The sequence below is a fragment of the Pararge aegeria genome, chromosome 11 (genome assembly GCF_905163445.1).
Source record: "Pararge aegeria chromosome 11, ilParAegt1.1, whole genome shotgun sequence".
Taxonomy (NCBI): Eukaryota; Metazoa; Arthropoda; class Insecta; order Lepidoptera; family Nymphalidae; genus Pararge; species Pararge aegeria.
The window spans coordinates 17,414,678-17,991,393 of record NC_053190.1 but is presented as its reverse complement, the minus strand read 5'-3'; the positions used below and the strand labels follow the sequence as shown (position 1 = coordinate 17,991,393).

The following is a 576,716-nucleotide window of genomic DNA, read 5'->3' as shown; positions in this document are numbered from 1 at the left end:
ACCTTCATACGCCATCGGGGATATCTATGCTACATACCTCCACTATATATTTTGACCTTATTTCTACATTGTGATTATACTTAGGTTTTTATACCCATTTAATAATATAATTGTACGCTGTGGGTATACTGTGTTCTGGTCTTGTCAACTGCCCTTCTATGTGTAAATAGTGAACAATAAAATTCTATTCTATTCTACTCTTAATATTACTCCTTTATCCTTTTATTACTACGCTACAATAATATTGGACTGTTGTTGATGTAAAAAAAGGTCCGCTACCTCATTAATTAAGAAGACAAAAAAAAAAATGTTAATGTAAATTGTTATTTGAGCATAAAAATTAATCCTTATATAAAACACTCAGTTTATTATGAAAACAATTATAATCTTTAGATACACCGCCCTGCACATCATGTTATTTCTCCACATCGTTTAGGAGACGAGACGTACGGGAGGAGTTTACGTGTACGAGTAATGTATCCGTATGGCCAATACAACTTTACGTTACGACCATTAGCAATCGTGGGAAACAGCTTGTATTGGATATAGATAATTCAGTATAATAGAACTAAACAATGCGTTCACATCAGAAATACTTTCAACACGTGTTAGAGTTATAGTAAAGAATAGTAAACAAACATGTTAGAACCTTTAGCACGAAACTGAGCATCACGCAAGCGTCGCGTCGGTAGTTTTCGAGCATCAAAACAGTTAAATGGACCTAAATCCTACTCTAAAACAATTATTTTTATTCTTATAGAAAACCGGTAATACTGGTGCATAAAACGAAATAGGAAGTAAATAAAATAAAAGCGTGTTAAAAATCGCTACTCATATTGTTTGTAGTTATGACTTTAAAGGTCGATGGTTAATGTTTCTTTACATTAAAATATTTAGCAGATTTTTCTATAAATTGCTTCTATTTAGTATATGATGATTATTATTGTTATAACAAGCTTTTTTATATACAACCCATAAATTTTTCTCTTTTCCATACTATCATGCTATTAGTTCAAAAGATCATATAATAACCATGCAAAACATTCAGTTTTTTAGGATCTAGGCTAACTTAGGCTAACAGAATATATAAATATATACAAAATATTTATTATATTCTGGATTTCAGTTCAATCAAACTGGTTTATTATTGACCTACAAACTTTTACTCGCGATAAAAGTGTGGTGTGGTAGGTGAATTTTAAACCAGTAAATGTCAAACACGATGGGCAAACGCCCAGTATACGCAGCGAAGGTCGGCCCCAACGAGGTGGACAGACGACATCAAGCGAGTAGCTGGGAGCAGCTGGAAACAAGCCGCACAGGACCGTGAATTCTGGAACTGGCTGCAACCTATCTAGCATTGGACGTTAACTGATGATTATGATAAAAAAAGTGTGTGTCAGCTCCGACGCACGACTGGAGTTTACTCCTTAAGTACGATTGTCGAAACATACACAAAAAGAGTTTATTTAGCTGTATAAAGATTAATACCATATGAAAGGGTAAATCAAAAATCCTGTGCAATTTATTCACACACGGCGGAAGTGTAACTTCTTAAAAGTAGCCTACGGGAGATTGATGTGGATGTAGAGTATCAGAACTATTACGATAAATGTAATGTTTATTATTTAGTTTCCATGGTGACAAGAATAGGAAAAAAATTTATAATGTTTTCTATCTCACTCAGTCCCATACATTTATGTGTTTGTTCCTTTACCTAGATAATATTCGGTTTCCTTGGTAACTTAAATAGGAAAAACAAGTTAATTAAACGAAAGCGACTGTTTGCGCACCACAGTTGCCGGGCATGCAACGTTGCAAAGCGAAAACGTAACGAGGTCATTCATCAGTAGATTTTACTCCTCACATTTTTCTCATACCGGGTGCCTTATATATATAAAAAAATCAATTATTATTAAGGTACCGCATTTTTAAAGTGTTTCGATGCTCGAAAACCATAGTCGCTAGCGAATTGTTAAATGTCGCGCTAAGGAGTGGATCGCAGTTATACCTAATCGAGTTATGAATCAGCCATTGATGCGACGTTCATTGCCAAGGCTGCGATATGACTGTCCTCATTACGCCGAAACTAAGACAATTGCGCACAGGCCGCATCATTACCGACGCACTAGCGTGGCACGTGTAGCGTTCGGTCACTCGTATTGCTACTAACTTTTAAATTAAGTAGCAGATAATAATAATAAATAGAATACATTGTTATATTTTAGCAATAAATAAATATACTACGACAATACACACATCGCCGTCTAGCCCCAAAGTAAGCGTAGCTTGTGTTATGGGTACTAAGATGACTGATAAATATTTTTATGAATAAATACTTATAATATACAGATAAACACCCAGACACTGGAAAAGACTTATGTTCATCACACAAACATTTTCCAGTTGTGGGAATCGTACCGTACCGTACTTCCTAACAGGTTAGCCCGCTACCATCTTGGATTGCATCATCACTTCCCACCAAAAATTAAAAAAAAAAAAACTTACCGAATTAACACGTGTTTGAGAACCTCACGGATTACGATGTTTTCCATTATTATTAAAATAGTGATATTAAATTGCTTAAAACGCAGATAACTTGGAAAAGTAAGAGGTACGAGCGGGGGGGGGGGGGGGGGTCAAACTTGGACCCCATGATACAGAAGCCGAAGTCCTAACCACTAAGTTAATAAATACCAGGCTTTTGTTTTGCGGTTACACTAATGGCTCGATATTTCTGTGGCACGTGTAGCATCAATTACTCATATTGCTACTATTCGATTGTATCAATACATTGTAAGCCATTGGACTTTATCTACACTACACTACACACTACACTAATAAACAATATCACGTGACCAACTATTCTACCTGCCTATAAAACTCCGCACCTAGATAAGCGACGACAAACAGACAGACATTTTTTTTTTAATTTAAACGTGTATGGCCAAAGCGTAATAGTTATTTTAGAATCAGACTTATAAATAGCACGAGACGATTCATAGGTACACTTGACACTGTCTAAGCGACAATTGTTGTATGGCTAAAATTAAAAAAATATATATATTAAAAATACTTTGAAGCTAATCAAATCCATACTACGATAATTTAACTGCAATCAAATTAAAATTGCAAATAATAATAATAATACAAATAAAAACAATATTATAATAAAATAAAATAATTCTAATAAAGTTCTTTTCTTTCCGATTCGCACTGCGATGTTGTTTCAACCAATGCCGGAAGAAGGCGACATCCAAGGACTCGTACATTGACCCGGAGAACCTCATTAGTAGAGAGCGACGTAAACGTTCCCAAAAGGAAGCGATTCTGGAACGTGTTAAGTCAAAGAAGTCGGGCAATAAATAATAAAAATAAATAAATATACTACGACAATACACACATCGCCATACACACAAACATTTTCCAGTTGTGGGAATCGAACCCACGGCCTTGGACTCCGAAAGCAGGGTCGCTGCCCTCTGCGCCAGTCAGCCGTCAATCTTATACCAATCTTATGGGGCAATCTTATACTATATGCTGGATCTTGATAGCACTGTACGCACGTCTAGTGTATTTAAACCACAGTTGTGTACAAGTTCTGGCAGAATGCTTTGAAAAGAGGGCTTTTTACTTCGTAACTGCATCGGAAGAATCTCCCTGATCTCCCTAAACTACCTCAGGCCCATAACTTCATCATTGTCACTTCATTACCGGCCCACTACAGGGCACGGTTCTCCTTTCAGAATGAAGGGTTTATGCCGTAAGCTGGCCAAGTGCGGATTGGTTGATTTCACACGCCTTTTTTGGGCAGCTGGTTGGCTCACTAGGCAGCGTGCCTGCTTTCTGAGACCAGAATTTTTTGTCTGGTGGGAGGCTACGGCCGTGGCTAGTTACCACGGCAAAGTTGTTCCGGTAAGCGGTACGATGTCTCGTACAAACCGATAGTACTCTCTAACATGTCACTAAAATCTTAGATTTACCACCAGTTAAAGAAGAAAAAGAAACACTTTATTGCACCTATAATATACAGAAAAAGAAACAGTAAGTACACAAAGTAGATATGCAAAGGCGGCTTTATGCAAGCAAACTCTTACAGGCAACCTTTGTAGATAGGACTTGCAGCAAAAGAACGGGATAGTGCCAAGAGTGTTGAAAGATATACATAAAAACCCAAAATATATAGATACAAATAGGTAGATAATTTAAATAAATATACGTAATATCTTAATATATATAAATCTCCTGTCACGATGTTTGTCCGCGATGGACTCCTAAATTACTTAACCGATTTTAAATTAAATTGGCACACCGTGAGCAGTCTGGTCCAACTTAAGAGATAGGATAGCTTAGATCTTTAATTATAGTCGCAATTTTAATTTATTGCAAATTATTTGTCTATAATTAATTCACAGTCACATGTTATATATATATATAGATATATATACTACTATACTCATTTAAGGCTTAGCGATACTGAATACTTTAAAAACAAAATGAAACGCAGACGAAGTCGCGGGCAACAGCTAGTATAAATATAAAATACTATATATTCCTTGCAGCTTCGCCCGCGTAAATTTCGGGACGCAGCGTACATAGTCATAGTCAGACATGAAATATTCTTATCTTTCGTAAAATATATATATATTTTTTTAATAAAAAGTATCATAAGTTTGTTGTGGGCTTCTTCTTAGACGAGGACGCGTTTGGAATATGGTTATCGTCATTATCTCACTACAGTGTAGTTCTCATGTACGCATCAAAAGAATTAGGTGGCAACCTACTGAATGCTACTTTTGTGGAGAGGAAGACACCCCTAGACATGCTATTTTTGAATGTCCTGCTTGCAAAGACTTGAGATCCGTAGCACAGGGAGCGAGCAGTAATGTAGACTCCCAGAGTCTGATAGCGCGCATGCTCTCCAGTGAAGAGGAATGGCAAAAATATGCACATATGCTAAGAAGCATTATGGTGAGGAGAGAGGAACGAGAAAGAGATGAGAAGGAAAAGAGAGAAAACACTTAAGAAGGTCGGCATGAAGTAATGCTCAGCGGTTCCGTGCAGACCTGGCAGATAGGGGGGGGTTGTTTTAGTCCGTGCAAGTCAAACATGCCTTGCCATAAGGCAGAAGTCCGAAGGGATTTTTTCCTCCTCGTTTAAAAAAAAAAATGGTACTTGTATAAAGATATTTTTGACTTTGACTTTGAATATGTAGCAAAAGTATTTCGGCGATATTATCACGGCGGTATCACGACCAGATCATTACGTTAAGATTTAAAAAGAATACATTTGTTTATCTCGTTTCTCAACTCTATAAATAATAATTTATTATGGTCATTGAATATCTTTAAGCTAACATTATATTAGTTGTGCATTAGCCAAATAGAAAAATATAAATAAGTTCATATTTTAAGTATGCAAACATTGATTAGAATATTTAATGAGAACCTATTGTGGCCTCATTATGGATTACACGTAAGGTACCAACATTGTTTTACATAAAGTAAAATATACATACTCTTTTAATGGATTGAGTTTATAATAAGAACAACGATATAATATAGCTACATATGTAATCTGTGTTGTATAATTTTTAACTTACAAGAATAGGAGGAGATTCATTTGTTTTTATTTTTTACTTGAGAAAACCGTTATTAGGTATTACAACGATTTGAAAAACGATTCTTTATTTGAAACGATATACTCTCAAATTGGTCCCATAGAAATTTTTCAAATGCGATGCTAAATAGGCAAAAACACTTAAATAAAAACATAAAATTAAATTTACGATGAATTTGATGACTCCTAGGAGATATGCAACTAAAATTGCAAAAAATAATAATTGCGAATTTGCCTACTGAAACGGAATCCAGTCATCTATATATATATATATTTCTTGTGTGCGTGTGTATGTCACTGGACCGATTTGAATGAATTTTTTGGTATGCATTTGGGTGGCACCCTGGATTGTTTAGATTCACAAATCAGCACGACAGATGGCGCTGAGGTCCGAGAGTTTCTTTTTTATAACATGCTTACAAGCATAATATGCTTTCTAATAAACAGTATATTTTATAGATATGTTATATTAATTTACTGTGAGATGGTGATAAAAAAAAAATACCCGGCTAAGTTTGCTCTTCTTAGACCAGGGCGCGTTAGGAAACCTCGCTCTTTTGGTTTAAGTGGGAACGAAGTTATCACCATCTCCATACAATTGTGTTAACATACATGAACGCTTCATAAGTGCCTGTGATAGGCCTACATGAATAAAGAATTTTTGAATTTGGTATTTTCCTTGCTACTACGAGTATATACCTAAAATTCCTACCTTATTATTTATACTTAGTAATGTTTACATTTTAGTTAGCACCGACTTAAAGATGTTGTAGAAAAAATTAAATTCTTGCACCTTAGCTGTTTAACAAAATTGGGTTAAACAAAGTTTTTTTTTGTCATAAATTTGTTATTTTACTTTGTTATAAAGTACCACGTAAAGTAGCAGTAATAAAGCCCTGCTCCTTTCTGGAATCGGTTAAAATAATCACTGCATCTGACCAATTATTCATCGAATAGTAATATAATGTGCATATTAATGTAAAACCCGCCAATATATTTTATTAGGCCTCATTTTAATGCAAAGAAACTAGAAATGGTAATTTTGCATGTATTATAACTACGGAGCGAGTTTGAATTATTATGTTATTTTTTTTTCAACTTGCTGATGCCCGCTTCTTTGTACGCGTAGAATTCCCAATCTCTTTTTGGGTAAACTAAGAATTTTCAGTGCTTCAAAAAAAGCTTATCGTCCACATCCAGTAAGTTACCGATAGGCTATATTGTGAATAAATCTATATCTTATCTTAATATATATAAATCTCCTGTCACGATGTTTGTCCGCGATGGACTCCTAAACTACTTAACCGATTTTAAATTAAATTGGCACACCGTGAGCAGTCTGGTCCAACTTAAGAGATAGGATATCTTAGATCTTTAATTATAGTCGCAATATTATTTTATTGCAAATTATTTGTCACATGTTATATATGTATATATATACTACAATACTCACTTAAGGCTAAGCCATACTGAATACTTTAAAAACAAAATCAAACGCAGACGAAGTCGCGGGCAACAGCTAGTTTATAATAAAACTGTAACTGGAAGATTTCGGTACATTTCATATATTTTGATAATTTTAACTGGGGGACGCTTTATAATCGATACTGAGTTCAAAACAGATTTTTATTTAGTTTTTGTCTGTCTGTCTGTCCGGGCATCACGTGAAAACTACTGAACGGATTTGAATAAAATTTGGTATACCGGTAGCTGGTATTCCGGGTCAACATATAGGATAAAATCCTATTAGAATATTAAGGGTTACTTGAACGATAAAAAGCTTGGGTGTGAATTGCTCTAGCTTTATAGCTTAATATAAATAAACTGTGAGATGGTGATAACCAAAAAAAAAATACCCGGCTAAGTTTGTTGTGGGCTCTTTTTAGACCAGGGCGCGTTTGGAACCCTTGTAGCTTTAGATTTAAGTGCCTGTGATAGGCCTACATGAATAAAGAAATTTTGAATTTTAATTTGAATTTGGATTATTTTTATCCCGATTAACAAAAAGTTTCCTCCGGGAAACGGGATGAAATGTTTTTATCAATTTTACTTCATAGCTCCGTTAAATTTGAACCGATTTTAATAATTCTTTTTTTATTTGAAAGTGTATAATACTATCAAGCATGTATTTTAATGGGAGTATTCACTTGGTTAAACAAAATACAAGAAAAAAATATTTATATTAAAATTCGTAGACCTATATATATTATATATATATATATATATATATTTATATGTATATACGAGTAGGTTAAGTTTCTCCATTGTATTATAATTTATGTAACTACTATACAAACAACGCATACAATCAGCGACCTTGGCAAGCAAGACCTTGGCGCTATATAGTGATTTGTTCCAGGCAACCACAGGCTTAAAAGGTAGCTACAGAAGAGAGATTATCATCATCGTCATTATTATGAATCCACTATCGGCCCACGGCAGGGCACGGGTCTCATAATGTGGAGGATTCGGGCCTTAGCCCACCAGCCTGGCCAAGAGCGTATTGTTAGATTTCACACACTTTTGAGCACATAGAATAGTTTACATAAACACAAAGCTGAATCAATTAGTAAACCACAACTGTAGCGTGTCCTGGTGGGCTATAACCCTAAAACATTTCAAAGAACCAGCAATCAAATCAATCCAATAGATTTTGAGAACAATGGTAAAATAATAAACTTTTATTTTAAACAAGACTCTCGACTCAACGAGGCAGCTCCAACACCACATATATATACATTATATTATAATAATGCTTTCATTTATCTTTATATACATATTTCTTGTACTGAACTCCTCCTAAACGGCTGGACCGATTTGGATGAATTTTTTGGTATGCGTTTGGGTGGCACTCTGGATGGTTTAGATTCACAAATGAGCCCGACAGATGGCGCTGCGGTCCGCTAGTATATATATAATAATGCTTTGTCATAACCATATAAAAAAAAAATTACAAACTGTCCGCTTTACTTCATGGGTAAAGACAGAAAAATCCAATCAACTATGTATGAAGTCTCTAGAAATTTTTCTGCTGCAAACTAAAAGTAACGCAAAGACATTTTTTACATAGATTATCGTTAATTATTCAATAGAGTGTTTCATTATGAAATATGTGAATGTATACGTTTAATCTTTACGACCTACAGGTATGCATGAAAGTAATCAACTCAGCAAGATAAAACAATAATTGATAAATAAAGAAAAATTAACGAATTAATGAATGAAAACACTGCCGAGTTTCCTAATCGGTTTGTCAGTAGAAAAAACATCATTAATAATTTACTTACAATGAATCTAATAGGCTTCACAAGAAGGCTCAAAGTCATTCAGCGAGCGATGGAAAGAGCTATGTTAGGAGTATCTCTAAGTGAGAGTATCTCAAATCAGAAATGAGGAGATCCGTAGAAGAACTAGAGTTACCGCTATAGCTCGAGTCGCGAAGCTGAAGTGGCAATGTACGGCGCGTATAGCTCTGAGAACCGATGGACGTTGGGGTTCCAAGGTGTTGGAGTAGCAACCCCGCACCGGTAAACGGAGCGTTGGTCGACCCTCAACTAGGTGGACAGACGACATCAAGCGAGTCGCGGGGAGCCGCTGGATACAAGCGGCCCAGAATCGTGGAGTTTGGAAGGCCCTACAAAAGACCTATGTCCAGCACACGTCAATCGGTTGATTTGATGACGATGATGTTAACTGTTGGTGGAAACTTTTGTTTATAAATAGAGCAACATTTTGTAAGGCATGCGAGGAACACGTCCTTAAAAATGCCGACCTGTGTCCATCAAGCTGAGATGTAAGTGTTCAACCACACAGCAAACTTTTTTTTAGAAATTAGAACGTGCCAAGTTTAATCCTCCAGCTCCTCCTTAAATTCACAGAGCTAACCGTTGCGCCAGGGAGGTCGTCAAATAATGCAAAAAATGCTATCTTTACAGACTCTACCTATTATTTCTGGAGCTTTTTGTGACAGATCTTGTTCGGACTAGTACTACCGCTACGCTCATTCCGCCGCCAAGTACCATTGCTGGGTAGGGGGTCCCGGGATCGATTCCCGGCAGGTGAAACTTGGCAATTTATAATTTCTGATCTTTGTCTGGTCTGGTGGGAGGCTTTGGCCGTGGCTAGTTACCACCCTACCGACAAAGACGTGCCGCTAAGCGATTGCGATGTCGCGTAGAAACCGATTAGCCCGTTTCCATCTTAGACTGCAATCATCGTTTACCACCAGGTGAGATTTCAGTCAAGGGCTAACTTGTGCTGGAATAAAAAAAAACATACTGATAATTTTTAGGGGCCTTCCCCTGGGAACGCGGAAACAATATCCTTTCCACAGAAGTTACTGCAAACAAACAAACCATTTAAAATTAATGTTCAACGACATACTAACGTTATAGAAGCCATAAAAAATAGTCTTGACATTTTAAAAGAGCCTGTTTTAAAAGAACCTTTTTGTAATAAACGCTATTTGTAACCCCCAACGTAAAAACGTGCGTGTGTTTGTCTGTGTCAACGTAGCTTACGAACGGAGCTACGATGACACAGATCTTTCACAATATATATTAAATAAATGATAGGGTTTGACTAGTAGAATAATGTACACTATATTCAAAGGAGGGGGTTTTTTAATTCATACATTATTATTAGTAATTAGGTTTAATTTCAGTTAAAACAATTTAAGTATCATCCCGGAGTAAAAAAAATGGCGGTGTCAACCCCCTTGACACGGAGAGCACTTTAAGCCATCCACGAACCACACTTAAGAACCCACGGCCTTGGACTCAGAAAGCAGGGTCGCTGCAAACTGCGCCAATCGGCCGGCAAACTAATTTGAGCTACGTACGTAACTCTGGTTCTTCTACGGATCTTCTTATTTCTGGGACCCATAGTTAGAGACCACGTTTCAGAGCCATTGGTCATCACTGGCAACACGAACTGTTCGAAGACTTTATGTCTGTGTGTGTTTTTAGTTAAAAGGTGTCTCGGAGTTTTCCGAAAGCCTACCCAATTCAACTAATTCAGTGTTTCTAAACTAAAGACCTTTCGCTTTAATAAACTGCATTCAGCGAATTATCGATTATCGTTATAATCGCGAATGATTAGTGATATTACGTAACATAGACCACCTGTTCAACAAAGTCCAACGGCAGTTTCCAAGATAGCATAGTGATATACAATAATAAGATAAAAAAACTGCATAATATGCTTTAAATTAATTAATAAAAAGTAATCTATAACGTAACTACTGAAACCAAGTCAAATATTTCTTTATTCAAATAGGCACATAGATGGCACTTTTGGTGCGTTTATTACATACAAAATGTGTACATAGCAGTCAAGTCAAAACCTTTTTCTGCATGTAATGTGGAGGAATGGTTCAAGAGATAACACGAGATAAGTATGGAACCGCGACCAAGTCGTTTGTATCGTAAAGCTATAAGAAATACAATTTTTATATACTTCAACTAACTCTTCAATACGCCTCACAGCCAATATGCTGAATATTATCAATAATACTGACGTTTATGCAGACAACCTAATATACTTGATATTTATAATTGTAATACTTGATATAATATTAATATACATATCAAATATATCGGGGGGGCACGGTGGTGCTCCCGCCAGGTCGAGCGCGAAGCAAACACTGCCGTACCATCCTTAACTGAAACCATTTCGCCGCATTTTCAGGCCCCTATTTGAGAACCTCTGGATAACACCAGAACGCGGAAATTTTCGTCATCCAGTAGGCTAATAATCACATACTTAAAATCCAAGATTTCAAGTCTGTAGGTCATTTCGTTCCGATGTTAAGCGACAGCAAAGTTTCGCATTTATGACACTAACTCACTCACGCATGATCATCAGAATAGAACGAGTACTTCCCATAAAGTCAGAGAGCTGAAATTTGGTACAGAGTTAGGGTTTAATGGCCACATAAAGGAAAAACTATAAAAACTAGAATAATCGAAGATCTGGAGCACCTGGTATCCCTCATTAGAAAACAAAAGAGCCCAACCAAACTATGATTCATTTGATGTCAAAAATCGAAGGTCTGAAGTATCTGATGAAGAAACCTCAGCTGATCTCAGCTGTATTATAAGAAATATGGTAAATCCCCTTTCTACTATTGGTTCATAAAAAAACGTCTGTCATTGCAAAATCCAGCGTAGTGGGACACATCTTCTAATCAAGTTGCAAGGCATATGGGACAACGATCGAATGCATGCGTACCATCCTACTAATATTATAAACCGCTAGTATACATATAAACACCGAAAAACATTCATGTTTAGCACACAAAAATTTTCCAGTTGTGGGAATCGAATCCACAGCCTTGAACTCAGAAAGCTGGGTCGCCCATTACTCCATTATAAGGCGTGAAAAGTCTACCAATCCACAATTCAGCAGCGTGGTGGACTACGGCCTAAACGCTTCTGATTCTCAAAAGATTCGCGCCTTGCAGTGAGCCGATAATGAGTCGATAGTGATAATGATTTATTATCTTAGATAGATACTATATTACGTTGCAAGAAACAACCATTCTGTTTTTGTATTTATTTATTCGACCTTCCCTTGTGAAGGATATCTTAATACCTACCATCTTGAAACGCGATTCCTCGGATAATCTTGCGGCCAGACTCAACCGATATCTTTAATGACTTGTTATATGCACAATAATATGTTATCAATTTAATTATTTGCAAAATAACTTTACTTATGAATAAAGAATTAAATGAATGGGTTATCGCTAGAACTCCTACTCTATTATAAATTTAATTTAATTTAATTCTACTGATAATCTGTCACTATAATCTTCCTTGGATATACTTTCCAATTGATTCAAAGTTTTATCTTTCTATTTTGTTTAGTTAAATTTAAAACATATATCTAAGTCTCCAAAAAGTTAGAGGTAACCGAAACGAGGTCTGCCGAAGCCAGCTAGGCTATCACCGCTTCTAAATAATTGTAGAAAAATTAAAAGTAGAACAGTACTTATTAAGAGCAAGTCTATCTCGAATATCTAGTCATAATAAAGCTTCGAGAGTTTGTTTGTTTGCATGCGCTAATTCTGGAACTTTTAGTCAGATTCGAAATTAAATAAAGTCATAATCGTCATGTCTCAACCGACTAACGTTAGTTACCAACATAGTTCAGTTGTAGAGCCTTCCAAAATCGAAGGTCCTGAGGAGATTTATTTAATTATTTATTTATTTATTTATACTCTTTATTTGTACACCACTCAGAAAAACGAGACAAAAAAAAGAGCAAACACATGAAGAATGACGTAGGATACAAAAGGCGGCCTTATCGCTAAGTAGCGATCTCTGCCAGGCAACCTTAGGATTAGGAAAACTAAAAAGAAAACGAATAGGTGGGGTACACTATTTAATACATACATACTAATATCTACATACTAATACATAAACCAGACTACACAAATACAAAAATACTATTGATAAATATAAAAAATAAATATACTAATGCAGATCTTAAATCTTAATATACCATAAATACTTAAATATGAGTTTAGGATCTTTATATCCCAAAATAATTACAAAAAATTCGCTTAGTTGAGAAAACATTAAACTTAAAAATAAAACATGTTGTGAGCGTACACTATAGAAGGTACATATAAAACTATAAAGCATAACTTAATGCAGCTAAAAGAAAATATTATGTGTTTTATGAATGGTTATTTAATAGCATTTACAGGTCCCTCACAAAAACATCTCTAAGCCTATTTTTAGGACCCTTTTTAAAGACTTACTGTCTACTGTGCTTAAGGACATAAATGCAGTGACATTTGTGTTCATAAACTCAGCAGGAAGGTTATGAAACAACTGGGAACAAGAAACTATGCTGTCTGTTTACCTGTTACAATTAGTTTGTATTTATTTATTTTTCATGTGGTAGCCAAATTTTTGAGGAAGGCAGTCGAAGTGGCAAGTCGATGTAGTGCCGGAGTATATATATATGCCGACAAACATGAGTCACGATGGACTGCTAGTAAAAAAAGAAATAAGGAGAGTACTAATGAGAACCTTCTCAGACATTGCCTCAACATTCATGACCTTTTAACTGGACCTTCAAGCTATCAGTGGTCGAAAGTCAAGCCCTTAGTGCGAGTATTCATCTCACCCTCTTGTCGCTAATTGTCGCGTCGAAGGGACAACTGTTTTATATTCCATTACAAGTTAATTCTTCACTGCAATTTCACCTGGTAAGTTATGATACAGTCTAAGATGCTAGCGGGCTAACCTTGGGAGTATGGTAGTAATACCTCTAATCGGTTTTCACGCGACATCGTACCGGAACACTAAGTCACTTTTTGAAAGCGGCACGTCTTTGTCGTAGTTTGGTAACTAGCCACGGCCAAAGCCTCCCACCAGACCAGACCAGAGGAAATTTAGAAATTAAAATTCCCAATCTGCCCTGCCGGGAATCGAAACCGGGACCTACGACTCAAATTCTCAGCGCTAACCGCTGCGCCAGGGAAGTCGTCACAATGATGTTGAGTATTCCGAACAAACAACATATAAGTACTATTAGAGTAGATCTATGGAATTCTTTACATTAAAATACAGATATGTTATTTGGGAACATATTTCTCTACATAAAAAGTTATCTATAACGCAAAGCAGTAACGCTTAAGTCTGAACTAATCCCTGCGATAACTGATGATGAATAAGGGATCTGCCCAGCGTGTTTATTGATGAGCGAAGGTTTCAATGGAGAATAGAAAATAAACCTACATTTGACCGTCGTTTTTCTGGGTTTAGAACCTTTTTTGGTATCAGTAGGTCAGAGGGACCTGTAAAGGATCTCCAGCGATTCAGAGATTCAACTACCAACCCTGATGACTAAGCTAGCGATGAAAAGAGCCTAAATTATAAAATTTGATCACATCAATAATAACGCGATCCTCAGAAGAAACAGAGTACCTATCCGACATAATTCAAAAAATTCAAAATTCCTAGGCCTAATATAAGCACTTTTGAAACGTCAATATAACTCATAACTCTACGTGTCACAAAACTAGGAGTGGAGCATTACCCGAAGAACTGACGGACGTTGGGGGTTCCATAATTGCTGGCGGGAAGCTCGAAAACTTGCTATATCCAGCAATGCATGCCCATTGGTTGGTTTGCAATTTGAATGTATTTTCCGAATTCGTTTGCGAAGTTTCAGCTTGAGACGTTGTCCGGTAATAAAGACTGTTTCAAGATTAAAAATAGGAACTACTAGGTACATTCATAGTGACGTTGTACTGTTTCGACTTTCGAAAGTCAGCGATGCTAGGTGTGAGAACTAAGAATAAAGTAAGACTACTTAAAGTCGCTGGGCTTAATGATATTCAATACATTCACGTTTGTGATAAAAGTGCACTGACCTCTAGTTGTACATAATAATACGCTTATCAGTTGCTATTGGTTCAAATGGTGGATCCGACCCATATACGGGCCATGGAGCTTTTACAAATGATGTTTTATGGTTTAGTATTCGATACCCGGCACGCACCTCTCACTTTTCAGAATAATGTGTGTTTTCACTGTGGAAAAGTTAATTTCGGGCAGGCAAAATATTACCAGAGTACCTTCTTACTCTATATTGACAAATATATGTTTGAGCTTGACTAAGAAACGATATTTGAGACAAATAGCTTTATTCAATCGATTTCCGAGAGACTAACTTACATGTAAAATATTCTTTTACTGGTCGTCAACTATAATTAAGACGATGTACTCGTTTATATATTTGACGTTGACTAGTTTTAAAAGTTCCTCTAGAAATATATTTTCATCACCAAATTAAATAAAAGCAGACTGAGAGCAGTTCCCTGATGGACACCCACTTTGATCTGAATGCTTTACCTTACGAACCTTTAAGACTACGAATTTTTGCGAAGAATGAATATTATATATCTCTAATGTGGTTTATATAGTTTTTCGGTATATCTTGAGCTACGCTGTACTTGATGAAAAGCTTTTTTAAGGTCGATAAATTTAATCAAATTAATGAAAAATTACATATAACGTCATATCTCAATAACCTGATGTGTAATTAAGATTATGATCGAGAATTACAAATATAAGTGACACATTGAGGTTTTGCTTGATAAAAAAGATCGAAAACATTTCACGCATACTTAACAGGGAAAAGCAAAGTTAGAGTCGGACTCGCGTTTCGAGGATTCCGTATCTTTGAAGTAAAGTTATAGTTCTTTATCATCAGCCACATTATTAGTCTGTGGCAATTACTATTCAACCTCCTTTATAACAATAAAACACATTAATAACAAAAAATTAAGCAGTAAGTAATGCATTGCTAGAAAATACTTACTTACGAGTGTGACATATAGTAATACATGTATATTTAAATAGGTAAAAAAGCGCAAGCTCAGCGTTGTTAACATCGACTTATTGTCCTGTACTCTGCCCATGGTGCGTATCACTGCAGTACGGGTCTCTAAAAAATCAGACAAAAATTGTTATCATTCAACTGGCATTAATAAAAATGATTGTGACAGCATCTGAATATGTTAACATTAGATTACCTCATGCAATGGAAATGCATACCCATTTCCTCCACTTTAATTTGAATTTTAATATCTAATTAAAATTTATTTAAGGCGTTCTAAAATGTTGTCGTCATAAGTCCTAGAATATATGATCTTTTTGATACCATTGTCTATGCAGAAAGATAAAGAGTGTTAATCTGTGAAAAAAAATGAGTGAATATTAATGGTGATTTTATTAGCAGCATTTCTACACCCAAACACCTCTTTAAAGTATTTCCATATGTTTGTTTATCTATGCATTTAAAGATGACTGATAACGCAATCCTTTTTCCAAACAGGAAGACAATTTTTATCTACTGAGTCTGACTAAGCTATTAATTTGTCCAGAAAGAATCTTAAATGTTTTACGAAAAATTGGAAAGTCCTCGCAGAATCGCGAGCATCAGATTGTCAATAAATAATAATTATTATTATCTGAGCTAGGAAGTAAGAAATGCATAAAAATATGACCAGCAATCTCGAGAATTTTAAAACAAATACCAATTTGAGTTTATTGAGACAACGTCCATTTTTAATTATTTTAAAGGTCGTAATAAAAATAAAACATAAGGTAGGAAGTAAATACAAACAATTAATAAAATAATAATTAAAGCTTTTATTACTACGCAGTATTTATATAAAAATGGGATGGTATGCCTAAGCTTCGTGCTACTCGTTAATTTTGAGCTAAGTATAAAATTCTGAACGGTGATAGCTTAGTGGTTGAGGCTTTGACATCCATTTCAATAGGAGTGGTGGTGGTGTGGCGATCTATCTTAGATCCTTTATTCCTTTTCGAGTTGTTAGCTCGTCATGTCAACCACCTCCTGCGGACTCAGCAGAGCATTTACTAGTGGAGGTTTCTTTGTCGCAGACTAAGATACTACTTGGCGTGTTCTATTGTCCCTCTCTTTTATTAAATTATTTTAATCCTTTTGAGACTCTTCTCGAAACTTTTGTCCCTACTTATAGCCATACGATTATAATGGGTGACTTCAATACATGTTTACTTAAATGTGACACCCGGGCTAGCAAACTAAAATCTGTTATTAAAGCATGTAATTTACATATTCTTCCCCTTTCGGCTACCCATTACTTTCCAGGTTGTTTTCCTTCTCTTCTTGACATAATAATTGTGTCTTCTCCCGATCTTGTTTCTCAGCACGGGCAATGTTCTGCTGATGCCTTTTCTTATCATGATTTAATTTTTCTGTCGTATAAACTGCGCCCTCCAAAAAATAAACCTAAAATACTTCTGCGACGTAATTTTGGTGGTATGGATGTTGATCGATTGTGTGATGATGCTCGTAATGTTGACTGGTCTGCTGTAGAATCCGCATCTTGTATTAATGTGAAAGTTGAAATTTTCTGTTCTTTACTCACACAACTGTATGACATACATGCACCTATTAAATCTGTCAAGATTAAACATTTACCTGCGCCCTGGCTTACTGATGAATTAAAAAATACAATTTTAAAGAAAAATTTAGCCAAGTCTAAATTTAAGAGCAAAAAATCTGCTGAAAATGAAAGAAAATATCATAAGATCAGGAATCGCTGCAATACATTATGTAGAGATGCACAGCGACGCCATATTCATACATCTGTCGAAAACGGCGACTCTTCCAGAGTTTGGAAGTTTCTTGAAACTGTTGGAATTGGTAAATCATCCAGAAATTCTTCACCTTCTCATGTTGATGTTGAACTTTTAAATCAATATTTTTCCAACCCTTCTAACTCTTTTGATAGTTCAGATAAAATGCGTACTATTCTTTCTCTATCTACAATTCCAACCTCTAATTATCCTCCGTTTGAGTTTAGTCAGTTTACTGCATGTGATGTTAAGAAGAGCATTATGTCCATTGCCTCAAATGCTGTCGGTAGCGACGATATTAGCCGTAATATGCTGGTTCCTCTTCTTGATGTTATAGCTCCTGTCATTACTCACTTATTAAATGAATCTGTTTTCACTTCCAAATTTCCTGAGGCTTGGAAGAGCGCTCATGTTATACCTCTTCCTAAGAAGGCTCTTCCAGCTAGCTTCTCTGATTTTCGTCCCATCTCTATTTTACCCTTTCTTTCCAAAGCCCTTGAAAAGATCATTTACCAACAGCTGAACCTTTTCATTAATCGAAATTGCTTGCATAATCCATTCCAATCCGGTTTTCGTCCTGGGCATAGTACGGCTACTGCTCTTATTAAAGTTACCGATGATATACGTTGGGGTATGGACAATAAACTGCTCACAGTTCTGGTATTGCTGGACTTCAGTAATGCTTTTAATACGGTAGATTTCGACATTCTGTTGAGTCAGTTGCGTTCTCTTAACATATCTCCATCAGTGATTGACTGGTTTCATAGTTATCTTCATGGTCGTCGGCAGCGTATTCACACTGAGGAATCTCATTCCTCATGGTGTGATATTACTGTTGGCGTACCTCAAGGCGGCGTGCTATCTCCATTACTCTTTTCTATTTTCATCAACTCCATTACTCGGAATATATCTTCTCTCTACCATATGTATGCTGACGATGTCCAAATTTACACCCAGTCAACCTTTGATAATCTTCCAATCGCAATAGCTAGCATTAACAAAGACTTGCGCGTTATTTCAAATTGGAGTAAAGCGCATGGCCTTAACGTTAATCCAAAAAAAACTCAAGCTATTGTTATTGGCAGTCGAAGGCAGATTTCAAGGATTGACTGGTTTTCCCTCCCCTCCATTGAGTTTGATAGTGTCACAGTCCCATACTGTGAAAATGTAAAGAACTTGGGCATTTATCTTGACCGAACCTTAAGTTGGACGTACCATATTAATGAGATCAGCAGAAAGACATTTGCAGCTCTAGGCTCTTTGCGTCGTCTTCGGTATTTACTTCCTATACCTACCAAAATTATGCTCGCACAGACTCTACTCCTTCCCATTCTTGACTACGCTGACGCAAGCTATGTTAACTTAACTGAAGATCAGTTAAATAAACTTGAGAGACTCCAGAATTCTAGCATTCGTTTCATATTTGGGTTGCGCAAATATGATCATATTTCTCAATTTCGGTCTCGTCTCAAGTGGTTACCTATCAGACTTCGCCGGAATTTGCACATTGTTTCTATTCTGTACTGTGTTTTGTTTCATCCTTCTACTCCTCTTTATCTAAAAGAGAGGTTTAAATTTGTAGGACTCCCAGACGAACTTCGTTCTACGAGGAAGTTAGTCTTGAAGGTGCCTGGTCACAAATCCTCCTTCTTCAACGGATCATTTACGGTTCAGGCTATTAAATTATGGAACGCCTTGCCGTTAGATATCCGTGAGGCACAATCGATTGGGACCTTCAAGAAACTAGTGAAGGATCATTATTTGTCTCTTTCAGCCGAACAACGTTGAAGCGAATCATTTTAAGTGTGTAATTTGAATTATTTATGTATTTCATACTAATTGGGGATGTTATATGTAATATATTTATATAGATATTTATGTTATATATTTTATTTGTATTTATATATAATATATTTATATATATATTATAGTTATATTTATATATATATATATTTTATTTATATTTATATATTTGTATAATTTTTAAATCTTATTTATTGCACCACCTACCTCTTTTCTACGTTTTTTCCTTTTACGCCATTGGTTGCCTGGAAGAAATCGCTATGTAGCGATAAGGCCACCAAATTGTACTCTCTTGATTGTATTTATATCTTTGTAACTACTTTTTGTTTCTTTGGTGTACAATAAAAGTGTATTCATTCATTCATTCATTCAGGGAATCGAGTTCGATCTCCGGCACGCACCTCTAACTTTTCGGAGTTCTGTGCATTATCTATTATTATATATATATAAGAGAGAAAGTGTGTGGGTATGTTCCGTATAGGCTCCGAAACGGCTGGACCGATTTCAATGAAACTTTCAGGGAATCTCCGGATTGACCTGGCGAGTAATCCTGTAAAGTTTGGTGACGATCGGAGCACTCCTATTTTTGAACTCTCAAACTGTCAAATACAGCTTTTATTTACTATGATGATATTCTATTGTTGGGTGTACATGGGTGTAGATAATGATGTTCACCCGCTCTAAAAGAGAATAGAAGATAATGAATACGGAGAGAAATAAATGATTGAATATATTATGAGACTTAAATTAAAAATTTAATGATGTAAGTTTATTGTTTAAATAAAATAAAGCAAAATCTAGCCCGGCGAAGCGGGCTGGGTACGCTAGTACTTAATAAAATATCATTTAAATAATAACAGTGAAGGAAAACATCTTGAGGAAACCTATATTCCATTAGAGTTCTCCATAACGTTCTCATTCTGAGAGGAGATCGATGATAAAATCCTGCATTGATGAAGTTACGCCTAACTACTAGTATATTTATAGGATGTTGCATCAGGTAGCAATATTGTAATTCCTCCAGAGAGCTATTGTATGTGCCATGGCCTTCCAATATGGAGTTCCCTAGAGAAAGGATGGATTGCTTTAGTTAACACAATTTATTAGCAAGTGTTCAATTTAGCAAAGTTATTTATTATGTTTTAAATTGCATTTATTTTACTACTTTTAATAAGCAATCGTATTTAAGACGAACCTTTTTAGAACACTCAATATAATTTTCACGAAGGGATATATATGCAATACTTGGTGAAAATTATAAACTTGAAATGTAGCAATTTAATAAAATATCGCACAATTGGTTTGGATTTTATAAAATAATGCTTAACTTTAATTGTTTGATACGTCATATCGTAATAAATAAATGAGTACAACTAAAGCCAAAATTGTTATGATAAATTGTGACTTTTCATATATTATTATTTTCAATGTAACAAAATATATAAAAAAATATTTTGGGAGCCATTCTCCAGTACGTATGCCACACGGCATTAATATAAATGAACAAATTCACCTAAAATTTATTGAAATTCATACAATTTGGATGTAGTTTGTTAGTGAAGTAGTTCTTCACCAACAAACTACAGCGTTCTTATATTACAAACTTTATTTAATCTAGTCTTAGCATAATGAAATATAGATTGACATAATATTACTTATTTATAAATAGAATGAACAGCAGTCAGTGATAAAATCTGCATTTCATCTCGTAGTATTATCTGCGATTTTCACGCAATATAGAAAATTAGGTATGAAAGTTGGTGTCGTTGTTTTTCAATCTTTCTATTTGTTGCCAGGTCTATCGCGATTGGCCTGGGGTGTGCGATGCGCGGCCACGCGCCGCTGTGGCGGCGGCTGGCGGTCGGCGCAGCCGCGCTGCTCGCCGCCGCAGCGCTCGCGGCCGCGCTCTGCTGGAACAGCATCTTCGAGGCGGCTCTCAACTCGGTGAGTGAATGTACCGAGCACTCTGCACTGTGGTGCGGCTGGCAGTCGCCGCCGCAGCGCTATAAGCCTCGCTCTGCTGAAACAGCATTTTCGGGGCGGCTTTAAACTCGGTGAGTGAATGTGTCAAGCACTCTGTGCTATGTCGCCGCTGGCAGTCGCCGCCGCAGCGCTCGTGGCCTCGCTCTGCTGGAACAGCATCTTCGAGGCGGCTCTAAACTTGGTGAGTAAATGTACCGAGTACTCTGCAATGTGGCGCGGCTGGCAGTCGCCGCCGCTGCGCTCGCGGCTGCGCTCTGCTGCGACAGTATCATCGAGGCGGCTCTCAACTTGGTGAGTGAATGTGTTGAGCACTCTGTGCTGTGGCGCGGCTGGCAGTCGCCGCCGCAGCGCTTTCGGCGTCGTTCTGCTAGAACAGCATTTTCGAGGCAGTTCTCAACTCGAATGAATGTGTCGCTACTCGTGTTCCTTGCATGATCTGCGAAGCAATACCAAGCATACAAGGAGCACGTCCTGTACGTGTCGCCCTGTGTCCATCTGCCTGGGGCGTAGGTCATGTGCCTGCAATTAAACCCGAAAACACAGCATTGAAACAATGCTGCTTTGCGGCAGAAGTTCGTGTTGGTAGTACTTCCTCGGATAAGCTCTTTCATAAGAAACTCTAGAACTAGGTACTAATTTTCGAGGCGGCTCTCGACCCGGCGAATGTTCCTATATTTCACAGTTATGAAATTCTTAGTGTGCAAGTCTAATTCGCTATTTGTTCTAAAAAAAAGGAATAATATAAAAAAAAAATCACACATGTCATTAAAATAATAAATACATATATTAAAATATTATATAATAATTTCTTACTTATTAATATACTATAATACATTTAAAAAATTCTTCCTATTTTAATAAGATTTCGTTTTACACTTTACACTTTTAATTTTTAAAATGAATGTATTCTTTTCCTAGAAGTAACAACAATTATTACTACGTCGATAGGATATTAAGGTAGGATATCATGTACAGGAAGTACAAAATATCCTACCTACTTGATGACGGAAATTAAAAATTACAATAATTTTAAATCTTATTTGGTACAGGTTAAGATAAATTCAAAAGTTATTTATTTCAATTCTCATGTTGAATTATTACTAGGATTAGGGTCAGAATTGAAAAATACAGCTATTAGATTAATTCTTTTATGCCACAATAGTTGCCCGCGACTTTGTCCACGTTCGTTTAATTTTTTTTAATAATCGCCTCGGAACAGTTCATTTTCTAAAATTATACAATCTATATCTATGCAAAACTGTCTAAACATTTTTGCATAGATATAGATTGCATATTTGGATTGGTTTTGCTTTACCGTAGTAACATCCATCACGTATATCCATACTAATATTCTAAATGTGAATGTTTTGTTTGTTACCTTAGTTCGGTACATAGGTTAAATTAATCTTATTGAAATTTGGTACATACGTGTATTTTGAATCCTGGAGATATATTTATCCCTGGAGATTTATTTAAGGGGGCAATTTGGGAATTCATTATTTGTGAATTTTCTCTGGACTGGTTCGAATTGGAGTTCGACCGTGGGAGTCTTTCGGCAAAGGAATAATATGCCAAGTGATTTAACGTTCCAGATTAAGATGCCGCATAAGAACTGATTAAAGTATAGTTTCATTGTTACTGCCCCACCCCCTCACTGGTTAGCCAGCTAAGTAAAACGTTAACTTAAGTTACCTTAAGTCAAACTTGGGGTGGAATAAAAAAAAAGACGTGTGTGTACTTATGTACAATTATATGGACCCCTCTGACCTTGACAAAATTTTGCATATAGCATCGGATCACGGCTGCAAACGGCAAACAATGTTCTGTCAATTGACTCGCGTATTAAGAGGTCGATACGTTTATCCCTAATAGTTATTGATCTCAAATCGTAATCAATGTTGCATTGAATACACTAACACGTGGACTTTTAGTAATTAAGGAGTCACCTTGGCATCGAAATGTATCGTTGCCCACGAAGTTTGGCTTTTTGTTGTGATTATGGTATTTCTAAGATATTACGGATATATTAGGTTTATTCAATAACCATATACAATATACTTCATATAACATAATAATCGGACATAGAAGAACACATGGACATATACACACAACATTCACTTAAGATGGACGCACAGACACGTACACACGCACACACATACACACGCGTTTTAGTCAGCATGCTATTCTCACTTAACAATTAGACAACTCAACACACCATTGCAAAGTTTCCTTTGTTAAAGTGCACTAGATATTATCTCAGTGATTCAATCAACGTTTGGGAGGCACTGGCCCCTAAGATTCGTGATTTCCTAGTTTAGGTGTCAGGATTCCCAGGGTTTCGTACTGAGTTTTTTTATTAAATAGTTTCTATTTCTATTAAACTTGTACCCATAATCGGTTTTTATGCGGCATCCTTAATCCGGAACCGGAACGCTAAATCATCATTACCTCCTGGTCTCTCTTGTCTCCTCCCAGAATGAGGAGGGTTTAGGCCTCAGTCTACCACGCTGGCCAAGTACGGATTGGACCTCCTATTTGACCGCCATTTGGTGCAGTGGGCAGCGACCTTGCTTTGTGAGTCCAAGTCTGTGGGTTCGATTCTTAGAACTGGATTTTTTTTTTGTGATGAACATGAATGTTTTCCAATGTGTCCCTGGACGAAGTCTCTGGTCTCACCTAACGTTTGCTTAACTACAATAGAACCTATATGATTGTTTCAGCAAATAAAGCTCAACCCGCACTCCCGCGCTTATAACGACTGGGTGGCGCCATCCGTGCCACTGCTCTTCGACGTGTACCTCTTCAACTGGACCAACTCCGAGCGGTTTCCCGAAGAGATCCCGAATTTAGAGCAGCTTGGTAAGTGAGGGAGCAGAAGTAGAACTTTTTGTGACAGATCTCACCCGAGGAAGTATTTATCGTGCATATTTCTGCAGCCAAAGAGCATCGCTGTGTTCCGGTCTGCAGGGCGTGGTTGCCCAAGTTATAACCAGCCAAACTATGACCCCTCAGATTGATGGATACAGATTGGCACTTATCTGGACGTATTCCTTTCATGCCCTGTTGCTCTGTTTACATGCAATGGTTTTCAACTTCACCACAGGTCCATACAATCGGGTGGTCCATCTGTTTGGTCCGTGAATCTTCAATTATTAAAATTATATAAACGAAATTTGATGGTTTGTAATTCCATAACGCCCAACCAATCAACTTGATTTGTGACATAGAGTTAGTTGAAAGGACGGAGAGTGACACTGTGAGTGGAATTTCGTGCCATGGAATCTTGCAGTAAGGGTACAAGATTACAAGATTTGCTCGCTCGTCGAAGGAGTTTTCGTGTATCGATTACAGAAACAAATTGAATTACAGCTCAAATTTGCTTATAAAACCAAAGTTTCGGAGCGAAACCTGCGTAGAGGGTACATAGCCGAAGATCTGTTTGGTGTGGATTGAATATAAGGATTGAATAAATTATAAATTACACCATACAGAATATTTTTCTTTTCTCGGAGTATAGGAAATTAAGCTTAATTTCATAATAATGACTTTTCTTTCTTTCTTACTAAGCCTACTGAACTCTGTTTATGTTCCCAGGTCCATACCGTTTCCGAGAGCGTCGGACGCACGTGAACGTCACGTTCCACCCTACGAACGGCTCCGTTTCGTACCGGACGCAGCGCAGCTGGTACTTCGACGAGACGAGCAACGGTACGCTGCAGGACAATGTCACCATCCTCAACGTTATAGCCGCTGTGAGTACTTAATTTTTAATTTATTTTTTTAATTTAATTCCACTACAAGTTAGACCTTGACTGTAATCTCACCTAAGGTAACGGTAACGGGCTACATTGTCAGACGGTCATCATCATGATTAAAAATCCATTTCTTATTTATAATTCATAAATATAAAAAATCAATGAAGAAAAAAAATAAAGAAATAAAAAAAATCTTTATTGAATTTAAACTTAGTACATACTTACGTATATTTATTTATGTTTTTTATATATTAACTTTGTGCACCATCCTCTGTTGGTCTGACTTATGCTTCTTTCGCTCAGGTTCAAAGATCACTTGTGATATGGCCGCCTTTGCACCATAACCCTGTGTATTTTTGTGTTTCTTTTTCGTTGTACTGTTTTCTTGTTTTGTTTCAATAAACTTATCTATCTTTCTATATCTATAGTCACTTCAACGTATTTACTTTTTGGCATATATCTTTTGTAGGACGTTCCAAAATCCATGATACTGGGCCGCTTGTTTCAACGCGTTGGGGGTCAGCCCAACCCTAAGACAATGTCTAACGCTTATGTTTGCACAGTGTGTCGCACGTGAAATTGTAGACGACTACAAACATATATCAATTCATACGATCCATTTAGGTACGTCCAACTTCGAAAAGGAGGTGAACCGCCGAATCCAACTCGAATAAACAGCGTTCGGGAAACTTCGTGACATATTTTCGTCCAAAATCTCTCTGTGCCTAAAGACCAAAATCTCGTGTTGCCATTGATGATCTGATCTGAAACGATGTCGCTAACAATGGCCTCATAAGAAAGCTCAGAGTCACCCCGCGGGCGATGGAAAGAGCTACATCAGGAATACCTCTACGTGATCAAATCAGATATGAGAAGATCCGTAGAAGAACTAGAATTACCGAAATAGCTCAACGAGTCGCGAAGCTGAAGTGGCAAGAGGTGGGGCACATACCTAACTCGAAGTAACGACGGAGGTTGGGTTTCCAAGGTGCTGAAATGGAGACCCCGCACTGGTAAACGCAGCGTTTGTTAGGGAATATGGCACTTATATTAAATCTGTACCCTATCCCTACGTGGCTAGTAAAGTCAAAGTCAAAAATATCTTTATTCACGTAGGCGTACATTACGTGAGAAATGTGTACTCGGTAGTGAGACGATGGCGATAACCATATTCGTAAACTTAAAACTAAAGCTACAAGGGTTCCCAACCTAGTCTAAGATGATGCCCCCAACAAACTTAGTCGGTTGAAAAAGAGGTTCCAAAAAAAAGGTTACTACGTCACATCGTACCGGTCCGATACCTCGTGTAAATAAATTAGGGATATGAGCAGTATATCTAGTGGTAATTATCGAGGTCAGTGGCTTATTACAAGAAAAGGAAGCCAAAATAACCTTCAACTATACTACTAGGCTGTAGGCGATTAATGCAAAATGGCACAATTTGAATAGATAACAACGCGTGGTCGATTGATTTTTTTTTTTGAAAATAAACGTAGGCTGTTTCAATTCTGTTATCTAAATTTTATTATAATTGCAATTTAATATTCAGTTGCGAAGTGCTTAAAAGGATTGACATTTTTATTTTATTGTAATAACAAATCACATAACATACCAAATGGTGTTCAATTAACGCGTTCTTTCTTTTAAACTACGAGCACAGTAAATATAGTGCACTGACGAGGCCCCAAAGCTAATTTCGCAGGATTTTAGTCGGGGGTACTTTCGCGAAGCGACCGAAGAGGTGATAGCCCAGTGGGTAGCTCGATTTCACTTTCGGGGGCCCGAGTTCGAATCCCAGCACGCACCTCTACTTTTTCCAAGTTTTGTGTGCGTTTTAAGTAATTAGAAATATTATCACTTGCTTGAACGGTGAAGGAAAACATCGTGAGGGAACCTGCATGCCTGAGAGTTCTCCAGAATGTTCTTAAAGGTGTGTGGAGTCCAGCAATCCGCATTGGGTCATCGTGGTAGACTACAGCCTTAACTCCTTCTCATTGTGGGAGGAGATAAATGCCCTGTAGTGGGCCGGTAATGGGTTGATATGATAATGATGGTAAGAGCACTTTACCCTATTCAGTATCTAATAAAATCTCCCGAACCCGTGGGAAGAGGAAGTGTGGTGACAGTTGTCTGATCTCACTTGGCAACCTGGGCGGCCTGCTAAGCTTCTGGAGAGAGCTCGGCTGGCTGGAGTGACCCAGCGGGGGCTGTACCAGTGGCACTACGTACAACGGAAGGTTCCGGCTGACCAAATACGGAAACAAGCCCAGAGAAAGAAGAAGAAGTTGTCTGATCTGGCACCATTAATACTGTTAATTTAAAACCTCACAGATTCTTCTTATTTTCTTAGTAGAGTGAATTTACACAGATTTGTGCACCTGTTTGGACGGTACGATGACACAAAGGGTTACAGATACCAAGCGGTGAAAGTAATAATTTGTGTCAGGGGTCAAGAATTGATAACGGGCGGTTGATAAATCCTAACATATATTATAAATGCGTACGTGTGTTTGTTTGTCCTTCGCAAACTAGAACGCAACTAAAGGCGCTGGTTAAACGTGTCATTTTAGGTGTCACTACACAGCACCTGAGTGTGAAACCTATGAAGTGCCGTTTTTTTATCTATATAAAATAATTTATATATATTATATTATTATATTATATTTTAAGATTTGAATCAATTACATGTTACATTTTTTTTTATTATTATTTGTTAATTTTGATTGAAATGGATGTTCTCCAGTTTTATATGCTAAGATAATATTTTCCAAAATAGGTAAAACCAGTTCACATCCGCTTGGCAATAACTGCGAAAAAAAAACCTCTGAAATCCAAAGAAGACACAAACAATACGTTAAGATCTTTTAGTCGCAATTTCTTAAATTCCAGATAGCAGACTTTATTTCATTTAGTAATTAAAGTCTACTTTAGTAGACGCTAGAAAAAAAAACCCATCACAAATTTGTTTGCGAATTTGCCATCGTTCTTAAACCACGGACGTAAGTATTGTCTTGGGAGGCGTGTACATTAAGCGCAATATAAGTTTTGTATTTTTTTATTTACAAGTCATATGTTGCGACTGTACCTACTTATTTTTCGATACTCCACAACAAAGAATATGTTGTTAATATGTATAAAGTGTAATCAAAATAATTTCAATGGCGGAGCCATTCTTCTTGCGCCAGTGTGCGCCGCAAATTTCGCACACAGGAGTGGCGCAACTAAGTCGTACCATTTTATAATCTCATACGTTTCAAACGCTTTTAAAATACTCTACAGAATAATCCCTATTAGAGCTCGGACGTTTGTTATGTAACTATATAAGCTCTTTGTCTGGGCAGGTTATAAGTTAAATCCCTCTCAAATCCCCTTGGGCCTGGTGCAAAAACATTTTCGTATGCTTAGAACCGGTTTATCTGTTTTAATTTTGCATATTATGTTAAGCTTCATACGAAAGAGAGAAAAAATATTTGCTAAGCTTAACAGTTTAATTTTTATTAACATTCTTATATTTGATCACTTTTAGCGATAAGGCTGCCTTTATACCCTTACACTACGGCTTTGTTTTTCTTTGTATTGTTTCTTTGAGTTTTGTGGCAATAAAGTTATTCTATCTGTCTATCTATCTATGTCGCAAAAGAGCAAGTGCTGAGTTTCTTCCCGGCTTCTTCTCGCTAGAATCTGCCTTCCGAATTGTAGACGTTTCAAAAGTGCTTATAAGCTATGCCTTATCGTCATCTTCATACCAACCATTACCAACCCACTACAAGGCCACAATGAGGGGTCCACCACGCTTGCCCAGTGCGGATTGGCGGACTCGGACGCGGACCTTTGAGAACATTATAGAGAACTCTCAGAAATGCAGGTTTCCTCACGACATTTTCCTTCACCAACCAAGTGTTATTGTGTGTGTAGAGAAGTAAATTTTTTTTTAAAAAAATTCAATTACACTATAAAAAAAAAACTTATTACTCCTGTTTCTTTCCAGTCTGCAATCTACCGGTCCCGTCATTGGAACTTCTTCAAGCAGAAGGGCCTGTCGATGGTACTGGCGATGTCTGGGCACGGGATGACGACGTCCAGGCTTGTACGCGAGCTGCTGTTCGATGGGTTTGAGGACCCCTTGCTGGATATGGCTAAGAGTCTGCCGGCCAGTGCCACTGGCGGCGCTCCCCCAGTTGACAAATTTGGACTATTTTATGGGGTGAGTGCACAATAGTTTTATGCTATTCAACTGTCAGGAGTTTAAGCAATTCACGATAAAGGAAAACCTGAGAGCTCTAATATTCTTAATAGCGCGCGTAGCCTACCGATCCGAAGTTAGTCAGTGTCGTAGACTTTGGCCTAAACACTTTTTTAACATAGAGAAGTCTAGGCCGTTAAAGGGTTGATAATGACTATGAACAGTCAGGAGTAAGTAAAAGAAGTAATTTGGAACAATAAATACCATCCTGTTTAGTAAAATATTTTACAGAATTGTACGTTGATTTCAATGGCTAAAATTTAGCAATTATTTTGCGCACGCGCAGCATCTACGCATTGCTGCCCGTTATTTTTATTTTCCGTCGCGGCTGTCTCTTGTCCGCCTAGCCTCAACATCTCTTACAACTTCCTCCCCTTCTCAACTTCTCGCCCGTCTGTACTCCTCGCCCGATGCATCGTCTCCTCGTCCGTTTTCTCGATACTGCGATAATGTATATAGACAACAAGACGAATCCCAGAGTCCAATCGCTATGTGGTATTTATTTAAGTTCTGGAATTTCTATAGGCATCTACGAACGAGACTTAATAAAACTAAAGTAAACGTTGACTTTCAAAAAGAATAACTGCTGAGTTTCTTAGAGACTCTCAGTGATTCACAGACAATCAGGTTTAATTTCACAAAAAAACCTGTAAAGTGAGCATTCTGCTTAGATTATACACAATGTAAATAAAATCAAAGGCCTAGTAATTAAGGATGTAGTTTTAAATAAAGCTTTTGATCAAATACATGAATATAATATAACCAGTTTTTGCCTGCGGCTTCACTCGCTTTTATGTACCTATATTACGACAATCAATTCTGGTTGACCTTTCCTAAAAGCCTCCCACATCTCAAGAATAGTAAATTTTATCTGGACGAAATATACCAAAGGTTCTTTTCTCAAACCCTGAGAACGTATATTCATTATGTTCTGTTAAGTAATTTAGGCGAAAAAGATTAACAAATGTATAGAGATTTAAAATATTATTAAAGATTTGAACAAAAAGATTCCATAGGCAAAGACCTGATATGAGTATAATTTAAGGCTTAACTCAAACCTGTCTAATTATTTGGTTAACAGATCACGCATTGCATAAACCGCTCGTAAATTCCTAGGTAATTGCCGTATGCCATTTGTCAAAACGAGATTTAGTTATTTGGTCCTATATGTCCCCATTCGCGGGCAATCCTTCGCAGCAATCCATCGCTTCATTAATAATTCAGATAATCGACATTCAACATGCTGTACATTATTCTACTAGTCAAGCCCTTTCATTTGATACCCATACTGAGGGAGTTGTGTCAAATAATATGTATTACGCCATTTTGTGGTGGCGGCCATCTTGGATTTGAAATTTGTCATATATTAGTTTACTAGTCAAGCCCTTTCATTGGATACCCATATTGAGGGATATGTGATAAACAGTAGTCCTTCGGGCTGGCCCAGTGTGTATTGGTGGATTTAACACACCTTTGAAAACATTAAAGAAAACTTTCAGGTTTGCAGGTTTCCTCAAGATTTTTTCCTCTACCGTTTAAGAAAGTTAAAAGAATATTTTAATTGCTTAAAACGTATATCACTTACTAAAATTCAAGGTGCGAGCTGGAGATCCAACTTGGCCACCACAATAAGGAGGCTGGAGTCCTAGCTGCAGCTAGCTCGAAGCATGTAAAGTCTACCGATACCCACTTGGTCAGCGTGTTGCAGTAAATATATAAAGCAGTATGGCAACTAGACCAGATTATCATAATAATTAGGTCCTACGCTCCACTAGAGTGTTAGGGTTGTCATTGTAATTTAAATGGTTTGTATTTCAGCTAGTAAACTACATTGTTTACTGTAGTAGTCAAATCTTGTAGACTTCCGGCAATGACTTGATATTAATGATCACAGAATTAAGAAAAATACAGAATCCTCATTCAGACATTTGTATGTAGTGCATTGTGCCCGAAAACAGTAAAAACGCACGTCTCTTCACACCCGCGGAATATTGATAGCTCACAAACTTTTTCCCATTTTATAGTGGAACGTTTGGAACTTTAGAGGTAAAATAATTACTGCCAACTGCTAAATGTTATGTAGTTACTTACCACACGTTACTACCACATGAAAGCGGTCTCTGGAAGCGGTAATGAAGTTTTCAAACTTATCTTGGAACAAGATTAAGTCTGCAGCTCGGGATAGGTCTGGATGAAAAAACATAGTCTCGGGCCACCAGGCGTTGAAGGACACAAAGAAGAAGAAGAGAGACCACCTGTTGCAGAAACACTACTAAAGTGGAGTGGTATTTGATGCTTCAATATTAGTCATGTACACGGTTTCTGTGATATGTTCTTAATTCTGTTATAATGATGATGATTATGACTTTATTACATACAATACAACGTAAAACCCGAATTTAAATGGAAAAAAAAATGGTCGATACAGTATCCAGCTTAACGGGAATCAATAATCTGTAATGCCTTTTTGTACAATATTTCTTGGCATAGGTATGTATGTAAGTATGGGGAAAAGGGTGGAATAGTCCTTACAGAGGACTGATCACACTAGCAATGGCAGGCGTCCCCTCATTATAAATATATATGTATGTAAGTAGGACGTCTATAACGCACAGACACACTTGACTGAAGTGAGTTCTTTTGAATTCGAATTATTAGCATGTGTTGATCTGAGTCTCCGTCAGCGATGATTGATCAGACAATTGGTCAAGTGAAACTAATTTGCGTCTCTTTGGAGAACTACTTCAACAATCAACTGTACCTATAAAGCTCCCCATTCACAGGGAAATAATATACATTGGACAGATTGACTGTCTGTTGAAGGACGACAAAAATTGTCACCGAGGGTGACAATACACACAGAAGTTTCGCAAACTAACTGAGGCCACTTTCAGTTATTCAACAAGTACGAGAGCTAATGCAATTTAAACCAAGATAATAATGCGTTTTTATTGGTCGATTTCATACTCACCACATCGTAAAACAGTCCCACAGGCTTGTTTATCTCAGTCGATACCTAATTTAGCTGTGGACAGTTGCCGTCAAATAACGCCTAAAACATTGCAATTGTATTTGCCAACCGAGTTGAAATTAGCTCAGTTGGAAACTTAGAATTTGGAATGCAAAAAAATGGATTTGATAGGTTATTTAATATAACATTCCACAGTGGCTAGTTAAATCTACTGTCAACAGAGATACAGAATTGGCCGGCCGGTAGAAAGGCAGCTTTATACTGTTGTTAATGTCACACTGTCGATTAATTATTTATTGATGCACAAAACTTCAACTTCGACTTCCAGCAAGAGTTTCATATACTCACTAGCCTTGGCCTTATTTAGGTTTTGGTTAAAAATCCTTTATTTTCCCGGGATAAGATGTATCCTACACAAACTATGAGTTCCTTTTCTTTCTTTCTTTCTACATTTATGCAAAATGTATAAATTTTTACCTAGTATAAATTGGAGTTTACAATATCTAGAATATTTAAATTTAATTGGTAAAAATTCGATTGCGATAGATGGCGTAACTAGTAGTATGTCTCGCGCTATCATTGCGTTATCCTAGAATCATATAATCCTGAAAACCCGGCGTAATACTCAGTCGAAAGCACATCTCATACAGTTCGGTATACTTATATATTAGCTTAGAAAGTGCAGTGCTATGTAAATTAGGGTACCGTGATGTGAGGTACAACACACCAAGACATGTTAAGCGGCTAAGCCGTAACATAGCATAGGTATCAAATGCTATTTTTTTAAATCGCACTGGTAACTTTGCTGGCCAATCATTGGGCTGACCAACCACCTGGTTGTCCGTAGCTAGTGGTCATATGGAATACAGCAGTTTCGACTATGGATCACAATATCTTGAATTAGATGATAAGATTACCGGGTTAGGCTAAAAATCGTTAGTTACTAAGTTTGTTTTTTGCTTTTGTATTTGTGTTTTATTCAGTACCAGTAACTCTCGCCCGGAAATTTATGACATACGATTTCTGTACTTACATATGCGAATGCTATTTTTCAGAGAAACAACTCAATGGACACCGAGGGTCTGGTGGAAGTGACAACAGGAGAATTAGGAGGGATACCAGGACAAATCCTTAGTTGGGACTACCACAAGAGCCTTCCGTGGTACGAAGGAGAATGTGCGAAGGTATGATTTAACTATCAGATTGCAAACTGAATCATTAATAATATCTATAGAGGCTGAAAAAATAAAAGCCAAGATTAAGGTAATTCGATCTACTTTTTGTAAACTGCATCGTTGGTTAGAACGACTATGGCACATAGGGACCTGGTTTCGAATTCTGAGTGGAGTTTAAGGAAAATATGTGCTTAACAGTGGGAATAATATGCTAAGGATGATGATGACTATTTAATAGAACTTGAGTGTCAATGAATGGTCCTTCGTCCATCACTGAAAAACATGATTGTCTCGCTAAACTACCTATTAAACTTAATAAATCTTCATTCACTCTCTCCTTTGTTTAGGACACAGTAGACAGGAAAGAAAAAAAAAATATATTAAAGCTCGCATCGAGTTCTATTTTCCCGAATTCCTCATGATGTTCATCCAGGATATCTGTTTATTTCATTAAATCTGTCCAGCTATTAATGCGTACAAAAATCCACATCTAAAATTTCTCCCTACTTGACAAACTTGCGAAACAGTTAAATTTAGAACTGCTAACTGTTCTAAACTTTTGGGTCGGGATTGACAAGGATCTAATGAGCTGTAATGCGTTTCAGATAACAGGGAGCGGTGGCGAGTTCATGCCCCACAACCTGACAGAAGATTCTTTGCTCACAATCTTCATGCCCGATCTGTGTCGTACTGTTCACTTGGAGTACGAGCAAAGCGGCCAGATCGGTGGACTTCCTTATAACAAGTACGCGATGACGGACATCAGTTTCGACAATTGTAAGACATTCCATTTGTTATATAGTTTCGTTTGCATAATATTCTCAGCACACTTTACCGCCATGCCTTTCGATTATACCAATAATGTATACAAGCACCGGCGCGTTGTTTCTTATGCTTTTACAGTTCATACTTCGGTGAGTCCTTTTATAGGATAGGAAGAAGAAGAGGTGGTGATTATTATATGGTTCGGTGTGAAATACTGTTAGTATCTGAGTTTCCTGCCACGTACAACTCTATTGAAACCTAAAGTTGTGGCTTTAATATTCAAAGAGTTAACCGTGGGACGATGGAGTCCTAATTTGCTGTAATGGCGACCCTACATCTGTGAACGCAGAGGTTGACGGATCAATAAAATTCAAAATTCAAAACGTTTTATTCATGTAGACCTTATCACAGGAGCTTATGAAGCGTTCATAAATTTAACATGTTACACTAATTAGTGATGGTGATAACTGTATCGTTAAACTATAACAATATCTAGGAGGGTTCCAAACGCGCCCTGGTCTAAGAAGAGCCCACAGTAAATTAAGCCAGTTTCTTTTGTTATCAACATCTCACAGTCGAGTTGATGTTGAGCTATGGAGTTAGAGCAATTCATACCCTAGCTCTTTTTATCATGTACATGTAATCCTTAACATTATAATAGAATTTTTCTATAAGATTACTTTTTATATAAACTTTGAATTTATTGAGAGACATCTCAAGGATTTCATCTGGTAATTTGTCATCAAATTATATACAATTACCCTTAAATGAGTTACTAATTTTATGCAGCCTAGTACTAGAAGTTTATTTTACGTCTAAAATCAATAATATTACAGTCCACTTCCTTTTTAAATTTTGTTATTTTTTATAAACATGAATTAAATTTTCAAGTACCTATGTATTGATTTTGCACCGTCATAATTTTAGCTTCTTTAAATTTATCTCTTAAAGACTCTCTTGGGCCCATTTTATATATTGCACGAACAGCCCTCTTATGCTTCTGCAGTACAAAATTAGAATCAATATCAGCAGCATTACCCCATAATAATATGCCGTGGGACATAGGTAAAACTTACTGTAAAAGTAACTAAAATACACAAGACTGGCAGTTTCGTTATCTGTCATACTACGTATCTTTTTAACCGCGTATGATGCAGAGCTAAGTCTGTTCGATAAATTATTTATATGTGGGCCCCATGCAAGTGAAGATTAATTATGGGAAGCCGCAGGAAACTAGCAGCCAAGACCGACGGCTTTGGAACTTCCTACATAAACCTATTTCTCAAGCGGCTGTTGTCAATCGGTTGATATGACGACGATTATGACATCAAGATTTTTAAATTTTGTATTAAATTCTTTCCAGCATCTAGAACCCCACTGAACTCGTGTTTCTGCAACGGAGAGTGCGGTTGGGGCGGTGTAATGAACGTGTCAGCGTGTCGCTTCGGCAGCCCGTCATTCCTGTCTCTGCCCCACTTCCTGCACGGAGACCCCGAATTGCGCGACACAGTTCGCGGCATGCAGCCCGACCCAGATCTGCACTCCTTTTACTTTGCCGTGGAACCTGTAAGTCGAGTTTTTTGCAAGATTATATAGGAGCATTGTTAACCCGCCAACCCGTCATAGCTGTGGCGGCTGCACTTCCTATACGGTGAACCCGAGCTGCGTGATATATTACACAGACCTTCACTTCTGTTTCGCCCCGAAATCTTCGAGACAAGTGTTACTGCGAGAAGAGTGGGATCGGTGTAGTTAACGTGTTGTTACGACAGCCCGTAGTTCCTGACAACTGTAGAACTTTCTGCACGGTATTTTTGACACTGTTCGTGGCATGCAACTTAAGCTGGATGATACATTCCTTCTATTTTGCTGGGAACCATGTGAGTTGAGTGTTCCTGCAAGAGAGAGAAGAAGCGTTGTAGTTGTAGTTACATATCGCCACGGTATGCCTGTCGCCGCATTTCTTGAAAGGTAATAACTGGGACCTGTACAAGTTATTCGAAGATTCTGCAACTTATAGGTTGTTGGAGCAGTAAAGTAGGTCTGGCAAAAAAATTACTTTAAGCAATGTCCTGTAACATGTTTTTTTGTAGAAAAATTTCCCAATTAAGGCTATGCTTGTTTTACATATTTGGACGCCTACCACGAAGATCATTAATAATTAAACTTTATTGTTACAGAGGTTAGGCGTACCACTCGACGTAGCGGGAAGATTCCAATTCAACGTGTTTATCGAACCCAACCCTAATATTGCGTAAGTTTCTGAACATTTTTAACACTTTGAGAATCATTCATTCTTTCTAATTTTACTCTTTTTTTAATTTTTATCGGCTGGCACTGGCCCTTTATCCCAAAGCCATCAGTCAAATTTAAAATGATCTACTTTTCAATCTAGATTCCTCGAATAAAGGTAATACATTGCACAAGCATTGCCTTTTCTTATATTGATTCAATCCTGAACTCTGCTGCAGTACATGTAAAATCTTCAATGATGTAAGGTTTTAATCAACGCTAAGTCTGTGCCATATATTATTTGACTTGTCTAAGGCAATAAATATAATCGGTTCATGAAGATTTCTCTGACGAAAACTTCACAGAATATTATGTAGTGTAGTTTCAGTAGTAGTACCTAGAAATGTTTGTGACAGAACTCGTCCGGGGAAATACTACTGCCATGTTTATTTCTGCCATCATGAGAAATTTCTGTGTTCCGTACTGATGGGCCTGACTGCCGGTAATTTCTGGCACATGGGGCTTAACACCTACACTTCAGGTTAACAGACTCATGGCGACACTTTGTAGGACGTGATTTTTTCGTGCCCTGTGAAGCGGTTGTCTGTTTATAAGCGATGATGGTATTTAAGTTAACTTAGAAAATTATATGTGGGTAGACGGAAAATGTTTTACGAATAAACAGTCACAATCAAGCAGCTGGTCGTTTCATTACATGGTGACAGCGGTGCGGAGTATTTTCATTAAATAGTGATTCCATTACACTGCTTGGGCGGAATATTATTAATATTTGCGTCGTATATTTACTTAACAACAAATGGAGCACGCAAGGCCTCCCGCGGACCTCGTTTTGGAGGGTGGTCCGGCAAGTCGGGCGGACGCGTGGCGCAAGTGGTACAAGCAGTTTAATGTATTTTTGAAAGCGTCAGGAGTACACAAGGAAACAAGGGATATACAGGCGAGTCTCCTTATTAATCTCGTGGGGCCTGATGGCTACGACATTTATTCTACTTTTAAATTTTCAAAGGACGAAAATCAAGATGATATCGATGTTTTGGTAACGAAATTTAATGAGTATTTTGGAACAAAACACAGTACGACCATGGCCAGATTTCGATTTTTCACACGCAATCAAGAAGTTGGTGAGAATATAGACGTATACGTCACGGCATTACGCATACTTAGTCCGCATTGCGAATTCGAACACCTGGAGGATGGATTAATAAGAGATCGCATTGTGTGTGGTGTCTCGGACAACACAGTGAGAGACAGATTATTAAGAACGGACAATCTGACCTTGGAAAAGGCGATGAAGATTTGTCATGCCAACGAAGTGTCGCTTACAGAGGGTAAGCAAATCGAAGTCGTCAAAAGTACGGAATCTTCGGCGGCCGGTGCGGCGGTTGATGCGTTGTTCAACGCAAGGTCGCGCGCGCGGGCCGGAGGCGGCGGCGCGGCAGTTGCCGGACGCCTCGCCGGTGCTAGCGGCGCGCGCATACAGTGCAGCGAGAATTCACCGGGTCGTCGGTTCGATTCCCGGTTACACACAAATAGTGATTTGAAGTGTTGTGTGTCGTGTGGAATCGATCATGTTGGTCAATTTCAGTGCCCAGCCAAATTTGTGAAGTGTTTTTTTTGTAATCGTCGGGGCCATTTTAAACGGTTTTGTCCAGTCAAATTTAATAACAAAGTGTTCGAAGTAAGTGAAGAATTCAAAGACGACCTATTTTATGTGTCTACTCTGGACGATGTTAACCAGAATATAAACAATAAGTGGTTTGAAACATTGTTTTTATGTAAAAATGGTATGGCGGAAAATTTTAAATTAGATTCCGGTTCTGACTTAAATGTTTTATCACTTAAAACGTTTAAAAAATTAGGTTACTCAATTAATGATTTAAAACCGTGTGAATTAAGAGCTCAATCGTTTTGCGGAAATTATTTACCAATATTGGGGGCATTGGAAATGCCTTGGTTGTACAAACATAATAAGTATATTATTAAATTCATCATATCTAAGGATGATTGTCAGAGTGTGCTTGGAAAAGACACCTGTGAGAATATAGGCGTCATCAAGCGAATTTTCGCGATTAATATAGATACCTATAGCGATTTGTTTCGAGGTGTAGGAAAATTGCCAGGGAAATATAGAATAATAATTGATAAAGAAGTATGTCCGTCGATATGCCCAGTTCGTAAAATACCAATAGGTGTAAGGGATAAATTAAAAGGTGAACTAAATAATATGGAGCAGATGGGTATAATTAGGAAAGTGTCACATCCAACGCCTTGGGTAAACGCCATAGTTCTGCCAGCGAAGAAAGACGGTAGCGTGCGCGTGTGCCTCGACCCGCGGCCGCTCAACCGCGCCATTCGCCGCGCGCACTACCCGCTACCCACGCTCACCGAGATAGCTACTGCGCTGCGCGGTGCTAAGTACTTTAGCAAATTAGATGCGCGTTCTGGATTTTGGATGGTCCAGCTAGATGACCAAAGTGCAGACCTATGCACATTCGGTACTCCTTTTGGTCGTTATCAGTTTCTTCGCCTACCGTACGGCGTAAGTTGTGCTAGTGAAGTGTTTCACGCAAAGATCCGCCAAATTCTAGAGGATCTAGAAGGAGTAGAATCGTTTATTGACGATATTATAGTTTACGGGAGCACTATTGAAGAGCACGATATAAGATTAAGGAGATTATTAGATAGGGCTCGTGAAGTAGGTATTAGGTTCAATCGGGAGAAATGTGAGTTTCACGTGCAGCAAGTTACGTACTTAGGACATACGTTTAGTAAGAAGGGCATGCAAATTGATAAAAATAAATTGCTAGCAATAAAAGATATGCCCTGTCCGTGCGACAGAGGATCGTTGGAGAGATTTTTGGGCATGACGAATTATTTGTCGAAGTTTATTGCGGACTATGCTAATATCGCAAGTCCCCTTAGAAGCCTTTTGCGAAAAGGTATAGAGTGGTATTGGGATAGCAACCATGCGGCTGCAGTGTCAGCGCTGAAGGAAGCGCTGTGCCGCGCGCCGGTCCTGGCTCTGTACTCGGCCGATGAGCCCGTGCTGCTGACAGTGGACGCCAGCGCCAGCGCACTCGGCGCAGCGTTGCTGCAGGCCGGCCGCCCGGTGGAGTTTGCGTCGGTGACGCTTTCAGAGACGCAGACTCGATATGCTCAAATAGAAAAAGAGTTGCTGGCGATAGTCTTTGCATTAGAAAGGATTCATCAGTACGTATACGGGAGGTCGGACGTCACGATAGAAACCGATCATAAGCCGCTAGAAACTCTTTTCAAAAAATCTTTAGATGGGGTTCCAGCGCGCTTGCAGCGTATGATGTTGCGTATTCAGTGTTACACTTTCAATGTAATTTACAAACCGGGGAAATATATGTACCTTGCTGACACATTGTCTCGGGCGGCCCTGGAGGAACCTATGGATGATAAACTTTCGTCTGAAATTGACGCGCAGGCGTGTTTTATTATTAACAATGTACCATTTAGTGACAGTAAAATACAAAGCGTTCGTAAAGCGACAGGTACGGATCCAGAATGTAAAATTTTAGTTAATTATGTTTTATTTGGATGGCCGCGTTATAGATACGATGCAGATCATTTAGTCCGGGCACATTGGTCATACAGAACGTCATTTGAATATATAGGGGGTGTCTTATTTAAGGATAACCTGGTATTCATACCGCGTAAACTGCGGGGTGTTATGCTGGAGCGTGTACACGAAGGCCACCTCGGTATAGACCGATGTAAGCGGCGCGCGCGTGACGTCATGTTTTGGAATGGTATGTCTCGCGACGTGGAGCAAAAGGTACGCACGTGTGCCGCGTGTGCTGAACACGCCGCTAGGCCAGCGAGAGAATCGATGATTTCTCATTCAATACCTAATCTGCCGTGGAGAAAGGTTGGCTCGGATATATTCCTGTTTCGTCAAAAATACTTTTTAATACTAGTAGACTATTTCTCAAATTTCATAGAAGTCAGTCCTATATCTAACGCAGGATCCAGGGCGGTTATATTAGCCATGAAAGAGCAGTTCGCAAGGCACGGAATAGTTGATGAGCTCATAACTGACAACGGTCCTGCCTATTCCTCCAAAGAATTTCGTGAGTTTAGTGTTGACTGGTGTTTCAGACACACCACCACATCGCCTAATTATGCACAGGCGAACGGGCTTAGTGAAAGGGCGGTACAGACTGTGAAAAATATTATAAAAAAGTCAATCATGACCGGATCAGATTTTTATCTCGGTTTGCTTAATTTCAGGTCGACTCCGCGTGACGGAGTTAGTTCACCGGCTCAGTTGTTAATGGGTAGACGATTAAATACAAGACTCCCGGTGCATATAAATAAATTGATGCCAGAAAGAAACAATAATTCCGATTATATCAATATAAATAACAATCGTTTACGTGCTAAACTTTACTATGATAGGCAGTCGCGTGATTTACCCGAATTAAATGCTGGTAAACCGGTAGTAGTACTTCGGGGGTCGGAGTTGCTCGCGTCCGTAGGTTATACCAAAACTAGGTCCGAAACCTCTTTACCCTACACGTGACCCCTGGGTGGTGCCAAACGAGCAACATAGGTGGTAGGCTTCGGCCGAGGCTAGAATAACCACCCTGCGAGCAAAGCCGCGTCGCCAAGCGACTCGTCGTATTCCGGTGCGATGCTCGTAGTAGCGTTTTTTTCAAGGGGTATGGGTATGTACAGTTGCGCTGAGTTTTAATGACAGGGCCCCATTTGTGAGGTGTCTGCGCTGGACGTCTGGATTTGGAGGCTAGCGGGATCCGAAGCACGGTGCACCGCTGGCCGACCGCAGTTAGTAGGGGGCCCAATTAGTAGGTTCGCCACCTATGAAAGGCTGCCCCGCCAACTAGCGAAAAATCCTGGGATGGCCTCCATCGTGCCGGTTGGCGACCGTAGAGAGGATCCGATGGCAATTCCCAGGGGGGTTCGGGCGTCCCCGCAGTCTCCAGTCGAGCCTTCCTACTGTGCGGTCACTTCGTAAATCGTGGAGTCAATGAACTTAGCGCCTCGTACAGCTGTCATTCCCCTTCCTATTCATCCTTGCATACTATGGAACCGAAAAAAAAGAAGAGTAAGTTTTCACAGCGGTTGCACCTCCTCTCGTTAAAAGTGCACCTCTCCAATATCAGAGGACTGCACTCTAATCTCCTTGCAGTCCACCACCATCTGGAGACTGAAAGGCCGCATTTACTCTTCTTGATGGAGACGCAAATCGGAAGACCAGCGGATATAGCATACCTGCAGTACCCCGGATACACGCTTGAGCATAACTTTAGATCACGTGCGGGGGTATGTTTGTTTGCAAGAAATGATATCTGCTGTCGGCGTCTTCGCAACTTGGAGGTACCCGACTTTTCTATCTTGTGGTGCTTATTGGATACGGGCATGGAGCAAATCATTTATGCGTGTACCTATCGGTCGCACAGCGGTGATATGGAGACAACTCGAATGTTCGAGTACCTCAGCGAGACGGCTGATACCGTCCAGTGTCGATATCCGACTGCTAAACTGGTTTTCTTGGGGGACTTTAATGCTCACCACAAGGATTGGTTGTTCCCATACCAAAATACCGACCACGCCGGGAGAGAGACGCTGAAATTTGCCCTGGCGTTTGACCTCTCTCAGCTAGTCCACGAAGCAACTCGGATACCTGACGTTGACGGTCATTCTCCTAACTGTCTTGACCTTCTGCTGACCACCGACCCAGACCGGTTTTCAGTATCAGTTACGGCCCCTTTGGGTACTTCTGATCACTGTGTAGTTAAGTCGGTATCGAATTATCATCCTCTGGACTCTGGTTCCTCCGGAACCAGGCGGGTGTGGCGATACAAGTCAGCAGACTGGGATGAAATGCGACACTTTTTTGCATGTTATCCCTGGCGACAAACTTGCTTCTCTTCTGATGATCCGTCGAACTGCGAGAAAGCCATATCGGAAGTGATACGTCAAGCAATGGAGTTTTTTATACCTTACGCTGACGTATCGCTAGATAGCAAGATTCCACGCTGGTACAATGCAGAATGCGCCCAAGCTGAAGCTCGTAAGAACATGGCTTTTGCTGCATGGGCTGACGCGCGTGCCCAAAAAGCTCCGGACATCAGTACGAAAAAGCGAGCCTTTAATTATGCCGCCAAGTCCTACAAGAAGGTTCTTAGGAAGGCTCGTTTCAACCGCACTAATCGAATTGGGGCCAAATTAGCATCATATCCGCGTGGAAGTAAAGCCTTTTGGTCTCTTTCGAAGTCGGTGGAAACGAACTTCTGCCGTCCTTCGCTGCCACCTCTGCTAAAACCGGATGGGGCGCTGGCTTTTACTGCAACAGAAAAAGCTAACATCTTAGCGACTCTGTTTGCTGAAAATTCACGTCTCGATTCTGGAAGCGCCTCTCCACCTACCCTTTCACCCTGCGACTCCGTCATGGCAGAGATAAAGATTCGCCAAGGTGAGGTTTTAAAAGTGCTGCGCAATCTAGACGTGAATAAGGCCAGCGGCCCAGACGGGATACCAGCAATAGTGCTCAGAACCTGTGCTGCCGAGCTGTCTCCAGTACTAACACGTTTGTTTCGCCTCTCGTTCAAAAATGCCCGAATCCCGAAAGCTTGGAAGGTTGCCAACGTACAACCGGTACCTAAGAAGGGTAGTCGTGCAGACCCGGCCAACTACAGGCCTATTGCAATCACCTCCATACTTTGCAAAAGTATGGAGCGTGTATTGAACCACCGGCTCCTGGCATACCTCGAGAAAAATGACCTTCTGTCGGATCAACAGTACGGCTTTCGTCGTAATAGATCGACGGGGGATCTTTTAGTGTATGCCACACACATCTGGGGCGAGGCCATTGACAAACATGGTGAAGCGCTAGCCGTTTCCCTTGACGTGTCAAAGGCTTTTGACCGGGTCTGGCATGAAGGCCTTTTAAATAGGTTACCTAGCTACGGGATACCCACTAGTCTCATCAACTGGATATCTGATTTCCTGAGTGGACGATCTTTTCGAGTTGTCTTAGATGGCTCCTCGTCAGATCAAATGGCAATCAATGCCGGTGTCCCTCAGGGGTCTGTTCTCTCCGCTACACTTTTTCTGCTTCACATTAATGATCTGTTGAAACCCGGTATCTTTGGGTACGCAGAGGATAGCACTGTAACGGAGAGATATATGCCCGGTCCCCGTGCTAGTGGTGCTGAAATTTTAGGACACAGAGAGGCTTTGGTGGAACGCATTAATCTGACCTTAAATGAGGTGTCTGATTGGGGAGACGCCAATTTGGTCAAATTTAATGCTACCAAAACGCAAGCGTGTTTATTTACTACCAAACGGAGCCCATTTCCTCTGACTCCGACTTTCCGAGGTATATCTTTGCCTATTACCGACAGTTTAGAGCTTCTAGGTGTCAATATTTCATCCAACCTCAACTTTGGACAATACATCGAATCCAGGGCAAAAACAGCTGGCAAGAAACTTGGCATCCTCAATAAGGTCAAGCGGTACTTCACGCCTGAACAGCTTCTTACCTTGTACCAAGCTCAAGTTCGATCGTGCATGGAGTACTGTTCCCATTTATGGGATGGCTCTGCCAAGTATCAGCTTGATGCCCTGGATTCGGTTGATCGCCGTGCTAGAAGGCTCATCGGTGACCTAGCCAATAAAAAACTTAAGAGTTTGGAACATCGTCGCAAGGTTGCCTGCCTTTCGGTGTTCTATAGGATATATTTCGGAGAGTGTGCTCAAGAACTATTTGATCTAGTTCCCCCCTCGCCTTTTTACCATCGAACCGCGAGGCACCGGAAGGATCTGCATCCCTACGTGGTCGATATACCGCGGACGCGTACGAAGCGCTTCGCATCTTCGTTTCTAATTCGCACCGCTGGGATCTGGAATGCTCTTCCAGCTTCCATTTTCCCCAGTTCTTACAACATTAGTACCTTCAAATCAAAAGTGAATAGGCATCTTCTAGGCAAGCGCGCTCCACCTTAGGCTGCATCATCGCTTACCATCAGGTGTGATTGCAGTCAAGCGCTCGTCTATAAATATAAAAAAAAAAAAAAAAAAAAAAAAAAAAAAAAAACTAGACGGTAGTACTAGACGTCGTATGATAGTGCATGCTTCGGCACGACAGCCGCGTTCTTATTTTGTTATCGATAGCTCAGGTAGAAAATATAGACGCAATCGGCGTCATCTTATTCGAGCCGAACATCCTACGGGAGGCCAGTCACCTCTTCCTTCTTTTGGAGAGAAGGAGGAAGGTGATGATAGTGCTGATCGTGTCAGTATGTACGGCGACGCTGAGGGTAATATTAGTGGAACTGAGGAGCCTCGGGTTTACGGCGAGGCTAACTCTAGGTCGGCAAGTAGCTCGCCCAGTGGCACCGAACGAACTCGAAAGGCTGCAAACAGAGCTCGCGATCAGCTGGCATTGTTTTTTAAAAAAAATATATATATTACTTATGTAATAATCAAGGGAAACATGTCTTATTTGGTAATATAGTGATATTGTCATAATATGGTGGTGGTAATTTAAGTAGCATAACTATTATCTTTAGTTTATTTAAGGGGAAAGATGTTGTGTATTTAAGTTAACTTAGAAAATTATATGTGGGTAGACGGAAAATGTTTTACGAATAAACAGTCACAATCAAGCAGCTGGTCGTTTCATTACACTGTTTGATTCGCCAAATATTAGTATTAAAAAAAACATTAAATGGTTATATTTATACCTTAATGATGGTAAGCACTGTTAACTCTATACATTATTTTTTGCAGTCTCTACGAAAAGGTCCCCAAAATGCTATTCCCTATATTTTGGGTCGAGCAAAGAGTCAAAGTCAGTGAACCTGTCATATCGGAGCTGCGAACTGTGCGCGCCATCTTGGATTGGGGTGGGACAGTCTGCGCGTGCGCGGCTATCCTATTTGCGAGCTACGTCACCATAGCAACGTGCTGCGCTAAGAAATCTCAGTACTCCAAGCCTCAAGAGATGATCGTCTCGGAGAAGCCGAAAGATGAAGCCGAAATGAAGTTGAACTCTATGTAAACATGCGACTGATTTGTAATTTAGTTAATATTTTAAGGAGATAACCACACAGGAGCCGAGTCGGGTGCGGGTGAAAGTTATTGTAATCTATGTTTTAAACAAAATGTCGGGCACTGGGACTGTATTTTGTGTGACATTTTCTAATAATGCCTACATTATGATGTTCATACACAATAGTTTAAAGCGCTTTTCGAATGTAATCGAAAACCGAGATAGAGTAATAAGGAAATTATAGGTATAATAAGAGAGCTAAACGTATGACAGTAGCAATGTACATATTGCTACTAAACCTAATTTTAATGATATCGAACAAAAATAAGTCAGCTTATTTTTTAAACCCTGTCAATGCTTTTAATGTCAATGAGTGTTTTGTAAAAAATCTAAAGAAAGTGCCTGGATCCGGCCCATTCCGCCGCAACTGTTGTGTGTTTAGTGTTTTATTGTATTATTCGGTAAGCCATTTTGTAAATTTGTTGAGATCTGTGCCCTAAGTGTAAGTTTTCAAGAAAACATGCGATGCATTGATGTGAGTGTTAGTTTATCATTTCACATGGACCAAGTTTAAGTTATTATTTGACAACTCCGTATTCATTTGGCTGACTAACTGACTAAAAAAGTCTAAAAACGTGTGTTACTAAATATTTTTTTGCCTGAGTACTTATTATGCTAATACTTGCACAAAAATAATTATTGCTTTTCAGAGGAGTAATTTAAATATATCTAATAAAATATTACATTTTAATTTTTAATTATAATTTGATATTTTTTTTTTTTTTTTTTTTTTTAAATAAATAAAATAAAATAAATATAATATCTAATAAAATAAATAAGAGAAAGAATTTACCTCCAACTTGTACATTTACTAGTTAAAGATTATTTGATGATAATTCTTTTCTACTCGATAAGAATTTGAAATTGTTTATATGCCTCCGAACCGATTAGTGGCAAGGGTTTAATATCATTGCCATAACCCGCACAAGATACGCAAATACCATCTCATCACGTAACCACGTCATATTTTCAAAGGGCTAATTTTAGTGTAATAAAAAAAAAAGTGTAATATTTTAGTTTTTAAATTCAATATAATGTAATTTATTTTAGTTTGATAACTTTAAAAAGCATTAATAAAGTTTAGACTTAACTTCATATTCCGTCATAATGACAGCTAGCACCATCCTAGAACGCTATACTCATGTCTTAACGTTCACGTTCCTCACGATCGATGTAACTTTGAAACTTGCACTAGGGTTTGGTTTATTACGAAGCTGCGTATTATTTACTTGCAAGCATCGATAATAATAAGTTATAATATAAATTGATGACCATAGTTATATCAACAGAGAAGACACAAACTATTTCGTTACCTCCAAATGCAGTTCTGGTAATTATTGCGTTCAAACGAATAAGCTCAAAGTATAAGGCTTTGGCTAAACGTACTCAAGCCTGGTGTTGGTCGGTGTACGCCCGACTATATTAAGTCCCTTATGGGTCTGTAGTCATGAGTTTAGTCGTGATTGCATTTGTTGTGTGATTCAATATGGTAAAAGACCGCTTCGGTGCACATCGGATGCTTCGCGCTTTATTGTAAGAGCATCCGATGTGCAACCGATGTGATTTTTATTTTACCGTAGAGAATGACAAAACCGCACTGTCCGCAGGCAAGGTCTGCGCCAACGGTCCCAGCAACGTAAAGCACCAAGAAAAGGCGGTGCCCGCGTCGGGCATACACCGACCAAAACCGGATGTGAGTACGGGCAAATGGAATTTATAATGCAGTTAAAAATGCTTTCCAGGTGTCGGCTAATAATTAAGCCAAGTAAAATTTATAATGACAGCAATACGAGCTTCGTAGTAAGGTGGAGGGGATATTTGAGTTGATTGCACATAACCGCAAAAGCCGCAGCAGGAGCCATAGATAGCGTACGCAACGCTTTTTAAGGGCCTACTTTAAATCGCCCTTTAAGAACTAAATATTGTATATTTATTTATTTATTTACCAAAACAAAGAAAAAAAACAGTTAAAAAGTCAGGACGTGTTACGTGACGTGACGAACGTGTCTGAGAGCTTGTCTCTAAAGGGTTTTTTTTCCAGAAGTTACCGTTCTCTACAGTTTTTTTTTCTTTTTGGGATTGTGTGTAGTTGACGCGGGCTTGTTGGCGAGCCTCTGAATGGGGCTCTGCCAGGAAGAGTTTGAACAGTAGGGGTCGAAGAAGCGAACGGATCGTCGGCTGTGAGTAAATGGTTTTTTTTTTTTGCTAAAAAATATATTGTCTTCGCATCCCAACACATTATTAAGTGTTTCTAGTAGGGTATCAGTGTGTCCACAATCCGGCTAAGTGAGTATGTAACCGTTTACAATCTTGCGGCTTTTGCGACTCTTGCAGAAATCTGCGATCAACTTTGATAAGAACCACAAAACCATTGTTTGTTATAATTATAAATGCCAGTCGATTTGTTCTTTAGTTTAGTTTAAAATTACAGTGTGACTCGATTAAATACTGGATCCTTAGTGAGTGTTTTCCAGGTGAAAAAGAATATTCAGTATAGATACTATACGTCAAACGTGAGCTTGCAATTCTCTCACTAAGGGCATTTTTAGATTATTGTAGATAGATATTTTTGTAGTTAGATTTAAGAAAGCTTTATTAATTTTAGGTTGCACCTTCCCAATTTATTTAGTTATTATCTAAGGTGACAACAATACCCACCTTCTGATTCTCTTTAAGGCCAAAGGCGTAATCGCCTATGAAATTTTTTCAAACATGTTTCAACAATAAAAATAACTTATATAAGGTCTGAAAATTAAAATAGACTCAAAGACCACGTAATCACTCCAGGAAATCTTATTTAAACGCATTTTTTATAATAATATTTATAAGCCCGCCAACTCGCATGGCGCGTGGTGGATCTATTTCTAAAACCGTCTCTCCTACGAGGCGCAAGGGATCCGAGGAATCCGCTACCTATCAACGTCCCACTGGTGGGTGCAAATGATCCCATGATACGTGGTTAACCACGTGACCACCAGCGTTTGCATAGATTTCCTTGAAAATAACTGCTCCAACACGTTATTCATTACAAATAAATTTTATTTCACCGTGAAAATGTTTTTTAAATGTATTAAAAGTAAGATGTTTTACGGTAGATTATCAAAAGTTTATTAAATTTGAATTTTCGATTTAATTAACAGGAATGTAAGTGGCTATAGTTGATTTAATAAAAAAGAATGGGAGAAGGTTCTCAACTAATAGGTATTTTTGAAGCGAAGCTTAATAACGCAATTCCTTGGTATTTTGATATATTATTGTAAAGTGCGAGCGAAAAGCAAGCGAGTCAGATAAGATATACCTCCAGGTCACGGAATGGGAAAACTATGTTTATAGATGGAGGTGGGTGCTTGTACACGGTGCAGGTGATTGCATTAAATGCTTCGCTTCACTGAGGTGACACCTCAACTTTTTATATTAAGGTACAGGGATTGTGCATTCCAAAACAACAGTGTAAAATGTTTTTTTTTTAATTTATAATAGAATAAGAGCCCACGATCTCCTCACCTACGTCATATAATGTAAGTGTCATTCTACATACAGTGCAACCTCTAAATATATAACAAATTGAAAGGGAACAATTTAGTAAACATTTATTTAAATTAAGGTTTGGTTGATCTAAAAAATGTATTTATTGAACTCAACATTGTTTTTAATACTAGGTTTTATATTGCAAAATTCAATATTTAGAAAAAGTATTTGCACTATTTTTGATAGTTGATAATTCGTTATAAAGAAGTTTATCGCAAAAAAAATTGCAATGTAAAAATATATTAACGAAGGGTTACGAAGAATTTATTAAATCGAGGAAGTCAATTATATTAAGGTTGCACTGTACACATTAAATTGACAACCCAAAAAATTGTTCTTTTCCACCAATAACATAATGAAAGGGTAGTCACTAATTTGGTAGGCACAAGGTGGCACACGAAGTGCACAAGATAGTTGCCACAATGTGATCGTCAGCTCTTGGACCATGAGTTCATTTAAGAAGATAGATAATTGTTAAGACATAATAATTAAGGCAGATTTTTTAATGGCCTTTTAACCTAACTGAGGGATAAATTTTACACTTTCTTTCAAGGTCTTAATGCTCGAGTTAACGATTAATTGGCGATTGATAAATCGATCCTTAGTAAAACTAGTTTGATAATAGATTAAGTCAAAACGAAATTATTATTTTTATAGCTATAGAATTACATTTTGTATTTTGTCCATGGATATAATATTTCTGTTAATGCTTAGCCTGTTTTACTGCGGATTATAAGGTTTGGTTTCGACTCTAGTTTTCTATAAGTATTTTATAAGGATAATGGGATTTTCAGCCCTGAATGATTGCATTTTAACGCGTTATCTATGCTTTATAAAGCTTTGTCGTTAACCATGTATTTGTGGGGACTCGGCAAAAAGGTGTCACAGAGGGGTATTTTGTCGGCTTTTGGCTTCTTATTATATTCTGCATGATCCATTTTGGTGCCCTTGACGGCTGTCTTACAAGATGGGATTGCAGCCCAAAAACACAAAAATTTGATTGCTAATCTCCTTTTTATTTTGTAACGGCAAATATTAAAAACAGAGTAATACGCCTGTGGAATTTATTTAGCAAATATTAGCTTCTGTATAATTGCATATTATATTTTGTAAGGCGTTTCCAATCCTTATATAATAGCAATTTCAAATTTTCCATATCTTTGCAAATGCTATATTTTACCGAAATCTAAATATGTGAATTAATGCATTTTTCACTCGATCCAGAACATGGTATATTATGATCATCAATTACAAACTCACTACCGCCCCACTACAGGGTCTCCCACAATGAGAAGGACTTTAGGCCGTAGTTAACCACGTTGGTGGACTCCACAAACCTTTGAGAACATTATGGAAAACTCTCAGGCATGCGTTTGGTTTCCTCACGATGTTTTTTTTTTCACCGTTGCAGCAAGTGATAATTTATTTGATTAAAACGCACAACATTGTACCATCGCGATAATTATTAACGACCAAGTAAAAAAAAAACCTTCTGCAAAGTCTCTAAATACTATTTCTTCTTCTAGTGTCTCGGAAGGAAATGTTTTCGTGAAGTCGGCTTTGGACACATCTGCTCTGAATTGTTGGGAACTTAATAAACTACTGGCGAACAATTCCCAGCCAAGATGTTTTTCTCCTGCTCTCCGCCATTTTGCCTTATTTCTTGCCGTTGATTGTCATCCTTTGTTACATTTTGTGTAATTCAGATGTACGCCATTTTATTTCCTTTACAGTTAGCAGAATCTCCTTTTGTTTACGAACAACGAAATCATCTTTATTATCCGTTAAGGTCGAGTTATGTGTTTGCTTTTGTGTCTGTCTGTTATCATTTCACTAAAAATAACTGCTGGACAGATTTTCATGTTTTTTTTTAATTTACTTGTGCATCATATCAGAGAAGGTTTGTAGACATGTTTTACGTTTATAGGCCATGAGGGGGCGCTTACATGTCTTATTAAATGCTTAAAATTTTCCATTTCCAGTGCATTGCAATAAAATTTCATACATTGTCACAAAAACAAATTTTTAGAATGGATTAGGTATTATTTCTTTGGAGCCCTAGCTCTCTATTTCATTTGAATATAACAAATTTTACAGTCCTTTTATATAATTATTAAATGTACGTCTCAAAATGCATGAATGAATATTTTAATGTCATAGAGAGTTCTGGTCCCGATCTCCTCAAACGGTAATGACAAAATATAGGTTTAACTAAAAACGCAGTAATATTTCTATAATCTTGTTGGTAGAACCCAGACAATGCGTTTGGATGCACTGTGAGAAAGCACAGTAATGTTTGTAAATATTTGTGTATTTGTACGTCTCCACCAGCGGACATGCTCGATATTTAGTTTGCTCGTCGAACAAGTTCCCCAGTGGAGACCGTCACGTAATAATAATTAAGATGATTCTATGAAAATTTTGTATGTTTATATGTATATTCAATACCTGTGTATTTTTGTAAATTAATCGTTTGAAAAATAAGGTACCCAACGTATATTTTGATGCGATATCTATTAAAAATCTTATAGCATATGTATTTGTTTTATTTTCAACTACGGACTTTTTTCTTGCCGTGCGGTGATCCGACAGCAGATCAGAATATACTTGTCACTTAATACAAAGAGAAGGTGTCAACCTTCTCTTTGTATTTCAGGTTTTTGAAGTTATACTTCTTTTGGTGCGTTAGGGAAAAATGTTTTTTTTCTATCGTAAGTGTCATCTTTTCTACAAACGTAGAATAAGGCGGAAGGTAAAATTGTTGAAAAGATTTTTATCTTTTTACGCCAAAGATTTATAGCTTCTTACTTTATTTGTAAGTACACCATCGTTCAAAAGAACAAACACTTCAAGAATGTTTTTTAGTATTTGTTTTTATAAAGGCAGTAGAAATACACCATCTGTGAAAAATTTATCCGTCTGACTTTTTATTTATTTACTACTTATTTAATAAAACCCTTTATTTCTACACCACTATCCAGTGAGGGAAACGAAGGATGATTGGAGAAAAATACAAAAAGCGGCCTTATCGCTAAGGCAACCTTAGGATTAGGAAAATTAGAAAGAAACACCAAGGGGTACACTGTTTAAAACATACATACGAATAACTACATACTTATACATAAACCGGACTTCACAAATGGATGAAAGGCGTGGGCAGCACGTTGTAGGACGTGCTGCCCACACCCTTCGTAGTGTTGCTCTGTTTATAGGCGATAGCTTTCCACTTACTATCAGGTGGGCCTCATGCTTAGACCGTGAATTATAACTTTTTTTTTGAAATCTCTTTTAAAGAGCTGAGTCACTAAAGTGACTATCTAACTCTTGTGGGTCTACAATTACTACCTTACAAACTAGCTTATTCTACGTCTACCTACATTAATCTTAAATGTATTATATAAATATTTCGCGGCGAATTATTACTATATCGTAGCCGAATATCATAGACACAATGATCGGCATACAGCGGGATTACTTATATAAAGAAAAAAAAAAGCTATATAGCCTACACAACTGTACACTGTAACTGTACAGACGAACAGACCGCAGAGTTTTAGTAAGAGCGGTACCCTATTACTTTTATCCTTTGGGTACGGAACCCTAAAACGTGTACGGGACCTATGATTATACGCTCGACCGTAACAATAGAAAGATCTTCCTCCGAGCTGGTGATCGTGCTCGGGGACCGAGGACAGACCATTCATCTTTGGAAGTTGTATACATGGTAAATTTTTTTTGAACACTTCGTTAGCGCGATGCAGGATCATTGTGGCGCCATCTAGTTTGGTATTGTGGAGATGTAACAATTTGGAGACCGCGCTCCAAACGTAACAAATTTAGAACCGTCAATTGGCAGTTATTGTATTGACATCACAAAATGCTTTCCGCTCGTAGTTACGATTTCGTCGGGGACAAGGTGTTAGTGATAATGGAGCCACGAAGGAAAGGTTACGGCCAAACTCGGACCTCTAAAGTGGGTCACTCATCCATTTAGGTAACGAGTCCTCGCTGCAGTTGTCCGCAACTAAAAGGGGAACTCTTATTTGGATACTTATACACCTAAACTGTTTTTAAAAGTCTCATCATCATCCTTTCCAGTGATTGACGTCCACTGCTGGAGATAAGTCTTCGGTATGGAGTTCCAAATACCACAGTTTTGTGTTGCTTGGCTCCAGCAGCTCCCTGGGACTCGTTTGATGTCATTTTCCACCTCGTTGGGGGTTTAAAAAAGCTGCATTTACAGCACTTTGGGACCCCAACACCCATCGGTTCTTCGAGCTATGTGCCCCGCCCATTGCGACTCCAACTTCGCGATTCGTTGAGCTTTGTCTGTAACTCTGGTTCTTCTACGAATCTCCTCATTCTTGATCACGTAGATACACTCCTAACATACCTGTCTCCATGGCCCGCTGTTTGATTCTGAGCCTTTTTATGAGACCCATACTCCATACTCGGCAAAGTCTCGGAGCCGTAAGTCACATTACTTATTAACTTAACTTAGCAGGAATTATGTAACAGTTTCCCGGACTGATTTAGGCCACGGTGACGGCAGTGAATCTCTGGGGTGGTATTATAGTGAAAGGAAGAAATTTTATATTATAATAAGAGTCTTAGTAGGTTATATAGTGCACAAGGGTGTGCGCAAACTGGTCCACTCTCTATTCCCTCACTAGTTTCTTACATAGTCCGATGGGATGGAAGCTCCAACATGACCAGTTGATATGATGAGATCAGGCGCAGTACCGCGTTGCTCAATTGGTAAAGCTCATTATGAAAACGGGAAGATGTCGAATGGGATGTGCAGAACACCGAAGGCTATATTAAACAGTAGAGGATGGAGGAGGTTTTAGTCCGCTGATCACTCCATAATAAATATAGTGGTGAGTCGGTCATGCCCGTAATGGTATCCATGAGGATTTTCCTTCTCCATATTTGGAAAAAAACAGTTTAACGTGCTCTGCCCTCTCATGCATCTCTCATGCCCGAGCTGGTACTAACAATTTCTTGGCTTTCTTTCGAACCCGCGATCTCGTTATCATAAGTCGAATATGATAACCAAAGAGGCAGAAGTTATACAGGTACTTATCCTAGTTAGATTTGACCCAGCGCAATCTTCCGTGACGCCAGTAGATTGACGTTTGTAGCGGTATGTACTATTCAGGTACAATTTGTATAGGTAGATTACTACTAGTATTCGAAAATAATATTTTTTCACGTTCTTGTTTATGCAAGGTGTAAAAAATAAACTTTTTTTATTGTTGTACCTATAAACGCACAGGTACTTAAGTGTTAAACGGTGAATATCAACACACAAAAAATCAATATTTTACTTGAACGACCCTATCTGATTTTTTTGGCATTTGGGTTTACTTGTCCCAGTTGTTTTATTTATCCGCCCCTTTAACAACCCGAGTTGTAGTTTTAAGAGTACTCTGTAGATGGAAGATTGTTCCAATGTGCAAGTAAGTACTAGAAATTATCTGTGAGGTAAAATAATTCTAGGCCTCCAGGTTAGTTGTGTGCATGAATTTTTTTTCATGGCGTGAGGTTCGGCAAGATAAAAGGGATGATGGTATCCATTTAGACGGCCGATTGGCGCAGTGGGCAGTGCATTCTGATTCCAAGGCCGTGGGTTCGATTCCCACAATCGTAAAATGCGTGTGTGATGAACATTAATGTTTTTCAGTGGCTTTATAAGTATTTATTCATAAAAATATTCATCAGTCATCTTAGTACACATAACTCAAGCTATGCTTACTTTGGGGCTAGATTGCGATGTGTGTATTGTCCTAATTTATTTATTTATTACTTAGGTAACTCATCAGGGCACATTATAAAGTCAACTGAATACACAAACGTAACTGACATCTTCGGTGCTCTAGAGAAACCATGGTTGGGATTTTTTTATCTTTTATAGTAGATACAAATTGACGTATAAACCAGATGCCCCACGTGATCGTAGAACAAAACCTCGCAGGATATATACAAGATATGCGTCCTGCAACGTGCCGCCCTGTGTCCATCAACCGTAGGTGTTATGCCTGGAATTACACTGGCAACCACGCCCGTCAGACCTGAACACAGCATTGCAACCATACTTCTGGTAGTACTTCCCCTGACGAGCTCTCTCACAAAAAGTACTACTTATTAATCAGAGGCACTTATATCAAGATCCAAGACAGACACCTCGATTTTATTTATTTACTAGCTGTTGCCCGCGACTTCGCTCGCGTTTGATTTTAATGTTTGACGTGGCATTCAATTTAGTTGTAGTTCTAAAAAAATCAAAGTATTCAGTATCGCTAAGCCTTAAATGAGGGGTTTGCTGCTGTCCGCTGAGGAGTTCTGTCCTCTATCTCCAACCACATTCATCAGATGTGCACAAAGTTTGGGCAAAATTAAACACATATATAACCTCTATAGTACAAAAATAATTATTTAAATCTGTTATAATTTATTGGAGTTATGGTGTAAAATCGTCAAACACTTTCAACAAAGGAAAGGAAGTTAATGTCGGGATAAAAAGTATCCTATATTATTTCTAACACTTCCAAGAATATGTACAAAGTTTCATGAGGATCGGATCGGATCGATAAGTAGTTTTTGCGTGAAAGCGTAACAAACAAACTTACATTGACATTTATAATATTAGTAGGGATACCTAGACACCAGGCGAGTGTTTCAATAGTTACGCGAATGAATTCTGAAACAAAAAACTCTACTATTCTCAAAAAGTCCATTGTGATTGGACATGCCAAATGTCTATCATCTCAGAAAAAAGAAGTAGTAAAGACAGTCGCGGAACGTGACTAGATTAGATAAGACCCGATACCCTCAGTCCTTGAAGTGTCACCAATTTGCTTATTCGCGACAATCAGAGAGCAATTGGACGATTGGAAGATTGTCCAATCTCAGGTATCCTGAGCGAGTGGCCACATTGTGACGCGCGCGCCACCTCGCCGCATCGCCACTTCGCCACGACGCCACGACGCCACCTCGCACGGACACCATGTTGGCTGTGCTGTTCGCCATTGCTGTTACAGGTACCGCATTATTGTTTACAATACAAAAAAAAACAGCATCGTACTGTCCGCTTTCCTAAGATATCCTCGCCAGAACGAGGAGGCTATAAATTCGGGTGCTTTATTTATGTATGTTCAAACATAGCTCCGTCATTTATAGACGGAGTTATGCAGACGTAGCAGCAACAGCGATTCCTGCTATTGCATTAATATGCATTATTTTAGCAATTCCACAACTTAAGGTCGCAAAAAAGGTTACGCAGATGTATATCGGGATACACCCACATTTACATCACATTCTGAAGGCATTAACAAATAGATATGACTCTCCAATTTACAAGCTTTATATTAAACTCCATGTAGGGCTGCCTGGAAGCAGATTATTTAAAAATTATTTTGTATTATTAAGTTTATTTTTATATTGTTTTTGATTATTACTGTTTTTAATTATTCTGTTATATAATAATGTAGATGGGTCATAGTTACCAAATAAATAATAATAATTATAATTAATTTTCTATGTTAATAATAGCAGCCTATTTTTTCGCGATTGGAAGCTAGTCGTAGCATAATATAATATTCAAGCTTGATTTATTCTTAAATTTAGTGACTTTTTAGTTTGCTATTACATTTAATACAATAGTCAGTATTTATGCTAAAAGATTTTCTATCTAGTTTAAATCCCACGCATCATTTTTTGTCTCATGATCTCGTATCCTACCCGTCTCCAAGACTTTGTGTCTTGTTCTGCAAATTTCGCTTAGATCGATTAATCTGTATAGCCGTGGTTATCTGATCCTTTTTCGAAATGAAAAATCTATTCCATCTCCAGGAGGCAAATGGAAGATGTGTGAGATCTCATGAATATCTTCATAGTCCAGAATAGAATAGACCTGTGGGCTGTGTATAACTAGGCAGTACAACCTTATAAACGAAATAAGAACCTTTGTAATTAGTTCAGATTTGACGGTAAAGGAAATTGCTGATTTAAGTATCTTGTGGATTTGGTGTTTAGCGGAATTGGAGCGTAGGAAATGTTAGCGATTGCGTAGAAACTTTCTTGACTTTTTTTATTGATTAGACTAGCGCTTGACTGCAATCAGATCTGATGTTAAGTAATGATGCGGCGTTAGAGAGAGCGTTCTTGCCTAGAAGTTGCTTATTTACTCTTGATAAGTATGCTGTACGATGGAGATTAAGCTTCAAATCATTATCTACAGACATTATAGATTTACACGTGAAACTATTGTCATGAAACTATTTTTATGAACTTATTTAATGCCATTTTAGTAATCCAATTATTTTTTATTTCACTTTGAGTTAGTACTTGCTTATAATTTACCAATGGTAAGTGACGATGCAGTCTAAGATGGTAGCGGGCTAACCTATTAAGAATATTACGCGGCATCGTACTGGAACTGGCTGCCTTGTTACACACCATGGCCAAAATCTCCCGAATACAAATTATTTTTCATTGTATAAATAAATAAAATAAATAAATATACTACGACAATACACACATCGCCATCTAGCCCCAAAGTAAGCGTAGCTTGTGTTATGAGTACTGAGATAGCTGATTTTTTTTTTTTATGAATATAATACACAAATACTTATAATATACAGATAAACACTGAAAAACATGTTCATCACACAAACATTTTCCAGTTGTGGGAATCGAACCCACGACCTTGGACTCAGAAAGCAGGGTCGCTGCCCACTGCGCCACTCGGCCGTATGAAATGTTCCTTTGCCTTCCGTCCAAGTGTGAAGCTTCTGGAGCTAGAAGTGGGTGCGACATGCACCTACATCGTCTGATGCATTTACTTGTTACTGCATTGAATGCATCCTTCTGAAGAGCATCAGTTATGGTAACTAGTGCCTTGACCAGCTATTGGGCTCTGTAGCATTTCAACAGTTTTGGGAATCAGTCTTTTCTCTTTGAGTGATGGCATTTGAAGTTGATTGTTTATATTTCTTGCTTTTAAATTATAAATAAAAATCCACTTATATATATTATTTTGGTTATATATTTGTATATTTTATATATTACGTATATTTATTTATATTGTCTATGTAATTGTATCTATACATTTTAGTATTTATGTATATCTATCAACACTCTTGGCTCTATCCCGTTCTCTTGCTGTAAGTCCTATCTACAAAGGTTGCCTGTAAGAGATTGCTTATAAGGCCGCCTTTGCATGTCTACATTGTGTACCGTATACTCCTTACTGTTTCTTTTCCTGTATGTTACACGTGCAATAAAGTGTTTCTTCTTCTTCTCCTTCTTTTTAAGAATCCGGCTTTGCGATAAGCTGGAAAGCCCAAGCATTGGCCATGGCCAGAGCCTCCCGAATCCAACTTATTGCTCATCATTTAGAATACAACCCAAACGTGAAGCTCTTTGAGCTACGAGTGGGTGCGTCACATGCACCAGAAGCCAACTAAAATAAATTATGAAACTAGAAAATTCCCAAATTTATCTTTCTCCAGATGACAGCGCAGTAAACTGCGCCTGGGAGGTCGACAATAGACCCAGGAGGCAATTAGATGTAAACATAAGGATGCAATTAACGTATTAACTGAACAGATCAAGGATTTACGTAGTGCGGACACAGACTCTCAAGTGTATTTATAGTACAAGACCGCTAATAGCCTCCTGAAGCGACATCCTCTAAAGGTGCCCATCCACGGGCAAGCCGTCGCCGAGATAGATTGCACGCAGATCGCAGCGATCCATAGATCTTCTGTCTACACAAACGCAATAGGTGGCTGAGCTCGATCGATATGCTTTGTTTGCAACGGGACCTCACAGAAAGCTCTTGATGATTCCCGCCTCCTGCAGCGACATCCTCTAAAGTTGCCCAACCACGGGCAATCCTTCGCTAGAGATCGATCGCTTCGAATATTGCGTCTAAACAAATGCAATCGGTACCGCGCTCGAACGATAAGCTTTTTTTGCAACGGGACCTCACAGAAAGCTCTTGATGACCTCCCTGGCGCAATGGCGAGTGCTATGGTTATACAGTGGGAGGTCCCGGGTTTCGATCTCCGGCTTAAAATTATTTGTCCCTTACATTTGGGAATTTATAATTCGGATAGAAACAGGCGTAACTTTGCGGAATTCCATCTTATTTATTTATCCAAAAAAAAAAATTAACATATTTCATAGGTTCTTTGCACCGATACAATGAACTGCCGAATATAAGAATTTAAGAAATCGTCAATAGCACCGTACAGACTCTCCTGTTTTTGGCGGAGTATAGCAAATTAAGCTTAATGTTCACTGTTATTTATAATTTATCAATTTTCTCTGGTCTGGTTCGTCTGGCTTTGACCGTGGCTAGTAATCACCCTACTGACATACGTGCTACCTTCCGGTACGATGTCGCTTAGAAATCGAATTAAGTGAGGTTTAACATAACTGCCTTAACCCAGTCAATATAACGCGTTTACTGTTATTGTAAATCGGGGTTTTTATAATTTTTAATAAATAAAGTGGTGGAATTAGTCTGGACGTACATCGAGTTACTGGCTAAAGGACGTCATAATAAAAAGATATAATAGATAAACTTATGTAAAAAAAAAATTAGACGTAATGTATAAATTTAATAGTTTACAGTTAGTTTAAAAGAAATCCATGACGACCTCTCTGGCACAACGATAGGCGCTGTGAATATTATTATAGTAGGAACAATTTCTGAATTTTCTCTGGTCTGATCTGGTGGGAGGCTTTGGCCATGGCTAGTTACCACCATAGAGACAAAGAAGTGCCTTTAGCCTAAGCGATTAAATGATCCGGTGCGATTTAGCGTAGTAACCAATTAGGGGTATGACTACCATACCCCATAACAGGTTAGCCCGCTGCCATAATTTTGACGGCCGATTGGCGCAGTGGGCAGCGACCCTGCTTTCTGAGTCCAAGGCCGTGGGTTCGATTCCCACAAGTGAAAAATGTTTGTGTGAAGAACATGAATGTTGTTCATTGTCGGGGTGTTTATATGTATATTATAAGTATTTATGTATAATATGTATATTATATATATGCATAAAAATATTCATCAGTTATCTTAGTACCCATAACACAAGCTACGCTTACTTTGGGTCTAGATGGCGGTGTGTGTATTGTCGTAGTATATTTATTTATTAATTAATTTATTTATTTATCTTACTACCAGGTGAGATTGCAGCAAAGGGCTAACTTGTAGTGGAATAAAAAAAAAAAAGTATCATCATCTGCTCATCGTCATTAATGTCCCACTGTTGGACAAAGACCTCCTCTCTCTAAATAGTGAAGGATTTAGAGCTAGACCCACAGCAGTAAATTAGTGTGTAGAATATTTATGTGAATGCGACAGAAGCGGAAGTAGCCTTCGATAATAACCAACATTTAAGCAAAAGGTTATTTCAGCTCAGATGTAAAAGTTATTTCAGCTCAACTACTACACCTAGCGCCATCTAGTTACTGCATTTAACAATATACTGTGACAGGTAATTCTTGGGGTTGCCAGTTTAGGACAGTTGCCACTTTTCTCACATTTTGGGTAAATATCACATACAAACGTTATTTTTTTGATCCGTAAAGATGTTTTGTAGTTCTCAAAGCTTCTTATTTTAACCATGTACCAATTAGAGTAAAATAATACATTTAACTGAGTATATAAATGCAAATATGTTATTAGGGATAAAAGGAGATCTCGAACAATGAATTGGATATTTTTCATCTCAGACGATTTGTGCCGATGAAAGGTACGTAACCTTTAATCATCATCAACAAACAAACTGAATGATATTAAGCTCCTATGAATGAATGAATAAATACACTTTTATTGTACACCAAAGAAAAAAGGTGTTACAGAGGCATACACATAGACCAAGAAAGTACAATTTGGTGAAAAACACCGATGTAAATAGTGAGAGAAAAGGTGAAGATTAAATTCGATACTCCCGTGTATCCCGATTAAGTTATCGACCTATATCAACGCCATTTAACCAATAATCGATTGATTTGCTTGTTTCTTAGAATTCATTAGAAATTATTCGACAAAGAAGGTTTGTACGAGAGAGAAAGTAGAGCTTTACATGTTTCCCAGCGGTTGGAGTGCAGGGACAATAATTTTCATTAGCTGGTAACCCTAACATCTGACGTCACTGATTGTTTGAAGACGTGACCTTGAAGGTGAAGTGAAAAATTGCAAATAATGCTATCAGACTATTATTAATATTATAATTAAATAGTGTTTGTGACTAGAATCCAAAGAAATACGAAATGTAAGTTTCACTGTTTAGTTTAAAGTTGCACAAGTTAAACAACCAATAAATACTTAATAAAATATAAAAATTAAATAGTTGCCAACCGGCAATCGAACACAAAAATGACAGATAAGCTGCCATTTGTCAAATAGACCCTGTACGTTGTATGACGCTTTGTCGATGTTGCTAGTGGAAAAGTTATCAAAACTACCAAGTAAGCGTAATAACCTACCTAATCGATGGTGTGAGGATTCGCTGAGGCTTGTTACCATCTTACCGGAAAAGACATGCCACCAAGCACTTTAGCGTTCCTTTACTCCGTATAATGTTGCGTAGGAACCGATTAGGAGTAGGTATGAATTTAATAAAACATATAATACAATCTTATATATTTAAACGAATTCTTGTATAAATATAATTGGAATCTCGGATTCGGCTCCAACGATTTTCGTGAAATTTAGTATACAGGGGGTTTCGGGGGCGATAAATCGATCTAGCTAGGATTCATTTTTAGATGTCATTTTATTCGCTTTTTCCGGTAATAAACGATTTGGTGCAACGAAGTTGCACAAGTCAGCTAGTATATAAAATCCCTAATAGGTTAGCTGGCTACCTTCGTAGACCGCATAATCACTTAGGTACTCAAGCAATCGACATGCACCATTTACAAGCTTCGTCTTTGCTATACGTTAACCAAAATACATAATTATAATAGAGATATTAAAGTTCAATTATATTTTACTGAAAACTTTTTTTCTATTGCAGCACCTTTGGTGTATTCCGACGAAGAAATTATGAAGAATCTGTCGCTTGTAACATGGGCGCACGCGGTCAACAACAAGACGTACCTTGAAGCTGCATTAGCAAGTATGTTCATACCACATCATCATCATTATCATCGTCATCAGCCAATTAGCATCCACTGCTGGACATAGGATTCTTTTAACTCCAACTCGTTCTACTCCCAGAAACGACTTCCAGAAGTATCTAAGTACTTTCTGGAAGTCGTCGCACAACCTAGTCGGGGGTTGCCTAAGACTCCACTTGCTAAGTCGTGGCCACTCCAGGGCCTTTCGGCTGCAACGACCATCGGTCCTCCGACAAATGTGGCCAGCCCACTGGCACGGTTACTTTGGCTCCTTGGCGAATAACTTAGTTCCGAACGTTGTTCGTGAAAGCAATTCCAATCATATCCAAACCTATATCGCACAAAATAAGATTGTAAATTCGTACGTAAGGTAACTTAATTATTCGCATTCATTGCATGGTGTTGGCTAGGTAGGTACTTTATGCTATATAGTGTTGTTATCAATTAATTTAATTTTATTACTTAAGTATTTTTTATTTTATTTCGTATTGTGTTGCAATAAATTGATTTTATTAGATAAATAAATAAATTACTTTAGCATGAAGACAGTTTTGAAAGTATCACGTTACGAGAAACAAGATAATGCAATAGTACAGTTAGTTATAAACTAAATTATATGGATTCTTTATTCAAATAGGCCTGTTAATTATCATAAACAAGTAAGACGGCGTTCATACGTACATATTTTTTTTATTGAAGTTAATAGTAATACTTAATTATTAGTAGAGTTTTTAGTGGCAGAGCTCGTTTCGGGAATTCCTACAGCCATGCTTTTGTGTTCCACCGAACAGCATGTTATTACAGGCCCATAATACTCACCTTCGCCTAAAGTTGACGGACACTCGGTCCGACAATTACTTCAAAAAAAATCTTCGTTAAGTTACACCCAAAGCTTCAAGAATTTCAGACGCAGTGTCACAAAAAAAATCTGCGTGTAGAAGAAAATCGTTAAGTGCTAACAGTGTTTTCATTATTTATTTTCGTTAAATCTGTATGTTACGGAATAGGCCTCTACCCACGGGTATGTGTATAGTTGTCCAAGAAAACAAATTAAACGAATTAACAGCTAGACGGTCGGATTCCAAACCAGTTTAACGAGCGTCTTCTTAGAACCGCCATCCAGTTAATTACAATTATACTGGTAACCGACACTTTGGTGTTTAAATTGCTCGTAATCTACATTAATTTAAATTCACTAAACTAATGCCTACTCAGGTTTTAAAATATCATTTTAATTCACGTTTATTTAAAAACCTGGTTGCTAAAAATTAACAACTTATTTAGCATCAACAAACATAGTATGCACACAATTTAGAACTTCGGTTCGATTCATTTCCGAACCTAATTGAACATCATTTTAAACTGTTATACGGACTTTTTGGCATCTCTAATAAAAGGAGAGCATTATCAATTGTCCCGCCAGGGCTTAACAGGAAGCATGTGGAACCCTCGTAGCTTTAGCTTTGAGTTTACGATTTTTTTTTATTAGTTATTGCCATCATCTCACGACCATGCACACATTTTTTGTGTACCACTAGTGCCATCTATGGGCCAAAAATCCACGATGATACATAACACTATTTTTGGCCTTTTTTTAATGAAATTAAGTAATTAACACTGCTTATGAACACCTCAGCATCAGAGAGATATATATTACTTTACAAACTTTTGTGGAATTTTATCTGTGTAAACCTAAGTTCTAATCTGATGAGTAATGAGTGCTTCAGAATGAAGCAGAACTACTCAGAATTATCTAACTATTTCGCATCTTACTTTTATAAAATATTTGTTTATTTAGGTGAGGTGTCAATGCTAGAAGCGGACATCGTCTTGGGCCAGGTTACGGGTAAAGACGGTCCGCCCGTACCGATCATGGCTCACCCCCCAGCCACTACATCCGACATCACCCTAGCAGACTTCATGACCGCTGTGGCTCAATATAACAATGTTAACCCCAAGCAGAAGGGAGTCAAGCTGGATTTCAAGAGTATCGAAGCATTCGAGAAGTCTCAAGAGATTATAGCGCGATTCAGCAAACCTGAGGTACGTTAATATAATAATAATTAATATGATCATCTTGTTAAATTATGTCGTTCTAACAAACTTGCTTACAGTAAAACAGTAGCTCAATCACGGGAATGTAAATGAAAGGTGGGAAAAGCTAAAAAGAAGAAAATTACCTAGCTAACTAATAACCTGCCAAAATTCAAAATAAAAATTCAAAATTTAATCCAAATGAATATTAGCATTAATGTAATAAATATGAAAAATCCTACCTGTACGACTATTTTTATTTGCTACTATTTTTTATTACTTATTTGCACTGGTAGCATTATAAGTAGCTCATGAAGTTCGCCATCTTTTGCTATATTTTGCAGAACGTCTCTTTCTGATTTAAAGCTTCAAATGCTACGAGATCCCTACATTTTATTGATTTGTCGATCCCTACATTTTATTGATGTGGCGCAGCGGTAAGCGTTGTGATCCTAGAAGTGCAGGTCCCTGGTTCGGTCACTTGCTTGCCGGAGCAAGTGCAAGCAAGCTTGAGTCTCTTTGTCGAGTAGCTACTAACGCAGAAAATAGAAATTCCACGTGGACAAAGCCGCTGGTCGCTACTAGTTGATGAAATGTTAGCCGCATAACCCATATTTGTTCACAGTTTAGCATCAATTTAGGGGCCATGTTTATGAACATCGTCATCTAAACTATGAAATTAAGGGCCTACCTTTGAAGAAAAATATAAGGAGGATAGTACAGTCGGTTTTATACTTTATGACTTCTTTAATTTCATGCGTTTCGATGCGCAGAATTCAATATTGGTATCAGCCAATCAATGCAACGGAATCGTACAGATGACCACCTGCGAGAAGCTACACTTGCGGCTAACTTCCGCGACGACATACAGTTGAATCAGACTGTATCCATGTGTTTAGAGATGGCAATATCCCAAGCGGGCCTTGTGGTTTAAATCCAAACAGTGTATTAATTTAATAATAAAGAAAGACAACTCTAAATGTTTTATATTAATAATTAATTTAAGCCTCCTCGAGAGAGGTGCACTAAACAGTTTTTTTTCCGCTACAAGGGAGCTACCCTTATGGTAAGTAATGATGCCTAAGTTTGTCTAAGGTTATAGCAGACTAACCTGTAAGAGGTATAGCAGTTATATTTAACCCATCGGATCAAAGTACCGGAACGCTTCATCGCTTGGCGGTACATCTTTTTGGAGTTGGTGGTGACCAAGGTCGAAGCCTCCCACCAGACCAGATAAAAAACCGGAAGTCATGTATTCTCAAATTGCTCCCGCCGTGATTGAACCAGGGGCCTTATAAGTCCACATCGCTCACAACTGGTTCAGGCAGGTCGTCAATCGTCATATCAATAAAATATGTGCCTTAAACCCAAACCATATCAATAACGAATTCCCAAACTTTCCTCGCTTATAATACGACCACAACGTGCAACGCTTAACACTGCACCATAGAGGTCGTCCAAACCAAACGTGGATTATTATTAGACGTAGACGGACGACTGACGCAGTGGGCAGCGACCCTGCTTTCTGAGTTCAAGGCCGTGGGTTCGATTCCCACAACTGGAAAATGTTTGTGTGATGAACATAAGTGTTTTCCAGTGTCTGGGTGTTTATCTGTATATTAAAAGTATTTATTCATAAAAATATTTATCAGTCATCTTAGTACCCATAAAACAAGCTACGCTTACTTTGGGGCTAGATGGTGTATTGTATATGATGTGTGTATTGTCGTAGTATATTTATTTATTTATTATTTATTATCGATCGTAAATCAGGCGGGCCCTTAATCCATGAGTCATCGCATAAATAAGCTTGTTAAGCTATAATTGCTTCGAACACATTTAGGCAATTAAAATCAGCTTACCATTAAAGATGACGTGACATTGAGGATATTGTTGCAAGGAAAAATGGACCTAATCGCTTTTATTATAAGTGCAGTCCGACAACTAGTCGCTTCCTTATTCGTGAACACAGGAGTTTGAACTTTAAAAAGGTCACAGTTAGAGTTCTTTTCCAATTGGCGCTACGATATATAAACAATTCGGTATACAGCGTGTGAAGTTATGATTTTTTAACGTCTCCTTCTGGTGCGCCGGCGGTTCCCAACAGAAGCTGTCAATAAAGCTGTGGGACGAAACATTTTAAGCATACATATGCAATTTTATGTTTTTATATCTAATAATGCAAATTTGGGTCCAACGATTAGAGTGGCTAGCCAAGTATTGGAGAGAGTGCAGAGGTATAAATATCTAGGCACTTGGCTGACTGAAAAATGGGACAGTGAAACAGAAATTAAAACCCGGATAGAAGTCGCCCGTAGTGCTTTTCAAAGCATGAAAAAAGTGCTAACTAGCCGCCGCCTAAACATCGCATTACGAAAACGCCTTCTACATTGTTACGTATGGCCAATACTTCTTTACGGATGCGAATCCTGGACCATCAATGAGGATCTCAGGAAACGTCTAGAAGCATTCGAGATGTGGGCCTATCGACGCATGCTGAAAATTAGTTGGACTCAAAAGGTTACCAATGAGGAAGTCATGCGACGAGTTGGTTGTCAGCGCGAACTTTGGAAGACCGTCAAAAAGAAAAAAGTTGCTTATCTAGGGCATGTGCTTCGGCATGATAGATACAGGCTACTGCAACTGATAATGACGGGCAAAGTTGCTGGAAAGAGACGCATCGGTCGCAAGAGGAAGTCTTGGTTGCGCAATATTAGGGAGTGGACTAGGATCGCGAGTGCCGCCCAGCTGTTTAGCCTCGCGAAAGAAAAGGAAAATTATCAAAAACTGACGGCCAACCTTCACTAGTTGGAGAGGCACCTAATGAAGAAGAAGATGCAATCTTAAGATCTACCGCTCAGCTTTGTCCAGTAAAACGGTAGCTTTCTTATGTTAATAATTGATTAACCTAGCAGATGGCCGACCTGATGGTAAGTCACCTATGACCAGAGCAACACTTCGCAGTCTTCATAGCATGTCCATCGATCTGAGGTGAAGGTTAAGGCTCGTCATCATCGTCAACACCATCAACCCATTGCCGGCCCACCACATGGCATGGGTCTCCTCCCACTAATTATTAATTATTAATTATTTAATGAAAAATATACATTTTTATGTTAACATAATAATATACATTTTTATGTTAACATAATAATAACTGTTACGGCGTAACAATAACCCAATCGGGTTTATCCGTACACCGGTATTCATCGTTCAGCGCTCGGAGTTATAAGTAGGTAAAGTATTTTAAATCTTAATATATATGTTCTTGTGTGCGTGTGTATGTCACTGAACACCTCCTAAACGGCTGGACCGATTTGAACGAATTTGTTTGTATGCGTTTGGGTGGCACCCTGGATGGTTTAGATTCACAAATCAGCCCGACAGATGGCGCTGGGGTCCGCTAGTATACATACAAAATATGACGGGTAGTTTAAAGTAAAATAGTTTAGTAAAATTTAAAAAATAATGATCGCGTTTCAACCAGTTCCACATATCGCACTTTATCGTTTGAGTAAACTTTACACAGGATGTTCCAGCTATCTAACTATGAGAGAGGTTTAGGCCGTAGTCCAACACGCTAGCCCCGTGCGGATTGGTGGACCTCACACACCTTTGATAACATCTAGGAGAACTCTCAGGCATGCAGGTTTCGTCGTTATGTTTCTCTTAACCGTTAAAGATAGTTGTATTTATAATTACTTAAAACGCACATAACTCAGAAAAGTTTGAGGTGCGTGCTGGGATTCGAACTCGGCCCCCGGAGTGTGAGGCGAAGTCCTAACCACTGGGCTAGGGTTTCTGGATCTTATTTATATTGTATTATGGAATCGAGCTTTGTATTACCATCGAGCTTTAGACAAGGAACTACACGAGTTGCGACTCTAAAACGATTGATATTAGGTCCACTTTAATTTGACGATACAGAGTTTGATATGTGAAAACGACTAAGTACTCGATTGCGAGCGGATGAATCTTGTACTAACGCCTGTTTTCATTAAACCTAGTCTATAGAATAAAAAACGTTTCACTAACACTTATGTAATAACTATTGGTGAACGTTTCATGTTTGTCTAGGAATATCTTTTTATTAGGCGAAACTTATTTAGAACATTACCTTGTTCGTCGTAAGTGAAAACGGGCATAAGGCCTCTTGGTCTAAAAAGAAGCCCACAACGAACTTACATACGTTGATTTAGTTGCTCTGTTTCAGGTAACGTTTCCGATGTGGCTGAACGCGGACATTCTGCCCGGACCTATCAAGGCAACAACCAAGCCCGTGGACCCGGATAAGTTCCTCGAGCTGGGCTCCAAGCACTCTCGCGCGGTGCTGTCCGTGGGCTGGACCACCGCGCATACCGGGAACAACGCGGAGGGGGAGTACAACCGGGATCAAATCGGAGCCATGCTGCGTTTGCTGAACAACCATCGGATCAACCAAACTGTCACATTCCCTGTAAGGATAAGTGTAGCACGTGTATCGTACTGTCACTCTTATTGCTACTGACTTTTAAACTATGAAGCAGTACAATACGTTGTTATGTTATTAGCTACATGCATTCCCGCACGAACTTTCTTCCGCTATCTTACACAATATACTTCGGCACACTCCGTCGACACAGCCGCCTGCGCTATAACTTCGTATTCTGGGCTATTTAATGGGGCTATTATATGCAAAAAATATAAATTAGAACCATTTTGGGTCGTCGCCACACAAGCAACGAAATCATCGAACTTTTGCGGGAGAAGTTTCCGGACTGTTTTATTATGGGGTCAAAGATATATCATAATATAATAATTATGTTATGATATATAATTGATATCAAAGATGTGGTCACAATTATTGGCCACCAAGATATTCTGATTTAACACATTGCAAGATCTTTTTTTGGGGCCACGTGAAAGACAAGTTCTACGCCAACAGTTCAGCTTCGAACCTCAAAGATGGAATTTGTGAAGTTATTGAGGGCATACAGCAGCCACTTTGCGATTTGGTGATAGAAAATTGCATGAAAAGGCTGTGGTCCAGTAAGTGTAGCTTAGGTGGCAGTTTGGCTGATCTTGTTTTCCATTATTAATGGCATATCTTCCTCTGAACATTGAAATAAACATCCGATCATTTATCTCAGAAAATGCCATTTTTTCCTTAAATATAAAATACACCTCTCGTTGGAAAATCGTTTATATTATACGGCTAAATTTTTAAGTGCGCGCCCATGGTCGAAGAGTTGACTAGCTGTGAGTGAATATAACATTTTGTACTTTCCCCTGGGAGAAAACTGTCTCTTGCCCACTCTAGCCATGCTGGCCCATAAAGCTTACCACTTACGTCTCAGGTTGACGGGCAATACACACATTGCCATCTAGTCCCAAAGTAAGCGTCACTTGTGTTATGGGTACTAAGATGACTAAGGAATATTTTTGTGAATAATATACATAAATACTTATAATATACAGATAAACACCCAGACACTGAAAAACATTAATGTTCATCACACAAGCATTTACCAGTTGTGGGAATCGAACCCACGGCACTGGACTCAGAAAGCAGGGTCGCTGCCCACTGCGCCAGTCGGCCGTCAATTAAGGCTTATTATGAATTAAAAAGCATAGCATTGTTGGTTGGCGATGGTTTCCCACTTACAATCAGAAGGGCCATCAGCATGGTCCGTCAATCAATACTATAGAAAAGGGTATAAATAGCTTAAGATCTTTCAACTTCATTTAGCGGCACTAATCCTTTAATTACTCTATTTCCAGCTGCGCGCCGGCCTTGCATCGAACAGCCAGCCCGTAGTCCTCGACCTCCTGCGGGAGTCCAAGTACCTCAACTCGTCCATGACGGTGTGGGCCAGTGAGGAGGACCCCATCGAGGTGGAGCGGCTGCGGGCCCTCATCCTCACCGTGGGCCTGGAGCGGACGTACCTGGACGTGCCGCGAGAGCTGGCTGCCAAGCTGAAGCTACCTACCCCAGATGTTAATGCCAAGCACTAAATAAATCGTGTTTATTTAACGTTTATTGAGCTTTTATTTAACAATTACATTATTTATTAGCATGCATTGATTTGTAAATGTGTGTACCGTACTAAATACAGACGAAGAAAGCGGGCAGCGGCTAGTACCACATAAATAGCTATTTACTTGCACATGTTTTTAACTTAATTTGGTTGTGTAAGAACATAGCATAGTTACAAGTAGGTATTACAACTGTTCGTTGTTTTAATGATCGTGTTATATTTATGATTTTATTGTTTTCTCTTTCTTTTGTTCTCTCTTATAATTTAATTTACCACGTATGTATTTAATTAGTGTAATTGGTGTCGACCGTACTGATTGAATAAAAACATAATTAAAAATAGGGTATAAACTTTTCAGGCGATATACAACAAAGTCAAAAGCATGGACTCCAAAACCTTTCTAAATTCCCATCATTATACTTTACAGTATCTTTAATGTTTTCTCCGGTAGCTCAAATATGCACGCAAATCAATAGAATTGAATAGGCATTTGTATTCTGTGCCGACTGAATAAGACCGTAAGTCCTATTAGCATTACGATAAATCTAGACTCTAGCCTAGCTCCCAGCTGGGAATTTACCGACCGTGACAATTGTGCGCGTCACGTGGTCACCACATGCCGCGGGTCGACACACTTTCTACCAACTTTCTCCTGCGCCCTTGATCGTCTTTATTTTTATTGCGATAGGACTCAAATCAGCGTACCTGAAAGACAAGTAAAGTGGTTACAAAGTTCCTGCCAGACAAGGCGGCGGTTTGTTTAGGTTTTTAAATGAACTACAAACTACGCTACGACTTCGTAGTTGTTATAAGAGATCACCGCCAATTAGGTAAATGGAGATATTTATCAAAAATCTCTTCGTCTGCGTAGAATTTCTGATAATCTGTAAGAGAAATTTTCCCACGATGCCAACAAAGGCATCCAAAAGCAAGCTAAATACAAAGGTAAAATCAGACTAAAGACAAAAAAAATTTGGAAAATCCAAAAGTGCACGACACATTAATAAAATAGCTATCCAATTATTTGTCAATAAATAACGAAAAAAAAAACACACGAGTCGTGCAAAATAAATAAAAAAAAAAAAACATTTAAACAGCTGTACTAGGAAAGTGATGCACAGGCGCCCCTGGTGGAATAAAATGTACATAATATCTATAGATATAGATATATCACCATCCATGTTAATTTTACATCGATATATATAGATATACAGTCTTGCAGTTTTCGTTTTTTATTAATTGCAATTAAACTACACTGAATTAATTAATCATTCGCATTCAGTGACCTACAATCGTCGATTAGAATTTTTTTTTTTTTTAATTTAACTCAAATAATGGATTTTTTCACAAGTTAGAGTGTTTTCGGGTTTCACACATGACGGACAGGAAATTTTTTTTACTTATTTTGGTGTTTTTTTCCAATTCTATTGCAGTAAATCAATTTTTTAAAAGTATGGAATTAATCTCCATTAAATTATCTCGACAATAGTATGCAAAATATCTTGATTCCGTGAACTAACAAGGCTATAAGGCTCTCTCATGCTTCACATCATGAGTCGTGCAAAAATACCAAATTTATGCATATGATTTGAAAATGGACGACTTTCATATAACTCTTCATTCTTTACTTAGCTTTTATTTAGAATTTAACAAACAGCCACCACGCAGCATGTTGCGAAAAACCGATGACGATTGAAAAGTGACGTACTGCGTACTTTTTTATGAAAACTTGGTACAGTTTGTGGCGGTCGCAACATTACCCAACTAGATGGCGCCACAAAGATCCTGCATCACAAGTAATAACTAAATAATGTAAAACTAAATAAAATCTAAAGATGCTGGCAGCATTGCCCCTTTGGATGGCCAAACTAATTCGTTGGTTATACTAATAAAGGTAACTGCCTGCTTAAGGATCAACGGTAGACTCGATAGTCCTCTTGGATAATTCGTTGAAAAGAGCTCTTGCCTCCGGACTCCACGGTCCCAAAGTCTCTACTCCAAAAGGCACAAAAATGAAGCTGCTATCCAGGTTTTCATATTTACGCCTCTTGGCCTGCTCGGTACTGGTAGCAGCCGCACCCACCCTTTACTCTGGAGTCTTCCTCGGAGTCCCTAAATGGGGCTCGGGGTAACCGCTCAGGGCGATGGCCCTTTTCGGTGGTTGCAAGGCCGTCTGCAACAGACGGGTCACCGGGTGGGACCGTTGGGTCCGTGGTGTCATGTGATATGTCGCGGCGATCAGCGGTGTTGCGGCGACTCGAATTGTCCGAGGGGGCTTACGCCTGCCGCTAAGCGAGGTCGAGCTTACTAGTGTAAGTTGGCAAGCGCCATCAGCCCAAAAGTCTAAGTAATATTTGTATAGCACCTTTAAGTGGAACAAAAGAAGTTAATTTTTTAGAATTCCACCGCTGCCACCATTAATCCGCACTCGGCCGGCGGGGTGTACCACGGCCTTAACCCCTTCTCATTGTGGGAGAAGACACGTGCCCTGCTGTGGGCCGGTAATGAGTTGATGTAATAATAATTTAGAATAAAGGTGTTTTCTTTTTAATTGACAAAGAGTAAGATTAAATGAATCTATATCCGAGAAGTATAAAGGCTTTGAGTAGCTCTATAAAATTATATTGATAATGAGAACTTTTTGGCAGGAAACATTTTTTGCAAGACCCATAGACGTCGGATTTCATCCTTAATCGTCCGTTTTAACCAGTAGACCAACCAAGACCTATTAAAGTTTTAATTTAGATTAACCAGTCCACAAGAGAGGTCAGGTCTTCTCTCAGAACGAGAAGGGCTTAGGGTATTGACAACCACGCTGGTTAAGTACTGATTGGTAAACTACACACGCCTTTCCGCTGATCTTTGGCATGCAGATTTCTGAATAGAAATAGCTTAAAACGCACATACCTCCGAAACTTAACACGGGATTTCAATGGTGGTCGAACTCGGTTCCCTAAAAAAGGTAGCCGTCCTAACCACCAGGCTATCGCCGTTTCAATTTACTACTATTAAATGTTAAAGTAAAGTTTAATTAATTGGAAATATCATGACATTCGCAGATTCTGAGACAACATTAATCACCAATGCCCCACCGAGGAATTTGTTTATTTTCGCTAAGCAATAAATCTTCTGCAAGGCTAGTATAGTTGAAGGTATGAATACGTTCTCTTGCAATTAAAAACATTGAGTTTTTATTGATTCTGTATTAAAAATACGCACAAATTCAAATTCAAATTCATTCGGATTCGGAAAGCAGATTGTACCGAGATGAGCCGGCAAGAAACTCAGTAGTTGCTCTTTTCCAACATCAGCGGGAGATGAGAGCGAGGCTGGCTGCTTCCAATCTACCTTGTCATTAAGGAATTCATCATATGTAACCTAAAAAATGTGTAAAAACACATGTAATACAGCGGTATTAGATGTGTTTTTACACATTTTTTAAATGTTGGTAGGTCAAGAATTTCCTTAGGAATCATGTTTTAAAAGCGTATACTCAACTCCACAAAGGAGTTCTGCACCTTTCGAGGACGATATGCAGGTATCACTTATTTATGTCAGTTTCTGGTAAATCGATTGTAAATTAATAATGTACCTTTTTAGGGTTTCCTAAGGCAGTTATTTTAAAGACACAGAACATAGAACCCTCATTCAGCCATCATGCAGTGCATTGTTCTTTCCCACGCATCCGTTAACCTTATTAGTGGCCTAAATGATTTTTGTATTTGAATTTGGAACGACTCCAGAAATACCCGCAATAATATTATCAATCTTCACAGAAATTGTAGGAAGCTTTGAAATTCCGAGGATTTGAATAAAACTAAAACAGAAGTGCACAACCGTCTACTGAGGCCTGTAGACAATATACAGTGTTGCCATTCCAAGAAGGGACGAGTTAGTAACACTTATGTGGAAATGCAGCGGTTGGGAGTCAACACTCAATGTTCTAAAAAGCTCCATTGTTACGGCTATATTTCAAGATGTGTTTAAATTAATTGGAGTGAATTCCTAATCGAGATATTAAAACTATAGGTTTGACTAATAGGACAAAGGACTACTTTTATTAGGGCCTAAGATATCAAAGCAATGCATTATATTATTCAGTACTAAGGTTAGGGAAGGGAAGGTTTTTTAATAAAGAATGATGAAAATGAAGGAATACACTTTTAATATAAGTAGTCTTGTTTTTCATGTGGTATGGTACACCACAGATGAAAAACAAATATGTTGTGGCCACTGCTCACATCAGCAAACTTCGGGCCAAAACGAAATACAGACGGATAATTACTCTACAAGTAAACCCTTGACTGCAATCTCACTGGGTGGTAAGTTATAATGCAGTCTAAGATAGTAGCGGGCTAACCTGTTAGGGAGTATCACAGTTATATTTAATCCATACTCGGGGTGAGTATGGATTAAAGTCCAAAGATCCAAGTTACATTCTATGGTCTTGCACAAATGTCAAAACGGGCCGATTACATTTTTACGACTATAATCGGTTTCTACGCGACATCATTCCGGAACGCTAAATCGCTTAGCGGCACGTCTTAGACGGTAATCTCTCAGGCAACTAGAGGCGTAATAAAGAAATTACATGCAATTTTAAAATCACAGCTTTATAGAACACTGGATAGCATGGACGCTTTTTTAAAGTAATTAATAATTGAATGACAATGCAGACTTCCCGCCTGTTTTTAAGTGCAAACCGATCGCCTATAAACAGATCAACACTTGGATTGGCGCAGTGGGCAGCGACCCTGCTTTCTAAGTCCAAGGCCGTCAGTTCGATTCCCACAACTGGAAAATGTTTGAGTGATAAACATGAATGTTTTTCAGTGTCTGGGTGTTTATCTGTGTAATATAAGTATTTATGTATACTATTCATAAACATATTCATCAGTCATCTTAGTACCCATAACACAAGCTACGCTTACTTTGGGGCTAGATGGCGGAGTGTGCATTGTCGTAGTATATTTATTTATTTATTAAAAAAAAAAAACTACTAGTAGACTTCGTCCACGCTTACTGGGTACGTAACTAAGCCCATCAAGCTATTCACTAAGGGTTGGTGGGCTAAAAAGATTTTTGGTAAGGTCACTACAAACATACATACTTGACATTTCAAAAGTGCTTATGAAGTAGGCCTATTTAAAATAAATTAATTATGAAATTCGAATTTGAATTGTCACAGATAATACCAGGATCGATGACTTTTCGAGTTCTTTATCGCAACGTAATTACATAACAGTCTTTAAAAAGTGTGTCGTTAAAAATACACGCTGTTTAAATAGCATTACTGCGTATTATGAAATAGGCCCGCACAAACGAAAATACAAAAAAAGAGAAATGAAATTCTAGTTCTATTTGTGCGTCAATCAAAGAAATTAATTAGTTAACGTCAGTCGAGACTGGACGACCGACGGGTTCCGGACATCTGCGCCTGAAGGGATAAAAGTTGCACCATTTACATCATTGTTAAATATACACAGGCACAGACAAATAATTTATTAATGTTTATGTCACAGTTATTTAGAAATAGGTACTTTAAAGAAGCCGCAACACTAAAACAGGCGCTTAAGGACTGCGATGATTTCACGTGTAGTCAAACGCTATTCAAAGATTTCATCTTTGGGGCAGACGTGTTCCAGAGTAGAGATCGCGAATCAGTAAGCGCAGTGTAGGACGGCCTCCAACCCGCTGGACAGATGACCTTAAAAAGGTGGCTGGAAGCGGCTGGATGAGAAAGGCGGAGGACCGTGTGTGGTGGCGCGCTCTTATAAAGGTCTATGTTCAGCAGTGGACGCTTGTGGGCTGTTGATGATGGTGATGAATAAAATTTTATTTCAGGACTAGCCCATATGGCCGAGTGGCGCAGTGGGCAGCGACCCTGCTTTCTGAGTCCAAGGCCGTGGGTTCGATTCCCACAACTGAAGAGTGTTTGTGTGATGAACATGAATGTTTTTCAGTTTCTGGGTGTTCATCTATATATTATAAGTATTTATGTGTATTATATTCATAAAAAAATATTCATCAGCTATCTCAGTACCCATAACACAAGCTACGCTTACTTTGGGGCTAGATGGCGATGTGTGTATTGTCGTAGTATATTTATTTATTTATTTATTTATATACAATGCGCTTAACATTTTTAAAAAATAACATAAAAAGAAGAACAAACTAAATTAAAAATAATAAAATAAACACGAAACAAGTATTAAAATAAATATAAAATAAATGTTAGTAACCAAAACCACTATCCTATGTCAGTGAACTTATACCCTTAACTATACCGGCCCAAAAAACCAGGCTCTTGATGTGGCACTCCTATAGCCCCTATGTGCACCATTGCAGCACCTCCAGAGGGGGCTATCCACCTTATTGGCCCATGTGTTAAGGAGGGTGTTGGTACTGCTCACAAGCCTGCACATCATAGACTCTGCACGCTTGCGCATGACTATAAAACTCCGAAAAGTTGGGTTAGTTCCAAAGTGGTTTTCCGGGAATCGAACTCGGTGCCCCCAAACTGTTCTACAGGCGACCAGCCCTTGTTGTAATGCCAGCTATCAATTCAGCGAATTAATAGAATAGACACATCACAATTGTCTCGTGCACATTAAATTGGATTCGTGTCACACAATCTTGCAATTACCCCGAGGTCAAAGGTTGCGCTAGACAGGCACTCTCCAGTCTAGGGCCTTGCTAGGCAGTAAATGCCTGAGGAGTTAGTTCATTTTCTCATCGATTACAGACTGATAAATGCCTACGATTTGTATATACTAAATATCTTACAATTTTCAATAGGAGTTACCAGAGACACGGATAACAACATCAATGAAACTAGTGAAACTAGTGAAGGATCATTATTTGTCTCTACAAGCCGAACATCGCTGAAGCGGATCATTTTAAGTGTAATTTTAATTATTTATGTATTTCATATAAATTGAGGATGTTATATGTTATCTATTTATATAGGTATTTAGGTTATACATTTTATTTGTATTTATATGTAATATATTTATATATATATATATATATATATATATTTTATTTACATATTTGTATAATTTTAAATCTTATTTATTGCACCACCTACCTCTTTTCTATGTTTTTTCCTTTTACGCCATTGGTTGCCTGGAAGAAATCGCTATGTAGCGATAAGGCCACCAAATTGTACTCTCTTGATATGTATTTATATCACTGTAACTTCTTTTTTTTTTCTTTGGTGTACATTCATTCATCAAATATTGAAGGACCAATCGGATGGCCTACCTGATAATATATTTCTTTTTTAGTAAAAATTACTGAAGTTAGATAAATTCCCAACATACTGTCAAACTATACAACAGTTTGTTGGCGGGATCGGCTCTCTTATTAAATAACGTAGTAATAAATTATTATTGGTAGCGGTGTTACCGCAGTGGGTAGGAGCTCGACTTCACTTTCGGGGGGCCGAGTTCGAATCCCAGCACGCGCCTTTAACTTTACTTTAAGTTATGTGCGTTTTAAGTAATTAAAATATCACTTGCTTCAACGGTGGAGTAAAACATATCGAGGGTTCTACATAATGTTATCAAAGGTATGTAGAGTCCACCGTCCACGAATCCGCACTGGGCCAGCGTGGTGGACTACGGCCATGGCCCGTTGTCATTGTGGGAAGAGTCCCATGCCCCATAGTACCGGAAATGGATTGATAAGCACTTTTGAAACGTCAAGTATGTCTGTAGGGACTCTACCACCGGTTCGGAAGGCAGATTCTACCGAGCAGAAGCCGGCAAGAAACTCAGCAGTTGCTCTTTTCCAGCATAATTTTACAATTTAACAATCATTGTACTATCTTGTGTGAGATGAAAGCAGAGCGGATTGCTTCCCGGCAACCTTGTCATTAAGAAATTCATCAATAGTATAGTAACCTCGATTCATTGAACGTGTTTTTTATACATTCAATAAAATAACGTAATGTTAAATCTAAAATTATCTTCGGTATCATGTTATAAAAGCATATATTTAGTCCCACAAAGGTTTCCAGTTATGGGAATCGAACTCACAGCCTTGGACTCAGAAAGCAGGGTCGCTACCCACTGCGCCAAGCAGCCGTCAAACACCGGCAACCACGCCCTTCAGACCGAAACAGAGCAATGCTGCTTAATAAGGATGGCGGTACTTCCCCGGGCGATCACTTATATTACCTACTTGCTTAAAATCGCGCGACGCGGCACGACAGACCCTTAATTTCATGACAGAAAAACTGAAAACTTATATATTTATTTATTTATTTAAACATATTTATTGCGTAGTAAAGGAGAAATTAAAAATATACTTAAAAAAAATTAAAAGCAAAAGGCGACCTTATCGCTAAAAGTGATCTCTGCCAGGTAACCTTAACGACAGCACACAATAATACATGAGAGACGGGAAATCGCAATTACAATAAACAATACATAAATTTACACACTAAAGTACATACTACTAATAACTAATATAATAAATTATTAAAAGAGTCAAATAAAATAAAATATATATATAAATATATATATTTACAATAGATATATAAGTACACATATACGAACAACAAAATTATAATGACAAATAGTGATGCCTAACACGGCTTTTGAAAACAGCTAGGGATTTAGAGAGATATATTATTGGCTCGACCCGACATTCTAGGACCTCATGACTGCTCCGAAGTCGCACATCCTTACTAATAGAACAAAGTTGCAGACCAATGGTAATAAATAATGTTTATTAAACACAAATTATACGGCACTCGGCGAAAAGCGAAAATTCGACGCGTGTTAAAAGCACGTTTCTCTGTAAAGCTGTAAATCGTTTATTGGTTGCGGAAACTGCGAATGTAGGACGCCCTGCAAACATGTCGGGCATTTGGTCATATTGTGTATGTTCTTAGGATAAATATATTAAAGGCTTTGAAGTAGAGACGAATTGCAAATACAATTTTGTACGAACTAGCCCCTTAGACCATGCTAGCATTTTTCAGTACACCGAGGATATAAAAGCATATCATTTTTCGGTACACCGAGGATATAAACGGATATAATTTTTCGGTGCACCTGTGTTTGCGCGGAGATTTTATAGTGCATAGACTGGTACACTATAATATCTCCCACGTAATTGGAAAATAAGGATGAGGACTGAATATTAAAATATAAATATCGAGTACATCTCACACCTGCGGTGTGCTGGCGACGTGGTTGCCTTAGCAGAAACTTCTCAAGATCTAGAGGAAATGCTGAATAGCCTAAGCCGACACGTAAAACGGAAAAAATAATGACAGTCAGTACATATTTGAAAAGTTAATGTACGTTCATTAAAACATTTCTAAATTTAAGAAAAAATGTGACTGCAATAATTTAAACATTAGAAGTAAGAATAAACTTACATAGGTTACATAAAATTCATAATTCGTTTAAAGGAAATTGCATACAATTCTACAATAAACTACCAATTGACATCTTGGAGATGTCTCTTAAAAAGTTCAAAGTTTGTTTTAAACGTAAGCTTATAGAAAAGTCCTATTAAAGGACTACCTAATCGATAATAAAGCTTGGGTGTGAATTATTGCTCTAACCAGGTTGCTCTTCGAATATTTTTTTTTGTGAGATGGTGATATCAAAAAAAAAAAACACCCGGCTAAGTTTGTTGTGGGCTTCTTCTTAGACCAGGACGCGTTTGGAACCCTCGTAGCTTTAGTTTTAAGTTTAAGAATGTGGTTATCGCCATCATCTCACTACCGTGTAATTCTTATGTACGCATCAAAAGTGCCACCTATGGGCCTACTTGAATAAATATATTTTTGACTTTGACTTTGACTTTGGACTGTTCAGGCCAACCGAGTACAGAGACAGGCCCAGGAAAAGAAAAAGAAAAGCCTAAGCCGTTCTTCCAGACGTATAGGTCTCGGGATAAACGTGGACAAAACTAAAGTTATGTTCAATCAACACGTTATCCCGACTCCTGTAAAGTCGAAAATGCTGATAGGAATCGTTTCAAAATACAGCTACCTTGGCCTGCGGCTGTATGTCTGAATATGGCGAACCTTCTCATCGTCGATACAGATCAGAAAAGTTCTATAGTTGAGTCCACGTACAAGCAAGCGTAGTGTGGAACGCCCTCCAGCCATACATCTATCTTCTATCTGCTATATATACTCGTATAAAAGAGAAATTGTGTGCGTATGTTCCGTATAGGCTCCAAAACGGCTGGACCGATTTAAATGAAACTTTCAGGGAATCTCCGGATTGACCTGCCGAGTAATCCTGTAAAGTTTGGTGACAATCGGAGCACTCCTATTTTTGAACTGTCATACTGTCAAGTACAGCTTTTATAAAAATTTTATTGTTTAAATAAAATAAAGCAAAATCTAGCCCGGCGAAGCGGGCTGGGTATGCTAGTCTATATATATATAATGAAAATGGTCTTCGTTTGAGGCTCAATCACGCCTAAACCACTGATCGTATCGACATGAAACTACCACCATTCGATGCGAAATTTTTCCTAGATGGTTTATGGCTATCTATTTTTTGAATTCCAACATTCCTTCATTTTTTTATTGCTGTTTTACTTTTATGAACATTTATCCCGCTAATAAAAACAAAAGATAAGCATTTTCTCTTGATTCTTTTGTTTTCATGGATTTCAACAGAGTGTATTAAACGGATTATGGTTTTTTACATTCAGCTAAGAATCTACTCACGGTAGTGGAGAACGGTTGGACCAATTGAGCTTTTTTTTATCTTCAGAATTGTCAGGAGAAAGTTTTGTATGTAAAAAAATTTTAAAAAAGCCCGATAAAAAGTTAAAAATTTCGATGATAATCGAAGAATTCCCATCTATATAGTCACTCACCACGAAATCTCGGGAACCATAAGACTTAGAAACGTGAAACTTGGTAGGAATATTACTTTTGCTATGTAGAGGTCAGCTATGAATAGATTTTAAGAAATTCATTCCCCAAAGGGGATTGCGGGGGCGTTAACAATGAACAAGTCCCGTTTTTAAACTATAGCTCCTATAGACTTCAAATTTGGTAGGAATCTTCTGTAAGAGGTGTAGAAATAGGCTATGAACGAATTTTACGATAGCTCACTACACAGTTCCGGGTTGCGGGGGTGGGTATTAACAATTAATATTTTTAATTTTCCAGCTAAAGCTCCTACAAGCTCCAAATTTTGTAGGAATTTTCTATAAGTGATGTAAAAATGATTTATGAACAAATTTTACGATATCCCACCCCAAAGAAGATTGCGGGGGCGTTAACAATGAAAATTTTCAATTTCCAAGCGATAGCTCCTATAGACTCCAAATTTAGTGAGAGTGTTCTATATGTAATATAAAAATGATCTTTTACATTGAATTTTACAATGAATCACCTCCAATAAGGTTCGCGGGGGTGGGTGTTAACAATGAAAAATTTCAATTTCGAAATATAGCTTCTAAAAATTCTAAATATGGTAGGAATCTTTTATTATTCACATAAAGAACATCTCAAAATGGATTTCAATAAAGTCTACTTCCGACAGGAATTGCAGGGGTTGGTTTTAAAATCTAAAATTTTTATTTCTAACCTGTAACTTCTACAGACTCCAAATTTGGTGGGGATCTTCGTGTATGTAGGGATATTCGTGTATTTCCTTACAACAATCGTCTTTTTGGCAGCGGAGAAAAAGTCATTGAGAGGTTTCAAAAACTTAACTTTACATGTAGCTATCCAATCAACGGACTAAGAAATTTACATTCATTTTACTTTTGCAGACTACATAACCGACGAATTCTTTTATTGCGGGATCGCGGAAATGTAATAGATTAAAATGAATGCATTTTCCAAGCACATGAGATGTGGAAAAGAAATTTAGTTACTTATTCCAATAGAATTCATAAAAAACATGCACAATTAATTTTCTATAAAAAATTGATGTCACGGAGAAAATTTTAGTTAACAGAAAATTCGTCGCACTTGAACCTAGACAGATTTCAACTTCACATATGAGACTTGCAATGACTTTAACTTGAACTTTCAATGCTCATTTCAAATTTTTTTCTTCATGTCAATTATTATTAATTTTTGGAAGAAAGGCACGGAAATGATTGCACATTGAAAGTTACAATGAATATTAGTGAGAAAAATCACCTGGATGAAAGATACAGGCTAAATCGATGGAATTTGGAATTTGAGTAAGTCTAAACAATATCGATGCTTACAGTTCTATCCGCGGGGCCTATTTATGTTCATACAAAAATAAAAAAAAGGAGAATAATAAAAATATGAAAAAAATAAATAAAAATGAAACATAAAATGTAATTTATTTCCTTTTTCAATTCGCCCAGCGAAGCGGGCTGGAAACGGCTAGTAAATAAATATAAATAACTATACTATGACAATACACACATCTCCATATAGCCCCAAAGTAAGCTTAGCTTGTGTTATGGGTACTAAGATAACTGATGAATATTAATATACCTACAGATGAACACCCAGACTCTGAAAAACATTCATGCTCATCACACACACATTTTCCAGTCGTGGGAATCAAACCCAACCTTGGACTCAGAGAGCAGGGTTGCTGCCCACTGCGCCACTCGACTGTCAAATCTTCAAATATAGTCAAACCTGGATAAGCGAGAGTTCAAGGGAGCACAATCTCATTCTCGCTTATAGAGGTTTCTCACTAACCCGAGTTTCTCGCTAATGCAGGTACATGGGTAGCGTTTCTCTCTTATAGAGGTACGCAGCAATAACAAGACATATATTCATGCACTATGTAATTTTATTTTATTTAGAACTTATTTACATTTAAAAAAATCCGTCAATTTCGTTTGGGTTTCTGTTTTTGTATTTTGAATGTTTTTCTCTAACTCATAAATTTTGTCGAATATTGCTTGCTCGACTGTCGCTTATAGAGGTATAGATAAGTAGCAGTCTCACTTACGGAGGTCCATGAGGGAAAAACTACTCTCTCTTACAAAGGTTTCTGTTTCTCGCTAATAGAGGTTTTGGGAGCTTAAAATGACGGGTCCTGGCTATTTCTCTCACTTATAGAGTTTTCTCACTTATCCAGTTCTCACTAACCCAGGTTTGACAATACGAAATACCAATCGTGCTTTATCTCTCTAATGCTCCGAAGTTATTTATCCCCGAATTCCTTGCATATTCTTGATATTATTTAACTGACCAATAAAACTGCGGTATCGAGTGGAGCGCGGAATTCAAAATAAAAGGACAAGTTCTGAGAAACGGGTTCAAGAAACTTTGACTTTTGCAGTTTCATTGCCGATTCCACGGTGGTCTGTGGCGCCCTTCTTAATGATATCGATTTACAAGGTCGCGTCAAAAGAGCTCTGAGGGTCAACAGACCCGCATTGGAGCAGCATGGTGGGTCTATGCTCTAAACCCGTCTGTCCTATGAGAGGTCTAAGCCCAGCAGTGGGACGTCAATAATGTTTTTTTTGATATAATGATATTAGGGCTAAGTGAATGTTTAGTACCTACCTAAATATACCTATTATATTTTTTTAATAAACTTTTATTACTCAATTTATAATTGCCTACTAATAATAAAGCTTAAATTAGAAGCGGTGATAGCCTAGTTAGGTTAGGACATCGGTTTCACTTTCGAGGGGGCCGAGTGTGAACCCCAGCGTGCACCTCTTCATTTCTGAGTTATGAGCATTTCAAGCAATTAAGTATAACTTGCTTTAACGGTGAAGGACAAGATCGTGAGGAACCCGTGTGCTATTATAGTGGGCCGCAAATCTGTTTATAATGATAAAGCTTAAGGGCCCTATTTTTACACTACAAGTTAGCCCTTGACTGGAATCTCACTTGGTGATAAGTGATGATGCAGTTTAAGATGGTGTGGCTAATCTGTTAAGGAGTACTTATGGTAGTCATACCCCTAGTCGGTTTCCATCGCATTGTAACACTACATCGCTTAGCGGCGCGTCTTTGTTCCTAGGGTGCTAACTAGCAAGCCAAAGCCTCCCACCAGACCAGAGCAGGGAAAATTCAGAAATTATGTATTCCCAAATTACCCCTGCCGGAAATCTAACCCGGGAACTCCTACTTAAATTCACAGCGCTCACTGTATATTCTAAGTAAATATGAATATTATTCATAAAAATATTCATCAGGCATCTTAGTACACAAGCTATGCTTACTTTGGGGCTAGATGGCGATGTGTGTATTGTCGCATTATATTTATTTATTTATTATTCATCGGCCCTCCAAGCTTTTTCCCCGCCCATTGCTAATTTGGTTTCCTAATGTAGCTCTGGTTCTTTTACGGATGTCCTGATATCGATAACGTGATACGTATACCAGATTCGGACACACATGTATATTTTGCAACAAAAGTTAAGTAATGATGTTACAGTAATCAGAAGTGGGATATGTACATGTTGGTCGTATCTTATCTAGCCGCGGCATAATCTGGTGTGCGCAACCAGGTCAGGTTTGCATACGTTGTACAACTATTTACGACGTGAATGAATAACTAAAACAATGGAATGCACTGTCACCTTAATGCTGGTTACACATAAGCTAATTATAGGCGAATAGCGTCATCAGTGTTTATTAGCAGGTAGGCCTGAGCATGAGTAAGATGGAGATGTTGGTGAGATCTGATGCTAATATTCCGCTTCAGTTACAGTACTTTCCCGGTCGAACTATGTCACAAAAAAAATTGGTTGTCTTTAAAGTCGGCTCATTGACGATAGTTGAACGTGACAACGTCGTAAGAAAATACTGATGGAATGGTTGCATTTTTCGAAAAAAAAAAAAAATTATTTTTTTGATAGATATTATCGTTGCTACCACAATTGACCCCACATTCACTTTTCACAGCACTTCATCCTTGCCGAAAACATGTAAATGTATTATTGTATAGAAGCTGTCCACGCGGACGCATCGCTCACTCAAGTAGGACAGATGTAGAACGCGGAGGCCGACTGTGCCTCTTTGTCGCACGTTCCGCGCTCTCGCTTGCACTTCAAGCCTTGAATGTAACGCCTCAGAGCGAGGTAACGCCGCATACGTGCGTGCAGCCGGCTCCATCGAATTATAAGACGTTATCACGTCAAAAGCTTTACCCTTTCATTTTTTTTTTGGCAAATACAGTCATTGCATAAAATAACTTAATACATTATCATACAATCTTATAACATAGACTAAATATTGTCGATAAAGTACAGTTAGTTTACAATAGTAGAATTTTTTAAAGCATTGAGCAGAGCAGTAAAGCAATAAGTGGCAATAAAGGAATAGGTACGTAATTATTAAAAACAGCAAGCAGGAAAAAGATATAGTTAAAGATAAAGATACATCAAAAAGATGCTGTTTCTATTTTCTTTAAGGAGCTAAAAAACAGGTCCACGTCAAATAATTCATCGTTATATAGTCTAGTGTTGCCCAAATGCAAGAACAAGACGAGACTTAGCCAGTCTTGGTCTTGGTCTTGCGCCAATACACCTGGTCTTGGTCTTGGTCTTGGTCTTGCGCTCCCAGTCTTGGTCTTGGTCTTGGTCTTGCAGCAAGAGTCTTGCAAGTCTTGCAATTACCTATTAGTCTATTACTATTTATTAAAGTTTACTTTAAATCTTAGAAAAACGTATTAGAATTGGAACATTGTGAGCTTGAATTAACATAGCCATAGTAAAGATCAAGCAGATTAATAAATAACTGAAGATTTGATAAGAAATTCGAAAAATCAACTGACCTATATGTCGTTTTCCATGGAAGTAACTGTTTCTTAATAAACATTTATGATTTATAAGCTTACATTTGCTAAAACATGTAAAAAAACAAATTAATTACAATAACTTGACTGTATTTTAAAGAACAATACTTATCTGTCTAGAAAGAGATTGAACCCTCAACTTATAAGAAATTTAATAAAAGAGTTTTACGATTTATCATTTATTTGAATAAAGCTGAAGAGTTCGTTTGTATGTTTGATGACAGAAGTTTTAAAATAAATAAATAAATCCTGAACGTCACTATACCTCCAAAGTTACTATTCCTCGTGGACGAAGTCGCGGGCACAGCTAGTAAATACTTACTCTCATCATCTCTCTCAGAGATATTCGAACACTTTTTTGCTATTTTTCTTGTAAAAACTTAAGAAATATAATGACTAAATGTACAATAATAGAACCTAAGTAATTAGTTTAAAACCATATAAGTAATCAATATTATAATTACTTACTAGAATGAATTATTATGACATCTACTACCTATCCTCACCATTTTATCCTAATCATAATACTGATCACAGTATAATGTATTCATTTTCATTCTAAGCACTCTGAAACTTATTTATTCTTTGGAACACCTGTAGGTACTCTTAAAATTCGAAATTATTTTGCATGAATAGTGTCAAATGTTATGATTTCGGCGCGGCGGCAACGATTGTTTTAGATTTCAAAAGAAGCCGCCGGCGCGTGTATCATAACCATGTACTTCCGAAAAGCGGCAAATTTCTTTGAGAAGTAAGTACAAAACCTTTGATGCCGCATTATCAAAGTGCCGATGGTTAAAACATAACTATGCATGCACTCAGTTTGATTTTAATAGATATTTTTTTATTCGCTATGTTTATGGTATTAGTCGTAATGCGCATAGGTCCAGTTTTTCATATTCTTTGATATAGTTTTTTGCGTCTCATAGAATTCCTAAGCGTACCTACCTACCTATACACCGAACTGTTACACCTAACTACTCCGTGAAATAGCGCTAAGTCCTAGCTGCAAGACGCAAGAGTCTTGCAGGCTATGTCTTGTTCTTGCTCAAGTCTTGCACGGTCAGTCTTGGTCTTGGTCTTGCTAAAAATACGCGGTCTTGTTCTTGGTCTTGGTCTTGCAAAAACGCAAGAACAAGACCAAGACTGCAAGACCAAGACTGAATTTGGGCAACACTAATATAGTCTCACAGTGCAGCGCGAGAAACGTAAAAGTTGCATGTGTATTTTATAAAGCTTTAAGGCGAAATTAAACTTGGAGTAATATTTTTTTAATTGTTTTTTTTTAAATTTGAATCAATTTGAATTTGATTTTTTGCTTTTAACTTAATTTGATTATTTAAAACGGACTTACTTCAATTTTGTGTATACCTGTAAGTGATAACTGTACTCGGACTATAATCTAAAATGATTAATGACAATACAATATCTAATGAAATAAATAAATAAATATAGAAAAATGGCGACATAAACAAGTTTAGTTTACGATTAGGGCGAATAGGGTGGTTAAGTTTTTGTTGAAGTAGTATAGTTTTTTGTGACACTGTTCGTTCATGAAAGTACTAATATTATGCTTATTTCTGCAGTGCCCAATTCTGTGTTCTGGTCTGAAGGGCGGGGTTGCCGGTGGTATTACAGGCATAGACATAGACATAGAAACATGGCAACACTATGCAGTATTTGTTGCTTGCATGCCCTGCGAAGTGTTACTATGTTTAGGTATAGGCGTTGGTTTTACATCTTCCATGAGGTAGGGCATCTGCTTGGTTTTTTAAATAAAAACGCTGAATCCATCCACCGAGGCATGCGCCCACTGGGACATGGATGATGTAGCTGACTGACGGTAGTAGTAGGGTAGCAGTGGGCAGCGACCCTACTTTCTGATTCCATGGCCGTGGGTTCGATTCCCACAACTGAACTTATTTTATTTTATAACAAATTACCAAATGAAATCTTTGAGTTGTCTCTCAATAAGTTCAAAGTTTATATAAAACGTAAGCTTACAGAAAAATCCTTTTATAATATTAAGGATTATTTAAACGATAAAAAAGCTTAGGTGTGAATTGCTCTAGCTTCATAGCTTAATTTAAATTTACTGGAAGATGGTGATAACAAAAAAATAAATTTACCCGGCTAAGTTTGTTGTGGGCTCTTCTTAGACCAGGGCGCGTTTGGAACCCTCGTAGCTTTAGATTTAAGTTGGCGAACGAAGTTATCACCATCCCGTTACAATTATGTAAACAAATATGTATGAACGCTTCATAAGTGCCTGTGATAGGCCTACATGAATAAAGAAATTTTGAATTTGAATTTGAATTTGAACATGTTCGTGTGATGAACATGAATGTTTTTCAGTCGCTGGGTGTTATAAGTATGTATCTCTCTCTCTTTAGTCGGTCCCTCGTGACTGAGGATCGCGATCACTGCTATGGCGAGTAATCTTGTCATATATGATCTCTCACCATCGGGTCCTGTCTTTGGCCATTTGTATTGCGTTATAGAGGGTACGGGCACCTGTTTCTCTTAGTTAATCTGACCACCGGGTTGGAGATCTGCCACGGGGACGTTTGCCTTCTACATTTCCAACCACTATCAACTTCTCAATACTCTCGTTATATTATTATTATCGTCTCTAGTATTTATGTATGTCACTCATCAGTCATCTTAGTACCCATACCACAAGCTAAGCTTACCTTGGGGCTAGATGGCGATGTTATTTTCGTAGTATATTATTTATATCTGATAAATTCACTTATTCTGACTCTGACTTCTTGAATTATTATGGATACTTCTTAAAAAAAATTCAATTTCATTGCAATTATCGGCAAACAGCAAACATGATTTAATCTGTGGCTCAATTAGTAAATATTATGCCGAGCACTGAATGGGTATGAACATTGCATGCGTCAATGAAAACAAATACGTCTTGTGTCTTCAATGACAATAAAGTCAAAGTCGAAGTAAAATATTTCTTTATTCAAAAAGGCACATGGAAGGCACTTTTGATGCGTTGATTATATACAAAATGTGTACAAAGCAGTGAATAGTGATGGCGACAACTACTTTCGTAAACTTAAAACTAAAACTACGAGGGTTCCAAATGCGCCCTGGTCTAAGAAGAATCCCACAACAAACTTAGCCGGGTATTCCTTTTGTTGTCACCATCTCTCATTTGAATTGTTGTTTGCAATTGTTCACACCCAAGCATTTTCAAAGTCCTTTATACTATAATAGGGCTTTTCTATAAGCTTTCGCTTAATACCAACTTAGAAATTTTGTTTTTGATGATAGTTGATTTTGTAATTGTTTTCTTTTGTTTATATTATATTATATTCCGTGTTATTGTTACTTTTTATGATTGTTTTGTTATTGTTCAGTCGCGAGGATTCGGCGACGACGAAGATAAGGGGGCTGGCAGAAAACCAGTGCTGCGCTTTTTAGTATGCAGCTATACTGAGCCAGCTCCTTTGTCAAGCATTTTTGATACAAATATAACATTTTACACAAATGTGTGATTATTAAGACAAATTTTCTTTTCTTTTCCTTATAATCGCTTAGCGGCACGTCTGTGTCGGTTGACGTCACTGTGACACATTCGTGTGACACACGCAAAGCTCGTATTTCATGAAGAATGTCAATGCGTTTTGATCCAAGCTCTCTCGAGTTGTAGCGTATTAATTGACCTAAATATACTGCAGATATATTTCCCGTTAGGTCAAATTGCAGTGACATCGAAAAATAATAAAAGATTGATTCATTGTTGAAAGAGCACGCAATGTTTAAGTAGGTACTTGTTGTAATTGCTCTTTAAATTGTAAAATGTAAATTGTTGATATTGAAAAAGAGCAACTAATGACTTTCTTGCCGGCTTCTTCTCGGTAGAATCTGCCTTCCGAACCGGTGGTAGAGTCACAACACACAGACAGAGTTTGCGTTTCAAAAGTGCTTATATTAGGCCTACTTGAAATAAAAGAATTTTGAATTAAAGCCTCAGTGCAAAGCACTGGTCTCTTCTCAGAATGAGAAGAAATTTTGCCGTTATCTACCACGCTTTCCAAGTCCGCATAGGTAGACTAAATACGCCTTTACAAAAACAAAACAGATACAGAACTCTAAAGCATGCAGGTTTCCTGAAGATTCATTTAATTATTTATTCACTGTATTGCACAGCCAGAAAAAGGGTTTACGGGTAAGGGTTTCTACCAGGCAACCTTAGGACGTCCGAGAAAAACGAGTGAGTGTATACATGTATACATGTAAAATACATAACAAATATATATTTATATTCAATTTATAGACATAAGTGTACATTTATATTCGAAAATGTATTCAAATTTAAAAAAAGCGTGTAAGGGAGTATAAAAAATAACTAAATACATAAATCAGTGTTAAGAGGGAAACGATGTTTTCCTTCACCGTTAAAGCAAATTATATTTAAACGCACGTTGCTCTGAAAAGTAAAGGTGCGTTTCGGGAATCGAACTTAGTGCCCCCGAATGGCAGGCCGAAGCCTTAAAGGCAGGCCGGTCGGGCACCACTTCTTTAATTAATTATTTTTTTATATAAATCCATTTGTTTAATTGCGCTGCTAAAGTTTTATACGTCATAGACAATATTTTTTTATTTCTTGCATTATGCTTGTCATTAAGTGTGAGGTAAATGTACCTATAATCGTCTCTACATTAACAGTTTTTGTTAAAATGCCAGCTCGGGAGAGCGGACCCCACACGCTTGTTGTAATACAACCTCGTTTGTAACGCATCTCATGTTACTGGGGTGACCATAGTTAATCAATGTAGGCCACAGTCTCTATGGCTCTTAGAACTGACCGTAGTAAAACTCTAACATTGACTTACTACTATTTTTTACTAACAATAATAATATTATTGATTGCAAAAACACATGTATTTGGTTATGTTACAAATTATTTATTTTTTACTCTTTATTTGTACACCACTCAAACAAAGAAACAAGACAAAAAAAGAACAAACACATGAAGAATGAAGCAGGATACAAAAGGCGGCCTTATCGCTAAGTAGCGATCTCTGCCAGGCAACCTTAGGATTATATTATAGGATTAGGAAAACTAAAAAGAAAACAAATAGCTGGGGTACACTATTTAGTACATACATACGAATATCTACATACTAATACATAAACCAGACTACACAAATAAAAAATACTATTGATAAATATAAATATACTAATACATATCTTAATATACCATAAATACTTAAATATGAGTTTGAGTAGATAAATAAATAATAATGTTCGTCTTTACTGAGCGAGATAATGAGCCTTAACAGCATTTTTAAATATGCCCAATGAATTCGACTGTCTTATGATCAATGGGAGTGCATTCCACAATTCAGTAGCTTTGACAGTGAACGAATGCTTATAAAACTTCGTTTTGTGGAACGGCATGCTCAAAGTCAGCGCACGACTCGATCTAAGTTCAGACTGCACTCCAAGAAATTTAAACTTCTCCTTAAGATAAGAAGGGGTCTTAGGATTAAATAACACACAGTACACAAGTGAAAGTACATGAAGATCCCGGCGACGGCGGATAGGGAGCCACTTAAGCTTCTGACGAAATTCAGATACATGGTCATATTTGCGTAATCCAAATATGAACCGAATAGCTAGATTTTGAAGACGCTCAAGTTTTTTTTGGAAAGATATTTTTTTAAATAGTAATTTATTTTATTAAAAATTTACACCAAACAGTTTTTAAAGCTTTTAATTTTGTAGCAATATTTCAATATTTTTCTTTTTAAAAATAGTTTTCTATCTCTTTTTAAAAGGAATGTATGTTGCAGTTTCTTAAATTATTTTTAACATATTAGGTATGTACAATATTTTTTAGTTGTAGTTTAAAAGTTTTAAAACCGTATACTAAAGTTATATAATTTGAGGCAAAATAGTCAATTTGCAATTGGCAATTTTAATAGGGGTTTTATAGTTTTTACGTGTATCTCTTTTTAAAGGTAAGACAGGTATGAAAGTTTTATTCGAATTTTCAAAAAGAATTGTCACCTTACTGTAAAAGCATCCCCAGTAGATGCAACGCAACAGATCCTAAATGACTTTGTTTTTTGTAATTGGATGTTATGGTTAGAAAAACAAAACGTCCAATACACAACATGGACTTTTTATTACATTTTTTGTACATTGATTTTATATTTTTATCTCATTTAAAAATAGGTTAATTAATATACGAAGAAATCTGTACTCAAACGAAAAATATATTTTTTCATACTTTTATTTTTATAAACAGATTAGTCATTAAAGTTAGCCATCAGTAGTATATTTTTATTGAACTTTGTGCTTTTGATGTACATGCTTGTGATGTGCGTAAGCATATTTTTAAATTGTTGAGTGCTGGTAGCAACAACTACATTCTCCATTCTCATTCTCAAGACTCCACTTACGCTCCTTAATACCTACGCTTAGTAGATTGTATAAGGAATTCAGTGCAAAAAGTGAGTATATCGATTTGTTAAGCGATATTGTAGGAAAATTTCAAAACTAAAAAGAAAAATAAACTTTTGGCAATTTGCTAAAAGGTTACTGGTAATTTCATGATTACTCTAACATTGTTATTTTAGTTCCTTGAATATTTATTTTGGTTATATTAATGACTATTTCTGTTTAAAATTTATATTGATATTTGATTTGATTTTTTATTGTTATTTCTTTTGTATTCAAGGTATTTAAATTCTATAAAATCCAGTTATCGTACATACTAACTTGTGCATGTTGTAACAAGGAGTTAGTGAAATCAAAACGCTAACGATAGTTTATCCATAACTGTAATGTAATTTTATTGGTAGTCCTGATAAAAATATAAAAAAAAAACACTGAAGGGTTTCATTAGAAAAACATACAACAACCTAAGCTAGTTATGTTACTTGAAACCATTAAAAGAGCAACCTATTTAGAGCCATCATTCATACCAAAGTTTTTTTTAATCTTTTACGTATCTAATCTTTTATTCCCTATATTTTATAATACACTGGAATATTGTAAACCCAATTTGAATTTATATGATGAATTCTCATTTACCAGCAGTAGTAATTGCAGAAAAGTACTCGACTATATATTTTAAGCCTGTCAAAATCTAAGCAAGAATTACACAATCTATACTTTTAATAATGAATCTGTCTATGTCTGTCTAGTGTAGATCACTAATATTACCGCTGAAGAGTTTATCTTAGTTTGATACTCAATCATTGCATTTCACTGCGGGACTTAAGAATTAAATTTTTGCATTTGACACCTCTCATTTTAGAGAAAAGCTATTTAACATAACGTCTTAAAAGCTGGGCAACAAGATAAGTGAAATTAAAGTAATGCAACTTGTAAGTAAAGGATGAGTGATGCGATGCCCTTAAAAGATGGTATGGGAAAAAATACCATGAGAAGTTGTACGCAGACAAAGTCATTGGGAACTGCAAGTAAAATATTCGGTCATATGTTAGCATATATCTAACGTCATTACTTGGACATAACTTGGTACTAAGCAGATTTTAAACTATCGTAAATTTTATTATTTATTATTTTAACCTCTTGCAAATCTTAGCTCTTACCGCTCACTTACATTAAGGGGCTACCTCGAAAACTAGTTATATCGTATTAGAAGTAATAACACTACCTTTAATTAATGCTAATATACTTTTTTCCTGACTTCTTAATAGCCTTTAACAGTCTACTGTTGGATTAAAGGCCTATCCCACGGAGAGAGTTTGTCCATAATCTTTCCAATTATATTTGCTTGCTTTTGCTTAGATAATTTTTTTGGCGGCAATAATTAGCATGGTGGAAGTACTTCCCTGGATGAACTCCGTCCCAATACTAAATGCTTATATTGGGAATTTCTTGACAAAAATTCACACACCGAATACCCGTCTAAGAATTACACTCAACATTCTGTGATCAGCAGTGAAACATACGAAATTATTATTAGACCAATTAGGCAGGAAAATATTAATAACCTGTACATCAAAATTGTTTTTCAAAATCTAATAAGTTTATAATAGCATAAATATATATCACATATATCTATCATAGTATATATAAATTTATGTTGGTATTTGTGTAGTTAATATGTAAATGTAGTATGTATGTTCATGTAAGTTTATATTACATTTCTTTTTTTGTTTTTTTTTTTGTAACTTACTTTATGCACCATCCATTTTCCACTCTTTTATCGGCTTCGTACGCTCAGGTTGCTTTTAAAAGATCACTTTTAGTGATAAGGCCGCCTTTGCACCCTAGCACTAAGTACTATTACTGTTTTCCTTGTATTTTCCTTTTTTTTGTTGTGTTGCAATAAAGTTTTTCTATTCTATTCTATTCTATTCTAATTACAATAGTTTTAATCTGGTAAGTAACCTAGCAGTAAAAACATTTGAACCGATAAATGAGCCGTACATCGATCCCGAACCGAAATCCAGACAAGGTATGAATGGGCGCGAGACGGGTTCTTATTTATATCTCGTTATAACTACAGATCGGAAGTCGGAGTAGGGTAAAGCACACTGATACAGGCTTCGGGAAAAAAGAGAGGTAACTAAATTTAATCATGCTATGCTGAGCGTTAAAAAATCATTCAGATTTTTTTATTCATTTCATTCATATTTCGTATATATATGTATTAATAAGCATGTATATAAATTAATATTAAGGCCATCAAATTGTATGCACTGTGTTCTCCTTTTAATATTCTGTTAGGTTAACTACGTTAATACAACACATGGCCATCCAGCCCCAAAGTAAGCGTAGCTTGTGTACTAAGATGACTGAAGAATATTTTTATGAATAATAATACATAAATAGTCATAATATACAGATAAACACCCAGCCTCTGACAAACATTAATGTTTATAACACAAACATTTTCCCGTTGTGAGAATCTGATGCTGCCCACAGCGTCAGTTAGCCATCAAAAAAGCGTACCTTAGATTATTACTGAAATGCAAAAAATAGTACACCTTTTGCTTTTTTACTCAGTTCCCATGAAATCAAGAAGAGTTTTATGATGAAAATATGCTTCCTAAAAATCTCAATCTTTAACGCATTCTTTCGTAAATAACTTACTACTCAGTCTATTTAGCTAAGCTAAGTAGCTTTTGTTTTTTTTTATACAGAAATATTATTGAGAAAGCCATTGCTGTTTACAGAACATGGTAGGTTGTCTAGAAATATTTTACATGCAAAGCGCGAGGTCTGCGGATCCTGAAAAGAGAATCTAGCAAATAAACTAACAATTTGCCATTTATAGGTGAAAGATTAAAATTTAAAGCATCTAAATAAATACTTAAAATTAATTTATCTGAGGTGCGACGTTAATAAGACTTATCAAACGAGCGTCAACCTTTGTGACCCACAACCGGCGAGTTTACCCTCGCGGCCGAGCCATGTGGCCGCGCCAGTCGTCGTCCCGCCGCCGTCGCACCATGCTGCGTCCTTTCCTACTCGCCATACTCCTCACGCAAATCCGCTCCGCGCACGTGACCGACCCCCCAACCTTCGCCGACCGCCTCGACAGACTCTACGAAAAAGTCGAAAAGTTCACAATCGGCCCCGCGAAAAAATCCAATAGTAAACTATACGCTAAACTCGATCGACTTAACTCGTTAACACCCGATCGGCATCGGGATTTAAGTGATGATGACGATGAATTACTCTCGGCGATGAAACTGTGGGGATCGATGAGTGATGAACAGTTGAGGGGTCTCGTTCGTGAAATACAGCAGATGAAGGATGAAGATCGGAGTGAACGACTCACCGATGCTGATTATGACGGGGACTGGCCTGACGATGTAAGTGCAGTGCTCTTATTTTATAAATTCAAACTAATTATAATAATAAATAAATAAATAAATACACTAAGACAATCTACACATCGCCATCTAGCCCCAAAGTAATCGTAGCTTGTGTTATGGGTACTAAGATGACTGATTTTATGAATAGTATACATTAATACTTATAAAATACATATAAACACCCAGATGCTGAAAAACATTCATGTTTATCACACAAACATTTTCCAGCCGTGGCAATGGAACCCACGGCCTTGGAATCTGGATCGCTGTCCACTGCGCCAATCGGCCGTAAAATTCAAAATTAAAACTCATTAGAAGCCTAGTTTAATAAGCACGTATGAAACGTCAAGTCAGTCTGTTTGTAGTTACTCGTAGTTGTAGAGTAACACCGGTTCGTTAGTCACGTTAAATTTTTCTGTCTTGTGAGAGCTGAGAACGTATTGGCCGCCTTCTAGCAGCCTTGTCGATAGGAAATTCATGAATCGTGTAATTAAAGATTTATGAAATGTGTTTTCATACATTGTTTAAAATTAGGTACATTCGATATCATGTCATAAAATCATCCACAAAGGTGCTTTACTCAGAAGATATGCAGATATCTGTAATTTATATCAGTTTCTAGTAAGTCGATTGTTTAGATCCACTTACTGTGTATAATGACTAATGTTTTGTTTTATAAAGTTTATATTGTTATAAATATATTATCGCGAAGCTACTGTAAGTATAACTATTCCTCAAAAGATTTTAAACTAAGATTTTCGTGGTTAATCAACATTTCTTAAATATCAATCCAAAATATTATTGTGGTATGTACCTCTTGAGTTATATTCCGCGAAAAATTTGCACGAAGGGCATTGTTTAAAATTCTGTAGTAAAGTGTATGTTAATGTATATCGGACATCAAATATTAAATACTCGATTGGGTATTGAAATTATAATGTTAACGGTCGGCGATCCAGACGATGAGACGGTATTTAAGTGAAGATCAATTAGTTTAGGAGATACAGCAAACAAATATTATCGGTTAACTAATGAAGATTCGCGGTGATAGCTTAGTGGGTAAGGCTTCGGCTTTTCCTTTGCGGAGACCGAGTTCGAGCCACGGCACGCCCCACTAACTTTTCGGAGTTATGAGCGTTTTTAACTTAAGCAATTTAAATACCACTTAATTTAAACAGTGAAGGAAAACATAGTGAAGAAACCTGCAAGCCTAAATTCTCCATATGGTTCTTAATGGCGTATGAAGTAGCGATTCGCACTTAGCCAGCGTTGTAGACTACGGCTTAAACCCTTCTTTCTCATTCTGAGAGGAGAGAGAGAGAGGCCCAATACAGGGCACGGGCCCTGTATTGGGCCGCTAATGGGTTGAAGATGATGAATGAAGACTCCCTAGTTTTCTATCAATCAATTTCTCATCAAGTTGTGTAACAACGTCGGTTTTTTTACCGCTATATCCAGAAGAGTCAAACATAAGTCAAAAGGTAACATGATATAGCATATCTGACTTGCAATTGGAGTTTTTAAAAAGTTCAACCCTACATTCTTAAAAACAGTATCAGGCTAAATTAACTACCCGTTAAATAAGAGGTTTACGTAATGCAGCTTCACTTCCTATTTACCTACCACTTAGGCATTATTAACTAGCCTGTAAGTGTCTCCAGGCAGGACGTAGTTCCAATTATGCGTAATCTAAGTTTGTTAAGGAAATAATACTGAGAATATTAGGCTGCATCTTTTCTTTGCTTTGCTTTGAAATCTGTTAAAACTGTATGCATTTCTAACCTGTGTTATAATTTAATCAATGTAATCATTCATTTTCAGTATTAGTTGTATTTTAAAAGTTCAATTTTTTTTTTTTTTATAGTAAGCTTACTTTATCAGAACTTTTGAAACGCCAAACTATCTATTTGATGGGACTTTATCAGCGGTTCGGTAGGCATATTCTACCGAGAAGTAGCCGGCAAAAAACTTTACAAATAACTCATTTTTCAATATTTTTTTAAAAGAGAGATTTTCTTTTGTATATGTACAATTTGGTATATGAGGGCTTAAACGAAATTTTGATTCTAATTCTCGTAACATTTATTTTACTCCCCTACAAGCTCGTGAGATGGTGCTTGTGAGATAGTGATAACAAAAAAAAACTACCTGGCTAAGTTTGTTGTGGGCTCTTCTTAGACCAGGGCGCGTTTGGAACCCTCGTAGCTTTAGGTTTAAGTTGGCGTACGAAGTTATCACCATCCCCCACAATTATGTAAACATATGTGTATGAACGCTTCATAAGTGCCTGTGATAGGCCTACATGAATAAAGAAATTTTGAATTTGAATTTGAATTTGAAATTTGCTCTTGACTGCAGTCTTGGCCGGTGGTAAGCGATGAGCTGTCTAAGACGGTAGCGAGACAATGGTCAAAAGTCTCTTCTCTCTTAAGCCATAAGAGAGAGGAGACATGCTACTAATAGGCTTAAACGGCTATAAACTGAGCCACACCACCGCGCATCGACCTGAAGGCAGTAAACCTTATATATATTTTTTTTTACAACGCATACATCGCCATCTAGCCCCAAAGTAAGCGTAGCTTTTGTTATAGTTACTAAGATGACTGATGAATATTTTTATGAATAATAAACATAAATACTTATAATATACATATAAACACCCAGGCACTGAAAAACATTCATGCTCATCACACAAACATTTTCCAGTTGTGGGAATCGAACCCACGGCCTTGGACTCAGAAAGCAGGTTCGCTGCAAATTGCGCCAATCGGTTGTCTTATATTTAGATCCATCTCAATGCTAACTATTAAAGTACAATAATTGCATGTAAACATTTGTTCTGCCAACTAATGCATTTCGCGAAATATGATTCATGCTTTAGAAAATGCCAACTTATTTAAGGAAAATCATTGGGATTAATGATTTATATTGTAAAATAGGAAATATTTTTAATATCGTCATCATATCCCGAGAAAATGTGCTTAGAATGGTGAAGTGTAACTCTCGCATTTATTCGGAGTCCTTCACAGTAAAAGCGGCAATGCTGTGGAATGAACTCTCTGATGACATTCGACGCTCTAAATCCCTTGCGATTTTTAAAAGTCGTGTAAGGAGGCACTATTTGTCACTATAAACATGTTAATATTATATGTATATGTATGTGTATTTATGCATATGTATTAATATATATTATATTTAAATAAATATTTATATATATTATATTATTAGTATTTGTTATTTTATTTAATTTTTTTATGTATTTAAAATATATATTTTTTTTAAATATATAATTGCGATTTCCCGCTCTCATTGCCTTATTCCAATAGTTGAGGTAGCCTGGAAGAGACCACTGTTAGTGATAAGGCCGCCATTTGCATTTAATTTATGTTAATGTAAGTTTTCCTATGTGTGTGTTTCCTTGATTATGCAATAAAGTTGTTTAAATAAATAAAGAAATCGTATCAACCCTTCGCCGGCCCACTGCAGGGCACGGGTTTCCTACCATAATGAGAAAGGCCGTAGTCCACCACGCTGGCCCAGTGCGGGTTGGTGGACTGCCTTTGAGAACATTACGGAGAACTCTTAGGCTCTTAAACCTGCATGGTTTCCACGCTGTTTTCGTTCAGCAGTACAGAAAATAATAAAATAAAAATCCGATTGAAAATAACTCTTAGCTCGACTTGGTGATCGAACCCGCTTGATCCGTAGTCAGTTCAACTACTAAGCCAATGGGGCAGTTAGACTAACGAGTGTACCCACTCAACAGAGCCACGCTCCTCAGTAGAGATAACAAGCCACGAGACATATTTTTATCCTCTTATTATAGGTATATATCTAACAACCTCCCTAGCGCAGCGGTGAGCGCTATGGTTTTAGGCTGGAGGTACCGGGTTCGATTCCCGTCAGGGGCAAATTGGCTATAATTTCTGAATTTCCTCTGGTCTAGTCTGGTGGGAGGCTTTGGCCGTGGCTAGTTACCACCATACTGACTAAAACGTTCCGCTTAGCGATGTTGCCTGGCCTGGAGGACCAGGAGGCACCCTCGATTCGACGTCTCCTACTCTCCCCCCGATGTCGTCGAACCCTGGGGCTCTTCTCATGGCGAACTCTCGCGCTCGCCCCACTCCCCCGGTAACGCCGTAGCAACCCCTCAGGTGGTTAGCGGCTAGTGTCCATCCGAAAAAATTAAAAAATGATGCCTAGAAACCAATTAGGGGTATCGGCTAATATTACTGCCATAATCACTAACAGGTTAGCCCGCTACCATCTTAGACTGCATCATCACTTAGATTACAGTCAAAGGCAATTTGTAGTGGAATAAAAAAAAAAATTCAAGTAAAGAAAATATCACAAGGGATAAAATTAACTTGTCCACCAGTCAAAGCACGGTGACAGGGGTACGAATGAAGTGTATGGTGGTACAGTCACTACGAACAGACTGACTGGACGTTTCAAAAGTGCTTATAAACTGGACCTATCTGAAATAAATTAATTTTTAATTATGCTAGCCGTGCAGAAGAAAAACCCACGGTCATTTAATTTTTAGCCCGGCGATAAACCGCTTAACTATTGGCCATAAAGTAATAACTGCATGTAAACAGCAAACTGTTATTGTGCCAACTAATGCGTTTCGAGAAAATGACTCATGCATAAGATAAATTAATAAATGTCAACTACTCGAATTAGGTGATAAGGAAAACTTCTAACGGACCTCAGACCTCATGATTTTATGGATAGGTTAACCTAGTTTAATTTTGGCGCTTAATTTCTACTTGAAAGCTACGAAAGCAGATTTTTTTTTTAAATGACAAGGTTGCTTGGAAGCATTGAATAGAAGCAGGAGTTACTTTGCGGAAATCCATGATATATTATCAAAATTAAGCTTAATTTGCTATACTCCGCGAAAAGCAGGAGAATCTGTGTGGTGTAATTTATAATTTCTTCAATCCTTATACTCCACACCAAACAGATCTTCGGCAATATACCCTCTACGCACGTTTCGCTCCGAGCATCCTCAGGAGATGTTGAATTTACAATGAATAATTGTTATGTGAAAAATTCGCTGCTTTTTCGGAAGGACACTTGCCGATAACCTCCTAAGGGGTTGCTACGGCGTCACCGGGGGAGTGGGGCGAGCGCGAAAGCTCGCCATGAGAAGAGCCCCAGGGCTCGACGACATCGGGGGGAGTATGGGAGACGTCGACCCGAGGGTGCCTCCTGCGAGGACTCGGACCTCGGCTCGGTTCGACGTTAATCTGACTGTTGGTGGACTTTTGGACTAATCATTGTTTAGTCCGAACGCCCCCGTGACCGTGGTAAGGATCCACGTCCGGATGACGTCAGAAATCGGGGCCCTCGTCTTCGCCGGCGAAGACGCTGTGAATGTTGCGTGTGTGTGTGTTGTTGGGACACGTTGTCGGTAGTTATTTTGTCGTCAGGGTCGTCAAGGACATGCTTCGGACGTCGCCGCTTTGGTTCGACGTCGGGGACGGGGGTATAAGTGGACGCCTCGACCACTAGGGGGTTGGGGTGTCGGACTGCATTTTCAAAGTAGGTCTTTGATAATGTTTTCATGTACTGGGCTATGGTGGGAAGATCGAGGTCTCGGTGGAGATCTACGTTGCGCATGTACCACGGACTGTCCGTGGTCATACGCATAAATTTGTTCTGCAGGACTTGAAAGCTCCTGTAGGAGCTGTGAGGGCGATGGGCGAATACGACGCTGGCGTATGTCATAATGGGACGTATGCACGTTTTATACAAGGTTACCTTGTGACGGAGGGATAATTTGCTTTTGCGGCAAATCATCGGATAGAGACGACCCATCACATACGCAGCCTTGTTGCGGGCCTTGCGAATGTGTGCGGTGAAGCTCATTCTATGATCGAACGTTACTCCCAGGTATTTGGCCTTGTCTTGCCAGGGTATGGGACGCCCGTAGAGGGTGACCTCTGCGGGGTTTACCGTGAAGCGGCCTCTCGTTTTGCCCGTGAAGAGCACCGCTGCGCTCTTCTCGGGGTTAACCTCGATCCTCCAGAGGCGGAACCACTTGCCCAGCAGGTGGAGCGCCTTTTGGAGTCGACTTGCAATGTTGCTCTTTTTGGGATCGGTCGCAAAGAGAGCGGTATCGTCGGCGAATTGGGCCAGTTTGACCGTCGCCGGTAGGTCGCGGGGAATGTCGCTCGTGAAGAGCGCGTATAGAAGTGGGGAGAGCGCGGAGCCCTGAGGGACTCCCGCTCGTATGGGTCTAGGGGAAGAGAGCGTACCGTCTAGACGATAGCGAAATGTGCGATCGGTGAGATACGCTCGCAGCAAACGAACGAGACTAGCTGGCACGCCCAGATGGTGCAGCTTGTACAACAAGCCGGCGTGCCAGACCCTGTCGAAGGCCTTGGCAATGTCTAAGAACACGGCCCCAGTGGGGCTCATGTGTCTGTATCGATTGAATCCTGCCAGTATGTGCTCCGTGAGGCGGTGCGCTTGGTGGACGCAAGAGTGCTTGGCTCGAAAGCCGAATTGCTCGTCGTTAAGGAGGTTTTTCTCCTCTACGACTGCCTTCAGTCTGTGTAATATTACCCTCTCATACACCTTTGCTAAGGTGTTGAGGAGGCTTATAGGGCGATAACTGGAGGGAAGGTCGCGGGGTTTGCCCGACTTGTGGATACCTATGACTGTTGCTTCCTTCCACTGGTTGGGGAAGTAGCAGTTTGCCAAGAATACATTAAAAATTACCACTAGTAGGTTGATAATTTGTCCTGGGAGTAACTTTAGGGTTTTATTGGTAATGCCGTCGGGGCCTGGGGCTTTCTTAGAGTGGAAACCCTTGATAATAGTATGAACTTCATCGCAGGTCGTCGGGGCGAGAGGTTCACCATCGGGAGGGGTCGAGAGGATTGTTGCGAGTTCGCTTTCGACTCGCAAGACGTGGGGCCTATCAATGGATACGGTGCTCGGAGAGCATTGGGATTCGAGGCAGTCAGCCATGCATTCAGCCTTATCGATATCTTCAAAGGCGGGCGGAAGGTCGGGCCGTGCTAACGGGGGGAGGGCGGGAGCGCGGGTCATTTTGAGAGCCTTCGCCAGTTTGTAGAACGCACTACGCGATGGCGAGAGCTCCCCCAAGAACCTGTCCCATTGTCCGTGTCGGAGTGCGGTAATGATAGACACTACCTTCCTCTGGGCTCTCCAGAGTTCTAACCGATTCTGTCGTGTCGGATATTTGTCATGCTCCCTATGGGCCCTATTCTTGTTTGTGATTAGCTCTCGCGCGTCCTCCGTGAGTACCATGCGGTAAAATCCGCACGGCATCTCGCGGGAGCATTCGCTCGTAGCGTCACAAACGTGGTTGGTCAGGTGCAGTGAGGCTGCCTGGGCTTGCTCTAATGTCTCTACGACGTCAGGAATTTTAGAGAGGTGCACAGAGTCCTTCGCTTCGAGTAGCCCGGAGAGCTTCTTGAAGTCGATGACTTTACGGGTCGGGAGGATCGCGGGGCCTACGGGGCCTAGCTGTAGTTTGACAGGTCTGTGATCCGAATATAGCTCGGATAGCACTTCCACAGAGTTCACCTGAAGGGTGATATTCTTGAGGAGCGCTATGTCGAGTATGTCCGGTCGGTCGATCGAACTATCCGACATCGGGAAGCGAGTCGGCGAGTCTGGGGCAACTACGATAAAGTTGAGGTCGGGTCGTCTGACAAGTATGTTAAGTTGTCGTCCGTGCGCGTTAGTGGAGCGGGACCAGTCGGTGTGCTTAGCGTTGAAGTCGCCAGCCAAAATGACAGAGTCACCTAAGGAGAGGAGAGCGAGTAAGTCACTCTCTAAAAAGGTTTTGTTCGGTGAGAGATAAACGGATGCTAGTATGATCGACGGATGGCCGGTCATACCCACCTGACATACGGAGGCTTCCATGTTGGTAAGCTGTGGAGGATCGAGAGGAGTGCAGTGAAGAGCCCTTCTGTAATAGATCGCGGTACCACCCAACCGGTTGGTGGTCCGATCATTTCTAATTAAGTTATAATTTCCAACTTTGGGATCGCTTCTACTAGGTTTTAAGAAGGTCTCTTGCACTAGGAAGATATCGATTTGTTGTGCACATATAAATTCACGGATTTGATGCATTTGATCGATAATGCCGTTTGCATTAAAGAAGCTGACTGCCAGGGAGTGTGGTTTTACCCTACCTTTATATGTACTACCCATTAACGGATTGCTTTTTGGATAGTCCCGATGGTTGTTAGGAGGCTAGAGTGCTCACGCATAGCCTGGTTGAGGGAGACCTTTGCCTTTGCAAAGAATACTTTTACCTCGTTCATGTCAACCGCAGACACGAGGTACTGGATGAAGTCCAGGGGGTCCATATCCGGAGATAGGTGCATGGGCGAGGGCGCTGAGGCCGGGTGGGCCGCTGCCGGTGCGGTGGCCTGAGGGGCTACCGGCACCGGTGCGGGGGCGGGGGCGGAGGCGCTAGGCGCTCCGTTAAGGGGCTTGGCCCATGCGCTGGTAGCGGGTACCGGCGCTGGGACGAAGCGTTGGGCGGGCTGTGCTGCGGGTCTCCGAGCCGGCGGCGGACCCCCGCGCCGTGTAAACTGCGGCGCCTTTGGGCATCCGCGATAATTCGCGGGGTGCCCTTGGGTGTAGCAGAGTACACAGCTCGGTGGTTCGTCGACGGTCGGGTCCCGTCGGGAGCAATCGGCGGTGCCGTGGTCGCCCAGGCACTTGACGCACCTAGGGCGGGCGAAACAATTCCTTGCGGAATGGCCGTACAGTTGGCATCGGTGGCACTGGCCGACCTTGCCTCTGTTATGGGGCTTCTCGATAGTGAGTCCTGAAAGGTGGCACACTTTTTCGAGATTGTAAATCTCTTTACCTTCGGGGGAAAGTTCTAATAAAACGAGAACCATCTCGTAGACATATTTCGTCCTGGTATTGTACATCCTATGTACCTCCAGGACAGGTAGATTTTGCGACAAAAGGTCGGCTTTTATTACCTCGGAGCTAATCTCCTTCGGTAATCCTTTAATGACGACGCGGAGAATGCGTTCGTCTCTTAGGGCGTAGGTATGAAAACCTATATTATGCTCTCTGAGCATTGAAGTTAGCCGACGGTGGTCGTCGGAGGATAGGCACTGTACTCTAATGCCTATAGCGGTGGATCGGGCACCGGTGAAGCCGATGCCGTTCGCTTCAAGAAGCGGGATGATTTTCATCCATGCGAGCTTGTCGCGGATGAAGAGAGGTGGGATTCTATCCCTGGGTTGGGGTTGCTCCTCCATAGGGGAGTCTTCGGGCTCGTCTTCGTCCGCAGGGGAAGCCTGGGACGCTGCGCGAGGCGCTGCGCGGGGCGCTTGGGACTGGGTCTTAATCGGGCGGTCCGGTACCACTTTCTTTGGCGGGTTCGCCTTGGATTTGGAAGCCTTAAGCTTCCGCTTTTTAGCACCGACGACGGTGAAGCCGTCGTCGGTCTCGGATGATGCCGGGGAGGTAGATTCTTCGATCGCTATCGCAGGGATAGCGACCGGGTCTTCAGTAATCGGCTCTGCGGGAGCCGGGGATTGCGGGCTGTCCGTGAACACTCTAGGCCTAACAGTCCTAAAGCGGTTTAGGTAACCCGCGTTATTCTCCTGGAGGTCCTTTAAGAGGGCCTCCAGATTAAGGTCGGAGTCGGCGAGGGCCATGGCGGCCCCCGGGGTAGCGGTTGGCCTCCCTGCCATGCAGGGAGGTGTGTGCCTAAAAAAAGGGTGTGGCCCTATGGGGCCTCGCCTTTAGGTGACGAGGGTGTTAAACTACGCTAATAATAACACGTGTACTTACAGGAATCCTAGACCCTAGAACTACACTGCACTACCACAACGCAGAAACTTTCACCTCGAGCAATCGGTTGCGAGACAGACATCCGTACGGGACGGATGCGCGAGTCGGAATCGTGAAAAATTCGCCAAATGTGTCGCCTTTTATACCTTTTTTGACCCCCACCTTATCTATCTAAGCCCCTCCCACCTCATTAGTGCCTTTGAATATGTTCAAAGGCACTAATGAGGTGGGAGGAAGCTTTTGCTTGGAAGCATCCGGCTCCGCTTTCAGCTCTCACAAGATAGAAAAATGAATGTTAAAATGTAAAATGTAAATTGTTGATGTTGGAAAAGAGCAACTGCTGAGTTTCTTGCCGGCTTCTTCTCGGTAGAATCTGCCTTCCGAACCGGTGGTAGAGTCAATACAAACATGCAGTCTTGACGTTTCAAAAGTACTTATATTAGGCCTACTTGAAATGAATGAATTTTGAATTTTTTTGAATTTTACTTTTATTCATAATGATCATCAACAGCCTATAGGAGTCGGTGGCTGGAACAAAGTCCTCTCCCCACAGGAGGGTTTGCAGGAGAGGAATCTGCTGCCCGTTCTTTATTATATTTCCTTAGTCGCTTCATGCGTCATCCGAGAAAGAGAAGGGGGTTGAGCTGTATTCAGATCTGCGGTCACCACACGGCACTTTCTTATTGTTTTAAATGACAAAGTGAGATGGTGATAACAAAAAGAACACCCGGTTTAGTTTGTTGTGGGCTTCTTCTTAGACCGGCCGCTTTGGAGCCCTCGTATAGTTTTAAGGTTACGAATATCGTTATAGCCATCATCTCACTAATATTTATCTACTTATTTATTATGAAATGCACGTATCAAAAGCGCTTAAAAACATTTAAATTTGACTTATGAGATTATACCTACTTAATAGAGAAATGGTCGCCGCCCTAAACACTCACACGTTGTCAGTGCGTCCGTCATAATATGTGTAGATTAATATAACGTAAATTATGGTGCTGCGAGAAAATTTCAATTAATCATCGCGTGATTACAGTGGCTATTTCATGACAAGTCAGCACTTCTCGTCAAGACGAAGCGAATCGTGCTGAGTGCGGCTAAGCAACATAAACTATTTACAATCTATGTAGTTCCAAAGCGAAAATAAGATTAGTTATTCTTAATTGTCATTTGGCCAGAAATTTGGTCAAGAGGTCTTTACACGCTTGAGTAAAATAAATATAAAAGAAAAGACAAAATTGCTCCTAACAAAAAGTTTGAGAAAGTTTTTCTTATTTTTTTTGTGATATTAAAATAATATAATAATAGATATAAACTATTAAGACATTAGTGGGTAGTTTTTTTGTTTCTAACCCAGACAAATTTATAGGCTTTTTGTTTTGCCAAGAGTTTATTTGCCTTTAATAGTTGTTTATTTACTGGAGGCAGGTGCTCGTTGACGAAAAACTTTTTTCCGGACCTTCAATGCCAATATCACTCGTACAGATCCACAGATTACTTTTTTTCCTTTTCATGCTTGAGAGTATCCTATCCTTGCAAAATAATTTATAAAGATGTGTTCCCAGAATTCATCAAAAACTAAAACAAATAAAATTGCAATGAATAATAATTGCAAGGTTTTCAATATACAAAATTACTGAAACCGAAAACAAACATGTCACTATTTTTAATATAAAACTTATTCTGTATTGCACCAAATCGGTTATTACCGATTCAGAGACTCCAATTAGAGATGTATAAGAATTGCTCGTTTAAAGATATTACATAAGATTATTCTTCTTTTTAACTTGTTGTATTGTATGTAAATAAAGAGTAAGTAATAATTTTGAAACAACATCGCTTGCGATTTATCTCGGGTGTGCACCGAGTAGCTACAATAAAATAAACATTGCCTCAGGTTCAAGTGACATTGGTAAAGTAAATGGTATAGTTCAAGGATAAAGTGTCGCAAGGAACGCATAGTTCTTGCAATTAACTACTACTTTAAGGGCTCCATCATTGTATGTGAGAAATGTAAGTGCACTATGTTTTGAAAGACCATATTGTGTAAACGGTGATAGCTTAGTGGTTAGGACTTCGGTTTTAGTTTCGCGGGAACTAAATTCGAACCCCGGCACTAATGTTACTTTTCAAAGTTATGTGCGTTTGAAGCGGTTCCATCATGGCTTTAACGGTGAAGGAAAATATCGTGAAACTCGAATGCCATGCTCTTCTTGATTACCATCAGCCCGTTACCGATCCACGAAAGGGCACGGATCTCCTCCACCACGCTGGCCCAGTAGTGGACTCCACACGCTTTTGAAAACGTCATGGAGAACTCCCAGTCTTGCAGGTTGTCACTATGTTTTCATACACCGTTCAAGCAAGTGATGTTTTCCACCGATCTTTCACTGTTCAGGCTGTTAAGCTTTGGAATGCCTTGCCTCTTGAAATCCGAGAGGCACAGTCTATTACCATTTTTAATCAAAGATCATTTTTTGTCTGCATCTGCGGATCTTTAACTTGCCTATTCCCTTGTGATTTGAAAATATTGTATATATTTATTTATTATTGATATTAATTATATAGGTATATATTAATTATTATCACTATCTATATATTTTATTGTAAGTTTGTTATATGTACATATTATATTTGTATATAGGTTTATGCATGGTTATTTGCAACACAGTACAGTTAAATGCACCACCTACCTCTCTTCTTGAGCTGTTTTTAACGCCTTTGGTTGCCTGGAAGAGATCGCTATGTAGCGATAAGGCCCCCAAATTGTATACCTTTTGTTAAATTGTTACTTTTAATTTGTTATGTTTATGTGGTGTACAATAAAAGTGTATTCATTTATTCATTCATGTTTTAATTTGTCAAAACGCACATAACTTAGAAAAGTTAGAGGTGCGTGCTGGAATTCAAACTTGGTCCCCCGAAAGTTAAGTCGAGCTCCTATCCAATGCGCTATCACAGCTTCCCAATATCCCAATGCTTTGAGCAAATTTGTTTATAGTCATACTTATACCTATTAGCGTCGATCGTTAAAACTACTAAACCAATTTAAGTTGACGAAATAAAAATTAGACTCCTGATTATCTCTTTCTCTCTCTATCTTTATTCTACATAAAAAAACAGCAAATAAATTACGCAGAACAGTTGTTACATGCAGGATTATTTTTTTAAACGTACCAAATTGCCAGCTTCCTCAAATTTTTGCAAGTCATTGCTTGGCATTCCTAACAAATAAAAGTTTGGGCTCTTATAAGACAATTAGTATATGAATTAAAGAATTTGAGGACCACTCATGGCAATACTACAGATTATAACCCATATTTACAAACCATAAAGGAGTAAAGTTAATTCGCCGCCGAGAAGTTTGCCAAGAAATCATTAAAACCTCATAAAGACTTACATACTTTGTAAGCTTTTACACACTCGCACCGCCTTTTTAATTTATTTGCAATCATCCTCTAATTCGCGTTTCTACTTTTGATTGTACAGTTCACTGTAAGAAGTCAAAAGTTAGTGTTCTTCACAAGATTGCCTTGACGGTTCCGGGAAGGATTCAACCGATTTAAGTGGAGGTTTATGTGACCCCAAGCATCATGGATCTGTTATTATTAAACTCTTTATTTGTATACCACAACATTAACATATATAAAATATAACAAAAACAGAAATATATCGAAAGAAGTAGCAATACAAAAGGCGGCCTTATCGCTTAATAGCGATCTCTGCCAGGCAACCTTTGAATTAGGAAAAACAAAAAGAGGAGAATAGACTGCTGGTGGTACAAATATTATTAACATGCGAATAACTACATGCTAATACATAAACTAGTGTACACAAATAGAACAAAAGTAAATAATATAATTAATAAATGAACATAAAAATAAACTAATATATATAATAACAACACTTACATTTAAATACTTTAACATACAATAAATGAGTAAGTATATGATATTAATAGTCGTTGACAATGTAATAAGCCTTAACTGCTCTTTTAAATATCGCCAGTGATTTGGATCGTCGTATGCTCAATGGAAGCGCATTCCACAATTCCACATCTAATGTCACATGAGCCTTAACATCTACGCCTCAGGTAATGGCATTTGTAGGACGTGTTCCTTGCATGACATGCTCTGTATCTAGACGATGGGTTTCCACTCGTGCAATCGAAGAAAGAACCGGCAAGTGGCAAGCGGTAATGCTGATACAATCATTATTCTATTCGATTAAGGTGAATACGACTGCCAATAAACCTCACGAGCAAGAACTCAATTAAACGGAGTTAGAGGCGAAAGCTAGTAAATAAATAAACATAAAGGCAACTACCGTCTGTCTGTCGTTCGCTCATTTAGCTATTGGAAACGCGTCGCTAATCTATTTTAAGGATTGCATCGTGACAGTCTGCAGTCATTCACATTTTATTACGCGCACTGCATACTCGATTGTGTCTAACCAAAGACGTTTGGAAGATAGACCGTCTTATACGAACACTTCGACACCATCCACTTTATTAGAAAAATTGAAAAAAAAAATGCTTTAATTCTTCTTTTTCTTGCGGTGCCTCTCCGAATAGCGAGGGTTGGCAGTCAACTTCGTAAATTCTTGTCTGTTTTTCGCGAGATGAAGTAATTCCGCTGCACTCGCGATTCCAGTCCACTATCTGATGTAACGAAGCCAGGACTTTTTTCTGCGACCAACGCCTCTTCTTCTTGCAACTTTTTCCATCATAATAAATTGAAGGAGCACATATCTCTCGTGCCTTAGCACGTTCTCCAGATATGCAACTTTCTGATCTGATCTTGATGGTGTGCATAAGTTCGCGTCGTTGGTTGACGCGCCGCAGAACTTCCTCATTGGGTACTTCGCGAGTCCAATAAATGGCCAGCATGCGTCTAAATGTCCACATCTCAATGCTTCTATGCGTTTTCTGAGGTCATCTTCAATAGTCCAAGCATCCGTATTGCAGTATGGGCTAAATGTAACAACGCGAATTCGAATGCGAAAAGGTATCCAGTAAAGGTACTTCTAGTTACTTCAATCCGAGTCCTAATTTCCTGATTTCATCCAGGTATCATTAAGACTTGTACCTACCTAAATATTTATATATGCGCGCGCACTCTCTCAACCTTTTGGCTTGCTACTGTGATGTCAATGAAATTTTAACCGTTTAACGTAGCGCACGAAGCGGAAAAAAACGCCAATTTTAAAACATTTTTCATTAGTGTTTTGCTATTAGTCTTAGCGTGATGGTATATATATATTTTGTATATATTTTGCTAAACTTCAATGGGCCCACATATAAATAATTATTTCTGTTAGCTATAACAGACTTAGTTCTGCAGCATACGCGGTTAAAAAGATTCGTCACATGACAAATATAGAAACTTCTAGGCTTGTGTATTTCAGTTATTTTCACAGCATTAACATTTTATTATGGGGTAATGCTGCTGATATAGATTATATTGTTGTCCTGCAGAAAAGGGCTGTTTGTGCGATATATAAAATGGGCCCAAGAGAGTCGTTATCGGATATATTTAAAGAAGTTAAAATAATGACGGTGCATAGTCAGTACATAATTGAAAATTTAATTTATGTAAATAATAATATAACAAAATTTAAAAAGAAAATGGACTGTAGCAATATTAATATTACAAGCAAAAATAAACTCGCTGTGCAGTTTACTAGGCTACACAAAATTGCAAATTCATTCAAGGGCAATTGTATATTATTTTACCAAATGAAATCTTTGAGATGTCTCTCAATAAGTTTAAAGTTTATATAAAACGTAAGCTTACAGAAAAATCCTATTATAATATTAAGGATTACTTAAACGATAAAAAAGCTTGGGTGTGAATTGCTCTAGCTGCATGGCTTAATATAAATAAACTGTGAGACGGTGATAACAAAAAAAACTCTTCGTAGACCAGGGCGCGTTTGGAACCATCGTAGCTTTAGGTTTAAGTTGGCGAACGAAGTTATCACCATCCCCTTACAATTATGTAAACATATATGTATGAAAGCTTCATAAGTGCCTGTGATAGGCCTACGTGATAAAAAAAATTTGGATTTGAATTTATAGTCTATAGCCTTCCTCGATGAATTACGAGCTCAGTTGGCAGTCAATTTAAAGTTTGAAAAAAAAACATCTATGTATATTAATATTCTTATTAAACAGATCGTATATTTGTTTCTAATACTTTCGTAACTTTGTTCCATCTACAACAAATACAAAGTTTGTAAATATCTTTGTTCGCTAACTAAAGGACAATCATTGGCTGTGTAGAATTTCCAGACGGTATAAATGAGTATAGTTTCGAAGAAACTGCATTCATGTATTATTATATAATATCCTCCATTGTTATTTTTAAACTGCCTTGTCATAGTTAACAATAATAATGTTAATATGATTTACCTACTGGTGTATCGAACTCGGTACTCCCAAAAAAGAACCTGAAGCCTTCCCCTCTTACTACCAAAATCAGGAAAATCTGTTCGGCGCCAACTCCTTCAATCTTTATACTCCAAACCAAACAGATCTCCGTAAATGTCTTCCGTAAAGTAACGTCTGCTACTAGCAAAGCTGTTATCTGTAGGGCCAATTTGCATTTTGTCACTTTCGATTCGTGTCGTGGTAGAGTCATTTAAGTACACTTAGCAGGAGAAAATTTTACACTTGTGTTTACAGCCGGCTTTCATTTTCGTCTGGCGTCTGCGTAATCACAATCGACATTTAGGCGATGCGCATGTAGACAGCGGCGTACACAATGTCTTCGGCCAGGGTAGGCATAAAGCAGATACATGGCATAAAATGGAAAATTCCCCTCCAATACGAGCTATATATAATAATTCGGGTAGGCAGTGCTTTTGTGCATGCATAAAGTGCATGTAGGCATGATAAAACCATGAAAAGTTAATTTCAAGTGATATGTTAAAGGTTAATATTAAAATAAAACTACGTAAATATTAAACGAAAGCTTATTAAAATGTCCGACTTCAATGTAAAGGGTAAATATATATAATTATACGAGATTTATATATATTAAGATAATATACATTTATAATGTAATCTATTCTATCTCATCCTTTTTTTTTGTTGTCGCTTCGTTTCTTGTCCATTCCTTTATCGTAACGCATTTTAGTTTCATCTAATTTAATTAAAACCGATATGATAATAACTGGGACCGACGGCATATGCTTTCCCTGCCCCATGACGCTACTCTTATGTAAGTTGGCGGGTTTTAACGATTGGACATGTTAAGGATACTAATTTGTGTTGGCCATAAAACGTGCTCTCTAAAAGTATAGGATACGATAATTTGTTATTATATTTTTTTTGGGCCTACCACGGGAATCGAACCCAATACTTCGTGATGCTGGGTAAAATACTAACCAAAAGATCAACGAGCTTATAGTTAAACCTTTAAAGCTCCGTGAGATAGGCCTAAAGTTGAGTCATACCCTAAAGATTGCAATTTGTAATATGAAATACTAATATATTCATAAAACGTGACAACCGGCTATGTTATAGAGTCTATGGACCCCGTGACAAGTCTGTTTGGAATTTTATCAAAATATCTCGTATATTTCATACCTAACTAATCTACTATCTATTAGTGATCGAATGTAGTTAATAATAAGTAAAATAATAATAAAAAATAAATAAAAATAATTATAATAAATAAATAAACATACTACGACAATACACACATCCCTATCTTGCCCCAAAGTAAGCGTAGCTTGTGTTATGGGTACTAAGATGACTGATGAACATTTTTATGAATAATATACATAAATACTTATAATATACATATAAACACCCAGCCACTGAAAAACATTTATGTTCAACACACAAACATTTTCTGGCTGTGGGAATCGAACCCACGGCCTTGGACTCGGAAAGCAGGGTCGCTGCGCCAATCGGCCGTCAAATAGCAGTAGAGTAAAAATATTCATATTAGTGCTATAGTAAGAGAACTCGTCCGCGGCAGTTCTACCACAATGCTTATTTCGGTCACTAAGAAGAATTGTTGTAATGGAGGTAGTTTGTCTGATAACTGCCATACCTAACAGGTTAGCCCACTGTCATCTTATACTGCATCATTAAGTGAGAATGCAGTCAAGGGCTAACTTAGGCTTAAAAACATTTATTTCTCAATAAGAACACATCAACAGTTCCCTTACATCCAGAATACAATAAATTAAAATTAGTTAATACAAAATCTCAAAGTGCGTTACAAATGTATCATATTATTTAAAAGTAAAAATGTTTGCGGGTGGTTAAAGAAAAAGTTAGCGAGCTATAATACAAACTTGTTGGGGAATTAAAAAAACCAACCAACTGGACTAACTAGTGGTTGACCCTATTCTGGATAATGATAATGATCATTTCATAATGAAAGAAATTTCACGTTATTTTATACATTTATTTCGATCTATCTAATCTAAAAAAGAAAGGCCTAAACTTATAAGCACTTTCGAAACGTCAAGTCAAGTATTTCCTATCCTACCTACCTACCTATCAAAAACTAACTTTTCAGTACAATCAAAGTCAAAGCCAAAGTCAATTATTTATTTATTCAAATTACGCACACAGGTAACTTGATGGCGATAACTATATTCGTCAACCTCAAACTTAAGCTACGAGGGTTCTAAACGCACCCTGGTCTAAGAAGAAGCCCACACCAAACTTAGCTGGTTGTTTTTTTGTTGTAACCACCATTTCACATTCTTATTTAAAACTTTTAAAAAGCAACCTGTTAAGAGCAATAATTTACACACAAGCTTTTTTATTGTGTTTTTCAGCGTCATACAAATATATACGGAAGCTGTTTTTTCTTTTATACATAGATAATTAAATAATTAAATAATGTCTGGCCAGTTTCCCACGCCCCATCCAGTTCGAGGCGTAAATAGTTATAAATATACCTAACGCAGCAGATGTGTCGCTCCGATATTGCACCAACCGTTTCATTTCACACATAACTCTGTAATATTGTATAGTCTATGGTCTATTTTTGTGGTTATTTATTGTATTGCAAACTACAAATTTCGTATTTTTGTGGTCTTATGAGCGGAGGTCCCGGATTCGATCGCGGCAGTTGGAAATAGGGAAATTCATAATCTCTGTATTTTCCCTTGTCTGGTCTGGGAGGCTTCGGCCGTAGTTAGTTACCACTCTAATGACTAAGACATGCTGCCATGCGATTTAGCGATCTAAAACGATTACGGAAAAGCCGATTACTGAAATTGTTGCAGTTTAAGATTAATACAGTATGTTACAATAGGTATAAAAGTCCCTCAAATAAATATAAAATAACAACGGGAGCAGTGATAGCCCATTGGGTAGGACTTCGACGGCACTTTCGACGGGTCGAGTTCGAATCCTAGCATGCACCTCTAAATTTTCTAAGTTATGTGAGTTTTCTTCAACTGTGAAGATAAACATCGTGAGGAAACCTGCATGCCTACGAGTTCTCCATAACGTTCTCAAAGGTGTGAGGAGTCCACCAATCCGCACTGGGCCAGCGTGGTGGACTACATCCTTAACCCCTTCTTAATGTGTGAGGAGACCTGTGCTCTGTAGTGGGTTGATGTGATGATGATAAAATAAATATAATTTCAAAATAACTGATTATTCACAAAACTTTTACTCTCTATTCAATTTTAAAGATTCTGCCAGTATTTTGAAATTACAGTTAGAGGCGTAAATGTCTAATACTGCAATAAATGCCGCCATTAAAAATAATTACAAACCAATTCTTAAAATAAGTTTCCAATCAGTAATGTTGCCACGCTCGTATTGTAATTGTCAAAAGAGTGTTGTCAGTGCAATTATTTAAATTAATTACTCTATCAATAATGTTGGCATTGCCACAGTTGAACGATCATACAGATATGAACCACACCAAAAGTAAAACGAAACATATTTGCGAAGAAAAACGATCGTGACTTAATGAAGTCACTGCTTTTGTCCGGTCAAGGTTACGGTAAATAACGTATACAACGTATGAGTAAACTTTTTCTATTCCCTTTTTGCATTCCTTGCTTTAGCACGTGGACACATTAATTGTATCCCTGATAATGGATATAACTATAATCGGGGGATATAATTTTTGTCTCCTGCCCGCTGCGAGGGTTGTCAGCATATTTAAAAATACTATGTTTATTTCGCATATAACGGATTTAGTTACCGAAGCGAAATCTTCTGATACAGGACTACATCCTACTACATCTCAAAGAAGGGTAGAAACTAACTTTATTGTTGAGTCGTAAAAAAATTGTTTTTTTTTTAAATAACTTACTTACTTTGACAGACCGACATGTTAAAGAAAAGAGACAATTCAAGGACACGCTTCAAGCGGTCGCTTGCCACTTTATGTTAGGGTCGGCAGGTTGGCAGAACTGTATGTTTGCTAAACAGCCGCATTACTCAACAGTTGCAAGCAGCTAGTCAGTAGGCACCTCAGCCAGTTCATTGGTCCGCCCGCGCCGTCTGCGACGCGTTTAATTTTAACTAAACGATCAAACGAATGATTTACAATCCGTGATCAACGACACTTGGCTTTTGTGCAATGGCCACTAATATCCATACATTGTTTAAAAAAAACAATGTATCGATATGCAAAACTTCGATTGAACAGCTTTTCAATGAGTATAGTTATTGATACCAACAATAATAGTTCAAAAACTGAGGCCAGACTACTACTATATAGGAAATTTAAAAAATATTTTATTGTGATCTGGAACAGGACTACGTGTACATTGATAAACGACTAAGACACCGGGAGGTATCTTTGCATCGTTCGAGTCCATGTAGGACTGGGGTATATCGCTTTTGCTTTTTCGGAAGGACACTTGCCGATAACCACCTAAGGGGTTGCTACGGCGTCACCGGGGGAGTGGGGCGAGCGCGAAAGCTCGCCATGAGAAGAGCCCCAGGGCTCGACGACATCGGGGGGAGTATGGGAGACGTCGACCCGAGGGTGCCTCCTGCGAGGACTCGGACCTCGGCTCGGTTCGACGTTAATCTGACTGTTGGTGGACTTTTGGACTAATCATTGTTTAGTCCGAACGCCCCCGTGACCGTGGTAAGGATCCACGTCCGGATGACGTCAGAAATCGGGGCCCTCGTCTTCGCCGGCGAAGACGCTGTGAATGTTGCGTGTGTGTGTGTTGTTGGGACACGTTGTCGGTAGTTATTTTGTCGTCAGGGTCGTCAAGGACATGCTTCGGACGTCGCCGCTTTGGTTCGACGTCGGGGACGGGGGTATAAGTGGACGCCTCGACCACTAGGGGGTTGGGGTGTCGGACTGCATTTTCAAAGTAGGTCTTTGATAATGTTTTCATGTACTGGGCTATGGTGGGAAGATCGAGGTCTCGGTGGAGATCTACGTTGCGCATGTACCACGGACTGTCCGTGGTCATACGCATAAATTTGTTCTGCAGGACTTGAAAGCTCCTGTAGGAGCTGTGAGGGCGATGGGCGAATACGACGCTGGCGTATGTCATAATGGGACGTATGCACGTTTTATACAAGGTTACCTTGTGACGGAGGGATAATTTGCTTTTGCGGCAAATCATCGGATAGAGACGACCCATCACATACGCAGCCAACTGGGGTATATCGATAATGCAGTCGTATTTATATCAAAATACCCACCAATTCCATGTCATGAACATTGGTTATTAATCAAATGTTTAATTATTTACCCACTTTGTAAAATTACTGTAGCAATATACAAGCTTAATTATTTCCCCTGTAGCGGTCATAGCGATGGTTGAGCATCTTGTTCCCAGAATCTCGATTACGGAACAATGTGTGTGGACGGCAGTTTTGACGTGATGTATCACCGCGAGCTGCGTACGACCGCTGCGACGGATTATCTGTGAATGGGGACCCTTAAATTTCCCGTTACCGTGCCTTTGATGTGGTAATGTCCTTCGGTAAGCAACGCGCACCCGCATACTAATGCGCGGGTGTTATGCGCACGCATAAATACGAGCTTGTTATGAATTGGACGGATATTTAGTATTTACTGCATAAAGGATAGTTTGCTTCCTTAATCTCTTTATAGATGTACCGCCAACGAACCCTACACTGTCAAACTTTCGATAATTCTATTTTATGATCCGGCTTTTACACATATCTAATGATTTCGATTACTATTGCCGAATGTTTTTAATATATTATATATATATTTATTTATTTTTTTCAAAAAAACATATTCAAAAATTTTTTTATTCATGTAGACCTGATCACAGGCACTTATGAAGCGTTCAAATATTTGTCATGTTAAAATTTATGTTAGGTGATGGTGATAACTGCATTCGTTAACTTAAAACTAAAGTTAGGGTTCCAAACGCGCCCTGGTCTAAGAAGATCTAAGAGAAAAAAAGATGCCACAACAAACTTAGCTAGGTTATTTTTTTGTTATCACCATCTCACAGTCGAGTTAATGTTTAGCTACGAAGTTAGAGCAATTCATACCAAAGCTTTTTTATCATACATGTAAACCTTGTAGGCCGTAGTCTACCACGCTAGCCAAGTGCGCATTGGTAGACTTCACACGCCGTTGAGAACATTATGGAGAACTCTCAGTTTCTCTCATGTTTTCCTTCACCGTTCATAGCAAGTGATGTTTAAATTGCTAAAATTAAAACGCACATAGCTCCGACAAGCCAGTGGTGTGTCCCGGGGCTCGAACTCAGTCTCCACGAAAGGAAAGCAGAACCCTTTCCCACTAGGCTATCACCGCTTCAGCGTTGCTGTTGGGCTTACAGGCACATGGGGATTACAGGCACATGGGGATTACAGGCACATGGGGATTACAGGCACATGAGGCTTACAGGCATATGAGGCTTACAGGCACATGGGGATTACAGGCACATAGGAATTACGAGCACATGGGGCTTACAGGCAAATAGGGATTACAGGCACATGGGGATTACAGGCACATGGGGATTACAGGCACATGGGGATTACACACATCCTTCAATTATTGCTATAATAAGGCCCACCCACGATGATGCCTCGCTGCGGCGGGCATATACAGCGCTATTATATCTGTTTTCATGTTCAAATTAGCAATCTGTCGTACTAACAAGGGTCATAAGCGAACGGTCACAGTCCCGTTGTTCGTCTCGGAGGCTGCGTCTGTCCGGGTCGCCACATTTACAATTCAATCAGGCCCGAGTCGTGACTTCGGGCTCCCTGCTGCCATACATTACCATAGAACAAAGAACATACAGAAATTGTATAAACGACTAATATTAAAGCATTTCTTAAATATAGTTCAACGGGTACATACCACGATCATATTGTTGATCATTTGTCGGACCTGTTGCATGGATCGTGGGCCCGTCGTGACCATCATCCATGCAACTGGTTACTATATTTAAGAAATGTTGATTAACCACGAAAATGTTAGTTTAAAATCTTTAATGTTGAAGCTTCAAAAACCACTCCACTTTAGTAGTTTGTCGAACAGGCGGTTAGTCACCTTATTCCATTTAGCAGTTGGCAGTAATTAATTTACATCTTATGTTCTAAACGTTTACATTATACAAGGGGAAATTGGGAAAAGCTTGTGAGCTAGCAACATACTGCGTAGTGGCGTGCAAACAGGGTTATGCACTAAGCGGGAAGATGAATGAATGAATGAATGAATATTCGTTTATTGCACACTACAAAAAGTAGATAGAACAAAAAGAAAAGTATAACAAAATAACGTTTACAATTTGGCGGCCTTATCGCTACATAGCGATTTCTTCCAGGCAACCAATGGAGAAGATAAAAAACAGTTACAGAAAAAAAGTTAGGTGGTGCATATATACATATAACCATAAAATACATATTTCATTACTTACAATATTTGTAACCAAAAAACAAATAAATAAATAAAAACTACAATTATATATATATATATAATATATAAATATAATATAATAGATTAAATATGAAACAAAATATATAAAATAAATAATTATCCTCAAATAGGTTATAAAATGAAAAAAAACTCAGTACGAGTTATAAAAAACTTAAGGATAGGCATTGAAAGAGTTATAACAAGTGTGCCCTTAAGTTTTTATAGCTCTTACTGGAGATTTTCTTCATTTTATCCTGTGCATACCCTCTATGCACGTCACTGATACCGCGGGTACACTGATAACGGCTGAATGAGGGTTCTGTATGTTCTTAATTCTATGTACATGACTATAACTTACACTCGCTGACAGGGATATTCAGGAAATATATATCTATTGTTTATTTAGACTCCTACTAGAAATTGCCTGCACAGTTATTTGCATACGTAACCTTAATAATATAACAAATCTAGATATAATTAAAACTTTATATAACGGATATTTACTTGTTGCATTCCGATTTGATATTACACGTATGTAAAGCAGGAGAATCTGTATAGTATAATTTATTAAGTGACACGTAACAATTATTCATTGTAAAGTCAACATCTGAGGATGCCCCGGTTTTGGAGCGTAGAGGGTTACCGAAGATCTGTTTGGAGTAAAAGGAAAGAAGAAATTATAAATAAAAATATATATATATATATATACTACGACAATACAAGTCGCCATCTAGCCCCAAAGTAAGCATAGCTTGTGTTATGGGACTAAGATAACTGATGAATATTTTAATGTATAATAAACATAAATACTTATTATATGGATATAAATACCCAGACACTGAAAAACATTCATGTTCATCACACAAACATTTTCCAGTCGTGGAAATCGAACCCACGGCTATAGACCTAGAAAGCAGGGTCGCTGCCCACTGCGCCAATTGGCCGTCATATTAAAACATACAGATTCTCCTGCCTTTTGCGGAGTATAGCAATTTTTATACTTTAACAAATTTATGCCTCAAATGTAACATTTTTAACAAATGTGTGACAATAAAGACGATTTTTCTTTCTTTTCAAATTAAGTTTTATTTTCGAATAACGCCTGCTGTACATTTTCATAATAATTATACAAGCATGGTTTTCGTTTCAATTTAATACCTTTTCATCTGCCGCATACGTAACTAGTTCTTTGGTTCGTGTTATGATATTTGAAATGTTTGCGACCTCATCACTTAACGAAATGAAATCGATAGTCGTCTTGTTGTTGTAATATGTAATTACATCATAAGTTGCAAGACTACCGGCCAAATTCAATGGTGTTGCACCTTACCATGTGGTTAGGACTTCGGGATTTCTTTCGAATGGCCGAGTTCGAATCCCAACTTCTAACTTTCTCAGTTATGTGCGTTTTATACAATTACAATATCACTTGCTTTATCGGTGAAGGAAACAATCGTGAGAAAACCTGCATGCCTGAGAGATTCATAATGTTCTCAAAGCACCAATCCGCATTGGGCCAGCGTGGTGGACTATTAAATAAATAAATAAATAAATACTAATTAAAATGTTTCTTGTATTTTCACAGAAACGCCATTTCGTCTTTATTTCAACTACCCATTGAAGGGAGTATTATAAAACAACATTTAAAACCCTTACTTCAGGTCTTTAAAATCAAATCATTTCTTCTTAAAATAAACTCTTAAATATCTTTTTTAAATGTGACTTAACACTGTAAAAACATTGGAGACTTTACAAAGAAGGTTTGATATATGAACTCGAGAAAAGAGTTCTTTACAAATATACTACGACAATACACACATCGCCATCTAGTAAGCGTAGCTTGTGTTGTGAAAAGGGGGGGGGGGGGGGGTCCCCTGATGGGGGGAAGCAGCATTGTTATAATGCTGTGTTCCGGTCTGAAGGGCGTGGTTGCCGGTGTAGTTACAGGCTCATGAGGCTTAAGTGTTGCTCTGTTAATAGGCGATGGTTTTCCCTTACCATCTGCTTAGCCCGTCAATCCCTATCCCTACTAATATTATAAATGTCAATGTAAGCTTGTTTGTTACGCTTTCACGTAAAAACTACTTAACAGATCCTCATGAAACTTTGTACACATATTCTTGGAAGTGTTAGAAGTAATATAGGATACTTTTTATCCCTACATTAAGCTCGGTTCCTTTGGGAGAGGGGATGAGTATTACCATAACTCCGACAAATTATAACTGATTTAAATAATTATTACTGTTTTGTTTTATTACTGTTTTGTTATACAAGGAAAACAGTAATATTAGTATTATTACTGTTTTCCTTGTATTTTCCTTTTTTTTGCTGTGTTGCAATAAAGTTTTTCTATTCTATTCTAATTATTTTTGTACTATAGAGGTTAAAATATGTGTTTAATTTTGCCCAAACTGTGGTTGGAGATAGAGGACAGAACTCCTCAGCGGACAGCAGCAAACCCCTCATTTAAGGCTTAGCGATACTGAAAACTTTAAATTTTTTTAGATCTACAACTAAATTTAGTGCCACATTAACAAACAAAATCCAACGCAAACGAAGTCGCGGGCAACAGCTACTTATTAATAAAAAGAAAAACGCATTCTCATTGTGGAAGGAGACCCGTGCCCAGTAGTGGGCCCACAGTCGGTTTTTAAGATGATGCTGACACATTTAAAATTCGAATTCAAAATTTTTTTATTCATGTAGGACTATCCGCTGGCGCTTTACAGGCCCTTATGAACCGTTCTTACATATATCACTATCACTACTAATATTATAAATGTGAATGTAAGTTGGTTTGTTACGATTTCACGCAAAAAACTACTAAACCGATCATCATGAAACTTTGTACACATATTTCTGAAGGTATTAGAATTAATATAGGATGCTTTTTATCCGGGAATTAAACTCATTTCTTTTGGGAGAGGGGTAGAAGGTGTTTGACGATTTTACACCATAATGCCGTCAGATGTAAACCGATTTAAATAATTCCTTTGTACTTTAGAGGTTATAATGTCCGTTTAATTGTGCCCAAATTTCGTGTAGATCTGATGATCTCGGACGGCAGCCAACCCGTCATTTAAGGCTTAGCTATTGTAAATACATAAAGTGCGTAGAATTACACTTAAATCGAAAACCACATGTCTTTCGAAAAACAAAAACAAACGCGGACGAAGTCGCGGGCCACAGCTATTCTTTACATAATTGTGAGGTGATGGTGATAACGTGGCTTTGTTAAGAGCGTCTCAATGTTCCCGAGAGCACGAGACGTGGTTAATGTTTGATCTAGAAGTGGTACAGGGAAACACTACATATTCAGACGCTAGTAGCTTGGGCTATAGGTACTAAGATAGCTGATGAATATTTTTTTTTTATGAATACAATACACATAAATACATAAATGAAATCAATACACATAAATACATAAACACCCAGACACTGAAAAACATTCATGTTCATCACACAAACATTTTCCAGTAGTGGGAATAAAGCTCACGACCTTCGAAGCAGAAAGCAGGGTGGCTGCCCACTGCGCCACTCGGCCGTCAAATTAAGTCGTCGTATACATAGATATGGTACAAATTCATTCAAAAGTAACATGTCATACGACTGTTACTATACTATACTAACATCAACATCCATATTAGTTTCCTTTAGTACCCAAGCTCGCTGAAAGCGTCTCTACATTCCCAAGAGCACGAGACGTGATTAATATTTGACCTAGAAGTCGTAAGGTCCTTAAAAGGAAACACTATCTACATATTCTAACGCTTGAAATGCATAGAGTTCGCTCTACCGCACTAATTCAAAGTTACATTGTCTTCGGTAAACAGTTAAACATAAATTAATTTCACAATCGGGTCAGCGTACAGTAGCGTACTGCGTTTATGGACAATAGATGGCCAATGAATTTTAAGCTGTCATATTTATGCAATATCACCTACTTATATAACCTAGACTGGAGGAGGCCTTGGTCTTGAAAAAGGGTTCTTCATAACGCAGTTTTTTATTTAATTATTGTAACTATTATTTTCCACTTTATATACTTGAAATCATCTATAAATATGAAATTATGTAAATGAATGAAGAAATAAAAGGCTTTTTATTTATTTTTATTTATTATATTGCCTAAACGCGCTTCATATTACGTTTTTCTTAAACTTAAACATAGTTAACATTTAAGGTTGAAATATATTAAAACTAATTCTTGAGAATCATGAATACACATCTTCTACGGTAATGGCACAGCTAAAAATTGTATTTATATAATTCCGTACACAGAATTAAGAGTATGCAGAAACTATGTACACGACTAAAATTGAAGCATCAAAAACCACTCCACTTTAGTAGAGTTGTTTAGTAGAGTTGGCAGTTGACAGTAATTATTTTACTTCTAATGTTCTAAACGTTAACCATGGGGATAATGGGACAAGTTTGTGAGCAGCACCATTCTACGGGTGTAAAGATATGTGCGGGACGTTTACACGGTTTTTGGACACATTGCACTTCAAATTGCAGTGCATAAATGGCTGAATGAGGGTTCTGTATGTTCTTAACTCCGTGATTAGTTACTCAACCCTACTGAAATAACACACAATCGAGACACACACCTATGTCTATAAATCGATATGAGATAAGATAAATAAATATAAATATACTACGACAATACTCACATCGCCATCTAGCCCAAAAGTAAGCGTAACTTGTGATATGGGTACTTAGAAGACTGATAAATATTTTTATGAGTAATATACGTAAATATTTATAATATACAGACAATCATCCACACACTGAAAAACATTCATGTTCATCACACAAATATTTTCCAGTTGCGGGAATCGAACCCACGGCCTTGGACTCAGAAAGAAGAGTCGCTGCCCACTGCGCCAATCAGTCGTAAACTGATAAATATTTTTATGAATAATATACCTAAATATTTATAATATACAGACAAACATCCACACACTGAAAAACATTCATGTTCATCACACAAATATTTTCCAGTTGCGGGAATCGAACCCACGGCCTTGGGCTCAGAAAGAAGAGACGCTGTTTCAATGCGCCAGTCGGCCGACAGATGAAAAATAATGGTTCTTTTATTAAATTTTAGACAAAATTATTTGTGGATGGATCTATTGTACCGTAAGGCAATGTTACTTGGAATTAGTGCGGTAGAGTGAACTCTATGCATTTCAAGCGTTAGAATATGTAGATAGTGTTTCCTTTTAAGGACCTTACGACTTCTAGGTCAAATATTAATCACGTCTCGTGCTCTTGGGAATGTAGAGACGCTTTCAGCGAGCTTTGGTACTAGACCAGCTAAAACGAATATGGATGTTGGTGTTAGTATAGTATAGTAACAGTCGTATCACATGTTACTTTTGAATGAATTTATACCATATGTATACATATACGACGACTCAATTTGAAGGCCGAGTGGCGCAGTGGGCAGCGACCCTGCTTTCTGAGTACAAGCTCGTGGGTTCGATTCCCACAGCTGGAAAATGTTTGTGTGATGAACATGAATGTATTTCAGTGGCTGGGTGTTTATCTGTATATTTATGTATTTATGTGTATTTTATTCATAAAAAAAATATTCATCAGCTATCTTAGTACCCATAGCCCAAGCTACGCTTACTTTGGGGCTAGATGGCGACGTGTGTATTGTCGTAGTATAAAAAAAAACATATGTAAATATATATTATATATGTATAATGTTATGTTAAATCGCTTGGCGGCACGTCTCGGTTGGTAGGGTGTTAACTAGCCATGGAAGAAGCAGAGAAATAAAAAAACTTATCAAATTTTCCCCGCTGAGATTGAATCCTGGAACCTCTCACATATAACACCATAGCGCCCACCACTACGCCAGGGAGGTTGTCAAGATCATAAATCCCACTTTAGGCGAGACAGTCCCACCTTCAGGCTGTCAGTCCTACTTTTGCCACCGAGAAAAAACGTTCCGCTCTCTCAAACAGACTATTTTTATTTAATTTTATTAGGACTACCAACAAAATTACATGTATTATAGTTATGAATAAAGCTAGCCTTAGGTTACTAATGACACAAAATTTCACTTATAGGTAGTCACAGCATGCACTGGTTAGTATGTACGATAACTCAATTTTATACAAGCATTATTAAAAGATATGTATATTTATAATAATAAAATTTAAACAGAATTAGAAACTTACATTACCAATGTTAATATTTAAGGAACTTAGAAAACAAAGTTGGGGTACCTAATCACCAAATTAAGAGTCACCTTCTAGCGAAGTGCCAAACGTTTTAATAATTTTAGTTTTAATTTTTCCTAATGTATCGTTTAACAATAATTAATACTTTTAGCACTAAATTCATTATACAATATACTTAGCCTAGGTATTAAGGAGCGGTGGCCGAGATCAGTTCTATAAAATATGTGAGTGAAGAGTGGAATAGGGTACCGCGGCATACGAGAAGGTATATTTGGCTCAACAATTCAGAGTTGTAAATGGACTAAACGGAATGTAATGTAAAAATTATAAGGGTCAGACTTTTCTTATTGCTACGCCATAAAATAAATAAATAAATACTCGTATTAATAAATTATTGACCAATGACAAAACACGATTAAATGTCGCAGAATTGACATCTATTTTGATTACCGAGAATAACAACAACAAAACACGTAACGAGCTCCATTACTTGAAAACTGGACGCGATATTTTGAAATAGATTTATTCCGCCACCCGACTAACACAAAACAAATGCATAGAGCTTTTAGTCTTTAAACGGTTTAACTGCATTAGACATTTCAAGTCCGTATCGATTCATTCAATTCAATCGATGTTTATAAGCAGGTCACCTCACTATGAAGCAAAACTGACAGATGTCAAATGCGATATATTAAATTGACCCCCCACATTTACAGTAACCCAGATAGCATGTTATACAGTGTTCTTCGTTTTAAGGACTCCACTGTCTCCGCTTTCCAACCGTTTGTCTGTCTGTTTGACAAAAAATTCAAAATTCAAAATTAGTTTTCACTTCGGGACTCTGTGTATCAGATTAGTTTTTTTCGTTTTTAAATATAATCCATAAGGAAACTGTTAATTTAGTTTAATAGTCTAATATGTAACGTATTTTATAACATACCTAATTCTTCGTTGCACCAAATTGGTTGTTACCGGAAAACTCAAATAACATGACATTTTCTAAAAATGAATCCTAGCTAGATCGTTTTATCGCCCCCGAAACGCTCTGTATACTAAATTACATGAAAAATGTTGGTGCCGATTTCGGGATTTCAATTATATATATATATACAAGAATTGCTCGTTTAAAGATAAAAGATAATTAACGTTTAAAATAATTCCCTTTGGAGGCAGATTAGCTATTGACATTTCAGCGGCTGAGACTGTTAGCTGTAATGTCTAAATCAGTAATGCAAATTAAATTAGACAGCGCACCTGGCATCGGTTTATGCCTGGCTCTATAATTTAGAATTAACTCGATAATTGTGGCACTAAACCTCTGGAGTTAAGAAACCAGCTATGAACATAAGAATTTAAGCAGCTTTGGTAAAACAACATGGAAATAATTGTCTAATAATTTATCTGTGAACAAGTCTAAAGTAGATATATTTATAGATAAGAAATTAATGTATTTATTTATTTTATTAATTCTTTCACATTTGTTTTATAAATATAACCTAAATTAATTGAAATAAAATAAAACTAAAAAACATAGTTCAGTTTAAGAATAGACTGGACTTACATCAAAAAGACGAAAAGCACAAGAAATTATATCGACGCATTAACGAAAGCTGCTTGATCTAGCTTTTGCCCGCGGCTTCGCTCACGTTAAGTTAAATTTTTGATTTGTTAAATTTTAACTACAAGGGTTCGAAAAAACTATCTTCCTGCTAATAGAAAAATGTGAACGTTATTACTTAAAAAATCAGAAACTTTCGTACAGATTTTCATCTCCTATTTTATGCCTTTGGAGTTGGAATTTTTAAAATTTGTGAAACACCTTTTTCTTTATTTTTAATCGAAAACCTAAAATAAAAGTAACATGAAATTAACTTGAAAAATAAATTGATATATGAAGGATTTTTTGCGAACTTTCATCCCCCAATTAACCCTCTTAAGGGTGGAATTTTCAAAAATCCTTTCTTAGCGGATGCCTAAATTGTAATAACTATCTGTGTGCAAAAGTTCCCTTAAAACGCACTTATTTTAAGTAATTAAAATATCACTTGCTTCAACAGTGTTCTACATTTTGTTCTCACGTTAGCACTTGTCTGCAATCGCACCTAGCTGTAAGTGATGATGCAGTCTAACATGGTAGCGGGCTAACCTGTTAGGAAATATGCTACCTAGTAATACCCCTACAATGAATGAATCAACGGTGAAGGAAAACATCGTGAGAGAATCTGCATATTGATTCTCAATAATGTTCTCAGAGGTGTGTGGAGTCCACCAATCCGCCTAGGCCAGTGTGGTGAATTACGGCCTTAACCCCTTCTCATTGTGGGACGAGACCCGTGCTCTGTAGTGGGCCAATAAAGGGTTGATGTGATGTTATGAATAATAATGATAGTTAATAAAACTATCATTACTATTAACAAGCTTTTAATTTTATTCTAAGCAAACCCTTACATTAGAAATGTGTCTAGGTATATCATGGGGGTTCATAAATAAATTATCATCATAAGTAAATTTCGGACAGAATGATTTCCTGACCTAGGAATCAAACCCAGTTCTTGATCCGTATTCCAAAATGCTAACCAATAGTAATTAAAAGTAATGTATATACTATATATATGTATATATGCCCACAATGAGAAGGGGTTAAGGGGTGTAGCCTACCACGCTCGCCCAGTGCGGATTCGTGGACTCCTCACACCTCTGAGAACATTATTGAGAATCAATATGCAGGTTCTCCCACGATGTTTTCCTTCACCGTTTAATCATTCATTGTAGGGGTATGACTAGGTAGCATATTTCCTAACAGGTTAGCCCGCTACCCTCTTAGACTGCATCATCACTTAAAGCTAGGTGCGATTGCAGACAAGGGCTAACTTGCAGTGGAATAAAAAAAAAGTTTACCCTAAAATGGGTAAAGTGGGAAAAATTTGTGTGCCAGCAACATTCCGCTTATCTGAAGTGAGACTTGCGCGGGGCGTTTTCACTGTTTTTGGACACAATGCAATGCATTCGATAATGGCTGAATGATGGTTCTGTAGTTCTGTATGTTCGATACATAATATACTTACCTGCTAGAGTATGTAATTATTTACATGCGGGTATTTCTTAGTAACTGAACTTGACATTTGGTCTCAACCTAACTAGATATTGATAAGAGCGTGCTCGTTGTCACTATTGGAAGATTAATTGGAATTCCCTATACTTAACGTGATTGTTTTTCCCGAAAATTTATTTCGGTCATTTGGTATTTTTAATATAAAACGTAACGTTTTTTATTTATACTCTTTATTGCATCGAAAGAAAGCAGACTCTTAAAGCTACTTTTACTTTAAATTTTTTTTAATTATTAAATTTATTATAAAGATAAATAACTATATAACAATAATATAAGAGTAATAATAATTGAAGCTGTAATAGCCTTAGGACTTTGGCTTTCCTTTCGTGTTTGATCCCGGCAAGCACAACTGGCTTTTTCGTTCGTTATGTGCGTTTTTAAAACAAGCAATTTAAATAAATAAATAAATAATTATACTATTACAATACTCACATCGCTATCTAGCCCCAAATTAAGCGTAGCTTGTGCTATGGGTACTAAGATGACTGATGAATATTTTAATGAATAATATACATAAATACTTATAATATACAGATAAACACACATACACTGAAAAACATTCATGTTCATCACACAAACATTTTCCAGTTGTGGGAATCGAACCCACGGCCACTGAGAGAGCCGGGTCGCTGCCTACTGCGCCAGTCGGCCGTCAAGATGAAATATCACTTGGTTTTACATCGTGAGGGATCCTGCATGCCAAAGAGTTGTTTATAGTGTTCTCAAAGGTGTGGTGAATGCAAGAATGTATGTTTATATTTACGTACGTATACATGTCTGTATAAATGTATATATATTAAAGGTATTATTGTAAAACCCCTATTATGTCACTTATTATTTCCTATACTCTTAGATTGCTTGACAGAGATCACTTTTTAGCGATAATGCTGCCAATTGTACGATTTAAGTTTAATGTGTCGTTTTATGTCGTTGCACCTACGTGTTTCTTAGTGTGCAATAAAATATCTTTCTTTCTTTCTTTCTTTCTTTCTTTTCTTTCTTTCTTTTCTTTCTTTCTTTTCTTTCTTTTCTTTCTTTCTTTTCTTTCTTGGATCTGCATCAACACTTACCAGCAGGTAACTGAATTCAAGGACTAACTTGTAGCGAAATAGAAATAAAAAAAAATTACGCCAAAACAGTCTAGCACGGACAGGAGACAAAAATTATATCTCCCGATTATATTTTTTGACAGGGGATATAATTAACGTGTCCACCTGCACACGGGAAAATGGATTAGGAGAAGTTTACCCCCGTTTAATATTTAAATATTATTTCCACTCGTGCGCTAATGCTCTGAGAGTTGATAAAGCTGTGGGAAAAGATACATTTTTATCCTATCCCGGGGAGATAATTGTCTCCTGCCCATACTAGCTGTGCTGGGTACTAAACATGTTTACTCGATGATTTTGATAATGTATGAGATAATAAATAGGTCAAATGCTAAACTCACTTATGTTGCAACATCCGCGTACGTGCACTTCGTTTAATTGCAAGGGCGTTTACGTTTATAGCTTTGGTTTTATCACTCATAAAAGTGCCCGTTCACAGGCAATCCGTCGCCGAAATTATTGCTCGCAGATTCGCGGACCAAATGTAAACAAACAAATGGCAGGTCGCTAAAATTTTAGGTGAGGTTATAGCAAGAAATAACATTGTTAATGATCTTTAGATCTATATATTTTATTGTAAGTTTGTTATATGTATATATTATATTTGTATATATAGGTATATATGCATGTTTATTTAAATGCACCACCTGCCTCTCTTCTTGGCCTGTGTTTAACGCCTTTGGTTGCCTGTAAGAGATCGCTATGTAGCGAAAAGGCCGCCAAATTGTATAGGTACTTTTTGTTAAATTATTATTTATTATTTTACTATATGTTTATGTGGTGTACAATAATAGTGTATTCATTCAATTATTCATTCATTCATTCATCTTTAAATTTACGGTTAAGGCTTTTCTGTTATTTTAGCATTGAGTTATGTGCTTGCTAAAAAAATATAAAGAATGGAAGGCCCAGGTATTCAGATATTCACTATAATACCCACAATGTTCAGGATGGCACTTAGATCTTTCATTAATTAACAGTATTATTGAAGCTAAATACCTAGTTTCTCATATTAAAGTATTAATTTTATAAAAGACATCATTAAAGCCCACCAACCTGCTTTAGAGCAGTGTTGTGGGTCTGTACTCTATAAACCTGACTTCCCAAGGAGTGAAATAAAACAACTAGACTGACTCTACTACTGTATATTAGGCTTCTCTATAATTCATATTACTTATTACCTTCAAATGACTCTACTACCAGTTCGGAATGCTGTCTTCGGCAGAGAAGACCACTGGCAAGAAACTCTACCGTTGCTCTTTTATTCAATCAATTAAAACAAGACTTATAAACACAATTACAACATTATCATATGTTATAACGCTAGGCCCTTTGATATAAGACACATAAGACAGGTCAAACATAACTACTATTATCACTTATAACATCAGGACTTTTGAAACAAATTGTTTGTATAGAGCAACGTATGCTACATAAGCTATCTGTATGAAATAATGCTAGGGCTCCATATATGATACCTGAATAACCCAAAGGATATAAGAGATATACTTATCTGATGCTACATCAGGTACAACCATAGTACCAACAACTTTTAACAACTTATCTCAACTCCATCACCAGTATATACGACTCTTGTTTTGCCACAACAATATTTCGTTAAGTATGTCGTTTCCATTATAAATCATCTATTCCCAATTTGTAACGTTCTATCCACAATACTTTACTTCATCTTCTTTTCTTAATTAATTCATTTTTAAATCCGTCCTCACTTTTCTTTGCCGCCAATCTAACTTGTCAAACTCGCGTCTCCCGCCATAGATCCTATACTTTTATTTGACAGTCTACTAAAGTCCATTATTCTATTTTCAATACATTATCAATGAGTATACAAACTATTATTTGTTGATATATTTAATATAATCATCGGGTTTATCATAGATAAAGTGCTGTAATTCCCTATTTCCTAACACTCAATTATCGGAGGCGCTGGTAGGCACCTAGAACTTAGGTGCATAGCGTAAATATTGTAGTGTGTGGCTTATTCGCGACTTCGTCCGCGTGTGAGTCAATCGAGAAACTATAAAAGATTAACATCATAATAATCGTGGCTAGCTATGTACCTACTATTATTTAACGTGGCTTACTCAGTTAGTAAGTTGTAATTATTTTAGTTGATCCATTCATACATACATCCATCCATACATACATCCATCCATACATACATCCATCCATACATACATCCATCCATACATACATCCATCCATACATGCATCCATCCATACATACATCCTCACAAACTTTCGCATTTATAATATTAGTAGGATGGTACGCATACATTCGATCGTTGATATGCGACTTGCTGATATGTGTGAAGAGTTTATATCCTTTATCTCCGACAATATTTATCAGATTTCCATAAGCCAATTCATACTAGATGGTATACACATTCAAATAAAAAAAGGGAATTATAAAAAAAGGTTCTAATTTAACGGAGCTATTAAGTAAAATTGATAAACAATTTCGCTTATTATTTATCGGGATAAAAAGTATCCTGTATGTTGACCGGGAATATCAGCTACCACAATACCAAATTTTATTTATATCCGTTTAGTAGTTTTCACGTGATGCCCGGAGAGACACACACACATATATTAAATGGATAGAAATCTTCCAGTAACAGTTTTATTATACTCGTAAGTATAAATAACGATATTTTCATTTTTCTTTTTAGATTGTATGCGATCTCTGGAATTGCGTGCGATGGGAGTTGGGCTGAGCTTGCGACGTTTTGCCAAGCGATGGATTGCCCCGTGTATGGGTGCCCTTAAAGCTTAATTTTACGTACTTCACACTTGAATCACCGCGTAAATACCTTGGCTGCGATTTTATCGTTTGCAGTCACTACTTTAAGTGATGTAACACATAAATGTATTTACTCGTAATATATAAACATATTTTAATGTCCTATGTTCTTATACCTATGAAAATATGAACAATACGATCAAAAATATATAAAACAGATGTTACTCCATACTAATCCATATTATCTGATGGCCGAATGGCGCAGTGGGCAGCAACCCTGCTTTCTGAGTCCTAGGCCGTTGGTTCGACTCCCACAAATGGAAAATGTTTGTGTGATGAACTTGAATGCTTTTCAGTATCTGGGTGTTTATATGTTTATGTTGTTTATATTATTCATATAAATATTTATCAGTCAAGCTACGCTTACTTTGTGGCTAAACGTTGATGTGTGTATTGTCGTAGTATATTTATATATTTTATTTATCTTACATTATAAAGGCCTTAGTTATCAAGATCCAAAGAAAGCGGCACTCAAAAGGGAGACTTTCGATGTGGTGACCGCCAAACTTCAATTTAAAGAAGAGCACCTGATGATGATGATTATAATTTAAATTTGTGTCTGTTTGTTTGTTTGTTACCAATGCGAAGCTTGACTGCTAAACTTTTCTTGGTAAAATTATGCATGCAAAAAAGTTGCATCCACGGAATTAAGCTATTCAGCTATTCTTGCATGCAATGTATTTTGTCCAAAAACAGTGAAAATGCTCCGCGCACGTCTCACTTCAAACCCGCAGGACGTTGTTAGCTCAGAAACTTTTTCCATTTACCCCGTTTTATGGTAAACCTTAAGAACATTAGAGTTAAAATAATGAATGTCAACTGCTAAATGAACTATCTAACCACCTGTTCGAGAAACTCTACCTAATCACTAAAGTGGGGTGGTTTTTTGTGCTGTTTTTGTGCTACAATATTAGTAGTGTACACGGTTTCTGTATATTATTCTGTGGTTGTATCCTGGAGACGGCCATAACATACGTTTTATCATGGTAAATGAGTCTGTGAGGGTTTTTTAAAAATCTGAAATAAACGCGGACAAATAAACAACAAATAGTTAGAAAATTTAAAAGATTGTGAGCCGTAAAATGATGTTGAAAAAGAGCAATCTCCTGAGTTTCTCACCGGCTCTTCTCGGTGGAATCTGCCTTCGAACCGGTGGTAGAGTCACTACAAACAGACTGACTTGACGTTTTAAAAGTGCTTAAAAACTGGGCTAATGGAAATATATGAATTTTGAATTTTGATTATTTATATAATCCGCGATAACCAATCGTCAAATTTTTGTCCAAAATCTTAATACACAATACCAGCCTCTGAGGTTTCCTCACGATGTTTTCCTTCACCGTTGAAGCGAGCGATATTTTAATTTAAAACGCACATAACTTTGAAATGCGATCATGCTGGTATTCGAACTCGGCCCCCCCGAAAGCGAAGTCTTGGCCTTATCCACTGGGCTATCACTGCTTTACTTATTTCTACTTTTATAATGTAACATCGGCATCAGACACTATCGAGCGTTCTCGTAGCGGTTTGGCAACAGGGACAGTGGACTATGGTGACCGTTTCGCTGAGCACATGTATTTGGTTTCACAGTGTATTGTCACTTTTACAGAAATAACATGATTTATTGATTTATTTTTATTAAATAAATTAATACTGTATTTTATATAAGTCATAGTAAAGTTCTTAGTTTTAATGAGAGGAACTACAAGGCCGAGAGATTTCAAATTTTTTTTAACCCTGTAGAACGTATCCTAGTATTCAACGAAATATACCTGCACATGAAAAAAAGAAAAACATATATATGAGTATCTAAGTTATTTTAAGTCACAGACAGAAATTAATATCATATAATAGACCTTTTGGGTATTTCACACTTCAAATCTCTAATAAAATGGTGTGCTAAGATGAAAACTTAATTGGTCCATTAGATAAAAATATATATTAGGTACTCTTATTGAACGTGTAAATGAAAACCGAAATATTACTACTACTACTTACACACCAATACCACAATATTAAAAATACTTCTGTTTATTTTTTTATTTTATTTTTCCTCTGGGGGTGTAAAGCAAATAAAAAATCAAATATCACCCGCGCGCCTCACATGCTCCGCCGTAGTCCGTAAAGTTCCGAATGCTACTCGACAATCAACGCCCAACTCACGCTCGAACACACACACAGTATGCATAAAATTATCAAGAAAAATCTGCAAGAAAATTTTATGCACATATTTTATCTTTGGAAAAAAATTGGGGTAGGCCTACATAGGCCGATGCGGCGACCTCTACTTTAAATTAGACCTAAGAATTAGACATTAAAAGACATAACAAAATTAACTTTATATAATTTTTATCAAATAAATTCAAATTTATAATAGTGTATAGTAATAATGTTATAAAAGAAAAATGTAATCTATATAGATAAAAGAAAGTTGTGTTAGTAACACAATTTATAACTCAAGAACCGTGAACAGCTGGACCAATTTTTAAGATATTTGATTTCTCTTAGACTAGGATAATAAGTATTAAAATATAACATTAAAAAAAAAAATATCCGCGGTACAAAGTTCGCCGGGACAGCTAGTAATGCAATTGGTAGTAGAATAAAGGCTTTTTATTGTATTTTATTATATGCATAAAACTATTAGTTGATTAGATAAAACCTGAGTGCGTGCAGCTGGGGATAGCAACCCGCAACTAGTCGATAAATACACGAGGGTAAAATGGAATCCAGCAAAGTAACGCCTGCGTCTTTCCAAGAGCTTTAACTGCCTACCAAGCGAACCCAGAATTCTTGAGGTTAGTGCGTATGTCTGGGAATCGTTTCAGATGGTGCTTATGACCAGCTTGTGAATAATTTCTAGTTTTTGCGGTTAGCCATGGATCAACTTTTACTGACCGGTTTAATGTATTATTATAACCTAGTTAAAAATGTTTATATCAGCTCATATCTGAGAGACAGTATGTTTATAGGATTATTTATTTATTTATTGGCTTTTCCAGGGACACATACAGTAGGTACTCTTTATATACAACGTCTATCTAACCGAATTACGAAATACTGGTGAAGGGTGCATAAGTACTTATATTTCATAAGGAATCACTCTCACTTTTCTACTGTTCGAAATACCAGATCATTTCTACCGCGCACTTGCAAATTATGGGAAAATCTCCCATCTGATGTGTTTCCTCAAAAATACAATCTAGGGTTATTCAAGGGGCGGATAAACAAATTCCTTAAAAGCCGGCAACGCATCGGCTTTGGTGCTGAAGATAAAAAAAACTCTGTAAAAATATTGAATCAAAAGCAGCATATTTATTTTGTCTTACAAACTAATTTTTTTTTTTAAGGAAATAAAAAAATTATAGTAATATTGTTTGTTTAAAATATAAATATAACCTGAAATAAACTATTTAAAACTAAATAAAATCTAAAACGTCCTCGAAACCACCGCAGCGAGGCACAGTTCCTAAGATGCTGGCAGCATCGCCCCTTTGGATGGCCAAACTAATTCGTTGACCAAGGTAACTGCCCGCTCACTGGTAGACTCGAGAACCCTTTTCGATAATTCTTTGAAAAGGGCTCTTGCCTCCGGACCCCACGGTCCCAAAGTCTCTACTCCAAAAGGTCTTTACTCCAAAGGAAAATATTCTAAGTGATTACATATAAGCAACACGTGCATAGTACCTACGCTACGCGACGCGTAAGTATATAATAAAGTAACAACTGTCACTTGATTTTAATTTTGCATGTGATGATATCTATATCGGATTTATTTGAGTAAAAACGAATGCAGTTGTTTACTCGAAAACTATTAGTAGTGCGAGATCCGTTACAAGAAATGTGTACCCTCATCTTATATTTATAAGTGATAAGACATAATTGATAGGTAACCATTGACATATCACGAATAGATTGCCTAGTCAGTCGCGTGCAACATCATCATCTCATCAACCCGTTACCGTCCCAGGACAGAGCACGGGTCTCCTCCCACAATGAGAAGGGTATAAGTCAAAGGTCAAAGTCAAAGTCAGTCAAATATTTCTTTATTCAAATAGGCACATAGACGGCACTTTTTATGCGTACATTACATGTAAAATATGACATAGAAATGAGTCGATAGCGATAACTAAATTCGTCAACTTAAAACTAGAGCTACGAGGGTGCCAAACGCGCCCTGTTTTTAGAAGATTTTTTATTTTATTATCACCATCTCACATTGTCATTTAGAACTATTAAAGAAGCAACCTGGTTAGAGCAATAATTTACACCCAAGCATTTTTATCGTTGACGTAGTCCTTAATACTATAATAGGACTATTCTTAAGCTTACGATTAATACAAACTTTTTCACTTTTTCATATCGTCAGTCGTAATCCACCACGCTGGCCCAGTGCGGATTGGTGGACTCCACACACCTTTGAGAACATTATGTATACTGACAGGCATGCAGGTTTCCTCACGATGTTTCCTTCACCGTTGAAGCAATCAATATTTTTATTACTTTAATCGAACATAACTTAGAAAAGTTAGAGGTGCGTGCTGGGATTCGAACTCGGCCCCCCGAAAGTGAAGTCGAGCTCCCACCCAATGCGCTATCACGGCTTCATCACTATAAATCGCGTACGGATATTATTAAATAATATTTTTTTAATCAACAAAATAATCGTACACCAGTTGAGAGAACATACAGAACATGAAAAGTATAGGTTGCCTTTTTCCCATTGTGCGGTGTGGCCAAATGTGGGGTTGCCATGTATAAGCAGGTGAGTACCCAAATATTTGAAAAATGTTTTGTAAACCAAAACATTTTTCAAATATACTTATAAGTCTCAGAGTCAGTAAATAATGTACCTCTAAGGTCAGTGGAGTATTCCATCGGTTTTCAATTACACGTTCTATAAGAGAACCTAATATAATTTTTTTATCAAATGAACCAATAAAGTTTCCAGTTTAGAAAACCACATTTTATTAAAGCTCAACTACCATCAAGCTAAAATTAAAAAATATAATTTAATTAAGATTAAGATTTTATTCAGATATACATTGTTTATTTTAGGTTATAAAACAAATGTGAAAGAAATAAATTTTTAAAGTATTTAATTAAATTTTTTAAAAAAACCTCTGACAGTAAATTGATGCCCATATTGAGAGGGTTACCTTTAGTAAATATAATGCGCCATTTTGTGGTGGTAGCCATCTTGTATTTGAAATTTAACAAAGTGCTTAGTATTTTACTAGTCAAGCCAAGTCTAGTTTAATTTTGTGTGGCGGCCATTTTGGGCCAATTTTCATCTAACTTAGCTAAGAACAATTCTTACGGAATCATGCTTCAAACAAAAAACCCAAATCAAAATCGGTTAATACGATGCCACAGACAGACGCACAATTATTCTGAGAGGAGACCCGTACCTGTTGTACGCCGGTAATGAGAGTATTGATGATGAGGTAAAAACTGCAATAGGTAACACACTGGTACGCGACCACAGAAGAATATAATAAATACAATGCGAGCATAGTCGCAGGCATCATATAGTCACAATACATAAATCTGCACACAAGATTTATCTGCAGAGATAGCTTAGAGCCACTGAAAGCCGTATTAAAGTCGTTAAATTAGAGAAATTCCGAACGATTTCTTTGATCTTCGCTTCGAGATTGCTTTTGTAAACTGAGCTCGTTTGGACGGCCGGTTTATTGCAGCTTTAATAGCTGCATATCAAATTGGTCGGATGGTATGTCACACAGATCAGAATAGATAAATTTTGAAGTTATACTTCTTTGGCGCGCTAGGGGAAAATGATCAGAGTAAATATTTACGATGCGCGTCACAAAAAACCGACACCGTGAAGTTAGCAAAAGTTAACATATCTATATGTATAAGTTGCATGCTAAAATAAAAAATGTCCATTTCTTTAATTATGTAGAAATATTTTTTAAGATAATGCGTTATAAAAAAACTTGCAATGTATTAAATACCTTTTTTCTATTGTTAGTTTAGTTTTTTCTACAAATGTAGAACAAGGCGAAAGATAACATTTTTGAAAGATTTATATTTGGTTACGCCAAAAAAGTATAACTTCTAACGTGTGTTCATAAAGTAAACACACGTTTTTTTGTATTATTTTAGTGTGAAGCTGAGCTAAAGATTACTTATTTAAACACTCAGATTTAAAGATACAGATAAAGCGAGACAAAGTTATGTTACATAAATGTGAGTAAAATCAAAAAGTACACTCTATACTTAGATCTCGGCCCAAGTCGTAAACAAACACGTAAGGAACAATAACCGACGAAATAAATTAAATGTCTCTATGGGGCAATGTATGTATAAGTACAATAAAATATTTGTGACTACATACTATTTTTTGGCCTTACTTATTTTATTTATTTATACGTATCAAAAGCGTAACAACAAAAATTTCGTTATAAATAGTTTAATAATTCAGTTATAAATTTTATTATAAATGTTTATTTATATATTTTTTTTATTTATACACTTCATTTGTACACCACAAATAGAAAAAAAAAACAATGGATACAACAAGATTTATATGTGAATAGTTCAGTTTTAGTAATCGGAGGCCACGAAGATTGCATAGAATGCAATATATACTCGTACATTGCATTGCAAATATATAACAGAGTTAATAAAACACAAAAGTGAACAAAAGTGTGTGTGTAACTATGCGTGCCTGTCTGTGTATGTGTGTACATTGAATGCCTTTCATGATCCTAGTTACACTGGAAGTGCCCTTATGTTTTTATTCCCTTGAGCGTATCTTCTGTTTACATTGACTTAGAACTTTGGTTTTTTCACAGCTGTAAATGACAGCAGACCTGAGTATTACGTATTAATTTCAATTTGATATCTCCACGCGTTCTTAAGAAAATGAAAAAAAAAACTAACAGGTCGATAATTTTTGAGGTTATAGCGTTTTCATACTTATAAACGTTGCTAAGTCAGCGAACCTTCTGACCTAACTTTATAACTACAAGTAGGTACGTACTAAATACTATGTATTAGTGATAATGTATCAGTACGTAATTGTATCCAAGTGTAGGTACATGTAATACTATTTATTGACATTTGAACAATTAAGATAAATATCAGTTGGAAATGACCTTTGAAGTTTTATTTATAGATATGTACAAGTTCTTACCTACTTTCTAACGTCTAATGAGTTTTCGAAACTGATTTATTTATTGACTAACTTTAACCTCTAGTTCTGCTCGCTTATTTATTACCCACGGGCTCAAATGTTTATGAAAATTGTGCTAAAAAGGCTTTATTATTTCTATCATTTATTATTTTTCCCTTTTTTTTAAATTATTAACAATGCTTAAGAATAAATTAAAAAAACTATTAAAAATTTATAAAAAAAAAAAAACTTCCACCCTCCGCTTGCGGGGCTTTTGAATGCCCAAGCAACCGGTGGTCAGGGCTCCAGAGTGAGAAACCTCCTCACAATACGCGCCGTTTCAAGGACTACTGCCTTTTGTATCCGACCCTTGATCCAACAACCAAGCGAAAGCTTCTTGAGATGTTGGTCGAAGCTTCTACGAGAAGACCATTGAGTCATTGACTGAAACGACGATCGGAACAACAACGGTCGACTCAACACTCCACATGGCGGTAATCTCGTGAGCAAGGTCCAATTATTTAGATACTTTTTCCTTTTCAGCTTTCACCAGATTATCGTCATGTGGAATAGTTATAAAAGGCTTATTATTATGATCTTTACATTTGATTCTTTTACTGTTCACATATTTGTTTACTTGAACACGATGATCTCAGGTCTATTTGCAAAACTACTGGACTTTCTTATTGACGGCCGATTGGCGCAGTGGGCAGCGACCCTGCTTTCTGAGTCCAAGGCCGTGGGTTCGATTCCCACAACTGGAAAATGTTTGTGTGATGGACATGAATCTTTTTCAGTGTCTGGGTGTTTATATGTATATTATAAGTATTTATTTATATAACCTATTCATAAAAATATTCATCTTAGTACACATAACACAAGCTACGCTTACTTTGGGGCGGTGTGTGTATTGTCGTAGTATATTTATTATAAAAATTATAATAAATATAAATTATTAACAATGCTTAAGAATATATATATTTATCTGTATATTTATTATTATTATGTAGCTAAACACAATAGAGATTTAACTCGTTTCAAAAATCAAAGTCGGTAAAAGGTTCGAAAAGTCGTCCTCTCACTTTAGACACAGTAAATATATTAAAGCAGTATGGAAACTCCGAACAATCGTTTAAAGCAGCATACACACACACATGCACGCACCTAAGCTATTATCGCGGTCATCTATTCGGGGGCACTAGCTTCAAAAGCTATAATAATATTAAAGCATAGTATATGTATTAAAGCCTTTAATATTGCTGTGCTTTACTATAAGTGTAGCTTTTTGTGTATGATTTTTTTGAAATGAAACTTCTTTAGAATCGTTGTGATTTCAAAGCGGCAACGGAAAAAACAACAGGTAAGAGACACAAATACAAAAATGTGTAAGATGAAGCCGGAAAAGAATGAGACAGAAATATACATACTATTTTATCTGTTTTTTTCCTATTTAAGTTACCAAGGAAACCAAATTATATCTAGAACAAACACATTTACTATCAAGGCAGTTAAGTCAAATTGTGGAATGATCTTCCACGTGACATTCGTTACGCTAAATCACACAGTATTTTTAAGACTCGTCTAAAGAATTATTATTTAACACTGTAAGTATGATTATTATATTCCACATTTACTTTCTGTACCGATAACATTATTATATATAGTTTTAGTATTATTTATTTTACCATATAGTATTTTATTTTATTTTATTTTATATATGTACTGTTTTGCGCACCGCTATAAGGATTCATATGAGAGCCAATTCCTCATAATGGTTGCCTGGAAGAAATCACTATAAGTGATAAGGCCGCCTTTGTTACACAAATTTAATTGACTTGCACCTTTGTTCTCTTTTATTTATTTTTTTCTTGTGTGCAATAAAGTATTTTTGATTGATTTTTTGATTGATGTATAGGACAGAGTGATATAGAAAATATTATACAGTTTTTTACCTGATCTAGTTACAAATAATACATTTATCCTAATAGTTCTGATACTCTACATCCACCCCAATCTCTCGTAGGCTAGTTTGTATGGGGAGGTACTTCTTCTACCGCCATGCTTATTTCTGCCGACAAGCAGTATTGTTGTGTTCCTTTACAGAGGATGGTTTCCATTGGCCATCAATTAATCCAATGAAAAAAAAACGCTACGTTTCCGGAGCAGTGTAAAGTTTACCCAGTGACCCTTTGTGCGGTAAATCGTGTTCACTTTCCTTTTGACCCTAAAGCGGCGTTGTTTAGTGAACTGTGGGTTCACGGGTCGTGTTACCACGTATATGTCGACCTTAAGCTGCCTTTCCACCGGCACTATTTCATCTGGATCCTCACCTTTAGTGCCATACCCGAAGCTTGCGAACGGGACCCCATTGCTAACCTTCCGCTATTCGTCTATCCGTCCCTCCATTCTAAAGCTTCCTTCATAGCTAAAGCCCAGAAACCTGCTTTGGCGCAGCGTGGCGGGTATCCATTCTTAAACCGTCTCACTCAGGGCGCTCTTTTTCATGCATATAAAAAGCTACCACCACCGAATGTTGCATTAAATGTTGCATATATTCTGGTCGTTAGTGATAACCTATGCGTATACTATATCCATTGCAAACTAAGTAGACGTATATGCTATATCCCGTGGTCCCTACCGTTGTCTCCGGAAGAGATCACGGGCAGGTTAACTCCCCGTGGTAACTAATGGAACCCCGGTTTTTTTCCCCGTGTTTCTACGAGGAACACTATGCTGCCTTATTAAAAAAAGTATCAAGTACAGGCTTATAATCATGACTAACTCACTAACTAATTCACCTTTCACACAATAAAAAATCATAATAGGTTTTTCAGTTTGGTAAATACACACACGCAGTGCGCAATTCGTACATGCACAAAAGAAGAGATAAATAAAATAAATAAATATACTACGACAATACACACATCGCCATCTAGCCCCAAAGTAAGCGTAGCTTGTGTTATGGGTACTAAGATGACTGATGAATATTTTTATGAATAATATACTTAAATACTTAGAATATACATATAAACACCCAGAAACTGAGAAACATTCATGTTCATCACACAAACACTCTCCAGTTGTGGGAATCGAACCCACGGCCTTGGACTTAGAAAGCAAAGTCGCTGCCTACTGTGCCACTCGGCCGTCAAATATAACTCGTATATAACTCGTATAGGAGGAGGGTTTTTGCCATTTGATGCAATCTTCCTGCTGTATGCATACCCTGGTAAGTAACTCAATGCACGCCACTGCACACAAGCACACAAGCACACACACACACACACACGCACACACATACACACACACACATATGCACATAAATAGACACGCCAAACTTACATATTATCATCCGTCATTTTTGCGTATATAATAAATGCATTTGTACCTTTTAGATTTGTCAGCAACTAATATATCTTATGGCCGGACTACGTAAATTTTTGGCATATAAACGGTAATTGGATGTACACAATTAAATACAGAGTGCTTATTCGATTAATAAGTACAAATTTCTATTACGTAGCATAGAAAGTGTGCTACAAAATGTACCATTTACCAATAGGTGGGTTTCTGATACAAACAGTTTTCGAAATTCATCGGTCTTATCAAATTGGTCAGTCTTTAAAGCGCGGTTGCGTCACGTTGTTCAAAGTTAAACTTGTAACGTTGTATTCAATATAATACCAATTAAGAAGGCCTTTAGTTATCGTCATAATAGGATATTTAATTTAAAAAAAAAACTGCCGTTAGAGTCAGATGTTGAAGCATCAAACTTGATAGTACTTACTTACTACTTAGCAATAAGGCCGCCTTTTGTATCCTGCTTCATTATTCATGTGTTTTTTTTCTTTTTTATGTCTCGTTTTTCTGAGTGGTGTACATATAAAGAGTATAAATAAATAAATAAATAGTAGTTAGAACTACTACTACTAATAAATTTATAAATAATGAAAGATATTCATCATATGCGCTCATTACCTACTGGGCCTCTACAGGGCACGGGTCTCCTCCCACATTGAGAAGGGGTTGAGACCGTAGACCACGAAGCTGGCCAGTGGCGTGCACTTCATACATGCACAAAAGTACTGCCTACCCTAAATACTTAAGTATAACTTATAAAGGGGAAGGCACTTCCTTCTTTATACATACCCTGGTCAACTGCACACCACTGAAGCTTACTCAGTGCGGATTGGTGGACTTCACACGCCTTTGAGAACATTATGGAGAACTCTCAGGCTTGCTGGTTTCCGATGTTTTCCTTCACCGTTGAAGCAAGAGATATAGCAACTAAAATATCATTTGCAAAGGTGCGGGCAAACAACGTGAGACATCTTGCATGCCTGACAGTTTTCCATAACGTTTCTCAAAGGGGTGTAAAGCCATTTGGCCAGGGTTGTGGACTAAGCGGCCTAAACCCTTTTGGCTGTAAGAGGAAACTCGTGCCCTCTAGAAGGCCAGTAAATAGCACTTTTGCGCAACACATAAGAAAGCTATCCAGTAGGTACAGCTAATGCAAAGAATTAAGAACGTACAGAATCCCTTTTCAGACATAATTACGTGCAGTGCATTGTGTCCAAAAACAGAGATGGCATAATTACATGCAGTGCATTGTGTCAAAAAACAGAGAAGACATAATTACATGCAGTGCGTTGTGTCGAAAAACAGAGAAGACATATAATTACATGCAGTGCATTGTGTCCAAAAACAAAGAAGGCATAATTACATGCGGTGCATTGTGTTCAAAACAGAGAAGGCGTTCCGAGCACGTGTCGCTTCACACACGCGGAATGTTGCCAGCTCACAAACTCTTCTACTTCTCCTCATTTTATGGTAAACGTTTAAAATATTAGAGCTAAAATAATTACTGCCAACTGCTAAATGAATGAACTGACTAACCACCTGTTCGAAAACAATACTTAAGTTACGTGGAGTTTTTAAAATTCAAAATTCAAAATAATTTTACGGATATGTTGAATAGATTTGCAAAAATATATATGTACTCCAATTTGCTTCGAGAACTTATCGAAAGTATTCCTATCAAAAGAGAGGAAATGACGCATACTCGGGAGCTAAATTGAAGCACTCGAAGTCAATATATCCGATCGTGTGCAGCGAGAAAAGAAGCAGGCGTGTACCTAAGTGCTATTTTGGTAGCATTCCAGCGCACTGGAGCTGGGCTGTACATGGAATTGTTTTACAGTTCGCTTGACTACAGAGGCACGTTGCCTCGGCCACTTGAAACTTTGTTAGGTTGAATTTTAATAGCGACGATCAAAGTATTTTTAACGATGTTAGGCGGGAGCTTGACCACTAGGTTGGGGATATGATGCAATATAAGATGAATAAATGAAAATAAAATATACTACGACAATACACACATCGATGTCTAGCCCCAAAGTAAGTAGCTTGTGTTATTGGTACTAAGAGGACTGATGAATATTTTTATGAATAATATACATAAATACTTATAATATACATATAAACACCCAGACACTGAAAAACATTCATATTCTTCACACAAATATTTTCCAATTGTGGGAATCGAACCCACGGCCTTGGACACAGAAAGCAGGGTCGCTGCCCACTGCGCCGATCGGCCGTCAAAAATGGAATTTTCAGATCTGATGCGTACGATTTTGTTTTAGTAATAATTATTATGAAAATTAAGCTTAATTTGCTGTACTTCGAAAAAAGCAGGAGAATCTGGATGGTGTAATTTATAATTTCTTCAATCTTTATACTCCACACCAAACATCCTCGGCAGTGTACCGTACGTTACAAAACCGGAGCATCCTTGGGAGACTTTGACTTTATAATCATTCATTGTTAAGAACGAAAACGTTGAAACCTGCGTAGAGGCTTTTCGCGGAGTATAGGAAATTAAGCTTAATTTTCATAATAATTATTACTAAAACAAAATCGTACGCATCAGATCTGAACATTCCATTTTTGACGGCCGATCGGCGCAGTGGGCAGCGACCCTGCTTTCTGTGTCCAAGGCCGTGGGTTCGATTCCCACAACTGGAAAATATTTGTGTGAAGAATATGAATGTTTTTCAGTGTCTGGGTGTTTATATGTCATCACATCAACCGATAGACGTCCACTGCTGGACATAGGTCTTTTGTAGGGAGTTCCAAGTTCCACGATTCTGAGCCGCTTGGATCCAACGGCTACCTGCGACGCGCTTAATGTCGTCTGTCCACCTCGTTGGGGGTCGACCAACGCTGCGCTTACCAGTACGGGGCTGCCATTCCAGCACCTTGGGACCCCAACGTCCATCCTTTCTCCGAACTATGTGCCCGGCCCATTGCCACTTAAGCTTCGCGACTCGTTGAGCTATGTCGGTAACTTTGGTTCTTCTACGAATCTCCACATTTCTGATTCGATCGCGTAGAGATACTCCGAGCATAGCTCTCTCCATCGCCCGCTGAGTGACTCTAAGCCTTCTTATGAGGCCCATAGTTAACGACCATGTTTCAGAGCCATAGGTCATCACTGGCAACACGCACTGTTCGAAGACTTTCGTCTTCAGGCACTGAGGGATTTCTGACGAAAAGATGGCACGGAGATTCCCGAACGCTGCCCATCCGAGTTGGATTCGGCGGTTCACCTCCTTCTCGAAATTGGACCTACCTAACTGGATCGTGTGTCCTAGGTATACGTATTCGTCAACAATTTCGAGTGCAGTGTTCTCAACGATTACTGGTTGAAGCGGAACATGAGCATTAGACATAATCTTCGTCTTGCTCATGTTCATTCGTAGGCCAACCTGTTGAGAAGCTCTACTGAGGCCATCGAGCATCGTATTTAGGTCTCCCAGAGTCTCTGCCATTATGACTACATCGTCGGCAAACCGAAGTTGAGTGATGTACTCGCCGTTAATGTTGATGCCAAGTCCGTTCCATTCCAGAAGCTTAAAGACGTCCTCCAACGCAGCGGTAAATAGTTTCGGGGAGATAACATCTCCCTGTCGCACGCCTCGCTGCAATTGGATTGGTCTCGTAGTCTGATCCTGTATACGAACTGACATAGTGGCGTTTTTGTACAAACACTGCAACACTGGGATATACCGGTAGTCAATTCGGCATCTCTGCAGTGACCTAAACACAGCCCAAGTTTCCACCGAATCAAAGGCTTTTTCATAGTCCACAAACGCTAAGCAAAGTGGCCGGTTATACTCTTCAGTCTTCTGTATAACCTGCCGCAGCGTATGAATGTGGTCTATGGTACTAAAGCCCTTACGGAAACCGGCTTGTTCGGGAGGCTGGAAGTCATCAAACCTACGAGCGAGACGATTCGTAATGACTCTCGAAAACAGCTTGTAGATATGACTCAGCAGCGAGATGGGTCTGTAATTCTTCAACAAGGTATTATCACCTTTTTTGAAGAACAGAACCACCACACTCCTGTGCCATGCCTCTGGCGTTGTGCCTTGGTGAATAACGGAATCAAACAATCGCTGAAGGACTCTCAGTATCGGTTTTCCACCTGCCTTCAGGAGTTCTGCCGTTATTCCGTCATCACCCGGCGCCTTGCCATTTTTAAGCTGCTTGAGAGCCACACTAATCTCGTATAGGCTGACGTCTGGGATATCTTCGGTATAGTGTCGAGTTAATTTGGCTCTAGGATCCTTAGCCAAATCTTCAACAGGCGTCTGTACTGTGGTGTACAACTGTCCATAAAAGTTCTCAACCTCACCCAAGATCTCAGGTTTGGAAGAGACAAGACTACCATTATTGGTCTTCAGTCGCATCAACTGGCTCTGACCGATAGACAGATCTCTAGCGAACACTTTAGAGCCTCTGTTTTGCTCGATGGCATTTTTAATACGCTCTGTATTGAAGTGCCGCATATCACGAGTCTGTGATTTAGAGATCTGCCTATTAATCCGCCGGTAAGCGGACGCGTCTGCTATAGACTGTAGTCTCATCTCTTGCCTCTCCGTCATAAGCTTGAGTGTATTGGTTGAGAACCTATTGGCCTTGTTTCTACGGTGGGCCTTGTAGAATTTGGACCCGACTGTTTGGACAGTTTCCACCAGCCTGTTGTTCAAATCGTCCACAGTGTCGCAATCTGCTAGGCAACCGAACCGGTTCTGTAGTTCTAGTTGAAAGCTCTCGGGGTTTTGAATATGGGCACGAGTAGGCCGGAGTGTAGACTTCACCAGTCTGACTCTTTCAAGTTGAACGTTTATACTCAATGTGCCTCTTACCATACGGTGATCACTTCCGGTTTTAACCCTGTTGATCACAGAGACATCATTGAATACATGCCGTTTGGTCGACATGATGAAGTCGATCTCGTTTCTCGTGGAACCATCGGGGCTTATCCAGGTCCATTTCCTGTGTGGCCGCTTCTTGAAGAAGGAGTTCATCATATAAAGGCCCTCCTTCTCCATGAAGTCAGCCAACATTTGACCCCTGTGGTTCCGTTGCCCATACCCAAATTGCCCCACCCTCAACTCTGAACCAGTTCGCTCGCCAAGCTTCGCGTTGAAATCCCCCATCACAATATTGTAGTAGGTGTTCGAGGCATGTATGGCTTTTGAAATGTCCTCATACAAAACCTCTACATCCTCGTCTGGGTGTGCCGAAGTCGGCGCGTATACCTGTATGACCTTCAACGAATACCGTTTGGTAATTCTGAGTATAAGGTATGCTACCCTGCTCGACACACTTTCGACTTTTACAACATTGTTGACGAGAGACTTGTGGACGATAAACCCGACACCACCCTGTGACTGTTGGTCACCCTCCCGGTAGTAAAACAAGTTGCCGGATTCCAAGATTATCGAGTCCTCCCCCTCTCGCCGGACTTCAGACAATCCTATAATATCCCAGCGCAACTTGCTCACCACTTCTTCCAGCTCAATCACCTTTCCATCGGTCCTCAACGTGCGTGCGTTGTATGTTGCCAGGTCAAGTCGTCGGGGTTGGCAGCGGAATCTCTGCCGGAGATTCTTAACACCCCTTGCCCCGCCGTTACCATAACCGCTGCCAGAGCCAGGAATAGCGGGGCCGCCGGGAACTAGGGGCTGTGGTTTTTTTCTCCTTCCCATTAAAGATATGCCCGATAATGACCACGCTGGGCAGGCGGGTTGGTCATCGCAGGGCTAGACTGATCGCCCCGGCGTCGCTGCTGCCCGACACCGGTCTGTGCCATTTGTTCAGCCTAGCCAATTCGAAGTGGTTATACCGCCACTTGTCGGTTTATATGTATATTATAAGTATTTATGTATATTATTCATAAAAATATTCATCAGTCCTCTTAGTACCAATAACACAAGCTAATTACTTTGGGGCTAGATATCGATGTGTGTATTGTCGTAGTATATATTTTTTTCATTTATTCATCTTATATTGCATCATATCCCCAACCTATGGTCAAGCTCCCGCCTAACATCGTTAAAAATACTTTGATCGTCGCTATTATTTTTCATAATATATCATGGAATTCCGCAAAGTAACGCCTGCTTCTATCGAATCGTCATAATTGAGAGACGAAGGATATGGACCAACTCATAGTAAGTGAAAAACAATTGCCTTCGAAGAGAGCGCGAAAGGAACACGTCCAGCAACGAGCCGCACTGTCCATCGACCTGAGTCGTGGACGTTAACCCTAATGTGCCAGCAACAAAACCCAGCAATGCTGCTTGGTAGCAGCAACAAGAGAACAGCTTTTTGTGAGAAAGGTGGCCAGGGCGTTCCCTGGCCACCTTTCTCACAAAAAGCTACCAACGTGCTTTTTTCTGCAGCCAAACATCGTGATTCCAATTATGGTTCCGTTCTGAAGGACGTGGTTGCCGGTGCAATTACAGACACAGAATACTTAACACCTCCGCCTCAGGTTAATGGACTCAGGGCGACACTCTGGATGAAGTGCTCCTCGCATACCCTGCGAATAAACTGCGAAAGTTTTGCTCTGTTTATTCGCGATGTTTCTGGATTTACCACCACGTCGGCCTGCTTGATCAGCCAATTACTATAGACAAACAATATTTCGCTCATTATTATACCTTCAACTCACCTCATTAAATTATTCATACCTTAACTCACAGAATTACGAACACACAGAATCCGTGTACACGATTAATATTGAAGCATCAAAAACCATCACTTTAGTAGTGTTTCTCGAACAGGTTAGTCACTTCATTGATTCACTTCACTTCAGTTGACAGTTATTATTTTACCTTTAATGTTAAAAACGTTTACAATAAAATGAGGAAAAGGGAAAAAGTTTGTGAGCTAGCAACATTCTTCAACTTTTCTATTGTTGGACACAATAACTACATGTAATAATGTCTGAATGAGGATTATGTATGCTCTTAATTCTATGCCTTACCTGTACCTTCTGAATTGCTAATTGATTCAGTACATTATCCGGAAATCAAAACACAATTTGCCGCTCTAAAATGTTTGGTATTCATATATAAAGAATTCGTATTCTTCTTTCCAGGAACAAGATCGAGACAATGAGGACTACAACAACGATGGTGAAGAATGGGATCCTCTAGAAGACGAGACAGGTTCCACCAGTCACCCCATTGTAGGAGTCACACCTTCCGCTTTCACCAGGCTCGATGCTAGGGATTCTATCGACTACATTGATCCCATTGCTGCTACTAACGAGCGGCCGAGAATACTTGATGATTGTAAGTTGGTTAATAAACAGAACCCTCATTCAGCCATTATTGCATCTGCTTTACCAAAAACACTGAAAACTTCCCGCGCACGTATCACTTTACTGTACGCGGAATGTTGCTAGCTGATAATCTTTTCCCATATTCCCCATTTTATGGAAAACGTTTAGAACATAGAGGTAACAACTGTCAACTGCTAAATGTATTAAAGTGAATAACCGCTATTAGCTATGACAATATTAAATAAACTGGAGTGGTCTTTGGTGCTTTAGTATTAGTCGTGTACACGGTTTCTGTGTGTTCTTATTTCTGTGGAGTCGTGGTATACATTACAACCGTCTGGGAGTCGATGCTTTGACAATGAAGCATCAGTTCGATTTTCATAAAATAATCGTTCCAAACCGTGGTCAAAATATCCCTCATTCTTTTATTTTCTATTTTTTTAACTCTTATTTCTTTTCTACTCTTCCAGCTCACGCCACGCCAAAGGAACGAATGTCTTTACGCAAAACGGCATTTGAGAACGTTCGCGAGGTATTCCGATCAAACGGTTGCCTCGTTCCACAGCCGCGATGGTTGTACCTGAGGAATCTTGCACCAGCCGCCGACACCCTGTGAGCATTAACTATCTATATATTAAAAAATATTCATCAAACATCATCTATAAACGTCCACTGTTGGACAAAATGCCTCTCAAAACGGGGGAGAGTTTGCCGATAATCATCACGCTGGGAAGACGGGTTTGTGATCACTAGAAGGTGACAGGTGTACAGAGAACGCTGCTGCCCGTTCTTTGTTATTTTTTTTCTAGATGTATTAACTCAAAATTCTAAATTCTAAATTCGTTTATTTCAAGTAGGCCAAATATAAGCACTTTTGAAACGTCAAGTCTGTCTGTGTGTAGTGACTCTACCACATCAACATCTTACTCATCCCTACTAATATTATAAATGTCAATGTAAGTTTGTTTGTTACGCTTTCACGCAAAAACTACTTAACCGATCCTCATGAAACTTTGTACACATATTCTTGGAAGTGTTAGAAGTAATATAGGATACTTTTTATCCCGACTCAGTTCCTTTGGGAGAGGGGATGAACTCCGACAAATTATAACCCATTTGAATAATTATTTTTGTACTATAGAGGTTATGACATGTGTTTAATTTTGTCAAAATTGTGGTTAGAGATAGACAACAGAACTCCTCAGGGGGCAAACCCCTCATTTAAGGCTTAGCGATACTGAATACTTTAAATTTTTTTAGAACTACAACTAAATTTAATGCCACAGCAAAAAACAAAATCAAACGAAGACGAAATCGCGGGCAACAGCTAGTTATTTAAATAAATCTTCTTGTTCCAATTAGGCTTCCAATTCTATTTGCCAACTAGCACATTTCGAAACCAGTTGAGGATTAGCAAAATAGGTACATGCATACAAAAAAGCGCGGAAAGAAGCGGTGACAGCTAGTGGCGTGCATACAGGGTATGCACTAAGCGGGTAAATAAAATAAAATGAAAAAAATCTCCATTATGAGTGATAAAACACTTAGGGATAGAGATTTTAAGAGGGGGGGGGGGGGGGGGGGGTTCAAATCCCAACACGCACCTCTAACTTTTCCAAGTTATGTGCGCAATTAAAATAACACTTGCTTCAACGGTGAAGGAAAAATCGTGAGGAAACCTGAGAGTTCTCCATGATGTTCTCAAAGGTGTGAAGTCCACCAATTCACAATGGGCCTGGACACGGCCTAAACCCCTTCTCATCGTGGGAGAAGACCCTTGGCCTATAGTGGGTCGGTAATGGGTTGATATGATGTCGATGATACACAAAACCTTCCTTTCTGGGGCAGTCGTTTAATAACATAATCGAATGGCTATTAGATTCACGAAATACCTACAGAAATGTAAGAAGTTAGCTTTCTGTAAAGTGAATTTGTCTTAATAAGTTTGGATTTTAGAGTATTCGATTATCATATTTTTCCAGATACGTACCGCCCTGTGTGAAGCTTCACAGATGCGCTCCAGATGCCTGCTGCTGCAGAGACGAACGTCAAGAATGTGCGCCCATTGATGGCAAATACGTCGCCATACCAGTATATGTAAGTAGACATTATGATTTGCGGATTATGTCGATTTTGTCTTGTTCCCTCTATCTTGCACTACCCCACCCGCGGGTGTTGTACGAGGGAATATGATGGAGCACGGACGGCAGAGTCCTCTGTGCTTTCAGTACCATCTACTGCAAACACAGACCCGTGCCAATTAAAATGAATATTATGGGTAACCCCACCCACTGGGAGACTGGCCTTTAGTCCAGTAGACTGTATTATAGGCTATTGATTCAATTAGTAATTAATAAAAATAAAAACTCATGACAAAATCGACCTTGCGCAACCCCTGGATATATCTTTATCCGTATCTTTAGAACTCCATCGGAGGTTATAAATGTGAAATAGAAAATACGGCATTTATGGAGTAGTTTATGACACAAATACCATTTTCCGGAACTGTAAACCTTTCGACAATTCAACAGGCATTCGGCAGTTCAGTTCAATGATCCGGAAGAGATCTTGGTCATGTCACAGCCTGTATTCTAATAATTAACTATCTCATGCCACAAGTTAATATGACCTTGAACTGCCTCACAAGCGAAACTTCCGTTTACTAATTTAGATTAAGTTTTTCTTTAAGTATTTTTTTGTTCCACTACAAGTCCGCCCTTGACTGCAATCTCACTCGGAGATAAGCGACGATGCCGTCTAAGATGGTAACGGATTAACCTGTAAGGGGTACGGTAGTAATTAAACACATACCCCAAATCGATTTCTACAAGTCCTGGCACTGGAACGCATGACGCTTAGCGGCACGTCTTTGTCGATAGGGTGGCCCACGAACGAAGTTACATCACCTTATTTTATATTCCAGTTAGGAAAAGCCAATCACAATCTCACAGTGGCGCGAATGCTGTTCTTCAATCACACAAGATGCAGCTGCATATACCGAGAATCCATGGAAAGCACGGCTCGAGCCAAAATTGATTTTAGAGAGGAGAAGAGAGACGAATTGCTGGCTAGAAGAGACAATGGTATTAGAGAGAGACAGAATGATTGGAGGGCGCCCACTGAAGAGCCTAAATTGGAAAGAGATGAAGAGCATACATCGCCACCCCAACTTCGAAGGTAAGACCAAATACATTACAAATTACTTTATAAGAATGGTGATACTGCTACTTATCTAGACAGGTCTTTAGAGAATGAACAAGCTATTAGAGCGAACTTTTTAACAAATTTCATTTGGTTAAAAATAAAAACCAGCGTCTTAATTTCGTAGCCAAAGAACATCAACGCGACACTCGTTATTTTTGTTTAAGAAATCTTGTTTTCAGTAAAATGTCTGCTGATCGTCGGCTATTTTGAGGCCGAGCATCGAATAAAGCCAACTAGAGGGACATACCGTGGTCCCATATATTTTGGGTATACCCCATTAGAAGGGCAGAGTCCCACATAACCTCTATTCTGCCCAAGGCTCGGAGATATTCCACCACGCCAAGAAAAAAAAAATGCTAGTTTATATACGCCCAAAAATTTTGAGCGAACCAGCGAGTAGCACTTCAAAATGTTTCCACCAAGTTTATACATTCATATAAGCTTTGCTTTTTAATGCAGGTGTACTTGCCCAGCGCTCTTCCGAAATCGAGTCAAAGACGGCATATGCTCTTGCGTCTGCGATTGGCCCGACACCACGCGGAAACGCGACTGTCTCTCTCTAGCACGAGGGAAAGAGCACTTCGGGTTAAGAGATAGAGTATGCGTCGCTCAAGGTGACTGCGCTATGCCTAGCTGTGAACACGGACCCTACGAAAGGAGTGAGGGAAGATGTCCTTACAAAAGGTTTAAGAGGAGATATCATTCGAGGAGATACCAGGACAAAGTCTGACTTAGTGACTTAGGGACCATTCATTATGCACACATTGAAAGGAATGTGTTTAAAAAAATGTGACATGTTGTGACTAAGGAAATAATAGGAGTCGAGGAAAGTAGAGGACCTGTTATAATCACGAAACAAGCGTGTGCACCTACAGTATGAAGTCGAACTAAACTGGCTTAAACTTACTCTAGTGCATCCTATTGTTGCAAATTCTTTTTATTAAAAATTATAACACTTAAAATTCTGTTCAACAATGAAATAGGCAATTCCAACAAACATTTACACTTATTAAATAGTCAGAAAATGGGGATACTAAAATGGCGGACGAGTCGGCTTAAACTATACTATCTCCTTATTAAACTTTATATTCCTTATTAAATGGTCAGAAGTCACAACTTCACGATCTGTGTGATAGACATGGCTTTCTTCACCATAATTTTTGCTACATTTTTGAAAGAAGAACTGCTATAATATTCAAATATATAATATGTGCCCACAAGCACAATATAAAGGGATTAAATATATCAATTGCCATGATCACTCCAGATGCTCTGAACATTCGCGAGGATATGTTGTGTTATTGGATGGTCCCTACGATGTAGACAAAAAAATATTAACTTTAAAAGCTCCTCTGTATGTGGCAATTTTGTCTTACCTGCCATAACTTGGGTTTCTTCTACACCTTGACCCTTAACATTGTTTTCCATGAGAGATCGTTATTGTTAAACGCTTAATCTTGCGATCGAAAACAGCTTCAAACACCTGACTTAAGGTTCGAACTTCAAGGTCACATTAAAAAGCATGTGGTGGTAACATTGCATTAAAACTGCAAGTCCAGTTTTTGAAACCTCAAAATGTCTGCATAGCCTACGAGAGCTGAATTAAGAGCTAACAAAGTCATTTGCAATTCATATGAGAGTCTAGAACCAAAATGTTTACAGGAGCAGATATTCCGTGGCCTTCAACATACGGCATTTACCAGTTTTATAAATTCACTGCTGTTGGCCGCTAACGGTAAACAATTTGGTCATCACCTATACAAAGATTTTCGCCTATGAGAACAATAAAAACAGTGCCATTATATCTTCTGACGGGTTTATATTACGATATGAAGATTTTGGAAGACTTGCAGATATTGAAGATATCTGACGTCGAAGGTTATTTTTTGTACCACGTTATATGTCCATGTTTTTGGAGAAATTCTTTAAAATTGGAAAAAGTCAGAGTAGCTAACTTTATTGCAAATGAGATACTAGTTCATAGATGTTAAGACTAATGGTCCATCCAGATATATCAGGGTACGATAGCAGCACGTCAGGGACCAACTCCTGTTTTAACTCGAAAATGATTGTCTCTATTAGGAGTACATAAAAATTAAGAGTACCAGAGCATACTTCGAAGTGCGTATGATCTGTATGCTATCCAATATCAGGGCTAAGATGTTGTTAGTGTTCCGTTCAGAACAAAACAAAAAATAACGTACATACGATTTCTATAAACTCTTAACGAAGTTTTATTATAAACACTAACCAAACCTAAATATATCTGCTGATGCCGATTTCTCTGATATGTGTGATACATAACTCTGGTTCGAATGGCCTGAGCCCGGACAGCCCTGACATTGATATATCTTAATAGATCCTAAAGAGGTATTATTGAATTACTTTATCATAGCCGGAGATAAGTCCATCAGAAAATTTACCTGACGTGTAAAATTCAGAGCAATACTTAGGTGGTCGTTTCTTAAGTAACCACTATGCTTTCGTCTTACAAGGCAGCTTAGTTTAAGAACTTCGATCAATAAAAAAATAATTATATATATAATCACAGTTTAAGATATTTCACAACGGTGCATTATTTTATATGGTTTCATTTAAATATTTTCCCCTAAATATTTGGGGTAACTCTTTTATATTATATAGGTATAATTTATCGCATTATATTTGGAGATATTACTTATTTAAATGTTAAGGAGTGCCTTAATATTAGAGTCAGTGCTGCCAATTCGGTTGTACTCAAATTTCTAAACGGAACTAAATTGACAAGCCTTAGAAAAGTTGCTTATTTCTTTTTATCGTATTTCTTGACGGAAAAATCAGATAGCCCATCCTATTATTATGACCAGTGGAAATATCATCGATTATAAACAAAGTAACACTTTGTTGTGCATGTAAAGAACACGTCCTTCAAAAGAAAAAAAAAAAAAAAAAAAAAATCATTCTATTTCAGGTCGGGGACCCATATACAAAATTTAACACAAAATAAATATAAGACAGATTTTAAAAATAAATAAATAAAGAAAAAAAAAAGCTATAATTAATTAAAATCTAGAATTAAAAATTACAATCAATTAAATTTCAATTAAAAAATAAATTAAATTTCAATTAAAATTAAAATTAAAATCAAACTATTTCATATTATTTCGTGTTTGGAATCTGGTGCACTTTTCGCTAATGTTTAATAAATACGCTGTCAATGTCAAATACCGCCCGGTGTCCATTTTCCGTGAACTGCTATGAACCTAAAGCTTACGCCTGTGCTATTAGGCCTCTGCACGGCTAGCATGGCCAGCAGACAATTATATCCCCGGGGAAAGAACAAAAAAATATCTTCTCCCACAGCTTTAAGTTAAGTCTCAGAGCACTGGCGCACAAGTTGAAATAATATATTCAAATTCAAAATTTCTTTATTCATGTAGGCCTATCACAGGCACTTATGACGCGTTCATACATATATGTTTACATAATTGTAAGGGGATGGTGATAACTTCGTACGCCAACTTAAACCTAAAGCTACGAGGGTTCCAAACGCGTCCTGGTCTAAGAAGAGCTCACAACAAAATTAGCCGGGTACTTTTTGTTATCACCATCTCACAGTTTATTTATATTAAGCTATAAAGGTAGAGCAATTCACACCCAAGCTTCTATATTGTATAGAAGCAGGCGTTACTTCGCGGAAATCCATAATATATATTATGGATCTAATCTAATAATTGTTAATTCTTAACAATTATTCATTGTAAAGTCAACATCTCCTGAGGATGCTCCGGTTTCGGAGCGAAACGTGCGCAGAGGGTACATTGCCGAGGATCTGTTTGGTGTGGAGTATACGGATTGAAGTAATTATAAATTACACCATACAGATTCTGCTGTTGTTCGCGGAGTATAGCAAATTAAGCTTAATTTTCATAATTGAAATAATATCCAAATAATATATGTGTAATTATAATCGGGGGTAGACTTCTACTATTCCATGTTCCCGTGCTTTAGCAGGTGGACACATTAATTATATCACTTGTAAGGTGATATAATCGGGGGATATAATTTTTATTCCCCGATTATATCCCCTTTTATCCTCCTGCCCGTGCTAGCCCTGCTGGTGTCTGTAATAATACTGGCATCCACCCTTCAGACTGCGGTGCTGCGGTACTGCGGTGCTGCGGTGCGGTGTGGCAGAAATAAACATGGCAGTAGTACTAAGTTTAAATTGTAAACACAATGTAGTAGTTTAGAAATTTGTATACAGATAATTGGCGGTAAATATAACTTTACATAAGTTTTAAGGAATTTAATAAGCTATTATATTTGTGACAAAATCCTTCATGATATTGAGGGAGGGTAATATATATTTAGACACTTAATATTTAGTTGTGAAGCTATCAAGAACATTATATTTATTTCATACTAACATACATTCTTTAAAATATATTATTTTACAGTCACTATTCTATAAGTGCCATATTAGTTAAATATTTTATTAATAAATCGCTGAGCCTGTCATAATGAAGTTTATTTATAATCGATAATTATTAATTCCTGACAATCTTCAGGTATATGCATAATATTTGTATTTGTTATATTAATTTCAGACTTACATACGCCTGCCTACTTATAATTAAAATTAGATGTAAGTTGTAAATATAGTTTTTTCTAAAAAATATAATGTTTTCATTTTTTATAATAAGCTTTTTTTTCAATTTATTTATTTACATAACATAAATAAGCATTACAGTCTTAATGTTATACGATAAATAAGTTAAATGAAATAATGCATGATTGTTTTAATTCTTAAGAAACCCGATTTTTTGCACGACTCATGATGCGAAGCATCAGAGAGTGCTTTACGATCGATAAATTTTTTTCGCCTCATTTCGGCGGCTATTTTTATTATTATAGCCTTGTTAGTTCACGGAATCATGTGTGAAACCCGAAAACACTCTAACTTGTGAAAAAATCCATTATTTGAATTAAATTTAAAAAAAATTCTAATCGACGATTGTAGGTCACTGAATGCGAATGATTAATTAATTCAGTGTAGTTTAATTGCAATTAATAAAAAACGAAAACTGCAAGACTGTATATCTATATATATCCATTATCCATGTAAAATTAACATGGATGGTGATATATCTATATCTATAGATATTATGTACATTTTATTCCACCAGGGGCGCCTGTGCATCACTTTCCTAGTACAGCTGTTTTAATTTTTTTTTTTTTTTAATTTCTTTTTTTTTTTCAATATTTGATAATTAAATGAGCATTATGAGTCGTGCCCTTTTAGATTTTCCAAATTTTTTTAAATTCCAGTAAAAGTTAGCCCTTGACTGCAATCTCACCTGGTGCCAAGTGATGATTCAGTCTAAGATGGTAGCGGGTTAACCTATTAGGGAGTATGTTAGTCATACCCCTAATCGGTTTCTACGCGACAGCGCACCGGAACACCAAATCTGTCAGAGGCACGTCTTTATCAGCAGCAGGCAGCAGCCACGGCCAAAGCTTCCCACCAGAGAACCGCAATGCTATCACGGCTTATAAAAAATAAAATATATTTTATTTTTTATTCCGCCACAAGTACGACCTTGACTGCAATCTAGCCTGCTGGCACAATTTTTTATCGTCGCGTAAGTATGTGACATACTTGTTCAAAAAAATTTATGCACGTAACGTAAGAGTTTTGTGTCTTGGGAATATGGTAGCAATGTAGCTCCTAATAAACTGTTTTAATAAAGGTATCTAAGAAAAATAAAAAACCTCTACTCTAAATACAATTAAAGTCAACAATTTGAGGAGAGCACTGTCACCTGTAATACATGTTTTTATCTAAATCAGGCAGTAGATTTTAATTTGCACCATTGAATCTTATATCTTTAAACGAGCAATTCTTGTATACATATAATTGGAATCTCGGCTCCAACGAGTTTCATGAAATTTAGTATACAGGGGGTTTCGGGGGCGATAAATCGATCTAGCTAGGATTCATTTTTAGAAAATGTCATTTTATTAGTTTTTTATCGATAAATATATTTGGAATTTAGATATTATATTATTATTTATATTTTATATTTTATATATATATATTTGGAATCTCGGAATCGGCTCCAACGATTTTCATGAAATTAAGTATACTGGGGATGGGGGACTAGCTAGGATTCATTTATATTGGACATACCACTATTTTTTTAAGTCGACTCATTCGCGGACGATATCGCGCGGGTCCGCTAGTACATTTATTACATACTCACCAATATAAGATGTGAAGTACGCATTTGGGTATATATCAATAATTAAGTTACTTCACTTTATATACAAAAAAATTGTTTTAGAAACTAAAAATAACTGTTAATTAGTTCAGTGTAAGATAAACAAATAAAAGAACCAAGTTCATTAAAATATATATTTATTTTAAGTGACACACACATTCAAAACATTAAACAACACAGGTTATGTGGCCAGGGTGCATAGGAGAGCGGTGCCTCTCTTGACCCAGAAGTCGGAGGTCTGCTTGCCGGAGGGGAGGTCCACGGCCACTACAAAAGCACCCTTACGCAGCGGGTAGTAGTAACATGGGCACACGTAGCGATCTGTGACATAAGATATCAGTCTCGTATAGAAAAATCCCAATATACAACGTCTAAATGAAAACCGAAATAATACTTCAAAGGCTTCAGAGGTACATTATGTACTGTCTCTGAGACTTACTGTGAAACCGAAAAGCCAATAGTTGTTGAGCAAACCAGGTAATTAAGAAAGAAATCAGGTACAGCCCTATCACATGACATACAAAATTAAAATCGTGATTCTCCTCCGTCGCGTAGCGTAGGTACTATGCACGTGTCGGTCTTTTAATAGGGTTGTCAAAATAAAAATGTAAATACTTTGAATGTTTTGAATATATTAAATATGTTTCTTTTGATTTATTATTTTTACAGGGTGATTCCTTATGAAACATACTTATGCATCCTTCAACATTATTTCGTAATTTGGTCACACGTTGTCATATTAAGGATTACTTAAAGCATAAAAAAGTTTAGGTGTGAATTTCTCTTACGGTATAGCAAAATATTATAGGACTGTGAAATGCTGATAACAAAAAAAAATACCCGGCAAAGTTTGTTGTGGGTTCTTCTTAGTCCAGCGCGCGTTTGGAACCCTCCTAGCTTTAGGTTTAAGTTGTCGATATGAACGCTTCACAAGTGCCTGTGATAGGCCTACATGAATGAAGTATATTTGAATTCTCTCCGAATGAGCGGGGTTTAAGCCGTAGTCCACCACGGAGTTAATGTTTGTACGAATTTTCAATTTAAGTCCATAAAACTAATAACATTTCAGTGAGTTATTAATTACTTTTCAACTTCCGTCCAGTGGCACGGACGGGTTTGAAGTGTATGGGCGTCATGGGGAACACCAGCTGCATCGGCAAGGGTTCCTGTAGGTGACCGTCCTTGCGGAACCAGCTCGCTCCTTCCAGGAACAGGCCTCTGAGATAAATAAATGTATTACGACAAAACACGCATCGCCATCTAGCCCCAAAGTAAGCGTAGCTTGTGTTATGGGTACTAAGATGACTGATGAATATTTTATGAATCATCATCAACACATTAACTCATTACCGGCCAACTACAGGGCACGGGTCTCCTCCCAGAACCAGATGGGTTTAGGTTGCAGTCACGCTGGCCAAGTTCGGATTGGTAGACTTCACACGCCGTTGAGAACGTTATAGAGAACTCTCAGGCATGCAGGTTTCCTCGCGATGTTTTCCTTCGCCGTTTACAGCAAGTGATAAACGATTAAGTCACCGGGAGGTATCGTTGCATCGTTCGAGTCCATGTAGGACTACCTCAGTCCTCATTCATTCATCATTTTTCAGTTTTGAATTTTCGGATGGACACTTGCCGTTGCTACGGCGTCACCGGGGGAGTGTGGGAGCGCGAAAGCTCCCCATGAGAAGAGCCCCAGGGCTCGACGACATCGGGGGGAGAGTGGGAGACGACGAACCGAGGGTGCCTCCTGCGAGGGCACGGACCTCGGCTCGGTTCGACGTTAATCTGACTGTTGGTGGACTTTTGGATTAATCATTGTTTAGTCCGAACGCCCCCGTGACCGTGGTAAGGATCCACGTCCGGATGACGTCAGGAATCGGGACCCTCGTCTTCGCCGGCGAAGCCGCTGTGTTTGTTGCGCCTGTGTGTGTTGTTCGACACGTTGTCGGTTGTTATTTTATCGTCAGGTGAGGTGCATCGATAATGCAGTCGTATTTATATCAAAATACCCACCAAATGTCATTAACATTGGTTATTAATCAAATATAATTTTGTTTCTTGAAAACTATCTATTAACTATTTAATAAAATATCTGGCAAATATGAATTTATAGTTAAAAAAAACCTATACATACACATACTTTTATATTAAGGGTCATTAGTTTGAGTACAACATTACAATCCGGCAAAGCCTTATGTATGTAATATCGGGCTTTACTTTTACATAACAGGTCTGTAAGCGAATGGTGTGTAAAACTGTTATGTATTAATTTAAATGAACCTGATGTAAACGCCGCCGTCTCTGGGCGGCCGCACGAAGGCATTCTCCTCTAGCGGCATTACCGTGAACTCCCAACACAGCGTGTCTATGGGCCACCCTTCACCTCGCGCTGTGGTCTATGAAAAAACCATCATAAAAAGCCTTCAAAGCCTATAGCTTATAGTCCACAGATGGATTTTCGAGTAGATAGTAGTAGTAGCAGCTCATAGCATAGGACGCTCGCACTGACACTAGCTGAATTCTCTGACGTCACCACATGGAAAAATCAGAAATGCTCTCTACATACCAAAAAAACATAAGAACCTGAAAATTGTATTAGTTCAAATGCAAAAAGGATTTTTCAAATCTGACAGGTAGTTCCTGAGACAAGCGACATAATATAGATAAACAACAGCTTATGAATCTGTCACTAGTTGTTATTAACATTTTAAAGTGATTAACAAACCAAAAGGCTATGTGAACTTCGTACAACCCAAAGAATGCCATCTATTGACATATATAATAACATATATAATAATAGTCGAAGGCTTTAAAAAACGCCACAGACAAACAGACAAAAATTCATAAAAATGCATTTGACATTCTATTGCTTATTTCTAACGTCTCATACTTAGTTATCTTTTTGTAAAAATCTTTAATGTACAGACATGGCTAGACTTCGATTTTATAATATGCATAACGTTTCATGCCTGCATAACTGCGGTGAGGAATCCAGTGGGCGCCACCAGAGCGGGCAACCAGCACAAAGTGGGGGGCGAGCGGGGAGCGTTGGCCCACGCGCCCAAGTGACTCCCGCGTAGGAACAGCTCCCGACACCACGCGCCCAGCGGCTTCATAGACGGACGAGCTGTGCTCCCGGGAATCATTAATCGCAGAGAAATAGACATAAGGTACTTACTTCTTATACTCACGAAAAAGAACTATAACTGAAATTCCAATCCAAAAATTTATTATTCATGTAAACCTTATCACATGTTAACATTCTAACACTAATGTTAGCTAGTGGTGATAACTGCGTTCGTTAACTCACAACTGAAGGGGCCTGGAGCGTTCCGAACGCGCCCTGGTCTAAGAAGATCTCGCAACAAACTTAGCCAGGTTTTTTTTGTTATCACCATCTCACAGTCAAGTTTATAACAGCTATGAAGTAAGAGCAATCATACCAACCAGCTTTTTATCATATATGTAATGCTTAATATTATAATAGGTTTTTTCTATAATTATAATTCTATTGAAAGACATCTTAAGCATTTCATCTGGTAATTTGTTATAAAATGATATACAATTACCCTTAAATGAATTATTATTTTATGCAGCCTTGTGCACTAAAACTTTATTTTTACTTCTAATACTTATATTGTTAGAGTCCTTTCTATTTAAATTTTGTTATACTTTTACGTACATAAACATAATTTTCAAATATGTATTGATTATGCACCGTCATAATTTCAGCTTCTATAAATTTCTATCTTAAAGGTTCTCTTGGGCCCATTTTATATATTGCATGAACAATCCTCTTCTGCAGTAGAAAAATTTTACATCAATGTAGCAGCAATTACCCCATAATAATATGCCGTAGGACATAATGCTGTGAAAGTAACTAAAATACACAAGCCTGGCAGTATCTTTTTAACCGCATAATTCAAAATAAAATTCAAAATTTATTTATAGTAGGGCTAGACTATGGCCACTTTTGAAACGTCAATTCAGTCTGTTTGTAGGCAGATTCCACTGAGAGGAAGCCGGTAAAAAAACACTTATAAGATTTTTTTTTTTTCAAAATAATTTTACAGTTTACAAATTTTTAGATTAATTCTATCGAACTAACGTTCCCGGTGATACTTTTTTTACTGGTAACACTAATGGTTCCCGATGGAACTTTCAAAACCCTCTAAAAGATCCGGACAAAACCGCGTACACATCTAGTAAACAACAATTAGAGAGGAACAATAAGATATGTATCATTGAATAATAAACCTACACATTTTATTGTGTGATAAAAAAACAATAGTGATTCAGAAAGCAATTGGTTCTTACCCTTTTGCCAACAAAGGAAAATAAATAAGTCCGTCTTACACATCTAGTAAGAAACAATTAACAAGGAACAATAAGATCCCATGGAATCTATGATGAGTTCAAATTAAAAAAAATGCATAATTTTATTTACATTTTACTGTGTGATAAAAAAAATGTGATTCATAAAGCAATTGTTTCTTACCTCTTTGCCAAAACGATGGCACTCTGCCCTCAAATATACACGTGTACATGATCTCCAACATTTCTGACATCACCACTAAACCTTCGATCGCACGACGGAGTTCCTAAAATTCAAAAAATTGCATTTTTAATTGCACTACAAGTCAGCCCTTGATTGCAATCTCACGTGGTGGTAAGTGATGATGCAGTCTAAGATGGTAGCGGGCTAGGAAGTATGGTAAGGTGTCAGATATTTCACGAACAAAAACCTTCCCAAGAAGGGTTGACGTTCGACAGGCAGTTGATCGTAAGAAATATGACAAAACGAAAACAATAAGTCTGTCTTCAAGATTGAAGAAGACATGTTTTGCCGATTCGACATAACGTTACCCAGAAATCTTTACTTTAATGTCGTCAAGTCTTTTCTGATTTAGGGCTCGAAGACATGCAAAACCTGAAAGGACTCAGATCTCGGCTCTTCGCTTCGGACTTTTTTTTTTTCTACGACTTTACTCACATCGCCATCTAGTCCCAAAGTAAGCGTAGTTTGTGTTATGGGTACTAAGACAACTGATGAATAATTTTTATGAATAATATACACAAATACTTATAATATATAGATAAACACCCAGACACTGAAAAACATTTATATAAATCACACAAACATTGTCCAGTTGCGGGAATCGAGCCCACGGCCTTGGCCTCAGAAAGCAGGGTCACTGCCCACTGCGCCAATCGGCCGTCTTTGGTCTTTTGAACTAATGGTTTAGCTCCCGCCCCCGTTACCGTGGTAAGGACCCACGAGTGACGTCAGAAATCCAGGGCTTCTTCTTCGCCGGCGAAGACGGTGTGCAGACGTTGCGTGTGTGTTACCTATTTGGGACGGTTGTATAGAAAGTCACCTTCAGACCAGCGACGATGCTGGATATCAGGGTGTTGTAATACCCGATCTCCTGCACCAAGGAGACGCATATGGGCATTACGATCTCCGGCCCCATCATACGCTCCGTGGTCTCCATGTCGATGGGTGCCGGAAGCTTCACCAGCATCTCAGCAGCCAGTTCATCCACCTGTTATTGGATTATTAGATGACATAAAGGGTGGATGATTAGCAGGCTTTTACTGCGGATAGCAAGCAAAATATTGGATTGAAATGTGGTTCCAAATTCAAATTCAAAAATTGACATATCATCACGTAATCGATAAAGAAGCTTGGGTGTGAATTATTGCTCTAACCAGGTTGCTCTTCTAATAATTTAAAACGACACTGTGAGATGGTGATAACAAAAAAAAACACCCGACTAAGTGAGATGATGGCGATAACCACATTCGTAAACTTAAAACTAAAGCTACGAGGGTTCCAAACGCGTCCTGGTCTAAGAAGAAGCCCACAACAAACTTAGCCGGGTGTTTTTTTTTTGTTAACACCATCTCACAATGTCATTTTAAATTATTAGAAGAGCAACCTGGTTAGAGCAATAATTTACACCCAAAAAGCGTAGGTGTTAAGCCTCGTGTGCCTGCAGTTACACCGGCAACCACGCCCTACACCCTGCAAAACAGCATTGCAAAAGTGCTGCTTCGCGGCAGAAATAGGCCTGTAGGTAATGCTTCTCCGGGCGGGCTCTGTCCCAGACCGCTTTTCAACTACTTTCAATTTATAAAATATTTCCTTGGTACCTTCTGATCTTCTCCACCACCACCCCCGCCGCCTCCAGTAGACGCGAGCGCAAATAACGTTGAGCACATAATACGCGCATCCTGCGAACATCGGTATCGCTATAGAAATTAATAGAAACCTTTTAATTGTAACAGTACCAGTTAGGTAAAAGGTACAATTTCGACAAAATTCGACAGTCCTGCCGCGGCCTTGCTCTTCCGGGCAACCGATGTGAATGCGGTATTGAAGTAATATACAATTATATAGACACAGTTATTGAAGTAATATACAATTATATAGACACAGTTATTGAAGTAATATACAATTATATAGACACAGTTATTGAAGTAATATACAATTATATAGACACAGTTATTGAAGTAATATACAATTATATAGACACAGTTATTGAAATAATATACAATTATATAGACACAGTTATTGAAGTAATATACAATTATATAGACACAGTTATTGAAGTAATATACAATTATATAGACACAGTTATTGAAGTAATATACAATTATATAGACACAGTTATTGAAGTAATATACAAATATATGGACTGTGAAGTGTTGCTCTGTATACAAGCGACGGTTTTCCGCTAACTTTCGTATAGGAGCCATCTGATTCATTCATCAGTTATTACTTTAAAAAAAACCTCAACAGCAATCGCGTAGCAATAAATAGCTAAATAATTTACTATCAAGTCAATACTATTTAATTCGTTAAAGACCAAAAATTAAAAATGGGAGATGGACAAAAATAGTTACTAACTGGCATCCTTTGGATTGGAAACGAAGACATTGAAAATATAATAAATAAATAAATAAGTATACTACGACAATACACACATCGCCACCTAGCCCCACAAAGTAAGCGTAGCCTGTGTTATGGGTACTAAGATGACTGATGAATATTTTTATGAATAATATACATAAATACTTATAATACACCCAGACACTGAAAAACATTTATGTTCATCGCACAAACATTTTTCGGTTGTGGGAATCGAACCCACGGCCTTGGACTCAGAATGCAGGGTCGCTGCCCAATGCGCCAGTTGGCCGTCAAATAAAAAATATGGGAAGAAGACATCGCGAAAGTTATTATTATTATTATTAAACTCTTTATTTGTATACCACAACATTTAAAATATAACAAAAACAGAAACATCGAAAGAAGTAGTAATACAAAAGGCGGCCTTATCGCTTAATAGCGATCTCTGCCAGGCAACCTTAGAATTAGGAAAAAAAAAGAACAGGAGAATAGACTGCTGGTGGTACAAATATTAAAATACATACATGCAAATAACTACATGCTAATACATAAACTAGTGTGCACAAATAGATAAAAAGTAAATAATATAATAAATAAATAAATATAAAAATAAACTAATATATATAATAACAACACTTACATAATTAAATACTTTAACATGCAATAAATGAGTAAGTACATATATACATACTATTAAAAGTCGTTAACAATATAATGGGCCTTAACTGCTCTTTTAAATGTGTGTATGTGTGTAAGTGATTTGGATCGTCGTATGCTCAATGGAAGCGCATTCCACAACTCCACAGCTCGTACGCTAAACGAACGCTTATAAAATTTTGTCCTATGATAAGGCATACACAGCGTCAGCGCACGGCACGATCTTACACCAGATTGCTCACCAAGAAAAGTGAACTTCTCTTTTAAATACGAGGGAGTATTTAGATGAAATAACACACAGTACAGAAGAGAAAGTACATGCATATCCCGGCGACGACGAATAGGAAGCCACTTGAGTTTTTGTCGAAATTCGGAAACATGGTCATATTTGCGAAGGCCAAATATGAACCGAATAGCAAGATTTTGAAGACGCTCAAGTTTATTAAGCTGATCCTCGGTCAGATTAAGAAAGCTTGCATCCGCACAATCGAGAATAGATAGAAAGAGAGAATGTGCTAGCATAACTTTGGTCGGAATTGGAAGAAATGATTGCAACCTTCGCAACGAGCGCATCGCCACAAACACTTTCTGACTCAGCTCTTTGACATGCACTGTCCATGACAATTCACGGTCGAGGTATACACCAAGATCTTAAACAGAGTCACAAAAAGGAATAGCGATGCCATTATAAATAACAGAAGGAATGCTAAGCCAATCAACCCTCGCGATCATTCCTGAGCTACCAATAACGATAGCTTTTGATTTTGCAGGATTGACTTTTAGCCCATATTGCCTGCTCCACTCAGAAATTGCAGCCATATCATTATTTATAGCTGCAACAGCAGAACCAAGATTTTGAAGGGTAGATGAGCGATATATTTGGATATCATCTGCATACATGTGATAGAGAGAAGAGATGTTTTGAGTAATAGAGTTAATAAAAATAGAAAAAAGTAAAGGAGATAACACGCCACCCTGAGGTACCCCAGCCGCAACATCACACCAAGACGAAAAGGACTCGTCAATCTGAATGCGCTGTCGACGGCCATTGAGGTAACTCCGAAACCAGTCTATTACTGATGGAGATATGTTAATAGAGCGTAAAAGACTAAGCAAGATGTCAAAGTCAACTGTATTAAAGGCATTGCTAAAGTCAAGCAGAATAAGAATTGTTAGCTGCTTGTTATCCATCGCCCATCGAATATCATCAGTTACTTTAGCAAGAGCAGTAGCCGTACTATGACCAGGACGAAAGCCAGATTGCAAAGAACTGAGAAGGTTATTCTTATTAAGAAAGAGACTAAGTTGTTGAGATACGAGTTTTTCAAGAACTTTTGAGAGAAATGGTAATATAGAAATGGGGCGAAAATCAGAAAACGATGAAGGGTTGTTTTTTTTAGGTAGAGGAATAATCTGAGCAAACTTCCAATCTTCAGGGAATTTGCTACAGAGAATGGAAGAGTTTAAGATATGGGTTAGAATAGGGGAAACAACGTCAAGAATTGGAATGATCATATTACGGGTAATGCTATCTACACCAACAGCATTCGATGCAATGGATATTATGCTCTTCTTAACATCACATTCAGTAAAAGACTCGAAGGTAAATGGTAAAAAGTTAGGAGTTGAGTGGGAAGAAAGAATTCTAAGAGTACGTTCTTTATCGGAACTATTAATTGTATCAGAAGTAGAAAAATGTTTATTTAGGAGTTCGATATCAACGTTAATAGAAGATCTATGAGATGATTTACCAACTCCAAGAGACTCAAGAAACTTCCAGGTTTTAGCAGTGTCACCACTTTCAACAGACTTATGAATATGGCGTCGTTGAGCATCCCTACACAATGTATTACAGCGATTCCGTGCTTTATGATATTTTTCCCGGTTAGCGTCAGTATTATTTCTTTTGTATTTATATTTCGCCGCGATCTTTTTGCCCATTAAAATTTTTATCTCTTCTGATAACCAAGGCGCCGGTAGATGTTTCAGCTTGATTGGTCTTAACGGAGCATGCGTATCGTAGAGTTGCGTTATCAGGGAATTAAATATCTCAATTTTGCGGTCAACTGAGTCAACAGTTGCGATAGCCGCCCAGTCCAGATGACTAGCATCATCACACAAGCGACGGCTGGCAATTCCTCCAAAGTTACGCCGCAGAAGTACCCTCGATTTTTCTTTAAGTGGACGTATTTTATATGAAAGATAAATCAAATCATGGTAAGAAAATGCATCGGCAGGACACTGGCCATGCTTAAAGACGAAATCCGGAGAAGATACCATAATAAGGTCAAGAAGAGAAGGAGTACAACCAGGGGAATAATGCGTAGCAGCAAGGGGCAGGACAGACAAATTACAGGATTCCACTGTAGTCAAAAATTTCTTGCTGCGATAATCATTTGCATTTTAAAGTTGCAGGTAAGACATGGAGTTCTCTACCCGTTGGTAGGTTGGTCGGGTGCAAAAATGGAAAGATGGATGTTCCTACAGTGACAATTAAATTAAATTTGTTATACTCCTCGAAATACAGCAGAATCATCATCAATCCACTACCGGCCCACTACAGAGCACGGGTTTCCTCTTAAAATGAGAAGGTATTTGGGCGTAGTACGGATTGTACCACGCTGGCCAAATACGGATTGGTGCTGTTGCTCTCCTGAGATGTTATCCTTCTAACAATTTTGGAGCGTAGAGAGTACATTGCCGAAGATCTATTTGGTTTGGATCAATTGAAAAATTGTAAATTACACCGTACAGATTCTCCTGCTTTTAGCGGAGTATAGAAAATTAAGCTTACTTCTTTGTCGTATAACACTCACTTTACATAAAACACTAAAACATATTGGACGGCCGATTGGCGCAGTTTGCAGCGACCCTGCTTTCTGAGTCCAAGTCCAAGTATGGAAAATGTTTGTGTGATGAGCATGAATGTTTTTCAGTGTCTAGGTGTATATATTATAAGTATTTATGTATATTATACGTAAAAAGAAAAGATATTTATCAGTCACCTCAGTACCCATAACACAAGCTACGCTTACTTTGGGGCTAGATGGCGATTCGGCGTTGTCGTATTATATATAGTATATAGTATATTGTAGAGATAATAAACCTGTGCCAAAGCAGCAACGTCAGCTGAAGCGTGTTGTCCCACGGACTCCGCCCGCTCGTACCCTGGCAGGAGGTCCAGGAAATCCCGGTACGACTCCAAACTGCCATCCCGCGGTATATGGTACGCTGGGATACTCGAGAGTCTACACAAACAAATATCCGACAAACTTAATTAAAAAGATACTGCTAAAATGGGACTGTTACTTAGTGCAAATGGCGACAGCATAATTAAGTATTTTAATGTGGATAAGTAGTGCTAATTCGGTAGCGGAACCGATTTTAAAAGTTCGAATTTGAACTTCATATGTAGTGTTTCGAAAAACTCAAGTATTTATTACTCCCGGATTAATTAGCCCTCCAGAAGTAAAGAAATCGAAAGTCTCCAAATTCTATTCAAGATCCTTGAATCTCGGATTATTGTTTATTCAAAGGCTTATAAAAAAACCTTGTGAAAGGCGTAGATACAACATAATCCTAATCGTATTACAATAGATTATCTTAAAAAGGATAACTTAACAAATATGTGGGCTTTAGACCTGGTACATTACTACCGAAAGAAAGGTACAGAAATAATATTGTCTCTCGTTCATGCAGGACTTCTTATGGGAGGTTGGCAACCATTAAAGCTATCTGAACTTTGGACGTAGCTGCACGGAACAACGACCGGGTACATTTCCCGAACCGTTGAATTAAAGTTTTTGCCACGATTTCTGTGTCAGCCAGTTGGTCTTTTGCCACCTTTGAATTTACCCCTGAATAGTGAGCTCATCTTCATTGTTTCTCATAATATGATCAAAATTCTCTTACTTCCGCCTTTTAATAGTTTTAAGTATTTCTACCATTACCAATTACCATATCGTACCATAGTGCCTTTCTCTATCAGTTACCTATAAAAGGGTGTGTCGTGAGCCTCTTCGCAAAAGAACTGGTTGATGTAAGCGATCAGCACGCGTTTGTCCCAGTCATCCGTGATGTGCCCGCCATAGTTGATGATAGCGAATAAGTAGCGAAGGGCATCCCAAGGGACATCCTCGTATTCTTCCAGGTAGTTGGCTAAAAGATTGTCTGATACCTACACAGAAAACATTTTTTTTACAGGGCTAATCAAGGATGTGCTATGATAATCTATTAACTCTTTTTTTTAACGTGGGGAATTCTCATGGATGCCACCGCGGAGCTGCCGTAATTATGTCGGCCTGTTACCAACTAAGCCCAGCGGTGTTATCGTCGCCCAATGGCCCCACACTCGGCAAAGGAAGTTAAATAAATAATATTATATAATTAAATATTTTATTTATATGTGTAATGTTTACATCTTATTTATTGTACTACCTAACTCTTTTCTATGTTTTTTCCTTTCACACCTTTGCGCCCTGTAAGAACTCGCTATGTAGCGATAAGGCTACCAAACTGTACTCTCTTGCTCTATGCTCTATGTTTATATACCGGTGACTACTTACTTTTTTTGGGTACCATAAAGTGTTTCATTCATTCATTCATACCAACCTATTACCGCGGTCCACCCATTAGGGCATGGGTCTCCTCCCACAATGAGAAAAGGTTAAGGTCGTGGTCCACCACGCTAGTCCAGTGCGTGGACAGCAAGTGCAGTATTGGTGGACACCTTTGAGAACATTATGGAGAACTATCAGGCATGCAGGTTTCCCTGCCTTGCAGATTGTATCCCTTCCCAAAAACCGTTGGTCGACATATTCCTGTTACAAAATAACACAGAGGGATAAAAATCCAAAAACTCACCTCAAAGTCCGAATCGTTGAAGCTGTAAACAGCATTGTATCCCAGTTGGCGGAACCGTTTCCGTGCAATTAGCGAACAGTGGAAGAAGGACACGCAAAACAGTAGCCTACGGTATTTGGGCGTGGCCTCGTCGAATTTATCCTCGTTCAGGTTTGCAAACAGTCGGACCATATTGCCTTTGAGTCCCTGTTTGGGAAATTAATATTTGTAACAAGAGAGTAAGCAGAAAATGCCAAGAAGTTTGAATTAGGAACAAGAAAACTTTGCGTTTGAATAAGGAAGAAAAAAATACCATTCAAGGCTTGCTCCTGTTAAACTAAACTTGGCTAACAATATTAAAAATAAATTTACTAAGATACCCTTGGCGTCCTACTGCTCGAAATATTTGATCCTTCTTATTTTTATTTTGATCCAAGATATTTTTTCGTACGCAACGGACATACAAAACGTAAGTCCCAAATTGACGCCATATATCTTGATTTTCTAAATAGTTTGAACAGATCAAATGTAAGACCTCCTCTTAAACTTTCGGCCTCGTTGAGTTTTTGGTGTCTTATGAATACATTCATAATAAAATCTGTTGAGTTTTTGGTATCTTATGAAAACATTTGTAATAAAAATTCTGCAAACACAAAATAATAAAAATATTTATTCAAAAAGTGAATGAACCATCTCAAACTCCATTATAAATAAGTGACAAGATTCACAGTAAAATGTGAAGTTCTCTATATTGTTCTCTCTATTCTATTGTCCCGAACGAAGTAAACATACATTTTACAACAGTTTTAAGTCATTTTAACGTTATGACGCGTTTTGTTATAACGATATCCAAACAGTTTCAACAGTCCACGGCGATGCCTATCAGTTAGTCATGAAACTTCGTATAATATAAACTAACCTGAGGCGGTTCTGTTGTCATCTTGATGGACCTTTGGAGCACATTGAGAGGAAATTTATCATCAGGCATAGATGAAAGCCAGAGCCGAAAGCGTGGATGAATGCGAGGATTGTCCAACCCCCTCAGCGCGCCCAGCCATACGCACGCCAAGTGACAGTTGGCCAGAAACACCCATCCCCCCTCTTTCATGCCATGTGATAACATCCTGTATTTAATATTGAATATTGAAACTGATATGAGAAGCGGTGATAGACCAGTGGGTAGGAACTCGACTCCACTTTTGGGGAGCCGAGTTCTGGTTCTGGCGCGTACCTATGGTATTTCTAAGTTGTGTGCGTTTTAAGTAATTGGAATGTCACTTGCTTCAACGGTAAAGGAAAACATCGTGAAGAAACCTGCATGTCTGAGAGTTAGTTCTACATAATCTTCACAAAGGTGTGTGGAGTCCACCAATCCGCACTGGGCCAGCGTGGTGGACTGCGGTCTTAACCCCTTCTCATTGCGGGATGAGACCCCTGCCCTGTAGTGGGTAGTGGGTTGATATGATGTTAATGATTGAAACTGATATAAGCCTAGCAGAAAAAGGAATAACAATCTCCCTTTCTACGTAAAGTAAATGATCAAAGAAAACATTCGGTGGAAACTTGCATGCCTGAGAGTTTCCCGTAACTTTGAAGTATATGGTACATCATCCGCACAGTACTACCAATCCGCACTTGATAAAATGACTCGAAAATGAAAATGAAAATTACGATCCCGATAGTGAATGTGTATAATGATTACTGGGGTATTACCTAAACCTACTCGGTTTGTGTGGTATTACCAACTCGGATTTTATGTTTATCACCTACTCGGGTTTTTGGATATGTTTTGCAGCTGTAGGTTTAAGCTAACGTTGATGGTCTATGCTCTGAAACCCTCTGTGGGACGAATGTGTGACGTTAAAAGTTAGCCTATGAATAAATGGGTTATAACTATGTTATAATATGACCAAAAAACCATTTGGCTGATTTAGATATTGTTCAGCGTAGCACCTACTTACTTGGCAGCTGTAGGGGCCTGGCCTTGGCCCAAACTGAGCGACTGGAACTTGTCAAACATCTTCACGTCTATAGCGAGCTGGATAAGAGCAGAAGTGGGATCCACGCCGGGTGACAGGACGAATAGGAGCGAGGTCTTCCACGTTGATTCCTCCCAGGCTGCCTGGATTTAAGTTATAACATCATCCCTATCTTCCTTGATAGTCTAGTGGTTTGTTCCCAAATCGAAGCATCATTACTAGGTAATAATACTACAGCTGAGTCGGCGGTCACAGTTATAAAACTGAAGACAATCAATTCATATGCATTTGCCTGAGAAAATTTAATATTTAAAAATAACTGCGTCACTCCAACAAATAACTATTGACAATCAATGTCTTACATGCGACAGTAATCGTTCAAACCTGGCCAACCTCATTGGAAGAACTTGGCTTGGTCTAGGTTTGAAATCCTAATGTACCAAGAGAGACGAGCAATAGGATGTTAAAAGGCTTGATGCTGATTTGCATGCTTTTTGCTTCGCGTAAAACTCGTCGCATGCTCGATGACCTCCCCGGATGAACGCTGGGGTCTATATGAGTTTGATAACCTTAAATTTCTGAATCTGGTCTGTTCTGACTGGTGGTAATACATCCCCGGTTGAGCTCTGTCACAAAAAGCTGTACAGCTACAAAGACCACTGTGTATATAGACTCGAAATAAAAGCTTCAAACCCAAGTTACCTTGATATCAAGCACGGGCGGTTCAACGTATCGCGGCCCGAGTACGTTGACGATATAGGTCGTGATGCATGCTGAAACGCGGTCGACACGTAGAGAGCGCACGAACAGGATGCGTTGGAATTCATTGCAGATATCATTCCATTCACCTGGAAAGTTAAATATTCATTTAATGTTCATTAAATATCCATATTCATTTTTCTGACCATTATTTGGTCAGTTTCGGTGCTGTAATAGGTGATATGTTAAAATAAGCATATGTAATAAAAAACTTTTTCTTTCTTTCTTTCATGTATTTCTTTCTTTTTGATTTCTCTACAGGTTAGCCTTTAACTGAAAACGATGTTGCAGTCTAAGATGGCAACGGGGTAACCTTTTAGATATATGGTTATTATATTAAAGCAATACACCTAATCGGCACGTCTTTGTCGGCATGGTGGTAACGAGCCAGACAAGACCAATGAAAACGCAGATTTAATTTAAAAATTCCCAATTGCTCCTGCCGCCGGACCTCCGCTCATAAATCTACAGCGATGACCACTGAGCCATGGAGGTGGTCAAATATCTAGTTCAAGTCAGGAGACATCTGTTGTAAGAACGGAAAGAACCTCGAGGTAGTCCGTGGCCCCAATGGCCAAAAGTTTGTGTCCAACTTAAGATCGTGGTGAATGTCAAAGAAAATAAGGGGGCAAATATTATGTATACCTACCAAGTGAGTGGTCAAAAAGAGAGTAATACAAAAAGAGGTAAAAGATGGTTAAAATATTCTTTTTACAGTGTTTAATTACTTACACAGCACCATCCATAAATTAGATCACACACATCTGCTTCCAAATTTCTTTCTGGATTATCTTTCGGGTCCTACGTAATATATTGCCCTAAATATATTTTGCACTGTTCTAATAATGTGTAACGCCGTATGAAAGTCTTACCAACAAGCGGTTGGGTCTCCGGCTCTGGATGTAAGTACCACTCCTTCCAGTCTTTCGAGAAGATCTCGAAGGCATCGGTGATTCCGTGAAAGCCGGGAAGTTTGTCCATCTCGGTAATATTGTCCCAGCAGTCTTCTGGCAACCAGTCTGTCAACATTAGTAAATTGTCAGAGCGCTGATCAGGCTGATGCTGATGCATCAGGCTGGTTCACACTTAGACCTACCTTTCGACTAACCTAAACTGGATCTCTGGCACGTTTCTCTCACTTAACGCAGAAATTTGTATTGGAGGCAATTAAATATAATTTGTTTAAACGGCATAGGAAAAGGAGGAGAGTAACTACCTATTTCTTCAACTGTTTTTTATTTCGAATAATAAAAAAACAGGCTAGCTGGTCAAATAAGTTATTGTCTAATTGTCTAGCCTAGTGAAGCGAAGATGAAAGAGTGAATGAATGCAGCCAACACACTGGTGGGATACGTCTGGCTGCTCGGATCGGCCGAGCACTACACCGCCCTTAAGGAGAAATTACCTACTCCATTAACGTAATTTCCGAAATAAAAAACAGGCTTGCTGGTCAGATTAATTGCTGTCTGATTGACTGGCGAATGTACCGGAGATGAAGGTGTTAATGTAAGTCAACGCACTGGTGGGGTTGTCTGGCTGCTCGGAGCGGTCGAGCACTACACCGCCCTTGAGGAGGAACAGGTACTCGTGCGAGCTCATCTTGCCCGCCTGGAACAGGATGCGCGACACCATGTGGAACGACAGCAGTAGCTTGTGGCGCTCGAACAACGCCCGGCAAGTATTCCTGCAACGTTTACGTTGGCTCAATATCTAGGGTTTATGATATATCTAAAAAGCAGTAGATGGGCACATAGGGTGTGGTAAAGCCAACCGCCTAGATTGTATTCCTGCAAAGACTAAATATCTAGAAGGCTGAGATATTTCTAGGAATCAGTAGACAGATACATCGGGCCAGATAAAGCCAACAGGCTAGATTGCGTTCCTGGAACGTATAGGTCCTAAATATTTAGACTAAACCAAATATTTCTAAAAACCAGTAGATGGAAACATTGGGTGAGGAAAAGACAACCGTCTAAATTGCTAAAGAAACAGGGCACCCAACGATTGCAAGTATATACGAGAGACATTTTTTTAGAGGAGGTATGTACCTAACAATGAGATAGTGATTTGCTGATGATATTTGTAATGTTACTATCAGATTTTTTTTTCCATGCCAAAAGCGTCCTTGAATTATTAGCATAGGAAAAAATAGGTAAATTAAACTTACTTGTACACAGAGAAAGTGTGAAACTCGTTCAGATTATTGATCCTATCTTCGAGCTCGCCGCTCTTAGGGCTGCGGTCGATGGAGTACGTGAACAGATCGATGTAGGCGTCCAGTGAGAACTGGTACATTGGATCGATTCGCGACAGATCGTTCAGTGCGAAGAAGAGCACTGAGGCACGTACTGCTACGGGGACGTAGCCCTACAACACATTTATAATCATTGTCATCATTTCAACCGACAGGACATAGGTCTTTTGTAGGAAGTTCCAAAAGCCGTCGTCTTGGCGTCGTCTGTCCACCTCGTTACGCTTACCAGAGGCAACAGTCCAGCACCTTTGAACACCAACGTCCAATAGTTATCTGAACTATACATGCTTTGCACTTTTTTACATTACTATGCTAGTATATTATTAGTTACTACCTTGGAACCAAGGGCCAACCTACAAATAAATCTTCATAATCATAACGCACATGTGTAACTACCGTTTTTATATATGTTTATTTCCTGTATACATTATTATATATGGAAATACTCACAATGTGTTCGGGAATACTTAATCAATTCTTATGTATTTGTTCATTCAATAACTATTCGTTTTTTAATATAAAGTTTTCTGCAACGGCATACCAAACTTTAATCCTGGCAAGACTGATGGAACATTCATTAATTGATTAACCTATTTGCGTGTGGCATCCGTACGAATAACCTCCTAGTTAGAGATTTGAACCTCATAGAAAACGAGTAGGTTTAATACAATTGCCATATCCCTAACAGGTTAGCCAGTAACCATCTTGAACTTCACCATAGCCAACTACCTGGTAAGATTCGCCGGTATAACGTGTAGTGGAATAAAGAGATCGTAAATCGAATAAATGGCTTTGAACCTCCCCCAAAACTCTGGAAACTCGAATTCATTCTGAACACACCTGTCTAGCAGTGTCGATCTCTTTCTCTGTAACCTGCGAAGTGATTAAAGCCTCTTTGACCTCAAGCGATGTGCGTTGCGAAGTCTGCAGTGTTATGAAAAGCTCTTCATTTTCCAATAGAGGCACTTGAGACTCGTACATTATGCGAAGCAGGTCGTTTTCTAGATCGACCTGTACGATAGACAATGGTGAATGAGTAGATAAATAATCTTCATCATATCAAGCCTATTATAATATGTAATAACAACTTATATCTTGATATAATTTTTTTTTTCATATAATTAATTAAAAGTGCACAAATTTTTAGAGAAAGCGAAAGCTCTAAGCTTTTTTCATCCGAAATGATATGGAAGAGAGTATCATAAAAAGAAGTTGTATTTACATCTTTTTAATGGGTAGATGGCGATGTGTGTATTGTACCGTATGTATGTCTCGCAGTCGTATATTTATTTTATTTTTGAAACGGCATGTCTGTCTGTTTGCAGACTCTACCGCCGGTTCAGCAAACAGATTCTACCGAGATGAAGCTTTTTAATTTCAAAGTAATAATTGATGGACCTAGCAGTTAGTCCACCTGAAGTAAAAAAATATCGCCTTGAATTCAGAAATAAACCTTCGGCCTTGAATTCAGAAAGCAGGGTTTCTGCACTGCGCAAATAGCCTGTCCAAAATACCTCGGTGTAACAAAAATTAAATGTGGGCGCCAGTGGACATACCAACGTCTTCTTATTCTTCGCGATGGTCATCACAAGGTTGTCCTTCATGGTCTCGAGCTGGGGTCGCTCCTTACGCACCACGATGCTAAGGAGTTGTGACGTCAGTCCTTGTTCCTTTACCGCGAAGTTTACCATCGTTGTCTTTGTTAAAGTCTCCGGTGTGTACACTGGGTTTCCTAATAAAGAGAAATCTATTAAATTATTTTTTATTGGATATCCGAAGATAAATAACAGATAATATTCATACAATAAAGCTATAAAGGAAATGCAATATGAATTTGCGATTTCGGATTAAGTAAAGCAACATTTTGAATAAGAAACCTTTAAATTTAATTCAACTACCCTATTATTGAGAAGCGTTGATAGCTCATTGGGCAGGAGCTCGACTTCACTTTCGGGAGGGGCGAGTTCGAATCCCAGCACGCTCTCCAACTTTTCCAAGTTATGTGCGTTTTAAGTAATTAAAATATCACTTGCTTCAACGGTGAAGGAAAACATCGTGAGGACACCTGCATGCCTGCCTACATAATGTTCTCAAAGGTTTGCGGAGTCCCCAATCCATACTGGGCCAGCGTGGTAGACTAAGGCATTAACCCATTCTCATTGTGGGAGGAGACCCGTGTCCTGTTGTGGGCCGGTAATGGGTCGATATGATTATGATGAATTTCTTTGTTTTTGTTATTATAATAATAGGGTCTATTATTATAATAACAAAAACAAAGAAATTTATCCAAAATAGCTACCTTTTTGTGGAGCTCACTTTTCCATGGTCATTCAATTCGATTCGACTTCAGAATTACAAAAAACATTGTATGCAATAACTAGATAATATTTTTTATTAACAACTCTTTACATTTATTGAACTCATAAGATCATTAAAAGGGTAACTTAATGCGATTATGCTTATTGCAATAATAATTTTGCATTAGATTATAATAAGTGAGGCCGCAAATCAAACAACGCAGTTGCTATGCAGATAATCATGGACCGGTAATATGATCAAACTACATTTTGATTATATTTATGTGCTACCTAACAATCGACATCTGCTGAAATGAACCTGAAGTATATATAAATTCAAATTCAAAATTCATTTATTTCAAGTAGGCCTAATATAAGCACTTTTGAAACACAGACAGACTGTCTGTTTGTAGTGTTCGGAAGGCAGATTCTACCGAGAAGAAGCCGGCAAGAAACTCAGCAATTGCTCTTTTCCAACATCAACAATTTACATTTTATATTTTAACATTCATTTTTCTATCTTGTGAGAGCTGAAAGCGGAGCCGGATGCTTCCAAGCAACCTTGTCATTAAAAAAATTATCAATTGTATAGTAACCTCGCTGTAATAAATGTGTTTTAACAAATTCTTTAAACTTGTGCATTGGCAGATCTAAAATCACCTTAGGAATCATATTATAAAAGCGTATACTCAATCCCACAAATGACCTCTGTACCTTACGCAGACGATATGCAGATGACACTAATTTACCATGACCATTTCTTGTAAGTCGACTGTTTATGTCCACTTTTTGTTTATAAAGACTAATATGTTGTCTTACAAATACTATATTGTTATAAATATATTGTGAAGCTACAGTAAGTATGCCTATTTCTTTAAACTTCTCACGGAGGGATTCGCGTGATTTAAGTTTATATATTGACCGTACAGCTCTTTTCTGCAATATAAATATAGTTTCGATATCAGCTGCTTTACCCCATAACAAGATTCCATAGGACATAACACTATGAAAGTACGCAAAATAAACTAGCCTAGCTATTTCAACGTCAGTAATCTGTCTAATTTTTCTGACTGCGTAGGCCGCCGAGCTTAGTTTACCCGCTAGTGAATCTATATGAGCACCCCACTGTAGCTTATTATCCAAGGTCACGCCCAGAAAAACTGTGGAAGTCTCTATTTTTAGTGATTCACCATTTATCATTATATTTTTATCAATTTTCTTTACATTTGGTAAGATAAATTCGACACACTTTGTTTTTTTTGCATTTAAAAGTAAGTTGTTAACTGTAAACCAGTGCGACACATGCGACATAACACGGTTTACTTCGTCAGAGTTATCTTTACTCCTATCAGAAAAGATTTATCCGATTTATCGGCTGTTTTTTTGGGTTTTGCCTAATTTTCTTTTTCCAAGGAACCCTATAATTATGCCAAATACAAACAAATAAAATCGGTTTTGCATGATACATGTAGGGCAGTTAATTTTAATATATGGATAGTTAAATATAAAATAAAAGAACATGCCCAAAACTTAAAATAAAAATGAGTTTAAGAAACCGGTAAAGTTGAAATCGTATCGTTTACCTAGCTTAGTAGTCAAATACATCTTGAAATTCGTATTGTAGGGCACCATTTTCTCATTGAACTTGATGACCAAATCGTGTCCGATCTTGACGATCGCCTTGTCCAGGATGGGTGCGATGGAAGGGTCGAGAACTTCGCCCACATTCTGTACAATTATAGGCTGACCGGCCGACAAGCATGTCTCCATGACCTTGAGGTAGTTCGGTTGACCAAAGTCGACAATCTGTTGGTAGATAAGAATGATGTATGCTGTACTGTATGCCGTACCAGCTGTTGCCCGCGGCTTTGTACGCAGTTTTGTGGTTTTTCATGCATCCTGCGGGAACCGTACATATTCCTGGGATAGAAAGCAGTCTATGTGTTAATCCAGGGTATAATTTATCTCCATTCCGAAATTGGTGCGTAGTTTTTGCCTGAAAGAGTAACAAACATCCAACCATCCATCCATCCAAACTTTCGCATTATGATATTAGTCTTATTCTTTTTTGACATATCTAGTGGGCCACGGCCACTATAATTTTAAAGGCTAAGAAGCATCATGAAGCTAATAATATTAATAATATAACTTAATTCCGCCAATTTTTAAGGTTTTTTACCTGAATGTCGTTTTTCTCCTCAAGCCGTGATATCCAAATAAGTGCTTGACCTTGAGGGTCCACTGCAAGGGGCCACCTAGTAGCCCGGACAACAATTATGCCATTCTCTGCGCTGAAGTTGTCATCTGTAATAATAAAATTACGAGGAAATTTGATACTAATACGAAAATTTATATCGTTCATATACATCACTCCTCTATCTACCGCGAGATAAGTGCATGATATTAGTATGTAGAACCATGCGAAGACATGAAATTTCACTAGAAGTGCGTCTAGTGAATATTATATGGTTTAAAATTCGATGTGTGAGCATCGGCAGTTGTTTGTGTTTCACAACAAAACAGCGATTGAAATCATTTTCGCGCCAATCAAAATGTTAAACACACTGGGTTATTTGTTTAGAAAAGTTTCGAGCTACTTGACTAAAGCGAATACATCAAGAAAATACCAATTAGATTATTGCAACGTAAAGCCGAATTCTACCACTTCTTATGTGTTAACCAAAAGATCACCAGGCACCACTACTTCTGGTTGAATCAAATGATCGAAGAGTTGTTATTTCGCACGAAATTTAACTTAGAAGGATAATGTGAAAACGTCTCTTACCTGGTAGACCCATGTAGTTCCAATCTCTTAACGTTGCGTCATCAAGCAGAAACACCTTCATGCTAAGATCCATAGTCACAGGTAGTGTTTCATTGCACACCTTAGAGATTCAAATAGAATATTAAGAATTAATCACATTTATGGCCTACGTGAAAATAAATTTGTCACCACCCCTCCTCTTCCCGCAAGTGTCAGGCGAAGCGACGGAGAGCATATAACGGAGAACGGGCAGTAGCATCTTTTGTGCTTCTACTACCTACTGCGATCACCAATCCGTGTGTCCAGCGGGGTGACTAGAGGCCTAACCCTACCGTCGGAAGAAGTCTTTAGTCCATTTCTGGACAGTTTTAGGCTATTGATGATAAGTTACGCAGTTTTTATACACTCTGACATGCGAATGTCGCTGTCGGTTCAAGTGTGACGTCTGCAAAACAACTGCAAAGATATGCCACGTTTATTCATAAGTGCCAAGGCGTTTTTGCTCGATTTTACTACTTACCTCATTGAACCAATCAAACATAAGCGATTCCCGGTATTCGGAGACAAAGGGCCCGAGGTAAGCGATAAACCCGGTAGCGATGAGACAGTCGCCCGGGAGGTTTTCAAACTCCTTGTCCAATCTCTCTACAGTCACCTCCCAACGCTCACGTTCACCTGTTTACAAACAATGATAACGTTTCCTAGTAGGGCAAAAGTTCCGTTAAATAAGGATCTAGAACTTTGGCCCAACTCATCCACCGAAGTGGCTCACAAGTAGATTTAACCTTTCAAGTCATGCTATCATCTAAACTTACATATTAACAAAAGTTATGTTCTGTACTAATCTTTAATATGGATTTTTAATTTCAAAACACCTCGTTCTTAAGTCATATATGCACCCCCTGCAACACCAGTTGGAGTCTACCAACACTACTCACACCGCGTAAGACTAATTAATACAAACCAGAGAGTCCAGTAATTAAAGCCTCAGCTCTTTCCAATTTTAGCTGCAGCATCCTAGATTTTCGTTCTAGTTCCTCTTTCTGAGCAACTTTTTCATCATACTCCTTCTGTAAGCGAGCGATCATTTCACTCAGTTCCCTGAGTTTAGCTCGTGCTTCAGCCAGAATCTGTTGTTTCATCCGTAAAGATTCCAACGCTTCTTCTAGACGCTCCTTTTTGGGTTTTACTATTCTATATAATACAATTTGAAACATTAATTAATGCCAAAAAATATATGAACGTACTGCGATTCTTGATTGACATAATATGTAAATAAATGAAGAATAAAATTTTATCCTCAATTAATACGCCGAAATAAAAGTTCGAATGTAATGAGTGCCAACTCAGGCTTAAAGTAGTTTTTGGGACATACCAGGGAATATTGCAAAGTCATAATAAATAGATATGATACAGGCACCTTAATAATACTTAATTTGGATTATTATTATTGACTAAACTTGGAATGTACTAAAGGTGTAATTGCGCTCTTTTGAGTGATTATCTACTATCTATTTAGGAGCTTCATCCTGCATCCAAGGATAATATTTGTCATAATCTCATCTATTTAACACCGAGACGGTACCTGCTTTCAACTGAAAAGAATGACACTCACTTATAAACTTTCCCATATTTCTCTATAGCTCTAACCCACAAACATAGTGATTTGGCCGCAAGGGACACAGTGCCTACGATCTCCGGATCGAAGTCAGGTTTGCAGGTATAGGTACCGATCTTTTTCAAAGTTTTGTCCGATATATTGTCCTTGTCAAAATCACGTAGACGGTCCAGGAAATATTGATCGCCGAGTTGCCTCTTCGCTTCCGCCCAAGTTGGCTCTTTCTGTTAAAATAAGCTGATGTTACTTTGCGGCAGTTCAGAGTAAGGATATCTTAGCAAGAAGTTGGCTGATACTTTCACCAATCCTTAAGAAAGTAGCAAGAAGTTGTAAGGCCAAGAAGACAGAGGATCGAGTGTGATTGCTCGCCCAGCTTCCGGATTTCGACTTTATTACTTAATACGGGTAAAATTTCTTTTAACACGCAAAAAAGCAAACACACCTCCCAAAACACAGAAACCACAACTAAGAAGCAGATATTACCTTCAAGAGGAAAAATTTAAAAAGTAGGTAATTAATGTTACGTGCAAAAGTGATAGACCAACCTGTAGCAATATGAGCACTGCCTCTAATACCATTTCCACTTTTTGCGGTGGCTTCGCGTACGACTTCACCTCAGTAATGTCTTTCTTGTTCAAAGCATCCAAGGCCTAAAACATATATATATACCAACATTTTAAAAAGATTCCGGGGCCAGAGTTGGTGAATGCTAAACGGGTAGAGCCATTTAAAGGAACTTAAAATGACAATCATGAATTTCCATAAAACATTCAATCACTCTCGAGAATTATGAAATTTAAACGGCATATTGTGTGCATTCTTTTTCAAATGAAATTTGAATAACGCGTATGTAAGAAAATAAATATTTCTCATAACAAAAGATATTACATAAATTATTTAGCATTACCAATTACCGAAGTTCTGTATCCAAGCGATCATTTATCTAAAATTTGGGAAAAAAATTGAAAAAGTTAAACATTAATTCGCTGTACAGGTTTTTTTAAATTTATATTTTTGGAATATTGCTGTTAGTTTACTGAAACCTCTTACTTTTACAGCTTCTTCCAAAGCAGGCATGGCGCTGGCTAGATCCCTCATGGCTGCTTCGGCAAGTTTCTTGCACTGAACTTCTTCTTCTTGCGTTTTCTTGCTTCTAGCTGCAACGCTGCGTTGTTGCTCGTCAGCGTTACGTTGCTGCACGTTGATCACTCCCATGTATTCGATACATTGTTCGGTGTACTCCGCAACTTGGACCTTTCAATGAAATATTTAATAATGATTCGATAGGTTTTCATGAAGTCCAAAAGGGAAGTACTACAAACTAGGGAAGTAAACTACTTTTAAAATGATGGATAGACCTCCTGTGATCCAGCTTGCTAAATTAAGTCGCATTTTAAGAATTGAAATTAATATACCGATTTAACTAAAAATCGGCTTTGAAATACTGGATTATTGCAAAGATATTCCATTTATATTAACAACCGCTCTTTAAGTAATAAAATACCTGAGCTACAGCCAGCTCTTCGGACATTTGTCCCACAAGCTTTGTCGTCTCCTCCACTTTTCCTAAACCATTCCTCAACTTGTTAGCTTGAAGCGCTATTTCAATCCTCTTCGCTTTTAACATTCTACGAGGAAAAAAAAGGAAATTAAACCCTAAAGTAACAAAATAAATATTATTTGTATGCCGCGTGTAATATAACTTCCGCACTCTTATTTACGCCAGTATCTCTCTAAGCCATGAAATCATAAACTAGAAGAACATGTTGGTAACCTGTTGCTTACTCTGTTCCTTTGCATTCCTTAAGCAATGCAAGTTAAAGGAATTTATAAAGTAAAGTAGAAATCAGCACAGCACAACGTTCAGCGGGGTCGATAGACGTTACGAATCAAATACTAATTACTCCAGGACCTTGGAACCTACTTTATTTTGTCCAACAAACCCAATACTTAAGTAAAAAAAAACTACAAATATAAATACCTTAAAACAGTTCCATAATGAACCCTACGATGATCATAATCACACAAAGAGAGGAAGAGATCATACTTATATCATCCGTCATCTATCATTTATCAGTGCTCCAGCCATTTGAGCACTACAATGATGATATTTTCAACACGCAGAAACAATGTTATATTTACTTGTAACGTTGTTTCAGCGATGATCTAAATACTAAGATTTGGACTTAACACGATGGAAGTAGAATCGTCTAAACCCGTCTTAAGCGTGTCGTGAATTACCTTAACTGATATTAAACTAACTCTTTATATCCAGATACGAGTTCCAGATAGTTGGTGGGCGTCACGTAGTTTGTCCTGCGCATCTCTCGCCACATCTTGGCAGAGTACTGGCCTACCGACGAGTGGATCAGAGACATTATTGACGCTACTGATGCTCTCATGATGTCCTCGCGACTCTCTACCAGAGATTCCTTTCTGCGGACCTGTAGGTAAAATATTAAGGAGATATATTCCTCATTTCCTAGTTATAGATGTTATCACTTTAAGTAGTTGTCTATTTGCTGCGTGAATGACAAACCTTCATATAGTAATAATAAAATGTTATTTTTGTGAAATTTAAACACTAACATTACAAAAATACTAAAACTAGTTAAACTAAGAAAACGTTCTAACTACAAAAAAGAATAAACAGTTAAATAATAATAACCAATTTAAATTAAAATAAAAAACAAACAAGCTATGTAGACATATCTGCGGTGATATTTGATCCCAAACTCCGCAGCTTTATCCTGTAGTAGTGATTGACTGCTATAGCGCTGATGTACTATATATCGCATCATGCATATCGCTTCTAACTACTAACAAAGCGAAAAAGCAACCAAGATACAAACTGTTAACGACGACATAAAAAAGATGAATTCTACGTATATTGACCGCTAAGAGAACAAATATCCTGGAGCATCGACGTATCAACACCGAGCTCTCCACATTATGCTACAAGAATATTCTTAGCTACTTTGGTCACATCGCTCGACGCCTGCCCATTAACCTGGATAGGCTAATATTGGTAGGTAAGGTGGAGGGAAAAAACCACGCGGCCGATCATCTCGTCGCTGGTCTAACCAGGTAAAGTCATTCACATGCCTCCCTGTTACAGTAGCTATCAAAAAGGCCGACGATAGAACAAGACGGAAGGCTGTAATGAAACGCAACAAAGGAACTTGAATCACAAATCGGACACGACCTTCAGTAATGGAGAAAACGACGAAGAAGAGAAGAACTGCTACATTATAACTTACTCTGGGTCCAGTAATAGAAGCAAGTAGTTCAACACCCTCAAGGAACTTGTAGGCGACCTCGAGCAAAGCTTCCCTCGGCCACTCCAAGAACCAATTTGTAGTTGTAGCGTTGATCAGAGCTGGGTACTGGCGTATTCGATTCCTAAAGATAATACAGAAAATATACTGTTTTTATAAGGCTTACAAGACTTAATCTAAAACTCTCTGAAGGTAAACAACCCCTAAGATTCTAAGAGCCTCGAAGCGCATATAATCCACAAGCCACAAGAAATAAAAGAATATATATGGTAAATATCAAACCTGAAGAATGAGAAACATGAGTGAAATGAGATTATGAGTGTGTAGGCATTATAAAATGTAACATTTAAAACAGAAGATTTGTCCAAGACTTCAAAAGCTCTCCAACTTAAAGGCTAGTGTGCTTATGTAAAATAAAATACCTGAAATCGTCACCAATCGGGCTGAAGCATAAAACGATATGCATATTAGCCCGCACTCGTTCAACCAGAAAAAGATACACCATCTCGTTGGTTTGCATCAGATTTGCCGCCTTCATTGGCTTCTCGAGTGCTGATTTTATCTGCAGAATGGAAGGGTTTTGATATAATTATATCAGGGATTAATAAAAGAGGCGAGGTAATTAAAGCGATGTTCTCGATTGAAGTCGAAAAACTCACATCTTCAAATTCATCAGGCTTGTACAAATTGGTAATCTCCCCACTACTGAGCAAGTTGTTGACAATTTCCGTGAACGTCTCTTCCACTATTTGTGTATCGCAGAAGATGAATGTTGTCTTCTTCGTGTCCACGCCGCAGCTTGTATACAATGTCTTGAACAAAAGGGTTGGAATATAAGACATCAATAACTTCACAGTTTAAGGAATGGCCGATACTTAAGATCGCATCGTCTAGAGTATATAATGTCACTCACCATGATATATGTATATTACAGTCGAAGCCGCATATAAAGTGCTTTCCTCAAGTTGCTAACCAATCAAATAAATAAAATTCCTTCGAAGACCGGGAGTTGTAAGTAAACTAGACAAACTAAAACGTAAACAACAAAAATCGGTTTTCATACAACATTGATGTCGCGGTTTATGTTCCGAATTTAAACTAGACGATTATGTGGAGAGGTTTTTTGGTCAAGTTAAAGTTCTGAGACAGTCCGTAAATGTGATATTTTGCAAATTATTTTTTCGGTTGTTTTTAATTTGAATAATTCCGCGCACGTTTAAAAAAAGGGTTATTTTAGTCTAAGAAAAACTACAAGAGTAAAAGAAAGTTCAACCTTAAGGTCTTCTCGAAAGTCCTTGATGCCGTATGTCTTCGTGACCACTATTTGGTAAGAGTTGCATTCGCAGATGTACGAAGCCACTCGCGTCAAACTTTGCCTTCCAGAGCCCCCTGAATTAATATCAAACATCATTTTTCTTTCCGTCAAGTTACTGAACGGTAGCTGAGCCCGTAAAGTGTACCTCGTGATTACATGGTAGATCTTTTGCTTCGCTCTCAAACCCTGATTCAGCCGCGACGAACGCCCTTTCTACAGGTCTACCCCTTTTTACAGGTCTAATATTTCAGGTCCACCACCACTTATTTAAGGTCTAATATTTCAGGAATATTCTTTGCACGACTTTTTTTTCGGTGTGGAACTGTGACGATGATGATGAAGGTGATCATGATGAATATATGATGATGTCGGTGATAAAAAGCAAACACTTACCAATGCCAACACACAGCATATGCCCACGCGGCTGCGATATAACGCGTACGATACGACAGATGTGCTCAATCGCGTCCTTGAACAACACCAAATCCATTTTCACCACGCCTGGACAGCTGTTGTATTCTTCCATTTGATTGGCAATGTACCTAATGCAGATGAAATTCCTCTTTAGGCTTTTCAGGGTTATATAATGATAACAGTAAAAGAAAATTCTACTGATTGTTGCAACAAAAAAAATAAGAGGTCAGATTTACTTTCTATTTTGAACGGGTTTAGCTAGTGAGTCTTTAGACCCAATTATTTTTTAAGATTTTTTTTTAATTATTGGAAAACCATTGCCTATAAACAGAGCAACAGTTCGCAGGGCATGCAAGGAACACGTCCTACCTAAAAAAGAGAAAGTTGTTTTAAAGGTTTAAAAAAAAGTCAACGACAGCATGTGCCTATCTTTTAAGATTGACATATACGCGGACGAAGTCGCGAGGGACCGCTGGTCGTTAATAAAAACAAATCTTTAAATTGACAAAACAAGACTTTTTATTTGGGTATTAACCTCCTAGATTCTGTTGACTCAAATAGAAAATTCAACGGATGAATCTGAACATGACAATACATACTTCCTTAGTGCAGCAGGGTCGTTCAAATCGTCATACACCTCAAAAGGGTTGAGGAAGTGTCCAAACAATGGTGGACTCTTTGAGGGACAGAGGGCGTGGAAGGTCAGTTCAAAGTGCTTCCCCAGCATTTCAGTTATGTGATTCATGAACCAATCGCGATCTCTGAAATATCACATATAAAATCTTTCATCATCATCATTTCAAACAATTTCAAAGTCAAAGTCAAAAACATCTTTATTCAAGACGGCTCGTAGATGGCACTTCTGATGCGTACATTACAAAAGAAATGTGCACACGGTATTGAAATGATGGCGATATTTGTAGTACGAAGGGCTTATAGGACAAGCTTATCCCTACTAATCCCTACTAATATTATAAATGTCAATCTAAGTTTGTTTGTTACGCTTTCACGCAAAAACTACTTGGCCGATCCTCATGAAACTTTGTACACATATCCCGATATTGTGCTCGGTTCCTTTGGGAGAGTGGATTAAAGTGTTTGACGATTTTACACCATAACTCCGACAAATTATAACTGATTTAAATAATTATTTTTGTACTATAGAGGTTATAATATGTGTTTAATTTTGCCCAAACTTTATGTAGATCTGATGAATGTGGTTGGAGATAGAGGACAGAACTACATCTAAATTGAATGCCACATCAAAAAACAAAATCAAACGCAGACGAAGTCGCGGGCAACAGCTAGGATAATATATATAAAACTTATACATTGTAGTCGGATATTAGTGGTAAAATACTAGCTATTCGAGAAACACTAACATAATGTGTATTACTCGTATATTCATAAAAAAATATATTAATCAGCTATCTCAGTACCCATAACACAAGCTACGCTTACTTTGGGGCTAGATGGCGATGTGTGTATTGTCGTAGTATATTTATTTATATATTTATTTATTATATATTTATTATTACCGGCCCATTACAGAGCGCGGGTCCGCTCTCAGAATAAACCGTAATACACCACGCTGGCCAAGTGTGTAATGGGGGGCCAGCTTGCTTTCCTGACTTACTAACTTATCTAGCTTGTTGGCGTACTAAATCTACCATTCATAGTCGAAATTCGGGTGATTTTATTCACAGCTTACTTTTCCTCAGTGAGGCGATCGCTAAACACTCTGAAGCACTCATGAACCCAGAGTCTAAGGAAACGGGGCTTAGTGTTTTGATAGTCTTTATTACTCCTCAAAAGACCCTGAAATATAAAATAAATGGAGTCAGTTGATAAATGGTGTTTGCACTGCCCCTGATGCCCTGCTGTCTGAGTCCAAGGCCGTGGGTTCGATTTCCACAACGGGAAATAGTTTGTGTTATGAACTTGAATGTTCTTCAGTGTCTGGGTGTTTATCTCTTTAAAATAAGTAATATTATTCATAAAAATATTCATCAGTCGTCTTAATACCCATAACACAAGCTCATCACATCAACCGATAGACGTCCACAGCTGGACATAGGTCTTTTGTAGGGAGCTACTAGTAGTTTATTTGTTTATTTTTATTGTTTAGTTCATCACAATTTCACATTTAATATTTTTACTAAAGTGTTCTTATCTAGACCTTGGAGGAAATAACAGTCATCATCATATTACCACGCTAGTGCGGTGGACTCCACACACCTTTGAGAACACTACAGAGAACTCTCAGGCATGCAAGTATCCTCACAACGATTTCCTTCGCCGTTGTAGCAAGTGATATTGTAATTGCTTAAAACGCACATAACTTAGAAAAGTTAAGGGGTTCGTGCTGGGATTCGAATTTGGCCCTCCGAAAGTGAATCCGAAGTCCACTGGGATTGGGAATTTCTTCTTTTAATTTTACTAAACTGTGTAAAGCGACAACCTTTTAGTCAGATATATAGTCAGGTCAAAAGTAGTATGTGTCGGCCGATTGGCGGAGTGGGCAGTGACCCTACTTACTGAGTCCAAGGACGTGGGTCTGATTACCACAACTGGAAAACGGCTGGGTGTATATATGTATATTATAAGTATTTATGCATATTTTTCAAATATTGGATAGAAGCAGGCGTTACTTTGCTATCCTTAACAATTATTAATTGTAAAGTCAAGATCTCCTGAGGATGCTCCGGTTTCGGAGCGAAACGTGCGTAGAGGGTACATTGCCGAGGATCTGTTTGGTGTGGAGTATACGGATTGAAGTAAATATAAATTACACCATACAGATTCTGCTGCTGTTCGCGGAGTATAGCAAATTAAACTTAATATTCATAGCATATTTTTCATTAAAATGTCATCATTCAACTCAGTAATCATAACACAAGCTACACTTACATTGGGGCTAGACGGCGACGTGTGTGTTGTCGTGGTATACCTATTTATTTATTTATTTCAAATAAATTTTTTCTTCAGTACATATAATATAATTAATAGTTTAAGTTCATTAAAACCCCATTTAGCACTAAACCCGTTTTCAGTAACGACGAACAATGCAATTCCTAAATAAGTAACGCTAAATCTAAGAAGATTCCTAAGCCATATATCAACCGTTTACCAATAGTTATCACATAAGAGTTTGTGAAACGTTTTTTTTCAATAGACATCGCCTAAGCGATGCCAGGGTTTAGTGTAAACAACTTCAAATTCAAAATTCATTTATTTCAAGTAGGCCTAATATAAGCATTTTTGAAACGTCAAGTCTGTCTGTGTGTAGTGATTATACACCGGTTCGGAAGGCAGATTCTACCGAGAAGAAGCCGGCAAGAAACTCAGCAGTTGCTCTTTTACAACATCAACAATTTACATTTTACATTTTAACATTCATTTTTCTATCTTGTGAGAGCTGAAAGCGGAGCCGGATGCTACCAAGCAACCTTGTCATTAAAAAATTTATCAATTGTATAGTAACCTCGCTGTAATAAATGTGTTTTAACAAATTCTTTAAACTTGTGCATTGGCAGGTCTAAAATCACCTTAGGAATCATATTATAAAAGCGTATACTCAATCCCACAAATGACCTCTGTACTTTACGCAGACGATATGCAGATGACACTAATTTATGACCATTTCTTAAGCTACGAAACTTAATACGAAATAATCGTTATAAGGTAGTATGATGATGTTGGAATTCACCTGGAATATTTTGGAAATGTCCCTCAAGTTGAACAGGTAGTGCATTTTGCTGGGTGTCGGCAATAACTTCGCCACTATATTGTTGAACATGTCGATAGTTGCCTGGAGAACTATTTTACCTGTTAATGAAACGATTAACTTTAAATTACTGTTTTGTATAGCAATATTTGACTGTTACTCACAATATTTATCTCTGCCGCTAAGCGGCATGACTGTATTCCGGTATGAAAGGATCTGTGTACACATGAGGCTAATCTAATTACGTCCCAGGTGATGATGATAAATTAAAAAACGCACATTACTCTGAAAAGTTAGAGAAGAAGAAGAAGTCTTTGTTGCACATATAAATATAAAGCTACGTTAAAAAAACGAACGATAATACAAAACATATACGCAAAGGCGGCCTGGCCTTATCGCTTAAAGCGAACTCCTCGAGACAACCTTTGGTTGAAGAAACATATTACATAAAGCTGGATAGTGCAATATTGCTAACATGGTAGTAATACTACATATTTATAGTTAAAACATTTTATATATTTATATATATGTATGTAAATATCCTTATAAAAAGTGATGCGTGATGGGGATCAAACTCGGTAATCCCAAAAGGGAAACTAAAGCCCTAACCACTGGGCTATCACCGCTTGGTATAGATAATAATGTATTACTATTTATGTGTATGCAGCACCTATCCGCATTGGGCCAGCGTGTAGGACTACGGCCTTAACCCCTGCTCATTGTGGGAGGAGACCTACAGTGTGATAACGCATCTCGCGACAGGCGTAAATCTTGCAAGCACTGCTGTCAAACGTCACATTTCTATACAATATTTAAACAAAAGTGACGTTTGACAGTATTGATTGCAAGATTTAGGACTGTCGCAAGCCTGTCGCGAGATAACCTGTAGTGGGACCCTATAGAGTTCCTAAACATATTCATCAGCTATCTTAGTACCCATACTACAAGCTACGCTTACTTTGGGGCTAGATGGCAATGTGTGTATTGTCGTAGTATATTTATTTATTAACATTTATTTAATTGGGAAATTCTGACCAACAGTTTTGGTCTCCTCATCAAAATCCTGCAAGTGCTGCGACAGCATTGTGCCGAAGATCTTCACGAGTTGCTGTTGCGTCGGCGGCGGCAGGAAGAAGGCGTGGAAACAGGACAGAAGGCGAGGCGGTAGAGGTGACCGTGCCCCACCTGGAGGACCCGCCGCTCCGCACAGCACCATGTCCTTTACAACACCAATAGTTGAAGAGCTAGTTTAACTATACCAATCCGCTATCCGCTAGTCCGATAGTGCACTTGTATTATATATGCGAAAGTTTATATGGATGGATGAACGGATAAATTGGAGGGATGAATGGGTGGATGGATGGGTAGGTGGATGGATGTTTTGACTGTAATTTAGAATGAAGTTAGACTGCACCCTGGATTAGTACATAAGCTACTTTTTATTAAATTGTACAGTTCCTGAATAATTTATGTAAAACCAAACAAACGCCAACGAAGCCGAGAGCAACAGCGGTGTAATATGACCTTTGCTTAACTTTTTTTTTATCTTTTATTATAGTTTGTAGTGTTAAAATCGATCATTTTGTAGTAATTACTGTGCACACGTTTTTTTTAAATAACTTTTAGAAACAAAATATTTGTAACTTTCCTTTAATATCCTTTAACATTGGAAGGGGAAATGACGAACGTCGAATAATGAGGACGTTTCCAAGGACCTATATACAGAGTTCTAAGTATATATTGACCACCCGCGTGATCATATTGTAAGAAATGAGGAAATTCGTTAAAGAACTAGAGTTAACGATATAGCTCAACGAGTCGCGAAGCTGAAGTGGCAATAGGTAAAGTTGCATAGCTCGGAGAACCGATGGACGTTGGGGTTCCAGGGTGCTAGAATCACGACCTTGCACCGTTAAACGCAGCGTAGGTCGACCTCCAACGAGGTGGACAGACGACGTCAAGCGAGTCACTTGGAGCTACTGGAAGCGGCCTACGATCGTGGATTCTGGAACTGCCTACTAAAGTGTTTCTTCAAAATCTGTAGCCAAACCACCAAGAAAAACTTCAAGACACGGGCTTCACGGCGAGTAATCGAAACGTAATCGTTATTGGATAGAAGCAGGCGATACTTTGCGGAATTCCATGATATATTATGTAAATTAAGCTTAATTTTCATAACATAACCGTTACAAACCTTAACATTCTTCCGCCACTGTTTTTGGCGATCGAACCAGTACCCGTAGTCGTACCAGAGCCGCACCAACTCCAGCGGTGGCTGCGAACCGTATTCATCGCGCACGGGCATGTTGATATCGTCCATGAACGCTATCATCCTTTTGCCTGGACAACGATACAATAATGACATCAAGTCTCTCACTTATTACGATCAAAAAAATTGTAAAATTAATATATTGAAAAAAAAGGCTGCGCCCAATCTGTCACAAAAAGCTCGGCCACGTCCTGTGGAATATGTCCTAAAGGGAAAGAATCAGAATTCATTAACCTCCAGCAGGCACATAGTTTCCTTTAGTCCTCTTCTCAAGTCTCGCCTCGATTATATCCTGGACATTAGCTGCCGTTGTCTGAGCGGACATGTTTATTACTTGAGTGCTGTACCTAAAATGATAAAACAAAAAACCTTGTGACTGTACCGATAAAGCAGACACGCAGAATCCGAAGGAAACCGTGTACACAACTAGTGTTTCTTGAACAGGCGGTAACTCACTTCACTCCATTTAGCAGTCAGTCAGTCAGTCGTAGGGTTCAAACGTTTATCATAAAATTGGGATAATGGGAAGAGGGAGCCAACATTCCATGGAAGTGTAGTGAGACGTGTTCGGGGCATTTTCATTGTTTTTGGACACAATGCACTGCATGCAATAATGGCTGAATGAGGGTTCTGTAGGTATGTCCTTAATTCTGTGGTAAGACATTAACCATCATCATCGTTAACCCATAACAGTCCACTGCTGGACTAAACGCCGCTTAACGGGAGGGTTTGTCCAAAACAACCACGCTGGGTAGATCGAAGTAGATGGTAGTAGGAGCAGAGGTGACGCAACTGCCCAGTTTTCATTTTGCTCCCTTAGTCGCCTCGTACGACACCTGCGGGAAGAAGAGGGATGGTGACGACTGTATTCTGTTCTGCCGTCACTGTGTGTTGGTGACACACGGAACAGTTAAAGAATCCAACTAAGAAATACATTAATAAGTAATTTTTAAAAACACAGAAATGATATGCATTACGGTCAATTAACCAAATAATGACGTCACTGTTGGATGCCCCATTCCGGTATCCCAGAGTTGACATAATCATGAATAAATTTCATCCGAATTCATCAACCTCTGCTTTAAGTACCAAAATCATTCAGAAATTTCATTTAAATTGAGGGGGTTTAAAAAAACAGCTATAAGATTTGACGATTCTCTCTTCCAATCCAGCCTTAGTGTCCACCTCAAGAGTACATCGTTTCAAGCAGTAAAAGATTACTCAAAATCGGTCTTAAATTGACGAAGAAATCCATGAACAAACATTAAAAATACAGACAGTCTAGTACTTTTCTAATCAAAGTTATACCTCTCAGGATCAAGGCTGGCTAGGGTACCCTGAAGTAGAAATGTCTTCCCTGTACCCGTGGAACCGCCGACCAGTATTCCGTGGCCTGCGCGGACCGCCTCTAGCGCGACCATTTGCACGCGGATAAACTCCACCGTAGGGACCAGGATAGTGTGGAAACCTAAACTGTAATAATAAATTCCCATTATCTGGCAAAAATATACTTACGAAGATTGTACTGCAGTTTAGTAGCAATAAGGAACGATGTATTCTCAGGCACACGAGTCTTAACACCTACGTCTCAGGTTGATGGACACAGGGCAGTACGCTGCAGGAAGTGTTCGTGGCATGCTATGCAAAATGTTGCTCTGATGATTTTCCAGTTACCATCAGGTGGGTTATCTGTCAATTAATACTATTCGTGAATAAACGGACTATTCAAGATCTAAACCCAACTTGCTTGTTTGACATTACAGAGATCAGAGCAATAACTTTCTTTAAGGGTAGATTTGTTATACGTTACAATAACACCATAATGACAAAAAAGCTTATCTCTCTAATCTCTATCTAATTTGGAGATTCCCTTACCGCAGAAAAGCACGAAATTAATGTAATAAAATCAGAAACATTCTTACTTTGGATTATATCACAAATTCTTTTGCAACGTCGCCTCCCAGGACTTGAACTGTCTCAGACGATCATACACTGTGTCCTTGAGAAGAAAAATGCCTCGTTTCTCCGCAACTAAATGTCGAATCTACGTCGTGACTCTTTGCAATAACTTTCTTATAAGATAGCATAACTATGTGTTACAATAATACCAAACTGACAAAAAAGCTTATCTATCTTTTCTATGTGTACTTTGGAGTTTGACTTAATACCGTAGAATAGTAGAAACAGCCTCACTTAGGATTATATCTCCAATTGTCCGGTAATTTATCCTCCCAAGACTTGAATTGTCGTAGACGTTCGTCCACGTAGTAGTCATACACTGTGTCCTTGAGAGGAAATATGCCTTCGTGTTCTCGCACCCAATTGTCGAATTTACGTCGCGACTCTTCCTCTAAAGTGGCGCAAACTGACCAGATCAGACTGTAAAGCAATACACAGAAACTACAACTCTTAACAATTATTAATTGTTAAGTCAAAATCTTCTGAGCATGCTCAAAAATGCGTAGAGAGTACATTGCGGAACATCGTTTAGTGTGGATTACAAAAATATAATTTAGAAGAAGAGATAGATGAATTTATATATTACACACACCGTACAAACTCTTCTGCTTTTCGCGGAGCATAGCAAATTAAGTTTTATTTTCATTGTTGCCTGCAATTCAAGTCAGTATTTATCATTACTAACTGACAGTTTATCTGCTTTTGACCACTCCCAAATGGAAATAAAGTTGATAGTTAAGGAATGCTCAAATATGAGATCTACCGTGTGCTTAAATACGCAATGTATGGTTGTGGAATAAAGAGGAGACATAGAGTTAACTTTATCTGGCAAACTATATCATCCATCCTAAAGAACATCTTCGTAGTTTATACTAAGAGCATCTTCGTAGATTGTCTAACAAACTACCCCTCATCTTGTCTAAAAACCCAACCTTGATATTGAAATTGCCAAATCGCGCCCCATAGATGGTCCAAAATGTAAACACTTACGCAAAAAGGAAACGCATCTTGGAAAAGCCTTCATTATCCTCCTGGTCAGGCATGGGCGGCAGTGGCGCGGGCAACAGACCCAAGAGGCGACACATGGATCTTACACCCGTCAGTTCTTGACCCCTGACACTCTGACCTTCCACTAGATGCACGCGTTTTAGTTCTAAAACTGGCGTCAGGATATTGAAGAAGTGACGCCTTAGCTGTAAAATTGTAAAATCATTTTAGACACCAATTGAAGAACTCACTTAATCGGTTACTGCATTAAATGTAAGATGGGAATAAACAAATAAATAAATAAATAAATGAATGGGAGAAGAACTTAATGTGCTTTTCTTATTAGCATTTTCTTCATTCTTGCCAGTCCTTGTGACTGGACGTAGGCGTATCCGATGCAGTCTAATGATGACATTATATTATACATTTTGGGTACTGTAAAGCAGTCCACCCTACAGCTTATAAATAACTTTAAATGACGATTGGACGAAGAAAGCATTATTATAGCCTTATATACCAGTAACGTTAAAGTGTACTCCAATCAAAATACCGTTTCACGTTAAAATACTACCTCTTGCCCCCCTCGAACTTGGGCTACAAAAAATCTACTGTCTTTTTATTTTTGTTTCCTTTGCTTATGGTGAATCTGATAAGAGATACTTGATTGAAGAGGTTAATAAATACAAAATTCTCTCTTACACTTTCTCTGTACTCAATATCGGTGATAGACTCCAGCCACGAGTTGACGTAAGGCCACCAGCCCCAGTCTTTGTAATCGTTGTAAACTATGCCGTTACGGGACACAGTGGCAGGCGACGCCACGGCCAAGTCCAGGGTTTCTATTAGCAAGGACACCTGACCAACAAAATGAGCAAGTGGTAAAAGTGATGGAAGACAAGAAAAAGTGCTGGGAGAGCAGACGCAGAATCGCTGTCAACATCATTGAGACTCAAATGTATTTTGTGATTTTAAATCGCTCACGTAAAAAACGTTTTAACGCTGATTGCGATCGTCTTCGAAAATTAAAGGCGATGAGTCAGAGTATGCGCTTTAGTGTTAATTAAAAATTTTCAGCATGGCAATATGTGCCAGTCGTTAGCTGCGTCCTCAAATGTCATGTAAAACCCTACGTGTACCAATAGACGCCCCCGACGGCAATAATAACGTTCCGTTTTAATCACCATCAACTCATTAACGGCCCACTACAGCGCACGGGTCTCCTCTCAGAAGGAGAATGGTTTAGGGATTGGTAGACTTGCCCTTGAAAACACTATGGATAACTTGTAGGCATGCCGGTTCCTCACGATGTTTTCCTTAACTATCAAATCAATTGATATTTAATTGCTTAAATTAAACACTTATAACTCCGAAAAGTTAGAGGTGCCTGCTGGGGATAAAACTGGGTCCCCGCGAAAGGGCAGTCAAAGCGTTAAACATACGCATCCAAAAAACTGACCTGACTGACTTACCTGAGAGGGCATAGATATTCTTTCACTGTTGACCAAAGTGAGCAGTTTGTTGTCGTCCATTACAGAGTTAAGGTTCTCTATCCACACCGCGTCTACCGGACCGTCAAAGATGATCCACTTCTGGTCGGGAGACTCGTCTAGAATAATTGTGGTCATTTATTATAAGAACGCGACACGACCTGCTAACGTATGATGGTAATTACAAGCTTCACGAAAGTTGTGTTAATCTTTTCGCTTGTTCAAAGTAAACTATTATCAGTAAGGTCAGACCAATATTAAAAATAAATTATAGTATTGTTTAATTTAAACTATATTTAGTTCAGTATATAGAAACGATGTCAGTTTGTCTGCTGCCCTCGAGATTCCTTGAATGTTATCTGGGAGGGTTTAAAGTGGTGTTGTGTTGTGTTTATTTCTTACGACATCCTGTTAATCATCATTGATGCCCGCGTTGCAATCAAAGACTAATTAAATCAATAGCCTGTAACAGTCCACTCCTGGACTAAAGGGGGATTGCTTGTGTAAATGTATACTAGAGGTTACCGTTTAAACTCGGGAAGTAGTAAACAGCACCCAGGTGTACAAAGCCACTGTTCGCAATCATTACCTATACCTTAAACATGTAACGAATAAGCAAAATTAACGTTCCTATAAAGCTAACCTTGACAAGTAGTCCTCATAATAGAAGACAGCACTCCATCCTTCCACTCCCCCGTAGCTAAATTGTATTCCCCATAAAGTTCTCCTAGGGTCAACGCCTTGGGATTCATAGGATACGTTTGGACGTTTTCAAAGCCGGGAACTTTCTCGCGATGTAGTCGGCTGAGGGTCGCGGCTAATATCTTCCAGGATACTGATTTTGCGGTGTTTGTATCTCCAAGTAGGATACTGGAGTGTCGAGAGTTCTAGAATGTTTGGAAACTATTGTTTTAACTATGATTATTGTGGTCTAGTTGCATATATCCGTCGACTGCATCTTCCACGCTTCCAAAGGTAAATTGGACTTTCAGACTGTCCCAGAATGGACGATTGCATGTTCATAGTCTATTTCTTTCAACGCCATTGGCCTGGGAACCATCCTACAATATAGTTGTAGTAGTAATTTAGTGTAGGTAAAGGAGATCTAACATCTACCATACCTAAAATAGATTTAGCAGTGTTTGTATCTTGTATCTCTGAATAGGATACTGGAGTAACGAGCGATCTAAAACGATTGGAAAAGGGGGGGTCACAAGTTACCCTTTTTTGCATTTTGAATTGTCAATTATGTCTGTTTGTTATAACTTTGCCAAAGGTTGCGGCCGAAGCCAGCCAGCTAGCGAAGACTCAGGAGGGGTTCTTTTCCAAAATCAACTTTAAACTTCAACTTGCATTAATTTATTTCTTGGCTGCAGATGAAAGATACTGTTGCTTCCAAGCAACATGGATGGGACCTTTTCTGCAGAGAGCATGTTTAACCGTCACTCCTGGTTTTATCACCAAAAGATCCAGTCCGTAATCAAGCAGAGCAGCAAGGTCTGAACTCTACATAATATTTTGACATTTAATAGCCTGATGATGATTTTTTTTTTTTACAACGCACACATCGCACTCTAGCCCCAAAGTAAGCGTAGCTTGTGTTATGGGTACTAAGATGACTGACGAATATTTTTATGAATAATACACATAAATACTTAGAATATACATATAAACACCCAGACACTGAAAAACATTCATGCTCATCACACAAACATTTTCCAGTAGTGGGTATCGATCTTACGGCCTTGGACTCGGCCAATCGGCCGTCGATGATGATATTGACTTATTGATTATTCCTAGCAAGTGCCCAGAGTAATATAATTAGTTACTTACTTTGGTCTCATAAGTCTGTATAACTTTGTGCAAAGCTGCTTTAGTGGGCTGCAGCGACAAGATTCTCATCTCAGCGGTAATCGCGGTCTCCAGCATCTCGTAATCCAGTGTGGGGATGTCCACGTCCGGGAATATGTCCCTCATGATACCGTCGAATAGAGGCACGTCTTTTGCTGTCAGACGGGCAACGTTCATGTCACGCATGGCCAGGATCACCATCTGATATTAAAATGCGTTTTTAAATAAATAATCCACATCGATTTACACTTCTTTAGAAACAGGAAAGAACGGAATGATCTGTTTTTAGAGTTCCTAAAGGGAACTAAAACCCTATTACTAAAACTCTGCTGTCCTTCCGTCCGTCGCGTGTCCGTGTTTCTCATGAACCGTGTTAGTTAGTTTAATTTTTTTCACAGATGATGTATTATTGTTGCCGCTATAACAACAAATACAAATTAAAATTAAATTAAGGGGCTCCCATACAACAGACATGCTTATTTGCCGTTTTCATTGATAACAATCTATTGTCCTCGTTTATTACGGTTTTTACAAATCCCGTGGGAAGCGTTGGTTTTCCAGCGATAAAAAGAAGCCTATGTCACTCTTCGTCCTTTGAACTAACTCTATGCCAAAAATCAAGTTGATTGGTTGCTTACTTAGAGCGTGTAGTAAGAACAAACAAACACACTTTCGCATAAATTTTAGTAAGCGGTGATAGCCCAGTGGGCAGGACTTACGACTTCGACTTCACGAGCGGAGGGAGTTCGAAACCCAGCGCACCTTTAACTTTTCTGTTATGTGCGTTTTAATCAATTAAAATATCACTTGCTTCAACAGTGGAAGAAATCATCGTGAGGAAACCTGCATGTCTGAGAGTTCTCCATAATGTTCTCAAAGGCCGATTGGGGCAATGAGCAGTGACCCTGTTTTCCGTGACAAGGGTTTGATTGAGGTATGTTTGTGTGATGAGCATAATGTTTTTCGGTGCCTGGGTGTTGTATTTGTTTATAAGTATTTATGTATGTAATTTTAGTACCCATTACACAAGCTACGCTTACTTTGGCGCTAGATGGCGATGTGTGTATTGTCTAAGTATATTTATTGCATTATTTATTGAAAAAAAAGGTGGGCGAAGTCCACTGATCCGCACTGGGCCAGCGTGTTTGACTACGGCCTTAACGTCTTCTCATTGTGTAAAGAGACCCGCAGGGTGATTACGTATCTCGCGACAGGCTTGCGACAGGCGTAAATCTTGCAATCAGTGCTGTCAAACGTCACTTTTGTTTATTTATTGTATGGAAATTGACGTTTGAAAGTAGTGACTGCACGATATATTCCTGTACAGGGCACGCTAGTGGGCCAGTAATGAGTCAATATGATGAAGGATGGACGCTTCCGCAAAAATGTGTAAAAGAGAAACTCACTTCTTGCTCGGGTAAATTCGGATAGGCTCGCCGCTTAACGCCGGCGTATCGAAGAAGCGCAACCATGGAGCGTAAGCCAAAATCGTAATGATCCTGCTTTGACAACTGCTGCATTGCCAATTGGTATAAAGTGAAGACCTGAGCAATTTAAATAAGCGCTAAGCAATTAAAATATCACTTGTTTAAACGGCGAAAGAAAAAGACGATCACGATGTTTTCCTTTCTCCATAATACTCTCAAAGGCGTGTGGAGTCCACCAATCCGCACTGGGACAGAGTGGTGGACCACGGCATTAACCCCTTCTCACTATGGAAGAATATTCAGCTTAACCGGGTCGGGATTGATAACGCCTAGTTCCTAACTCCGGGCTGGTAATGAGAATTCTCAAGTTATGGTCTGACCCGGAATTCGAACCGAGGCCCACGTTATCCGTCGTTAAACATGTTAGACTAACGAGGTTGTTCCGCATATACAGCTTTTAGGAGTTCAATAATGGTCTGAGGTGATTGATCTCCGAATGTCACATTTTGGAGTGTTCCCCGAAACGACGATTGCTATCCTTATAACCTTAAAACTAGGAATGTAATGTTGCAAGTAACGTGTAAATAAGTACCTACGACGAAACAAAGTAATTCCAAGAATCGGCATACTTCGACACGTTTTTAGATCGTTCCTTTTGTTTACTTTTTAACGATTTCCGAGTAAACATGGTTCTTCTTGTACTATTTAAAACCTTCGAAAACTGGCACGTAACAATATCCTTAATGTCAGCGCAAAAAAACAAGCAACGATGAAACCTCACCTTCTTTGCGTTAATCTTGTACGCAGTAAAACCATCCGAGAACAGAGTATTCTCGGCGATTATAAGTGAATCAGGAACGCACATTGCTATCGGACGGAACATTGACTTCAAGTTATCGGGCAATTCTGTTCGACCCGCATACCTAGAATATAGTTAAAACGTCCGAATTTCAGTATGTTCTGAAGAAAATAGTGTTAGAATAACTAACTAACCAAAGGTCTGCCAGCTGTTAAACATTATAAGTTCATGAAAGATTTTGGAATTGTTAATTTAGAATAGCCAAGGCAGGACTGTATACTGTATTTGTTTTTGTATATTGAGTTTAAAAGTTTTTTTTTTGTGTCCACTGTATGTAATACTTTGAAAGTGTTGTTATTTTGATAAAGTGGGGGTGTTAGAATATTATCAAATATAATGTTAATTAATACAAGTAGCGCCATCTATGGACATCGAGGTGAAAGTATGTCTTTTGTCAATGTATGAATGACTTGCATAAATCAGTCTATATGAAACCAACAACCAACGACTTTTACTACATACTCCAACTTTTATTACATAGCCTAATATTAGTTTTAAGGTCTCTCTTGTTCTCAAGGGCGTGTCAACTTAACCCTCGCATTCTAAGAGGACCCCAAGGACCCTGTAGATAAAGTCGATAATGATGATGATGAAGGTCTGAGACGGACAAAGAAAACTATAGATCACAGCCTAATTTGATGAAAGTCTCTTCGCAGGATCTGTTCCTTGCATACTCTGCGAAGTGTTGCTCTGTTTATAGGCGATGGTTTTCCACCTACTTGCTATCTTGGTCCGCAACTTATTACTGTTGACTCGAGTTTCACTCTTTCTGCTCACCCAAAAAATGCTCACACTCTCGCGAAATTTCCAATTCAAGAAGAGTCTGGACAAAGACAAGACTATAAATCTCAGCCTAATTCCTTACCCAGGATTCATGGTGATGAATATGCCGCAGTTGCCATCCAACTTGATGTCGGAGCCCTCAAACACGAAACGCTTCTGGTTGAGGGACAAGGCGAGCAACACTGCGAGAATCTGTTGTGCGACCACCGACAGCACTTCGATGTTGATGCGGTTAAACTCGTCGAAGCAGCCCCAGCAACCGCTTTGAGCTATCCCTGGAGAACACGTTAAAACGTTGTTTCAAGGCTGCCTGCTTGATAATATTTGACGGACCTAGCATACGGCCTGCCTGAGGGTGAGGGCAAAACCATCGCCTATAAACCGAATAACACTTCGCAGGGCATGCAAGGAACATGTTCTGCAACGTCCCGCCCTGTGTCTGGAGGCGTAGGTGTAAGGCCACATGTGTCAGTAATTTTGTCTGGTGGGAGGCTTTGGCTAGTTACCACCGCGTGCTGCTAAGCGATTTAATATTCCGGTGTTATGTCTCGTAGAAACCTATTAGGGGTATGACTACCATTTTAGACTGCATCATCACTTACCACCAGGTGAGATTGCAGTCAAGGGCTAACTTGTAGTAGATAACAAATAGCCAAAATGTTTGTGTGATGAACATATATTATGTATATTATAAGTATTTATGTAGATTATTCATGATAATATTCATCAGTCATCTCAGTACCCACATCACAAGCTACGCTTATTTTAGAGCTAGATGGCGATGTGTGTTTTGCAGTAGTATATTTGTTTATTTATTCAATTGACCCAACCAATAATAGGCTATAACAGTCCACTGCAGGACTAAATGCCCAAAGGGATGATTTTTCCATAATCACAACGCTGGGCAGGCGAGTCGGTGTTCAAAGTAGATGCTAGTTGAAGCACCGACGACGGTGCTGCCTGAAATCCACTTTATTCCCGTAGTCGCCTCCTACGACAACCATGAGAAGAGTGGTAGTGACAACTGTATTGACATTTGACAATGCGAGATGGTGATAACAGAAAAAACACCCGGATAATTTTGTTGCGGGCATCTTTATGACCAGGACGCGTTTGGAATCATCGTAGCTTTAGTTTTAAGTCTACGAATATGGTTATCGCCATCATCTCACTATCGTGTACACATTTCTCATGTAATTTGACAACCAGTTGGCGCAGTTGGCAACCCTGCTTTCTGCATCCAAGGCGATGGGTTCGATTCCCATAACAGGAAAAATGTTTGTGTGATGAACATGAATGTTTTCAGTTTTTGGGTGTTTATCTGTATACTATGAGAATGTATGTGTATTTTATTCACAAAAATATTCATCTGCTATTTTAATACCCATAACACAAGCTACGCTTACTTTGGGGCTACATGGCGGCGACGTGTGTACTCTCCTAGTAGGTATATCTATTTATTTATAATGTACGCATTTAAAGTGCCATCCATGGGCGTATTTGAATACTTACACTTTTGACTTTGACTTTTGTATTCACATCCACTGCCATAGCATACCCGGCATAGCATTCTAGCACCCGATATTAATGAGAAAAGAGCCTGGAGTAAATTGGTTCGCCGCTTGGTTCAGAATAGCAAACTAACCCGCAAAACATTTAGCCATAGACTTGTAGTCGAGTCCATCAGAACAGTTGGTCACAACGACCCATCTGGCCAGAGCTCTGCCGAGGTCCTTCGTGGTTTCCGTCTTGCCGGTACCGGCCGGCCCCTGAGGACTGCCGCCGCGGAATAAGTGAAGTGCTGTTGTCAAGGTAATGTAACATCTGCGGAAGATGATCTTTGGTTTTTTTAATCTTATACTAAAGAATATAGCTGAAGAGTTTGTTTCCCGCGATGATCTCAGGCTCTACCAGACGGATTTGAAAAATTATGTTAGATAGCTTATTTATCGAGGAAGGCTATAGACTATATCATCACGCTAAGACCAAAAGGAGCATAGCCAAGAATGTTTCAAAATCGGGGTTTATTTTTCCTTTTTAGAGATTCCGCTGCGTTTGCTGTGTAAACGGTTAAAGTTTCGATATAATCGTGTATGTCAAAGTTGTTCAATAGCGATATATCTATCTTTTGAGGTTTAACTAATACCTGGAGGGACCGCTAGTAATCAATAAAACTTACCAGAGGCTCTAAGATGCGCCCCGCTATTTACTAATGTCCATTACCCATTTTCTCGCCTAACACATATAGCTGTTCTAGGCGTAAAGTCTACCAATCCTCACTTTGGCCCAGTGACGCTTAGCCCACCTCAATCTGGGAGGAGACCCATAATGGGTGCTAGCAACCTAACCAAGTTAAACTCAGTGAGAACCTGGTTACGCACACGGGGGTTACGTAATGCGCAACCAGGTTCTTCCTGAGCTTTTAGTAAATGGATGGCATGTCAGAAGTATTCCCCATCACCTGTCAGTGAGCGGTGTGATGACGAGGCGTCCCGAATTGCCAATATACTCGTAAGTGTAGATGGAATTGGTGTTCGTCTGCCTGATGTAGCAGTCCTCGCGTTCGCGGTCCCAGTAGAACTTCAGCTGAGAGAACCACTCGAACGCTGTCACTGACATGCAACCTGGGAATATCATTGCATTTAATTGACACAGAGCAAGAACATTTTTATATTTGCGATTAGTCGCCTAGCAAAATTTTATATTTCTAGAGATAGTTCGTTTGATCGTTTCAGTCCCTTAACTCATAAAGTGGCAGTCAGAGTCACATAATTAAATTTTTCATGTGATGAGCTGTATCTGATTTTTGTATTTTACTTAATAACTATTAGGTTTTCGGTTTCACAGATAAGCCTCAAAGACAGTACATAAAGTACATCTAAAGCCTGTGAAGTATTAAGAATTAAAGTCAAATCAAAAGTTTAGACCACACTTTCCTCACTGAACCACGGCGGTTTCAGAATTTCAAAGGTCGCATTGTCACACAACTGAGCAAAGGTCTCCCTCTGATCTCTTCACAGCCCCCTCCTACCAATTAAGATCTTTCCACAGCCCCCTATTTTGTGCCTTTTGGGGCAGTCAAATGAAATTCTCCGTAGCTCATCGCGCCAAGGTCGTTTTAGCGTACCACGGTTTTTGGAAAAAGGAGCAGAATTTTCCCACAAGTTATCTGGCACTATGCTTGCAAACCCACTTTCCATCTAAGTAAAGGTTCAAGAGCAAAGAATGCTTACCCATCTTATACATCCTATCCACAGTGTCCCTAGAATGTATCTCTATAACGCACAGCGCGTTCACTTTGCACCGCAGAATCTTGGTGATCTCTTTCCTGGACATCATCTGCAGCGTTGCTAAGATCTGGTTCTGCTTCTTGCGTAGTTTCTTCAGTGGCTTTTTTTCTTTCATTATTTCACAGCGACAAAGCGTCCGAGTGCAGTCAGAGGTCCATTGTATCTTAAATTTTTATTTTTTAAGAACTCGCTAACTACACGTAGGTACCTACTTACTTACGTTTAAAATTGCGTGACACGGAATCATCTATCCAGACACGGATCACGAGCCCGATTCTTAACAGGGCGATTTGCGTGGAAATCTCGCGGTTATAAGTATGTCTGTCTGTCTATGTGACTGTTTTTTAAGGATTACGAAGGATTATTATTTCTGGTGTTGTTGATAACCGTTCAGAGGTATATAATATCTCCCTAGAAGTCCTAGGTCATATGTACTAGTTCGAAAACACTTCGGATGGGCAGAAGTTCGAAATCCCACGACATCTATTCCAATCACTCAATGCGTATACCCAAGTTAACTTATTGCTCCGAAACATGGTCGCTGACACAGAATTAAAAACAAACAGAACCCTCATTCATTCATAACCACATATGTCCAAAAAAAATTCACACCCGCGATAGGTTGCTAGTTCGCAAACTTTTTCCCAATTATGGTAAACTTATAGAACATAAAATTAGAGGTACAATAATTACTGTCAACTGCTAGATGGAATGAAGCGATTAAGCCCCTGTTCGGAAAGCACTTCTAAGGTGGAGTGGTTTTTAATGCTTCAATATTTGTCGTGTAGGGTTTCTGTACGTTCTCAATTCTGTAGTCGCTGACTATGGAATCTCACAATCCCTCAGCGAGCGATGCAGAGATATACTTAAAGTCCCTATGTTAAATCATAAATGAGAAGTTTCAGTGGAAGAACAAGGGTTAGAGATTTAGCGCAGTGAGTTCTAATCTGACTTTTGACTCGGACTTTGCTCTGACATTCTGTTAGGACCCCGTACCTACCGGAAAGCACAGCGTTGGTAACCCAAATGTTGCCAGAAAAGGAGTTAACTGGATAAAACCGTGGCATGTGGTAATCTCAACAAAAATATCTCCAAGCGTACGTGCTTCGTTCGTAAAGATGTTGATGGTGATGAATATTGTGGACTTGTCTTAGTTACAGGATAAGATAACGAAAATTTGTTAGTTTAAGTGAAAAAAAGGTACCTTGCTGCAAGTAATACCGAGCTGACCTGGATAGTCATTAATCCACTGCTCTCGCTGATATCGACATTTTCTCAGTGCCGCCTTTGTCAATATTAGTTGCTGGAAAAATTGTTGATACAAATAAGTATCCGTAATTATAAGGTTCCTAAGGTTATAAGGATCCCAGAATACCTTACTATATATTTATTTTAATGTAACGAAGGGATAATCTATCAGCTAACCTTAAGACGCTGTCGTTATCTACCCCCTACCGTAGATAACTTCTTTATAATGTACATTCCTAATGTACATCAGTGGCGTGCATTTCATACATGCACAAAAGCACTGCCTACCATCGCATCAAAAAGTGACATTATTTTTTTGTTATAATTGACGGACCAAGCTGATAACCCACCTAATGGTAAGTGGAAACCATCGCCTATAAAAATCAACACTCCACTGGGCATGCAAGGAGCACGTCTTGCAACATGCCGCCCTGTGTCCATCAACTGTAGGCATAGGCGTTAAGCCACACGTGCCTGTAATTACACCGGCAAACACGCCTTTCAGACCGGATAACAGCATTGCAACAATGCTGCTTAGCGGCAGAAGCTTTACTACCACAAAACCATCTATTCGCCTATTAGAGTAAAAAAATGTTAGTCTTTGATAGGTAGCCTCCGGATATTGGAAACAACCCAATAACCACAAAATTCAGAACATACAGAGTCCTCATTTACCAATTATTATATGCAGTGCATTGTATGCATATTGTTGTTATTGTTAATTTAACTTAATTTCCTTTTAATGTTAGTTTTTTAAAATGTCACTTCAAAATTCATTTATATACCTAAGTAGTAGTATTTATACAAGTAGGCCTAATACAAGCACTTTTGAAACGTTAAGTATGTCTGTTTGTAGTGACTCTACCAATTGCACTGTATATGGGCTATGCCTGAAATAAAATTCATTACTATTGTGTGTGTGAACGCCTTACTCCACACCGCGAGAAAGAGTGAGAAACGTTTAGAACATGTGTGTGTAAACGTTTAGAATATCAGAGGTAAAATAATTACAGTCATCTGCTAAATGGTACGAAGTGACTAACCGCCTCTACGAGAAAACCTACTAAAGTGGAGTGGTTTTTGATGCTCTAATATTAGTCTTGTACAAGGATTCTGTATGTTCTAAATTCTGTGCCAAAAACATGGGCTGCAAAAGACAAACAAATACTGAGAAACATCCCTTACGTCTCGTAACACAACCCTCATGGTATGCTCCAGCCCCAGAAGCCATACTTCAGCAGGCCCGTCCAGTACCAAGTTATACTTCCATTCGATACACTCACCGTCTTCAGACATCATGGCCTTTGCTACGGGCAGACCTAAAGCATTCTGAAGGAAGAGATGTTATTAAACCACATGCTACGGATGCCAACTTATCTTACATTTTTTTTTTTATATTCCACAAGTTAGCTCTGGCCTGGTGTTTAAGCTATGATGCAATCTAAGATGGATGCAAAACCTAATAAGGGTATAGCAGTTATATTAAACCCATATCCCTAATCGGTTTTAGGCGACGTCGTACCGGAACGCTAAATCGCTTAGCGGCACGTCTGTGACGGCCACTAACTAACACGGCCGAAGCCTCACCAGACCACCACCAGAGAAAGTTATTTTAAGCCCCAGTGGGTTCCACGCGGCATCCTACCGGAACGATTTTTAGGTTGAGAACTAGCCGCGTCCAAAGCCTCCCAAAAAACCAGCGAAGGAAAATTTTAAATTTAATATTCCCTTCTGGGAGTCGAACTCGGGAACTTTTACCTATAAAATGACAGCAAAACCGCTACGCCAGGTAACATAACGAGTCCTTGTACTTTATAAATACTAAAACAATAGCTTTTCTTCGAATTTCTAACAATGCGATGTGTGGCTGCTATTTTGAAAAAAAAATGTAATCTAAAAAGCTTCAATTAAATGAAGGGATGAAATGGGGATTCAAAATGTCACGAAAATCCAATGTTTTTGAAAGTACTTATTCAAATCTTCATTAATTCGTTATTTACTTTCTTGAACATCTCTTTAATTATCGACCTTTATGAAAATTAAGCATAATTTGCTATACACCGCGAACAGCAGGAGATACTGTACGGTAATTTATAATTACTTCAAACCGTATACTCCACACCAAACAGATCCTCGGCAATGTACGCTCTACGCACGTTTCGTTCCGAAACCGGAGCATTCTCAGATGTTGACTTCACAAAGAAAAATTGTTGACTTAACAATTCTCCTGCTGTTCGCGGAGTACTTATAGCAAATTAAGCTTAATCTTATATCTTTCAACGAGCAATTCTTGTATATAATATAATTGAAATCTCGGAATCGGCTCCAACGATTTTCATGATGAAATTTACTATACAGGGGGGTTTCGGAGGCGATACATCGATCTGGCTAGGATTCATTTTTAGAAAATGTCATTTTATTCGTGTTTTCCGGTAATAACCGATTTGGTGCAGACGAAGTTGCACGGGTCAGCTAGTTTTCATAATATATTATGGATTTCCGCAAAGTAACGCCTGCTTATATCCAATATCGACCTTTAATGTAAAATTATGGCTAAACATCCCTCTTGTTCAATTACGGGAACATTTTTGTTATTATTTAAGGACCAAGCTAATGGAAGTTCAATATAATCGCGTATAAACACAGCAACACATCGCAGGGCAAGCAAGGACAGGTTCTACAAGCCGTCCTGTAGCCATCAACCCGAAACGTACCTAGGTGTTAAACCTTACGTGCATGTTACGTGGAACACGGCCATTTTGTTTTGGGGGCAGGCTGCAGTAATAGCAAGACAGAAAGAAGTACCTACTTGCCCAGAGTACGGAGCTACGTAATAAACCTATCAAAAATTACGGTGTTCCCAACGAGTCACACCCAGACAAAGCCGGGGGATATACGGATAATAAACACATTGTAGCAGCACGAAATAAAAACAAAATAAAATATTCTGGTAAAAAATTTGTTAAAAATAAACGATAACTTTCTCAGCGTACCGCTTTATTTTGTCTAAACATTAAACATTTACCTTAGAATAAATAAAACATAGCCAAAATTTACATTCATATATTATAGTCTATAATATAATATGGGGGCTTGCTATCGTCGCTAAAGCATTATTTTATATGATATTAGACTTATTACCTTGACATTCCTGAGGATATAAGATATCGAGCCATCACCGTAGACTTAACGAAACCAACAAAAAACTAATTTAAAGAAAGTGTGTATTTAAACATTTTTACAGATTAATTAATGTGCAATTAAATTTAAATAAAACATTATGTTAAAATTCAATTTAAGAATTGGTTCTTCTTAAACTTAATCTGATGATAAGGAAGGCTCTATTTTGTTTGTTTTTCTTTTATTCATCGTACTTATGGAAATATTGTTTACCTTATAAGATGAGTAAGAAAAATTGCAGTGTACCCTAATTTAACATAATGTGATAATTTTCAATTTAAAAGCAAATATGTGTCTTAGGTCTATAAATATAATTACAAAACAATATTAAAATAACACTGCTAAAGATGGTAATAAGCCCCCAGTTACCAAAACTAACTTAAGATCAGATATTGTGAAAGCGCTAAAAAGTTTTTAAGGCAGCTGCATACTTAACTTATTAATCTTACTATACACTTTTCCGTGTTTTAGTTTCAACACATCAAATCCACGTCTCGCCTTACTACTTAAAGCAGTATTATTTTAATGTCGTTGACATTTTGGGAATCGTTATGTTTAGGACTCAAGGTATGTCATATTATAAGACATTTTAAAATATTACTGCTGTAAGCGATGGTAGTAAGGCCCCTTACCACGTTAAGTACGTAGCGGCCTTTACATTGAGACAGTGACTGGCAACGGATGATACTTTCCGTGTACATCAAATCCGTCGCCGTACATCAATTCATACGCCGGGAGACTATGTCTTGTGTAACTTAGAACTCGTGTAAATTTTCGTCGGGGTATGACCGACTAATTTCGTGTGCGACGCTTTCGCAAAGACTTTCATGAGCGACGCTGTACCGAGTTTTTTATTTCATTAATATGGATATCACTTCATGATTAATGATTATTTATTACACATACAAAAGCGCAATCTCCGTTTTTGTTGCATTCCGTTGCTACGCAAAAGAGGACAGAAGTTTATCGGGGAACGTTAATGTGTCTTAGGAAAAGATATGTTTCGACTGTAGTTTACCACGCTGGCTGCGAATGGCAGACAGAATAGTCCCTCCATAGGCCGAAACCTTCTCATTCTGAGAGGAAACTCGTGCGCGTTAGTGGCACGCGTTATGATTCAAAAATACAGATGATTGTAAATGGCATCCGTAAATTTGTATCTGAATATACATAACTTACATACTTTATATACATAATAAATACTAAAACGTAAAAATATTTTTTTACATTGGGCAAAATTTATGCCAGGTGTGCCATAGATGTGTGTGGCCAGAGACTGTCGCAATATAAACCTGCGTTAACACTAAAACAGACATATCAACAAATCAAAACTTAACTATTACACATAGATATTTTTGAAGGAACTAGAAAATGGATTGTGTAAAACTTCTTTATGCTAAACACCAGTGTTGCCATTTCAATAGGCCAGTTTTGAGAGGTTATTCGAGCTGTTAGTGTAAAATATTATATCGATAATTTACATAAATAAGTTGAATTTTGAATTTTTTCAACTTTGAATATTTTGAATTTTTCAACTTTGTATATTTTGAATTTTTTGAATTTTGAATTTTGAATTTTTTTGAATTTTGAATTTTTTGAATATTGAATTTTTTCATTTAGTTAACGCGACGGGGGCGTCACGTCAGCCTTTGGATTGCTGTGATGAAAGAGACTCCGTCTATTAAGGCTCACCCTTTTATGAGAAATATTAATCAATTGCTAGCCTATAACAGTCCACTGCTGGACTAAAGGCTCCACGGGTTGTCGATCGCAGTAGATGGTCGTAGTAGCACAGACTACGCTGCTCCTAATTCCCCGTTATATTCTCTTAGTCTGAGGACTATAGTGAGACTTGTATTCGGATCCGCCAACGACTAACGGAGATTTTATTAATGGTCATGTGTTTAATAAAAATTACCTAATGACAACCAAGGGGTTTCTCGCAATTTAAACTTTTGTGTATGTTACACAAGAAAAATTCGATTGTTTATAGGATGACGTAAAAAATTAAAAAACCTTGGGTATGAATTATATTGATTTAACAAGGTTGCTTTGGATTTTTTTTTTTGAATTTGTGATAATTTCAATAGAATCCTAAGAATAAGTCTCTTTCGGCACTAAGTAGATAAGGGCGGATCCAGGTTTCAACACAGGGTGGGTTATAATATAGTAGAGAATCCATAGAACTCCTTACTTAGATAGTCAACCTGGACCCAGCTTAGAGAGCAGGGGGGTCATGACCCCCCTTCCTAGTAGTAATAGTAATAATACATTAATAGCTGTGGAAGTTCACACACAGTAATAATACAATAATACCCATATTACAGCTAACTTCTACAGGAATTAAAATCTTAGAACATCGAGACGAGGAATTCTAACACAGACTACAATATTTGGGTTCACATCTAGCAGTAGGGGGAAATGCAGGAAAACATCAATTTCATCGAAGTAACCACAGAATACTAGACACATAAATATTTTGGTTAGTGCTATCTAAAAGGCAGTTTGAGTGACATATGTTATTTCTATTTAACCTATTTAAATCAGAAAACATGTATTGCTCATTTTATTTTCTTCAATTTGTGCATGGTCTACAATGGCTAAATTGTCTTAAATTGTCTACAATGACTTTGTGGCTTGGATGGAGAGAGCAAACGTAAATGAAATAGTTCCCGAGCATTATTAGGAAAAACGCATTGTACGATACAATATGTATTTCTCAGGCAACTATGCTATCTTTGGTGTGCACTGTTAGCATCAAAATAATGTAATTATTACTGCGGTCCGATGAGCTTACTGTCAAATACTTTAAATAAAAAAAAATAGATTTTAAATTATTATCTAATTCGCATAGCTTTTTATTTTAACACCAAGTAATGACCAATGTTTTTAACCTATTTTAATTAAGTACCAAGGTAATGTATTTAAAATCAATGGAAACTCTTTTATGATCGACTCCAGCAACAATATATGTTTTTTGTACAAGCTTACTCTATATAAAAACTAGGCGCAATAAATACACAGCTATGCGTGTTAAATGTTACAAAATTCGCTCTGCCTTGCTTTGCTCATTCTCAAATTTACCATATTTCTACTGGGCCTTATTATTGAAAGTGGCATAGAGTCGGAATAGATATGCAATGTTTTTCAAGCTGATTTAAACAACAAAAAACAACAATTATTAACGTCGAAATCTTCTGAGCGAAACGTGCGTAAAGTGTACATTGTCGAAGGTATGTTTGGTGTGGAGTATAAGGATTGAAAAAATTATAAATTACACCATACTGATTCTCCTGCTTTTCGCAGAGTACAGCACATTAAGCTTCATTATCATAGTAGATTTGAAAGGCGTTGTCTGTAGAAGTGACAAAAAACACTGACGTTATGCCACGTTTATTAATAAGGTGGAATAAGTATAAAACATTTATTGTTGATGAAATCTCATTAGCAAATTGTAAAGTAAATAAACCAAGGTGTAAAATAACTGAGACGCTTATCAACCGAGGCTGAAGAATATTTAAAACAACAGTTAATACTTTCTTTCCTCCGATTTGCAAGGAAATAAACCAATGGTTAGTAAATGATTTCATAGTAAATTATTTTTAGCAGTTTACATGAAAAATGTTTACCTCCGCGACCCTATATATAACCGTATGTATAACTTTTATTATAAATAAAACACATGTGTTTAATGTCTTGGATTATGAGCGTTATATCAATGTGTTAAGGTCCACGTTACGAGGTAGTAGATATAGATATTTGTAATGAAATGTCACATTTTTTTCCTACATATTATTTTTTATTGTAGTTCATGAACGTATCTTAAGCTAGATTTTATCTGTGTTCAAGATAACCTCTTATATATATATATAGATAGATAAAACATAGACAAATATGTGGAAATTATTAAGTTATAAAATATTTCACTAAACTGCCTTCTAGATGGTTTACAGACTGTCTTCAGCAGACTTTATTTCTCAACCCCTGTGGGGGCGTCCATAAAGTTTCTGAGTGAGACAAAGTATCGACTTGTACACAGCATTCTTGTCTTGATTGGTGCGGCAGGCCAATACCATATGGGCGTAGTCGTTCAACAACGACTGAGCTTTTGCACTAGGGTGATTCATGAGCAGTATAGTTATTGCCTGGAATAGAAACACGTATTACACGGTATGAGATTCATTAGGGGGAATAGAATAGAATAGAAAAAACTATTTCAACAAAACACAGAAGAAAAAACAAAGAAAACAGTTATAGTACTTAGATTCTTTAAAGGCGGGCGTAAGAAGTGGGTGGTGTGGTAAAAAAAAACATATTGTGTGTACTTATGTACACGCATTAGACGTAATACTCCTTTGGCGATAAAAATCTTTTCAAAAATTTTATCATTCGCCTTTTTTTGTAGAAAAAACTACACTAACAATAGAAAGAAGGTATTTAATAAATTTGAAGTTTTATTATAACGTATTATCTAGTTAAATAAAGTTTTTGTGCCCCGCCCATTGCCTTTTCAGCTTCGCGACTCGTTGAGCTACGTCGGTAACTCTAATTCTTCTACGGATCTCCTCATTTCTAATTTGATCACGTAGATACTCCTAAAATAGCGCTTTCCATCGATCGCTGAGTGACTCTCAGCCTTCTTTTGAAGCCCATAGTTAGTGACCACGTCCAGGTCGCACACGTTGCAACACGATGACGGACAGTCGGCCGATTGGCGCAGTGGGCAACGACCCTGCTCTCTGAGTCCAAGGCCGTGGGTTCGATTCCCACAACTGGAAAATGTTTCTGTAATGAACATGAATGTTTTTCAGTGTCTGGGTGTTTATCTGTATATTATAAGTATTTAGGTATATTATTCATAAAAATATTCATCAGTCATCTTAGTACCCATAACACAAGCTACGCTTACTTTGGGGTTAGATGGCGGTGTGAGTGTTGTCGTAGTATATTTATTTATTATTATTGTTATTGACACGCACTGTTCGAAGACTTTGGCTTAAGGCACTGAGCGATTAGGACGAAAAGATGTCACGAAGTTTCCTGAACGCTGCCCATCCGAGTTGGATTCGGCGGTTCACCTCTTTATGGAAACCTACCTAACTCGCGTGTATTTACTCGTCTACAATAATAGTATCATCATCAATTCAACCAATTTACGTCAACTGCTGGCAGTGGCGTGCATAGAGGGTATGCAGATGATATGAAATTAAGAAACATTATAAATACTTAAGGGTAGGCTTTTTATAACTCTTAAAATGCCTATCCTTAAGTTTTTTTTAACTTGTAGTGGAGATTTTCTTCGTTTCATATCATCTCCAAATTGTACTCTCTTCCTCTGTATTTATATCTCTGAAACTGCTTTTTTTCTTTGGCGTACAATAAACGTGTATTCATTAATTTGCATACCCTGTGCATACCCTCTATGCACGCCACTGACTGCTGGACATAGGTATTTTGACCTCTTCTTGGACTCCCTACGAGTTCCACAATCCACGTTCCGGGGCCGCTTGCCTACAGCGGCTCCGAGCGACCGACCTAGCGTTTACAGGTGAGGGATCACCATTCCAGCACCTCAAGACCCCAACGTTCATCGGTTCTCCGAACTAATAATAGTATAGCATATTTCAAAATAAGTAAACATACTCACTCGAATATAAGTATGTAAATCACCGCTCTTCTCGTGCTCCCAAATTGGTGACTTGCTCAGCAGATAAGCAACTTGGTTCCACCTGTGAGCATAGATGGCCCGCCGCAGTGCCATGTGATAGATGTTTCTCCAATTATGGCGTTGTACTTCGGCTTCATACACGCTCTTGTTTTTTTGCATTAGTGCAAGGTTCCTCTTGCATCGCTTTTCTTTATCCCTTAGTGGAGTCTCCAATAACTCAACGGCTCGACGCTATAAAAAAATATATTTCAGAATGGTTTTAATATTATTGGCTCTCGACGCTAAAAACAAAAATAATTCAGCATGGTTTAAATATTTTTGGCTAGACACTAGAAACAAAAATATTACTGCATGGTTTCAATATTATTGGCTGGACACTAGAAACAAAAATATTTCAGCATGGTTTCAGTATTATTGGCTTGACGCTAGAAACAAAACTATTTCTGCATGGTTTCAATATTTTTGACTTGACACTAGAAAAAAATATTTCAGCTTAGTTTCAATATTGTGGCAGCTTTATCACATGTATGGTATTGTAATGTATTGTATTAACATAAGGATACTAACAAAATCTTTGGAAGGTTTTTTTAGTAATAACACAGATATTCATAATTATAATTTATGCTGCTACATACTAAAGCCACTTAGCCCTAGTCAAACAATCAACTCGTTCCACTAGTGGCATGAGAAGAAATTGTCATTATTGATCATATAGATCATCACAGAGTCTGAACGATGCTCTACTCAACTTCTCTTTAGATATATCTCTATGATATTATCCTAAATTAATAGTTTTTGCTAAGCGGTAAATCTCTCGTAACTGTTGTTGGTCATCATCATAGTCATATCAACCCATTACTGGCCCAGTAAAGGGCATGTGATGCCTTCCACAATGAGAAGGTAACCCCTGAAGTATATATATAGGGGGTAAAGTTGTTTGTAATTATCCTATAATAATTGAAATGTTCCAGTGATGCTACAGTGATGCATACAATATATCTTAGCCAAATGAAAATGGGACCACATAGGATGTATACCAAAGTTACTCTTACTTAAATTTAAATATTACTGAATAACTGTAATTATAACATTACTTAAACTATATTATTTTCATCCTTGTATATTTTATCCTGGGGAAAGGGTCTGGTGCCCTATTATATGTCCCCACATTATAAATGTGTAACAAAATAGCCCGTAAGCAACATTATATTGTACTCATACTTATAAGTAATGTGGAGAAATAAATAAATCATTCATTCATTCTTTCAATTATTCATTCATTCATTCATACAGTTTCAAAACAGAAACCTTTTTTTATTGTTTACTAATTTCTGAGGTAACAAGTATAAAAAAAACAAACAATTTGGTCCTTATTTTGAAGTTGGTTAAACATACGAGTATAGTATAGTTGTATAGTAGCAGTTACACATAAATTACCAACAACTATTGATTAAGTAGGTATAATACTATAGTTATGTCTAAAGGGAAGTTAAGCATCATCCAGACTCATTGGTATGATGAGGAATGACAAGGCCTTCTCATGCCACTGGTGGAACGAGTTGATGGTTTGACTAGGGCTAAGTGGCTTTAGTATGTAGCAGCATAAATTATATGAATATCTGTGTTATTACTAAAACAACCTTCCAAAGATTTTGTTAGTATCCTTATGTTAATACAATACATTACAATACAATACATGAGATAAAGCTGCCACAATATTGAAACTAAGCTGAAAGCTGAGCTGGTGGAATGAGTTGGTGGCACGACAGGAAGTAAGTGGCTTTAGTATGTAGCAGCATAAATGATATGAACCAGCAAAGATATTAATTTGTTATTGTAATAACGAAATAACCTTACAAAGATTTTGTTTTTGTTGTGATACAACAAGGAATAACAATTCCTTCTCGTGCAACTGGTGGCATGAGTTGGTGGCACACAGAGTAAGTAACTAAAACTGATGCTGTTTGCAATGCACTGTCAGCTAAAACCTACAGTATAATATTGGAATGACTCTTGACCCTATTTATATTACAAAGTTGAAGAGTTTGCATGTTTGTATCTGCCAATTAAGGGAACTGTCCATCAATTTGAACCTGTCCAATAAGTGCATTAGACAAGCACCATTCTCATGTTTATCAAGAAAGATCATAGGATAATCACATCATGTTAGTATCATAAAAGCGGATGACACCACTGGCAAAAAAAAAAAAAATGTATTACATTACTTTGTAGTGAGTTTGGAATAAGTCCCATCAGGTTCATGGACAGAAATAGTGCATTCCTACCAATATTTCAATAGTACGAACCATAGGTTTTTATTTTCTAGCACACTTCAAACTTAAATCTGTTTTTTATCTTTACACACAAAACCCTTTTATAATTTCTGGTTTTTGACTACATATGTGCACTTTAACAACTTGCTGTAGATTTATTTTATTCACATTTATGCATCACACACCAGGCCCATATGAAATACTACACAAAAACCAAATTATATAAGAGAAACTTGAAGATCTAAAATACCAGAGAAACTAAAATATCAATGTATACATACATACAAAACAATATATATGTAAACCTAAGAATCCTTTGTTTCTTTGCACTACAGCAAAGGTACGCAATGCCCTGAAGCCAAAAGTCCTAATTGAGGAACATATCCTTGCACCAAGCTGGAACAGTTAGTATGTAAGAGCTAAAGCATGTTTTTTACATGAAACTTGGTTCAGTAGGATGGACAACTTTGTGGTGAATTTTATTAGGGCACACGAAAACACCAGTCATAGAATAAAATTATAATTATAATTCTCTGTTTATTGTAAATGGCACCAGAGTGGTCTCGAACATTGAACTGTTGATGGAAGTAATTTGCAAAAAAAATATATCTGGGCAAAGGCTCCCTATTTTATTTTTAACCCGCTCCCGACCAGAGACCTCCGAACTCTTAATGGTAATAGCAATCAAAAAAAAATTGTTTTAAAAAATCGATCGGCAGAGGGGCAGAAGGGGGATGGCTAGCCACACCCATTCCCCATCCGTTTTGCTCTGTTCTGGTACCTTTAAGAACTCTACATTTTCTTACAAGAAATAAATACCTATTTCACAAAAATATGGGAAGTATTTACCATAATTCATTAGTAATATAATATATATTTCAGCACTGTACTTACCAGACTTGGCAATGGGACGTAATTCGCTTGAACGACCTCTTCTTTGTCCATATTCACTGTTTCTTCCATGTTTAAATAATAAGCGATGGATGCACAAATAATTTAATCAAATACAATAATATAATTTATGATCACCGAACACCGATCAGTTATCACAGACAAATACACTGACTCGAACGAATGCCCTCGAAAGACGAATCTTGATTTATTGATTTTATTAATGTTGCCAACATAGATGTTGCTTTCTACCATTTTAACGTATTTTTAATAATATAAAACCAACACTATAAAGTTGTAGGCAAAGAATGGAGCGAGCAATCTTATTACTACTTTCAGGCAAATTATTATCTACAGCTATTTCGTTCACGGTTAGTGATGAAAAAGAGCACTTGTCCACAATTGTGCTACACAATAATTTACCATAATGTAGGTACGCAACTCATTTTCGAAGAATTTTCATTCCCTTAGATCGAAAAGTTACTCCAACAGCGATAATGAATCTGATTTATTAATTTTTACAATACTTACCTAATTACGAGATCTATCAATACATAATGAATACGTACAGTAATTGACTGTTTACTGATTTCTCACCTTATCTATTCTAATTTTATTAACATTATCAAACAACTTTTTCAAATGAACTTGAATTAATTGCGGTTTCTTTGAATTTCCTAAAATCTCAAGCAGATCATCATTTGAAATGAAATAAAATCTTGGAAACAGCTGTCTTTTTGTCTCTAGGTACTTTTCCAAGGCTCTTAATATTCCATCTAAATTGTCAACCATCTTGTTTAGCTTATTAAAAACATACGGAGCAGGTTTGTATAAACATGCTTCAACTGCATTAGATCCAGCGTACATGCTGCAAAACAAAGTTAATGTTTAATTTTACATTAAAATTAAAAAAAAAAAAAATTATTACTAAAAAAAGAATTATTACTTATCTATGTAATTGAGTAGTATGTAAGTTTATAATAGCATAAATATATATCACATATATCTATCATAGTATATATAAATTTATGTTGGTATTTGTGTAGTTAATATGTAAATGTAGTATGTATGTTCATGTAAGTTTATATTACATTTCTTTTTTTTTTTTTGTAACTTACTTTATGCACCATCCATTTTCCACTCTTTTATCGGCTTCGTACGCTCAGGTTGCCTTTAAAAGATCACTTTTAGTGATAAGGCCGCCTTTGCACCCTAGCACTAAGTATTATTACTGTTTTCCTTGTATTTTCCTTTTTTTTGTTGTGTTGCAATAAAGTTTTTCTATTCTATTCTATTCTAAAATTATTGTTACCTTAGTACTGTTATAACAATAATCCTTGACAACCAGAAAGATGCGGTATCCTTTATGCGGTTTATAATAAAGTCTCCATTATTTTACACAGCACAAGTCATACTTTATAACACATGAAGATTTACTTCACAGCGAAAATGCATTTTTTTTTGTTTGTCGCCAATCATCGGATCAACAGTTGTAGCTTGCATCCTGGATATAAGCATAGTATAACAAGTGTGCCTACATCTCTTTAAGATGCTCAGTGATCGGGCGCTAAAAGCCGGCTTATTCCAAAGGTTATGTGTATTAAAGAATGAAGAAATTATTAATTTCTGGACAGATCTATCCTATAGTGGCGGATGAGAGAATATTAAGATAGCGTTTTGAAATAAAATTATGGTTGGAAAATTTTCCATGCCTCTTTATATCCGCTATATAATCTTTTCTTCATCGAGATATTCCGTATGTTATTGTGTTGTTGTTGTTTTTACTTTACGTATTTCAAGGAAATAAAATCTGATGATGACATATATACAGCTGCTTACTTTTAGAATCGAATTAATTATCATTAGATCTAACCTGCCTGTTATTTCAGTCCAATCTGCAGTGAGAGCATCAAATACCTTCACTTCAGCTGGCAGTTGCTTTCTAATATCTTCTCCACTAAATATACTCTCAAGATAAAGATAGCGTCGTTGAACTTGCAAAGCGATCTATAGTTAAGAGTAGGTTTTAAACAGTCTGTATTGTAAATAAATAATAAATGACAGCAATAATAACTATAGTATAAACCTCAATGCACTCGGCTACGTAGCCCAAAGACTTCTCCCAATAGTCTACCTCTTTTATAAAAGGTTCGACGTATTTTGTAGACTTCATAGAAGAGAGTTGTACTTGATGGTCTTCCAGAAACTAAATAATAATAAAAAGTTTTCGTTAAAATTATAATATATGTTATGTTAAATTCGTCTCAATTCATTACACTGCACCTGCATAACTTCTTCAACATTTTTTATCTTATACATATCTCCTTTTTGATGCTGCATTTCATAAGTCGTATTTTTCCACACTTCTCGTATAGCTTTAAGACCATTTTCTATGTTTAACTCCATAGTTGCTGCATTTGATATTTCTGCAATATCTTCAGCAAATGCTTGAAAATTAAGACGCATTATCAGGTCAAGCTTGAAATCCTCAGAATTTTGATCAAATTCGCTGATAGAAAGAAAACGCCTTTTATTGGTGGTAGTTTTATTTAATAATAATAAATAAATAAATAAGTAAACGTAGAAATGCCAAAAACAAATCAAAAAAATACACTCACACTCCCATTAGAGCTTTTATTCTGTCCCAATGGCGCTCCCTCATACAAGGATTTTTCAAATCTCCTATCAGAGGTAATGTTCGTCGAAATGCATCGACTTTAACTCGAGTTGTGTCAATAATATCCCATCCTTTGTCTTTTAGTTGACGAGAGAGACGGTTAAAATTTCTGTTAAAAAACATTATAATACAGAAATAAGGCAAAATTGAGACATTCGCAAAAAGAAAAAAACCTTACCTAAACAGAAACATTACATTGTCTTCCATTTCATCTGTTTCCATCTCCCAAAACGTTTGTGTTTTATATTTCTCCCAAGACTCCTCCCACTGAAACACCAATCCCCACACTTCTTCCAGTTTCTCCAGTTCTTTCTCCATCTTTTGAAGATCGAGATTCACTGGCGTCCTACGAATACACAAACCTAAAGTTCACTATAATTTTAATTAACTTACTGACTCGCCCAGTCATTAAACAACCACCCCCACAACCAACATCAGCTTCAGATAAGTGATTACCGACATGCTTTTATATCAAAAGACAACAACAACGGCAAGACATGATATTAAAACAAAGATGGTAAGGTGTATTACTACTCGTATATAGGTCAAGCATTTACGATTTATGATATTAAAATTAAAAAAAATAATCAATGTAACATTCAAGGCGAAAAAAAATATTAACCTACCCGCCCTAAAAGCTTATTTACACAGCAAATTTAACTGTTTATTAAATGTATTCGAGAAAATCTGCATATTGGTGAAAACTTTAGTTAGTATTCTTGATTTAAGCACTTATGATAGAAACGATAGAAAAGACTCGCAAAAATGAAATAATTTGTTTAAATAACGATTGGTGTATGTCACCCATACATTCTTAGTTCTATATGTGCTACATTAAATACGATGACTCAATCATTTTATTTACGTTAAGTTAAAAACAGCTAGTCCATCTCTTATCTGTTGTTCTTGAGAACGAAGTGCATTTAGTTGGTCTCTAAAAGCTTTCAATTGCGCTAGTGCATCTTTTCCACTTATATCAGTGCTGGTTGGAGCAGTATTATAAAATTCTTCACAGAACTCTTTAGCTTGCTCTTTAAACACCTGATAATATTCCAAAGAAATTATGAGAAAAATTAAATTATATCAAGGGTATAGAAGAGGTGGGCATTTAGGTAGTAACATTTTTTGTATACCTCAGCTTGTTCCAAAAGTTCAGTTTTAAACTTGTCCTTATTCAATTCTAACAACTTTTTTGCCTCTTCAAGAAGTAATAAATATTCTGCCCAATGCACCGGAATATTTTCATGCCTTGTTGGCATATCAGGTCCTAGTTCCACTTCAAACTTAGCTAAAATATACATTAAATAAATATTTTGAGGAACATTCTGCTAATCCAATTTTTTAAAGGTTTTAAATTACCAAGAGTCATCATTTTATCTGTGATAGGAGGAAATGTCTTTTCTATTGTTGGTATTTCTGAGATCAAACGTTCGTAAGTTGCCATCGAAGAAGCTAATTCTTTCAAATTAGAGGGCATCTAAAAAGAAGATTAATATAAGCAATATTTCCGTTTAATACAACACACAGAAGAAATACATCGTATCTTACGGTCATTGCATCTGCGCTGCTTTTTTCAATATAACCGTAAACTCCGTCTATATCAGCTTCTGTTATTCTTCTTAACAATTCACCTAATTTTGTTTGCCACACTAAGCAATGGGCTATGATTGATTTCTTTAATTCACTTGAATTTAGAGTTATAAAATGGATCTGAAATTTATTTCATAACAAAGCGATCAATAAAACTGTTAGAAGCAAAGGTCAAGCTATTAAGATATCATTAAAATAACCTGATTAACAGTTTCTTGTATCTGCACAGCGTTAGCAAGGTTACTGTAATTGATAATTAAAGCATCAAAGTCTGCAGCTGTATGGCCTTCATCTCTATAATTAACCATAAAATCATCTTTGTCCACTTTCCAGATATGAGAGTAAGGACTCCACAGACGTATATGTTCATTTACAAGAGTAACGTTGTATTCAATTTCTAGAAAATATTATAAAATAATAAATTAATAAACATTAATGTCAAACATATATTAAGACATGTCCGACCATACGTATAATTAAGCTAAATTATACTATTGTTTAAAAAACAAATATAATATAAAATTGGTATAAAAAACCTAGATTTTATAACAATTTTTTTTTCTTAAACTATTCCAGAATAACGAATTGAGAAAGCGAAGAAGATCATAATAATCTTATTTTGATATGTAACTAAGTTAACTTCGACACAAGAACAGGGGGTTAGTTAGATTTCTTTATCCTTCCATTACTTATCTTAACATATTATAAAACAAAGGCCCCCCACCGCGTCTCTCTGTCTTAGTGGGCGCGAAAAACTGAAAAACTACCGAACAGATTTTCTTATGGTTTTCACTATTGAACAAAGTGAAAAATAATGTGCTACATGTTTAATGTAATCATTAAAACAAAACACAAACTGGTCCGCGAGGCTATATGTGTAGCTTTTATGGTTAAGTCACAATAGCCGCTTTTTGTTATAATTTGGCAATCAAAAGCAAACGGGTTAAACTAACTAACACGTGTGAAAATACGGTAACAATCGAAAGATGGTAACATTCCAACCATAAGATTAAGCCTAATCAAGATAAATAGTTTCATAATTAAGATTGATTTGCAAATTCCTTTTTAAATAACTCAAAACCTATGACCTATCGTTTAGAGAATGGGTATGCCGCAGAAATAAACAAGACCCGAGGCGAGGTGAGGTCGAGGTGGCGCGGACGGTGCAATTTTTAAAATATAATAAAAACTGGTAATAACCGATTTGGTGCAAACGAAATTGCACGGGTCAGCTACATTATTCTTATTTGAAATTTAAAGAAGAGTATCATATTAAATTTATCTTTTTGAAAAATTGAGAAAAGATTAATTTACCATGAGTGACCTAAAAAAAATGTACATACGCAGACGAAATCAAACGCAACGGCTAGTAAAAGTCTATATATTGATTTAAATCCAATGTACCTGTATCAATCAAAGCTTGAAGTTTGTTACTGTCTGTATCACTTGTTATCACATCTTTGAACTTCTTAAGACCACCAGCGGGCAATCCAAATTTTTCAAATAATCTTGGAATAGTACTCATAAGATGAATTATCTCCTCCAAAACTGTTGTAAATGTATCTTCCAGTTCATGTCGTGTAGGATCATAAATTATATGGTTTTTATCAGATAAATATAGATTCATTTTGATAAGCGGTGAGGGTGCCATAGTACCTACAAATTAAATTCCGTGGTCCTTCTTTAAAATTCGACAACATTAACAGTTTAACATTAACATTAACGATTCGTACAGTGTGGTGACGGTATTTTATAATACCATTAGAATTATACACTTCCCGCGGGTGTCATGCGAGTCTTTTAGGCTTCTACTACTACTGCAATCCAGCCAAGTTATAGGCAAACCCTTCAGAGCAATGGGTTGTTATAGGCAATTGACGATTCAACATGAGTTACTTTATCACGCATATATTTAATAATTGTTCATTAAAGCGCAAATTTAAAGGATTTTTTTTAAAGCTGTACAAGGAGGCAATCGATTTTTTATTTCGTCATGGGTTTTTTCAATAATTTAGTGTTTTATATGTTTTTAGCTTACCGTCACCGTGTACGCATTTGTACATGTTTTGCATGGTAGCTTTAATTGTCAATCGTAATGCATCTTCTAACAGTTGGTCAAATCTCCTGACATACTTAATCCAGTGTTCGGCCATCTGAAAAAGTTTAAGACATACTTTTTATAACTTATTATTCTAATTTTAACTTTTGTTCTTCCAACCCATTTCTAATTCTTAACGTATCTCTTGAAGATAAAATTTATAAGGAACTTACCTGTGTTATATATGATTCAAATCCTTCATACACAATTATAACGTAAGTTACAACTTCCTTGTACATATCCAGTATTTTTGTAGCTGCTTCTTCTTCCATTTCTCTTATTTTGTGTCGAAGGTCTTTTATGTCGAAAACGTTATAGATATCAAATTCAATGAGTGGGGTATCACAAACTTTTTCCATTATCTTTACCAAATTTAAATTGCAATTTTTATACGTCGTTACAAAATCTTGCAGCTAAAACGAAGTTTATTGAATGGAAGCATTAATAACCTTTAAAAATAATTTGGCAACCTTATTGCTATAAAGTGATTTTAATGAATTCTTGGTAAAATACTTTTAATATTGAAAAGATTATCTGGTACCTAACATTTCAAAAATCTATATATATATACTTATATATAAAAGAAAAAGTGTGTGGGTATGTTCCGTATAGGCTCCGAAACGGCTGGACCGATTTCAATGAAACTTTCAGGGAATCTCCGGATTAACCTGGCGAGTAATCCTGTAAAGTTTGGTGAAGATCGGAGCACTCCTATTTTTGAACTGTCAAACTGTCAAATACAGCTTTTATTTACTATGATGATATTCTACACTGTTGGGTGTACATGGGTGTAGATAATGATATCCACTCGCTCGAGAAGAGAATATAAGAGAATGAATACGGAGAGAAATAAATGATTTAATATATTATGAGACTTAAATTAAAAATTTAATGATGTAAGTAATTAAAGTAAATTGTTTAAATAAAATAAAGCAAAATCTAGCCCGGCGAAGCGGGCTGGGTGCGCTAGTATATTATAATAATCGTACTTCACCAATTTGTAAAACGCAGTCTGCAATATATGCATCAGACATTGTTGATGTCCAGGTCAATTTTGTAATTCCCGGCTGGACTTTCTTTTCACATGCCTTTAAATAAAAAAAAATATGAGAAGTAGAATATTATTTATATGGTAGCACTGATGCCGTAAAGGTGTAAATAAAATACCTATGCGGGTGTGGATCTGCAGGAACTGATTAATTATAAAACTGCAGCGGAATTGTGGCACTACGTGGCTTATGGTTCTAATAATATTATTCAATATTGTATGAGGTAAACAGTTGTACAAACTACAACGGAACTATTCTAAAACTATCAAATATAGCTACCAAGTACCAAAGTTCCGTTGAATCTTATTGCGATAAGATAAAAAATGTTACGGTGTATACGAACAATAGTATTTTCGTATATGACGTAAGTGTATATGAAAGTATTGATTCGTCGTTTCTTATGCCTGAGTCTTCATAATTTATTATTATTGTCAAGTAACTTAATTATGGCTTTTCAAAGTCCATTTTTGGGTTTGTTGATATGTATATGGATCCCATGACAATATATGGATAGATGTACTTAATTGCACACAAATAAATTTAAAACAAGACTACCGCAGCGAAATAATATTTTATCAAACTATTTTAATTTTAATTGATATGCAGAGTTGAGTCTTAATGGTTCCAGGTTCTTTTACAGAAAACCGCGGTATTGGTGGAATCTGTGACTTATGTGTGTCAAATGTCAATGTCATAGTTTTTGAAATTCAAAAATGTTGTTGTTGATTTGTAAATTGTAGGTTTTTTGCGAGTTCTTAGCTGTTTCCTTGAGCAATTTATCTATGAAAGTAGACAACGTACAAATGCTAGTAGACTCTCAAGATGAATTTAAGCGATCCAGAGTTGGAGTTAGTTGACCCGACTCCAAATGTTCACTCTCTATTTCTACATTTCGATCAAGTATTTTTCTGGACCAAGTTAGCCAGCAGAGCTGTGGTCCGCTGGAGTAAACGGATGTACTCATGCGCAGGTATTTGCTCGTAAGTATAACTACGTCCAGGCAAAACTACTTTTCTTTAGTAGCTGACCGATATAGCGTCACCATCACCATCATTATCATCAGACCAACCCATCGGCACAATGAGAAAGGGTTAAGGCCGTAGTCCACCACGGTGGCCCATTGCGAATTGGTGGACTATTACTCAGTAGTCATTATTTATTAGATTGTATTTTGTCTTAATCAACCAGTCCGCTTGGAGAAATTATTATTACATTTGATACACCATTTCCTGAGAACAATTATACGATATTTAACATCATGCTATAACCGTTAGAAAAGGAAAACATATTGAGGAAACACACAAGCGTTTGTTACACAAATTTAATTGACTTTTACCTTGTTCTCTTTTATTTATTTTTCTCGTGTGCAATAAAGTTTTTTTGATTGATTGATTTGAAGCTTGAGAGTTCTCTATAATGTTTTCAAAGGTGTGTGAAGTCTACCAATCAGAACTTGGCCAGTGTGTTGGAGTACTATCCTTCTCAATTTGAGAGGAGACAGATGCCCTGTTGGACGGTTGGTGGTTTCATGATGAATCTAAATCTAATGAGTAGATTTGATTATCACTATTTATTTTTCAAAGTATTGCAATCATCAGTATGCCACTGACATTCTATCAATCTCTGACTTGAATTGTGATTATTGCAACTTCTCCATCAAATTGTTAAGCAAATTACTAGCCAATCGAAGAATTGTATATGCTTTTTGTTTGCCCTTGATTGCAATTTCCGCCCTGGTGTTCCAGTCTAAGGTGGTAGAAAACTTATATATATCTCTTAGTGTAGGTAAAAACTCTTATGACTTAAAAGAAATATGTGTTGTCTCAATATGCTTGGTCCATTAACTAAATATTTATATTCTATCAATTACAGGTATGACAGAGGAGGCTTATGTGACATAGCCCTGAGTGAACCATTACTCAAGCTGAGGCCTCGTAAAGATCTAATTGAGACCCTTCTACATGAGATGATCCACGCCTACCTCTTTGTCACATGCAGGGACCAAGATAGAGATGGGCATGGTCCAAACTTTAAAGAGCATATGTACAGAATTAATAAAGCTGCTGGACTCAATATAAGCATTTATCATGATTTCCATGATGAGGTTAGTTTTACTAACTATAAAATTACATTATGGTGTCAATTCTGTTTTATTTCCAGGTCTCAAAGTCGGCCTATCCTTTTCACTATGCCCAAATAGTCATACTTCTAGACCTGTCAGTTTAGGTTAGAGATTTTTGTACAACTGAATTGGCAGGGCAAATCTGCTCCTTAATGCAATCCAAACAGTAATTTTTTCATAGTATATGTCAGTGTTAACCATAGATTAAGGACATGTTGAGTCAACTGCAGTAAATCACTCAAACTGTGCAATACATGATGCATAATGTTATAATGTGAAAGTGTGTTGTTAATTTGTTACTTATGTTCAATTCAATCATTGGAGTAATATTGTTTGGAAATTTGGCCATAATATATAGTGTACACCCAGTAGGGCTAAGATATGCGCACCACCACAAACTAAAAGTTACTCTTTGTTTTCTATAGGGATTGACCGTAGGTATGGTAATGGGTACACATAATTCTCTTGTGGCGCGTAACCTAGCCGTACAGCAGCTAGGCTAGCACAGGCAGGAGGCAAAAATTATATCCCCTCAGAGAGCATATAATTAACGTGCCCACCTGCTGAAGCACTGGAACATCGAATAATAGAAGTTTACCCCCCTTTATTATTACACATAAACCTATTTTTTATGTTATATCCACATGCGCTCTGAGAAAGTTGTGGGAGAAGATACATATTTGATCCTTTCCCCAAGGAGATAATTGTCTCATGCCCATGCTAGCTGTGCTGAAGATGGCTAAAGCCACACGCAGCAGCTATTTGTTTAGTAACAGGTAGAATTTTTAAGCATCATAAGTAGTAAATGGAATTCAGCCTTGCTTTATTTTAATACTTTTGCACTATGCACTTTTGTTGATTTCTTTACCCAAGTATATTTAGGTATAAAATTATAACTCAGTCTTTTCATGTATTAAAGCAGACTTATTCTTTACGATTTATACTGAGAAGGGTGGCCACTTCGTTATAATGATCTTATAAAAAATAATTTTAAAATTGTTTTAGGTAGAACTGTACAAAACCCATTGGTGGCGTTGTAATGGACCATGCCACACTATGAAACCACATTTTGGAATCGTGCGGCGCTCTACCAACAGAGCCCCTGGACCATCAGAGTACTGGTGGAAAGCTCACCAAAGAAGGTGTGGAGGTAACTTTGTAAAAATCAAAGAACCAGAAAATTATGGAAAGGATAAAAAGAAACGAGCATCTCCTAATCCTTGTGGTGATATCACAAAATATATTAACACAACTATTAATAATAATAATAATAACAACGATAAACTTTCAAAACCAGTTCTTAAAGAGTCTAATAATGTACCCGTAAAATCTAATTTAATTACAAAAAGCAACAGTAGTAATACCATAGTGGTAACTAAAAGAAACAACGTTATTTATAATCCTAAAGCTACAAAAACTAATGTCATAGTATTTAGCGGTAAAGGTAACACTATTAACGATAAAAGCAGCACTAGCGCTGTAGATGTTGCTGAAACTGTAAGAAACGTTTGGGCTAATAAGCAGTTAACACCTAGCACAAATGCTAAAAATTATACCAAGAACCAAGTGCCGAGTAGAAATATTGTTTCTACTAACATACCTAATACAAGTAAACATAAAGCAGATACAGAAATGTTTTCACCACCTAGCAAAATTAAAAAAATAGATGATTACTTTAAAACATCCGCTACCTCATTATTAAAAGATTTGTATGGTAAAGATTTTGAAATTAAAGAAACTAATAGGAATAAAAGATTTTCAGTTGTGCCTGCCGATACAAATTTAGTCACTTGCCCAGTTTGTAATAGAGAAATAAATACTGAGAAAATAAATATACATTTGGATGAATGTTTAAATAATGAGGTAATTGGAAATATGAAACAAAATGATGATTTTAAGCTTAAGATAGATATTAAGTCGGAAAATAATAAATTAAAGCATAACGTTGATACCCGGATATCTTTAGATAATATGGAACAGAAATCCGTAAACATCAAAAAAGAAAATGAAAAGGTTGGAAATACTAAAACTGAAATAAGTTCTGAAGTAACAGATTGGGATACAATTGTTGATATTAACAAAACCGATGTACCAAAAATTAAAATAGAACCGGGAACTAGTCAAAAAACAGATGCTATCATAATTATAAACGACCAAAAATGCCCATGCTGTGGAAATATAGTTAGTAAATCAATAAATGAACATCTAGAGGAATGCTTAGCCTTTTTTGATAATAATACTACAATGCCCACAGAAGGTACTTCAACAAGTTTTACCAATAATACAATCGTTATTGACGATGACGATGATATTTTTGATGAATCTTTAACGCTTAATGCGACTGGTACCAAATCGCCATGTCCGTGTTGTTTAAAAATGATTGAACAAAATGATATGAACGATCATTTAGACTTATGTTTGAGTTAAATTATTGATTGGTTATCGTCATACGGTCTTCTGTTTAAAACTTCCAATAAATTAATACGTAAAAACTTATATTTGCTGTAAAACATAGAATTGAAGCAATACAAACATTTTGAATCAAACATAATAATAGAAATAGAAGATACAGGTAAAATACAAATGTGTGCATACATAAGGAATGGATTGATTAAAAACGATAAAAAAACTTAGAAATAAAAATAAGAGTATTATTTGATCTTCGGAAACTAGCAGTTGTGTAATGGCAGCATCATCGATAGTTATGCTTTCACATTCCCTCCCAGATCAAGTACTGGTTAAAATAAGCCATTAAAGTTGCCTTTCATAAGTAGAAAAAAGTTCCATAAATAAAGCATAACTGTAATCGCGATAGACGCAATGGTTCGCAATCGATACACGGAATCGAAAATATTTTCAGGTGGTTCATATTCCGTTAGGATATTATTAGATGCTTTTTAGACTGGTGGTGTTGACGCAAACAAAACTCTAAACTGAACAAAATTATCATATCTAGATGTAGTGCCATCTATTAAACTACGTTTTTTCTGGTAAAGGATAGAATCTCTTTTAGACCTGTCAGTTTAGTTGAGTTATGAGATATGCGCGAAACAGGATTGGTACCAATGTGTGTTTATTGTGTTTGATAGAAACAGAATTTAATTTAAGTATTGTTTTGTAAGTTATTTTTTTTTAATTTTTAATTTATACCTATCTATTAAGTTTGAAGAATATAATGATTATTTATTACAACAATTAATATAATGTTACCGTCATGAATGCATTAAACGTCGTTCTTACTTTGATACAAAAATGGTTTTTATTCAACTTACGGATATGAGCGGCTTAAACAAAAGCCTTTCCTGATCCGAGAGTGAGTCTATTATCTTGTTGTACCCCTTTACAACTGCCAAAACGCTTTCGTAAACATAATATACCGTCTTGCTCTTCATGTATACCTATTTTTCGCAAAAATAAAGGTAGTTAAGATAATATTTATATTTAACATATTATAAAGAAATGTTTGGGGCAGAAGTTGAGAAAACAGTTCTCAATAACAACGAAAGTCAAACTTATAAATTAGTATTGAAATTGAGGGTATATATAAAAAATGAATTTGAAAAGAAATATTAAACCTGAAATGCATGAAGCGGTATATCAAGGCCTAAATTTTCCCAGTTGCTGGCTTCTTTAAACAGTTCCAAGATATTTCTGAAACAAGGTATCGATTGTATTGCATGATCTTCTTACTCTTTGGCTTATGCTAAGAAGGTGTGTGTGGATTCGAAATGTTAGTAGCTGCGAACCTTACGGGTTTCAACAGCTTCACCGGTGGGTCGGGGCGAGCGCGTAGCGTCGCCTGATGAAGGGTTTTGAGCCCCAGGGCTCGAGGAATATCGGGGTGACGTCTACCTAGGGGCGTCTCCTGCGAGACTCGGACCTCGGCTTAGGCGGACGTCGGAATTTGGAGGACTGATCGGACGGTGATTAGTCCGTACGTCCCCGTGGCCGTGGATTGTGTCCACGTCCGGGTGACGTAAGAAATCGGGGACCTCGTCTTCGCCGGCGAAGACGCTGTGGTTACTGTGTCGTCGGTGTGTAGCCCTAAAGCCCTAGCATAGGGAGCGTTGTCCGTCGTTATGTCTTCGTCGGGGTCGTCAAGGACGTGTCTGGGTCGTCTCCTATTAGGATCGACGTTTGGATTAGGCGTGTAAGAACACGCCTTCACCACTAACGGGTTGGGATGAGACTCGGTTCTCTTAAAGTAACTTATAGAGAGCCGTTTGAAATAACTAGCTATCGTAGGGAGGTCTAGGTCCCTATGAAGGTCAGAGTTGCGCACGAACCACGGGCAGTTGGTGGCCATGCGCATGAATTTGTTTTGCAGCTTTTGCAAGCTGCTAAACGATCTGTGCGGGAGATGTGCAAACACGGGACTCGCGTAGGTCATTATAGGGCGAATACAGATTTTATACGAGGTGACCTTGTGTCTGAGGGACATTTTACTTTTGCCGCTAATCATAGGCTAAGAAGGTGACATGCGAAATCTTTATCATGCGAGCCTCAGAAATCAGGTGTCATAAATTAACTTACACGTCAATATTACACTCCATTAATCCTGGATTCTCAGCGCTCTTTCTCATCAAGGTTTTATTGAGACCGGCAGAACACTTTTCGTCTATGTTGTGCTAAAATAAAAATTTACAAAGAGCCATTATTTTGGATTTGCAAACGAAAATATCAAACTATTATCCTGGTGATCGAATGTATGAATACACCTTTATTGTACACCACAGAGAAGATTCACAGAGATACAAATACAATAGATATCGCTATATAGTGATCTCTTCCAGGCAAACAAAGGCGTAGGAGAAAACGCTATAGATAAAATAGGTGGTACAACATATATATAAGTAACATACTATGATATAATTTCATAAACATAAAATAAACATACTTAGTACAGATTAAACAACCCATTAGTTATATAATTTATATTCTTTACATATATGCAAACATATTTATATACAAATACAATATACTAAAATTAAAAGAACCCTCAAAGTGATCATTCTCATCGATGGCGGTTTGATACAGGCAAATATCGATTAAGGTTTTATCTCCTGGGGTACATTTCAGTTGCTTTAATAGTAGAGTAATAAATTATTAGATCTTTGTTTGCGGAAGATTATATAACATACCGTCCAAGAAATCCATAGCTCCCTTATCGCGACGTCGATGGCACCCATAAGCCTGTTTACGTGCATTATGACGTCTTCAGAATTGCTGCACGGCATAAGCCAGACGGAAGCATCTGTCATAACCTGGAACCAATAATAATACCTACGTTCCAAAATTTTCGCGATATTGTTATTCAGGTTCAGACTCAAGTATTATAGCGCCTCTATATTTACTCTAGGTAATAAGTAGTGTCTAATATATGGCAGAAATAAAAAACAAAAACCACACTATATGAGTCTCCTGTCTTCACGGATATGCCAATGCCTAAGTAAGTAACGACTAATCAAAGATTCCTAGGAATATATCAACCTTTAACCAAACGATTTTCACTTGGCAATTAATATGACCTAACTTGTCTATGGTTCTTTTGTGTTTTCATTTTTCATATTTATTTTTAAGGCGCCTAACCTCAGACATCTCTAAGGAGTTCATGAAACGTTTTCATTCCCTAGGAATCACCTAAATAACTAGGCATACTATTAAGGCGATTCGTAGCTTAAGTGAAAACGGGCATTAGTGTTACCGTAACCTATAATTTTAGTGCTTCAAGAATAGCTGCTTTTTTACTTGTATACATAGCCTATCTAAATGAAAGAGTTGAGACATTGTTTTAAAATCCAGACATACCTTTTTAAGATAAGCTAGTCGATTTCTGCGCAGCCTTAAAAGAACAGCTCTTCCAGCGAACGAGGGTAGATCGGCAGGATAAACTCCTCTCGATGATACAGTTTCTTTCTTAGCTTCTTGAACTTCTTCGCTGAACATCGCCCATACCTAGAGGATTTTTTTTCAATTTTTTTTCGATCGGATCCGGTGTGTTGACCTACGGCTGTGGCTAGTTAACACACTACTGAAAGAGGCTTGCCGCTAAGCGATTTAGCGTTCCGGTACGATTTCGCGTAGAAACCGATTACAGTCAATTACCATCTTGGACCGCATCATCATTTACCAGCAGGTGTGATTGCAGTCAAGGGCTAACTTTTAGTGGAATAAATAAATAACTTTGTTTTGATGTGGTGTGCTGTCATAGGGGTATGCGGTTATCAAAATTAAAAATTCTAATATTTCTACATACTTTAAATAAGGATACAATTGGTATAGTCAAAATTGCCATATCGAATCCATGGAAGGATTAGCTGTAATGTTTTCTTACTTCTGCAGTCTTCCTCTTGTATATACGTCGAAGATTCTTCCGTTTTGAGTAGTTATGCAAGGAGAACAGTGCAACCACGGCTTCCTCTACGTGGTTGACTCCTTCGAATACGGTTTCAACCAAGTTTTCTATTATGATCTGAAATAAACGCAAAATTATTGGCCCGGTTACTTCTATTAAGTGCAATAAAACCATAGGATTTAAAAATAGTTGATGGGGTAATCAGGAAGATCAATTCAAGCGCGTCGCTGGATACAAACGGGCCAAAACCTTGGCATTTGGATCACGCTATAAAAGACTTGTGTCCAGTGGACAGGACCAGAAAAATAAAAAAACTCGCCATAATGCGGATAAAAATGGAACAATTGTTTTAAAGCAAAACTTCCTTAAGCTCGACTAGAGAGTAACTTAGTTTTTTTAACGCTTTCTGAAGATTGCGACATTCTCTAATAATTAATGACAATTAATATTAAATGTGCTGATCTACTCTCAATTATTCTATTTACCAAATGAAAATATTTATAAAATGAGAAAGTGATATTAATGTATTTTAAATAGAATACAAAATGAAATTGTGAATGCTAAATGAAATTGCGGAGTCCCAGCATTTTACTCTTTCATCAATAAATAATAATAAAAGTTTTACTTCAATCGCGCGTAAAGGTTACACGCACACACTTTTTTTTTACATACAGTTAGTCCCCACAACGGTGGTAAGTCGGGCTTTATCTCAAAAGTTTCTTACCTCTATATCTTTAATGACAGTTCGAAACTGCAGAATATCATCGTACCAAGAAGGCGCCTGAACATCCAGTATACTAAGAGTAACTGCTTTGACATTATCCAAGGCGTCGTGAAACATATGCTCGATTTGGTCACACTTAGCTTCAAACTGGTCACCGCGTGCACCACTAAACATCGGTTTGTTTATTACTTCTAGTTCGTCGATTCTAGAATGAAAAATGTGATAAAGTTTTAATTCTAGTGATAAAGTTTTAGTTTGTCGCTTACCGCCTATTGTCTGCTTAAGCTTGTATGTGTATTTTTACAATTCGATTGATGACCAAATGTAGCTCGACTGCGATATCACCCAAACATAATTGGATCGGAGCACTATTTCGGTTTATGGTAAGGTTTTGCCGGTAGCCGGATTGTGGCTCAAGCACCTGCCAGTTCTGGTCAATTTAAAAATTATATATTCATAATTTCCTAACGCAGGACATTCTAAATATTATCGCATCCTGAAGGAAAGAGACGTCCAAAAGTAACAAAAATTCAAAGCAGTAATTTATGGAATGCCTAGAGTGATGAAGTGTCTAATAAAATGTTAACTACCTTCCAAATATGATCATGCAATTGCAAACGTCCAGCATATCAAAACACCTCTGGACAAATGAGTCAATATAATTGAATATCGACCCCGTGTCCAAATTCCATGTGCCAGGTCCCTTTTCGCTGTGCGCTTCGAACATCAGATCATAAATCTCGCGATACTGTTTACAACAATCGATGCATTTAGTGAATTCCCCTAAAGCTTTCTTAGTTTGCCCGCTAAATAGGTCGTCTAATTTAATGTAGTTCCTGCACAATATAATGATTTGATTGCTCAGATCTTTGAACAGATTCGTTATACGCGTCTCCGAATTGTAGTATGGTGATTGCATCCAGATGAATCTGAAAAGGTTTATGATGTTTGGGACGTGCTTGCATATTTCATCTGGATCTACAACACATTCCAGAACTGCACACGGTTGCTTGATAATTTGAAGATACTCAATGTTCGATGTTGCTTCCTCAATCTTAAGCATTATTTCGTCGCACAGCGTTTGAAACTGGTGGATAAACGTGGAGTGAGTTGTCACTAGTATCTTTGTGATGTGTTTCACTGCTGGGTTCTTCAACTGGTAAACTAGTGCGTTTAAATTTTCATCTGTAAAGAAAGCTTTTCATCATTAATCTCATTAGTATCTCCTTTTTTTTTTTAATTCCACTATGAGTTAAGCATCTCAATGCTGGACGTATTCATGATCTCTTAGGGGCATTCATTTTGCGTAATTTCGTTGCCCCCCATGAGCTTATGTCGTGAGGTTTCGCTAGTTTTTGTAAATACGTTAATCTGTACTTTATGTATTTAAAAAATACATTATTTGATTAGTTATTTATATATAAAAATAAAATAAATAAAAAAGTTTATAAAAAGTTTTTACGAGTTCTCAGAGCATAGTCTTGAATCACATTACCCGATAAACACGACGACTTGTGGTGTGGCCACGGGCCACGAGCCCGATAATAAATGGAATGATAAAGTACTTATAGGAACTACTATAATTCGTTAACTCAAATGAAAGAAAGAAAGAAAGAAAGAAAAATCGTATTTATTGTCACACATTTGTGTAAAATGTTACATTTTTGAAATAAAATAATTGTTAAAGTATAAAAATTAAAAAAAAATGTGTGACAAAGGAGCTGGCTCAGTATAGCTGCAAACTAAAACGCGCAGCACTGGTTTTCAGCCAGCCCCATTATCTTCGTCGTCACTGAATCCTCGCGACTAAACAAGAACAAAATAATCATAAAAAAGAACAATAACATAGAATATAATATATACTATAATATATAAACAAACAAAAGATATTTTTCATTAAAACAAACTTATTTACATCGAGAAACACAAAATCATCAAAGAGGTAAATAATAAACAAAATCAAAAATTATGAAATTAATAAACATGAAAAACTAAAAAAAAAAGAAAAAACTGGAAATCTAAAATCAAAAATTAAATGTAATGTGAGTGTCTTTAATGTGAAATAAAGGAAAAATTATATAAAATTATATAAAAGTACTAAAAGGTGATAATTTGTTATTTTTTATTTTTTTTATTTACTGAGATTGTGGTGGTTATTGAGATTTTTTGTAAAATAATTTAAAGAATTTTTTAACTCTATTTGTAGACGTTACTTGTTTGCGTAGGGGAGGAGGGATGTCATTCCAAATTTTTGATGAACCCAGTTTCCTCAGAATTTTACCCAGTGACTTGCGAAAAGATTGCGTGTCACTTGGGCAATAAAGTAATGTCAAAGTTGTTTCGCCTCTCCTAAACACTTAACTAATTAATGGACACCATCTTATAAGTGAAAGGGATAATATAGACCAAGCATAAGGCCTTTCTGATGTTTATAAGAAAACCATCGTATGTAAACAGAGCAACATTAAGATACCGCCCCGTGTAAATCAACCCGAGGCGAATGTTAATGTTTACCGTAAACAACAAATACTTTTCATTCAACTCTAAATAATTATAACTAAGTATTTTGTCACGTGTGTTTTTCCAAACCAGTGCTTGCTACTGCGGCTAACTGTAAGACGCGAGGGGGTGAAGAGCTCGCAATCCCCTCGAATTTGAGGGTGGACAGTGCTTTAAGCCTCACGTGCCAGTATTAACACCCGCAATCACGCCCTTCAGGACGCAGCTTAGCGGCAGACATGCATGGTGGTAGTACTTCCCCGGAAGACTTATTTTATTTGACTTTTTTCCCCCTTTTACAGCTGGTTTTTAAACAGTCTCCTTATTTGTTCTCCTTTTTATTTCTGGCTTATTTACGACATATAGGTATTTATTGTATATATTATATATTTTCTATTATATTTTTTATATTATAGGTGTGCGTATTTCAAAAACGTTTTATTTAATTTATTATCTCAATGCTCATACAATAATTACATATCCATTTTTGTAATTTAAGTTTATTATTTAAGTATTATTTTGTGTACACCCTAATCCTTTATTTTTACTTCATGTACTTTGGTAGGCTGCATGGCAGACATCGCTTTTAAGCGATAAGGCCGTCTATTGTACCTTTTCTTTCTTTATTTCAATTGTATTTTATTGCTTTGTCTTTGGTGTACAATAAAGTGTATTTGATTTGATTTGAATACTTTAAAATTGAACTTTATACTTACGTCTGTAAACCCAAAAATCATATTCATCACTCGGACATAAAAGTTCCTTCTGCGAAGCAACGGAGGCCTGGTCTTCGATACACGACTTGATCTGGTGTGTCCAATAAACCACTACACCTTCCAATCTCTTCACCAACTCCCGATCAAGAGAAGCCACTTCAAAAGACAATTGTTGGCCTTCTCTTGGTATATAGAGGACGGTGAGACCAAGCATTTTGTAGTACATATCTGTCAGCTTCGCCAGGAATGTGTGCAGTTGGGAGCAGAATTCACTTTTTACACCTGAAACGGAAGAATTCCAGAATTGAATTGTCCCACTGCAGGGCAGGCCTCATCGTTCCTAGGAGATACGGTTTTAGATAGTGACCCACCACGCTGCTCTAGTGCGGGTTGGTGGGCTTAAACGACTATTATCACCGACGGACCGAAGGCTTTACTCTGCGAGTCACGGGAATTGAGTTCCCGGCACGTGGACGGCAATTTCCTAACTCTGGGCTAGTACTGAAAATTCTATTATAGAAAAAACAAAACCTTAAAACTTTGACCCGAACCGGGATAATACTCTAGGACCTCGTGATACGTAGTTGGACATAGTAACGACTAGACCAACAAGGCAGTTAACATTTTATTACAGACAAACAAAAGAAGTTTATTACGGTTCCTTTGACGGAAGAACAAACGAATCTATACGGTTACATTTTTGTATCTTTACATTACATTTTTGTATCGTTACATTAAGTTTGAGATCCGCCGTTTGTTTACGCGTCTTGTAAGTGGGAGATCCGGAGGGTGCAATTCCCGAATTTTTAATTCCCGAAAGTTCTCTGGTTTATAATAACTATAGATAAATTCTTAATAGCTGAGCCGACGCGGTGATAGCCCCGTGGTTAGAACTTCGACTTCACTTTCTGGGGACCGTGTTCGAATCCCTGCACGGACTTCTTACTTTTCTAAGTTATGTGCGACTTTTGCTCCATTATGTTCTCAAATGTGTGTGGAGTCCACCAATCTGTACTGTACCAGCGTGGTAGACAAACAGCCTTAACCCATTGTGGGCGGGGAACAGATGATGAGCAGATCCGTATTTAGTGAGTAATGTTAGAATCTTTACATCATTCACAGTGAGAACAAAAAGTCAACATGGCGGCGGTATGTCGCCATTTTAAAATGTGACTTATCGTGCAGAGTTTGTCATTTATGTATTTTTTTTTAACAAGTTTACTTACTATCTGGCCAAGTGGTGATAGCGAAGAAATACGGCGCATACATTAACTCTAGGATTTGTATCATGTTCGACTCGACTGAATCGACGAAGGTCCCAAAAATTATATCATCATGAAACGTCTCAGCTTTGAACACGTAGTCAGGTTGTCTTAGGAAGTAAGTAAGGTCGTAAACCGGAGACAGTGGTATGTCTGAAGCAGCTTTTAGTTTATCCCCTTTGTAGTATATGCAGAGAATTAGGTCTTTTGGCTCTGTTATCCAGTCTTCTATGCCCTAAAGACAAGACAATATAGGTATTCATTAAAACAAGATTTGTTACGGATTAACCACAAATACAATTCAGTTGTACTTATTATTTTTATTATTACGCGTAGTTCTAATCTTATAGAGCGGAAAAATAGCGCCAAGACCCGGTCACAAACTCAGACTCTAGGTTACGATTAGGGGCATGTGCTCTTAAGAGTAAGGTAGTTTAAAACCTTTGGACGTCCTTGATACAGTAGTAGTCAGACATTTTATCTAATCCTTCTAGGTACCTTTTTCTTTAGCAACAAAAAAATCACTTTCTTCAAAGGTGTTAATATACAGTTAATAAATTTCTTAATGACAAGGAAGCATCCGGCTCCGTTTTCATCCGAACTACTCCGAACGGGTAGAAAGGTCACTACAAACAAACTTATTGGGCGTTTCAAAAGTGCTTAGGGTAAAGTAAGGCCTACTTCAAGTACATAAATGAATTTTGAATTGGATTTTTTTTTGGTGAAGAAAACATAGATGTCTGAGAGTTCTCATATCTCTATAATGTTCTCATAGGCGTCTGGAAACCACCCTTCACTGGGCAAGCGTGGTGGACTACGGCCTCAAGCCTTCTCGCTGCGGGAGGACACCAGTGGTTTGATATGATATGTGATTTGATACGAACTAAAATCTCATTTTAGTTAAGGGCTAACTTGTCCCTACTAATATTATAAATGTCAATGTAAGTTCGTTAGTTACGCTTTAACGCAAAAACCACTAAGCCGATCATCATGAAACTTTGTACACATATTCCTGAAGGTATTAGAAGTAAAATAGGATGTTTTTTATCCCGAAATTAAGCTCAGTTCTTTTGGGAGAGCGGACAAAAGTGTTTGACGATTTTACACCACAACGCCGTCAAATGATAACCGATTTAAATAATTACTTTTGTACTTTAGAGGTTATAATGTCTGTTTAATTGTGAATTGTTTTTTTTAACTGCACGAAATCTTTTTTTATATAATACACAACTTAAAAATTACAGTAGAATTACACCTAAATTGAATGCCACATGTCTTTCGAAAAACAAAAACATAGACGTAGTCGCGGGCAACAGCTTGTAATAACATAAAATAAAATTTTTTGGAAATTGAATAATACTCCTCACCTGGATGGCCTCCTTGTTCCAGTCCTCGTCTCTAAGGTCGTAGAGGGTTGTCATTCTCATGACGTAAGACACCAGTTGCTGTAACTCTTGGAGATCGTAGACTGGTTTGACTGGCTGCTCCGCTAGCTCCCTCTCCAGTTGCGCTAGACGCTCCCGCTCTGTAAGATAGGGATATCTGTCAGTTTTGTAGCAGTAGAACTTTTTGTGACAGAGCGAGTCCGGGGAAGTACCTACTATAGCCATGTTTGTTTCTGCCGCTCAGCAGCAATACTGTGTTCCGGTCTGAGAGGCGTGGTTGCCGGTGTAATTAAAGGCACATGAGGCTTAACACCTACACCTACACCTCAAATTAATGGACACAGAACTGCATGTTTCAGGAAGTGCTGCACTCTTTTTTACAAATCTCGTGGGAACCGTTAGTTTTCTTGTGATAAAAAGTAGCCTTTATACTCCGTCCTCTCAACTCTATGCCAAAAACCATGTTGATGGGTTACTTATTTAGGGCGTGAAGGAAACAAACAAACACTCTTTCTCATTAATAATATTAGTTGTTAATCTGTTAAATCATACCTCTCTCCTCCTCAGAGTTGTGGCTGAGGTCGTCACTCCACGTCACCTTGACTCTTCTTCTCACATCCGACATTTTGGCGGCAACACCAACCAACCCTTAACCAAACGTTACTTTACTTAATATCGCTTATGTTAAAGCTATCGCTTAGGAATAATTTTACCAAGCCATGTTTATAGATACGCGAAAAACAAACGACTGTTTATGTTGCTATGACACTTCAAAGTTTACTATTTTGAATAGCCAGTTTAACAAAAAATATAAGCTTGTAAAGGTCAACGCAAATTGAGTGGCCGAATCAAATAGTACCTAAAGTCTGACCGAAATTAAAACCATCGCCGTATTGTAGAGAAAAAGAAACAACTCATGTGGAGAGTTGAAATAGGTATTACATAGGAAAGCACGACGACATCGCTATTGTCAAAGAGTATCTAGTTATATTTTTAACAAAACTTCCAGAACGGACAAACGTTAAAACGGCGATCATGAAGTGCGTGAACTCAATGAAATGAGCGAAACGGAACGTGACTTAACCAGGACTTAAGAAACACCTAAACTGAGAGAAAGTTTTATTTAACATAATTATATCTTATACTGCTTATATCATACACTTATATCAATATATGATATAAGCAGGCGTCACTATGCGGAATTCCAGGATATATTGTGAAAATCAAGCTTAATGCAAATTAAGCTTAATTATCCTTTATAATTATCATATCATAAATTATCATAAATATATCACATTTTAACACTAATAAAACAAAGTCAAAGTACGCTCAACGGATGACAGCGTTTTAAGTGCAGCTTAGACTTCAAGATAAATAGGGTACTAAATAGGACCCTATCTAGTGCTACAGATATGGTAATCTGTGTAAACTGCACTAATTGTAATTACACTTCACCAATTTAACGCTTATTTTCTTTTATTATAATACTTGATAGACCAGTCCCAACCTATCTGATTAACCTATACCAATCAAAACCCGTTATCCCGTCCGCACTATCCAAAAATATCGATTAAATTAACCTGGTTGTCTAGGCAATAAGGTATCACGGATATCCCCATATCCGCGTTGGTTACCCATTAGGTACCCTGGCCAGCAGCGTGGTGTTTACGGGCAAATAATCCCTTGGGGAGTTTTATTTTTAATATTTATTTATTTATACACAACAAAAAGACAAAATAAAAGCACAGAACTTCAGAACAAATCAGAAATTCAGAACAAATCTGAATTCTGTGGTTAGTCTGCGGAAAGTGGTGTGTTACAATCGTATTACCTACTGAAATTCATAATAACCTTTTATAAATATTTCCGTCTGCAATTTAAAAATAAATAAAAGTGTCAATCTTGACAGAACTTCAAACATGATAACAACGTTACTCAATAATAACAGAGGTCAGTGGATGATAAATTTGTCCATATTAGCATTGATATTTTCAGTTTTCATAAAATTTTACACGGAATTAATTGTTCTTCATAAACCAGGTAGATAAATACAAAAATATACTTAATAATTTACAACATAGCTCTCTATTTAATATTAATCAATTAAGTAGTTATATAAATAAATAAATAAATAAATAAATATACTACGACAATACACACATCGCCACCTAGCCCCAAAGTAAGCGTAGCTTGTGTTATGGGTACTAAGATGACTGATGAATATTTTTCTGAATTATATATATACATAAATACTTAGAAAATACATATAAACACCCAGACACTGAAAAACACTTAATGCTCATCACACAAACATTTTCCAGTTGTGGGAATCGAACCCACGGCCTTGGACTCAGAAAGCAGAGTCTATGAAAAGTTTACACGCTTCTTTTTTATTTGGACAAGTATATGGTTAAAAGCACATCAATACAATCAATGATGTTCTTCTCAGCAAAAAAAGATTATTTTATTTTGCATGACACATTACATTATTTTATTTGACATGCAGGTTTTCTTCGATGTTATCTTTCACCGTTGAAGCAAATGATATTTTAATTACCTAAAACGCACATAACTTAGAAAAGTTGGAGGTGCGTGCTGGAATTCGAACCTGTGGCGTGCAGAGAGGGTATGCACAGAGTGTGCACCAAGCGGGCGGATGTTATGAAATGAATAAAATCTCTTGGTCGAGTTACTAAAAACTTAATGATAGGCAATGTAAAAGTTGTAAAAAGCCTACCGTAAGTTTTTATACACTTTTATCATCGATAAACTGCGTGCATACCCTCTATGCGCGCCACTGATTCGAACTCAGTCGAGATTATGACCATGACTCCAATCCAATGGGCGTAGGTTTTAACATACAAAAAGAATACGAAAGTGACTGTCGTGAGTTTCGTAATGAACCTAGTCTAGTCTGTCTCCATTTTAAGATTCTGCTTTAGCGTATATATTTACTGAACTCATGTACTAAATGTCCAGTGGTAGCGAGCATGCCACGCCATGTGGTCCTATGGCGTGGGGATTCACGTACACTAAAGATGCCCGGCAGCGTTTGGCGGTGTTGCTGCGGGCGCTCTTGATCGCCCAACTGGTCATATCGCTTGTCATGGTGATCTTCTGCTACAACGTGTCCATCAAGGTTATGTCGCTGCTGAAGCATATACACAGGGCAAGTTTACTGTTTTTTTAGTTCTTGATATTGAGTAATAGTGTCTGTATTTTTGATGTGACAACGTCTTATAATTCGATGGATTCGGCTGCACGCACGAAAAAAAATGACGTATGCGGCGTTACCTCACTCTGAGGCGTTCCATTCAAGGCTTGAAGTGCAAGCGAGAGCGCGGAACGAGCGACAAAGAGGCACAGTGCAGTGAATGTGGTGTCAATTGTTTATAGCAACGATAATATCTATCAAACAAATAAAATTAAAATTTTCTTTTGAAAAATGCAACCATTCCATCAGTATTTTCTTACGACGTTGTCACGTTCAACTAACGTCAGTAAGCCGACTTTACAGACCACCAATTTTTTTTTTTATTTTCACTACAAGGTCTGGTGTTTGCTTATATTTAAGATGAAAGATTTACTTAGCATTTAACTGCTCAACTGTTTATGATGTTGAATGGGAGTTAGCACGCGCGGCGTAACGGGACTGCTGTACGGGAGAGCGCCGGCGTAGTTGGAACAATTCATCGAATTGTTGGCTTTGCCCGATATGACCCAGTTTCATTTAACAGTACACAGTATTCCTTCTCTACGGCCTCATCCTCTTGCAAGCGTATTGCATCAAGCTGCACTACACGTCAGGGTTCCGGCTTCTCACGTGGCTGCTGCGCTGCCCCCACTGGCCGAGGGCAGCGCCCATCACCCGGCTGTGGATCATCAGCGGCTCACTGGTGGCTGTCAACGGCTTGCTGGTCCACGCTGCTTGCAACAGCACCTTGAAGGTAAACTAACCTACTTTACCTTCTAGATTTTTTTGATAACAATTATTTTTTTTTAACTAATAAATATAATAGAATAGAATAGAATAGAATAGAAAAGAATATAATGGATTGGAATGAAATGGAGAAGAGAAGATAAGATATTGTTTCTTCTGCTTGTAGTGCCATTTTTGCAGTAGATATGGTGGTAACTAGCCACTGCCAAAGCCTCCTGCCGGACCAGACCATAACAAATTGAGAAATTATAAATTCCCAAGTTGTCCCGCCAAACAAGGACATCCAACTTAAATTCACAGCAATGAGCGTTGCCCCATGGAGCTCGTGAAATAAATAAATGAATTAATTAAATTTTATATTCACTTTTGTTCTAGTCCCTCATGAATGAGTTGTCCTCATCCTTACGCATCGGTATCTCTAACTATCTCACTGAGCCTTTTTGGAAGCGACTCATAGATACAATGCAGGTAAACATAAAAACTTAGTAGTAAGTAGTTAGTATTTTCGAATGGGTACGTAAAATAATGTGTGTATTGTCGTGGTATTTTTATTTATTTATGGGCTTGGGCTAACAGTCTATGTGGCATAACAACAAAGCACACTTTAGACGAAATTATGATTGAATTAATGTACTCGTATGTAATTACTGTATGCTATTTAAATTAACATTGATTCAGAATTTTCCTCCAAGCACATGTTAACCACTTAAATCTTGCACTGAAATATTAACTTATTGCCCGGGACTGATTCCGCGTATTTCGGTAATTCAAAAATCCTTAGAAGTTTTTGATAGTCTGGATTTTAGAAAAGTGATGTATGTCGGTTACCAGGCAATATTACATATATAACAAAGATTCGTTTTATAAATGCCACTGGAAAGATTCTGGGATAAAAAATGCATAAAAATGTGCGTTCTATGTCCGTCTCCATGGTGCAAACATGCAAGCCATTTCCGTGCCAAATATCATCAAAATCGGTGCAGCAGTTGAGCCGAGCATAGGTAAAAATAGACTCCCGTTGGCATTTTTATTATTAGTATGGCAAGTCAGTAAGCAAGTAATATTATCAGTATCTATATAGTATATTGTAAGTTTATTATATGGATATATTATATATCTATATACAGGTATATATATGTTTATTTGTATGCACCACCTACCTCTCTTCTTGAGCTGTGTTTAACGCCTTTGGTTGTCTGCAAGAGCGATAAGGGTGCCAAATTGTATACTTTTTGCAAATTTTTATAAAAGTGTATTCTTTCACGCCTATAGCCTATTTAAGTACCGACCTAAGGCTTCCAGCCTTAGGTCGGTACTTCGGCAACACTTTCGGAAGGCCGAGTTTAAACCTTAATGCACTTCTAACTTCTCTAAGTTATGTGCGTTTCAAGCAATTATAAGAGGAAGATATATAAGAGGGAAATATATAAGAGGAAAAAACATCATATGTTTTCGAAGGCGTGTGAAGTCCACCAATACGCATTTTGCCAGCGTCCTGTAGTGGTCCAAGCGACACAAACTTTTATCCTTATGAAAAACCTTAACTCGTTACGAATAAAGCTTAGATTCGCGTAATTCTAATTTGAATTTCGATAACGTCATTTTCAACTGTCATAATTTCTTTATTTTTCTTCTGGCACTCGACATTTTAATGTTGGTATGAATGGGATAGAAATTTATATTTTTCTGTGGTCATAAGTTGTTCTAGCAAAAGTAAACTCTATGTTAAAGAAAATTCTGTTTATAATCTCCGGACCGGCCGGCTCGGCGATGATATGCTATACAAAATATAGACGAGCCCATCCATGCGCTCTTCACGTATAATAGGAAAATCCCTTTAGTGACCTCGTACGACACCTGGAAAGAGTAGGGGTGGTGACAACTGTATTCTAATCTGCCGTCACCACACGGTATATTAATGTTAATGATAATCGGTAATTATTTGAAAATTCCCACCCAAGGTAGAACTGAACTGCTGCGGCGTGGAGTCACCCAGCGACTGGCACGAGATTCCTTGGATCAATATAGATTTCCTCAACGAGGAGTCCGATTTGGTTATGAAGTTAGTTTTTTACTGCATACATTATAACTGAACTTCTGCGGCGTGGAGTCATCGTACCAACAAAGACCGCTAAGCGATTAGGGATATGACTACAAACAATACTATATGTATTGAAGTATTGTAGTCATACAGTTTCAGTTACGGTTTGTCATACAGATTGGTTGAGATGATGATGATCATCTCAACCAATTGACGTCCACTGCTGGACATAGGTCTTTTGTAGGGAGTTCCACAATGCACGGTCCTGGGCCGCTTGCCTCCAACGGCTCCTCATACAGTTTAGCCCGCTTTTATCATAGACCACATCATCACTAACCGCCAGGTGATATTGCAGTCAAGGGCAAACTTGTAGTGGAATAAAGAAAAAAAAAAAAAAAGATTACCAAGTAACTAGCCGTTTTTAACGGTTTTTTGTCCATTTTTGTCCGGTCTGGTCTGACCGGATAAAAATCTGAAAATTTCCAAAGATCGTGTCCGGGACTACTTCAAAAACCATTCTGTTTACTGCTCCACCGGGAGGTTTTCCGTTACTGATGGTAAAGTATGAAACTTTTTTTTCTTTTTTTTTTAATTAATAATTGACGGACCAAGCTGGTAGCCCACCTGATGGTAAATAGAAAACCATCGTCTAAAAACAGATCAACATTTCACAGGGCATGTCAAAGTCAAAGTCAAAGTCGAATATTTCTTTATTCAAATAGGGCACGTAGATGGCACTTTTGATGCGTTGATTATATACAAATTGTGTACATAGCAGTGAGTAGTGGTGGCTACAACTACAATCGTAAACTTAAAACTAAAGCTACGAGGGTTCCAAATGCGCTCAGCATGGCTAGCATGGACAGGGGACTATTATATACCCGGGGGATGGATAAAATATTATCGACTCCCACAGCTTTATCGACTCTCAGAGCACTGACGCACAAGTGAAAATAATATCCAAATAATATATATATTACAAGCGGACCCCAGCGCCATCTGTCGGGCTGATTTGTGAATCTAAACCATCTAGGGTGCCACCCAAAGGCATACCATTAATACCAAACCACCATACCATACCAAAAATTCATTCAAATCGGTCCAGCCGTTTAGGAGGAGTTCAGTGACATACACACGCACACAAGAATTATATATATAAAGATGTAACAATAAAAGGGGGTTTACTTCTCCTATTCCATGTTCCCGTACTTTAGCAGGTTGACACGTTCAATATAATTATTCCCTTGTCAGGTGATATAATCGGGGCATATAATTTTTATCACCTGCCCGTGCTAGCCCTTTGTTTTTTTTTTTCGGGGGAGAAATCTTCAAAGATACCCGACCTCAGGGATGATCGGGTTATGTGGGATCTTTACCCACTAAAACTCCCTCGGTGGCCATCCTCGGCACATAATTGGGAGGCTCCGGGATCTCCTAAGAACGCACCGGTGCCTCCCTCGTACAGCGCATGTAGAGTTCGTCCCGGGAGAAAATATTCCCCCGACCTCATTTGCCTCGCTATGGCTACGGCAAGCTGCTGTCCTACCCGGGTCGTGTATATTTGATGTTAAACGGCAAGAGCCCCATCCTGTCCGACACGACCCGATGTCCCTCCATCTGGGACTATTGATCAGACGGAATTGGGCGATTGCCATCCGCCCGCCTCTGTCGTCTCCGAGAAGGATCGGCTCTCTCTCGATCGCGCTCGGCAGCCTCCTTTTTAGCCATTACGATCTAAGAAGAAGCCCACAACAAACTTAGCCGGGTTAGCCATGCAAGGAGCACGTCCTGCAACATGCCACCCTGTCTCCATCAATTTGAGGCGTAGGTGTTAAACCTATTATTACACCGGCAACCACGCCCTTCCGATCGGAACCCAGCATGTAAAAATGCTGCTTAGCGAAAAAAATAAGCATGTAGTCATTCCGAGCTCTGTCACAAAAAGCTCTTCTTTTATTCTTCATCAGAATAGCGGGTGCGGACGGCAAGGTGCTACCTCCCGTATCGCCATACTCCTGCTGTTCGCCAAACGTTTTGTCATCTTGTTACCACGATCCTTTACAGCAGGTGAGTAAGGCTTCGTAACCCCGTTTGACTAGGGGTTAGCATGTTCAACTATGAATCGAAAGGTCCAGGTTACGATTGCAAAAAAAATACATTATTCCCGTAAAATGTAATCAGATGCAGTTTTAAAAATAACTTTTTCAATTTATTTGAGTATTGGTAAAAACATAAACATAAAAAGGGGATTACATTAAATAAATAAATAAATATGCTACGACAATACACACATCGCCATCTAGCGCCAAAGTAAGCGTAGCTTGTGTTATGGGTACTAAGATGATTGATGAATATACATAAATACTTATAATATACAGATAAACACCCAGACACTGAAAAACATTCTTGTTCATCACATAAACATTTTCCAGTAGTGGGAATCGAACCCACGGCCTTGGACTCAGAAAGCAGGGTCGCTGCCAACTGCGCCAGTCGGCCGTCGAAATCGTTTGAATTACATTAGTTCCGCAGTCATCATATCATCCCATTACCGGCCACCTACAGGGCACCGGTCTTCTCCCACAATGAGAAGGGGTTAAGGCGTAGTCTACCACGCTGGCCCAGTGCGGCTTGGTGGACTCCACACACCTTTGAGAACATTATGTAGAACTCTCAGGCATGCAGGTTTCCTGACGATGTTTTCCTTCAAAGTTGAAGCAAGTGATATTATAATTACAGAATTAATTCTTATTGAAAATAACAGTTTTATCTTCAAGCCTATTTATATAGAAGTAAAGTAATTTTTAATTCATTCCAGTCGGACATTTAGTGTAAAAGTTATCGCGAGTTTAAACAACGTAAGGACTACACCTAATCAAAACAGTTCTTTTTAGCGATACACTTAATTGAAGCTCAAAGAAGTCAATTGGCGCAGTGGGCAGCGACCCTGCTTTCTGTGTCAGGGCTGTCGGTTTGATTCCCACAAGTGGAAAATGTTTGTGTGATGAACATGAATGTTTGTCTGGATGTTTATTTGTATATTATAAGTATTTATGTTGTTATTTATATAAATATTAATCAGTTATCTTAGTACCCGTAACATAAGCTACGCTTACTTTGGGGCTAGATGGCGATGTGTGTATTGTCGTAGTATATTTTTTATGTATTATTTATTATTGTCTATGCTCAAGGGCGAATGGCGGGAGGAGTGGTGGCGCGGTTCAATGGCGGGTGCGTCACTGAACGCACGAACGTGTTTGGACGCAGTTCGGGACCCGCTCGTGCGAGTCACGCTCGCTCTGCACGTGCTGAATATACTCATTATACTGATGCAGGTAGGTAGTACTTGAATCCACAAGCGCAAGAGTCGTAACTTATTCTCCCCCTACTGCAAGAGTCGCAACGTATACTGCCCTTGCAGGAAATGAAACACTACAGGACTAGGTAGTGTCGGACGTAGTAGAAGATTAGCGCATTGTAACAAACATGAAAATGCTAATTACGCCAACAGTATGTGTAATAAATAGAATAGCACGTACTAGATTTTAGCGAATTGAAATACAGAAGCATTCATCCTCTTTTGTGGATACAATATATATCTCAATGCTGAAGAGTTTGTTTATTGAACGGGTTATTTTTTCTTTTTTTTATTCGCTGAACATGAGATTTCATAGGTTCTTATTATAATATGACATTCCTTCATATTCTATTATTAAGCATGCGGAATTCAAAGTTCACAACGAGTACAATCATTATAGATATGTGCAATATCTTGTTGAGTAAGCATTGAAAAGTAATTAATTATATTACGAGTATATGGGTAATGTCAATGTTAACATAGTAATGTCAAATAAATACGGCTATGTCGCTAATCTAAGGAAGAAAGTTTCGAATTTGAAACATCTTTTTGTTTTGGATAGTCCATTTATCGGGAAATGCTGTAGACTAGCTTCACATCTAGGATAATTGCTGGAAAAAATATTATTCGTTTTAATTCCGATGCGTTAGATGCGTAAACGGTTAAAGCCACGGTTATACCAAAATAATGTACGAGTACTTTAAATTATTTTTTTCGTGAAAATATGTTTATATTAAACACAAATTGTCATCGATGTAAATCAAAAAAAATGTTACGGACTCTCATTGAGACTTTCGACCCCAATTTAATCCCTTTGGGGATGAATAGGGGTTGAAAGTCTGATGAAAATGACATTATCATCAATCAACTGCCTATGCCACAATCAGCAGACGGATGATCGCATTAGATATTGGATAGAAGCAGGCGTTACTTTGCGGAAATCCATGATATATTATGAAAATTAAGCTTAATTTGCTGTAACTCCGCGAAAAGCATCTACTGCTTTCTGCATCTATATGGTGTAATTTATAATTTATCCAATTCTTATACTGTCACTTGACAATTATTCATTGTTAAGTCAAAATCTCCTGAGGATGCTCCGGTTTCGGAGCGAAACGTGCGTGGAGGGTACATTGCCGAAGATCTGTTTGTTGTGGAGTATAAGGATTGAAGAAATTATAAATTACACCGTACAGATTCTCCTGCTTTTCGCGGAGTATAGCTAATTAAGCTTAATTTTCATACTCGCAGTAGATGGTAGACGGTAGTAGTAGCACAGAGGACGTTGCTGCCAGCTCTCCGTTATATTGCCTTAGTTGCTTGGGCTCTATATTTATGAATTTTTCCATTACAATGATCGTACAGACGGTGATAATGCTGCTGACGTACGCGGTGTGCAAGGGAGCCCTGGAGGCAGTGTCTCGTGGCGACTGGACGGAGCACCACCACCCTACCGCACGTGTTAGTACCAAACGCACAATCGTTTTTTCTGCCAAGTCCGAAGGTTGGCTGGTAGAAAATGCTTCAGTATTTTGTCCGCCTTTAACCGTTCTTTGGCTGTGCAATAAAGAGATTTTTTTAAAGAAATATTTTAAGATTATCATGTCGAAATTCCTCAAAAATTCGAAAAAAAATATAACTCCAAAACTATAAAAAATCGCGGAACATACATGGGGTTGATTCGGGTACCCCACAGCATACCGGACTTAATTTTTTTTTTATAACGTCATCTGACCGGCCAACCTGTGTGTTTAAATAATAAGGCCGTTATAATAACAAAATTATGTCTGTTTTAGCATATAGAGTCTGAGATAAGCGTCGGGGCATGTGCAGTGTCGCTACGGAAACGGCGATCCAGGAGGAAAATGCGCACACGCAGTTATCCCTACCTCTCTTAGGGGTAATATAATAAAGTCGTCATTTTCAACCCATTACCAGCTAACAGGGAACGGGTCTCCTCTCAGAATGAAGTGCGGATGGATTGGCAGACTTCAGACACCTTTGAGAACGTTATGGAGAACTCTCAGGCATGCAGGTTTCCTCACGATATCATCCTACACCGTTAAAGGAAGTCATATTCTAAGTTGATACGCAATTTCCAAAATCTGCAATCTTATGCAATAAGTGGCGTGATTTAGAGACTGGCTTTAGGCACCAGTAGACTTTCGCCGATCCCACTTCTGACATCAAAATATGCAACGCTTAAAAGTATAACCCAATCTTGTTTTATTTTATACACCAACACTTACAATCTTGGAAGAAGGGGATATTTAAATCCTACCCGTTGTAATATTGGCGGGTCCATTAGCGTAAGTTTCATTCTTAGTTAGAGGGAAAAGGTAGTATTATTTGACATTACCTTTATAGAATAGCTTCTGCCCGCTATTTCGTCTGCGTGAGCTTCAGAATAGGGTCTAGCGTTTCGCTCGTTCAAAACTTTTTATCTTACCACTGGGAACTATTTGAGAGATTGGTATAGAAAGAACATGTCCTTTTCCATAGCATATATCAAATTTAAAAGTCTGGCCTCGCGTACTACTTGAAGAATCGTGATAAAAGGTGTACTATGTTCTTTTCCATTTTAAACGCTACATGCATGCCAAATTTTGTCCAAATCCGTTCAGTCGTTTTTGCGTGATTGAGTTACTAACATCCACACTTGCGACGGGCGATTGCCGCAGTTTTCAGCGACCCTGCTTTCTGAGTCCAAGGCCGTGGGTTCAATTCCCACAACTGGAATTTTTTTGTTGTGATGAGCATGAATGTTTTTCAGTGTGTTGCTGTTTATATGTATATTATAAGTATTTATGTACATTATTCATAAAAATATTCATCAGTCATCTCAGTACCCATAACACAAGGTACGCTTACTTTGGGGCTAGATGTGCGATGTGTGCGTCGTCGTAGCATATTAAAGTAAAAAAAGTAAACTTTCACATTTGTAATATTAGCAGGATCAATAAGTAATGTTAAACAATATTCTTTATTTCAGGTACAAATATCAATATTGATTATAAATAAGATGGAATAATATGTTGGATTAACTATCCATAGTGTAAATAGTATATATAATTTAATATGTATAGCCTGACGGCAATCTTTGTAAATAAATAAACACCTCGCTAGACCACACAACCAATACGGAGTTTGCCTGCGTGTTAGACTACGGCCAAAGCCCTTCTTATTCTGACCCGTGCCATGTAGTGGGCCGATAATGGGTCGCCCAAGATGCTGACTGTGCAAGGCATTAAATCGCAAAGGAAATTTGTGCACTGCTTTTGCGGAAGCTTTCATAATGCGGATTGGTAGACACACCTTGGAGAGCATTACGGAGAACTTATAGGCATGCAGGTTTCCTCATTATTTTTAGGACACCGAAAACGCACATAACTCCGAAAGGGTCGGGCCGGAGATCGAACTCAGTCACTCCGAATAGGCCGAAGTCATACTACTAGGCTATCACCGCTCACCGTTCTAGTATATATCATCAAATTCACCACATCGACCCATTACAGAAAAAGGGTCTCCTCTCACAACGAGAAGGGCTTAGGGCCGTAGTCCACCACGCTGGCTCAATGCGGATCGGTGGACTCCAAATACCTTTGATAAATTAGTAGAACTCTCAGGCATGCAGGTTTCCTTAACCGTTTAAGCAAGTGATATTTTATTTACTTTAAACGCACATAACTATGTGTGTGATGGGAAATCGAGCTTCTTAACAATGCCATCACAGCTTCTAGTATACAGTAGTACATTATTATTTAGAGGTAACTATTCTATAACAGATTATTTGTAAATAAAACAAGCGATAATCAATGCAAGGCTTTATTCTGCTTTTATTGGAAACAGTTCCTTACAATCTAATAGTTTAAGTAACAATGCGTGAATGCGTTCAAGCCTCCGTTTATGATTTGTGCGGCGCCTTTATTTTTTAATATAGATTATATAAATACTTTAAATATTCGATTCGCGGCGCGGCCCCGAGCGCTCTATATCCTTATACACCATCGTTCTATATACCAACGTAACAAATATACAAAAATCTCATATTTACATTCGGGCGGGGGCATAGCACCAGTGGAGATTTTGGAATGTCTTTATTTTTTTTTCTCTTTTTTATTCGGCTTCGAACATCGCGTTTTGCCAAAAGCAATGGCGAGGCCGTTCGCCCGGGAAACTGATGACAGTGACAGCTGTCAAAGTGTCAGTTAACGTCACAGATTAAACAACAAAATTAGTGCAGTCCTGAGGGGAGACTGTCCTTATTTTGTTTTTTTAAAGAGTGTCTTGAGGAATGTTGTTTATTATATTTAATGTATTGAAAATTATCTTTCCCAACCCAAAACCTGGGCGTTACCAGGTGGGTTGAATAAGCTTAAAGCTTTTTGAATGGTAAGGTTTAATTTTCAAGACTCTATTATGTCATCAGATTTTTTTTGTAGGCGTTATTTATAAATTGAGATTATCAAATGTATTTAAAAATTTTCAAGCTCACTATCATCGATTTGATACCCATAAATGGCAAAATATATAACTTTGACACTTAAACGAGTACCTATATCGAAGTCTTACAAACACAATCCATAGCTTTTATTCAGACACTGAGAAATTTAATGTTTAGAAATGACAAAATTATTAAATAAATTACTGTTTTTTACATTTCTAAGCATTGTACTAACAGGCTCTGAATAAAACCTTTACATATATTCCATTACAAGTCCGTACGCATAAATATCGAAGGTTAATATTACAGCCCTTGTGCAATACTTCCGATCCGTATCTGAACACGCGATTCGAGTAAACTCTGTCCAAATTCTGTCGAGTTTGGATCTAGTGCACAACTACTCAAACAAGTAATATTTAGGCTATTTCGAAACGCAATTCCTGGATTCACATCGGACGTGGCACTCCTGACCAATATAACGAAACTATTGATATTTATGGGTACGAAAACAATTTAATTGTATATAAATTCTTAACAAAATTATTTTTAGTCGACACAATTCTTCTTATCCTTGTGTACTTACGGATTTTAAAGTCTAAAGGGGGGGTGGGCCATGCGGGTATCTGAGCACGGGTTGCAGGGAGGGCGCCGGGCCGCGACAGTCGCCGTGGGGGGAGAGGGGGGCGAGCGCCGCGGCTCCCAGTAGCAGTAGCAGCAGGGCCTGGAACGGGAGGGAGGCGCGTGCGACGCGACACACGAATCGCAAGCCCCTCTGCACGCGGCCTAATTCTTGCTCTTCACGCTCCTCGCTTAGGATGACGCTGTGGGGGATACGGAAACAGTTATGCAAACTTTTTCATTTAAATTACTTGTCTAGACTAACAGGTGTCTCTTTGCACTTATCCACAACATACAATGACCATAAAATTACTATGGCGATGTGTAACTCGTAAAGTTTACTACAAGTTATAAAACACGTGTGCATAATTTAACATTATTACAGTTGTTTCTTTATGTTAGCTAAGAATTCAAAGTACCTACGTTCGCTGATTGCTTTAATAATTAAAAGATACCAACAGATCATAGAAATTTGCTTTTATCTCTTGTAACACTAATTGCGCACGCAATATTGGAGTGTTAGGATCAACATTGCACACAAGTGTCATAATGCGCTATTAAATTTTGATGTTATATGTAAAATCTCAAATAAAGTAAAAAATAAGGCTCGTATTCAGGGCATTTTATTCAAAGCCGCAGATGTTAAAATGAAGTATAAACACCGTTTAAAACACTATTTTGTATTACAAAATAGTCATAAAACACTATATTATATGTTACTGTGATTGGAACTTGGAAGAAGTAACAATTATTGATTGAAACTCTGATCGTATGCAATCGAATCGGTCTATGCAACTAAATCGTTCGTGTAGAAATCGATTAGGGGTAAAAAAACTGCCTTACCACTTTTAGATTAGTGACCGTACATCTTAGACTGCCTTGTCAACTATCAGGTAATATAAAGTAACATAGAATAAAATAAGTGATGTACATGTACAAAACTCGGATAGAACCAACTACATCATCCTAATTATTGTAGGAATTTATTAGTATTGGAAAACAACATTTAAACGTGAAAATATATAAAAGAATCCCATTCAAGTGGCATGTTATAATTATTAATGAAATCGGGTCGGGGTCAACGCATTTTTCAACCTACGAAATGAAAAGTGTTAAAAGTGTTGACTAAATACGTGTAAAGGCGTTTATAAACGGGCTAGATTTTTTGGCACTTATATTTTAATTAAGCATGATTGCGTCGTTTTATATGCTAAACTCGTCATAATAATCCTATTAACTCTCTTACTTACTTAAACTAAAGTCACTACAAACAGACACTTGTCGGTTCTAAATTGCTTATAGAGTAAGCATACTTGAAATTTGAATTTTGAGTTTTTTTGAAGTAAAACTCCTTTGGGCGCGACGTCTGTAGAGTTTCCGCTATTTAAAAATAACAATTTGGATTGGTCGTAAGTATATGTCATATACTCCACGCATTTTATATCATCAATTAGGATTATTTATTTCCAATATTTTCAAACGCATCAATTTCGACTAGCAAAGTGAATAAATATTCAACAGTTCCTATAAAAAAAGGATTTAAATTTGCGAAGTTTTTTGAAAATCTCTAAATATATTTGTTTATTTATTACTTTTGTAATAAATAAATTATTAATAGATTTTCTGACGATTGCGACTTTCCATATTCAATGACAAGGTAATATTGTCATGTGCTGATCTTTCTTTCAATTTTCTACTCTCAATGTGAAAGTGTTATTAATGAATTTTAAATAGAATATAAAAGGAAATAGTGAGTATTAAATGAAATGGCGGAGTCCCAGGAACATTTTACTCTTTCATCAATAAATAATAATAAAAGTTTTACTTCAATCGCACGTAAAGGTTACGCGCACGCTTTTTTTTTTAATTTAAAAAGAATCGTTTATTGCTGGGCTATATTGCCCGGGTAATATTGATGCCAATTCCTCTAGCCGGTTTACAAGGCGCTTTAAGTGAAAACTTACTCATTCTCGTCGAGAGGCGGCAAGCTCATGGCTGGCAGCTGTTCTTCGTCTCCCTCCATCAGCTACGGATAACAACATTACGTCAACATACGGTGCAAAGCCACTACTAATACTGTGATATTATTGTTATGTTACGGGGGTTCTCTGTTCGCTACAAACACTCATATATATTTTTTAATTTGATGTAATATAAAGTGTATTTCATTTCATCTCACTCATACTCATATAAATGTTTAAAAAAATCCTCCGGTCAGGCACCAGTAGAGGGGATTTACATAAATACATACATAAATAATCTTTGAATGCAATATCTCTATTTATATTCATTGTATAGGTATTTATTAATTATCAGTATCTAAATAAAATAATGTAAGTTTCTTATATATATATTCATATATTATATAATATGTATATATTTTATATATAATATATATAGGTATTTGCGATATCCATAATAAAATATACGTCATGATCTCATAAAATATGCATAATTTATTTTTAAAATACTTTTCGAGCGCATGGCAATGGCGCGCAGAGGATTTTTGACCAGGGTAAGCATAAAGAAGGAAGATGCCTCAAAATGTGCAAATCCTTCGCATTTATGGGATATACAAAAATTATAGGGTAGGCAGTGCTTCTGTGCACGTATGAAGTGCACGCCACTGGCGCATGGCCATGAACTTTTTTAGATAGAAGTTGGCTTGACGCAAAAAAATATTATATTTTGTAACTGTTATAATGAGTGTTTGCATAAACATTAGTAATAAATATTATATGCCCTTACATTTCAGATATCTAATGCTAACTATTGTTTACTTTGGGAATATGATAATTTTTTACAGGATTAATAAATAGTACTTATAATATTTTATAATACGTCCTTCGGATTACATAGTAAATACTATAAAGGGGAGGTATGTCTTTTAAAAATACACTGTTTAGGGCAAATTGTTCTACAAACGAAGCTCGCTGTCGATTTGTCTGCGGATATTTGTGCTGTGTTTCAAAAGCAGTGTTAAGCGGGGGCAACAAAGATCAATTTTAAATAACAATTTTTCTAATTAATTAGGTCCTTTGATCTGCTGAAAATGTAATCACATCTAAATTTTATTATTATCTAATGACACTAAATAGTTAATATTAATTATAAATGATGATTATTTTATCTTAAATTTTATGTTATACTGTCCAAATATTATTTATTATTTTAATTAAGTAAGTATTTTAGTTCCAATAACAATGTGATCTGTTTAAAGGAAGATTCGATTTTTACATTCTATTAGGTATATTTGACTCTCTGAATAAACTATATGAGTTAAGGACCTGTTCAACTCTTATTTCTGTTACTTATTTCTGTAAACAAGTGTCAAAACATACGTTATCTTCGTTAATATTTTTTCGCACAAAGCTGATAATAACAACTTGTTATTTCTTATATTTATATCTACTTTTAGTTATTACCTGTTTCGTGTACCTAATAACAATAGACTATAAACAACAATAAATATATTTTATAACACTTCAGGCTTGAAAATTAATTTTAAAGCAAAATCAAGACACTCTGTAGCGTGTCAAGTCAAGTTCAAATGAAAAGAAAGTTTTTAATTTCATCATTAAAATGAGACATTTGTGTCAATAATCTGGCTTCTGTTTTAGTCAAAGAAATAATGTTTAGCAGTAGGTAAAAAGATACCACATATAGTAAATTCTATGCTACTGCATAGACGTGTGTGTATACAGGGTGTTCACGTTACGCACCTGCGTGGCGGCGGTGGCTGCCGCGGCCGCAGCCGCAATGGCGCCGGCCGCGGGCGGGTGCCGCGCCAGAGCCGCTCCTAACTTCAGAGCATACACGCCCGACAGCTTGCGCAGAGATTGTAGTCTGAGACGAAGTTCACCCAATCTGTGAATGGAGTTTTAATCATACATCATACTTGCAATACAGGGCACGGGTTTTCTGTACCCAACACGCTGCTCCATGGGCTAGAATGACTATTTTAACAAGTTAGTGATAATAACCGGGACTGACGGCTTAGCGTGCTCTCCGAAGCATGGGGGTTGACACACCATTACCTAACTCCGGGCTGGTATTGCAAAATTCTTTACCAGAATAAACACAATACTTTAACAATTTTTGACCTGATCCAGTATTCAAACCCAGGAAAGTGATCCGCCGTTAAACATGCCCACATACCGTAACCCTCTTATCACTCATGATATCCTCTGCAGTTTGGTGGCCTGACAGTATCGCTTTTTAGCGATAAGGCTATATCACCAATTTGTACTACTTATTTCTGTGTCGTTATAAGTTATTATCGTATAGTAAGTATTGTGTTTGTTATATTATATAATAAATTGTACTTTATTTCTTTTCTTTCCTAAATATGCTAATCAACGACCAACGAGGCATTCATAAATGGGGGGGTACTTGAGTATTTATTTGACTTACCTCCTACACACATCCTGAGCGTCTGCCCCCTTGAGCAACTGAGCGGCGTCTCTCAGAGCGAGCACTCTCGGCTCGGCTCTGCTCAGTTCGTCTCTCAGCTCGCTGAATCGCCTGAAGTCCTTTCTCAATTCTTGTGGCGGCCGCGTGAGCCGCAGCGGTTCTCGCGCGCGGACCGTGCGTTCAGCCGCAGCTAGTTGCGCAACCAATTCTATAACTGTGGACAAGACAAGGTATAAAATGAGAGACTCAGAACAAGATATGGTAAAGAGATACGTGAAGTTTTGATCTTTGGATATAATAGCGTGCCACTTTTATGCTAAGGATTTGCGGTTATTTTGCCGTTGAATTAAATGACTCTCCTAATGGTAATTACTTAGCTCGCGACCACTGCTGTCAAACGTCACTTTTGTTTATTTATTGTATGGAAAAGTGAAGTTTGATAGCAGTGATCGCATGATTTACGCCTGTCGCAAACCGGACGCAAGATACATAATCACCCTGCGGAACAAGGCAATGCTGCTTTACGGCATAAGTTAACATGACAAACTTCTCCGGATTTTATAAAAACCTCTATACAAAACGCTTTCTATACAAAACGCATTACTCTTAAGAACTACCAAATGTTAAATTAGATATAACACCTAATAAGTTCTTGTTTCCTTGTAAGTGACGTATGTCTTTGATGGAAATTATCATCATCAGCCTGCGGATGTCCACAACTGAATTTCTAATGAACAAAGTCTTTCTAAAGTATCGCCACCACACCCGGTCCTCAGCCTTCCTCATCCACCCACGCCCCTTTATGTCTTCGGTCCATCGTGCTGGGCGTCCCACACTATGCTTGCTTGTTCATGGTCTTCACTCTAGAACTTTCCTGATCCAACAGCCATCGCACCTTCATTTCAACTTGCTTATAGATTGATATGTCAGTGACTTTGGAAATCTTTAAAGCTTAAAATGGAAACTCACCAATATCATGGAACTCCCGGTTGTGTACCAGCGCCGTCTGCAGTCTGCCCTGCCAAGCTGCGGCCGCGGAACAAGCGCGGTCCCAGCGCTGGTTGGCCGCGACCAGTCGCTCTTGGACTCTTTGCCCGTCGTCCTGCGACTTGGCGTGGCGGGTCACGTGGGAGCCCACCACGTTGAGGGAGACGACCAGTGCTTTGTGGGAGTCCAGGTCTAGCAGGAATTCACGGTGGTCCTGGAAATGTTGAGAGGATGTAGCATATTGTAGCCAGCGACGTGCACTGGGTCTCTTACCAGGATATGCAACGGCAAAGTTGCATGAAACGGCAAAAATTCCCCTCCAATACGACTCATATAAAATAATTTGGGTATACAGTGCTTTTGTGCATGTATGAAGTGCACGCCACTGATTGTACCTCTAAAACTCGATTGCGGGTGGTTTTGAACGGTGAGCTGTTACACTGGTAACCTTTATCGCTTAGCAGCACGGATGTGTCAGTAGGGTTGTAACTAGCCACGGCCGAAGCCTACCGTACAGAACCGGAGAAAATTGAAAATTATAAATTTTAAAATTACTCCTGCCGGTGATTGAAACCGGGGCCTCGCATTTAAAACCACAGCGTTCACCTCTACGCCAAGGAGTTTGACAAAGTACCATCGTGCTGAAAAGTTGAATTTAAAACGCTTTTTTAAGCAATTGAATATCACATGCTTTAACAGCGTAAGAAAACATCGTTCAACTAAAAAAATCAAATGCCTGACACTTCTTCACAATGTTCTCAAGAGCTCGTGTTACCGACCAATCCGCGCTTGGCTAGCGTGGAACCACGGCATAAACCTCTCATTCTGAGGTACCTGTGTCTAGGTAATAAGTTTACTGACGTCAACACTTACCTGTATAGCGTCTTCCAGGGCGTCATACTGCTCGGGAGGGTCAGTCCTCGCCTCATCGGTCGCCTCGGCAAACTGCAGCCACTGCTCCAGCCGCCAGAGGTCGTTGTCTAGCTGCTTCCAGTTGCGGTCAGAGCACAGAGGACACGTCAATCGTCCAGACTCACTATAAGAGAAACACTTATTATTCACTCTGTGACAAAAAATCTATAATCTTTGTACCTTCTTAGTAACTTGGCTTAAAATCGGAGTAGTTACGTAGCGTTTTATCACGTTCTGACTTTTGAAAGGAGCTGTCGAGGTGTGATAGTGCAAGTGTTCTATCACACATGGACAGCACTTTACTTGACAGTAACTTTTCTTGTAGTAATAATTGACGCACCAAGTGCAATTCTTTGCAGGGTATGCAAAGAACACGTCCTGATAAGTGCCGTCCTGTGTACATCAATGTCAATCAATGAGCCTGCGCCTCATATGCCTAAAATTACACCGGCAAAGATGCTATGCCGCTGTAAAATACATGGCGGTAGTACTTCCCTGTACGGGCTCTGTCAATAAAGCTTTACAACTTTTTAAAGTATTCCGACGTTATGCCACGTTTATCTATTAATAAGGCCTACACAGTTGCGTGAAATTTGCGTCCGGCTTGCTACCAAAGTTATCGAATTTTTTCTTGAGTTAATGAGTGAGTAGGTTCAGTAAAATAAAATTTTGGAATCATAAAAATAGTTAAACATAGAGATTTGAAACTGTATGTTCATCTTGAAATATAGTTGCATATCGTATGTTCCATGATTTAAAAGATTATCATAATATTGACCAAAGTTACGAGTGGGGTCAACAGAGTGTTTCTTGACTAATAAAGAGACATGGATGCTTTTGACCTGTTTTTTTATCTTAAATAATAATAATAAAAAAAAAAAAACATTTATTTCGGGTATTTTTGTATGTTGGTTTACTAACCTACTGTATTAAACCATTAGTTGTGCTATACGTAAATAAAAAATAATTTAAACAATAATACAACAAGTATCTACCTACTACTTACGTACTCACTAATGCATGCATTAATTAAAAACATCTAGATAAAGCTTCGTACGTCATTAATTAACAGGAAAATCATTAAACTTCGGTTGACACTTTATTTGTTTTAACAATAATAATAATTATATAGCTTTGTTTAATTTTTTTATCAAAGTGTAAAAGTGCATATAAATATTAACATATAAACAAATATAGTGCATCCGAATAAAGTGGTATTAAGAAATTCGCTAACAACCAATTGCAATTGTTAAGTGCTAAAAATTGTGCAACAATTTTGTGCTATTTGTGTAACGTGCACCAGAAAATTAAATTTAATAAAATCGTCTAGTTCCCCCAAAGTCAAAAAGTGAGACCAATGTCCTGAGCACTTGGCAAACACCGCTTGTTTATAGACTTGGATCTGTTATAAGTGCTGTCGCCATTGGTGACGATGTGAAAAGGAGAGCGCTACTATTGGACCTATAAATTCATTTCAAAGATTTGTGCTCAGACACAAAAGTGAAGCGGTAGAAGTTACTACTTTTAGTGGTATACGAATTTTTGCGAATTCATTGAAACAGTATACCTATTAGATTGTCTACGAGATGGTTGCGAGCGAATTTCTATTAATTTCAAACAATATTATAAATGCTGTTAATAGACTATCCAACTTGGTTGAAGCCAACAATCCGAACACAGTCATCTATATCGTAATTAGACTTGGAACATAATCTTATAATGGGACCTCACACACAGCCACATCAATGTCAGTATTACAGTCAAATCATATCGTAGTACGTATTATAACGAACAAACTAAAAAAGAGTTCAAGTGTTGACCCACATTTCGTTTCGAAGTTCACAGATAACTATTTAGTAGGTGACCTTATTTTATTTAATACTTTATACTTTTAATATGACCGCAGTATCGAATTAACTATTTATTATCTATCAAAACACTGGCCAATTAAATTAAACTCTTCAACAGATTACAAAGCAAATATACTCGTAGTCTAATTTTCAATTATTAATTTTTGTTGTTACACATTGAAAACGCATTTGCATTTATATTTATTTCTTTGAATTTTTTGGGTGTTCGTTGTCGTCACACATCCAATCATAACCACGTATGAGGACGTGCCGTCCATGTTTGCATCTTGGGAGCGACAATTCTCAAGACTCTTGCTCGACCCCGTGCTTTTTGTAATAACCACTAAGGATGCAAGTTCGTTGCGCTTTGGCCTTGCTTTAAGAATATCACGATTTGATTTGACTCCATATGCGTGCGTTGCGCGGCAAGAGGGGTGGTTTTACATTATAAGTATCTGGGAAATTCGCTGTCGGATTGTTGGCGCCAACCGAGTCGGCACGTCTGTAAATAGAAAATATTAGGAAGCGGTACTCACTGTTCGCACGTAAGAGCGTACGACGCGGAGTGGGGCAACCTAGGACCAAAAACGACTGTTTAATATCGCATGCCAGGTTAACAAGCGAATATCACTGGGTTTCAGAACTAATTTTAAAATTGGAGCTTTCTGTTTAGACCTACCAACTTAAAATCTACTGCTATTAGTTGAACTTTGACTGCAATCGCATATCTATCACGGTGCAGTCTTAGATCGTAGCGAGCTATTCTTTTAAGGGTATGGTAGTTATATTAAACCCGGATTCTAAGTGTCGTCGTACCGACCGCTAAATCTCTTGGGTGGCAAGACTTTGTCGGTAGGATAGGTATCTAGCCGGGACCGAAGCTTATCACTAGTTCAAACATTAATTAATTTATAAATTTAAAACTTGAACTGGCTGAAATGCTGGGTACTTGTAAAATCGCAGCGCAAACCGCTGAGCAAAAAAGATCGTGAAATAATAGTCTAAATAGATTATAAAAAAACGTTTATGGCATTATACATAAAATGGAATATTTATTAAGAACCCACATTCTTTATAGAAGGTATACATTTTAACACAGATTTATTGAGTTTCCAAATGATCAATTTTCGTTTGATAAGGAAAAAATGTTTAGGTAAGGACATCGAATGAATTTTGCGTAAAACAGACCATGAACTTGGAGGTATAAGAGGTGTAAAAAAAGTGGTATTCTAATTGAAGGATTATTTTTTATAGATAGAAGAATCAGAAGCCCATAATATCAGTAATGCTAGTAAATATTATCCCGCTAAATAAAGTAAACAGTTTAAGATTTTGTTACTATAAATGTCTTTGATAAGGTTATTAAATATACAGAAGAATTATTTAAACAAGAATATTAAATTAGCAATTGATAATAAATATTTATTTGATACGAAACGTTGTTCATAAAAAGGACTTTCGGGTAAAATAAATAAAGAGTAAGCTGATGATGTATTAATTCATTTAAAAATTATTAAATTTAGAACTAATATTAGTTAAGAATTTTGTTATTAAAGAAAATACATCTGTGTTTAATTAAATTAGTGCTATAGAGTTAAAAGTGGCTTTCAAGAACCAAATATAAAGCCCACCACCAAATTCAAACGTGCCAGTGCGTCTACATAGCATTGCCATAAACATAGCTTTGCCAAATTCCCTTTTGCATACAAAAAATAACGATAGACATATCTATCGATATTCATCTAAAATACGTTACCAGCGTAGATCGCGGGTTGTTTATAAATTTGATTATAAAAGGGATTGAAAAGGTTCAGATCAGAACAGATCAGATTGTACACAGAGTACAGGAACCAGATTTTATAATAAAAGGGATTGAAAAGGTTCCTGTACATAGTGTACAGAAACCTTTTCAATCCTTCCTGTACTTTGAACATCCCTAATAAGGTAAGATGCATTGTAGACTACTTGAAACTTGGTTAAATAACGTTTCGAGCAGTTTAATGGCCAACCTCATATGATAGACAGCGCGTGCATTGCAATAGCTAACTTTGCACAGAGCTTCCTTTAAAACCCTGCAATCTCCGTCGGTAACATATACAAATTTATACAAATGTCACAGAGATTTATTTGTTAATTTGAAAAACGTAAGATTGCTAAATCTTACCTTAAGTTGTTGATTTGTAGTTCCCGCTTTTTAGCTTGCGCTAAAAGGTCTTCGTATCTCAACGATAGAGATTCAACTTCCTTTAACATAGCTTCTTCTTCATCAGCGTCACATTCTGTTAGCAACAGTTCTGATAAATGTTTAGCGAGTTCTAATGTCTGTTCAGGCTTAGCGCCTGCTTTAGCTATTTCTTTAGCCGCTGTGGCTAGTTCGTCACTTCCAGCGTTTTCCTTAATTTCATGGAGTAGAGATGTTCTTAGTGCTTCAAGTGATTCTGAGGTTTCCTTGACGGCGGATGCTAGTTCGACTCGGTAAGTCTCTTTGGATGTTAATGTGTCTACTTGTAAAGCGGCATCCGTCTCCCATTTCAATGTATCAACCTGCAGAAACAGATTGGACTTAGTAACGATTACGAGATTTTTTTGAATTAATAGAGTTTAAAATACGTACTTTTATGATTCGATAGTATACAGAGTTGATTCAATTTTTTCTTACACAAGAATTACAGCTAGATTAGGTTCTTAAAGTATTGAAGTGGCATAAATACTTTTTAAATACAGTGTAGGAAAGATGTTTAATCTACGTATATTTGCTTAAACAGTTTTTTTTTCGGATACATAAGATTTTAACAAACCTGTACAGCACTGTCTACATCTCCAACCACCTCAGCCCGAGCTAGTTCCAGTCTAGTTCTGACGTCAGCAAAGAGTGCGCGATATTCGCCCACCATATCAGCTACGCCGGGTACAGTGGTAACAGCCACCGAAAGCCGGTCAGCATCGTCCACTAGCGCTTCGCATTCACGGAGATCTTCCTCCACACCCTAGTGAAAAAGTTCCATACGTTAAGCAATGTTGGCAATTCTAGATTAAGAAGAAGTTTTTTTAATGTCAAAAATAGTAGCGGGCTAACTTGTTATATATCTATGACAGTTATTTTGAACCCATACTCCTCAAATTCAGACCAATTAAAAAAACCTAGTTAAAGTGTGTTATGAGTTTTTTTTAAACAAACATTGCAAATAATTTGAGGAAACTAAAAAGTTGCTTGTATATGCGACTCGCCCTATGAAATTAAATCCTGCATTCAATATCAACCTGTTAGAAATACATTCTTATGAACGACATAACTACAGTAAATACGTGATTTAGAATGTTATTACGTGACTTTTTAAGATTCTGTTTAAGAAAGAAACGGTGAACATTGATATTTAATTAATTCCAGACAATGACCTTTTTGAAAGCGTTAATCGTTAAACCAATATCATAATCAATTATCAAAAAAGTGTGTCAGATCTGGGGAAAAGGTTGATAATTTGTGAACTTAAGAAAAAAAGTTTAAAACTTTTTACAATTTTCGCAAATACTTAATATTATATTGAATACTTACATCTAACTCTCTGAGAGTGGCGACTGTGTCAGTGGGAGTTGGAGCGAGGTGCAAGGCTCTTGTCAATCTAACATCAGCTTCAGCCAAAGCCACAACTGCTTTACCATGTGCTGCTACAAACTGTCTATGTGCATCCGCTCCAGCCGCGTCTACTCTTCCACGAAGCTGTTGCCAACGTCTTACTGCAGTTCTTAGTCTTGCTGCATCATCAGCTCCGGAACCACGTAGTTCAATACCTCTTGCAGAAGCCACTCGACTATATGCATCCTCTAACTTCTTTATATCCCCTTCTAAATTATCCAAATCCTTAGTGACAGCTTTGGATATGCTCTCGTCTTCCGCCTCGCCCCGTTGTTTACGCATCTCAATTTTTTCAACTCTCTTTTCTATCGCATCCAGTTTCTTTTCCAATTTGGGTAGGAGAGAGTTGGCGAGTTCGGCAGATTTACGAATCTCTTTAAGTGCTTTTTTGCGTTGTTCAGACATATCGCAAATGTTTTTCCATTTTTTCTCTATAATATCAACACCTGTGTGTAAATTGCGTAGATCAAAGTTACCTTTGAGAACGTCAGGGTCATTAAATATAAGCTCGCAGAGATTTAATGTTTTGCCAACTTCTCCGCTTTCACTTTCTATGTCTTTATGTATTTCGTCACGTTCTTGGAATTTACTGTCAACAGCCTTTGCCGTTAAGTGTTCTAGTATTACAGGCGACGATAAGTTAGCTTCTATTGTATGTAACCTTAATCTAATCTCAGTCAAACGTTCCTCAAGTTGAGTAATCGTTTCGAGCAATTCGTTGATCTTTGCAATTCGACTTCTTCCTGTCTCTTGTAGTCTGTGCCAGCGCTCTTGCATATCTTTGAGATGTTTACATGTATTTTTGCTGTAAGACTTTTCATCCTTCTTAGATAGGTCAACTAAAGCGCTACCCGTTTCAGCGAGCCACTCAAATTCGCGTTCTTTCATAGCAGTTTCCGCTTGAACGTCTGAGTTTATTCTTCTGATTAAGTCCTGAGGATCTAAAGCTCCAATATCACTAGTCGAGGTTGTAGATTCGAGACGAGATTCAAGAATTGACATCCATTCGGCAAAACGACTTAGTCTGGAGTCAAATACTGTGTAAATTTCTAGCCGCTCTTGTAGCCTATGAATTATAATAGAAAGTTGGTGTTCTAAATCTGCTCGTTGTTGTCGCAATTGCCAGACTTTTTGGTTGACTATTCTTATATCTTGTGGGCTAAGGCATTCTTTTAGTTGTTCTTGGATAACGCTAAGAGCTTCTATTTGCGTTTCTGTCCTGTCTATCTTTTTCCTCAAATCAGCATATTTATCTATTGCTTTTTTGAGCTGAGGTCTAGATAGACGGTCCTCATCAGAGTACAATATTATGTCATTTTGTGTTTTAGAATATAATTTTTGCAAGTCACCAGTTAATGTTTCATATTCACCGATAAGTCCAAGTATTCGAGTTAGGAAGTCACGCCACGTGTCGAGACTAGCTTGTAAATTATCAACCCTTTTAACTATTCCCGCATATTCCATTCTAACCGAGGCTCCATAAGTATCTTCTGTGAATTCCAATACCAATTTAAGGTCGCCTAACAGTTTTTCAGTTAATTTTCTGCCTTCGGGTAGTTTATCCGTGAGATTCTGTATTTTGGCCAAGATCTTGTGTATCCGTTTTATATGAACATATCTCAATTGTAACTTCTCTTTTTCCCTTTCGATTTCTTTAAGCCATCTGAGCAGTTCTGTATAAATTTCTCTATATTCATCCCAGGCGGCAATTCTTGTACACACCTCATCGTGTCTTTCAACTATTCGAGCTAAAGTTTCATTGTGAAGATTAGTGAGTGTGTCAAATTTGTCTGCTAGGTCACGGTTCTTGGTTTCCCTGTTTTCATTCATGAGTACTGATCTTTGTGACGCTAACAAGTTTCTGTGGACCCGACATAGTCGACGATGTTCTGTCAAGTTATCATAGTCAGCTGGTACAGAACCAGAAAGGAATGACTGTAAGTCTAAGAGATACTCATTCCATAATCTCAAAGCAGTCGCAGCGTCCCCAGATCTAACTAAAGCTGTAGATAGTCTGTGATAGTGAAGGAAGGTGTCCCTGAACATTGCTTGCCATAATTCCAGTATTCTCACAATCGAGTGTTCATCTGATACGTCCCTATCAATGTCTGGTAGTTCCGCTTTGGCAGGGGCAATATCAGCCTCGCTCTTGCCAAGTGCAATGAGATTAGCACGTAAAGCTATCAGTTTGTCCTCGACTATTTCACTGTCTTCTTGGACTGGAGTTAGATCCTGTAACAAAAATAAATGAGTTAATTATATCATCGAAATCTCAATTAGTCAAAGTCAAGTATGCAAACTTCATCTCAGAATTTTGTTCAGTATTCTGAGATCTTCATATATTATACACATGTAAGTGTGTACGTTGCTTTCATTTATACACCTAATTCTGAAAGATACCAACAGATCCATGAGATATTTTAACGGAATTAAAAGTAACAGTACATCTCGTATTTCAAAACTCACATTTTGACTGAATTTCTGTGCAATTCAAATCGTAACATAATGTGGAACGTAATTTGAAATATTCTATTTCAGCCCAATATATACTGTCAATACAGTATTTAGGAATGTTGATATAGACGTGTTATAATGCATTTTGCGCATAAATTTTGCGTTCAGTTATCTTCAAGGTCAGAACTAGGCTTTAAATTTTTGATTTTGGTAAATATTGTTTATGGTTCTATAAAAATAAACTTTATTTTTAAAAGGGCCATACTCATAATATTAAAATTATACGCTAGCTAATAAAGAAATCGTTTTTAATCCTCTTTACTCCTCCACCCAAAAAAGGCATGTCATATCCCGTCTACATGGAAATGCCAAGCCTATTTCGGACATAATGCGTGACTGGGCACCATAACAATACAGTTACAGGCACCGTTATACGTTCACTTTGTTTTATATTGGCACAACATTTATTAGCCCTAGCATCTATTAACCCCTGAGTGTATTACGTTAAATAAAAAGAAAGCTTTTCTTTTTTTTGATGAATTTTTTACTCTAGTTATTATTGACGCTTGATTGTATTGTATTAAAATTACATAGGTTATCACTGGCAACATGCACTGTTCGAACATGTCCTGATGACCTATGCTTCTGAAAGATGGTCACGGCGAAGGAGAAAGCTTTGCTCAGAGTATCTCTGCGTGATCAAATCAGAAATGGGGAGATCCGTAGAAGAACCGTTGGGGTGCCAAGGTGCTGGAATGGCGGCCCCGCACTGGTAAGCGCAGCGTTGGTCGACCCCCAACGAGGTGGACAGACGACATCTAGCGCGTAGCGGCGAGCCGCTTGTCACAAGCAGCACAAAACCGTGGAATTTGGAACTCCCTTCAAAAGACCTATGTCCAGCTGTGGACGTCTATCGGTTGATGATGGTTAAAATTGCATTATTTTTATTTTATTTTAAGTGTTAATTGCAATCAATGGTTTGTAATCTTTGCACGCAAGCTAATGGCAATAATCTGTGACTTCATAATTCATATTTTAATGGCATCTATGTAAATGTGTGTCTTATGCAAATAAAGATCTATTTTATGTTGTTCTATTAGAAGATTTTGGCAGATGATTAAGGAGGCTAGTTTTCCGGAAAGCAGGCCCTTTACTACAGTGCTTTTTGGTTGTAAGAGCAGTAGAATAGAAGCGATGGTAAAGCATAAAATTTAACCAACCTGTCTCATATCGCAGAACATTTCCTTAGCGTGCTGAGCTTTGGCTCTGGCCAGCTGCCTGGCTTCTCCCAGGTCTGCCAAGGCCTGGACAGCTCCTGCCACCAGCTGCAACCTCCTGGCTAACGCATCGGCATCAGCTTGTAGGGCTCTGGAGCCAGTTTCCGCTGCAACCCTCGCGGCCAGTGAACGGAGTTCTGCTACACGTGCTTCTTGTTCTAAGCATGCCTGTAAAACAATTTAAACTGTAAATTAGTGATTAGTGATAATGATTAAAGTAAATTCCGCGAAGCCATATACTTCTTATAAATAAGTCACAATTATAAAGCATATTATGCCATCAAAAAATTAAAAACGAAACCGTGGGTAGGGACAAACCGTTTTTTATTAGGCTAGTGTACCTAACATTTACCTAGTACTTACTTTCCTCATAGGAATGAACACATACACACAACCTATTTATTCATTTATGTACCTATAGTTTGTAAACTGAGTAATTTTAACCTAGTTCTTACATGCTTTTCCTGTACCTATCGGGATTTGATAAAACTATAAAGGAAATACTTCATTATATAGTTATTATTAAATTATTAATAATTCCATAACATAGTAAGATTCATTATTTCCTTGCTGGATCGCATGGAAGCTTAGCAGAAGAGTCTGGAAATTCTGGTAACTGGTTGATCTAAGCAATATCAATTTCATAACGAGGAAAAATTGAAACCCAAACAAACAAACAAAGTAAGTTTATATATTAAGCTGAAGAGTTTGTTTGTTTGTATCCTTAAACGCGAGGGTCTCAGGAATTACTAGTACGATTTGAAAAATTATTTCAGTTTTAGATAGCCCGTTTACTTAGGAAAGCTATGGTATGATATAAATCATCATGCTTAAACCAATAGCAGCATTGCACCAATGAAAAAATCTGAGGTTTTTTGTCATTCCGAGAACTTTCGCCGCGTGCGCTGCGAAAAAGCTTAAAGTTTCGATAAAATAATGCGAGACAAAGTTGTTCCCTTTTAAAAGTTCTAAATAAAAGTTCGCCACAGCACATATCTATCTTTTAAGGTTTACTTACACGCAGAAGAAGTCGCGAGGGACCGCTAGTTATGTATACATTAGTATGTAATGGATGAAGTCTAAAACTACTTCCACGATTTTAACGATCTACTTAAAATTTTAGACCTGCTTAAGAAAATAAGTTCGTTTTAATTCAGCTTCAGTGTGTTGAGCCATGAGGCTGGCTACCGAGAAGGTTTTAGTGAGTAGAAATCCTACAAACCAAACCCCCCCCCCCCCCCCAATTATAATATGTTGATGGAATGATTTCAAAATATCACAAACTGTTTCTACGTACTAAGTTCCCACGGGAAGTGTGGCCGGGTAGAAAGATGGGAAAACGAAACCGTTAAAAACACTTTATATAGTCTGCGTTTATCTTCAGGCTTCCGCACACGGTCAATATTATTGATAATATAAATATAGTTTTTTTACCAATACTTCCACTCTATATGTTATTGATAATATCCTGCATGTTGTCAATTACATTGCTTGTGTGCGAGGAGCCTAAAAAATAAAACTAGCTGATCTATTTATCGCCCCCGAAACCCCCTGTATACTAAATTTCATGAAAATCGTTGGAGCCGATTCCGAGATTCCAATTATATAATTATATACAGGAATTGCTCGTTTAAAGATATAACATAGCTTATATTAGTTAATACCTACAGGTAAGAAATCTGCGTGAGCATGCAAGAGGAGTCTGCCGCTCGGTCTAAGTTCACCAGACAGCGTCGCTGGTTCATATCAAAGTCAATACTCGTTAATATTTATTGATTCCATTACATCGGCGCCATACAATATACATTTCATGTGTAGGTATTTATGATAATGTGAACACACTTCAATCGATGCGAGAGTGGTTTAAACATAGCAACCGATATTTCACTATGCTGAAGCAAATGAAATAGCAATGAAATCATATAGTTTATTGACACCGATTATTATTAGGACACTATCATAGTTCGTTAATTTTAGACCCGCGCTCTGTATTGGGTTGATGATATGATATAGTTTGAGTTTGAATTTTGATATTCACAAATTATATAACTTTCGGTTCGTTATGTGTGTGTATGTGTGTGTGTGTGTATGTTTATGTGCGCGTGTGTGTTTGTGTGTGTGTGTGTATGTGTGCTTGTGTGTGTGAGTGTGTGTGTGTGTGTGTGTGTGTGTGTGTGTCAATGTATGTCCAACAAAACTGGGGTACGTCGAGCAACCCTAGCTAAGCTCTCAGTTACTTTACCTTTTACTGGGCTACAAATATTATGTGCGCAGTTTTAATGCGATACAAGAGAACTTTCCACTTTCGCGTGCCCTTGCCAAAATTGTCGTGAAAGTGATTCTTAACAGAGAGGTTTTAATTTTAATCTTATTGTATTCCATTTGAGGGTCTCTCATTGTGATCTTTACATCTACGCTTATATTAAAAACAGGTAAAGTTTGTCAGTTTGTGAAGAAGTAAGGGGTAATCTCTGGATCTACTGAAAGGATTTTAAAAATTAATTCATCAATATAAAGCCACATTATTTGGCTATATATTACCTCTTTATGGTAGTGGGATTTGCAAAGAGTTGTTAGAGAAAAAAGGTCGAACGAAAACTGGAAAAGGTTCCTGTGTTTATATTGTGTTCACGAAATTATTGTTATTTGTCAATTTACATCAAGGTGGTTTATCCAAACATAAGTAACGATCGTACAAAGTTAAAGTAGTAGTAAAATCTTGTTTGTACGCTACAATAGTATCTTCTTTTTGACTAAATAAATTGATGCTAACTAGAAAAAAGAAAACACGGTAGGCATTGGATTAATATTTTTACTCTGAATTTGGACTTTAAAAATAATACTACTAAACAAGAATTATTCTGGGAATTACATCAGAAAAATGAGAAAAACACCAATGCCTTTGGTAATACAACACTTTTGGCCCTATAGGGGCGTTAACGGGTGCTGTGCTTTCTAGTCCAAGGCTGTGGGTTCCATTCCCAATATATGAAAAATATTTGTGTGATGAACATGAATATTTTTCAGTGCCTGGGTGTTCATCTTTATATTATAAGTATTTATGCATCTTTGTACCCATAACACAAGCTATGGTTACGTTGGGGCTAGATAGCGTAGTATATTTATTTATTATTCTTCTGGCTTGAGTAGGGAATCGAACACGGGAAATCCCCTCCAGGCGAAAAGTGTTCGTGGCCTCGTGATTCGAATACGAGCTCACCACTAAACCATCGCGGTAATGAATTTGTCAAGAGATGTAAAAATGTTGGACCATTAATTATTATACTAGATGATGGATTGGGTAAGTAGAACGATGAACTAATTAGAAAGTGCTATTTCAGTCAATCGTTCTTACAGAATACCTGAGCATTTAAAGCGGGTTGCAACGCTGCAAAAGAACCAAATCAAGGTGAAATTTCTAATAGAGTTTGCTAAGCTAGCATTTTTACAATAGTTAAGTATTCATACTATGATACTAATGTTTAGGTAAATCTAGACTGAATATATTTAGAGTAGGAGACTAACTGAGTGATCTATCAACAGATAGCCTAGCCCATATAGTTTTGGAACGTAGGCATCCGTTTAGAAAGGATTTTGGAGAATTCAATCCCTAAATGGGCATATTAGGGGACAAAAATGTATGTGCCCTTCTTATAAGACTGAAATTTTAAACTAATAATAAATCAATATATACTATGGTCCTCATATCAAGGCTCAGACCCACTCAGCGAGCGATGGAAAGAGCTATGTTAGGAGTATCTACATGATCAAATCAGAAATGAGGAGATCCGTAGAACTTAAGTTACCGACATAGCCCAACGAGTCGCGAAGCTGAAGTGGCAATGGGCGGGGCACATAGCTCGGAGAACCGATGGATGTTGGGGTCCCAAGATGCCGGAGTGGCAACCCCGCACCGGTAAACGCAGCGTTGGTCGGCCCCCAACGAGGTGGACAGACGACATCAAACGAGTTGCGGGGAACCGCTGGATACATGCGGCCCAGAATCGTGGAGATTGGAACGCCCCACAACATTCCTATGTCCAGCAGTGGACGTCATCGGATGAAATAAATATACCTCTACACTCACACTGTTACATAATTTAATAACAAACATAAATATATAAATATCACACATTTATTGATATGACATCTTTTAAAGGTTTGTAATATAGCTGACATACTGTGATTCTATTATATATAATTACTTATTTCTTGACATGGATTTGTAATGTTTTTTTTGTTTTCCTCATATTAATATCTCGTAATTAAATTGTTTTTTTTTACATGAAACTGTAATAAATTTTATTCATATTAATTTCATTTAAAAAATGTTTGCATGCTATTCAATAAGTTGAATGTAATGGGAGACAAATAATTGTAAGAGCTAAAAAGACCAGCAAATAAAGATATTCTCATCGCCATCTAGCCCCAAACTCCAAAGTAAGCGTAGATTGTGTTATGAGTATACTAAGATGACTGATGAATATTTTTATGAATAACTAGCTGTCCCGGCGAACTTCGTACCGCGGATCTTTGTTTTTTTGATGCATGTTATATTTTAATACTTATTATCCTATTCCGGACTAAGAGAAATCCAAAAAATCAAATATCATAAAAATTTGTCCAGCCGTTCTTGAGTTATAAATGGTGTAACTAACACAACTTCCTTTTATATATATAAGATGTAGGTACATAAATACTAAAACAGATAAACACCCAGACACTGAAAAACATTAATTTTCATCACGCAAACATTTTTCCAATTGTGGGAATCGAACCCACAGCCTTGGACTCAGAAAGCAGGGTTGCTGCCCACTGCGCCAATCGGCTGTAATAGGGCCAAAAGTGTTGTATTACCAAAGAAGAAGAAGAAGAAGAAGAAGAAAAAGTCTTTCTTGCACATTCAAATATAAAATCAGGTTAACAAAAAAATAAAAACTATACATATGCACAAAGGCGGTCTTATCGCTTGAAGCCAGACAACCTTTGTTTGAAGAAACATATTAGAGAAAACGGGATAGTGCAATAATTAAATTGTGCTAAAAGGTATTGTAATGATGTAAGTAAGCCCTCTAAAGGTTCCCGTAGATAACAAAAACGTTTGTGTTATTTTGGGCGAGGAATTTAACGATTGACGTCTCCTGAAAGATATAAAAATGCTGCTTTATTTTAAAACACGTTTCATCGCAGCTGCTAACAGTTTACACGTAAAATGCGCGTCTAATTATAATTTGCTTTCAATTCATTGATTCGGCTTTGAACAGTTTGAGTTAATACTTAAATAGACTGCGATGAATTTCTCTGAAGATAATTTTTAGGGTTCCGTACCCAAATGGTAAAACGGGAACCTATTACTAAGACTCCGCTGTCCGTCCGCTCGTCTGTCCATCTGTCTGTCTGTCCAACTGTCCGTGATTTATTTTCCGGGTTTTAAAAGTAGTTTATGCTACTCTATGTCCTTTCAACTATGCCAAAAAACTAAACTAGCTGTTTAACTATAACTATGCAAAATAGAGTTTCTCATATTAACTCATTACCAGCCCAATACAAGACACGGGTCTCCTCCCATAATGAGAAGGGGTTAAAGCCGTAGTCCACCACGCTGGCCCAGTGCGGATTGGTGGACTCCAAACACCTTTTACGGCTTTGTGAGGCACTCTCTATTAAACCTATTTCAGACTTACATCCCCTTGACCTTGTCTCTTAAAAGTTACGACGCGCTTATTTTTCCCCCTTTTTTATCCAAGTTAAAATGTCTTAAAAGGAGGCAAAAACCGCCGATTTTGAAATACAATGGTTTTGGTGCCACGCTTTTGTAGCCTTCTTCGATAAATGGGCTATCCAACACTGAAATATTTTAAAAATGGAACTAGTGGTTACTGAGATCATCGCGTTTAAGTAAACCAACAAACAAAATCTTCAGCTTTATTATATATTACTTTATTATTTTATATATTACTTATATACGCATAGGTATTGGTTTATACATTTTTGTACATAAAAACCTTCAGCAGAAGTCCTTACAGTAGGAGTCTTGAGTGAATCACAAGGGGAGTTCGCCACACCTCTGTATCGATCATGGCTCAGAGTTTGAATGTCTACGCGCAAGGGCGCGCCGCAATTAAAACTATTCACCGCTGAATGACTGATGAATGACTTAGACAGGACGGGTATATTTCACTTTTTATAATCAATCGCGTAAGCTGCATAAATATTTTTAATTCGGAGTTCCTGTTTAAAAATGTAGATTTATGCTAACCAAAATATAATCTGATAAAAAATAAAGTACATAATTTATATTTTCCAAATCGTCTAATACCTATCACGATATTACGGTACGATACTACGGTAAAACAATGGGCTTTGTTTTTAACAGTACTATCTGTTGCTTGCAAACAATATTATAAAAGCGAATGTAGCATTGAAAAATATTTTGTATATAATATAAATTAATTATAATAATAATATTGAATTTGAAGAACGTAACTTTTATATAATTTGGAAGGTAAGAACTGGCAAAGTTTAATTTCACTGATATACTTACCTGCTCAATTCTCGATTAGTTTGGTCAATAATTAAGACGAAGGATTTATTTACCACACATCAGAGTCCCATTGAATCAGTGGCAATTTCGCCACACCCGTAGTTTTTATCGATCATGGCCCAGAGTTTGAATTTGTGGCCAAAGCAACGGCGTGCCACAATTAAAACTATTCTATAACCACTAACAAAGAATGGTTAACGTCTTACTAAGACGCCTGCTTCTATCCAACGTGTCTAAGATGGTCTTAGCCACGTTGGATAGAAGCAGGCGTTACTTTGAGTATAGCAAATTAAGCTTAATTTTCATAATGTCTTAGACACGACTGACATTAATTAACTTATTTTATAGTTCTCGTAACAGTAATCGGAGAACTAATTGATAATCATATTTAGATTATGCCGGCAGATCTGAATACAGTTGTCACCGTCCCTCTTGCTCCCGCGGGTGTCGTACGAGGCGACTAAGGTAATATATATTTATTCTAAAGATTGTTGAACTATAAAATGATGTTGGAAATGTGCAATCTGCTGAGTTTCTCGCCGGCTCTTCTCAGTGGAATCTGCCTTCCGAACCGGTGGTTACAAACAGACTCACTTGACGTTTCAAAAGTGCATATAAATTAGGCCCACTTGATATCAATGAATTTTTGAATTTTTCGAATTTTATAACGGAGGACGGGTAGCGTTCAATGTGCTAACTACTATCATCTACTGCGATCTACAAACCGTCTACCATACGAGGTGATTATGGGCAAAACCTCCAACTGCGAGAGGCATTTATTATTTAGCCCAGCAGTGGACTTTTAATGTTATGAGCTATTAATTATTTCGGATATGTGTAATCTACCATTTATGTACATATTTACCAGTAACTTAAATAGTACGTTTCTTATTTCATCGAATAGGGAATAAATAAATAAAAAATGGGTGATAATTAATTCAATTTGTTTAGTACTGACAGTAACGCTAGTTCGGTAACGCGCACCAGTACCCAAAACTCCTACCAAAAATTGCTTAACATGACGAAAGAAGTTTCCACTTCAGTAAATAAATTTATAAAAATTCCAATTTATTTAGTTGCAGTCTATGACAAGCAAATCTTAATTTACTGTACATCACCACTCAATTGCAAATATATTAAAAAGGATTAAAAAAAAATTAATTATAAGAATGTCATATGTACACTATGATAGAATTATAAGGTGTAGTAGCGGTATGTCGTAATTAAAAATAAGAAAAATAAGAAAAATAAAAAAAATAATAAAAAAATAAAAAGTCTGAATTCAATGTTTCGTGGCAAATAATTCTTTTACAGATTAATAACACTTACACAAAATCAGACTTCATTTTGATATTAATAGCAAGTTCATTTAGTTATTAATAGAAAGTCTGTTTTCGTGTTTATTTTTCATTCTATTATTTCATATAATAATACTTTGAAGAAGGTACCTACTGCCTAGGTAATGAATATTAAAAACGATGTGTATAGAAATAAATAGCAATTTGCAAGCGTTACGAGGTTACCAGTCTCATTGAAAGTGCGTCAGATAGCAAAGTTCAATGAATCTTTATCGAACCGGTTCCAGTCTTTAACGAATTTGCACATAATGGTTATTGAATTTCGAAAAATAAAAATCCATAACTCAAATAATCTCTGTACAGGCAGGCTAAGCCTCCCAAATATGCCGAGGATGGCCACCTAGGGAGGTTTTATTAGGTAATATCCAACATAAAACAACCTTACACTGAGGTCGGGTATCTATGAAGAAGATTTCCCCCCCGTAAGCAAAAAAAGCGAAACTAAAAGCGAATCGGTGATAGCGCAGTAGGTAGGAGCTCGACTTCACTTTCCGGGGGCCGACTTCGAAACCCAGCACGCACCTCTAACTTTTCTAAGTTAAACGCACAGTTTTAATGTGTAAAATATCACTCGCTTCGACCTGCATGCTTGAGAGTTCTACATAATGTTCTCAAAGGTATGTGAAGTCCACTAATCCGTATTGGGCCAGCTTGGTGGATTATGGCCTTAACGTTAAATAGTGGGCCGGTAATCAGTGGCGTGCACTTCATACATGCACAAAAGCACTGCATACCCTAAAATTGATGTATGCCTCGTATAGCGGGAGGATTTTTGCCGTTTTATGCAATTTTTCCTACTGTTTGCATACCCTGGTAGGAAACCAAGTGCAAGCTTATGCCGGTAATGGGTCTATATGATGAAGCAAAAACAAAACAGCTCAAAATCAAATAGCAGTTTTTTTTGTAAATAGTGATATTTCGTGTTTCATGGAAACGTTTCTAACGATTCGGATGAAGTAAAAAAAACACCATATATGAATAAACTAACTTTTTCCCATTTTATGATAAACGTTTAAAACATTAGAGGTAAAATAATTATTGTCAACTTCTAAATAATATAAAGTGACTATCCGCCTGGTCTAGAAACACTACATACACAGTAGTAATATTAGTACAAGGATTCTGTATGTTCTTAATTCTTTGGTGTAGATATTAATTTTAACTATACCCGCGACTTCGTCTGCGTTTGATTTTGTTTTCAAAGTATTCAGTATCGCTAACCCTTAAATGAGGGGTTTGCTGCTGTCCGCTTAGGAGTTCTGTCCTCTATCTCTAACCACATTAATCAGATCTACACAAAGTTTGGGCAAAATTTAACGCATATTATAACCTCTATAGTACAAAAATAATTATTTAAATCGGTTATAATTTGTCGGAGTTATGGTGTAAAATCGTCAAACACTTTCATCCCCTCTCCCAAAGGAACCGAGCTTAATGTCGGGATAAAAAGTACCCTATATTACTTTTAACACTTCCAAGAATATGTGTACAAAGTTTCATGAGGATCGGTTAAGTAGTTTTTGCGTGGAAGCGTAACAAACAAACTTTCGTTGGCATTTATAATATTAAGTAGGGAAGTAGGGAAGTAGGGATAGCGATAGGGAAGTAGGTATAGGGATAGCGATGCCCTCTTCACAAAATTATTGTAACAATAGCGAATGCCAGTTCTATGCAGTTGTAAGGTCTGTGAAAGCAGGAAGGCTGCCCTTGGCAAGTTAGCGCGCCGCTAATTATGGGCATTGTTATGGGCCTACGAATTTCAGTTGTTTTCACAATTAACACTGCGCCGACCTCCCACGGAACTGGGTTACAAACAAACACACTATATATATTATGATATGTTTGTCTATACAAACTATTTTTTTTTTTTTTTTTTAATAATGATATATATGTAGGTACACAAAACATGTAATAAATAAAGGTTACTACACATTAATAATAACAAGTTTTTTTGCTAAGCTAAAACCCAAAGTACGTGTACACAACTCGGAATTAAATTAAAGAAAAAGTTAAAATAAAATAAATTTTCAAACGAAAAATAAAAACTTAAATATATATATATATACTAGTTTTTGTTAAGACATGTGGCATTCAATTTAGGTGAAATTCTACTGAAATTTTTAAGTTGTGTATTCTTATATGAAAAAGTAAGTAATTATTTAAATCGCTTATCATTTGACGGCGTTATGGTGTAAATCAAACAGTTTAGTCCCCTCTCCCAAAAGAACTAAGCTTATTTTGGGGATAAAAGCATCCTATATCACTTCTAATACCTTCAGAAATATGTGTACCAAGTTTCATGATGATCTGTTCAGTAGTTTTTGCGTGAAAGCGTAACAAACAAACTTACATTCACATTTATAATATTAGTAGGGATATATATTTATAATCTTTAAGATTACGTGGTCAATAACTAATATTATAAATGCGAAAGTGTGTTTATTTGTTACCTATATCAGGCTCAACTCATGCAATAATCTTAATGAAATTTACCACATAGGTAAATTGATTGCATGCTGGATATGGGTATAGGATACTATTTATCCCGAAAAAACCACCAGTGTCAGATTCCCGGGGGATGTTGTATTGCAGACGTAGGCTAATTTTTATCACGAAAAACGGATTGTTTCGCGCGGGATTGTAAAAATACGGCAAAAACTCGGACGAAGCCGCAGGCTTCAGCTAGTTTTATTCATTTAACTTTTTGTTACATAAATACCTAGGTCTAAGTTTGAAGTTATAACATTATTTACATAGGAAGTTGCCGTAACCATAAATGAGAACTGCGTTCAAATCGTTTTAAAACAACATCTATAGGTAGGTGATGTCATGAGGTATGGTACATTTATATTAATCCATGGTTCACGGAAAACCACGGAAAAACAATAATTATGTTGATATTTAGTATACTAACGGTCAATTGCGACTTCGTCCGCGTATAAGTCAACCTTAAAGATAAACATATGCTGCCGCGGACTTATGATTTTACCGAAACTGTTACCGTTTACGCAGCGCACCTAACGAAAGCTCTCGAAAGGAATAAACTAAGAAGGAAAGGAAGAAATTTTTCATTGATGCTATGAAAGAAAGAAAGAATAATTTATTTTTTACGTTGCGCCACACATTACAATATTCACGACACCACGTATGTTATGTGTGGCACAACCTAGAAAAAGGTGCCAGCTCAGCATTGTGCTGCATGCACCAGTGGGTGCATACAGCGCTGATTTTCAGTTGGCACCGCACCTTGTACCAGGTAACACCACGGAAATACGTAGCCATCCACTGACCACATTTTAATGCTCCTATTGATCTAAGCGTGATGATAATTAGACCAGTAGTTCCTGAGATCATTGCGTTCAAGTAAACAAACAAATCCCGAGAGACCGTTTGTTTTCCGGGGGTAAAAAGTATGTTACTCTCTGTCCTTTCAACAAATTCTATACAAAAAATCAAGTCGATCGGTAGGGCGGGAATGGCGGACAAACAAACTTTCGCATTTAAAATGTTATTAGTAAGGAAGTAAAAATTAATTGAACAAGCTGCTACCCGTGACTTCTTCTTCTAAAAGGTCTAGAAAGTGTTTGAGTATGCTATTTAACTCAAAAACTCGGAAATCGGTCCTGTCTTTTTCTGGTATAAAAAATAACCTAGGTAGGTGCATCGCTTCATAAAAAGTCCTTAACGTGAAAATTTCACTGGACAGATTGGACAGGTTAAGGACAGCAATGAAAATTTCACTGGACAGATTGGACAGGTTAAGGACAGCAATGAAAATTTCACTAATTCTGATTTACCGTTTTTGAAAATTAGCCGGAAAAACAGGCAGAAATTTCTTTAGACGGATATAATAAAGTTGGTTATTTTTTAAACTTGTAATAACGAATAAGACACCGGTAGATCTTAGCATCATTCGAGTCCATAGAGAACTGAAGTGTATCGAAAATGCCGTAGACCCGTATATATAACAAATGTCATGAACATTGACTATGAATCAAATATATTTTTAATTATTTCTTAGAAAATATTTATCAATTTAATAAGAATTATCAGCGTATGTGTAAAAATCCTAATCAATTTAATAAAATATCTGGCAAATAAGAATTTATAGTCCTCAAAAGTTTAATATTTAAATACAACTTTAACATTTGTTTTATAAATGTAACCTAAAATAAACTATGTATAACTAAATAAAATCTATAACGTCTTCGGAACCACCGCAGCGAGGCATAGTTCCTAAGATGCTGGCGGCATTGTTTAATTGTTTACCCACTTTATAAAATTATTGTAACACTTGGTAATCCTTTATAGTACATCCGTGGACGTCCATGGGTACAACTAGAAACTAAAACGATGATGATGGTGATAAACACTTCCATTTCATTTATTTGTATTGTGTATAGATAGTAGATAACAATTACAAATGACCTTGCCGAGGTAATGACAAACTGTTGGCGATTAAGTTAACTTTGTATGGTAATTAATCTTTTGGATTCAAGGTAGGTATTTAGTGAAAATAACAAGACTGTATAAACCTGAGACGTGGCCGAAAGTAACAATATTATAATTGATTTCAATATTCATTATTAGGTAGGTACATTTTTTTTTATTCTACTACAACTTAGCCCTTGACTGGATTCTCACCTGGTGATAACTGGTCTTAGATGGTAGCGGGCTAACCTGTTAGGGGTTATGGTAGTCATACCCCTAATCGGTTTATAAACGACATCGCAACGGAACACTAACTCGCTTAGCGGCACGTGTTTGTCGGTAGGGTGGTAACTAGCCACGGCCAAAGCGTCCCACCAGACCAGACCACATTTATTTAACTAAATACTTTATGTGGATTGCAGGTACTCATAATATAATAATTATGATGACCCGCGAATCTCAACTAGTAGTAAATGCAAATAGTTGGTAAAGAAGAGAGAGAGAAACTTAATACATCAGCCCGTAAATCGATTAGCACATCGTCCTTAATACCAGAACACAACAATTCTGCTTGGCGGCAGAACTAAGCATGGCAGTAGTTCTTACCTAGACGAGCTCTGTTTCAAAAAGCTCTACTGCTACTAGGTACGTACTATTTATAATGTTAAAAAAATATACTATGACAATACACACATCGCCACCTAGCCCCAAAGTAAGCGTAGCTTGTGTTATGGGTACTAAGATGACTGATGAATTTTATGAAAAACTAGCGTACCCAGCCCGCTTCGCCGGGCTAGATTTTGCTTTATTTTATTTAAACAATAAACTTACATCATTAAATTTTTAATTTAAGTCTCATAATGTATTAAGTCATTTATTTCTCTCGGTATTCATTCTCTTCTATTCTCTTATCGAGCGGGTGAAGATCATTATCTACACCCATGTACACCCAACAATAGAATATCATCATAGTAAATAAAAGCTGAATTTTACAGTTTGACAGTTTAAAAATAGGAGTGCTCCAATCGTCCCCAAACTTTACAGGATTACTCCCTGAAAGTTTCATTGAAATCGGTCCAGCCGTTTCGGATCCTATACGGAACATACCCACACACTTTCTCTTTTATATATATAGATAGATATACATAATTACTAACAATATACAGATAAACACCCAGCCACTAAAAAACATTCATGTTTCATCCCACAAACATTTTGCAGGTGTAGGAATGGAACCCACGGCTTTGGACTCAGAAAGCAGGGTCGCTCCCACTGCGCCAATCGGCCGCCAAATGGATGGTATAGCAAGAAACTCGTGCAAAACTTACGCGATTGTAATCGCCTGATTGCATGCGATCTCTGAAATCGGTATACGGACACACACATGGACCCTTTTATAATATAGCTAAATATAATACTTTATTTCATATCTGTCATATCTTTTCATATCTTCACTAGATACTAGTAGATAATAATACAAATTCATTGTCAAAAATAGTAAAACATATACCTTTATGACAGATAAGATACCCTACATTTTAAATCTTGTATCTCTCAGTTACGTATTTTCCATACGAATAAATTATATAGAAGGTCTGTATTTTATTTCTAAGCTGTTCTGGAGCTCGAATAACTTATTATTCCAATAGTTGGCAACCCGTTATGCCCATACAAAATATGCAATGAGTTGACAACCGTTGCTATCAAATTAAAGCATTCTGTATGAAGACTACGAGTTGGCAACTGGGTAGAAAGTTAGTAAATCGGGCAACTGATATTATCACTAACTTTAAAACCTATAGTAGTAGATACTTAGATCTATAATTAATCAACTTAATTTTGACAAAATGTTAGGTACAATAAACTACTAGTGGAATCTGAAAATTTCAAATGACTCTATGATTACGTTATTGATTCTATCAATCAACGTTGGACAAAAAATTATTCATCTTCAATGACGAAATTAAAGGAAAGAGTTTTTCTGTATTGTTGTTTTTTTGAAGCCTCTAATCACAGGAACTAACAGTCTTAATTCCTCATGCGTTAGATAGTTTATTCAAAGAGTATGGTCATAGCAATGTTAACGGCTGAATTTAATTTTAAATCGAATACTTATGTGATAAGCCGAGAACCTCGTTATAAATATATATTTTGTGTGATATATAAACGACCCAACAGATATGACCTTAGAGAAGTTATCACTCACCTCTTGAAGTGACATGTTGTAAATTAATTACAACACGTCTGCCACATATTACTTGTCTGATAGCATTTAGGTAAATCACAAAAAAATGATGTTTCACTCTGGCACTATATTGACACTGCACTTGATTATTTTTCAGAACTACATTTCGCTACTTAGACGAATTACCCGCAAAAAATAAATAGAATAATTCTAATTAGAATAATTCACCGTAATTTTATTTGACTTTCCCAATATTAGAACGACTAACTCTGATAAATTAAATATAAAAATAATATAAAAACACGGCAATTTTTTTTAAATCTCAATTTAATATCCATCACGATGAAATAGAAAGTTTTTTTTTATATTTGCGACTTGGCTGTATCGTTACCTATCTTTGCTCATCAAAAAAACGACAAATTAAAAAAAGCACCTTCTAAACATAAAACTAAAAACTAGGCCGCGAAAAGTTGGTATCAAGATGCTCATCTACAAAGCCATTAGTAAAGTCTTTGGCTAAACAAAAAGAAATGCGTGTGTACTGCGGACGCGTTTTAACCGTATCCAATTTCCGGCTTTTACATATATCTGTTTTCTAGTTAATTAGTTTACGAATTTAATATTTTTTTCATTACAGCCGATTACAGAAAGCTAAAACTGTTCTTTTATTATGTAACTGTTCTTTTATATAAAATAAAATCATTCGCTCACATAATCTGTGCGTGTATATAATAATGGAAGGTAAACATTTTTATCAAATTCTTTACAAATTCCACAGTGAAAAACAGCACAATAGCGTAATCTTTCAGGAAGTAAAAGCAGCTAAATAAATACACGCATTTGACTCATGAGGGTACGAAGTTTAACAAACAATCGGCCTAACTGTAAATTAAATTGATAGGAAATCGATTTTATGGATATAAAACAGAGGACTTGCGGTAAATATTACGTTAGAATCAATTTATGTCACTCCCTTCCGGGCTACTGAAAGAAGATCAATAAGATCTAAGATGATGAAAATATATAATATTCAACAGCGAAAATTAACCCAGTACCTAATTTCATATTTACTTTTTATTTTGAAGACTAATCTACATGGAAAAAATTCTAGACTATTCCAGAATAGTACAAGATAGTCACTGGAATCAACTGAATGCGCATTTTCACACGGCAACAAATAAATAAATAATCAAACGGAACTATGCATGGGACAAACTTGGCTGCATTCAGGTACACTGATGTCACTTTAAAGACCTTGAATTTTCGCGCGTTTTTTTATCTGTTCAAAGTTGGAAATCCGACTTATAGTTTACCAATATGGCGGATTTTAGTTTTTATTTTTAATTTCGTTTTTGTCGAAGGTTTTCGTTTAAAAGTCGTAATTTTTGTAGAGTTTTTTTTTTTTTCGATTAAATAATTTCACTCGCTTATCGACGTCCACCCGGTTGGACGCCGGCAGAGCTACTGGCTTGTCGTTGGTTTATACGCCTTATCATAATGGCCGTTATCACTAATTAAGTAAACGCAATTTCGTTGGAGCTAATTATGAGTTTTCGCTTCATTCAGGTGATAAGTTTCGGATACGGCTTAGCTTCATGAGGCACGAATTTTATATTACAAGGTATAACATCCTATTTTATTTTCCGTTTCTTGGTAGCATATGTCTACCTACCTGACTGAAAAAGTTAGGTTAAACTAAAACATTAAACATATCAGGACACATCGCCATCTAGCCCAAAAGTAAGCGTAGCTTGTGTTATGGGCATTAAGATAGCTTATGAATATTTTTTTGAATGTATACTTATAATATACAGATAAAATCGGTAGGTGCAGTCCTTCCCATAGCGCGAACTCTCTAGGTTAGGTTCTTCTTTCTGACAAATCAAATATTACTTATGAACAAACCGACAAACATCTATATAGAAAATAATTTAAAAACAAGTATTTACAATATACTTCTAGCATATTACTTATACTTTTATAATATTAAGTACCTACTTATCTTAAAATAATTATTGACATGTGACTTTTATATTTTTAATTAGCTTAATGGGAGGAACCTAGGTGTTTAGAAATGCCTAAAACACTTTATATTATGTATATACTAGCTGTTGCCCGCGACTTCGTCTGCGTTTGATTTTGTTTTTTGATGTGGCAAAACTTAGTTGTAGATCTAAAAAAAATTAAAGTATTCAGTATCGCTAAGCCTTAAATGAGGGGTTTGCTGCTGTCCGCTGAGGAGTTCTGTTCTCTATCTCCAACCACAGTTTGGGCAAAATTAAACACATATCTCTGTGATAATTATTTTTGTACTCTTTAGTACAAAAATAATTATTTAAATCGGTTATTATTTGTCGGAGTTATGGTGTAAAATCGTCAAATACTCATCCCCTCTCCCAAAGGAACCGAGCTTAATGTCGGGATAAAAAGTATCCTATATTACTTCTAACACTTCCAAATATACAATGTACAAGGTTTCATTAGGATCGGTTAAGTAGTTTTTGCGTGAAAGCGTAACAAACAAACTTACTTTCACATTTATAATATTAGTAGGGATAGGGATAGGGACATTTACCGGCCCAGTAGGGTCTCCTACCGCAATGAGAAGGGCATAGGCTGTATACCACCAAAATGGCCAAGTTCGTCTTGGTGGACTTAACACGCCTTTGAGATTAAATAGTATTAAGTAAAAGTATCAAGTAAGCGGTGATAGGAGCAGTGGGTAGCAGCTCGACTTGGCTTCGGGGGCCGACTTCGAATCCCAGCACGCACCTCTAACTTTTTTTCTGTTATGTGCGTTTTAAGTAATTAAATGTCGCCTAGTTCAACGTTGAAGGAAACCTGCATACCTGAGAGTCCTACATAATGTTCTCAAAGGTATGTGGAGTCCACCAATCCGCACTGGGCCAGCGTGGTGGACTGCGGCCTTAACCCCTTCTCCCTTGTGGGGGGACCGGTAATATGATGATGATGAAAAGTATCAAAAAGCAATAATAATTAACAAAACAGCAAAGTTTTGAGAGCGCAAAATATTAATTTACCACGATATCTTGGATATAATTGATACTCTCTAATTTAAAATTATTCCATGCTGCTATTTGATTTAGAAACAAATTGGTTAAGAGCGTAAAATGCTTTTCACTGAATTCCGATAACGACTAAACCAGAAATTGTATGAATGAATGAATGAATGAATACACTTTTATTGTACAGAGATATAAATACGAGTACAAAGCAAGAGAGTACACTTTTGTGGAATTATCGCTACATAGCGATTTCTTCCAGGCAACCAAAGGTGTGAAAGGAAAAAACATAGAAAAGAGGTAGGTGGTGCAATCAATAGGATCAGAAATTCTATTAAGAACAGAGTATGTATTATTGGACATTAAAGCGGTGATAGCCCAGTGGGTAATTAATTAGAACTTTTTTTTCTTTTTAATAAATAATTTATATACTACGACAACGCACACATCGCTATCTAGCCCCAAAGTAAGCGTAACTTGTGTTATGGATACTGAAATGACTGATGAATATTTTTATGAACAATATACATAAATGCTTATAATATACATATAAACACCCAGACACTGAAAAACATTCATGCTCATCACACAAACATTTTCCAGCTGTGGGGATCGAACCCACGGCCTTGGACTCAGAAAGCAGGGTCGCTGCACACTGCGCCAATCGGCCGTCAAACGTGGGTAGGACTTAGACTAATTTCGAGGGGCGAGTTCGAATCCCGGCACGCAACTCTAATTTTTCTAAGTAATGTGCGTTTTAGGCAATTTAAATATATCACTTGCTTCAACTGTGAAGGAAAACATCGTGAGGAAATCTACATTCCTGAATGGTGTGTGAAGTGCACCAATCCGCACTGGGCCAGCGTGGTGGATTTAACTCCTTCTCATTGTGGGAAGTGACCCGTGCATTGTTGTGTGCCGGTATATGACGTTAATGATAATATTTTAGTGACGACCTTCCTGGCACAGTGCTGAGCAGTCTGGCTTTATTAGAGGGAAGTGCCGCGTTCGATTTATCATCAGCAACATGCAGGGCGCGAGCCATGACTCTAGCGCAGTCACTGACCCGACTACGCGACGTTTCTGAATCACATGTATTTGGTAACAAGAAGAACTTTTTAAGAGACATCTTCAAGATGTGAATTGGTAGTTTATTGTAAAATTGTATGCAATTTCCTTTAAACGAATTATGATTCATTCATTCATTTAATATTTTATAACGGACCTGTGCAATGTAGTGGGCCGGTGATGGTTTGATAATTATGAAACAAAATCCCCTGCGGACTAGTGAGACCTAGTGAGATTAGAATGCCTGTCGGCAGTATTTGTGCTTTGATGTCCTAAGTAAACTGTATAACCTGAGTTTGCCAATATAATAACAGGTTTACGGTTAGTACAACACAAATCGGTGGCATTTACATTACAAGGTGTATCCGTTGTGTAAACAGAGAGAGGCGTGTGAACCCGAGCTAAATAACTTTACTAGCTTTGACCCGCGGCTGCGCTCACGTGGTGATTTGAAAACTTTACCAGCACGGCTAGCATGGGCGGGAGACAATCATCTCCCCGGGAAAAGGATAAAAATGTATCTACTTTGACAGCTTTATCAAATCTCAGAGCATTGGCCCACAAGTGGAAATCCCAATAATATATGTGTAATAGTAAACGGGTGTAAACTTCTCCTATTCCATGTTCCCGTGCTTTAGCATGTGGACACGTTAATTATATCCCTTGGCAGAGGATGTAATCGGGGGATATAATTTTTGTCTTCTGGTCGAACCCACCAGCAAGACCGGAGTACCTAAATTCAGGAATAAGGCACCTGCCGGGGATCGCAACCCAGGACTTCCCGCTTATAAGACAGCGCTCCTCACTACTCAACGAAGATGTTCAAACATTTTATTCTACGACCTACCGCGTCAGGTCGCCCGCCCGCTGCTCAAAATCTTAGGTATGGTAACGCGATGTTGATTAGCTTTGTTATTGGTATAGATGTGAAAACAGGCCTGTGTCCCAGCAGTAGGATATCATAGTACATTATGAATCTAGTTTGGTAACATTGCATTTAAGAGTCGAGGCGGTATTAGGCGCTTGAGTTAAAAGATAATAATGAGGCTAAGAAAGCCGAGAGTTAAACAAACGATGTACCATACGCGTTCCATACGACGATTTTAGTCATTCTTGTCTCGCAGTATCGCAATATTGGTTAATGTAAGTAAATGCCTACCATTTTTAGCCGCATAAAACCTGTTTGTTGGTTAAAAAAATAGTCTGTAGTACCCGGCATCTTCATACATAATACTCGCAGTAATGTACAAATTAATCTCAATCGGGTTACGAGCCTTACATCGATGTAATAAGGTTCTCGTTACGAGCAAGTGTGATGAAAAAATGCTTAGAATAAATGTTATTAAAGGCACATATAGTAGCAGTTGGTATGACATCAGTTGCAATAATAGAAACCTCAGTAGACGTATTTGGTAGTCCCAGTTGAGCGACACAAAGCCTTGACACTAAGATGTTTTATTTTTATTTCAGTAGGTACCTAAATTCTTACTTATCAAATCTATTGTTTCTTTTTACATAGTCATAATGCCTGGCTACTTTGTCATTATCTATTTATTAATGATGATTTCTTGAGGCTGACATGCAACTTACAAGAAACATATGTTTAATAAATAAATAACACAGCACTTGTGAACTAAGAATTCACCATAATCACTCGGTTGTGAATCTTTGTTATCAACCAAGCTTCACAACCGGGTGACCGGCCAAGCCCGAAGCGTCCCGGGCTCCTCAGTTTTTGGGCAATGGGAGAAAATATTTGACGACCGACTGGCCCAGTGGGCAGCGACCCTTCTTTCTGAGTCCAAGGCCGTGAGTTCGATTCCCACAACTGGAAAGTGTTTGTGTGATGAACATGGATGTTTTTAGTGTCTGGGTGTTTATCTGTATATTATAAGTATTTATGTGTAGTATATTCATTGAAATATTCATCTGCTATCTTAGTACCCATAACACAGCTTCGCTTACTTTGGGACTAGATGGCGATGTGTGTACTGTCGTAGTATATTTATTTATTTATATTTATTTTTTAATTAAAAAGCTTTGTATCTTTGAAATGATGTCATAGGTATGATGATGGCTATGATATTTTTAAGACATCAGATTAGTTCATTTCGCGGTTCAAAACACGATTTAAGTACTTTTGTAGCATAAAAAAAATCCAAAACAGTGTATCTTCTTAAAGGAAAGTATGACTCCAAAAAAATATACTATAAAATTTAAAATAGTGCAACGCAATTCTTCTCGCGCTTACTTTTTCAATAAGTATCAACCAAGCAATATTAGCTTAGTTGCGATTACGATTTTTTTTCGTACTTATGGCACTCTTTTCATTAATTTCGTTCTGGTACGATGTCGCAATGACTAATTGTGGGTATGGATATCGTATGATTGAATATTACTGCCCTACAAGGTTAGCCCGCTACCATCTTAGACTGCATCACAACTTACCACCAGGCGAGGTTACTGTCAAAAGTTTAACTGGTTAATATAAATTGTAGACGATTAACAAAAAGAAGTCAGTTAAAAATTTTCGGTTTACTGAGTAGGTACGAAAAGTGTGGTCACAATACCTACTCGCTGGTCAAGTGATTCACTGTCTGTATTTTTTGCCGAAAACCGTATTGCGCTGGATTTGCATGCGCACGCCATTTTGATTACACTCCTACGTCCGCTGGAATGTCAATGACTTTATGGCGATGAGTACACAAACATAGTCGTTCTGTCAACCAGTTGACGCTTTTGTTTATTCTATATGTTAACACCTTCTACCATCAAACTGAGGCGTAGATTTTAAGCCTAATTAAGGAACTTCCGGACAACTATAATAAATATAATAGGATAAATGAGACGCTATTGCTATCTCTTAAAAATAGGTACATACGTAAAATCAGAGATGTGGCAAAGGTTTGTTTCTCTTCTTTGAACCTATATATAAGTGACTTTCATATAAAAGTGTTACATTAAAATGAATAAGGAAAGACCTACGTCGACGGTGGAGTTACCAATATTGAAGTTCTTTGTCCGCATCTCAAGGAATCAGGGGTCAATTGAACGATTGGTGGTGGAAGGACAGGTTGAAGAAAAAAGGTACAGAATTACGAACATTTAGAAACCGTGTACACGACTAATATTGAAGCATCAAAAAACACTCCCTTTATTCATTTAGTCATTATTTTAGGTCTTATTTTTTTTTAACGTTTACCATAAAGGGAAAATTTTTGTGAGCTAGCAACATTCCGCGCTAGTGATGTGAGACGTTCGCGGAGCATTTTCTCTGTTTTAGGACATAATAATGGTTGAATGAGGATCCTGTATGTTCCTAATTCTGTGGAAAAAGGGCGATCCCCTACTCGATTGTCAGATACAGTGAAATCGTTCAACCAGACAACTGCGGTGGAATGCTTCCGAAACGCTACCAACCGCCAAAAGTGGAGAAGACTCGCGCCGGAAGCCATGCGATCCATTAAAGCCTAACGTCATGCAATTCTTCACAGTAGCCACGACGACTCTGTCAAGAGTGCACGAATCAGAAGAAGAAGATAAAAGAAGACTTACCTGGGCAGCTTCAGGAGCGTCGTTGGGTCTGAGAGCGTGAAGGAAGGTTTCGTGGTGATCGGCGAAAGCACGTACCGCCGCAGCCGCTTCCCGATATCTTCTCCAGAGATCCACTGCTTTGTGGTACCTTTAAAAAAGGATAGAAATAAATAAATATCGCAAATAAAGTACCTAAATCATAAGCATTTTGGTGATAATGACACCCGACTGGCACAGTGGGCAGCGACCCTGCTTTCTGAGTCCAACGCCGTGGGTTCGATTCCCAAAACTGCAAAATGTTTGTGGGATGAACATGAATGTTTTTCAGTGCTGGGTGTTTATCTTTATATTATAAGTATTTATGGATATTATTCATAAAAATTCATCAGTGATCTTAATACCCATAATACAAGCTACGCTTACTTTGGGGCTAGATGGCGATGTGTGAATTGTCGTAGTAATTTAGTATAGTATAGTAGAAATTCTAGAGCTTTTAGTGACACGAGCTCGTCCGGGGAAGTACTATCGGCATGATTATTTCTGCTGCAAAGGTTGACGGTGTTAAATAAATAAATAAATAAATATACTACGACTATACACACATCGCCATCTAGCCCCAAAGTAAGCGTAGCTTGTGTTATGGGTACTGAGATAGCTGATGGATATTTTTTTATGAATATAATACACATAAATACTTATAATATACAGATAAACACCCAGACACTGAAAAATATTCATGTTCATCACACAAACATTTTCCAGTTGTTGGAATCGAACACACGACCTTGGACTCAGAAAGCAGGGTCGCTGCCCACTGCGCCACTCGGCTGTCAAAATTATTTATTGAAGGCTAATCAACCATGCCTCAGGTTGAGGGACACAGCACGGTACTTTGTAGGACGTGTTTTTTGCATGCTCTACAAAGTGCTGTTCTGTTTACAGCCGATGGTTTTCTCACTTTCTCACAGAATTTTCCCGCTCGCAATCGAGGGATCCTTTTCGAGTATTGAACCACTTGAGCATGGGAATAAAATGGATCTTATTTGCATTGCATTACAGTGAAATTTATGTCCGCCGAAAACTGATGCAATTAACGTGTCCACCTGCCAAAGCACGGATACGTGCGTACGTGCGTACGTGTTATAATAAACTTCTCTTATTCCCTATAAGAAAAGTTTATTATTACTGAGGGAGACGATTCAATTTGATACTTTAGCGGGGAGAAAAAGATTTTCTGCCCACGGTAGAAAATATTTATTTATATAGTTATATAGTTTGAGTATATGTAATAGTTTTTCTGGGCGGCATTTTGTGGGACGTGTATCTTGCAAGTGCAAGTTGCTTTGTTTTCCATTTGACATCAGGTAGGCCATCCGCTTATATTTATTGCGATAAAAATGTGGCGTGGAACAGGCGTGTTCTTCACTTTAAAAAAGTTTGCACTTACTTGTCACAGAGCTGCGTAAGATTGGTGCACGTATGCTCATACGCTGCGGCAGCGTCATCAAGCTCTTTGCGCAACTTGGCTGCGATGCCAGGATCAGTGCTTGCTTCCAATGGCACCGCGGCATTACGCAGTTCCCCTACCAGCTCACCGCTTCGCCGCGAGAGGGACTCGTTCAAGGTCTGTAGAATATTCATCATAATAAAAATAGTTTGCAAAAAGAAACCAACTTCTATAATAATATTTTTAAACAACGAAAAAGTAAATAATTTTTTTTATAAATCAATCTTGGATACTGTTCTACAAATAGCTTTTAGTCGCGAAAATTATGCGACTACTTTTAACTTTAAAAGAAAGTGTTGACGTACCCAGATCAACCGAGTACGTCTGCGTATGTCCAGTGTACATGCTTGCCTAAACTAATTTACGGGATAAAAGCAATCGTGGTCGATTTGCTGTCAGTTTTCGAAGAGTTCCGTTGTCCGTCTCCGAAACTTTTAATCAGATCTATATGAAATTGAAATGGGAACAAACACACTTCGAACACTAAAAGAATTTTGGAAAACCGTTTATATATGACGGAGTTATGCCCGAACATACGTAAGTACGTAGGTCGATGTAAAACAACACAGCATGGCTAATAAATTAAAATATGACAATGGAATTGATTAACTTACCTCGAGCTTCTCCGTTGCTTTAAGCAAGCGGTCATAATCCACTTGACCTTGGACCGTGAGAAGCTCCACCATATAGTCAGCTTCACGGACTGCACCTTGTACGAGCTCCAGTTGCCTCTCGAATCTCCGCCACAGCTGCAACTTGTTACGTAGTCGCATCCTAAGCTCGTTGCAAGCCGTTTCCAATTCCGCGTGAGTTTCCTTAGAAGAAATTATATGAAAGTTATATGAAATATACAGATATTGTAAGAAATTCATTTTATTACACTGGTAAATTGCCCCCCATTTACAAGTGCAACAGTGCCATGTACAGTGAACAGTTATGGGCTATCGATGAGACTTTAGACAGTCTTTCACGATTTAGCATTTTTTTTTGTTATTTTTTTTTTAATTTACGAACAAAAGGGGGCTTTTTATATAGCTTATGCTAAACTGCGTTGGTAAAATATAATTTTCATAAGAAGAATAATAATATAAATACAATCTTAGTAATTAAATTAAGACAAAAAATACCTGCAAAGCAGAGATGTCCCTCTCGATGCTGACCGGCGACACACAAATGCGTAGACTGATTGGGAGTGTATGCAGTGCTTGTCTCAAGGCGAGAATATCTCTCCATTGCGACGAGAGATCTTCAAGAAGTTTCTGACAACTTTGAGAAGCTCTTTCAACAACGTCACTTCCGAGACGCTCAGCTGCTTCACATTCCTCTAAAGTTAATCTTGCACGTCGTTGGCTCTTCTGACAGCGAGCTATGCCAGTCTGAACGTGAACGATTTTTTCCTTTAGCAACATACTCCGCTCTAACTCTTCAGCTATTTGATCGTCCAAGAGACCAGACTGAGTCAAAAGCGCGCCAAGGCGTTCTGATTCCGCAGTAGGCAGCAAACTTAATCTGCCAAGTTCATTCTGTATTCTATCGATGCGACTGGTCATCACTTGCAGTCGCTCTATGTAGAGATTTAGTTCATCATCGTTTTTAATTACTCCCTTTAAACCATCCAACATCGCCCGTAGCTCTCTCATTTCATCCTCGAGAATATTCAGTTTTTCACTGGACGATACGTCACGATCAGAAATATTTTGGATAGCAGACGTATGAATGTTACTTATTCTTGTTGACAAATCTCGCCATTTATCTTCAATTTTAGAAAAGAATTCGCGTTGTACCATTTCATCGGAAATGGGCAGAATTTCTAACGCTTTTTCAAATTGGACTCCTGATTCATTTTTTAAGTTGTTATGAACTTCATGTTGCGCTTTTAGTTCCCAGAACCGACGAAGGTTATTAGTTGTGGTTATATTTTCGGGAGTGATTTGCTCTAGTTCTTTGTTAGCAATTTTCATCCAGCCTTCAATTCTATCAATAAGGTAGTCATAAGTAACCCAATTTTCTCTGAACGCAGTTAGACGGCTCAATCTAGAGTCAATATCTTCTTGAAGCTTAAGTAAAGTGTCTAATGCGATTGAACATTCTGTTTCCAGTCCCGAGCAAACAATAAGGCCTTGGAGTCCTTCTGATATAGAAAGTAACCGGAGCATTTTTGCGTTATGATGTGAAACGTCCAGGCTTATTGATTGATATAAATTAATGTACTGGTTATGATCAATAGATGTAACGTTTGTGAGATCCGGAATTCTTTGCTGGGCTACTCCGAGCCATTGCTGTTCTTCCTTCATATCTTGGTCTAAGACACTCCATCTCGAAGCAGCTAAAGTCATTTGCTGCGCTCGTCCAGCAGCTCTATCAATAATAATTGTAGCTCTATCGTGTAAGGAATGATGTAAAGATGAATATTTTGCTCTTGTTTCTGAGTCTAAATTATTTTCCAGGGATTCTAGAATAGCTCTACAATGGCTTAGGTTAACAAAGAATTTTCGATGCTTTTGAATTTCTTCGTGTAAATGTTCTAAATTAGATACAATGATTTTGCCATCAAGTAGTGCTTCGGCAACATCAGTAATCTGGCCGAAATCCTGTAAAGTTTGTTCATATTCCTCAGATAATGAAGATAGTTGTAAAAGACGATCCCTTTCTGTATTTATTGCATTTTCAACTTGTTTTGTATCATCGTTACAGTGATATAATACTGAAGGGCATTCCTTTTTTGGATTATTTTCTAAAATATCTTTATAAATTCGAATCATTTTTCTAAATGTGTCAAAGTTTGCAACATTTTCTATTTCAATCTTATCTAGATCGTCGAGTTTTTGTTGAGTTGGTGCTTCACTAAGATTAAATAGATCGATTTGAGATTTTACTTTTTCAACAGCATCACTTAATTTATTAACATCAAGTAAAAATGTTTCCCACTCATTTTCTCGTTCTCTTGCTATCACTAAACTTTGATCCCTTACACAGCGGACAGCATGAACTTGTCGCGTTAATGTTTCAATCAATGTTATTGTTTCTTCATTTATTTCTGTTATATAGACGGTTTCTTTTAGACGTCGAATATAGTTTTCTACATCTACGATTCGTTCTGGTTCAATAGACTCCTCTAAGCCCGTAGTTATTTCTTTTTTAATTTTATATTGAATTTCTTCCAACCAAATGGAAATAGTTTCAATTACAGTTATTATACACTTTTCAGTCTTAACAGCATCGTTGCTATTAACAGCATCTTTTAAACGATCTAATTCTTTATTGACTATAAGATCATATGATTTTTCAACGGATGGTTCAAAAAGTGTTACAGTCATTATGTCCCCCGATACTTTCTGAGGCTCACATACTGATTGTGTACGTTTTTCGAGTACACTGAGTAATTTAGCTTTAACAGATTTGGGTGCTGTTATTGTTTTACTAGGTGAAGGAGACTTTGATTTCGATCTCTGAACAACATCAGAATATGTTGGTCTTTGTGTTACTATATAGCTCTCTTGTTGAAGTAAAACTGGACTAGCTAACTGTGATATACCTTCATCTATTGAGGAAGTTTCTTTGCTCGATAAATCTTCACTTGTGGGCGTTACAGAAAGGGATAGTTCAGCATTTATAGGGTCTGATAAACTTCCAGGTGATTGAAGAGGTGATTCGGTTTTCTTTTTAGGTTTTCTTCTTTTTTGTTTGCACGCATCACCGAGTATGGAAGTTTGTTCACTATAACGTTCGTTTTCAATGAAGCTGTCAGTTGCTTGTGGGATAGAAACTTGAGCCCGGAGATGAACTTCATAAGGCTCGTCAGTAGATGTCGATATGGAATCTTCTGAATACACTCTTGGAGATGTTTGTATTGTACTATCAGTTACTGTAACCTCTTTCTTACTGACTTCTCTTGCAGGTAAAAATACTGGTGATTCAAGTTGTTCTCTAGGTGTAGTTTGCTGTACATTGTCAATGTAAGTTACTTCGTTATGGGTCAGATCTAAAGAAGGTATGACTGGAGTGATGTCATAGTCTACCCTAGGAGATGTCTGCTGTAGAGTATCGACGGTTATAATTTGTTTAGGATCAGGTTTTGAATCTTCTTCGTAAATTCTTGGTGATGTTTGCTGAGTACTATCAACAGTTATTACTTTTTTATCCAATATTAGCATGTCAGGACTCAGTGGCTTTTCAACTTTCGGCTTAGTTACTGCTTCTATTGATTCAGATTGTGTATACGTGTCAACTAGAGATACTTCAGGTGTCTGTATGCTTATTTCTGTTACTTCCTTCGTTTTTGTTGGTGAAGTTAAAGTTTCTTGATCAATTGTTTCTTGTTTGACTGTTTGTATATCACTCTCGGTAGTTTCAACTTTAACCTCTGTACTCTTTTCTTCTTTGGATATTGCCGGTGGTGGCGAAGTTTGAATTTCTCGAGTACCTTTTTCCACGATTGGTTTAATTTCTTCCACTATTGGAGACGAAGTTTGTGAAAATTTGTCATCAGGTGTTACTATATCTCTTGGCAAAACTTGTGTTGTCACTTCAGTTGTAATGATTGGCTCTGGTGTTTCAGCCCTACTTGTTTGGATTTGAGAATTCACTACTTCTACCTTCTCAATGACACTAATGTTATCCGAAGTTTGCGTTTGCGCTTCTTTATCTTCGATTGGAGTAGTTTGAATAACTATTTCACTAACCGGCGTAGGCGAAGTTTGTAATTCAATATCAGTCATCTCTTTTAGAATTTCTATTTTATCATCTTTGGTCGATTCTTGTATTTCTGGTGAGGTTTGAACTGAATATTCTGATGTAGCAATTTCTTCAACGATAGAAATTGGGTAAGTTACAGTGGTACTCATTTCTTTTTCGATTTCCGGACTACTTCCAATGCATTCTTCTACAATTTTCACAGTATTCATATCCGATGTTTCACTAATAGTATGGTAAGATTCATCTTGGGGCGATGTCGTAACAATTTCTATTCCAACCTTTGGACTGTCAGGTTTAGCCATCTCTGGTGTTTCAGATAATCTAGGTTCTGGCTCATTCGTCTTATTGTCAACAAAGGACTTCTTTTTTCCTTTCTTCGCTTTAATTTTTCTTGTCTGAATTGGCTCTTCCATTTCAACAGGTGTAGATATAGCTGTGTCATCTTCAGTAGTAGTCTGCTTTGGGTAAATTGTTTCCTCACTCACCGCATGAGATTTTCGTTTCTTTTGTCTTTTTTTCCTCTCATGTTTTTCTTCCTCTTTAATTAAAGATGTGTCCTCAGGTTCGTATCCCTTTTCTGTGGTTGATTCTGATCTCGCTGAAAGTGAAACAGGTTCCAAACTTGCTTCTTTTGTTACTAATAAGTCGTTTGTAGGTTTTGGAGATTCAATAGGCGTTGCTGTTTGTAGTTCTACGTAGTTTCCTAAAGATGAACTTTCAGTATCTGTTATACTTCTGTCTTTTTCAAGATTAGAGTCTAAATCTTTAGGAGAACTTTTAATTGAAAGTTCCTGCATAGGTTCTTGATCTTTGGGTTGTTCAACAAGAGTCTCTAATGGAACACTTTCTTCTGAAAGTTCTTGTACAATATCTTGGAGTTTCAGTGATTCAGCCATACTCACTAAATCTTCTGGTTTAGGTTTTTCCAAATCATCAGTAGTGTTTTTCTCAATATATTCCTTAATTATTGTTATTTCCGTTGGTAAAGTAGCTGTTATGTCTTTTTTGCATATAGTTGCAGTTGGCTGGGTCTTATCGAGGTTGTCTACTTTTAGATCAACTTCAATTTTCGGTTCAATTGTCTTATTTTTATCCGTTTTAGAAATAGAAATCGATATGTTAAGCTTTTGAATGTCATTTCCTAACCCTTCGCTTATCTGGTTAAGATTATCTTCCTTTGTAAGCGAAGTTTGTGATGATTTTTCAATATTTTCTTCATGAACGTACTTCGTACTTTGTCCTTCGGTAATAGTTACGGGTGTTATATTGCGCAAATGGTTATCTAGTCGTTCTGACTCGATAAAAGCATTAACATCATATGCTGTGATGGATTCCGGGACTGTTTCAAATTTAGTAGGCACTTCGAGTGTAGGTAATGGACTTCGTTTCGAGGCAAAATCAAATGGCTGAATATACGACCCTTCAGGCTCTTGGGATTCCGATTCAAAATTAGTTTCACTTAATACTGTTGCAACTTCTACGGGTTTGTCTTTTACAGATGATTGAGCTAGCAGATAATCTTTTATTGTAAGATTTTCATCTTTATCGAATGATTGGATATCGGTTTCATCTTGAGAATTCTTCAATCCATCTGATGAGATCTCTATTACTTGTTTTTTTGTTATTTCTTTTGATGCCTCATATTTTTCATCTCCTCCAGAAGTTGAAAATTCATTTCCCCAAATGTTTTTCTCTGTTACTATATGATCCGGTTTGTTAATAAAAGTTATATCTTGATCTGTTAATCCTTTTAACAACATTTCAGAAGCTGGTAAATGTTTATCACTCGGTTGTACAGCAAGCGTATCTCCTTTGATATTTGAAGGTAACCAGATTTCGGTTTCATTTTTTAATAAATCTTTTGTTGTGCTTGGAATTAACAGATTTGCTGAAGAACTAGGAGTAGAATCTTTTATTTTTTCTGTTCTTGATTCACTTAATCTTTCGGGTGCCTTTTTAGTATATTCTTGAATACCAGTGACTTCTGTCTCAGATGTTCCAGGATGAGACATTTGTAAACCAATTTCGGCTGTAACTGTTGAATCAGGAACATATTCATCATCTGGTTCATCAAAAATTTGTTCGGTCACTTGTTCTTTACCATCAATTATTTGAATACTTTTTACTATTCGGATTCGTTTGGTTTTTACACCCTCCTGTTGTATAGTTATAACTTTGCTTGGTTCGTTATCAAAAACGTCTATATTAACATCCGGTTCATCTCTGGTCGCAGGGGGGATAGTGGCTTTCTTTATTTCCAAAACATCTATTGGCATGAAAGCAATAGAGTGGTCAATTTCACTTTCTATTAAACTTTGTGATATAGGTACTGATTTATCTGATAGTTTTTTAATTTTTGTTAAATTATCATCAGACTGATTCTTTAGTTCATTATTTTTTTCTGTCTTATCTATTTCTTCCCCAGGAAATTCAAACTCTCTTGACTTTAATGTTTGTATTACAGTTTTGCTTTCGCTTTCTTTACCAATCAAATTCTTAGTTTCGACTAAAATAGATCGGTCTATCAATTTTGCGTCAATATTTTTGAATGATGGAATTTCTACCTCTTTCTCCAGCCCAGCTGTATCTTTTATGTCGGAAGTGTCAGATTGAGATTTGTCAATCTCGGTCATATCGGTAAGTATTTCAACTTTAGTGTGTGATGATGATGAATCTTTCTGAATGATGTCATGTTTTTTAAAATCTTCAAGCTCCGTTGGATATTTTGATTCTATTATGGATTCTGGTTTACACGTTGTGCCCGAGCCTTCTATAGTTTGATAGCTAGGTTCTTTCACATGTTCTTCAATCAAAATATTTTGTATTGAGGTAACATTATCTTGTTCTCTATGCTTGGTTGAGGGTTCATCAATATTATATTCAATTATTTTCTGTTCTTTTACTAACGGCTCTTTTATATGTACAGGGAATCCTACTTTTGATTCCTCTAGCACTATGCTATCAGCCACTTGACGTGGAGTTTGCAGTTTTTCACTTGGAATAGTACCCTCTATAAAGCCTGTTGCACAGGATATTCCAGAAGTTTGTTTACTTAAGTTATCAGCAACATCTGTTTCAGGCCTTACCACTATTTCTATTTCGGCTTTCTGTTCTGGTACTTTTCCTGGTAGATTTGCAATGTCTGATATTTTTATATCTGTTCTACTGAGCTCAAGGCATTGTCTGTCTTCCACAGAACGTTGAGAAATAAGAGTTTTTGCTTCAGTAGAACTAACGGGATGAAGCTTTTTTGTATGATCAATTTCACTATCAATAAGATTTTTGGTGTAATCAATAACGTCATGTTGATCCTTTATTTTGATTGTTGCTTCATCACCTGATAATGATTGTTGATTTTTTAAATTATCAGAGTGGGATGGTTTATTTAAGCCAATGTTTATTTCAGCTGTGATTGTTGAGTCAGGCATATACTCGTCTTCTGCATCGTCTAATATCTGTTCCGTTATATGTTCTTTACCATCGATAATATTTACTTGGCGTATTATTTTAATACGCTTTGTCTTAATGCCTTCCTCTTGAATAATATGTGGTAGATTTGAGCTATCCTCTATTATTTCAACTTCATCTGGCTCTTCTATAACTTCTTCAGTAACATGTTCTTTGCCATCAATCACTTTTGTGTGTCTTATTACTCGTTTTCTAATTCTAGTTACTTTTGTGACAGGTTTACAAGTTCCACTTTTAATAAAAGGCTTAGAGATGTTTTCACTTTCATCAAGTGGCTTGGTATAAGTATCCTGTTCTTCAACTTCTGTAATATAAGGTCTATCAAATTGAATGTTTGACTTATCGGCTACAAATTCAACATCAGGTTCATCATCAGACTCTTCCATCATCTGTTCTGTAATGTGTTCTTTACCATCAATCATTTCAACTTGACGTTTAATTTTTATTCGTCTAGCTTTAGTTCCCTGATTTTGGACAAAATGTGAAATTTGTGGTTCATCCTCTACGATTTCAACTTCATCTGGTTCCTCAATTACTTCTTCAGTGACATGTTCCTGACCATCAATAATTGTTATATGTTTGATGATTCGTTTTCTTTTTCTGGTTAACTTATGTGTTACATTTTGAACAACAGTCGCGACGCTAGAACTTGTTTCCATATTTGACATTATTTGGGTTGCAAATTTACTTGGTTCATCTGATCTTGGCTCTCTAATATTAAAAGTTTGCGAATTCATTTGTTCTAAGCCAACGGGTTGTGCAGCAAAAGACTCCCTTATGGTCATAGTTTCAAGCGATGGTTTTATTTGATATGCACTATCATTATTACTTTCTTCAATTAAAAATTGATTTGCCTGATATTTGTCCTCGGTAATTCGAGAAGTTGGTTCTAAGGTTTGCTTCTTTTCATCTAAGATCATACTCTCGGGTTTTTGAAAATGTGGTGAATTGTCTGACTTATCATGTTCATCTCCGTCGTGTGATTTTTTTTCTTTCCCTTGATCTTGAAGGTTTTTTCCGGGTTGACCCTTATTATCTGCATCGTCATTTACCTCAGAAGTTAAGGCGCCATCTTTAACACTAATAGAAATTCTTGGAATCTGTTCTTCCAGTACTTCAACATTATCTGGCTCTTCAATTACTTCTTCCATCACATGTTCTTTTCCGTCAATTATCACAACTCGTCGGATTATTCGACGTCTTGTTTTTATTATTCTTTTTGTAACTTGTTGAACGACTGCTGTTACACTTGAAGATGATGTTTGTATAAGTGGTGGTATCTCACCTTCTGCAAGTTGAAGAATTTCTTCAGGTTTCATTCCATGTTCCATTGTGATGATCATATCTGGTCTTGATGTAATTTCTTGTATAGAAACCTCACTGCCAGGTAATTCTGAAACGAGCTGTCCACCATATGTTTGATATTGAATATGTTTCATACCACCATCGTCTAAAACGGTAGAACTTGATCCTTGGTCCCCGTGAAGCGTCAACTGTGCGAGAGATTGTTCTTGAGGAACATTTGCAGATGACAATATTTGAGAATGATGTTCGTGAGTTTGAAGTACCTTTTGTCGTGTAACGAGTGTTCTTCTGACCTTTTTAACAATTATTCTCTTTGTACCATCAGCATCTACAACTACTTCAGTAGTTGTTTCATCCGGTTCAACCATGATGGTTTCAAACGACTGTGGTAAAGAATGAGTAATATTTAGTTCAGTGTCTTTATGCATGTTATCATCCTTGTAATGCGCATCTACAAATAATGATTGTTCACCAATTAGATCTCTAGTAACTGGGCGACTAGCGATTTCTATTGTTTCATGACCATCAGATATGAATTGTTTTACTTGAATGTTTTCTAGAATTTCCTTATCCAATGATTTTTGTTCACTCGTTTGTACCTCTACTTCTTGTGGTGGTGCACAAGTAACAGAAACATCAACCATGTCATTATGTTCCGGTTTACATATTATAGATTTGTCTACAAGAGAAGGAGCGTCTGACATAAGACTCTTACCAGTCTGTGTTTCAATAGTCATATTAGTTACTTTCTCTTTGTGTTCTGGTATTGTGGTTTCTTCAATCTTTAAATTAATTTGGCTCGGCTCAGTTTCTTTGATTGGTAATTTCATTTGACTTTGTTCAGTTTCTTGATCTGATGCATGTGCCGATTTCTGTAACAGTACTTTTTCCACAAATGGTTCCTCGTATTTAACAATTTCTGGTTCTCGTGGCGAAACTATTTCTTCTGGCATAGAGGTTGAGTCAATTGTTCTATCTGTTTGTGATATATCCTCTTCAATGGGTGCTTCTGCTTCTGGCACTGTCCTTAGGTGAATTAAAATGTGTCTTAACCTTTCTATTTCTGTAATGACTAGATTTCTCGTTTGTTCTAATGTTTTACTCGTCATACTTAGTTTCTCTCTTAACTGACTAGAATCATCACGAATCGTCAGTATGACTGACTTTATAATAATTTCGTATTCATCATATTCTCTTAAATATCGTTCGTAAATCTCTATGTACCTAATAATATCTTGTTCTGTTAACACATCTGACTGTTTCGTAGATTCCTTTAGTTCATTGTTTATAGATTCAAGCCATTGATCAAGTTTTGTAACCTTTTCTTTTTGTTCTTCTACTTCCTTAGTCCTACGAGATAATTCTACTTTCGCGTCCTAAAAATAAAATTAGGTATTATTATCTTGTTATAATATTGTTGAGTCTGTATGATAAAAAATAATATTCGTATTATATTCGTATAGTTAAGGCAGATAGACTTATTAATTCCAATTTAAACCTGTGGCATGCTAAGGACGTTCCACTGTAGAAAGCTTTACAGAAGTAAAAGATACAATTTGATCCTTGACTGCAATTTTAGCGGGTCGCTAGTAAAATAATAAATGAGCACTCAAAGAAGACTCACTACTTAAGTAAGATTTCATACACTTTTCTGTCTCTATTAAGATTACGATTCAATACACTTTTTAAGCGATAAAATTTTAGTTTTATTTGTAATAAATGTAAATTACCTTGCTTACCTGGATGGTGGTAAGGCCCTGGCTTGCCTGCTGCAACAGCTTCGATATTCTTGCCTTGATCAAGACCAACTCCTTAAGCAACACCTGCACTTCTGTTTCGTGGCGGAAGTCCATGATCTTCTGCTCCAACAGCACCGCCGCCTCCTCACACTTGACTAGAATTGATATTCCCTCCTGCAATTTAGAAGAAATTTTTTGTTAGAGATTTTATTATTTTCTTCCTGTAGTGGATTAAAAAAAATAAAGTTAGCCCTTGACTGCAATCTAACCTTATAGTAAGTGATAATGCAGTCTAAGATGGTAGCGGGCTAATCTGTTAGAGGGTATGGTTGTATACCCGTAATAGGTTTCTTCGCAACATCGCACCGGAACACTAAATCGCTTAGCGGCACGTCTTTGTCGGTAGCGTGGTAACTAGCCACGGCCAAAGCCACCGACCAGACCAGACCAGAGAAAATTCAGAAATTATGAATTCCCTAATTGCCTCTACCGAGAATCGAACCCGGGACCTCCTACTTAAAATTCACAGCGCTCACCATTGCGCCAAGGAAGTCGTCAAAACAAATACAGTTGCATTTATACAATTATCTATACCTAATATTATAAGCGCAGTTCTTTTTGGTTTTTTTGGTTGACGGCCGATTGGCGCAGTGTGCAGCGACCCTGCTTTCTGAGTACAAGGCCGTGGGTTCGATTCCCACAACTGGAAAATGTTTGTGTGATGAGCATGAATGTTTTTCAGTGTCTGGGTGTTTATATGTATATTATAAGTATTTATGTATATTATTAATAAAAAAATATTCATCAGTCATCTTAGTGCCCATAACACAAGCTACGCATAAATTGGGGCTAGATGGCGATGTGTGTATGTATTGTCGTAGTATATTTATTTATTTATTTTTGTTTGTACCGAATAGGCTATTTTAACAATTTCTTTACCAATAGAAATCTAAATTATCATGAAGTAGGTCACATAGGCTATAATTTATTTTTATACAATTTAGCGATCCTTAAGAAAAATGTAATGTAGTGGCAAAAAGTTGGCGTGCGCTCAGAAAAAAAACGATAATACGTAAAAACTATGTACTACGCGATTAAATTAAACATGTTTACAAATCCACAATAGTATAATATATATAACTATCAAAGTTCAACACAATTGGTACCGTTTAAGAGGTGGCCAGTAAAATATTACATTACGACCTTTTTAGATCACGCGGGTGAAACCGCCGTAAACTGATCATAAACAAATAAGTATAAGAGGATATTTTAATTATAATTCGACGAACTCCCCGGCGCAGCGGCGAGCGCTGTGGTTTTAAGAGGGAGGTGCTGGGTTCGAACCCGGCAGGGGCACTTTTGGGATTTTGTGATTTCTGAATTTTTTCTTCTCTGGGTTGGTTGAGGCTTTGGCCGCGGATTAAATATGTGTTTGCCAGGCTATAATTTATGTTTGCTACTATTTGTTATTACATAACTTAAAGTATATTATTTGAATGTTGCTAAAAAGTTGATTGCATACCTACATATATAAATTAGATCAACTTATTTGGTAGGAATCAAAATATTCATATCTTAATTGATGTTTTGATCGAAATTAACATGCCGATACTGCAGCGCCACCTTTGAATGGGGTGATAAATATTTCATTTGATGACATCAATTAAAAATAAAAATACTAAAAATAGAAAATAAATTCGGATAGCGTCACCCTAATCACTAGTTAAGTGTATACAATATACTTAACGACATATTCTTATACCTAGCGAAAAAAAAAAAATCCGTCGAGCCTTTTCGTTAAAGAGTCGAACATAAACACCGCGACATAAATAATATTGAGCATGAATGATTTTCAGTGTCTGGGTGTTTATACGTATATTTTAAGTATTAATGTATATTATTCATAAAAAAACAGTCATCTTAGTACAAATAACACAAGCTACGCTTACTTTGGGGCTAGATGGCGATGTGTGTATTGTCTTAGTATATTTATTTATTAAAAATATTAGTGTTTTAACTGACGTAAGTTGCCGGCAAAAACTGGATGTAAGTAGCCAAAGACAGAGGCCTTTAGCCTCGCATGAGAGGGGTTCTTGCGAGAAGAAATATTATACCAGTTAATTATTAATAATCTCTTTATAAATGCAAATAAGAACTATTTTTTTTTTTAATTTATATTTTTATTTTCTATTTTATGTTTTCACTTAAATCTTAATACGTATTGCAATGTAACCTTTGTATTGTAAGCAAGAATTAAAAGGCCTAACCTAACCTAACCTACACTTTGAAAATGAAAATTTCGACATCGCTGATATAACAACCGAGCGAATTCAAAGAAATAAAACAAGACATGTTCTAAATGCATGTGAATTCTTGAACCTATCGCACAAACATTCGACATCGTTGACGTCATCATTTATTGTTTTGTGCGATGAGGTCATGAATAACAAAATCTAAAAGCAAACCTATTAATATATTGCACGAGTCTCAATTACTTTATTATGGCACTAGTTAAATCTAAGTGCAGACGCTGTGCAAATAGAGTTTAGGTACACATTAGATCAGCCATGTATTAACACTTCAATGAATAAGGGTGGAAGTTGATATTTCGCCACTAGTGTGTGCTCGCTACTTCGTCTGCGTAGAATTTGTAATACGTCAAATTTTCACATACAAACTTTTACTCATTAGTCTTCTATAGCCCTGATGGAATTATCTTTATATCTGTACCCCCCTGGTACCGTGGTGAGCGCAGTGGTTTGAGCTCCTACTTAAGGAGGTCCCGAGTTTGAGACCCGGCATCACGGCTAGCATGGGTAGGAGACAATTATCTCCCCGGGGAAAGGAACAAAATTTATCTTCTCCCACAGTTTTCATCTCTCAGAGCATTGGCGCACAAGTGTAAATGATATCTAAATAATATAATATGTGTAATGAAAACCGGGGTAAACTTCTTCTATTTTATGTCCCCGTTTTTCAGCAGATGGTTACGTAAATATATCCCCTGTGGGGGGATATAATCGGGGGATATAATTACTGTCTCTTGCCTGTGCTAGTGTGCAAGGGCGATTTGGGAATTTATAATTTCAGATTTTTCTCTGGTTTAACCTAGTGGGAGGCTTCGGCAGCGGCTACAAGCGATAAAGCGTTACGATGCAATGCCGCGTGGAAACCGATTAGGAGTATGGGATTGTGATAAATGTCATACCCCTAACTGGTTAGTCCAATCTACCTAAATCTTGGACTTTATCACCATCAGTTTAGAATGCAGTAAAAAAATTTTAAGAGTATAAAAAACAAAAAAAACGGATAAAAAAACTGTTTTTTTGTCTATATGAACTCTATAATCTGCCAAACTATCAGATTTATGGATCGGAAGAGCAGGATTTGTAAAATTCTGTTTTTGCATTCAATCGCCCAATTCTTGAGGTACCTACTTGAGTTATAGAAAGCTATCTGACATTAAGTTACGAGGAAACGAAGCAATAACAAAGCCGGCTGATGAGACGCGGTGTGTCGGAGTATGTTGCATAGATAATGCTATATTGGCTGGACACTGAGTGAACTCATATTATAATGCAAAATTTCAATAACGTGCGATAATCTCGCATTAGGACAACTTTGTGAGTATATAGATAATATAAAATTGTGTATGCGAAACTTAAGCGGCATACAGACAAAGTCGCGGGAATCCGCCAGTGCCGGATATAAATTCTAATTCTCTCTGATAACAAGGTCGTTGACAAGTCCTATTACTAAAATCCAATAAACAAATTAAATCTATCCAGACTTCTAAGTATTCTTAAAGTATTTATGTTTTTTAATAGTTAACAAGTATTGTAGTATGACAATGATAGTGAAGAACCTAGCCGAGAATCGAACCGAGGACAAATTTTTAATACATTTTCGTCATTGTACTGTATAAGCTAGTTTTAATTGACTAATATCTAATCATAATCATGTAAGTGAATCAAATTAAAAAAAAAATATCAACCGATTACCGACCAACTACACAGTAGTCCACACCACGCTGGTCAAGTTCTGATTTGTGGACTTCACACGTATTTGAGAACATGCAAGTTTCCTTAAGTAATTTTCCTTCACCGTTTTGCAAGTGTTATTTAATTGCTTTAAATGTCCATAACTTACAAAAGTAAGAGGTTCTTGCCAAATTTCAAACTCGGGCTTCCCTAAGTAAGAAACCGAAGTCCTACCCGAAGGCTGTCATCTATCATCGCTTTCAATCTCTATATATATAAAAGGGAAAGTGTGTGGGTATGTTCCGTATAGTCTCCGAAACGGCTGGACCGATTTCAATGAAACTTTCAGGGAATCTCCAGATTGACCTGGCGAGTAATCCTGTAAAGTTTGGTGACGATCGGAGCACTCCCATTTTTGAACTGTCAAACTGTCAAATACAGCTTTTATTTACTATGATGATATTCTATTGTTTGGTGTACATGGGTGTAGATAGTGATCTTCAACCGCTCGAGAAGAGAATGAATACGGAGAGAAATAAATGATGTAATATATTATGAAACTTAAATTAAAAATTTAATGATGTAAGTTTATTCTTTAAATAAAATAAAGCAAAATCTAGCCCGGCGAAGCGGGCTGGGTACGCTAGTATAATAGTGTAATTAACCACTACAAACACCTCTCTGGTGTATTACATATTATATTGATAAAGGTGATTGAACTTAGACCCGTTGGTCTTATTATTTTCAACTAAGGTCTTCATTTCGATATCCAGGTTGGGCAAAGAATTTCTGTTGTTTTTTTTTAATAATTTCAGTACAGAGTTTGATGTGTGAACATATGATGGTTGAACCCAACAACCCGCATTTGATCAGCGTAGTGGGTCCGCACTCTCTACTCCTATGAGAAAGGAAGTTTCTATCCGGCTATTGTCACTAACATACGATGGTTGAACCCACCAACCCGCGTTTGATCAGCGTAGTAGGTCCACACTCTCTACTCCTATGAGAAAGGAAGTTTAAGCCAGATGATGTGAAACGGGGATGAAGTTCACAACACCTTGTCTAAAAAACGCGTGAACAGATAACTTACGATCTCCACTCAAAACACTGTACACAAATAATTAAAACGTTTCACTGGAAATCGTTTGTTCGTAAAAACCGATCGGTCGATTCGTTTTTAAATTCGATTCGGGTTCCGAGCGTACCGCGTACCGCTGCCCTACTGAGGAGTGCCAAACAAAACATACTGTATATTAGTCCATTTGGACACCTAGTATTGGGATGACATCACCCCATGAGTAATGAGACAATGTCATAATGTCATCGCTATCATGGGGTTATCTCGCAATTGACGAAAATAACAACAGTAGTGCAACCTGTCCCTTATTAAATACCGCTGGTAGGGTCACTACAAACAGACAGACTTGACGTTCAAAAGTGCCTAGAGTAAGACTATTTGAAATAAGTGAATTTTGAATATTTTTGTTTTACATCTGCGTAGAATTTATAATACGTAAAATGTTCACATACAAATTTTTATTTCTTATTGTATAGCCCTGGTGGAATTATCTATATATCTGTACTTCCTGGTACAGAGGGTTTTAAGTAGGAGGTCCCGGGTTCATTGGAGTGCCGGCATTACGGCTAGCATGGGCAGGAGTCGCAGGAGACAATTATCTCCCCGGGGAAACGATAAAAAATTATCTGTATTCTTTTTGTTTTAATTTTACTGTGATCGCTTAGAACAGTATCATAGTATTATTTTTAAACGTTCGGTTCTTTTAACGAAACCGAAGTTAAATAATTATATTTGACAGACTTTGACGGGCGACGATGTCTGTCAAATATTTTAAAATATTACTGCTTTTAGCGATGATAATAATAAAGAATAAATATACTACGACCAATACACACATCGCCATCTAGCCCCAAAGTAAGCGAAGCTCGTGTTATGGGTTCTAAGATAAGATAATAATAAGATAACACCCATACACTGATAAACATGAACCCCATGATAAGTTTTAGAGCATTGACCCACTATAAACATTAAGCTTAATTTGTTTTATACGTGAAAAGCAGTAAAATCTGTTCGGTGTTATTAATAATTTCTTCAATCTTTATACTCTCTACGCACGCTTCGCTCCGACACCGAAGCATCCTCAGATGTTGACTTTACAATGAAAAATTTTTTATGCTTACATTTCATAGTATATGATTGAATTCCGCAATGTAAAGCCTGCTTCTATACAATGCTTATGGAAAATACTTATTATTTTTTCAGGTGGGAGGCTTTAGCCGTGGCTAGTTACTACCCCACCGACTAAGACGTGCAGCTAAGCGATTTATTTTCCGGTGCGATGTCGTAGAAACCGATTAGAAGTATAACTACCATACTGCTTAACAGGTAAGCCCACTACCATCTTAGACTGCATCATCACTTATCACCATTGCAGTCAAGGGCTAACTTGTAGTGGAATAAAAAAAAACTTATTGGACCATATCACTACCAATCTTGTTATTTTTATGAGTTGACTCCTTACTGGTAAAATACGTCAATTTAGAGTTTACAGAATAATCGCCAAAAAACATACTAATAATTGTTATCATTTCATACGAATACAAATAATTGTTAGGTTAAAACAAGTTAATTTATCGCTTTGAACGTTTCGGAACTTAACAACGAGGAAACATAAATAAATGCGAAACAGTCGATGATACGATTTCAAGCTATTTATGTCTGTGACGTAAAAACAATGATGGATTCTAGTTTTGTTTACGTAGCGGTATCGTGTAAAGAGCATGATTTTGGCTGCATTGACTGATGATGACATGTCTATGAAACTATATATCTATGTTTGCGCTTATTATGATCATAATGAATCGATATTCGATTTGATATAAGGCGCCGGGGTGTTTACAGATGTGTTTTGGAGACGCTCTTGTTTCAAGAAAGTAATCGCTGTTTTATAGACGTCCGGAAATGTAATTAAAACTGTAATTTTTAGAATATCTAGCGAAGCGAAACAAAAAAAATTTCATACCGGTATTCGATCATAAACTCTTTTCGAAATCATTCCAGTTAAAGGTTTCATTTAACCGGTCAAATTGGAAAACCGTTTCTCGTTTGTTTTTGTTCAATTAACAGAAACTGTTTATACACTGCGCGGGGCCCGACACGTAACGTCAGAATATTAGAAATAATATAGAGAACTCTATGTTATTGCTCTATTATTGTGACACTATAAAATCTTCTTTACTTGAGATACATTTTTTCATATTTAAGGAATGGAAGTGCTTTGTTTTTGCACATCTAACTAGGCGCAGAAAGTAGAAAAGCAAGCTTAAGGTCTCTCTTAACTTTTTCGTTAAGCGTATCTCTAAAAAAACGTACTCATCAAATTATTTAAACTCGTAATAGCTGCTAGGTTAAATGTTCGATTGGAATAAATTAAAAAGTATTTAACTGCTATAGAAATACTCTTGATAATGAAACAATTTATTGTAATAAGAACTAATACTGCGATACTAGTTCAACCCACTTTTATTTCTACTGACGATCTAATAAAATTTAAAAACACAAAATCTGTTATTGCACCTTGACTTTGATAGTTAGATATCCTTTTGGAAATTTTTTAGGTTAAAATGAGTAGTTTAATTATGTGAGACATAATTTTTATGTATCATCAAGTTTTGCTGGGCAGACGGGTGGGTGATCGCAATAGATGGTAGTAGTAGCACAGAGGAAGCTTCTGCTCGCTCTCCGCTGTACCTTACCCATCCGACACCCGCGGAAAAAAGATGGGTGCAGGTGACCCCTATATTCTGATCACCGTCTCCACACGTCACAAGCTTGTTAACCGTAATATATTATCATGGCGTTTCACAAGATCAACATCAGTTACGTCAGATATGAAAGCAACATGTTCCGAGACCCAAATAGCATGTACGAGAATAGTGCCGACTGCAGTGCAAGGCTTAAGTCGGACGCCTGTCCTATATTAAAATAAACTGTAAGCCACTTCGTTAGAACACTGAAAAGTTGGACGGATTCGAGCAAAAATTTTCACAGTCATAATTTTTTCAGCGTATTAATAGTCTTATTTCTCGAACTGAGATTTTTCTTGCTGCTTCAATGAGTGTTGAGTTGACAATTTTCTTTTTATAACTACAACGTTTACTATCACATCTTGTGGTTACGACCGGGATCTAAAGGCTCTCAAAGAACGGGGCATAGCTAACTTCATAATTTGGAACTGAAATTGCTTTTGTATGAAAACCTAACGATTTTTGGCCCAACCTGGCAATTAAATTCAAGATCCCATGATGCTAAACTCCTAACCTCTATGCTGAACATGTTAACTACTTAACAAACGATACTACCTACTTTTAAAAATAATCTGAGACTCTGATGTAAACTGAATGTAGATAATACTTCATATCGAGATCAACGTGACGACGAAGATTTATTCATTTGTCAATTTAGAATAGAGTTGTGTTACTAAAGACATGGCTTTAGTAAAACAACTCTATTCTAAATTGTACGGTGATATACCTACCTTTGCCTTTTTCCTAAGAGAAAGAATAAAGAAAAAAAAGACTGTCGAATGACTAGTTTACGTCAAACTAACAGTCACCGTCTATACTGTCATCTGTAACCATGTAAATGGTTGAATTTGGAACATCCTAAATCTGATCTCCTACAACTAATAAGGTCAAAACATTACTCGGTAGAGCAATCGACAGATTGTATATAAAATGTTGTGTATTGTGTAATTATTACAAAAATACGTATTTAATTGCAAGCATGATGAAAAAAAGGATTATTTACAATGGAACTCACCCTAAGTCCTCCCTCCATTGCGTCAAGACTCTCGTCCGGGAGATCTGAGAGATTCGCTTGTACTATTTTGACTTCTTCGAGCAGCGTTTCAATATCGTTAGATAAGTCATCCTGAGAACACACCTCTAGATTAGCCACACTTAATGCATAGTCTGATTGATTGACAGAAGCTAAAATAGATTTTGATACTATTTATAACCGAGCTACAATTAAAGTCATCTATTTAACAAGTCTTTTAACAAAAACATCGGCTTAAACGTTTAGAACTCATTAAATTTTGATGCCGACAAAATCGTTACATTAAATATATATTATTTAATAATTTAAGAATCTTTCAAGCGGTAAGACGTCTGACGCAACCACTAGCAAAATCTATTTTGGCATCTGTGTGTAACAAGCGATAGGTATAAGGGTGTAAAACAGCATTCCATTATGCGAAAACTAAAATCGAAAATAGGAACTATATGGATTGTTATTAGATGATGATAGATCAAAGTAATTCGGTTTACAACTGTGAAATACGCCTTTAAGATAGTTCCTGTCATCGAATTTCAAAGGACAACATCAAAACAATGAAAACAACATCAAGAAAAAATTAATTATTGGTTGGCATGACATGCTTGGTTCACAATTTAACATTCGTGGGAATTCATTCCGTTAAACATCACAATATAGGCGCAAAACTAGAAAAAAATCCGCATGGGTTCAATAAATCTCAAAAAAAAATAAAAAAATCGGTCCATATAACGTGTTATACGATTAAAAACATGAAATTCATATCTAAACTATTCATCTCAGTAACAAAAAAATGACTAAGCAACTATGCATCTAAATTATAAATAACAAAAGAGTTTTGTTGTTCTGTGTGCAGCATTGTGTGCTACATTGAGAAGCTGTACTTCACGTTTATAATACAAGCAAACAAATCGATACGGAATGTAAACAATACTTCATTCTTCAAAACACAATTAGCAAATAAAAAACAAAATACATGAACTTTTAATCAAACAATTTGCATATACCTTTATATGACTGAATTTTTGAAATTCTAGAAGTATAGTTTTCCTTTTTGTCTACAAATTCTTGACTGAGGATTTCTATGTAATATTGACAACCCTTTTAAATAATCACAACTTTTGAGTTTAACCTAATATTGTGATTATGTCAAGCCCGAAAAAGCATCTAAAATACAATGAAAGCGTCATAACTGTCTTTCGTCTTGTAGGAGTAAAATTACCCAAAAGAAAATTGCAACTTTACTACAAGGGTAATAAATGAAAAAGTCGTTCAAATAAAACAAGATTATCAACATTTTATTAAAATGTTTATTATCACCATAACAAATTAAAATAATTACTCATGCTTCTATTTCGTTTGACTAGACATGACTAGATTCGTAGATAGCACATTAGATAATAAAATGATTAAGAGTTGAAAACAGAATTTTTAAATACCTTTACCCAATAGATACTTCTTACCAGGATTTCGCTACTACAAGACGATCGGCAGATTGGCACGACAATAATATACAATATAAATTTTTGTAATAAGTGAAATTATAAATTTTGTGAGAATATCATGCCAAACGTAAATTAAAAAGTATAATATTTTACAATACGACTGTAGCTCAGTCACCTTGGCTGCTTTCCGGATCTTCTCTTGGCGAGGCTCCTCCTGCTTAGGGGTGGGTTGGGTATCGGGCTTGAGGGATAGGGCTGTTAGTGTATCCTCTGGCATATCATAACCTAATTGGGACGTGCTCTCATTTATCTGACCCATCAGAGAATCACTTGGCGTTTCTAAACTTAAATATGAGCTTTGATCTTTCCAACTACATATGCCACCTGGGAGGTCCATGGAAATATAATTGGAATCCGAAAGAGTATTATTCGATTGGCGTGGATTCTTTTCTTCTGTATCGGAAGAACGGCCAAACCCACCACCAGGGTCACGGTCTTTATCGTTTTGGTCATTTATTTCAATGGTTTGATCATCAATTTTATTTTTCAATTTATTTGCAATGGACGTAAAATATTGACATTCGGCGTCATGGTAAATATGTTTTTCGAGCCAAAACGAGTTATCGTTATTAAGATTATTTTCCAAGTTTATGTATTCTCCATTTGGGGTTGCAAGTTTATCTAGCGGGGTGGTTAATTTAACAAAACTCAAACTATTTCGTTCGCCTAATGTTTTTTCCGCATCATCTGTCGCAGATTTATCAAGCCAAAATGTATCTGATTTTATATTTGATAATTTGTTAGTAACAAGTTTAGCAGCGTTAGTATTTGTGGGTTCAGAATCAATTGCATGCTTGTGGGAGGTGTCTGTAAGTAATGGTTTGTCTTGTTTGAATTGCACGCAATTTTCTGTTTCAGCTAAAGATATTTCTGAATCTTCTAAGTCAATCATATTAACAATAATGTGATCATCACCATCTAAAATAGTGTCCTCATCAGTAATATTTACATTATCGGAGTTGTCTATTAACTCTTGTGCTTTCAAAGATTCCAGGAAAGGTACAATATTTTTTAACACTTTATCTCCTTTTATAGAAGCACTTGTTTCTGGAACCTTATCAGTATCTGCAGGCACTAAATGTTTTTCTGGATCCGGTGAAGCAAGTATAGGACTCATATTACAAAACATTTCATCCTCATCCATTGATACATTTAAACCAGAATTTTCATTTTCTGGCAAAAGCATTTCTTCAATTTCTCTCTGTAAATCTGCCATTTTATTTTCAAGAGATTGTTCCTCGGATAATTTTTCATTTTTCGTTTGTAAAACTTCGATTTCTTCTGTAATATTTTGATGTTTTTTAATGTCTGTCAAATCATGTGACTTTTGTTTTCGTACTGTATCTTCTAAAGGAATATTGGATTCACAGTCTTTCTCATCTGTATGAACTTCGTCTAATATAATTTTTGATTTTTTCATGTCATCCTCATTTATTTCAACAGTTAGGTTTTCAGTCATATACCTTAAGTCATCTAGTACAGTAGGATCAGTTTTCCAAAACTGAGCATCTGCATAAAATCTATCTTTTAGTGGCGTTTGTTGCAATTCTGGTGTAGACAATGGTGTTCTTACAATTTTTAGAGTTTCAGGGGCAGATTTTATATTGCCTGGCTGTGACAAAGTTACCTCTTTCGATAGAGAAACATCGGACGAATCACCAACTTTCTTATCTTTTTTCTTCCTCTTTTTTTGGCTTACAGATTCTTGTTGTTGTTGCACTAATTCAGTATTTTCAGAAAGTTGTCGTTCTGTTTCTTGAACAGATGTATTTTCAATAGGTTTGATTGTATTTTCTTTTGATTTTGATTTTTTCTTCTTATCCTTTTTCACAGGAAGCTTTTCTTCATCTGAAGTACTTAAAGCTACCTGTATTGATGAACATGTGATATCTCGATTTTTAGAAGAACGACTCTTTTTATTTTTTTTAATTCTATCTTTTTCTTCTGAAGATGGCTGATTTTGAACTGATTCATATTCCGGATTTAAAGTACTTGTTAGTACATCAAATTTATTTTCCGATTTATCACGAGAAAACTCAACAGGTTTTGATGTTGAAGTTGAGCGAGTTTCACGGGATCTGGACCTAGATCTCGATCTTCGATGTCTGTCTACTTTGATAAATCCGTCATCATCAACTTGGACTTCAGATTTCTTATTTTCATTATCTGATTCTTCTACAAATATAACAGGGGCTTTTTGTGGCTGAGTACTTTCTTCGCCAAGTTTAGCCCAAGAGCTTTGACTTATATTACATTCTTTTAGCTGTTCATGAATAGTTATTCTTATTTGTTGGTCAAAGTTTTCATCAGTCTTTTTAAAAGTTTTTGATGTTTCAGATGATTTGTCGTCCAATGAGACTAATCCCTCAGAAAGAACATGAGCATATGATTTTCCATCTTCAGCCATCTTGACCCAAATATTTTCATCGACCGGTACATCTGTAACAATTTGTCCTACACTAGAAATCTTTTCAACGGCTGCAACATTCTTCTTGTCTTGATCCTTTTTCTTTTTTTTGTTCTTCTTTGATTTCGATTCTTTAAGATCACTTTGATCAAGCTCTACTGGTTTTTTCAAATTTGTGCTAATATCTTCCAATATTTGATCCTGGGATTCTTTTTGTAGTTTTTTACTCTTTGTTAATACAGATGAATAAGATGGAAGACCTGTTACATCTTCCATTGGTATTTGAGGTTCTGTCTTATCTTCATCTGTTAATACTAGTGTGTCAGGCAGTTTATCTAAATTCGATTTACAAATTTCTTGTTTAGTATCAGCTGGAGGTAATTTGTTGTCATTCTGACCTATTTCAATAGATTTAAACATATAAGAAGGTCTAAATTCTGGTGCATCAGCTGATAGATTAGAGTACAAAACTGTGTTTGTGTACGAAGGTTTGAATTCAGGAATGGAATCGATTTCGGGTAAAAGATCATGCAAACTATGTATGGGAGACTTTTCAGGACGCGCTGTGTTAGAATCTGCGTCAGTTACATTAAAACCTTTGTTAGTAACGATTACATTTTTAGTTGTTTTAATTTCATCATGAGTAGGTTTATTTGATTCCGATAAATTATTATCCGTACTTATCATGTCAGTAAGACGTGGATGCGTATCAATAGTTTGTAAATTCTCTGACGAGGATTTGGCTAATCTAGCATTTTTACAATCAATAGGTGCTGACAAAGCAATTCTGCCGGGCTCATTCTGGAACTCAATATTTCTTGGAAGTGGTTGCGTAAGATTATTTTCTTGTAATGTTGACGCATCAGGAATAATCTCAAAATCTGTTTCAAATTCAAAATCGTGCACATTTGGTGGAGCATTTGTGATTCGGCCTTCATCTAAGTTAGATGCTTGTGTGGTTTCTGAAACTACTAAAATTCTTTCCTGTTCGCTAGCAATTTCTCTGTTTGTTGATTGATAGGTAATATTTTGAATTGGTGAATCAATTAACTTAAATGTATCTTCGACAATGTCAGATGATTCAACGATTTGGTTTTTATTTTTCGTTTCAATACTATCATCAAATGTTGTCGCTTCGTCTATAACATCTATTAATACAAATTCGTCCTCATCTTGTATTGAAAATCGTTTATCAACAAAAGCTTCCGTAGTTAGTCGATTTTCCGTTTGTTGGTTTAGCAATGATTCTTTCAGACCGCTAAATACTACTGGCACAAGTGAGTCACTAATATCGTCTATCTTTAAAATAGATGTGCCGTCCTGTGTTTCTTCTTTATTTTGATTTTTATTATTTTCATTTACAATTTCATGAATCACAGGGTTTGTTTCTTCGATATTTGATATTACATTGCTGATAAAATCAGTAGTATATGTAGAATTCATATTTTGAGACATTACTTTCTCTTCTAATACTTCTAAAAGAGCGTCCTCAGCAGCTAAGGGCTGGTTAGTTTCTTGGCGTGGTGATTCTATTGAAATATCTTTTTCATAAGTAAATTTTGTTGTTTTCTGATTTATATCTGATTCTTGAACGTTAACTTCCTCTATATGATGACTGCTAAATGAATCAATTTTCATATTAATTTTTGTGTCCATATTTTTGCGACTTGCAGAAGATGCATAAAGATATTCAGCGTCGCAAATTTGATAGTAAGGGTGATTAGGTATGTCAAAGAAAAGTTCCATATTCCTTGATACTGTATTGGCAGTATTTTCAGGCATAGCTTTGTTCACGATACTTTCCTCACAGATTTTAGGTTTGCTACTATTTAAAGCATCCTTATGGACTAAATCTGATTGCATGGCCCTTTGAGAAGAAAGTTCTGATAAAATGTTGTCAATTTTCTGCGACTGAATATAATCATTTTTAACCTTCCGAGAAGTTACAAGTAACTTCTCAGCATCATCGATATCATGGTAACTAAATCTTGGTACTTCAACTATAGTTTCTTTATAACTAGATTTTATTTTATCTTCATATGAGCTTGAATTACCAGGTCTGATGATATGATGTGCATTGTAGTCATTTGTAGCTATTTCTTCTGGATATAATTTTAGGTCATCTGATTTAGCAAAAGCAAGCAGTGACTGTTTAAGTTCAGAATCCAAAATTAATTCTATATTACTGCCACTAGGTTGTGATAAAATATTTGCAAGCATAATATCTGCATCCTTGATATCAATATAATTCTGCACAGGAAAGTTGTCGTTTAGTATATTCTGCTCATATGGGATTCTCTCATGATTCTCATCAGTATTTTGTTCTGATTGAGTTTTCTCCAAAGTTTGTAAGATATCAGTCATTGTACAGGACAGTTCTTCAGATGGTGATCGTTGAAAAATCGCAACTGACTCATTCAGGGTTTTTTCTGAATTGTTTTCTTCATTTAAATCGTTTCTTAGTATTGATGTTGTTTTTTGAGGTAAAGCCAATAAGCGTTCTGCATCTGACATATGATGAAAGCTAGACTGCAAAGGCTCGGAACTAAGTGTTTTTGTATTTTTATCCTTTTGTTCTGTGACTTTTGTACTCTCCGTTTTGCTTGTATTTTCGGCTGAATCATCAGCAACCAATATATCAAAGTCTTTTTCGCACTGATTTTCACTACTTGAAGTGTTTGATTTTATAGAGTTTAATGTTCCTAACACATTTTCAGCAGCTGATATTTCTTGATAATTAAATTTAGGAGTTTCCTTTATTAAATCTCTATCTATTTCTTTTAGGTCTATAATTGCTTCAGGTTTTAGTGTTTTCGTTCGTTCTTGTTCCGTTTTAGTAGAGTTTAATGCATTTTGACAGTATGATATTTCAGTAATACTATCAGTTTCTCCTAAATCTAATATGTTATCTTTTATATTAGATTTTTCTCTAGATGCCGAAGTTTTTAAGCTAGCATATTTGTTTTCAGCGTCAGCTAAATCTTGGTAATTAAAACTATTTCCTTTTTCGTTAATTATTCTTATAGAATTCTGGGATAAATCACTAGAAAATTCGTTTTTTAAATCTTGTCTTAATTCATGATGTATTCCTGTCTGTAGATTTGCATTCATAGTCATATCAACCGTTTTACAAATGCTTATAGGTTGTAAATCTTTGTCTGGGCCAGAAGAAAACCCTTGTTCCTTAGGTATCTTATTCTTATTGATAGAATCTGAAGATATTTCAACATATCCGTGGCCACCCACAGTTTCATCACTTTTAATTATTAAAGATTTTTCACGTTCATTTACCATTAATTGACAGTACTCGTAATCTAGTTGCTGGAAATCGCAACCAATTGAATATATTTTTATCTCATCAGCAAGATCTTTATATGAAATTGGTTTTAAGCTTGATTCTGGTCTTTTTCTTTCTTGAACAGATCCAAATATAACTTGTTCAAGAATTTCATCTTCACATTCATTTGAATTTGATTCAGGCAGAACAGTTTTATCAATGGGAGTTTGTTCAATAATCAGGTCCTTTTGGGTATCTAAGATGTCATTTTTTTCTTTATTTGGTTCATCAAGTTGTTTGTTTTCCAAATCAATTTTTGAAAAAGCGTTGACTTGCAATTTATTTTTTGTATCCTGTGAACGATCTTCCATTTCATGTAATATGTCAACAACTTCATTAGGGTCAGAGTTTGAGCTTTCCACAAATTCTGTACATACTCCTGTTGCAGGTATAGAATCACTAAATGCAATACTTTCTTCATATTTAGCTTGTGAGATATCTGCCTCAGTTTTATCTTGCTCAACAACTTTATTTTCAATATTTTTATCTATCCTATCTGTTTCTTTTTCCATATTAGTAGCTAAACCAGGCGTGGTTGTATCAACTTCAATGGAAGAATCCTCTAATGAGTTATTTTTACTGCGAAAGATTTTTACAGTCCTAATAGGAGGTAGTTTTTTCTCCTCGTGTGTTATAAGATATATGGTACGGGTTTCTTGATCCGGTTCAATTGGTTTAAATTGGGTGATTTCTTGTACCACACTTCCTTCGCTTTCTTTATGAGAATCAGTAAAAAAGAATTTATCATTGTTATTCTGTTCATTTATTGAACTCATTAAACACGTTTCTGTTTGGGATTCACTAGTTTGTGGAAAATGTATTTCTGTACTGGACGCGATAGTTGTTTCTGAGGCCATTGTTTTTTCGGTAGGAATTTCCAAATCCTCAGTACTGTGAGTACCTTTTTGCGGGACAGGTGCTTCTAATAAAATCGTCACTTCAGACGCAATTTGCTCTGGATTATTCTCAATATTTGATTCTTCCATTGATTCGGTTATTGGTTCAAAAGTTGACTCCGTATCTTCTTCTGCCATCAAAGTATTCCAATCCATAGTAACAATACTGCTTTTAACAGTTTCTACAAGATTTTCTGTAACAGTATCACTTGGATAAACCTCATCAAGAGTATTTTCAATTTCAAGAGTTTTATCCTTTGTTTTTCGTTTACTCTTGTCAATTTTTTCAATTTCTTTTAACGCTTTATCTATATCATCCTCTACATGATGTTTTACTTTCTTGCTTTTTGACTTTTTTTTAGGTAGTTTAGTCTCTTTGTTTGCGCTTTCCTGTGTATATTCAGATAGATTACTATTTGAAATATTTTTTTCTTCTGTATGTTGGTCTTTTGTATCAGATTTCTTTGGTTTTACTTTCTTTTGTTGTTCAATAATATTGTCCACTTTTGTCTTCGTTAAAGGCTTCTGCTGCGGTTTTTCAATATCTATACTAATGGTATCACCTACTGAGGGTTCATTTAAGAGTGCCCCAGAACCACTAATATCACTTTGTTTAACTGATTCAAGTTGGTTAGAATCTTTTGTGAATATGTTCAGATTAACAGTTGAAGTTAAAAGCTGATTTTGAGTGTCATCGTGTTTTTTTTGTTTCGGTTTTTTCTTTTGTTTTTCCGCTCTCATTTCCATATTTTCTGATGGTTTATCTAAAATATTAACGTTTTCCAACGTTTTATCACTAATTGGATAATTTATTTGCGAATCGAGTGGTTTCTCATCACATGCAATTATTTCATTGGGTGCACCTTTACGACGACTTTCCTTATTACTTGAAAATCCTTCTGACAACTGTGGTTTTTCTACTGTAGGTCCAGCAAATTCTACAGCGTCATATATTTCAGAGGTTTGTAAACCTATTGGGCCTTGTTTTGAAAGCTCACCCTTTTCTAAATTATCAACTAATGATGATTTTAGATTTTCGTAGGATTCCACAAACGTTTCGGTTTGTATTGATGTTTCATCTATTGTAAACTCAGTCGCAGATTTCTTAATCTTATCCGGTTTTTGACCTTTCTTTTTTCTACCTTTACTGGTAGAAGGACCATCTGTTTCTTTTGATTCTGTTTTAGAATCCATTACATTTAATGTTGGTATTATTTCTCGTAACTCTGAGGTACTTTCTTTACTTTTATCTCGAGTATCTTTAGCTTTTTTCTTTTTTTGTTTTTCAGACTCCTCGATTTCTTTCAGAGCCTTTTCAATTTCATCTGGTACCTCTTTATTTTTTTTTACTTTTTGCTTTTTCTTATTTTTCTTTTGTTCACCTTCCCTGTTATCGATTAACGGTGTTTCTGTTGCTGCAATATTATCGGAAACAGGACTTATATTTTGAACCGGCGTGTCATGCTCAATCAATTCCATGGTACTGAGTACAGGAGTATTGTCTACCTCTACAAACTCAGGATTATCATCAAATTCTTGCACTTCAATAACCTTTTTTGATATTTTTTTCTTCTTTGTCATTTGGATATCATATGTTTTCTGTAATGAACGTTTATCAGGAGCTCTACGCTGTCTAGGCATGTCTCTCGATCGACTGCGTTGAGAAGGCTTTTCTTGCCTCTGATTTTTCGATTTAGGATCTTTTATTTGATTTTTGTGTTCACACTGTGTTAATGCAGATTTTTCAACCTCAACCACGATTTCTTTAACCATTTCAACTTGTGCCACTTGTGGTTTTGGTAAAGATGTTATATATTGAGCGTTCGCTTGTTTACGCAAACCAAGAGCAAGTATTTCCGCATATGATAAATCTTGAGAACGATATTTTGCTGATGGGCTCAATGACCTATCATAATAATCCAAAGATTCTGTCTCTTTTATGGATTGGGGCGAAATGTCGTCAATCTGCGGAGTTAAAGTTGGTGCTTTGATTTCACTTTGACTATATTCAATCGACTTCTGCGAATAACAATCTGATATTTCACGCGTGTCAGTGTCATAATATACATCTGCGTCACTCACGAACGCATCACTCTCACTTATTTCGCATACGATTTCACTAAAGCCTTGCACTGGCTCACTGCATTCGACCGGCTTTGTATCCGGTCGCACTGCACTGATTATTTCACTTTGATAAGTTTCCTCTGGGCTCGTGTTTCTAGAGCGGGAACGTTGTCTCTCGGGCTCGTAAGGCATTCTGTGCAAAAGGAGCCGCTGAGTGCTCGGGGCTCGCTCGGCCGGCGAGGCGGAGCGGGAGCCCTGGCCCTTGACTATCTCGGCGTAGGTGGTGCCGCCCGGCAGCCAGGCGGGGCTATGCGGACGCGCGGCTAGCGTGGGCACGGCAAGCGCGGCGCGGGGCCGCCGCTCGGGTGAGCGCGGGCGCCGGTTGGCGCGCGCGCTGGCGCCGCTCGACACGAGCATGGCCAGAGTGGCGGCCGGGTCTTCCTCGCTCGGCATGCTGAAGTACGGGTCGAGCTCGTAGATGTTGCGAGTCAGCTCTTCGATACGCCGCACGACCTCCTGATACGCAAGTACGGACATACAAGATTTAGAGTGGATTCGGTGGGTGTTAAGAATGTTCGATGAAAGCTGAGGCTCATGAAAGGAAACGACAGTGATTGCGATATCGAGTACGTATATTTCGTAATCTTTAAAAAAATATAATAGGAATAGACGATCGAGACTTAAAGCTAGGTTTGACGCGTTACGCGTCCCGCAGCGGGTCGGCGTCCGGACCGCCGCGCTGCACTAGCAGCTTGATCCTCTCGTTACGCGCTTGGATTTTGCTCTGCAGCGACTTTACTCTCTCGCGACATTCCTATCAGAGGATATCGGCAGATTCGGTTAGTGGTCGGGTGAGGGGGCAACAGAAAGAAAACAAAACATGAATCGCGTGGTCGGTGATAATGTACATGTGATGGTGGTTCGAACTATCGGTGCTACCGCTAAGCGTCGGTCGCCGGACCGGGCCTCCGGGGCCGGTAAACAAAACTAGAAGACTAGCCTACCGAGTGAGCGCATGTCGGGCGTGGGGGGGCTTACCTGCTGGTGCTCGGCGGCGCGCTCGGGCTCGCGCGGGCTGTAGTTGGGCTGCGCGGCGTGGCGCAGCTGCTGCTCGGCCTGCAGCAGCTGCGCGCGCAGCCGCGCCACGTCTGCGCAGTACGCGTCCACGTGCGCCAGCGCAGCGGCCAGTTGCGCGGCCTGCGCGCCCGTGGCCGCCGCCAGCGCGTCCAGGGCGCCGGCCAGCTCGCGCGCCGCCGCCTGCACGCCGCCCGGCGCGCTGCCCTGCGCCGCCACGCCGTCCGGCCCGAAGTGTACCTGCCCAGACAACGTGTGAGACACTATTCGCTGTCACCTACATACATTTATACAAGATAACAAGATGTCTGAAATAAAGGACGAAACAGCTGGATAAACATTTGCAAAAGGTACGACCAATGTGTTGGCATTGATTTCACGACTCTTGAACCCTATTGGAAACACCGCTGACTACATGTTGTAAATGTTCTTCACTCACGTTGAGTTTCTCGACCGCGTACGAAATCTTGGTTTTTTGTGTTGAAATGTCGTTGATCAATTTCTCCCTTAGCGCTAATCTGTCCCTCAAAGGTTTTTTAGCGTTCTGTGGCGCCTCCAACGTTCTCGTTGTCGCCTCGAGCCAGTGTCCGACATCCTTAAGTTTCTTCTCACATCTCTCCCACTCTTCTGCCAATTCTTGTAGTAAGCCATTCTAAAAAATAAAGATTAAATATTATTTGTGATATTTGGGAATAAGGATTTTAACTGTCTAATGAATAAAGTTGAAAATCGGACCGTTTTCGCCAAACGTTTCTCGACATCAACGGTTGCATTCTCGGCGGCCTCGAGCCTGGATGGTAGGTCTCCCGGGCTCGTGACCCGCTCAATAGCTTCCAGTTCCTTTGCCATATCGGCTAAATTTTTAGCTTGCTGCTTACAACTCTTAAAGGCATTCTGAAACAAGACAAAATAATATAGCAACTGTCAATCAACACAACAAAAACCAAACATAGTCGTGAGCAGCTACCCCGTATTCAGTCTGTTTCTGTTGCGCCTCCTGCAAGTCGGCCAACGGAAGTGGCCGCGCGAGGAATGCGCGCTGGGTCTCCACCCATAGCAGGACTTTCTCCAACAGCGAGGAGAAGCGCGCCACGGCATCGCATGCGTCCTCCACGGCGCCCTGGCGGGCCTCCAGCTCACTGCATACGGCCGAGAACTGCTCCGTCAGCGCGGCCACCGTGGACTGCACCAGTTGCCGCTCGGCGGGGTCGCGGCTGCCCTCCACGATGGCGCGCGCGTTGCGGGTAAGGCGTTCCACACGGTCGGCCACGCCAGGCACCTCGGCGCGCGTGGCCACTAGGCGCTCGCGGTAGGGTTGCGGTGGCAGCGTACGCTCGCGCGCCGTGAGCTCGGCCGCGCGCAACCACGCCTGCACGGCGTCCACGTCGGCCGCATAGTCGCCGCGAGCCGTGCGCGCGCGCTTCCACTCCCGCTCCTTTTCCTCCATGGCCGCGGCCAGCGCTTCCGCCGAAAGCTCTAGCGCAGACAGCTCCTGCGCCACGTCCGCGGGCGCCGAGCCGCCGTAGCGCCGCCGGCTCTCGTCGGCGAAGTTCTTCGTCTGCTTGGCGAGGTCCGCAACCTGTTCGGCCAGGCGGTGCACGCCTTCCGCGTCGTCCTCCCCGAACACGTAGAAGGTCCCGACCTTGGCGATGTACACCTCGATCTGCTGCCGGAGCTGTTCGATCTTCTCCGACACGCGATCGAACTCGGAAACTATGTCGTCTATCTCCGCGAGTCTCGTCGCGATAGTCTGTCGCAATCTGAAAAGAAAACAGTCTTTAGCGCACGTTTGAAAGGAGTCGCGTCGATGGAGCTTCTGGCTGGCGGGAGGAGCTGCCAAAACGCGACGAAAATAATCGACGCGCCGTGACGCCGCAAGGTCGTGCTAATGGCGCAGCGGATCACCTCGTCGTTCGTGGCGGTGCCGCTCCGCTCGCTTCGCGCGCCCGTCGCTCAATGGCCGCGCGCGAGCCGCCGTCCGCGTCGCGGCTAATTTCGTTTCACGCTTGTACTCGTATTTGCAATGACATCAGCGAAGTTTCGGTGCATTCGTGTTTACGTTTAGCGCCGGCACGGGTGCGCGACTGGGGTGACGTGCCTCGCGACCTTGCGGCAACTTAACAAGCGAGGCGGCTCGGAGCCTCTCGGGCCTATTGCGCAACGTGCGGCATGCGCGGCCGGGGCGCCCGCACCGGCCGGCGGCGCCGCGAGTGGGCGAAGTAAACATTAATAGAGCGCCTGCCAAGCGTCGCCGAGCGCCCAAATTCCAAAAACCACACAATTCCGCGGCACTAGTATGCGAGCGCTGTGACTCACCGGGAACAGGCGCGTACAGGCACATCGGTGCCGATCTATGGCAGCGCCACGCGGGCAAAGTTACACGTACCCGACTGAATGTCGTGGGTCGCGACCCGGCTGGTATCGCAGAAGGGTAGCCGGCGCTGTGCCGCGAGCATGTCTTCCACCTTGACGCCTCACGCGAGGACCCGCTCCGCGCCCCGGAATAGCGAATGTTCTAAGTTTAATCTCCAGTTCACACTGCGAGGCCCTGACCCACTGACTGCGCAGTGCGCATGCGTTGAAACGGTCGTCTACTGTCTACGTAACGATTAAAGAGTCGTACCCGGCCGCGTCTGGAGCGCCGATCGATTAAAACTAAACCCTATTGTACGCAAGGCAAGTTCTAAAATCACCCTTTTGCCATCTTGCTTAGTGCGTTTTGCCTGCGGTTGTCTGATAGATTCTATTATTGGCTATCCTATAGCGTATTTACGTGAAAGTCTTGAGGTTTTTTTGCTACAGTACGTAGCTAAGTATACTAGGTATTAGTGAGAATAATTATAGCAAAGAAAATTGACGTTTTTTGGTAGGTATTAAATTGACCGAGGGTTCAACCAAGGTAATTGATCACAAAGATGACGTCATATTTGTTTGCGAACAAAATTGGAAATTTCCAGTCGATTAGGGTGGGTATAGTTGCAATATAATGTATGCACCCCTAATAAATATGCACCACTTATCAGAAATCAGCATTAGTCATGGTTCAACGGACTGTCAGCATATTCTGCGAATTTTACTTTTACCTACATGTATATCCTTAAATATGACCGTAACAATGTAAGTAGTGTCGTAATTGAAAGGTTTGATTTCTAAATATGATCTGTATGCAAATAAAGTCTCAAAACGTAAAGCACCCGTATAAAACTCGAAACATATTAGGGCACAGATCTCCTTCCACAATGAGAAGAGTTCAGGCCGTAGTCCACCACGCTGGCCCAGGGCGGGTTGGTGGACTGCACACGCCTTCGAGTACATTATGTCGAACTTTAGGCATGCAGATTGCCTCAAGAAGTTTCTTTCGTTGAAGCAAGTGATATTTGAATTACTTAAAACGCACATAACTTAGAAAAGTTAAAGTGCTGGGATTCGAACTCGGCCCCCGAAAGTGAAGCCGAAGTCCTTACCGCTGCGCTTTAACTTCTTCCCCTATTTATTACTTATTACACTTCTAAGATAGGGTTGCGATTGTAGATTACCATGTATGGTGGAAAAAATTATGAAAATTGCCTTAAAATGCGTATTTAATCTTGCCCCAAAGTAAGCTTGTGTTATGGGTACTAAGATAGCTAATGAATATTTTTATGAACTTTTTAGATAAATCCTTATAATATACTAGAATTAAAGATCTAAGCCATCCTATCTCTTAAGTTGGACCAGACTGCCCACGTTGTGCCAATTTAATTTAAAATCGGTTTAGTAGTTTAGGAGTCCATCGCGGACAAACATCGTGACAGGAGATTTATATATATTAAGATAAGATAAGATATATCATAAACACCCAGACACTGAAAAACATTCATTTTCATCACACAAACATTTTTCCAGTTGTGGGAATCAAACCCACTGCCTTGGACTCGGAAAGAAGGGTCGCTGCCCGTTTGGTTTTGCGCCATCGTGAATGCAAGGGATATTCAATTGCATAAAGGCACATTACATCGAAAAGCTAAGAGGTCGAGATCGGTCGCACCGAAAGTTAAGCCGAATGCCTACTGGGCTATCACAGTTTATCAAGTTATATCCACGTGTCGGAAAACACAGATGCTATTTTTTCCCCGGAATGCATTATAGAAACTAGGGGGATCTAAGATCCTATAAAAAATACACTACAAAACTATAGGCATAGCTAAGAATGAATAGAAAGTATGAACAACTATACAAAAATGTGCCACTAAAATAAATCCGCTCGCGAACGCTGATTATGGCTTCACTTAAGTCATAGTATGTGGTAGACCTAAGAAGAGTCGCTATTGCAAACCTATTCGTATACCTATCTAAAGTAAGTCATGCATTATAGGCTCGGATAAAGATATATTTTATTGTGAAAGTGCAGTAGGTATGGATATGCCTTGACAATAGGCTTGTTCAAACCTGCCCTTTAGAAATCGAAGAGAGAGGGGAAAGTACATAGGTATAACCGAGCTAATGGGATCACAGCGGCGAACAACCAATGTGCGTTAAATCAATAACTGCTACACTTTTATTGCACCCTAGTACTTCTTACTTTTATATTGTTTCTTTTTATAAACCCTGGATCATTTTTGGAATGGTAACTACCCGAAATTGGTGGGAGGCTCCGGCCGCGGCTAGTTACCGCCCTAGAGACAAACACGTGCCGCCAAGCGATCAAGCGTTCCGGTACGATGTCCCATAGAAACTAACTGCAACTGGGTTTAATGCAACTGCCCAATTAACCCATGATAAACGGTATCTACGCCGCATCGTGGCGGAACGCTAAATCGCTTGGCGGCACGTCTTTGCCGGTATGGTGATACTTACAAGACCAGATGAGAAATGATTGAATTTCTCATTGATTGAATCAGAAATTAAAAATTGCCTAATAGATCATGTCAGTTTTCAGTAGCAGTAGCTTTTAGTGAAAGAGTTAATCCAAGGCAGTACTGCCACCATAGCTATTTCTGCCGCTAAGCAGCATAGTTCCAATGTGGTGTTCCGGTCTAAAGCGTGTGGTTGCTGGTGTGATTATAGGCACATGAGAGTTTGGGGGACGTGTTACAAGGAGAAAAACTACCAACAATGCCTTTCCGATAGGGGGTCCGATTCTAGCATCCTGGAACCCATGGTCAATCTCCGTCTGTTCCGTCCGTTCGTAAAACTGTATCCCGCCTATTGCCACTTGAGCATCGCCACTAATTTAGCTATGTCAATAAATCGCCTCATTTCTAATTTGATCACGTAGAGATACTCCGAGCGTGATGAAGCTTCCTCATGCCCTATATATTTAGCGACCTCGTTTCAGTACCGTATGTCATTAGTTTTTATTATAAGCCAAGAATTTAGTCATATTCCGAATTTTCAGGTATTTCTACGAAACACAGCTTAGCAATCACGCAGTTCCGAGGTGGTTTTATTTATTGCAGGCGTTCGACAGCGCCGCCGCGGCCATGGTAATAAACATTTTTGATTAATATCAATAATAATAGAGCTGAAATGTTGCGCTGATATCAGGAACAACCAGTACTATATTTTCGCGTTAGAGGACCCATTTAGATTAAGGAAGTATATATAGGTATACTCTAACGCGATACGATCATAAATTAACGAGAGTTGGCGGGCCACCTGATGTTAGATTCTATATTCCTAATCCTAAGACCTATATTCCTACAGGATTTAAAGTATTGCTGGCATCCATGGGATTTATTGATCTAGTCGTTAGAACTGGCAATATCTATGGAAGTAGTCTAAAGACATAATATATTATATGTAACCTAGTACAAATATGATTACCAGCGTTACCTGCGAATTCATATCTTTATTTTTATCTTTTTGTTTTAAACGAGCCATATTTATAAGAAGAGCACTGTCGCCTATAACACAGGTTTATACCTAGCTAAGGGACAGTTGATTTCTATATATCCGTGTTAATTATAACATTAATATAAGTCATACCTATTGTGTAGATGTAATGTAAATTGTACCTATGTTTGATTGAACAATAAACAAAATATTATAAAAGAAATATATATTATATATAAAAAAACGAAAACCGAAGCGTCCAACCTCTCTATCGAGTTCGGCTTATTTTTGGTTAAACTGGCAGAGCGTTAACTTTTACTTCACTATGTGTGGTCATGCCATTTATATTCTATTCCTATATCTATTCTCAGTTTAAGTTAGTCAGACACAACCTACGATGCCTCTGGCCTCGCTAGGCCCCACCACCCTGTTGCTACGCACAACTATGGCCGCTTACTGTATGATAGTTAAACAGTTGGACCGTTCTAAGACGCTATGAGCTAATATAAAGTTGAAGACGGTGGCTGACATCATCGACCGGCCGGAATTATCGCGGCCCGATGACCTAATGATTTAAATATTGTCATTGCCTTCGTGACGTCACCTTGTCGACTTATTATTTGCTTTTTCAATGTACCATTCTAGCGAGGGCCTACCACAGAAACATTTTTATAAAAACAATTAAAGTTTAATAAAAGTTTCAAGCCAATCAAACAATTACTTTTTGAGTCTTGAGGACACAAACATACAAACGCTGAATTTTTATATTTATATACATAAATTTTTACTACTGTCCAAGTTTTTAACGATCCATTTTGGTAGTTAAATATTAGAAAGTGAACGTTCACCTGGGTGCCGGACAATAAGTCAGGTTAAAAATATGACAGGTGAAAGGGATACAAAACATATGGCGAATTATATAGTGAGACCCTTCGACAGTCATTTTATTCATTATAACAAGTCATGTGTTGCTAAATATCATTCACACATAAGTAGTTACACAAAGAGTGGAGTGGCTTATTGGAGAAAGCGCTCAGGCCGCGATTGCCAGAGAGTCAAAGGTTCAAATCCTGTCGGTTCCGATAACTTTTATATGCATTTTTAATTTATAAAAATCAAAGAAAAAAGTTGGCGAACGGAACATCCTTCGGATGTGAAATTATTAAATATGGAGTAAAATATTATTTAAAAGAATCCTTCATCTTCATCATATCAACCCATTAGCGGCCCACTAAAGGGCACAGGTTTTCTCCCACAGTGAGTAGGGTTATTGTTAGATGTGGCACTAAATTTAGTTGTAGATTTAAAAAAATTAAAGTATTCAGTATCGCTAAGCCTTAAATTAGGGGTTTGCTGCTGTGCAAAAATTAAACACATATTATAACCTCTATAGTACAAAAATAATTATTTAAACCGGTTATAATTTGTCGGAGTTATGGTGTTAAATCGTCAAACACTCATCCCCTCTCCCAAAGGAACCGAGCTTAATGTCGGGATAAAATGTATCCTATATTACTAAAATAACACTTCGAAAAATATGTGTACAATGTTTCATGAGGATCGCTTGAATAATTTTTGCGTAAAAGCGTAAGAAACCAACTTACATTGACATTTATAATATTAGTAGGGATAGGGATATTAAAGGACTACGTAATCGAAAAAACTGGGGTGTGAATTATTGCTTTAACCAGGTTGCTCTTCTAATAATTTTAAAATGAAAAAAGTTAAATGTTGAAAAAGATCAACTACTGAGTTTCTCGCCGGCTTCTTCTCGGTAGAATCTGCCTTCCAAACCGGTGGTAGAGTCACTACAAACGGATATACTTGACGTCACAAAAGTGCTTGTATTAGGCCTACTTGAAAAAAATATTTTTTGATTTTTTTAAATGACTATATGATAGATGGTGATAACAAAAAAAAAACCCCCGGCTAAGTTTGTTCTGGGCTTCTTCTTAAGACGCGTTTTGAACTCTCGTAGTTTTATGTTTGCAAATATGGCTATCGCCATCATCTCACTACCACACACACTTTCATGTAATGTACGCATAATAAGAGCCATCCATGGGCCTACTTGAATAAAAATATTTTTGACTTTGACTTTGACTATAAAAGTAAGTGTTTTTGTTTGTCTTTCATTCAAGCCCTAGCTAAGCAACCAATCCTCTTGATTTTTGGCATAGATTAGCTGAGTATAGAAAGTAACAAAGTCTTCTTCTTATACAAGGGAAACAAACGGTTCCCACCGGATTTGACAGCTGGTTGGCGCAGTGGGCAGCGATCCTGCTTTCTGAGTCCAAGGCCGTGGGTTTTGGGATTCCCACAACTGGAAAATGTTTGTGTGATGAACATGAATGTTTTTCAGTGTCTGGGTGTTCATCTGCATTAATGTGTAGTATATTAATATAAACAATTATTTGCTATCTTAGTGCCCATAACACAAGCTACGCTTACATTTGGGCTAGATTGCGATGTGTGTTTTGTCTTGGTATATTTATTTATTATTAATATTTATTTATGAACTCGTAATAAACGCGAACAACAGCTAGTAAATCTATAACTTGCTAATCTAAGATTGGAGAATCAGAATGTGTAAAACATAACATTGCGGTAGTGGGTGTAACATTAAACAGCGTTTGTGGCCAGGGTGTATTTGCATCCACCGGTATTACTCATTGCGTCTACTTACTATTTATAACTTGGGAAATCTTGTAACTTAATATGAAAACCACTTGAAGTCTTCGTATAATTTAAATGTACTTTTGCGTACACTCTCTCCTTGTCAAGTTCACTTCGCATGCTATCTGTTTAAAAGTTTCCCAGACAATCCGTGACGGCATTTCCTGAATTAAGCGCTGAAGTACCTAGGCATAAATTAAAGCAGCATCACATTTCGATAAGGCATTTAGTTTTTAATATAGTCTACAATTAGTTTTAAAGAAATTAGTTCCTTTTAGTTTGCTCATCTGTGGAAGATGAATAAATTATATATTGGAGTGAAACTTCTAATGCGACCTCCAACAACGTTACGTTCCAACTCGGTAAAGTAAACTTGATATTTAATTACTTGCTGCCTTGTTAAAGGTGCGTGCGGGAATCGAACTCGGTCGCCCCAAAAGGAAACCACTGGGCTATCGCCGCTTATGGTATAGTACCAATACTATAACTTTTCACTATATTATAGGTTTACCATTTAACACTTCTCAAACACAATTTATCTTGCGTATCTTTTTTGACGACCTGGATGGCGCAGTGGTGAGCGCTATGGTTTTAAGTTGAATGCCCCTGGTTCGATGCTCGGCAAGGAATTAATAAATTCTAAACTCTCTTTGGTCTGGTGGGACGCATTAGCAGTGGCTAGCTACCACCCTACCGACAAAGGCCGCTAAGCGACTTAGAGTTCCGCTTACGCGTAGAAACCAGGAGGTTTGTTTGAGTTCATTATCAACTTAGGCTGCATCACCACTTACCCGCAGGTGAGATTGCAGTCAAGGGCTAACTTGTAGTGAAATAAAAAAACATGCACAGTTCAGCAATAAGCTGAATATATAATAAGTATAATATTAAGTACAAGCGTACCCAGCCCGCTTCGTAGGGCTCGTATTTTGCTTTATTTCATTTAAACAATAAACTTACATCATCAAATTTTTGATTTAAGTCTCATAAAATATTAAATCATTTATTACTTTCCGTATTCATTCTCTTCTCGAGCGGGTGAAGATCATTATCTACACCCATGTACACCCAACAATAGAATATCATCATAGTAAATAAAAGCTGTATTTGACAGTTTGACAGTTCAAAAATAGGACTGCTCCGATCGTCACCAAACTTTACAGGATTACTGGCCAGGTCAATCCGGAGATTCCCTGAAAGTTTCAGTTTCAAGTTTCAAATTGGTCCAGCCGTTTCGGAGCGTATACGGAATATACCCACTCACTTTCCCTTTTATATATATAGATTGAAGAAGAAGATATTAATAATAAGTATATTATTTCTTTACGGTGAAATAAACATAAAACGATGCTATGAATCGACCCAGTGTTTAAATCGGGCTATCCTTGACCCACTCTCTGGATCATTGTAGTGAAGCGGCTTTTAAAAGCATCTTAAAAGAAATTTAAAGGAAAACGAAGCGTTGGACGAAGTTTAAACTTGGCTTAAAAACTTACGCCAATGGCTTCGGAAAAAGCACTTGTTTCCTATTCAGATCCGCGGCATCAAAAATACATGTTGCCTTACTGATCGCCCACTTTCGAAAGAGAGTTGCACTTTTTTTTAATTCCTCTACAAATTAGCCATTGGCTGCAATCACACCTGGTGGTAAGTGATAATGCAGTCTAAGATGTTATCGGGCTAACCAATTAGGGAGTATAATAGTCATACCCCTAATCGGTTTCCAAGCAACATCGCACCGGAACACTAAATCGCTTAGCGGCACGTCTTTGTCGGTAGGGTGGTAACTAGTCACGGCCAAAGCCTCCCAGACCAGACCAGACCAGAGAAAATTCAGAAATTGCTCCTGTTGATGATATTTTAATTACTTAAAACGCACATAACTTAGAATAGTTAGTGGAGCGTGTTAGAAATCCTGGCACAGAGGTTGACTCCACCAAGTTCCAAACTACGAACTTATGCTGACAATTTCTAGTTTCGCTATATACTCATTATCATCATCACAGGCCTCCTTTTAAAGGTAGCAATAAGGCCGCCTTTGCATGCCTACAATTTTTGTTCTTTATTTTATGTCTTTTGTTATTTATATATTTAGTTGTTTGTGTGCAATAAAGCATTTCTTCTTTTTCTCTTTTATAGGAGAGATGATTTAAGAGCAAATCCCCACCACGCTGTTCCAATGTGAATTGTTGGGTTTTAAGATTATTATCGATAACAACCGGGAGCGGCAGCATAGCATGCTCTCCTAAATACTCAATACCTAACAATTTTTTTTTTTTTACTCTCCGGTACGATATCGCGTAAAAACCGATTAGGGGCATGGGTTTTATATAACTGCTATACTCCCTAACAGGTTAGTCAGCTAACGTCAGATGCTGGAGTAAAAAAAAAATGACCAAATTCAGACATCGTACCCTATGACCTCGTGATTCTGCAACGCTTACCACTAGCCCAAAGCGGTACTGTCTAGTAGCGTGCGTTTCCTTAATTAAAGTCTCATGGGCAGCTTTAATATATTATATCAACCTACGGACAGACAGATGGGCCGCCCTTGACCGCTCCATGTATGAGCCATACATGATACATTGCCAATTTAGCAAAATGGTTAAGTTAATCAAGCAATAAATAACCTTATTTAAAGGGGCATAGAGTTCAACCCAATTGTATGTTGATAGGGTTGGCAACGTTTTAATTTTATGAAAATAAAATTATAAGCTAGAGAAAGATTGGAAAAAAAGGAAAATATTAATTTTAAAGACTGAAAAGAGAAAGTTTTTATTTATCTCTATCGACTATTTTGAATTTTTAGAAACAAGCGTAAGAGAATCAAAGGTAATATCGAAGTTCGTTAAGACTATAAAGATCCACACGGACATACAGTAGTCAGAGATAGTACAAAAATAAGGTCGTCAATAAAAAACATATTTACGCTAAAGCCGCGCCGATGCGACGCAATGTCATTAATCTGTAAGTTTTTAATTTCATTAATTATCATAATCTTTATACCAAAATAATATACATGTATATATTAATTTGGTGTTATAAGTAATATATACTTTCGATTTCAAAAGCGACTTAGAAGTATTGCTTCGTACCCCAGGCTAAAGAAATTTATAATAGTCATTTAACAATCATTTATACAGGCTAAACTTTATTTAATGTAATGTTATTGTAAGTAAAGAAAAGCTGACAACCCTAAATGTTGAGCAAATTTTATTCGGTGAGCAACCTGGACCAGCTTGTTTTACATAAATAGATCTTATGTTCTGGAAATATGGTTCAATTTCGATAGAATTTTATAAGAATAGTATTGAATGGGTCATAAACTGGTCAAGCAGTCCTGCACATATAGAATTTTAATAAGCGTTTCTTGCCATTTTAAGTTTTCGAAGGAAGGAATTTCAAAGGAGAAAGAATTTCGGAGCATTCGTAATTTTTGTAAGGCAAAGGAATTACAAAATGTTTTTTTATATCACTACAAGGTAGCCCTTGATGGTACAGTTTGACATTTTCATTAAATCCATATCTAATCATAATGCTTTAAATTGCTTGGCGCAACTTCTTTGTCCGTAGATTGGTAACTAGCCACGGCCGTAACCTCCGACCAGACCAGACCAGACCGCGACAGGTCCCTCAGCCGATAGACCGACAAATCAAACCTACAGTAGGTAGACAATACATGACTGTACCTAACTATCTGCAAACAAGAAGACATGGTGAAGCGAGTGACCACCACGCAATCAATGGTCCAACGCAATAACCTCGACTATTCTGAGTAAAGTACTAAGGCGAAAAATGGAAGAAAATCCAGGTTTCTAGACCTTCCCAGAAGATCGCATCATTTATCAAGTCTGACGCAGAAAATGAGGTTGGATCTCACACGCTTTACTCCTTTATATTCAGTATTCCAATGGCAGCCTTGAGGGTGTAAAGTGGGCATGGGAAGCCAGAAGTAAACGTAAAAACGATTTCACGAATCGGGAGCTAAGGCATCTTGTTTATCCAGGAACACAATTCAGTTGAATTTAAAAAAGATTTGGTTGGAAAAGTTGGTCGTAAAGAAGAAGAAATGTCAAGATTAGAGGGGTGTAATGAGATAACATCCCACTAATTGAAGTTTAAGTGAAGAAGTTAAAGCAGTGATAGCGAATGCGCTAGGGCAGGAGCTCGACTTCACTTTCGGGAGGGGCGAGTTCGAATCCCAGCCTAACCTGTAACATTTCTAAGTTATGTGCGTTTTAAGTAATTATAATATCGCTTGCTTCAACGGTGAAGGAAAACCTCTTGAGGAAAGTTTGTTATATGTACATATTATATTTGTATATATAGGTTTATGCATGTTTATTTGCAACACAGTACAGTTAAATGCACCACCTACCTCTCTTCTTGAGCTGTTTTTAACGCCTTTGGTTGCCTGGAAGAGATCGCTATGTAGCGATAAGGCCGCCAAATTGTATACCTTTTGTTAAATTTTTACTGTTAATTTGTTATGTTTATGTGGTGTACAATAAAAGTGTATTCATTCATTCATTCATTCATGCCTGAGAGTTCTACATAATGTTCTCAATGGCGTTTGGAGTCCACCAATCCGCACTGGGCGGCCCTAACCCCTTTTCATTGTTGGAGGAGACCCGTGCTCTGTAGTGGGCCGGTAATGGGTTGAAATGATGAATGAGATTACAAACCAATAATTTGCGCAAAACAAATTTAAGAACAAACATTACACTAGAGGTGATAGAATGAAGACAAGGCAAAAAACCGCCAAAAAACGTCAATAACGGTTTACCTTACCTCACAGAATTACAGACGCCATTTGAAACCATTTTATTTTTACGCTGGAATAAGGTTTGTTTTACTATTGTGGACTCTATCCCGTTGTAATAATGTTTAAATATTTACAATATTTGACGTAAAGACGAACGCTAACGCGGCAAGCGAAATGAGTCTTTGCCAAGATTAAAAAAAACTGGCTTCCGGATACAATGTTCTTACATAACAAGTTACATTTTTACACCTCATAAACGATATGATTCAAATATAATTAAAAATGGAATACAACTTACTGGCCAGTTACTTGTACCTAATCCATGATACTGATTGTGATTATAATTACTTCGATGAAATTTAACATTTGAATTTAGAATTCAAAATATCTGCTATTTTTAAATAACTAAGAATTTTTAATATGACCTGTTCTGACACTAGATCTTTTCTAGCTAGAAAGAAAGCTTAGGAAGCAAGAAATAAATTACAGACTGCTCAGAAAGAAGATGAAGAATGTGGATATTCGAAAAAACACACAAAGAAAATGGAAATGGGCAGGTCACGCGGCTAGGTATAACGATGATTGAAGAACAATAAGATCAGTTGACATGGTCCGGACCAAGAAGTACTAGAGCGAGAGGCCGGCCATGTGGAAGAAAGTATGTGGGGGAATGTAGATGAAATAGTAGCGATAGCGGGTTGGAAATTGCTAGCCACAGCTATGACCAGAGACCAGTGGAATGCCTTGCAGAAGGCTTTTAACCAAAGGGGGTATACACATACAAGAATAACAATTTAAAATTATAATACATGTAGCAATTGTATCTCTGATCATGATTATTTTATAGCTTCTCAATATTAAAGAATAGAAAGAAAGAAAAATCATCTTTATTGTCACACATATGTGTAAAATGTTACATAAATTTGATAAAAGAATAAAAATCATCGAAGAAGTACCTAAATAAACAAATATAAACAAAATCAAAAATTATGAAACTAATAAACACGAAATACTAAAATCTCAAATGAAATGTAAAATCAAATGTAATGTGAGTGTATTTAATGTATTATTAGTATTAATGATCTGTAATCATTTTGTATGGATTTCAATGAAGCTTATTATTGTTCTGACACTTTTAGTATAACCGGCTATGTCTGCCTTTTATATGGTCAGGTACTAAGTTAAAAAGTTTTAGAAGCTGTTTGAACTGAAAATGAACTGAATAAAAACAGAAAACACACATGCCGATTTCTCGGCAACGTTTGTGTTTAAATATCTGACTACATATATAAACCAGATAGGTTTCACGGCTCAGATGGTCTGTGAATAACTCATAATATTATATAGCACAAATTGATCTCTAAAGTAATAAATAAGTGGTAATCATAATTCAATATTACATTGTGGTCGCATGTTTGCTATACCATTATTCACCTAATCCTTAAAACAGAGTTTGAGAAAGCTGAGTTTAAAGTTTCTTTATAACTTTGATTGTTCGAGGCGAGGTTTTCAAAATACGATTTACAAAACCTTAAACAAAATACGTTCACGATGGTATAAAGTTATTAACACGTTTTATAGAATGCTTTTGCGGTGTTCGGTAGAGATTGTTAGCATAACAAACTCTTTTTTTTTAATACTTAATAGTTTATGGACCAGGCATATAAGCAGCATTGTTGCAATGCTGTGTTCCGGTCTGAAGGGCGTGGTTGCCGGTGTAACTACAGGCTCATGAGGCTTGACACCTACGCCTCAAATGGATGGACACAGGGCGGCATGTTGCAGGACGTACAAGGAGTACGTACGTATGCTTTGTGAAGCGTTGCTCTGTTTAAAGGCGATGGTTTTCCAGTTACAATCAGATGGTCGATCTACTTAGTCCGACAATCCCTATCTCCATCCCTATCCCTCTCCCTACTAATATTATAAATGTCTATGTAAGTTTGTTTGTTACGCTTTCACGCAAAAACGACTTGACCGATCCTCACGAAACTTTGTACACATATTCTTGGAAGTGTTAGAAGTAATATAGGATAATTTTTATCCCGACACTAAGATCGGTTCCTTTGGGAAAGGGGAAGAAAGTGTTTGACGATTTTACACCATAACTCCGACAAATTATAACCGATTTATATAATTATTTATGTACTATAGAGGTTATATGTGTTTAATTTTGCCAAAACTCTGTGCAGATCTGATAAATGGAGTTGGAGATAGAGGACAGAACGCCTCAGCGGACAGCAGCAGACCCCTCATTTAAGGCGATACTGAATACTTGAATGCCACATCAAAAAACCACATCAAAAAATCAAACGCAGACGAAGTCACGGCCAACAGCTAGTTATTACGATAAAAAAAAGAAAAAGCCTTTAGTTTAGCAGTGGATTGTTATAGGCTATTGCTTGAACTAAGACTAATAACTTTCAAATCGTAGTCTAACACAAACCAGACATTAGAAAAGGGACTACGAAATACGTTATTGATGAAAGAATGTCTTGAACATTATTTCATCAACAAAAATCAATATTGTCTTTCGTTTACCTACTATCTCGACTTTAACAAAGTGAATCGATGACTACACAAATTGATTGTTGCGAGTTTTTGCGTTAATCGAACGAGGTCCCTCTATTGTTAGTTACCAGTTAAGAGTACTTCTCTTGAATTAACGTAAGGTACTTTTAAGCAAACACTTTTTTTCTCGGAACTCTTGTCAATAAGTGGCATTTTGTCGTAAGTTAGGTAATACGTAATATCTAACCCCGTGCGCCTGTAAGCAAGTTATGCCGCACATATGCCGCGTTGGTCTGGTGAGAGGCATTGGCCGTGGCTAGTTACCACCCTACCGACAAAGACGTGCCGCTAAGTTATTTAGTGCTCCGGTGCGATGTCGCGCAGGAACCGGTTAGGCTTAGGATATGACTACCATACTCCCTAACAGGTTAGCCCGCTACCTTCTTAGACTGCTTCATCACGTACCACCAGGTGAGATTGCAGTCAATGGCTACCTAACTTGTAGAGGAAAAAAAAAATTATGATCTTCAGCCTATCAAATATCAATGAAACTGATTATGCTCGCGCTGCAATAGTGCATTTTTTTTAAATTAATATAATACGACAATACATACATCGCCATCTAGCCCCAAAGCGTAGCTTGTGTTATGAGTACTAAGATGACCAATGAATATTTTTATGTATAATATACATAAATACATAAACTATACAGATAAACAGACTCTGAAAAACATTCATGTTCAACACACCAACATTTTCTAGTTGTGGGAATTGAACCCTCAGCCTTGGACTCAGAAAGCAAGGTCGCTGGCCCACTGCGCCAATCGTTAGGCAAATTAGCACTAACCTATCCATAAAATCTCTATTCGGGAATATCCTTTATTTGGTTTAATAGAATAGCAATCAAAAGCATATTGGGTTCTCCAGTAAAAATAAGAAAGTGTAGCTGGCGATTAATAAAGAGTTTACATTCATTTATCATCGCTTAGCGAAATTCAAGCATAATCCTACTAATATTACAAATGCGAAAGTGTGGATGTTTGTTACTCAATCACGCATAAACGACTGAACGAAATTGGATGAAATTTGACATGCATGTAGCCTTTGACATGGAAAAGAACATAACCTTTTATCCCGATTCCTTAAGTAGTTCCCGAGGAAAAATTTAAAATTGTTCACGAGATAAGCTGCGGGCAGACCGCTTTGAAATTTCGTATGTACGAGTATGTTAGACATTTACTTTCTTTACCGATCTCTCAAATAGTTCCCGTGGTAAGATTAAAAAGTGTTAACGAGCGAAGCTTTAGACCCAATTCTGAAGTCCACGCAGTCGCAGTCGCTGGCAGAAGCTAGTATAAAATAATATTAAAACTTTAGATAAACGCGTCTGCCAACAAAATGTAAACCTGTACTCCCATTAATAGTGTAGCTACTACCTATGAGTTTAAACAATGTACCTATAGCGTAATTGCCTAATCCCACATCCAATAGAATCTATGGAGAAATATTCAATAAGAGTATATTTAGCGGTTCTCTCTGCATCCGGTTCTAGATTTATCACAAAATCGACATATTATCAAAATTAAGCTTAATTTGCTATACTCCGCGAAAAGCAGGAGAATCTGTGTGGTGTAATTTATAATTTCTTCAATCCTTATACCCCACACCAAACAGATCTTCGGCAATATACCCTCTACGCACGTTTCGCTCCGAAACCGGAGCATCATCAGGAGATGTTGACTTTACAATGAATAATTGTTAAGTGAAATTGTTGTAATGTTGAATTGTAAAGTCAACATCTCCTGATGATGCTCCGGTTTCGGAGCGAAACGTGCGTAGAGGGTATATTGCCGAAGATCTGTTTGGTGTGGGGTATAAGGATTGAAGAAATTATAAATTACACCACACAGATTCTCCTGCTTTTCGCGGAGTATAGCAAATTAAGCTTAATTTTGATAATATATCATGGATTTCCGCAAAGTAACGCCTGCTTCTATCCAATACAAAATCGACAAATATGCACGCACCGTGGAACACACGAAAAAACCATTTTCAGAATGCAGCGTAGTTCGTTAAACCGGATATTGAAAAACTACACGATAAAATGTATACGAAATTAAAAGATTCATGTTTTTGTAGCTCCGAAGAACGTTTTTTGCCAGAAGCTCTCATCTTAAACTATTCCACAAAGGACTTTATGGGGGATATAAGAAAGCTGCTTATTTCTATGACTTACCTTTCTCGATCCCTCGTTATTTTTCCCGTTACCTAAATCGTGTTCGAAGCTATCACAACTAAAGCACAAAAGAATTCTGTGGGATAATATAAAATCATTGCAAGGGGAAAAGCTGGAAAAGATTTAATTGTGTACTGAACCTACCCTAATAGGTTTATTACGGTTAAATAAAACCTAAGTAAATTTTGAGAAACTTCAACTCAATTAGCAATACCAACTTAAACTAACCCAAATACTCCAGTTGGTAGAAAAATAAAAAAACCAGAAAACTACAAATAAAAGTATTTGTAGTTTTCTGGTAACACAAATGAAATGGCGACTAGTTTTAGATTGCAGTAAACTTTATCATTGTAAATTCTGCATGACAAGGTCGAAATTATTTTTCTTCGCAAGCAAATAAACATTGCATTGACATCAATGGGCAGTCAAGTGACTGCAATTATCTGTGTTGTTACAAAGTTAGATTGGTCCGTCTTCACAGATTTGGTTTGAATTTTTGGTTTCATGTTTGGTTTGAAGGTACTCAAGTTATATTTACCCGGCAGAAAACATAGATGTTGCGAAGAAGTAACTCACGCAAGCGTTTGGAAACTAGTACACCTACGCATGCCACATCACAAATACTTACTTCTCATAGGCCTCCGCTAATTCCTTGACATTCTTCTCAGTGTCGGCGGCGGCTTCTTTGGAGTTGGGCTTCAGCAGAGATACGATGAAGTCCGCGTGCTCCAGCAGATCATCTTTCGTCTCTTCCAAGCTTGATACTTCGCTTTGTAATTCCTGCACAATAGACAACGTGTTAATGAAAACCGAAATATTACTTAGAGGTTTTAGACGTACTTTATTTACTGTCTTTAAGACTTTTTTTTATACTACGACAATACACACATCGCCATCTAGCCCCAGAGTAAGCGTAGCTTTTTATGAATAATATACATAGATAGTTATAATATACAGATAAACACCCAGACGCTGAAAAACACTTATGTTCATCATACAAACATTTTCCAGTTGTGGGAATCGAGCCCACGGCCTTGGACTCAGAAAGCATGGTCGCTGCCCACTGCGCCAGGCGGCCGTCATTTTGAAACCAAAACGGTAAAAGTTTTTTTAGTAAACCACTACCATAGTTTTTACTGAAAGATATCAGCCAGCCTGAAAGATACAGCCCTAACACCACATGCAAAATTAAAATCAAGTGACTCCTGTCACTTCATTAGGTACCCGTTGCGTAGCGTAGGTTCTATGCGCGTGTCTGTCTTTTATTTTCAATAGGGTTGTCAAAAGTAAACACTTATAATGTTTTGATTTAGATAGTAAGGAAAAATAAATATGCTTCTTTTGATTTAGTATTGATTAACCACGAAAATGTTAGTTTAAAATCTTTAAACACTTGCTTCAACCGTGAATGATTGTCATCGTGAGGTAACCTGCATGCCTGAGAGTTCCCATAACGCATTCAAAGGCATGTGAAAGCCATGTGTGGATTACGGCCTACACCCTTCTCATTTATTAACAGTCGGTTAGTGCAGCGACCCTGCTTCCTGAGTCCAAGGCCGTGGTTTCGATTCCCATAACTGAAATATGTTTGTGTGATGAACATGAACGTTTTTCTGTGTCTGAGTGTTTATCTGTATAACATTCATAAAAATATTCATCAGCTGTCTAAGTACCCATAGCACAAGCTACGCTTACTTTGGGGCTAGATGGTGCTGAATGTTTTGTCGTAGTATATTTATTTATTTATAAATTGTGAGAGGAGATCCATGCCCTGTTGTGGGCCGGTAATGTGTTGTAATGCTAGGTTCTGAAGCATCTTTGTTCATGTCATACCTGCAGAGCATGCCTTGTGTCCAGAGCGCGTCTTCGCGTGGATGGGTTGCTGTCAAGTTGGCGTAGGCGGTCGCCAATAGCTGTGATCGCTGAGCCAAGACTTCTCTGCGTATCAAGGAGTTGGTTCCAGCGTTGGAGCTGGCTGTCCGCCTCTACTGCGCGCTCTGCTAGACCTGGTGATGTTGAGATTGGTTAAATTGGCCCAAATATTTGCTGTACCTTAAAGTTTTAAATTGTCATTGTTAGATAGACTATTTATACAATGAAAGAGTCACTACAAAAATACTTGAATAATAAATTAATATTTTCTTTCGTGATGTTTTTAACACCCCGACACAAAAACGACGAGGAGTTATATGTGGCATCGTTTGTCCCGAACGGATGAACCGATTAAGATTTTTTTTTGTTCGAAAGGTGAATTAGTCTGGAGTGTTCCTATCTATGTTTGAAGAAAATCAGTCCAAGATGGCCGCCGCCATCAAAATGGCGGATTACATAATTTCAAACTCCCTGAATATGGGTATAAAATGAAAGCACTTTACAAGTAAGACAAGAAAGTTACTTTATTTTCGTGGGATAACCTACATGTAAAATACTATTTACGCAATTGAATACATGGATGAGATAGCTATGTATAACGCCGCCATATTTTATACACTGTTTTGTGATAGTTTTTATGTTTTATTTACTTTGTGTGGTGTACAATGAAAAGTATATTCGTTCATTCGTTTTTATACTTAAATATGAATTTACCTTCCAAAGCTACATTCCAGCCGGCGACAAGGTCCCTGGTTTTTTGCTCTACACGTTCACCGCTCGCCGCGTCTGCTCCGCTGCACAGCTCCCTCGCCCGCTCCCGAACTACGTCCAGGAGTGGCTGTTGGTTCTGGGAACAGAAGGAAACACTTTATTTATTTGTTTCCCTACCAGATGGCCGCTGACTCCAATATCTCCTCTTTTTATAGTAATAGCAGATGTACCTCCAGCACGGCTGGCATGGGCAGGAGACAATTATCTCCCGGGGAAATGATATAAATTTTTCTTCTCCCACAGCTTTATGAACTTTTCAAGCATTGGCGTGACCCAAAATTTAAAAAAATTTAAATTCAAAATTCATTTATTTCAAGTAGGCTTAATATAAATACTTTTGAAACGTCAAGTCTGTCTGTGTGTAGTGACTCTACCACCGGTTCGGAAGGCAGATTCTACCGAGAAGAAGCCGGGAAAAAACTCAGCAGTTGCTCTTTTCCAATATCAACAATTTACATTTTACATTTTAAAATTCATTTTTCTATCCTGTGAGAGATGAAAGCGGAGCCGGATGCTTCCAAGCAACCTTGTCATTAAGAAACTCATCAATCGTATAATAACCTCGCTGTAATAAATGTGTTTTAACACATTCTTTAAACTTATGCATTGGTAGGTCCAATATTACCTCAGGAATAATATTATAAAAGCGTACACTCAATCCCACAAATGACTTCTGCACCTTTCGCAGACGATATGCAGATGTCACTAATTTATGACCATTTCTTGTAAGTCGACTGTTTATATCCACTTTTTGTTTATAAAGACTAATATGTTGTCTTACAAATACTATACAAAGTGGAAATAATATCGAAATAATATGTGTAATAATAAACGGGGGTAAACCTCTCCTATTCCATGTTCACGTGCAGGTGGACACGTTAATTATATACCCTGTCAGGGGATATAATAAGGGGATATAATTTTTGTCTCCTGCCAGTTCTAGCACTGCTAATGGTAAGAGGAAAACTATTGCCTATAACCAAAACAACAATAATTCGAAAGAAAATTAAGGACATGTTCATCATCATCACCAACCCATTACTGACCCACTGCTGGGTCTCCCATACATGAGAAGATCCACCACGCTGGCCCAGTGTGGATTGGTGGACTCCACACGCCTTCGGGAACATTATAGTGAACTATCACCTAACATTAGTAATCTGAAGTAAATCAAAAAAAAAAAATTAAATGATAAGAAAAATGTTAAACAATATGGAGATATAAACGGCATTTCGTATCAAGTGTTTATAATGTTATCAGGGAATGCGATGACTGATAAGCATTTGATAGCGCTCACGTTTTGCAGAATTGCACAAGTAATTTGGATGTTTATTTTGCAAACGGTAACTATTAAATCAAGATTATATCTAAATATTTGCTAGAATTATTTTGTCTGGTTTGAGTGGCTTCGGCCGTGGTTAGTTATCACACTATCGACAAAACGTGTCTCGTAGTGATTTTCAGGTACGATGCTACGTATAAAAGCGATTAGTAAAATTTTCTCTTCTGTTTATGAACCAATTTTTTTGTTATTCTTGTCTAAGATTCTGAATTAAATCTACCACCACCCCACTTCACACACACCCACTCCACACACTTTTTACCGACTTCGCACGCTCAGGTTGCCTTTAAAAGACCACTTTTAGTAATAAGGCCGCCTTTGCACCCTAGCACTAAGTACTATTACTGTTTTCCTTGTGTTTTTGTTATTTATTGTTTTCACTTTTAATTTGTGCAATAAAGACTTTATCTATCTATCATCTAAATAGGTAAGGTACTAACTTATTCAAAGTTTATTGACATCATAATACAGGTAAATAGAGTATACCAGAAAGCGCTCAGCCTTGTAGTTCCTAACATGAAAACTAACAACTTTTGTTCTACGACTTCGAAAATTCAGTATAAATTTATTTTAAACAAGATAATTAATAAATCATGTTATCTCTGTAAAGTAACATTACACTGTGAAACCAAATGCATGCCTCTGTTGCCAAACCGCTGCGAGCACGGGCGATAGAGTCGTGGTTCGCGCATTGTTGCTAATTTTACATTACAGAGTAGTAAAAAGTAGTGTATCTATAAAAACATATTGAATATTAAATATTTAAATTATGAGTAAGTAAGTTATGAGTTAAAAAAAAGTCATAGAACAAAAGGAAAAAGTTTAAAGGCAAACAACTACAGGCCAAGAGCGTTCTGGTTTTTTTTATTTAACCCTAATGAAATATTCATTGCGAAAAATATAATATACATGTTATCCAGGACCGGTTATATATTTTTATTTCTTTTTGACTACATTGTCATCAAAATTTGTACAGCTCTTTAAAATTTACTCGTTGGAAAAACAATCTAAGTTAACGAAACAAGCATTTTATAACTTCGGTATAAAACTAATAAATGTCTTTTATGATTATTTTGTTCATGGTTATTTTTATTCAAGCCACTAAAAATAGTGAAAAATGCAAAGAGAACGCAGAATTTTAGGTCGCGTTTTAGTTTGATAAGTTTGAAACCGACTCTGGTCATGAACATTAAGAAGTTAGACAAGAAATCGGAAAAATTGTCAGAAAAAAAATTCAAATTCAAAAAATCGGAAACGTTATTTTTATAATCTGTCGAATTTCAACCACGAGAAAGAGTCCTATAGTTTTTATAAACCTATATGACACCCCTTTCTTAATGAAAATGACTAAATAAAATATAATTTCGTTTTTCCTACTTTTATTTTACTTCGTAAGTAGTAATAAAGTAATCAAATATTCATGATTGTGTTGAAGATCAAGTTTTTGGTAAGGAAAACGTTTCCAGCGTAGAGTCATCGGTAGTGACCTTGAGAGTCGCATGGTTAACTCATTGCAGCTATTTATAGTACCGGTTAGTTTGGAAGCGTTTATAGTGAACTTGACATTAATGTTAATGTATATCCCGACTATACTCGCAGAGGACTCAGTTAACTGATAAATTATTCGAGGTCTCGAGGGAGGTTACTTGAGCTACTTCTTTTTTACTTTACATGTACATACTCCTGGCGCCTGCCATTTCAATAGTCTGTATATTAAATTTTTTTACGTATCAATACAAATTAAAAAAAAAAACATTTATTTCTAGTAGGCCTATTTTATAAGCACTTTTAAAACGTCAAGTATGTCGGCTCTACCAGCGGTTCGGAAACAGATTCTACCGAGAAGAGCCGGTAAGTAATTCAGTAGTTGCTCTTTTGAAACATCAACATTTACACACATTTTACTATCTTGCGGGAAATGAAAGCGAAACTGGCTGCTTCCAATCTACCTTGTCATCAAGAAATTAATCAAATGTTTTGTAGCCCCGCTGCATTAGATGTATTTTTACACATATTTTGTGTATAATGTATGCATTGGTAGGTCCAGAATTACCCTATTAATAGTGTTGTAAAAGCGTATACTTAACCCCACAAAGGAGTTCTGCACCTTTCGCAAACGATATGCAGATATCACTAATATTATGTCCGTTTCTGGTAAGTCGATTGTTAATATCAATCAATAATGTGTCTATTGAGGATGAGATAACTATTCCAATGTTTCAGTTCCAACGAAATTAGGAACAGTTTTATCTTGAAAATATGCTTTAAAAAATCGCAATCTTTGACTTCTTTGATTTTTTCCAATTTCATGCAGTTGTGGTTAAAGACGTTTATTTTTCTCAAAAGAAATTACAATTTCACTCAATGAGAATATTTACAACTTATTTCATGTAGGTAATATTAAAACTACAAACAACGGCACGTACGAAACAATCAGCAATTATGTAAAAAAAAAACTTGAGGGTAAAATTATAAATAAATACTTCATACTGTCATACATAGCCAGGACTCTGATTTTGTCTTAAGTTTTTTCTTCATGCAGTTTAAATGTAGATATTATAGCTTAGCTATCTGGCTTTGTAGATTTTATTTTCTTTTTCTAATAAATATAAACTATTCAGAAAAAAAAATGCCGTTCACAGAACCATTATAGATTGTCTAGATATATTTTCTACGCTTCGCGAAATAGGAATCATCTTCTTCATCATTAACGGCCCACTATAGGGCACGGATCTTCTCCTACACTGAGAAGGGTTAAGGCCGCAATCCAAGACGCTCGCCTTGTGCGGAGTGATGGAATCTTTAAGAGCATAATTTTAATTGCTTAGAAAAGTTCGAGGTGCTTCGAACTCGGTCCCCACGAAAATGAAACCGAAGTTCTAGCCAACCACTATATCATCGCGAAATCGGAATATTTTCTTGCATTTGAAATAACGCCTGTCCAAGTATGGGTGAAAGGTTAGAAAAATTAAATCTTTTTTAACTAATTTGATCTAAAGTAACACGTTATTTTTCATACAATTAAAATATCACTTGTGTTAACGGTAAAGGAAAGCATCGATAGGAAATTTACATGCCTGAGAATTCTTCATAACGTTCTCAAAGGCGTACGTAGCAATCAATGTATCTAGCAAACCGCACTTGGCCAGCGACTACGACTTAGCCCTTCTCATTCTGAGGGCAGTGGGCCGGTAATGAGTCAATGATGACAGTAACTTAATGGAATATTTAAAATAATTGGTAATAAAATACACTAGTGATAAAAAAGTATTCTAGACCTAAATAAATGCTAACCCAGTCTTTCCTCAATAAGACGATTTCCAATGGAAAATCGTCATAAAAGAATCAAAAAAACTAAGAACACATCTGGATATCACGCAGGATAGCAAAAGAAAAAACAAAATGTGATAAAAAAATTACATTAATTTCTGCATTTACAAATTCGGAAGCATCTGATCAAATTTAATTTTTGTTTTTTGCTAGAACCAGATGATTTTATTTAAGTAAGAACATTTTTTTATAGGAAGTAAAAAAATATATAATTTTAAAAGGTTTTGTGCTGATCGATAGACTATATACGGTCAAAACAGCTGAAAATTGAAATTTGTTTTTTTTATGAATGCACCCTAGACGCTACTGCTAATGTTTTTAAAGATTAATCTACAAATTAGGTTTTTTGTATGATTGTTTATTTGAGTGTTGTTGTTTATTTGCTTTAAGCTATGCTTTAAGATAAAGTTTGACGCACATAACATACCAATATTCCTTTTCCAGCTCTAGTTAATTAATATTCGCTAATTTCCTGCATTAATCGTATAAATATGCGTTTACGATAAATATGGAGTTCATGTCATCATCACCACAATCACAATCTTTTTATACTTATATATTATGACCCGTGTATCTTACTAACATCGCTTGAAGCAGTATTGTTTTGTTATTGTTAACGCTCTTGTTTCAGAATGACCATGCCTATAACCGGTAAGCCTCCGTTTCAGATGTACACAACCGATAATCTAAAGTCTGAGTTCTAAGGCCTTATAATGTGTGCGAGGTCTTTGGTTCGATTTCCGGCGGGGGCCAAGATTAGGTAGAATTAGTGCTTCTTTATGGAAGTACAGGATTTCCAGTGAACGTGACGACTAGATAAACCCCGGGTCTGCCCGGTAGAATTTATATTTTTTTAATCCCAATACTCATTTAAATAGAAGACTCGCGATTCGTCCCAACGAGAGAAGCCCTACTTGACACCTTAATGCGAACTGGTTTTTTTGGTTTCTCGCAGCAACGGGGCAACAGATCGACGAGATTATTTGACCAAGAAATATTTGAAATCAAAAAATTCCAGATTATACATAATTAACAGTTCACGCGGAATAGGTCGCCAGCAAAAGCTACTTTTCCATAAACATTATAATTATATCACAAATCTTTCAAAAATAATAAAAAATGTAGAGACGTAAACGATTCAATGAAATTATTCCGCACAAAATTGCACCGCGAAATTCTAAAACAGAAAAAAAAATAGCTTGCACAATCATTGCATTATGCAGAGAAAATTCGCGACCGGCATTCAATCGTAAACAAACCGGCATTATCTTTATTACCGACATTTCCCCCCCACGTGTTGCACTTACCTTCCTTTTGCGAGGAATTTTGACACTTTAACTTACAACGAAAATAAATACAGATAAAAAATATTACCAATATAGATAATAAAACTAGGTAATAATGTAACTGCACTTGTGCAATAAGAAAGCAATGAATAGTGTTGCCGGTTTGCCGCTGTGCGTTCTCATTGCTGTGTTAGCTACGACTGAAGCGTAGCCTTGACTGACGGTTGCGTGACATCACCAAGTTGTTAAGGGGAGTTGACTCGGATATTCGCACAATTATTTCCTAACCCTACTCAATAAATATGATGGTTTTACTTTTGCACGCAACAAAGCCGTTTATTTATTTCAGCGTGCAATATATTATGAGAATTAGGCTTAATTTGCTATAAGCTAGATGTTGACTTTACAATGAATAATTGTTAAGAACAAAGTCTTAACAATTATTCATTGTAAAGTCGTAGAAACGTGTACATTGCCGTAGATTACTTTTCGTGTGGAGTATAAAGATTGAAGAAATTATAAATTACACCATACATATTCTCCTGCCTTTCCCGGAGTATAGCAAATTAAGCTTAATTTTCATAATATATCATGGATTTCCGCATAACGCCTGCTTCTATCCAATACGTGCCATATTACTCAACTCCACTTCATTTCAAGTGATCAAAACGTTTTGCGTTTAAATATCTTTTTTTTTAAAACCTTTTTCAAAGTGTTGATTCACTAAAGCGAGTTAATGTCTTGTGGGTCTACAATTACTACTCACAGATCAACTAATTCTGAGCCTACCTACGCTCATCTTAAATACTAGCGGTCCGTCACGACTTCATCCGCGCATTAGGCAACCTTAAAAGATAGACATATACTGTCGCGGACTTTTAAAGATAAAAAATTCAGTGGTACATCATTTGGGCGTTTTTTTAAAGGTTTACGCATCGCACGCTTTGGCAGCTCTAAAACATTTGCAACGTTATTCATTGATGAACCGCTCTGATATAGTCCTAGCATATAATTTTATGTAACCTATAGCCTTCATTGATACATCTTCTTCTATATATATAAAAGAGAAAGTGTGTGGGTATGTTCCGTATAGGCTCCGAAACGGCTGGACCGATTTCAATGAAACTTTCAGGGAATCTCCGGATTGACCTGGCAAGTAATATTGTAAAGTTTGGTGATGATCGGAGTACTCCTATTTTTGAACTGTCAAACTGTCAAATACAGCTTTTATTTACTATGATTATATTCTATTGTTGGGTGTACATCGGTGTAGATAATGAACTTCACCCGCTCGAGAAGAGAATAGAAGAGAATGAATACGGAGCAGAAATGATTCATTATATTATGAGACTTAAATAAAAATTTTATGATGTAAGTTTATTGTTTAAATAAAATAAAGAAAAATTCAGCCCGGCGAAGCGGGCTGGGTACGCTAGTGGTTTATAAAACACAAAATGATTTTTCTAATTCGAACCAATAGTTCCTGAGATTAGCGCGTTCAAACTATTTAGCTTTATAATGTTAGGATAGATTTTGCGGCCTTAGAATTATTGTGACTTGACAAACTTATGTTACTCGCTGAGGACACATTCCATCAAAATGTGGAAAGCATCTACCCTTACGCCACAGCCTGCACAATCTGGAGTGCGAGCTCTTCTCAGATAAAATAAACGCAAATCTGCCAAACGCAATGATATAATATCTTTTGCCTACTCAAAATATCTTCCAGAAATATTCAAACAGGACCCCCATTTTGTTGCGATATTTTTTTATTGGACTTTGTCTGAGTATGCGTTTGGCGGGATAAAAGTAGCTTAAGATTGTAGTTCCTTCGCTGCGTGTAACAAGGAACTTACTCGTCTTCGCTTTTTAAGTAGCTATTGTTCAACAGAGCGCGAAGTCGTTATGACTTTATTCGTGTTAATTTAATACATTTGAAATTCTACACATCGTTGTGATGCAGTTAGGTATTTTCAGGTATTTTATTCAAAAGTTGTGTTTTTATCATTTTTTTATTCTAAGTTATAAATAGTTAAAAGCCCTTATATAATATTCTTATCTTTCATATACAATTAAAAATAAAAAAAAAATCCAAAAAATAAAATTCGTCCAAATTTTCACTGAGCGGCATTTAAGAAACCAAAACACTGACTGACTGCACTTACGTTTAATAGACTCAGCCTTTCGGCATCCATACTAATTTTACTTATAAAAATGGAAGTGTGGGTTTTTTAATTCTTTGATTATTACCTATTCACGACTCAGAACTGCTCAGATACTGCTCATACAATTTGTGAGACATGGCTTTAGTTTGCATACTGAAGATGTAAGGAAATCAGATAATTTTATCCTAGAAAACACCAGGGTATTTATAAAAATATATAAAAAAAGTTTTATTTTATATTTATAAAATACCTCTTTTACCTATAAGCAGGCCTTTACAGCAAAACCGAAAATCAGTAGTGAGCATTGTTACAAATAATAAAATAATTGCATCAAGCTGAGTTTGAGGCCAATTGCCATGTATTTTTATAATTAAGAATAACAATAAAGGTATTTATTATCATAATAAGACTAGCGGACCCCAGCGCCATCTGTCAGGTTAATTTGTGAATCTAAGCCATCCAGGGGGCCACCTAAACGCATACCGAAAAATTCATTCGAATCGGTCCGGCCGTTTAGGAGGAGTTCAGAAATATATATATAGATTTGGAATTTTTGAAAATCTAGTTAGACTAGAAAATCTAGACTTACAGTCTGCATACGGGGCGTCAGATACTTTTTATATCCCGCGAGATATTAAAAAATCTAAACTAACGCGGACGAATTCGCGGTCAACAGCTAGTAAAATATATAATAACTATAACTACAATACAAGTGTTATTATAGCATTTTTCACTATATTATATGCCACAAAAACATTGAATAGTAATCATTATAGCATAAACACAATTTCCACTGCATTCTTTGCATTTTAATACTTAAAAAAAAGTTTGGGTAGATATTATAAAACGGCTACTAGCAACACTGGTATTGAAGGGGATTCACACAAATTGGTTAAGTACATAGCTAGTCGACATAACGAGTTCCATTCAAATCGCACCGGAAATGCCCGGTTATTTGATATTACCAAATTTGTTTACTGTGCATACACAATAGTGGTAACAGGCTCATTATAGGTAGGTATTCAGCTACCTATCTAAAGATTACATAAAGTGTCCTGAAATGATAAGTCCCTAACTCTGAGAATTATAAAGAAGGAAATGTTTTTTTTTTATTCCACTACAAGTTAGCCCTTGACTGCAATCTCACCTGGTTGTAAGTGAAGATGCAGTCTAAGACGGTAGCGGGCTAACCTGTTAGGGAGTACGGTAGTCGTACCCCTAATCGGTTTGTACGCGACATCGCGCTACACTAAATAGCTTAGCGGCATGTCTTTGTCGGTGGTAACTAGCCACGGCCAAAGCCTCCCACCAGACAAAAAGTTTAAGATGTATACAAGTTTAATCGGTAACTATATACGACTTTATCCCGTGTACACTTTAAATATATAAAAGCAGCATATAAATATGACGTTACACTCGAGTTTTTACAGTAACTCTCTGTATTTGCTGGAAAGCCAAAATTATTACTGTCGTAGTTTTAATACAAGCAATTAAAAGTATTTAAATTTGCTATTAAGAGAATTTTTAAGTTTTTTTTTTTTATGTCTGTACCTTGAATCCCACGAAGAAGATTATGGGAATAGGCTACCTATTAATTGTTCGCGGCTTCGTCTACGTAGAAATAATACCGATTTATTATTATATAAATGCGCAAGAGTGTTTGTTGGCTTTGCTTTCATTCACGGAGCAGTAGACGAACGGATCAATCCGTTTGTCTACTGAGCATTCCAAATTACAAAAAAAAAAGAGGTTTTATTTATTTGTATACATTTCGTAATTTTAACTAATTGGATCGAAATTATACCGAGGGATTCCCCGAAGTGTTTGCTTTTAGTATCGTATATCAAGTCGTATAAATATTTAGATGTTACAGACTTGCAACGCAAACCTTGATGATACTAATAATAATAAAAGTGCTACCATGACAAACCTGATACATATAGCCACAGAAATTATTTTTAAATTAAAATGTAATTAAAAAAAATTTAAAACTCAGGATACCTAGTTAGAGCTAGGTTAGTTAGTATATAGTGCTCCTTGGGTAATCACCTTGGTTCTCCAATTATAACTATTAAAAAGAAAAGTGAGCAAGCGTGAGTCCGTACAGAATGATTGTAATCTGACTTCCGGTAAGGCCTGTAATGCATCGCGTACCTAACTACATTACTCACGACCTGTCTGGTGCATTGACCCAACTGTGGGCATACTGACACCGCTTAAAGCAGTATTATTGAAGGCATACATCTTTTGGCGCCTTGGGAAAAGTTATGGACTAAATTTACGATGCGCGCGCATACCGTCACAAAAAACCGACACCCTGAAGTTAGCTTTAATGCTACAGTGTACACTTTCAATCGTCAAAGTCTACGGGTTCATATCGGTGATTTAATTGATTAAGTTGTACGAAAATCTCAAATTTTAATGTTGAGTGAAACTTGTCCGATAATGAGTCTATTACAAATTTAATTTTTTCAACCACCAATTTCTACAATTGTGTAGAAACATTTTTTTTGTGATATTTATTTGACATATTTTCACCTTTAAAATTAAGAAAGTTTAAAGTTTTGAAACGAAACGTTGATATTAAAATAACACTGCATTAAACAATGGTAGTTAGGCCATTGATTTACGCAAAAATAAATTTAAAGAATCCTTAGGTATCAAGTAATCTATCAAGTAATGTCAACAATACATGTCTACGCCTAAATAAAAGCAAATTCCTAGGCATACATGTACTTTTCACCCTTTGATTTTCACTAGGCAACTCTTACAAACTAACATGTCTATGGTTCTTGCCACAAAGTGTAGATGAAGTGTTAAAAGTTCGGTAACCATTACGCACCGCCGAATCCGTGTAGTCACTATAGGTGTACGCCTAACGTCGTTAGTCAACATCTAAGAGAAACATTTGGTGAAACCAGTGGTGTGCATAGAGGGTATGCACAGGGTACAATGAGTTAGGCCATTTTAAAGTCAACATCTCTAGAATCGTTGTCGAATGTATGGATATAGAAACAAACTCATTCGTGGATTCATGCCCTTTACATTTATGTGTTTGTTTTGTGTCTTTATCCATCCAGGCGCATTTCGTTTCATTGTGTTTCTAATCACAACGATTCTAAACAAGTTTCACTTGAACAAGTACAAATCCCTAATTACCATACGTACTTAACTGTTTGTAAAGAGTGACTCTACCGTATGTTACAGTTATGCGACTGTTTATGGTCCCAGTTCTGAATGACTGATCAACGTTAGTGGCGAATTTAATATAAAAGCGAATGATTTGCCCGTATACGTTGCGTTGTTACGAAATTGAATACAATTGCTGTACTTATATAAATACTATACATACGTTTATATAAATAAATTAAATATATATACTACGACAATAAACACATCGCCATCTTGTCCCAAAGTAAGCGTAGCTTGTGTTTTGGGTACTAAGATAACTGATGAATTATTTTATGAATAACATACACATAATAAACACCCAGACACTGAAAAACATTTATGTTCATTGTCCAGTTGTGGGAATCGAACCCCCGGCCTTAGACTCAGAAAGCAGGGTCGCTGCCCACTGCGCCAATCGTCAAGTTAGTATGAATTCATTTCCTATATCATCGCCTTAATACAATAGGGTGCGAAGTGAATTCAATATGAGCTGGTCCATCAATTAAGCAGTCCCATAGACGCCATATTGCCACTCAATTGGTTACATCGGAAAATAAATAATGCTTCTGGTTTGTTGTCACAGTTTAACGAAAACCATGCTGCTTTATTATTAAACGAATATAACATCATCCGCAGCCTTTTAACGCCCTACTGTTGTATTATGAAAATTAAGTTTAATTTGGCAATGTTACCTACTACTTTACTTATTGACTTATGTCAATTTAATCTTTGTAAAACACAACATTCATCTTTATAAAAAAAGTGGATATAAACAATCCACTTACTACAAACGGTCATAAATTAGTGATATCAGAATATCGTCTTAGGAAAGTACAGGAAACCTTTGTAGGGCTGAGCCTTTATGACATGATATCGAAGGTAATATTAGATTTACCAATACATGAGTTTAAAGAATGTATAAAAACACATTTCATTAATCGAGGTTACTGATGAATTGCTTAGTGACAAGGTTGCCTGGAAGCACGCCGGCGCTGCTGCGCTTTCATCTCACACAAGATAGAACAAAGATTGTTAAATTTTAAAACGATGTTGGAAAAGAGCAACTGCTGAGTTTCTTGCCGGCTTCTTCTCAGTAGAATCTGCCTTACGAACCGGTGGTAGAGTCACTACAAAAATACATTCTTGACGTTTCAAAAGTGCTTATATTAGGTTTACTTGAAATAAATCAATTTTGATTTTACGCTCGTTTCACACTTTATAGATTTTGACTTGGAAATGAATAATTGTTAAGTCATTGAAAAGAAACAATGTCGACTTGATGGCACGGTGTCAGAGCGAAACGTGCATTGCCGAAGATCTGATTCTCTTGCAATTCTCGGAATATAGCAAATTAAGCTTAATTTTCACAATATTTTGTGGAATTCCGCAAAGTGGCGTTACTTTGTTTCAATGTAATATTTCCTACTGATAAGCAAAGTCGTCTCGTTAAAATATTTAAAAGAATAGAAACCCCACGCTGTTCAAATGCGGGATGGTGGGCTTTTACATAGTCATCGAAGCGAAACGTGCCTCTCACTTATAAAAGTTATGTGCGTTTTAAGTAATTGAAATGTCACTAGCTTCAACGGTGAAGGAAAACATCGTGAGGAAACCTGCTTGCCTTATGTTCTACATATTGTTCTCAAAGGTATGCAGAGTCCACCAATCCGCACTGGGCCAGCATGGTGGACTACGGCCTTAACCCCTTCTCATTGTGGGAGGAGACCCATGCCCTGTTGCGGGCCGGTAATGGGTTGATACTTATACAGAAGCTTATAATATAGTTGTAATATTTATTGAGAGATTTTGCCTTAGCTGAATGACAATGGATACTAGAAGGTGATTGACCTCGTTCAATACAAAACCAATAAAAATAAACAAAACGACATCACTCAAGTGGCACTTCGCTACCACGCAATAATAATAATCCGGTTTATATTGGCGTGAATTTTGCTGTCAATATTATTGTCTACGTTTTGGATTACTCTGGCGTTACTTTGCAAAATTCCATGATATAAAATGACTAATTTGCCACAACCACGAAAGCCAGGAAAATTTAAAATGTACAATCAATAGCTTCTTCAATCTCTATACTCCACACGAAACAAATTATTTCCGCTCGTTTTGCTCCGACATCGGAACATACTCAGGAGAGGTTGACATTTTTGGTATTATTATATTGTATGGGCGTAAAATGTACTCTATTTTAAAATATCATTGTATGTTGTGTATGTCTTTACAAATGATAATTAAGGAGGCCTGGAGAACTATTTGAACAATTATATACCTAAAGTACCGCTTGCTTTTATGTAGTACAGTATAGTCAGTACATATTTGAAAATTTAATGTACGTTCATAAAAACATTTCTAAATTTAAGAAAAAATGTGACTGCAATAATTTAAACATTAGAAGTAAGAATAAACTTACAGTGCAATATACTAGGTTACATAAAAATCATAATTCGTTTAAAGGAAATTGCATACAATTCTACAATAAACTACCAATTGTCATCTTGGAGATGTCTCTTAAAAAGTTCAAAGTTTGTATTAAACGTAAGCTTATAGAAAAGTCCTATTATAGTATAAAGGACTACGTAAACGATAAAAAAGCTTGGGTGTAAATTATTGCTCTAACCAGGTTGCTCTTCTAATAATTTAAAATGACATTGTGAGATGGTGATAACAAAAAAAAAAAAACACCCGGCTAAGTTTGTTGTGGGCTTCTTCTTAGACCAGGACGCGTTTGGAACCCTGGTAGCTTTAGTTTTAAGTTTACGAATGTGGTTATCGCCATCATCTCACTACCATGTGGTTCTTATGTACGTATCAAAAGTGCCACCTGTGGGCCTACTTGAATAAAGATATTTTTGACTTTGACTTTGACTTTGACTTTGACTTTGACTTTGTAGTATAAATTAATCTAATTGACTGTTTATATCCACGTAATTTGAAAATCTTCTAACTAAACAGTAAATTCTTAACTAAGAGAACTCCAAACAACAATATACGGATAATAATAATAAATATATATTAATCACGGACAAGCAGCGACAAGGTTTGACGTAGTGTTTTTATACTCTATGGGTAAGTTATTGATAAATAACAAATATAGTACAAACACTTCGTCCTTATAACATAACAATAATTACAAACACAAACTTAGGTCTACGAAAAAAAAAAAAATGACGCAAAAGGAATAAGAAAAGAGTCTTATGCTTATGCATATGCCTGTCTCCAAAGGGGTAATAGCAGCAGTCGAATCCTAGCACGCATAATACTTGCTTCAACGTAAAGGAAAACATCGTGAGGAAACCTGCATAACTCAGAGTTTTACTTAATGTTCTCGATGGTATGTATTTTTTTATATTAATAGCGGGCAAACGAGCAAGTGGGTCACCTGATGATAAGTGATCACTGCCGCCCATAAACATCTGCAGCACCAGAGGAGCCACCGGTGCGTTGCCGGCTTTTAGGGAATTTGTTTATTTGGCCCTTGGTATGTGTTCACAAATCTTGGTATGTGTGGTAGACCGGTAATGGGTTGATATGATGACGATGAATAAGAAAAGAGTAGGAGTATATATAAATGCTTACCTCTAAGTCTTTCTGGGCGTGCTCCAACTTCTCAACGTACATGCGAAGCGCATCCACTGAGGTCACCGATTCCTGTTCTATGTCGTTCTTGTCTAAAATCGCCTTAATTTTATCAACAAGTTGACAGAAGTCCTTCCAAATTTCCCAGTCTTGTTCCAACTGCGCCTGCCTAGATTTTGCAGAATTGAGTGTGTTTTTCAGTAGTTGGTTATGCTTCTGATGCTCCTTTGACAGCTCTTCTTGTTCGGAAGCAGTAAGCGAGGGCCAAATTTTGTCTACAATATCCTGCATTCTCTTTCCAACTAAGTCTTTCATTTCTGGTTCAGATGTGTTGAAGAATGTCTTATGTTCATCCAAGTCAGCCTCAATATTTTCAAAATCAGTTCCATTTTTACCCATTCCTAACCTTATTCCCGCCTCATTTACCCAGATGTTTAATTTTTCTACCATTTGTTTATATTGCTGTCTATATTTCTTATTATCTTGTAGATGTTTTTCTCTGTTTCCTAATTCGGCAGGCAGCGATGATTTAAGAGAATTGCCTTCTGATACCATTTCTAGTAACGTGCCAGGAACACCATCGTCATTTTTAATAATGTCCATTATCTTTGTTAATTTTTCTAAATAAGACTGAACATTCTTAGCTAGAGTAGCATGTTCAATAAGTTTTTTGTCAACACTAGCAACATCTCTATTTAAAAGAGGCCGTGAATGTACTGCCGCTTCATTATCGTGAAGCCATTGAAGAATTTCAGAGAGATCCGCTGCTAACTTCTTATGTTCAGCGGCAGCTCTTTCATGTTCTTGACGCATCGCTTCAACAGTTCTTCTCAATGTCAGTAATTGTTGTTTTAGAGATTGCAGTAGTTCAGTGATATTGTTTCTGTCAATAACAGTGCCTTCTGCGGCAATTTGCTGACCTTTGTCAGTCGCAGTTGCAAGTAAAGCTTCGCAACCTTGTATTTTTGCAATTATATCATCGTAACGTTTTATTTTGTCTTCTAGGGAATCATTTGATTTTTCAATATCGGAAGTGAGCTCCGTGTATTTTGAAATAAAATCTTCAATTTCCTTAACAAGAGCAAAGAATTGCTCACGTAGTAGGAGAAGTTGCTTCAATTTAGATATTTGGTCATCAATGGTATTCATTAATTCATCTTGTTTTGACAAAATATCTTGTAGATCATGAACGTTACCACCTTGTAATTCATTGAGCATAGCTTTATTCTTCTTGAGATCATCTAAGATAGATTCATAGGCCTGAATAATAGGCAGAACATCTTCAACTTTGCTACCTATTGGTTTATTTAATGCCTTAAGTTTATTTTGGATTTCATTTAAGAATTCTAATGCAGCAGCTATTTTAGCAACGGCATCTTTGTATTCTTTGATATGTTTGAGTAAAATATTCTTTTTGTCGTTTATAACAGCTTTAATTCTCGCAAATCTATCAGATAGAACATTGACTTGTTCTTTGAGTTGTAATTTATTAGAGTCAGATAAAGTGTCCATCATATCTTTAGACTTGTCTTTAATTTTATTGATATTCTTTTCTACGTCATCGGCTTCTTTGCTGAGCTTTTCAAATTTAGCTAGTTGTTCTTCTAAAAGTTGCAGAGATACTGCTCGTAATTCTGGAGTGGCAGCCACTTCTGCTTCATTCAACCAGCTCTGAATCTTAGCAACGCCTGCTTCAAACTCGTTTCTTCCTTGTAATAATTTGTTTAATGCAGCAAGTTTTTCATCAATATCTATTTTAGCAGAAGTGTAAGACTTATTGAGGTCATCCAGTATAGCCTGTAATTTTGCCCTGTTTTCACTTGAACAGTCTTTAGATACAGCGTTACCTTGACGCATAACTTCAGTAAGAGACTCATTATGGAAATCTAATAGCTCATTCTGATGTTTTTTATGTACTGCGATTTCTTTTTCTACCTTAGCTACTTCCAAAGGAATCGGTCCCCCAAGTTTTTTAATTTCGGTTAGTTTAGCTTTAAGCCAGTTCTTAGCCTTTTCGATGTCGTTCTCTAATTTCTTCCTTATTTCAGAACAACCACCTAATCTTTCAATTTCTTGCTTAATGAGAGAAACAAGTTGTTTTTGCTTTGATGCTAATTCAGATAGCTCTGATTCTAGTTGCATTTGCTCCGAAGGTTCAAGTTCAGATTGAATATTGCTTACTTTCTTTTCTAATGAATCAATAACTGTTTTTTTGCTATCAGTCTCTTTAAGTAAATTGGCTACCTTCTTTTGTCTATCTTTGACTGATTTACTGTCATACCCCAGAGGTTCAGGATGCACAATATTGTCAATTTCTTTCTGCATCCATTCATTTTGTGCAGACACTTCACTCTTTGTGCCATCGATTGCTTTATACGTAATTTCAAGCATTTGTAGTTTACGCTGAATACGCTTAGCAATATCATTGTATCTTCTTTCTACAGATTTCATCTGAAAACAAGATTATTTATTCGTCTTTTGTACTGTTTTAGAAACTTTCATAATATTTATGTATATACAAATCTACTTACTTGTTCTTCTACTTGCTGTGACTCCAGATTGCTGACAATGTTTATGACATCACTTCCAACCGTTTTAATACTATCAACTTTTTCCTTGCCTGCTTGGCTAAACTCAGCTGTCAACTCTTTCAAAGCATTTAATTTCTGCGGACAAGGTAACCCAGAACCTTTGTCAGCCAAGCACATTTTTTTAAGCACTGAATCAAACCAATCATGAATTTCTTGACATTTGTGTCTGAAGTTATCTATGATAGCTTGGTTGCCCTTCTCCCTTTCAATAGCCTTAAGTATAGTCTGTTCTAGCTCGTTAAGATCTTCTTCAAGGTTTATTTCATCTTCCAGCCCTAGAAAATTTGTAATATTAATATTTGGTTAATTTGTGACAATTATATTATTATTGGATTATAATCCAATGTGATAAGCGGACTTTACATAACAATGAGATATTGTTTAACGATGAATAGATTTATAACATTATTCATTTGGATTTGAAATTACCTTCAGTGGGTATCTCAGTAAGTATCCTATTCCTCTTTTCAGCCAGTGACGCAAGAGCGTCATTCATAGCCGCCATGTCTTGTTTAGCAGCTTCAGGACGTAGTTTAGTCGGATTTGAGAGCCAATCATGTGCTAAAGCATTATGTACATTTATCCATTCCTGGATCTCCACCACTTGCTTCATAGCTTCTTCCATTCCACTAACAGCGTCCCGTAGTGTTTCAAGGTGGCTTTGTACCTAATAAAATAGAAATATTAAAAAAAAAAACAATAAACCTTTTTATTCTACGATGTCATTTATAACTAAGTGGCTAAGTGCATCATACTATTAGGTTGTAATTAATTCAATTAAGATTTAAGTAGGAAATATTTACAAAAATATAAAAAAATATGGATTGAAAATTATTATAATTGTTTATACCTTATTTAACGGTTTCAAATAGATGGGAGTAATTCTTAACTATTTCAGCTTTCTCGTGCCATTATTAAATTGATGTACAATTTTTTTTATGTAGAGTACGCATTCAAAATATTATCAGACCATGGTTTATTTGAATAAAGAATGTTTTGGCTTTGACTTTCCATACAACCTTTATTTTAGTTGCTATAGAAAGTCAAAGCGATATCTATGTTTGTTTGTTTTTGCTTAAAGAATCACATACGAGTATATCCACATACATCAATATTATTATCATTTTCTTAAGTAAATAATACATAAAGCGAAGCCTTACCCTTTTCTCAAAAGCCACAAATTTCTGGCTGAACTCAGGTGCTTCGAGTGTCTTAATTAAGGTGTCAACTCTTGCTCTGCCTATCTCGCTTACATGTTTCTACAACAAACCATGCATCACACAAGTGCGGGTTAGTGGGCGGTGCGATTGGTGTCATGTGTGAGGGAATACAAAATATCGATCGTATACATGATTTTTTAAATGTTAATACCTTAAAAACATAAATGGCTTTCCAAATACATTTTGAATAACAACGCAGAATTCTCCTGATTCGAAAAATGTACAATTCAACACAAATACCTGCGTATGGGATATAGTGTTTCACTAGCGCTATTGATTAAATTGCTCTAATAAAACATTCTCAATAATTTTTAATATTTTGTTCGATTCCCTCAATGTTTTAAAACATTTTCTTACGCACCATCAAAAATAACTCAATTCGTGATAAGTGTTAGTACGGAAGTAGCATAAACGCTGTGAATCCAGAAAATGCATCAAACGTTTTTGTGCCCTTTTTTACATTTACAGTACTTTTACTGCCTCTATATCAGAGATCAGTGCGATAGGTTTTTGGGAAACGCATCTATTAAATAGCTACATTTCGTAGGTTGACTTTTATATGAAAGAGATTTCACAGTAAAGCAACCTCGCACATTCTCAATACAAAGGCAGCAGCCCTATACTTGCAGTGTTTGTTCTGAATCAAGATGAGTAGCAACTTTATAAAAAACATGTGTCTGAAATCTTATTATGGAGCAGAAAGAAACAGCGTAATATATTTTTTGAAAAAAAAAAAAGGATTTCTTCAGATTTTAATTCAAGGGAACAAGTCAAGATGTAATACGGTGTGAAAAATTTCATATATTATTAAAGAATAAGTAGTAATCAACTGATACTAAGAAGGCCAATTAAAAATATTCAAAAGTCTTGCAGACAAAAAAGTGTTATAGTGAGTTTACAGCCAAATTGATTGTGAATCCTTCAATTTGTTTACAAACTCGCTGGGAAACTTCAAAGGTGAAGTAATGTTTGTAAGTACAGGTTAAAAAAAAAAACTTTTTTTTATTAACCATATAACCATATCAACCATAGATCAGCGCTTGACGACAATCATGGCTGCTTAAAAGCAATGATGAGGTCTAGGTTGGAGCACGCTTGCTTAGAAAAAGCCTACTCACTCTTGCCTTGATAGTACTCAAATTATACGTGGCAGGCAACATAGTTGCCAGGAGGGCGTTCCAGATCCTAGCGGTACGTATCAGACGAACGTGGTTAAAAAAAGTTCCGTACGTGTTGATGGAATATCAACCACATAAGGATGCCACCGCTCACGGTGTCTCGCTGTTCACGTAAAGATTACGATCTAATACATACTCGCAATAAATGGACCTTAAAAAACTGTTCAGATGCTCTAAGCGTAAGATAGAGAGATCTAATTTCGAACATAGATGAGAAGATCGGTTGAAGAACCAGAGCACTACAAATTGACAATGAGCGAGACACAGTACAAAGAATAGATAGATGCACATTAGGATTCATAATGCTATCTACTAGGTAGACAAGCGACATCATATGGGTAGAACAGGCGTTACTTAGTTTGATTCCATGTGATAAAATGAAAATTACTGTGGCAAATGCAGAATGGAAGCATTTTGAAAGATTGGTGTGGTGCAAATGGAATAATTCATAAGTGGCACATACTTGTGCCAGTGGAATACCGTATGAAATTCCTACAAACGTCTTATATCTAGCAACTAAGATGGTGGGTATGGTATAGTAAGACAAAATCCTAACGCTAAGAATCTGATTGTGATAAAGACAACTTACTGATATAACATCTTGATTCAGATCTAAAGCTATTTTTTACCAAAATGTCGCAAATACAAAAATTTTAATTAATAACAAAAAACAACATTCCGGTAAATTAACCAACTGCTTTAGAAACCAGGTGCAGAAAAAAAACATTGCCAACGGAAGCCTGTACAATTATTTTCTAACTACAATATTTTCTATCTACCACTTCCATTAAGTTTTCAAAATTAAAATAATTCTTACTTTCACAACGGCTCTACATACTCGTTGGTTTTGCTCTTTTTCGGACCTGGCAATCTTAAAGCTTTTGGTAGTATATATAGTATATGAAATGTCAACCAGAGTATCTTATTTATACACATATTTTAGTAATAAAACCATCAAAAATTGACTAGTACTCGTTGTGTTTAGGATTAAAGAAAACTAATGCATCTTCGCTGTGAGCTACCTAAAGTAAAAAGCACACAGTTAGGTAAACGGTCCTACTCATTAAAAGGGATTTGTTGCAATTTTTTATTTAAGACTTTTCAAATAGTAAGGATTTAAGGCCGGATAAAAAAATTACTCTTTTCCGAAATAAAAAGAATCACTGTAATTTTATATATGAATTATTGATTCTGAAGTTCTATCAAATGCTTAAAGTAATCAAAATAAAAATGCTGCTAACCAGTGGTGACCAAACAAAATTTGTGATGGGATTGAGGGATGAAGTAATTCCATCGCTATCAAACCAATGCTAGTCTTTTATGATGACAACCGATTTAAAACCATCTAAAAAAGTTTTATAAGAGACTGCAGGAAACAACATATTAATTAATAAAACATTTTAAATCAACATTCAATTTCACAAAATAAAAAACATAACAACATCAATCCTTTGTCTTCAACTGTGTAACCACAGGCTTGAGAGACGTTGTAAATTATTCATTGATATACTCAAATGAAGGATACTCTCTCGCTCTTATTGACCAGTAGATGGTGCTAATGTAGTAGAGGCGTGGTGAGGTATAGACTATACTCTTTTGAATATCAGGAATTATAATGATAAGTAGTATTTCAGTGAATTTTGAACAATTTTTATTATGATTATATTCATAACAATACGAATATAATCATAATCGTATCGTCTTCCGCGTAATTGGTTGCACAATTGAGACAATTTACAATGAGGTAAGCACATCCGAGGCAAGCACCGCACCTGAAAGCTTCAATACCTGATCAATTAAGTCCTCCAGTCTAGCGCGCACGTGCAACTCGCGAGGAGGTACCGGAAGGGGTGCAGTGTCTGCGGGGGACGAGGGGCGGGAGACCGAGGCGGCTGCTGCAGAACACGCTGCTACAGCTGCAGAAAGCCTGCTCTTCTCAGTTTGAAGACGATTGTGGAGTGCCTGGTAAAAAATTGGCGGATGATGGAGAAATGATTTTATTATTACTGACTTGAATAGATTTTTCAGTATCACGAATGTTATAGACACAAGAGGGACTATTAAATAAATATCTATTATAGCATGATAGATTTAATATACCTACAGTAAAAATGAATTTTACTCACGATAGTTTAAATTCTAATTAACGTCATATGACTCAAAGTAAATCGTAATTTAAAAGTTGTAAATAAATAAAAAACAAGAGTTACTTACCCTTGCTTTGTCAAGCAAGTCCCGTCCATGCGAAAGACCATCTACAGGTACATCTAATTCCGTAATCGCCGGCTCGCAGTCGTCTAAATTATTCAAAATACTTTCCAATGTGTCTTCATATTCCTTGAACTTCGCGAGTCCTTCCCTTAACCGACGTTCAATCTGCAGTGCTGTTGCTAATAAACTCTTGTGACTGTCACTAACATTCTTAAGTTGCTTTCCTACTGTATCACGAATTGAAGGCGTGGTGACTTCATATCTTTCGATTTGGGCGCGGCCCTTTGCTTCCAAATCGTCCAAAGTTGACTGATATTTCTGAATATCATCTAAAAGAACAGCATGCTGGGCTAACTGTTCTTCGGTCTGTTCACGATTGGCAATGTACAACGAGTTGTGTGCCATAAGTTGGAATGATATTTGTAGTAACCATTTCTCAGTGTCTTGCAGCGATTGGTGATACTGATTATAATCTTTGATTTCAGATTCAAGTTCTGCTTTCTTTGCTGCACACTTAGATTTTAAGACGTCAATTTTCTTCTCTATGTCTTTTACGGCGTTTTTCACAGCTGGTTTTCTTGCCCAACTGCTAAGTTCGTTAGCGTCACATTTAAGACGCTGTAGTTCAGGTGATTTGTTAGCGATCTCATCTTCAATATGTTTGTATTTCTCAAGTAGAGTCTTCATTTCACCAAGTTCACCACCTGTTGGGGGTACTTTGTCTAGATTTTGTTCCGTATCTTTTATCCACTGATTAATTTTATTCTTTGAATCTTCAAAGTCTTCCCATTTTCCGATTGCAGCCTTAAGTTGAGCAGTAATTGAGTTAAGATCTATTTTAAGTTGGTCCCAACTCTCTTGTAGGACTTTCACGTCATTTCGTAAACCATCTTGTTCTTCAGGTGGCGTGTTGTTTAGAGCCTTTTTGAAGGCGTCTTGTAGAATAAGAAGTAAATGGTGACCTTCAGTCATCCTGTTCGTGACTAGTTGAACAGTTTCTAATTTGTCTTTCGTAGTGTCAATATCACCAACGCCAATGGAGTCATGTACCGTTCCATGTGCTGTTTCTAACCATTTCTTAAGTTCTTCCTTTGCTTTTATAAATTCCGTGTGATCAGAAAGGTTTTTCTCTCCATTGGAAACCAAGCCTTGAATCTTCGTTAATAGAGATGTATACTCAGTTTGCAAGTTAACAGTCTTATCGCGGACCCACGCGCAAGCGCTTAGTTCCATTAAGTTCTCACATCTATCATTTAGTTCTTCCATCACGTGTTTATTAGCCAAAGCTTGAGCAAGAAGATCCTAAAAGAGAAAATATATTTAATAATATATAGAAAACTTTTACCGTACATAGCGTTTCTTCTATTTAGATTTGTTAAAAATGTAAAAATATGTTTTGTTTTACTTACGCGACACTTGTCTAGATACTCGGGTGTTATTTTATCCACCTTTTGTACAGCATTTAACTTGCTATCAAAGTCCTTAACCCATGAATTCATCTTATCTGAAGTCTCCATAAAATCAGACCAGGCTGTCAAGCATTTTTCTAATAATTTCTTGGTATCTTTGCAAATTTGTTGCAAGTTTTCCCATTCTATCTTTAATTGTTTAATTTCCTGATTAATATTGTCTTTTCCTTCATTTCCTGTTGTTTCTAACACAGCCTCACTTAGTTTTACGGCTATTTGAAGTAATGCCTCCCCTTTGGGAAGTGAACTTATAATTTTATTAACGTTGTTTAGTTTCTTTTGTACTTCTTCTTTAGCGCCATGGGAGTCTGAGCATTGTTGGATTTCAATCTTACGGTTACGGATCCAATCATAGAAGTTATCATAGGATTCTTTGTATTGGATGTGAGTGTTGACGTAGTCTTCGAGTTTCTAAAATTAAAATACATAACTTAGTTTAAAAATACAATAAAAAACTAGAAAACACTATATAAAATAATTATATAATACGGTAACACTTACGCTAATCATATCATTGACCGTTGTTCTTATTTCACTGTATCGCTGTAGAGTGTCATCAATTTCTTTAGATTTCAAGGATGGATCTTCTCGAAGTTTGTCATTTAATTTATTGACAAGATCTTTATGGGAGTCAATGTCTCGGTTAAAGGTTCTGAATTTCTCCAATTTAGCCTTCTTTTCCGAGAGGTCGTTAAGGAGGGAGTCATCTGATTGTATTTTCTGGTCGATATCATCTAACCACTCTACCAATAATTTATGGATCTGTAAAATTAATTAATAAATAAGTATGAATTTTTTTTTTTCTTAACATTTTTAATCAAATTACATTTGCTGAGTAGTTATGTTAAGATAACACATTTGATACTCATAAATGGAAGTGTTACATTTATTTTCAGTTCTACAACAACGCACTGAATTTGATCAAACTTACCACATTCCGGAAGTTTGACTATCAACCTCCGAAGCAAAAACAACGGAGTATTATCAGTTTATCTGTGGGTGTTATTGTGTGTATGTGTGTTTGACAGACAGACATGTGGCCTCTTAGTGGCTGACTGGATAAACCGATTTCAATTTTGTTTTTTGTTTGAAAGGAGAATTAGGTAGGATTGTTCTTAGTAATGTTTGATTAAAATCGCAAGATGGCAACCGCCAGAAAATGGCGGTTTACATATTTTTTTTTCACTCCCTCAATATTGGTATCAAAGGAAAGGGGACTAGTAGAATAACTTACAAGATATTGAAAGTCGGAGGTTTTTAAATTTATGCATTAAATAATAAAAGTTTTACCTTAGAAATATCATCAAACTGGGATGCTCTGCTCGTCAACTTATTGCGCACTTCTTGTAAATCAGCGATTAATTTATCAAATTCTTGCTTTAAGCTATCGGTGTCTTCTTGTATTTTGGCCGCTCCAGTTTGCTCCGTATTCATTATAACCTTCTCTTTCAATTCTAAAAGGTACCTTAATTTGTTTTGACCTTGTTCTAAGGACTGACGTAAAAGCTTCACAGTGTTGATTTTGCTGTTGACTTCTTGTAATGTATTTGGGATTTCAGCGCACTGGTTCAATTTCTCCCGAGTTCTGTCTAGCCAATCTTGGCATTCTCCATACAAAGCGTTGTGTTGCTGGTGCTCCTAAAATATTTAAAGTAACAATAAGCATAAAAATATTCTTGAGCAACTTTGATTAATTCACAAAAAAACAAACAGAAAGTGTTTTTTTAATGAATCAAAAACATAATTCTACTATGTAAACTTTAACATTGATGCTAATAGTGTCTGCATGATTTCGGACCCTACCTAAATATTTTTAGTGAGGCTATAGTTATAAGGGCATCATGTGTCAAACTACAAAATAAAACTACGTACTACGTATCTAAACACGCCCTGATGAAATGATACCCTAATCACATATTATCACAGAGTATTATCTTAAAACTTCATTTAATTTAACATATCTTGACTACTAAACTATGAGGATCATAGTTTTGTAATAAAAAGTAAACAGTATTATTATTATAATGTCTTAATCAATTGTAGTAAGGCCCTTGTTTTTCTTACCTGATAATGCAGTTCCAATCGCTTCATCACCTCCTTAGCAAGCGACAATATCGCGTTATATTTAGTAGTGAGTTGAGTAATACCATTGGAGACCCTCGTGTCAGAACACGTTTCGAGTAACGTCTGCGCTCGCATGTTAAGCTTGTCTAACTCCGCTTGCCAATCAAACAGAGTTTGGAGATGTCCCTGACAATTAAAAAACAAAACAATAGTAATAATGCAACATTTTTTTTTCATTACCACTACTAGTTAGCCCTTGACTGTTATCTCACCTGATGCAAACTTAGATGTAAGGGGGCTAACCTGTTAGGGGTATGGCAATTATATTGCGAGGTGGGCGTAGTGGGCAGCGACCATGCTTTCTGAGTACATGGCTGTGTAGAGTTCGATTCCCTATTTGTGTGATGAACATGAATTTGTTTCAGTGTCAGGGTGTTTATCTGTTTTTTATAAGCATCTACGTATATAATTCATAAAAGTATTCTCAGTTATCTCAGTATCTTATACCGCAAGCTACGGTTACTTTGGGGCTAGGTAGCGATGAGTGTATTGTCGGAGGATATTTATTTACTAGCGGTCCCTCTCGACTTCGTCCGCGTATTGCGAAACGCGTAATTCAAATGGAACTAACATAGTTCTAAATTACTAAGAATTCTTGTAATTATCTTAATCGTAATACGAAAAGTCTAAGATATTTTGTAGGTTTTCTAAAATTGGTCTTTAAAACTCAAACAACTGTTTCTTGAGAAAAATGTGTGTGCTTTTGTTTTGGTAATTCCCGTGTTGATTTTAAGTAAATAGCTACAATCAAAAATTAAAATTCTTTATTTCTTACCTGGAACTCTTCTAAAACCACTTTCTTTTGTTCTAAGCTGTTCTGCAATTTGTTGAAGGATTGCACCAGTTTCTCAGTCTTTGACAACCAATCCAGGGCTTCTTTGTATTGCTCTTCGTATTCTGTCCATTTGACGATACCACCCTCAATAAGTGCCTTAGTGGTGTTAAGTTGTTCACTAAATATAATAAAAACGCTTGTTATTTTTTTCTAATCCGTAAAACCGCTTTGCTATCTTGCTTTTCATGTTTTATGTGAAACTATAGAATACTTTCTATGAATGAATGTGCAAAAGTTTGGCTATTATTTTATTTTTAATTGGTTTTTTCACGATAGCGCCCAAATAGGTGTTTTTAGAATTCCATACACGCAAAGTGCCAACGTCCCGTTTATTACTAACATTCTGCTGCCAGTTGTACGTCTATCCGTCTGTCTGTTCGTCTGTTTCCAGGACGTATCTCAATAACCATCATAAATAGAGAGTTCCAATTTAAACAGGATATGCCAACAGCTGACTTTTGATTTATACTTTTACATGTGATTGAATAATTTTATTTTAATACACTTAACATTAATAACTGAGATATTATATCGTTAGACTATTTCGTAATTTTTATATGCGTTAAAAACTTTACGAACTACCACGCTGCTAAGTTATCAATCCGGACTATATAATATTATATTTGATAAAACATATATAGTAGCTATATTTATTTTAGCACTTACACATAGGTATCGTATTCCTCTTGCATCAGAGCCACTTCTTCTTCAATGTCTTCCCTATCTTCGTCATCAGCAAGTGCGCAAGATATCTCTCCCTGCTCCAGTGCTTTTTGGAGTTTCGCTTGACCTTCTGGTAATTCACTTTCCAACACTTTAAGCTGCGATATCTTGCTGCTCAGAGACTCTTTGTCACCTGTTGCATCGGAACATTTTCCTAATTTTTCTTTAGCAGCTCTTATCCATTGGACGAAATCTGTTCCGGCATCAATAAATACTTGGTGCTGTTCTACAGTTTCTTTTTGCTTCTCATACAAATCTTTTGCTTGTTTGGATAGACTCTCGTATTTGCTTGTAATTTCTGATGCAGGAGCTTGTTGCATAAGTTCAGAAGCCTTAGAAGTTACAGACTGAATCATGGGCTCAAACGAAACGATATCTTGAACAATATTGTTTGTTTGACGGAGTGTGGCTTTCCTTTCACCAAGGCTTAGGCCTGTAGTGAGACCTGCGAGGCGGTCTTGGCCCTTCTTTGACTTGGCAACTTTCTGTTCACACACTTCTTGTAGTTTTGCTTCTCTATCGGAGATCCATTGTTGCAACTGTGAGTAACTAGAACTATAGTCTGCCCATTGCAGTAAAGCAGTTTCCAGGTGGACCTTGGCTGTAGTCATCTTTTTGACTAAGCGTTCCCATTCGCTTTGTAAATCTTTCAATTCCGTGTTTATTCTATCTTTTCCATCAGATCTGGTATTTCTTAGAACTTTTTCTCCGCTATTTACGGTAGCGTGCACAAGATTTTGACCTTCCTCACGACGTTTTAGCAAGTCTTCGATTTGATCTAAACGTTTTTGTAAAGCATCTTTGCTGCTATTACTTCCCGTATCACCTCCACTACGAGTAATTTCCCAAGCATCATTTATCCATTTCTTAGTTTTTTCATAATTATCGTCATAGTTTTTGTGCTGTTCGTAATTAGTTTCTACTTTTTTCAGAACATCATTTGCCATATTAAGTAATACTTGATATCTAGAGTTTAAGTGCCTTAACTGATTGTTAACATAAGTATCCAAATGGGAAGCTAGAAGGCCAGCAGCAGACGCATTAAATTTATCTATATCCACTTTTCCCTTTTGTAATTGATCAACAATTTCTTGTACTTCATTTACTTGGCCTCCCTTTTCTTTAGCAGTACCTAGTAAAGCAAGTTTGTGGTTTTTGATCAGAATTTCCTTTTGTTGTAACCAGTCAGACAATCTTTCGTATTCATCTTTGTATTCTCGCCACTGATTGACAGTATCTTCTAATTGACTCTTTTGTTGCTTTATTTCATTAAACAATTGCTCAAAGCTTTCTTTAAGAGCTTTCATCTCATTTTTAATTATAGCCTGTCCATCGGGTGAAGTACTCGCTAGCACAACTTGTCCAGTATGTTGCAAATGCTCTAATAATAGTTCACCTTGTGCTTGTTTGTTTATTAGAGAGTCAAGTGGAGCTACTGAGTTCTCGATTGCTAGTTTGTCACTTAATGGTTTTGATTTTAAAGATGGAACCTTTTCTCTTGCTCTACCTAACCACTGAATAAGTTCATCATGAGCTTCTTTGTATAACCTATGGTCTTTATATTGTTCCTCACGATCGGCTAACAGCTTTTTGATTTTATCATATAAGGAATCAAATTTATTAAGAGTTTCCTGGGCTTGTGAAGCTGCTTGATTTTGTTGTCCACTAGCTAACATTTCAGCAGCTTTTGATTTTAATGTTTCAACCTCCAACCGATCACAACGGGCTTTTTCTTCTACTTCCTTAAGTTTTTCGAGCTGCGCACGCTTATCTGACATTGAAGTTTCAAATGGTGTTAAATCTGCTATCATATTTTCTAGCCAAATATTACTTTTTTGAATTAATTGTATTTGTTCTAGGAATCCAGCCCATTTTGTCACCGAATCATCTAATAAGTTCTTAGTTTCAATCATTCTTGATAGTAACGCTGACCACTGTTCTTGTAAAGCTACCAAAGAATTATTGATGGCTTCGTGACCAGATGGCGCTGTATTTGCCATTACGTTTTGAGCAAGTTCAACTATCGACTGTACTTTAGTAAATCCTTCGTCTTTTGTGAGTAGCAAATTCTGTATTAAAACTAACTTTGTTTCTAAATCATCTTGTGAGCAAGAGCTTAAATCTGCACAGAAGTCTAGTTTATCTCTTAATTCTTCTATCCATTGAGAACATTCAGTGACTTTACTAGTAAATTCTTGATGTGTCTTAACATACTGCTGCCACCTATTTGTCAAATCTTTAACTTTTTGTGATAATGTTTGGTATTTTACAGTTAATTCAGATATTTGAGAACCTCGAGATCCAAGGACACCAGTGTACAGCTGTTGGGCTTTCTCTGTAATGTTGTCAATTTCAAGTTCCTTTGCCCGAACTTCACCCTGTAACTCCTGGAATTTGTTGTATTGATCTTGTTTTTCCGGCAACGTTGCTTTCAAATCAACTGCGTGTATTTGGTTATCTGTATTTCTAATCCACGTCAAGCATTGATCTTTCATACTCTCATATTCGGTCCATTGTTGGATTTTGTTTTCCAAAGATTCAATTATTTTATTTATGAATGATACAAGCCCTTCCCACTCTTGATGGGAAGCATCAATCTGATTCCTTATATTAGTTTGACCGTGATTCACTGTTCCTGGCAACACCTTTTCACCGAGTGATCTTATTTTGTCTATCCGATTCTTTTCCTCAGGCAGACTTATTTGTAATGATTTTATTTTTTCACAATTACTGCTTAATGCCACCCTTTCCAAGTTAACGTCACCCCATAATTGAGCTGTGTTATGAGTAGCTTCAACCCACTCCTGCAAGTCCATGACAGCTTTACTGTACTGTTGATGATTATTTACTATGGCTTCATACTGTTCTACAAAAGATTTTGCTCGAGCAAGAATATTATCATGTCGCTGTTTTAGTATGTTCAGTTCTTTAGAAATGTTTTTGTTAATATCAGGCAAGCTTTGCGCTCTAACTTCTAAGTCAGTGATATCTTGTTGATGAGCAACTGCATCTTGCAGGTCGTTTCTGTACACAGTAAGTTGATTCCGTTTTTCATCTAACGTTGCTTTTAGCACAAGTTCTTTTGGAAGATTTTTTTCCGCCAAACTTAACCATTCATTAACACCTTTAAGATTCTCGTCAAATGAAGACCATTTGTTAAGCTCAGAATCTAAATCTCGTTCGGCTTTCGTGATGTTGTCATATAAATTATCAACAGCCTGCTGCATATCATGAAGTTGTTGTTCAATTAGTTCTTTGCCCTCAGGTGAAGTTGATGGATATAGTTTTTCACCTAATTCAAGAGTATTATTTACTAGTAGAGCGGCATTACGTCGTTGACTAAGCAAATCATTTAAGCCTTCACGTTTACTATTAATTCCCTCAGGAGTATTGGATGCATTATTTTCACACTCAGCAAATTTGTGTTGAGCTGTTTTAATCCAATCCATACATTGATTATATTTTTCTTGATAAGCATTGTGGTCATTCACGGCTTGCTGACATTTTTTGACTAATTCTTTAGCAGTAGAATGTACAGATTGAAAGCGCGATGTCAACTGTTGCAAATTCATGGTGATCCTAGTGTCATTACAATTCTCAATAAGATCACTAAACTCATCTGTTAGTTTATCGACGTCGTTTTCTGTTTTTTTTAAGTTAGCTAAAATTGCCTGAAAATTAAAATTGAAAAAGTAATGAATATTTTGATGATTTTAAGTATGGAATGTTATTCAGTCAGATATAACTACAACAACTACCATTAGTACCATTAAATAAGTCGTATTATTCTTCTACCAAAACCTTTCATATTTACTCTTAACTATTAAAAACACGGTTCCTATAAAAATTAGTAATGCCATAATAAATAGCCAATATATAAATATAATAATGTGGTAAGTACTGAAAATTGTTCCCTTTTGTTAGGATTTCTTTTTACTTATTACTTTTTGGTGAGATTAGATCGTATTTCAATTACACAACACCCTACTAGTACAGTGCTCTTAAATCAAATTTGGTTCTTTTTAGTCTTACTTGATCCAAGGCTTCACCCAAACTAATAACTGCACTCAGATCAGATTCGTGATTATCAATTGCTTTACTCAAATCCTGTTTAACATATATACACATTAATTCAGTATAAAACATTATATAGGTATGGACTATGAGTAAATCAAAGATATACATACCTGATATTTATTTAGTTGGTCTATCTTTTCTTCTAGAGTTGCTTTAGGAGTATAAGTCTTCAAACTCATTTCTGTGTCACTTAACCAATGTTGCAATCGATCATTAGCACTATCGAATTCAATCCATTGTTGTATTTTCTCTTCAATGCCTCTTTTGACATCGTGAACTGTAGCTGTGAATTTTTCTAAATCAGCTTTAAGCAGTTCTAGTTCTCGTGACATAGCTTCTTTTCCGCGAGGAGATAATTTGGTTCCGTTATTTTGAATGAGCTCTAATAATATTTTTAATTTATTGTTGCCTGTAGGCACGGCATCTAAAAGCTCTTGTATTTTCCCTAACTTGCTCTGCAAAGCTGCTTTGTTTCCTGTAAAATCTGATAGTGAATGCAAACGATCCCACAAGTGCTTTTGATATTCTTGAAGAGACTTTTGTTGATCATTGAATTGTTGGTAAATTTCAAATGCACCTTCATGTTTATCTATAACCGCTGATAGCCGATTTGTGAGAGCATTATATCTATCCCAAACTGATTGAATTATTGATGCCATTTCATCACTCTCTCCTTTACTAGAAGCAATACTAGCAGCAACACTTTTAGCTTTTTCAGTGACTGTTTCGATAACTCTTTTATGGGAGCAAATCTCTTGCATTAGCGTTTTATTTCTAAGCATTCTAGATTTTATCTCTTGTGCTGAATTTACTACAATTTTTTCCTCAGTTTCAACAATTTTTTCTTTTTCATCTAACCAAGACAGCGTCTGCTGTAATATATCCTGATAACTTGACCACTGCAATGTTTGAGATTCAAATTCTTTTTGTTGATGCATAATACTGTCATTTAGTTTATCCCATCTTTCCCTAATTTGCCTGATCTCGGACCTTATATTTTCCCTTCCGTTTGCAGCTGTTTCGGGTAAAACTTTATCTCCAGCCGTACCTAAAATACCTACTTTATGTTCACCATTTTCCCTCTCCAATAAAAATACTTGCAACTTGTTGCCTTTACTTTCAATGCTGATCTTATCTTCTTTTGTAATCATCTGTGATAATTGTTCTTCTAGAGGTTTAAGCCATGTGTCGAACTCAATTCTAAGCTGAACATATTTCTTGTGGTCAGCTACTAATTCAGACCAATGATTTACTATATCTTTAGATATTAAATGGAGTTGTTGGTAACGACTGCTTACTTGAGTTACAAGAGGTTTCAGCCTTTCTACTCCACTTAGTAATATTAGGCTATGGGATTCATCAATAAATGCATCTATTTCTTTTTCCTTAGCATGAATTTCATTGCGAAGATCCGCGTACCTCTGTAACTGAGCCTCTTTTTCCGCTAATGTTGAGCAAAGAGTTTGGTCGCGGCATTTAGATTCCATATTTTTTAGCCATTCAGATATAGATTCTATTGAAGAATCAAATTTATTCCAAATATCTAGAGTATGTTTTAACTTTTGTTCTGCTGACCCTATATTATCAACTGCTTTTCGTAACTGTTTATGTAAATTATCAATTTCTCCTTTTATCGCTGCGTTTCCATTTTCTGAAGTACTCTTGCTAACAGCAGAAAATATTGCCCGTATTTCATCCAATTTACTAGAGCCAAGTTTTTCAATATCTTTAAGGGCAAGAGCGGACTGAAGTTTTCGTGTAATTTCAGGTTTTTCACCTATCGCATTCTCAATATCAAGTAACTTCTCAGACTGTGAACCAAGCCAGTCTTTAAACTGCTGAATAAGTCGTACCAGATCTTCGTGTCTTTTAACGCAGTCTTCCAAATTATCTTGTAAGTTTTGAGATTTCGTTACAATATTTTGGAATAATTGTTTGATGGATTGCAAATAAACATTTAAAGAAGCATCATGAGTTTGATCTACAAGTTGTTGCGCTTTGTCACAGACTGATTCTACCAACTGTTGGTGTGTCATAATTTCTTGATGCATAATTTTGTGATTTTGTAACTGTGCTTTCTTTTCTTCCAGAGAAGCTTTTAATTCAGTATGCCGCTGCATGGCCCTTTCAACATCTTTTAACCATTTTGTTAACTGTTCCTGAGCCAAAGAAAAGTCCGAAAATTGCAAAAGACATTGATCGAGTTTATTGACGGTTTCTTGGAAGCTGTCTCCAAAACTATCCCACAGTGTTCTTATTTTCCTTATTTTCTGACGTATTATTTCTCGTCCATCGGGGCTAGTATGAGAGTAAAGTTTCTCACCTAAACTTAAGAACTCCTCAAACGCCGGTGTTTTTTTGTTTCGAGTTTCATAGAGTTCTTTTGCTTTATTCTGTTTTTCTTGTAAAACAGCATAATCACCAACAATTTCATTTAAGTCTTGAAGATCACCCAGCATTCCCATTAGCCATTTTTCCATAGAATCGTGGTCATATTCAAATTGTTGATGTTCTGATACGAATACTTCGTATTTCGATATTGTTTCGTTAACAAGATTGTTTAAAGTGTGATAGCGTGTTGCTAATTTAGAGGTCTTAGAAATAAGTTCTGAATCTGCATTAACATTTTGTTTATCAGTTAATGATGCAAAATCAGCAGTTTTCGAAGCAAGCTCATTTTGTATTTCTTGTACCTTTTCAAGATGTGCAACTTTAGCTTCAAGATTACTTTTGAGACTTTGGTCTCTTAGTTGATTTTCTTTTATTTTTAACCATTCCTCAAGTTCATCCAAAGTTTTTTGACTTTCATTCCACTGTTTTAAAGTGTCTTTTAGTTTTTTATCGTGCTCTTTACATTGTTTTGTGAACTGATCCCACGTCATTTTTAATTGCTCAAACTCACTTATCAGAACTGGATGGCCATTTGGACTAGTAGTTTCCAAAACAGTATGTAGTTGCGTTTTTAAACTGCCCAGTGCATTATCAATTTCTTGAGATTTTGATATAACCTTTTCAATGGCAAGAATTTTTGAATCTACGTCTTCTTTCTGGGAAATAACGACGTAACTAACTAAACTGTTATCAGAAAGAACATGATTCAGGCGATCGCGAATATCTTCAAACGCTTGAACGTATTTTTCATGGTCTACAACGTGAGACTCATATGCCGTAATCCTGTTGACAAGTTCTGTTGAGATATTTTTATATCTGTCAACGATTTTGGTTAGGTTTTTTTCTGCTTCTTCATCTGGCATAAGTTTTAATTTCTCGGTTAGTTGAGATAACATTGACTGATGTAATTCAATTTCTTGATGTAATATTTTACTGGAATGAAGATGAGCTTTCTTTTCAGGAAGGGTTGGTGATAATTGAAATTCTCCTAACTCTATTTCTTTGTCACTGATCCATTTTTGTACTTGATTAAATGTATCATCGAAAGACGATCGCTTGTTTATTGTGGTTTCAATATCTTTAATGACATTATTTAAGGAGTCGACGGAATTCTCGAAAGAATCTCTCAATGACCTCAACTCATTTCGTATTTGCTCACGCCCATCTGGTGTAACGCCACTAAATAAGGCTTCTCCAGACTCGATGGCATTGTTTAGTAATCTTTGACCCATCTCTTTATTTTCATTTAATTTTTTTACTTGTTCTAAATCAGCAAACGAAGGTTTTGCATGTTTGCTCATTGCTGCTATCTCTGCAATCTTAGCGTTAGTATGTTCCAACCATTTTTTGAAATCTGCAACTGATTTATCGTATTTTTCTTTATTGTTTTTCAAATCATTAAGCCTATTTAGTTGTTGATCTACAAATTTTGTAACAGTTTGATATCTTGCCTCTAAATGATTAATAAACTGAGAAACGCGTGAATCTGGATTACGAGATAAGACCTTTTCACCAATATCGGCAAGTTTATTTACTTCACTTGCGTAGTCTTTCACCTCTCCATTGAGTTTGTCAAGTTGAACAATTTTATCATCGATTTCGTTGACATCAATCAGACTTGCGGCTTCTTCTCTCACTCTGTTTTCCTTTTCTTTCAGCCAAAGTGAAACATTTTCCAACAGAGTCTCATATTCTTGCCAAGCTTCTATATTTTCATGTAACCGATTCTTTATCTCTTCATAGTTCGAAGTAAGCACATCCAAATTCTTTTCTGCTTTTTCTGTCTGAGCAGCGGCTTCTTGAGCTGATGCTGGTTCAGCTACTGCACGTAATATTTCACAAGCTTCCTTGAGTTCAATTACCTTTTTTTTACAGTCGGCAATTCCATTTTCAACATCAGCAAGAGATGCACTCTTTACTTCCAAATTATATTTATCACTATTGACATCAGGCATACACCATCTGGTTTTATCATCTAATATTTTTAAATTTCTATTAAACATGCTTAATTTATCTGTAAATAGTTTTTGTAGGAATGTAAGTAATGTGGTTTCTGTTTTATTGGCGTGAACCAAAACGCTTTCAAATCGTTTTTGTAACGTGCTCAATTCTTTTGGAATAAGTGATTCATAAAATCCTGGATAGTTTGCGTTCATTTCAGATACGTTTTGAGTGAGGTTGTCAATCTGATCACTAAGATTTTGGAGTTCGACTTTACAAGTTTGACATTTTTTCAAACGATCTAGTATCTTTGCATTGTCCCCAGACATATCGTCACATTTAATAATGTCATCACGAATTTTACTAATGTTATCAGAAAGACGTTTAATATTTTCCTTTAATTTATTTTCTTGTGATTCTAAAGACGATACGGCACTTTCTAAACTATCTGCTAATGTTTGCAATGCATCAAATTCATTTTCTAAGTAATCAATTATAGATGAAACCTGTCCTAATGGAATATTTTTATTCAAATTTGTTATTTGTTCGCATTTAGCAGTTATACTATTTTTTAGACCTAGATACAGCGGTAGTTCTTCCTTGTATTTCATAAGATGATTTTGACCAAATCTTATTTCCAAGTTATCACAAGCGTTGGCTAAATTTTGTCCCGTTTCACTTAACCAACTAACAATCTGATTTTTCGTGTCATCGATTTGCCTCCAAACTATAAGTTGAGATTCCAAATCTTGTATTCTTTTTATAATTGCATCATTAACTTTTTCCCAGTGAGTCTGGGAGTTTAAAAATCCGTCCTCCAGAGGGCTTGTATCAAACCCACCTAAAGTAGATGCTTGTTTTAAGACGGACTGTTTAATAACATCCATTTGGTCTAACAGACCTTTTGATCGCTTCAAAAGTTCATACGATTTCTTCGCTTTATCTAAAAATTGAGCAGTTTGCATATAATCATTTGGTGCATCTTTGCACTCATTTTGCAACTGTTCAGCTCTATTCATTTCCCTGTCAAATGCGATTGTGAAGTTCTTAAGTTCTTGCAAAGTCGATGAAAGAAGAATATATTTATTTTTGGTATCACGCACAGAGTTAACCACTTGGTCCCAATTATTATCTGCAGCTGACAAAGCGTTTTGAATAGTACCCATATTAGGTTGATCTTCTCTCATTAAATGTAAACCTTCCTCTCTTAAGTCTTTTCTCACTGATTGTTTTTCTTTTAATTCCGTATCAAGATTATCTAATTTGTCTGTCATTTCTTGGATAGTAGCTTCCGTCAACTGTACAGGTTTTTGAGCCATTTCATTTAAAGCTGTTTGCACATTTTGTAAGACTTGAATCAGCATACTATTTTGCTCATTAAATTTATCCCATCTAGCACCGACTTTTTGTACCAAATCTCTTTTAGAAGTCACAACATTGAGCAAAGCATCAGCTTTCATTTCGATTTCTTTAACTAAGCTATTAGGAGGTATAATTCTCCCAGTGTTTGTGTCAGTTACTTTTACCCTTGAAGGACCATCTAATAAAGCTGTATTACTTTTCCATTCTGGTATTTTCGTAATAATATTTACTAGTTCTAGACGAAGAATTTCATAGCTTTCAGGTGTCAATTTTGGGCCTTCAATTTGGTATTGAATATGATTTAGTTGTTGTTTGTTGTCTTCATACCAATTTAAAAGATCTGACCACTTGTGTAATACTCCTTTATTCTGTTGAATATTTGATTCAATTATTTGATAATGTTGAGCAATATTTGAATAAGTATCACTAAGTGACCTCGTTTCTTCAGGATGAGATGCTAATGTCATGTTCTTAACCTCATTGTAAATTTCAGTAAATTCTGGAGCCTTTGCTGCATGTTCTTGAAGAAGAACATGCATGGATTGGAGAGCAGGTTCTACTTTGTCAGCACTGATTTGGTCATAACTCTCAGTTTTTCTTCTAAAATCAGTTATCCAGTTATCAAAATTGTGCAATTTTGTAAGGAACTCTTGTTTAAGAATAATCTTATCGGAAAGTTCATTAACTCTTGTCCTTACTGTTTCGGCTAATGTATTTGTGCGATCTTTAATATCAGCTACTTTACTTTTAACCAAATTTGCTCCTTCTGGTTGAATGCTATGACATATATTATCACAAATTTGTGAGAGACTTATAATTTTTGCTTGTTGCTGTGAAATCTCATTGCCAAAAGATTTCAGTTTATTAAGTTCTCGATCGAGTTTTTCTACTTGAGGTGTTTCCACGTTGATGCTACGGGAGCTGAGGAGTTTTTCTCCACTTTCAACCCAACTCTCTAGTTTTTGAGCTTCTATCTCGAAGTTCTCCCAGTTATTGACTAGTTTGTCTAACTTATTATTCCATTGATCAGCCAAATCATGTACAACTGCCCATCTGGAATGAATAGCGTCTACCTCATCAGGGGCACTAGTCTTTCCAGATAACTGATGGCTGACACTGGATAAAATCTGTAAGTTCATAAGTTGTTTGTCACAATCAGTAATTAAAGCTTTGGATTGCTGTTGCAATTGTTGCGCTTCCGGGAGAGTCGTAGGTTTGGGAACATTGCTCAATTTTAGTTCTATTTCTTCAACCCATGGCTTTATTTCAGCAACACCTTTTTGATACTTCTGCCAACTTGCTAAATCGTGTTCAACAACCTTTGTTTGATGTTCCATTGATCGCTGCAGATCGGCCATCATTTTTTCTAACAATGTTACTTCCCCTTTTAGTCTATTAGCATCTTGCACTCGATGTTCGATCGCTAATTTAGTTCCTTGATCGGCTACATTTCTTACTATATCCAATTTTTCAGCTATAATTTTTTGTAGCGCTTGAGATTTCTCAACACGTTCTTCCGGTGTAATATTTTCTGATCGAATCTGTGATATTAATATAGGGCTTTCTTTCTTTATCCAATCTCGAACGTGTTCTAATTTTCGCTCAATTTTAACCCACTCTTCGTTGAAGTTTTCTAAGTGCTCTACTTTGGTTTGTACATCATCTTGAACTCTTTCCAATTTTCTCTCTATAGTTTCTAAATCTTTTTCTATAACTGGCTTAGGTTTACTTGAAGTTAATGCCTGTAACTCGGCGTATGTTTTCTGCAACTGTGGTAGTTTTTCAGCCTTTGCTCGTTCCAAGTCCGTGCTAATAGCTTTTGTTTCTTGAAGTTCACGACTTATATTGGTAATTCCAAGTTCAAGACCTGGGTGAGCAACGTAGCTTTCAATACTGTTAATATCAGAAAGCAAATCTTCTTTTTGATATTCATAATTAGACCATACTTTTTGGGTGTCACGAAGTTTATGAAGTCGTTCTGTGTTGGTTTCATAAGCAATGTTCCATCCAGTTTCGAGGTTCCTGACATCTTCTCTTACAAATGCTGGAGCGTTGGCATCTTTTATTAGTTCTTTACCTCTGTGTAACATTGACATGACTGATGGTCGTTGTCTATCTAGTTTTTGAACGGCAGCTTGCTGTTCTAACACAAGTTGTTCAACATGTTGTAATGACTGTAGGTCTGGTTCAACCCTTGCTTGTTCCTTTGCACTTTCAAGTATACAAATTACTTCATGTACCTCTCGGCGATATGTGTAACATCTCGTATAAGTTTCTGTTTTAATCATAGTAATCTCAATAGTTGGAATAAGGTTTTTGTATCTAGCAATAAGATTTTCTAATCGTACTTGTTCTTCTTGCGCTTCTGTGTCAGAACAGTGATTAGAAAGCATGTCTAAAGTTTGAACTAGCCATTTCATATCTTCTCGCTTACGGTCCGCCTCGCGACAAATATTCTATAAATAATTGCAATAAGATTAATTACCATAGTAATTCTAGTACCGTTAAATAAGAAAATGTATTTAAGTTTAAGCAGACACCGGTACAAACATGACAAATCGTATATAAGCAAAAATTTATAAATGAAATTCTTATATAGTTACCATCAGCTCTTTTAACTATTTGTCCATCGTAAGCACGAAAGTAATTTGAATTAATAACCAATGACATAATCATAACAATTTTAAGATATGAAAGAAAATCACGTGTGATATTTGAATGCAAGTAATCCAAAAGCTTACCTGGAAGATAGTCTTTTCCTTTTCAAACGCCTCAGCTGAATCTACTTCTCTCACGATGCTATCCATTGTTTTATCCACATGATCCATCCATTGTTCCATCTCTCTAAATTTTCCTCGGTATGCATCCCATTTATCTGGTATTCTTTGCAATTGCTGTCTAAAATATTCAACTCTATGAACTGTTGATTCCCATTCCTGTTCACATCTTCTCAAAGCATCTTCTAAAGTCTTATCTCCGGTCTGGTGCGTATAGCTTTGAGATATTTTCTTCAGATTTTGGAGGCATTGTTCCACGTGCATAATCTTGCCTTGATGACGGAAGTACTCCTCATTTCGAATTAGAATGCCGTCAGCGTCGTCACTTTGGTTATATGCCTGCAAAAATAAAAATAAACTTATTTTCTTGTTTAACTTTTATACAGGTATTTCTTTTAATCTAAATCATTACAATTTTGCTGCTGCAAAATGCATATAGTATGGAGAACTTTTAAGTATTGGATAGAAGAAGGCGTTACTTTGCGGAAATCCATAATGTGATATGCAAATTAAGCTTAATTTGCTATAATCCGCGAACAGCAGGAGAATCTGTATGGTGTAATTTATAATTACTTCAATCGGTATACTCCACGCCAAACAGATCCTCGGAAATGTACCCTCTACGCACGTTTCGCTCCGAAACCGGAGCATCCTCAGGAGATGTTTACTTTACAATGAATAATTGTTAAGAAACACTTCATAATTGCTAAAAAAACAATTATACTCCGTAGGAGAATCTGTATGTTGTAGTTTATAATTTCGTATACTCCACACCAAAAAGATCTTCGGCAATGTACCCTCTACGCACGTAACTTTAATTACCTGTTCTTCATAAACGATCTCCTTCTCAATATCCTTGATGCAATGATGGAAGACGGCCTCATCCAGCCTGAACTCTAGCCGCATGAGATGTGGCGGCGCCTTGTCGAGGAGCTCCTTCCATCTGCGCTGTAACTCTTCAACAGTTTGCACTACGCGTGGCCTGTCTTCTTCGTTAACAAGCTGATAAAAAAATACATTGTTAAATAGAACACTTTGCTTGGATATTACACACAACACTTTACAGTATAATGGAACACGGCATGAACAAAATTTCTCGTGAAAAATAAAGGTTTCTTTGATAATGTTTCTCATTGCCCACGAAGATATCATTTTGGATAACATTTGCAGAAAAGCTTATACTCACTTTTCTTACAAACACCTTAGTAGACTTTTCTTAAAATTTCTTTACCGAGATGAAAAAAAATACTTTACAGTTACGTTTTAGAATACTGACGTATTGGATTTTAAAATGCAAATGTTTGACACTGGTTCACGCGCTTTAATTTACCGAGCAGTTCACCAGAAGTTGATTTGAATTGATTACTAAGCTTTGTCCAGTTGCATGGCATAATAAAAAAAAACTTCACTTATGTATACCAACCTCAATAAGTTCCCTTCCAGAACGGACGAGTTCCGACACAGCCCTCTCATCAGCACCTTGGAAGAATCTTTTATGGAAATCCACAGCCTGTTTCGAATCCACCCTGTTGTCAGCTAACAATGCCTCAGCTCTCGAGGCCCACTCCTCCACCGCTCGCTTCTTTGTCTCGAACTCATCCCAGGCTCGGACGAGACGTTGCAGGTCGGCTTCCTTGCGAGTTGCTTCAGATGAAACGTGTGCGAATCTGACAATACAAATAATATTGGATAGATATTGGATAGAAGCAGGCGTTACTTTGCGGAAATCCTTAATGAAAATAAGCTTAATTTTGATAATATATCATTATTATCAAAATTAAGCTTAATTTGCTATACTCCGCGAAAAGCAGGAGAATCTGTGTGCGGAGGGTATATTGCCGAAGATCTGTTTGGTGTGGGGTATAAGGATTGAAGAAATTATAAATTACACCACACAGATTCTTTCTGCTTTTCGCGGAGTATAGCAAATTAAGCTTAATTTTGATAATACAAATAATATTTTTAAGTCTAGCAAGCAGCTTGGTCATCGCAGTGACGTTTAGCAATGGTGTTGCTGCTTTATCTAGCAGATGTGTTATTGGTGCAACTTATGTGCAGTTTAAACTATTTCAACTCGTACATCGTAAAATGTCTATTATTATAACAATAAAAATGAAATTTAATACCCATAGTTCTGAATTATAAAGTTTGGTGATTCTATATATTTTTGAAAACAGGATTTTTGCTTCAATTTCCCAGAAAACACCAGTGACTTCGCATCGCTCGGTCATAAATTTAAATAAGATCATTTGCAAACTTAAACTTTTTCTATCAATACTTTTATGAAAATAAATATTTTATTGACCTAATCTAATCCTGAGCCCTATTAATAAGCTGAAATCAGGCTAACAATAGAGTCTCAAGTATCGGTTAATCCATTAACAAGACACATAAGATAATGGCATAAGAGTGCATAGTGGGTAGCTTACCTCTCATTAAGGTCCCTCATCAATCTGACTTGTTCTGTGACGTCAGCACTTTTGTCAGTATCAGCGGAGTTAACAATGTTTTGGAACACTTTGTTCTTGCTCTCTAGCATGGAGCGGTAGTATGTTGTTCTAGAGAAGAAGCTGCGATGAATCTCGTATCGCTCTTCTATTACCTCGCTGAAACATTACGCCAGTAAATTAGGAACATGCTTCTTTAGTACTTGTAAATGTTAAAATATTAATCTATTATTAGACTAACAAAGCAAAAATTTATCAACGGCTGGGTGTACGGAAAAATTCTTTTGAGTTTATGCTTACACCTTTAAATTAAGACCTGTGATGTATATTATGTGTAATGAGTTAATAAATAAATAAAATAAAATATTATAGCTTATGAAAGATAGGGTGATATGGGACATTTACTTAGGTGTTTAACTTTCATAACTGAGGACGTTTGCCAATACTTTGCCGTCAAAAATTTCTTTCTTCATCTAACTATTGTTATAATTGGAAATTGTGTTTCTTTGTTTCTTCGCGCCCTAAGTAAGAAACCAATGAACTAGATTTTCGACATATTCGAAAAGACGGAGAGTAACATAGAATACTTTTTATTCCAGAAACGGTTCCCACAGGCAGGCGGTTCCAAGAAATCCTTTTTAACGTGGAAGAAGAATGCTGGTAACAACTAGTAGCTAATATTACACTTTATAAATAAGTAGCTAAAATTTGCACTAATAGATGCAATCCAACTTTTATTTACCATTTTGTAAAATAGAATGTTGATCTTCAAGATAAAAATCGAAAATAATCCATATATTATTTTTCTAAAACTATTTACTTAGGTCAATTTACAAGGCCTTCACTTACCGTCTAGTTTCAGTGGTGGTCCTCAGAGACTCTTCAGCCTTGTCTAACCACTGACCGATCTCTTTTTGTCCACTTTCCAAAGACTCGTGCTGCACCAACAGCTGTCTGTATTGATGCAGTTTTACAGGTACGGTCGCCCTTACCCTAACAAGGGCTTCCTTCTGTTCTTTAAGTTTCTTCATGTTATTTTCTACATCATCGCGTGGCAACTCCGCAATTGCGTTTTGGAACGTTCTAGAAATAGAATCATATTATTGTCACATTTTATAACCCAGATTTCCAATCTTTCGTAGTATTGATGCTAGATTAATATAACCGTTTTAATTTTACGTCAGCAATGTTCTAAGACTTCAATCTAACAGTTCAATTTCCTAAGACAACTCTTGCTTTAAATATAAAACTTATCTTTTCTTTTATTGAAACAATGTTATAAATGCAAACGTGTGAAAGTATTCTTGTTTGTTGTTTTACACGGCATTTTCTATGTCCATGTAATTTCCTCTTTAGCTTCAATAATCAAACATAGACATTTTTTTTCTCTGGAAAAGTAGTCTAGAAAGTTCCTGTATTCTCTAAGGCATGCTTAACGAATTCTATTACTCTAACTAACAATACTAAAGTGAATAACTTCATTTGGCTAAAAATACCTGCTGATAGATTTGAATAACTCTTCATGCTGTTCAATCTCAGAGTTAAGCTGCAGTAACTGATCTATGTATGTTTGTATGTCTGTTGTATTTGCCCTTGGTTGCCTGGATAACAGGTTTTCAGCGCCTATCAACCAGGAGTCAAGGTTCTGAATACCTTGAGCTAACTCTCTGCGATGGCGTAGTGCGTCACCTCCACGTACGTAACTGAAATTCAAAATAAGGTATGATTATTGAGCATAAAAAAACGAGTTTAAAAAAAAAAAATAACCCAATATATCTTCAATATGTTTATGTATTTAAATTAATAAACCGGTTATTTTGCTTTTTCTCAGTTGCGATTACAATTTGCAAAATTTCAGGCTAAATGAAGTTGTATTTTTTATTATTATTCTTTACCTTTAAATCACCCGACTTAAATTGACTGTTTTGATAGTTTACTTAATAATTTCATAATATTTACCATTCTGCTTCTTCCCAAACTCGTTCCCAGCGTTCAGTAATTTCCACGTACTTTCTCTTGATTTCAGAAGTAATTTCTTCTGAGCACGTTGCAGCCAGAAATCCAGCAGCATCGCCAAGCAATTGATGCTTTTCTTTCCAAACGGTCAGATCCTGAAAGAATTCTAGTCTCTCGTCCTCCGAAACCCTTAACATATGTTGGGCTTTGTCCAACCAACTTGTAAACTGGTCTGCTAATGTCGTCCATCTTTCCCAATGAGCAATAACTTCCTCCAAAACACTTCGAGCACATCTGACGTCTGATGCCACTCTTCTCCAGTTCTCAGCAACGTCTCTCAAGAAGGCGTCAATTTCTCTCGCTTCAGTCCTATCAACTTCACATACTTTCTTGTATTCCTCTGCTACTTGTTTAATATCAATATACGCTTTATCAAATTCCTGGAAAATCTTATTTTTCGTAACAAAATTGTCATAATCATCTAATAAGGCATGAACGTAATCAATGCGACCGTACTTTCCCGTCCACACAGCTAGTTTGGCCTTGGTCAGTTCCGTGAAAGCAACAATGCAACATTTATGTTCTAGGTACTTTAACCTGGCTTTTCTCTGTGGAGCTCTACGCTCAACTGTTTGCAGACGGTCTTTCATATCTTGCAATCTTTCGGGAGGTATCCTAGAAGCGTCGGGAGATCTCAAGGCCGACTCGAATCTCTCGAGCACTTCTGGTAGATCTACGAAAAATTGGCTATGTTCTTCCAGTTTTTCGCTTATGATAGCGGCAGTTCGGTCGTCTAATGCTGTGGGTATTTCATCAAAGTACAGTAAATATTCGGCCCTCCCCAGCCACTCACCTACCATACAGAATTCTCCAGGTAGATCGGTGTCTAGGAGCCAAAGCCATCGTCTGTGGAGTCTCTCTAGATCGATCCATAGGGAGACAAGTTCTCGCCAGGATTTGGGTGCGATGGCTACTAAGCTTTGTGTATACATGAGTTTTTCAAGTTTCTGGTAGATGGGTTCTCTGGCGAGGCGGTCGTTTTCGGCGCGCACATAATCTTCGTAATTTCTCGAGAGAGTCCTTGTATCATACTGCCGTTGGATGGTAGTGACACGTTCTGTCAACCACATGCGAAGTGATTCGTATTCCTCTTGCACCGCTGCGACGGCATCTGGGCCCGTGGTCTGGATAATAGAGAGAATTATGTAATGTGTAAGTAGATAATTTCTATTATGTTTTTTAAATTATTTCTATTATAAATCCTGCATTGTCGTAGCTTCATAAATACAGCTTCAAAAACTTCATTAAGAATATCTGGTTTTACTAAAAAAAAAAGAAATATTAATTAACTCACCTTAGGTTCTGGGTATTTATGTAGGAACTGTGCTACGTAGGTCATGATAGACCTTTCATCAGGCTTGTCCACATCCACATCCTCAGCGTCCAAGAGCCTGGCGATTCCAAGCTCGCTTTCGGCTACGTCGAAGGCATGTTCCAAACGCTGTCTGTTGGTCTTCCTCTTCATTTCAGCCAAGTTGATAAGGTTTGCTTTGATAGCGTCGATGATAGCGAGGAAAGCGATACCGTCACGCCATGATGGGCCGAAGTCTGTTACTTGGATGTTTGAGTCCCTTGATTGAGCAAAAGAAAACAATTTCAATAGCAGTTTGAGTTAGCAACAAATATTTTATTAAATCATAAACTGTCTCGTTGGTCAAGTGCTTGGCATGTTCAATTAAAGATCAAAGGGTCCCGAGTTCGATTCCCGGGTCTTGCTAAAACTGTTGGGTGTAGAGTTTCTGAAGCCTTCTTCACTCCCGCCTTCCCGACTGACCCCCGACTGTGCCCCGCAGTGAGGCATTAATAGGCTGAGGATGTTGAATAATGCGTACAGTACATTTCCAAACACAATTATTAGAAACTCCTTAATATAGATATAGTCATGTGACTATAGTAGTAATAATTTATGGACCAAGCAGGTGGCCAACCTCATGGTAACTAAAAATCATCGCCTTAAAGCAGTGCTGCTTGGCTGTATAAATAAGAATAGCTGTAGTATTTCCCCAGACCAGCTCTGCTACAAAAAGCTCAACTTATACTAGAATCAAAGTTCTTGCGACCCTGTGAGCATCGTTGCTCTACAACTCAGTGGTGACTTAAGGATAGTGCTACGTAGTTGCTACTTACTTAGGAAAGCGTTAGCAAACCATTGTAAAAAGGTCTTCTTGGCTCCATGCTTACTCTTCTCCTCGACTCTTTGAGCATCGCTGCTCTACACACAGTGATCTTTAGGATAGTGTTACGTAGTTTCTACTTACTTAGGTAAGGCGTAAGTAACCCATTCTAACTTTCCTTGGCTCCCTAATTCAAACTGTTCTCGATCGTCTGAGCAGCGATGCTCACAGAGTCAAGGTCAGCGATGTCTTCGTAGTACCTGCTGACTTAGGTAAGGTAAGGAACCCATTGTAACGAACTATCCTTAGCTCCCTTATTCCACCTGTCCTCGACCCCATAAGTATCGCTGGCCTTACTTCGTACCGCAGTGAGGGTATTAAGGACATTATTACGTAGTTTCTACTTACTTAGGTAATGCGTTAGCAACCCATTGTAACAAAGTCTTCTTGGCTCCTTGCTTCCATCTGTCTTCAGCCCTGTGCGTGGGAGTCGCTGCGCCAGACTCCTGTGACATGACTGAGGCACACCGGGATCCGCCCAGGTATTCCAATGCTCGGCTATTCTCTTCGATCTGGAGGAAGTTTTTTTTTTTATTTACTTGTTCGTGCTTAATAAAAAAAACCTTCTTATAATTTACTACTTATATCAAAAAAGTTTTCGCCTGATTGAATGATAGACAAGCTTAAGCCCAAAAAACTGACGTAGAACTTTAGAGATAATTTTCTTTGAGCAATCTACCCCATAGGTTTTTATGTAACACCCTTAGCCTAGTGGTTAAGCCTTACGCCTCGCTTTCGGGTGGTTGAGTTCGAATCCCAACACGACATAACTTTATTTCTAAACTTTCTAAGTTATGTGCGTTTTATGCAATTTATATATCACAGACTACCTGCCCACCACAGGGCACGGGTCTCCTCTCAAAATGAGAAAAGTTTAGGCCGTAGTCTAGCACGCTGGCCAAGTTCGGTTTGGTAGACCTCACAAGCCTTTTGAGAACGTTATGGAGAGCTCTTAAAGTTTTGTTATGATGTTTTCAGTCACGGTTAAAGCAAGTGATATTTCAATTTGTTTACATAGAAAACGCTCATCTTATTCTATATAATATATAAAGCTGAAGAGTTTGTTTGTTTGTTAGTTTACTTGAATTCCGGTCCGATTTAAAAAAATCTTTGTTTGATAGCCCATTTACCGAGGAAGGCTATAGGCTACATATCGTCACGCTAAGACCAAAAGCCTAGCCTAGCAACGTTGAAGAATGTTTTAAAATCGGGATTTTTTTTCTCCTTTTAAGAACATCCGCTGCGTACGCTGCGGAAATTATGTATGACAAAGTTGTTCCCATGAACCCATTTAAAAGTTCTAAAAATAAGTCCGCGACAGAATATGTCTATCACCGCTTTATTATTGATCGAAGGTTAATTTTTTTCTTTTTTTAAGGTCAGCCCTTGACTGCAATCTCACCTGGTGGTAGGATGACGAGCATGTAAGTGATGATGCAGCCTAAGATGGTAGCGGGCTAACCTGTATGGTTGTCATACCCTCTAATCGGTTTCTGTACGAATTCTTAGTGGACACTAAATCACTAAGCGGCACGTCTTAGTCGGTAGCCACGGCCAAAGCCTTATGAACGTGATCACACCAGAGAAAATTTAGAAAGAATAAATCGGTATGTCGGGAATCGCCCTTGGACCTCCTACTTAAGCACAGCGCTCTCCTTTGTGTGGCACGAAGAGGAGGAGGAGGAGAAAAAAAGGTTGATAACTTCAAAATTCGGGAAGCGCTGTTCGGCCCCCAACGATGTGGACAGATGACATGAGGCGAGTCGCTGGGAGCCGCTGGAGACAAGCGGCCCGGGACCGTGTTTTTTGGAACTCCCTACAAAGACCTATGTCCAGCAGTGGATGTCGATTGGTTGACATGATGATGGTTATGATGAACTACAAAACAATTTCAGTTAATGAAAAGCATTATGTTTCACCATCTCTTAATCAAGCGCCATATTTATAATCAGGGCGAACCAATTCAGAAATAACCCGCGACCTAATTCCTTCCAAGAGTGTTTGATATTTATGAGATTAATTTACAAAACATTACGCAGAAATAAAAAAATAACGAATATTACGAAAGTAGACGAACAAAAATTTATATCAGGGATTTATGAAATACGAAATCGATCGACGTGGCTTTTGTGAGCTGTGTTGTAAGGGCAGATTAGAATACAGTTTCACCACCCCTGCTTCTCTCGCGGGTGCCATATGAGGTGGACCAAATACCACCAAAATATAACACCATAAAAGCGGGGATGGAGCACCACTTTCGGGGGGGCGAGTTCAAATCCCAGTACGCACCTCTAACTTTTCTAAGTTATGTTCGTTTTAGGAAATTAAAATATCACTTGATTCAACGGTGAAGGAAAACATCGTGAGGACACCTGCATGCCTGAGAGTTCTCCATAATGTTCTCAAAGGTGTGTGGAGTCCACCAATCCGCATTGGGCCAGCGTGGTGGACTAAGGCCTTAACCCCTTCATTGGATGTTCACTAAACTACTTACTATGTGATGTACTTTATAATTTATCTATAACACTAAACAGTTTGCTTGCGGGCTAATCTAAAAAACTGACAGTACAATTTGAAACAAAAATTACATTAAATTGCGCTATTTTTACCCACCTTTAGTCCGTTGTCCTGTGGATCCAATAATTTGAGCGAAGCTTGCGCAAACAAAATGTGTTCAAGCCAATTAAATGGGGTACAAGATCTACGAGGGTTTAAGACAGTGGTAATGTTCAAACAGATCTAATGAGAGGACAAATAGGTAGACAGGGCAAGGTACATCAAGAAGAAGCCAAGCAAACGATACAATAAGTTTTAATGACCTCGCTGGCGCGGTGTTGAGCGTTCTGGTTCAGCAGGAGATCCCGGATCGATCCCCAGTTTCGGAATTCACAATATCAGAATTTACGCTGGTCTCGTTTTTTTATAGTAATAAAACGTCTCCAGTAAACGATAATCTTTGTTTAAGTCGTATGTTTTTGCTCGGTAATATTTGTGAAACTACCCGATTGTACGAACATTTTCTTTTAGCTTCTTAGATTTATATATATATTTTTATTTATTTATTTACATTACACACATCGCCATCTAGCCCCAAAGTAAGCGTAGCTTGTGTTATGGGTACTAAGATGACTGATGAATATTTCTATTACAGAATTACTTATAATATACAGATAAACACCCAGACACTGAAAAACATTCATGTTTATCACACAAACATTTTTCAGTTGTGGGAATCGAACCCACGGCCACGACTCAGAAAATAATATTTTAAAATAATGTTTTCTCAACTAAGCTAATTTTTTGTAATTCTTTTGAGAAATAAAGATCCTAAACCACATAATATTTGACGGATCAACTAAACAGAGCAACACCTTGCAGGGCATGCAAGGATTACGTCCTTCAAAGTGCCACACTGTGTCCATCCAAGTCCACCATGTGTCTGTAATAACACAACCAAGCACGCCCTTCACCGCAATGCTTTTTGGCGGCAGTACTCTCCAGACGAGCTCTGTCATATCCGTTTCCACACAGAGTATATAGCAAAGGACATTACTCTTAGATAATGTCAATTTATTATCAAAATTAAGCTTAATTTGCTATACTCCGCGAAAAGCAGGAGAATCTGTGTGGTGTAATTTATAATTTCTTCAATCCTTATACTCCACACCAAACAGATCCTCGGCAATACACCCTCTACGCACGTTAAGTCAGGACTTAACAATTAATCATTGTAAAGTCAACATCTCCTGATGATGCTCCGGTTTCGGAGCGAAACGTGCGTAGAGGGTGTATTGCCGAGGATCTGTTTGGTGTGGAGTATAAGGATTGAAGAAATTATAAATTACACCACACAGATTCTCCTGCTTTTCGCGGAGTATAGCAAATTAAGCTTAATTTTGATAATATATCATGGATTTCCGCAAAGTAACGCCTGCTTCTATACAATGTCAATTTAGTTCAGTTCATTGTTTTGTGTAAAGCCCCATATGTAGACCAATATCTCAAAGCAACTAGTTGTTTTACTTCAGTTTAACTAAGTTTATTTCTAAAATTCGAGCTAAACTTGCTTCAATATATCTAACTAAATCAGGGTTACCAGTGAGGGTTCTATTTGGAAAGTAGTGAAAGTTGCTAGTGTTCTAACTTCTAACTAATGGCGTGTAGGTTTGTTTAGAAAGTCTTTCCCAAAGTTAACTTCACTATCCGATTGTAACGCTGATACTAAACGCTTGTAGATAAAGTACCTATTCCGGTCTAGTTAATCTTAGATTTTACGTTCAAAATAAACTGGCGTCGATGAACCCTCTAAACTAAACTAAAGTGGTAGGTCTAAAATGCTATCTATGCTGATCTACAAAAATCACAGTGGAAATGGGAAATCTACTTTTGGACCAGCTAATTTATTTACCGCCGTAGCAGGAACGAAGGGGTGGTATAAGTTTGATGTGTGTATGTGTGTGTGGGTTTGTACGTGTGTTTGTGGGTGTGTGCGTGTACGTGGCACCGTAATTTTAATTTCATTTTTAAAAGGTAAATTAGTCGGGAGTGTCCTTAGCTTGGATTCAAATTGGTCCTCCACAAAATAAATAAACTAAAATAAATAAAATAAAATAAAATAAAATAAAATATTATATAAAAATATAATTATATATTAGAAAAATTGCGAATTAAATTATTTTATTTTTTACAGCTTCCTCAATATGAATATGAAATGAAGGACTTGACAAGTAGAATATGATGAGTAGAAATGGTTTATAACATTGAAGGTCTGAAGGGCGTGGTAATATTGAAGGTTTTAGGGGGTTTCTTAAATTTTAAATTTTTGATAGATTAGCTTAGTAAGAAGAACTCAATGTTTACCTGGAAGTAGAGTATGATGGTCCATATCAGGCCGAGCACGACGGCCGGCCTGCCGTCCACCAGGTCGGCGGCGTTGATGTTGACCAACTTGATCCGCTTGCCTGCCAAGAAGCGGAGTGCCGTGTTCGCGTTTGACAGGAAGTGCGGGCGGCGGAGGACACGGCCACGTTCCATTGGCTAGAGAGACAGAAACATTTTCTTTTTTGAGTAGGTTTCTAAAATAGGTAGAACTACCGATGCTCGTGAAAAGTAGCTTATAGAAAACTACTATTATAGTATAAAGGACTACGTTATCGATAAAAAAGCTTGGGTGTAAATTATTGCTCTAACCAGGTTGCTCTTCTAATAATTTAAAATGACATTGTGAGATGGTGATAACAAAAAGAAAAAAAACACCCGGGTAAGTTTGTTGTGGGCTTCTTCTTAGATCAGGACGCGTTTGGAACCCTCGTAGCTTTAGTTTTAAGTTTACGAATGTGGTTATCGCCATCATCTCACTACCGTGTAATTCTTATGTACGCATCAAAAGTGCCATCTATGGGCCTACTTGAATAAAGATATTTATGACTTTGACTTTGACTACAAGCAACTAACTGCTGATCTCCTCGAACTGACGACCTCGCTGGCGCAACGGTGAACGCTGTGAATTTAAGTAGGAGGTCCGGGTTCCATTACCGGCTGGGACGCTTTGGTCTGGCGGGAGGCTTTGGCCATGACTAGTTACCACTCTACCGAAAAAGACGTGCCGCTAAGTGATTTAATGTTCCAGTGCGATGTCGCGTGGAAACCGATTAGGAGTATGACTACCGTACTCCCTAACTGGTTAGCCCGCTACCATCATAGACTCCATCGTCACTAACCACCAGGTGAAATTGCAGTCAAGGGCCAACTTGCAGTGGACTAAAAAAAAAATCCTAGATCCCATTAATTTCTTTCTACCTTTCTACTTACTTTTAAAGATCGATTTAATCGATAAATCTATAAGCATATAATAGATTACCGAGGCTCTTTATTAAATGCACCTGGAACCCTCTGGTTTTTTTAAGTACCAAATTTCATCAAGGTATAGTCAGTAGACTAAGTCACTCAGAATTATGTAATGTAATTCTGAAATTATGAAACTGGCATTCTAAATATGAACCCTACAAACATTACACTTCTTTTTGGGCGCGTAAAAAGATTAGGCATCACTACAAAATATAAGGTCAATCCGATTTCTTTTGGAACAACATTCATCGGTCTTCTTAGCTATATTCCTCGCCATTGCCACTTCAACATCGCTAAGCCGAAAAAGTTGATGACTCAGCCCCCATGACTAAGTAACTTTTCTAATAGATGCATGCGCAAACAGCGCGGTGTTTATGTCGTTGTGTTCAGTAGTAAAACATCGGATTTCATCGTTCATTTCATTATTAAACCTAAGATGATTGCAAAGATTTCTTTAAAACAATAAATAGAATCCTTATGCAAAAAAATCATGCAAACTAGATTTAATTTCATAAAGCAACAAGGCATGTAAAAACAAAATAATAATTATATAAGAAAACCATTATAGAAGTACATACAAGTGATATAAAACGGCCTAAACCTAAGGCTTTTTTTAATAGCCTTGCATAGCGACCTAACCATATTTTACATTTTGCTAACAAACCTCAATAGTTTTTTAAAATTAAATTAGTATCGCTACACGCCGGTTGCTTTTGCAGGACATAGGTTATGCCCTGCGTGTATTCCGGAATCCACAGGTTTTGTTCATGACTCAAAAGGTGTGTACGTTCGCCCAGGCAATGTGTTAGACTTAGCGACGGACAAGCTGTGTCGACAAAGACAGGTTATGGGGCATTATTACATCGTGCATTTTCAGAACATAGTCGTAAAGAAGCCATTTAACAGTGTTTACGGCCCATATGCCATTAATTTTTGTGATATCTAAGGTAAGGTAACGCGGTGAAAGCATTTTATCTTGCTCATTGATGACGACCTTATGTTTATTTTTAATATCTATATTTTCTTAAGTATTTATGTAGGTTTGAAAATATATTTGTTTATTATTTTCTATTTATTTGTTATATTTTTCTTATTTGTGCAATTTGTATTTATGTATGTTTATAATAATTTTAATCCACCTGCCCGCTCTCGCTCATCTTTTTCTAATCCAAAGGTTGCCTGGCAGAGATCGCTACTAAGCGATAAGGCCGCCTTTTGTATTCTACTTCTGTCTTCTATTGTTCTTTTATCTTCCTAACTTCATAGTGTAGAGTTAAATAATAATAATAATAAGTTTGGTTGTAGAAACTCCGAAGTTACGCAGTTGTTGTATCTACATAAGCGAATTTGACAGCGTACATCAACGGAAACGAGTACCCTGCTGCTGATGCGTTATCACGTACATGTTAAGAAAGCTTAAAAGAAGATCAAAATTTATTTAACTTCGAACTCGGGAAGGCTACTGACATTTCGTACAGTGGAAATAGAAGGTCAGGGGCAGTTATTGTGAAGGGAAATACACTGACAAGAGCTCGTGAATCACATGAACTGACTGTTAGAGATTAACTCAGGTTTGTTTGAAGTCGATACACGCTCACCAATCATCGAAAGGCGTTTTCACTGTCAAGTGGGCGATTGAGACGGGATGGAAATGTTATGGCTGCTTGCCAGATTGCAGGTATGCTTTGGCTTCCGTGATCGTGAACGTGAATGCAGGAGAATTTTCGGAAGGAAGAGTAAGGCCAGATTGTCATGGCACGAGTTAGAATATATGAATGTTGAATGGCCTTCAAGCCAAGGAAATCCGATATTGAAATTAAGTGGATGGAATTCAAAATAACATTCAAAATGACATTGTGAGATGGTGATAAAAAAAAAAAACACCCGGCTAAGTTTGTTGTGGGCTTCTTCTTAGACCAGGACGCGTTTGGAACCCTCGTAGCTTTAGTTTTAAGTTTACGAATGTTCAATGTGGTTATCGCCATCACCTCACTACCGTGTAATTCTTATGTACGCATCAAAAGTGCCACCTATGGGCCTACTTGAATAAAGATATTTTTGACTTTGACTTTGAAATACACAAATACGGTTAACTTAGTAAGATTTTGTGTGTGCATCTTCTAGTGTGTCACGAGAATGTCGAAACAATTTAATACCCTCACTCCTCAGTGATTTACTCATGTATTCGCTTCGGCTAAGTCCTCATATAATCCGTTTTTCAAAAAAGAAGTTAAGAAGAAAGTTAGTCATTTATTTTTATTTTTTTCTTAGGGTTAGGGTTAGGGTTTATTTTTTTTTCCTCTTTTTGATATTAAATTTTTTTTGTTTAGTGGCTAAATATCACAAAATTTGGTGGTAAACAAAGAGTGTCTTTTGTGTAATGCTTGCTGAGTTAGCCTTTAAGTGGGGTGTACAGCATTATAAAACAATTGTTAAATGTGTCCATATATTAAGATAGGTTGTATGCACATTGGCTTCCTAATAAATAAATAAATCTCATCTTAATCTATTAAGTCAAAGTCAAATATTTCTTTATTCAAATAGGCACCAAGATGTCACTTTTGAAGCGTTGATTGCATAAAAAATGTGTACATAGCAGTGAGTAGTGATGGCGATAACTACATTCGTAAACTTAAAACTAAAGCTACGAGGGTTCCAAACGCGTCCTGGGGCTGGTCTAAGAAGAAACCCACAACAAACAAAGCCGGGTGTTCTTTTTGTTATCACCATCTCAGATTGTCATTTTAAAATATTTTTTATATTACTTGCACAATGTTTTGTACCATTCCCATCCAGAACTCTTCTTACTGAATAGCTTCCAAGACCCACTCTAAAAACGCTGGCGCTATAGCTCTGTTTGAATTGCTAGACCTAGCTGCAGAGGCGTGCACAGGGTTTTTTACCAGGGTATGCATAGAGCCGGTACATGGCATAAAATGGGAAAATTCCCCTCCAATACGACTTATATGAAATAATTTAGGTATGCAGTGCTTTTGTGCATGTATGAAATGCACGCCACTGCCTAGCTGTTGGGCTACGTTTTGACTTGATTGTTTTTATTGCAGTAGAAAAATAATCCACTGGTCGAGTGTATGAGTATTTAAGCTAAGAACAGCTTCAGAAGTTAACCGATGCTTGCTTTTAGTTCTCCCTTACAGACCGAGAGCTAGGGTTGAGTACTCACAAACCGCATTTTAGCCTTTTGCTATATATAGTATTTGTTCATTAAAAAAGTAGAGGTTTGCTCACCAATTTCTCGCCGGACAATACTTCGAGCAGAGCCAGTAGCTTGGTGCCATCACGGAGGTCGTAGATGAGGTCGTCGATCCGAACGGGAGGTATGCGCTGCAATACATTGTGTTATTAATGCAAATGCATAAAACAATTAGATTCTGTGGAAATTCCAATACTAGAGCACGGGTCAAGCGGTGACAGCGCATTGGCAAGAGCTCGACTTCACTTTCCTGGGGCCGAAATCGAATCCCAGCACCTTTAACTTTTCTAAATTATGTGCAATTTAAGTAATTAAAATATCACTTGCTCCAACGGTAAAAGAAAACGTCAAGGAAACCTGCATGCCTGAGAGTTCTACATATTGTTCTCAAAGATGTGTGGAGTCCACCAATTCGCATTATACTGCCTATAATTACACTGAAAACCACCTTCAGCCTGGAACACAGCAAAAATGCACAGATTGCCATCTAGCCCCAAATGAAGCGTAGCTTATGTTATGGGTACTAAGATAACCGATGAATATATTTATGAATAATATACATAAATCTTATATCTTTAAACTAGCAATTCGAGTAATTGGAATCTCGGAATCGGCTCCAACGATTTTCATGAAATTTAGTATACAGGGGGTTTCGGGGGAGATAAATGGATCTAGCTAGGATTCATTTTTTGAAAATGTCATTTTATTCGTGTTTTATTGATAAATATATATATATATATATACTCATTCGCGAACGTAGTCGCGCGGATCCGCTAGAACTTATAATATAAGTAAAACGGGCAGCGGCTGCTCTGTTATTACTACTACCATTTACTGCGCACACAAACCCGTCTGCCCAGCGTGGTGATTATGAGCAAACCCTCCCTTTTTTTATTTTGGCGTGGTGGAAAAGCTTTATTGCTTCCACCGACCCTTGGGCAGGACGGAGGATATGTGGGACTCCTCCCTCTAAAGGGGTATACCCAAATTAAAAACCAACACGGCATGCCCCTTTTGTTGGCTTTGCTAGACGCCCGGGGAACCCGTTGTATACCTCGCGGACGTCTACTAACCACCCCAACCAATTGTTGGGGCTCCCGCGCTAACGACTAACTAACGCTAACTAACGACCAGAATTCAAAAAAAAATCAAAATTCATTTATTTGCCGAGAAGAAGCCGGCAAGAAACTCAGCAGATTGCTCTTTTCCAACATCATTTTAAAGTTTAACAATCTTTAGAATTTTTCTGTTTTGTGAGAGATAAGAGCGGAATGGCCTGCTTCCAAGCAGCCTTGTCTTTAAGGCTTCATCAATCGTTTAGAACCACGATTTGTTAAATGTGTTTTAATATATTGTTTAAACTTACGAGACGAGATTATTGTTGATATTAGATTTACCATTACATAAGTTTAAAGAATGTATAAAAACACATTTAATACATCGAGGTTACTATATTATTGATGAATTTCTTAATAGCAAGGTTGCCTGGAAGCAAGCAGCTCCGCTTTCAGCTCACACAAGATAGAACAAAGTTGTTAAATTGTAAAACGATGTCGGAAAAGAGCAACTGCTGAGTTTCTTGCCGGCTTCTTCTCGGTAGAATCTGCCTTCCAAACCGGTGGTAGAGTCACTACAAACAGATATACTTGATGTTTCAAAAGTGCTTACATTAGGCTTACTTGAAATAAATGAATTTTGAATTTGAATTTGAGTTATTATATATCATTTATTCTGTTTCTTTTTTTTTTTTTTTTTAATTATTAACAATGCTTAAAAATAAAATAAAAAACACTATTAAAAATTTATATTAAAAAAAAAAAACTTCCACCCTCCGCTTGCGGGGCTTTTGAATGCCCAAGCAACCGGCGGTCAGGGCTCCAGAGTGAGGAACCTCCTCACAATACGCGCCGTTTCAAGGACTACTGCCTTCTGTATCCGACCCTTGATCCAACCACCAAGCGAAAGCTTCTTAAGATGTTGGTCGAAGCTTTACGCGAGAAGACCATTGACTGAAACGACGATCGGTACAATAACGGTCAACTCAACATATTATTAAATACGTATATAAATTAACGTCATGATAGCACACAAAGAAGTAGTTATTATCACATCTTAATATAGCCCACTCCACTTGATAAGGTGAATTGAAACACGACCTTTGACATTGTTTGTTGACAAATACATCAATAATTTTGATAGAGATTAAAGGAGAATAATTAATGACTCGTTAGTAGCTTTTACCGGAATAGAATTGGGGTCAACTGTCACGAAGTATTCGGGATGGGCGATACAAATCGATGGTATAATGGTTAAAATGTTCGATTTTGTATCACAAGGCATTGGTTTCGTAAAATCGTTGAATATACTAAGAAGAAATATAAATATACTACGACAATACACACATTGCCATCTAGCCCAAAAGTAAGCGTAGCTTGTGTTACCGGCACTAAGATGACTGATGAATATTTTTAGGATTTATATAAATTATACATAACTACTTATACTTATAATATACAGATAAACACCCAGACATTTTCCAGTTGTGGGAATCGAACCCACGGCCTTAGATTCAGAAAGCAGGGTCGCTGCCCACTCCGCGAGTCGGCCGCCAATATACATATAATAGATAGTAGTTATATTTTTTGTGCCACGATTTCTTTGTACTAACTTGAAGATGGTGCATTTTGGCGATCCCTTATTTATTAGAGCTCGAAACGTGCTCTCCTTAGCACGGAGATTTAACAGTTGGTGCCGATTGTTAAGTTCAATCACGATTATCATTTCATCAACATTAACGGCCCACTAGTGGGCACGGGTGTCCACTTAGAATGATACCAGTTTAGGCCATAGTCCTCCACGCTGGCCAAGTACGGATTATGGAGGTACACAGGTTTCCTAATGTTTTACGCTACCGTGAAAGCAAGTGATATTTATAAATTTTAAATGCACATAAAAAATTCGGAATCGACGGGATTAGAACCTGCGACTCTGGCAATCGCGGCCTGAGCGCTTTTAACCAATTTAGCTACGTCTCTCCCGCCGCCGATGCCAAAATTAGTATATGCCTCTTACATCAGTCTTATACCGACTGTAGCATTTTAAATTTATAAAATTGATGATTCCTCCAAGTGTATGTGTGTAAAACACTAATAAAAATTAAAAGTTATATTTAATTGCTCAAAACGCTCATAGCTCCGAAATGACAGACTTAACTGTCGGATATCAAACTCGGCACCCCAAAGTGAAGCTAAAGTCTTAGCCCACTAAGCTATCACAAATCACCGTTTAATGATTATCATTTACATGTGAATCGTACAAGCCCGCCAACCGGCTTTCAAGCAGCGTGGAGGGTAAAAGCTATAAGTCCTATATCCTATGAGAGAAGTACTGTAAAGCAAACATGTCTGCCACAAGCTAATTTTATGTCTATCTTTTACTCGTCGTATTTCTACGAGAGAACTATCTCGTCTCACGCATGTTAGGCCTACTGTATCATTTATACTTCTGTATTATGATAATAACATTACCTTTGATAAATGAGAATTTATCCAGTTAACGAATGTCTTCTTTTGTACTCTTTCCTGTTCATCTGTAACAAAAGAGAAGAAATTAAGTATTTTTATTATGAGCCCGTCGACCCAAATTGGAACGTTCTGGTGGGAGTCGTTCCATACCCCTGCTGTACAAGAGGAGGTGTAAGCTTATCAACAAAAAAATTGTAATTACGGGTACATGAGGCTTAACACCTATGCCTCAGTGCAGCACGTTTAAGGACGTGCTGCTTGCATGCTCTATGCGAAGTCTTGCTCTGTATACAGATGACGGTTTTCCATCAGGAGATCTATTTATTTATTTATTTATTTATACTCTTTATTTGCACACAAACAAAAATACAGAAGAAGAATAAAAGAAAACGCAGACAGAAGAAGTATACAAAAGGCGGCCTTATCGCTTTGTAGCGATCTCTTCCAGGCAACCTTAGGATAAGGAAAACAAAAGGATAACATACTGCAGGTTGTGTATATTAAAAAAAAAACTAGATTACACAAATAAAATATTACATAATATATTAATAATTTAAAAAAAAAAACTTATATATACTATAACATATTATAAATACATTTACAACAGTAAATACTATTACAAGTCGTCTTCAATGTAAGCTATAGTGGTTTTCGACAGCTTTCTTAAAAATACAAAGTGACTTTGAGATTGCCTTATGTCGATTGGGAGCGCACCCGTTACCGCTACTACAGAGCCAACTACAGAGCAAGGGTCTCCTCCCACAAAGGCAACCGGCCGAAGACAATCATGTTGGCCCCGTGCTGATTGGTGGACTCCACTATTAATACAACTAAAAATACGCAAATTGCATTCCTAAACATGGCGCTGCATCGCTAAATAAAGCGATGTCGTGAAGCGCTTAAATGGAAGTGAATCATAGCTGCAGGCTGCCAACTTGCCCAGTTCAGTGCACCGGAGATGTATTATGTATTGTGATTGCGTCTGCCAAATATCGTGTAATCGCTCAAATCGGACCGTAGTCTCTATTTCTAGGTTATGAGTTCATACGTACTTGGATTATTGGAAGTCTTCTTGGAATTCGATACTCGTGAGGTTTGTACACATCATCGACTCATATTATTATCATGTGATATGCTTACGTTTGAACTTGCCTCTTTTATTTAAGATTAGGTCTTCTGGAAGCTTAAAACCTTCTAAAAGGCATTGAAGCGTCAGTTAAAAGTAAAAACTATGAATAGTTTAGGAATAACTATATTAGATACGTATATTGGCAGTACGGTGATACCTTTGCCTTTTCCCTATGGGAATGAAAAAAGAATAAAAAAGATACGAATATTTATGGCAGTCATTTCACAACAAACTTTATTTTTAAAGCAATGAAAATTAATTATTGTAGTGATATAAATACTCTTCTACCTTTAAAAGGTTTAAGACCTGAGCGCTTATTTTAAAGACTAGCTATGGCCACTGCTTCATATACGTATACTTATTGTATTGTACAGTAACCTTACTACTTTTGTTAAAAATACGAAAATATGTCTTTATTTATTAGTTTGTTTTCTACGGTGAATTCCTGGAACAACCACTGCCCCAATCCTAATGTTATGCACATAGTCCGTTTCAGCGATAATTAAAAAAAAAATATACATACGGATGGACATGTTCATATATAGGAAATTGTAAACAAAATACGATTAAATTATGGAAGTAAATAGTGCGTTTGCCCTAGACTTCCTCCGCACTAATTTTGGATTTTTAAAAATCCCTATGCCCGTGTCCAGGATGCAAACTATTCCTACATTTAATATCTCCACAAGCAAGCTGTCAATCTATGCAAAGGTAACTTTTTTTTTTTATGCGGGTAATTATACCAAAAACTTTTCGGGAATTAATATCATCCCATGTGTGCTAAATTTGATAAAGAACGGTTCACGGTAGAGCAGAACATAGGTAACAAACAAACAAACAACCCTACACGATTTCGCATTGCATCAATAAAATCTTATAGACTATTAAATATATATATATAAATGTCCAAGATGTTTGTCCGGGATGAACTCCGAAACTACTGAACCGATTTTAACTTTTTATTTTTAAATTGTGTTTTGCTACTACTTACTCGTAAGAGTTAGGTTAATTTATCATACTATTTTATTTGTTGCGTATCTAATAATTAAACCACACAAGAAAACCACAGCAGCGCGTGGCCGGGTCTGCTAGTAACCTATAAATAAGAATGTATATAGTGCGAGGCGATGCGACGCCGAGGGCCGGGGTGTATTGTTGAATACCACAATTTTTACAAACGCAAAATTTACTTGGAAAGACTTTGTACACCGAATAAGGCGCGGGAAACCACTAGGAAGTAGAGATGTTATATTGATCAAACATAATTTCAGACGGTGGATTTATGGTACCAAATTATGGTTGCGTTTATAATCCGGATATAAAAACGTCAATTAAGTTCTGTGGAATTTGTGCATGTTACGGCTTCCGGAGGGAGCACGCAAGGTATTGCCTGGTACGGGCAACGACCTATCTTTATCTGTAGCTTTATTTACACTTACAGTCAAAGGGGAACGAAAAGGTGGGTCGGAAAACTGACGGATTTTTCAGCAAATCATTCTAGATAAATTTTGGTAAGACCCGCACATACGTTAAGACTTAGACATTAATACACGGTTAAATAAAAAATACTAAAAAGCCCTAACTACCAAACCAAACACCACGCTACGTGGAATTAATTCCATTAATTTTTATTCAGGCTCGAAATCAATTTGCTATAATTCGCGTCCGACGACAAACAACTAATAAATAGTAGGTAAGTAGAAACCACAGTGCGCAAGTATGACATGCCAAAGATAAGATTATAAGAATCTTAAGAAAACCATCTGAATTATGGGACGTTCCCTAAAACAATTAAACTTCAATTTTGATTGTTTGTTTCTATCTTTTTGTGTAATAACACGCGTTAGATAATTAAAGAAAGCCGAAGTCATGCTATCCTTTTTAAATCTATTCTTTATTGGCGCCGGTTATAGCGGTACTTTAGTCGGGACCAGCCCTAGCAAGATTTTAAGGAGTTGCCAGATCTAATCGTGGCGCCCAAATTACAATCAATTATAAAGATTAAGATGTCGATTAGCATAATTTTGGCAGACGTTAACTTTAATCCCTCTCAGGGTGCCAGAAGCAGTTGCACTGGTCGGATTTCTCTGAGCCCGTAGATTTAAAAAAATTTTTTTAGGCTTTGCCCACTAGGGCGATTAAGGGCGAGTTGACTGTTGGTGTGTACGCGATAGTTTTTATTTAACCAGTCTTTACTTAGGGTGGAGTTATGGGAGGAGTCATGGAGAACCCCCAATTCATTACCTCACTTGTTTGTGATTCTTCACGTAACTTCTATCTGGTATTGGAAGCGTATGGGCAAACCTCATTCCAACTATTCCATTAACCCGAACAGTGTTCCTAAGCAGTGCTTTGAGTAGTCTCATATAGAAGACGACCTTAAGATTGATTTCTGACATTCTCTCCGATTTCTGCTATACCGAGAACAAAACTTCTCGCCCCATCTTACGATGACGCTCTGTCATCTACTTTGTTTCATTGCAAAACATAAACTGCATTTACTTTATAATACTGATACGAGTAGAAAACATTTTAATTTCATTAACATACTATGCCTGTGCTAATAAGATAGCACATTTGAAAAGTCAAGTTTGTCGGTTTGTTGTGACTCTACGGCTGGTTTAAAATGCAGATTATATTGTGAAGAAACTAGAAACTCAGCAGTACCTCAATTTATGAGGTAGTACAACATTAATAACACCTTATTCCTACCTTTTCTATTTATTCCAATGGCATGTCATGAAAGACGACCAAATTCAAGCATTGCGTGACAAAAAATACCGCTTACCCAAGTAACTGTCTATCTAACTAAACATCATACTTTATGATGTTTTTGATGTCAATAATTTATTGGAAACGCTACGCAATTTTATGATAAAAGCAATAAAAAAACATTAACTTATTTTTACGATTTGCCCATAAGCATAACTGCACACTGAATTATTGGATTTTTTCTTATTTAGAATTTGGGTTATTTATCTTGGACGAAAATTAATTAAACTGATATATCACTTAAATTCCATTGGATTCGATTGTTTACACTAACTTTTGAAAAGCCAAGTTTGACTTTTGGCATTGACTGTATAGTTTGCAAATTAAATTCTTCGGTAAACTGGCGGTGAACATAAAAAAAAATCTCAGCTAATTTTCTCTGTTTTCAAATTAACATTTCATAATTTAACAAAATCTACCATTATTATTTCATGTGAATGAAAGCTCCGATCAAGTTGTTCATTGGTGCATGCACATGTTAGAGGTGCGTGACGGGAATCGAATTTGGGTTACCTCTCAGGAAAGGGAAGACAAAGTCGGTCCCACTTGGAAAATACCGCTGATTTGACTACGTTTTCATAGATCAAATGAACCATTCAATAATGCAAGATAATTGATTAGCGAACTTCCCACTTGAAGTTTGATAATGGCTACCGCAAATTAACCTTGAGACGAACATGCCGAACCAGTTTTTCCGTAAACAAGCCATACTATTATTTATTTTGCATGCATACCTTATGCAATGTCATCAACCAATTGGAAACACGAAAGATTTATCTACTCCAAGGAAAATATTATTGGTATCTGGTTCACATGTTGAATAGTATCCCGGGAACATATAGCTAAGTTAAGAGGGCATGGAAAGGATTAGAAATTTTTAACTAGATGTATGTGCTTTAAAAGCACTCGTAACTCGTTCACCTGCAATTCGATACCTAGGACTGAGTTGTATTCAAAATATATTATAGATGAGTGCAAAAATCACCGAATCGTCCATTTTCCAAACAACAAATTAATAGGCTGACCAAGAATAACTGCAGCGTCTAACCTGCGTCCTAAGCCAAACCAGTTGCTGCAACTAAACCGTTTTAAACTAAGAACAGTTGTAGGCATGATAACACCTTTCTGTTCACACAGTCCAACAAACAACAGTCCTCTGTGCAGAACATGAGACAGAAGAAACACCGATACACTGCAATGAAATGGAGTGACAGAACAACGCCCAGCAAACCTTGGCAACACTCCCTGAAACACTCGTCGATCTGACGGTTCCGGACAAACTTGTACGGACACAGGCCTAGGAATAGAAAAAGGAGCGGCGAATTTGCGCCCTACGTGTAACCAATCACAAGCGACCGTTAAAGCAAGAGCTTGTGATTGGCCACACGCGGGACGCCAACTCGAACACCGTTTCTTCTTCTTCTGTTCCTGAACCTGTCTCGGTACTTGATTCGGAGCCCTAGCTTTAGTACATTGCAAGCTACGTAATTATTGCGCTTCTAAAAAGAACAAGATAAAAAAGACCACTCTATAAAACTTTTTAATAGCCTTTGATTTTACTTCGCAGTTTGAAATTTACGACGTATTACAAAACTTGTAAATGTAGTTAGTACGGTTGTTTAATGAGTCGAAGAGCTCATGTAAAATGATTGAATGGCCGCTCGTTTATAAATCACTTTAATCCGCTTTGTTAAAGCGCCGTTAAAAGGATTTTCATTTAAAACAAAAGCATAAAGTAGACATAAAGTAGTAACAGTAGTGTGACATAAAAATTAGTAAGTAGTTATTAGTATGTTTTTTTTTAACTATGCGCAACCTGCAGTCTGTTATCTTTTTGTTTTCCTTATCCTAAGGTTGCCCGGCAGAGATCGCAACTACCTGTTTATGTGGACACAAAAAATACAGAAGAATAATAAAAAAATAAAACACAGACAGAAGCAGTATACAAAAGCCGGCCTTATCGCTTAATAGCCATATATTTATGTATTTTATTCATAAAAATATTCATCAGTATTTCAGTACCCATAACACAAGCTACGCTTACTTTGGGGCTGGATGGCGATGTGTGTATTGTCGTAGTATATTTATTTATTTATTTTATTATTTGATTGATTGAACACCCTGAAAAGAAAACAGAATCTAGGTATCCCCAAGTGGAAATTACCCCATGATTTGAGTAACTTTTCAACATGAGAGTAATTTTGAATAATAAATAAATAAATATACTACGACAATACACACACCGCCATCTAGTCCCAAAGTAAGCGTAGCTTACTAGCGTAGTATATTTAAAACTCAACCAACCTGCTGAATCAGTAGGGAAAAAAATAACTTATCTCCTCTATGTTTACAAAGAGTATGGTTACAGTTTTTTAACGTTATAAAGTTACATATCGATAGCTGTGTGCAATAGCCTTATTTTGACCACAAGCCAAATGATCTAATGCGACCAACCTTGGCACGTATCAAGTAGCCATGTTTGTATTCTGCAACTTGTGATAGGCACTGCCGTTTTAGTTGATGTTATTATATATGTTATGAGTGCTCGTTTAATACTTTTAATATAAAAGTAAATACAGATTCAAAATCAGTTATTAAGGTAGGCTTAGTTCAAAAAAAAATCTAAATCCAGTTATTTCAAGTAGGCCTTTTTTATAAGCACTTTAAAACCGTCAAGTAAATATGTAAGAAGAGCCGGCAAGAAACTCAGTAGTTGCTCTTTTCCAACATCATTTTATAGTTTAACAACCGTTAGAATTTGTTTTGTGAGAGATGAGAACGAAGTGGCCTGCTTCCAAGCAGCCTTGTCGTTAAGGATTCATCAATCGCGAGTAACCACGAACTTAAAATTTTAATACATTTTTTAAACTTAGGTAGAGGTAGATCTAATATTACCTTCAATATCATGTTTCGTGCATGTATGAAGTGCACGCCACTGTGGTGTTGAATAAAATAAATGGTAATTCATTCGTGTATTTCTCACGTGAGCTTAAAATTCTTATAGAGTATCCTACATCTATATAATTCTACAAAAATCCATTATGGCAGACCTTTCGAAGAATTAGTCGTTGGCCTCGAAAATGCGCTATTTGTTTGATTGATTGCTCAGCTATAGGAATTGTTGGCTAATGAATTAATTTAATGACATCAATAGTTAAGTATATACCAGAGTTTGTTGTGGGCTTCTTGCTAGAAGTTAGACCTGGGTGCATTAAAACTTTTGTAGGCTTAGTTTTTATTTAATGAAAGGTAAAGAGGGACTCCCCTGTTACTAAACTTTGCCATCCGTCCATCCGTCTGTCTGTCTATTTGTCTGTCACTCGGCTGTATCTAATGAACAGTGATATTTATACAATTTAAATTTTCACAGACAATGTATTTCTGTAGACGCTATAACAAACAATAATAACAGAAATAACTAAAATAAATATTTAAGAGGAAACAGTAAACATAATTTTTTGCTTATTTTTGTTCCAAATTGATTTAAAACTTTTGTAGCCTTAGTTTTAATTTAATGAAAGTGTGCCTTTTTATTAACTTAATGATTAGGTAGAGTTAAGTATTTGTTAACTCACTGGGAAGAAAAATAGTATTAACGTGTCAGAAGTAAATGTTAATCTCATATACGAATATATTGGGTGTGAATTATTGCTCCAACCAGGTTGATCTTCTAATAATTTTAAATGACATTGTGAGATGGTGATAACAAAAAAAAACACCCGGCTAAGTTTGTTGTGGGCTTCTTCTTAGACCAGGACGCCCCTCCAGAACCCTCGTAGCTTTAGTTTTAAGTTTACGAATGTGGTTATCGCCATCATCTCACTACTGTGTAATTCTTATCTACGCATCAAAAGTGCTACCTATGGGCCTACTTGAATAACGATATTTTTGACTTTGACTTTGAAATATAAAGCTGAAGAGTTTGTTTGTCTACGAAAACGCGATGATCTCTGCAACTACTGGTTCGATTGGCAAAATTATTTCAGTGTTGGATAGATCGAGGAAGGCTATATATCATCGCGCTAAGACTAATAGAAGCATAGCACTAATGAAGAATGTTTAAAAATCGAGGTTTTGTTTTCCTTTTGAGAGCTTCCGCTGCGTGCGCTGCGTAAACGGTTAAAGTTTTGATAAAATCATGAATGACAAAGTTACTCTTTAAAAATTTCTAAAAAAAGTCCGTGCCTACGTTTACCTTTCTTCTAAGGTTGACTTATACGCGGACGAAGTCGCGAGGTACAACTAGTACTAAATATTTGAGTACAAACTTTGACTTTGTACTGAGTACAAATAATAATTTGTTAATCGATAAATCGGATAGGTAATTTTGAGGCAATAATCTAAGAGACTGGAATGTTGAGTCAGACCTCCCCTGAACATTTGCCATCTTTCTAAATTTGACGACCTTCCTGATGCAGTGATGAGCATCGGGTTCTTATAAGATGTCCCGGATTCGATCTCCAGCAGGGGCAATATGGGAATTTATGTTTTTTTTTATTAGTTCACGCTGGCTGTGGCTTACCAAATTAAGATGCTGCGAAGAAAATATGCATTGTTATGTTAAGTCGAAATCCTGAAAACTGGGCTCTCTCACTGCTTTTTTTTAAAATAAATAAAAAAAATTAATTAAAATTAAACAAATATTATATTTAAGAGGGGCTTTGATATAACAGACATGATTTTTTGCTGTTTTAATACATAATGGTACGGAATACTTCGGCCGGTTTCTTTTTCTTTAACAATGACATTAATAGTCAGCGTATTTCGTTACACTTGAAAGTGAAGTTTCCAGCTAGTCGCGTGTTTACGAGAGCCACGACGCGACCTTGGTTTCTATTAGTTATGTTTTGATTAGTGCGGTCACACTACTATACCTACCTACATACATGCTTCATTTTACACTGACTATCACAATCTCATCAGAATTCTGCTTAGTTCTTTGCCGGCTCGTCTGCCTTCCGAACCGGTGGTAGAGTCACTACAAACACACTGACTTCAGGTTCCAGAAGTGCTTATAAACTAATCCTACTTGAAATAAATGAATTTAGAATTTCTTACGTGAAGAAGCTGGTAAGAAACTCAGCAGTTACTCTTATGAACATGTAACCATTTTACAATCATTATTCTGTTCTGCGAGAGATGAGAGCGGAGCGGATGCTTCCAAGCAAGCTTGTCATTAAGAAATTCATCTAGAAATTCATTTATTCTTAGTAAATTCGCTGAAATAAATTTACTTAACACATTTGAGCATATTTATTCATTCAAAGTTCTAGAATTGTTTTCTGGATTTGATGGAAATAAAAAATATCGTTACTGATATATCATAAAACAACAATTTTGGGTTGTTAAAAAAATCTGTTACAATATGTACAACAAAAATATTTTTGAAAAAACTGGTTTTGTTAAACAACTAGGTACAACGCAAGAAATAAATATTTCCTATAACATTTTTAAGTCAGTGCCAAGTAAAATCTCAAAGTACTAAATATACTTTGTATACGGTTTTCCTTTTTTATAGTACCTAATTAGAAAAATACCTAGTTGTTTTCTACATAACTTTGTCTTAAGTCAGTTGAAAATAATTTACTGTTGAGGGGGGGCGCCTAAAAAAAAGTAACTCAAACATAACATAAACTTCAACCTTGACTTGCGTTACGCCCCACTGGGCGTTGATCCGTTACATAATGATACAAAAAAAAGAGAGGACATGTTGTTGAAATATACACAAGTTTAACAACCAACGGAAAGAAACTCCGGTGCGATTTTTACACAAACTTTAAAGAATTAGGTACGCTTTTATGACATTTTTTCTGAATTTTCTATAAAGACTTTTATTTATTTATCTCTTTTGCTATTCCGGAACCACATTCTTGCAAGCAATCCTCGTGTGAGACAAAATAAGCAGATTACAAACTTTACATACCTACCTACTCAAAATTATTCAGAAGCTTGCTATTAGCCACCGCAAATTGTTATCTCTCTCTCTCTCTGTATACAAAGAGAGTCTCTGTATACAGAGAGAGTCAGGATGGATGCACCAGTAATAACTTGTTTTGATTTGAAGGTAAGTTGAAAATATCTTTCAACTTACCCCCTTACTTACTTACTTTAAATTTATATTAACATTATCATTGTTAATAGTTTTTAGTTTACTATTTATTTTAGTTTTTATTTTTTATAATTGACCGGAGATAATATTTGTAATTCCGACACATTTATTTTTATTAATGTTGTTCCAATTAATTGCTTATGTATAAATAAATAATATAAAACTTACTCATAATAGGATCAGATAAAGTTTCCAAGAAATAACATCAATGTCCGGATTATTATTTACGATTCCACTTTGTAATGCTGAATGCTAATTATTGAAAAGATCGTTAAAAGTGAGTCAATAAAAGCTATTTTCATTCGTTACTGTTCATAACAGGCATGATGTCACCCGCTTCGGTTAACTTTACGTGCTAAATTAACACGTACATATTATGTAAGTACCTAGAGGTAGGTGAGTTAGTGGAGAAAATGTTTATGAATTTGCAATCGAATAACAAAATCTATAGCAACAAATCATTGAGGTGTTTGATTGGAGCTTATTGTCCAATTTCTTGTTTGGACGGCCGATTTGTGCAGTGGCAGTTTGTGTGATGGACATGAATGTTTTTCAGTGTCTCGATGTTTATCTATATGTTATAAGTATTTATGTATATTATTCATAAAATTATTCATATGTTATGGGTACTAAACTACTAACACATAACACAAGCTACGCTTACTTTGAAATTACATGGCGACGTGTGTATTATCGTAGTTAAAAAAAAAATCTGTGTGTTTACGAGTGCTTTAAAATCTTTAGAACGACCGAATAAAACAGCGAAATATTATATACTGCAAAGTCTTGATAAGTATGCAAATGGTTTGTACTCTCCATATAACCTCTATAGTACAAAAATAATTATTTAAATCGGTTATAATTTTTGGTGTAAAATCGTCAAACACTTTCATCCCCTCTCCCAAAGGAACCGAGCTTAATGTCGAGATAAAAAGTATCCTTTATTACTTCTAACACTTCCAAGAATATGTGTACAAAGTTTCGTGAGGATCGGTTAAGTAGTTTTTGCGTGAAAGCGTAACAAACAAACTTACATTCACATTTATAATATTAGTAGGGATAGGGATATCTTAACATTCTTTCCGTACTTTTTATTTGAGTTAATAAGCACAAGCGGCTCCATTTGCTTTCGTCCATAAAAGGATCACTTAAATCTTAACAGAGCTTGTATCAAACACCTTTTATCCATAAAAGAACTTTGAACCATTAAAGATACAGTTCGTTTTTAAATGACGGCCATTTTTATAACGCCGACGGTGTGAGGCTGGAATCCAAACAAGACACAAAACGAATGTGACAATACAAAGAGGTATGTATGTAGAGGTATGTACAGTGCAGCAGTGAGAAGCGGTGATAGCCTAGTGGATAAAACATCAGCTTTCCTTTCGTGGAGACCGTGTTCGAGTCCCGGCACGCACCACTGACTTTTCGGAGTTATGTGTTTTGAATTTAAATATCAAAGGAATTTAAATTTAGCGCTTTAAACGGTGAGGGAAAACATCGTACGGAAACCTGCACGCCTGAGAGTTATCCATAATTTTGTCTACCAATCTGCAATTTCCCGCTATCATCTTAGACTGCATCAACACTTACCACCAGCTAACTTGTAGTGGAATAAAAAAAAACAAATGCTGATTGGCGGCAAAAATAAACATGGTGGTGGGCGGTCTGCTTGGAACATCAATTATTAATATAAAGAAAAAAAAAAAAATTTTAGTACCTTGATTATGTTTATTTTTATTATCTACTAGCTGCTACCCGCGACTTCGTCTGCGTTTGATTTTGTTTTTATCGTATTCAGTATCGCTAAGCCTTAAATGAGTACATGTGACTGTCAATTAATTATAGACAAATAATTTGCAATAAAATAAAATTGCGACTATAATGAAATATCTAAGCTATCCTATCTCTTAAGTTGGACCAGACTGCTCACGGTGTGCCAATTTAATTTAAAATCGGTTAAGTAGTTTAGGAGTCCATCGCGGACAAACATCGTGACAGGAGATTTATATATATTAAGATATGTTATATATATAAGTATTTATGATTGAGTATATATTAGTTTTTTATTTTATATTTATTTATTATATTTTTCTTATTTGTGCAATTTTGTTTATGTATTTGTATTTAGCTATTTGAATGTAGGTTTATAATAATTTTACACCACCAGTCGCTCTCGCTCATCTTGTCCTAATCCAAAGGTTGCCTGGCAGAGATTGCTTCTAAGCGATAAGGCCGCCTTTTGTTTTCTACTTCTGTCTTTGTATTTCTATTGTTTTTTTCCTAACTTCATAGTGGTGTACAAATAAAGAGTTAAATAATAATAACAATAAAAAAAAGCTATTTACAGTTTGGCTTACAGGTTTTGGAAGTAGATAAAATCTTGAGTACCAATAGAATGTTCTCCATATTTCTTATCATGCTAATGGCTTAAACTCTTCATTACTTATTCACTTAAGCATAGCCCGACGCTGAGTCAGCGATTAACAAACATAACTAAAGATTAAGGAATATTCTCGTAATATTTCCTTTTGTTATGTTTGCATATATATATATTTATGCAAACATAACATTTTATATATATATATACTAGCTGACCCCAGCGCCATCTGTCGGGCTGATTTGTGAATCTAAACCATCCAAGGTGCCACCCAAACGCGCCACGCGTTTGGGTGGCACCCTGGATTCTATATTCAAATCTGCCGTCACCAGACGGTTTCAAACATTTAGGGCCTTACAGATTAACGTGGCATAACGCCGCAATAGCTATGCAGTGTTCTGTCACACTTCGACAGAGATCACGTTTCAATGTCATGTCAGAGCCCATAAAAAGAGTTTAGTTTAAAGTAAGTAGTAGTTTCAGGTCGAAGCGTTCGAGATGTGGGTGTACAGACGTATGTTAAGAATATCTTGGACAGATCGTGTACGTAATAGCACTGTATTGCAGAGAATGGGGTTCCAGAGGTACTCTTAACAATGAAAAGAAGAAAGTTTGAATATTTTGGTCATGTGATGCGGTACACCAAAAAATATGAACTTCTTCAGCTTATCATACAAGGTAAAGTGGCAGGCAGAAGAAGGCCTGGCCTGGCTCAAAAAGCTACGACAATGGTTTGGAAAGAGCACAAAATCATGAGCAGCGGTGTCCAAAGAAGAGATAGCCCTAATAATTGCCAACCTTGGTAAGGAGACGGCACTCTAAGAAGAAGTAGTTTCAGAGATTAGCGCGTTTTAACTTTATTATTAGTTGGTATAGATACCATTAAATTACGTGCGCTTCTAAGCGCGGACCTAAAGTACATTCATTCACACGTTAATAATTCAAATGTATTAAAATAACACCTAAATTCACATGTTAAATTCGCATGTTAATTTCGGGTTGCGATGCTATTTTTAGCTCATGTTTGTTTAATCAGACCTCGGTGCAAACGTCTGTATATTAACGTTTTCTCCTTCTGAATGTCATTGCAATCGCGCTTCGGGAATTTAATAATAATTTAAGGGCCGTGGGTGTTTATTAATGTATCCTAAGATAAGATGTTTCTGTAAGATGATCGAGCTAATAATAAAATCCACAGAATTTAACCGTATACATGAGTAAAGTTGAAGCATCAAAACCAATCCGCTTTAGTAGTGTTTGCTCAGACGGTTGTCTGCCAGTGGCGTGCATAGAGGGTATGCACAGGGTATGCAGATGATATAGAATGAAGAAAATCGCCAGTAAAAGTTATAAACACTTAAGGGTAGGCTTTTTATAACTCTTACAATGCCTATCCTTAAGTTTTTTTGTAACTCTTACTGGATTTTTTTGAACAAAATGTTTTTTTTTAAAACTACTTCAATATAGATCCGATCCTGCTTTCAATGATAACATTTTCTCGTCCTATCTTTAGACATAATTATGTCGTGGTACGTATCTGGGGGCCGACTGGCGCAGTGGGCAGCGACCCTGCATACTGAGTCCTAGGCCGTGGGTTCGATTCCCACAACTGGAAAATGTTTGTGTGATGAACACGATAGTTTTTCAGTGTCTGGGTGTTTATCTGTATATTATAAGTATGTATGTGTTTTATATACATAAAAATATTCAAATCTTAGTAGCCATAACACAAGCTACGCTTACTTTGGGGCTAGATGGCGATGTGTGTATTGTCTTAGTATATTTATTTATTTATCTCAGCACTAGCGTGTATTATTAAATAGCACTAACAAATGTATACCTACTTATTATTTTTTTTTATTTCACTACAAGTTAGCCCTTGACTGCAATCTCACCTGGTGGTAAGTGATAATGCACTCTAAGATGGTAGTGGGCTAACCTGTTAAGGCGTATGGTAGTCATACCTCTAACCTGTTTCTACGCGACATCGCACCGGAACACTAAATTGCTAAGCGGCACGTTTTCTCGGTAGGGCGGTAACTAGCCACGGCCACAGCCTTCCAGAAGACCAGGCCAGAGAAAATTCAGAAATAATAAATTCCCAAACTGCCCCTGCTGAGAATCGAACCCTGGGACCTCCTGCTTAAATTCATAGCGCTCACCGTTGCGCCATGGAGGTCGTCAGAACTACCATGTTCCTGTTGCTATTTGTTAAACGCTGACTCAGCGTCGGGCTATGCATTATGGGACAGTCCCGAAGTCATGCCACAAAACTTAAACGGCTGTTAGATTTACACTTTACGCAGTCACAATTATTGGTGTTGGAATGCTACTGTATATTTATCACCACTACGGTGGCCAGCGACTACGCCGTTTTGTTTCATCAGAGTTTAACTAACTACTAACTTGTTATAGGCACGTATTTTTTTTTTGCTTTAATGTAGTCCAGTTTAAGATTTCCTTGTAAATTAAAATTGTCCGTAGTTCAGTTTTTGAATTGATTTATTAGTATTTTTTTGGAATTTTAAATATGTATATTTGTGACACTTATTTTACTGTACCAATTTTGTTCGATGAATGGCATGAACATCTACCATTTTACAATTAATCAATCTATTGCCTTTATTCTCGAAAAAAGAATGGAGAGCTGAATCCAAATACAAGCAACCGAAATTCCTCTATAAATAATAAATATATAGTAACAAAAAATGTGTTTTAAATAAAGTGTTTGACACGTAGTATAAACTATTTTTGGCTTCGGGTATAAAAGCGTATATTACCTACAAAGAACTCTCGTACCTTTTACAGACTACACATTTCACAACTAGATTGTTAGTAGTACACAGTAACTAGATTGTTTATTTTGTTTATAAAAACTGATATTTGGTTGCATTGCCTCCATACATGAACTCCCAAAGAGCAATAGGTAAGTAGAAATAAGCAAAGAAAATACAGCACCAGATTGTCGTTTTAAAACTCAAGTAGGTATTTGTAAATGGCCCGGCCGACTCGCCAACTTGCAGCGTATGACATCATCCTAAACCTGTATGAGCTAGAGTGAAACAGAAAGTGTTTACCAAATTCGGAAAATAAATCCATACTCGCCTTGAAGATTAGCATCTAAATGCCGAGCACGGTACAGTAAACATACAAAAAGCGGCAGAGTTTTGACGGAATGAACGAGTAAAAATAAATTTGTTTTCTCACGTAAGGAAAGAGTTGAGATAAAGTGGCATAGATTTTTTTTATATATTCCTCTAAAAGTTAGCCCATTGGTGAGTGACCATGTAGTCTAATATGGTAAAGAAATAGCATGTTCGCAGTGGCGTGCACTTCATACATGCACAAAAAAAAACAGACAAGATTATTTTATTCAATTTACAGGATTTATTTATTGAAGACGCGCCTTTTGTTCTCTACTCCAGTCTTTGTGTTGCTCTCTATTCGTCCTTTATTTGCCTCACTGTGTAATGGTGTACGAATAAAGAGTTTAAATAAATAAATAAATAAGATTTCACCTCCTCCGTCCTCAATCGTTATAGTACACAAGTGTAACACACACACGTACACAAGTATTCGTACATAAGAAGACTCGTGATGTGATGTCAAGGTCAAGGTCATTGCAATTTGGGCTTTAGCTTTGGGCAAACAAAACCATTACTATAATAGGCATTTATCTACATCCCAAATAAAGCGACTAGCAATCTTGCATGAGCAATCTATATCCGCTTTTTAGTGAACCAGCATTTTGGTTTAACAAATTCATCATTAAAAAATGCCAAGCTTGTTTCAAGTTTTCCATTATGTTTTTTTTTATTCCACTAGAATTAAGCCCTTGACTGAAATCTCAGCAATGACAGAATATCTAAGATGGTAACGGGCTAACCTGTTACCCCTAATCGAATTCTACACGCGACATCTTTCCGGAACGCTAAATCGGCACGTCTTTGTCGGTAGGGTAACTAGCCTCGAATGAAGCATCCAAATAAACCAGACCAGAGATAATTCAGAAATTATAAATCTGCAAATTTTCTCTGCCGGTGGTCGAGCCCGGTAGATCACAGCGCCCACTGCTACGCCAGAAAGGTCGTCAAAGTAGGCCTAAATAAAATAATCAGATGCCTCCGATCCGATGCATATATTTGTGACACTTAAGTTTTATTTTTTTGTACCAATTTTGTTCGATGGATGGCATAAAAATCGATCATTTTAGAATTTATCAATCTATTGCCTTTATTCTCGGAAATAAGAAAAAGGTGAGCTGAATCTAAGATCCAAGCAACCGAAATTCATCAATAAATGTATATTAATAAAAATGTGTTTTAAATAAAGCGTTTGACACGTAGTTTAAATTATTTTTGGCTTAGGTTATACAAGCGTATATTTAACCCTACTGCCTCCGATCCGATGGAGATTATTCAGAACCGAAATAAAATACTTCAATTGAAATCTCGTTTCTATCTTCTCAGTTCTTCAATTAATTTACCTAATAAAGATGGTAGAACTTTTTCAAACGGACTCATGTTTTTATGTAACCTCTGATTGGCGCAGTGGGCGACCCTGCTTTCTGAGTCCAAGGCCGTGGGTTCGATTCCCACAACTGGAAAATGTTTGTGTGATGAACGTGAGTGTTTTTCAGTGTCTGGGTGTTTATATGTATATTTTAAGTATTTATGTATATTATTCATAAAAATATTCATCAGTCATCTTAGTACCCATACCACAAGCTACCGCTTACTTTGGGGCTAGATGGCGATTTGTGTATAATTGTCGTAGTATATTTCTAAAAAAAAAACTTTATCAGTGAGAATGTTACGTGGGGGTAATGATATGGTATGTCATCTATGTAGAAGTTGTAATCGTAAACTTGCCATGTTGTGTACTGGCTACTGGTAGGTTTGTGACTACAATTAAAGTTATAGATAATTAATATAATAGATCTTGTTACATAAACTCTGTGTGGTTTGAGACGAGGTGAGTTGCCTAATTTTTCGTTAATTGTTTTTACTCTAAGTTGATAAATAAAATAAAAAATAATTAAAAAAAATACGCACGGCAAAGATCTGGAATGCCCTTCCAAACGAGAGTGAATAGCGCATTTTCTACGCAACTTAAAAAAAAATTGCAAGATTTTAGTCAAACTAATATACTGCAAGTAAAAAATCGTACTGCGCAATAGTGTCACTCTATTAAATGTTTATTCATAGGATAAAATAGCTGTACATAAATAGTTATGTAAAGTGGCTACGTGCATCTTAGCACGTTCTGACAAATCATATTTTTTATTATCACTTCCCTACTTTAATATTATAAATGTGAATGTAAGTTTCTTTGTTACGCTTTCACGCGAAAACTACTGAACCGATCTTCATGAAACTTTTTATACATATTCTGGCAGGTATTTGAAATAACATAGTATACTTTTCATTGAAAAAAAAATTACGTAAGATAAAAAAATGTTTGTGAAAAAATCTTAAAATCTCATATAAAATGACTATAGGTGTAGACTATGACCAGTGCGTTGCCTCCCAAAATTATGCGCGTGAAGCCGGAGGGCACATCTAGTTATGTTTAATGCTTACTGCGTTTTCCACGCAGCTACAAGGCTTGTTCAAATATCCCGGTAAATTTTATTTAAAACTGGTTAAAAATTACCGGTAAATTTAAATAACCGGTTTAAACATTGTTCTTTGTTTTAACGTTCAGTTGAAATAACGGTTACTGAGGAACCGAAATAATTGATAACGTTCTTTCCTTTTTTTTGAGGGAGCTCCTCATAGAGAGGCGCAGAAGTTGTGTTGGTCTTCTGACCAGGGTACGGAACCGGTTTCATTTACCGGCAAATTTTGGATAATAACCGGTTTATTTTAATTTCTTTATTTACGTCTTTCTACGCCATTAGTTGTGGCTATTCAGCGATAAAGCCGCTTAATTGTTTAAACTGGAATGTGTTTATCTTTCGGTTGTACTTTGTGTGGTGTACAATTAAAGTACATTCATTCATTCCATTTGTTAGCAGAAAAAAACACAGTACCAAAAAGTTTAAGTACCAGGAATCGAATCCACTTTCTCAGGTTCTTCAGGTAAATATAACAGGTAGGTAGATAGGTTAAAATAACAACCGATAGTCTCATTGTAATTGCTTATTTATTTATGATTGAGCACGAATATTTACTTAATATTAAGCATTATTTTATAGGAATATTAATATTGTTGACAGAAGCATTATTGAAATTAATGACTTGTCAAGAGTAAGAAACGTGTACGTATGGTGTCATAAGATATTCATTTGATTTAAGAAAATGTATTTACTGTTAATCATAATTACGTTAATTATGACGGCCGACTGGCGCAGTGGGCAGCGACCCTGCTTTCTGAGACCAAGGCCGTGGGTTCGATTCCCACAACTGGAAAATGTTTGTGTGATGAGCATTAAGTGTTTTTCAGTGTCTGGGTGTTTATATGTATTTTATAAGTATTTATGTACATATAATTCATAAAAATATTCATCAGTCACCTTAGTACCCATAACACAAGCTACGCTTACTTTGGGGCTAGGTGGCGATGTGTGTATTGTCGTAGTATATTTATATATTTATATTTATATATTTATATTTAAAAAAAAAAAAAAAAAAAAAATTACGAAAACAGATTTATGTGCTGTTGAGTATTCATATTCGGTACGTGAAAGCGTTTCCAAATTTCCAAATGAGAAATTATAAACTAAGTGTAAACCTTTAAGCCGATATCCTTACTTATAATATAAATGCGAAAGTGTTTGTTTATTTGTTTGTGCTTCTTTTACTTCCAAACTGAGCAACATATTAACTTGATTTTCGGCATAGAGTTAACTGAGACTGAGAATAACACAGGCTTCTTTTTATCCTAGGAAAACTAAGATATCGAGTGATAAACGCGGACAAAAGACGCGGGCAGGAGCTATTCCATACTTATATTGTAAATGTGAATGTGTGTTCGCTTGTTTGTCAAGTCTATCTAGAGTTAATTTAAAAGACTGAAAGTAACAAAGGCTACCTTTGTTTAGGAAAACTAACGGTTCCCACGAGATTTGTAAAAAAACCGTAATAAACGCGGACAAAAGACGCGGGCAGGAGTTATTCCATACTTATATTGTAAATGTGAATGTGTGTTTGTCTGTTTGTCCTTGCTTTATGCCATAACTAAGCGACAAATCAAGTTGATTATTGCATACAGCTTATTGAAAATACGGAGAGTAACATAGGTTACCTTTGTTCAGAAAACGTGCACGTGTCTTTCGAAATCAAAAACAAAATCGGACGAAGTCGCAGGCAACAGCTAGTAATAAATAACAAAGACAAACATCTATTAGTGTGTTTGGCTGAGTGAGTCCCCGCAGGTGGTCACAGTTCGACGCGTCAGTGTAACTCCGTGGGGATTAATTTAAATAATGCATTGTTGCTATGAAATCGGGGATCGATATGGTTTATTTTGAGGTTGGAGGTCGGGGGAAGAGCCTACTCTAATGGAATGTTCTTTGCGTATAGCCTGTGGATAAGGGCATGGGATATAGGACAAAAGAAGTAATAAAAGTTTAATTGCCGCTGTAGCTATATTGATGTGGATTTGAGTCTTAGGTTGTCATCATTGGTATATTAATGTCCTACGGTTGGATAGGCCTTCTCTCTTCTAGGAGAGAAGTGTTTTATTTAATACTCTACAAGTTAGCCTTTGACTGTTATCTCTGGTGGTAAGTGATGATGCAGTCTAAGATGGTAGCGGGCTAGCCTATTAGGGAGTATGGTAGTTATACCCCTAATATGTTTATGTGCGGGACACTAAATCTACACACTAAAAGTGGCACGTCTTTGTTGGTAACTAGCCACGGCCAAAGCCCACTTTCTCAGGTTCAGCCCCACCAGACAAAAAAAATCAGTTCAAAGCGTTCTCCGGCTTGCGGCTTAGAAATTCAAATCTTACTTTAAATTCCTTGACAGGAAAACTCTAAATTTGGTCATGACTTATTAAATAACAATGCCAGCACGTACACAAGGAAGTTAAGAGGGGGCATGACGGCATAAAAGAGCGTCATGCCGTTGTCCGTGACGGCACATACGAGCGCCAATAGGTTTTACGTAGGAAACATGGAATTGATAGCTTGTGGGGACATAGGAATATTCTAATGTCATGTTCTGAAAAGTCATGATAAGGGCTCATATACAGGCAGTGCAGGCAGGGCAGGCAGGTGACAGCTACAGTTGCCTCGGCCTCTCAGTGGAAGAGAATCCTAATGATAAAGTATATCACTGATTACTGCTTTTAAGCATTAATAGAGTACCCTCCGATATGTTACGTCTAGGGTTGTCGGCTGACCCATATGGTACCACATTCTCAATAATCTCTACCTAATAATAAATAATTACAACCTACCGTACTTATATGCTAAATGAAAAAGCGTGTTCGTTTGTTTGTACTCCTTTCATTCCCTAACTAAGAATAAATTAACTTGATTTATGGCATACGTATAGAATATATTTCAGGATAACAAACAGTTTCCTCAGTATTCGTTAAACAGTAGTATAAATACAGTTTTTTACATATTATATTCCTTTTTTAAAAATTATACAGAGTAAAAACTTTTTTTACTCTGTCTAGTCAGTTCAGGCTAGATTGAACTACTTTACTGATCATCATGAATTTGCGTACTAAGCCTTACCCCTGACTTAAGAAAAAGTTACGTATCCGACATTAATCTGTCCCGTTTTAAAAGTAACAGTGACTTTGACTCGGCTATGTCAAAGTAGGCCTCAGAAAAATTCAAAAAGGCAACTGGCAACCCTAACAACATTCCACGCCGATTCAACTGTTGATCTTTCGGTTGATCTCAATCTCCAAATTTAGATACGGTAAGTTAATTCACTTAGATTGGTCAAGCTACTTATACGAAAAATTGCATTGGAATCCGTGAGACGATTATAGGAAGATATGGAAATTCACTGTAATTGAAGTAATAACGGTGATTACCGTTATTAACATAAGTTTAGAACTGCGTTCATTTATATAAAAAAAAATTACGTTTCCAAAATATAGAAATAGGGGAAGTTTAATTTGGCTTTAAAACTACCTCGTTGAGTATACTGATATCTTAAAAAAATACAAAATTCATTTATTTCTGGCAGACCGACTTTCTCTACAGAATCTTCTCCGCAGAATCTCGACCACCGGAATGCAGATTCTGCGGAGAAGAAACCGGCGTGAAGGCGAGTTGTTTCCAATTTTTTTTAAGATAAATGAATTTTAAAATCGTTCAAATATACGTATAGGAATTATTTTAGTCGTATGTAAGTACGCCAAAACATAATTTACACTAAAAAGTTATGTAAATAAAGTAAACTACTACATACTTTTTAAGGCAGTCTACAAATAAAGGGTAAACTTGTAAGAATTGAAAAGCCGAATTGTTAATAAAACCAAATTATTAACCATTGGTTCTATGTAAACAACTAGGGTTATAAGATATTATTTTTCTTTTGCAAAGTTCATGCTGTAAATGAGTTTATAATTCAAAATTTCAATGCAACTTCAACAATTCCTGTGCGCAAAGTGGCGATACATAAACACGAACAATGTAGCACGTCAGTGGATGACATCACTGCAATTACAGTGTCACCACAGAGCACTGAGCTGTCAGACATTTTGTGACACCTTTGTTATTCTATTTTAATTCCTATTGTAGGTAGTTTAACCGTTTATATGCAAAATAACAGATCCCGCGAATTCGTCCCTTAAGAATATTGGACCGTACAAACTTTCCTTCTACGACCCATCGCACAGCATCCCTATCTCGGTGCTCGTGTTCAATCGATATTATCCTAGCTTTTAACCTTCCTCCAATAATATTTGGAGAAAAATTTCAATGACAAGATAATACCGATGGAAAGTTAAGAATGAAAAAAAAAATGATTTCTAGAGATTGCGGCATTTAAACACACGAAATGCATACTACTCGCGACGAAGTTGCCTATACAGAAACTCTGAATACGACTATTTGAACGATAGCAATATTATTCTCACCGAATTAACTTCCCACTGCTGGCCCACAACGCAAAAAGGTTAAAGTAAAGCATTGACTGCAATCTCGTAATTCTTGAGTTTGAGATAATTAACTTTGTTAAAGCTACTAGCTACTTAATTGTCAAAAGCTATCAGCTAGGCTGCTTCCATTAATTTTGAAAAGTTCTATATCATCATTTTATCACATAGAAAAAAAACTATCATTTAACTATAATTGACTTAAGGAAGCTCATTCATAGAAATGAGAAACAAAAAAGGTTTAAGTATTGAACCCTGAGAGACTCCTACTTTCGCAACGGACCCGTCGGAGCGCCATTAATTTATTTATTTCATTCAATGAATAGCATATATCAATCATCTCCGAACTGGAGGGTTGGCCCATAAGCACAACGCTCGGCAGACATGGGTTGGTGATCGCAGTATATTGTAGTAGTAGTACAGAGGACGCTGCTGCCCATTCTCTGTTAAATTCCCTAGTCTCCTCGGACGACCCCCTTGGAAAGAGGAGGGGTGGTGACTATTGTATTCTGATCTGCCGTCACTCCACGGCACTACATTTCATTCATCCAGCGTTCAATTTTGTCATTCTCTCATTCATTATGGCAAACGTGTGTCTTTTGAAACGAAATTCAACGAATTGTGAACGTAAATAAACGCGGGCGACTTGAATATCGATGACAATTGACATGTTGGTTGCGACATTACATTCGTCACACAACACTGAACACCTATGGTCATAAAATCAATAGGCTTAATAAAAAGACAAGTTGATCAATTCATATTGAGGCATACATTTTAAAACATTCGCACACTGTCAGTGACATTCGATTGTGAAGGGACTGTTTAACTAAATGTTTACTTTTTGTGTACCCACAATTTGGCAAATAAATAAATAAATATTATTAAACATTTCGTTCGCTGGGAATAACGTTGGAATCTCCAAGCTCTTTTCGTAAATATCTGGTAAAGTTCTTGAAGTAAGGAACTTCTCGACCTTACGGAAAATTTCTTGACAGACAAGTCAAATAAGTAAAATAAGAGGTATATAATAAGAGATATAATAAGAGTATGTTTTGCGAATCAAAATTAAATAATAATAATAAATATAAATAATAATAATAAATATACTACGACAATACACACATCACCATCTAGCCCCAAAGTAAGCGTAGCTTGTGTTATGGGTACTAAGATAACCGATGAATAATTTTTATATATAATAAACATAAATACTAATAATTTATACGTAAACACCCAGACACTGAAAAACATTCATGTTCATCACACAAATATTGTCCAGTTGTGGGAATCGAACCCACGGCCTTGGACTCAGAAAGCAGGGTCGCTACCCACTGCGCCAATCGTCAAAATTGAGTATTCTTACCACTAAACCGTCGGGAAACTTCTACATATCCTCGCTTTTTTTAATTAACAGCTTGTTTAACCACATCGGTATACCGTAAGAGGATAAATTCAAAGCCACAACGCTTTGAACCTTGACCTCAGCTGCCTCAATGATTTATGGTCAATGCACAGTGCATTGAGAAAATACGTGCTCGCATAAAACGCCCATAGATAAGTAAATAGGTTATAGGTACATACTAAAAGAAATATCTCAGAAACGTTCATAAAATCCAGAATTATTTAATTTGGCCTACACTATTTATCACAGAATAATTGAAAACGATAATAATCAAAAACTAAATCAAAAAAACTTACATAAGATATTAATATTAAATATACAAAATAAATTAAAAATTAGAATTTTTGCCTCCAGGCAGCCCTACATGTAGTTTAATATATAGCTTGTAAATTGGAGAGTCGCGATGCCTGTGTATAGCTGGTCCACAGGGATCCCGTGTAAAAGATTTGACAAAAGGCTTAAACAAACTAACTTTTGTTTCCTGGCTACAACAGGAAAACCTGTGAACCAACATGTAAGTTGTTGTGTATTTTCTATCAAAGAAATTTTCGGTACTAGTCTGGAAGCAGTGTCAGCCCCCGGAGAGCACGTAAAGCCCTCGGTCCTAGTTTTATCAGTTAATTGTGGTAATAGTCTTTAAAGCCCACCAACCCGCATTGGAGCTGCGTGGTGGGTCTATGCTCTAAAACCGTCACTCCTATGAGAAACGAGACCTGTGCCCTGCAGTGAGACGTGAATAAGCTTTGATATAAACTACTTATCAACTACTGTTAAAAATACTACTTATTTACGCTACCTAACTTGTTTAAATCTGCTAAACGTTCTTCTTTATGCACCAAATAACTAAGCTGGTAATAATTTTATATTAGCATATGATATTTATCTGAATATAATTTTTATTGAAATCTGTTTTAATTTCATATTATAATGACCTATAAAAATTGCTAATCAAAGTGCATTATCTGGTTTATTATGCGCGTCATTTTATTAATTTTATCTATATTAAAACTATGTTGAAGAATAAGTTTGTCATTATGATACTTCCAATGGAATAACAAAAATCGCATGTCAAACTTTTATTAAAGTTGAAAAACAATAATTATAACTAATAAAATTAATAAATATACTACGATAACACTCACATCGCCATTTGGCCCCAAAGCAAGCGTAGCTTGTGTTATGGGTTCTAAGATAGCTGTTGAATATTTTTATGAATACATATAAATACTTGTAATATACAGATAAACATCCAGACACTGAAAAACAATCATGTTCATCACACAAACATTTTCCAGTTGTGGGAATCGAACCCACGACCTAGGACTCAGAAAGCAGGTCGCTGCCCACTGCGCCAGTTGGCCGTTAGCAGTGATATATCAAATATCCGTTTTATCAGTATAGAGATAGGTATATGAGAGCTTTACGTGCTCTATGAAGCACGGGGGTGGACAAAGCCAAATTCAAATTCAAAATTTCTTTATACATGTAGGCCTCATGAAGCTTTTTATATATTACTAGCTGTTGCCCGCGACTTCGTCTGCGTTTGATTTTGTTTTTAAAGTATTCAGTATCGCTAAGCCTTAAATGAGTATAGTAGTATATATATATATAACATGTGACTGTCAATTAATTATAGACAAAAAATTTGCAATAAAATAAAATTTCGACTATAATTAAAGATCTAAGCTACCTTATCTCTTAAGTCGGACCAGACTGCTCACGGAGTGCCAATTTAATTTAAAATCGGTTAAGTAGTTTAAGAGTCCATCGCGGACAAACATCGTGACAGGAGATTTATATATATTAAGATTATATTAAACTCTTTATTTTTATACCAAACCATTAACATATATAAAATAAAACAAAAACAGAAACATATCGAAAGAAGTAGTAATACAAAAGGCGGCCTTATCGCTTAATAATTATCGCTGCTGGTGGTACAAATATTAAAATACATACATGCGAATAACTACATGCTAATACATAAACTAGTGTACACAAATAGATAAAAAGTAAATAATATAATTAATAAATAAATATAAAAATAAACTAATATATATAATAACAACACTTACATATTTAAATACTGTAAAATACAATAAATGAGTAAGAATATACATACTATTAATATTCGTTAACAATATAATGGGCCTTAACTGCTCTTTTAAATATCGCCAGTGATTTGGATCGTGTAAGGGGATGGTGATAACTTCGTTCGCCAACTTAAACCTAAAGGTACGAGGGTTCCAAACGCGCCCTGGTCTAAGAAGAGCCCACAACAAACTTAGCCGGGTAAAAAACTTAGCCGCGCCAAGTTCCAAGTTCCCAGCTGGTAACAAAATTTTCTTGACTGAACACTCAATTCTTACCTCATTATATTATTAACCTACAAGCAGACCCTCGCGACTTCGTCCGCGTATTTGTCAATCGAGAAGCTAGAATATATCTGATGCTAACATTATGCTAACATAATGTACGTACTATTATTTTACGTGGTATTTTAGTTGATACATACAGCCATCCCCAAAAACTTTAAAATATTAGCAGGATGGTACGCATGCAGTCGAACGTTGTCCCATAGTCCTTGCGACTAACAGTTATTTGTGAAGAGTTATGTTTTTTATCTCCGACAATATTTATCAGATCCTTATTAAAATAAGACCATACATGCTTGATAGACTTTCAAATAAATAAATAATTATAAAAATCGGTTCAAATTTAACGGAGCTATAAAATAAAATTGATAAAAAATTTCATCCCATTTACCGGAGGAAACTTATTGTTTTTCGGGATAAAAAGTAGTCTATATGTTGACCCGGAATATTAACTACCACTATACCAAGTTTTATTTCAATCCGTTCAGTAGTTTTCACATGATGCCCGGACAGACAGACGGACGAACAGACAGATAGACCGGCAGATAGACAGACAGACAGACAGACAAAAATTAAATAAAAATCTGTTTTAGACTCAGTATCTATTATAAAGCATCCTCCGGTCAAAATTATCAAAATATATTAAATGTACAGAAATCTTCCAGTTACACTTTTATTATAGATTACCGACCCACTAGAGGGTACGGGTCTCCTTTCAGAAACATGCATGCACTTGGTCAACCATGCTGACGGGTTGGTTGATATCAAAGCCTTTGATAGTGATATGGAGAACTTTTGCATGCAGTTTTCCCCACTAAGGAACACAAACATCGTGAGGAAACCTATGCCTGAGAGTTCTCCGTAATGTTCTCAAAGGTTTGGGAGTCCACCAATCGGCACTGGACTAGCGTAGCCTTAAACCCTTCTCATTGTGGGAGGGGATCCGTGCCCTGTAGTGGGCCGGTGATGGGTTGAGAATGATGATGATGACGATGATCTATATAATTTGACCTTAATTGAGACACTGAATAATTATCACACGAGCCGGCGGCGAGCTGAATAAATGAACTTGAATTAAATCGAGCGAGTGTGATGACATCATATACACTAATCATCGCGGCGTCACCGGGTATATATTGACCCTCACGCCTAACACAGAGTAACTTATCTACAGAGAGTTCACGCTCGTGATATGTATGCCACTGGCACTATTAAATCGTTATCCAAACTAATGTCATCTGTGTGTCTCGCTTAAAACGTGACATCCTTCCTTTAACCCTTCAGCTTATTTATGACGTGACTTACTTATGAATCTATATTTGATTTATGGGGGCAAGGGTGTACCTCTTCATCATCATCATCATCACCATCATATCTATCACTATCATATCATCAGAAGGGTTTAAGGTTACGCTAGCCCAGTGCCGGTTGGTCCCAAACCTTTGAGACTCCCAAACCTTTGAGAACATTACGGAGAACTCTCAGGCATACAGGTTTACTTACGATGTTATCCTTCGCCATTGAAATAAGTGATATTTCCTGTGCCGGATTAACCACGTAGCTAGAGTAGCAATAGCTACGGGCCCCGCATATTTAAACCCACTCATCTCTGCCTGAGCGTAATTTTTTGAGTTAAACATATTAAGATGTTGATTTTTTTTGATGTCACAATAACGTGAAACGTTACAACCTTTTCCTACTAAGACAATCCACGTCAGACACGCGGTAACCGACTATTTCCTTGGCGTAAATAACTTAAATAATTTCATACAGTAAACGCACAAGTTTCTTGTATAAACGTGATGAATTTCAGTTCGCCTGATAATCAGCTCTACAAAGTCTGCCGTATATTCAAGCACTCTTACCCAACACTTAGTGCGGATGTGTTGCAGAATTGAAATGGCTCGATTTAAATTATTAAAATTATCTATTAATTTGAAAGATTAACAGTCAGTTGCTTAGGTAAGGCGTAAAATAAGTACATACAAATGAACAAATACACTTTCGCATTTATTATATTAGTTAATCGAGATAAGGCCGCCTGTTGTACATAGCTCTCTCTTTTAGTGAATATACAACGTGTAAATGAAAACCGAAATAATATTTCAGAGGCTTTAGAGGTACATTATTTACTGTCTCTGAAACTTACCTGTGTAACCGAAACGCTAATAGTTTTTGAGTAAACAATTGCCATAGTTTTTACTGAAAGAAATCAGATACAGCCCTAACGCCGCATGCAAATTTAAAATCTAGTGACTTCTGTCACTTTATTAGGCAGTGTCGTTCCTTTATCTTCAATAGGGGTGCCATAAGTAAACACTGAGAATGTTTTGAATTAGTTTGTATTGAAAAATAAATATGCTTCGTTTAATTTAATATTCCTACAGAGTGATTTCTTATGTAATATATTTATACACCCTTCAGCAGTATTTCGTAATTTCGTTACACGTTGTATATATTTCTTGTTTCTCGACTTACGGTATACAATAAATTGTATATTAATTAATTTCAAATAAAATTTCATTTCAGAAAATATCGGGAAAAAGAAGTCTTAAGATGAAGCTAAAGTGTTATATGTAGCTTGAGGTCAGTGAATAAACTAAAATTTACAAAATAAACGTCATAATTGACACTGAAGTATAGTAGTACTACATGGTCTCTAGAACAGAGACTGTTTATAATTTATGGGCTTATACCTTTCAATTTAGTTGTAGTTCTAAAAAAAAAAAAAATTATTCAGTATCGCTAAGCCTTAAATAAGGGGTTTGCTGGTGTACGCTGAGGAGTTCTGTCCTCTATCTCCAACCACATTCATCAGATCTACACAAAGTTTCGGTAAAATTAAACACATATATAACCTCTATAGTTCAAAAATAATTATTTAGGTCGGTTATAATTTGTCGGAGTTATGGTGTAAAATCGTAAAACACTTTTATCCCCCCTGCCAAAGGAGCTGAGCTTAATGTCGGGATTAAAAGTATCCTATATTACTTCTTACACTTCCAAGAATATGTGTACAAAGTTTTATGAGGATCGGTTAAGCAGTTTTCGCCTGAAAGCGTAACAAACATTACATTGACATTAAAATATTAGTAGGGATAGGGATAGGGATAGGTATAGCGATAGGGATAGTGATAAGGCTATCCCTATCCCTATAAATGAATATCATGATGCGATATAAATATTTACGTTTGCGATATAATAAAATCACTATCACACATAATGCGGGCATCTTACTAAAAATAGCTTAAAACCACAAGGACATCGTCTAGCCACAAACTGTACTTATCTTAAGTAATAATACATCAGTCAACATGCAGGGTGAAACTTTGAGAAGGATCAGTGAAGAATTTAAACTGTAGGTAAAGAAAATATGGCTATTTCATCGATCGAATAGGTATACTTACAGTAGCCTCTCAATATATTTATAATAATATAATCTTTATTAAACAAAACATAAGTTATAATAAACAAAAAGTCGATATAAACAGTCGACTAACTAGAAACGGACATAAATTAGTGGTATCTGCATATCGTCTGAGAAAAGTACAGAAATCCTTTGTGATGATGGGTATATGCTTTTATAACATGATACCGAATGTAATATTAGATCTACCTTAACCCAAGTTTAAACAATATATTACAATCGTGGTTACTACACTATTGATGAATTCCTTAACGACAAGGCTGCTTGGAAGCAGGCCACTCCGCTCGCATCTCTTACAAAACAGAAAAATTGTTAAACTTTACAATGATGTTGGAAAAGAGCAATCTGCTGAGCTTCTTGTCGGCTCTTCTCAGTGGAATCGGTGGTAGAGTCACTACAAACAGACTGACTTGACGTTTCAAGTGCTTATAAATTAGGCCTACTTGAAATAAATAAATATTTTTTTAAAAATTAATGTCAATTTGTAATGTATGAAAAGGCAGTTAAGTTTTCAACCTTCTTAAATCGAATCCGATGACGTCACGCTCTTAAGGTACTGAGCAACCACAAAAATTCCAACAATAAATATTTATAATTACGTGAACCAAACTTGGACGACAGATAAGATAAAACCTCTTGTGTTGTGTCATAACACGAGAATTTTGCATTTATTGCCCGCACTGATAAGAAGTTATCAGGATTTGTTATTGGATGCTATTAAAAATATTACATACCAGCGCAGATTTCACTGTGGTGTTTATAAATTTAACTCCTTCAAGAGACACTAAAATACAAACTAGTAAATAAAATTGAAGTGTTTGTGATATCTGAATAAAAGCATAACTGAAACGCATCACACGCTTATAAAAATGTGTCTGCATGTTTAACAAAAACAGTTAATCTTGGGAACTTCTATTATAGGTTATCTTAGGTACATGCATGACATATGCTAATTTATATTTCAGAATTCCACCCCAAAAAGGGTAAAAATGTGGGCAGAAAGAAGATTGCAGAAAAGTTCTACGAGACAATCAAATCTAAAGCTCAAAAAGAACCTTCCCGAGTTTCGTTTGAACCAGCAAATCTGGCCGTAAAGTCGTAAACTACTACATATTTGGAATGCAGATTCTACTGAGAAGATGTCGAGAAACTCAGAAAAAAAAATTGGTTGTCTGTAAAGTCGGCTTACTGACGATAGTTGAACGTGACAACGTCGTAAGCAAGTCATATTTTAATTACTTTAAACGCACTTAACTTTGAAAGTTAAAGGCTGGGATTCGAACTCGGCCCACCGAAAGTGATGTCAAGCTCGTACCTAATGCGCTATCACCGCTTCCACAGATACATTCGTATCGTTAACATTTGTTAGAACTGCTCCTAATACTATCAAAAGTTTAATAGGATATATTACAGGTCTCGACTAAGGTAAATCAATGCACCTACTTCCATTGTAGTTGTTCAATTAAGTGAAGGCAATCCGCCAAGTCTAGAACTCAGTCTTATTGAGATAATTTCTCTAATAGGATTAACAAATAGACTTACATGTGGACTACTAATGTGATACATACTATTTACTCAAGCGTAAAACTGAGCAATGTCGAGAGATTTTCTACTGTCTGTTGAGGAGAAAGGAAAACTTCGTGAAGAAACCTGCTTGCCTGAGTGTTCAGCGTAATATTCTTAAAATCGTGTGTATTCTACCAATCTACACTTCAGCGTAGTGGACGACGACCTACACCCCATATATATATATTATAAAGTGAATTATATAGTATAATATATAGCGGTTTATATATATATTAGGTTGGGGAAAAAGTTACTTCACATTTTTTAAGAAAATTCTAAAAAAAAATTAGCATAGTTTATTTACATTTAACTAGAGTATGTAGGTACCATTTTGTTCGATAACTTTTTGTCATCTTGTAGGTAGGGGGACATAATCCCATTTTTGGGCTTCTGATCAAAAAACCGCAACAAGTCGTTTTGGCAGCCTCTCGTGATGTTAACCTGACGCTGCCTAAATAATTCATATTCAATAAAAGTGTGTTTGTTTGTCCTTACTTAACGCCTTACCAAACAACCAATCGACTTGCTTTTGGCATAGAGCTAGTTTAAGAGACGGTGAGTAATATAGACTATTTGTATAAATCGCAATTTAAGCGAACGAACGCGGGAAAATAATATTGATAATCTTAAATGTATATTATGTAGGTAGGGGAAGAAAGCAGGATCTTGTAGCACAGGTTGAATACTTAAAAGAAGAAGTAGGAGGTTCTGAGTTCGATTCCCGACAGGGGCAATTTGGGAATTTATATTTTCTGAATTTTCTCTGGTCTGGTCTGGTGGGAGGCTTTGGCCGCGGCTATACCACCATACCGACAAAGACGTGCCGCTAAGCTATTTAGTGTTCCGGTGCGATGTCGCGTACAAACCTAACTTGTTAGGGAGTATGGTATGACTACCATACTCCCTAACAAATTAGCCCGCTTCATCTTAGACTGCATCATGATTTACCACAAGTTGAGATTGCAGTCGAGGGCTAACTTGTAGTGGAATAAAAAGAACTAATTTATCTCTGGACTCGATCCTTTTTCTATAATTTCCCAGCTATAAAACCTCATAAAACAAACAAGTATTCTGCAGAAACTATCATGAGATAAGTATGCAAATCAACAAATTCAGGGTCACGTTAATATCGAAGCCGGCCGGTCTCTGTTTAAATATATTCTGTGCCGTTTCACAGTATTCGATTTGCATTTGAGCCGTCTAAGTAATAAGTGTCAATTGTGGGAATGGTAAATCGATATTACTTTGAATCTCTGTTTCTAGTGTTGGTTACCTCATTAATTTTTTCAAGTTAAGCTAAAATACTAATGAACAGTGAAAACTTACAAAAACTAAACGTGAGTGTACTTATGTACACGCGTTAGATGTTATACTTATTTGGTGTAACGATATAAAAAACTTTTCAAAAATTGTATCTTTCGCCTTATAGAAAAAAATTATCTACGTTTGTAGGGAAAGGTTACATTGAAAGTTTTTTCAATATCGGACAATATACTTTCACTCAACCTTAAAATTTGAGATTTTTGTTATACAATTCACCGGAATGGTCAAAGGTTTTTTTGAAACACTAAAATGTTGAATATAGCTAACTTCAGGGTGTCGGTTTTTGCGAAGGTGAGCGCGCGCATTGTAAAAACTTACTCTTCTCATTTTTCCCTAATGCGCCAAAAGAAGTATAACTTTAATAAACTGAAATAGAAGTGTTCTGAATACAAATAGACCTATAAAAATCAGTTTATGAATTGTTCAATGATAGCATAGTTTATCTAAAATATTACCTCACAATTATTTAGTATGACAATTACTTAATAATGTATGAACGCTTTATAAGTGCCAGACATTGAATTTTTGAATTTGAAGTTAAATTCATTTTCGTACTGTCGTAGTGATAACTTAAGAATAGCTATGAGGATTCCAAACGTCTAACAAAATTAGCTGGTAGCTAGGTTGCTTGGAAGGGACCGCTTTTAAGCGATAAGGCCGCGTTTTGATTAAACATTATACAAAACATGATACTATTATAGTTTACCGTTTATTGAATAAATAAATAAATATACTACAATGCACACATCGCCATGTAGTCCCAAAGTAAGCGTAGGTTGTGTTATGGGTACTAAGATAGCTGATGAATATTTTTTTGACTATAATACACATAAATACTTATAATATACAGATAAACACTCAGACACCGAAAAACATTCATGCTGATGGAATCGAACACATGGCCTTGGACGCAGAAAGCAGGGTAATGAAATAAAGGTCATTAAAAAGGTCAACAATTCACGGAACAATGCTGTCCACCCGTCATGGAATGGATCCCATTGCTGTCCAAGAGCGCGTTGAATGACGACAGTGAACGCGGTATAGGTGCCATGCTTCGACCACAAGCAATTTATTTTTTTGCGGACGAAGGTTATCTGCTTTAAGGGCATGTATACAACAGAGTTGGTCATGAAGATCTGGATAATCGACATCTCCTCGTAAGATTTGGGACACAATTTTTCGTTGGTCGCAAGTCCGTTGGCACTATAATTTATGCTATTGGAAACTTACTAACCAGTATAATTCTATAACTTTCAATTCTGTTGACTAAAAGTTGGAGTAAAAAGCTGGAGTTCGTACATTTTAATATTTTCTGTTTCTAGTAGTGAGTTTCTCACCATTCACTTAAAGTAGCAAAGTCAAATCCGGAGTATCAAATATTTCGTCTGTTCAGATTTAAGACATAATTTCAAATAGCAAACATTGTTGTAGCAAAAAAATACAAGAAATCGTAAATTATATATTATATGTTTTAAATAAACTTCAGTATTATTTTTTACACAATTAGCTATTAGTTCTTTCAAAATTTAGGTTTTTGATGGACTATGGTAATTTTTTATACGTGATAAATGTTAAAAAAATTCTGTCAAAGCCTGCCGGAATTTATAATATCGAGTCACAAGAAACTTTTCCTTGTTTTTATACATATTCCATTATAGCTTTTCATTGCTTAAGTATGCCTAATGTATGTTATTAATAATATCTTATTTTTTATATTAAAAAACAAGCATCGGCAAAAGAAGCGATGACATCAACCTGTAATTAAACTAGCTGATGGAGTTATAACTTTTCTGTTACGTACATTGTGATTAATTATTGAATTAAGGCTTTCGTAATATTTACACTTCTCCACTAAAAACTTGACTATCCAGAACTCCATCAAAGTATTAAACTAACGTAATCTTACTTTTTATAATTGCTGGGGGAAAAGGTGCAGTGAATTTTCACATTGTTTTATTTACGCTTAACCAAAGTTAATAAAAGGGCAATTAAACTTATTTTCCACTCGCTGTGTAGGCAACGGTCCTGCATTTTGCTGGCGCTGCTAAATAATATTAAAAAAGACAGGAATTACTTGCATGTAGTTATCTACCTGCTCGATTGGTCAATTGGGAACATAAATCCTGCATGCTGAGCTTCTATTGTATCATAAAAAGTTCATATGGTATAACTTGAACTCCTGAATAAAAAAAAAGAGTTGTTTACCTCGTATTTCTGCGATATGAGAGTCGTATTCCGATTTGCTGCGTAAGTAATCCTTACGGGGCGCCGTATGTAAGGCGTGATGCTTGTACTCCGAGTACCATTCATGCTGCGGGGAATCCGGACGATCTTCACCTTCCAAAGTCCTCCCATGATCCAGCGATCTCTTAACAGTCACACGTTCGAACTTTACGAAGCGGACGCCGGAAGCCAAGTCTCCCTCATCGACTTGGTGTTCGATTTTCTCCGTCTCCGACTCCTCGAAGTCCACATGACGTAATTTCAAATTTGGGAAGGATGTCTCGTAGCTTTTAGAAGGCGATTGTGTGTCCCTAGTGTGTTTGAGTTTCACATCAATTTTTGGGGACTCCGGCTGTCGTTTGTGCTGCTCTATTTTTCTCTCTATCTCGCTAACATCGGTTGTGACACTTGTGGAGTCAACTGCGTCGGTCTTGTTGCGTCTAGACCACACTCTTTCGAAAAAGCTGACGCGGTCGCGTAGACCGCTGTGCGACGGGGAGTCGCGGCCGTCCGACATAGCGACATGACCTCCTCACTCGGAGGAACGCTCGATACTGAGTGATATTTAAACTTAAGTGAAGGCTTGTAAGCATGCGCGGAGACCACATGTGAATGGCTGTTGCTAGACGTCGTCCAGACAACGGCTGGGAGCTTTTAGCTTACAAAGCTCAGCATTCTGAGGATCTAAGAGCATTGTTGCTTTTTTTCATTATCTCACTGCCCTATTAGCCTCTTTGATATACCGGTAAAGGTTACGACAATGGTTCTAGTTCGCTTGAAAGTAACTTTGTTTTATAGAATGATAAACTTATCTATTTGCTTTTAAAAATGTTTAGAATGGTAAAAAGGTTTTTAATGTCTGTAAAAGGTAAGTTTTGTGAGTATAATTGCACATATATTTTAATCAATGCTTTAACAACCACCCTGGCAAAGCGATAAATCTTGTTTCAAGAAGAAGGTCCTGGTTTTGTTCGCTGGGAGGGGCAATTTATAATTTTTAAATTTTCTTTGGTCCGGTCCAAGCATTTTAGCGTTCCGGTACGTTGCCACGTAGAAATCGATTATGAGGCTAATATAACTGCCATACCCCCAACACCTTAGCCCGTTACTATTTTAGACTGCATCACTTTCCAACAGGTAAAATTGTAATCAGGGGTTAACTTGTGATGGAATAAAAAAAATGTACTCGGCTGATAAGTTAACGTGGGCTTAAAATAACTTGGGTAACTTTTCTTTTGCCAAATTCAAATTCAAATTCTATATTTGGAATAAATATGGTAGTTACCAAACACTTCATATATAGATTTTTAGTCGCCTATTTAGTCTTTCACATCGACGCGACATCCAAATATTGAGATAAATTAAAAAGCAAAATATTAAGTATAATAAACTATACCGACGTATAGGTAATTAGTTAGGTTAGGTACAAATATTTGACTACATTTATATATGTTGTCAAATGTATATGTATATATATGTACACTAAAAATTCCTTGACTGAATAAAATTAATATTGTAAGATCCATTTCTTTAAAGATGGTTTGAATCTCCTCAGTGGGAAAATCTGTATATTTTGTGGTAACAGGTGGAATGAAAATCATAATCTTTTAACCAAGTTTATCAAACAAAACTTTTTTAATCAGTATTATGTAAAAATGTATTACTACTATGACTGAATTGAATTTATTAGGTGTAGGATTTATGAAACGACACTTGTATAATATTCTTGAGGAAGTTACTTAAGTAGGTATAATTAGAATTCCCATTTATGTTATAACAATAACTCATATGTTTGAATAAGTGTTATTGTTATATATTTGTGGAGGTTGGTAGTTTACGATAAAAAAAATACACAATCGCACGTGGTAGACCTAATCTTACAGTAAAACCGTCACTAATTACTTTATCTGTGTGGAAAATGCTAAAGCAGTAATTATGAAACGCTAAAGTGTATCAGCTATAAATCGCTAAAACGTAACATGATAAGAACTGTTATCAATGGCTCGTATCCGTAATAATGAATATGGTAGCTGCCATTTGTGTAAGTGCATTCCTTTGGTAATGGCAGTCTATTATACATATGGAGCGATGATAACTCATTGAAGCGGTGCGTGCAATACAAGTGGTTAGGACTTCGGCTTCGTTTTCGGGAGGCCGAGTTCGAATCACAACACACACCTCTAACTTTTACTTAAACGCGACCTAAAATACTACGGGGCCGCGTAATGATCTTTTCCGTTTCCACTTTTTTCTGTAAATGTTGCTTAAGCTATCAGGGGGACTATCAGTCATGCTGCTGTTTCCTCACAAAATTTTCCTTGACCGTTAAAGCAAGTGATATGATGTTATGTGATATGCACAAAACTCGGAAAAGTTAGAGATGCATGCCGGTGATCGAACTCGGTCCCCCAAATGGGAGTACCCCCCACTAGGATCAAATGATCATTTTCATTTGATCCTGAAAGAAAAGAAAGAATGAAAATGAAACGAAAATGAAACGAAAATGAAACGATAATGAAACAAAAATGAAACGAAAATGAAACGAAAATGAAATGAAAATGAATAATAAATTTATAATAAATGAAAATGAAAATGAAATGAAAATGAATAATAAATTTATAATAAATGAAAATGAAATGAAAATGAAATGAAAATGAAATGAAAATGAAATGAAAATGAAATGAAAATGAAATGAAAATGAAATGAAATGAAAATGAATAATAAATTTATAATAAATGAAAATGAAATGAAAATGAAACGAAAATGAAATGAAAATGAAACGAAAATGAAATGAAAATGAAATGAAAATGAAATGAAAATGAAATGAAAATGAAATGAAAATGAAAGTGAAATGAAATGAAATGAAAATGAAATGAAAATGAAATGAAATGAATAATAAATGAAAATTTATTTGTTCACATATAACAATAGCAGATAAGGCGGAGAACTTCTTTTAACTACCGAACTTTATTATAGGTCTAAGCAAGTAATGAAAAACTGTCACTTTAAAATATAATTAAACTACCGCTTTAAGCGATACTAGTAAACTTCGGAAAATTATGATTGCTGTGATTGTTAAACATGTACCCGCTCGAGGCACACTTAAGCACTTGAGTAAAAAATGCTGATTGCTAAGCACTTAAGTTTAATAATTTATTTTTATTCAGTAATAAAATTCCACCTTTCCGTTTAAAGTCTACCCTGAAGTGTCATAAATCCAGTGAAACTTCCACAGCTAAGATTTATCTATTAAGAAGCTCAATTAGTAAAATCCATCAACCCGTTTATACTACTTAGTGCCTAAATCCATTAACATGTTAAGATAACGTATTAACTGGCGTCTCAAATCTGGTAATGTGTGGACACACGACACACTTATTAGATAGTAAAATCTATCAACCTGCTTGGACTATGGCCGTATTAAGCGGCGTCCCAAATCCAGAGTCACTTCCTCAACTGAGATTTTTCTCAGTTATTAAAAACCATTAACCCGTCTAGACTACGGCGTATTGAGTTAATTCCCGAATCTGTTAATGTTTCCACAACTAAGTCATATCAAAGGCATGGCATCTCAATTAAATGAATCGTTCGACCCGTTTCGATTATGGCCTATTAAGTGACGTTCTAAAACAAGAGACACTTCCACAACTTAGGCGAATCTCAGTAATAAAAGTCCATCAACCAGTATACAGTTAATCCTAATTGCAGTCTAATTTGGACGATGGACATCACTAATCCTGTGACACAAACATCCAATCTAGTTATGAAAATCCATCTACTCGTTTAGACTTTAGCCTAATTGATGATGTGAAATCTCCACAATCTAGCGACATTTCCATGACTAAGTCAATCAATTAGTATTGTCAGTCAATAAGGCAGTTTCAAGTTCTCTGCTACTAAGTGTTGGAATGACTTGCCACCACCCATACGTGATATACAAACTGTTCGGCTATTTAAAGAAAAACTCAAAGCACATTTGCTACAGCAACAAAAAATTTATAGTTCTTAAATCAATTTGTGTGTGAAAAACACTATAGTAGCAGGGCTGTAATTTGTTTCTGGCGTATGTACAGACGAAGTATCTAGCGTTTCCATGGACACTGCCTGTGGTAGGCTTCTTGGTTTAGATCTGTAAATTTTATATTCCGCACCATGTTTTATTTTTAATTTTATTTTTATTTTGTATAGACTGTGGCATGGATGATGTAGTCGCAAACACGTCTGTGAGCACACAGGGTCCCCCTGAAAACCAGCGCTGCAGCTCGCTGCGGCTTCGTGCTGAGGTGGAACCCTATTTGTCCACATGCTTTTTGTAAGATATATTTATGTATTATAATTGTAAGCGATTTTGTGGGCAAATAAATAAATTTCATTTCATTTCATTCCATCAACAAGCTTAGAATATGGCGTATAACGTGACGTCGCAAATACAGTGACACTCCGTAACTTAGACGAATCTCATATATTAAAATCCATCTACACGTTTTAGTTTGCAGCCGTTGTTGTGTCGTGAAAAATCCCCAATTCAGTGAAACTTTCACAAATCGCAATAATAATAATTTATAATAATCTTAGATTACATCTAACTTACTTTACTGTAACAAACCATTTACTATTGTAGTTCATAGTCAAATTTAGCAGGGCTATCCTTATCAACAGGGATTAGAAGAGCAGGATAGACCTACTGAGGTGTCTCTTAAAAAAGTTCAAAGTTTGTATTAAACGTAAGCTTATAGAAAAGTCCTATTATACTATAAAGGACTACGTAAACGATAAAAAAGCTTGGGTGTAAATTATTGCTCTAACCAGGTTGCTCTTCTAATAATTTAAAATGACATTGAGAGATGGTGATAACAAAAAAAAACACCCGGCTAAGTTTGTTGTGGGCTTCTTCTTAGACCAGGACGCGTTTGGAACCCTCGTAGCTTTAGTTTTAAGTTTACGAATGTGGTTATCGCCATCATCTCACTACCGTGTAATTCTTATGTACGCAACAAAAGTGCCACCTATGGGCCTACTTGAATAAAGATATTTTTGACTTTGACTTTGACTTTGACTTTGACTTCAATCTGCTATCTGAAGATTTGGAACTAGTATGATTATAATTTTATATCATCATTATTATCAATTCAACCAATTTACGTCCGCGGCTCAACATAGGTGTTTTGTAGGGAGTTCCACTACCCACGGTCCTGGGCCGCTTGCCTCCAGCGGCTTCCAGCGACTCGACTGATGTCGTTTGTCCACTTCGTTGGGGCCGAATTACGCTGCGTTTAGCAGTGCAGGGTCGCAATTCCAGCACCTTAAGACTCTAACATCCATCGGTTCTCCGAGCTATGTAATTTTATACCGTACCAGAAATTGACGATGGACGGAAAAACGTGCCCACTAAACGTAGCGTTATAGAGAGCCGGTTGTAAAGCTAGTGTAAGAACTTAAGAATACGGCATGCGTACATTATAGTAATAAATGGCCTAGTTATAGCCCAACCTCCGTTATTTATTATTTATTGTCCTGTCAACCATTTTGTTCGACGTGAAAGTTGACATGTGCACAAACATACGACCACATTTCGTTATGTTGAAATAACAGAGTATTAATATACTCGAGGAGAGCAGTAATAACAGTAATAATGACGGTGCATAGTCAGTACATATATGAAAATTTAATTTATGTCCATAAAAATATATCAAAATTTAAAAAGAAAATGCACTGTAACAATATAAATATTAGAAGCAAAAATAAACTCGTTGTGCAGTTTACTAGGCTACACAAAATTGCAAACTCATTCAAGGGCAATTGTATATTATTTTATATATTCAATAAGTTCAAAGTTTATATAAAACGTAAGCTTACAGAAAAATCCTATCCATTAAGGATTATTTAAACGATAAAAAAGCTTGGGTGTGAATTGCTCTAGCTTCATTGCTTAATTTAATTTTACTGGAAGATGGTGATAACAAAAAAATAAATTTACCCGGCTAAGTTTGTTGTGGGCTCTTCTTAGACCAGGGCGCGTTTGGAACCCTCGTAGCTTTAGATTTAAGTTGGCGAACGAAGTTATCACCATCCCGTTACAATTATGTAAACAAATATGTATGAACGCTTCATAAGTGCCTGTGATAGGCTTACATCAATAAAGAAATTTTGAATTTTGAATTTAACCTAGTGGTTAGCACGAGTTCGTAGTTAGTAAGTAATTGAAAGTAGCCGGTACGACTCTTGACTCGAAACAATTCGGAGCTATGCGCGTTTTAAATTTGGACAGTAAAATATCACATGCTTTAACGGTGAAGGAAAACATCGTATAAACCTGCGTCATGCGTGTCAAGTCTACCAATCTTCGCTTGGCTAGTGTTGGTCAACTGTCCAAACCTTTCTCATTCTAAGAGGGGACCCTTCAACCCTTGACCTAGAATGGACGGGTAATGGGTCGATAATGGTGGATCTTCTCGCAGATAAGAAATCCGATGATAACTGAAATAGCTGCACCAGTGCTGGAAGAGATCGCTTTAGCGATAAGACCGCCATTACACGCCCATTTTATATTCAAAGTTTCTTCTGTATATGTGTTTACTTCGTATAAAATGTGTGTGTGTGCAATAAAGTTGTTAGACAAACGAAGATGAAATCTACTTCCAATAATTAAATAGTTCAAACAAACTAAAAAACACGCTTTGTATAAAAAACTAAACGAATTTCTTTCTTTTAGTTGATTCATGATAGCGATTTTTTTTTAGTTTTTCTTGATCTATTATTTTTATTAGAGTAAAAGTAATCGGTAACCCATCCACCATTAAAGAGATAAAATATAAATATTTTTTTTTTATTCAGTGTGCCCGTCTCTCGAAATGCAAGTTCTAATTATTATTTAAAACAGGCCATTAAAAAGTAACAGCTAACGCCCTCTACCATCTAGTAGCTTAATGTTTTCTGTGGAATTTGTTAGGTACGCGAACGGTTTTTTACATTTGGGTCTAGATGGCGCTGTAGTAATTAGTAAAAAATCTTATTTTTTATAGTGAAAATTGGAATAATCTTTTCAGATTAGTGTATTGTCATCGGTCCTCGATATGTCTACAAAGTTTGAAAGAAATCTGACCGTTTAAAGTGGGCCAAAATCGCGCCCAAAGAAGCCGGTTACAAACATACAAACATACAGGTGAAGCTAATAAAAAGCGTGTAATAAAAGGTATGGTAATCATCATTATCCTCACCCCATTAGGATAGCACTCTTGCATTTTTGTATATAGTTTATATGTTTGTATGTTACCTATCAGAGGATTCTCGAGTACTTCGGTCACATTGCCAGAAGAGATGGAGACAATCTTGAAAAGATAGAGTTCACTGGCCAAGTGGAAAGAAAGAGACCTCGAGGACGTAGACCGATTCGTTGGTCGGATCAAATTCGCACTGCTCTCGACACCAAAGCCGAGTCAAATGGCACAAAATCGTCCAAAAGGTTGTAAGTGGAAGGGGTCACGACCCTCAGCAATGAGAAACAAGACTTAAAGAGAGAGAGATGTTACCTATATTGAGCTCAAGCACTACACAGATCCTGATTAAATTTAGCTTATATATATGTAGAGTCCTGGACATTGGATACCTTTTATCCCGGAAAAGACAGCGGGTGACGTGTAATTAAAAACTTAACCTTTGTAAACTTTACACTGCTGAATCGAGCTTAGTGAAATTTTTCATTTAGATAGGATTTTTACCCCGGAACTTGTTACTGGATTTTTCTAAACCCGATACAAACGCATACGATGTCGCGGGCAACAGACAAAACCCGATATCATTTCGACGCGATTTTGCTTCATATCTTCCTCCCAAATTGTTATCGGTTTTGTTTTAATCGAAGTATTTTTATTATTGACTGGGTTATCAGAAGTACTAACATATACCTTCTGATATTATATAGGTGGTCCCATTTTGTGTTGAGGATTTGATGTGTGACCCCCTTTTCTGGGTAGTTGTAACCTTGGATGTCCGCAATTAGTGGATCTGGCAGACTGTGACCTAATTGTAGCCCCTCTAATGCTAAATTCACCGAAATTTACTGGCGTTACAACCGACTTGGAAACAAAGGAATATGTTCCCTTCATGATTCCATTCCTAAAAGGAGAATAGAAGCTTTATTCACGTTACTCGGCTGTCTTGTTGTGTCTGTCGGAGTGCCACGTTTTTCTAAAAAATAACCCTCGAATCTGCGTCCTTATAGGAGTACAAGTCGACCTATGACATAAAGCGCAAATCCGCGCAGGAGTCTTTTTTACGGTTTCTATGAATATAAGATTAACATAAAGAGTGCAACACTTAGCAAAGAATACGTGCTGCAAAGTCCCTGAGTCTATCAAACTGAGGCGTAGGTGCTAAGCTTAATGTGCCCGTAATTACACCGGCACTAGACAGCGGCGTCACAATAGATCGTAGCCGGTCGACGTGACACCAGGGACCAGGCAAACCTGAGCAGCAAGCAGAAGCAGAAGAAGAAGAATTACACCGGCAACAACGCCTTTTTTTTTCAAAAACAGTAGTACTTCCCCAGGGGAGGTCTGTTAGAAAAAGCTCTATTTACTTCTATGATAGGTATTTATTTTATAGTAATAATTGACGGATCAAGTAGATGGCCCACCTGATGGAAGGAGGAAAGCCATCGCTGCTAACCGAGAAACACTTTGCAAGGTTCACGTCCTCCAAAGTGCTGCCCTGTGTCCATTAACCTGAGCCGTGGGTGCTTACCCTCATGTACCATGCCATAACATCGGCGTATGAGGCACTTGGTAGCAAAAATAAGCATGACCGTAATACTTCGCCGGACGAGCTCTGTCAGAAATAGCACTACTGCTACTAGAAACAGCTCTACTGCTACTTAGAGTAGTAATACGCAAGTGAGCTGCAGTCCAACCCGAACTGTGTGTATGTGCACTGCAGCTACTCGGTAAAACGTCACGCTGACTTATACCGTAGAAACTAGCCATAAGTCCGCAGGCCAAAATTAGTCATTCCTACCTACACTTAATAAAATATCCCTGATAAAACCTCGCAAGGAATCTACATATATACCATGGTGTTATAGAGTTCATTGAACCGTTTCTAGCGGTATTGCTCTGTGTATTCAACTGTGGACTCTATGTTTCAGAAGACAAGCTTTATAATCACAAACTTATCGAGCAAGAGCCATATCTTTGCGCGCGGTAATCAAAAGTTGTGGGTGTGAGGAACAAGTTCAGGATAATAGTGGTCTATATACTATCTACTGGAAGGGAATTAAAACCACCATAATTTCGGCCACCATAAATAATTCACCATAAATAAAAGAGCTTCGGATATCATATCAACACAAAATATTTGACATACAAAGTTAATTAAAAGTGGTTAGGACTTCGGCTACACTTTCGGGGACTGAGTTCGAATCCCACCTCTAAACTTTCTAAGTTATGTACGTTTTAAGCAATTAAAATATAGCTCGCTTTAACTGTTAATGAATGTATCGTGAGGTAACCTGCATGCCTGAGAGTTCTCTATAATGTTCTCAAAGGCGTGTGGAGTCCACTGGACTACGGACTTAACTATTCTCATTGTGGGAAGAGACCCGTGCCCTGTAGTGGTCCGGTGTTAATATGATGAAGGAAGTAAGGTTTAGGGAATGGTTTTGCGTCACCAATGACCTTGACATGCTGGTGACGTAGTAGCGGCAAGTGCATAATAATACATTTTATTTTTATAATTTTTTATAAGTGTTTTTACCTACACTTGGAGGAATTATCAATTTAATAAATTTAAAATGCATATAAAAATTTTCGGAACCGACAGGATTTGAACCTGCGACTCTCGGGCAATCGCGGCCTGAGCACTTTCATCAACTAAGCTACGACTCTCCTACCGTCGCTGCCGAAAATTAGTAAATGCCTATCACATCAGTCTTATAGCGACTGTAGAGTCATCTAGTAGGAAACGTTGCAGTTTCAATCATTGAATTTACTCGAATTTTTGACTTGTTGAATGGGTAAAAAATTCTTGTGATTTTGCATCAACGACTGTTTTCACTTTTGTTTTTCCATCGTCTAGAGTTGTTACTTGTATGTTACTACCAGTAAATATTGAACCAATTCGTATCAGTGAAATCCTTTCCTCGAATCACATACAATAATTCAGCGCAGGGAATCTTGCCCGATATATTTACATATAAAGGCGACCGGTCCGGCCGGTTTGATGGCACACAGCATTGTTTGCGAGCGGCCGCCATCTTGAATTATATTAGCGAGGCTCTGCTTTTGCTATTTCGTAATTTAATTATCATAAAAAGGTTATAAATCTGGACATGTAAGGCATAGCAAATACGTACAGAACAAACCTTATTCTAATAGTTGTACTAACGATTCTAACAACGCTTTTTTGTAAATATAAACAGACAATGGTTTTGTGATTAACATTTCTGTCGGGATTTTGGGTAGAGCCGAGTTCGATGCTCTGCATTTTTACTTTTAGGAGTTATTATTTATTTATTTAAACATCTTTATTGCGTAGTAAAGGAGAAATTAAAAATGTACTTTAAAAAAAATTAGAAGCAATGCGAGCTTATCACTAAAAATGATCTCTGCCAGGTAACCTAAAAAATATATATAACTCCTACAAGTAAAAATGCAGAGCATCGAACTCTGTAAGAGTGTATACCTTTTTTAGCAGTTAGAGCGTGGAAATCATTATAAAAGAATGTTTTCAACAGTTTAATATCACCTGCTTGAATGTTTAAAAGAAACATTCTTGGGAAGTCTACCAATCTGCATTTGGCCATTATAGACCGTAATCCATAATGGCCAAACGCATACTTTACGTATACTTTTCTCATTCCGAGAGGACACCCGCGTTCTGTGATGGCCTGATAATAATTCATGGTCACACCATGTTATTGTGACAGCAGAAGTTGTTACCAAGCTTGGACTCAACATAATTATTTTCATCATAATACCAGCCGAGGTTCACTGATGGACACAGGTATTCTATAAGGATTTCAACGCTCCAACCTTTTATGCTGCATAGGTCCAAAGACTCGCTATGACTTGCTCATTCTATGCAATATGTTATTATTATCATTACTCTTTATTTGTACACCACATGAAGTAGTAGAAATATACAAGAAAACAGTAACATAAAAATAGAAACAGAATACAAAAAGGCTGCCTTATCGCTTAGTAGCGATCACTGCCAGGTTACCTTAGTATTAGGAACAAAAGGGAGAACAAACTGCAAGTGATACAAAGTATGAATACATACATTTTTGACGGCCGATTGGCGCAGTTTGCAGCGACCCTGCTTTCTGAGCCCAAGGCCATGGGTTCGATTCCCACAACTGGAAAATGTTTGTGTGATGAGCATGAATGTTTTTCAGTGTCTGGGTGTTTACATGTATATTCTAAGTATTTATGTATATTATTCATATAAATATTCATCAGTCATCTTAGTACCCATAACACAAGCTACGCTTACTTTGGGGCTACATGGCGATGTGTATATTGTCGTAGTATATTTATTTATTCATACGAATAACTAAACACATATCTTAATATATATAAATCTCCTGTCACGATGTTTGTCCGCGATGGACTCCTAAACTACTTAACCGATTTTAAATTAAATTGGCACACCGTGAGCAGTCTGGTCCAACTTAAGAGATAGGATCGCTTAGATCCTTAATTATAGTCGCAATTTTATTTAATTGTAAATTATTTGTTTATAATTAATTGACAGTCACATGTTTTATATATATATACTACTATATATACTCATTGACTATCTTACTTTATTTATTGACTGACTTTACCGCAGACGAAGTCGCGGGCAACAGCTAGTGTTTTATATATACCTAAACTTGGTATCGTCAAAGTGAATTGATATTTCAATTGCTTATATAAAATTTAAAAAAAAATCCTATATAATAAAGTACCTAGTAAAGGTACTAATAATGTTTCAATTGTAGTTGCTAGCGAATCAGGGGAAAAATTCTAGTGATAAATGCATATAATATGCAATAGATATTGCATAAAGAATTTACGACCATGTCATAAAATGCAAGGAGAGGCACCATGACGCCTACGTGCGGACGGAATATCCAGAATAAGAAAACGCTAAGCCACTTAGAACCGGTCTGGCGGGCTAGAAACCCGAGAGGCTATTGTATGAGACGACCGGAATAGTCTAGGTCACCTGAGTTTAGCCTACCTTTAAGTAGGTGGTTATAGTGCTATTTGAATAGGTAGATGGTAATCTTCGCGGATATGTATGTAAATGATTGAATTGGTAAAGGATTTAATGGTTGCTGGTATTTTAGTGCTTGCAAGTGATATTACAGTAAGGTAGCGCATTGAGTAGGAGCTCGACTTCACTTTCGGGTATAATTACTACATATTTCACCATAAAACCTGACGTAGTTAACCCGCGGAGTGCACACGGGCATTGAAATGTTTTTAAATAAAGATGAGTGAATCCTAAATATAAACGTTTAATACAGTAGTACCGCGCGGCACGTAACACGTGGGCTGAACCGATGGCTAATTCTGTATAAACGTCTGTGATCCGTTGTGATCAAACATATGGACTTTTCACCTGTCAGCTTCTCTTTCGATTGGTGCGTCTGACGCCCTGGTACTCTAGTTCCATCATCATCATTGTCAACACGTAACCAGGCCCTGAAATGGTTGCTAATTTTGTAAAAAAAGTCTGCGATTCGTTATGATCAAAAATAATGGTCGACTTCTCCTTTATGCTCCTGAAACCCTGGTAGCTTTAATTTCATCATAGTAACCAGGTCCTGAACTAATGGCTCATTCTGTGCAAACATCTTCGATCCGTGGTGATCAAACAGCTTCTCTTATCTTTCGACTGATAGGTCTGATACCCTGGAAGTCTAGTCCCATAATCAACATTATCAACCCGCGCAACCAGGCCCTGAACTGATTGCTAATTGCTTTTGTACAAACGTCTGCGATTCGTTGTGATAAAAAATAATGATCTACTTCTCCTTCATGCATCTGAAACCCTGGTATCTTTAATTTCACCATCGTACCTGCCCACTATAGAACAAGGGTCTTCTCTAAGTATGAGAAGCGATTAGGCTGTTGTCATCGACGCCGGCCACGTGCGGTTTGGTAGACTTCATATCCCTTTGAGAATAAATTCCACATTTATGATGGTTTATCGTCTTGTATGTCTGTTTGTAGTATCTCTGTGTTTTTGAAGACAGACTCTTCCGAATCCGAAAAGAAGCCGGCAAGAAACTAATCAGTTGCTCATTTCCAACATTAACAATTTGCAATATAACATTTATTTTCCTATCTCGAAAGCGGAGTGATCAAGCAATCTTGACATCAAGAAATTCATGAATTGTATTTTACCTCACTGCAAAATAAAAAGTTTTATCTCATTGTTTTAACTTATACATTGATTTGATAAGTTGATAGATAACTAATATTTTTTGTTGTTCAGACTAACACACCTTTGTAAATATATACAGTGAGTAAATAAAGAAATTAACAGTAACTAACTTAACCTTATCAACTACGAGTACGTTAAAAAAAAACGTGACAATATTTTATCTTACGAACGTGCTGGTTCCGATCGCAAGCACATTATACTTACTTATTCAAATAAATTGTACTTTACTTGCAACTTGTACTATCGTCTATCTCAAATAAAACTTATGCGTAACTATATAGTTATAAAGTAAAAACTAATTTTTATTTTACACTATGCGGGTGTGCATAGTGTAAAAGCATGTGTATATATATATATATATATATATATAAATATATATATATATATATATATAAATATATATATATATACAAATTTACCTTGGGAATCATATTATAAAAGCATATACTCAATTTGTGGGAACAAATGACTTATATTGTGGAAAACTCTCATGCATAAAGGTTTCCTAACGATGTTTTCCTTCGCCTTCGCCTAAAGCGAGTGATATCTAAACTAACATAACTCCAGAAAGGTAGAGGTTCTGGGAATTGAACCCGGTCCCTTTGAAAAGAAGGCCGAAGTCCCAACCACTGGGCTAATAAATAAGGATTAACGAATTTCTTCGCGTTTTGCTTCTGATTCGTTTCCCATACAAACTTTTATTCGCTTTTGTACACAATATAATAGGCTTTCGGTTCAAAGAACCTTTATAGGTTATATTTTGATTAAATAAATAAATATACTCCGACCCACAACGTTACATCGTCCGCCCACTTCGTTTGTTCAGCTTCAAAGGGTATGTTCATATATAACGGGAAAACGGCCGAACAATTTACTGGCTCCATTGCAAATAGGACCGTATTAATATAACCTAAAGTATAATATTAACGGAGCTTAAGTGTCATAACGTGAAGATAGGCATTAGCCTTCCTCAAGAATTGGGATATCGAATGTAAAACAGATTTTTTTGATTTGTCTGGTAGTTCCAGGGATTGGCGAGTTTAAACAACGAAAAAATTGCAAAACTGTTTGCATCTGTGAATAGGAACTGCATTATTTACGTCAACTCTTTAATCATCGCTCTGTCATTTGCCCGTAGCTTCCTCCACGGAAATAGACTATCTCCAAGAATAGGGACATTGACCTCCGCGCGTTCCCGTACATTGTTGTTTTTTTTTATAGTAATAATGCCTTAAATCGTAAGCCACTTGAGCCCTGTGGACCAGCTATACACAGGCATCGCTAAACGCCCTACGAGTATAATTATGGTCTCAGAATTCTGTTGGGCTTACCACGTTATTGCATCTGAAATGTTCGCGAGGGCTCATACTGATGAGTTTTTGCCATGAGAAGAAAATGAATAGCATCCTTGATAACAAGAACTCGGGTAAACAGTAACAGTATTCTGAAGGCATTAATAAAAAGATACGGCTCTCCAATTTACAAGTTATATATTAAACTCAATGTAGGGAGAAATTCTAATTCTAATTCTGTATATTTGATATTAATATCTGTATGTATATTTGTATGTACTTTTTTCGGTTATGCATTTTTACATTATTTTAATTATCCCTACTAATTTTATAAATGTCAATATAAGTATCAATGTAAGTTTGTTTGTTACGCTTTCACGCAAAAACTACCTAACCGATCCTCATAAAACTTTGTACCTACACATATTCTTGGAAGTGTAAGAAGTAATATAGGATTCTTTTTATCCCGACATTAAGCTCAGCTCCTTTGGCAGAGGGGATAAAAGTGTTTTACGATTTTACACCATAACTCCGACAAATTATAACCGACTTAAATAATTATTTTTGTACTATAGAGGTTATAATATGTGTTTAATTTTGCCCAAACATTGTGTAGATATGATGAATGTGGTTGGACATAGAGGACAGAACTCCTCAGCGGACAACAGCAAACCCCTCATTTAAGGCTTTGCGATACTCAATACTTAAATTTTTTGTTAGATGAACAACTAAATTTAATGCCACATCAAAAAACGAAATCAAACGCAGACGAAGTCGCGGGCGACAACTAGTTTTGTTATATAATAGTGTATATGGGTCATAGTTACCAAATAAAGAATTGGATATTATTATTATAAGAAATAATTGACGGATCAAGATGGCCGACGGATCAAGATGGCCGGATGGTAAGCGGAAAACAATGGCCTATAAACAGAGAAAGACTTCACAGGATATGCAAGGAGGTGTTAAGCCTCATGTTCCAGTGAATACACAGACAACTACGCCCTTCAGACCGGAACGCAGCATTGCAACAATGCTGCTTAGCAGAAATAAACATGGCCATAGTTCTCCGTAAGAGCTCTGTGTCAAAAAGCTGTACTACTACTGAAATTGGAAATAAGATCGGAATACGACCGGACTCCATATTTTCTTGCTATTGCGTTCTTAACTACACTTGTTAGAAATATAATTACTAGTATGAATAGAGAACAGACTTAGTTCTGCTGCGTATGCGGTAAAGAAGATACGCCATATGACCGACGTAGAAACTGCTAGACTGGTATATTTTAGTTACTTTCACAGCATTATGTCATATGGAATTTTACTTTGGGGTAATGCTGCTGATATTAGCACTATTTTCGTGCTGCAGAAGAGGGCTGTTCGTTCTATCTACAAAATGGGTCCGAGAGAGTCATTGAGAGATAAATTTAAAGATTTTAAAATAATGACAGTGTATAGTCAGTACATATTTGAAAATTTAATGTACGTTCATAAAAACATTTCTAAATTTAAGAAAAAATGTGACTGCAATAATTGAAACACTAGAAGTAAGAATAAACTTACAGTGCAATATACTAGGTTACACAAAATTCATAATTCGTTTAAAGGAAATTGCATACAATTCTACAATAAACTACCAATTGACATCTTGGAGATGTCTCTTAAAAAGTTCAAAGTTTGTATTAAACGTAAGCTTATAGAAAAGTCCTATTATAGTATAAAGGACTACGTAAACGATAAAAAAGCTAGGGTGTAAATTATTGCTCTAACCAGGTTGCTCTTCTAATAATTTAAAATGACATTGTGAGATGGTGATAACAAAATAAAAGCCCCGGCTAAGTTTGTTGAGGACTTCTTCTTAGACCAGGACGCGTTTGGTACCCTCGTAGCTTTAGTTTTATGTTTACGAATGTGGTTATCGCCATCATCTCACTACCGTGTAATTCTTATGTACGCATCAAAAGTGCCACCTATGGGCCTACTTGAATAAAGATATTTTTGACTTTGACTTTGAATGAATAAATACTTTTATTGCACACCACAAAAAGTACATATAAAAGTAAAGTATCACAAAACTACGTATACAATTTGGCTAGTATAATATTGAAGTTATTAAAAAAAAAGACTCCATAATGTCAACAATTTTAGGCAAGCCAAAAAAAAACAAAAAACATAAACCTCGGACTGAAAACAATAAGTTTTTCTTGGTTATTTACTTAAAATTTGAGATGGAATAAAATATTCAATTGATTGTAAGGCTTACTGACTAATTTTGTTATGTTTGATGTTCGTGAGTGTAGCGGCGATAGCCCAGTGGGTAGGACTTCGACTTCACTTTCGGAGGGCCGAGTTCGACTTTCAGCACGCCGCTATAACTTTTCTAAGTTTTGTGCGTTTTGAGAAATTAAAATAGCACTTGTTTCAAGGGTGAAACATGAGAAAAACTCATGGAGGCATGCCTGTTTAATTTGTTAGAAGTGATATTTATATATTTTTTTAATTACGACAATACACACGTGGCTCTCTAGCCCCAAAGTAAGCGTGACTTGTGTTTTGAGTACTATGCTGACTGATGAATATTTTAATGAATAATACACATAAACTTATAATATACAGATAAACACCTAGACACTGAAAAACATTCAAATTCATCACACAAACATTTTCCAGTTGTGGGAATCGAACCCACGGCGTAGGACTCAGAAAGCAGGGTCGCTACCAACTGCGCCAATCCGCCGTCAATTTGTTCTAATTGCCACACATAATTTTGAAATCTTAGAGGCGGTTCGAACTCGGCCCCCCACAAGTAAAGCCTAAATCCTAACCACTAGGCTATTACCGCTTTAGCTATAAGGAACAATTAAAAAAAACAGTGGAAATTGAAAAGATCGCAATGCGGCCCGGTAGCATTTTAGGTCGCGTTTTAGTTTGCAACGTTCTATCAACTCCTTGGTGGTCTCTTAGGTATATAAATATTGGAATTTAGCATTTAGCTGTTCTATGACATCATGCGATCACACAAGGCGAACTACATCGTTAAGTTAAAGGATTAAACGTGAGTATAAACAACGTAATATAACCTTACTTTAGAGGGTACCTACACTAGGAGGAGTTATCACTTTTATAAATTTAAAAAGCATATAAAAAAAATCGGAACCGATAGGAATTGAACCTGTGACTCTCTGGCAATCGCGGCCTGAGCGCTTCCTCCAATTAAGCTACTCCTACCGTCGATGCGGAAATGAGTATATGCCTTTCAAATCAGTCTTATAGCGACTGTAGCGTCATCAGTAGGAAACGTTGCAGTTTCGGTCTACTTTTTCAAAGGTCCATATTACAATGAGACCCGTTTGAAACAAGAGATGACACATTGATTTTATATAATTTCTATACGCATTTTAAATTTAAAAAATTAAAATAAAGCTTTTTTCCAATAGAAGGTGGAAACAAAATAGTTAGTGCGTCGGCATCGATTTCGGTGGGGTTTAGTTCGATCCCAGTCGGGCGTCTCTAAGTTTTCAGAGTTACGTGGGTTTTTTATTCAAGAAATTAAAATTCATTTGCTTTAACATAGATGGAGAGCCCAGGAACAGAAGAAGAAGAAGAATAAAGATGGAAACCATCTCTTCTCCATAAAGTTCTCAAAGCCGTGGCAAGCCACACCTGCTGGCCAGCGAACTTGTGAACTGTGAACCTGGAGACCTGTGCTTTGTGTGCGTTCAAATTTGCTAAAAAGGGGGTTTTCAAAGCATCTTTGGAATAATGACATATAAATACTTAAACCACGATAATCCCTCCTTGAAAAGTTTTAAGAAATAGATATACTTACTGTTCAGCTGTACAATATACTTATAAAAATATAATATTTCTAAGACAAAACATTGCTCTTTGTAAACAACCGACTTACTCGAAATGGACATAAGTTAGTCAAATCTGCGAAAGATACAAAAGTCATTTGTGGGGTTGAATAAGTATATGCTTTTATAATATGATTCCTAAACTAATTATGGATATACCAATGCATAAGTTTAACCTTTTTTTTAAATGACTGACGATGATGATACTATACGATGATGAACTTCTTAACGATAAGGCTGCTTGGAAGCTGGCGCCGCTCTCATCTCTCACAAGATAGTAGAATTCTAAAGTTTTTAAACTGTATAATGATGTCGAAAAAGAGCAATCTGCTGAGTTTCTTGCCGGCTCTTCTCGGCAGAATCTGCATTCCGAACCGGTGGTAGAGTCACTACAAACAGATTAACTTGACGTGACAAAAGTACTTATAAACTAGCCTTACTTGAAATAAATGAATTATGAATGAATGAATGAAAACACTTTTATTGTACACCAAAGAAAAAAAGTAGTTACAGAGATATAAATACAGAGCAAGCGAGTACAATTTGATGGCCTTATCGCTACATAGTGATTTCTTCCAGGCAACCAAAGGCGTGAAAGGAAAAAAGATAGAAACGAGGTAGGTTATGCTATCAGTAACATTTAAAAATTATACAAATATATAAACAAAATATCTTAATATATATAAATCTCCTGTCACGATGTTTGTCCGCGATGGACTCCTAAACTACTTAACCGATTTTAAATTAAATTGGCACACCGTGAGCAGTCTGGTCCAACTTAAGAGATAGGATAGCTTAGATATTTCATTATAGTCGCAATTTTATTTTATTGCAAATTATTTGTCTATAATTAATTGACAGTCACATGTACTCATTTAAGGCTTAGCGATACTGAATACGATAAAAACAAAATCAGACGCAGACGAAGTCGCGGGTAACAGCTAGTATAACTATAATATATTATGAAATTACCCATAATTCTTTTAAACTACTAAAAATCATATACAACATTTATAAATATGTAAATATATAACATATAACATCCTCAATTTATATGAAATACACAAATAATTAAAATAACACACTTAAAATGATCCGCTTCAGCGATGTTCGGCTGATAAAGACAAATTATGATCCCCCACTAGTTTATGAATTTTTGAATAAGAAAAAAAATAGGATGTCCGTTTTATAGTGCACATAAATATTAAATCTTGCATCCTGGAGATGAAAGTAGGTGAGGTTGCTACTATTTGTCCTGAAAACCGCATATGAAGCTTTTTTGTTAAGCTGGCAACCTATTTACAAAATGAATAGTGTGCTAACTAATAATATTCGGACTTGTGATAAGTGAAAGGCACGCGCGTCGTTATTTCGGGTAATGCCGACCTATAAACGGGTACGAATTGAATGCTGAATGAACGAAGGATTTCCTGGAACCAACTCTCAACATGATATTGTGAAATCGGATACGTTTATTATGAAAATGAAGCTTAATTTGCTATAGTCCGCGAAAGCAGGAGAATCTGTAATCTTCGGCAATGTACCCTCTTCGCACGTTTTTTTTTTGTTGTTTGTTTTTTTTACTCCGAAACCGGAGCATCCTCAGGAGATGTTGACTTAACAATGAATAATTATATGACTATATGTTAAATGACTTAACAATAATTCATTGTAAAGTCAACATCTCCTGAGGATGCTCCGGATGAATGCCAGTTGTGGAAATCGAACCCACGGCCTTGGACTCAGAAAGCAGGGTGGCTGCTGCCCACTGCGCCAATCGGCCGTCATTACCATATAAAGCTACTTGGCGTTTTTCGTAATAAAAAATAATTCGTTATCATACACTCATTGCGAGCTTTATTTATGATGAACATAATAATATATAAATCACTTACATATATATAATACTTAACGATAAAACTTACTATTAGTGTCAAAAAATTATTAAATTACAATTTGATATAAATTTGACTTGAAATCTTTGATTATAATTATTATTTCCTAATCAATTTCATTTTTTATTGTTTATTTTAATTTTTTCGAACGAGTGTTAATGTTATTCAAACTTATTGTGACCCACAATTCCAAATAAATTATTATTTTTATTATTATTATCTAACACTCAGATTAGCGGCAGAATGCAGCATAGCGATAGTACTTTCCCGGAGGAGCTCTGTCACAAAATATTACTAGATTATCTGGTCACATCGTTAAATGACGCTTAATAAAAACGCACTTTAGCATATATAAAAAAGCCTTCAATCAAATGCACATAGTTGTGAACGCGTGATATCAAAACGCGCGTTAATTAAACAGCTTTTAATCCCTCGGCAGTACAGAAACTGTGACCGACAAAAAAAAATAAAGATTGCGATTCGGCTTCGGGATGTTTGATGGTTGTTAGCGACATTTATTATGACACTCATGACGTCACTGTGTTGGCGGGTGACGTCAGCAGAATCAGCTGGATCAGAAATATCTTAGATCTCAGTGTGAGAGATAACAGATGCTGCTATTAATAGTAATGAATTAATACTAGAGAATATTCGAAGCATTCTAGAGTTCTAGAAGTCGACGTAGCGGCGCCTCGTTTATGCTTATGATGTTCATAATAATTGTATGTTATACAAACATATATAATTTACTTGTTTGTGTAACTTGTAATTACTGAAATAAGTGCTATGCCGTTTTCGTACACCATTAAAGCATTAATCCTACTTATATTATAAATGTGAAAGTGTGCATCTTTGTTACTCAAGCAAAAAGGAAACAGATTAGTTGGATAGAAGCAGGCGTTACTTTGCCGAAATCCATGATACATGAAAATTAAGCTTAGTTAGCTATACTTCGCGAAAAGGAGGAGATTCTGTATGGTGTAATTTATAATTTCTTCAATACACCACACCAAACAGATCTTCGGCAATGTACCCTCTATGCACGTTTCGCTCCGAAACCGGAGTATGTGGGATTGAAGACATTTTAATTACACCATACAGATTCTACTACTTTTCGCGGAGTATAGCAAAATTAAGCTTATTGTTTATAATATGAACAGATTTGGATGATATTTTGGATGCATATAGCCTTAGACTTGGAAAAGAACATAAGCTACCTTTTATCCCGATCCCTGAAGTAGTTCCCGAGGAAAATTGGTTACAAGCTAAGCCGCGGGCAGATAGCTTTGAAATATGGTATGCATGTCACCTATGCTATGGAAAAGTACTTTCTATACCGATCTCTCACATAGTTTAACGAGCGAAGCTTTGGACTTAATTCTGAAGTCGCCGGCAGAAGCTTGTATTTTATTAAAACGAAGTTAGCTTTAAAAAGTTAGAGGTGTGCGTTAGAAGTGCGGTGCATTTGAACGAACTCAGTGGCACCCTATGGGAGGTGGATACCTTACTGTACAGTGTGACGATTTTAATCTTCACCTAACCTAGTTATTGTTTTTCTGTACTTAAATAAACTTACATGAACCTTTACGCAGTGTTATGACGGCAGAGACGGCTGTTCTTCCCATCAATTATCTGATGACCCGTGATAACCCGTTCACTGCTCCCCTATTACCTTATTTAATTTTAATTATTTTATTTATGTTTGAAGATTTTTTTTTCATATTTAATTTATTACATTTATATTGGTAGTTACTTATTTATTTATTTGTGTTTAGTTACAAATATTGTTGTATATATCTTTATATATATATATTTCTTGTGTGCGTGTGTATGTCATTGAACTCTTCCTAAACTGCTGGACCGATTTGAATGAATTTTTGGTACGCGTTTGGGTGGCACCCTGGATGGTTTAGTTTACTGTTATATATATTTATTTAAGTAATGAAATATTTATTTTATGGGTATATGTGTATATGCACCACCTAAGCATTTTCTGTATTTGTTATCTTCGCTATTGGTTGCCTGGAAGAAATCGCTATGAAGCGATCAGGGCCGTGAATTTTTAGAAACGCCAACATTCGCATGTGTGAATGTGACCTATTTGGCTAGATAAACTAGATTCGTCACCGGGGTATGTAGAAATGCATATTTTAGAGTTGAATACGCAGCTTGCCGATTGATTTGTATACAATTGCTCTAACCAGGTTGCTTCTTAAATATTTTCTAATGACAATGTGAGATGGTGATAACAAAAAGAACACCCGGCTAAGTTTGTTGTGGGCTTCTTCTTAGACCAGGGCGCGATCGGAACCCTCGTAGCTTTAGTTTTAAGTTTACGATTGTAGTTATCGCCATCACTACTCACTGCTATGTACACATTTTGTATATATTCAACGCAACAAAAGTGCCATCTATGTGCCTATTTGAATAAAGAAATATTTGACTTTGAAATATTTGACTTTACATCAATTCGACGTAAACAATAAATCTACTATGCGTAGATTTATAATTTTACAAAGCAGTGAAAATACCTATACATCTCGCTCAAAGCGACAAAGATGACATATCTAATTAAAAAAAAATACAAAAAAAACCGACTAAACAAAAGTACCTAGGAAATAAATCAACTTCAACAGGTCATAGCTTGACCACAGTAACAAAACTTTTTTTTTTTTAAATTTATACAGATATCAAGATCAGCAGTGAGAATGTGGCTTTCTGTAAGGTAAATCTTTTGCTCAGAAGGAAAAGAAAAAAACCAAAAGAATGTTATTATGAAATTCACTTCACCACTGCGTTTAGATGCTATTAAAGTTATTAGGATATTGGGTGTTTCAATGTTGACGATAAGCTTTTTTTTAATTCCTCTTCAAGTTAGCCCTTGACTGCAAACTCACTAAGTGATGATGCAGTCTAAGATGGTAGCAGGCGAACCTGTTAGCGAGTATGGCATCCTAATAGTCATACGCTTAATCGGTTTCGACGCGTCATCGCGCCGGAACACTAAATCGCTTAGCGGCACGTCTTTATCGGTAGGGTGGTAACCAGCCACGGCCAAAGCCTCCCACCAGACCAGACCGGAGAACATTTGGAAATTAAAAATTCCCAAATTGGCCCTGCCGAGATTCGAACCCGGGTCAACATACTTGAATTCACAGCGTTCACCGTTCCGCCAGGGAGGTCGTGAAAGCATCCTAACTGTTTCGGAATCTTTTATAGAGTATTTAAAGCATTAGAGTAGATAAAGACAAGAAGTTGAAAATAACTATTCGACATTTAATATATAACAACATAAGAATTAAAAACCAACAGAAACCGTGTACAAGTCTAATATTGAAGCATCAAAAACCTCCGCTTTATTACTTTCTCGAACGAGTTAGTAACTTCATAACATTTAGCTGTTAACAGTATTAGCTATTACCTCTAATGTTTTAAACGTTTACCATAAAATGGGTAAATGGGAAAATGTTTGTGAGCTAGCAACACTTCGCGGGTGTGAAGCGAGACGCGGGCGATGCGTTTTCACAGTTTTTTGACACAATTAACTGCATGCAATAAGCATGAATGAGGGTTCTGTACGTTCTGTGATAACGACATTCATTTTAGCACAGGGATAATAACAACATGCCTCATATCTCCCCTTAATCCTATAGCCGCATTACTATAATATAAAGACTATTTAGTGCTGTAGTTTTTGTGAATTAAATAACGATTTCGCTGTCTGCTTGGCCAAAAGCCAGGGGGGTAGAGGACAAGGCATCGACGCCACTAATGTGTATATACATATGCCTATGAGTATATTATTTACAGTCCAATGTATTATTTTTATATACAAGTTAAAATAGGCGCTTATTTACCCCAACGGCTAAGTCTTTGCTAGACTCAAAGGGGCAATAGGGCCAGCATTTTGGGTACCATGCCCATAAGTGAACGAAAGTGAAGTGAAGATGGCTTATATTTATTGTAAATACTACTGTTGCCCGCGACTTCGTCTGCGTTTGATTTTGTTTTTAAAGTATTCAAGTAAGCCTTAAATGAGGGGTTTGCAGCTGTCCGCAGATGAGTTCTGTCCTCTATCTACAACCACATTTAACAGGTCTACACAAAGTTTGGGCAAAATTAAACACATATTATAAACTCTATAGTACAAAATAATTATTTAAATCGGTTATAATTTGTCGGAGTTATGGTGTAAAATCGACAAACACTCATCCTCTCTCCCAAAGGAACCGAGCATAATGTCGAGATGTAAATTATCCTATATTACTTCTAACACTTCCAAGAATATGTGTACAAAGTTTCATGAGGATCGGTTAAGTAGTTTTCGCATGAAAGCGTAACAAACTAATTTACATTGACTTTTATAATATTAAGTAGGGATTAATGTTAGTATTTAATTATTATCATGTGTTTACAAATTGGAATTATATTTAACCTAAATATAAAATTAAAAGTCAAAATCAAAACTTTTACGAGAACGCAGAATAAAAGTTTGTATGGGACAAATTTACCTATTTTACGGGCACGTTTTGTCTGGGTCCGCTCGGAGGCTTCGGCTACTTACCTACCGATAAAAGCGAGACGCAAATCATTTAAGACTTCCGGAACAATGCCGTGTAGAAACCGATATACCAACCCTAACTGTCATGCAGATAACAGGTTCGCTCTTATATTGAGTGCCTGAACCTACGGTAGAGTCACCACAAACACACCTGACGTTGAAAAAGTGTTTACATTATAAACACTTTTTCAACGTCATAGGCCTGCGAGGAAACACCGATACACGTAATGCTCAGATACAAAAGAGTAGCAGAAGCACTTGCATACCTTGGCTTCTGTGAAACGCTCCCTGAAGCACTCGGCGACCTGGGCGACTTATAATATAAGAATAATAATAATAATAATAATCTCTTTATTTCAGGCAAAGCCAAAGTAATACATTTAAAATAACAATATTAGAGAAAAGAAAAAGAAATAATTAACAATATACATTATCGAAATAAAATTAAAATTGCAGTATAAATTGATTAAAATGGCATGTCATAAATTTAAAATTAAAATTAAAAAGACAAAAAACATATATTAAATATTACAATAAATAATAAGAACTTATAAAGCTTCCGGAATCAGCTCGCAATAGTGATTCAGAAGAAAGCACGTCAACAGCACTACGTGCAACAGACGGTTCGGGCAAACTAAGTACGGACACAAGCCCAGTAAACACGGAAGAAGGAAAAGAAATCGGCCTGTCTGTGATAAACTAATTTTAAATTTTTAAACGTTTTCAAAATTAATAGCATTCGGTAGTAGTGTTTTTAAGTACGCAGTTTTGTTGTGAATATTTATATGGCTAGTTATGTAATGCGGAGGGAAGAAAATCATGTTTATTCATATCAAATAATCAAAAAATAAAATGATATTAAATATTTTATACAAAGAAGTAGATGAAGACCAACGAAGAGATTGAACGATTGTAAGAAAGAAGAGAAGCACGTAAAAGGAGTGGTTATATGCGGAATCGTGAAAGAAGAAGACATACTGTGCCTATCCCACTTAGTATGGGATATGAACACACAGCAAGAAGTATAATGAATATGATCACAGAGTCACTTCTGATTTTTTTCAAGTAATATATAATTTATGGACGAAGCTACTGGTCCACCTGAGAATAAGGGGTAAACCATCGTCTATAAACAGGGATATAAACACTAAACATGCCAGGAACATGTCCTTTAAAGTGTCGTCCTGTGTCATTCAACCTGAAGCGTGGATGCCTGTTCTAAAATCAAATCAGATGAAAATATACGGTCTAGATGCGGAATACAACAAAACATTATGGCCGTGTGACTGTGAAACGGATTTCGCAAGAGGAAGCGCGGTCACATCTGGCACAAGGTGGCTGATCTCACCAGTTCAGTGTTACAACTCTTACGTGTGCATCCCGATACATTAGCGATGTTTATTTTGGACTGCTACAATGTTCCCTGTGTTTTTATGATGGATTGAGAGTTCGAACAGACGTGTTCAAACGAGAATCGCCAATAGGAATGGTTTGAAATTCCCGGGAATGTGGTTTACTAATAACATGGAATTTGTTTATCTCTCTCAAGCTGCAAGCTATTTTAATATGTGTAATTCTAATTGTGTTTTTCGAAAAGTGTACTTTTTTTCTTTTTTGGGTTTTTCTTTTGTGTTTTACGTCAATAGAAATCTAAGAGGTCACATATGGCCAAGTCTGTTGGACTCGTATACCTAGATCTTACGATTCTTTCCTTTTAAGATAATATAACTGGTGGTCAAGATGTTCGTGGTATTCGTGTAGTTTTAACTTTACGAATGTAGTTATTACCATCTTCTCACTATAATGGCTGTCATCAGCCATATGGCGTATGCAGTTTCTTTGACCTTATCTTCAGCTACTTATACTATGACAATATTATAATGGCTGATGATGGCGTATGTAGTTTCGCATCAAAAGTGGCTTTAATAAAGAAAGTTTTGTCTTTGACCTTATCTTCTGCTACTTACACTATGACAATATTATAAGGGCTGATGTTGGCGTATGTAGTATCGCTTCAAAAGTGGCTTTAATAAAGAAAGTTTTGTCTTTGACCTTATCTTCTTCTACTTACACTACGCATATACGCATAATAGCCTTAAGAATCATGATGAGATCTGGAAGACTTTCACTCTTGGACATATGTATCTATGAAATTAGGAAAAAAGATCTATATCCACGGTTTTTCCTGCATATGTCCTCACAAAGTCTTATCATTACCTCAACACATTTTTCATTTTAAAAAAAAACCTGATTTTAAAAAGTAAATTTATCATTTCTGTTCTGGTCGGTATAACATTTCTTAAGACAAATCATAGCAGTTTAATCAAAAGTTTAGCCTAGTCAATGACCTGATTTAAGCCTACGTCAAGATGGCTACGGGCCAGATTAACACGAGATTTAAATTAAAAAAATCTTAAAATAATACTGCTACGAAATGTTTAATAAGATTATGAAATGTTTATTCCACTTGTAGATGTATGTTCTAGTCACAAAACTTTAGAGAAGTAGTACATAGTCTACGAGTTGCTTATTATTCTTTTGATAAATATATCTAAATGAAGTCATCTTATACTAAACTTAATTGTACGGTAGTTTTAGTAGTAGAAGAGCTTTTTATGACAGAACTAGTTCTGAAAAGAAGGTACTATCGCCATGCTCATTTCTGCCGCCGAACAGCATTATCAAGAATTTTGATTGGTGGAGTATCTTCCAAAAAGAGACAAAAGTACGTTTCCGCCTTATTGGATCCCGTTTGTTGGTGATTGTATGTAAAAGTAATCACTTAATTTCATTAAAATTTGGTTTAGATCTGAAGAGCATCTTCAGAATTATCAGCAGATTAGGTCCACAAAATGCAGGAAAATGCTCACTTTTGATTCATACTCAGAATCGGTCGGTTTATGTTAAAGAGTTTGAGCTCGCGATCGCAATTTGCAGAACTAAATCGTAAATACCACTGAATTTTTAACCATGACTTTTCCTCCATGAACAAATTATGCTCATAGTAACAGTATTTTTTACTTTCTGGTACAACCAGTACAATCACTTGATTGACAGACGCACTTCAGGTCTCTCGTGTTCGGAACGGATTGACACCGCGTCCGCCACCTCGTGACGCCTCCGAAATTATCGCTCTTGGCTTTCGACCAAGGACTAATTTGCTTTACATAAACTGCTAGACTTTTAAACCTAAATACTAAACCTATTTTCAATTTCATAAATAGTATCTAAATCATATTCTTCATTATTTTGGGTATTGGTTATGTAGAAAACACGAAATGTATTTATCTCAGGTTACATTTAAAGAGTACAGATTTTTTTTGTTGGCAAATCTGAACTTTAATTCAATGCAAAGAAGATTTATTTTACTCCTATGTGTAATTATTTTCATACTTGAAAACGACTTCTCGATTGCGAGCAAATCTTGTACTAAGTATCAGTACTGTAAGTATTTTGCACATATCTCCGATACAGATAAACGTACGAAATGCATCTAAAAACATTTCGTACGTTTATCGAGGGTGTAATTATGTTGCAATCTCCAATACAAAGTAGGTAGGTCGCGCGGAGTGTAGGTAATTATTTTATCAATAGAAATAGAAATAGAACTAGAAAATATTTACTAGAAAAACTCAGTACAATAAATCTTTGGAATCCTGATCCTGAGAATCGGGTCTAGTTTCCATAATGCTTTAGCTTGTATAGTTACTTTGCTTATAGTATGAACGTTAGATCAAAAATAGCAGGTATTCAGACTAATTTTATCACTTCTTCCCAAAAATGCTTGATTTCAAGTATTTATCGATAACGAACTGAACTTAAATATTATAAAATAAACGATCCCTAATGAGAATATTTAATAATGACAATAATAAGTCAATTCTCAGTCTGGTTACAGCGCCCTCACATGGTCCCATTTCAAATGAATACATTAGGTTGGCATTCTCTCTTGAAAGTATAAAAATCTATATGATATTGTAATAGAATTGTAATTGAATTAATAAATAAATGAATAAAAGAAGGAAATTTGGTGCTTTACATCTTTTAAGTTCTTCATAATATAGTTCCTACTATGGACATGAGATGGACTTTTAAGGTGTTTGTTAACAAAGGATCTCAGCTAAAGTTGGAATAGATCCACAAGGCTTATTAACGTGCCGAAACATCTAAATCGTTATGCAGTGTTTTATCAAGCTCTGGCATCTGAAAGTTTCCACCAGTTCAAACGTAACAAACTTAGGACAAAACACTGTATATTTAATGACATTGACCACGTTTCGTATTAAAGCCTAAAGAGTCTAAACTCGTTTATATAAGCTAAGTAATAAGATCAGAACCTTATAATGAAGCCAGCCTAGAATGCCTTTAATTAATTATAGTGCACCAAATATCATGTTTAATTTGTTTGCTCGTAACAAAGCATGCTTTAATAAGCTTTTTTCCGAATAATAATTACTAACTTTGTATCGGAATTATTGTAATTATCGCTACCATTTAGTTTCTTTTCACTTTTATAAAAGAGTTAATAAATTGTTTTGATTTTAATTCAACATTCAACATGAATTTTACATAGTAGAAAATATAAACAAATTTATCACATACCTTGTAAAAGCTGAATAGTCGCTTGGTACTCGGCAAGTTTCTCGTCCACATAACCTTCTTGAGACTGATTGGCAATGATTTCAGCGGTCGACGGACCTCTCTCCTCATCCTCCTCATAAATCATTGGTCGTGGTGGTGGAGGGGGCTCTAACGGCGCTCCAGCATAATCATACTCTCTGACGGGCTCATATGGTGAAGAGTAATAGTACTCAGGACTCTGTCCTAGAGTCGGAGACATTGGGTATGGGGATATAGAGAAATGGGAGCTTGGGGATGGAGAATGATGCCTTAAATGTGGCGAGTGTAATGGGCGGAACGGTTTAGGGGATGGGTGAACTGGGGGTGGTGACACAAGTGCTGTCGAGTGTCGAGGCCCAGATATTAGCGGAGGCGGGCTTGGTGCCCATGGTGATGGAGGGCGATAGTTGAGTGGGGAAGGGGGACCAGGCGGTCTGGCTCGACCGCGTCCTGGTGGCTGCGACATATTGCGGATTGATTCCTGTCAACCCGGTGTGTCACGCCTTAATCTGCATCGCTGTAACAAAGAAACAGCTGGTTATTGAGATTGACCTTGAATTAAAACCAGACTTTTATCATTATGAACCCACTTCAGACCTAATAAGGTGCACAAGGTTCACCTCAGAATGAGAGGGGTTAAGACCGTAGTCTGCTCAGGAGCCCAAGTGCGAATTGGTAGACTACATACACCTATGAGAATATTATGGGGAATCCTCAGAGATGCATTTTCTCCCGCAATGTTTTTCGTCACCGTTAAAGCAAGTGATTTTTATTTGTATAAAACGCATATCCGAAAACCTAGTTTGTGATCTTATTCCAACTTTCTTCATCACTACGTCATCATCTGCCTTAGCTTATTAATGTCCAGCTACTGATAACTGGACTCCTTATTGATAAGGATAGAGAGATTTAGAGTTTAGATATTCACATGTAGTACAAATTACCACGGTTATATCAATTTCCTCAATCCAGACTGGTGAAAAGTAACACAACAATAATAAGCCTGACGAAAATTAAAGCCACTGATTGAACAATATAACAATAAGACCAACGAAGCAGTTATTCTAGGAGCATAGAAGAAGATAATTAATTGAGAAAATAACTCACAAAATTTAATTTAACCATACAGCTCTATAAAAACAACAATAAAAGGTTTCTTCTTGAATCGAGGAAATGATGAATAAGAAAAAACCAGGCATTTAGAATACCTGGTTAAAGACACAAAAATTAATGACCAAAAAGCTCTCCAACCAAGTAAACCCGAAATGAAATAAATAACTACTTCGGTAAACTTCATTCCATTTTCTGTCACAAATATTTATTCCAGCCATTTTTATGGTGTCCCGTGCGTGCACGGTAAGGCAAAACGAAGTAGTTAATTCTTTGGTTGCGTGCAATAAGCAATGCGTTCTTTCCCAAATAAGGGAGACGCCATCTTTTGGTAAACGTCAAGCACAAACTCCAGAATGATGTTTTGAGTTCGGAATGTTTGCTAAAGGTTGAGCCCTATAGATTGAAGAAAAATTTAACTAAAAAGAAGAATTCCAAAAAAAAAGATTTTTCGAATAGTACCGTAAAGCGGGGTAAATAATTGTCTATTAGACAGAGCTCGTCCAGGTGGAATATCTACTACTTCTGTCAGTCCTGTGCCTGATCTCTTTCAGGTCATGTCGGATTTACCGTTTCTTTAAACTATGATAGTGAGGAATGGAGGATGCACCAGTGTTTGCGCACCCTTATGCATCAAAATATCTTCCACATCGTTGACAAATCTCCCTTGAGATAGACAACCGTGGCCGAAATAGATCAGGGAAACTGTGTGTTTATTTTATCTTTGTAAAGGTAAACAAGTTCAAATGCTTTCTCTAACACTGCATAAAATTTAACTCGATGTATAAGACTAAGACCACAGTCGAGATGGTAAGATCTCTTAGGTGTGTTACTCAACGGTCGCGTGCTAAATCTATTTTAAGCGAGCCCTACAGAAAAGGGTTACCTTACGAACGGAACTGGAACTCAAATAAAGCAGATGCCTGTAAATTTACGAGCTTCAAATTGGTTATTAAGTGCATCGTTGCAGATACCAATGAGTTTATCGTGCAGGTTAGTAATTTACATTACCTATTCGGTTAGGTTTACTTTTCTTAGTTTGAGTGACCTACTTGAAACTATAAAAGCTTTTATGATTTGACACAAATTAGTACACACACAGACCAGATGTTTAGCTATTGTCTAATTATACTTAGGTATGCATGGCACAGTCGAAGTCACATCAAATCTTACTTTATTGATGCACATCTACAAAACGTTCTTTTGAAAGATACAAACAATCCATATTATATAGATGCTCTTTCCGTAAACGTCCGTAAAAAGTTTCCGTAAAAAAATGAAATAAAGGTAAATCACCTTACTCTCTCATAAGGCATACGGAGAGCGGGCATGCGGCGCTCTCTGTGCTTCTACTACCATCTACTATCTACATCGCAATCTAGCCCCAAAGTGAGCGTAGCCTGTGTTATGGGTACTAAAATGACTGATGAATATATTAATATTAAATACATATATATATCCCTCCCTACTAATATTATAAATGTCAATGTAAGTTTGTTTGTTACGCTTTTACGCAAAAACGACTTAACCCATCCTCATGAAACTCTGTACACATATTTTTGGAAGTGTTAGAAGTAATATAGGATACTTTTTATCCCGACATTAAGCTCGGTTCCTTTGGAAAAGGGGATGAAAGTGTTTTTCGATTTTACACCATAACTCTGACAAATTATAACCGATCTAAATAATTGTTTATGTACTATAGAGGTTATGTGTATTTAATTATGCCCAAACTTTGTGTAAATCTGATCAATGTGGTTGGAGATTGTGGACAGAATTATTATAAACAGATAACAGACATCCAGACACTGAAAAACATTCAAGTTCATCACACAAACATTTTCCTTGGACTCAGAAAGCAGGGTTACTGCCCACTGCGCCAATCGGCCGGTAAACCCACCGTTGAGAGAGGCCGTTAGTCAAGCCGTGGACTGTCAAAGGCTGTTGATGATGATGATGAGGCAGTTCTTACTTGTAATCGAATAAAACAAAATTAAATCAGCAATCGTCATTTTATTCAAGGTCTACAATTTCTGCGTGATGTTGGTGGTGCAAATAATGTTACTAAAGTTGTTTTTATAAATGTTTAAAAATAGTAGACCTACAGATAAAACCTTGACGCTGCAGCCATTGCATCGACAGTTTGAAAGACATAACTGTTAAATAAATTATGTTGGATACATGCCAGAACTCTAAGAAGCGTCTTCTAAAAATTCTGGAGCCATGTCATATTGTTCATTGGATGAATTAAAGATTGTTTCTCGTCAAACTTGTGTTAGGAAGAGTAATAAGCGATTAAGGGGGGATTTATTGCCACATTAAGGGCTATAAAATAAACCGTTAATAACAAAACCATAAGACCTTTTTTCTGAATTGGCTGACTTTCATTTTTACTGTTTAATCTATAGCGAGAGCTAGATAGATCTTATGGTGATTTCTAATTTTTTATCATATTATTATTAGCTGTCGTACTGTAACTATCTAACTGTTTAATTAATTGAAACCATAAGATAGTAAAAACTGTAATGTATTCAATGAATTAACCGTGTGTCACACGTCGTTGTTCGCAATTTGCAATGTATTTCGATCACAAAATTTATTTTAATATTTTTCTGTTTCCCTCTTTATAGCTTCCATTGAAGTCTTTATATTCCCTCTGTGCCAATGTCTACTTATTGCTGTTCAATACATTTTTCCGTTGTCGCTATGAATGGCGTTTTCTAAGTCTTCCTATATCAGTAGCACTGTACACCTTTTTTTTTATTTTAGGTTACCATAACCTTATTTATTAGATCATACTCTAATGGTCTATTACTGAGTTGTATATTATATTATATGTTTAACAATCAAAAATGTAATACAGCTTCTTTACTCTTTACTAGTTGTAAAGAATACCTGATAATTTCTTCTCTATTCTCATATTGGATTATTATATTTTGTAATTTGACCATTTTCAAATTATCAGATTTGAAAAGATCTCTCATGCCTTAATAGTCCACACAGTCTATACAGATCTCGGTATAGTCAACGACCTTTATAAAAGAACACAAGATGGCTTCCGTCCAGACGGTCACAAGCTTCGCAAAAAACTATCGGAGCACACGCTTCTCTGGCTTCCGTCCAATCATATTATTACGATGGGACAACCCCACGACGTCAATACTAGACTTGATGAGTTAATTCGGGTAACTGGGTTACAAAAACTTTTGAATAAATTCAAGTATTTCAATGATCATTAAGTCTTAGTAATTGTACATTGTCAAGTCAACAATCCTGAAGATGCTCTGGTGTCAGAAATAAAAAAAATATAAATACAATAGACCAAGTTACAGCATCCTTACAACTTACTCTATGCTGAAAATGAAATTAATTGGTTGCTAAGTAAGGTTGTGAAAGAAGGGCAAAAAGGCAAACACACAAATATTTGGTTCTTGATCAAGGTATGACGACGTTATGTCACCGTGAAAACATTGTGTGACCACACATCCCATTTTCTAACACAAATACATTAAATTTAAAAGGACATTTACCCTAAAGACGCCACCACATAAATCAATTCGCATAACGCTATTACCTAACACCTCATTTCATAATCTTAACAATTAAGCCTGGAAAGCCAGTTGCCAAGTTTCATACAATCTGTGTGACGGAGACACAGCAGGTGAGGCGAGTAATAATATCCAAGAGTCTTCTGCTAATGTTTATTTAATTATTATTACTACGAAATGTGTCCTTGCACTACTAAAAATAAAATAAATCAGTAATCAGAATAGTTAGGATTTGAGGTGTGATATGCGATCCCAGAAGAAAAACTACATGTGTATGTACGTGTGCTGTGACAAAAATGGTTAAAATTTCGAATATGTATATAAGAAACAGTGTAAAAATAGTGTAAATGACTTAAAAGATGAATATAGTAAACTGACATGTTAAAAGCAGAATGTTAAATATTTATGTAGAAGGAGAAGGAAATAAAGGAAGATCAAACAGAAGAAAGATGGATTTTGTAAAAGAGTAAAAGTATTGAATGGGAAGATGGCATCTAATAAAAGCTAGTAGAAGAAGTAGATAAGTCCGGCTGACCCCATTTGGGATAAAAGCAAGAAGAACAACTAGAAATCGGAATAGTATGCACTATAGTAGATTATTAACGCTACTAACGCTATTAACGCTCGTAATCAATCTAACTAAAAATCTTCAGAGGGAATTTTAGTAGAGCTATCCTTATCTTCAAAGAAGAGTTGGAAAATAGGTAATTTAAATTTAAACTGTCATCTGACCATTTTAGATTAGATTGATTATTAATTTCGGGCGTAAAACTGGCATACAAATGGTATATAGACAGAACTTTGGATAGCCATAATACGTAGTATTAAAATGTGAAGAATGACCTATAGGGCATCCTCACCATGGGATTATTATTACGGCCAACCATATAGACACAAAAAGGCGGGATTTGTTTTTCATGCAGCTAAAATTTTAGAGATTAATAAATAACTCTACTACAAGATAGTTCGTGGACAAAAATCTTAGTAATTTATGTATTGTCAAAAGTTGATATATGATTATCCTTCGATTAAAATACGAGAATTTTAAAGTTGTAGAAACTGAAATGAATAAATTACTTAAGGTGATGATATACGGCGATGGGCAAATTGTTAACTTGGAATTTTAAAGACTACGGAGGCGAAACGTAGGCGGTGACTAACAGCAAAACGACCAAATTACGAACTCAAGGAAAAATGGGTCAAATAAACAAATGTACTGCAATCGTTCTTTTAACGATAAAAACATCATAGTTGCGTGTTTTCTTAAAAACATATGTAATAATAGGAGTTATGAGAATTTTGTAAGAAATGCATATTACCTTACTAGTGATATACCACAATTAAAATTCAATCGGCAAAAAAAGATATTGCATTGACTTTTACCTCGTTGAGTTGGGTCGTAAGATGACACAAACTGAATGATGGCGCCCACAGAAAATTTATAAACCGATTTGAAAAAATCATTTTTTACTTTGAGACGGGCTTAAAGAAAATTTACAGAAAAGGAAATTGTAGGCTTGCAAAGGCGACCTTATTACTAAATAACTAAGTTTACTGTATACTCCTTAATGTTTCTTATTAAGTAATTTTTATGTTTCTGTAAAGATTCATGATACAGTCATTTAATCAAGACACACGGTAGTGTGTAAGCCAAGTTGCAGCCTAGAATAAGGAATGGAAACTCCTGAGATTAATGTCTCCTGTGAAAAATGTCTAAAAATCGCCATTTTTTTCTTTTGACTGACATATTTGAGCAAGCATAAACCTAACCTACTTCTAGATGACTTAGAAAGTTGATCTCAATTCTTTTTTCAGCGGAGCCGACTTCCATCCGTATTCTTCATTTGGAACTTGGCATAATTTTTTTACATAAATTATGTTTTTGATGGGATTTCTCTTTCTTTGTCTCTTTTTATTATTAAATGTATGAAGTTAGTCTTTGTATCTAATTACTCTCTATATTAATTTATTTAATAAGTTATTTAAATAACATTCCCTTTTAACTTGAATTGAACATAGCATACGATCCCAAGCCATAGCCTAGAAAAAACTTCCTAGACTTCCCGTCTTCGATACCTAAGTCAATTGATCAAAGCTATTATTAGCATCCGTAGCTCTGTTGCTTTAGAGTCTCCAGTGATACAATCGACGAATTTAGACGAAGAAATCACTCCAGTCGTACAGACTACAGCACAGATGATCTACGGCTAATTTTACACTTCTAATATCGAGTGTGATGATCTCTTGTCTCTCGCTGTTTACTTCTTTGCGTAGGCGTGAGATTCCATGTCTTTTTAATTTGAGGACGAAGTGTATGACATGAAAAAAACGGAAACCTTATAGGATAATTTGGTTGTCAGTCTATTCGTCTGTCTGTCCGTCCATCAAAAATCAATTTCAAATTCAAATATTCTTTATTCATGTAGGCCTGACACAAGCACTTATGGGGCGTTCATACATATATGTTTACATAATTATTGTTAAGTGTTGGTGACCACTACGTTTGCCAACTTAAACCTAAAGTTGAAAAAATGCCCTGGTCTAAGAAGAGCTCACAGCAAACGTAGCCGGGTATTTATTTTGCTATCGCCATCTCACCATCAATTAATATTTAGCTATGAAGTGATAGTAAGCTTTTTTTATCGTTTAAGTAATCCTTAATATTATTATCGGATTTTTCTATAATCCTACGGTGTATGTAAGCTTTGAACTTGTTCGGAGCTATCTCAAAGATTTCATGCGATAATTTGTTACAAAAAAATAAAAATGCTCGTTTTCGCTTGAAGGAATTACAAATTTTATGTAGCTTAGTAAACTGCGCAACGAGTTTATTTTTACTTCTAATAATAATATTAATTCAGTCCATTTTTTATTTTTTTAGGTATATATTGAAGAAAATTCACCCATTCCGGCCACGGCCTGGTGGGTAGGGTTGCTACCAGTACAGGGCAGACCAAGAGGCATAAATAGGAAAATCTTGAAAGCAGTTTCATTTTTGTGCCATTTGGAGTATAGACTCGGACCTGGGACCATGGGAACCGCGGGGGTCTTTTTAATGAATCGTCAAAAAGGATTAACGGTCTACCGGTGATCCTAATTGGTCAAATAAATAATTCAGCCATTGAAAGGTTATGCCGCCAGCTTCTTAGGTACTGTGCCTCGCTGCGGTGGTTTCGAAAACGTATTACATTTTCTTTTAGAACATAGGGTTTTTAATTTTTTTTTATTCAAATTTACTATAAATTAAATCAAATAAAGTTATTATTTCAATTTTTCATGAACATAAATTAAATTTTCAAATAGGTACTGACTCATCTGTCCGACACACTCGATTATTTGAGTAACTATTAAAGCTATCGATTTGAACTCTGTGACAATTATATATAACTAGCTGTTGCCCGCGACTTCGTCTGCGTTTGATTTTGTTTTTTGATGTGGCATTAAATTTAGTTGTATATCTAAAAAAAAATTAAAGTATACGGTATCGCTAAGCCTTAAATGAGGGGTTTGCTGATGTCCGCCGAGGAGTTCTGTCCTCTATCTCCAACCACAGTTTGGCCAAAATTAAACACATATTATAACCTCTATTGTACAAAAAAAAATTTAAATCGGTTATAATTTGTCGGAGTTATGGTGTAAAATCGTCAAACACTCATCCCCTCTCCAAAGGAACCGAGCTTAATATGGGGATAAAAAGTATCCTATATTACTTCTAACACTTCCAAGAATATGGGTACAAGGTTTCATGAGGATCGGTTAAGTAGTTTTTGCGTGAAAGCGTAACAAACAAACTTACATCGACATTTATAATATTAGTAGGGATACCTAACGCTATTGGAATAAAAAAAGAAAATATTTTTTGTTCAATTAAAAAAGGAGAAAATTGGGAGTTTGAAATTTCAAAGATAAATTTAGTGGGTAGGGTATTTGCTATACAGAGGGTCTGTACCTTCTACACCAGATTTCATTTCTTATCCATAAAAATGTTTGATTTACAGTACAAAATCCTCCCTGGCGCAACAGTAAGCGCTGTGAATTTAAGTAGGAGGTTCCGGGTTCGATTCCCGATTTGGGAATTTATAATTTCCGAATTTTCTCTAGACTGGCGAGAGGCTTTGGTCGTGGCTAGTTACCAACCTACCGACAAAGAGGTGTCGCTAAGCAATTTAGTTTTCCGGTGCGATATCGCGTAGAAACCGATGAGGGGTAAGACTACCATACTCCCTAACAGGTTAGCCCGCCGCACCATGTGAGAATGTTGTAAAAGGCTAACTGGTTAATACGACTTCTAGGAATAACGTTAGATGCTACACTTCAATGGGGCCCTCATGTAAATAATTTATCGAACATGCTCAGTTCTGCTGCCTATGCGGTTAAGAAGATACGCCCTACTTTCTACCGACAAAGAAACTGCTAGGTTGGTCTATTTTAGTTACTTTCACAGCATTATGTAATAATGAATTTTATTAGGGAGTAATGCTGCTAGTAGGCCCGGTAGGCAATGTAATCTGTTGAAAAGATGGGAGGACGACATAGCGAAAGTTGCGGGTAAGACATGGAGTACTCTTGCAAGGGACAGGTGCAAATGGAAAAATATGGAGGAGGCTTAAATGTTCTAAATTAGATAGTATAAGTACAATAAGGGCAATATATTACTTAGTTAAGAAAACATTATAAATAGAAAATAAGAAATTAGGATTAAGAAAAATTGTATTTAACTCTATTATATTTAGCCAGTAAGGAATGTAAATAAAGCTTTATTATTATAATGCTGCTAATATAAGCACTATTTTCGTGCTGCAGAAGCCTTCTTGGGTGCTGCAAGGGTCCGAGAGAGTCATCATCATATCATCATGGACGTCCACTGCTGGACATAGTACTTTTGAAGGGAGTTCCAATTGCACGGTTTTGTGCCGCTTGTCTCCAGCGGCTCCCCGCGATAAAAAATTAATATACTCGTATGTGTACAAAAATATTTCTAAATTTAAAAAAAAATGTGACAGCAATCATTTAAACATTAGTAAGTAAACTTTTAATATATTAGGTTACATAAAATTCATAAATCGTTTAAAGGAAATAACATACTATAAACTGCCCATTGACATCTTGGGAAAAGCTCAAAGTTTGTATTAAATGTTAGCTTAAAGTCCGTTAAAAACCTTAGAATGACACGGTAGCAGTGGCGTGCATAGAGGGTATGCACAGGATATGCAGATGATATAAAATGAAGAAAATCTCCAGTATGAGTAATATAAAACTTAAGGATAGTCTTTGTAAGAGCTATAAAAAGCATACCCTTAAGTATTTTTAACTCGTACTGGAGTTTTTCTTCATTTTATATCATCTGCATACCCTGTGCATACCCTCTATGCACGGCACTGCTACCGTGTCATTCTCATGTAATGTACGCATCAAAAGTGCCATCTACGGGCCTACTTGGACAAAGATATTTTTGACTGTTCGGAATATCAGAAAATGACACATCTATTAGTTTGAAACATGATTGTTTTGACTAAAGAAATGTTAAACAAAACACGCATTGTTGCGATACGAACCGCGCGCTAAAAATAAGCGTTACGCCTAAACGCCCTTGGCCAAGGCGCTAAGGTTGGCGCCCACCGGTGCGTCGGCGCATGCGCATGCATCGGACTATTTTGACTGATCTTCGGAATAGCTGAACCAATTTTGATAGCACTCCATTAAAATTTGGGATTATTCTTATCGGTTGCCCTGCTCCCTCCTTTCAGCAGGGCTAGCATGGGAAAGAGACATTTTTCTCCCGGGGATAGGGGCGACATTTTATCTTCGTTTACAGATTTATCAACTCACCGAGAATTGGTGGGTGAGTGGAAATAATATTCAAATAATTATTAATATAGTTACATTTTTGTTGTTTATAGTCGATAGACTATAACAGGTTTGCCCATAATTTTTTGACCGCCGACTGGCGCAGTTTGCAGCGACCCTGCCCTCTGAACCCAAGGCCGTGGGTACGATTCCCACTATTGGAAAATGTTTGTGTGATGAGCATAAATAAATAAATAATAAATAAATAAATATTATTATTAGGTTTAAAGACTTGATTATTCAAAGGACAGTGTTTTACTTACTAGAGAACTTAAAAGTAATATTTTTTTATTTTATTTCGATTGGATGTGGCTCGAAATACCTGAATAGTTACAAATTTTGAAACTGATTTTCCAATTTTTCTTAACAACTAGTTTTTGATTTGAATCGCTTTAACGGTTAAGAGTTTCCCATAATGTTCTCAAAGCCCAATGTGAAGTGCTAATCCAAATCCAAAATGCTAATGTTACCTACTGTGAAAATAACACTGTTCAAAGCATTCTGTCTGTACTAGAGTGGTCTACGGGTGAGGTATTCTCAAAAATTCAACAAATCGAGAGTGTAATATAATAATGTTTTTTTTTTTAAATTACACTCTGGACTTGTTACTTGCTTTAGAATGCTTTCTTTTTTAGAAGGCTGTTAGGGATAAATAAAAATGTATGCATCTATACTGAGCCAGTTCCATATTCCACCGAGAAGAGTCGGCAAGAAACTCAGCAGATTGGTCTTTTTCAACATCATTTTACAGTTTACAATGAAAAAATAAATATGTAATAAATTTTCTATCTCGTTAGAGATGAGAGCGGAGCCTGCTTCCAAGCTGCCTTGTCGTTAAAGTAAAAGTCAAAGTCAAAGTCAAAAATATCTTTATTCAAGTAGGCCCATAGGTGGCACTTTTGATGCGTACATGAGAATTACGCGGTAGTGAGATGATGGCGATAACCATATTCGTAAACTTAAAACTAAAGCTACGAGGGTTTAGTGTTTTTTTTTTTTGTGTTTTGTGTATGTCACCAAACAACAAGTAAGAAACAGGCAATACACTATGGACACCTGTCTGTCAATCCTCCTCAAAAGAGATGACCAAACTCAAGACAAATAAAATAGTTTCATATAATATACGGAAGAGAAAAGTTAGGATATCAATTGAAATCCAAAAATAACAGTGACGCTCAAATTGAAGGTCTTGACAACGTTTCTGAAAGAACTTCAGTTCAGTGTTTGGTTAGAGGCTGGCTGTTGGCCAAATGAAAAAAAATTACAAAGACAATTTGTTTCTGTATTTTACAATTGGGGTTATTTATTCCACGTATTTGGAAGAATTATTACTGGGTCGGTGAAAAGGAGTTTTTTCGCTTCCGGCATTTTGAAATTTGACATCGATTTGCGAACCTAAGTAGAACAAATATACAGCTTAGACCAAGCTCGAACGAAGTCCGATTCCGCGCTCACTTGGAAGGTAAAGCTAAACTAGCTTCCAAAAAGCTTGGTGTGCTCAACAGAGCAAAACGTTACTTTGCGTAAAAGCATAGACTCCAGCTCTATAAAGTTCAAATAAGACCTCACATAAAGTACTGCTGCATCTTTTGGCTTGGGCACTTCTTTACCAACTCCTTCCATTTGGATACAAAAGCGGGCTGTTAGACTGGCGGGAGTCCCTGAAGAGATTTTAGCTCCCTTTGTACGTTCTTACGGGTCTATAATGAAGAGTGTTCTGAAGTTTACATTGATACCTCCTTCCCTGTTCTCTGACAGTAGAAATAAATTCTACCCTCATCATCTGGATGCCTGGTATTCTTCTACTATTCGAAACACCGGATCATTTCTACCGCGCACTTGCAAATTGTGGAACAATCTCCCTTGTTTTTCCTCCAACATACAATCTAGGGTAATTCAAGGGGCGGATAAACAAATTCCTTTAAAGCCAGCAATGGATCGGTGGCTCCTCTGGTGCAGCAGATGTTTATTTGCGGCGGTGATCAATTAACATCAAGTGACCCACTGGCTCGTTTGCCCGCTATTAATATATATAAACACTTGTCTGTCCGTGACTCTATGCGGGAACCCAACAAATACTTCGTCATTATTATAAACCCATTACCGACCCACCACAGAGCGCGGGTCTTCTCTCAGAGTGAGAAAGGTTTGGACCATAGTCCACCACTAGCCAAGTGCAGATTGGCAATCTTCACACCCCTTTGAGAACTTTATGGAAACATCTTGGCAGTAGCTTTTTGTGATAGAGCTCGACCGGCGAAGTATTTCTGCCGCTAAGCAGCATTGTTGCAATGCTGTCATCCGGTCTGAAGGGCGTGGTTGCCGGTGTAGTAGACACATGAGACTAGCACCTACGCCTCAGGTTGATGGACACAGGGCGGCAGTTTGCAGAACGTGTTCCTTGCATGCCCTGCGAAGTGTTGTTCTTCTTTTTTTTTTGAAGTTGTACTTCTTTTGGCGCGTTAGGGCAAAATGATGAGAGTAAATTTTTACTCAAAAAACCGACACCCTGAAGTTAGCTATAAGGTTTGACAGTGCACACTTTCAATTGTCAAAGTCTGCGAGTGCATTCCGATAATTCCATTTTAAAATTTTAATGTTGGTTGTCCGATGTCTATGTCTATTAGAATTCCAAATTTAATTATGTATATTTCTTTAAATATATCGATTTTTTTTGTGATTATTAACTAAATAACTAACTGATAATGCGTTATAATAAAACTTTCAATGTATTAAATACCTTTTTCTACAAACGTAGAATAAAGCGAAAGATAAAAAAAATTATACGCCAAAGGAGTATAACTTCTAACGCGTGTACATAAGTACACACACTTATTTTTTATACCTCTATAAATTAGCCCTTGACTGCGATCTCACCTGGTGATAAGTGATGATGCAGTCTAAGATGGTAACGGGCTAACCTTTTAGGGAGTATGGTAGTCATAACCCTATCGGTATATATCGGTTTGCACGCGACATCGCGCCGGAACACTAGGTTACATTAGCGGCACGACTTTTGACGGGTGGTACCTAGCCACGGCCAAAGCCTCCCACCAGAACAGATCAGAGAAAATTTTCCTGCCAGGAATCGAACCCGGTGCCACCTACTTAAATTCACAGCGCTAACCGTTGCGCTAGGGAGATAGTTGCTCTATTTAAAGGCCACTTATAAGGGGAACCATATACTTGGTCCATCAACTATAAAAAAATCAAGTTTGCAGGTCGACTTGACCGTTAAAGCAAGTGACATTTTGATTGTATAAATCAAAAAGGCATAAAATTCTGAAAAATTAGAGATTCGTGTCAGGAATCGAACTTGTTTCCCGTGGTAGGCCGAGGTTCTTACCACTAGGCTATCACCGCTTCTAGATGAAGTAGTGTATCTATGTAACTACATAAAACTGGAAAGTTATGGAGGTACTTACGCTACGATACTACTCAATAATTTTATGCAAAAAGATCAAAACCTTTTTTATATTTTTAATTTAAAGACTTCATGCCCTTGATATTATGATTAACACTTCATTACGGTTTCTTGATTTATAAGAGCGACCTAGTTCCGACGTAATATTGTGTTAACTTGCGCTAATGTTTGAAGTTTGGTCTAAAATTACGGACCTGTCTAAAATACTGACGCAGTGACCTGAAACTTTTATTGTGAATAAAAGCTATACCCATACCTACTCATAATAAAACTGTAACTTTTTTAAATATGTATATCGATATAGAACCCAAAACATTTTTTTTTGTTTACACAACAAGTATAATTTATAAAACTTACTTAATTTAACTAATATCTGAATTTTTCCAGATTTATGTAAGAAACCTAACTACTATTTTATGTACGTAAATTAATACAAAGTAAAGTAATTTTTGTTTTAATATTAATGTTTATTTAATTTAATTTAACAAATATAAACTAAAATAAACTATTTAAAACTAAATAAAATCTTAAACGTCCTCGAAACCACCGCAGCGAGGCACAGTTCCTAAGATGCTGGCAGCATTGCCCCTTTGGATGGCCAAACTAATTTTTTGACCCGCTCTAGGATCACCGGATGACTCGAGAAACCTTTTCGATAATTATTTGAAAAGGGCTCTTGCTTCCGGACCTCGCGGTCCAAAAGTCTATACTCCAAAAAGTACAATTTTAATATTAATTTTAAAATTATTAAGGGTATTTAAATTATAATTACCAAGGAAAGCATTGTCTTTTGGGAGCAATATAGAGCACAGTAGAGTAAAAAAACTATTTAGAAAAATATACCAAAAGAATATCATAAATCTCAAAAAACTTTAAAAAAAATATGTTGATTAACATACACTAATTTACTCCTCATTGTGAACACACTCATCATCATCATCATCATCATAACAACAACCCATTACCGGTCCACTACAGAGCCGTAGTCCACCACACTGTTCCAGTGCAGATTGGTGGACTCCACACGCCATTGAGAACATGTAGAACTCTCAGACATGCAGGTTTCCTCACAATATTTTCCTTCACTGTTGAAGCAAGTGATATTTTAATTACTTAAAACGCACATAACTTAGAAAACTTAGAGGTGCGCGCTTAGAAGTCGGGCTCCTACCCAATGCGCTATTACCGCTCTCACCATTCTAACGAGCTCAAACTCGGTGGGTCCAAGTTAATTTTAAAGTATATTTTCTAACCACCAACTGACTCCATCATTAGACCTGTAAGCCTATTTATTCCCTTTATAAAATTACCATGAAGCGCACAAACTTAATTTCAGGAATAATAAGTATTTATATGGAGTTACACGAGATAAAAATGGCTCAATCTCAAACTCAATCGGCCGCGAGGAATTGGTTAAAAATATTTATAATAAAACTTTCAACAAGGCACGATCGGTGCAAATTTATAAAAAGCTTGTAATAAACACACCCTCTTTAATTTAAAAGGAAACTAACGCATTACAGACAATACAAACAACGGAAGTCTACACCCCAACAGAATTGAAGTAACATTCCTAAAGCTCCAACGAAAATCGATAAAGAAGATTTCTTGCTGCTCCCTGTGTCTAGATTTTGTGGCGGATGTCTCCTAAGATGACGCAATGCAGAGAAGCCTTTTTGCCAACGCCTCGTTTAATGCCTCACACTCCTGTTCTCCTAGTATTCATTTTCAAGTTCACAATGTTACACCGGCTTTTGGTTAATCTGTCAAACTTCCCAAGAGTTGGACAGTGATAGATTAGCACTCCCTCCTTCAGTCATACTACTCATGTCAGAGTTTCGTGACCACTTCTTTTATAGTAATAATTGACCAAGCAGATGGCCCACCTAAGTCGAAAACTATAGCCTCACTCCTGTTCCCCTAGTATTCATTTTCAAGTTCACAATGTTACACCGGCTTTTGGTTAATCTGTCAAACTTCTCAAGAGTTGGACAGTGATAGATTAGCACTCCCTCCTTCAGTCTTACGACTCATGTCGGAGGTTCGTTACCACTTTTTTATAGTAATAGTTGACCAAGCAGATGGCCCACCTAAGTCGAAAACTATAGCCTCACTCCTGTTCCCCAAGTATTAATTTTCAAGTTAACAATGTTACACCGGCTTTTGGTTAATCTGTCAAACTTCCCAAGAGTTGGACAGTGATAGATTAGCACTCCTTCCTTCAGTCTTCCGATGGCCCACCTAAGTCGAAAACTGTAGCCTATAAACCAAGCAACACTTCAAAGAGGATGTTAGGACCACTTTTTGCAAAGTGCCGCCCTGTGCATTCACCTGAGGGGCTCGCTATGCCTCAGGTGCTTGTAATTACACCAGCAACCAAACCCCTCAGACCAGAACACAACAATGCTGCTTAGCGTGAGAAATAAACATGTCGGTATTACTTTCTCGGACCAGCTCTGTCATAAAAAGCTCTATTACTGCCATTCCTGTTCACGATGTAGCGCCATCTCATTCTTTCTCCAGCTACTTGGAGGCTGGAGACGTAAGGATTGCGGCCATATACCTAATGTTTTCCTTTCGTTTCTACTAGTCGGTTTAAACTATCTCCGTCTTTCCAAAGAAGGCCTATAACAGTTTCCCTGAACGATTTCGGCCACGGTGCTCAAACTCCACAGAGATTTTCTAATTAAGTTGGAAATAATAAAAAAGCACAAAAACAGTGTTCCAGATCAATTTCAGCCACAGTGGTGCATCGACAGAGCGATTTTCTAATCTGTGAATCAGCGACAATACAGTTTCCCTGACTGATTTCGGCCAAGGTGATTAAGCAGAGATTTTCCAACTACGCAGGAGATAATAAGAGTGTACGCAAACACAGTTGTACTCTCTATTCCCTCAGTATCATAGTCCGATGGGACGGCATATGGCAGCTCCGACACTACCGGAAAAAGATCAGGCGAAGAAGGAAGCGGCTATCTGAGACCGGGCGTGCATCACCGCCAATTTCCCAAACCCAATACTATTCCCCAAATCGAACTCCAGGATCTCTTGATGCTGCAATCGAAACTTCTACCCACAAGACCATTGAGGCAGGAGAAGAAGTATATAAAAGCAAGTTCCGCTTACCGCTACTATATTGAACCGGATATATATACCAACAATACCAACTCCTTCCGTTTGATCGTATTCGGAATCTATAAACTCGACTTGTTGTCAATGCCAAACAAACCAGCAAGTTAAAAACTGAGCCAGAGTGACGGCGCTTTGCCTACTCTATCGGCTCTATGGTAGGGAGTTTTTCGGAGAATGCTTTTAATTTATATCACCTTCCATAATCTCTGATTTGTGTACCACAGAATCAAATTTCACCACCTGTTAGGTCAGGTATATTTTTCAAAACTATGAAACCATTTTCATTATGGTACGTTCATAATGAGCTAATTTGATCAATAGGACACAGTAATTTTAACGTGAATGTTCCTGCTTTCATAGCGACGTTAGTGATTATCTTTGTCAGACCCCCTCTTTTATGTTTAATAATGCATTTTAATGTATTTTCCGTTTTTCTATTGTCAGTTAAATGTCGTGAGGATATTGTAGCCTTAGACGGCCGAACTTTTGTTCCCGCGATGTTACTAAAAGTAAAGATCTAACATACTGAAATAAAAAAGCAATAGATCTACAGGGAGCGTTGATTAAAAACAATTAGGGAACTCTAGACCTAAATAGACACAGCTTCAAAATTCCTGAGGTTAGGCAAACACCGGGTATTTATCTAAATATGAAAGTAAAATGAAAATAAAACACTAAACGAGGGTATGACGAACGCACTGAATCATTCTGGAACGCGTGCGGACATTTGAAACCCAACACTCGCGACTACATAGCTCCAGGAAGCACGTGCTATAATTTAAACTACAGGAGTGCAGCGACAGACTACAAATAAAAAAAACAAAATTACTTTACCGGTAGCGCGGAGGTTCGAAAATCCACAAATCACTTGCACTGTTCCACGTTTAAAAAAAAAAAATCGAATTCACTCACGCGGCGCGTCCCAAATAGGGATGTATTTTTTTTTAATTCACGCCTACCAAAGTGAAGTTTCGGTGCCTCGCGTTCGGTCGCGATGGTTTTGGGAATGTCGACGGCAGCTGTCGATGGACTGAGGCGGGCGGGCGGAATCGTCCGCGCTCGGGCGCTTTCGTGCTTTAATTTTAGAACTTGGCTCTCTCCCCGGTTTTATATAGACGTGAGTACATCGTATAAAGCGTATTCGAGATACGGAGACCGCATATATATAGGAATTGCCGCTTTTTATTGAGCGGATTGGAAATTTTTGCATACCACCCGTCCGGCGGACAGTCTTTCAGTTCGCTTACTTATTTGGCGCTTGGAAAACGCTGTTAGATATAACAAGGACTTTCGCAAATCCCAATAAGTAATTACTTTAACCTATAGGTTAACAACTGTACTTAGAATAGTTTTGTTTTCTCATTGAAGAAACGTGGTTTCGAAAGCTTTTTATAAGAAGGAAGTTACTGCAGCAAAGAATTAAGGCTCACTATAGTAATATTGTTTTGGTTTGAACATATTCAACGTATTAATTTCCGTTGATGCGGTGAAGAAGTGATAGCCAAGTGGTTAGGATTATAACCTCACTTTCGGCGGGCCGAGTTCGAATCCAAGCACGCTACCACTGCCGAGTTCTAATCCGCACCACTAACTGTTCTAAGTTACGTGCGTTTTATGCAAATGACTTGACAATGAATGCATTTGACTCTGCAACTGTTAACCGTTATGCACTTTGATAGCGAGAGCAGTGTGTTATTGATCCGACTCTCTTTCCTTCCACTTTGCCAATGACCTTCAAGATTATCTCTATCCCTTCTGGCAATGAGACCGAAGTACTCGAGAATCCTCTCGTGGTTGATAGACTCTTAGTAATTTTAAGCTGTCTCAATATCGATGTGTTGGTCCTGTGTGCCGTCCACGAGATTCACAGCATTTCACTCCAGCACAACATCTCGAAAGCGTCTATACGGAAAAATAAGTACGCGGACAAGGCATCTAGATAGAAGAAGAAGAAGAAGAAAAAGTCTTTATTGAACATACAAATATAAACCAGGTTAAAAAAAAAAACGATAATATACATATGCACAAAGGCGGCCTTATCGCTTGAAGCGATCTCCTCCAGACAACCTTTGGTTGAAGAAACATATTAGAGAAAACGGGATAGTGCAATACATACTAATACTACATATATATAGTAAAAACATATATATATATATATATATATATATATATATATCCATATATAAACTTAAATACATATTACTATTTAAACATACACATAAAATACATAGATATTTTGCTACAAACTAGACAGGAAATAGTCTTTTAACCGCGATTAAAAGATATTTAATGATTTGGACTGTCTTTTATCCCTTGGCAGCTCATTCCATAAATTAACCACCTTCACCGTAAAAGAATTGCTGTACGCCATAGGTGAGGATGGAATTTGCTTCTACGGCGTGAGATGCAATCAGAGAACAGGGAATGTGGTATTAATGCAAACAACTCTTCAAAACACTCTCCGTTTTAAAGTCGAAAGAGCACGCAAATGGGTAACCTCAGTGCCCAAGGGCCTCTAAGCTGCAAGTCAATTTGGGATTGTCAACAGCTATCCTCCTTCCTTTTTATCGGATACATAATATCCGATAACATGGAAGGAGTTGGTAAAGAGGTGCCCAAAGATGTGAGCAGTACTTAATGAGAGGTTTTACATAGTAACTTCTTGCTCTTTAGAACACTCCAAGCTTTTTGAAGCTAGTTAACCTGGCCCTTCCAAGTGAGCGCGGAATTGGACTTCGTTCTAGATGTTTCCACTTAGGATCTTAATGCTATTACGAGTAAAAGTACTTAAAGATAAATTAAATCTGGAAAGAAGTTCTGCGGTGAACGCGGTTTTTTAATCTGTAAACGAGCAAACTTGGGGTTTTGGTTACACTATGGTGTAATGTAACCAAAACCCCAAGTTTTTTTTTGGGGGTGGTTGGTACAAAGGTTACACAATTGTGAAGGTATTAATTACATAATTAAAAAAAAAACTGTGCACTCCATTGAAACACTCAGCGGTGATAGCATAGTGGCTAGGACATGGGCTGCACTGCCGGGTGGCCAAATTCGAACCCCGGCACGCTTCTCTAAATGTGTAAGCTATTTACATATCACTTGCTTTAACGCCGATGTAAAACAACTCAATAAATGTACGTAACTGGCATCTTCCGTCCCTTCCTTCCGATACGTGGTCTAGAAAGACGAACTACCTACGGAAACCAGTTTTAGTAGTAGTCGTTTTAGTTTGATTTTTTGTCCAAAAAGCGGACATCCTATTTTTATTTGCTTATTTGTTAAAGTTTACCTACGATTACAATACGATGTAAAGAACTCCCGAACGAACTATCATTATGTACCAATCTGATAATAGATTTTTTACTGTGGTTGCAAAAAAGCCATAAAAAACTAAATTCCTTTATTAGGATCTAATTTTCACTTTATCTTTTATTGTATAGAAGTACGTACGATAGTATTGTAATTGATAAACAAAAAAGAAACGTTTTTTTTTGAGCTTTTCCAAAGGTATAAAGCAACCAATTTTGAAACTAAATTCTAGATTTTCCATACCTCTGAAAAAAACCGAATACAAATCTTATTGGATATGGGAGTTATTAGTTTCAAATTATTTTATTAGTGCTGCTGTCAACCTTATTCAAAGAGAATGTAAGCTAGTTACTTTACCTATAGATTTTATTTCTACGAATAAAACAACAAACCAAATGATACTATTTTAATTATTCAATTATTCTCTAGCAATTTTTTTTATATCTAAGCAAAAGCATACTTTTCGTTTCAACCAACCTCAAACCAGAAAAACGGCAGGATATTTTTGTATACCGGCTTGTAACACCAATTATGAATTGATTTTAATGAAATTACACTGTCACAAAATATTTTAAAAAGTCATAAGACAATTATTCAAATTAAAAAATAGGTTGCAGCCAACCATTCTATTCCATATTGGTTTTATGGCTCGCGTTCAGATTTTAACCGTTTTAATTTTACCGCCACATTCTACGTTCCAAATTTCCACGTCCGACATTTAGGGTATAATGTCTATTTCTGAACGCCTTAATTCCTAGATTAAATTTATAGAGATAACTTCTTTAAATCTTTGTTACTACTTTATTAAACTTTTATTCACGTTTATTCATCAAATTCATTGAATTGAAGTTAAAAAATACAACAAACAAATCCAAAATATATGGTACGAAACAGTAACATGTTTCCGAACGTATGTTTCAAACGTCAATCCTAAATAACAAAAGTCAAAAACACTATTTGTTATTTTATTTGCGTTCTTTGTTTTTGTTGGAATTGAATAGTTATTTAGTGTAAAGCAATAAATTATAATCATGTGTTCCTAGTTCGACTCTTATTACAGTCGAAAGTAGATAGAAATATCGCCGTTTTATAGTTTTATATCTCGTTGTCTGGTGCAATGTTTCATCCAAATATAAACGAGTATCAGCTGACTTCGATCATAGCGGAGTGTTGTGGAGGCGTTGCAGTGGTATACTCTGCAGTTTACAAACCGTATAATGAAAATGTAGCAATCAAAAGATATTTTGTGGACAAGTCTAAGGAGAAGGCCAACTTAATTCAGGTATGCAAATAAAATATCTGTTTCTGTAGCTTCATACGTTCGTAATTACCACTCATACAAAATCTTAAATTTGGAACGTGATGACTGGCGGGAAAACTAAAATTGTACCTAACTGGTTAAGTCCGCATGTACCACATAGTCCAAGGTATAATTACTGCTACTAATTTTATTTATTTTATTTATTTATTTGTGAACAATAACATAACTTATAACATTATAATTACATTCTTGTTTTGCTGAATTCTGAAAATACAGTACAGGTTTACTGTCAAGAGATTTTTAGTGTTAACCATTGATTTAATATGTTACTAATGTAACACCGAGTTAGGAATGTGATGTGTTTTTTATCATTTTTATTAAAACATCTTTATTGTATGATAAAGGAGAACAAACAATGGATAGAACTAAAAATATCATGTGCAAAAGGTTATCCAATCTCAAAAGTGATTTCTTCCAGGCTACCCATACAAATGTAGTATTTTCATATTATCAATGACAAATATTTTTTTTTTACAGTTATTAAAAATCACCAGGCAGTGTATTCCACAGTGTTGCTGTGTTTTTAGTAATGGACTCTGAAAGTAAAATTTCACCACTCTTAAGTTAATTTTTTTAGAATAATTGCTAAAAGCATTGAAATGTACACAAGCTGAGGAATTTAAAGCATTTTTCAAGGTATTAAAGGAAGTGGAATAGATACCTTCAAGGAAGCCACATAAGTTTCTTGTGATATTATGCCATATGATTGTATTTCGTGAGGCCTAAAATTAGTCTCACAAAGAAGTTTTAATCAACCATTATAAACAAAAAAAGCGGAAGCAAAGCTATAGCCTAGTGGTTTGGCTCCCTTTCTGGGTGACCAAGTTTATTTCCTGGCACCCACCACAGTTAAAATATCTATTAATTGCTGTACAGGTGCAGGAAAAACATTACGAGGAAAACTGCATGTCTGAAAGTTCTCCATAGCATTCTAAAAGGTGTGTACCATCTACCAATCCACACTCGGGCAACATGGTGGACTATTGCCTATACCCTTCTCATTTTCAGAGGAGAAGCATGCCTTGTAGTTGGCCAGTAATAATGATAAATATAAATAAATATACTACGACAATACATACATCGCCATCTAGACCCAAAGTAAGCATAGCTTGTGTTATGGGTACTAAGAATTATTATATGAATAATATACGTAAATACTTATAACATATAGATAAACACCCAGACACTGAAACCCACGGCCTCGGCCCAGTAAGCAGGGTCGCTGCCCACTGCGCCAATCGGCCGTCAAATGATGATCATATCTCTTACATAACTAAATATATTGTTCACAGCAAGATATCTTAACAAGGAAGGAGCTCCAGCATCCCAACATTCTGCCATACCTCACGTCATTTGTGCACGGCAGAGAGCTTTATGTGGTCTCCCCACTAATGAACCTGGGCTCATGTAGAGACATCCTAGACAGGTACTTCCAGGAGGGCCTGCCGGAGTTGGCTTGCGCTATCATTTTGAGGGATTTGCTACTGGCTTTGCAGTATTTACACAGACAGTTTTATATTCACCGGTAAGAAATATTTTTTTAAAAATTACTAGGTATATACTTTTTAATAATACTAATACTTGGCTGGCATCACACCTGGTATGCACCAATCCGTCCCAGGTGCAGAAATCTTGGGTAAAAGATCAGTGTTTGAAGATACTCATATCAACAAACAAAAACTCTTCTCTACTCTTAATTTATAGCTGCCAAACGTGGTCTATGACAGAAAATCACACACAAACTAAGAACTTGCCAATGGGGCATAGAAATGAGTATGCGAGGATATAAAAGAGGAGATAAAAGCGAGCAACCTACATAAGAAAGGTAACAGAAGTTAAAGATGCCAACAGGTAAGTTAGAGAATTGAAATGCAAGGACAGGCCACATGCTAAGACAGCCAGTAGAGAAATGGACAAGAAGTCTAACGGCTTGAAAAAGAGGAAGGCAGCTGAAAAGATGGTCCGATGACACTAATAAAGTAGCAAGGTTGTTGTCGTAAAGGAATGCAAAGGTAGAAAATAATGGAAAAGGTTAGAAAGGAGGCCTATATGTTTGCAGGACAAACTCGTTTGGAACCGCATTTATATGGCAGTTAAAGGGATTCTTCTCTTCTGCTTGCGGCTCAGGTTCGCCTCCCTGATGTCACATCGACCGGTTGCGATCTTTTGTGACGCCGCTGTCTAGATTCCTCAGCAAGCATTGGTCGCTGCCAATAACAGCAGCACTTTCCTTGCTGGAAGAAATGTAGCATCTACTGGTTGCATTATATAATTGCCCAAAAGAATTCTGCGTTTATGCATTCAACACGGGCAGGAACAGATTATCCTCTTTGCAGTCTGCATAGATCTGTGTCCTGCAGCTTTAGGTTGAGCATGTGTCGGTTAAGCCCACAGTGCTCCGTGCCTACTAACATATATATATATATATTATGTCCCTATATGGAAACCTTTAAGTAAGCTGGAACAGCATTCCAAATACTTAGTAATGTCGGTTTCACTTCTAAGTCTGATTGAGATTTCCAAGCCTATAGGTTCGAATCTCATATGAGTTGTTTTTATTTTATTGAGTTTGAAAATATAAGACAACTCTATATAACAATTTATTTAATTGTATACTTAAAACTAGTTTTCCGCAACTTTTTGTTACAATAAATTTGTATAATTATTTTAATATCTACCTGTGTTCATATAATATGTCGATATTAACAGCTGCCTATAAAAGTTAAGTTTAAAATCATAAATTTAGTAAGGATCAAATCTAAATTCGGTCAACATTTAACCAGTCTATATTTTATATTTATATATTACGTATATTTATTTAAATTGTATATGTATTTGTATCTTTACATTTTGGTATTTATGTATATCTATCAACACTCTTGGCACTATCCCGTTCTCTTTCTGTAAGTCCTATCTACAAAGGTTGCCTGTAAGATATTGCTTGCAGCAATAAGGCCGCCTTTGCATGTCTATATCGTGTATTGTATACTCCTTACTGTTTCTTTTCCTGTATGTTATACGTGCAATAAAGTTATTCTTCTTCAGGCTCTTTTGATGGGAATTCCCCACAAAAAGAATGTGAGAGTTAATTTTCAACAGATTTATGTGCATCGATTTCAGAAGTGTCCGCGCGAGTCATGTCCTGCTAGACTCAAACGGCAATGTCCGCCTGTCGGGCCTCCGGAGCGCGGCGTCCATGATGGTCCGGGGTCGGCGGCAGAAACAGCTCCACAGCTTGCCACCACCCGACCACGACAACGCAAACCTAATGTGGCTGAGCCCGGAATTGCTGGAACAGGTGACTTTACCCGCCACAATTATTTTCAAAAGCACACAGGTATAAATACAACTTTATAGTCATTATCATTGATATATTGATTCCTACATATTGGATAGAAGCAGGCGTTACTTTGCTGAATTCCATGATTTATTATGAAAATTAAGCTTAATTTGCTATATAAATAAATGTTGACATTACATTATTTATTTTGACGGCCGATTGGCACAGTGGGCAGCGACCCTGCTTTCCGAGTCCAAGGCCGTAGGTTCGATTCCCACAACTAGACAATATTTGTGTGATGAACATGAATGTTTTTCAGTGTCTGGGTGTTTATATATTATAAGTATTTATGTATATTATTCATAAAAAATATTCATCAGTCATCTTAGTACCCATAACACAAGCTGTGCTTACCTTGGGGGGGATGTGTGTATTGTCGTCGTATATTTATTATTATTATTATTATAAAAGTTTAAAATTTACAATATAATATTTTGAAGAACTTGGCTACATAGGCGGCTAGCTGCGGTGTGTACAGTATATACTAGTGTGGGATTCGAACCCACGGCCTTGGCTCAGCAAGCAGGGTCGCTGCCCACTGCGCCAATCGGTCGTCAATAATAATATTTTAAAAGAAATCACCCAAACAGACAGCCATCAACTATGAGAACGACACCAACACTACAACATGTACTATACAAAAACCACCAATCCTCCACAAAACGAATTCACAGTGAATTTAAACAAAAATTCGAAAAAACCGCGTCCGCGCACGAAGCCTTTCGCCCTTTCCCACAGACACACTCACATTTATAATATTAGTAGGGATCAACATGCGTTATCGCAAATTGTTGTCCACTATCCGAAACAACGTTTTCTGGTTTTCCAGAATCTCAAAGGCTACAATGAACAATCGGACATGTATTCGCTCGGCGTTCTGTGCTGTGAGCTCGCTAACGGAGCCGTGCCATTTGCGGAGGTGCCCACCACGCTTATGTTTACTGAGAAAGTGAGGGGGAGTCGACCGCAATTACTAGATTGTTCTTCATTCCCAGAACCCCTGGATGACGGTGAGATGAAGAGTGAGTGTTCGTTTTTACTAACATGTGACTGTTCAACTAAAACTTTTTATGTTGTAAACTTTTACTTGTGTTTTTATTTTGCATGTGAATTTACACAAATTGTAATCAAAGTACTGAAGATAGCCAAAAAATTTAATAACTTGAAAAGCTCATAATGATACAGTTGGTTTCTGAAATTTGATCCTTTGACGGCCGATTGGCGCAGTTTTCAGCGACCCTGCTTTCTGAGTCCAAGGCTGTGGGTTCGATTCCCACTACTGGAAAATGTTTGTGTGATGAGCATGAATGTTTTTCAGTGGCTGGATGTTTATATGTATATTCTAAGTATTTATGTATATTATTTATAAAGTCAAAAGTCAAAGTCAAAGTCAAAAAATATCTTTATTCAAGTAGGCCCACAGGTGGCACTTTTGATGCGTACATAAGAACCACACGGTAGTGAGATGATGGCGATAACCACATTCGTAAACTTAAAACTAAAGCTACGAGGGTTCCAAACGCGTCCTGGTCTAAGAAGAAGCCCACAACAAACTTAGCCGGGTGTTTTTTTTTTTTTTGTTATCACCATCTCACAATGTCATTTTAAATTATTAGAAGAGCAACCTGGTTAGAGTATATTAAATAATAATTTATTAAATATTTATAAAAAATATTCATCAGTCGTCTTAGTACCCATAACACAAGCTACGCATACTTTGGGGCTAGATGGCGATGTGTGTATTGTCGTAGTGTATTTATTTATTAAAAAAGCTATAGAGAACTTTTTTGTTATTCCTTATTCTTACATCGTGTTCAGTTTAGTAACTTCATGGCCGTACATATCTTATACAAGTCAATGGGGTCAAACTTGGGACATCGTGTAACAAGGGGGTGTTACACGATGCCCCAAGTTTACCCCATCGCTGAACTAAACCGTGGAATGCACTCCCAACAAGCATACGACAGTCAAGGTCACTAGACATATTCAAACATGCCGTTAAAGCCCATTGTCTTGAGTAATAAAGACGACATTAAAAAAAATATATATGTTCATTAATTTGGTTCATGTATGCAATATTAAAATATCCGCACTGAATTAATAAAATCCTGTATTAAGGATTACATGTATAATAAAAAATCTTGGGTATGAATTGCTCTAACTTCATAGCGAATTCGACTGTGAGATGGTGATAGCAAAAAAAATACCTGGCTAAGTTTTTTGTGGGCTCTTAGGCCAGGTCGCGTTTGGAACCCTCCTAGCTTTAGTTTTAAGTTAACGAATGCATTTATCACTTTCACCTAACATTAGTGTTAACATAAATAATAATAAATAATAAATATACTACGACAGTACACACATCGCCATCTAGTCCCAAAGTAAGCGTAGCTTGTGTTATGGGTACTAAGGTGACTGATGAATATTTTTATGAATAACATACATAAATACTTATAATATACATATAAACACCCAGACACTGAAAAACATTCTTGTTCATCACACAAACATTTTACAGTTGTGGGAATCGAACCCACGGCTTTGGACTCAGAAAGCAGGGTCGCTGCCAACTGCGCCAATCGGTCGTCGAACATGTTAAATGTATGAACGCTTCATAAGTGCCTGTGATAAGGTCTACATGAATAATACCTTTTTGAATTTGAATTTGATTTTTTAAGGATCATACAAAAAGACAGAGTTAGTTTGTAAAGCATTTTGTCGTGCGAGTAAACCTTGAGAACTTTTGTCGTTGTCACATTAAAGAATATGATTACGCAGGTATGTATAACACAGACAGCGGAGTCGGGGACAGCGCAGAAGGGATGTCTCGCTTGAGGGCAGCTTATACTGCGAGGAAGCTGAGTGACAACTTCCACCACCTTAGTGACCAGTTGTTACAGAGGCATGTACCATGTACCATCATAAAATAATAAATAAATAATCAATAATAATTGTTGGATCAAGGGTCGGATACAGAAGGCAGTAGTCTTTGCAAGCGGAGGGTGTTTTTTTTTTACTAGCGTACCCAGCCCGCTTCGCCGTTCTAGATTTTGCTTTATTTTATTTAAACAATAAACTTACATCATTAAATTTTTTATTTAAGTCTCATAATATATTAAATCATTTATTTCTCTCCGTATTCATTCTCTTCTATTCTCTTCTCGAGCGGGTGAAGATCATAATCTACACCCATGTACACCCAACAATAGAATATCATCATAGTAAATAAAAGCTGTATTTGACACCACCAAACTTACAGGATTACTCGCCAGGTCAATCCGGAGATTAAATGAAATTTTCATTGAAATCGGTCCAGCCGTTTCGGAGCCTATACGGAACATACACTTTGTCTTTTATATATACAGATAGATATACATAAATACTTAGAATATACATATAAACACCCAGACACTGAAAAGCATTCACACAAACATTTTCCAGTTTTGGGTATCGAACCCACGGCCTTCGACTCAGAAAGCAGGGTCGCTGCAAACTGCGCCAATCGGCCGTCATACCAACAATCAAAAATATTAACCCATTGCCGGCCCACTACGGGCACGGGTCTCCTCCTACAACGAAAAGGATATAGGATGTAGTCCACCACGCTGGCCCAGTGCGGATTGGTGGACTTTACACGCCTTTGAGAACATAACGGAGAACTCGTGCGTGCTGGTATTCGAACTCTCCCCCAAAAATGAAGCCGAAGTTCTAACCGTTGGGCCACCACCGCTATGTACTATGTAAATCCTACTAATATAAACGCGAAAGGGATAAATTGATGTTTGTTACTCATCCACCCAAGAACGGATTTTGATAAAACTTTATAGTTATACAGCAGAATAACAAAAAAATTATTGTGTAAATTGAAGATATTATAAAAATCAAAATATAAAAGTTAGTAAGTCGGAAAAAAATCTGTCATCTGAGAACTATATGATAATAAAGTAAAGCGAGATTGGTCTTTAAAAAATCTAGACAGATTTACAAGACAGCATATGTATAATGGCTTTCTTTTAAATTTAACTCCTTTTTTATTGTAATTAAATTTATTTGAAAATAATACCATCTTACTTTTCCTGATGGCGTGTGAAGTCTACCAATCCGCACTTGGCCAGCTTGGTGGGCTCTAACCCTCTAGTTACTTTGTTGAATATTAATAAAATTGTATTTGTATACTCCAGGGACCCGGAACGCCGGCCGTCAGCCGCTCAAATCCTAAACCACCCGTTCTTTAAGCAAATCAGAAAGACTGACTTCTTGCCCAGCCTCATTGGCCGGGTTAAACCTATCAAACCTGACCCGGGTAAGTATTACGTAACTTTACTTTGACATTCGTGTTTCTATACTCGTTACCTACGCCACAGTTGCGAGACTAGGGGAACCTATTAAATTAGTAAACATTTTTCAGATGACATATCGGCGCTTATATTGCAAGAGAAACTTTCGGAAATGGAAATTGAAAAGACGACCGAATGGGACTTCTAGCATAAACTAAATTATTTTCCTCGTAGGTAATATTTACTATTAAATACGATTAGAGGCATGCACAAAATATATCACGCTAAATCCTGACATACAAACAAAATTCGCCCCACTTTGGCTGTTAATTATTTACACAGAAATCGGAAATAAGTGCTGAATGCCTTTTTTTAAGACAGTTCTTTATACAAGATTATTGGTGCCTCAACATATAATTTAGGATTTAAAAAGAACCCGTCAAATATTTAATAAACTACAAGGTTTTTTCCAGCCGAATCGGGAATTCCCCGGGTATGGATCTGACACACATAGCACACGCGTTCTAAAATCAATTTAGGATTCGTTATGAAACCATAAACACATGACCCGCTTATTTAAATACCTTGCACATATACCGCTGCATTTCGCTTTGTGCAATCGCCAAGGTGATTTCGTATCCGGCTTGCGATAGGCGTTATTTGCTAAACATTATCGCATTGTTGTCAAGCGTCACTTTAGCATACAAAAAAAAATCAAAAGTGGCGTTTGACAGCAAATATTGCCATAACCACCCTGCGAGTCAACGAAACAATATACAACGTGTAACCGAATTACGAAATACTGTTCTAGGGTGCAAAAGTATATGTCATAAGAAATCACCCTGTAAAAATATTAAATCAAAAGAAGCATATACATTTTTCGATACAAACAAATTGACAACCCTATTGAAGGTAAAAGGTCGAGACGCGCATAGTACCTACGCTATGACAGGAGTCACTTGATTTAATTTTGCATGTGATGTTAGGGCTGTATCTGATCTCTTTGAGCAAAAACCATGGCAGTTGTTTACTCAAAAATTATTAGACTTTGGTTTCACATACATAATAATGTACCTCTAAACCCTGTGAGGGAATATTTCGGTTTTCATTTACACGTTGTATAATAAATATTTCAGTACAAAAGGAGTAGGTTTTACACGCGTTGTTTGAAGCGTCCAATCAAGGCGAATAACTTGCCTCTGTGATCGACCAATCACAAGGCTTGATTAAGCCGGCTGGTCCTGTGATTGGTTGAACGCGAGTGCCAATTGGATTCCGCCGAGTAAGCAGATAGGAACCTCGTGTAGCCATCGTTTTACAATGCTGAACTACATCATCGTTTTACACGCTTTTCCCCAATTCCATTAAGCGCTGATTTTTCAATTGTACTTTGTAGGTGTTAGCAGCAAGTTAGAAACATTCAAATTTGTATACAACAACTGTAATTTCTAATGTACCTCTCACATCAAATATCTGCGATTGAAAAATCGGCCTTAAGGTGGTCCTTGTCTGTGGCATCGCCATACAAAAGTCATTGGCAGATTGACCGCTACGGTACGTTGACGTTTAGATCTGTAGACGTTTAGTCTGATCATAGAATCCAGAACATACAGAAGCCTCATTCTGCTATTATTTCGTGCAGTGCATTGTTACGAAAAACAGTGAAAACGCCCCGCGCACTCTTCACTTCACACCCGCGAATGTTGCTAGCTCACAAACTTTTCCCATTTTCCCCATCGCTGAACGTTTATAACATTAGAGGTAAATAATTTTTTTCAGCTGCTAAATTGATTCGTTAAACGCCTTCTTAATGTGGGAGGAGACCCGTGCCCTGTAGTGGGCTGGTAATGGGTTTATATGATGATGAAATGGAATTAATTGACTAACCGCCCTTTCGAGAAACTGCTAAAGTGGAGTGGTTTTTGATGCTCGGATACTAGTCGTGTACACGGTTTCTGTTTGTTCTTAGTTCTGAGGTTTTATGGTACTTTCATTCGTCTAACAGGTTAGTCCGCTACCGTCTCAGGCTGTATCATAACTTTAGGTGATATTAAAAAAAATAAAGTTTAGGATAATAAATAATAAATAGCAGAATGGTCCGCACTTCTGTATGGAGATGCGACTAAGGCAGGGCTACCTTAATATCATTTCTCAGTCAATTAATCAAAACATATTTTTCCTCACAGAGAACTAAACGAAATGGCTATACTAATTACTTAGTGAATTTATTAGGCAGGTGAATGTACCAAATGACGTCATTGTGTCATATAGCAATACACATACAATAAATATATAATATATAATATTTTATTAACTTGGTGATTGTAACTTATAGAACAATTATTGTTAAATATTGTGATGATTAAAGATACTGTTAGAATCCTTTGTTTTATTTGAAATGTCAAAAATATTAAAAAACGGTGTTGTTGAGGTAAATTTAGTGTTCCTATGTGGACCGGAGTATCCTACTAATATTGTTAATGTGAAAGTTTGTATAGATGGGTGCATCCATCTATTTTTTCCTCTTTTACGCAAATAATTCTGAACGAATTTTGATAAAACTTAACTTAACTATTATATACATCAGACATTAAGACTATAATTTATAAAGATATGGTAAAAATTGGTCAAAATATAATGTAAAAGTTTCAAAGAGCTCTGAAAAAGGACAAACTTGTCAGAGCAGGGTACGATATGACAAAAACAATCACAATTTAATGAATTGTGTACTTTTCATCCACAAGAAAAAAATGCTCGGCACGCTATGACAATCACAAGGTGCTGTCAGTTGTAGTGTGACAAACACTGAATAATAATTCCGACGTCATGCTATGTTTATCAATATGACCCTTACTGTTTCCTTCGCGCGACATGAATTCATTCATGACTAAGGAAGAGGTGACGTTAGTAAATCTCAATTATTGCTAACATTAAACTCGTGTTATTTTACTTTTAAGACTTTAATGACGAGAACAGCATGATTACACCATATCTAAAAGCAGTATTATTTCAACATTGTTACAGCTCTTCTTACAGGATAAAATCCTATTCTTAGTACGATAAGATGTGACATTTAACTTGTATTAAAATAACACTGCTTCAAATAATTGTAGTAAGAGTGAATTCTTTAAAATATGAACCTAATAACTATTAGCGATGTGGTCTAAAATTGCACGCAGCCATATTGCAACTGCCCGCGCGCCCGCATCTTCATCGTGGACGTAGCCGCTCGCTACATACGAGGCTCGTCCCGCTCTGAAAAGTTAAGTCTTTTTTAAAAGTAGCAGTAAATTGTACAACAAGTGCATAAAACATGCTATTCTATACAAGCTGCTTTGGCTGCGGCTGGCAAAGTGGGAAGCGACCCTGCTCTCTGAGCCCTAGGCTCTGGGTTCGATTCCCACAACTGGAAAGTGTTTGTGTGTTTATCTGTATATAAGTATTATAAGTATTGTAAAGCCTAAATCAAAAGATAAAAACTAAAAACCGACCTAACAGAAAATTAAATTTTTCTAAAAATCTAAATAAACCAAAACAAAAAGTTGGTCCTTGATTTAAAACCAAAGATCTTATATTTAACATAAAGACGTAGTCGGTGGCAACCGTAGTGGTGTTGATAACACGGTGTGAATTATAGTAACCGTAGAAATTTACCATCTTAAAGAGGAATAAATGGCTTGTTAGCCAATTGTATTCAGGACACAGATGTAGTCAACGACATGCCATAAAAATTACTTTAATTTATTTTTCCGTCAGATTCTGCGTTACAATATGCATTTTTATGCACAAGTGTTTTAGTGGACCTCAACAGTAGCATCTCAACTGAAATTTAACGCATTCTCGATAATATGTGAAGCTTAAGAATCCATGAAAACCGTATGTAATTAAAATACCTTGCGGACATAGTAGCGGTGGCTTTGGAACCCTTCTCAGCAGCTTCCACAGTCTTCTTTGAGGCAGTTTTGAGATCAGCTTTCAAGTTTTGTTTGTACACCAGCGCAGACGCATACAACGTATCGAGCTGGAAGTAAACATGCACCACGGTCAATAATTCCAATATACGAGACCAGTAGGGCCAAAATGGCTACCACGAGATTACTTATAATGTCTACCCATTACCACTTTAAACAGTTAACTTATCACAATCTTAATTGTATTATTTAGTAGAACTTTTTGTGGCAGATCTCGTCCGGGGAAGTACCTATCTACTGTCGCCATGCTTATTTCTGCCGCCAAGCAGCTTTGTTGCAATGCTGTGTTCCGGTCTGAAGGTCGTCGTTGCCGGTGCTTTCTGTAGTGAACCATCTCCTTTTATGCGTCAATTATTGAAAAATATATATAATTAGAGAAAGAGAATTAGTCTTGACTAGTCATGTTTGGGGGCGTGGCCTACTCGGACGATGCCGTGGCGTGAGGCAAGCGGACTTGGAGGGGCACGCGGGGTACAAGGCTGCGCGCACGCCAAACGGAGCTCAGTTCGGCTTCAGCACCAGAGATAGACGGACGTTATAGTTAATTGCTGTCCATTTGCATAATCATTTCATAAAGTGTTTCTTAAGTTTATAATTATTAATTGTTTTCTTTAGTTTTTGTTTATTGTTTTTTTTTAGTTAAAATAAATCGTAATTGCTAATTATATGTATTGAGCTCGGCTTGCAGAATTTTGGCAAGCAGAAATACATTAAGGTAAGTAAGTACGAAGGTATACTAGCTGCTGTGTACGTTACTAGGATTTCACTAATGTAAATAAGTCTATGTTTTAGTCTGCATAAGATAGTAAGGTAACTCTACCATGGTTCTGTCTCCAGGTTCAGCTCCGCCATATTTAGTTATCGCTTGCATTGCGCTCTCCCATGCTTCTAACCAAGACGACCTATCATTTGATGTAGCACTGAAAGCAAAAAATATGTTTTATACAATTTTTTCCATCAATAGACCTATCTAATAAATAGTTTGCGGGCGTACATATTGGATGGAAGCAGGCGTAACTTGGCGGAATTCCATGGTATAACTAAGCTTAATCTTCTATATTCTGCGAGAATCAAGATAATCGGTGTAGTTTATAGTAATTTCTGCAATCTGTATTATCCACACAAATCAGATCTTCGGCAATGTACTCTCTATAGCTTCGCTCCGACTTCGGCGCATCCGTAGGAGATATTTACTATACAATTAATAATTGTTATGACTTAACGAAGAAGTGAAACGTGTGTAAAAAGTTCCGAGTTGCCGATGATCTGTTTTTCGTGGAATATAAAGATTGAAGAAATTATAAATTACACCGTGTGAGCGTACAATCACATCTTATTTACACACTCTTCTTCCTCATCATCTTCAGAGCTTAAAATGTAGTACTGAACATCCTCCAATATTTTTCAAAAGAAACTAGTATTTATTGTACCATTTTTTTCCGCATTAAACAAAATAAACAAAGGCTTCTTACACGAAATAACTTACTTAGCTATAGCTTGAGATGCTGCAGCGAACCCTAAACTGTAGATACCTCCCGATGTACCTCCCATGTCAGTTTCTGCCATCTCCGACAATTCCCACACAACATTTGAAGGGTACTCCAATGACGCTGTCTCAAGGTATGATAACACCGCTGAAACAAAACAATTGCGCTCAAGCTTTAATCGCCTGGTAAAATGTTTCAGGCAGTGATATCCCATCTGTTAGCACTTCAGTCTCTCTTTCTGGGGGACCGAGTTCATCTCGGATTCCTTCACGGTGAAGGAAAAAATTGTGAGTACATTATGGAGAACTCTAAAGGTCTCCATAAAGGCGTGTGAATTTTAGCAATTAGTCGGGCCGGGATTTAGGCCGTAGTCCACCACGATGTCCACTTGGACATCGTGGTAAACCCTTTAGTTCCTAAAAGAGACCCGTGCTCCGAAGTTGGCCGATAATGGGCTTTTTTATGATAAAAATGTTTTTATCTTACACAAAAATTTGTTTCATGGTAGCCAAAAGCTGCCGAAATATATCAAGTCTAACCTTTCCCGAATTTCTTAAGCGTTATCCCACAATCTCCATCTCCACACCCTGAATCCAGCCTATTGAGCAGCTCCTCATTTCTCACCAACTCTTGGGCAGCCGCTTGCAAACTTCCTCGAAGTATCTCTTGCTCTTTCATTGACAAGGATGGACCGGTAGCAGTCTAAAACAATATAAAAACAGATTATAGTTAATAACGGAATCTATTGGCAAAATAATCAGAGCTGTGTAGCAAACACTATTATGTTTGTAGCTCTGGTTTTCTTCAATTCTAGTAGACATGTACCAGCCGTTATGGATTAACGTCCGTTTTCTATTAGTTCCTAAGCAAACATGTTATTTGTTACAATATAGTATATACGTATAGATATTTTTGACAAATAACAACGTTACTAAGTTATAAATCTTATATTTATTAGATTATGCATGAATTGAATTTAGAAAATGGATATACAAGAATGTGGTCAGATAGCAAATTTCAAACAAGCTATGGTCAAAAGATTATGCACTTAAAAAATTAATTAAAAACTTAATTGAACTAGTACTATATATTTACTTAATCGAAATGCTTTCGATTTCTATGTCGTGCAAGGACTGTTGAAATTATGGACACGTAAGTCAGCGTCGCTTTGTTTCTGAACTCACAGCTACTCCTGCGCTATGCATCTGTACTTTGGGTTAGTTGTATTTCAGAAGTGATGTAACCATTGTGGTTCATAGCTGACCTTCTTGGTAAAGTTAAAGTATGATAACACAAATTTGTGCTGACAAAATTCAACGAGTAAGATTTCCATTAATAAGTACCTTTCTACCATCTCCTTGCAGTAAAGTATCGTCATCACCATGTTCTTCATCGCCTTCCTTCACGGACATAACACCTCCGGTCCAGCCGATTGCTTCGGTGGGTGCATCTAGTAGTTTTAACCAAAGATCCCCATGTTCTTTGTTAAGGTGTAGAAGACAAATCTGGAAGCCCTGCATTTCTAAAGAGGTCTTTAGGTGGCCGGAGATCATTCGTTCCATTTTCATTTGGTTTTGATCTATAGGGCATAAAGTGTATTTGTTAATGAGCAGTTTGACTTTTCATTGCCTAAATATCACAGATAAAGGCTGATAAGTGATAAAGGAGTAACATAGTAGCTGCTTCATCGGAGTTAAATTTAATGGCATACAATATCTGCCAAAAGTAAATATCATTGGTGCACCCATGAAAATACTAATATTTAATTATGTCTGTAAAACTTAATGATTGTTAGTCATCGATCAATAAGGTACCAGTAATTCGCCAAATTTCAGATAACGCGATATTTGATATGTTTCTTTTTAATTTCTTATGTTCATTATTACATTAGCAAGGTGTGCTTGCAGTACTTGATGCACATTTATCACTAGCTGTTTAAACAAAAGTGTTAGTTATCCAAGTTTTAGTTGAACAACTTTTGGTTGTTTGGAGTTTTATGCTTTGACTTTTCGTTTATGACCTTGGCAATAGTTTTTAGCAGAAATACATAATGTTTCAATTCAAACCTAAGTAATCCTTGATTTCCGCTGCAATAATGTTAATTTCCATGAGCGAAGTGCCTCCCATGTTGTTTATCATGACTGCTACTCTGTTTCCGACACTGAGCTTAAGATGCGCTATTATCTGAAATAAAGCACTTCATAAATGCTCTACTGGCGCAAATTAAATGTATATCAGTATGATACCTGTAACTTACCAGTAATGTCCATTGTCGAAAAATATCTAAAGTGTGTACCTACCTTGTCCAGGATTAACGCCACAATTTCTTTAGCTGTGCCCATTTTTAGTTTCTCGATACCAGCTTCACCGTGGACCCCAGCGCCGAGCTCCATCTCATCTGGTGCTATCTCAAATAGAGGCGACTGACCTGTTATTAAAAAATGGCGGTGATTGACTTAAAGGAAACTGTTAATTGTTTATTCAAAACTTTATTGCACGAACACTGCATTTTATCAGACTCAGACATAGAAACGGCTAGGCTAGTCTATTTTAGCTACTTTCACAGCATTGTGTCATATGGATTTTTCCTGCGATCTATAAAATGGGGCCGAGAGAGTCATTAAGAGATACATTTAAAGAAGTTCATATAATTACAATCTATAGCCAATACATATTTGAAAATTTAATGTATGTTCACAAAAATATATCTATGTAAGTAAGTAGCTAAGTTTGTTGTGGGCTTTTTCTTAGACCGTTAGGCGTTAGGCGTTTGTAAACCTCGTAGCATTAGTTTTAAGTTGACGAATCACTACTCACTGCTATGTACACATTTTGTATATAATCAACGCATCAAAAGTGTCATCTTTGTGGCTATTTGAATAAAGAAATATTTGACTTTGACTTTATCAAAAAATAATGATATGGAAAGAAGTAAGTTAGCTGGTTGCTTATTTTCTGCACGTTTGCAACGTTGTTGCTCATTTCTTTCTACATTCATTTACGTTTTTGTAAATGTTCTTGGGAACACCATAATACTGTTCTCTATTTACCGAAACAAAGAACAGCAAAAAACCTATAAGTAGCGTCGTGTATTTGATATCCAGTTAACTCGAACGAAAAGTTTTTTATCCACGTATCTTAAAAGAACTCTTTAGGTGCTGAGCACCCTTTCCCAAAGGTATTCACGGCAAGAATACAGACGCATCTGCTAGGCAAGTGCGTCCCCAATCAAGACAAGCTTTGTCTTATATTTAGGCACATTGAATAAGGATTGTTCGATAAATAAATATAGTTAAAACTTAAATAAAGAACCTGGTAAAGAGCAAGCGCTGAAGCATACTCCAAGAGTTGCCATATTCTTCGTAATCTCTGCAAGAGCATTGTGCATTGAAGATAAATCGTATCCTTTCGCAGACATCGCACCAAGCATCTGGTAACAGATTCATCAATTTGTTTTGATAATTAGTTAATCATGAATGAATGAATACACTTTTATTGTAGACCAAAGAAAAATAAGTAGTTACAGAGATATAAATACATATCAAGAGAGTACAATCGGTGGCCTTATCGCTACATAGCGATTTCTTCCAGGCAACCATTGGCGTAAAAGGAAAAAAACATAGAAAAGAGGTAGGTGGTGCAATAAATAATATTTAAAATTATACAAATATATAAATAAAATATATATTCTATATTTATATAGAATAAAATGATTATATATCAATCAATGATTAAATCATTTTAATCGAGAACTAAAATCAAACTACCTACCTTGAAAAGAAAGACTTCGCCACACATTCCTCTGCCTCCAGTCTTATTAGTGCTGGAAGCAACGTCTTCGCCCACGAAGAATAACTCCGTCTAAAAAATAGCATCAAAATAATAAGACAGAAATTGAAGAAAGTCTTTCTAAAGTGTGCAATAGTGGTGTAATAATGCTAGCAGCGTATTACAGAAATTTAGTAAAATGTGGTTGACTAGAAAGCGAGATATTGTATATGACATTTAAATATCCCTTTGATACAGTTTTAACCCTTTTGTAATTCCATAAAACATGTCAGATAAACTGGCTTACTAAAGATTAAAATGTTCGTGGTTAATCAACATGTCTTGAGTCCCGTCGTGACCACGATCGATGCAACTGGGTCGAAGTACTGACAAATCCCAAAATATTATCGTGGTATGTAGCCGTTGAACTATATTTAAGGAAACTGGCTTACCTTAATTCCTGCGATTTTGGCTTTCTCAGTTGCCTTTCCAAAATTTAATCTATCACCAGTGTAGTTTCCGCAAAATACTAGGACTCCTCCTGAAATTGCAAATTCAGATTGATCCAATATTCGCAGCATCAATTTCTGCTCTAGTCAAAACATTCTGATATCCCAAAAGGTTTAACAGAATGTTGCGTTGTGTGTGGATTTCGGAGACGGCCTTCTGCTTGATATTCGCGTTTGAAATTTGGGCCTGACATTACCTGAATTATATTTGTAAAGTTGTGCGATCGCGTAAAGTACATTGGCGGTTGGTGGAGATGCGAATACTCCACCAGCTACTGCTCCAGACAGCATACCATTTCCTATAAAACCTGCAAATTAGATACAAATATTGGTCTGGGATGGAAACAAATATATTCCATGATCTTAACAACAGCGTAGGCGTCTTGTTTAAGTATGCTGCTTATTTTACCTGCTGCAAAGGGCTCATGTCCAGATCCTCCCCCGCTAAGTACCGCTACTCTTCCAGAATCCGTCTGAAAAATTAAACGATTTATTGATTAAATTAAACAATTTTAGGATATTATGTAGGTATATGAAGCTGAACCAAATATTAAATATTCTTGGATTCTGAGGGGACTCCCTAGATGAATTCATGAAGCTTCTGAGGACTCACAAGTCCCTACCTAAGACCTGAAGCCCGTGATTGGAGTGAAGTGATGCAAGATAGATGCAAGCAGCAAATTCTCCTTTTGAGTTCCGAATTTGCAAATAAGGTACCTACTCAGATGGGTTCTTCTTCTGACTTGCGGCTTGAAGTGTATAAAACAAAGTAAAAATACCCTATAATAGCCCTTAAATATACCGGTTTCTATCCATTTTCTTGTGCTTATGAGAAGGAGGGAAGATTATCCTCTCTTTTATAATTGATATTTTCGAATTCGAATTCTTTCATTCGTAATTTATTAATGAATGAAAAAATTCGTGTTTGAATGAACATGGTTAAGTGCTTATGACTCAAAAGCAGCTTTCAAACTGGTGTTGAGGAAGATAGGTTACCTTTCTTCTTAAAGTGACCACCCGGTGTTTGGGGTGTAGGTGTAGATTGGGGTACAGCGCCACCACTCCGCGTAGGTTATCATCGACACAAGTGTCTGGTGAGTTTAGGACTTTCTTCGTGATCGGCTTGTTGGAAGCCATGTTGCTTATCTATCTGAAGAATAACAAATAATTTATCGTACGTTTTTATTTTTATTTTTTTTTATAAACATTTGTAGGAAATATTAAATATATATAGCGGTGATAGCAAATTTGGTAGGAGCTCGACATCACTTTCGGGGGGGCGAGTTCAAATCCGCTGGGATTATTTATTATTAGACGTTTTGATGATGAAGGTTTTCAGACGGAGGACATTTTGAATCGGCTAACTTTGAACCGCCTCTCTCCGGAATCGCTGCCTGAGCACGGTAACACGGAATCTGATATATTTTCCCCAATTACTCGAAGTCACCTGGACTCATACGAAAAATATGTTTCTTGTTTGAAATGATAATGAAATCCTGGAGAAATCAAGGGAACTTTTCAAAGTTTTTAAGGCACACCCATAGCAATATAGGATGTTTGAAAGTAACTTTTGCATTTTTATTTCAAAAGTTACTTGAAAAAGTAACAAAAAAAAAGTTGAAAAAGTTACTTAAAACGAAACGAAAGACCACGGATATAAATTTTTGCACAACCGAATTAACATGTTTCTACCTGGCAACGACCTGTCAACTTGATGCAAACTTTGCGTTCAACCATGTTTTTTGTATGTAAAAATGATAGACAATACCGCACAAAATATGAAAAACGTCTATCTACCGACACAAAAATCACTTCTTACTAAATATAAGTATTTCCTTTCTCACTTCAATTCTTATTTCTTCTTTATCAATCAATAGGTACCTACTGCCAGCAATTTCTAAGTCGATTAACCACAAGCTTCTATAATACTTCAATGTTATTTGATGGAATAAACAAAAACAACTGGCAGAGCATCGGGGTTTTGTGTTATGAATAGATAAAGAATTCCTTATCTCGTTATGTAAGCCGCTAATTTTATCTCGCGAGTGTAAAGTTTATGACCCCGATGAAGAATAATTTAAGTTTATAATCGTACAAGTACCTAATATAATGAGTAAATTACAACATTATTTGGTATACCTACCTGTCATCCAAAATACAGAAAAAATTAGTGATCATCGGGCGCACTTATAGCTATAGAGCGATCTCTTCACGGCTCTCACCTTCATCACCTTCTTCACCATCATCAATTCAACCAATTGACGTCCACTGATGAACATAGGTCTTTAGTTGGGAGTTCCGCAATCCACCATCCACAATGTAATTTTTTTTACATTTTTTATTCCTTGACTGCAATCTCACCTGGTGGTAAGTGATGAGTCTAAGATGGTAGCGGGCTAACCAGTTAGGGAGGGGTTGCGCCAGGGGGGGTCGGCAAAAGTAGGGAGAACATCCCCCACGCGGCACTCTGGCACGGATCTCCTCTCAGATTGGGAACATATAAATCTTTTTAATATTTAATCACCTCTGATGTCCCGGTCTTAGAGCATAGAAGCAAGCTCCAATGCGGGTTGGTGTACTTTTGATTTATATTTATTTATTTTATTTTTATTTATTTATTTATGATTTTTACATTCTAGAGCTAAATAAAAATAATAACATCGATTAATGTAGTAGGTAGGTATAGATTTTGAACGTACCGCCAACATAACTATGCGCACTACTGGCTACTGAAGGCTAATAAAGGTAAGGTTTTTTTTTTTATTAATGGGCAGTCACTTACCTCTCATATTGTTATCACAAAGTAGGTTTTAATGTACGAGTGCGTATATATGTAGGTAAGTACCTACATGAGGTAAATTAACTTTTTCCACTGAATTTTAATATAAGTTTTTAACTTAGATGCTCATTACATCTCACAAATACAACACAAGAATCTGAATAAACACAACGTAGTGTATATGTGAATTATTATAGATATAGTACCAAAGATATCTATGTCGAGATATGGCGCTCTGATGGTTTAGCTGATACTTTTGCTGTTATAAATGGCAAACTAGCGGTGTTTATTCAAAATGCTTTAAACTACTTTTAGCTCGACGTGGCCACTCGGGTGAAGTGTATGTGGTAGATTATTTTATGAATGAATGAATACACTTTTATTGTACACCAAAGAAAAAAAAAGTAGTTACAGAGATATAAATACATATCAAGAGAGTACAATTTAGTTGCCTTATCGCTACATAGCTATTTCTTCTAGGCCACCAATGGCTTAAAAGGAAAAAACATAGAAAAGAGGTAGGTGGTGCAATAAATAATATTTAAAATTATACAGATATATACATAAAATATAAATCCAAATAAAATATATAACATAAATACCTATATAAATAGATAACAAATAAAATTGCTCTAACCGTGGATCGACCCCGACACCTCCAACTTCAAACCACAGCACTCAACACAGCGCCGGCAAGGTCCTCAAATCTTTAGATATTTTTCATGATTCAACAACGGATTTTATATATCATTATCACTTACTGGCATGTTATACTTTAGATGCAGTAGAGCTGTTTGGGACAGAGCTCGTCCGGGGAAGTCATGCTTATTTCTGCCGCTAAGCAGCATTGTTGCAATGCTGTATTCCGGTCTGAAAGGCGTCGTTGCCGGTGTAACTCATGGCACATGAGGCTTAACACATATGCCTTAAATTGATAGTCACATTACCCTGTCTTCACAGGGTAATGTGACGTTGCTCTGTTAATTTGTGATGGTTTTCCACTTACCATCAGGTGGGCCATCTTCTTAGTCCGTCATCTTGTTAAAAAAAGGGCATTTTAAACCTTACTACACAACTTTGGCGTACAAAGCGTAATTTCCGTGTGCTGTTTAGCTGGTCCTTTAAATATGTCAATGTTGCGCCTACCTACTATGGCATTAGGACATTCATTATTCAATAGACTATAATGACTACTGCAAAGCGTTTATTGGAATCCGATTGCATTCAAAAATAGCTCTTAAAGGTATCAAGTTTAGAATTCAATATAACATTAACTTAGTTACACCGTTCTATTTAAACAGCTAACAAGGAAGATCTAGATTTACAAGTTTATATTTGAACCGGAGGATATTTTCAACTTAGTCGTTTAAACTACGAGATACTGTTTCGTTGAAAATAATAATATAATAATAATTCTTTATTTGGTAACTATGACCCATCTACACTATTATATAACAGAACTAGCGATCCCGCGCGACTTCGTCCGCGAATGAGTCGACTTAAAAAAGTAGTCGTACGTTGTCGCGAACTGTTTTACAGAACTTTAAAGAAACAACAATCCCGACAATTCCGATATACTTAAGTACCTACTACAGACTTCTTCTACCGTAACACTTGTTACCTTGAAATGATTTTACTTCGGAATGCTGTCTTCGGAAAAGAAGACCACTGGCAAAAAGCTCTACCGTTGCACTTTTATTTAATCAGTTGAAACAATACTTATAAAACTAGGCCCTTTGATACTTTGTCCTTGATTGTATTTATTTTCTGTGCGTTTAATAACCAAGCCATGACGGGAGGTAAATAAATAAAACAATAGTGCTATTTTAATAAGTTTTACTTAACAACAATTTCATAAATAACTTACATAAAAATTGGTTTAAACGTGAGTTTTTCATGGTATAAAATCATGCTAGACTGCTATTCTATTCTAATTTCTTTGACAGCCAAGAAAATGTTAGTGTCATGAACATGGATGTTTTTGGTGTCTGGGTGTTTATCTGTATATTATAAATATTTATATGTACTATATTCATAAAAATATTCATCAGCTATCTTAGTACCCATAAACAAGCTACGATTACTTTGGGGCTAGATGGCGATATGTGTATTGTCGTAGATATACTACGACAATTTATTATTTATTTTTATTAAATTTCTTAACGATAAGGCTGCTTAGAGTGCTTGGAACCAGGCCGCTCGTTTTTATCTCTCAGAAGATAGAAACATTCTAGTGATTGTTTAACTGTAAAATGATGCTCAAAAAGGGCAAACTGCTGAGTTTCTTTAAGGATTCTTGTCGTTACAATCCGCCTTTAAAACCGGTACTAGAGAAACTACAAACAGACTGACTTGAATTTTTAAAATTGCTTATGAACTAGCTGTAATTGATTTAAGAGAATTTTAAATATACTAATGTGCATTCCAGGAATGCACGTAACGCACGTAATTCTGTAGTTTCACAGTATCGACCAAACGCGGGTCAAAGTAAACGCCTTAACGCGCAAGGACGCTGAATGAGACCAAGACAGACTTTCTTTACCGAACTGACCAACGGTATGACAGCTAAACATAAAACACTACGTAGAATTCTAATACAAGTGTGTAAACTTATTTGTATACAATAAGATCGGTAATCATTTCTAGCTTAAATCAATGACCATAGAATGTACTATCTCGAGTACATTCATAACACAGACAAAGGGGATACTTATTAAAATTGTATCGTAAAGTTTCTAGAAACTCCTTCGAACTGAGTAACGCCGCCCCCTACAATGCTCCGCGCGGCGCCGCGGTACACAATGCGGTACGGTACGGAGATGACGTCATTCGGTACGTGCCATTCTATGGTCACCCGACTCGCGGTATTCGAATCCCCTTCCCGCTCCCAATGAAACCTGAAACAAGTTAAAGTTAAAAATTATCACCGAATGAATGAATGAATGAATATAATTTTATTGTAAACACAAAAATAAATGGTGCAAATACAAAAGAAGGAAGGTACAATTTGGCAGCCTTATCGCTACATAGTTATCTCTTCTAGCCAACCAAAGACGTAATAAGAAGATCTGTAGATGCATGCTCGACCGAATTAGAGAAATAATGATCCTTCACTCTTTTCTTAAAGTATCTAGTGGCAGAGCGTTCCAGAGTTCAATAACCTGAACCGTAAAAGATTTATTGAAAAACGAAGATTTACTTTTATTATATACAATAAAAGTACCGAAAAAAATGTGTGAAATACATTTCAGTGAAATGTGCGACTCACTGGGATGGTGATTGGCTCAACAATCTTTTTAGATGTCACATATTTACTTATCCCTCCACCTAAACTACCAAATCCCCATTCTAGAAGTTGTGTAGATGATTTTAGCTTCCAGCAAAGTTGGCAACAAGGAAAATATATCCCGCGATTATACCCCCTTTCTATGAGCTGTACATATACTGTGTTTATATGTAAAATTTTTTGGGTGAACAAAAAGCGTGAAACCTTGTTACACCGCCACCGAACGCTTTCCTAAGTTATATGTATACTGTTCCGTTATTCTCCATCTTTCCTGAAATTCATTAACATGCTGAATGACATTTGACAAGACAACGTCACTTACTTGGTGTCCCAGTCAGAATCGGTGGCAACTGGCAACCATTGGCCAAGCTCAAGTCTCTCCACTACTGTATAACTGGACTCCTGGCGAAGGTCGTTTCTGGGATTAGCTCCAACCTAAAAAAGGAAAACAGCCATGACAGCACATATTTTTTTTCTATTCTACAGAATGTATTATCGCATGATCAAGAACTCAACTGGTCTTTATACTCATCCGTCCTTCAATAATACTTAAACCTTCTTACTTTTGTGTCTTGATACTTACAAAAACAACCCTGACAGTGTCCCCCCTGTTCACCACTTCTGGCGGCTGTTCTATCACGTCCCCAAAGGTTCTGCCTATTGCTGATGTATCCAGTACAACTGGCATGATCAGTGTGATGGTACCATTCACGTGGTCTGCCGGCTCAGGACCTGGTGGGACGTTGGTACCCTGTAAATTAAGGCATCGTCATTTAATTTCAACGCAGTGCTCAATCCGACACTTGAGAAGCTGTTGAAACATGGAACTGCCGTCTTCAACTACTTTGCAAAAGTAGACAGACTATTTGGAAATATATAATTAATTTGAACCGCATAGTTCTAGCTTTCTAAGTGGCAAACATCCTAATTTATCCAGCGATAATTTATGGCACACCATGGTAAGTTGAAACCATCTGTTTATAAATATATTACGATGAAGAATATTATGGCCACGTTAGTTTAAAAAATAAAGCATATTTGCCAAAAGAATAATCCTGTGAATGTATCATCAGTACCCTGTAACAGTCCACTGATGGACTAAAGGCCTCTCCCAATGGGAGGGTTTGCCATATTCACCACGCCGGGTAGAAGGGTTGGTGGTAGTAAAGCACCGAGGACGCTGCTACCCGTTCTCCATTACATTCCCTTAATCGCCTCGTACACAATCAGAGAGTACATTGTAACAACTGTATTCTGATCTGCCGTCACCACTCGGCAAAGTGAATGCATATTGTATCAATGGCGTGCACATAGGGTATGCACAGGGTATGCAGATGATACAAAATGAACAAAGTCTCCAGTACGAGTTATTAATACTTAAGGTTAGGCTTTTTATGACCATTACATTGCTTATCCTTAAGTTTTTATGACTCGTACTGGAGGTTTTCTTTATTTTATATCACCTACATACCCTGTGCATACCCTCTATGCACGCCACTGAGGTCTGGGAAATCTCAAATGTAGATTTTCGAGCGAAAAGTACATTTATTTGATCCGCAAAATATGGTGGTCTACTAACAATTAACATGTTTGTATAAGGATGATGATCGCATGATTTTTCAACTACACCGTAACTAGCCACACAATCTTAATCATCATCGTCATATTATTAACCCGTTTCCCGGAGCCCGGGTCTGGTTAGTTTGTTAACTATGTTAGTTTTCCTGCAGAAAAAATGTTGTAGAATGCAGTAAATTGAAAATACGAATTTGTTATAGTGAGCGAAATGTTACTTACGTTTATAGCAGCGACGGTGAAATCGTAAAATTTGTTCAGGAATATGTCCAAAGTGTGAGGGCCGTAAATCGTGGATGCAGCTTCATAGCGTTGTACCTGAGAACCCGGTGAGTTAAGACAGTTAAACCACATTTGAAGTTCAGGAGCATGTTATAAACGTCGACCGCGTTTCACTTTCTTAACTGACGAAAAGTCTGAAGCTATTTTCAGAACAGTTATGAGTGTACCAACAAATTACAACACGTCCTAAAACTTTCCATTTTCACATTATTATTTGCTTATGTAAAATTAACAATAACCGATTATGACCAAAAAATAATAATAATAATATGTATTAGTAATAATTGCATATTATTAGTAATAATATGTAATTAATACTCTTATAGGGTGTTTATTAGTATACGAAATACAAATCTAAAAGATAACTGCATTCGTTAACTTAAAACTAAAGCCTCCTAGGGTTCCAAACGCGCCCTGGTCTAAGAAGAGCCCACAAAAAACTTAGCCAGGTATTTTTTTAGTTATCACCATCTCACAGTCGAGTGTCTATCTACTTTGCCATGTCTAAACACTCATACATACCTGGTATTCTTCAAACGTGGACACATAATGAATGTACTCATTGGTGAGAGCCGAAACTGCAATTCGCGGCTCATACCCGCGTCGCTGCATCGCTTCACCCACCACGTCCTTCATTCGCCGGCCGGCCATCGTGGTGGGCTCTCCTGGCACGCCCAATATCGTAAAACCTCCCAACCAGATAAGAGATATCGAGGCTATCCGAGGGTGCCATGGTATTGGGAAGTCTGCCTAGAAATTCAATTCATTACTTCATCACTTTAACCTATTACCAGCTCACTACAAAGCACGGGTCTCCTTCCACAATAAGAACGGGTTAAGACCGTAGTCCACCACTCTGGCCCAGTGCGGATTGGTGGACTCCACACGACTTTGAGAACATTATGTAGAACTCTCAGGCATGCAGGTTTCCTCAAGATGTTTTCCTTCACCGTTGAAGCAAGTGATATTTTAATTACTTAAAACGCACATAACTTAGAAAAGTTAGAGGTGCGTGCTGGGACTCGAACTCGGCCCCCGAAAGTGAAGTCGAGCTCCTACCCAATGCGCTATCACCGCTTCAATTCATTACTCGAGCTTTATTATTGATACTCATACTGATCATTCGCGTTGAATGGTGCCAAGAATGCTGGCTGAATTTTCACGCAGAGCAGCCTGGCATTTGCGCCAAAAAAAATAAGCCCCGCTGTCAGTAGACTAGGCAATCAACCGCGGTGACTCGCAAGATTTTTTTGCATTTAGGTCCATGAAAGAAATAGACTCCAGTAATATCTAACTCTCTATTGGAAATTCAAACTTACGCCTACAGAATTAAGCACATACAGAACCCCCATTACGACATTGTTGCATGCAACGCATTGTGTAAAAAAAACGTAAAAACGCCCCGCGCACGTCTCACTTCACACCCGCAAAATGTTGCTAGCTTACAAACTTTTCCCCTTTTTCCCATGTTATGGTAAACGTATAAAACATTAGAGGTAAAATGAATAACTGTCAACTAGAGAAACACTACAAAAGTGGAGTGGTTTTTGATGCTTCAATATTAGTCCTGTACACGGTTTGTATATGTTCTTAATTCTGTAATTACGCCCTTTACCGTTTTAAGGCATCTCGACTACATCTCTCGATCTTAACTTTGCCATGTGCCTTTCCCATATATTGTCTTTCTTCTATCTTTATAATACTTTAATCAACTTGTTATAACTAGAATTATAAGCAAATTGTCTCACCCTTCCAGTAGCAAGTAGAATAGGTTTAGGAGCATGGCATTCTATATCTTCTGGTGTAGGTAGAGCCACAATTCCCGCGATCGAGTCTAGTAGCGGATTACCGTGGATTGTACCCTAGAAGAAACAGTTAATATGTTACTTTTCACGTCATAATTGCCAGAATTGCCACTAAACATCAGCTTAATATATTGGGTAATTTGGAAATATAAGCCTTGTAGTCAAAGTCGCGTCTGAATGTGACCGACCAAACTTGACCTGACTTATTCAGAGACGACGTAATTAAAAGTACGTTAAAGGACGTTATTGTTTGCCGCAAAGATTTCAAAGTAAAGGGTTTTCACGTTGGAATGCAATGGAATATCCTCGTTAGATAGTCGTGCTTTTCTATATTCACTTTGGTGTTACCATTACAGTAGATCTCTCAAAAGCAGAGGAGAGCAAGTAAAGTGTTCTGCCAGGTCTACCAATTTTAAATTTGACTCTATGTTTGTCTTGTACTGGTATTAAGTGAAATTAACAAATGATCTAGAATCTGGACTGAGCATCTAGAGACCTGAATTGTTACGTCTAGTTGTTATATCTAGTGACTTATTTATAAAATTACTTGAATGTAATAAACATTATAGATACCTGAGTAATATTCAAAACATTAGCCCCATCGATAGTGCCAGAAGCAAAACTGTAGCCCATAGCTGGCACGCATCCCGTCACCGTTTCACTCTAAAATAAATTATATTATATATTGAATTTGCTTGAAGAAAATTGAAAAATACTGAATTTTAATTACGAAATTAACAAACCACGTTGAAATTTTGAATCAACGGATCGTATCTTGGCACAGCTTGTTCTGGCATATCCACAAACTGGTGCAAGACCGCAATTTCACCGACCAGCTCATCGCCTGGTTTATGAAGAGCTTCCTGCAATGAAAGCATGTTATTTTTTAAACTCGAAACAAGCTAAACAATAACCTTTACTGTCAAATAACTGAGTGGAATAAGGAAGCTAGCTGTTAAATATTTCAGCATCAACATGGCTCACAACAAAGTTAGATTTTTTTTATCCTCTAAATCAGCATTTCACAAAGTATTTGATATAATGTACCTACATTAAAATATTTACAAACAAAAATAAACAACGAAGAAATCGAAATAAAACTTAATGAACACAAAAAGTCATCGATGCCTCGCCAACGAGGCATAGTCACTAAGATGCTAACAGAATCGGCCAATTTAAGTGGTGAATGGCCAAACTTATTACTTAGCCAAAATATGGTACAAACTATTTCTATATTTGCTTTTACTGGTCCAATTAATATGCTTAATATGAAGTTTAATTTTGTGCATTATTAAAAACTTCTGCCGCCATTTTACTTCAAAATACTCACCATTGCCCCTTGATACACTCTCTCTCCAATGATCCTGGCACTCTCGAACATGTCATTCCCAGGACCTTGAGCGAAGCACCGCTCCAGGGCAGCACATATCAGGAACTGATTGTCACACTCGTTCCCGGAAAACTCGCAGCGTGCACCTCGCAAGTTTGGCGAAATGTCTCCTAGAATGGATGAGAAGAAACCAGCTACGACTGTTGGCTGAAACAATGATGATATATTAATAATTAATTTGCTTAAACCCTGGCCAGAAAGTATCATGGGTCTCACAAGAAGACTCAGAATCACTCAGCGGACGATGGAGAGAGCTAAGCTTGGAGTATCTATACGTGATCAAATCAGTATTGGGAAATCCGTAGAATAACCAGAGCTACAGGAATAGCTCGAAGCGTCACGAAGCTATGAAAGTGGCAATGGGCGGGGCAGATAGCTTGTAGAAACGATAGATGATGGGGTCCCGAGGTGCTGAAATGGCGACCTCGCACGTTTAGCTTTCTTCGTAGTGTGAACTCAAATCATGCAAAGTTCCATATGAGTTTTTTATAGAGTGCTTACCAAAAAAAATTATTAGTAATAATAAAAGATTTATTATGATATGTTACTAACTTTGCCAGCTGGTCTTCTAGGATTAAGGGCCTTCTCCATGCGATAAGCCGCGTATCCCAAATTATCCGAGGATATAAGCCGATTGGTCATATTCATGCTCGTAGTATGAACTGCGAACCAAGTCATAACGCCGTGGAGCCTTCCATCTGCCTTTACAATGCGGACTTGTGATAACTCATCGTCAAAGTTTTTGTCGAACCTGTTGGAACATTAAGGTCAGTTAGGTTTATCTTTTAATGCACGCTGAGTGTCTTGCCGGCTCTTTTCAGTGGAATCTACCTTTCGTACCAGTGGTAGAGTCACTACAAACAGACTGACTTGACGTTTCAAAAGTGCTTATAAACTTGGCCTACTTGAAATAAATGAATTTAGATTTTTTTTTTAATTTTGCTTGGAAATTTTTGCTTTTATTTGCCACTTAGTATCATTGTTGTAATGCTGTATTCCGTTAAGAAGGGCGTGGTTGCCAGCGTAACTAAAGGCACATGGGTCTTAACACTAACGCCTCAGATTGATAGACACAGGGCAGGAAGTTTCAAGACGTGTTACTTGGATGCCCAAACTTGATTTTAATAAACGTATGTCTGTACTAAGTTCTAGGTAAAACAAGTTATTATCATCTGTTATGTGGCTCAATAAGTTGTTGAAAAATGTTTAGTTTATATGCTGTAGAGTTTTAAAAAGGTGTTGTAACTATGGAGGGTAGATGGTAAGGAGAGTCATCTTATATGGGAGAAAAGTTGAAAAAGTGTCCAGTTGTTGCGCTAAATAACAATTCAAAAATCCTCCACAATGGCGCTGGTGGATGCACAGGGTATGGTATGAATGTAGCAATCGTAGATGAATTGAAGTATGAAAAAATTTAATGTCATTATCGACTAAAGTAGTTAATTATTGAGAATTTCAACAACTTACGTTGTACAAAATATTGTGGTAAATATAACCTTACTTCCTTGTATCTCCATACTTCCTTGTGTATTTTTTAAGCCTACTCTAACAATATTTATATTTGGCGCTTCTTTTAAGAGTTACCCTGATGCAAATGTGGCGCCATCCTAATTTAATACATTTTGACGACCCTTTTTCATATACACAGATGACTCTCCTTACCTCTACCCTCCATAGTTGTAACTAAAATGTAAGTAATATATTATTGATTTGTTTAACCTAGGCTAGTCACTTGGATATGAAATTAATAAAGATATTTTTAAAACAAAACAAATAAACTTGGATGCCCTGCCTATTTACACTTGTTGCTCCGCTTATAGAGCTTTGTTTTCCATCTACTATTAGATGGGCCATCTGCTTGGACCGTCAATAATTGATATAAAAAAAATTAAATAAGGGGAAAATCTTGCCTCATCGTCAACTTTTTTGTCAATCCTTTTTTGAAGCAATACATTTCTTTCAAAGCATTGTTTAGTTACAACAATAACATTTCAATGATTGTCTAGTTTGATTGATATGGAAGTAATGTAATTAAAATGGTGGCGAAGTAATTAGGGAGTATCGGTACCAAATGTATTACACATTTTCGTCGTCTTCGTCGTTTACTTCATTACTGTTGGTCGTCTCTGGATTCATGTTCTTACACGTTTTACCCATAACTAAATGTTTCTGGTGAATGGTGACTATACCTTTGTAAAGTAAGTATGTAAGACTTGCTGTCTAGAACAAGACCTTAAAATTGGTTTGACTTTACAGAAAGGCATCTTTTGTATTTATAAATAAGTACAAAAGAAAATACTTTACCTTTTAAGCAACTCAACTAGATTAGAATTTCTAGCTACATAAGAAACTTGTAAAACTTTTGATTATTACCTTTCTCTTTCTTCGGAAGGATTTTGGTTATATGAGAATGGAGAACGATTGTACTGGGCATCCTTAACATAAGAACGACTGAAGAAAAGATGAGCTGGCACAATGTTGTCATGGGCTCGCACTATACTCTGAAATAATAATAAATAAGTAATTAAATCTGCTACGACAATACACACATCGACATCTAGCCCCAAAGTAAGCGTAGCTTGTGTTATGGGTACTAAGATGACTGATGAATATATTTTTATGAATAATATACATAAAGACTTATAATATACATATAAACACCCAGATACTGAAAAACATTATTTGCCAGTTGCGGAAATCGAGCCCACGGCCTTGGACTGAGAAAGCTGCGCTGCGACTCATAGGGTAAATACCTCTTCCACACCCAGAATCCTTTTACGAACAGTGTTCTTATAAGCCAGTTATATATGTACCATAGAATCAAGAACATACAGGACCCAAATTCATTATTGTATGCAGTGCATTGTGCCCAAATACAGTGAAAACGCCATGCGCACTTCTCACTTCACTCCCGCGGAATGTTGCTAGCTCACAAACTTTACCCATTTTCCCCATTTTTTGGTTAACCTTTAGAACATCATCATCAAATCAACCCATTACCAGCCCACTACGGAGCACGGGCCTTCTCCCATAATGTGAAGAGGTTAAGGCCGTAGTCCACCACGCACCTGTGCGGATGGTGGGCAGTGTAGATTAAGAACATTAGTTTAAGTAAAATAACTACTGTCAACTGCTAAATGGAGTGAAGTACTTAACACTACTAAAGTGGAGTAGTTTTTGATGCTTCCATATTAGCGTGTACACGGTTTCTGTATGCTCTTAATTCTTTGAAATGTATTCTTTTGAGAAAGGCGGAGGACCGTGTGTGGTGTCGTGCTCTCGGAAAGGCCTTTTTCCAACAGTGGATGCTCGCAGGCTGATGAAGATGATGATGATGATATGTCCCTATACCTTGCTTATATGGTTCAAAGTTATATATAGTATAAACGTATACCGTTTATACTATATATAACAAAGAAGAAAGCAAATCTTCTATTGCAGAAAATTTTCAGTTGCTGCTGTAAAGAAGGGGAAGTAGAGATAGTAAAGAGAGTAAAATGAATGATCACTCTTCGGTTAGGATTTTTTTTTTTTGGTAAGTGGCAAAATGAAAAACCTTTTTTCGATATCGCCCAATTTCCCACATTACGCTATTAGACTTGGTCATGAATTTCACCTTCGTATTCTAATGATTTTTTAGCAGTTTTTCATTGCCAGAAAACTCGGAGGAAACGACGTTTTCTAAAAATTAAAGCTAGTCTTACCGATTTACCCCATACGTACTAAACTTCTTAAACTCTTTGGAACCAAAATTCAGGTTATATATATACGTTACCTTTAAAGATATTAGATGTATATACAACGTGTCACCGAATTATAAAATAATGTTGAAGGGTGATGAAGTATATTTCATAAGGAATCACCCAGTAGAAATATTAAATAAAAGAAGCATATTTATTTTGCGATTCAAAACCTTATAAATGTTTACTTATGACAACCCTAATGAAGATAAAACACCGACACGTGCATAATACCTTTAATACTCAACGCGTACCTACTAAAGTGACTTCTGTCAAACTGCATTTGTGTTGGTTCGCAAAAACTATGGCAATGGTTTATTGAAAAACTATTAGCGTTTCGGTTTCACAGATAAGTCTCAGAGACAGTAAATAATGTATCACTTAAGTTACTCCGTTTTCATTAACTCATTGTATTATAAATCATAATTAATAATCAATAATATAAAGCTCAGAAATCACGCTAGTGCTTTTACATGCTTTTACACAAGTAATGTCAAGAAAAGGCGTAAGGGCATAAATAAAAAGAGTTTACCAGCTTACCCTCGTTATTCCATCGACGTATGCGCTGTAGGTCTCCCTTGAGAAACCCAGTATCGAAACATCGAGTAGGAAGTCCACCAAATGCCCCCCAGGGCCGCTGTGTGTGTGCGTGCCTGTTACGATAACGTTGCGAAGGCTGTACATGTCCCCGTATAACTGCTGCAGTTTGTTGACTACCTGGTAGATACAAAGGAAACTTATTTCTTTCTTTTTTAATTGTAGACGATTTAAAAATACTGTAGTAGTAGAGATTTTTGTGACAGTACTAACGTCATGCTTATTTCTGCCGCTGAGCAGCATTGTCGCAATTCTGTGTTCTGGTCTGAAGGGCGTGGTTGTCGGTGTACATGCGCATGTGGCTTAACACCTACGCCTCAAATCAATGGACACCATGTGCCATGTTATAGGCGATGGTTTCCACTTACCATCAAGTGGGCCATCTGCTTGGTCCGTCAATTATTACAATAAAAAAGCCCGTATTGTTGTAGACTATGGGGTATGGTTCTGTCATACTCGTGTATGTACAAGGGGGTATGTAGCTCAGGCAAACCTTGCTATTCAAATACGAGTTAGCGTGTTACTTTATTATCATGCAAAAGTGTGTTTGTTCATTTGTTTGTTTGTTTGTTTGTTTGTTTGCCTTTCCTTAACGCCCCAACTAAGTAACCAATCAACTTTATTTTTGGCATAAAGTTAGTTGGATAAAGTACGGTTATAAAAGAGATATACCATACCTCACGCCGAACTGCGATGCCTACTGATTGCACATCAGCAGTAACTAGAACAATCCTGGTGTTCCCTTTGACGAATATAAATGCTCTGGAGTACTGGCGCATGTGAATCCCCTGCCCCGTCTGACCCAACTCTGCATAACCCATCTGTAACCCAGAATATTTATTGATCAACTTAACTAGGTGTAATTAAATACAACTAGGTGGCGTGATTCAAAAACTTCTCCTACTTTACGAGTGATATAATTTTTAGGCTAGGCAGCGCTTCTGTGCATGTATTAAGCGCACGCCATTGCTCAACTCGCCTTAAACTACACAGGTTTTATGGAATATATTTACGAACGAATATTTACGAATTTATTGACGAATTTAGTTATCGCCATCAACTCAATTTTATGATACTTTACATGTAATAATAATATAATAATAATTCTTTATTTGGTAACTATGACCCATTTACGCTATAACAGAATAATTAAAAACAGTAATAATTAAAAACGTACGTTATGTACGTAAACGTATCAGTAATGCACGAGTCCAAAGTGCCGTCTATATATAAATATTTGACGTTGACAAAAGATAAACAAACTGTAAAATTATGTTGAAAAACAGAGAGAAATCTGCAGTTTCTTGCAGGCTCTTCCCGATAAATTCTGCCTTCCGTATCGGAGTGTCTCTACAAACAGACTTGGCGTTTCAAAAGTGCTTATAAAAGCGTTTCAAAAGTGCGAAGCATGTATATTAAAGGGTGAAGAAGTATTTTGGTCAAAAATATCCAGAGTATTTTAAGCGGAAAGGCGATTTTAATAAAAATTACAGATATCCAAACATTATGTGCCAAAATGTAATTTGAAAATATTTGTAATAAAAGCTTTTTTTATGGCTGTAAAAAGTTATTTAATAGATCACCAGCACAGAAGCAGATCATGCCTCTCCAAACTTTTAAGATAAAATTAAAGCATTGCAAGCATTGATGGAAAAAAGTTTTTATTATATAAATGAATTATTGGAATAAAAAAACTTAAACTAGGCCTTCTTGAAATAAATGAATTTAGAACTTTTGGGCTATCACCGAAATCCTATACTATCTATAAGTATATTCTACCTATCGCCGTAAAGGTTACTCACAAAGGTGATTTCCACGCACGGTCCAGTCATATCCGCTATACCAACTCCGACCCGATAAGGGGTATCCGGTTCCGGTGCTACAGTAGTGGTGGTGGTTGTGGAAGAAGTAGTGGTGGTGATCTCATTTTGGTCCTGAACGTAGAACACTATCATGGTGGTCATACCAGCTATCACTCCGAGACATAGCAGGATTATTACAATTTTACCAGTCAGCGAGATACCCATGTTTCTGGAATAGTTATAAAAAAAATTACTAATTGAATATTGGATAGAAGCAGGCGTTACTTTGCGGAAATCCATAATATATTATGAAAATGAAGCCTTATTTGCTATACTTCGCGAACAGCAGCAGAATTTGTATGGTGTAATTTATAATTACTTCAATCCTGAGGACGCTCCGAAACCGGAGCATCCTCAAAAGATGTTGACTTTACAATGAATAATTGAAAAGTTTGCTCTATGTCACATAACATATAGCTCACATTCCAATGCCATAATTTCAGACGAGTGCTAAGTTGAAATGCGCACATCATTTCAACTTAACACTCGTCTGAAATGATGGCCCTGCTACATTCATTCATTACTCTCATTAGCGGCCTAATACAGGGCCCGGGCAGGGACCCAATAGTTGGAGACATTAATGCCGTAATCCACCACGCTTGCCAAGCGCGGATTGGTACATTTCAGACGCCTTTGAAAACAATATAGAGAACTCTCAAACATGTTTGTTTCCTCACGATGCTTTCCTTCCCTGTTTAAGCAATTTATATATTAATGGCTTCAATTAAAACCTAGAACGTAATGTAAGAAATACCTGTATCCTTAATATGGTTTTAAAAAACAAACACTCCCTTGGTTTTAAAAACAGCCAACGCACAACACAAATTCAATTATTCCATATTTAATTTTGTTTTTTTTATTTACAAAATTATTTCTGCAGATATGCAGCACACGACGATTATGGTTTGATGAGTTTTGATAAAAAATAATACTCAATCAAAATTATTTAACATGTAGATAAATTATCTCCTATCAAAGTTTTTTTTAAATTAATTACTTTAGGTACATTGTATTTATCGGTCCCGATATGCCCCGAGATATTTTGATTTATTCTTTACCTGTCTTAGGTAATAGGATATAGATTTTGTTTTTTTTTCATTTGTCTGGCCTGCCAGGGATATGGGTACCTCTAACATAGCATGTTAGCCGCCTGCTACAACCTTAAGCTGCATAATCACTTACCACCAGGTGACATAGCAGTCAAGCGCTAACTTGTAGTAGAATCAAAATAAATAATTCAAAGAATAGAATTTGCTTTCATTTACCAATTATTATCCGCCACGGTACAATATTATAGCTTTTATGAAACGCATAAAAGGTGGCGTAACATCACCAATTTCGTGACTCCGGGATAGCAAAAATAACCCAGTCCCTAACACTTATTGTCAGCCTCGGGAATCGAACCCAGTACCACCTCGTGACATGCAACGAACATGAAGCTATGGTAGATGCAACTTTTCTCGGTCACTTCAATAACCTAAACGAAATTAGGTTAGCGATACGACATAAATAATGTTTCCATGCGAAATGTATCATAATTAAAATCTTATTATCGATAAATTTTGGTACACATGTACCTATAATATATATCAAGGTGATCTTAGAAATTGACTTCACGTTAAAAACTAGCTGATAACTGCGACTCCATCCTCGCTAGATTATGTTTTTTCCCGTTCCCGTAGCATATCACCATCAACGGCCCACTAAATGGTGGAGACCGCCTAAGAATGAGAAGGGTAAAGACGCTTGAAAATGCAGATTGGTCGTCCTTTGAGAACATTATTCAGAACTGTCAGGCATTATTGGTCGACCTTTGAGAACATTATTGAGAACTCTCAGGCATGATTGGTCGACCTTTGAAAACATTATTGAGAACTCTCAGGCATGCAGGTTACCTCACTATATTTTAAGCTACTATTCCTATTAAGGTAATTAAAGCATAGTTAAAATATAGCCCAGATTACTCATTGCATTCTGTTTAAAACCTTCCAGCCGTTCTGACTATTGATAGTAACAAACCGATAGACACACAAAAAATATTAATATAAATTTTGAAATTATTCAAGATTTTCTTTATTTATCCAAATAGCCGTGAGATGAATAATACCTCCAGAGATAAACCAAACACGCAATGCGTCAAAATAGCGGATCCATTATTCGTCGTAAAAACACTGCATTTTTACGAGAAGTGCTATTTTTTTAAAGTAAAACTTCTTTAGGCGCGACTAGGGAGTAGCTCAGTTTATTTTCTGACGGAAGTAACGCTTACGTCAGACGTCTGACGTCTTTAAAAATAATAATTTGGATTGGTCGTAAGTAGGTATATTTCATATACTCCACGCTTCTTGACTTATACGCCAGCTAGTGGCAAATATCATAATCAATTGGGATAATTTATTTCCAATATTTTTACACTTTCATCAATAAATAATAATGAGAGTTTTAATTCAATCGCGCTTAAAATTTACACGCACACATTTTTTTTTAAATAATGAATGAGTACACTTTTATTGTCATCATCATCATATCAACCGATAGACGTCCACTTTCGAACATAGATCTTTTGTAGGGAGTTCCAAATTCCACGGTTTCGTGCCGCTTGAATCCAGCGGCTACCTGAGACGCGCCTAATGTCGTACGTCCACCTCGTCGGGGGTCGATCGAACCGCCGAATCCAACTCGGATGGGCAGCGTTCGGGAAGCTTCGTGACATATTTACGTCAAAAATCCCTCAGTGCCTGAAGACTTTTATTTACCGCATAAAAAATAACAATTTGATGGCCTCATCGCTACATAGCGATCTCTTCCAGGCAATCGACTACTTCAATATATTTAACTTAATAAAAGAAACAACAAAATATATTGTGAAAAAGTTTATTACATATAGATAGTAAGATGGCAAGCCTCAGATTACAAACTAATAACAACAAATTAATTCATGCTCAATTATCGGCACCTCCAAGGAACAACTAAACGTTTTAGGTAGGAACTTTATCTATATCTGTTTAGATAAAATCACTGACATATTTGGAGGCCTTGAAAGCATGGCCTTTTAACTAAATTACGGTCGCCAGCCATTCAAACCGTCTGGGATGCCCGGACCAGGTCTGACCTACCTGGTCTGGGTCATATAATCAGACTTTTATTAGTTTATCCGAGCCGAGCTCTGTCCGCTGCGACAGTTAACTAGTGAAAAAAGTTTTTTTGTAATTCTCTCTCAAGTTAAAATCCCTCGACTGCAATCTCACCTGGAAGTAGGTGATTATGAAGCTGGTTAACCTTTTAGGCATTAATGTAACATCCATAAACTCAATCGGTTTCTACGCGATATCGCACCGAAACCCTAACTCGCTTTGACGCTTTTGACGATGGTTTTCCCAAAACCTCCCACCAGACCACAGCAGAGAATTTAGAAATTATAAATTCTTAAATCCACCTAGGACTTCTACTCTTACGAGAATAGCGCTCACTATTGCCCCAAGGAGGTCGCCGAAACGAATATAAAATTAAAAAAGTATAAACAGAAACTAGTCACCTAAGAATTGAATGCCAGCCCTACATACACACTCTACATACACTCGCAAAAATAAAATCACATATTTAATCGTTAATTACTTTACCTGATACTATATTTTTTTTTATCTATCAAAAAGCCACGATAACATTTTTAAGTAGATAAGTAGGTTATATCGTTATTGAAATACTATAATGTTCCATTACATGCAATGCAAAAGAATTGAGTAGACTTCGAAAGCGACTATATTTGGCAAACGTTTGCAAACTAAAAAGCAAAACAGAAATCGTAACTCTAAAAGAAAATTAAATCTATTTTAATTTAACATTACAGTTTCGATGCTAAAAAGCGACATTGCAAGTCTTCTTCAACTTCGGCCACCAAAATAAGTTACCAGTTCTAAAATCGTGCTATCCTGTTTTATATAGAACGTTGTGATTAAGATATCAATACTTCTTAACTTATTACGTTAGTATTCTTACGAGACTTATGTAGAACTGAATAAAACAACAATATAATTATATCACCTAATTCTAAAAATAATACAATACAATAAGTTGTTACAGCAATGAGATGTTAAACTACCTCTTAGAGATGAAGCCCCATAATTCGGCCAAAAAAAAGCATTGGGTATATTCTATATTATCGAATAGTACTAAGTATGTAATACAGCAATTATGTCCCATAAAACTAGAAACCCATACGCACGCTAATTTCAAGAAAATTCTTGTCATATGGGTCATAATTCGGTGACTAGAGGTACCACAACAATGATTTAAAATTTCTATTGTCCGTACCATACAATTCTTTGACAATACGCTACTAATTTTAATTGATATGACGTTTCTGTAACTACACTAAATGTAACGATATGACAAATTAGTGTAACTTGTTTTCAAAACAAAGGTCAGCCTCGTAATCGGCCGATCAATTGGCCAAAGCCTTCGTCGTGATTTTACGATCAAATCCAGCTCATGTACCATCTATGACAAATTATAATATTCTTTTTTATCACTAATATAGCAAATGCGGCGTAATTTAGTAGCAAACATTGGCGTTGGCGATCTACTTGTCCATAATACAATGAATTTTTTTTTTTCAATTTTATATTTGTATGAAAAGCATTTGAAATTAAATACTTATTTGATATTTACTTTAAGTGTAGGTTAAATATTTCAATTAAAATGTCAAATTATGGGATGTCAGTCAAGTCGAAGCTTTTAATGCAGCGGGGACTCCAGAGGTAATAAAATCTCACTGACTTACAATTTTATAACAAGGCAAATTTATCGTTTCAAATATAATAGGCACTTATTTAACGCTTAAATATCTTTGGAAGCCACTGACCTAGATTGAATATTGGAATTTATATATACATATTAAAAATATGTTACAATTTATTTTTAATTCTATATTTACAAAAAATAGGGGTAACTTTGGCGTACCGTATAATTATAAAATGGCAATTAAAAAAAATTATGTATCGCAAATTTAAGATTAAGTGACTTCAAAGGAGTCAGTGAACCCGTGGTAGGGGTAAATGCCTCCCAGGATGTACTTGTAGTTGCCGTAGTGGTGCAAACGGTATGTCCCAGGAGGCGTGCCGTCGGGGACCTCCCATTCGATTACTGCGTGACTGGTTCCGAGTATCTTGGAGTTACGTAGCCATATATACCTGAGGAAATAACGTTTTCAAAAAACTGCGCAACTATTCTTACGCTGTGTCACGTTTACTAACAATATAAAAATATAAACAACTCCCGCGCCGTATGGTGATAGCAGATCAGAAGCAGCATTGCTGCTAGGCTACGTTCTGGTCTGAAGGGCATGGGTGCCGGTGTAATAGCTATTGGTAAGTTTTCCCTAGCTATTGGAAAGTTTTCTCTAGCTATTGGAAAGTTTTTTCTAGCTATTGGTAAGTTTTCTCTAGCTATTTGTTAGCTTTCTCTACCTATTTGTTAGCTTTCTTTAGCTATTTGTTAGCTTTCTCTAGCTATTTTTAAGTTTTTTCTAACTGTTGTTAAGTTTTCTCTAGCGTTTGGTAAGTTTTCTCTAGCTATTTGTTAGCTTTCTCTCGCTATTGGTAAGATTTCTCTAGCTATTGCTAAGATTTCTCTAGCTATGGGTAAGTGTTCTCTAGGTAATGAAATTTTTTCTCTAGCTATTGGTAAGTTTTCTCTAGCTATTGGTAAATTTTCTCTAGCTATTTGTAAATTTTCTCTAGCTGTTGGAAAGTTTTCTCTAGCTATTGGAAAGTTTTCTCTAGCTGTTGCTAAGTTTTCTCTAGCTATAGCTAAGTTTTCTCTAGCTATTGGTAAGTTTTATCAGGCACACGCGGCTTAACACCTACGCCTGATGATGAGCAAAGGGCGACACGTTATAGGTCGTCTTCCTTGTAGGCCTTGCGAAGGGTTACACTATTTTAAGGCGATGGTTTTCCACTAACTATATGTTGGGACATCTGATTGGTCCGTTAATTACTAGAGACTACTAAATAAAAGAAAGACTACTACTAGCATCTACTGCGATCACTGACCCGGCTTTCCAGTGTGGAGATGGCAAACCCTACCGTTACGAAAGGTCTTGAGTCTAGCACTGGCATAGGACTGGACTAGTCTATAACAGTATAGACTATTGGCGATTGATGGAAAGCTTACTTGGTCTCCCAATCAGCATCAGTGGCCACGACGGTCCAGGCATCGTCCTGTTCTGATTCCAGACGCTCCACAGCTGCGAACCATCGCCCGTGGCGAACGCTGTTCCGGGGGTGACCCGATACCTGCACAAAATTAAGAGGGTTTCTTTAGAACCTTAAACGAAATTGTATTATCTACTAATTGCGCCCCGTGGTTTTAAAAGCGGTAAATAAGTCGTTTGGTTACTTTGCTAAGACGCGGAGGAAGGACAAACAAACAAACAAACAAAAATACAAATACAATTCAGATTTATAATGTGCATTAACATTAATAGTATGTTTTTCTTATGTATGTTTATTTTTTTATATCGGTTATTACTTGGTTTAATATCTTAAATAGAACTAGAACCCATTATTTCCAAGATACGCGGCCGAGCGGCTCGCGGCATTTTTCTTGCTTTTAGCATCTCTATAACCGTCGTAATTTCCAAACGCTATACTAGGTCCAATTTGAATAATTTACAAAGGAGTTTGAAGGTATATAATCAATCTTAATTATAAAACTATTTATTTGGATAATATTAAAATAGGAACGTTGCCCTTTTTGGATTTTACCCGTGTTTTGTTTGACAAATTATAACAAAAAGCTGTTATTGTGCCTTAACCATTTGCCAACAATTAGACATAGGTATAGCCTCGCCGATTTTTTTTTCGATACTAATGATTACTTTAAACATGTACAAGTAAAGCTACAAGTCTTTATCGTTCATTATATAATGACTTTACCTTTAGATATCTTGTAATTGGCATAGTCAAGCGATTCTGCTGTTCATCGTTATGAAACCATTAAATTGCAAAGGGAGAAAACTCTCCTTTTCTCAAACTGAGAAAAGTTAAGACCGTGAGCCAAGTGTGAATTGGTAGACTTCACACTCCTTTAAAACATATGGGAAACTTTCAGCCATGTATGTTTCCTTACGATGTTTTCCTTCACAGTTGAATCAAGTGATATTTTAATAGCTTAAAAATAACGCACAACATACAACACAACTTGGATAAGTTAGATTCGAGCTACCCATATTCTTAAGAAACTAGTAGTTTGTCTTACAAAAGTAGCAGTGACAACGTCTCCGTAGCTGTAGTGTTTCTGTGGATGCTTGACGCAGTCACCAAACTCGTGGCCCCAGGGGGCGGAGTCCCAAAGCACTGGCGGCACCAACGTGATAAGCTGCTCACTGAAGTCTGGGGGCTGCGGCCCCGGTTCTAACTTCGATCCCTATAAATCATTATCAACATTAATAACCCATTAGCGGCCCACTACAGGACACGGGTGTCTTCCCAGAATGAGATGGGGGTAGGCCGTATTCCACCAAGCCGACCAATTGGTGGTCTTCAAACGCCTTTGAGAATATTATGGAGAACTCTCAGACATGCAGGTTTCCTCACGATATTTTCCTTCGCCGATAAAACAAGTCGGAAACTTAGCGAAGTTAGAAGTGCACGCCGGGGTTTAACTCGACCTTCCCGAAAGTGGAGCCGATTTTCTGCCCACTAGGTTATCACCACTTCTACAACACTTTCGCTTCTCTCTTTCAGTTAATCCTAATAATATAATGTTAAAGTGTGGATGTTTGTTACTCAAATCACGCAAAAACAGCTGAACGGATTTGTATAAAATTTTGCATGCATGTAGCCTTTAACATGAAAAAGACATAGGCTACCTTTTATCCCGAGTTTTTAAGTAGTTCCCGAGGGAAAATTGAAAATTGTTAATGAGCGAAGGTTAAGACCCAATTCTGAAGGCCACGCAGACAAAGTCGCGGACAGAAGCTAGTTTTTTTAAATGCTGATGATCTCCTTAGAGCAATGTTCTCAAGAAGGATGCGCTGGTACTATTTCGGATCAGAGATTGCGAGATTTATCCTTCGGACTAAATAAGCACCAGATGTTGGGTCAGCATATAATAGGTATATGACCCGATTGACGCAGTGGGTAGTGACCCTGCTTCCTGAGTCCAAGGCCGTGAGTGGAAGATGTTTGTGTGATGAATATGAATGTTTTTCAGTGTCTGGTTGTTTACCAGTATATAAGTATTTATGTGCCAAATAACGTGTATTTTTATGAATTTTGTTGGTAAAGTTTAATATGGAACATTTGGTCCACAAACCTGTATGAGTGCGTTGGTGAGTTCGACATACTTGTTGAGATAGATGTCCAATGTATGTGGGCCGAAAATCGTAGATGCTGCTTCGTACCTTTGAGCCTGCAATTTTAAAACACTGCATTATCTAGATATGTAAGTAGCATGCCAGAAGTTTTGACTCAAGCGAATAAGTCATCCGCGGCTGTGCCAGATGTGCTTCAGAAATGGTGCAAGTGGGAGGCTAGTACCAGTCAGCCTCCCAAAATGCCAACCTCACCTGCCCGTGGTGCACACGGCCGTCTTACCGACGAGCCTCTGGTGACCGACAAGTTGTGGTTCCGGTATAACCACTTCGAATTGGCTAGACTGAATAAATGGCACAGACCGGTGTCAGGCAACCCGCCTGCCCAGCGTGGTCATTATTGGGCGAATCTTTGTATGTATGGAGAAAAGAAAGCCACAGGCAAGCGTCCCATGACCGTGGATTGTGGAACTTTCTACAACAGACCTATGTCCAGCAGTGGACGTCAATTGGGTGAAATGATGATGATGAAATTTAGAAATATTTTTAGAGTAAGGTAAACGCTTGGAATTGGGAAAACTTGTGTACACAGTATTCGATAGTTAAACGTTGTTATGTATAGCTTGGCTGTACCAAATTTAAACTTTCAAAACTAGTCAAAACGCTAATGTACGTTCAAAACTGGCACACAAATTTAATGAATCTACAGTATATCTTAGACATAAATCTCATAAATCCAGACTAATACACATGAATCTCAAAAATGTGGGTAGTTTCAATGACTGCATCATGAAATTACTATAACTATAAGGGAGCTCAGGTCGCAATCAAAGCAACTCTGTAGCCTACTTCCTTACACTCAAACATACACACCTACACACAGCACTTATATTTATACCATATTAATTACAATATTATTATCTATGTACACAATATATTAAAAATTATATTACATACACATCCATATACACACATTACATTCATACTAACTCACATACAACACTTACACAACACAAAGTCAGCGGACGAAATTAATCCACAATTTTAATTTGTATCCAACCGATTTACCCGCTACTTCGCCCGCTAGGTCTTATTTGTTTTACGTAATATCGTTTAAGTGTCGTGTGTGTGTTCTACCTGTATATTTACTATTGTGCCTGTGTATAAATTAAAGACATATAATATAAATTGTGTAGTATAACTCTATGTTCGTAAATACACCAAAAAACTAGGTACCTGATATTCCTCAGGCGTGGCAATATAGTCCGAGTATATGTTGGAAAGTCCGGCTAACACGACTCTCTTGGCGCCGGAACTCGTAGCAACCACATTCCGCAAACGTCTCCCGGACATGGTGGTGAATTCCCCTGGCACAGCCGCCAGGACCAACCCTCCTATCTTGGCCACGGTACAGGAAACTATTTTGGGTTGCCATTCGTAAGGGAACTTCGCCTGGAATTAGTATTATTTTATTGCTTGGCTTTATTTGGTTAGCAATGTGCCACCGTGGTGGTGGTTTGATGACGGCTGATCAGATGCAATTGTCAACACACCTCCTATTTCCACAGAGGTGGTACGGGGCGACTAAAAATACAAGGGAGAACGGGGAGCGTGGTGATTGTGGGCAAACCTTGCCTTTAGTCCAGCAGTGGACTGTTACAGACAATTTATTATTAGGTCACATAACATTAAGGTGGTATTGTAGGAACAAATAATTATATTTTCTATAGTTCGTCGTCGTCGTCGTTCGTCGTTAGTTTTTTACAGTTATTATTACTTTATATAAAAACAGCACACTCACACATATGCTCGAAATTCATAGCTCAACATAAACTCGACTGTGAGATGGTGATAAAAAAAAACCAGGCTAAGTTGTGGGCTCTTCTTAGACCAGGGCGCGTTTGGAACCCTCCTAGCTTTAGTTTTAAGTTAACGAATGTAGTTATCAACATCACTTACATTAGTGGAACATGTTGAATCTATAAACGCTTCATAAGTGCCTGTGATAAGGTCTACATGAATAAAACATTTTTGAATTTGAATTGAATTTTTTGATATAATATATTTCCTGTGATTAGGTGGCCAATTAATTAGCCGATCCATTTTCCTTCCCCATCAACTAGATCTCCTTTATTTTAGGTCCTCATCGAGACCTAAAATAAAAGGGATGAACCATAAACTCACCCTTCCAGTAGCAAGTAGAATTGGCTTCGGCTTATGACACTGGACATCCTCAGGAGTTGGCTCAGCTATGAAGTCTCTTACTGCGTTCCATAAAGGATTTGAAGAAGTAGTTCCTTGGGTGAAATCAAACGCACCGGGGCCATCTGTGGTGCCAGCGGCGAAACTGTAGCCCATAGCGGGATAGCAACCGGTGACTTTCGTACTCTAAGGAAAAGGATTTTATCCTGTTTATCTTATTATATCCATATCTATAGTCAATAGTCATTTATTCGTATATCTTAATATTATACGTCACATAGTAGTTATTAAATAATAAATTATAACATGCAAATAGATTTTTGATTTAAGATTTTAGTTATTCATGTTTATTAGTTTCATAATTTTTGTTTTTGTGGGACAAAATATTACTTTTTATAAAGCTGATATTAACAATCGACTTACCAGAAACGGACATAAATTAGTGATATCTGCATATCGTCTGCTAAAGGTGCAGAACTCCTTTGTGGGGTTGAGTATACGCTTTTACAACATGATTCCTAATGTAATTCTTGACCTTACCAATATATACATTTAAAAAATGTGTAAAAACACATCTAATACAACGAGGTTACTATACATTTGATGAATTCCTTAATGACAAGGTAGATTGGAAGCAACCAGCCTCGCTCTCATCTGCCGCAAGATAGAAAAATGATTGTAAATGTTGATGTTGGAAAAGAGCAACTACTGAGTTTCTTGCCGGCTCTTCTTGATAGAATCTGCTTTCCGAACCGGTGGTAGAGTCACTAAAAACATGCATACTTGACGTTTCAAAAGTGCTTATAAAGTGGGCGGGCCTACTTGAAATGAATGAATTTGAATTTGAAATTCAAATTACGAAAATGTGTGATTTTTATTTGTTTTTCGTACTGTGAAGATGAGTGAATCTAATAAGAAGTTCGATACATTTTAAATTTGATGTCAAAGATGCACCTCGCTCTGGTCGCCCTATTACAGATAAAATGGAGTGTAGTGGAGCAAGATCGGCATATGAGTAGTTACAACGGAGCTGAAGAACTGGGAATTGACCACAAAACAGTTATGGCGCATTTGAATAAAAGTGGGTAAACAAAAAAGCTGGATTTTTGGGTACCTCACGAGCTCACTGAAAGAAACCTAATGAACCGTGCACTCTTTTGTGATTCTTTATTACGACTTAATGAAACCGAACCATTTTTAAAGAAGCTGATAACTGGTGATGAGTAGTGTAAATCTGGGCCCTGTTAACAAGATTCCGTCCGTCTGACAGTCTGTCTATCACCAGCTGTATTTCATGAACCGTGATAGACAGTTGAAATTTTCACGGATGATTTATTTCTATTGCCGCTATAAAAACAACAAAAAAATGTCAACGAGCTCCCATACAACAGACATGATTGATTGCCGTTGTTATAAATATGGTAAGGAACTCTCCATGCGAGAGTCTGACAAATAATACGCCGGTTTTTTTCAAAACTAAAATTTGTAAAATTGATTATAACTAAACTCTTAAAATGTAATAAGAATAAAACCTCTTTAAAAGGTACCTACTTAAAGTAACTTACAGCATTAAATGTTTCTGTGACTGGATCATATGGTGATACTTCCTGTACTGGCATTTCCACAAACTGGTGGATGACTCCCACGGGTCCTGTAAGGTCTTCACCTGGCTCCCTCAGGACTCTCTGTAAACATTGCAAAATTTGACTTTCTTGTATTTTTTAATATAACTTTCTTAACCCCATACAAGTTAGCCCGCTACCACCTTGGACTGCATCGTCAGTTACCACAATGTGGGATAGCAGATAAGGGCTAACTTTTAGTGCAATACAAAAAATCTAGACCGGCAAGCTGTCGTACTCTCCAAGGAACGGAGTTGAAAAAATACATTTTCCTACCTCATGGTAGGTACAGACCGCGCTATTAAAGAATATATTTTAAAAATGAAGCCGATGTCTTGAAGCGTGCTATAGCATCCGCACAATATTCACACGCCCTTATATTTATTTATTTTTACTATTTATTTTTATTTATTTATTTTATTAGATATACCAACGATACACTGTATTATCATTATTAATTTTAGATAATAGTTTATTGGCCGAGTACAGTTATCACATACAGGTATACACAACATTGAAGTAAGTCCGGTTAAAAATAATTAAATTAAGTTAAAAGCAAAAAATGGTAATTATAAAAGAATTAATATTAAAAAAATTAAAATAATAAAGAGAAAGCACGACGTCGGCCGCAATTTATAAATGTAATCTTAAGGTGTAATATTTTTTTTAATAGAAAACCGCAATAAATTATGTATAAATTTTAAATATTAAAAACTTTTGTTTGGGCATACACACACTAAAATTAAAATATACCCTGGCACACAACAATTATAGGTGAAGTGTGATCCCAAAATGGTCTTCACTGAGCATGTTTGCGAAGCAAGACGTTGGACGTTTGGACGGTAGGCACTGGACAGGGCAACGCTCCATAACTATTGATATCATCATATCGACCCATTACCGACCCACTACATGGCACGGGTCTTCTCCCACAAAAAAGGGGTTAAGGCCGTAGTCCACCACGCTGGTCCAGTGCGGATTGGTAGACCATCTGTCCAAGTGTCCACTAAACTTATCTCTTGTATTATGACAGTAATATTAAACCGAGAAGCGGCTCAAGCATTTATAGCATACCTTTGAGAATTCTTAGGCATTTATCCCTATCCTTACTAATATTATAAATGTCAATGTAAGTTTGTTTGTTACGCTTTCACTATAAAATACTTTGTATACATATTCTTGGAAGTGTTAGAAGTAATATAGGATATTTATCCAGACATTAAGCTCAGTTCCTTTGGGAGAGGGGATGAAAGTGTTTGACGTTTTTACACCATAACTCTGACAAATTATAACCGATTTAAATAATTATTTTTGTACTCTATAATATGTGTTTAATTCTGCCCAAACTGTGGTTGGAGACAGAACTCCTCAGCGGACAGCAGCAAAACCCTCATTTAAAGCTCACTTAGCGATACTGAATACTTAAAACACACACACACTTTTTTAGAACCACAACTAAATTTAATGACACATAAAAAGTAGACGCAGACGAAGTCGCGGGCAACAGCTAGTAGCATATAAAATAACCTAATATAAAAGTGTTATTAAACAAAAAAAAAACAAAAAATGTACAATAATTAAAATAAAATATTTTGTTTATATATTTATATTATATTTTGTTACAAGCAGAAAAAATAAAAAAATAACACACGCAGGGACCCTTGTTTTAAATGTTTTGTTTTTGCAAAAGATATATACTTGATTTCTTTTTAAAAGAGAGTTTTAACATGTTGATGAGGGTTGATGCTCATCAAACTTAACCCACCATGGCAGTGTCGAAGAGCTTGGTGGCGATGATCTTGGTGCTCTCAAACATGTCCCGCCCAGGGCCCGAAGCGAAGCAGCGCTCTTTGGGCAGTTTGCACAGCAGCTTCTCTTGATCGCATTCCTGGCCGGAGAACTCGCATCGCGGCCCCCGCGTGTTCGGAGACACATCGCCCAGGTTTGTTGACGCAAATGCACATACTATTGGACCCTGGAAAAGTAGGCAAATAATTTTTATCTTTTACTACTACTAAAGTCAAATATTTCTTTACTCAAATAGGCACACAGGTGGCACTTTTGATGCGTTCATTATATACAAAATATGTAAATAAAGATGGCGATAACTACAATCGTTAACTTAAAACTGAAGCTACCAGGGTTCCAAACGCGCCCTGGTCTAAGAAGAATGCCACAACAAACTTAGCCGGGTTTTCTTTTTGTTATCACCATCTCACATTGTCATAAGAAAATATTTAAGAAGCAACCTGGTTAGAGCAATTGTTCACACCCAAGCTTTTCTATCGTTTATACTAAAATAGGACTTTTCTATGAGCTTTCGCTTAGTACTAAATTTGAACTTTTTAAGTGACATCCCCAAGATAACAACCGGTTATTTATTTTAAAATTGTATACAATATATAAAGCGCAGCGTTGGTCGACCCCCAACGAGGTGGACTTACGACATTAAGCGCGTCGCAGGTAGCCACTGGACCCAAGCGGCACATAACCGTGAAACTCCCTACAAAAGACCAACGTCCAGCAGTGGACTTATATCACTTGATATGATGATGAATATATAAATCTGAACAGTTTTTTTTTACTTGAACGCGAATCTCTCATACACTACTGGACCGATTTAAAAATGTATTTCACTATTGGATAACCCATTTATCGATGAAGTCTTTAGTACAGAAATCATCACGCTAAGACCCTATTGGTCATGGAGCATAGCACTTTCTTTTTATTATTGATTAAGTTAATGTTTCCACAAATCTACCCTTTTCACTTTGACAGGATGTTACAATCTTCTAAAATTTATATCACATCTCTTCCAAGTCAGATCCTTTCCAACTTAGACTATATACCATCAATTACCCATAAGCTATCTTATATATGTACTCGTACTTTAATCACAAAAGAAATACAAGTGCCAATCGATCAAGTATAGGTTTCCTTTACAAAACACCTTTCTATTTTTGCCAGGGTAATCCAAACTCCTATACATTTGTAATGAATCTTTTTTAAAATCCCTTAGAAAAAGGTAGGAAAAATTACCTTTCCCGGCAACGTATTGTTCCCATTTAACTCCTTCTCCATAAGTATAGCCGCATACCCCACGTTGTCAGACGATATGAGGCGATTTGTGTTGTTCATACTGGTGGGGTGGACCGCGAACCAGTTAATGACTCCGAGTATCTGATTGGTGGGTGTGATAAACCGGATCTGGGCCAGTCTCTTGTCAACGTCGTATTTGTACCTGGAACGACACACTCTTTATATTAGCTTCACTTGTATGTTTGTATGTTTGGGCGCTATTTTGACCCTCTTTAAACGGTCAGATTTCGTTCAAACTTTGTAGACATATCGAGGACCGATGACAATACACTAATTTGAGAAGATTATTCCAATTTTCAATATAAAAAATAAGATTTTTATTAGCTTTGTTGGTATGTTTGTAACCGACTCCTTTGGACTTGATTTTGAACCTCCTCAAACGGTCTGATTTCGTTCGAACTTTGAAGATATATCGAGGACCGATGACAATACACTAATTTGAGAAGATTACTCCAAATTTCAATACAAAAATAAGAGTTTTATGAGCTTTGTTGGTATGTTTGTAACCGACTCCTTTGGACTTGATTTTGAACCTCCTCAAACGGTCTGATTTCGTTCAAACTTTGAAGATATATCGAGGACCGACGACAATATACTAATTTGATAAGATTATCCCATTTTTTTATTTGTAAAATAAGATTTTTGTTAATTTATATAATTTTCAGCTATAGTCACTAAGGCAGGTATGATGTTCATTTTCATTTCCAACTTCTCTCTTTGATCTCTAATTATCTCTTTGATGGTGGATGGGTCACCGATTAATTTTGCTCTAATAAAAATAATAGATCAAGAAAAACTAAAAAAAAACACTTTTATAAATAAACTAAACGAAAAGGCAGAAATTAGTTTAGTTTTTTTACCAAGCATGTTTTTTAGTTTGTTTGAACTATTTAATTATTACTTTACTTCGCCCGCGTAAATAACGGGACTCGGTGTACATAGTCTACACCTACCTACGGTATCTGATTTATTGAGATAAAGTTTTTTTCAATCTTACTAGAACTATGGTTTTAAGTACAGATAGTATTTCAAGATATTTAAACAAATAACTAGAAATGACAACTTTCCACATAATTAAAGTAATGGTATAGGTATCCATTTCTTTAATATTTTTTTGTGATGGTGTGCGCGCGCATAACTCTCATCATTTTTCCCTAACGCGCCAAAAGAAGTAAACTGATGGTTCTCTTGGTCCATGAACCATATAAAAAACGCTCATTACATTGACCGCAAAATAGACTAGTTACTTCTCTCTCTCTTCAGGCGGGTTCCGGAGGTATGAGGACGGGGATCTGTTGATGTTGGCGCCCAGCAACTCTGCCTCGCCGTATTCCATGCGGACCGGCCTCACGTTATTGTGTGCTGTCACTATACTCTGTACAATAAAAAAAAAACCTTATGAAAATTAAGCTTAATTTGCTATAAAATGTATAAATTTCATTTTTTTCAACAATACATAATAATATATGTGTGTGGGTTTGTTCCGTATAGGCTCCGAAACGGCTTTGACTGGATTGACCTGGCGAGTAATCCTGTAAAGTTTGGTGACGAACGGAGCACTCCTATTTTTGCGCTGTGAAACTGTCAAATACAGCTTTTATTTACTATGATGATATAGAAGAGAATGAATACGGAGAGAAATAAATGATTTAATATATTATGACACTTAAATTAAAAATTTAATGATGTAAGTTTATTGTTTAAATAAAATAAAGCAAAATCTAGCCCGGCGATGCGGGCTAACTACGCTAGTACTATAAACAAACAATACACATATATATATATATATATAATATACTAGCTATATAATTTGCTGACTGTGGAAAGAATGAGACGTCTGAAGCGGGCAGTGCTTGTTACTGTATAGACTTGAGGACACGGGCCCTCATAACTACAATAAGAACTACAAAAATTTTACTTATAGTCCATCGACGGATTGTAGATGGCAAAAACGAATAAAAATAAAAATATATATATATTCAGCTAAAAGGAAGAGAACATGGTTCTGACTAATAATTTCTTCAATTAAGCTTAATTTTCAAAATATATCATGGAATACCGCAAAGTAACGCCTGCTTCTATCCAATGTCAAAAACCTGTCATAAAAAAGTAATTTTTCGACTTCTAAGTCCGCCAGGCTAGCCAAATGCGGATTGGTAAACTTCGAACGCCTTGAGAACTTTCTAGAGAACTGTCAGGCATGCAGTTTGCCGAAGTTTCCGAAGTTCGAATCCCAGTTTCCCTCAAACTTTTCTAAGTTAGGGGCAGTTTAAGCAATTAAATGCAAGAGCTGACTTGTTGGGCGGCCGATTGCGCAGTGGGCAGCGATCTGCTATCTAAGTCCAAGGCTGTGGGTTCGATTCCCAAAACTGGAAAATGTTTTTGTGATGAACATGAATGTTTTTCAATATCTGGGTATTCGTCTATGTATTAGAAGCATTTATGTAGGTATATTATTTAAAAAAATATTCATCAGTCATATTAGTACCCATAACACAAGCTACGCTCACTTTGGGGCTAGATGGCGATGTGTGCATTGTCGTAGTTTGTTTATTTATTTATTTAAAGACAAATATTGCCAGCTAGCAAGCAAGCGATGATAGCGCATTGAGTAGAAGCGACTTCACTTTCGAGGGGCCGAGTTCGAATCCCAGCACACACCTGTAACTCTTCTAAGTTATGTGCGTTTTAAATAATTAAATTATCACTCGCTTCAACGGTGAAGGAAAACATCATGAGGAAACCTGCATGCCTGATAGATCTACATAATGTTCTCAAAAGTGTGTGGAGTCAACCAATCCGCACTGGGCCAGCGTGGTGGACTACGGCCTTAACCCCTTATTGTGGGAGGACACCCGTGCCCTGTAGTGGGCCGGTAATGGGTTGATGTCAGTGGCCTCTAGGGTCTTTAATTTGAGTAAGCTCAGTGGACGTCAGTCCAAACCTAAAGGACAAATTTGACTCGTCTTGATCTCTAAGTAACCGTTCTTGTTGTGCTAAAAGACAAACAATATCACTACGATTAAGGTCAACGAGTGTTTCTGTGAATTCTGGTCTGTTTAATTTTTTTATAGCACCTGATAATTTATGTCGTAACCAGACGCGTTCCACGCATTATTTTTATTAGAAAAAAAAATTAAAAACAATTAAAAAAATGTTTTTATATCCTCATTGCTATCAAGTGTTATTTTGTCAATTGCATTCCGGAATAATCGAGCAATATTTAATAGATTGTAACGCAAGCCCGGCTTTTCGGCTTCTATTGTAGTACCGCCACTGGTTGTGATGATGACGACTAGTAGCTAAGGCACATGTTCAGTGTTAAACAAAACCTTTAATAAAAAAAAAAATCTTACTTTAACAATCCCAGTGATATACGCAATATAAGTCTCCTTGACGAATCCCAATATTGGCAGGTCGAAGAGGAAGTCCAGTAGGAATCCTCCCGGAGTGGAATGCGTGTGAGTACCACTGAGTATCACATTGCCATCGTTGTATAAGTCTCCGTAGCGTTTTTGCAGACGTTTTAGCACCTGGAATAAATACAATGTTTTTTTTTAGTATTTATTGACGGTCGAAGCAGATGGTCATCCTAATCGCTTGTAAACAGAGCGACACTTCACAGGACATGGAAGGAGCACGTCCTGCAACATGCCGCCCTGTGTCCATCAATTCGAGTTTTTTTTTTTATCCACTGAAAGTTAGCCCTGAGGTTTCACGTCGGAGGTCCTGGGATCGAACCGCAGCAGCGGCAGTTAGTGAATCTATAATTTCAGATTTTACTTATTAGGTCTGGTCTTGTGGAAAGCTTTGGCCGTGGCCGTACCGCTAAGCAATTTAGCGTGGTACGATGTCGCGTAGTACTCGGTATCGCGATCGTACTGATCTAAAAAAAGATTTAAACTAAATAATTTTATACCTTTCCGATGATACACAAATTTGTTTGACTCTCTTACCTCTTTGCTAATAATAATAGAAATATAAAAAAAATTTTTGACTATTTTTGTCAATACAATTATAAAAATTTACGACCAAGGGTGTCGGTTTTCAACTTTTTTGATAAATGTCTATTATAACTTAACTAAGTGACATAGATTTTTTTTTTCTTATTTTTCCTGGTATGAATTGACCTCTCTGCTGGTACAATTTTATCGTCAAGTTTTGGGACACCCGGTTATATATCTTACAGCCTATTTTTCAGTTAGTGTTTTTTTCGGTACTCTTCCGATGCTTCCGATATTGCTGACGACGTTGTAAGCCCCTTCGCTCCCCTGACCAACGGGAGACCTATTATATCTTAAAGCTTATTTTTCTGTTAGTCTGAGGTAAGTTTTAATAAGACACGGAGGTCCCGGCTATTTACGTTCACATAGTTATTTTTGTGTCCATCAATTTTAGGCGAACCAATTACACCGGCAACCATGCCCTTCAGAGCGGAACACAGCATTACAACAATGCTGCTAAGCGGCAGAAAAAAGCATGGCGATGGTACTTCCCCGGACGAGCTGTCACAAAAAGCTCTACTAGATAATGAATGAATGAATGAATACACTTTTATTGTACACCAAAGAAAAAAAAATAGTTACAGAGATATACATATCAAGAGAGTACAATTTGGTGGCCCAAAATAATATGTATAAATGTAATTGTAATATAAATATATTACATATAAATACTTATAAAATATAAACATACATGAAATTACCCATAATTAATGTAATCTACTAACAATCATATACAACTTATATAAATATGTAAATATATTACATAAATACCTATATAAATATATAACATATAACATCCTCAATTTATAACTACTAAAACATTTTGGAATACTCATCTAATATTTAAGGCTGAAGAGTTTGTTTGTTTCGATAAAATTATGTATGACAAAGTACTCGTAGTTACCCTTTAAAAGTTCTAAAATAAAGTCCGCGACAACATAATATGTCTATTTATTTATTTATTGACAGCACTTACAACATGCATATTACACGTTTTTTAAACATAACACACACACAATAAAACATGGACTGATATGCACGTCAATCACGTCTATCTTTTAAGGTTGAGTTAAACGCGGTCGAAGTTGCGAGGGACCGCTAGTCATGTTATAAAATCCTTTACCTCTCGCCTGACACCAATGCCCATCATGGCAGCATCCACGGAGACAAAGACGAAGCGGGTGGAATTGCTCTCGTCCTCCAGCACGAACGCGCGAGAGAACTGCCGCAGGTGGATGCCATGGCCTGACTGCTCCAAATTTGCGTAACCCATCTGCAAGAAGGGAAAAAGTGTTTACTTCGGGACTCCGACCACTGGAAAAGCTGATGCTATTGGTTTTTGTGTGCTTAAATTCAAATTCAAAATTCAACATTCATTTCTTTCTTTATTCCACTACAAGTTTAATATTTAAGTAGTTCTTTATTATTATAAATAAATAAATAAATATATTACGACAATACACACATCACCATCTAGCCCCAAAGTAAGCATAGCTTGTGTTATGGGTACTAAGATAGCTGATGGATATCTTTATGAATATAATACACGTAATATACATAATAATATAATAATATAATAATAATATACACACACTTATAATATACTGATAAACACACAGACACTGAAAAACATTCATGTTCATCACACAAACATTTTCCAGTTGTGGGAATCAAACCCACGGCCTTGGATCAGAAAGCAGGGTCGCTGCCCACTGCGCCAGTCGGCAGTCATTATGTGTTTACTTATTGGAATTATATTTAACATTAATAAAGTTAAAAAGTTAGTATTGACTGCAGTCTCACCCGGTGGTTACAGTGAAGTTTCCACAACTTAGTTATACATATACGATAACATTAACCACAATTACTTATAGTCAAGTCAACAAGTGCCTTTTGGACCAACTTTTTTCAGTCTCCGAAAATTATGATCGAGGTTTCATTCGATTTGGAATGACATCTAGATGACTTTTCGGAGGTCCCGGCTATTTACGTTCTAATAGTTATTCCCTTTTGTTTAACTCTTTCTGATTACATTTTATTTATTTATTTTATTTATGTACTGTTATTGGGTACACAAAACAGGTAATAAAAGTAGATCTAAATATAAGTAATATTGTAATAACATTTTTTTTTTCTAAGCTACAACTCCAAGAATTAAATTAAACAAAAAGTAAAGATAAAATTAAAGTTGAAACAAAAAAGAAACACTTAAAAAATATTATATATATAATTTCCCTTAAGATTTGTAGCATTAATTAATCTTTTATTAGAAAAAGACCTCAGCTACGCATCCTATAACAGTACTGAACAGCTAAATCGCTGGGCGTTACGTCTTTATCGGTTGGCTGGTAACTAGCTACGGGTAAGACTTCAGACCAAACCAGAAAAAAATCTGAAACTGTTAATTGCTAAATAGCCCTTGCCAAGGTTCGAACTGCGGCCCTCTTAATTACAAGGCAACAGTGCTTAACCACTGTGGCAGACGGGTCATCTAAGTTCCTTGATAATGCAGTGCTTAGCATGTTACACTAACTACGAAGTCCTGTGTCGGTCGGTACGGAGTATTTTCTGCTATAAATTCTTAAAACCAACCTCAGAGCTAGAAAATTGGCGATTTACACGCTGTTAAGCTATCTGTCCAGTCACTATCTCTAACTTGTAAAAGTATCCCGTAGTGGGCTTCTAATCTTATACTGAAATAAAAAGCTGAAGAGTTTGTTTGTTTACTTGAACGAGATAATCTCAATTTCTCAAATTCTTAAACGTAAGCTTATAGAAAAGTCCTATTATAGTATTAAGGACTACGTCAACGATAAAATGCTTGGGTGTAAATTATTGCTCTAACCAGTTTGCTTCTTTAATTAATTTTTAAAGGACAATGTGAGATGGTGATAAAAAAAAATAACAACCGGCTAAGTTTGTTGTGGGCTTCTTCTTAGACCAGGACGCGTTTGGAACCCTCGTAGCTTTAGTCTTAAGTTGACGAATTTATTTATCGCCATCAACTCACTCCTGTCTTATTTTACATGTAATGTATGCATCAAAAGTGACATCTATGTGCCTATTTGAATAATGAAATATTTGACTTTGACACAAGAATGGTCTGGTCTGATTTGAAAATTCTTTCAGTGTTGGATAGCCTAATTATCAAGGAAGATTTAGGCTATATATATATAAGACCAATGGGAGCATAGCAAAAATGAAGAATGTTACAAAATCTATTTTTTTCTTTTAAGAGCTTCCGATGCGTAAGCTGCATAACCGGTTAATGTTTCGATAAAAAAATATATGACAAAGTTATTCCCCTTTAAAAGTGCTATAAAAAATTCACGGCATCATATGTCTATCTTTCAAAGGTTGACTTATCCGCGGACGAAGTCGCGAGGGTCCGCTAGCGGTGCTAATGATAACACAGAAGAAATTGTACGCGGACGAAGTCAAGGGCAACAGTTAGTTATGAATAAAATCATAATATTCACATTACTGCCATAATAAGACCTTGCGAACCACTTATTTCACAACAATTTACGATTTACCTACTGCAATATTAAATTTGTCAAGGATTCGGATACGAGTTGAAATTTAAAATGTATTTATTCAATTTTTAACTGTTTGACGATCCCGCTGCGTTGGCATAGCGGTGCGAACCTATTCGATGCCAGCGATACAAGCTTCGATGCCCGGTTGAGGCTACACAGATATACCATGGAGGTTAATGAGGGCCACAAAACTGGCATCAAGCTTAATTTTTTATAGTAATAATTGACGGACAATTATCTCCCCGGGGAAAGGATAAAAATGTATCTGCTCCCACAGCTTTATAAACTCTCAGAGCACTGGCACACAAGTGCAAATACAAGTATAAATTGGGATAAAATCAGTGGCGTGCATAGAGGGTATGCGTAGGGTACGCAGATGATATAAAATAAAGAAAATCTCCAGTACGACTTACGAGATATAAAAAACTTAAGGATATGCATTGTAAGAGTTGCAAAAAGCCTACCCTTAAGTATTTATAACTCGTACTGGAGATTTTCTTCATTTTATATCATCTGCATACCCTGTGCATACCCTCTATGTACGCCACTGGATATACTTCTCCTATTCTATGTTCCCGGGCTTTAGCAGGTGGATGGATGGTAATTATATCCCCTGTCAGGGAATCATTAATGACTCAAAACGCACATAACTTAGAAAAGTTAGAGGTGCGTGCTGGAATTCGAACTCGGCCCCCCGAAAGTGAAGTCACGCTCGTACCCAATGCGCTATCACCGCTTCTCTCGGCTTTCGGTATTGAATCGGATTACACAATTTAAATGTCAGTACCCTCATGGCATTTAGCAATTTTTTTTTTATCTATTCACAGGACAACGTCTATCGAATATCCTGTTTGTTTATTGTTATTTATTTCTGTTTTAGAGATCTTGAGGTTTTAGGGAACTTCGATCAAACCGACAGTCATATATTTTTAAGAAAACATATGGACTATATGTATAAGGAATGAATGACTTTGTAGATATTATGTCCATGAACAGACTGGTAAATGAAAGTGAAGTAATCGCAGCCGTCAACCTTCGGTCGGCCGATAAAGCGTAGCTTGTTTCATTTATTGCTATTCAACGAATATATTTAAAAAAAAACTTTTAAGAGCCTTGTCAAAATCTGTTCGTTAAAAGTATACTAATGTACAATGAATTAAGAACATACAGAACCCTCATTCTGCCACTATTGCATGCAGTGCATTGTGTATATAAACAGAGCATACAAGTCCCACACGTCTAACTTCACACTTGCGGAATGTTGGTAGCTCCCAAACTTTTTCCTTTTTTTCCACTTTATGGTACATATTTATGGTATGCTAAAGTAGGCACATATTACTTTATTTATTGTTTATATGTATGTGTGTTGTCTGGATTATGTATTAGTATGTAGTTACTCGTATGTATGTTTTAAAGAGTCTACCCTAACTTTCTTTTCTTCTTTTTAGATTTCCTAATACTAAGGCTGCTTAGCAGAGATCGTTACTTAGCGATAAGGTCGCCTTTTGTACGCCTACGTACTCGAAGTATCTGTTATTTTTTTAGTTTTTCTGAACTTGACGTGGTGTACAAAGAAAGAGTTAAAATAAAAATAAATAAATCGAAAACATAGAGCTAAAATAATTGCTGTCAACTGCTAAATGGAATGACCACCTCCACCTCGTCGTGAAACACTGCGACAGTGAAGTGGTTTTTGATGCTACGATATTTGTCGCGTACACGGTTTCTGAATGTTCTTAATTCTGTACCTTAGTATAACATAGCATACCAGTTAACTGGGTGGCGGGTGAGAATTGAGTCATTCTTTGATCAAATCATTTTTTCCCGCTCAGAAATCGTTTATGCATTTCTGTTGTTATTGTATGTAGGTTTTAATAATTTTACACCACCTATTTGTTTTCGCACATAAATTTTAACTCACGAAGCCAACTTCAGCCGGTGGTCCCGTGACGTCAGCGATGCCCACGCCCACGCGCAATGCGTCACTTGCGCACACGCAGCATAGCGCATACCAAGCCAACCAGTCCCAGCGAGACATCTGTAAACAAAATAATGCTTTTGATTTCGAGACATGAGCAAGACCGGATTCGATTTCAGTATGCAACGTTGCAATAAAAAAATTATTTTTTTGAATTTTTAGGTAGACGTTCTGTAGTGGAAACCGCATGAAGAACACGATAGACAGAAATAAATTGTTTATTTGCCCACATAATTGCTTAAGTAAGCATAGGTATAAAAAAAATATGTATATTTTTATTTTCAGATACAATTTCTACAGTTAGATATTTAACAAACATTCCGTCAAACTATAGAACAGTTTGTTGACTGGATCGGCTATAATATAACGTAGTAATTAATATGTTTAGAGACTAAAACTTTTTCGACTTATAAATAGGTAGTTAAATAGTGTATAAAAACAAATGATGTTTTATGAATGGTTTCATGATGGTGGACGATGCAAATGGTTACCTCAATAGCATTTACAGGTCCCTCTCTTAAACATCTCTAAGCCTCTTTTTTTTTTAACCGTTTTCAAAGACTTACTGTCTACTGTGCTTAAGGACACAAATGCAGAGACATTTGTGTTCCTAAATCAGCAGGAAGGTTGGTGTCTTTGTATCTTGGTGTCTTGTTCCCAACACCAACACACCAAAACCCAGACACCCAGACACCAAGTAACTGAGAACAAGAAACTTTGTTGTCCAACCACCAAAGTAATTCTATTTTCGTGCTACAATTAGTTTTTTACCTATTATCCTTCTTGTTTCCACGTGTCCTTTTGTACGTTACTTACAGTTTATGACATTGCTTGTTCCGGCAGTATGAGTGATACAAAATTAAAATTTAAAAATGTTTTATTCATGTAGACCTTACTACAGACACTGATGAAGCGTTCATACATTTAACATGTTACACTAATGTTAGTGATGGTGATAACTGCATTCGTTAACTTAAAACAAAGCTAGGATTGTTCCAAACGCGCCCTGGTCTAAGAAGAGCCCACAAAAAACATAGCCAGGTAAATTTAAAATTATTTATTATATATAATTATATTATTATTGGCTATGGGCCTCATAAGAAGGCTCAGTATCACTCAGCGGGCAATGGAGAGAAAAATCAGGAATAAGCAGATCCGTAGAAGAACCAGAGTTACCGACATAGCTCAGCGAGTCGCAAAGCTGAAGTAGAAATGAGCGGGGCACATAGCTCGGGGAACCGATGGTCGTTGGGGTTCCAAGGTGCTGGAATGGCGACCCCGCACAGGTAAAGGTTGGTCGGCCCCCAACGAGGTGGGCAGACGACATCAAACGAGTCAGGACCATGGATTTTGGAACTCCCTATAAAAGACCTATACCCATCAGTGGACTTTAATCGGATGAAGATGATGATGATGATGATATTATTATAAGAAATATAATTAACACTACAATGAACCTGGGTCCTGATTCACTATGATATCGGAGTCGTAGACACACTGGGTGCACGCGTCAACCACGACTCCCAGCGAAGTGGGTCCAGGCTGACAGGTGCGATAAGCGTAATGGTACGATGACCTCCAACACGATGGACCGGTGACCATTGAAGGTTGAAAATTGATGGATTACGCTCTTGGGAAGGCCTATGTTCTGTGGTGGATGCGAACGAGCTGATTAATTTTAAGAGTCTACCTACGTTAGATTTCCTGAAAAAATCGGAGGTACGTACGAGTTTGGTAATAAAAAAATGTTACTTGGAATTACGGTATTTTCGTGATCTTATGAATGTAAGTAATCACTTTCTTATCACGGGTGTTTACGATGACACGATAAAATATTGCAAGTTGGGGCAGTGGGCAGCGACCCTGCTTTCTGAATCCAAGGCTTCGAAAGGGTTCGATTCCAAGAAATGAGAATGTTTGTGAGATGAACATAAATGTTTCTCTGTGTCTGGGAGTTTGTATGACTATGAACAGTATTTATGTATATCTATATTTATAATAAAACTGTAACTGGAAGATTTCTGAACATTTAATATATTTTGAAAATTTTGATAGGGGGTTGCTTTGTAGGATACTTTTTATCCCGATAAACAATAAGTTTCCTCCGGGAAAAAGGGTGAATTTTTTTATAAATTTTACTACATAACTCCATTAAATTTCAACCGACTTTAATAATTCTTTTTTTATTTGAAAGTTTATACTATCAAGCATGTATTGTCTAATTTTAATGGAGATCTGATAAATATTGTCGGAGATAAAGGGCATAACTCTTCGCAAATAACAGCAAGTCGCAAGGCATATGGGACAACGATAGCATGCATGTGTTAGGAAAAAGGGAATTACAGCACTTTATCTATGATAAACCCGATGATTATATTAAATATATCAACAAATCATAGTTTGTATACTCATTGATAATGTATTGAAAATAGAATAATGGACTTTAGTAGACTTTTAAAATAAAAGTATAGGATCTATGGCGGGAGACGCGAGTTTGACAAGATAGATTGGCGGTAAAAAAAAGTTAGCACGGATTTAAAATAAATTAATTGAGAAAAGGAGATTAAGTAAAGTATTGTGGATAGAATGTTACAAATTGGGTTGAGATGATTTATAATGGAAACGATATACTTAACGAAATAGTCAGTCCAGTTGTTTTATTTCACTCCTTGGGAAGTCATGTTTATAGAGTACAAACCCACAACACTGCTCTAAAGCAGGTTGGTGGGCTTTAATGATGTCTTTTATAAAAATAATACTTTAATATAAGAAACTAGGTATTTTGCTTCAATAATACTGTTAATTAATGAAAGATCTAAGTGCCATCCTGAACATTGTTAGTATTGAAGTGAATATCTGAATACCATGGTCTTACATCTTCTATATTTTTTTAGCACATGCGTACCATCCTACTGATATTATAAATGCGAAAGTTTCTGAGGATGGATTTATGGATGGACGTTGGATGTATGTATGTATGTATCAACTAAAATAATGAAAACTTACTAACTCAGTATACCACGTAAAATAATATTAGGTATAAAGCTAGCCACGATGATTATGATTTTAGCATCAGATCTATTCTAGCATCTCGATTGACTCGTCGCATGGGTCCGCTATTAAATAAATATATTTAAAGAATGAACTATATATAAAAAAATTTAATGCTAGGTATACCTAAACACACAGATCGGCCGTCAGCATCCATTTTACTTGATACCCACACAAAAACAATTCGAATCAAGCGTCAAATTAAATTGTTGTTTTGCGTTTATTGACCAAATGATATCAGCAATTATATGACCTTGAACTTGAGTTATCTTATGCCCTATGTACTTATCAACTTTGCAACAACAATTTTTAACTGTAATAATTCAATTAATGTTTTTATTTCTCTTTAATCAAACCTGCGTGCCTGATGTGTTACCAGTCACCTATACTTAATCTATGTTACCTATCATAAAGGTTACCATAACTCTTATTACAAGTTTATCATCGTCATATCGACCCACTACCGGCCCTCAACTGGGAATGGTCTTCTCCCACAGTGAGAAGGGCTTAGCCGTATTCCACCACGCTCGACCAGTGCGGATTGGTGGACTTCACACGCCTTTTAGAGCATTATGGAGAACTTCCAAACAAGTGATATTTTCATTGCTTAAAACGCTATGTGCGTGATAGCCTAGTGGCTGTGTCTTCGGCTTCACTTTCGGGGGGCCGAGTTCGAAACCCAGCACGCACCTCTGACTTTTCTAAGTTATGTGCGTTTTAAGAAATTAAAATATCACTTGCTTCAACGGTGAATTGAAATATGGTGAGGTAACTGGCATGCCTGAGAGTTCTACATAATGTTCTCAAAGGTGTGTGGAGTCCACCGATTCGCACTGGGCCAGCGTGGTGGACTACGGCCTTAACCCCTTCTCGGAGGAGACCCGTGCTCTGTTGTGGGCCGGTAATGGGTTGAAGCGATGCTAAAATTTTTATCTCCTGCCTGTACTAGCCCTGCTGACTGTAGTTCAGGGAGCTAAGTTGAAAACCAAACAATGTCTTAAACATAGCGATGAGTAATTTGTGTTAGCACCTGACAATAACTAGGTAAGTAACTGCCTATAAACAAAGAATGCAATATATCAGAAATGTAAATAAATCGCCTCGTCAGAACACTTGTGTTTCGTTTACACAGACAAAGCAAAGATCTTACAAATTTCTAGTACGCTATGTTCTAGACTTTAAGTAACTTCAAACTGCCCGCATTGTTAATGGCAATTTATGATATAAGGAATTTTCTCTAGTCTGTTCTGATGGAAGGCTTCGGCGGTGGCTAGTTACCACTCACAGAGAAATACGTGCCTATGTCATGTAGTTACCGACTAGGGGTAGGTACTTGTAAATGATATAGGTACCCCTAACTGGAGAAGAGACGTATCAGCACCAGGCTCTTTGGCACCACATTGACTGCCTGCCACGGAATAATAAAAGGAAAAGAGGAAGACCAAGGAAACGCTGGGCGGACGTTTTTATTCGAGTAAGTGGACCTTTGTGGATGAGAAACGCTAAGGAAAGAAGGGAATGGAGAGAGCTGGGGGAGGCCTACGCCAGAGATGCGACTTGTACCACAAGTAACAACAAATAAGAATTTGAGACTAGCTATTAAATAAATGTAATGAAGTAAATATGTTATTTGTTAAAATATTTATAAATTTAATTATGTGCATGAATGTAATATGTATTTCTCTATTTATTGGTAGTAGAATAAATTGCTTTTTATTTATTCTCATAGAGTGTAATTATAATTTACTAGCTGTTGTCCGCGACTTCGTCTGCGTTTGATTTTGTTTTTTATTAGGCATTTAATTTAGTTGTAGTTCTAAATAAATTTAAAGTATTCAGTATCGCAAAGCCTTAAACGAGGGGTTTGCTGTTGTCCGCTGAGGAGGGATAGGGATTTTGAGAAAATATAGGTCTTTAACCATATAACGACATTTTTAAATTAAAATGAAAATTTTTTCCTAGTTGGATTAAGACTAGCACTTCCATACTACCTACCAATTCAATATTCATTGTTATTATTTAAACAAGTTCCGCATACGAGCGGCCACAAACGTGCCTAAACAGTTTTCCTACCAACCTGCGATCAACCCAGATCACGTCTCTCGGAAGTGGGCGACTGTCAATGTCACCGGTCAGTAGGTACTTTACTTATTGTTTGCACGATTCGAATCGCAAAGTGTATGTACGTATACGTACGTCACAGTGTTAGTTTCGCTCTGTTTTAACCCGACTGCAACAGGGTTAAGGTTTACGTGAAGCGTTTATTATAAGGTTATTGTTCTGTCGCCCATCGGAGTTTGAGAAGTGCCTGCCTCAGTAGGCACCGCTGGCTGGGTTGCGGTTGTGTGCGAAAGCGTTCCATGACCCAGTCACCAGGCGATGAGTTGGAACACCGTGGGGTTTTAATCGGTAAGAGTCCAGCATAACCACGAAGGATTTCCCAACGAGAAAAAAAAAAAATCAGACCCAGTAAGATTCAACCTCACGTGGAAGAGACGGAGGTATTGCAAGTTATCCCTTTTTTAAACGCTTTTTTAGCTTCACCAGTAAGTATGTTTATATGTTTGTATGTTTGTAACAGGCTCCTTTGGACTCGATTTTGACCCTGTTCGAACTGTCTGATTTCGTTCAAACTTTGTTATATCGAAGACCGATGACAATACACTAGTTTTGGTAAGATTCTACCATTTTCCAGTTTGCAAAATACGATTTTGTTAATTTATATAATTTTCATCTTACAATGTTTTAAAGTATATTAATAATGAATCACCCTGTATAAAAAAAATAATCAAAAGAAGTACATATTTATTTCTCCATACAAACGTTTGCTTATGACATGACCATATTGAAGATAAAAGACCGAAACGCGCATAGTACCTACCTACGCTACGCGACGCGTACCTATTAAAGTGACAGGAGTCACTTGATTTTATTTTTGCATGTGATGTTGGCCTGTATCTGATTTCTTTCAGTAAAAACTATGGCAGTGGTTTACTCAAAAACTTTTAGGTTTTACAGATAAGTCTCAGAGACAGGACATAATGTACTCTAAAGCCCGTGAAGTATTATTTCGGTTGTATTTGGCACATGCTTCGCAGTCGGAAAAAGGTTGTTTATTACACTAAGACAAACAAAGGCGGCAATGACCTAAGGGGCATTGTCTTGCCTTATACTGAGACTGCTTTTGGGATAATAATCAACGGCTCTTCCTTCAAATGCGATTAGATAATCGTACGTAGGTACATCAATCGTATGATAACATAACTGTATTCATGTTCCTAACTTGTGGTTATTTTGAGCAGGTATACCTGGCCTACCTATAGTCCTGGATTCAAAAACTGTTAGGATAATAAATGAAAGAACGAATGAAAACACATTTAATGTACACCAAAGAACAAGGTTGTTACAGAGATATTAACAGACTAGAGCAAGAGGGTACCATTAATGTGTTGGGTTTTTCTGACAAGTTACAGATTCAATTAAATACGTGCGTCATAAAATGTTACTAATTAAAAGGAGTAAGAAAAAATAAATGTTAACTAATAAAGTATGCCATACAGCGTTCTGTTCTGTGTCCTTCAAGAGAGCTCTCTTTTGATAACTTTGGACAAAAACCTGTGCGACATGTCGGTACTGAACCAATTTAAACAAAAATATATGTCACATTACACTTCTGTGTTTATCTATGCAGAACTCACGTTCAAAGACTTATGGGAGACACGAAATCTTTCTTCTCTTTCATGTAACGTAATGTACCTAAACGTGACCTTGACATTTTACAATTTCAATTCTCATCCAAAAACACTATGGAATCAATCACCGGCTAAGTTTCGCTTCATAAAGTTACAGGACATAGAGTGGGTACCTAACTCTCAACTTGCTAACATGATGGTCATAAACCTCAGTGTCCTTATCGCATATATCTATAGCAGTGTATTATTTGTATTTCGTAAGAAATATGCACTTTTCTAGCACTGAAAGTAAGTGCACCTAGTTTCACAAGTGTCACCCACGTGACACCACTTTCGTACTTTCATCACTACAAACTGCAATTAGTAGGGATGTAGGGAACTTATTAAGTAAATATCGACATAGATTTAATTTATACCTAAATAATTAAACTTTTGCATATCTAGTTCTTAAAAGAAAACCGTTTTATGTAGCTAGCTGCTACGTATTAATTCAGTTAAACCAGATCCTGTTAAGTGGTTACTTGCCTGCCAAGCGTTCATTATATTTAATGTGACAATGGACGATTATTAATAACAGTTCGTAGCATTATAGTCAATCTGTTTATTTATACCGATGACTGGTAAGTAGGTGATTTAACAATGGAACAAATATAGCTTCCTAATTTTTGACTTCCAAAAAAAGGGTGTCGCTGCTGTTTGTTGCATGTGGTTTATTTATGTGGGGGATTCTCTCAAAAACGATAAACGAAATTATTATTTTACGTTTTTTAGTTTTACGCCATTAAGTTATCAGGAATAAGCCGGGATGATAGTAAGAGGCGTGATGGATTGACGCTGGAAACATTGGCCTAATCTCATATCAGGAAGACAGGCAGTCAAGACCAGGAACCTAGCATGGCTGATGCATGGCTAAAGCCTACCTACCAGACCAGACTTCTTATTCTATAAAAACTTCTTTATTTACAAAAGTATTTAAATTAATCTTGTTAATGATTGAACTCGTAGCTTGTGTTGTGTACATCCCTGTCACATGAGAAAGATTAACAATGTGGTTGTTGTTAATTTAAATAACAACGAAAAATCAACTATATCGATAGGACTTTTGATAACCTATCATAAAATACTATATCGATAAAATATACAAACTTCACTACCCATCTCAAGTGAGACTTCTCGGTAGACGGCAGTTTTTGTTTACAAACAGGCATAATATTGCATCAATGATATTAATAGGTACCTTTACGGTCGAACGAACAAAGGTACGAGGTAGGTAAGGTAACACTAAGTAACAACCAAAATAGCCTGCCCTGGAAAAAGTTACTATTGAGTATTATCTGTGGTATTATACGCTTCCTGATACTCCCCATCCCTTTCAAGGGAACATGAAAGTATCGCTGACCTATATTATTAGTAGAACACAGACAAAAAAATCATGTTCAGTTGTATACAGGTTATTTGTTTGTATTTTTCAGCAAATTTTTCAAATTCGTTATTTGTTGATCCAGTTTTGGTGTTACGGGTGGAATTGGTTTAAAACATAAGTTCAGGAAGTTTTTAATTACTTAACGTTACGAAAGTATGTAAGATTGATTACTTCTAAATAGTCAAATCTGACGAGTCCAGAATCTGTCCTGTACTGAATTAAGGATCATTAGATTCAGGTAGGATTTAAATTTATTTATTTATAGTAAATTTTTCTTTGTAAGGGTATAAAAAAAAACCAAAAAATTTAATGAATTTCTTGATGTATTCTGAATGAAAATGTCTGAATTATGCTCTTGGGAAGGCCTATGTTCTGTGGTGGACGTGAACGAGCTGATAATTTTAAGAGTCTCCCTACGTTAGATTTCCAGAAAAAATCTTGGTAAAAGAGTTTGGTAAGGTAAAAGAGTTTGGTAATAAAAAAATGTTACTTGGAATTACGGTATTTTCGTGATCTTATGAATGTAAGTAATCACTTTCTTATCACGGGTGTTTACGATGACACGTTTAAATATTGGAAGTTGGGGCAGTTGGCAGCGACCCTGCTTTCTGAATCCAAGGCCGTGGGTTCGATTCCAAAAAATTGAGAATGTTTGTGAGATGAACATGAATGTTTCTCTGTTTCTGGGAGTTTGTATGACTATGAACAGTATTTATGATTACCTATCTATACTTATAATAAAACTGTAACTGGAAGATTTCTGAACATTTAATATATTTTGAAAATTTTGATAGGCTTTATAATCGATGCTGAGTCCAAAACAGATTTTTATTTAATTTTTGCCTGTCTGTCTGTCTGTCCGGATCACGTGAAAACTACTGAACGGATTTAGATACAATTTAGTATAGTTGTACCTGATATTCCGGGTCAACATGTAGGATACTTTTTATCCCGATAAACAATAACTTTCCTCCGGGAAAAAGGATGAAATTTTTTATAAATTTTACTACATAACTCCGTTAAATTTCAACCGACTTTAATAATTCTTTTTTTATTTGAAAGTTTATACTATCAAGCATGTATTGTCTAATTTTAATGGAGATCTGATAAATATTGTCGAAGATAAAGGGCATAACTCTTCGCAAATAACAGCAAGTCGCAAGGCATATGATAAGTATATCTCATCCTTTGGGTTATTTGGGTATCATATATGGAGCCCTAGCATAATTTTATACCGACAGTTTATGTAGCAGAGGTTGCTCTATACAAGCAACTTGTTCCAAAAGTCCTTATGTTATAAGTGATAATAGTAGTTGTGTTTGACCTGTCTTAAAATATGTCTTGTATCAAAGGGCCTAGCGTTATTACATAATATGACAATGTTGTAATTGTATTTAGAAGTTGTTTTGATTGATTGAATAAAAGAGCAAGAGTTTCTTGCCAGTGGTCTTCTCTGCCGAAGACAGCATTCCGAACTGGTAGTAGAGTCATTTGAAGGTAACAAGTAATATGAATTATAGAGAAGCTTAATATACAGTATTAGAGTCAGTCCAGTTGTTTTATTTCACTCCTTGGGAAGTCAGGTTTATAGAGTACAGACCCACAACACTGCTCTAAAGCAGGTTGGTGGGCTTTAATGATGTATTTTATAAAAAGAATACTTTAATATAAGAAACTAGGTATTTTGCTTCAATAATACTGTCAATTAATGAAAGATCTAAGTGCCATCCTGAACATCGTTAGTATTGAAGTGAATATCTGAACACCATGGTCTTCCATCTTCTATATTTTTTTAGCACATGCGTACCATCCTACTAATATTATAAATGCGAAAGTTTGTGAGGATGGATGTATGGATGGACGTTGGTTGGATGTATGTATGTATGTATCAACTAAAATAATGAAAACTTACTAACTCAGTAAACCACGTAAAATAATATTAGGTATAAAGCTAGCCACGATGATTATGATTTTAGCATCAGATCTATTCTAGCATCTCGATTGACTCGTCGCATGGGTCCGCTATTAAATAAATATATTTAAAGAATGAACTATATATAAAAAAATTTAATGCTAGGTATACCTAAACACACAGATCGGCCGTCAGCATCCATTTTACTTGATACCCACACAAAAACAATTCGAATCAAGCGTCAAATTAAATTGTTGTTTTGCGTTTATTGACCAAATGATATCAGCAATTATATGACCTTGAACTTGAGTTATCTTATGCCCTATGTACTTATCAACTTTGCAACAACAATTTTTAACTGTAATAATTCAATTAATGTTTTTATTTCTCTTTAATCAAACCTGCGTGCCTGATGTGTTACCAGTCACCTATACTTAATCTATGTTACCTATCATAAAGGTTACCATAACTCTTATTACAAGTTTATCATCGTCATATCGACCCACTACCGGCCCTCAACTGGGAATGGTCTTCTCCCACAGTGAGAAGGGCTTAGCCGTATTCCACCACGCTCGACCAGTGCGGATTGGTGGACTTCACACGCCTTTTAGAGCATTATGGAGAACTTCCAAACAAGTGATATTTTCATTGCTTAAAACGCTATGTGCGTGATAGCCTAGTGGCTGTGTCTTCGGCTTCACTTTCGGGGGGCCGAGTTCGAAACCCAGCACGCACCTCTGACTTTTCTAAGTTATGTGCGTTTTAAGAAATTAAAATATCACTTGCTTCAACGGTGAATTGAAATATGGTGAGGTAACTGGCATGCCTGAGAGTTCTACATAATGTTCTCAAAGGTGTGTGGAGTCCACCGATTCGCACTGGGCCAGCGTGGTGGACTACGGCCTTAACCCCTTCTCGGAGGAGACCCGTGCTCTGTTGTGGGCCGGTAATGGGTTGAAGCGATGCTAAAATTTTTATCTCCTGCCTGTACTAGCCCTGCTGACTGTAGTTCAGGGAGCTAAGTTGAAAACCAAACAATGTCTTAAACATAGCGATGAGTAATTTGTGTTAGCACCTGACAATAACTAGGTAAGTAACTGCCTATAAACAAAGAATGCAATATATCAGAAATGTAAATAAATCGCCTCGTCAGAACACTTGTGTTTCGTTTACACAGACAAAGCAAAGATCTTACAAATTTCTAGTACGCTATGTTCTAGACTTTAAGTAACTTCAAACTGCCCGCATTGTTAATGGCAATTTATGATATAAGGAATTTTCTCTAGTCTGTTCTGATGGAAGGCTTCGGCGGTGGCTAGTTACCACTCACAGAGAAATACGTGCCTATGTCATGTAGTTACCGACTAGGGGTAGGTACTTGTAAATGATATAGGTACCCCTAACTGGAGAAGAGACGTATCAGCACCAGGCTCTTTGGCACCACATTGACTGCCTGCCACGGAATAATAAAAGGAAAAGAGGAAGACCAAGGAAACGCTGGGCGGACGTTTTTATTCGAGTAAGTGGACCTTTGTGGATGAGAAACGCTAAGGAAAGAAGGGAATGGAGAGAGCTGGGGGAGGCCTACGCCAGAGATGCGACTTGTACCACAAGTAACAACAAATAAGAATTTGAGACTAGCTATTAAATAAATGTAATGAAGTAAATATGTTATTTGTTAAAATATTTATAAATTTAATTATGTGCATGAATGTAATATGTATTTCTCTATTTATTGGTAGTAGAATAAATTGCTTTTTATTTATTCTCATAGAGTGTAATTATAATTTACTAGCTGTTGTCCGCGACTTCGTCTGCGTTTGATTTTGTTTTTTATTAGGCATTTAATTTAGTTGTAGTTCTAAATAAATTTAAAGTATTCAGTATCGCAAAGCCTTAAACGAGGGGTTTGCTGTTGTCCGCTGAGGAGGGATAGGGATTTTGAGAAAATATAGGTCTTTAACCATATAACGACATTTTTAAATTAAAATGAAAATTTTTTCCTAGTTGGATTAAGACTAGCACTTCCATACTACCTACCAATTCAATATTCATTGTTATTATTTAAACAAGTTCCGCATACGAGCGGCCACAAACGTGCCTAAACAGTTTTCCTACCAACCTGCGATCAACCCAGATCACGTCTCTCGGAAGTGGGCGACTGTCAATGTCACCGGTCAGTAGGTACTTTACTTATTGTTTGCACGATTCGAATCGCAAAGTGTATGTACGTATACGTACGTCACAGTGTTAGTTTCGCTCTGTTTTAACCCGACTGCAACAGGGTTAAGGTTTACGTGAAGCGTTTATTATAAGGTTATTGTTCTGTCGCCCATCGGAGTTTGAGAAGTGCCTGCCTCAGTAGGCACCGCTGGCTGGGTTGCGGTTGTGTGCGAAAGCGTTCCATGACCCAGTCACCAGGCGATGAGTTGGAACACCGTGGGGTTTTAATCGGTAAGAGTCCAGCATAACCACGAAGGATTTCCCAACGAGAAAAAAAAAAATCAGACCCAGTAAGATTCAACCTCACGTGGAAGAGACGGAGGTATTGCAAGTTATCCCTTTTTTAAACGCTTTTTTAGCTTCACCAGTAAGTATGTTTATATGTTTGTATGTTTGTAACAGGCTCCTTTGGACTCGATTTTGACCCTGTTCGAACTGTCTGATTTCGTTCAAACTTTGTTATATCGAAGACCGATGACAATACACTAGTTTTGGTAAGATTCTACCATTTTCCAGTTTGCAAAATACGATTTTGTTAATTTATATAATTTTCATCTTACAATGTTTTAAAGTATATTAATAATGAATCACCCTGTATAAAAAAAATAATCAAAAGAAGTACATATTTATTTCTCCATACAAACGTTTGCTTATGACATGACCATATTGAAGATAAAAGACCGAAACGCGCATAGTACCTACCTACGCTACGCGACGCGTACCTATTAAAGTGACAGGAGTCACTTGATTTTATTTTTGCATGTGATGTTGGCCTGTATCTGATTTCTTTCAGTAAAAACTATGGCAGTGGTTTACTCAAAAACTTTTAGGTTTTACAGATAAGTCTCAGAGACAGGACATAATGTACTCTAAAGCCCGTGAAGTATTATTTCGGTTGTATTTGGCACATGCTTCGCAGTCGGAAAAAGGTTGTTTATTACACTAAGACAAACAAAGGCGGCAATGACCTAAGGGGCATTGTCTTGCCTTATACTGAGACTGCTTTTGGGATAATAATCAACGGCTCTTCCTTCAAATGCGATTAGATAATCGTACGTAGGTACATCAATCGTATGATAACATAACTGTATTCATGTTCCTAACTTGTGGTTATTTTGAGCAGGTATACCTGGCCTACCTATAGTCCTGGATTCAAAAACTGTTAGGATAATAAATGAAAGAACGAATGAAAACACATTTAATGTACACCAAAGAACAAGGTTGTTACAGAGATATTAACAGACTAGAGCAAGAGGGTACCATTAATGTGTTGGGTTTTTCTGACAAGTTACAGATTCAATTAAATACGTGCGTCATAAAATGTTACTAATTAAAAGGAGTAAGAAAAAATAAATGTTAACTAATAAAGTATGCCATACAGCGTTCTGTTCTGTGTCCTTCAAGAGAGCTCTCTTTTGATAACTTTGGACAAAAACCTGTGCGACATGTCGGTACTGAACCAATTTAAACAAAAATATATGTCACATTACACTTCTGTGTTTATCTATGCAGAACTCACGTTCAAAGACTTATGGGAGACACGAAATCTTTCTTCTCTTTCATGTAACGTAATGTACCTAAACGTGACCTTGACATTTTACAATTTCAATTCTCATCCAAAAACACTATGGAATCAATCACCGGCTAAGTTTCGCTTCATAAAGTTACAGGACATAGAGTGGGTACCTAACTCTCAACTTGCTAACATGATGGTCATAAACCTCAGTGTCCTTATCGCATATATCTATAGCAGTGTATTATTTGTATTTCGTAAGAAATATGCACTTTTCTAGCACTGAAAGTAAGTGCACCTAGTTTCACAAGTGTCACCCACGTGACACCACTTTCGTACTTTCATCACTACAAACTGCAATTAGTAGGGATGTAGGGAACTTATTAAGTAAATATCGACATAGATTTAATTTATACCTAAATAATTAAACTTTTGCATATCTAGTTCTTAAAAGAAAACCGTTTTATGTAGCTAGCTGCTACGTATTAATTCAGTTAAACCAGATCCTGTTAAGTGGTTACTTGCCTGCCAAGCGTTCATTATATTTAATGTGACAATGGACGATTATTAATAACAGTTCGTAGCATTATAGTCAATCTGTTTATTTATACCGATGACTGGTAAGTAGGTGATTTAACAATGGAACAAATATAGCTTCCTAATTTTTGACTTCCAAAAAAAGGGTGTCGCTGCTGTTTGTTGCATGTGGTTTATTTATGTGGGGGATTCTCTCAAAAACGATAAACGAAATTATTATTTTACGTTTTTTAGTTTTACGCCATTAAGTTATCAGGAATAAGCCGGGATGATAGTAAGAGGCGTGATGGATTGACGCTGGAAACATTGGCCTAATCTCATATCAGGAAGACAGGCAGTCAAGACCAGGAACCTAGCATGGCTGATGCATGGCTAAAGCCTACCTACCAGACCAGACTTCTTATTCTATAAAAACTTCTTTATTTACAAAAGTATTTAAATTAATCTTGTTAATGATTGAACTCGTAGCTTGTGTTGTGTACATCCCTGTCACATGAGAAAGATTAACAATGTGGTTGTTGTTAATTTAAATAACAACGAAAAATCAACTATATCGATAGGACTTTTGATAACCTATCATAAAATACTATATCGATAAAATATACAAACTTCACTACCCATCTCAAGTGAGACTTCTCGGTAGACGGCAGTTTTTGTTTACAAACAGGCATAATATTGCATCAATGATATTAATAGGTACCTTTACGGTCGAACGAACAAAGGTACGAGGTAGGTAAGGTAACACTAAGTAACAACCAAAATAGCCTGCCCTGGAAAAAGTTACTATTGAGTATTATCTGTGGTATTATACGCTTCCTGATACTCCCCATCCCTTTCAAGGGAACATGAAAGTATCGCTGACCTATATTATTAGTAGAACACAGACAAAAAAATCATGTTCAGTTGTATACAGGTTATTTGTTTGTATTTTTCAGCAAATTTTTCAAATTCGTTATTTGTTGATCCAGTTTTGGTGTTACGGGTGGAATTGGTTTAAAACATAAGTTCAGGAAGTTTTTAATTACTTAACGTTACGAAAGTATGTAAGATTGATTACTTCTAAATAGTCAAATCTGACGAGTCCAGAATCTGTCCTGTACTGAATTAAGGATCATTAGATTCAGGTAGGATTTAAATTTATTTATTTATAGTAAATTTTTCTTTGTAAGGGTATAAAAAAAAACCAAAAAATTTAATGAATTTCTTGATGTATTCCAAAAATATTAACAAAATCTAGCTAATTCGCTGAATTCCATATAATTAGGTCAAATTGCTGGCTTAATTGATGGGTTATCTTTTGCTAATGTACCTATTGAAAATAAAATGTTGATTTTTTTGTTGTTTGAAGATTCGTTGCACCTAACTAAGTAGGTACCTACTATATATTTCAAAGACTATTCAACGGATAATTTTTCAACTTTACTCACTTTACTAACAAAGAAAATTGCTTGACACAGTGTCTAATATTCCCCAGACCTTTTTAAGTAACATTTCTTTATCCAAAAACCATCACCTGATCATTTAATTTAATTAGTCTGTAAACCAAACCTACATGTGTCCAATTAAAACTATATCGATACCGAATTTCACGTGTGAAGGCAGGTATATACGGATTATTCTATTACCTTAATAAATAAATTTTAATTTTAATTTGACCGTCGCATGTTTAAGCATAACATGCAGAAAATAACACTGTTTTGTTTATGTTTACCTTGAAATTCAGCCCAATCACTTTTCAAATAAAACAATAAGTTTCTACTTATTGCCACTGCAGTCAGTTAGTCATTAATATCACCATTTTATCACTAGATAATTACAGTTTAATTGTATCAACAATTTTGTATTGGAATGAAGCTACTTGTCGAAAATAGATTGCGTTCAAAATTACGCGTAGGTAAGTCGCGTTGTTTGAGACAGACAGAGAACAACGTCCTCCCTCTGACGCGCCTTGTTTTCAACTAGTTGGAGCAGTTAGCCGGTCTGGTTAGGCCTTCGTGTTCTCGGTCATCGCCGCAGAATGACGCTAGTGAATAAAGAAACCGGGAAATCATGTTGATAGACTGGAAAACGCTATATTGTCGCCCGGTTGTTATTCAATACCAAATTATTCTTATACTTTTGGTATTACAAACGAAAGACCTGAAACTTGAAAGATTTACTTGACTTACTTTAAATTACATGACAAATAAATATATCACAAATAAAATTTGTTCAGCATTCTAAGAAATTAGCCAGGTAGGTATACAGCGTTTGGCGGGTCACAGATAAATGCAAATTACAAAAAAAAAACTTTAAATGGTATTAGACGTAAAATAATTATTCTCTAATGGGCATAAATAAATCAAAGAAACTTTCTGTATTTAAAAGGAAACCTGGAACAAATAGGAACACTTATTCAAAAATAAGCACATTCCGTTCCGCCATGAGTGCCTAGCCAGTTGCATAGGAAATCTCTGACCCTGAACTCCGTACAGCATCAATCTCCTGAAATCTATTCTACTCTATTCTATAATATAGGTATTAAAAGCGTGTTTTATATTTTGTTCCTCGATGAATGACTTCGGACAATATCGTAATCATTGATTTACAATAAACGCGCGTCTCGTATCACATTTTAAATTTCCGCGCCATAACTGTTACAATAACAGCGCCATCTTTGGAAGGACTTTGAAACAGAAACATAAATTGCGCTCGCTAGATGACACCATGCACCGGCAATAAGTTAAGTTCGTTACACACACGTTAGAGAAATCGTATTATTTCATTTAGCTTGTATAATTTAAGGGATTAATGTAAAACTAACAAAGTTGCTATTTTAAAGTAACAGATATAGCAGATCGTACTGTCAACTGCAGACAGTCAGTATATTGTGTTTAATTATTCGATTTTTTAACGAGACGTACCTAATTAAAAGAGAATTTAATAGTTATAATAAGCTAAGTAGGTAGGTACTTACAAGTCTCATGACTGTTATAAATCTAGATGAGACTTAAGCATTTCATAGGTTTCGATATATTGTAAGTATGTAAGTAGATATCTACGTAACGTATCTTATCCAATATGAACGCCGCCTATCAACTGCACATGATACAAGAGTGGCGCAATTTATTTTTGTAACGCTATCTTTAAAATCATTATAATAAAGGAATCGGCGTCGCTTGGAGGTTATGCGGCCAAGTAATCTTTTCATAAAGACAAATAATAGGCTTGGGAAACAAAATAACGTTTTACTTAAAATCGGTTGTATTTACATTTCGTCCATCGTAGAAAATCAATTGTGTTCAACATCACAAATAAATAAAAATCGTACTAAGGTATTCACATAAGTCGTACACAGTACATAATATGCGACAGCTCATTTCTACCGTAAAAAACGAAGTGACAAACTATAATCAAATGTGGTGATCCATTTAATTCAAATTTATTTCAATGTCAATCCTAATTAAATTAAGGTCAGGTATTTAGTATAGATGACAATTTTCTAAATGCTCGTCCTAATCGCTCCGCCGGTCTCGAACGAGAGCTTCGCCGCCGCGTGTACTTGTAAAGTAAAAAATATAGTCATTCAAGATTTGTATTTTATTGAATCGGCCGGCGGCGGTGAGAACCCCGATCTGGGACGGGTCGGATGCGCGCGTGATACATCGCCGCTCACCCCGGCGGGCGGCAGCCTAGCCAGCGATGTACAGCGCGCGCCGGTTGTCGCTCCGCACACGACGGCGCGTTGCCGTAGCTTGGTGCGGGCCGGGCGCGTGGACGCGCGGCGTAGCGGGGCCGGGGGGAGCGCGGCAAATCGAACGAGGCCACGCGGGACCGACGCCACTCTCCCTCCCTGCCGGCCTCGCCACGCCGGCTTCGAGCGTCCCTTCCTCGAAAATCACCACAACGTAGGTGCCAGCGTACACACTAATTCTTTAACCTACGAATCTCTTATTCCATACCTCAAACAATGGAAAACGGAACTGTAGCAGCTATCCTAAATTATCAATGTTATGGACAAATTACAGGCAGGTTTTAGGTGTCAGCGTCGCTATCGCGCCACGGCGACCGCGTCGCGCTCTCTTTATCAGTCGCAGGGAGCGGGCGGTTGACGCGATGTGCTAGTCTAGAGATAATGGCAAAATTGTGATGTTTTTCTAATATTTGCAACACATACGTAAGCCGCTACGAAGGCGGTACACTCCAGCAACAAACTTAAATGCACGCAACTGTCCACAGCTTTTTAAGTCATCGAATACCATAGCAACGATTTCACTATAAGAATGGAGTTTAAAGAGTCGATGAAGAAACTAAGGTTTAGAAAACACAACAAAGTTTCCATTTATTTAAATAACAGTTTTCTTGAATGCAATAACCACACTATTTTTACATTAACTGGTTAAAAAACTCAGGCTTCCCTTATACTAAAATATGTACACACAAACTCTCATCGACAACAGAAAATGAAGAATGGAATTGAGCTTTGTGACTTAATCGCTTACTGTCTATATTATTATATCATTATAGCCGTGTCGGGTTATTTATATGTATCAATTACATGCGAATATTTATTTATGCTACTGTGTATAGAAAAATATCACAACTTTACCATTTGGGCTTACAGGTTAACCTAAATACAGAGTGAATTTCACTTAGAAATAAAGTTTACTTTCCAAAACACATTTGTACATTTCATGACAAAAATTCAACAGTATTCTACTAAGTCTTAATTAATTATTTGTTGCAGCGAACCGTGAGAAATTCATACAGCTTTAGAGTACCGAACTTAAATTATATTAAAAAAAATTGATTCTGCATTGAATTAGACTTAATTGAGTTTTTTTTTTATTTGTCATTCAAATATAAGTGCACCCGTGTTAATTGGGAGTGATGTCGGCCACGCGTGTTCCCAACTGGCTGCGTGTTGGGTTTTCGGTCGCTGCTGTCAGTTGAGGCGAAGCGGGGCCGCGCCAGTCCAGGGCGTCACATACACTATATAACTTCACTGTGACATTGTCCTTATAAAGAGCACGAGGCGTATTACGCGTCATCCTCCTCTTCCTCCCCTAATAATTCCTCTTCCACTTCATCATCTGTGAACAATCATTGACCGTCAATCACCAATCCTTCGTAAAGTTCTAGAATTAACATGGAACTGGACTGGATGGACTGTTTAAAATTTATACATATTCAGTCCAAACCATAACATTTGGTCCACCAAGTTTTACGCCATATCATTGTTAACTTCGTAATACTAAGGACACGACTTTGAAATTTATGTGTTTTTGACGTAATAAATCTTATATTTTGTTAACTGATTTGCTTTAGACTGAAAATTCTCTTTGGAAATCGAACTTTAAAGTACAAATGACAATTATTTTGAATTCGTACATGCATAAAAAATTACAGAATCACGATGGATTGACTTCAAAATACAATAACGTATGAAAATAATTGAGAACCTTCGCTTCCTTTTGGAAGGCTAGTGAGCTTTACAAAAAGCAAGTACAAACTTCTCAGTCATGAAAAACTCTTCAAATTGTCCAGTAAATTCCCGAAGTCCAAATGAATAAAGATAATACAATTTTTCTGCAGATAACAGCAAAGATCTTCCAATATAACATATAATTTTTCATATGCTCAGCAAAATTATTTTATTAAACAATAATGTGACATAGTTAAAAGAACATCATGTCTGCAGCTTGTAAGGTTTCAACCATAACAATGGCGGGTAAAAAAGTGCGTGCACAACCTACTTGAATTACACCGTGCGGTAGCTAAGCAGATGTCTAAAGGCTTACGGAAGGGTACGAAAAAAGGTATCACAAAATCACCTTTAATGTGTAGTGTTTGTTTATGCTAGATTCTATTTCTTTTCCCGATTGCTGCAAAAATATTTTTCACAAAGATAAAGTGACGAAAAACAGTGTTAGTGTTAAAAAGAATGACCTTTCATAATAAATTTATCTTGTAGCTACGGAAAAATATCTCGCGCGCTTTTAGTATTCGTGCATAACTCTAAAAGTCAACGTCCTTTTGCAATACGATACAAAATATATGGAATACGTGTACTGGATTGAGAAAAATGTAGGGCAATATTTTGGTGACTTGCGTTCACACTCCTAAGTTATTATTCACCTTCGAGATCGTCATCATCACCCTCCTCTATTTCTTCATCATCTTCGTCAGGTTCATCGCAGTCAGGTTCTTCGCCCTCAACTTCTTCATCGTCTTCTTCTTCCCCGTCGCCCTCCGCTACGAATACATCAAAGTCTTCCTCTTCACTATGCCCCTCTTCTTCTCCACCGCCGCCATTTTCTTCCTTTCGCGCCTTTTTCGCCTCCACAGTTTTCTCCTGCACAATAAATCAATTTAGAATAATGTTGATATTCTCATCAACATACTCTAAATTCGCAACATATAACCAAATACTACACCAGTAAGTGTACTTAAAAAAATGAGTTTGTACTTTTTTATTGCATCGGGTAAAGTGTTTACAAATATTGATGCTGAAATTTTTTGTTCGACAGATCATTCAAAATCATAACTGGCAAACAGCTAGTAATGAAAGTCTTGCACGAACACAATAGAGTTGTTCATGTGTAATTAAATTGACAAAAGCAGCGAATACGGTTTACGTGCAAGAAAATGAAGCGCAGGTGACAAGGATTGGTAACAATAAAAGAAGCGTGGGTTATTAGTATGGGGGAAAGAGACGCTTAGTATGGGGCCGGCACCATACGGCCTATTTTACCACAGCAAAGACACACTTCCGACGGTCAGTATGCATAAAATAGTTGGCGTAGAAAACCCTCGAAACCGCCTGAGCGACAATAGGCAATGCTGTATAGACTTACTTTGAATAATTACGTGCTATATCGAAATTCTTACAAGCAAACATTTAAGTTTAATGATATTAATACTCTATTTAAGTGTATGTTTGGAACGCGCCCGTTGGCTAATAGCTTAAATTTAGGTTACTCTGTGGGAAAGAGACGGAGGATACCACGTTTATTTTATTAGAATTTAGCATTGGAGTTTCATAGTTTGCCTCATTTTCCCTATAGATTAGCAACATCTATTAATTAATCGTTGAACAAATGAAGTTTATATTGTTAACAAAACATCGACATATAAGTTAATATTGCCGGGTCACTGACTGCCATTCTACTAGAGAAAAGACGTAGAAAATAAAAGACTGTTGAAATTATATTTATAGCAGGTATATAAATCAGAATAAGAACGAGATTAAAACTAATAAATATTTAGTTAAAAGCAAAAAAAACATTTTTTAATAGTATTGCTTGACGTTCCGGTAAATCTACTGTATCTATTTGACATTTACATGCCGGCCATGTTATGCTATGGAGCGTCACGCTACCACGGATGTAAACTGGCTTAGAAAGCGCGTCAAAAATAGATAATGAAACGCAATAAAATCAATATTTTAGACACCGTTTAGAGTATTGTAATGTAAGGTAAATGTATTGCCTGTAAACCAGACACGAGTTGGTTCATGCGCCATGTTTTTTTTTCTACCAAGGTCATGCCTCTGTATCCAAACCGAGTAAACAAAACTTACGGACCGCCAAAAGTGGTTGAAATTCTCATTAACAACTCGTAAAATTCTCTTGATGAAAGACATTATAAATCTAGTCTGACTCATCGATTACCTCACATGCTTAAACGTGAGCATTAGCACTTAAGTCCAAAAATACACCGGTTGACCAGAATTTCCTGGAAAAGCGGCAAACTGCAAATACTTGCTTAGCAAGTGAGACCTTTCAGAATTCAATAATGGATTAGAAATAATATGCCCCATATAACAACGTTCAATAAAATGGCGAGCGTCTAAAATGAATACATAGTCTGACATGTGCACTCACCTCTGCTGCCCTTTTGGCTCCTTTTAGGTCACGTTTCGTCTCCCCGGACTTCTCATCTCCGACCTTGTCTACTGCCACTTCACTGTTATTTTCATTGGAGCTCATGATTGTTCTGATTTTTATATTAATTACTAGAAGTATCCAAGTTAGGTATACGGCTGCCACAAACCGACGCGCGACTGACTGATCGAGTGAGCGGGCGGGCGCGATGGAGATGAGTTTGAAAACGAAGATGGCGCGCGCTTCTGTACGCCTCGCCTCTGATTGGTCAAAAGATTCTGCCACCGACAAATAGCAGGAACTATAAACTATAACTTATAAAACCATTGTTCTATTTTTTTTATTTACGACAATATTTATGTAAGACTTACCTTTAAAAGTAAATTAATATTATATTCAATTCATTAAAAAATCAAACAAGGTTTTTAGAGAAAAGGAAAATATATATATTTTTTTAAAGTGCTTATGTTGACTACGTATTTCCGGTGTTTGGAAGACCAACACCTAAGTGACGTAATAAATAACCTTAATGCATTGCTGTCACGCACCTGTCAATGCTCAAGTGTCAAACTGCAAAAGACCAAAAGTAGCGGGAATGTACTCGCTAGTCGCTATGTTTGAAACCGAATGTTATATTG

The 576,716-nt window shown here is 37.1% G+C and overlaps 11 protein-coding genes across 24 annotated transcripts; 5 read left to right on the top strand and 6 right to left on the bottom strand.

Moving 5' to 3' along the window:
- The first annotated feature begins 9,383 nt into the window (after positions 1–9,383).
- On the top strand, positions 9,384–70,546 carry LOC120627450 (protein peste-like). Its single transcript, XM_039895454.1, has 15 exons — positions 9,384–9,412; positions 21,371–21,518; positions 24,278–24,416; positions 25,152–25,309; positions 29,301–29,516; positions 33,582–33,710; positions 34,307–34,478; positions 35,830–36,032; positions 36,647–36,720; positions 45,501–45,767; positions 56,293–56,393; positions 62,391–62,492; positions 64,292–64,536; positions 68,741–68,983; positions 70,288–70,546. The coding sequence occupies exons 1-15, from the start codon at positions 9,384–9,386 to the stop codon at positions 70,519–70,521; spliced, it is 2,460 nt and encodes an 819-aa protein (XP_039751388.1). The 3' UTR covers positions 70,522–70,546.
- A 25,160-nt stretch (positions 70,547–95,706) lies between these two features.
- LOC120627555 lies at positions 95,707–156,939 on the top strand. Its single transcript, XM_039895559.1, has 6 exons — positions 95,707–96,114; positions 150,634–150,829; positions 151,290–151,431; positions 152,802–152,916; positions 153,743–153,996; positions 154,483–156,939. The coding sequence occupies exons 1-6, from the start codon at positions 95,710–95,712 to the stop codon at positions 154,751–154,753; spliced, it is 1,383 nt and encodes a 460-aa protein (XP_039751493.1). The 5' UTR covers positions 95,707–95,709; the 3' UTR covers positions 154,754–156,939.
- A 3,467-nt stretch (positions 156,940–160,406) lies between these two features.
- On the bottom strand, positions 160,407–244,380 carry LOC120627755 (dynein heavy chain 2, axonemal). The gene is made up of 83 exons (XM_039895782.1): positions 244,308–244,380; positions 243,738–243,895; positions 242,335–242,605; positions 241,109–241,390; positions 238,484–239,078; positions 237,894–238,098; positions 237,149–237,286; positions 236,623–236,769; positions 235,956–236,078; positions 235,348–235,442; positions 234,390–234,465; positions 234,087–234,212; positions 228,633–228,731; positions 227,817–228,056; positions 227,584–227,698; positions 226,950–227,201; positions 225,746–225,942; positions 225,504–225,665; positions 225,315–225,432; positions 225,089–225,243; positions 224,821–224,996; positions 224,134–224,301; positions 223,897–224,064; positions 223,562–223,787; positions 223,365–223,484; positions 223,152–223,285; positions 221,876–222,146; positions 218,094–218,345; positions 216,520–216,591; positions 210,452–210,595; positions 209,223–209,321; positions 207,962–208,181; positions 207,190–207,352; positions 206,374–206,552; positions 204,811–205,003; positions 203,868–204,009; positions 203,066–203,203; positions 201,642–201,860; positions 200,452–200,695; positions 199,791–199,927; positions 199,021–199,176; positions 198,325–198,527; positions 197,569–197,754; positions 196,684–196,848; positions 195,610–195,722; positions 195,301–195,446; positions 194,142–194,325; positions 193,089–193,207; positions 191,091–191,197; positions 189,979–190,140; positions 189,359–189,507; positions 188,924–189,039; positions 188,310–188,462; positions 188,073–188,212; positions 187,633–187,774; positions 186,635–186,816; positions 185,877–186,000; positions 185,423–185,626; positions 184,918–185,022; positions 184,370–184,596; positions 183,719–183,948; positions 183,275–183,429; positions 182,776–182,875; positions 182,170–182,294; positions 181,574–181,796; positions 179,250–179,425; positions 178,534–178,704; positions 177,607–177,806; positions 176,960–177,123; positions 176,312–176,458; positions 175,383–175,528; positions 174,663–174,823; positions 173,621–173,825; positions 172,723–172,908; positions 171,852–172,036; positions 170,966–171,107; positions 166,443–166,523; positions 165,665–165,832; positions 164,785–164,887; positions 163,256–163,413; positions 162,567–162,682; positions 161,371–161,504; positions 160,407–160,607 (listed from the first exon to the last, which is right to left on the bottom strand). The coding sequence occupies exons 1-83, from the start codon at positions 244,378–244,380 to the stop codon at positions 160,468–160,470; spliced, it is 13,791 nt and encodes a 4,596-aa protein (XP_039751716.1). The 3' UTR covers positions 160,407–160,467.
- Positions 229,397–234,018, top strand: LOC120627756 (DNA-dependent metalloprotease dvc-1). The gene is made up of 3 exons (XM_039895783.1): positions 229,397–229,672; positions 230,565–230,796; positions 231,820–234,018. Exons 1-3 carry the CDS (start codon positions 229,515–229,517, stop codon positions 233,239–233,241), a joined length of 1,812 nt encoding a protein of 603 aa, XP_039751717.1. The 5' UTR covers positions 229,397–229,514; the 3' UTR covers positions 233,242–234,018.
- Positions 244,381–245,721: 1,341 nt separating the features above from the next.
- On the top strand, positions 245,722–256,624 carry LOC120627592. The gene is made up of 10 exons (XM_039895602.1): positions 245,722–245,795; positions 246,735–246,924; positions 247,493–247,702; positions 248,071–248,163; positions 249,657–249,757; positions 251,704–251,803; positions 252,928–253,071; positions 254,460–254,555; positions 254,891–254,994; positions 256,087–256,624. The coding sequence occupies exons 2-9, from the start codon at positions 246,766–246,768 to the stop codon at positions 254,990–254,992; spliced, it is 1,005 nt and encodes a 334-aa protein (XP_039751536.1). The 5' UTR covers positions 245,722–245,795; positions 246,735–246,765; the 3' UTR covers positions 254,993–254,994; positions 256,087–256,624.
- Positions 256,625–256,903: 279 nt separating this feature from the next.
- On the bottom strand, positions 256,904–490,824 carry LOC120627573 (nesprin-1). Of its 7 annotated transcripts, none has more exons than XM_039895576.1 (53): positions 490,644–490,824; positions 472,731–473,265; positions 408,313–408,374; positions 404,821–404,916; positions 400,585–400,761; positions 396,073–396,236; positions 394,845–395,121; positions 393,494–394,674; positions 393,031–393,237; positions 392,384–392,617; positions 391,517–391,693; positions 390,511–390,754; positions 389,910–390,089; positions 389,052–389,426; positions 380,727–388,766; positions 380,572–380,646; positions 376,483–380,210; positions 375,757–375,934; positions 374,922–375,107; positions 374,148–374,495; positions 373,359–373,619; positions 372,798–373,268; positions 371,392–372,690; positions 370,966–371,139; positions 367,940–368,038; positions 367,209–367,446; positions 366,720–367,054; positions 364,189–366,639; positions 349,244–349,376; positions 348,491–348,663; positions 347,286–347,437; positions 329,626–330,418; positions 329,394–329,552; positions 329,098–329,310; positions 328,623–328,898; positions 318,996–328,100; positions 317,361–317,471; positions 308,532–308,714; positions 298,461–308,177; positions 297,948–298,148; positions 297,274–297,452; positions 295,848–295,974; positions 273,627–273,851; positions 269,872–272,184; positions 269,117–269,305; positions 268,483–268,862; positions 266,855–266,893; positions 264,430–264,592; positions 263,539–263,770; positions 262,570–262,783; positions 261,879–262,023; positions 260,121–260,182; positions 256,904–258,359 (listed from the first exon to the last, which is right to left on the bottom strand). In XM_039895576.1, exons 2-53 carry the CDS (start codon positions 473,212–473,214, stop codon positions 258,134–258,136), a joined length of 47,451 nt encoding a protein of 15,816 aa, XP_039751510.1. In that variant the 5' UTR covers positions 473,215–473,265; positions 490,644–490,824; the 3' UTR covers positions 256,904–258,133. The 7 variants fall into 7 exon arrangements, with proteins under 7 accessions (XP_039751510.1, XP_039751511.1, XP_039751512.1 ...); XM_039895577.1 differs by having other exon boundaries at positions 308,541–308,714; XM_039895578.1 differs by lacking the exon at positions 266,855–266,893.
- A 3,238-nt stretch (positions 490,825–494,062) lies between these two features.
- Positions 494,063–504,427, top strand: LOC120627273 (STE20-related kinase adapter protein alpha). 2 transcript variants are annotated; one of them, XM_039895202.1, is made up of 7 exons: positions 494,063–494,400; positions 495,732–495,964; positions 497,560–497,737; positions 498,609–498,789; positions 500,555–500,678; positions 501,958–502,079; positions 502,185–504,427. In XM_039895202.1, exons 1-7 carry the CDS (start codon positions 494,236–494,238, stop codon positions 502,259–502,261), a joined length of 1,080 nt encoding a protein of 359 aa, XP_039751136.1. In that variant the 5' UTR covers positions 494,063–494,235; the 3' UTR covers positions 502,262–504,427. The 2 variants fall into 2 exon arrangements, with proteins under 2 accessions (XP_039751136.1, XP_039751135.1); XM_039895201.1 differs by having other exon boundaries at positions 498,609–498,801.
- Positions 504,357–514,698, bottom strand: LOC120627272 (triokinase/FMN cyclase-like). 7 transcript variants are annotated; one of them, XM_039895196.1, is made up of 15 exons: positions 514,571–514,698; positions 512,785–512,938; positions 512,198–512,261; positions 511,986–512,096; positions 511,732–511,820; positions 511,283–511,372; positions 510,824–510,941; positions 509,812–509,939; positions 509,578–509,695; positions 508,855–509,090; positions 508,051–508,213; positions 507,511–507,658; positions 506,845–506,944; positions 505,947–506,074; positions 504,357–505,308 (listed from the first exon to the last, which is right to left on the bottom strand). In XM_039895196.1, exons 2-15 carry the CDS (start codon positions 512,923–512,925, stop codon positions 505,194–505,196), a joined length of 1,749 nt encoding a protein of 582 aa, XP_039751130.1. In that variant the 5' UTR covers positions 512,926–512,938; positions 514,571–514,698; the 3' UTR covers positions 504,357–505,193. The 7 variants fall into 7 exon arrangements, with proteins under 7 accessions (XP_039751130.1, XP_039751134.1, XP_039751129.1 ...); XM_039895200.1 differs by having other exon boundaries at positions 512,785–512,934; XM_039895195.1 differs by lacking the exon at positions 514,571–514,698 and adding an exon at positions 513,670–513,760.
- A 2,016-nt stretch (positions 514,699–516,714) lies between these two features.
- Positions 516,715–529,269, bottom strand: LOC120627484 (neutral ceramidase-like). Its single transcript, XM_039895488.1, has 14 exons — positions 529,045–529,269; positions 527,920–528,063; positions 527,186–527,362; positions 525,279–525,406; positions 523,458–523,656; positions 522,846–523,052; positions 522,259–522,378; positions 522,089–522,178; positions 521,459–521,572; positions 520,233–520,460; positions 519,651–519,746; positions 518,437–518,604; positions 518,176–518,288; positions 516,715–517,464 (listed from the first exon to the last, which is right to left on the bottom strand). The coding sequence occupies exons 1-14, from the start codon at positions 529,267–529,269 to the stop codon at positions 517,281–517,283; spliced, it is 2,193 nt and encodes a 730-aa protein (XP_039751422.1). The 3' UTR covers positions 516,715–517,280.
- Positions 529,270–531,972: 2,703 nt separating this feature from the next.
- On the bottom strand, positions 531,973–570,384 carry LOC120627766 (neutral ceramidase). The gene is made up of 14 exons (XM_039895793.1): positions 569,925–570,384; positions 553,806–553,922; positions 549,469–549,618; positions 547,698–547,874; positions 545,589–545,716; positions 544,282–544,483; positions 543,008–543,217; positions 541,186–541,305; positions 539,603–539,806; positions 538,655–538,870; positions 537,421–537,516; positions 536,362–536,529; positions 535,276–535,397; positions 531,973–534,293 (listed from the first exon to the last, which is right to left on the bottom strand). Exons 2-14 carry the CDS (start codon positions 553,920–553,922, stop codon positions 534,116–534,118), a joined length of 2,088 nt encoding a protein of 695 aa, XP_039751727.1. The 5' UTR covers positions 569,925–570,384; the 3' UTR covers positions 531,973–534,115.
- A 1,041-nt stretch (positions 570,385–571,425) lies between these two features.
- On the bottom strand, positions 571,426–576,287 carry LOC120627768 (acidic leucine-rich nuclear phosphoprotein 32 family member B-like). The gene is made up of 3 exons (XM_039895794.1): positions 576,079–576,287; positions 574,331–574,547; positions 571,426–573,285 (listed from the first exon to the last, which is right to left on the bottom strand). Exons 1-3 carry the CDS (start codon positions 576,181–576,183, stop codon positions 573,233–573,235), a joined length of 375 nt encoding a protein of 124 aa, XP_039751728.1. The 5' UTR covers positions 576,184–576,287; the 3' UTR covers positions 571,426–573,232.
- Positions 576,288–576,716: the final 429 nt, after the last annotated feature.

Coding starts and splice junctions, on each gene's coding strand:
- LOC120627592 (XM_039895602.1), top strand. CDS start 246,766: ATGGCGTGGGGATTCACGTACACTAAAGATGCCCGGCAGCGTTTGGCG. Junction 247,703..248,070: donor CTTGCAACAGCACCTTGAAG/GTAAACTAACCT, acceptor CTTTTGTTCTAG/TCCCTCATGAATGAGTTGTC. Junction 251,804..252,927: donor ACCACGATCCTTTACAGCAG/GTGAGTAAGGCT, acceptor TCTATGCTCAAG/GGCGAATGGCGGGAGGAGTG.
- LOC120627272 (XM_039895196.1), bottom strand. CDS start 512,925: ATGGCTTCCAACAAGCCGATCACGAAGAAAGTCCTAAACTCACCAGAC. Junction 510,942..511,282: donor GCGAAGTCTTTCTTTTCAAG/GTAGGTAGTTTG, acceptor ATCTGTTACCAG/ATGCTTGGTGCGATGTCTGC. Junction 507,659..508,050: donor GCTTAAGAAATTCGGGAAAG/GTTAGACTTGAT, acceptor GTTTTGTTTCAG/CGGTGTTATCATACCTTGAG.
- LOC120627756 (XM_039895783.1), top strand. CDS start 229,515: ATGAATTTAAGCGATCCAGAGTTGGAGTTAGTTGACCCGACTCCAAAT. Junction 229,673..230,564: donor TCATGCGCAGGTATTTGCTC/GTAAGTATAACT, acceptor TATCAATTACAG/GTATGACAGAGGAGGCTTAT. Junction 230,797..231,819: donor ATCATGATTTCCATGATGAG/GTTAGTTTTACT, acceptor AAATTGTTTTAG/GTAGAACTGTACAAAACCCA.
- LOC120627755 (XM_039895782.1), bottom strand. CDS start 244,380: ATGTCGGATGTGAGAAGAAGAGTCAAGGTGACGTGGAGTGACGACCTC. Junction 187,775..188,072: donor CCGATTGGTGACGATTTCAG/GTATTTTATTTT, acceptor TATTATCTTTAG/GAATCGAATACGCCAGTACC. Junction 164,888..165,664: donor GCATCGTCGCTGGTCTGAAG/GTGACTTTCTAT, acceptor TTTGAATTTTAG/GAACTCCGTCGTGCGATCGA.
- LOC120627573 (XM_039895576.1), bottom strand. CDS start 473,214: ATGTCGCAGCCACCAGGACGCGGTCGAGCCAGACCGCCTGGTCCCCCT. Junction 373,620..374,147: donor AGTTTGATGATATTTCTAAG/GTAAAACTTTTA, acceptor TTAATTTTACAG/ATCCATAAATTATTGGTAGA. Junction 347,438..348,490: donor ACACAAGGCATGCTCTGCAG/GTATGACATGAA, acceptor TCTATTGTGCAG/GAATTACAAAGCGAAGTATC.
- LOC120627555 (XM_039895559.1), top strand. CDS start 95,710: ATGTGGCCGCGCCAGTCGTCGTCCCGCCGCCGTCGCACCATGCTGCGT. Junction 96,115..150,633: donor ACGGGGACTGGCCTGACGAT/GTAAGTGCAGTG, acceptor TCTTCTTTCCAG/GAACAAGATCGAGACAATGA. Junction 151,432..152,801: donor GCACCAGCCGCCGACACCCT/GTGAGCATTAAC, acceptor ATATTTTTCCAG/ATACGTACCGCCCTGTGTGA.
- LOC120627450 (XM_039895454.1), top strand. CDS start 9,384: ATGCCGACCTGTGTCCATCAAGCTGAGAT. Junction 62,493..64,291: donor CCTTGAAGCTGCATTAGCAA/GTATGTTCATAC, acceptor TTGTTTATTTAG/GTGAGGTGTCAATGCTAGAA. Junction 64,537..68,740: donor CGCGATTCAGCAAACCTGAG/GTACGTTAATAT, acceptor GCTCTGTTTCAG/GTAACGTTTCCGATGTGGCT.
- LOC120627484 (XM_039895488.1), bottom strand. CDS start 529,269: ATGGGTATCTCGCTGACTGGTAAAATTGTAATAATCCTGCTATGTCTC. Junction 528,064..529,044: donor CGTGCGTGGAAATCACCTTT/GTGAGTAACCTT, acceptor TCTGGGTTACAG/ATGGGTTATGCAGAGTTGGG. Junction 523,053..523,457: donor CTAGAAGACCAGCTGGCAAA/GTTAGTAACATA, acceptor TCATTGTTTCAG/CCAACAGTCGTAGCTGGTTT.
- LOC120627273 (XM_039895201.1), top strand. CDS start 494,236: ATGTTTCATCCAAATATAAACGAGTATCAGCTGACTTCGATCATAGCG. Junction 494,401..495,731: donor AGAAGGCCAACTTAATTCAG/GTATGCAAATAA, acceptor TATTGTTCACAG/CAAGATATCTTAACAAGGAA. Junction 497,738..498,608: donor GCCCGGAATTGCTGGAACAG/GTGACTTTACCC, acceptor CTGGTTTTCCAG/AATCTCAAAGGCTACAATGA.
- LOC120627768 (XM_039895794.1), bottom strand. CDS start 576,183: ATGAGCTCCAATGAAAATAACAGTGAAGTGGCAGTAGACAAGGTCGGA. Junction 574,548..576,078: donor GAGCCAAAAGGGCAGCAGAG/GTGAGTGCACAT, acceptor TTTATTGTGCAG/GAGAAAACTGTGGAGGCGAA. Junction 573,286..574,330: donor TGATGATGACGATCTCGAAG/GTGAATAATAAC, acceptor GATTGTTCACAG/ATGATGAAGTGGAAGAGGAA.
- LOC120627766 (XM_039895793.1), bottom strand. CDS start 553,922: ATGTCTCGCTGGGACTGGTTGGCTTGGTATGCGCTATGCTGCGTGTGC. Junction 538,871..539,602: donor TTCTACTTGCTACTGGAAGG/GTGAGTTTATGG, acceptor TACTAATTCCAG/GCGAAGTTCCCTTACGAATG. Junction 537,517..538,654: donor CCACGCCTGAGGAATATCAG/GTACCTAGTTTT, acceptor TTAAAATTGCAG/GCTCAAAGGTACGAAGCAGC.